Consider the following 450,164-nt stretch of genomic DNA (forward strand, 5'->3'; position numbering starts at 1 on the left):
GAACGGGTGCTCGAGGCTCGACTGGCCAATTTTTTAAGAGATGCTTAAAGTTCGACACACTAGGCCCTTCAACCACATATTGCGGCAATTTATTATAGACAGCAGGGTCCATCACATGTGTTAATTTGTAGGATTTCGCCAATTTACGGTCGATACGGTTGTACTTGGAACACATGTTGTTAGTTTTGTGTGCTGCCAAGTTCTCTCTTACATAAATGGTTACCTGCATGATAACTACTGCATGCAGTGTCAGGATTCTTAGTTTTTTAAAGAGTTCTTTGGCCGGGGTGTCTACAGGTACTTGAGCAACGATCCTGACAGCTCGTTTCTGAAAGCGAAAGACCCTCTCCCATTCAGCACAACGTCCTCAGAGCTCCGCACCGTTCTGTATTAATGAATGCACAGTGGCGAAATAGCATGTACAGGCTACTTCTGGAGCCAGAGACTTTGCCAGTCGACCTAAGGCAAAGCACGCCCTGCCCAGACTACCACACAGTTTATCTACTTGCTGGTCCCATTTTAAACTCTGATCAATCTTAAAACCTAGGAAAGTAGTCGTGGATTATTGTTTCAGTATTTTCCCATTAATATGAACTATCAACGGCGTGGTCATGAGGCCCGAAAGATTAAAATGCACAAAGTGATTATTTTAAAGGTTTAAAGCTAAGCCATTCCATGCGAACCATTGAGACAGCTGAGTTGTCGTTTCATCCAAGGCTCGCTGAAGACTTTCAGACGTTGGTGCAGTGCAGTAACATCAGCAGATGATGACAGCAACATCATCGGCGTACATTAAAATGTTGGCAGCCTGTATCGTATCCGGTAGGTCGTTGAGGAGACGTGAAAAAAGTATGTTAGATACTGACGATCCTTGCGCTACGCCCATAGTTGCCTCTGAGGGATCTGATCTGATTTTTCCACTTTCCCCTACCACGACTTGTCTTGAAGCACAGTATAATAAAGAGTACTATCGTACTCTCGGTTACCTCACAGTTACCGCCTGTCAAAAACACGAACAGTCGACCTGTCATATTTCACTCATACAAGCATAGTACGCGAGCTAAAACTGTGTGCTAGAAATGCGCCTCTTTCGATATATTTGATCGCCAGTGTCCGAGGTTTGCTAGAAGTTTAGGTACTCTAATGAGCATTATTGTATTTAGCGCCATCTCTCGGCAAAATTTACTAAGTCATTTACGCGACTAGTGACTTTTGCGAACCTTTATTAGGCATGGAAAGTCACATGAAAAGTTGTCGAAACTAATAATAGATGGCGCTGCATTTGAATATCTTGACTGATAACTCTATACCGGAGCAGAGTCTAACAGGGGAAGTACTAGCTTCCGCTTTACAAAAGAACGCAGTCAAATAGTGTTAAACCATACTCATAGTGTTGTGTTCCTGCCGGTGAGTAAGCTGCCAGAGCTTAATGAGGGTGTGGTGTGCTGGAAAAATAATTGATTTGTTTATAATTTGGATGTTTAGATTATTGCAATCCGATAAGAAATCTGAATTCAGAGGTTTATTATTTTTGGCTTTTTACTTTTTCCGTGTTTTGTAACACGCTTATTTTTGAAGGCGGTTTTTTGTGTTATGTGTAAATAATTTCTGTTGTCACTTGTCACTAATAAATGATTTCTATTTCTATTTCAATCAGGATGCAAGAATTTTTGTTGCACAGCCAAAATTAAACTATAAAGCTATAAAAAATATTATACGGCATAAAAAAGCATTTTATTTATGTTTTATACAATTAGTGTTTTGCATTCATTTAATAAATTTGACTCTGATAAATTGTTATCCATACTAATATTATAAATAGGAAAGTGTGTGTCTGTTTGTTTGTCCGTCTTTCACGGCAAAACGGAGCGACGAAGTGACGTCATCTCTTAAGTGGAGATAAGTAGTTGAAGGGATGGAGAGTGACATAGGCTACTTTTTGTCTCTTTCTAACGCGAGTGAAGCCGCGGGCAAAAGCTATAGTACCTAATCAATTTACAATCTGGCATCAACTAAACACACTTCTTAGCATTATCTGTGGTAGACTGATTAAAAAATGAAATTTTGACACTTGATAATCGTTTTTGTCGGACACTAAAATTTATTTTAGACTAGCTTTTGTCCGCCGCTTCGCTCGCGTTAGAAAGAGACAAAAAGTAGTCTATGTCACTCTTCATCCCTTCAACCTCTTCTTCCTCCTACCCTTATACCACGTTATGTGGGGTCGGTATAACATGTCTTCCTCCTCCATTCTCCCCTATCTTTCGTCATCTCAACACTCACATCTTTCTTTCTCATGTCCTCTTTCACACAATCCATCCATCGTTGTTTGGGTTTACCCCTCCCTCTCCATCCATCAACATTCATCTCCAACATTCTTTTGCCTATATGACACTCATCCCTCCTCATTACATGACCGTACCACGCCAACCTGCCACTCCCTTCCCCTAATATACTCATTCCTGATCCGATCCATTCTGGTCACTCCACACATCCATCTCAACATTCTAGGTTCTACTGATTTTCAGGGGTGTCCCTCTACATTCCTAAGAACGTTTGTTCTATTATCACTTGGCCTAACCGTTTTGGCCTAATGGGCATGTAACCTAATAATCAATTAGCATAACATCGTACTTGGCATAGTGTAATGGATGGACTAATCTTTATTTGTCCTATTTGTTGTTATTATATTACTTAAAATGCCTTACTTTATTTGCACTAAAATTTATGATCATAAAAACTTTTGATCTATACTATTATTCCATAACTCTTTTCGCCTCATATGTATTAGCCTAATATATAATGAGCATAATAAATGATTGGCCACATATTAATTATTCTACGTAAAACATGTCATACTTAATAATATTCAGATTCAGATTCAGATTCAGGGGGTAACTCCAGCCAGCAGATCCTGCTGCAAGGACTAGGAAGGGGAGATTACAGGGGGAGGAGATTTTGTTACGAAATAGCACTGTAGGCTCACGTGACTCTGATGATTGAGCCTAAGAGGCAGCGAGTCGTTGGATATGTCTGCGTCACATCTCACCGACTAAGACTCGAACGCAGAATCAGACAGAGTACGTTTTCATACCGACTCATTGCGCAACAACCCCTGCTGCCCCGCCGTAGGCCCCCGCAGCCTGTCCAAGACACCGGAGCACCCAGTAGATAGGGTGGGGAGTGTAGGGTTTGCAGTCAGGATAGTAGGAGAGACGGGAGTTTGGAGCCGACCCGAATACAAGGCATCGTAAAGTCAGCGTGGGGTGAATAGATACTATACTTGGTGTGTAATAAATAGTAGGTATGTGAGGATAGGTGACTGCTTTAATTGTTATAACAAGAATTATTTCTTCCCCTTCGTTGTGTGTCGGGGTAGCAATATATCGTTTTTATTAGGTGGTATCTAATTCAAACTCCGGCGTATTAGGTCACCTGGGGAGTGTTAGTGGTGCTGGTGCTGCAGCCGGTTTCTGTTTCTTCTGGCTCTGACTCCGTGTCCGTTTCCGGTTGCCTGTAAATTCTCTCAGCTTCTTTCTTTAGTCTACTTCTATTTTCTGAAATCTGTTCCCAATAGCATCTGGGTCTGTTAGTGTAGTGACGAATGTCGTGGTTTAGGGAGTCTTCCCAAGTGTATATTGGGCGTCCCTCCTTCCTCGTATTTTCTTTATATTTTAACGCTGCGTGTAGAAGGTGGGGGCTTTCTCGTCTAAGGACATGCCCGTAGAATGAGAGTCGGCGGACTTTAATGATTTTGGTAATCGTTTTACCTTCTAGGATGTCGTGTATCTTTTGTTTCGGGCTATCCCTGGCTACAAGCAGCATTTCCTTGAGTATGTGCCTTTCGTACCGTCTTAGGCGGGCTCTATTGGCTTTTGTCAGGGCGGTTACGTTTAACCCGTACGTCATGGCGGGGGAGATGACCATTTTATACATAAGTCGCGCTATTTTCCACTCAACTTTCTTTTCCTTGATGAATTTTGTCAAGATTTTTGAATTTCTTACGGCCTGATCGCATCTAGTCTTAATTGTGGCTCTCCTGTTATGACCTGAGGTGATGTATGTGCCAAGATATTTCATTTCCTTTAATGGCTGTATAGGTACCTCGCCAAGGTATCTTATCTGTTGATCGATTGTCGAACCTGCTGTTGGGTCTCTTATTATTAATTTGGTTTTACCTGCGTTTATTTTGAGTCCTACGGAGTCCAATAGGGTTGTTAGCTTACCAAGTAAACGGTCGATGACGTTTATACACTGGCCTAGTATAATTAGATCATCTGCATAAGACAGAATGATTGGCAGTCGGATTTCTTTGTCTTGGTCTAGTCTGACGTCTTCGTCTTCTTCTTCGAGCGTACGAAGTACGTCGTCCATTAGAATGGTGAACAAACGGGGAGACAATGGGCAGCCCTGTTTTACCCCTTTACCTTTCTGAACCGTGTCCGAGCATTGTCCGCACCAGGAAACAAATGTTTTTTCGTTCATGCATGCTTCTACAATCCTATTGGTGAGAGGGGCGTTCGTGCGAGAGTATATAATGTCCCTAAGTGCATTTAGATCAACGGTGTCAAATGCTTTCTCGATATCTAATGCCGTTATAAACAGTTTCGTTCCTTCCCTCCAGTTTATATCTAAGACCCGGCGAAGGGTAAAGATGTGATCCTCGGTGGATCTATTAGCCAGGAAAGCGGCTTGGTAACTTCCAAGTGGTTTTATTGTAGCATCCAGTTTTTCTAATAAGAAACTAGCATAGATTCTGTAGCCTACATTGCAAATTGATATTTTTCGAAAATCGCCTATAGCTTTGGGATGGCTTTTTTTTTGGTATAGGAACTTGTTTGGTGAGTGCCCATTCTGCTGGAACCTTGTTGTTAATCCAGGCATCTTTCATGATGTTTGTGACATGTGAGATAAAGTCTGGGGGGGCCGCTTTGTACAGTTCTGGGACAATTTGGTCTGTGCCAGGGACTGTTCCGTTTCTCATGCGCCTGATTATACGACTTATTGTCTCACTGTCGGGGCTGTCCGAGTCCGGCAATGTACTATTGTGGCAATCGATGGGCGTCACAATCGGGCCTTCACATTTTTAAAGATCCGAAATCCACTGGGCCATCGGGATAAAGTATTTCTGCTGCGATCGCGACAGTTTTGTGAGGTGTTTTTGCAAGTATTTGTACGTTATTTTCATTCGTACTGCCCTATGTTGGTCGCTGAGGTTTCGGAAGAAGTAGGCGCATTCTTCTTCGTCGTCCTGTTCTATTACCTTGCGAAACCGTTTTCTTGCTAGGCTGAGGTTTTTTGTATACAAATGTACATTCGGAAATTTGTTTTTTAGAAAAAGGGCCTTTTGTAGAGTTTAGATTCCCGATCGTTCCCCAAATAAGTTTGTGGTCTGTTTTGATCTTGTTGGACCACTTACCTTGGATGGATGTAAACATGGTTGCGCTAGCTCGACTGCATATTATGTGATCTATTTGGGAGACTTTAGTTCCCATTCTCCACGTTACTTTACTCGATGGTCGGCCCCATAAGCTTTTAACCACTAAATTGTGTTGCTCGACAAAATTCGTTAGAAGGGTGCCGTTAAAGTTAGATATCTCATGAATTAAGTTTTTCTTGCATATATATGGCGACTGGTGCGTGACATCATTCTTGCCAATGCGGGCATTGAAATCTCCTAATAGAATGGGCGTTACTTTTTTTTGGGCAGCGTCTTAGTATCGTCCCTATTGTACTTAAACATGTCGTAGAGTCGGATGGTACGTGTGTGTTAATAAACAGTATGTCTTGATCTTTTTGATTTCCGAGTTGTAGTCTAATATGTATAGCTAGTATGTTCTCATGTCTATTGTATGTGTTTATAATTTCGTACCTAGCTGCTTTGCTAATAAGTATTGCTATGCCTCGTCTTTCACGTGCGCGTTTCCCCCCGCTCAGAATCCAGTCATAATTATTCGAGGAGAAAGTTCCCCGGGCAAGGTGTGTTTCCTGGAGACCAGCAATGGTAATTTGGTGCCCGGCTAATTCTTGATCTATATTCAGTCTGTCATTTTGCGAGGCACATCCTCTTACATTCCACGTTGCAACAGATAAGTTACTATATGTGTTAACTCGTGGCTCTGCTTTGGTTACTGGCGGTTGGCATCGAACTGTTTGCGATTGCGCTGTTGTTACTAAAAATTACGCTATCGTAGTGATGGTTTTGAAAGTATAAGTGAATAGGCTTGGCCGGGGCTGTAAGACATGGCGGTGCCTTGTAGACTAGTGGTTGGTTTGGATAAATACCGTGGATGTACACATCTAAGACGAAAAACTCTGATGCGGCAATAATAATATCTTCCCCACCCCAAAAACCATCGTGGAACTGCTTGCGAATGTATGTGTCAATCTCATCCTTACTCGCTTGTAATGAATAGGCATTATTGCTATGTGCTTCGGTGACGCTATATAATAGGGCCTGTTTAATTCTGGGATCCTCTCTAAGAAACTTAGCTAGCCAATTCGCTCCGAATTATTTGATGGTCGTATTGGTCGGGTGATGAGGCTAGTACCCTGTTAAGTTGGTCTGCTATGGATCTATATAGACAATTACTATCTCTTTCCATGGGTATTACTTGTATGGTGGTCATGATAAATCGTAATTAGAAAAAGAAAAGATATTTTGATGAGCCTAAAGCCTAATTAGACAAATGAACAATTATCTAAAGAAAAATACGAGGGTCTCTGCCCTTTGGGGCAACAACAAAATTAGCAAAGCTTGTTGTCTTTGTCGTGGTGATATTGCCCAATTGCGGAGCGTGTCCGTTGTTTAGCAGCTGAAGGTATGTGCCATAAAACAACAGCTTTTCTTTTATACTTCCGGGGTATTCCGTTTCGCTTTTTTTTTGTCCGGGTATCTGACAATGGTTCGGGGTTTTTAATGTGCAGCCCTATGGTTGTGCAAAGCTGATCTCTCTACGTTGTTTACACCGAACACATGTTTTATGATGCGTTTTTTGTTTTAAACTAGCCGATATTTACGACTATTGATAATGGTACCGGCAAGTAGAAAGCGCCCTTACATTAAAAAAAGAGCTTTAATGGCAGTGCCTAATTCCTTTACTAGTATTGCATTGTAAGTACACACCAAATGTGTATTTTTTTCGGTTGTGTATAATAGGGTAGAATACGTTTGAATTAAAAACAGTTTTATGCTATTCTTTTTGTTTTTACTTGCCGGGCGGCACTATCTTATTTCCCAAACAAAAACGTAGAATGTAAGAAAAAAAAAAGAGAGACGCGTAGGTATGTGTTCTAGAGGGTTTGACTTTGCTTAAGTTGAAAGGGTGAGAGAGCCCTAATTCCAGAACTCACTTAGCAATTGCACCGCGATTTGATGAAGAGAGAAAAAGACAGTCTTATGTACTAAGCACCGTAATCTACTTATTGGTTGATGTTGCAAGTTAAGGCTACCAAAACGGACACTAAGTAGTTAGCGCGCAGGATACGTTTCAGTATATGTGTATAAAATTTCAATATGTGATAATCTAGTAAACTTACTATAGTATAGAGTGTCTTACGATTATGGAAATGGCAGCAATAACCTACTGGTTTAATGAGGAATGGATATAGCAAAAGATAAAGAAAATACTGTGCTCTGTAGCTAAGGTGATTTTGACCCCAGGCTGAATAATTACCGCGGAATTGATTGTTAGATAGGGCTTGTCTAGGTTCGCGTAAGTTTAGGGCTAACCTACGAGTATAATATTATGGGAGTATTCCTTTTGATGTAAGTAAATAAATATTAATATGAATGGTGTTGATATGAGTGGTGAGTGTATTTGGGCGGGGTTTGTGGTTAGGAATTTGTATAATAGCGTTCGGTCGTATGTGTATTAGCTGTGTGTGGCGTATGAGTGTGTTTGTAAATACGATGTGTTTTGTGTATCTATACGAGTATGTAACTTGTGCCCTGTTGGTTTTCCTTACGTGGTGTTGCCTGGAACGTTAGGGGGTACGTGGCCTGTGGGTCTATTTCTATCATGTGTGTGGTTGCTGATAGCGTGCAGTGCCCCTTACTAAAGTCTTGAGATATAGGATCAGAGCGGGACTGTTACTAATCTACTTCTAAAATCTAGTAACCCTTTTTTTTTCCTGCAAATAAGTGAGATTAAATGTAAGTCCGTACTGCCGTCCTGTGCTGTCCCTAGTAGGTACTTAGGTCCTGAGTCTCTTTGCACTTGGAATAGGCCTAGTTCTTTGGCATAGCAGAGTTGGAACGGGCTCACCAAGTTTGCTGCGGTGTTGATGGTAAGGGCCGTCGCTGCCACAGCTCCGTGCCAGGCCGCTAGTGCCGTCGCAGGGGTACGGTCCTCACGTCGCGGGTCGTGCACCAACACACATCGAACGTATAGGTACACGTAAAAAGATATTATAACTATTCACTGTCAGACTTCACTATAAACACTTTCAAACACAGGATTTCGGAAATAGATAGATAGGCAGCGTCGCGGGTGTTACGGTTCGACGCGGGATAGCTCTTGGGTGTAGGCGCGGCGGCGAGAGCATTACCATCTGTCGATGGGTCTATCTATTGTTTTCGCTGGACTTTTTAGTTGTTTATGAGGCTTATTTGTTCGCTCCGGGCACGACCGCTCGGGACGGCGTCCAAAATGATTCTCCCCATGTCATACTTAATAATATGTGGCAAAACAACTCAGTTATCTAAATTTGTTTGCTGAATTTGATTTGTTGCCTGCCCGAAAATAACCAGTATACTACTTGTTTTTGTTGTGTGTTTGTTGCTACAAAAGTGGGTTAGGTTAGGTTAGAACTGTGACCATTAAAGAAACGACTTGTTGCAAGAAAAGTGGGTTAGGTTAGGTTAGAACTGTGACAACCGCAAAATCAACTTGTTGGCACAAAATTGGGTTAGGTTAGGTTAGAACTGTGACCATTAAAGAAACGACTTGTTGCAAGAAAAGTGGGTTAGGTTAGGTTAGAACTGCGACAACCACAAAATCGACTTGTTGGCACAAAATTAGGTTAGGTTAGATCTTGAGGCGAGAATCCTGGCTTCCATCTTCGCGTGGCGCAAGGAGGCCATTGCTCGCGACTTCTGGCCAGCGCCCCAGGAGATCAGAGCGCAGCGCGAGGAAGTACGTCAGGAAGCAGTGGAGTGGTGGTCGACCAGGCTTGAACACCCTAGCGCAGGAGTCCGCACCATTGAGGCAATACGGCCAGTGCTACAACAATGGTTGGACCGTGAGCATGGCGTGCTCACTTTCCGGCTTGTGCAAATACTCTCGGGCCATGGCTGTTTCGGCTCGTACCTGTACAAAATCGCTCGGAGAGAGCCGACGCCGGTATGCCATGCTTGCGGTGCTGGCGAAGACACGGCCCAGCACACGTTGGCCGAGTGTCCGACATGGGAGGCGGAGCGACAGGAGGTGATAGCCCAGGTGGGGCCGGACCTGTCGCTGCCGGTGGTGGTGCGGGCCATGGTAGCCAGCAAGGAAGGGTGGGAGGCTCTGCTCTCTTTTAGCGAGCACGTCCTCAACGAGAAAGAGGCGGCGGAGCGCGAACGGGAAGCCCAGGCCGAGGCACCCCCGATGCGCCGCCGCCGCACAGGTCGCAGACGTGCCGCTCACGAGCGGAACCTGCCACCCTAAAGACAGCCAGCGGGCGAGGGATGCATGAGAGCGCCCCCGCCCAATACGCTGGCTCTCGAGTTGGAGAGTGCGACCCTTGTGTCCGGGAAGCGCTCCCACAGTGAGGACCGGTCGGCTCATGGCCCGACCAGCGAGGGATTCTGATCCAGGATGGCCGCTGCGGGGCCGCGGATGCACTTTACAGCTTCCCGGGACCCCGCACACAAAGCGGTGAGAGGACACCGTGGGGTTTAGTGGGTAGGGGGACTCTTTACAGCCTCGAGCCCCACATAACCGACCGGGTCGCCCACCACCTCAGACCCGGCGGTATGCGTAAACGCATTCCCCACGTAAAAAAAAAAAAAAGGTTAGAACTGTGACCATTAAAGAAACGACTTGCTGCAAGAAAAGTGGGTTAGGTTAGGTTAGAACTGCGACAACCACAAAATCGACTTGTTGTCACAAAATTGGGTTAGGTTAAGTTAGAACTGTGACCATTAAAGAAACGACTTATTGCAAGAAAAGTGGGTTAGGTTAGGTTAGAACTGTGACTCCTCAAGCAATGGCTTGACCGGACACATGGTGTGCTGACTTTCCGGCTCACACAGATCCTCACGGGACATGGATGTTTCGGGAAGTATCTCAAGGACAGAGCCGGAAGGGAAGTAACTGCAGTGTGCCATCACTGCGACTGCCCGGAGGACACTGCACAGCACACTTTGGCAGTGTGCCCAGCATGGGAGGAAGAACGCAGCACTTTAAGCGCTGTGGTTGGTCATGACCTGTCTCTACCCTTCGTCATCCGAAATATGGTGGACAGCGATAGGTCATGGAAAGCTGTGCTGGACTTCTGCGAAGGAGTCATGGCCCAGAAGGAGATGGCAGAGCGTGGCAGGGAAGATGATTCAGCTTCCCAACCAATACGCCGAAAGCGTGTGGGGCGGCGGCGACTGGCGTATGACCGCCGACTACCCCCTTAAAGGGTCCTGTGGGCTAGTGTTGAGTTCCTCACTCGTGAGGCACCTCATTTGTACCACTCATATTGTTAATTTGTCGCAGTACTTCACACGGCAAAAATGTATTGCATCACACTTCAACTCACCGCACCTCATTTTACTCGCTTGTGACAGTCGCAACACAAACACCTCGCGCCTCATAAAGCATTCACGTACTTCAAATGTCACAAAAACGTCAAAACTCATCATCCACACGCGCGCCTCGCGGCCCTCAAATACTCGCTCGCAACAGTAGCAACACAAACACCTCATTCCTCACAGATCATGCACATTCTTCAAATGTCACAAAACGTCAAAAACTCATCATCCATGCGCGCGCCTCGCGGCAGACGCGGCCCTCAAACTCCGTCGCGAGAGTCGACACCTCAATGAAGTGATCAACCACACGTTCAGTTACCGAACTACAGACCTTATGGCCGGGACAAAAGGTCCACCGATAAAATAAAATGTATCGTTTGACTCGTTTGTACCGGAAATCGCTTTGTACCGGAAAGACAGAAGAGGCACTGCGACAACAATACTTCAAAAATCCTTTCAAAGTGAAACAGATAGCTACGTTTACCATAAGAGGGAGTAAGACAGACACACGCGGGCTTCAAATTGGCCTCACCAAAAATACGTTACACATGACTCGAAAGAAAACAATCTTATGCGCCGCAAGTTTTCATACATTTTACGCCTTTTTGATCCCAGCATAGTTAACTTGCTCGCAAAAACCGCGAGAAAAATCAGACGATTTCGCGTGAACCACATCTTTTGTCTCTGTCGCATTTGTGAAGTCATGAATAAATGCTGCTGAGATGCAAAATGTTGTTTTTCGCGGCAGGTCTTCATTTTTGAATTTTTTGATAGCTATTATTGTGCTAACACATTGACCAGTATAACGTGATCTACCGCAGCAATAGAGTTTGTATGGCTGTTGTTATGTGTAATCAGGGAGCTCTCGTAGACTGGACAGTGAAATGATAACTTTGAAGCGTTTTGAATATTCGGAATACCAAACACAGAGGGCCAACCACTGAGAAGATGCGTTTACGAAGCTTGCTTAAAAACAATTACAAGATTACTGACCGAAATATAATATAAATTATGTGAAGCATGGTAGTTTAATTAAGTATTTAATCAGTAATAGAAAGAATAATTCATTTCTTAATTCAATAGAATGATAAATAAATCCGAAACGAAACGTAATTCACAGGCGGTTGACGTTGACAGTAATGACAGTTTACAGAAGAAAAGTTAGTTTGTACGTAGTTGCATTAGCAATATTTGCATAAAGTTTAGTTTTGTCCTACAGTGATAATACTAATAAATGAGCCAAAATGTAATAATGGTGACAACTTTAACACAATCAAAAATATACCTGTGATTCTGCCTTAGTGTCATTTGTGTGCAGAAAAATAGTGAAAAGACTTACCGACGTCGCGAATGTTGATGGTGCTTTTAATTACTATCATATTGCTTTTAAAACACATGGAGTGGTAAGCTTGTTATTTTTATGTAAAAGTGGTACTAAGTATAAAACAATACGAACTTTAGTTTGTTTTAAAACATGCAGTTTTATGGTAACTATGCTAATCAAAGTATGTTGTTATTAAACTGTTAATAATATGAAACCACTGTAATTTGTAGCAGTAATTTAAATGGAACAAACTGTAAATAATATTATTCAATGGCAAAATTAGACCCAGTTCCATAAAAACATCAAATTAAGTTGATATGCAGGTCTCTATGACAGTCCTTGAAATATTTTTTAATTTTATCTATTTTCTCTTGTTAAATGTTCAAGTACTCATTATGACTAATGAAATTTAGTATGTATAAAGGATATTTACCTAGTACACAACTACACATACTAGTTTTTGTTGCCGATGGATTTTGTCAAACAGCCGATGCTAGAAATTATATATATACAGATCAGTACCTCACCTCATTTGAAGTAAGACATTGTAACACCTCATTTTTGGAAATGAGGTACTCATACAAACTCATTTGAAATTGATGTCCTACCCATCACTACTGTGGGCGACAGACTCGGGGACGTCTGCCGCCTACATAAAGGTCCCTGGGGCGGCAAGCACGCTGCATCTGAGGCGCGCGATATGGTGATTGGGAGGGCAAAACACCCTCCACAGATGTTGTTAGTGGCTGACGAGGTTGCGGAGGAGTGCCGAAACGTGCCTGCGACCTCGTCCTGTAAGCCCTGAGGCGGCAATCGAAGGGTTTTAGTGGGTACACCATGGGTCTCATTAGCCTATATGGGAGTCCCACATAACCATCCCAGGCCGGTCCCTGCGCCTTCGGCCTTCGCTGGTTTTCGAAGCTCAGCGTTGGGCCTCCGGCCCGCCGCTTCGCTTTTTAGACACTTTTATTATTGCTCTATGTGGGAGCACTATCTGTCCGCAGCTCGGCCTGCGGCCTCGCGTACTTGGGAGCGCCACAGGGACGCTCCGGGCCTTCGGCCCTACGCGGAGCTCGGCCTTCGGCCTTCGCTGGGTTTCGAAGCTCAGCGTTGGGCCTCCGGCCCGCCGCTTCGCTTTTTAGACACTTTTATTATTGCTCTGTGTGGGAGCACTATCTGTCCGCAGCTCGGCCTGCGGCCTCGCGTACTTGTGAGCGCCACGGGGACGCTCCGGGCCTTCGGCCCTACGCGGAGCTCGGCTTTCGGCCTTCGCTGTGTTTCGAAGCTCAGCGTTGGGCCTCCGGCCCGCCGCTTCGCTTTTTAGACACTTTTATTATTGCTCTGTGTGGGAGCACTATCTGTCCGCAGCTCGGCCTGCGGCCTCGCGTACTTGTGAGCGCCACGGGGACGCTCCGGGCCTTCGGCCCTACGCGGAGCTCGGCCTTCGGCCTTCGCTGTGTTTCGAAGCTCAGCGTTGGGCCTCCGGCCCGCCGCTTCGCTTTTTAGACACTTTTATTATTGCTCTGTGTGGGAGCACTATCTGTCCGCAGCTCGGCCTGCGGCCTCGCGTACTTGTGAGCGCCACGGGGACGCTCCGGGCCTTCGGCCCTACGCGGAGCTCGGCCTTCGGCCTTCGCTGGGTTTCGAAGCTCAGCGTTGGGCCTCCGGCCCGCCGCTTCGCTTTTTAGACACTTATTATTGTTATACCTGGGAGCACTGTCTGTCCGCAGCTCGGCCTGCGGCCTTCGCTAGTTAGTTACGTCGTCCCCTCCTCAGTAGCGGTGGTCCACACAACGTTTCACGTTATCCATCGCGGCTGTGTCCCTGACGCAGCCTACCTTAATTTTTTTTTATCTTTTTACATATTTTTATATTGCAAGTGTGATGAAAAACATTGTGTGTAACTCGGGGAGTATGAATATTACAAACTCGAGTCTTTAAATCGCTCTGGCATGCCGTCGCGATTTAACTTACTCTCGTTAGTAATATTCAAGTTCCTTCCCTTGATGCACAATGTACTATTAAATGCTAAATAAAAAAATACTACCCACTATTTATCCATTACAGCCTTTGTTAAAATACGTCAAATTGGCATTGTTAATACCAAGTTATTTTTTTTACAAGGGCGTTTTAAAATCGTTATTTAATCGCAAGTAGGCTTAGTTCTGTTCACCACTTATAATTCTTCACAACTATATCATTTTTATTTAATACTTTCGAATGATATTAGTAACACCATACGAATCATTACCAAAACTGTATTTCGAAGTTAAAATCAAAAACAGTACAATTATCATAAGCCAAAAACGTACTTATATATTGATATTGTTTACACTCGACTTATTTCCAATAAAGCCTAAAAAAGGTTGGCAACTCCTTGTTTATCGTATGCCGGTCTTGCCTTTCTCTTTTATGCCGGACTTTCTGAGTAGGCACAATTTCTAAGTTACATATTTCAGAACATAAAACAAGAAATTGAACGCGTTTTGAGTAGATTAATAGTACTAGTCAGAAAGAACGGTTATTAAATGACTACGTTACATATATGATATACAAATATTCCGACTGCTTCTATTTTATTTTAATTTTTTGCGGAACCATGTTGAACTCGATGCTCGAGTTCGAAACACGAATCAAGTTTATTGTTAACTAGTGTTCGTCCTAGGGATATGTATTGAAGACTATATACTATATACTATATATATATATATATACTATATACTATATACTATATACTATATGGCTTAAGGATGAAAAACTGATATACCTTCGGAGGTGTGAGAGGCGTAGATATATAAACACAAAAGTTATAGTCAATAGACGGTCTTTCCGGGTAGACGGTCTTCACCACACTGACCTTAAATAACATTTTATGGCTGACATTTCTTAGGACATTTTTATCTTATCTTAACATATAGTTTAGATTTAATTCAGTACCTAACTTTAATGTTCAGTTTTAGATTTCATAGGGCATTTTTATCTTACCTTATAGATTACTAGCGACCCGCCCCGGCTTTGCACGGGTACTATACCTACATGTAAACCTTCCTCTAGAATCACTCTATCTATTGTATTAAAATAAACCGCATCAAAATCCGTTGCGTAGTTTTAAAGATTTAAGCATACATAGGGACATAGGGACAGAGAAAGCGACTTTGTTTTATACTATGTAGTGAAGCTTTAATTATTAAGTAACTTAAATTCTCAGTCTTACATTGATTAGGACTTTTGTCTTACATTAAAATTTAGTTTTTAGTACATGTGTTTTTCAGTATCAGTGACTAGTGAAGGTAATTATTTTGTATCTTAATTTTATTAACAATACAAAATAATAAGACTCACAAAATTGACTGTTGTTTGGTATGGAAATCAGTATACATAACAGTTTCTCTGAATAGTTAGACACGGATACCCAAAGAAGTAGTACCAAATGCTCTAGCTATATAATCTAGAGCATGTGGTTCGACTCTTCTTCCAGTTTGAAGGCATCCATGTTTGCAGTTTTCAGTCACCATAGGCATATGCCGAGCCATTTTTCTGATGAAGTCTAAATGAAGAAGATGCATGTGCTATCTCAATCTTCGTCTCTTTATCTCTTGGAGCCAGTTCAGCCTCAGAAACATCTTCTTCATCACAGCTGACGGTGTTTAGCTCTAATACAATCTTATTCTATCTGATAACTTCTGATATATATCTTCTTTCTTCTATTCCACAGTATTTTAAGCCTGAAAATCGGAATTATAATGTAATCAACTTTTATGTGAAATAAAAAATCTTGCATTATTGAGACCGGTTGTACTCGTCCGAGAACATAAATTACTTGTTTAAATCCGCTAGTGCTCACACGAGTACATAAACTTCAGAGCTATATAAAACCAAAGTTTTTTAACTACATATATGGATGAAATCTACTTACTGACATATGAAATACATTATATATTTATTAATTAAAACCAAACAAAAATATATAATTAGACTTTCAGTGAGATAAATTCGGATTTACTTACCGCGGGGCACCGTGTAGCCGGTAGTGACAGATGTCAAAGCCGCACTGATCGCTGATTGGCCATCTGAGGCTAGGTGTCTGTTGACGTGAAACGTTAGGTGAACGTCTTTAAAAACCCGTAGTAGAGTGACCGGACTGAAAACCAGGTGTAACGAAAAGTGTTATGGCGCGGCGGCTTATATCTCTGTAACTATAATACCCATATAAATAATTTTAATATGAGTGTGTAGAGGAAAGTAGCCATTACTCGGACATACACAATTTGCTGATACAGATGGCGCCACTTTTGCGGTATAAGCGTTCCATTCGGGCCAAAAATGACGTTTTTTGTATTGTTTGTTTAGCAAGTACTCACAAAAATTGTATTGTGCTGTATCATAAAATGGTATTGTTAGATAGATCACGTGCTAAATTATCTAAATATTATAAAAGACGAACATATTTATTTATGACCAGCTGGAAAAATTCAATAATGTGGCATTTTTTACAAAAATTTGGTGCTTGTTCATATTTGAGGACATCGTATGTAAAAATTAAAGCATAAAACTGTCAAAAATTACTTAAAACACTAAGATTAACTAGTAAGGATTAAAATAAATATACATTATCCATAGTAAAACTTATTGATCTTATCAAATAATGCATTAGAAACTATGGCGGCGGCAACGGCTGGCAATGTACTGAAACTTGTTGGCAATCATGACTATTTCGATTCGTTTGAGGCAATCATATGCTAAAATTAAAGCATAAAACCGTCAAAAATGACTAAAAATACTAAGAATAACTAATAAGGATTACAATAAATATACATTTTCTATAGTAAAACATATTCATCTCCTCAAATATGCATTAGAATGTATGGCGCCGCCGTCGCATAAATAACATACCGAAGCAACCTTGTCTCTTCCGATTCGTTTAAGGCCATCGTATGCAAAAATTTAAGCATATAACCGTAAAAAGGTACTAAAAATACTAAGACTAACTAATAAGGATTAGAATAAATATACATTTTCTATAGTAAAACATATTCATCTCCTCAAATGCATTAGAATGAATGGCGCCGGCGGCTGCATATAACATACGATCAAGCGATAATGATTCATTGTAGTTAAAATTCAGTAAAGTACTATTTATAATAAGTATGTATATCGTCGCCTAGCACTAGTACCCATAGTAAAAGCTTTGCTTAGTTTGGGGCTAGGTTGATCGGTGTAAGGTGTCGTCCAATATTTATTTATTTATTTATATGTACAATACTTTTTTGGTGGTGCGCAGGTCCCGAAGGCCCCACGGTCTTGTCTTTTGTATTTTGTTTACCTTTAGTGTTTTTACGCGAGGCCGCAGGCCGAGCTACAGATAGATAGTGCTCCCACGCAGAATACTTTTTACACACATTTATAATTGTTCTGCGTGGGAGTTGGACCTCCGGCCCGCCGCTTCGCTTTTTAGACACTTTTATTATTGCTCTGTGTGGGAGCACTATCTGTCCGCAGCTCGGCCTGCGGCCTCGTGTACTTGGGAGCACCTCGGGGACGCTCCGGGCCTTCAGCCCTACGCGGAGCTCGGCCTTCGGCCTTCGCTGGGTTTCCAAGCTCAGCGTTGGGCCTCCGGCCCGCCGCTTCGCTTTTTAGACACTTTTATTATTGCTCTGTGTGGGAGCACTATCTGTCCGCAGCTCGGCCTGCGGCCTCGCGTACTTGGAAGCACCTCGGGGACGCTCCGGGCCTTCGGCCCTACCCGGAGCTCGGCCTTCAGCCTTCGCTGGGTTTCCAAGCTCAGCGTTTTAGACACTTTTATTATTGCTCTGTGTGGGAGCACTATCTGTCCGCAGCTCGGCCTGCAGCCTCGCGTACTTGGGAGCACCTCGGGGACGCTCCGGGCCTTCGGCCCTACGCGGAGCTCGGCCTTCGGCCTTCGCTGGGTTTCGAAGCTCAGCGTTGGGCCTCTGGCCCGCCGCTTCGCTTTTTAGACACTTTTATTATTGCTCTGTGTGGGAGCACTATCTGTCCGCAGCTCGGCCTGCGGCCTCGCGTACTTGGGACCGCCACGGGGACGCTCCGGGCCTTCGGCCCTACGCGGAGCTCGGCCTTCGGCCTTCGCTGGGTTTCGAAGCTCAGCGTTGGGCCTCCGGCCCGCCGCTTCGCTTTTTAGACACTTTTATTATTGCTCTGTGTGGGAGCACTATCTGTCCGCAGCTCGGCCTGCGGCCTCGCGTACTTGTGAGCGCCACGGGGATGCTCCGGGCCTTCGGCCCTACGCGGAGCTCGGCCTTCGGCCTTCGCTGGGTTTCCAAGCTCAGCGTTGGGCCTCCGGCCCGCCGCTTCGCTTTTTAGACACTTTTATTATTGCTCTGTGTGGGAGCACTATCTGTCCGCAGCTCGGCCTGCGGCCTCGCGTACTTGTGAGCGCCACGGGGACGCTCCGGGCCTTCGGCCCTACGCGGAGCTCGGCCTTCGGCCTTCGCTGGTTTTCGAAGCTCAGCGTTGGGCCTCCGGCCCGCCGCTTCGCTTTTTAGACACTTTTATTATTGCTCTATGTGGGAGCACTATCTGTCCGCAGCTCGACCTGCGGCCTCGCGTACTTGGGAGCGCCACAGGGACGCTCCGGGCCTTCGGCCCTACGCGGAGCTCGGCCTTCGGCCTTCGCTGGGTTTCGAAGCTCAGCGTTGGGCCTCCGGCCCGCCGCTTCGCTTTTTAGACACTTTTATTATTGCTCTGTGTGGGAGCACTATCTGTCCGCAGCTCGGCCTGCGGCTTCGCGTACTTGTGAGCGCCACGGGGACGCTCCGGGCCTGCGGCCCTACGCGGAGCTCGGCCTTCGGCCTTCGCTGTGTTTCGAAGCTCAGCGTTGGGCCTCCGGCCCGCCGCTTCGCTTTTTAGACACTTTTATTATTGCTCTGTGTGGGAGCACTATCTGTCCGCAGCTCGGCCTGCGGCCTCGCGTACTTGTGAGCGCCACGGGGACGCTCCGGGCCTTCGGCCCTACGCGGAGCTCGGCCTTCGGCCTTCGCTGTGTTTCGAAGCTCAGGTTGGGCCTCCGGCCCGCCGCTTCGCTTTTTAGACACTTTTATTATTGCTCTGTGTGGGAGCACTATCTGTCCGCAGCTCGGCCTGCGGCCTCGCGTACTTGTGAGCGCCACGGGGACGCTCCGGGCCTTCGGCCCTACGCGGAGCTCGGCCTTCGGCCTTCGCTGTGTTTCGAAGCTCAGCGTTGGGCCTCCGGCCCGCCGCTTCGCTTTTTAGACACTTTTATTATTGCTCTGTGTGGGAGCACTATCTGTCCGCAGCTCGGCCTGCGGCCTCGCGTACTTGTGAGCGCCACAGGGACGCTCCGGGCCTTCGGCCCTACGCGGAGCTCGGCCTTCGGCCTTCGCTGTGTTTCGAAGCTCAGCGTTGGGCCTCCGGCCCGCCGCTTCGCTTTTTAGACACTTTTATTATTGCTCTGTGTGGGAGCACTATCTGTCCGCAGCTCGGCCTGCGGCCTCGCGTACTTGTGAGCGCCACGGGGACGCTCCGGGCCTTCGGCCCTACGCGGAGCTCGGCCTTCGGCCTTCGCTGTGTTTCGAAGCTCAGCGTTGGGCCTCCGGCCCGCCGCTTCGCTTTTTAGACACTTTTATTATTGCTCTGTGTGGGAGCACTATCTGTCCGCAGCTCGGCCTGCGGCCTCGCGTACTTGTGAGCGCCACGGGGACGCTCCGGGCCTTCGGCCCTACGCGGAGCTCGGCCTTCGGCCTTCGCTGGGTTTCGAAGCTCAGCGTTGGGCCTCCGGCCCGCCGCTTCGCTTTTTAGACACTTATTATTGTTATACCTGGGAGCACTGTCTGTCCGCAGCTCGGCCTGCGGCCTTCGCTAGTTAGTTACGTCGTCCCCTCCTCAGTACTTAGCGGTGGTCCACACAACGTTTCACGTTATCCATCGCGGCTGTGTCCCTGACGCAGCCTACCTTAATTTTTTTATTTGGTTGACAGTTTCGTTCGGTAACGTTCTATGCCTACAAACTTGTTATGCTGCTTTGACATTTCACAGGAGATTTTTTTTTATCTTATGTCCTCAAGTGAGGACCGGGGGATCCAGGAGGATAAGTCTCTGAGAGAGCTCTGGAGGAAAACTGAGCTGGCTCATTTTACTTATATGAAACATTCCCTTGTTTTTAAAAAGAAGCAAAACAGCATTCAAACATTTTCTAATGCTTGCCTCGGCCGTGACTCGAACTAACTAACATATTAATAACTCAGAATAAAGATTCAGATCAGATCTGTCTGTCTGTCATATTATTAAATATCTCGAAAACTACTTATGCTAACGCTTTGAAATTTGTAATTCTTATGAACATCGTTAATCTCTACAAACTGAAAGTATATTTTTATTTATTTATTAATATTAATTACAGAAAATGACCAAAACGAAAGGGGGCCAAACTGTAAATTTCAAGTAACTAGGTCAAGTGGGGTATCGTTAGAAAGAGCTCAAACTGTACATATCAAAACTATTTTTATAATTTTTTGGTTGTAGAAAAAAAATGTTTTTTTGAAGCAAAATGTAAAAAAAAATACCATCCTCCCCTTCTTATCTCCGAAGTTTACCAACATACATTTGTGAAATTTTCACTAAACATGGCTATTATAGTGAATATTACAGGAAAAATAAAATCGTACACTTATGTTGAAAACTTTCTTTTAATTCATAAAAAACCGTTACACCAAACGTTAAACCAAAGCAGCCGCAGCGCGTCCAGCCGGATAGTGCGCAAAGCGACCGCACGGCGGTCGTGTCGACTCTATCATTTCCAAGAAGGACGTCGAAGAGGCTGTCGGTATTTATAATATTTACGAGCGAAACCGCGTAGTACGAACATTGACCGTCCGGCTACCCGCCTGAGGGGCCGGTTGGATGGCAGCCGAAAACTGCGTTTAGATCATACGGTTACTTACATACAATTTTGGGCTCCCGATTAGCCGTGCGGTCAGCCACAGTGCGGCTAGCCGCTAAGTGCGTTCCTAGCCTAAGATGACTACGTATGCCATGATGCCATCGCTTGTCGCTGCCAAGTGCAAATGAAGTGGCAATATCAGCAGAGTATACTACAAACCTAACAATTTGAGCAGTGACTTGTTTCCTACGCGGGTCTCGCAGCAGTAGTGTTTTCTATCCTTTTTGTTATACTTGTATGCGGAGCAGTGGTCGGATCGGAGATGGGTTGGGCGATGGTTATTGAGCAAGGTTGATTTTAATGCAACAATGTACTGAAACGGGGCCTTCCCACACCCGGCTCGGGAAAACTGGTGGGAAAGCCTCGATCATCAAAATAAATCTAAACATAATTAACCTTGCAGACTCATTCTGCCAAAAAAACTTAATAAAGAAACGAAACAAGGTGCTACTGGTGATTCTCCTCAAGGTTTCAGATTCTAGATGGAAATGGAATAAAACGGTTAGTTGTGACACACAGTTTTATTTCTCTAAATGGACACAATGCAAAGTACCACTTGTAAATCAGCAATAAAAGCTTAAGCTTAGCACCTTAACTAAATGAACATTGCCAGACGATAGAGCTGGGCCGTGCGTGTATGGTTCTGAGTGATTTTCAAGCATTGCCTAAAACTGGTTAGTCCCTAAGTATCAGTGCCAACATACATGATAGAAACTAAAATTTACCTAAACTTAGCATTTGCTTCCAGGTAAGAGAAATGCCACCAACCTTCAAGCCAGAAGTTACCGCTGCACATGCAAGCCATCCTTCAGTGAGCCAAAGCGGTCGCCCCAGGCGCAGTAGTTCAAAAGAGCACCACCGCAACCAAAGCTTCAGCCTACGGCAAGCATCCTCTTCACCGAAACCCCCTTCGGGTGAAACATTCAATTTGAAGAAACTAAATGAAACTCAAATCTTGAGATCTTGAGAACAATTTTGAAGAGCTCGAAATTTAATCACAAATAAATTTAAAACCTAAAATCCCAGTCAGCTGAAATAGAAGAAAAAACTTCATTAGATAATGGCATGTGGCCTAACCTTGTCATGTGTATATTTAATAGTCTGGATTTCTTACCAGCTGGAAATTGAGAAGACTCATCCTTCGCAGCTCTGACAAACCCTTCCCGCCACATAAACCATCAGGAGACTGGAAATAGAGACACATGGTCAAAACTTTACAAAGCCAAGATCACACAAGGAAAATAAATCCATGTTACTTGAACAAGATTCTATTTACAGTCCATGGACAAAATACAATTCTGAGGACCCTTGAGGCCCTGCAGAAAAGGACTCTTGCTGCTCCATAATTTGGATTCCTGCTTCACATCATAGATGATCCGCGATATCATAAAGTAGCCACTGGAGGCCTACGACCTGTACCGGAGCCAGCTAACAAGTCAGGAGGAAATGATCTCAAAATCATAACGACCTTGGGAGGCTTGGGGATACCAAATAGAACGACAACCTCAGCAATCGTTTGCTGTAATAAATTTCTATTGACTGAAATATCTAATGTGTAAAATTCCACCTATTTTTCTAACCATGTTCTAGCAACTTTCTAATTTATAACTCAAATATTTATTGTAAATTCTAAATTAATTAATATCATGAAAATCATACATATTTGTATTCTGGCAACAACCCTAGTTGACAGATGATTCTGATTGGATTACAGAACTGTCATTCATATCGATTCAGTTGCTAGATCAATTAAAGTCCTTGCCATGCGCAAAAACTTATGTTTGAGACAAACCTAAAAACGTCGTTGTACTAAAAATGTGCAATGTCACAGTACCATTTCTAAAATTCAGAAATTTAAAGATTTTCTTGCAAAGTACCAATCACAGTTCCTAATTTAATTTTGCAACAAGTTTAGTAATCAAATTGTGGAATAGGTATTTATTTCATTCGTAGTAAAAGTTTCAATACTTCGATTTCTCTTTAATACAGGCCTTCATATTTTTTATCAAAACAATACATTGGACGTAAAATGCAGTCAGCAGTGTTGTTGGTATGGTTGGTGTGCTTATGTGCGGGACACATGAACCCTCGGCTGCAGAGCTGGCTGGAGGAGACCCGGCGCAGGAGGTTGAGCCGCTGCTGTCGGACGCCCACCGGCCGCTAAGTGCGTTTAGCTAGCCGCTAAGTGTGTACCTAGCCTAAGATGACTATTTAGGGGCAATGCATACTGCCATGATGCCACCGCTTGTCGCTGCCAAGTACAAATGAAGTGGCGATTAAGGCATAGTATAAGACCAGTAGGGTAAACTCGCCTCATCGGTGACACGCCTGATTCCGTGAAACAACCAAAAATCGTCTTTCGGAATAGTGCTTCAAAGCTTGTATCACTGAATTAGGCGTGTCACCGAATGAGACGAGTTTACCCTAGTACTCGTAACTCTTCCACCAAAGGCTACGTTTGCTAGAAGAGTTATCACTGCTCTTATACTGTGATAAAGGTACTATCCTGCTGTTTATTCCGGATATTTATCTGAAGCTGTGATGCCCGACAGATCGCAAAAAAATCGTACAAAGCGGGTATTACAAGTATACGGCGGACGCGACCAATATTAGATTTGATTGGAATACAGTATTGAAGATCGTTATGGAGTGTGAGGCGGGCCTTGTGTTGTGATTGCGAGAGTCCGTCGGCTGGTAAGCGTCTTCCGTCGGCTGGTTGGCGTCTTCCGTCGGCTGGTTGGCGTCTTCCGTCGGCTGGTTGGCGTCTTCCGTCGGCTGGTTGGCGTCTTCCGTCGGCTGGTTGGCGTCTTCCGTCGGCTGGTTGGCGTCTTCCGTCGGCTGGTTGGCGTCTTCCGTCGGCTGGTTGGCGTCTTCCGTCGGCTGGTTGGCGTCTTCCGTCGTCTGGTTGGCGTCTTCCGTCGGCTGGTTGGCGTCTTCCGTCGGCTGGTTGGCGTCTTCCGTCGGCTGGTTGGCGTCTTCCGTCGGCTGCTTGGCGTCTTCCGTCGGCTGGTTGGCGTCTTCCGTCGGCTGGTTAGCGTCTTCCGTCGGCTGGTTTTCTTCCAGTACCTGGTTGGTGCCTTCTGGTGACTGGTTGGCGTCTTGTAGCGACTGGTGGGTGTACGTCGGTAGCTGGTCAGCGTCCGGCAGCGGCTGGTTAGCGTCCGGCAGCGGCTGGTTAGCGTCCGGCAGCGGCTGGTTAGCGTCCGGCAGCGGCTGGTCAGCGTCCGGCAGCGGCTGGTCAGCGTCCGGCAGCGGCTGGTTAGCGTCCGGCAGCGGCTGGTTAGCGTCCGGCAGCAGCTCGGCGCTGTCATCGAAAGTGCCGAGAGTGGCGGGCAGGAACCTCCTCCGCCGCGTCTCCTCCATGCCAGCTCTGCAGCCGAGGGTCCATGTAGCCCGCACAAAAGCACACCAACCATACCAACAATAATGTTGACTACATTTTACGCTCAACGTATTATTCTGGTAAAAAACATGAAGGCCTGTATTGAAGAGAAATCGAAGTGTTGAAATTTTTAATACGAATAAAATAAATATTTTACAATTCGATTACTAAACCTATTGCGAAAGTTAAATTAGGAAACTGATTGTTATTTTGCAACAAAATGTGAATTTTATAAATCGTAAATCGTGGCTATAAAACTAACCTTGCTCAAGAACCATTTCCCATGACTCATCTCACCCCGCGACCACTGTGCTCCGATCAAACAGCATTGAATCACTACGTTTTAAGATTTGGCACTGTCGTGTCGAGCAAGCCTCGAACCGATAGCCTGTAGTAGTAACCGAACCGAAAACGGTGTAACGAAAAGTGTTATGGCGCGGTGGCTTATAGGTATCTCCGTAACTTATAATACATGTATAAGCAAAATCGAGACGCAAATCACCAATCCTTGCGGGGTGAGGCGGGCGCGCACGGTGCTGCCATTGGTCGTTTCAAATAATGGCGCGCCTTTATGATTAGCAGTAGGGATGGGAATGGGACATGTCTATTATAGACAATGGTACCGGTACCAGTACTGTGGTGAATTTGTTTTGCAACAAATTATAATATTATAATTAAATTATAATAAGGCCTAGTTACCCTTCGGGTTGGAAGGTCAGATGGCAGTCGCTTTCATAAAACTAGTGCCTACGCCAAATCTTGGTAGTAGTTTCCAAAGCGGACCCCAGGCTCCCATGAGCCGTGGCGAATGCCGATGCCGGGATAACGCAAGGAGGATGATAATTGTGATAGCATCTCAATAAAAATCATTCTAGTAACTAATAACTAAACTGTGCATTTTTACTTACATTTACTAAGTTAAATAACCAACTAAATATTCTAAACTAATCAATGAACTAAATACCACTACAGACTCTACAGATTCTAGATAATTATTCACTATTACAAATCTGCTTTCTTTTATATTTCATAAAATGGTAGCACATGGTACGAACGGCAGTACGAAGTTCCCGCAACAGACATAAACTAACATGGCCCCATGCCTAGTCGTTTACGTGAAAGGGATAGCATATCACATTGTCAACTCGGTAAAGAGGGATGGACGCGCCTCGGCGCCGCTCAGCACAACCATATTGACCAGTATAAATGAACTCCGCGGACAATAAACAATATTCAACAAAATAATTAATTTGACTTAACTGTGGAATGTTATTCCATCTTTTTTACATGTAGAAGTGTTAGAAGACTTGCTACACCACTTTATGCTGTAAGAGACCATTGTTTGCAACCAAAATTGATTATTTAAGATTTTTCCCGAGCGGACACGGACACTGTTAGCGGGTCGTATACTTGGGCGCTACTGATCGGTGTCGCACGCGTTCAAACTTTTATAAACCTGATTTGTCGTATGCTTGGTGACCGCGAGTCGCCCTGTAAGGGCCATCTTGTTGTATTGATCTGTGGGCCAATGTGTGCAAAAATTAAAGCATTAAACCGACAGAAATATTTAAAAACCCTGAGATAAATTCATGATTAATTTAATGCCACATCTTGTATACTAAAACATAATCATATCTTCAAATAATCAATTACAATCTGCAGCGGCGGCAGCGAGACGCTCAGCGACGTCCATACTCGGCGTACAGAGACGCCGGTTTGTCAGTCTTATCAATTAAATTACCTACCATTGATTTTATACTACGTCGGTGGCAAACAAGCGTACGGCCCGCCTGATGGAAAGCGGTCACAGTAACCTATGGACACCTGCAACTCAAAGAGTGTCACATGCGCGTTGCCACCCCATTAGAAACTTGTACATTCCCTTTTGCTGTGTTAAATACACAGTAAAAAGGAGTGCACAAGTTCCAAGGAGGGTTCGGGTTGCCGACGACTCAAAGGACAATAGAAGGAATAAGTTAGTTCCATAAGTCCTCCCGTCATCAGCACACCGCACCCTCGTTGAGCTCTGGCAGCCTTACTCACCGGCAGGAACACAACACTACCATACCTTCATGCTGGAGTTTCGATTACTATAGTTTGTACTTTTGGCCATACTATGGGCTGGTCCCGCTTATAGAATGGATAGAAAATGAGACATCGATTATAAAATCGACCAATTTAAAAAATTAGTGCAGGCTGCGTCAGAGACACAACCTCAATGGTTGACGTGAAACGTGGTGTGAACTAGGCTATTGAGAAAGCCGTAGGCTGAGATCCACGCAGAACTGAATTCTGTGCTCGAATACAGAATAACAGTAGGTAAGTGTCTAAAGGCATAGGCTTATGCATTATGGCAGGATCAAGTGTACCTACTGGTGAATGAAGATCAGACTTCGCACTGCTGAATGTACAGGTTCTACAGGTGGACAGGATGTGCAGGTTCTACACGGGATCTACAGCTTCAAAGTTTACTGGTAAATGATGGTCAGACTTCACACTACTGAATGAATAAATTAATGTATAAATACTACTACAAATATACCTAACATTCGAGAGTTAAGAATTTGAAACTCATTTTTTTCGTATTCTAAATATGAAACTGTAAAATCTTATAATAAAGGTGAACTTATGTGTAATTCAAAGAGATGATCGTTTCATTTCATATCAATCATAAAATACTTAATATTTATTTGACAAGGTGAATCACGGCTGAAATATATTCGCATAGCCCAGAGCTTTGACACCATTTCGTGCCAATAATGTGGAACCAATACTTCAATATTTATCCAATAAGTTGTTAAACATCGATTTATATATTAATGATTAATTAGTTATTTGTTTTACGTAGCGAGTGGTTCGAAAAGTGGGATCCTCAGGATTGCGTGGGTTTCAAGACACGAAGGTCAAACAATCCTCATATACAGTTCTACACCTCTGTTAAGTCTAACAGCCCATACTCAATAAGGTACAGCGGGGCAACTCTTGACTGTAGGCCAAATGAAACTGGTCCATTTTTTCCATATTTTCCAATGCTTGCATTTGTGAACGACGCAGGAGACGTCATTTAAATAAGTTCAAAATGGAACTCTACGTACGATCTCATTCGTATCTAGGGCCGAACACTCACAGCATTATTAAAAAGAGTTTCCACCGGTTATATGTGTCTTTGGTAGACGTGTTCAGTGGATTCATGTAGAACTTATTTAATATCATAGTGTAATAATGTAAAAAGTGGATTAATTACAATTGCCCCCAGTTGAGATTTGGTTTACATCAAGTTGATATTTGTATGAAATTATTGGGAATACTTGAGTTTATGTGTGCATGAATTGTCTGCTATTGTTATAAATATAATTAGGACATCCTTAGTGCATTTATCCGATACTATACCGGAATAGGAAGGATTTCAAAGGAAAAAATAAATGATAGCGGCTAACACCTATGGGATATCGGTCCGACATCCGATATCGGATCGGATAGTGAGAAAACGTACTTACCACATATTGGACTACGGTAAGCTCAAGAAGGCTCGTGTTGTGGGTACTCAGACAACGATATTATATACTTAATATACCTATTTACATAGAAAACATCTATAACTCGGGAACAAAATACCTGTGCTCTTCACAGATTTTAATGCTCTTACCAGGATTCGAATTTAGGACCGCGACTAGGCCAGACCGGTCGCCATATTGTGCTTTGTTTTAAAACGGTGTAACATAAGTGTACGGCAAGTTACCATCAGTCTCCAAACTTTATATTATTTGCAAAGTATAAAGTTGGAGATTTTGACATATTTAAAGAAAGCATTAATATTGTAAATATTAACCTCCTTATTCATAAAAGTACTCTAAACGCAGCCTGGAAGTGGCAAAATCATATTTTTCCGTGTTTTTATTTTTTATAAAGAACAAAGGACATAGTTAATATTTTCACATCACGTCATTACACATTTTGAAAAAAAGAAAGTAGGCATCATCGGTGTAGTTATGACAGAATTTAATAGGTGGTGCTAAAAAAATGAGGTACGATAGTATGAATGTGATAAAATGATTTTTTAGCTAAGTTTTGAATCAGTATTAATATATTTGTATTACATTACCGCTGTACGCTGAGACAGTAGACAGTGTTCCGCCCGACTCGCACTTGACCGTTTTTCAGCGAGACTTATTTTTATTTAACCTTGCACGTCCTTGTTAGGGACATTTTCTTGAGACGGAACAAAATAGAATTATATATTCTTTGTTTGCCGTCTGCAGAGACATTTTCTTACGGACCTATGATACTGACTCGATAACGGATAGTGAAACAGTAAAAAAATAATATAAATAAACATGAATTAGGTATGAATGGAAATTGTACAAGGCAAATAATTATCCATACTACTATGTAGTGCGAAAAGGTTTTATAAGCACGTGTCGTGAACGTGGAGTAAAGAAGAAGACGCACTGAATACTGACACTGTTGGAACTAGCATGACAAATACGAAAGTTTTCGTAATAACACTAATAACCTATCCACAAAATTTAAATTTTGAAAAAATCCCCGATGTATTATGGATAAGACCACTCCCGACTACTTCAACTTTTAAACAAAAAAACCGGCCAAGTGCGAGTCGGACTCGCCCACCGAGGGTTCCGTATATGGTAACATAACAACATAGAGTATGGCCCCATGTGATTTTTATTTATTCCCAAACATGAAGAATTGGCTCGCTGGGAAATCATACCTGAGACTGAAGCCTATTTTCAGGGTTTTGACAAAAAATATTTTTTTGAGGGCCGTTGGGTTGCAAACGCTAGAACGCCGATGGATGAAATGCATCAAGTTGGAAGGAAATTATGTCGGTAAATAGAATAAAAACCGGCCAAGAGCGTGTCGGGCCACGCTCAGTGTAGGGTTCCGTAGTTTTTCGTATTTTTCTCAAAAACTACTGAACATATCAAGTTCAAAATAATTTTCCTAGAAAGTCTTTGTAAAGTTCTACTTTTGTGATTTTTTTCATATTTGGGTGAATTGCAGAAAATATGTACCTTTTGGATTTAGTAACTAAACTGAGAAAAAACGAAACTGATAATTGCTGTAACGAAACTGATAACATAAGGCGTGGAATACATGGGAATAAAAATGTTCCCGGTTCTATATAAAACAGAATTATCAATGAAACATTATAATTCTAATCAACAATATTTATTATAAATTTTTGACATACATAATCGCAGTGAAAATAGTTTCGTTACGTAACGAAAAATAACGAAACTGAGAAAGATATATGAGAAATCATAAGCTCAAAAAATATTTATCGTCAAACATGTCACATATTGCTTTAAAATCTTGTAAATTTGTAGAAAACATTGTAAAAACAATCATTTATGAATAAAACTGTGTACGATAATCAAACTATTTACCTTGGAAACTCACCGTTAATCACCCTGAGATTTTATAGCAATAAACACCACGCGTCCATCCATGAGCCACTACGTTGAAAAACAAAATGGATGCCGCTGTGTTCAACAATTTGACAGTTGTTCCCTATGTGTAATAATAATAATGAGAAGTAATTCTACTAATATTTTCAAACTAATCTTTGGGATATTCCTCCGTAACTAACCCTGAGTAACGAAAGTTCTATAAGTTGGGACAATATGTAATATTACCAAAATAATATATTATTCCTAATTTAAGTAAATATTTTCGTACTGAACATAAAGAAGAACATGTAAAGACTGAATAATTTACAATTAAACTTTTAAGAAACTAATATGAGTCGTAACAACCTTCCTCGAGAGAAGTACGGTCAACATTGGGACATGATTATACTGCTGTGAAGTTACTGCATGCATCACCGAAAAAATAAAATAAAAAAAAAGAAAAGCTACAATTGTCTTAAGATTAATTTTTAAATGAATCAAAAGATTCGCTTTTATTAAATTAACGTAACTCCGGTGTGCCTTATTTCTCAAAATATATTTTTAAACCCTCCTTGTTTTCACGGGACACTAAATTAGCTAAAAGGTACACATTTTCTGCAATTCACCCATTTTTTAAACATATGGTTCAAAAGTTAGAGGGGGGGGGACGCACTTTTTTTTCCTTTAGGAGCGATTATTTCCGAAAATATTAATATTACCAAAAAACGATCTTAGTAAACCCTTATTCATTTTTAAATACCTATCCAAAAATATATCACACGTTGGGGTTGGAATGAAAAAAAAAATCAGCCCCCACTATACATGTAGGGGGAGTACCCTAATAAAACATTTTTTTTCATTTTTTATTTTTGCACTTTGTTGGCATGATTGATATACATATTGATACCAAATTTCAGCTTTCTAGTGCTAACGGTTACTGAGATTATCCGCGGACGGACGGACGGACGGACAGACAGACATGGCGAAACTATAAGGGTTCCTAGTTGACTACGTCATTTCATTTCATTTCATTACGGAACCCTAAAAAGTGAATAAAGGTTTTTTTACTCAAAGTCACTGACTTATCTATCAAACCTCGTAATTTAATAGATGGCGCTAAAACATCGAGGTACGATTCTTAGTATGAAGATTGTAAATCCTATATAAATAATCCTTGGTATGGTGGCAATGAATGTACTATCAGCTGCAAAAGAACGTAGCGAATTTATCAATTGTGATAGGCAAACCTTAGTATCTACACGTATAGCGATAATAAGATGTTAGATACTAAGATAGCGATACATCACCTCCACCCGTGAAGTAATTCACTCAACCGGCACGTAGATTAATTATATATAATAAGATGTAAACGAGACATGGGGAAGAGTACAAGATTATACGTTATCTGCAAACTACTATCTACTGTGTTCATCAATCTCCTACCCGGAGCTAACCTACTTCATGGCGACCGTGAAATAGGAACGTGGGCGATGGATCCTCGGGAGTGTTAAAAGTCAAGGCAACTGCGGCGAGCTAGGGCAGCGAGGAAGATCGCTAGCACCATATGTCTACTGGGTTTCTGGATTGATTTGGGGTTTTTGGAAATGGGCGGCCAGCAGACGAAGGATAACGTGATTGTGACTGCGCCTAATAATAACACCGCATCGTTGGCCTCAGCGGGTTTACAACTGACGGAGATCTTGTTGGTGGTGATAGTGGCTTTTATGTCATTTTACGTTATGTTCCGGATGTACGAGAGGGTGAAGAAGCAGCTGTACAGCGGCTGGGAGCGTCAAGCGGCACGGCGGGCTATCCGAGGCACGGAAAATGTTTAGGTATATATAAGTTTTTTTGTATTAATTTAGATGTGAAATGACTAATGTTAGTTGGATTGTTTTATGGCTAACCTTATTAGTTTGTTAGAAGAGTTGCGTGTTGTCAAGGATAGTATAGTTAAGTTGAGTAAGGATAAGCGGGTTACAGTGCAAGGTAGCAACAAGTTATTGGTAGCTCAAGAAATTAAGTGTAAATTTGATTTGATAATAGAAGAAATTTGTAAAAAAGACGTTGCAGCTGTGGATTTGGATATAGCGTTAAAAACGGCAGAACAATTTGAGGGGTTATTTGTGGAAATTCAGGGGTTAGTTAGGTCGGAAAAGGTATCAAAGATGGCGGATTTTGATTTGAAAACGGCCCTTTCGCTTTTGCCAGTAGTAGATGTGGAGGAAAATCAAATAAATCAGTTGATTGATGGGTTACAGTTTTATAGTAGTACGCTTAAGGAGAAAGATCATGCAATATTGACAAATTTTGTTATAAAAACTCGGTTGTCAAGTAAAGCCAAATTGAGAGTTAAAAACGAGTATGCATCTGTGGCAGATTTGATCAGTGATATTAAGAAGCATCTGTTACCTAAAAAATCGTATACGGCTATTCTTTCGCAGCTACAGAGATGTAGGCAAGGGAACAGGAGTATACAGGATTTCGGTAATGAGGTAGAGCAGCTATTTGCAAACTTAACTCTGACCCAGGCTGATGGGAGTTCGGCAGCGCATGCCATACTTAGACCCATAAATGAGAGGACGGCGATTAGGCGTTTTGCGGAAGGATTGAATAATGACAGATTAGGGACTATTATTGCGTCGCGGGCTATTGAGTCTATTAGGGAAGCAATAACTGTTGCGGTAGACGAATCAGAACTTTCTCAGAGATCGGAGGAAAATTGTTTTTATTATTCCAAACGGTCATATACTCAAAATAGAGGGTTTTCTAACAGTAATAGCAGACATCATTACGGTCAAAGACCTTTTCAACAAGGCAATAATAATAGTGTTAGGTATGGGTTTTCGCGTTCAGGCTATAATCGCAATGCGACTCAGCAAGGTCGGGGACATTTCTCGAATCAGCAGAAAGCGCGGGCTAATGTCAATGTCATCGAGTCGACGGCTGTAGCGCGTGACTCAGATAACAGTAGCAGTGGGTTAGAATTTTTTCGTGACTAATGAGGAATGTGTAGAGATATTGTCTTATGGCGCTAATAATAACGTGGTTTTAGATTGTTTAGATAGGAAATTGTCGTTATTGGTGGACACAGGGGCCAGTGTGTCCATTATAAAATATAGTTGTATTGAGGGGTTGGAATTACGGGTAGTACCGAATAGGTTGAGAATAAAAGGAGTATGCGGGGATTTGGTTTCGATAGGTTATGTGGAGTTAGAATTGTGTATAGAAGGTTATAAAATCGGCCATAGGTTTCATGTTTTTGTAGAGTTAAAGTGCAGTAGTGATGGTATTTTGGGAGAAGATTTCATGCTTAAGCATAAGTGTAATATAAGTTATGAGATGCGGGTTTTGAGTTGGAAGCATAGGTCGGGGGATACAGTAATGTTAGAATTAGGTTTAGGAGCAGGCCGTTCGATAGTTATTCCTAGTAGGTGTGAGGTAGTTAAATGGGTCACGACGGATTTACAGGGTGAATGCATAGACATAGACATAGACATAGACATAGAATGGCTTTATTTAATATCACAAATTTCACAATGTTACAATGTTATTCTTCCGCAGGAGGTTACCGCAGGGGTGTTTGTAGCGAGTACAGTTGTGTCCCCGAAGGATGGGAGAATACCGGTGCGATTTTTGAATACGCGGGAAGTTGAAGTGGAGTTGAGTAGTTATTGTCCAAGAGTTAGTAGGTTTTCGGATTATTTTGTTTGTTCTTTTGACTCTAAGGAAGCGAAGTCAGTAGATAGGGTGAAGAATCTTTTTGGGTTGTTGAAACTAAGGTCTTATTTGGATGAGGAAGGTAGTAGAACTCTCGAAGGGATTTGTGCAAAATATGCGGATATTTTTCATATGCCGGGTGATAAGTTGTCGGTTTCTAATTTGTTTGATTATGAAATTAAATTGCATAGTGATGCTTCTCCAGTATATGTGAAGCCGTACAGGATTCCATTTTCGCAGAAAAAAGAATTGGGAAGACAAGTTAAGAAATTGTTAGATGAGGACATTATTGAAGAGTGTGCTAGTGAGTGGTCTTCCCCTCTGTTATTATTACCGAAGAAATTGGATAGTAGTGGCGAAAAGAAATGGCGTATTGTTATTGACTACAGACTTTTGAATAAGAAGGTGGTCAATGAGAAATTTCCTCTACCAAACATGCAAGAGATTTTTGATACCTTATCGGGGTGTGTTTATTTTTCACATTTGGATTTAAGTTCTGGATATTACCAGATGAGTCTATCACCAAATTGTAGGAAGTTCACGGCGTTTACAGCAGATAAACAGTACCAGCTTAAAAGGCTACCACAGGGTTTGGTGTCTAGTCCTAGCGCGTTTTCCAGGCTTATGGCTGTTGCATTGTCAGGGTTAACTTATGACGCTTGTTTTCTATATTTGGATGATGTAATTGTTTTTGGGAAAAGTCTGGGTGATCATAACGCTAACTTAATTAAGGTTTTCGAAAGGTTTAGGAAAGTTAATTTAAAGCTAAACCCGTGTAAGTGTGTTTTCCTCAGAAAGGACTTGAATTACTTGGGGCATATAATAACACCTAGGGGGATTTTGCCGGATGATAAGAAGGTAGAAGTTTTAAAAAGTTTCCCGGTGCCTAAAAATGTGGATGAGGTTCGGCGGTTTGTAGCTTTTGCCAATTTTTATAGGAAGTTTATTAAGAGTTTTGCAGAAGTAGTTTACCCCTTAAACCGATTGTGTAAAAAGGGAATTGAATTTGAGTGGACAGGGGAATGCGAGAATGCGTTTAGGAAGCTGAAATCTTTATTGACTTCACCCCCCGTTTTGGACTATCCTGATTTGTCGGAGGATAACGTGTTTCGGTTGCAAACGGATGCATCAGGTGTAGCTATAGGTGCGGTATTGTCAAACTCGAATAATAAGCCAGTAGCTTTTGCAAGTAGACAGTTGAACAAATCGGAACTTAACTATCCGACTATTCATAAAGAATTATTGGCAGTAACTTGGTCGATAAGGCATTTTCGGCCGTATTTGTATGGCAGGAAGTTTAAAATTCTCACGGATCATAAACCTCTAGTGCATTTATTTAGCATGACGGATCCTAGTAGTCGTTTGACAAAATTTAGATTGACCTTGGAGGAGTATAATTACGAGATTGAGTATGTTAAAGGTTCAGAAAATGTTACAGCGGATGCTTTATCAAGGATTGTCGTTACGTCAGATGAGTTGAAATCGTTGAATCCAGCGTTTGTAGGAGTGGTTACTCGTTCGATGGCTCGCTCATCGAACATACAGAACGAGGGACAGGAGTCGAGTCTCACATCATTGGGACCAGGTCAGCCTAGAGTAGTAGATATAGTAAAAGGAGCACAGGGAGATACGGAATTGAAAATATGTTCAAGTATGGAGTTTAGGAAAAAGGCACAGATAGATGGAAATTCAAAGCGGTGCGTTAATGATGTCGTATATGTTAACTATACAATTTATATGAACCAAGATTCTTTATTGACGAAGGCACGCCTAGACGTAGCGTTACGAGACTTGGTTCAACTGTGTAAAGAATTAAATGTAGTAGAGTTGGTACTAATTATAGATGAGTACAATAAACAAAGTGTAATGATGTTAACTAAAGTTTTCCGCGCAAGACATGAGGAGGTGCCTAGGTTATGTATTTTACAGGGAAAAAAAAGAATTATCGATCGGGACATGATTCGAGTTATATTAAATGATTATCATTTGTTACCCACTAGTGGACATGCAGGTAGTACTAGGATGATTAACGGTATCCAGAGGAAGTATTACTGGCAAAACATGCGTAAGGATGTAGAGGGTTTTGTCAGACGATGTAAGGATTGCCAGAAACAAAAATTTAGTAACAAGAACACGCGTGATAATATGGTTATAACGACCACAGCTACAACATCTTTTGAAAAGGTATTTCTAGATGTAGTCGGACCTTTAGATCAGGATAATGTGGGACATAAATATGTGTTGACTTTACAATGTGAATTAACCAAATATGTAGAGGCATATCCGCTGGAAACTAAGGATGCTCAAACTATAGCCAGGGCATTTGTTGAAAATTTTGTGTTGAGGTATGGCATTCCACAAGGAATAGCAACCGATTGTGGTACTGAGTTCATGAATTCCACTTTGAGGGAGGTTTGCAAATTGTTGAAAGTCGAGAAAGTTAATTCAACTCCATATCATCATGAAAGCATAGGTTCATTGGAGAATTGGCATAAGCATCTGGGTAGTTATTTAAGGATACAAACTAGGAATTTTGCCTCAAACTGGAGTTCGTGGGTTCAGTATTGGTGTTTCGCTTACAACACTTCGGTAAATACAAGTACCAAGTATACACCCTATGAACTAGTGTTCGGGAAGACTTGCAATTTACCTTGTATTACATTACCGCTGTACGCTGAGACAGTAAACAGTGTTCCGCCCGACTCGCACTTGACCGTTTTTCAGCGAGACTTATTTTTATTTAACCTTGCACGTCCTTGTTAGGGACATTTTCTTGAGACGGAACAAAATAGAATTATATATTCTTTGTTTGCCGTCTGCAGAGACATTTTCTTACGGACCTATGATACTGACTCGATAACGGATAGTGAAACAGTAAAAAAATAATATAAATAAACATGAATTAGGTATGAATGGAAATTGTACAAGGCAAATAATTATCCATACTACTATGTAGTGCGAAAAGGTTTTATAAGCACGTGTCGTGAACGTGGAGTAAAGAAGAAGACGCACTGAATACTGACACTGTTGGAACTAGCATGACAAATACGAAAGTTTTCGTAATAACACTAATAACCTATCCACAAAATTTAAATTTTGAAAAAATCCCCGATGTATTATGGATAAGACCACTCCCGACTACTTCAACTTTTAAACAAAAAAACCGGCCAAGTGCGAGTCGGACTCGCCCACCGAGGGTTCCGTATATGGTAACATAACAACATAGAGTATGGCCCCATGTGATTTTTATTTATTCCCAAACATGAAGAATTGGCTCGCTGGGAAATCATACCTGAGACTGAAGCCTATTTTCAGGGTTTTGACAAAAAATATTTTTTTGAGGGCCGTTGGGTTGCAAACGCTAGAACGCCGATGGATGAAATGCATCAAGTTGGAAGGAAATTATGTCGGTAAATAGAATAAAAACCGGCCAAGAGCGTGTCGGGCCACGCTCAGTGTAGGGTTCCGTAATTTTTCGTATTTTTCTCAAAAACTACTGAACATATCAAGTTCAAAATAATTTTCCTAGAAAGTCTTTGTAAAGTTCTACTTTTGTGATTTTTTTCATATTTTTTAAACATATGGTTCAAAAGTTAGAGGGGGGACGCACTTTTTTTCCTTTAGGAGCGATTATTTCCGAAAATATTAATATTACCAAAAAACGATCTTAGTAAACCCTTATTCATTTTTAAATACCTATCCAAAAATATATCACACGTTGGGGTTGGAATGAAAAAAAAAATCAGCCCCCACTATACATGTAGGGGGAGTACCCTAATAAAACATTTTTTTTCATTTTTTATTTTTGCACTTTGTTGGCATGATTGATATACATATTGATACCAAATTTCAGCTTTCTAGTGCTAACGGTTACTGAGATTATCCGCGGACGGACGGACGGACGGACAGACAGACATGGCGAAACTATAAGGGTTCCTAGTTGACTACGTCATTTCATTTCATTTCATTACGGAACCCTAAAAAGTGAATAAAGTTTTTTTTACTCAAAGTCACTGACTTATCTATCAAACCTCGTAATTTAATAGATGGCGCTAAAACATCGAGGTACGATTCTTAGTATGAAGATTGTAAATCCTATATAAATAATCCTTGGTATGGTGGCAATGAATGTACTATCAGCTGCAAAAGAACGTAGCGAATTTATCAATTGTGATAGGCAAACCTTAGTATCTACACGTATAGCGATAATAAGATGTTAGATACTAAGATAGCGATACATCACCTCCACCCGTGAAGTAATTCACTCAACCGGCACGTAGATTAATTATATATAATAAGATGTAAACGAGACATGGGGAAGAGTACAAGATTATACGTTATCTGCAAACTACTATCTACTGTGTTCATCAATCTCCTACCCGGAGCTAACCTACTTCACAATGAATTCATTCATAATTTCTCCATGCAATTTTGCAGCTCACTGTATCTTTTTTTTAGGGTTCCGTAGTCAACTAGGAACCCTTATAGTTTCGCTATGTCTGTCTGTCCGTCCGTCCGTCCGTCCGTCCGTCCGCGGATAATCTCAGTAACCGTTAGCAGTAGAAAGCTGAAATTTGGTACCAATATGTATATCAATCACGCCGACAAAGTGCAAAAAAATGTTTTATTATGGTACCCCCCCTACATGTAAAGTGGGGGCTGATATTTTTTTTTCAATCCAACCCCAACGTGTGATATATTGTTGGATAGGTATTTAAAAATGAATAAGGGTTTACTAAAATCGTTTTTGATAATATTAATATTCTCGGAAATAATCGCTCCTAAAGGAAAAAAAAGTGCGTCCCCCCCTCTAACTTTTGAACCAAATGGTTAAAAAATATGAAAAAAATCACAAAAGTAGAACTTTATAAAGACTTTCTAGGAAAATTGTTTTGAACTTGATAGGTTCAGTAGTCTTTGAGAAAAATACGGAAAACTACGGAACCCTACACTGAGCGTGGCATGACACGCTCTTGGCCGGTTTTTTTTTTCAGAAGCTTATTTGACGATCTTCTTATCCACTCCAAGTTAAGCTGGAAGAGATCCCTTATAGGGATAAGCTCGCCTTTGTATCTCTGTACCTACAAATTGTATAAAAACTGTTGTACGCAATAAAGTGATTACTACTGCTACTACTTGACTAAGGTCCACTTGCACCAACCCCTTAACTCAGGGTCAGTGCGCTGTCAACTGTCAAAGTCCATATAAAATGGTGGGTTAACCCTCGGGTTAACTCTCCATGCGCCTTCGGGCCTACACGTGTATTCCGCCCGTCGTCTGCCGCCCTGGCATGTCCAGCTGACCCTCCTGCCCGAGACACCGGTGAGCCAATAATACGGGTGGGGAGTGTGGGGCGTTTGCAGTCAGGATGGGGATCGACGGGAGTAGAAGAACCAGACCGAATACTAGCATCGTGCCCAGTGTAGGGAAGATGGATAGATATGTGACGTTGGTGCAAGTGGCCCTAAAAGAATAGAAGCCAGAAAGGCTCATTAAGTGGTCGTGCGCGTGACCAACTTACGGACAGTTGAAATTACGAGTCTTAATTAGCAGTAAAGTCGCGTGTACATACATATTGGGCTAAACACACCAATTAACATTAGAAAAACAGAAAAACAAAGAAAAATAATAATTGGTAAGCGAACAATTATTTATATTATAAGTTAAGTCTGTTTCCTCGATATCGCTCGTTTATTTCTACCCACAACACTAAAAAAATATCGACAGTATTAACACCGAGTGCGGATACCGGGTCGATTGTTCTTTGTATTACTATCAAATTATAAAGGGAATCTATCTGCGAATTTAATGTTGAGTAGATAGACTATATAATTAAGAATATGTTGTTATAGGGCATTTTCAAAACTTGGGACCCAAAATTAGTGAAAGTTGTTAACAATAACCTAACCACAAAATTAAATTTTGAAATAACCCCCGACCGCGACCTAGTGGACCGATTTTCATGAAACATGGCTAAGAACACTCCCGAGTCCCGACTAACACAGCTTTCAAATAAAAAAAACTAAATCGAAATCGGTTCATCCGTTCGGGAGCTACGATGCCACAGACAGACACACACACAGACAGACAAACAGACAGACAGACAGACAGACAGACAGACACGTCAAACTTATAACACCCCGTCGTTTTTTCGTCGGGGGTTAAAAATTAAGTCGATGTCAGTTTTGTGACGACAATGAAGACTGAAATTTCAATAATTAAATTGCTTTTGTATTAAATACGTAATCTCTTCGCTTTTGTATTACTTACGTAATTCTACATTCACAACATGAAAAAAGTTGGTTTTTAGACAAATTTTATTCTGAATACCCAATAAATAATAATTAGGCAGATATTTAGATAATCACAATTAAACTAGAGTATTTCCGTCCCAACGGATATTCCAACCCGTAAACGCCATAAAATAAAGTAATGCGTCGGATCTGAAAGACCCCATGCCGCACCCAGGGAAAGTCTTACAAATCATTTGCTGTAGTGAAAGTTAAATACCGTAACGTAACTCGCCTGCGAGTTCTCGCGCCGTGTGAATGGGTCCCAAGTCCGTATAAATGGCATTAGTAATATTAGAATACCTACGGCCGACTGAATAGCATAGAGACCCTTCATCCCCGATGATTGATTGCGGGGATCAGCAGGTCTCGTCGCAATGGACCAAATCATTCCTACAGCACACCATTGAGCGCTAATGTTAAAATACATACGCTATACTTATACCTAAATTTATTTACCACGACACGGCGAAAATAGAACTACAATCTCTTTCTTCCAAGCGATGAATCCTACATGGTGCGGTTTAGGTATACAGACGGTGGGGCCCGTATTATTTCAACACTTATTTGTCAAGCTTTACGAATATACGTTTCTCATCGTTATACAAAATCAGTTCCTGAGAAAAATATAATTTACTTAAATCTATTAGAGTGTTGGGCTCGAACTCAATGTCGTCAAAAAATATAGCAGTTACTTAAATACTCGTAATAATATACTGGCGGGTGTTGCCTCTACGTGTAGCCCATGATACGGGCAAGGGCGACACCCGATGCCCCCCCTAAATTTCATTAAAGTCTTACCATTTTCAATTTTTATAAATTCTATTACTTCCAAACTTCTTTCTTCTTATCACCTTTATGCCGAGGACCTTCAAATTTACTCCCAAGGCCTGCCAGACGATTTAACTCATCTTATTCATTCCACTAACGCTGATTTGGAACGTATATCGAAATGGAGCTCTTGCTATAGTTTGAAGGTTAACCCATCTAAAACTCAAGTCATTTTAATTGGCAGCCCAAGAACCATAGCAGGAGTTGATCTGGTGTACTGTTCGATGGAGTATCGATTCCTTTTTCAAATCAGGTTAAAAATGTAGGCGTCATTATTGATCGTATTCTATCCTGGATTCCGCAGATCAGCGAGGAGAGCAGAAGGATTTTTGCTACAGTTGGTTCCTTACGTCGAGTCCGTAACTTTCTGCCTTTGTGATACAGTGATACAGTGATACAGTAATTTATTGGTAAAAGATAAAATATGCATTTACAAGTCATTAATTTCATTTCTTAAATACTATTTACATTCATATTTAATACCTGTAATCATTATATTAATTATATTAATTATAACACATTATACATTGATACAATTAGACATTAGGTACACATTAACATTCAATAGGTAAAAATTTAAGTAATATAATAGTTACGTCGCTGGGTCAATAGCGCAGCGTTCATCTAAAAATGCATTAATATTATAATACGCCTTATCTAACAGGTACAACTTAAGTTTCTTTTTAAATATTGTGTTAGTTTTAGAGTCTTTTATGACATTTGGTACTGCATTGTATAGGTTTGGTCCCATGATACTGAGAGACCGTCTAGATTTTTCAAGTCGGCGTCTAGGAGCGAGTAGCCTAGGTCGCCTACGCGTTGGACACCCATGTGATTGAGAACTGTATTTGTAATTATCAATATTTGATCTCACATACATACATGCAGTGAGTATGTATATGCATGGCAAGGTGAGGATTTTATGTTTTTGAAATAAACTTTGTGCCGGGTAGTCTACAGGTTTTCCATCAATAATACGCAGGGCGCGTTTCTGCATTCTGAACACTCTGTCACGCTCAGCAGCAGTTCCCCACAGATCCACCCCCTGCAATAGAATCGAGTGGAAATACCCGTAGTAAGCTGTTTTTAAATTGTCTTGGGACAGACTGGGCGCTATTCTGGACAACGCGTAACACGCAGAGGATAATTTGTCACATGCTACTTGTATATGTGGGGCCCAAGTCAGTCCTGAGTCAATTTGGAACCCAAGGTACTTCGCAGAATCGACTTGTGGAATTTCAGTGTTACCTAAAACCACATTGAGTTTATGTTTGATTGTTTTTCTCAGTTGGAAGTGTACGATATTGGTTTTTTCTAAATTTAATTGCATGCCATTTGCGGAAAACCATTTTTGCATTTGATGTACGATGTACGATAGTGGAAAGTTTATATTTCAAGCTATCAAAGTCGTTAGCATTGACAATGATGCAGGTATCGTCTGCGAACATTACGTACTCCTGATCCGGACAAGCAGTCGTAATGTCATTAACGAGGACTAAAAAAAGATTATTTCCGGCTACAGATCCCTGCGGTACTACAGCACAGCTTCCGATCGGCTCCATTTCTGATTTAGTGTTAAGGACGTACGTGCATTGCTTCCGATTATTTAAAAAGGATGTTATTGTTTCGAGGAAGTTGCCCGTTACACCGTAAAGGGCAAGCTTTTTAATTAGAAGGGAATGATCGATCATCTCGAACGCGCGCGACAGGTCGCAGAAAATCGCAGCGACCTGTCGCGAGCCCTCAAGATGCCCCAACACTATTTGACTACTAAAATTGCGTTTGCCCAGTCTCTATGTACTTCTGCCCATTGCTATGTAGATATCACCGAAGAGCAGTTGAACAAACTTGAACGACTTCAAAACGTTTGCATTCGATTCATATTTGGGTTGCGCAATTTGACCATATTTCTAGTTTTCGAGCACAGCTCAAGTGGTTAGTGGTTACCTATTCGTCTCCGACGCAATACCCATATTCTTTCTCTCTTGTATGCCACCTTGTTTCACCCTAATACTCCTTGTTATCTCAAATCCCGATTTAAGTTTCTTTCTTCCCTTAGATGTGCTCAAAATCTGCTGCTTGTCCCACCTCCTTCCACTTCGAAATTCTACACCAACTCTTTCAGTTTTCGTGCGGTTCGACTGTGGAATAATCTGCCCATTAATATTAGACTTGCAACTTCATTACCCATTTTTAAAAAGCTTTTAAAGGCTCATTATTTGTCTACTTCATAAACTTTCTTTTTTCCAAGAAATTTCATGTTGAAATGGTCTCCATAGTTATATCTCATATATTGTTGTATTTATTAGTATATATGTAGTATATCATAGTTTTTAGGGTTCCCTAGTCAACTAAGAACCCTTATAGTTTCGCCATGTCTGTCTGTCCGTCCGTCCGCGGATAATCTCAGTAACCGTTAGCACTAGAAAGCTGAAATTTGGTACCAATATGTATAACAATCACGCCAACAAAGTGCAAAAATAAAAAATGGAAAAAAATGTTTTATTAGGGTACCCCCCTTACATGTAAAGTAGGGGCTGATAGTTTTTTTCATTCCAACCCCAGCGTGTGATATATTGTTGGATAGGTATTAAAAATGAATAAGGGTGTATTAAGATCGTTTTTTGATAATACTAATATTTTCGGAAATAATCGCTCCTAAAGGAAAAAAAGTGCGTCCCCCCCCTCTAACTTTTGAACCATAAGTTTAAAAAATATGAAAAAATCACAAAAGTGGAACTTTATAAACACTTTCTAGGAAAATTGTTTTGAACTTGATAGGTTCAGCAGTTTTTGAGAAAAATACGGAAAACTATGGAACCCTACACTGAGCGTGGTCCGACACGCTCTTGGCCGGTTTTATATTTGTAGTTTATGTATTTTATTATATTGTACATTTAGGTACTAGCCTTCTGTTATTATTTTTTGCACCACCCGTAAATTTTATTCCGATCGCCACTCGACTATCTGAAGGTTGCCTGTAAGAGACCGCTGTTCTAGCGATAAGACCGCCTGTTGTTACCCACCACGTTGTATCTGTTCTGAATTATGTTTCTTTCTTCTTCTGTAGTGTGCAATAAAGTATTTTATTATTATTATTATTTGTATGTCTTTCGTTTATCTCGAGACCATGGGGTCCCGGACATTTGGAAGGCGTGCGTGGGGCCAAAGCCAACAGCGCAGAGGCCCTTTAAGACAATTTAATCTAAAAGGTCATGTGACACCAACCAACCGACGCTTATCCCTGTATGCACTATAGAAATGCACCCAAGGAGAAGCCCCGGTTAGTGTAAAACTATTGCAATGAAATGAAACAAAATATACTGGGCTATTGTGTTGAGATGTTAGTGTGCTAGTTATCGGATTATGGAAAGGTCTATGGCATCTGCCTTGATCATATGTTTTAAAAACACAGTTCAAGTTGATAATCAAAACCAAGTGCGAGTTCGAAAAACTCGCGCGGCTGTCAGAAGGTGTTGATGTCATTTGAAGCCACCGAGACCACGGGGACAACGCCGTCTCTGAAACGTTGGAAGTCAGTTTAATACGTACTCATACGCGATTAAGTCCCGATTTTTAAAAATAATTATGTTTAATAATCGTCAAACTTTAAATCAGTGATCAACAGAATCGTTCACAAAACATATCAACAAATTATCAATAAGTAGTCTAAAAAACCGGCCAAGAGCGTGTCGGGCCACGCTCAGTGTAGGGTTCCGTAGTTTTCCGTATTTTTCTCAAAAACTACTGAACCTATCAAGTTCAAAACAATTTTCCTAGAAAGTCTTTATAAAGTTCTACTTTTGTGATTTTTTTCATATTTTTTAAACATATGGTTCAAAAGTTAGAGGGGGGGGGGACGACTTTTTTTTCCTTTAGGAGCGATTATTTCCGAAAATATAAATATTATCAAAAAACGATCTTAGCAAACCCTTATTCATTTTTAAATACCTAACCAACAATATATCACACGTTAGGGTTGGAATGAAAAAAAATTTCAGCCTCCACTTTACATGTAGGGGGGGTACCCTAATAAAACATTTTTTTCCATTTTTTATTTTTGCACTTTGTCGGCGTGATTCATATACATATTGGTACCAAATTTCAGCTTTCTAGTGCTAACGGTTACTGAGATTATCCGCGGACGGACGGACGGACGGACGGACAGACAGACATGGCGAAACTATAAGGGTTCCTAGTTGACTACGGAACCCTAAAAAGTTCAATAACACCTAACGAGTAATGTACAGCATCAAGATGAATGGTCGCCCGTATTCCTAGCGAGGGCCTTTCATCTTTAACACGACAGTTAATTAATTAACAAGAAAAAACCTGTTTGAGACTTGAATAAAATTGAGCTACTACTAGAACTGCAGATTTTAATTGGTCGCTTTTATAATCGATGTATCATTTTCCATCCATTTAGTTAATACTTAGGCCGTTTTCACATTATCCAATCCGATATCGAATGTAGGATATCGGTCCGACATCCGATATCGGATCGGATAATGTGAAAACGGCCTTAAGCGGAGCAGTGGTAGCGGGCGCGGGGTGAGATGAGTCATGGGCAATGAGCAAGGTTAATTTTATAGCCACGATTTACGATTTATAAAATTCACAAGTTTGAAGATTTTGTTTCAATATACCAATACAATCACAGTTTTCTAATTTAATTTTCGCAATAAGTTTAGTACCTAATCGAATTGTGAAATATTTATTTTATTCGTAGTAAAAGTTTCAACACTTCGATTTCTCTTCAAACAGGCATTCATATTCTTTAGCAAATTAACACATTGACCGTAAAATGCAGTCGACATTATTATTGGTTTGGTTGGTCTGCTTCTGTGCGGGCTATATGAACCCTCGGCTGCAGAGGTGGCTGGATGAAACCCGGCGCAGGAGGTTCCTGCCCGCCACTCTCGGCACTTTCGATGACAGCGCCGAGCCGCTGCCGGACGCTAACCAGCCGCCGGAGTACACCTACCAGTCGCTACAGGACGCCAACCAGTCACCAGAAGACACCAACCAGCCGACAGACGCCACCAACCAGCCGCCAGACTCTCCCAATCACGACAACACAAGTAAGGCTCGCCTCTTATTAAAAGCTTTTATTTTCTACTTGTTAGTATGTTAGTGTCCATCAAAACGTAGAAGCTAAATTTGGCCCACTTCCCGATTTCTGATTAAGCTGAAACTTGGCACACATATCAAAACCCGATGACAATGCAATATTATGGTAACTTGAAGCTGATCTGATGATGGAGACTGGAGATGCTTATGAGTACTCTGTGATAAAATAGCGTAAACTTACTATGTTTGGGGTTTTTAGAAAGGTCTTGATGAGTATTAGTTGCTCGTGGAAAAAAAGTACAGTCAGCGATAAAATGAATCAACCACTACCCGATTCCGAAACAAAACTTTAGATCTAAGTTTGACCAACTTCCCGAATTCAAATTGAGCTGAAGCTTTGCATACATAATTATGTATGTTGGATGTCAATGAATTGTTATGATAAGTACAGTCAGCTGTATAAATAACTGACCATTTCTATTTAACCGGTTTCGATAAAATTTGATATGAGTGTAATTACTATGTCATTTGAATAGTCTTGACAAGCACTCTTGTGCTATATGACAGCCAGGGTCTCAAGATGGAGTCGGAAGGTGGCCATAGGAACTACTAAACTAAACAAGATAAAACCGTCGAGTTTGGACTCGTTGGAATAGTCGTGACAAGCACTCTTGTGCTACATGGCAGCCAGGGTCTCAAGATGGAGTCGGAAGGTGGCCATAGGAACTACTAAACTAAACAAGATAAAACCGTCGAGTTTGGACTCGTTGGAATAGTCGTGACAAGCACTCTTGTGCTACATGGCAGCCAGGGTCTCAAGATGGAGTCGGAAGGTGGCTATGAGAACTCCTAAACTAAACAAGATAAAACCGTCGAGTTTGGACTCGTTGGAATAGTCGTGACAAGCACACTTATGCTACATGGCAGCCAGGGTCTCAAGATGGAGTCGGAAGGTGGCTATAAGAACTCCTACACTAAACAAGATAAAACCGTCGAGTTTGGACTCGTTGGAATAGTCGTGACAAGCACTCTTGTGCTACATGGCAGCCAGGGTCTCAAGATGGAGTCGGAAGGTGGCTATAAGAACTTCTAAATTAAACAAGATAAAACCGTCGAGTTTGGACTCGTTGGAGTAGTCGTGACAAGCACTCCTGTGCTACATCGCAGCCAGGGTCTCAAGATGGAGTCGGAAGGTGGCCATAGGAACTACTAAACTAAACAAGATAAAACCGTCGAGTTTGGACTCGTTGGAATAGTCGTGACAAGCACTCTTGTGCTACATGGCAGCCAGGGTCTCAAGATGGAGTCGGAAGGTGGCTATGAGAACTCCTAAACTAAACAAGATAAAACCGTCGAGTTTGGACTCGTTGGAGTAGTTGTGACAAGCACTTTTGTGCTACATGGGAGCCAGGGTCTCAAGATGGACTTGGAAGGTGGCCATAAGAACTCCTAAACAAAACAAGATAAAACCGTCAAGTTTGGACTCGTTGGAATAGTCGTGACAAGCACACTTGTGCTACATGGCAGCCAGGGTCTCAAGATGGAGTCGGAAGGTGGCTATAAGAACTCCTACACTAAACAAGATAAAACCGTCGAGTTTGGACTCGTTGGAATAGTCGTGACAAGCACTCTTGTGCTACATGGCAGCCAGGGTCTCAAGATGGAGTCGGTAGGTGGCTATAAGAACTTCTAAATTAAACAAGATAAAACCGTCGAGTTTGGACTCGTTGGAGTAGTCGTGACAAGCACAGGAGTGCTACATGGCAGCCAGGGTCTCAAGATGGAGTCGGAAGGTGGCCATAAGAACTAAACTAAACAAGATAAAATAATCGAGTTTGGACTCGTTGGAATAGTCTTGACAAGCACTCTTGTGCTTCATGACAGCCAGGGTTTCAAGATGGAGTCGGAGGTGGAAGGGAACTACTGAACTAAACAAGATAAAACTGTTGTTTTGGGATTCGTTTGATAATCTTGTCAAGCACTCTTATGCTACATGTAGCTGTCATGACAGCCAGTGTCTCAAAATAGAGTCTGCCGAAGGTGCCATCATACTTAAAGAGTCGGACGAAGCCCGACGCACGCGGTTCTAAACCGGGCGCCGAAGGCGACCCCATACTTAAAAAGTCGGGCGAAGCCCGACGCAAGCGGTCCTAAACCAGGCGCCGAAGGCGCTCTCATACTTAAAGAGTCGGGCGAAGCCCGACGCACGCGGTCCTAAACCGGACGCCGAAGGCGCCCTCATACTTAAAGAGTTGGGCGAAGCCCGACTCACGCGGTCCTAAACCGGGCGCCGAAGGCGCTCTCATACTTAAAGAGTCGGGCGAAGCCCGACGCACGCGGTCCTAAACCGGGCGCCGAAGGCGGGCCTCATACTTAAAGAGTCGGGCCAAGCCCGATGCACGCGGTCCTAAACCGGGCGACGAAGGCGCCCTCGTAATAGACTTAAGAGTCGAGCGAAGCTCGAGCTTTACTGTCTAGAGCCGGGCTCCGAAAGCGACTTCATGGTTAAAGAGTCAGGCGAAGCCCGACGTACGCAATTACAAGACGGAAGCCGAGCCGAAAGATTTCTCATACTAAAAGAGACAAGCAAAGCCCAACCTCCGGTCAAAAGCTGGGCGCCAAAGGCACTCTCATACATAAAGAGAAAAATCAAGAATTATGAAAAAAAAATTCGCGCTCGCTTCGCTCGCGGTCCTTTTCATTCTAGTGTGCTGTAAATAGCTTCTTATATCAGATCGCTCAAAGAGTGTAAACATTTTCGTAATCGCTTCGGTCTTATCGTTCAGATTACGTGATAATTCTAGAAAAAATTACGCTCTCACTTCGCTTGTGGTCAGTTTCATTCTGGGGTGCTGTAAATCAAACTTCTTATATCAGATCGCTCAAAGAATGGTACATAATGGGCAAAGGGTACACATCACGGCCCAGAGCCATTCTGTGGCATCCCGAAAAGCCTTACGAAACTAACCCTAAAGACCTACTGTCAATACAAAACCATTCAGCTCTGGAGGAACACGCCAGGCATGAACCATTCCAAGGCTCTCATCAGAGCCTACAGCAAAAAGGCGTCCTCAAATGCCTTAGCGCTGTCAAGGAACCAACTACGCAACTTAGTAAGGGTGCTCACAGGGCACTGCCACCTGAACAAACACATGCACACCATCGGAAAACGTGCGAGTGGGCGGTGCAGATTCTGCCTAGAGTCTGAAGAAACGCCCCTGCACATCCTGGCAGAGTGCCCCTCTCTAATGCGTACACGTAACATGATTCTGGGCAGCTATCAAATACACCCAGAGGATGTGAGGTATCTCGATCTCAAAAAGATACTACAAATCTTCGAATTTGTAGGACTTGATCGAGAGTTGTAGTAGGTGGCGATCACAATAGATCAGAAATGGTCGCAGTGATACATAAGGCGCCCTGAAGCCTTACATAGCCCCTAACCAAGAAGAAGAAGAAGAAGAATGGTAATATTTTCGCAATCGCTTCGATCTTAGAGTTCAGATTACGTCATATTTATGGGAAAAAGCTTCCCGTTAGTACTTAATCCAAGACATAGTGTCAAAAAGTGGTGTTTAGAATACGACTCCAGAAGAGTACATTACAAGCAGTCTCCAAACATGGGACTCTAAAATATTAGTAACTTATTAAAATTATTTTCTACTTTTTGGTTCATTTTGGGGACGAAATAAAAGCTTTAACTTAAAAAACTTTTTTTTATTTAAATTATTAACTATTTGTTTTGCAGAAAAACATTGAATTAGTTTCATATTTTAATTTGACATATTTATTTATTGATTGACATCACCATGTCAATCAATATTCTTTCAAAGTTTTAAACTGACTAAAGAGTTAATTGATGTATTTTATTTATTCAAAACACTTAAATAAAAATTCCATACAATAAATATCAACCGATTAAAAATAAAAATTAAACTAAAAATCTAAATCTAAGGAGGGCCCCTGAGGCATAGTGCCCAAGATGCTGGCAGCATTTCCTCGCTGAATTGCAATACTTATTCGTTGAGCGAGGAAGCTGCCAGCTCTTTTGACTCCCGTAGTATGTATTAACCGCTTCGCCAAGTCCTTGAATAAAATCTGGGCGCCCGGGCCCCACGGACCTAGGTCCGAGACCCTAGGGTCTCGACGCCAAAAGCAACAAAGTTGTAATTGGCGTCGAGACCTCCGTATTTGCGTCGCTTATGTGTTTCTGCAGCCTCTGCAGCCGCGCCCGCTTTCTTTGTGGTATCGTGAAGATGAGACGGGGCCAGTGTGTCCACACAGGTTGCATCCCACACCAGCACTCGTCCCATCCTCCACGGTATCAGCGACATTCCGTCGGGTCTTTTACCATCATCCCGCGCTATACCGGCTGGCTCTAATATTGCGGGCACGTTTACAGAGGTAAGAGACCGTCGGATAATGTCATTGACCGCGGCGTGACGGGACAAACGCCCCGCACTTCGCTGGCAAGAAAGGCCGTGGCGCCCCAGCTGGTTCACTTCGCTCCCGCAGTGGCATTTATGCGATGCACAAATTACAGCCCCGACCCGCAGCCCTACCGCCACTCGGAGGGTTAGAGTTAATTATGTATACTTTTAATGTAGGTTTATTAGTTTTAGGCCATATTTTATAATTGGCTAGCGATAATTTTTAAATTTTAAATTTAGTTTCTTAAATTCTCAAACATAGGTATATAAGCGGCCCTCACGTCCTCTTCAAGTCCTCTCCTCTTTCGGCGAGCTGCGGACCGTGTATCTCTGCTTTCCAAGCGGCCTGAACGTGTGACCTCGTGAGCTGGCCTGTCTGCTGGGGGCTCCATACGAACGCTGCTGGTTGTGCCTGGCGCTCGGGCGTGTGGGCTCCCTGCGAACGCTGCTGGTCGCTCGAACACGCAGGCTGCATCACCGCGCTGAGGCGTGGATCTGCGCGCCGCGCACGCTTGCCGCTGCGCGCTGGTGCTCCGTGTCATCCTAACCGCTGCACGCCATTACTCAGAGTCTTCCCACCCGTTGCGTGCCACTACTTCGGAACACTATTTCGGTGTTCGTGCCCGCTGCGAGCCGCTGCTTCGGGACTTCGGAAAATTACCTGACTTATTTTCACATACCTCTTATTATAGTTAAGACGCTACGATACCCCTCATTTCTCCATACAAACGCTCTCGCCTGTTTCCTCTCTGGATTTTTGAAGCTAGATCAATGGATACCCCTCATTTTTCAACACAGACTTTTATTATCAATATCTGTGTCGGACCGTTTTGCTTTTTTTGATATTTTTGTTTTAAAAGGAATTAGAGCCTCTCAAAGTTGGCCAAAACGGCTTAATTGAATTTGCCAGAAAGAAAGGCGTGGTATTCAAAACTGAGATCAATTATCCAAAAAAACGAAACGGTCCGACACAGATAATTTCCTTGTCATTCTGATTTCCAAATTTCGTAACGATTGGTTAAGTTTTGGAGGAGGAAACAGTCGAGAGCGGAACCTCGATTTTTGCAGTTTTTACGCGGGATTTCGCGCCTGAGCTGCAGTTGTCCCTATCGCACCAAATTTAGGGGCGGGGCTAAGTTTTTATATACGTACACTGAAATAAAGTGATGGGAAATACTCGACATCTAATGTCGATAATCTAGTGATGTGAAAAGTTATCGATATACTACGTCGAAATATCGACATACCGTGTTTGACGAACTTTTTAGTTAGAAATACGTACTATTATATGTTCATATTTAAAATTGGTGGTCCAAAAAAGACCAGTCTGCTCCGAGACCACGGGGACAATGCCGTCCTTGAAACGTCGGAGGTTAGTGTTTAAAACATAGTAAATACGCGATTAAGTCCCGTTTGCAATTTTAAATATGTGTAAAAATCGTGAAAGTTTGAATCTGTATTATATATTCTGTGGAAATACTAAGTCCATATTTTTATAAGTAGGTATAGGTACGTAACAATTGCATACAGGTATTAGGTTTATTTTATACATGCATAACTTTTCTCGTCATTGGTTTACTAGTAACAATTATAAAGTTATGCTGTATTTTACGATAGATTCCACGAATATTAGGCAACTATTATGTATTCGGTCTTTTCAGCCATTTTGCCGAAAATTTGGTATTCGGTCATCATTGTTTATTTATTACTATTCTGCCGAACACCAATTAGGTAAGTAGTTATATTAGTCATATTATATGTACTTATTTACACAAAATAAAAACAGACATAATATTAATAATTTAAGTCATGTTTTAAAATATTTAAAAAAACGATGGGCCTTATTTAGTAATACATAGTTTGTTCAGGTTGGTACCAGTACCTGCCCTTAATAAGGCCCAGTGCTTATATTTCTTCTAAGTTTTATCAATCATGCCGTTTTGTATATTTTCTTCGCAGACATAGAATCAAAAAATGCCCTAAATAGTAACTTCTCTAAATAAGGCCCATCGCTCGCTTCTTAAGTTTTATAACTTTGTGTAAACATTGTGTTCATGAATTCAATCATCAATTTTTGTGATAAGTATTTATACTACGGTCTGTCGTCTAAAACACATTTATTCAGGACTATGCATTTAGAATATGGCACTCTAAATTAGAGGGGTTCAAGTCTTAACAAGCAGTGCGTCAAGGTCAATGTGGTCAAGATAGCCAGACTTTATTTCATATTGAGTTTAAAGGGACAAAATTAGGTACTTAATTAAAGTAGTGTGGGGTAGCCTGCTGTCCTACGGGGCAATAAATATTATAATGTATTGTGTTTATGTGTATTGTGTATCATAAGTACTGGGCGTTTGCGGGGTCGCCTTCCACTCTGAGGCCACCACTCAAATACTGGCGCTGTTGATAGCTCATCTTTGAAGATTATATCCGATCCGCAGCGCTACTTCTTGGGTATCGAAGGTTGTGAACATGTGGACACATGGGCGGAATGGACCTTATTTCATACCTGCATCAAATAAGACCCATAGTTTTTCTGTTTAATAATACTTACTTTTTACTTTTTTACTTACTGCACGAAATTTTTGAACCATTTACACTTATCAAGTTATAAAATGTACCTACATAACATTTCGAAACTTAATAGCCGGGCCTTGTTTGCATTGACATTACATATGCCCTTAGTAGGTAGATAAAATGAGTATTACCAACGTTTTAATTCTGCGGTAACAAAAATGCTTTGCCGAAAAGTATAAATAAGATCTAAATAATAAAAGTATATAAAGTATCTATACGTTTAAATAGCCTAGGTTTAAATATAGCTGGAAAATTAGTTAAGCATTTTTATGGTTGGTCTGCATGTTGGTAACCACGAAAAAATGCACATTTTATTACATTATGATTATGGTAAGTAATTAAATAATTATATAAATATTGGGGACACCTTACACAGATCAACTTAGCCCCAAACTAAGCAAATCTTGTACTATGGGTGCTAGGCGACGATATAGCGCAGGACACCATCGCGAGCGCAGACTTCTGGCCGAAAGGTGTGGTTTTTCGGCGATTCCGGGGCAACTTGCCGAAGCCTACACCGGGGCAAACGATGCAACGGAGCCACGCTGTTACGTCATCGCCCAAATAAATTGTTTAGTTTTAAACTTTATTGTTTTTTTTTTTTTCATGTTCTTACTTACTGTTTTTTTTTCTTTTTTGTTATCTAAGTTTCGTGACGCATTGGTTTTACTGTAATGTCATGTAAACATGTTTTTACTAATAAATAAATAAATAATACATACTTAAATAGATAACATACATACATACAATCACGCCTGTATCCCATAAAGGGGTAGGCAGAACACATGAAACTACTAAAGCTTCAGTGCCACTCTTGGCAAATAAGGGGTTGAAAGAAAACGAAACTGTGACATTGCAGTGACAGGTTGCCAGCCTCTCGCCTACGCAACAATTTAACCCATATCCCATAGATAAATACAAAACCATACTTAAATAGATAAATACATACTTATATACTTAGAAAACATCCATGACTCAGGAACAAATATCTGTGCTCATTACACAAATAAATACCCTTACCGGGATTCGACGAACGACGAACGACGACGGGAATCGAAGACAACATTTAAATTAGGTAGTTAATTAAAGTACTTTGAAGTAACCTGCTGTCCTACGGGATAATAGTACATTACGATACAAGTGCGTAAAAAAGGAAGTTCGAAACGAGTGGCGATAAATTAAAACACGACCGAAGGGAGTGTTTTAAATCGACACGAGTTACGAATTTCCTTTTCGCACGTTTATCGTACGACGTTTTTCAGTACAGATGAGCCACCGAAGTTTCGACCTGCCATATAATGAACCACTTCTCGCACTAGTGCGTAAAAAACACCATCTGTACTGAAAATATTATAATATATATATAGGTATCCATATATTTTTAATCTTTTCCTTCTGGCGACCGTCCTTTGTCACCCATGTTTCACAACTAAAGAGTAAGACGAAATTGACGAGTGAAGATGCTCTGACTGAAACAATTACTTTTCATATTATTAATGTTTACCATTACACACAGAGCACAATCTCATCGGTAAATATTGTCAATTTTACTTTATTTCGACGTGCGTTTATCATAGCGCTCTTGAATAATACGATTTTCAATCAATTGTGTCGCTTAGTTTCAAACTTGGGAACTTAAATCCATTCTGCTTTAAGATTGAATATATTAAAAATATATATTAACTTTGTAGCAGAATGGATTCATCCAGGTTTGAAGTTAAGCGACACAATTACGCTTAATTCGGTATGTAAGAAATACCTTATTTTTTGTTAAGTTACTGATGGGCCTTATTTCATACATGCAGCAATTTGGGAAAAGTGCACCTACTTAATGCACAATTGCACATGGACCCAATTTTTTGACCCATTTACACTTATCTAATTATAAAATGTACATAACATTTCGAGACTTTTAACCGGGCCTTATTTGTATGTAGATTACAGATGCCCTTAGTTGGTAGATGAAATGAGTGTTATATTCGTTTTAATTCTATGGTAACAGAAATGCTGATATGTAAGTATAAATAAGTTTTAAATAATAAAAATATCAAAAGTATCTATACGTTTAAGTACCGATACCTAGGTTTAAATTTAGCTGGCAAATTAGTTAAGCATTTTTATGGTTGGTCTTGTTCTGTGCTAAGCCTTGTATTTCTAATGCTAGGTAGGTAATATGTATACAAAACCCTAGAATTAGAAATATAAGATGCATATGTAGCTTTCCATCTGAAAAAGGTCCTTATGCTTCATATGCAATAAGATTTTGTTTGGAAGATTTTTTGTTAGAATTCTGCTAAAAAGTTCTAATTACCTTGGAACATAATCCGTTGTCTGGTAATATAATAGGTACCAAATTGTTACCTAGTTAAATTTTCCTACGCTGTCACTTCTGTCAAACATGTGCAAAAAAAAGAATAAGATTCACATACATTTTTGGTAGGTGGATATTGTCAACCAATTATGTAGAATCCTAGGCCACTCTAGAACCCTGTCGTATTGACACCGTCATTTATTTGCTACAGAAGTCAGTTTTACTTTTACTGTGAAAGGGTCTAGATTGGATTCAGATTAATTGGTTGATTGTACGTACCTACTCCTATAATATGGCTTCTCTTTGAAATCGAAAAGGTTTTAGCTTTTTACATACCGAATAACTTTATTTCGCTAACAATGTGACTCTTAAAAGAAATCATCTTTTATGTATAAGATAAGGAATTGTTTCTACCATTCCTTAAAACATTACAAATTTGCATTTTAGTCAAATCAGTACACTTAATATCTTCACGGAGTCCAAAACATTAAGCATCAGAAGTCCGAAACTAGACAAATATAGAGAGCGCTTGAGCGCGAGTAAGTACTTGTGCCGGCGGTGGACGCGGGTGTGTGCGTGCGCCACGCGCACGCCACGCGTCAGCGCGACATAAAGACCTAAAAATCTCTGTGGGTGCCGTATCGTATCCCCGTCAGCGCGACAGCGATAAAGACCTACAAAATCTCAAATTTTAATTCGTGCTTCGGTATCGTATCCTCTTAAGATAACTCAATTCTTCATGGATCCGATTATAAGAAATCGAAGCTAGACAAAATTTGACTTCAAAACTCAATATTCTTAACAAACAAATAAATGTCACTGTTCTGAACTTAAATGCATGCTATTCTTATAAAAATACCAAAGTCACTATAAGTGTGCCGTTCAGATTTAAGGAGTTCCGTTCTGATCTTCATCAGCAGTTCTACTGCACCAGATGTCACTGTTCTGGACGTAAGTGCATGCTGTTCTTATTAAAATACCAAAGTCACTATAAGTGTGCCGTTCAGATTTGAGGAGTTCGGTTCTGACCATTATCAGCAGTTCCACTGCACCAAATGTCACTGTTACGTACATAAATGCATGCTGTTCCTAACACAAAAAATTTACCATATGTGTGCCTTTCAGATTTGAGGAGTTCCCTCGATTTCTCCAGGATCCCATCATCAGAACTGGGTTCTGAGAAAAATGGGACCAATATGATGGATGGATGGATTCAATCAAAAAAAAATTTCAAAATCGGTCCAGTAACGACGGAGATATCGTGGAACAAACATAAAAAAAAACATACAAACGAATTGAGAACCGCCCTTCCTTGAGAGATTTGAGGCAGCGGTTAAAAAACAAGCGGAACAATACGAACATTTTGTCGCCATTTCATTATTTTTCAGACACAGCCTAATCTGGCAATCAGTCACAATTTAAAATAGTGTAAAACTCCGGTTCATTTTATATTTGACGCAGCAACAAGCCAAGCAAAAGCAATATTTACTTTTTGTCCATTATTATTTATGAGTTTTTGCATGCACAGCCGAACGCGCAAACGCTCACGAAACGAAACGCTCGTAGATATCCTATCTCTATCGCTCTTGCGTATTGGCGGCGTTTCGTTTTCGTTTCGCGTCGTACACTGAGAGAAATTTGCATTGTAAATTTAACAAGTTCGACTTGTTGCGGGTTTATCCGTTTGAAACAAAAGTATTTTAGTAAACGGAATAAATCACAATGTTGATGATACAAGTTGAATTTGTTCGAACAACAAGGTGAAACTTGTTAAAAGATATTTGATTGAATCAGCCAAACATATGTTTAAAACAATATGAGTCATGTTGCTTTTATAAAATCGACTTGTTGATTCAAATAAAATGAAACTTGTAGAATGTACTAGTTACACTTAACAAAATCTAACTTGTTGTTTGAACCAAAGAGCACGTAGGCGCTATTTTAACCAAAAAAACTTGTTGAATGAACATGAAAACTGGTTGTTTTTTCTCTCAGTGCAGAAATGCCATTCGGCTACGCGGCCTGCTAACTGTTTGTCTCTGAGTGTCTAAATGTAAGTAAGTGTCACTGGTTGAGTTGGAAATTAAACGAAGCGGTAGCTTTTGATGAATAATAAGTAAGTTATAACTTGTAGTACTCGTAGGTGTATGTATTTTTTTTATGTCTGTTCGTTTATCTTTAGGTATGAATAATAGTGTTAAAAAAAAGTTTTATCACCAAATAATTAATTGGAAACCGTGTTCCAGACTTCTGCCCGATGCCGGTGATGCAGCAGCAGGGGGCCACGCTGGTGCCGGACGACAACGCCCACCCGTGGGCGGCGAGGGTGGTGCACACGCGTTTTTGGCCCGGTATAGAAGAGCCCTTCCTGTGCACGGCGACCGCGATTCAACGTCGAATATTTATAACTGCCGCTAGATGTCTCGCCACGTAAGCCTGCAGTAATCAATCTACTCGTAAACAACCATGTCATAAATAAATGTATGTAAGAAAGTGCAAAACAATCACATTTATGATGAAGGCTTATTACAGAGTCGAGGCCTATTTGACAGACAAACATGCAAGGCCCAAACCAGGAACGACAAAAAACGAATAGCAATTAAAATCATTGCACTTATAATGTGTAGAGGACATAGTCTTAGTCAAATATTTTATAGTGAAATTAAACGCAACCGTTCTTGTAGACGGATATCAAAGGAATAATATATTTTTCATCACACCCGCACTTTAAAGCCCCATTTAGATGGTACGAGTTTCTCGCCTCAAACGTACGATTATCGAAGTACGAGAAAAAATATCGTATTATGTAACTATGCGTATGATATTGCATGGGAGGAAGCGATAATCGCCTCGCCTTTGACATTTGTCTGTCTCCGTGTAAACAGAACACGTATGCGCGAATTGTATACGAGTTTTTGTGCTACTCAGTCGAAATGAATTATCTTTACCTAGAAAAAGAAATTTATAGCTAACTCTCAGTAACTGCTAAAATCAAAAATAAATTAGGGTTATCATTAATTCAATGTTATAGAGTTACGCCGTGTCTTGCGTGGGCGACAGTCGCGCGACCGAAGCGAAGCCGCGGGCAATAGCTATAGATTATTGAGGTACCTATCTTTTCCCAGATCCAAACCCTATCATACCCATCTACGGATGCGAATGAACCTGACAGTAGCAGTGCAATTTTTTGTGACGCCATCTCCATCCACCAAACAACTGTTCGACGACATTGGGTTTATCGGTGCATGGGATAGCATTGATAGAAAACCAGGACGCGAGTATTCACCTTTGGACGGGTTCCTGTCAATATCGAGGAAGCCGCGCGCCGGCGGGGGCGCCTGGCGCCTGGACTGGGCCGCCGGCGCCGCCTACAAGCTCGTGGGGTTCCTCGCGGAGGTAAGCTTCCCGCCTCAAGGTGCGGTTACACGGCCAACACAGTTGCCAGCAATTCACATACCATTGCCGCGTTTGCTCCATAGTCAGTTGGCGCGTATTGAACAAACGCGGCAATTGTATGTGAATTGCTGGCAATTGTGTTGCCCGAGCAACATCACCGTAATCCTCGTGCGCACAGCTGTAGGCGATCGTCACACTGCTCCGCATTTCGCAGCGACGTCCGTTAATGAGTTATTTGACTTTCTTAGTAGAATCCTGATTTCGTATAGAAGAAACGCATGGTAACGCAATATTTTTGTACCTAGTCGGTACCAGCCCTGTTCCTCGTCTGGCTATATTGCCTGTCTGCCCCACTCAACCATACGCAGGCTGGCCCCGACTCCAAAAATAATTGATATGTTTATAATTTGGATGTTTAGATTATTGCAATCCGATAAGAATTCTGAATTCAAAGGTTTATTATTTTTTGCTTTTTAGTTTCTCCGTGTTTTGTAATGCGCTTATTTTTGAAAGCAGTTTTATTTTTTATTTTTAAAGTTCCTTTATTTATTGAATTTTAGTGGTTCCTATTGATATTATAAGTATCAGTCCGAATATGCGTACAGTAGTGAAAGAATTATCCTTTAACTCCTAACCATTGAGGAGTGGACCTTCCATCATCAGCTCAGCCACGTAAAATTATTACCATCAGACGTAAATACTGGTGTACCTTTGAAAAATATACTAAAAACATTACAAGTGCCTATAACATTTGAAGACTTGGTTATACTCGGGGTTATACCCGTTCATTAAAAAAAAATTTAAAATCGGTTCACGATTCTCGGATATATATCAGATAACATACATACAAAAAAAGAATATTCAGTCGAATTGAGAACCTCCTCCTGTTTTTAAGTCGGTTACAATAAACTTGATTCGTGTTTCGAACTCGACCATCGAGTTCAACATGGTTACGCAAAAAATTAAAATAAAATATAAGCAGTTGGAATATTTGTGCATTATGTATGTAACGTAGTAATTTAATAATCGTTCTTCCTGTTTAGTACACTTAATGCTTTGTAACTGTTTTTACCCGTGTGTGAGTCCACGCAACGAAACGCGTCGGCAGTGTGACAACCACCTTAGGTACAAGTCAAGTTCTTTTAAGAGCCCGCTCCAGACTATGCGCGCGAATCACGGCGCAACGCTCCACGGAAAGTTCCACACTCGCGTTCGCGGCGTCGTGCCGTGATTCGCGCGCATAGTCTGGAGCGGGCTTTAGAGAGCACTGCTGCTGGGGGCCTATACCAAATTTAAACATAAACTGCGTGGCACGACCATTTTCGAGAACTGGCGCAGGTAATAAGTACTTGTAGTGCGGTACTTCGCGGTCCACAAGGCCGTATTAAAGATAAAACTGCTGGTGAATAATCCTGCCTACGAGATTATGTATGTACAAGTCGTTAGCAATATGAGAACAACCGGAGATGATATATTATGCCTGACGACTTGACGAGTCACTCCGGGACGGCGTCATGGCCGACAAATGTCGACCGTACCGTCCTTTAGCATATATATTTCCGGTAGTTGTTCGTCATCATAACTTCGTCCGCAATCGCACAGGCAAACCTCTCGGTTCTCCGAAGAGGTTTCCGAATGATATTTTATTGTTACAGAGAGAGTCACCGTCGAACCAATCCCTGTACGAGTTGGGTGAGATGTACGGGAGCAACTCGGCGTGCAATCGGCTCCTGCCGGCGCAGACGCAGTCGCAGGACTACTGGGCCGCGTGCGTGCACTCCTGCCGGCCGCACGAGCACTCCCGCGAGCACCCGCCCTGCCGCCGGTATCTGCTGGGGCTGGGCCACGCGGTGCTCGACGACAAGAACGAACTGGTCGGCATCGTCACGTGGTCGTGCGGGAACGAGCCCGGCGCGCTGGCTAGGAGAGGCGGCCTGCCGCTGCCGCTGGGCGTCGCCGTGCCCGACGACCGCTTCCAGCGTAATTTAGAATGTGTAGACTATATTATCAGAAGTGGCTTCGATGGTACGAGTAACTTAACCGTGCCCGGATTTTATTCATCACTTTGTAAATGATATATTAGTCCCGCTGGCCGCGTGGACAGAAATTTTATTTTCCCCTCCCTAGCTCGGAAACACGTATTTTGTACTTTAATACCAGCGGGTAAAAACGCATTTTATCCACTAGTGGGTAAAGTAATTTGACCTTGAATAAAGTCAAATGAACTGGTTTAAAATTGATAAAAGTAGATAAGCTGGAAGCAGTGATAAACGCATTTTTTTCGTTGTAGTTTCCTCGCTATAGTGAGGAGAAAAGTTTTGTGTTACACTCGGGTGCAAATGTATTTTACTTCTCGTGTGTTAAAAAACTCGCAAATTCAGGATTCTATTTTCGAACCACTCGCTTCGCTCGTGGTTCAACTATAGAATCCTTTCACTTGCTCGTTTTTCAATTCCACACTCGGCGTTAAAATACAACTTTGCCCCCTTGTATAACAAATAACTATTATTTATTATTAACGATATTGACGTATTTAAAATGCAAATACCCAGGCTATACGGCGTAATTTAACTCTTAAATTCTTTATGTGAGCTTGCCTTTTAATTTTTATTTTTTGTTTTCTTTTCTATTTCGTATGCTTGATGATTTTTCTTCTTTTTAATCTTCTCGGTTTTTTCTTTTGTTTCGCATCTGTATTAACATTAGATTTATGTACTTGTCTAGTCTAAGCATATTTGTATACCTACTTGTAATACCTAATACCTAGTGAAGTTAATTTCTATAAGATTTCTATCGGTGAGAACCTGTAATTGGCCTCTTGTTTCTATTGTTTCTGTTAACATGTTTCATGTGCTGTTGGTTTTCCAATAAATAAATAATAAATAATAAATAAATAATAATAAAAGCTTTTATTCTACTTCACTTGTTAGTATGTTAGTGTCCATCAAAACGTAGAAGCTAAATTTGGCCCACTTCCCGACTTCTGATTAAGCTGAAACTTGGCACACATATCAAAACCCGATGACAATGCAATATTATGGTAACTTGAAGCTGATCTGATGATGGAGACTGGAGATGCTTATGAGTACTCTGTGATAAAATAGCGTAAACTTACTATGTTTGGGGTTTTTAGAAAGGTCTTGATGAGTATTAGTTGCTCGTGGAAAAAAAGTACAGTCAGCGATAAAATGAATCAACCACTACCCGATTCCGAAATAAAACTTTAGATCTAAGTTTGACCAACTTCCCGAATTCAAATTGAGCTGAAGCTTTGCATACATAATTATGTATGTTGGATGTCAATGAATTGTTATGATAAGTACAGTCAGCTGTATAAATAACTGACCATTTCTATTTAACCGGTTTCGATAAAATTTGATATGAGTGTAATTACTATGTCATTTGAATAGTCTTGACAAGCAGTCTTGTGCTACATGACAGCCAGGGTCTCAAGATAGAGTCGGAAGGTGGCCATAGGAACTACTAAACTAAACAAGGTAAAACCGTCGAGTTTGGACTCGTTTGAATAGTCTTGACAAGCACTCTTGTGCTACATGGCAGCCAGGGTCTCAAGATGGAGTCGGAAGGTGGCCATAGGAAGTACTAAACTAAATAAGATAAAAGCGTCGAGTTTGGACTCGTTTGAATAGTCTTGACAAGCACTCTTGTGCTACATGGCAGCCAGGGTCTCAACATGGAGTCGGAAGGTAGCCATAGGAACTACTAAACTAAACAAGATAAAACCGTCGAGTTTGGACTCGTTGGAATAGTCGTGACAAGCACTCTTGTGCTACATGGTAGCCAGGGTCTCAAGATGGAGTCGGAAGGTGGCTATGAGAACTCCTAAACTAAACAAGATAAAACCGTCGAGTTTGGACTCGTTGGAATAGTTGTGACAAGCACTTTTGTGCTACATGGCAGCCAGGGTCTCAAGATGGACTCGGAAGGTAGCCATAAGAACTCCTAAACAAAACAAGATAAAACCGTCAAGTTTGGACTCGTTGGAATAGTCGTGACAAGCACTCTTGTGCTACATGCCAGCCAAGGTCTCAAGATGGAGTCGGAAGGTGGCTATAAGAACTCCTACACTAAACAAGATAAAACCGTCAAGTTTGGACTCGTTGGAATAGTCGTGACAAGCACTCTTGTGCTACATGGCAGCCAGGGTCTCAAGATGGAGTCGGAAGGTGGCTATAAGAACTCCTAAATTAAACAAGATAAAACCGTCGAGTTTGGACTCGTTGGAGTAGTCGTGACAAGCACTCTTGTGCTACATGGCAGCCAGGGTCTCAAGATGGAGTCGGAAGGTGGCCATAAGAACTAAACTAAACAAGATAAAACCATCGAGTTTGGACTCGTTGGAATAGTTTTGACAAGCACTCTTGTGCTTCATGACAGCCAGGGTTTCAAGATGGAGTCGGAGGTGGAAGGGAACTACTGAACTAAACAAGATAAAACCGTTGTTTTGGGATTCGTTTGATAATCTTGTCAAGCACTCTTGTGCTACATGTAGCTGTCATGAGAGCCAGTGTCTCAAAATAGAGTCTGCCGAAGGTGCCATCATACTTAAAGAGTCGGACGAAGACCGACGCACGTGGTCCTAAACCGGGCGCCGAAGGCGCCCTCATACTTAAAGAGTCGGGCGAAGCCCGACGCACGCGGTCCTAAACCGGACGCCGAAGGCGCCCCCATACTTAAAGAGTCGGGCGAAGCCCGACGCACGCGGTCCTAAACCGGGCGCCGAAGGCGCTCTCATACTTAAAGAGTCGGGCGAAGCCCGACGCACGCGGTCCTAAACCGGGCGCCGAAGGCGGGCCTCATACTTAAAGAGTCGGGCGAAGCCCGATGCACGCGGTCCTAAACCGGGCGACGAAGGCGCCCTCGTAAGAGACTTAAGAGTCGAGCGAAGCTCGACCTTTACTGTCTAGAGCCGGGCTCCGAAAGCGACTTCATGGTTAAAGAGTCAGGCGAAGCCCGACGTACCTACGCAATTACAAGACGGAAGCCGAGCCGAAAGATTTCTCATACTAAAAGAGACAAGCAAAGCCCAACCTCCGGTCAAAAGCTGGGCGCCAAAGGCACTCTCATACATAAAGAGAAAAATCAAGAATTATGAAAAAAAAATTAAGGTAGGCTGCGTCAGGGACACAGCCGCGATGGATAACGTGAAACGTTGTGTGGACCACCGCTACTGAGGAGTGGATGTAAGTAACTAGCGAAGGCCGCAGGCCGAGCTGCGGACAGACAGTGCTCCCAGGTATAACAATAATAAGTGTCTAAAAAGCGAAGCGGCGGGCCGGAGGCCCAACGCTGAGCTTCGAAACCCAGCGAAGGCCGAAGGCCGAGCTCCGCGTAGGGCCGAAGGCCCGGAGCGTCCCCGTGGCGCTCACAAGTACGCGAGGCCGCAGGCCGAGCTGCGGACAGATAGTGCTCCCAGACAGAGCAATAATAAAAGTGTCTAAAAAGCGAAGCGGCGGGCCGGAGGCCCAACGCTGAGCTTCGAAACACAGCGAAGGCCGAAGGCCGAGCTCCGCGTAGGGCCGAAGGCCCGAAGCGTCCCCATGGCGCTCACAAGTACGCGAGGCCGCAGGCCGAGCTGCGGACAGATAATGCTCCCACACAGAGCAATAATAAAAGTGTCTAAAAAGCGAAGCGGCGGGCCGGAGGCCCAACGCTGAGCTTTGAAACCCAGCGAAGGCCGAAGGCCGAGCTCCGCGTAGGGCCGAAGGCCCGGAGCGTCCCCGAGGTGCTCCCAAGTACGCGAGGCCGCAGGCCGAGCTGCGGACAGATAGTGCTCCCACACAGAGCAATAACAAAAGTGTCTAAAAAGCGAAGCGGCGGGCTGGAGGCCCAACGCTGAGCTTGGAAACCCAGCGAAGGCCGAAAGCCGAGCTCCGCGTAGAGCCGAAGGCCCGAAGCGTCCCCGTGGCGCTCACAAGTACGCGAGGCCGCAGGCCGAGCTGCGGAAAGATAGTGCTCCCAAACAGAGCAATAATAAAAGTGTCTAAAAAGCGAAGCGGCGGGCCGGAGGCCCAACCCAACTAACAAAAATTAGTCTTATAGTGGCTTATAATGCCAAAAATAGTACTCTTATAATAACCTTGTAAACCCTTTACAAGAGGGCATTTGGGCACACCTTATATGGCCAAAAACCTTATATCCCCCTTGTAGTTGCTATATTATTAGCTTTCTTATCTTGTACGTGCTTTATTATGGCATGCAATAAGAAAGTTAACCTTATAATGGCAAGAAAAGTGCTTTTAAAAGGCTAATGTACTAATAAGAATCATATTTAAAGCTTTAATAAAGGCAATTATACTTGTAAGAATCATATTCAAAGCTTTAATAAGGGCAATAGCTCTTGTACACGTTTTGTGATCATCAGATATAAGGGAGTAAAACTCATAACGGCGAAACAGGATGCTGTTTTAAAAGTTTATTGTGCTTTTCGTAGTGATTTATGTGTACATCATCATCAAGTCATCCATTTTGCAAGTTAGTAAACGGTAAGTTAACTTTTACATATTACAATTATTTGCTTATTTATTATGAAAACTGTGTGGGAATCCAATTTCATGGTGAAATGTGATATAAAATGTGTTGTATTATTAATGCGCCCTTGTATTTCAACGGTTTTGTACTAAAAATGCGGTTAATTAATTTTGACATGTCTTGAGCAAGGCTGTTATAAGAGTAAAAGCAGTAAGCACATCATTTACAAATACTCTATAAGAGTAAAAACTTTATAATAGCCACCGGTGTTACTTAAGATTCGCCATTTTATATATCTTTAGGGTTCCTTCTCACAATTAGTGAAATCCCGAACCTTACCATCTAGTTAAATATTTGTAACGGATACCAGTTAAAAATTCATGTAATAATTATAAAGGCATGATTCAATAATGCCTTTATAATTATTGTATAAGAGAAAATGTATTGCTTTAATTCTTTTAAACACTTTATAAAATGCTATAATTTGTTTGCTGGATAGACGTTTTATAATATGCTCCTATGAGGCATAAAGCATCATAGTTATCTTATGCATTACTTTTATAAGAATAATTGGCCATAACAAAAGCTTTTATAGTGCTTTGAATATTATACAGCGAAAAGGCATTTTAAATGGCTTCTATAAGAATACATATTTTTAAACCCTTATTGCAGTCATATAAATTGGACTTATTAACGTGTACATGGCCAAGTTATAAGAGTAAATGTACTATTGGCCAAATCCTCTTATAATGAGCTACTATAAGAGTAAATATTTTTAAACCCTTATTGCAGTCATATAAATTGGACTTATTAACGTGTACATGGCCAAGTTATAAGAGTAAATGTACTATTGGCCAAATCCTCTTATAATGAGCTACTATAAGAGTAAATATTTTTAAACCCTTAAAGCAGTCATATAAATTTGACTTATTAACGTGTACATGGCCAAATTATAAGAGTAAATGTACTATTAGGCCAAATTCTCTTATAATGAGCCGCTATAAGGAACTCTGGCATAATGAATGCTATTTTAAAACTACTATGAGTGTTAAGCCCTTATAGATTGATTTTATAAGGATATTTTGTTTGTTGGGAACGCTGAGCTTCGACACAAAGCGAAGGCCGAAGGCCAAGCTCCGCGTAGGGCCAAAGGCCCGGAGCGTCCCCGAGGTGCTCCCAAGTACGCGAGGCCGCAGGCCGAGCTGCGGACAGATAGTGCTCCCACACAGAGCAATAATAAAAGTGTCTAAAAAGCGAAGCGGCGGGCCGGTGTTTTATTTGTTATCAGAGTAGAAGGACAAACGCAGTTGGGAAGAGAGTGAAATATTTAATAAATAATATTATAAAATAATGTATGACATGTTTACAAATACAGATTTTGTTGTCGAGTGACAGGCAAAGAGAACACTAGCTACGACATCTAAAATTCAAATTAAAAACTATAGATGGCCAGCGTTACACTCCAACACCCGCCCATAACGTGGGCATCATCATGGCTTCAAGCCACACCAAGCTGACGAGTGAACATCTCGTGCTTGACACAGCCCAAGGGCTTCGTGAACACATCTGCTAACATTTCATCCGTAGGGATGTATACAATTTCTACGTTAAACCTATCTATCATATCTCTAACGTAAAGAAACCTTATTTCTATGTGCTTGCTCCTTCTGTGATGAGTGTGATTGGTAGCAAGCTGTATAGCAGATTGATTGTCACAATACATTACCATTTTACAACTAGTCGCTATTAACAATTCCCTAATTAAAGCTTGTAGGAATACCGCTTCTCTACTCGCTTCGCTCAAGCTGCAAATCTCCGCCTCGGTAGACGAAAGCGATATGCACGATTGTTTATAGCTACCCCAAGATATCGAATTACCGCCGTATTTAAACACATACGCCGTGTACGACTTTCGATCAGGATCTGCCGCCCAATCTGCATCAGAAAAACCCTCAAGAACAGGATCTACATTCGACTTCTTAAATACCAAAGCCTTTTGCTTAGTACCTTTAAGATATCGCAATATGCGCTTAGCTTGATTCCAGTGGAATTCAGTATAACAACTGTTAAATTTACTTAAGAGGGGGTAGAGCAGGGAGAATTTTCAGAATCTGTCAAATTACCCCATTACACACACAAACACCCTTCACTCACACTACCTCAATTTACTGTGAAAGGTCAGTGACCCTTAATTTTTTTCAAGAGTGTTATTTTGAGTTTGTAGTCAACTACTGACCTCCTTTGAGAAATTAAAACTGTAAAAAAGGTAGCATACAAGAAGACAGAGAAAAAATACGCATCATCTAGCTTTCCTTCTCTGTTCATGTCTCATGTGACTTAAATTTACCTAAATATGTAGATAACGTTCCTTATTCAATTGATTGTTTATCTAGGTATATTTCAAATTACTTTGCACTTCATTTTGCGTTACTTTTTTATACTTAGATTAAAAATCGTCAGCCTGCCTATCCCCGCAAACATTATTCAAAGACGTGTGTGAAGGGCTAAAGGCCGATACCTCCAGGCAGACAATTATGGTCGCGTGATAAATGATAAACCATCAGCCCTATCACACTATTTGTAAGTGCGATAGGGACGGCCCGATGTTATACCATTTATCGCGCGACCATGATTGCCCTGCCGGTCTTCGGAGGCCTGTGCTGTGCATTACGTATATGCGGGGTGTATTAAAGACTAACAGATAGGTACTTTATTCTTTTTGGTCGTTAGGTTTTTTATCAATTTATCATTTATTTTGATACAAAAATAAAGTATGTGTATAAAATAAAAACCTAATGAATAGAGTACAGCTAGCAGCAGTCATGTCAGAGACACAAAGAAAGACAGGGAATATCGACGCATATCTTATCTTATCCAATACTGCCATCGGCATCTGCATCAGACTCTTGATCTTACCCAATTTCCGAGTCCCTTCTCTTAATTTCAGTTCCTTGAGTTGAAAATGTTGAAACTCATACTTAGTATTAAATAAACCACAAATACATATAAAAATCACAATATAATTTTAAATTATGGCTTAGGCCCTGTACCAGTTGCAGTCGCCACGTCTGTAAAGCCCCTTGTAGTTTCTTTTAAATGGAAAAATACCTAGATGTCATGTCATACACATCTGTGATGTAACTGAAAATTAAAAAACATCGCTTAGAGATAAGGTTCAAATTAGCATGGCAAAAAATACAGTGCAGTCAAAATACCATCAAAATACGAAAAAGCATATGTCAATGTCAATATCACTGCCGTATGCCGTATTTCAGGCCATAAGGGCTGTTTTCTCAAATATGAAAAAATCTCAAAAGCAGAACTTTAAATAGTACTTTATGCAACAGGCGTTTAAAGGAGATCAAAGAAGACGAGTGGCGTGGGTAACAATTTGAGGCGAAGCCGAAAATTGTTATTAAGACGCCACGAGTATTTTTTGACTCAGTTAAACACCGTTGCATACAATACTTTTTCTACGACCATGCACTTAGTTGTTAATAGGTTTCTCGAATAACTTTCGTGAAATTCACACTGTTTCCTGTATTTTGACGCAAAGGTTTGCACTGTCAGCTCAGCTGCCCAAAGCCTTCCCGCGCACGCGCGCCGTATCGTTATAAGGCGTTGCCATGGTTACCGAGCCAAACAATGCGTTTTCAGTTTTTTCGATACTGCGCGCATGCGCGGAAAGCCGGCGGACACTGGCTTTGGGGAATAGACTTTTATGTAGGGTTTTAAAGATCTATGCACGACCCTGTAAATGACGAATAATAGTTCGGGAGTAGAAAAAAGACTTTCTAGGAAAATTATTTTGAACTTGATAGGTAGAACAATTTTTAAAAGTTGTACAAAAAAAATCTGAACTAAGTTTGTAACTATAATTATGAAAAGCATTTTTTATCTTAGATTGCATATTTTATATACATATTATCGTAACGAATTTTCTTTCAAATAAAAAGAGAATTATTAGAATAGGTTGACGGTGTCTACCGTAAACTGGGGTTACATTGACCAATTTGGGAATTTAAACGTAACGTAACTAAGGAAGAAAAAAATGGGACCATCAACTTTTTCAGTCTTTTCCTGCTAAAAAGCTAACAAGGTAACAAAATAAGTGATAATATTGTCTTCGGTAAGGAGAAGCGATATATACCCAGAATGTTGCGAGAGGCCATTGAGATCAAGAAATATCCAAACTTTAATAGAGAGGATGGCTTTACTTTACCACCGGCTTGGGATCCAGTAGTACATCTGATAATGGAACAAGCACGACGAAGGCTGTGAGGCATTTGTGTTGTATGGTGTTGGACATTTGCAGTTTGTTTCTTTGTCAATTTTGTGTAGATTAATTGGTTAATTATTTTTTAACAGAGTAATGGTAAAAATTTTTTGAATATTGTATAACTGGCTTTATTAATAGTGTGTGAACCTGCCTTAGAAATCTAGATTATTTGTGGTCATGGTTCGTTAATATTTCTTGTAAGTGGGTAGCTTTTGCACATTTTAATTTTTCCTCAGTCACCCGTTGACCACGAACGCTGTAAAGAGTTCGAAACGTCGGGATGTATTTTAAATGCTGGGATGTATATAATGATATACGCGATTTAATCCGTTTCCATAGTTTTATTTCAAAAATAAGTGATATCAGGATTATTGTTTTCTGTCACAATGCCTGCACGTATGAAATGTTTCTTTTTAACCCAGTGGTTGACTGGTAGAGAATGCCTTAAGGCATTATGTCCACCATTTGTACTTATTTTTTTATGTGCGATAAGGAATAAATAAATAAATAAATAAATAAAATAATGTACGCAGAAAAAAAACGATGTGATCAAACATAAACTGACATTGGGGTTACTTTGATACACTATATATTTTTTTTAATGATAATCGAATGTAATCCCTTACAAAAGTATTTTATGTCAAGAAAAGATAAAAAAAAATGGTTCGCAGTCAAATATTACAACTCTTTAACGCTATTTTGGGGTTACTTTGATCAAGAATAAAAATTAACATCTTCGAAAAACCAACTTTTTTTGCAATTATTTCAATATTTATCACAAGAAGCGATCAAATTATCAGCCTCAACAAGTACCGTGACAAAATCAGACAATAATTAACTATGTGTCATTATGGTCAATGTTACCCCATGCAAGTGATCAAAAACACCCCACAGAGTAAATCATTACTTAGTAGTAAATACCTAGTTTGACTTTATGATACAAAATTCAATACAATGGTATAGCTAAACACATTTCTGGCAACCTAATATTCACTGTGAACCTTTTACTTTAATACCCACTACGTTAGTTTATAAGTTTATTTAAACATGAAAAATAGCATTAACTATGCTTATATTTTGACACGTTATCCGCACTGCCCACGACCATACTTACTTATTCACCGCGTCAGAGCACCATCTAACTATAAAGGTTGGTTAAGGGTTATCATAATATGTGTAGATTTCATTACCGACCACTCATAACATATTTAATCCTTATTTTTTGGTAAAATAAATATAATACGCTCGTGACAGGTCATATTTTGTTCGCAATCCGAAAGAGTCAACCCTTTTCCCTATTCACCCCCTTCTCGACCCTATTCACTCCAACGTTAGGGTGAGCGAAAATTACTAAATAAAACGACATATTTTCAAAGACAAACCGAAGTTCACACTGCCGGAAGATTTTTTTGTGTAAAAAATTAGCATGGCACATATAAAAAAACGGCTATCGACGTTCAAAAGTCGGTTTTGGCCCAATTCACCATAAATTACGTTAGTTATACCCGTTCCGACCCCATGAACCCAAAATCTTCAGAAAACGATGTACTATGTAGCCCAATTTTATTTGGTATTTTGGAGGTAACTAGTAAAAATAATTTAGTTTTACAATTGTGCGAAAATAAATTCTCATCTGGCCGGTTTTTTTAACCTGGCCTGGTGGCCTAGTGGTAATAACGTTAGCTGCGTAAGCTGAAGACCCGGATTCGATTCCCGGCTCAGCCACCGTGGGCCTTGTCGTTTTTTCTTTCGTGTATGATATCTATTTCAATATATGTACCTATGTATGTATGTGAACACTTTATTGTACATAAGACAAGTTAGGACATAAAAATACAGTATAGTTATGATGTACAAAGGCGAACTTATCCCTATAAGGGATCTCTTCCAACCTTTGAGCGAATTGAAAATGTATTATTTATATAAACTTGAAAAAGAACAAATCAAAAATGATTCAATAAAATAATTTTATTTCTTCCCTAGTTGTATAGTTTCATACTTATGATTTTTATTTTAAAGTAATCCGTCTATATTATAGCAACCATGGGTGATTTTTGCGGACTTAAGTAGAAACGTGGAGGTAGACAGAAGTGTGATTAACATTTGTGTTAATAATTAATAACAGTGTTAATTTCTTGTATCTAGTCTAACTACGAAGCAATACATTGACGTATAAATTGCGTCCATATACAGAGAGGTCAAGTTATTGTATACAATGTGACAAGCATTGACCACACATCCCAATTCACCCCTCTTCCGACCCTAATCAGCCCCTTCGTAAACCTATTCACCCCCTTTGCGACCCGATTCCCCCCATTCCTGATCCCATTCACCCCTCAGGCCGCGGATATTTATTCATCCCGTAAAAATTCCCCAACACAGTTGCATCGCTTTCTTCATGAAAACCATTATAAAAATGAAAATATGTCTTATGATTTTCTGTTATACATAAACTTTAGAAGTGTATACACATTCAAAAGGATAATGAATGATTAAAATGAGTAAAAATCCAATAAATTTGAACGTCAACTTTGACAGACATGAAACTGTAAATAAAAATGTGTGGCTTGCACATTTTCACTGTAATTTTAAATATGTAACACATTTTTTTAGTAACATATTGTGTATAATACTTTTCATTCAACAGATAACTGTTATTGGCCTAAGACTATGTAAAAATACCTATGTAAGTTGAATATTTACGGCTGTTGTCCTAAATACCAATAATAATAATAAAAAAAAAACATAATATATTATTTTCCTACTTTGATTGCGGAAAATAGAAGGAATATGTCAAGAAATATAATAATATTATATACCCCCGGAACCCTTTTCACCCCAAATTACGGTATTTATTAAATTGTCAAGAGTGAACAGGCATCTTCTGGGCGAGCTCACTCCATCGTAGGCCACGTCTTTGCCTTTGGCTAGTCTGTGGTCAAGAGTAAGCCCATTTATAATTTAAAAAAAAAACCGGCCAAGAGCGTGTCGGGCCACGCTCAGTGTAGGGTTCCGTAGTTTTCCGTATTTTTCTCAAAAACTACTGAACCTATCAAGTTCAAAACAATTTTCCTAGAAAGTTTTTATAAAGTTCTACTATTGTGATTTTTTTCATATTTTGTGAACGTAGGGTTCAAAAGTTAGAGGGGGGGGACGCACTTTTTTTCCTTTACAAGCGATTATTTCCGAAACTATTAATATTATCAAAAAACGATCTTAGTAAACCCTTTTTCATTTTTAAATACCTATCCAACAATATATCACACGTTGGGGTTGGAATTTAAAAAAATCTCAGCCCCCACTCTAATAAAACATTTTTTTTTTCATTTTTTATTTTTGCACTTTGTTGGCGTGATTGATATACATATTGGTACCAAATTTCAGCTTTCTAGTGCTTACGGTTACTGAGATTATCCGCGGACGGACGGACGGACGGACGGACGGACGGACGGACGGACGGACGGACGGACGGACGGACGGACGGACGGACGGACGGACGGACGGACGGACGGACGGACGGACGGACAGACAGACATGGCGAAACTATAAGGGTTCCTAGTTGACTACGGAACCCTAAAAATTGTCATTATGTAAAATGTCGGAAACTACGAAACCCTACATTGACGCGCTCTTGGTCGATTTTTCGTCTTAATGCTATGTAAGAGATAATAAAAAATTACACCTCCCAATTTATAATAAGTTTTTTTTTGCAAAAAAAAATATTTATTGCTCTCCGAGACATTTTTAAAAACCCCTGACTCAATGGGTATACGACGTTTCATAACAGAGTTCCTATGATCACCTTTCTGCTCCATCATCAGATTAGCTCCATGATACCATAATATTGCATTGTCACTTGATTTACATAGGTGTGCAAAATTTCAGCTCAATTGGAAACCGGAAAGTGGGTCAAATTTAGCTTCTACGTTTTGACTCAAACTAACATACCTACTAACAAGGCAAGTTGAATAAAAGCTTGTATAAAGGCTCGTTTTCGTGAACTGTCAAATCACCTCATACAATTTACGGCTGTAAGGCAACCAGGTAGGGTTTATTATTGCACTTTAATTACATATTAATGATTTCTAGCCCGTAAGATATATATTTGCTTTAACAATGGATAGATATTTATGCGGGTGAAAGTGTAATTTAGGTTTTTATAAAGAATCAAATATTTTTAAGCGACCCGATCAGATATGTATGCGGATAAGGACCCTCCCACATCTACCGTCTTGCGATCGTAGCGTCGGGCCAACTGTATGGCTAAGCCGCGCTGACGCGGCGTCTTTTTCCATACAGTTAGCCCGACGCTATACGCTCGCGAGACGCTAGAAAGAGAGACGATGTTTTTGCCGGTCACGGAGCATCACAAATTTTTGCCGGGAACATGTCGTCATATACTTATGTTATGGCCCACTATAGAAAATCAGATATTTTTGCACGGCTGTTCATAGTCATTTATGCTGGTCACCAGCTGGTGTTCCATGAATATTTGGTTTAGTTGAGTGGAGAAGTGCCATTCAAAACAAGCGCTTTGTAAACAACGATGTATTTAGGTGATTTATAATTATTATTGTTTTCAACTTACGGTTACGTGTTCGCGGTATGCACAGAGTAAATCTTTAATGAAATTGAGTCATTTTTTTATATACACAATTAAATTTGAACCAGAAGCACTATACCTATACCCGCTCGCATTCCCCTTTTTTCTATTCTAAGTAAGAATCGATTAATACGTATCTGAATATGTATGAATAAATTAAATTGTAATTGTTTACATACAACCTGTGAAGTTTGGTTGACAAAATTTGACGTAGGTACTGTCATATATATTTTTAAAATGACGTACTGTTAATACCAGCGTAATGAAAATGTATTCCAATGAGTAAAACAAAACATTAAACTTTTTTCAATTTAACCGAACTAGAATGAAATCATTTATACTCATTCGGTTGTGTTCGTTATTTTCTTTGATAATGTGATATATTTTTATTTATTTTTTATGCACAAGCCATGCACCTTTAAATTTTAAATGAGATTGGATCTCCACCTGACATATTTGATTTACCCTATTTATTTTGAGCACAGTTTTACACTGGTATGGTTTTTCGTGTACGTACACTATTTTCTGTCAAAATATTTGTCAAATTTAATTGTCAACGCGGAGCGACCGGCGACACGTCTGCCTCCGACGAGCCGCTCACGGCATCTAATCGAAAGGAGAATTCTGACAGCAATGGCGAATGTATGGAAATTTTACGATAGTTTAAATTTAAGGTAAAATTTCTTTGTTGCCTTTGAGAGGAAAAATATAAAAAACCTCAAAACTTCTAGTCCATTTATCTGGCTTTTAGAATCACTTAATGTTATAACTAAAGTATTGAATTTTTTTAACAAAGTTTACTAAACGGCGACATACGTTTTTCTCATTTTAGGTCAACTTTGCGTGGGTTTATTTATTATACCTTTAATAATTAGAGATTCTGAATAGTCAAAAGTTGTAGACACACTCTTTAAGATAATAACTCCATTTATTTTATTTCATTTAATTTAGAAATGTGAGCAGCATTTGTTAAACGCCGAATGCACTTTTCGAGGATTTCGTACGACCCCCTCTTCGCGTAGTTACACATAAATACATAAGACTACCAATCAACTCTTGATAAGGAAGCTTCGTTACAATGTTATTCGTAGCATTAACAGAACTCTCAACGACAGAACTAATATTAGTTATCATGGGAGACTTTACAGGCTTACAGTCTGACATGCCAAAACGATCTAACATATTGTCAATCCGCTTTTCCTGACTCAGTTTAATGGAAGTTGCATCACGTTCTACTTTTATACCTAACATGTTTCGTACCGGCCCCAAGTCTTTGAGTTTAAAAACTTTTAACAAAGAACTTTTCAACGTCTCAGCCAGACGTTTGTCGTTATAAAACACGAAAAAATCGTCAACATACAGAGCGATAAAAACAATTGACTCACCTGATCTTTTAGTAAAGATGCAGTCCTCTTGTTTACACTGTCTGTATCCCAAAGAAAGTAAGACATCTTTTACCTTTTGGTACCAGGATCTCGATGCTTGCTTCAACCCATAAACAGCCTTTCGTAATCTATAGACTTTGTTCTCACTCCCAGGGCATATAAAACCTTCAGGTTGTTGCATAAAAATCTCCTCCTGCAAATCTCCATTCAGGAATGCTGTCTGCACATCTAAATGATCGATTTTAAGGTTCATTTCCACAGCCAGAGATAACAACAATCTTATAGAACAATGACGAACGACCGGCGAAAAAGTTTCATGAAAATCTTCACCATATCTTTGGCTACCAACCTTGCCTTGTAACGCGTAATGTTCCCATCTGAGTCTCGTTTAAGGGTAAAAATCCACTTATTTTTAACGACGTTTTTGTCAACCGGTTTATCCGTAAGCTCCCAAGCTCCATGTAAGATAAAAGAATCAATTTCTTCTTTCATGGCTTTCTGCCATAACTCCTTATCTTCACAACTCAAAGCTTCTTTGACAGTACGTGGCTCTATCGTCTCCGTCACATTACACACGTTAGTTATGTTGCAGGTTGTTTTAGGCATACGTGGACGTAGGTTATATCGTTGACCAGAAGACTCTGGTGCCAATTCAGGCAATGTTACCGAATCTTCACAAGCCTCGCGTTCACATTCCAACTCAACAGGATGATCAGGTGATTCAGCTGGAACTTGATCGAGCTCCGCCTCAAGTGGATGATCTGACGACTCTGCCGACATGTAATCCGGCTCCGCCTCAAGTGACGTAGTCTGCAGCATCTCCCTCTCATTGTCACCTCCTGTAAGATAAATAGGTTCAAACACACGTTTTGACTCTATTTTAGAACGTCGCCCTGGAAACACAGATTCGTTAAACACCACGTCACGTGATATAACGATCTTTTTGTCATCAGGGTTGAACAAACGATATCCTTTAACGTTGTCACAGTATCCTAAAAATATTAGCCTCCTACTTTTGGGGTCTAATTTTTTTACGTTTACAGTCATCTACATGAGCAAATGCCTCGCAACCAAAGACACGTAGATTTTTAAGGCTCACTTTCTTGCCACTCCACGCCTCTTCTGGTAACCTACCAGAAAGTCTCGAGCTTGGCGATCTATTGATCAGAAATGCCGCTGTGTTTACAGCCTCTGCCCACATCTTGTCATCGAGATTTGCGTTATACAGTAGACATCTGACCTTGTCAAGTAAAGAACGATTCAGGCGCTCCGCGGCTCCATTCTGCTGACTAGAATATGGTACCGTCAACTGATGTACGATGCCTTTCTTTTTAAGAAAGTCCGTCAGCTCAGCATTGACGTACTCAGACCCATTATCAGTTCTCAGTACCTTGACTTTAGCATTACACTGATTTTCTACCAGTCTAATAAAATCTTTAGTGTACTTACACACTTCACTCTTCTTCGCAATGGGATAGACGAACACTTTCCTGGAGTAGTCGTCTAAGAACGTGAGGACATAGCGCTTGCCCCCGAGAGAAGTAGTCGGCATCGGCCCCATGACGTCACTGTGAATGAGCGCCAGCCGCGCCTCGGCCACCTGTTTGTTATGATTGATCACAAAGGGAGCGCGGGAGTGCTTACCCTTAAGACACACATCACAAACTTTCTTCTGAGCAGTAACCTGAAAGTCAATATCATTAGCAACCTTCCTAAGTGATGCCAAGCTATCAAAATTAAGATGACCTAACCTTTGATGCCATAACATCATATCCTTGGAATTTGATGACGTTGTCAGATTGACTTTGCCGACAGAATGCAGCCTGTAAATTCTCCCAACTTTCTTAGCATGTAAAACAACTTTACCAGACTTAAGTATATCACATCCATTATTATCAAAAATAAATTTAAATCCCTTTTCAGCGAGAGTAGACACAGATATTAAATTTACAGTAAGGTCAGGTACAAGCATAACATTTTTCAAAGTTGTATCAATAGTTTGTCCACAAGAATTAACCGAAAAATGTACGTCACCTTTCCCGTTCACCAGTAACTTCTTGCCGTTAGCAACACACACCTCCTTAGTCGGCGGCTCATCAAGAGCCTTGAACCACTCTTGGCGTCCTGACATGTTATCCGTCGCTCCAGAGTCAATAATCCACGAACTGTCAGTGTTAAGTGCAGACAACACCATAGAAGTTGACGTCGCTCCGTTACGGTCCGATGAGGACAGTCCTTCTTGACGTGACCTTTCGAACGACACTTCCAACACCATGACTTGTTCGTACTTGACGAGGCATTAACGTGTTTTGATGTACTTGAGGCATTCTTCTTTTCGCCTCGGGAACTGGCCTTATCATTACCACGGTAACGTGTGAATAAGCAGCCATCGCTACCATTAGCATTCCCTTTCCATCGCTTATCTTGTAGAAGCTTGGTTTTTACCATATCTGTTGTTATGTCCGTGCTTGAGTGCTCCAGAGCCATTATCATCGGCTCATACTCTCCAGGCAACCCTTGAAGTATAATAGCAGCCAGGAATTCATCGTCAAGAGGTTTCTTCATACTACTCAATTGTTCCGAAAGTGACAAGATCTCGTTGACATAAATCTCCATGCTATCGAACTGTTCCAGCTTAATCGAGCATAAAGTTCGCAGACACGACAGTCTTCTATGCAACCCGGTGTCATCGTACGCCTTCCGCAAGGCATCCCACACATCCTTCGCAGTTTTCGCCTGCACAATGTGGGGATAGCACGACCTATTGTTGGGGACATTACCGGGTTGATGATGAAAACTATTACTTGTACCATCACTTTACTTTATTCGCTTATAACAAACATATTAACAACCAATTTACAATAAATAATTCAAGACTTCTTCACTACAACTCGTCTGTACTCGAACTGGCCCCCGTCACTGTATGTCCATTTTTATAACAATCCAAGATGGCGGAAACCAGTGACTAGTATGAGTCAATTGATATTCTTTAATACTTTCATCATTAATAACAGTAAGATAAATCAAAATATAAGGCATTAATAAATAATTACTCTTACAGCTCGGCCATCCTGTTCGAGGCGAGACCCTTCGCCAAAGCTTAATGTGAAATAATTCAAAAGAAAGACAATACCAGTTTATACAACCACAAAAAGTGTAGTATAATATGCATTTGAAATAATTCTTAAACAATAGAAATACAAAACCTTTACCACATAATTACGATATGCTGTAAGACTAATATTAGCAAAATATTATTTATTTATGGAAGAGTAATTCTCAATTATAATAAAACTATAACTTACGTATATTAAAAATGGATTTTTAAATATTTCTATAAACCTTATCAATTGTAAAGAAAGAGCATTAATCAGACATAGGCCTGTGAAAAATAAATATATGAATAAGATTTACTTCGATACAATTAAATTATTGAGATCCAATTAAAATCATTACATTTAATTAAATTCATTACATCCAATTGAATTCATTAAATCCAATTAAATTATGATGATTAAATTAATTAGAAGGCATTCACAAGTTATAAACATATTTCAGTAAACAATGCAACACTTCACTTCACACTTCACTCGCGAAACATAAGCAAAAAGAACATATTTACACGATTTTATGATATCACCACCTCATCACATGATTGAACGGAATTCCCGTGCCGCTACGGGGCAATAGCATCATGGGCCACCCAAGCTCTGTCAGCCTGCTGCCGCAGCTGCTCATCACGGACGCCGGACATTGCGCCGCCAGACGCAAGCTCGCATACCATGCCAGCATTTAAGGACTCAGTCGACGATCGAAACAGAGGTATCTTTACCCTGACCCTCTCTCCTGGGCACTCCTGGGTCGGAAGTGAATCTACACCCCGACCCTCTCACCTGGGCACTCCTGGGTGGTAAATGAATACCAGACCCTGGCCCTTTCACCTGGACGCTCCTGGGTCCTTGATCTGAAACTTGCAATACTTTCTTTAGAAACATAAAATTTCGACTGTCTTCGAAATTATGGTAAAATTATTATGGTTCGGTAATCAATTTAATAAGTCACAATGTATTGATAGTCGTTATGATTAAATAAATTATTGTCGTCACTTATTAATATATCGCTATACTGAGTAATTATATTTAAGATTTTTCAGATTTATGCAGTATACACATCTGCAGAATCTTTAATGAAATATCGTGCCTAATTATTTATTTACCATTTGTAACGTATTATACATATTATATTAAACAACTATTTAAGCACCATCGCAAATACGACTATGGTGCACGGTGTACGTCTTTATTTTTTTTTATTTTATTCTGTTATCATTATTACTTTTTTTAGGTTCTAGTTAAGATTGATGCAATAGTATGTCGAAATAGAAAACTTCTTTATATATTGGGGATATAATTAATGTAAGTTAATTCCAAGTTATTTTATTTAGGTTATAGGCCCATATAAGTGGAATTAAATTGATCTGTATTTCTGATTATACACGGTGTTTCCGGTATCACTCAAAACCTCAGACACCCCAACTGATTTTTATTTTTTTAAACTCGTCTAGAGTATTCATCTTTTAATCTGATCGTTACTTTTTTTTAATTGAATTTTTAATTTTCTGTACAGCTCTACTTGACTTTTAGCTCTACACTCAATAAAATAATTGCTAACTACCATCATAAACCATAAGACTATTTATTTGTGTACGTTACTGCAACGACATAAGGTTTACCAATAGACAGCTAAGATGTCACTGTAAAACACTTTAAAGCTTTGTCACAGTAAACTTCAAATTGGACAGGTAATCGCAGTAAGCAAATAAACTCAATATTCAAAATGACAAGGTTGTAATTAGGTAAGAGTTGAATTTGTTATGACTTATGATAAACATTAAGATTGAACTGACAAACAACGTCAAACTAGTAGCGGAAAAAATAATCGTCCATGTAACCAGCCAGTATTAATACCCCTAAATACTGAAAAAGAGTAAACAACCTCTAGCAATGCGATATACACAATGTTGTATTACGAGTACAATAGAATGGGCACGTAAAAAATAACTAATAATACTAATTTAAATAAAAATATTACCTCCATCAAGATATAGCTCAATCGATTCTACTCTCGATTCTGAACAAACTGTTTTCAGGTTTTTAGTGTTAAGTGAAACACGGTGTAGTAAAAATAAGGTTTTGTCAAAGAACTTTTGAGATTCATTTTTGTCAACAAGTTAATATGATTGTCACATGTTTCTATTGCTATTCGAATCGCTATTTATTATAGCGACAGCCGTTAGATATTATATACATAAGCAATGTGGCTGCAATGACATAGATAAGGTATCATTATTCGTACTGCTTACAAGCTGTGGGGTTTTCATATAATTATCAAGAGGTCTATCCACATGTACATCAAGTATAACTTTATTTTACATGAAAGGCTATTGCGAATTTAGACAATGAATATTATGTTGGGTTTCTACATTTTAGTTTTATTCCTGATATCTATGAAATGGGTTTATACATTGAACCTTTTATATTATTCTTAACGAATGTAAGTATATCGCAGAATATTTGTCTTACAAAGAGTCATAACAGATACTTGGATAGGTCTCTTCATAACCGATACGAGGTATATGTACTTGACTTTTAGTATGTACCAAATATATCACCAACAAAATATGCTAAGTAATAAGTATAAGTTGCGTATGTTATTCAAATTTATTGTTACTTCTTATTCAAGCATAATAATTTAAAACATAATGTTCTTTGTTACTTTTTTTTGAGAATGAGCACCCAAGGTTATATTACACATAAAGAACTAGATACGGGTAGCCAAAAGAGAAAAATGTAATTACTGTACTACTTAACCAATCAAAAAGTCGCCATAATTGTAATGTTTGACATTGTCGATCATAATATAAATTATTAAAGATTGAAGTGTACTTTTATATTAATGAAATAAATAAATCAAAACTTATCTAATGCAGCGATATTCGCGGTATAATGTGAATAAAACTAATTAATAACCGCTTTATGAAACATCATCGCAATGTAGTTTGAGCGATTTAAGCTTTCTGAAGAAAAACCAAGAACTGCATATATATTATAAGCCATGAGACCAGAATTTATGCATGCATTATAGCGATGTACTTGTGTTCAATTAATATTATATATAGTTACCCTTTATTTTTTAATTAAATAACACATTATATCGCCTTGAATAATATCGAACTTACGAAGATCTTTTTTTTCATTGGAAGTCGACAAAATGATCTATCATATCATTAAGGTAATAATTTTTATATAATACGGGCAAGCGAGATTACGTGTCCGTCTAATAATAGGTTGGTTTTCCGTGTTACTAAAATCACATAACGCATATACTCTCATAATGTCATTGATAAAACAAATTTTTTTTTTTAGATGCTTTTGTAGGTATTTATGAACATAGTAAAATTTTTAACTCAAATAATAAAAGCACTCATGAACATGGCATTGCGCCTCAAATTATCTGTAATTGACTAACATTTTATTTAAGTTTTCCCAACTACATATCCCGATTGTTAACGTAAGGCGTGTAATGAAATATTAGAATATTATTTTTGGTTGATTATTTTGAATCGATTGCTTATATCAGTAAGAATTCTACTACTTATATTATTGTTTAATGTATTATTTATTAAGATTAAAATTAAACGTTAGCACGTTCATCAACGTGTATTAAAATTAAAAGCTTCGCACGTACATCTACGCGCTTCAAAAGTCGCACGTTCATCCACGCGCTTAAAATACTCGCACGTTCATCCACGCGCTTAAAAGACTCGCACGTTCATCTTCATCCACGTGCTTTACACTAACACGTCCGTCCACGTGCATCAAACATTGATTCCATAAGATACATGTTACATTGTGCCATAGGTATCCTCCTTGTTGATATCTACCAATAAGTACCATAATAGCGTTAATTGTATACCTTGTACTATGATCAAAATATTTTATTATTCACGCGTTATTACTTATTACATGATTATGAGTTATGACCAAATCTACATATTATACCTTGTACTGTGATCAAAATAGTCAAACGTACAAAAAGTGTACTGTAACTACGGACGAATTTTATTATTCACGCGTTATTACTTATTACATGATCAATTGATCGTGACCAACTCTATTAACCGTTCTTTTACATGATTATGACCAACTTACATATTGACCGTTCTTTTACATGATTATGACCAACTCGACATATTGACCGTTCTGTTACATGAGTATCACCAACTCTACATATTGACCGTTCTTTTACATGATTTTGACCAACTCTACATATTGACCGACCTATTAATATAACTCTTGATAATGACTGACTCTACATATGACTCTACATATGACTCTACATATGACTCTACATATGACTCTACATATGACTCTACATATGACTCTACATATGACTCTACATATGACTCTACATATGACTCTACATGACTACATATGAAGACATGACTCCAATTGTGAAGTGATGTCATCTCATTTGCCTGAATTATCACCATTGCAATATATAAATCATCATTGCAATTAATATTGAATTAGTGTTATTTCAGAAACAAACAATGATATCATTGATTAAATTCACAGCATTATACATTAGTTGTCGATTTCCCATCGAATACATACCCATGATCATCATGGTAATATACGAAGAATGATTTGATATACATTGATCAGATACTTGCGCCATCACTGGCCATTGTAGAATAGTAATAATAAATGTAACCTTTTGCCTGCCGTCAACAAGCAAGAGGAGACCAAGCACTTCAATTTTCATGGAATTAAACTTTGTAAAATCTATAACACAGTTAAAATATTTGAGATTTATACTAATGATGATTGATCATATAAGGAAAAACATTTTTGTTTTATAACGAGTTACTACTCGTATATCCGAAAATGATTTCACGAACAACCAGAGGTGACCAAACTTTTTTAAAAGAAATGATAACGATCATATCATTAGATTGTTGTTATAGATTGACAACTGCTGTAATGATACCACTGCTATAACGATAAACATGTTTTTTTAAAACGACTTGACGTACAACATATGCTTCACAGATGAATATTTAGAACTTAGTTTGATTGGAAATAAACGTTATATGGTAACATTCAATCATGTTGTTGCCAATCAGATTAAACATAGCAAAACTTTAATTTTCTAGTTACGGTTAAGCTTAAGACTTCCTTTTTACAATAAGAAGTCACATTATTAAAACAGATGGATATACAATCCGGCATTTTAATACAATAAAGTTAATTTCATTAAATTTTAAATTCAGTGACAGAATTGAATGACAGTGACACAACTTCGATTTAACGATTAATGTAATGGATTCGATTCACACAAAGTATTTAAAAACTTAGTCCAGGATTTGGGCACGGTCCGGCATTATGCCACGTGTCAGATGGAAATGACTTTTGTATACATTAAAAATACTATGATCAATATCGTACTTAACGCATCAAATATCAAGTAACCCTGTATTATAATTTTCAATTTGAACTAAAATCAACATGTCATAATATGTATACCTACATATTTTTTTTACCAATATTGTGTCCCTTGACTCAAGAAATTGCAATATTAGAATATTTTATGATTACATATTTTTACACAGCTTATATAATTAAATATTTATTTTAAATTGTATTCCAGATCTGTATAATCTGATAAGTTCGAATATGTATCATAATTAAGTAACAAGTATTTGACCCATGATTATTTTCTTACTGGTATAATAAATGTCACCACTTTTCAAAAACCGAGATGTGAATTTGAAGCAAAATTTTGTTAGCCGTTTTTAACAACTCGAGGCATTGCTAATACAAAGGAAAAATCGTTTAATCAAGAGTTTATTCCTATTGACAAAGTGCCAGTTTACTCATAACTCCACGATTTCTTAAAGACATACTGGCACAAATTGACCGCTGCAGCATATCGTAGCGCTTATGCATAGCGGTTATGCAATTTTCTGAACAAGTTGTGTTCCATTTTGGATTCATAAAAATAAGAAATCGTTATAACTTTTAATAATACACAGTACTGAGGGTAAGTAAATGTAATGACGACATCTTTTTTTTTTAACAATAATGTTAAATAATGAGAAGTGATTGACTACTGCACGTTTTATCAATAATTATACTTTTGTTTTATGCGTATTATTGATCTATTGATATAATTTACCACAATTATTTTATTCCATCAGATTTTGCAATATAGTCATGACGGTAGATTATCAAACCAGTTCTACAACGCCAAAGAAAGAAAAATAAATGTCTCACTTACCATAACAATTTCAGTGCACATTTCGTAAAGTAAGATAATGGTACTTCCACAAAAAAAAACCAAAGGAAAGAAAACCTTACGTTCGTGTGGCGTGGCAAAAATCTTTACCGATTCTTGTTTCGTCCCATTTCTGACCTGTTGGGGACATTACCGGGTTGATGATGAAAACTATTACTTGTACCATCACTTTACTTTATTCGCTTATAACAAACATATTAACAACCAATTTACAATAAATAATTCAAGACTTCTTCACTACAACTCGTCTGTACTCGAACTGGCCCCCGTCACTGTATGTCCGCCATTTTTATAACAATCCAAGATGGCGGAAACCAGTGACTAGTATGAGTCAATTGATATTCTTTAATACTTTCATCATTAATAACAGTAAGATAAATCAAAATATAAGGCATTAATAAATAATTACTCTTACACTATCGACGCTCAAACATAGCCTCGCTCGAGCCTTCTCCTCACGACGAGCTAATTTGTCAGCGTCCTCACCTGAAGTTTTGGGTTTTCCATCAGTAACACAATGCCATAAATCCTCGAACATAAGTATATTTTGCATTTGAAATGCCCAATCACCATAGTTAACGGTACCTTTCAGCTTTTCCATCGAAACTTTCGTATTAGTATACTCTTCCATATTTCGAGTAAAATAATAATATTTTCACTAAATATTTTCACTTCACTGGCCTGGTTACCATAACCTTTTATTTGTTATCAGAGTAGAAGGACAAACGCAGTTGGGAAGAGAGTGAAATATTTAATAAATAATATTATAAAATAATGTATGACATGTTTACAATACAGATTTTGTTGTCGAGTGACAGGCAAAGAGAACACTAGCTACGACATCTAAAATTCAAATTAAAAACTATAGATGGCCAGCGTTACACTCCAACAAGGAGGCCCAACGCTGAGCTTTGAAACAAAGCGAAGGCCATAGGCCGAGCTCCGCGTAGGGCCAAAGGCCCGGAGCGTCCCCATGGCGCTCACAAGTACGCGAGGCCGCAGGCCGAGCTGCGGACAGATAGTGCTTCCACACAGAGCAATAATAAAAGTGTCTAAAAAGCGAAGCGGCGGGCCGGAGGCCCAACGCTGAGCTTCGAAACACAGCGAAGGCCGAAGGCCGAGCTCCGCGTAGGGCCGAAGGCCCGGAGCGTCTCCGTGGCGCTCACAAGTACGCGAGGCCGCATGCCGAGCTGCGGACAGATAGTGCTCCCACACAGAGCAATAATAAAAGTGTCTAAAAAGCGAAGCGGCGGGCCGGAGGTCCAACTCCCACGCAGAACAATTATAAAAGTGTGTAAAAAGTATTCTGCGTGGGAGCACTATCTATCTGTAGCTCGGCCTGCGGCCTCGCGTAAAAACACTAGAGGTAAACGAAATACAAAAGACAAGACCGTGGGGCCTTCGGGGCCTGCGCACCACCAAAAAAGTACTGTACATATAAATAAATAAATAAATTTTGGACGACACCTTACACAGATCAACCTAGCCCCAAACTAAGCAAAGCTTATACTATGGGTACTAGTGCTAAGCGACGATATACATACTTATTATACATAGTACTTTACTGAATTTTAACTACAATGAATCATTATCGCTTGATCGTATGTTATATGCAGCCGCCTGCGCCATTCATTCTAATGCATTTGAGGAGATGAATATGTTTTACTATAGAAAATGTATATTTATTGTAATCCTTAGTAGTTAGTCTTAGTATTTTAAGTACTTTTTTACGGTTATATGCTAAAATTTTTTGCATACGATGGCCTTAAACGAATCGGAAGAGACAAGATTGCTTCGGTATGTTATATGCGACGGCGGCGCCATACATTCTAATGCATATTTGAGGAGATGAATATGTTTTACTATAGAAAATGTATATTAATTGTAATCCTTATTAGTTAGTCTTAGTATTTTTAGTCATTTTTGACGGTTTTATGCTTTCATTTTAGCATACGATTGCCTCAAACGAATCGAAAGAGTCACGATTGCCAACAAGTTTCAGTACATTGCCAGCCGATGCCGCCGCCATAGTTTGTAATGCATTATTTGATAAGATGAATAAGTTTTACTATGGATAATGTATATTGATTTTAATCCTTATTAGTTAATATTAGTGTTTTAAGTTATTTTTGACAGTTTTATGCTTTAATTTTTACATACGATGTCCTCAAATATGAACAAGCACCAAATTTTTGTAAAAAATGCCACATTATTGAATTTTCCCAGCTGGTCATAAATAAATATGTTCGTCTTTTATAATATTTCGATAATTTTGCACGAGATCTATCTAACAATACCATTTTATGCTACAGCACAATACAATTTTTGTGAGTACTTGCTAAACAAACAATACAAAAAACGTCATTTTTGGCCCGAATGGAACGCTTATACCGCAAAAGTGGCGCCATCTGTATCAGCAAATTATATATTTCCGAGTAATGGCTACTTTCCTCTACACATTCATATTAAAATTATTTATATTGGTATTATAGTTACAGAGATATAAGCCGCCGCGCCATAACACTTTTCGTTACACCTGGTTTTCGGTCCGGTCACTCTACTACGGGTTTTTAAAGACGTTCACCTAACGTTTCACGTCAAAAAAATTCGCGCTCGCTTCGCTCGCGGTCCTTTTCATTCTAGTGTGCTGTAAATAGCTTCTTATATCAGATCGCTCAAAGAGTGTAAACATTTTCGTAATCGCTTCGGTCTTATCGTTCAGATTACGTGATAGTTCTAGAAAAAATTACGCTCTCACTTCGCTTGTGGTCAGTTTCATTCTGGGGTGCTGTAAATCAAACTTCTTATATCAGATCGCTCAAAGAATGGTAATATTTTCGCAATCGCTTCGATCTTAGAGTTCAGATTAAGTCATATTTATGGAAAAAAAATTCGCAAAACACGCTTTTATAAATGCACGTAAAAGCCAAAAATAAATTATGGATCTTTCAAGTTGTCTCTATTTCTGGGATGAAGAGTAGGTAACTATGTGCTTTTAATTATAATATTTGATTGTAAAAGCGTGGGGCGCTGCAGTCGTGCTGCAAGTCCAGTTAGCGCGCCAATCTGTGTAAACTGCTTCTCGTAACATTTCTCAGCAAGTTATACAAAAAAAAATCCTGTTACAGCGCCCCACGCTTTTACAATCAAATATTATAATTAAAAGCACATAGTTTACTCTTCATCCCAGAAATAAAGACAACTTGAAAGATCCATAATTTATTTTTGACTTTTACGTGCATTTATAAAAGCGTGTTTTACTAGTGTTTTTTAAACTATAAATTTATTTTATACTTTTTAGTCGTAAATAATGAAATATCATTAAAATGTAAACATAAATTTATTTCAAGTAGGCGAATTTCGCAAGCCATTTGTGGCTCAACACGTATTGCTACTTGATAATAATGAATACCACCTGATGTATAGGTACCAATTTTATCGCAATAAAGTCATTCGTTGATTCATTGAATTTTTATTTTTATTTCAATTTATATTTTATTGAGCCCACATTCTCTCCATCTTCGCCAGTGTGTCTGTATTGCATGGTGTTTTACCTGTCAGCTTAGAACAATCTAGCTCTTCTATCTGGAGAGCACTAAGTGATTTTACTCTACTCAGGGCCACATGCGCTTGTCCAACCGCAAAAGTACGGGACCCTAAGTACACCACTGTGTAGTGCCTTGCATCTTGTGCACGGTAGATGCCCAACTTGAAATCACTAGGAGCCAATACCGGCCTGTGCAATCGATTAGGATCGTGTGGGTTAGTTGAGAGAATTTGAGTTTCGGCAGGTTTGGGAAGAAATTTTAGCATGCAGGGAAAAAATGGCGAGCTTAGCGAGCGCGAACTTTTTTTTATAGTGGTGCGCTAATTTGAAGATTAATGCAATACAGAAATTAAAGATTTCATCTTACAGATTAGGAAAGAGACAAAGGGTTGTATTTCCTCAGTCACACTCTAGTATATTTACGTGGGGTTAAACCTGGATATGGAACGTGGACGCGACATTTTGCTAAACAACTAAAAGTCTGACAGTGGCTCTGGGATATGTAGACCTTCGCGACATGCTTAGCAGTGGCGTGGAGTGAAAATTTTTGTTGATAAAGCCAACCCCCCCACCCCCACCTTATTTTCGCTCTTAATATTACGTTGATCTTTCTTTTATGCGGGGGGCTTCGCCCCCCGAGCCCCCTTTATTTATTCTTAAGGGTCTCAAGAAAACCCTATCCCAACTTATTTTAAATATTACGTTGATCTTTTTTTATGCGGGGGGCTTCGCCCCCCGATCCCCCCTTTATTTGCTCTAAAGACTCGCAAGAAGTCCCTAAGCCAACTTATTTTAAATACTACGTTGATCCTTCTTTTTTGCGGGGGGCTTCCCCCCGAGCCCCCCTTTATTTGCTCTTAAGGGTCTCAAGAAAACCCTATCCCAACTTATTTTAAATACTGAAGTCGCACGCAATCACTCGGTAACCGTAGCCAGTATTCGTAATCTCCAGTGGCTCTCAAAGTTTTCAACATGCGGTGCGCTATTTGTCAGGATAGTGTTACTGATTCTATTCGCTGTGGATCTTGTGGGGGTGACATTGGTTACTGCTGTGCGAACTGAACAGAAATAGAATACAGAAAACTCTCTACTAGTCGAAAGGCGGCATGGAAATGCGTAAGCTGTAAAGAGGGAGGCTCGAGCCGATCGGCATCGCCGGCAGTCACAAAACCGACCGACCTGGACACGATTATGAATGAGCTGCGCGAAATGAAGAAATCCCTGCAGAGCCTTCCTTATCTGGTGAAGGACGTAAAGACCATCAAAACCGAACTTGCAGAAATGAAGGAATCTTGCGATTTTAGTAACGCCAAAGTCGAAGAGTTTACTTCTCGTTTGGTAGAAACGAGCTGAACAGCCGATATCAGTGGCTGCGTCTTAACAACATCGAAATTAAGGGTGTTCCGGTCAAGAACAATGAAAATCTTTTCACAATATTGGAGAAAATTAGTTGCGTGGTGGGACACACGGTACCGAAGACGAGCGTAAATTACTTAACAGGTATTCCCATTCACAATTCGAAGGAAAAAGCAATTATCGTTAGCTTCACCATCGCTATATTAAGGAGGATTTTATTGCTTCCGCGCGGCAGAAAAAGACCATATTAGCCGATGACATTGGGTATACTAATAACCAACAAAGGATTTTTGTTAATGACCACTTAACGGCGGAAAGCAAAATGTTACTAACTAAAGCAAAATCAATTTTAAAATCTAAGAACTTTAAGTATGTGTGGGTAAAGTTTGCAAAAATCCATGCACGGAAAGACGATAATTCGAAAGTCTATATTATAAACAGTGAAAATTATTTAAACAAATTAACTTAGCATGTGTTATATTTATTTCATTGTGTTTGCTTTCATTGCTTAATATGAAATTGTATCTACAGAAAAGTTTGGGAATCGTTTGCCGGTCGACCGGTCCTGTTGCTACTGTAGGCGCTGGGCGCCTTGTCTTATCGCTACTTGCATTTTTTCGCACCGCTTAGGTCAAGCTCACATAATTATATTTGTCTCTGTCTACCGCACATACCTACTACAGTTAATTACTCGCTCTCTCGCACTTATGCAAAATAACTTGTCTCGTAACAACCGCATATTTTTATACTCATCCACATCGTTTACATTTAATAATTGCTTTGCCTGTTTACTTAATTATCAAATGTTACCTATATTTCATATTCTTAATTACTCTATATTTATTCCAAGATTATTTTATTTATTACACGCGTTAATGTCTTTAAGCGGTAAGGAATCCGGGTACACTTACCCCACTATTTACTATCAGAATGTGAGGGGTCTTCGTTCTAAAACATCTACATTTTATCGCAATTTAATCTCTTCAAATTATGATATAATGTTCTTAACAGAAACTTGGCTTCTGGATGGAGTGTTGGATTCGGAATTGTTCGATGACGGCGGTGGCGGTGTTATCATTGCGACTCGTAGGGAATTGGCGGTCGTTCCGCAGCCTACCTTCCACTCATCAGCCGAGGACCTCTGGGTTACGTTATCCATTAAAGGGTGTCGTAATATATTAATTAAACTTCATTTATGTGTCCTATACCTATGTAAACAAAATAATGGATATACGTTTTCTTAACAGTTGTCAAATTATTTAACTAAACTTAGTGATGCAATTTTATGTAACTGCAATGATAAATTTCTAATAATAGGTGATTTTAACCTCAGCAATATCACATGGACTGCGCAGGATTCGTCAATGTCCCCGTCAAATTATAAAACTAATGATGAGTGCACTTTAATAGACGAGTTAAATACATGCAATTTAAGTCAGTATAACGGTGTACTCAACCACCACGGTAGATTGCTGGACCTTGTTCTGTCGAATGATATTGTTTGCGTAACAGAATGTTTTGACCCCCTGGTACCTATTGATCCCTACCATAAAGCACTTTTAATATCGATTAAATACGCTGTAATTAGCTGTCTTAAGCCAGCTCCTCTAACAAAGTATTTTTATAATAAAGGTGACTACGATTCAATTAATATGGAATTAACTATTATCAATTGGGAAGAAGAATTACGGCGCTCGCTAAATGATTCAGTTGAGTATTTCTATTTTATAATTAAACAACTCAGAAATAAATACATATCTAGTAAGAAAATACATAATGACTCATTTCCAAAGTGGTATTCGCCGGCGCTTAAAAAAGCTATTAAAGAAAAGACTAAATACTTAAAAAAATATAAGATATATGGTAACAAATCTAATTTCATTTCATTTCATTTCCAGAGGGACAGAGTTAAAAAGCTTGAGACTGACTGTTTTTCTAATTACATTCAACGCGTTGAAGAAAATATTTCCAAGGACCATAAACAATTTTGGACATATATGAAGTCACGCTCTACTTCCCACGGTGTACCTAGTTGTTTAAAATATGGTAACCGTTCGGTCAATTCAGGTTCAGATATAAATGTGAAGCGTTCTCCGAGTATTTCCATACTACTTTTTCAGCACCAAGTACCAACCCAATATCACCTGTCGAGTCTGCGTTTAACTCCGCCTCTCACATATCTCGAATTGTTGTCAATCGTGATGAACTCACCCGGCTGTTACAGTCACTTGATCCATCAAAATCGGCGGGTCCAGATGATTTGCCAAGTCAAATTCTGATCAATTGTGCAAAAACTATCGTTGAACAGATATACTTGTTGTTTAAGCGCTCTTTTGCTGAGTGCTCTGTGCCGTCACTGTGGAAATCAGCCTTTATTACACCGGTCCACAAAAAAGGCTCAAAAACCGATATATGCAACTACCGGCCAATTTCTAAGTTGTGTATTATCTCTAAGGTTTTGGAGAAAATAGTTTACCGTCAGGTCTATGGAGCTGTTAAGAACTATTTTAGTCCTACTCAACATGGCTTTCTCCAACGAAGATCTACTGTCTCAAATCTGATACTGCTAAATAACTTTGTTACTGAGGCGATGACTAAAGGTAGTCAAGTTGACGTAATCTACACGGATTATAGCAAGGCGTTCGATAGGATTGACCATGGACTGTTAATTCTCAAGCTTTATAACATGGGAATACATGGAGACTTGTTGCGGTGGTTTATTTCATATATTGACAAAAGATTACAGGCTGTTCTTATTAATAATTATGTATCTAGTTGGATTACTGTTCCAAGTGGCGTCCCGCAAGGTTCGTTGTTAGGGCCCCTTTTATTCAACATTTTTGTCAATGACATTAGTGACTGCTTTGTTTCTTCTAAATTACTTAGTTTTGCAGACGACATGAAAATATTTGCTAAAGTAAACTCTATTCACGATTCTGCTTTAATCCAAGATGACCTTATACGCCTTGAATCATACTGCCAATCCAATAAATTAGAACTCAACCCATCCAAGTGCTTTACTTTAACCTTCTCTCGACAACGCAACGTAATTCATACCTCATACTTAATAAAAAATCAACCACTCAACAGGGTCCAATCTATGAGAGATCTGGGGGTGACGCATGATTCAAAACTTTTATTTGACTCACATATTGAAAATATTATATCTAACGCGTCAAAAACATTAGGATTCATTATACGGAGTTCTACACACTTCACCCAAGCTAAAACTATTAAAATTCTCTACTGCGCATATGTAAGAAGCAAGCTTGAATATGCATCACAAATTTGGAACCCTCGTTATCATACGTATATCGACCGAATAGAACGCATTCAAAGAAAATTTATTAAGTTCCTTTGTTTTAAATTGAATACTCCATATAGTTCCTCCAACTATATTAACATATGTAAAAAACACCATCTCATTCCTCTAAATAGACGTCGTGACATTGCGGACATAATTTATATTTTAAACATAACCAATGGGAACGTGGGCTGCCCCGATTTGCTAGCTGAACTTTCTTTCAATACTCCATCTAGATCCAAGAGACACTTTCCTCCCCTTTCTATTCCCATCTGTACGCGCAACTACCGGCAAAACAGTTTTTTAATACGTGCGAGTAAAAGTTTAAATAAGTTAACGAAAAACTTAGACATAGACATTTTTAACAGTAATATCCAATCTGTGCGGCGTACTATATATATCTATATACTACGTATATCTGTGTGCGTGAACAATAGCTTTGAGTGAGCTTGCCCTACTCGATGACTGTAGTTTTTTAAAGCGAGTGTGTCATTTAAGCATGATATTTTTTGTTTTGTCTTGTTTAAAATCTAGTTAGATTAAGTAGGTTGCTTAGTATTGCAATGTGATAGTGTAATCCACCTAATAACTCCCAGTACCTATGTTACTATTGGTGGGAACCTGTAATAAAGTTTTAATGGAAATAAAATAATTACAATTAAGACTTATACTATATATACAAATACTAAATAAATTAATAATTACAAATAAAATTAGAAATAAACTACTCACTAAATCCACTCCGAGTCCCTCCAGCTGTAAAGGAGCCCATCACGCTCGCCGCGTTGCCACGTTGAACCGCGATGGACAACCTTTGCAACAGGAACGACCCGGAGCGGGGTCGTGACCACGCTCGCTCAGCCTCCCGCCCAATTCTCTAATAAAGGTTTTGGCCTCTGCGCACCAACAGCCAGTGGTTTCTACGGCAAGAGGGACAAAAATATAATTGGACAGGACCGCGTATTTTTCCCGCTTTCGAGCCGCCGCCGCTTCAGCCGCCGCCCCCGCCGAACGCACGGTGCGGCTAAGGTGGGAAGCAGCAAAAGTGTTGACGCACGTGGCATCCCACAACAGGCATCTGCCCCTCTCCCAAGGGACCAAGGTTAACCCGTCGGACCTCTTCCCGTCCGATCGGCTGAGACCTGGTGGCTCCAGCACGCACGGTGTATTCACCGAGACCAACGCCCTCCGCACGATATCGTTTAGGGCGTGATGACGAGGGTGCCTCCCTGCACACCGACAGCAACTCAATGCGTGATGACCGTCTCTCTCCACCATGGAACCGCAGATGCATACATGGGGTTCACATACACTGCAGCCCAGGCGGAGAGCCACAGCCACCCGCATCGAGTCATTGTCAAGGAGGGTACCCACATAGGGAGAAGGAAGAGCCTGAAGCCACGAGGGAGAAGGAAGAGCCTGAAGCCACGAGGGAGAAGGAAGAGCCTGAAGCCACGAGGGAGAAGGAAGAGCCTGAAGCCACGGAAGCCAAACCTGTAATTGGCTTTTTGTAACCTATTTAAGTAAACCTTTCTGTATTAATAGCTGTTGGTTCTCCGAACAATAATAAATAAATAAATAAATAAATGAATGAATGAATGAATGAATGAATGAATGAATGAATAAATGAATGAATGAATGAATGAATGAATGAATGAATGAATGAATGAATGATGAATGAATGAATGAATGAATGAATGAATGAATGAATGAATGAATGAATGAATGAATGAATGAATGAATGAATGAATGAATGAATGAATGAATGAATGAATGAATGAATGAATGAATGAATGAATGAATGAATGAATGAATGAATGAATGAATGAATGAATGAATGAATGAATGAATGAATGAATGAATGAATGAATGAATGAATGAATGAATGAATGAATGAATGAATGAATGAATGAATGAATGAATGAATGAATGAATGAATAAATAAATACTACTTTGATCCTTCTTTTTTGCGGGGGGCTTCGCCCCCGAGCCTCCCTTTATTTGCTCTGAAGGGTCTCAAGAAAACCCTATCCCAACTTATTTTAAATATTACATTGATCTTTCTTTTATGCGGGGTCTTCGTCCCCCGAACCCCCCTTTATTTGCTCTTAAGGGTCACAAGAAAACCCTATCCCAACTTATTTTAAATACTACGTTGATCCTTCTTTTTTTGCGGGGGGCTTCGCCCCCCCCCCCCCCCCCGAGCCCCCTTTATCTGCTCTAAAGAGTCGCAAGAAGTCCCTAACCCAACTTTTTTTAAATACTACGTTGATCCTTCTTTTTTGCGGGTGGCTTCCCCCCCGAGCCCCCTTTATTTGCTCTTAAGGGTCGCAAGAAATCCTTATCCCAACTTATTTTAATCACTACGTTGATCCTTTTTTTTGCGGGGGGCTTCACCCCCCGAGCCCCCTTTGTTTGGTCTGAAGGGTCTCAAGAAAACACTTTTTTTTTTCGTGGGGAATGCGTTTCCGCATACCGTCGGGTCTAAGGTGGTAGGCGACCCGGTCGGTTATGTGGGGCTCGAGGCTGTAAAGAGGCCCCCTACCCACTAAACCCCACGGTGTCCTCTCACCGCTTTGTTTGCGGGGTCTCGGGAAGATGTAAAGTGCATCCGCGGCCCCGCATCGGCCATCCTGGATCAGGATCCGTCGCTGGTCGGGCTATGAGCCGACCGTTCCTCGCTGTGAGAGCCCTTCCCGGACACAGGGTCGCGCTCTCCAACTCGAGAGCCAGCGTATTGGGCGAGGGCGCTCTCATGCATTCCTCACCCGCAGGCGTCTCAAGAAAACCCTATCCCAACTTATTTAAAATACTACGTTGACCTTTTATGCTAGGGAGCTTCGCCCCCCGAGCCCCCCTTATTCTTACCCTTCAGGGTCACAAGAAAACCCTAACCCTACTACGTTGATCCTTCGTTTTTGCGGGGGCTTCACCCCTCGAGCCCTTTTTATTTGCTCTTAAGGGTCACAAGAAAACCCTATCCCAACTTATTTTAAATACTACGTTGATCCTTTTTTTGCGGTGGCTTCGCCCCCGAGCCCCCTTTATTTGCTCTGAAGGGTCACAATAAAATCCTAACCCAACTTATTTTACATACTACGTTGATCTTTATAGTAGTTCCAGTTCATATCTTCCGGCTCCATCATCAGGCGGAAGTGAAATACCTTCTCCCCTGTTGTGGTGCAATGGGGTTTAAATATCAAAAAAATATATAAATTAAATAAAAAAAAAGTTTTTTAAGTTAAAGCTTTTATTTCGTCTCCAAAATGAACCAAAAAGTAGAAAATAATTTTAATAAGTTACTAATATTTTAGAGTCCCATGTTTGAAGACTGCTTGTAATGTACTCTTCTGGAGTCGTATTCTAAACACCACTTTTTGACACTATGTCAGTGGATTAAGTACTAACGGGAAGCTTATCGCAGACTAAAATAAAAGCGTGGGGCGCGGCATAAACAATTATATATATAATCGTAATGTAATGTAATATAATCGTTGAAAATTATAAAGTTATAGGTAACTTTTTATCCTCTATGCCTTGGAAAACTTCACATTGCAACATAATTATTATATGTTGAATTTTTCGCAATATTTTGGAATACTAACGCCCCACGCTTTTATTTTAGTCCGCGATAAGCTTCCCATTAGTACTTAATCCACTGACATAGTGTCAAAAAGTGGTGTTTAGAATACGACTCCAGAACAGTACATTACAAGCAGTCTTCAAACATGGGACTCTAAAATATTAGTAACTTATTAAAATTATTTTCTACTTTTTGGTTCATTTTGGGGACGAAATAAAAGCTTTAACTTAAAAAACTTTTATTTATTTAATTTATTTTCTAGTTTTTAGTTGTCTAACGTAGAAATGAAAACGGAGCGTGCGTAAATTTTATTCGATTGTATTAATTACGTAACGTGCTTTAAGAAATGGAAAGCATTTGGAAAACAGAATTATCTAAATACTTATAACGAGCGAGCTAGCCCGAGTTTTTTAAATAGTTATTAGGATTATTTATAGATCTTATATAGGATACTTTTGTGGGCGGCCCACAACGAAAATGATCGCGAGCGAAGCGAGCGCGAAATTTTTTCCATAAATATGACGTAATCTGAACTCTAAGATCGAAGCGATTGCGAAAATATTACCATTCTTTGAGCGATCTGATATAAGAAAGTTTGATTTACAGCACTCCAGAATGAAACTGATCACAAGCGAAGTGAGAGCGTAATTTTTTCTAGAATTATAAGTAAGTAAGTAAAGTAAATATTCTTTATTGCACCACAAGGATAACAGATTACAAATAGCAGACATTAAACATAGGTAGCAACAGGCGGTCTTATCGCTGTAAGCGATCTCTACCAGACAACCTTAGGGTAGCAGGAAATAAAGAATAGACAATTATCACGTAATCTGAACGATAAGACCGAAGCGATTACGAAAATGTTTACACTCTTTGAGCGATCTGATATAAGAAGCTATTTACAGCACACTAGAATGAAAAGGACCGCGAGCGAAGCGAGCGCGAATTTTTTTTTCATAATTCTTGATTTTTCTCTTTAGGTATGTATGAGAGTGCCTTTGGCGCCCAGCTTTTGACCGGAGGTTGGGCTTTGATTGTCTCTTTTAGTATGAGAAATCTTTCGGCTCGGCTTCCGTCTTGTAATTGCGTACGTCGGGCTTCGCCTGACTCTTTAACCATGAAGTCGCTTTCGGAGCCCGGCTCTAGACAGTAAAGGTCGAGCTTCGCTCGACTCTTAAGTCTATTACGAGGGCGCCTTATTTAGCATTTTGGTTATATAATGAAACGTTTTTATTTTATGCTTGTATGAGAGATCATATCAATTCAATTATGCGACCGAGTATGTTAAAGGGGTATAATATGCAGCCTTTTGTCTAAAATAATAATCAACGTTTTTACTTCAAGAAAGGTAACTAGCTTCCAAGGAACAAATTAGCTTTACTCAAATGTCATATGACCTGTAGTGACTACTAATATGATGAAATAACTAACTTCCAAAGAACAAATTAGCTTTACCCAAATGTCATATGACCTGAAGTGACTAATATTATGGTAAAATAATTGTAAACATTTATTTGTATTCTCCATTTAAGCGATCCTAATTAAATTTGTTTTTGGGATAAATTTAAATATGTAATTCAATTGGCAAATATGGGACATAATAAAACTGCGTTGGTTATAAATGAATGACACCAATTATATATTTACTCGTTAGAAACACATCAAATATTCAACAAGGGAGTAAAATCATAAACATGGTTACTATTAAGTTACGTATAATGAAATAGTAAAATAATGCTTATTTTTAATTACAATTTCATTAGTCAGTTTCATCAATTTATTCAGGTAGTTTTCATTAATTAATTTTCATAGTTAAATACGGGTAATTATTATTAAATAATCAGACATAAACAGGGTTGTAGAGTTGTTTATAACGAAACACTAAAACATTAACTTTTTAATTACATTTTCATTAATCCATTTCATAAATTAATTCAGACAATTTTCATTGAATAAATTTATAAATTAATTCAGGTATTTATTAAATAATCAGATTAAGGTACTTCAAATAATTTCATAAACTAATTCAGACAATTATTATTATTATATAATCAGATTAAGGTACTTATCTCTGTTCGTGGCGCTGGTAGAACTAAAAGTGACTGCTCGCCGACGAGCAGTCCCTTTTATAACCAGTCCAGGTAAACTTGCCAGACCGACCCGGTTTCTTTGTCTACCGACATTATTGCCATAAATTGAAATGTTTGAGAGAAACGTACCTTAAAATGTTACAATTATTAAACATTATAATGGCAAATCCAACACGGCCATACTGACAAGTACTTCGATCTCGAAGTACAAAAGTATTTACATAGTTATACATCTTAATCTTACTCTTATATTAAGTAGCCACAACCCTTGTCATGTAAGCCCCATCACCTGCTGCCCGTGAAGCCAGGCAAACATCAGACTTGTGACCGACCAGCATTTTTTTGTAGCTGTGGGCCCTGGCATGAAAGCTCCGTCACCTGTTGCGACATGACGTCGAGCAATCATCAGACACACAACCGACCAACAGTATTTTTGTAGCTATGGGCCCTGGCATGAAAGCTCCGTCACCTGTTGCGACATGACGTCGAGCAATCATCAGACACACAACCGACCAACAGTATTTTTGTAGCTGTGGGCCTTGGCATGAAAGCTCCGTCACCTGTTGCGACATGACGTCGAGCAATCATCAGACACACAACCGACCAACAGTATTTTTGTAGCTGTGGGCCCTGGCATGAAAGCTCCGTCACCTGTTGCGACATGACGTCGAGCAATCATCAGACACACAACCGACCAACAGTATTTTTGTAGCTGTGGGCCCTGGCATGAAAGCTCCGTCACCTGTTGCGACATGACTTCGAGCAATCATCAGACACACAACCGACCAACAGTATTTTTGTAGCTGTGGGCCCTGGCATGAAAGCTCCGTCACCTGTTGCGACATGACGTCGAGCAATCATCAGACACACAACCGACCAACAGTATTTTTGTAGCTGTGGGCCCTGGCATGAAAGCTCCGTCACCTGTTGCGACATGACTTCGAGCAATCATCAGACACACAACCGACCAACAGTATTTTTGTAGCTGTGGGCCCTGGCATGAAAGCTCCGTCACCTGTTGCGACATGACTTCGAGCAATCATCAGACACACAACCGACCAACAGTATTTTTGTAGCTGTGGGCCCTGGCATGAAAGCTCCGTCACCTGTTGCGACATGACGTCGAGCAATCATCAGACACACAACCGACCAACAGTATTTTTGTAGCTATGTGCCCTGGCATGAAAGCTCCGTTACCTGCTGCACCATGACGTCAAGCAATCATCAGACACATAACCGACCAGCAGTATATATACAATTGACAACATTTCATATTTTTGAGTACTACTTTTTATTGTTTGGTTTGAAAGAACTCAATACTAAAAGATACACGTATTTTTTTTATTTTTCCAAAAACTGCTATTTTAATGAGAAAGTCCCTTATTACTACTTCGAGTAGAAAGAGCTTAAGAAGACACAGCTTTATGACTTCACATGTGTTGATTCATACACTTAAGAAAACGACAAAATAATTTCAAAAAAAAAAAGTTTTAACATTCAGCTTAAACAGTCCGGTATGTCTGACTGTCAAGTGTCACTGTCAAACTCAAGTGACTTCCTAACTGGAAGTTTCTTTTGTTATAGTGACAGCTCTAAATCAGCTATTGAGGTCACTTCCCCATTAAACTATTTTTTAAGATTTTTTTGTTATCATAAAAATACGGGAAAAAACAAATTATATTAATATTATATCTCGAAATGGTTTTCGACTTAGGGACACTGAAAATTTTGAAACGTTGTCAATTATACATAGTATATAATATATATTACACATTTTATTACATATGTATATATCCAACACGGCTAATCCGGACTTAAAGCAATCGGCAAAAAGCTACCTTTTTTTTCAGTTATTTATTGTAACCTTAAATTAATGTAACAGTATAGCAAGTACACAATAAATATAGCCAGTTTTTTTTTTGCGGAATGCTTTAAGATAATCAGCACTTAATATGGCCATTTACCATTTTGTATACTATTTTACATTTTCTTTACAGATATTATAGCATCATCGATAGGTATATCTTTCATCAAGTTTTATCACAAAATGTACAAATCTTTGTACTGTACTGTAAAAAGATACAATATCCTAGGACTTCAATTAATCGAGCTATATATTTATTTCTGATTACTTCACGATCAATCAACAAGTGTGAATATTATTATATCTTCCAAACAGCTCGGCCAGTCTGACCTAACGACATAATATTTTATGAAGGGCATGTCATGTAAGATGCAAATGCCGTACAAACTGAAAACTCATCTTCCCTTATTCGTAGCTTATTACATGGTAAATATCGCTTTATCAGTAACAGTTTTCAGTAAATAGTATACCTAATATATTTATTAAACATTACAGTATCACATATTAACTATGTAATGAGCTATCTTGAGAAGTAAAGCATAAACGTGACGAATAATCAGGAAAAGAAGCATATAGAATCGCCCACTTATTTATACAGTTATATTTTGAAAATGGTCCCTTTTCCCAAAGAATCTTATTTATTTGAATCTATTCACACTATTTTCCGTAGGTACTCTACTCAGCATGAAAGATGAATAAGTACCTACCTAGTGACCCTTTTTTTTTTGCAGAATCTTGTTCTGTGAGATTTGTATTATTGTTCATAATTTAATTTATTAATCTTATTTTTTTTTGCTTTCCTTTTTTTAATAATGACTTTCTTGTTGGGAGACCAAATTAATTTTATTACATAAGTAATAAAATTAATTTGGTTCGTATAAACGAACCCGCTGATATGAAAACACTTTTTTTTTTGTTAAATTTGACAGTCGCCAGGATCCCTATCAGGAACCACCCGGCAAATCACTTATTAAATTAGAAAAAAGGTTTTTTTTTTAACCGTTTTCATACATTATAAATTTGTCAATCATGTGAGAGACCCGTAGAAACAATAAAGTCAGTCTCAAGTAAATGACGACACATGTAACAATAAATAATGATAAGGAATTACAAAGGCAGCCTTTATTACTACGCTTACTGAGCCACTAAATTCATTCCCTGAATAACTCGATAACAGTAAGAGAAAAGACAATATTTTCTTACAGAAATTAATTGTAATTTACCTAAAGAACCGTCCCCTAATATTAACGGAAATCAATAAAAATTCTTTGTAGATAATAATCTACCCAAACTCGAAAACCAGGCAAGCACAGAGTGAACTCTCTTTATAAAGCAAGTTGCGTAAGCCTTTATTTGCACTAGGTCCATTTATTTATCTACGTATATATTAATATGTATGTAAGTTCATTTATTGTATCTATATATGTTTATTTTATAATAGAATCAACTTGTATTTAATCATTAAAATCTCATACTGGCTTTATAATGGCGTCCACCAGACTATCTCTGTTTTGCCCAACGGTTGACTGATAGAAAATGACTTAAGGCGTTAAGTTCGCCATTTGTACTTGTTATTGTTAATTTGTGCAATAAAGTTCAAATAAATAAATAAAACTTTATTCGTTTTTGAGCCTAAGATATGCGATAACAGACACACAAACGTAAAAGTAGAATTAAAATCTCAGACACTTTCTTAATCGTTACTTCTCAACAAAAAGAGAAGACAAAATTGTAAACATACTCGCAATGATGATAAATAGATTTATCATTTATCAGATCAGTAATTTGTCCGAAGTAACAGCAACTTGGAAAAAGTTTCAATGTTAATTGAATTCAAACCAATAGGGATGTGTGTGTAACATTACTGTTGGGTACTAAAAGTAAATTTTATTGGTCCGCAATTGGTGAAATAATTTTGAAATACGTTAGTGCGGGATACAAACGTTTAAGCGTTTCTTAGAATAAGCACAGCATTTATAGTAGCAAGTTTTGAATCTATTTTTTTTTATTAATTAGGTAGGTAAGGAAAGTCCACCATATTTATTAAATAATTTGGTTTAAATTTCAATACCTCAAACTGTACCTACATGGTGGGCAGGAACAGGTTAAAATAAGCACAGCATTTTTAGCAGCAAGTTTTGTGTCTATTTTTTTTTATGATGTAGGTAAGTATGTAACTAAACTACTGTATTTAAATAAACCAATAACTTTCACTTTGAAGCCATGCCACTATCTGAAGAAAACACTAATATACTACTTTTAAATTTGACATTTTTGTAGGTAGGCAGGTTTAATTACTTACTAATTGGTTTGTTTTTGGTATAGTATAGTTAAATAAAGTAAAATAGGGGAGTAAGGGGAGAACGGAACATAACATCTTTTCCGACCCAATTGTCAACCCCATCTGCACGCGCCGGACGGCGACGGCACGGCATACACCGTGCCGTGGTGCTCCCTGCTAGACAACGGACGGGGCTCTGGCGACCGAGTCAATGGCGGTATATCCATTCCCCCATGCTGGGCAACTGGCTGGAAGAGGCAGCATCGGCCTTGGGGTTTAAATAACCTCAGAAAAGAAGAATGTAGAAGGACTTAGGGGCCCCACTACATATTGTTTGCCCTTAGTAAAACCATATGTCATGTCCAAAATAAAAAATAGTAAGCCATGTGAACCGACTAGCGCTCGGCGTCGAAGAGTTGCCAGGCTCGACGATGTTAAATTAGCGACTGGTGAAGATCTCTATGCAAATAAAATGAAAATGAAGATTAACAAGAAGAAACCAGAAGAAAGCATTAACTTGAGTACTTGGAACGTCAGGGGACTAAACAAAAAGGGTAAATTAGAAAACGTTGTGGCAGAAATGGTAAGATTAAATATAGACATAATGGGAATTAGCGAAACGAAACTAGCTGATAGCGGAAGAATTGACAAAGATGACGCCACGCTATTTTATACGGGTAACCCAGCCAATCAAAAGTCTAACCACCACGGAGTTGGTATCATGGTGAGCAAGGAACTTCGAAAATATGTCTTGAAAGTTACTCATTTGTCTAATAGATGCATGATGTTAAATATCAGTGCTCATCCTTTCAACCTAAACATAATTCAAGTCTATGCTCCAACATGTGATGGCAATGACCAGGAAGTGGAAGAATTTTACGAGGAAATAGAACAGTTATTAAAATCAGTTAAATCACAAGATATTAATATAATAATGGGGGACTTAAATGCAAAGGTGGGTCAGGGAGAAGAAGGAAAAATAGTGGGGAAATTTGGTTTAGGGAAAAGGAATGGTAGAGGAGACGGGCTTGTGGAATTTTGTTCAGAAAACAACTTAATCATTACAAATACTTGGTTCCAACATCCTGCAAGAAGACTATACACATGGCGATCACCAGCTGACAAACCATCACATGTTGTAAGAAATCAGATTGATTACATCATGATAAAAGATAGATTTAGAAACTCCATCGTCCAAGTCAAAACATATCCCGGGGCCGATATAAAGTCTGACCACAACCCTGTTTATGCCAAGATGTTTTTAAAATTAAAGAAAATTAAGCAGCCTACCAACATAATGCAAATTGATCTAAACCGCCTTAAAGATGAAACTGTTAAAACCTCAGTGAGTGTCAAACTTAACAATTGTATAAAACCTATATGCGAGAACGGGGACAATCCTTTAATAACATATAAAGCTCTGGTGACAGAAATAAGAAAAATAACATCGGAGGAACTATTTAGTAAAAAGGCGGGCAAGCAACAGGAATGGATGACTGATGATATATTACTACTAATGGATGAAAGGCGAAAATATAAAAATACAAATGATCAAAAATATAAAGAAACAGATAAGAAAATAAACAAGGAAATCATTGCCGCAAGGGAACAGTGGTTAACAAATAAATGTAAAGAAATAGAAAAATTGCAGCAATTACACGATAGCTTTAATCTACATAAAAAGGTGAAAGAGTTCACAAACACAGACAAAAAACGAATTCAAAGTACACTCATAAATCAAAATGGGAAAATAGTTGTTGATAAAGAAGAGGCCTGCGACGTCTGGCAAGAGTATGTTCAACAGCTCTTTAAAGATAACAGGGCACCGACAGAGCCTCTAAATGATTGCAACTTAGAAAGTCCAGCAATACTGAAGTCAGAATTTATATCAGCCTTAAAACAAATGAAGGGTAGAAAGGCATTGGGTCCCGATGAAATTGCGGTCGAAGTATTAAAACTGATACATGACTACAATATAGATAGTTTAGTCACATTATTAAACAAGTTTTATCAATCAGACAATATGCTCCCTGAAGACTGGCTTTTATCAATATTCACACCTTTACCAAAAAAGGCCAATGCCAAACACTGCAGTGATCATCGAATGATCAGTGTTATGAGTCACTTCTTGAAGGTATTTCTAAAAATCATACAAACAAGAATATATAAGAAAGTAGAAGAAAACATAAGCGACACACAATTTGGGTTTAGAGCCGGATTAGGTACTAGAGACGCTTTAGTAGCCGTTCAAGTTTTGGTAGAAAGATGTTTAGATGTTAATGTAGATGTCCATATGTGCTTTATCGACTTCGAAAAAGCATTCGACAACGTTAACCATGCTAAATTAATTAATATATTACAGTCCATAGGAATAGATGGCAACGACATTAAATTTATAGAAAACTTATATTGGAAACAGAAAGCTAAAATAAAAATTAATAATGTTGTAACGGAAGAAGTTCAAATAGAGAAAGGCGTAAGACAGGGTTGTATCTTATCACCCTGTTTATTCAATTTGTACTCAGAGATGATTTTTAGAACTGCTTTTGAAGAACTTGATCTTGGAATCCGTGTGAATGGCAAACTGATACAGAACATTCGCTACGCTGATGACACCGTCCTTCTGGCTACTAACCCTGAAGACCTTACGAGAAAACTAAATAACACACTTTTGGAATATGGACTTAAAATAAATACGAGCAAAACTAAACACATGATTGTTAAGAAGAAAAAACCAACTACAGAAACAATAAAGTCATTATCCTTAGATAATAAAATAATAGACAGAGTAAATAGTTATAAGTACCTGGGTTGTTGGTTAAATGAAGAATGGGACTCGGAGAAAGAAATTCGGACAAGAATCGAAATTGCCAGAAAAACCTTCCAGAAAATGAAGAAACTTCTGACTAACAGGAGAATAAAATTGGGACTGAGATGGCGGTTGGTCAAATGTTACATCATCCCTATTCTTATGTATGGTTCCGAAAGCTGGACCCTAAAAAAGAAAGTGGTCAAAAAACTAAGAGCTTTTGAAATGTGGATTTATCGAAGGATGCTCAAGATAAAATGGACTGACAGAGTAACAAATTTAAGAGTTCTGGAAATAATGGAAAAAGACCTAGAAATCGTATCAACAATAAAGAAAAGAAAGGCAGCATATTTCGGACATATATATAGAAACAATAAGTATAACCTACTGAAATTGATAATTGAAGGAAAAATTGAAGGGAAGCGTGGCCGTGGTAGAAGGCGCATATCATGGAGTGGGAATATAAAAGACTGGTTAAAAGTGAAGAGCATAGACAAACTAATTCGCATGACTGAAAATAGAGAGACATATGGACATATGGTCGCCGACCTCCTGGACGGAGATGGTACATGAAGAAGAAGAAGAAGTTAAATAAACAACGAAACCACCTAAAGTAAATCACATATCGATTGCCAATTTTTTTGTATCTCATTATAATGGCAATCCACTTAGGTCTCATTCTGGTCAAAGTGGAGAAAAATCAGTATAAAATGTACCTAAGCGAAAACAAATATTGGACAATTGAAAAGCGAGTAAAAAAAGAATAAAAACGATTTTTGAAACGTACATATTTGCTTGAAAACATCGATCTTGAGTCACGTATTAGTATCAAATTTTTATTTATTAAGTGAAAACTGCCACTTTGCTAAATACATAAACAAAAAAAATATATTAGTGATTTTCAAATTAGTGTTTCTCAAGAGAAATAGCTAAAAATATTTTTTTGGAAAATAAAATAAACGTTGGTCAATACAGAGATTTAGTTTAGACCCTATATCAATACGAAAATCGAAATATTGTTTTGCAGTTATAAGATCACTCCGGATCAGTAGTTTCATTTCATTTCATTTATTTATTAATACAATGTCACTTACAGTATACACCAATCATGACACATAGGAACATACGAATAAAAATAGTTAATTAACAAAACAGTCATAATTTAAATAAAACATTAATAATTCAATTTAAATAATATTCGCTATTAAGCAGTACTAATCGTGCTCGGGGCGACTATGGCCTCGAGGTAACGCCCGGCTGTGGCTAAAAATCTCGGTTCAGGAGTTGAAAATATGTCTAATGAGTCGTCCTGGTCCAATATACTATTAATGAGCATTAGAGCTCGGTAGAGAGGCGAGAGGGAATTGGACTTAGTACAGGTGTTCGGAATGTTGAGTAAGGGGAGTTTACGAGGACGGAGATTGTGTCTTGAAACAGGTGGAACATTTAAGGATACTTGCGCTAAGAGGAAACTGCTATTCGTCTGGCCTCGTATTAAACCAACAAAGAAACGAACCAAGGTGATACTCCTACGAGCTTCGAGCGTCTGGTATCCCACCATACCCAACACGTACGGAGTTGGATACAAATACGGATAGTAAAAATACATTTTCTGAAATAAGTATCTTGCGAAAGATTTTTGTATTTTTTCGACATTTAAAATATGTTTATCCTCATACGGATTCCATACAATGGCATTACAGTCAACTTTACTTCTGATATATGAAATATAAAGCAGGTCAAGAGCTCGTCTATTTGTAAAGTGCTTGCTCTGACGCTTAACAAATCCCATCCGTTTATGAGCTTCTTTGCAAGTTTCAAGGACCTGGTGATGAAACGACATCTGGGAATCAAACCAAGTGCCCAAGTCTTTCACTAAGGTAGCTCGCCTTATTTTCTCACCCGCTATAACATAATCATTATGACATGGATGTTTTGAGCGTGTATAGGATACAATTGAACACTTAGAAATGTTTAGTGCGAGACTATTCTTTAGACCCCATTGATGTACTTGATTTATATCAGCTTGGAGCCTGGTTGTGTCACGGTAATCATTAACAGGGTAAGCTAGTTTTACGTCATCTGCAAAAACTAAACAAAAGGAATGCGATATCTGTGCTGGGAGGTCATTTATTAATATTAAGAATAACAAAGGACCAAGATTACTTCCTTGACCTATGCCCGATGTTACCTGATAATAATTAGACTTGCACCCTTGATATTGCACGAACTGTACCCTTTTTGACAAATAGTCAGCCATGAATGAAAGAAGATTCAATGTCAGACCACATTGAGCTAGCTTTTGCAATAATATCTGATTATCCACCCGGTCAAACGCCTTTTGAAAATCAAAGTATGCTACGTCGACCTGTTTATGCGATTCCAGACTATTTGAAATAAACGTAGTGATATTCATCAGGTTGGTCGTGGTTGACTTTTGCGGTAAAAAACCGTGTTGTTCATCACAGAAATCTCCTTTCAGCTGATTGAATAGCCTTGCATATATTACGGCTTCAAATACCTTACCAAATACACACAAGACTGCCACTGGCCTATAGTTATGTATTTCGGATTTAGACCCAGTCTTATGTATTGGTATTACTTTTGAGGATTTCCAATGTGAAGGGTATTTACCTTGTTTAATTGAAAGATTAAAAATGTAATGCAAGGGTGCTGTAAAGATCTCGTGGCAGTCCTTGACAATAACCTGCGGGACACCGTCTGGTCCCTGTGTGAATTTAGGCGCGAGTTTCTTCAGAACGGTGCGAATTTCGCTTTTATGAATATGCTCAATGTGCACATGGGTTGAGCCCACTGTAGATTTATTGGACGATCTAATCGCATCATTGGGATCCAAAACAGGTGTTTTGTCAAGAAAGACGCTCTGAAAAAACTGAGCGAATGAATCCGCTATTTGACGCGGTGACAAGTCACCGAAGACCGCCGGTTCCTGACCTTCGCGCTTCGACTTTACATACGACCAGAAGGACTTTGGGTCGCGTGTGATGTTTGATTGTATGGTGTTCATACAATCAAACATCACACGCGAGTAGTGTCGTAATACAATCTTTACAACAAGAACTTGTTTACCGAATTACGTCATTAACAAAATATAATTTTTTCCCAAAGGAAGAAACTAAACCAGTATTGTTCTAAACCTGTATTGTTCAGTTCTGACTTTTATACCCTTTCTTCAGGATTTAACTGTTTTTCTTTTAAACAACATGATCTAATAAGAGGTAATTTATTTATTCAAGATGTCATAATCATAACAGTAACTAGCTCGATTAACTGCAGTTCCGTAATAAGTAAACAAAATCAGCTTAAAACACAGTGGGTACAACAATATTTCTTCAAAGCAAGATTTTTTACATGATAATGCAGAGCCCTCACCGACCTTAATTCGGGCCTTACCGACTTTAATGATCATAACAACGCCAGTCCATTCAGGTTTTCAGAAGGTCCCGAAATCGGTGCACCATGCGTCGGCCGTGCAGCCCCATCATCGCTGTTAGTAGAACCAAATGTAGGAAGCACAATGTTGTGGTATCGGCAGCCCGAAGAAACTTCACTCCGAATGGTGGTATGAAAGTTGGTCAGCAGATTTCAATCCGTTATCTCTGAAATAATTCACAGTGTTAAAAGATGGCTAGGTAAAACGTATCCCACTTCTGAATTTAGGATTTTGGTTATATAATGAAACGTTTTTATTTTATGCTTGTATGAGAGATCATATCAATTCAATTATGCGACCGAGTATGTTAAAGGGGTATAATATGCAGCCTTTTGTCTAAAATAATAATCAACGTTTTTACTTCAAGAAACGTAACTAGCTTCCAAGGAACAAAAGCTTTACTCAAATGTCATATGACCTGTAGTGACTACTAATATGATGAAATAACTAACTTCCAAAGAACAAATTAGCTTTACCCAAATGTCATATGACCTGAAGTGACTAATATTATGGTAAAATAATTGTAAACATTTATTTGTATTCTCCATTTAAGCGATCCTAATTAAATTTGTTTTTGGGATAAATTTAAATATGTAATTCAATTGGCAAATATGGGACATAATAAAACTGCGTTGGTTATAAATGAATGACACCAATTATATATTTACTCGTTAGAAACACATCAAATATTCAACAAGGGAGTAAAATCATAAACATGGTTACTATTAAGTTACGTATAATGAAATAGTAAAATATGCTTATTTTTAATTACAATTTCATTAGTCAGTTTCATCAATTTATTCAGGTAGTTTTCATTAATTAATTTTCATAGTTAAATACGGGTAATTATTATTAAATAATCAGACATAAACAGGGTTGTAGAGTTGTTTATAACGAAACACTAAAACATTAACTTTTTAATTACATTTTCATTAATCCATTTCATAAATTAATTCAGACAATTTTCATTGAATAAATTTATAAATTAATTCAGGTATTTATTAAATAATTAGATTAAGGTACTTCAAATAATTTCATAAACTAATTCAGACAATTATTATTATTATATAATCAGATTAAGGTACTTATCTCTGTTCGTGGCGCTGGTAGAACTAAAAGTGACTGCTCGCCGACGAGCAGTCCCTTTTATAACCAGTCCAGGTAAACTTGCCAGACCGACCCGGTTTCTTTGTCTACCGACATTATTGCCATAAATTGAAATGTTTGAGAGAAACGTACCTTAAAATGTTACAATTATTAAACATTATAATGGCAAATCCAACACCTTCGTCGCCCGGTTTAGGACCGCGTGCATCGGGCTTCACCCGACTCTTTAAGTATGAGGCCCGCCTTCGGCGCCCGGTTTAGGACCGCGTGCGTCGGGCTTCGCCCAACTCTTTAAGTATGAGAGCGCCTTCGGCGCCCGGTTTAGGACCGCGTGCGTCGGGCTTCGCCCGACTCTTTAAGTATGGGGGCGCCTTCGGCGCCCGGTTTAGGACCGCGTGCGTCGGGCTTCGCCCGACTCTTTAAGTATGAGGGCGCCTTCGGCAGCCGGTTTAGGACCGCGTGCGTCGGGCTTCGCCCAACTCTTTAAGTATGATGGCACCTTCGGCAAACTCTATTTTGAGACACTGGCTGTCATGACAGCTACATGTAGCACTAGAATGCTGGACAAGATTATCAAACGAATCCCAAAACAACGGTTTTATCTTGTTTAGTTCAGTAGTTCCCTTCCACCTCCGACTCCATCTTGAAACCCTGGCTGTCATGAAGCACAAGAGTGCTTGTCAAGACTATTCCAACGAGTCCAAACTCGATGGTTTTATCTGGTTTAGTTTAGTTCTTATGGCCACCTTCCGACTCCATCTTGAGACCCTGGCTGCCATGTAGCACAAGAGTGCTTGTCACGACTACTCCAACGAGTCCAAACTCGACGGTTTTATCTTGTTTAATTTAGGAGTTCTTATAGCCACCTTCCGACTCCATCTTGAGACCCTGGCTGCTATGTAGCACAAGAGTGCTTGTCACGACTATTCCAACGAGTCCAAACTCGACGGTTTTATCTTGTTTAGTGTAGGAGTTCTTATAGCCACCTTCCGACTCCATCTTGAGACCCTGGCTGCCATGTAGCACAAGAGTGCTTGTCACGACTATTCCAACGAGTCCAAACTTGACGGTTTTATCTTGTTTTGTTTAGGAGTTCTTATGGCCACCTTCCGAGTCCATCTTGAGACCCTGGCTGCCATGTAGCACAAAAGTGCTTGTCACAACTACTCCAACGGGTCCAAACTCGACGGTTTTATCTTGTTTAGTTTAGGAGTTCTCATAGCCACCTTCCGACTCCATCTTGAGACCCTGGCTACCATGTAGCACAAGAGTGCTTGTGACGACTATTCCAACGAATCCAAACTCGACGGTTTTATCTTGTTTCGTTTAGTAGTTCCTATGGCCACCTTCCGACTCCATCTTGAGACCCTGGCTGCCATGTAGCACAAGAGTGCTTGTCAAGACTATTCAAACGAGTCCAAACTCGACGGTTTTATCTTGTTTTGTTAAGTAGTTCCTATGGCCACCTTCCGACTCTATCTTGAGACCTTGGCTGTCATGTAGCACAGAAGTGCTTGTCAAGACTATTCAAATGACATAGTAATTACACTCATATCAAATTTTATCGAAACCGGTTAAATAGAAATGTTCAGTTATTTATATAGCTGACTGTACGTATCAAAACAATTCATTGACATCCAACATACATAATTATGTCTGCAAAGCTTCAGCTCAATTTGAATTCGGGAAGTTGGTCAAACTTAGATCTAAAGTTTTGTTTCGGAATCGGGTAGTGGTTGATTCATTTTATCGCTGACTGTACTTTTTTCCACGAGCAACTAATATTCATCAAGACCTTTCTAAAAACCCCAAACATAGTAAGTTTACGCTATTTTGTCACAGAGTACTCATAAGCATCTCCAGTCTCCATCATCAGATCAGCTTCAAGTTACCATAATATTGCATTGTCATCGGGTTTTGATATGTATTGTGTGCCAAGTTTCAGCTTAATCAGAAATCGGGAAGTGGGCCAAATTTAGCTTCTACGTTTTGATGGACACTAACATACTAACAAGTGAAGTAGAATAAAAGCTTTTAAAAACACAGTTCAAGTTGATAATCAAAACCAAGTGCGAGTTCGAAAAACTCGCGCGGCTGTCAGATGGTGTTGATGTCATTTCAAGCCAGTCTTCTCCGAGACCACAGGGACAACGCCGTTCCTGAAACGTTGGAAGTCAGTTTAATATGTAGTCATACGCGATTAAGTCCCGATTTTTAAAAATAATTATGTTTAATAATCGTGAAATTTTAAATCAGTGATCAACAGAATCGTTCAAAAAACATATCAACAAATTATCAATAAGTAGTCTAAAAAAGTTCAATAACACCTAACGAGTAATGTACAGCATCAAGATGAATGGTCGCCCGTATTCCTAGCGAGGGCCTTTCATCTTTAACACGACAGTTAATTAATTAACAAGAAAAAACCTGTTTGAGACTTGAATAAAATTGAGCTACTACTAGAACTGCAGATTTTAATTGGTCGCTTTTATAATCGATGTATCATTTTCCATCCATTTAGTTAATACTTAGGCCGTTTTCACATTATCCGATCCGATATCGGATGTAGGATATCGGTCCGACATCCGATATCGGATCGGATAATGTGAAAACGGCCTTAAGCGGAGCAGTGGTAGCGGGCGCGGGGTGAGATGAGTCATGGGCAATGAGCAAGGTTAATTTTATAGCCACGATTTACGATTTATAAAATTCACAAGTTTGAAGATTTTGTTTCAATATACCAATACAAACACAGTTTTCTAATTTAATTTTCGCAATAAGTTTAGTACCTAATCGAATTGTGTAATATTTATTTTATTCGTAGTAAAAGTTTCAACACTTCGATTTCTCTTCAAACAGGCATTCATATTCTTTAGCAAAACAACACATTGACAGTAAAATGCAGTCGACATTATTATTGGTTTGGTTAGTGTGCTTTTGTGCGGGCTATATGAACCCTCGGCTGCAGAGGTGGCTGGATGAAACCCGGCGCAGGAGGTTCCTGCCCGCCACTCTCGGCACTTTCGATGACAGCGCCGAGCCGCTGCCGGACGCTAACCAGCCGCCGGAGTACACCTACCAGTCGCTACAGGACGCCAACCAGTCACCAGAAGACACCAACCAGCCGACAGACGCCACCAACCAGCCGCCAGACTCTCCCAATCACAACAACACAAGTAAGGCTCGCCTCTTATTCCTACACACTTCAGAACGATCTCCGATACCGCGCCGAACAAATCTAATGTCGGTCTATTTATTGTATATGCAGAATAAACAGTATATAATTATAAGAGCAGTGTTAACTCTTCTCGCAAACGGACGCGTACCGTAACGTTTGTTGGAAGAGTTACTACTGGTCTTATACTATGCCGATATCGCCGCTTAATTTGCACTTGGCAGCGACAAGCGGCATCATGGCAGTATGCATTGCCTCTAAATGTGTCGCTTAACTTCAAACTTTTTTGATTATCTTTCAGATCAATATTATATCTTTTATTCAATTCAAATACCACCGTGCCAGACAATCCAAAAGTGCTACGGGCGTGGGATGATGTGGGCTGCAGCAGGGTTAGCACATGATTGCCGCGAGAATATGTCGCCGCGAGATAGACTACCCGTCCTTATGTCATTAACACTTTCGCTACCAAGAACCCGACTGTCGGGCACACCGCTCGTAGAAGCGTAGCCGATTACATGGGTTTCCCCGTATGTAGCGAAAATGTCGTAGCGCCGCGTAGAGCCCGGTTTCGAAAGTGTTAATACAGAAGAAGACGTGTGATCTATCTCGCGCTGACATAATCCCGCGGCAATCATGTGCGAGGCCTGCAGAGCTGTGCTTGGTGGTCTTGTCAATCGTTCTGTGGCTGTTGACCGGGCTAGGCTTTTGGCTGTATCAGAGCCAGAGTCCGGAGCATGGTTACACGCGCTACCTTCGCCTCAATTATGTACTTTGCTCGACAGTGACTCTTTGCGGGTGTCCGTTGCTCTCCGCTTGGGCTGCGATGTATGTCAACCACATTTATGCATTTGCGGTTCCATGGTGGAGGCTAACGGACATCATGCTTTCAGTTGCCGTCGTTGTACGGGCAGGCATCCGCGTCACCATGGCATCAACGACATCGTCCAGAGGGCACTAAAGTCGGCTGGTGTGCCGTCCGTTCTTGAGTCTTAGCCGCACGGATGGAAAGCGCCCCGATTAGTGATGTGCCGTTCCCGGGCATATTCCCCAAGCGGGAATATGCCCGGAAACGTGCCCGGGAATATGCCCCCTCAACGGAAATATAGGGGAATATTGACATATAGTATTTATACATATTTTATTTTTTAGGATTACGTCAAAAATAGCTTTTTACACCGTTTAACAAGATATTAGATCATGTAACTTATACTGAAAAGTAAATTCCTATACTCTTGGGCATATTCCCATTCTTCCCGGGAATATTTCCAAAGATGCTGGAAATATTCCCCTGATCAAAATAAAACAAATGATACAAATGTACCTGTACATACTCAATAAACAAAACTGCTAAAAATCTTCATAGTTGTTAATATTATATATATTATAATAATTTAGGTATATAAAAATCGATACTTATGCAAGTGTCTTTAACTGACCGATTTAGTAACTCATCAACGCAGATACAAAAGTACAATAGCTAGAAATGTAATTTTTTATAACAATAAATTGCATTTATAAAGTGAGGAAAAGATTTTGAAAATTTCACCCCTAAGGGGTTAAAAGGGGATGAAAGTTTGTATGGGTCAGAAATTATTTTTTGGGTTAAGAAATTGAAACTTCGTGGACAACATTATAGATACATATTTTAAATTTTAAAATATATTAAAATTAGTGGAAAAATCGTTTTCGGATTGCAGTCCCATAAGAGGATTAAGAAAAGGATGAAAATTTGTATGAAGGATCTAGTTTGATTTTAAGCTAACAACTTGAAACTTCTTTAAATGGTCGTTTAGTATGAAACTAGAAAAGTTATTTATATCGCATATTTAGTGTTATTCAACCCCTAAAGGCCTTAAACAGGGGGTGAAAGTTTATAGAGGGACAAATTTTGTCTCAATATAGGAAAATATTAGAAAACTTTAAAGGGTTTTTGAAAAGGTAATACCTAACGGAATACCACCTAACTCCTTTAAGATTTTAAAATGAATACAAATTCATATGGGGTAAAACATGCAGGGTTAAGGATTGTAAATAATTTAGGATTTTACTCGTAAAACTTCGCTAAAAGGTAGGTTGTACATTTAATATAAAAAATATAAAAATCCATGCGTACGTATACAACCAACAGCTCGTATATAAATAATCACATCATCATCCTCCTTGCGTTATCCCGGCATTCACCACAGCTCACTAGCCTGGGGTCAGCTTTGGCAACTAATCCCAAGATTTGGCGTAGGCACAAAAATCACATATGAAGTATTAAAAAAATTGAATTTAGTTTAAATAATACAGGGTGATCAAACCAAAACCGCCAGTAAGGATAAGTCAAGAAACTATGAGAGACATCTGTTTTAGATGCCATGTGACATCGATTTTAAATTTAATAATAATGACATTATTTTTTTTTCTCTCATACATAACCGGAAATCGAACCTGTTCGAAGTCATGTACACAATGTTAGGTATAATTTTAGAAGATCTTGTTAAAATCATAATTTTCTTGAATGCCTGATGAAGAGCCTCCATATGACTCTTTAATTTAAACTTGAAAACGAAATTATACATTGCGGATTTATTTTTCAATATTCCCTTCTCAGGGGAATATTTCCGGGAAGGAGGGAATATGCCCGGGAATATTTCCAGTGGGAATATTCCCATTCCCGGGAATATTCCCACGGCACATCACTAGCCCCGATGGCCTGACTTTGATCCCGTGGGAGAGTGGGCGGTGTTTGGTGTGGGACGCTACGTGTGTCAACACTTTCGCCGCTTCTCACATTGGGCGCACAACCCGCAGCGCTGGGGCTGCGGCGGAATTCCAGGCAGCGTCAAAGCGGCAGAAGTATGCGCCCTTGGGCCCGGGGTACTTTTTTGTTCCTTTTGCGATGGAGACGGCGGGCTGCTGGGGCGCGGACGCGAAACATTTTGGGCATGACGTGGGCCGTCGACTTAGGTTAAAGGGAGAAGACCCGCGCTCCGAATCGTTTCTGGTGCAAAGGCTGGCCATAGCGATCCAACGGGGTAATGCCGCAAGTGTTATGGGCACTTTTGCACCGGAGGCGGTGCGGAGCGGTGTTGACTAATTCCTGTTTGTAATTATTTTTAGTTCAGGTTTTTTTTTGACATGAATAAATAGTTTTCCTAAATAATTTAATTTAATTTTAATTTCAATTTATTTATTCAATTCAGACATCAAATGGTCCAAGAAATGTGTTAGTTAAGTCGCTTATTATCTATGTTTGTAACAAAATTAAACAAGTAATATTTAATAATTAATAATTAAAAGTGACTTCGTCCTCTGACTCATTGCCCATAACAGCGGACAATCTAGCTTATTTGCTATCATGTTTAGAATGCTGTTGCTACTGCCGCGCACTCTGTCAAGCATTGAGGTAGTTTTCTTGCGCCACACAGCATCGAAGCCATCTGTGCGCGCCTCTGCAAACATGGTCGACGCGCTGCAGAAACGCGGCAGTCTCAACCAGGGACCGGTCCGCTATCCCTTATACTGGGTTTTGTATGGGTATTTCGTTAGGCTTAACTTACCCTAGCCTTTTGACGCGATACCCTTTCATTTTGCTTTTAAAGCCCTAACGAAAGCGCTTACCTAAAATAGCCGAATACCCTTTCAAAACCCTTATCATCGGCTTAGCCTAACGCCATAAGGGTAAGCCTTATATTGGGTTTTATTTGCTTTCCCTTATAGAGCATATCGTGCGAGTTTAAATCCTGTACCTCGCTCATAAAGCACACATTACTCCGAACGAAATAATAACATACGATCGTTACCTACGGCGGCACTGTGTGTTATATTTGAGCGTTTCTGTTTGATGGAAACGGCTGTAGATAAAATAAGGTACAATTTTCAATACCAAATACTTATAGTTATGATAGGCTGCTTTTTAGGGTTCCGTAGTCAACTAGGAACCCTTATAGTTTCGCCATCTCTGTCTGTCCGTCCGTCCGTCCGTCCGTCCGTCCGTCCGTCCGTCCGTCCGTCCGTCCGTCCGTCCGTCCGTCCGTCCGTCCGTCCGTCCGTCCGTCTGTCCATCCGTCCGTCCGTCCGCGGATAATCTCAGTAACCGTTAGCACTAGAAAGCTGAAATTTGGTCCCAATATGTATATCAATCACGCCAACAAAGTGCAAAAATAAAAAATGGAAAAAAATGTTTTATTAGGGTACCCCCCCTACATGTAAAGTGGGGGCTGATAATTTTTTTTCATTCCAACCCCAACGTGTGATATATTGTTGGATAGGTATTTAAAAATGAATAAGGGTTTATTAAGATTGTTTTTAGGGTTTCGTAGTCAACTAGGAACCCTTATAGTTTCGCCATGTCTGTCTGTCCGTCCGTCCGTCCGTCCGTCCGTCCGTCCGTCCGTCCGCGGATAATCTCAGTAACCGTTAGCACTAGAAAGCTGAAATTTGGTACCAATATGTATATTAATCACGCCAACAAAGTGCAAAAATAAAAAATGGATAAAAATGTTTCATTAGGGTACCCCCCGTACATGTAAAGTGGGGGCTGATTTTTTTTTTTCATTCTAACCCCAACGTGTGATATATTGTTGGATAGGTATTAAAAAATGAATAAGGGTTTGCTAAGATCGTTTTTTGATAATATTAATATTTTCGGAAATAATCGCTCCTAAAGGAAAAAAAAGTGCGTCCCCCCCCTCTAACTTTTGAACCATATGTTTAAAAAATATGAAAAAAATCACAAAAGTAGAACTTTATAAATACTTTCTAGGAAAATTGTTTTGAACTCGATAGGTTCAGTGGTTTTTGAGAAAAATGCGGAAAACTACGGAACCCTACACTGAGCTTTGCCCGACACGCTCTTGGCCGGTTTTTTGATAATATTTTCGGAAATAATCGCTCCTAAAGGAAAAAAAAGTGCGTCCCCCCCCCCCCTCTAACTTTTGAACCATAAGTTTAAAAAATATGAAAAAAATCACAAAAGTAGAACTTTGTAAAGACTTTCTAGGAAAATTGTTTTGAACTTGATAGGTTCAGTAGTTTTTGAGAAAAATATGGAAAACTTCGGAACCCTACACTGAGCATGGCCCGACACGCTCTTGCCCGGTTTTTTTTATCGGACTTGTCTTGATGAGTACCCGAAGTCTAGCTGATGCTGCTGACCCTGGCTGCACCTAGGGGAACTCGGGTTTAGTGTAATACAGGCAAACGCTGTTTTCGTCATCGGACTTGTCTTGATCAGTACTCGAGTGAGCAGTACCCGAAGTCCAGCTGATGCTGAACCCTAGCTGCACCTAGGGGAACTCGGGTTTAGTGTAACACAGGCAAACGCTGTTTTCGTCATCGGACTTGTCTTGATGAGTACTCGAGTGAGCAGTACCCGAAATCCAGCTGATGCTGAACCCTGGCTGCACCTAGGGGAACTCGGGTTTAGTGTAACCCAGGCAAACGCTGTTTTCGTCATCGGACTTGTCTTGATGAGTACTCGAGTGAGCAGTACCCGAAGTGTAGCTGATGCTGAACTCTGTTTGCACCTAGGGGGACCCGGGTTTAGTGTAACACAGGCAAACGCTGTTTTCGTCATTGGACTTGTCTTAATGAGTATTTGGGTGTGCTGTAGCCTGTACCCAAGATAGAGCTGATGCTGAAACCTGGCTGTACCTAGGGGAACTCGGGTTTGGTGTAACATAGGCAAACGCTGTTTGCGTCATCGGACTTATCTTGACGAGGACTTGGGTGCGCAATAGCCAAGACAGCGCTGTAGCTGAGCCCTGGCGGCAACTCTGGTTTCGGTGCATTATAATATAGAAATATTTCATGCAATGTCAAGTTAGGCATAAAACATAATATTAACTGAACAAAAATCCTACCAGAAGTGAATATTAACATCAAGTGAGTGCAGAGCTAGTCTCCACCGAGATAAGACGTGTCCACGCAGTGCGCAGCGCAAATCCAGTATACTAAGACCCCTTCCTTACGGCGTTTACCCAGACCTCTGGCGTCTAGTTACGCTGGACGCTTCGGAACGCCGTCCTACAGCAAGACCCCTCGCTTACGGCGAAGACACGGGCGACCAGCGTCTCGCACAACGGGTTCTTGGATCTACGCGTAATTATACCCATATTTTTTACTTTTCTCTAACTTGCTTTGACAAATAAACATTAAAATGGCAATTCATTGTGCCGGCTGTCCTAAAGCTATAACATCCTCACAAAAGTTGACTTGCTCTGTATGCAAGGACAACTACCATCCAGAATGTGTATGTAAAGACTACCGCAGTTTATCTAAGAGTGCGATTAGCAGCTGGATATGCCCAAGTTGCCAAAGCAAAGTACCTAAAACCGACAACTCCAACACACCGGTTCGATTTAATATCGTCGCCATAGACACGTCGAAAGTGAGCCTGCGTCCGCAGAATCGCGAGTCGGAAAAGCGATCACAGGATCTGGCGCCCTCCCGCGACAATGACGCGCTAGCGGGACTCACCAGAGAGATCAAGTTGTTACGCGACGACATAGCAGAGGTAAAGAAATCACTTAGTAGCTTATCAAACTCTGTGGAAACCTGTGTAGCCCGCTTAGATGAATACGACGCCAGGCTCGCCAGCTCAAATGTTCGAATTCAGGCTCTGGAAGATAAGGAGCTAGAGAACTCTCTACTTCGTCAGAAGGTCACCCTACTAGAGGAGCGAATTAACACTCAGGCGCAATACATGGTGCAGAATGAAATTGAAATCCAAGGTATTAATGAGCATGCGCATGAAAATCTATTTCATATAGTAAGTGTGGCAACCTCTAAAATCGGAATCGAGCTGACAGAATTGGACGTGGATGACATAGCGCGCGTCGGACCCCGCCGAGGCGCTGCCACCCAGAACTTGGAGTCTTCTCTGCCACGGCCGGTCGTCCTCCGCTTTGTACGACACATGAAACGCCAAGATTTTCTTAAAGCGGCTAAGTCCAGGCGAAATATTACTTCTGCGGACTTAGAAGTAGAGGGCCGTAGTAATAAATTATACTTCAATGAGAGGCTTACGAAAGAAAACAGGCACTTATTTCGTCAGGCTAGACAGCAAAAGACAGCACAGGGCTACAAATACTGCTGGACCTCAAAAGGACGCATCTTTATGCGCAAGAGAGAAGGCGGTCCTGCCATCGAGATACGAGGTTCGTGTCAATATTAGCTGATAGTCTTTGTTACCGTTTGGTGTTGTTTTTAGAATAATTTAGCTTTAACCTAGTAAGATATTACTTATTAATTTGTATAAATTTTAACGCATCAACCATTTACACACACTATCCACGCACCTTTTCGTACTCGCACACTCCCTCACATACCCATGCAACAAATAAAAGTTTATATGGAGAAAGTATACCGACTCCAAAGGTGAACCACACTACAGAATCACTATCGTTATGGCCTGGTCTTGAAGTTTTATATTTTCTTATATATTTAAACAGCTATAGCAACACATGAAATAAGCGCTGATATAGATCTAGCTGTTGCCATAAACTGTCAAAGACTTGGATCTTTGGAAGATATTGAGTCATATTTTGCAAATGACGGCTCTCTTAAATGTATGACCGTCAACATTAGAAGTCTTCAACGAAACTTTGACGCATTCGAAGTAGCACTAAAACGAACAAACACAGTTTTTGAGGTTATCATACTCACGGAATGTTGGCTAAAGAGCACTCAGTGATCAATCGCCTTCCAGGTTATAATTCCTATCACACGACCAAGTATATCAATAAAAGCGGAGGTGTAGTAATATATGTAAGGGAACATCTTAATGCCGTGGTTTCGGAACCATGTGTTGATGACGCCAATTGCCTCTCGGTCTCTATTTCTGATCAATTCAGATTTTTTGCAATTTACCGTTCCCCGTCCTTCCACAACATACAACCATTCCTTTACTCTCTTGATGTGGTGATAGGTGATGCCAAAGGGTTTAAAAACGTGTTGGTGGTCGGCGACATAAATATCGACATTACCGATTCTTTAAATAATCTATCCACTGACTATCTGCACTTAATGGCTATGCATGAGTTTCTTCCTGCTATTACTATTCCAACAAGAGATAACTCGTGTTTAGACCATATCTTTGTAAAATCTAAATCGCGTACACTTGGTGCGGTTTGTCAGTGTTCTATCACAGATCATGATATCGGCATGGCTTCAGTTTCGTATCCTGATAAAATAACCACCCAACGGTCACGTTGGCGAACAAAGACTGATTTTGCAGCGGCAGCATCGGAGTTGCGTTCGGCGGATTGGTCCAAGGTAATGAAATCTGTAAATGTGAACGAGGCGCTTTCACACTTCGACCAAGTCATTGCTGTAACTCTAAATAATAATACCAGTCGGGTGAAATTGAGCCGCTCTCAATTCAATCTAAAGCCTTGGATCACTCCTGGTTTAATCAGGTGTATGAGGCACAGGGATAAGCTGCACAGTAAAGCTCGAGCTGCTCCAAACGATATAAGCCTTCAGGTTGCATATAAGCGTTATAGGAATTTCTTTGACAGTCTCCTGTATAAACTTAAAAACGATTATCAGAGGAAACTATTAATGGAGGCCAGGGACAATCCAAAAAAATTATGGAAGTCCATTAAAAATCTCTGCCATTTTCGTAATCCTAATGACTTCGCTGATAAACTCACTAAATACATTATTTATCTTCCACTCCGAAAGAGTCTCTTAATATTTGTAACCAACATTTCGTGACGGTGGGTCAAAAGCTGGCTGTTGAAATTCTCAATAAGCTATCAGAAACCGAATCTTCTTTAGCCTCCAAAATAAAATTGAGTCATTCACCAGCCCACTCCCTGTTCCTCAGCCCAACTTATGTCAATGAAGTTTGTAAAATTATATCTGATCTTAAATCGGATAGTGCTCCAGGCTCAGATTCTGTCAAACCACTTTTCGTCAAAGAAATTAGGGATATTATCATTGAACCGATAACGTACATTTGCAATCTGAGTTTGATCTCTGGGTTTTCCCAGATAGCTTGTAGTTGGCCCAGGTATCTCCCATTTACAAAAACGGCTCTGAAACAAATCCCAAATAATTACCGTCCTATATCCTTACTCAGTGTTTTTTCAAAAATTTTGGAAAAAATTGTTAACACTCGCCTTACAAGCTTTCTCGATAAAAATAATATTCTCTCTCTCTCATTTTTAACTATTTGTTTGCAGAAAAACATTGAATTAGTTTCATATTTTAATTTGACATATTTATTTATTGATTGACATCACCATGTCAATCAATATTCTTTCAAAGTTTTAAACTGACTAAAGAGTTAATTATGTATACTTTTAATGTAGGTTTATTAGTTTTAGACCATATTTTATAATTGGCTAGCGACAATTTTTAAATTTTAAATTTAGTTTCTTAAATTCTCAAACATAGGTATATAAGCGGCCCTCACGTCCTCTTCACGTCCTCTCCTCTTTCGGCGAGCTGCGGACCGTGTATCTCTGCTTTTCAAGCGGCCTGAACGTGTGACCTCGTGAGCTGGCCTGTCTGCTGGGGGCTCCATACGACCAGTAGCGTTCGTATGGAGCCCCCAGCAGACAGGCCAGCTGTGCCTGGCGCTCGGGCGTGTGGGCTCCCTGCGAACGCTGCTGGTCGCTCGAACACGCAGGCTGCATCACCGCGCTGAGGCGTGGATCTGCGCGCCGCGCACGCTTGCCGCTGCGCGCTGGTGCTCCGTGTCATCCTAACCGCTGCACGCCATTACTCAGAGTCTTCCCACCCGTTGCGTGCCACTGCTTCGGAACACTATTTCGGTGTTCGTGCCCGCTGCGAGCCGCTGCTTCGGGACTTCGGAAAATTACCTGACTTTCACATACCTCATGTCATATCACCAATTGAAGAGCCGTATAATAAACTTACCTACCCCTCATTTTAGTATTTTATACAATCGTGATACAATACAAAGCTTTTCAGTCGAGTACCATGTTTAGGCCACGAAGCTCGCTGCACTGGCCTAATAGTACGGTACGAGAGTGAAAAGCTTAATTATATCACTATTGTATACAATACTTTTTCTACGAGTCATCATCTTCATCATCAATGGACGGAAATATCATCATTCATGGAAGTTAAAATTAATGTTAATAGAGTCGTTCACCGTTGTATCAACATTGAATTACCTAGCAACCAATTGTTTGTAATAACCGTCTCTGATTAGCCGATAACGCGACAGATAAAAAAAATGTGTTTTAGATGCAGGAAAATTTGCCAGGTATCGCAAATTAGTATAGAAATTGTATGAAGTTCTATTTTTGAAATTATTACAGTTAACTAAAGTCAACTATAATGAGCTTATTATAATTGAGTCGGAACTGCCATAGAGTATCCAACACTGAAAAGTTAGCACTTATAGTTTAGTCTGTGGTGTCCTAATTGACAGATTACAGTCGACAAGTAGAAAAACTTATTTTCATTTCATTTCACTTTTCAAATTCTCTTCACCCCTAGGACAGCGGTTACGCACTCTTGCAAAAGACTATTGTAAGAGTACGTAACGCTACAAACGCAAGGAGGACGATGATGATAAGATAGCAACACAAATGAATTATCGTATACCGTTAAGGTTTGAGGAGTTTCCTCAATTCTTCATGGATCCGATTATAAGAAATCGAAGCTAGACAAAATTTGACTTCAAAACTCAATATTCTTAACAAACAAATAAATGTCACTGTTCTGAACTTAAATGCATGCTATTCTTATAAATATACCAAAGTCACTATAAGTGTGCCGTTCAGATTTAAGGAGTTCCGTTCTGATCTTCATCAGCAGTTCTACTGCACCAGATGTCACTGTTCTGGACGTAAGTGCATGCTGTTCTTATTAAAATACCAAAGTCACTATAAGTGTGCCGTTCAGATTTGAGGAGTTCGGTTCTGACCATCATCATCAGCAGTTCCACTGCACCAAATGTCACTGTTCCGTACATAAATGCATGCTGTTCCTAACACAAAAAAATTACCATATGTGTGCCTTTCAGATTTGAGGAGTTCCCTCGATTTCTCCAGGATCCCATCATCAGAACTGGGTTCTGAGAAAAATGGGACCAATATCTGTATGCATAATATATACATTCAATCAAAAAAAAATTTCAAAATCGGTCCAGTAACGACGGAGATATCGTGGAACAAACATAAAAAAAACATACAAACGAATTGAGAACCGCCCTTCCTTGAGAGATTTGAGGCGGCGGTTAAAAAACAAGCGGAACAATACGAACATTTTGTCGCCATTTCATTATTTTTCAGACACAGCCTAATCTGGCAATCAGTCACAATTTAAAATAGTGTAAAACTCCGGTTCATTTTATATTTGACGCAGCAACAAGCCAAGCAAAAGCAATATTTGCTTTTTGTCCATTATTATTTACTAGACGTGCCCGCGCGGCTTCGCTCGCGCAAGTGATCGATATCCTATGGTTATGGTTATGGTTATGGTTATGGGCTCCGGTTTCCGCACTTAGCCTCAAAGATAGAGGCCATTGTGCGTGCTGTATTTGCCAGCTAGGGGTCTAGCCAGCCTAACTCCGCCCAGAAGCGCAGGATCCTCCTGGTGTCTCCACAGGCTTCTCGGAGTGACCTCGTCGTTTTGAGGATTTGAGCCCGTTGTGTGTTCACTCCCTCGCATTCCAGGATGACGTGGGCGACCGTTTCTTCGGCCGACAGGCATCCTCGACATAGAGGGCTGTCGGTCTTACCTATAACATGTAAATGTTTGTTAAGTGGGCAGTGTCCAGTAATGTTGCCTACGATTATTCGTAGCGATGCTCTATTCAGAGTTAGTAGGCGCTTTGTTAAGCGCGTATCCGGGTGTGGCACTACTTCCCGGGAATGTCTACAGGTACTGGTGTTTGCCCATTGTTCAGCGTGTTGTGTTCTGGTTTTTTGACGCATCCATGACCTGAGTTGACCAAACGGTAAGGGAAGCATCGGGATTGGCCCAGTCGCTTTCCGGTCCGAACCTTTTCTGGCCAGCTCGTCTGCTGCGTCGTTCCCTAGAGAGCCGCTGTGCCCCTTTATCCATTGTAGCGTGACTAGGTTGTTTGACCCTATCACCTCCAATGCTCGGTGGCACTCTAGTATGAGCCCGGACTGAATGGTCTTACTATCTAGGGCTCGCAGTACTGCAGCGCTGTCAGACACGATGCGTATCTCTTGGTTTGTGATACGTCGCTTAGCCACTGCGTTGGCAGCCTGTATAATGGCGAAGCATTCACATTGGTAGATGGAGCTATATTCGCCTAAGGCTGTTGAGATATGCGTGTTTATTTCGGGAGAATACACGCCCGCACCCGACCCTGTCTTGGTTTTAGAACCGTCGGTGTATATGCGTAGTTCGTGTATTCTCGACCAATCGTTTTCCTCCTCAACAAGTTGTATGTTGTATTTTCTGTTGAAGACGTATACTTTGGGTACCCTGTCATTAGGAGCCATCATTAGTGGTTGGTAGTCAATGGCGTTCCTAAGGATCATGGTGTGAGCCCCGTTCGATGCACCCCAGAGGTTGAGTGATTTAAGCCTCACCGCCGCGGAGGCCGCCTCTTGCTGTATGAATAGGTCCAGGGGCGGTAGTCCTAAAAGGACCTCCAGGGCCTCTGAGGGTGTAGTTCGCATGCAGCCCGTGGTAGCAATGCTTGCTAGCCTTTGGAAACGCTGCAGTTTATTCCTCGCTGTGGTGAGTTTGGTTCTAGGCCACCAAACCACAGCGCCGTATGCAAGAATAGGCCGTATCACTGCAGTATATAACCACATGGTGATTCTTGGGTGAAGGCCCCAGGTCTTACCCAGAAGTCTCTTGCACTGCCAGAATGTGATGCGGGCTTTATCTAGTTTATTTTCAAGATGTTTATTCCATAGCAGTTTGTCATCCAGTGTGACACCTAAATACTTTACCTCTCTGGTAAGTGCTAGTGTCACTCCCTGGAGCTTAGGTAACTGAAGGTTCCTTATACTACGCTTTTTCGTGAACAGTACTAATTCAGTTTTGGATGGATTTACGGATAGTCCCTGCTCCGAGCACCATTGTTCGACGATTTTGAGCGCGCCCTGCATTAGGTCGCATAGGACTGGCTCGAACTTCCCTCTAATGAGGATAGCTACATCGTCTGCATAGCCCACGGTATAATAGCCGGCCTCGTTGAGCGCTCTAATGAGGCTGTCAACCACGAGGTTCCACAAGAGTGGCGAGATTACCCCTCCCTGCGGGCAGCCTCTGGATACAATGGCCCTTGTGTTGCTATTCACGTTTACCTGCACTGCTCTGTTCCTTAGCATGCTGTCAATCCATGAGGATATGGTCTTGTCAGCGCCATGGTTTAGCAGTGCTTGGCTTATGCTGTTGAATTGCGTCTTGTCGAAAGCCCCTTCTACGTCGATGAAGGCTACAAGTGCTGATGATTTAGTTGATAGAGCATCTTCTATTGGTGATATCACACTATGTAGTGCAGATTCCGTTGATTTGCCTGAGGAATAGGCGTGTTGTTGGTGGTGAAGAGGATTACGCAGCAGTGCCCCGTCTCTGAGATCGCGATCGCAGAGCCTTTCCATTGTTTTTAGTAGGAAGGATGTCAGGCTTATTGGCCTATATGCCTTTGGTTGCGTATAATCGTTCTTACCTGGTTTGGGTATGAATACCACTTTTACTTCTCTCCATTTCACAGGGATGTAACCGTGAATTAGGCAGGCTCTGTAGATTACTATTAGGTGCGGCGCGATGATGTCCTTACCCCACTGGAGGAGTCCCGGGAAGATGCCGTCTAGCCCAGCCGCCTTGTATGGAGAGAAACTGTTTATTGCCCATAGTACCTTTTCCAGTGTTACGGCTCTAGTGGCAGTGTCCATGGCGGCTGCAGTTGGTTGTACTAACCTTTGCCTGTCCGCCCCTTCCCATGAAGTCTCCTCCGTGACGGAGCAGTCGGGGAAGTGTGTGTCGAGTAACAGCTTGCAAGTCTCACTTTTTATCCTAATAAGGCCCTGGTTTCTCTGGCCCGTCACACGCGACCGGCGGTACGTAAGTACCTATTGATATTATCCAAAAAAATAGACAATCAAACGATATTTGTATAAAACCGGCAAAAAGAAAGTGCAATTTTTTAACTTGGTGCTTAAAAACTTGCAGTGCAGTACTGTAAAAAAAAATTACATCGTATATAAAATACTTCACAAAAGTTCATTATACATTATTTCAATTATGTTCAAAATTCTACCTATAATTCTACCTACCTAACCATATATATTTAAAAGATAGGTTTCCCCTCCCCTCGCGCCTCGCTCCGCCCGCGCGGCCCTCTAATTAGTTGTTGACACCTATGACTGACTGTTATAAGACATGTGCGAAAACGGTTGTGCTTCCTTGGTGAATTGTGGACCCCAGCCAGTCCTACCTGCAGTTCCTGTCTCCCGGAGAGAAGGTTAGTGCATGTCTTTGACCACCTGACAGATTTTGGTATTTCCATTTTGCCCCCTTTTGTCCGTTCATAAACATTTTTGGTAGCAGAGCGTGGTTAGATCCCCTCTTTATATTAATTTCATACCCCGTGTGGTGAAACATTGCAAAATCCTCCCTTTCTTAACCTTTTGGCGCGTTTAGTACCTATTTGTGTTACCTAAAGTTATTAAATACGTAAAATTGCATTCTGGAATTTGTGCTACTGTAACTTCATAACTGTATTCTGCCATCGATTATCCTTAGTTCAACCCGATTGCCAAATTGTAATTTGTACCTTAACTCCAGGGCCGACTGCTCAATTTGATTTTGTTTCTAAGTTTAAAAACACGTGGAATTTAAAGTTACTTTGAATTAAGCCAGTGCTAAATTATAGTCCCCGGTAAAAGTGATAAGCTAAACTACTGTTTATAAACCTACTTGAAGTATTTTTAACAAAAAAATTAGGTACTGTGAAATTTAATTATTATAATTTCAATCTTGTTGCTGGGCAGACCGCCGCGCTCCCTAATTAGGACCTTATCTGCAAGCGAATACGTTCGAATTTAAAGCGTCTTGGGAATTATAGTTATTTTATTTTCCTGCTGCTAAACTGTTTATCGCTTGAGTTAAAATGGCTGATGAAGGGAATAATGATACGATTAGATCGACATTGTTTACGGAAACTAGTGATTATAGAAAATCAATTGGAACTTTAAGATTTACAAGTGAGTGGATTGCGAATGCACACTCACAGTTGAATATAGTGGACCGTGCCCGACTTATGGTTTATGTAACTGACCTTGAGGAACAATATGAAGAGTTCCGAGGTGCCAGCGCCCAGCTCCTTGGCGGCTTGGATCAGGCAATAGACGTTGAGGAATACACCTATGTTCAAAACCTTGTTAGGACCGTGCGCGACCAAGTCGTAGATATTAAGGTTAAACATAACGAGATAGTCGTACCTATCTCCGCAAGTATTCCAATGCGTTCAGCGCCTGAACTATTCTCGCCGCTGACCTCGATCTCCCGCGACCCCAAAAATTGCCTGATCTTCCAATTCCACGATTTAATGGGCGATCGGACGCCTGGATTAGTTTTATCGATCAATTTGATAGTGTCGTTGATACTCGTAGTGATTTATTACCCACACATAAGATGCATTATTTAATGAGTGCATTGTCGGAGGAGCCTAAACGACTAGTCCAACATTTGAAGGTTGAAGCCGGCAATTACTGTGTAGCCCGTGACCTTCTTAAAAGAAGGTACCATAACACACGCATCCTTGCGGTAACCTACATCGACCAAATAATATCCCTGCCCGATATTAGTCCTCGGTTGACTGGTCTACGCTCCAGTTTCCTCAACCCTTTGTTTACTGCTTATCGCTGTTTAGAGCGACTCGAGTTACCAGTGAAACATTGGTCATATCATATATTCTTGTCCACATATGTTTTGGTAAACTTCCTGCGGATTTAAAATCGCGTTTCGAGCGCCGCCACGGAGACGGTCAAAAGGACCTACCTACCTTCGATAAACTTATCGATTTCCTAGAAGAAGAATGCCGGCACCACGATAACGTGGGCAATACCTCTCTGGTGGACGCCGCGTCTAATTCCTATTCCAAAACCGGTGCGGTACCGAAAGCTCCGCGTCACGCGTTGGTAGTCGAACCTAGTGCGCGCTCATCGAAGTGCCCTATGTGTTTGAGTCAAGGTCATTACTTGCGTGAGTGCCGAGATTTTTTAGATATGAGCCCCCGCGACCGCTCGAATTTTGTAAAATCAAATGGGCTATGTTATAGATGTTTAGATAAACACACAATTGTTTCGTGTACGCGCGACTATCGTTGTAACACTTGCCGTCGTCCTACCCATCACACACTTCTGTGTTTTAATGATCAAAAAAATCCGGTATATCCCCGCGGAAACCCGCAAAATCGATCAGTGGTATTTCGTCACTCTCCTGAGCCAAATAGGCCCAGCTCCCCCCACCCTCGCACGGGCGGGGGTGCTCGCTGTTATGTAATGGACCGTACCTCCCTGCGTCCTACCTCACCAGCTTCTCCCCCTCCATCTCCTTCTAGAACATGGCGTCGCTCTCCGAACCACTCCCCTACACGCTACTCTTCCCCACCCTTTCGTCGTGAAGTGCGTTCCCCTACCCCTACCACTAGTAGAGATAGGCGTGTAGCGTCTCCACGCCCTTCTCGGCGCGAAGTGTATAAAGGCTCACAGCGTGAGAGTCCACAATAACTAGACGGCCCCTCTTCTTCACTTCCTACTCGTGCTTCAATAATTATTAACCCAGATCTAGTTGTCCTCGCAACTGCTGTTATCCACCTGAAAACGTCTAACGGATATTATGTAGAAGCACGAGCCTTGATTGATAATGGTGCTCAAGGTTGTATGGTAACTTGTAACTTAGCGGCAACCCGACTTAATGTGCAATTGACCCCTTCACCCTCATCTCCAATGGTACTTTATGGTATTGGAAACCTTCCTGCCCTGTCAGTTCGCGGTTGCATCCCGGTCACGTTCAAGTCTGTCCACTCTTCCTCGCCTGTTATTACAGTCACCTCTACTATGGTCGTATTATATCAATCCGTCCCGGGAAAGATGGCGTTGTGCGCGTGGTACAGGTCCGGACGGCTACCGGTGTCCTGACCAGACCCACCAATAGAATTATTCGTTTACCGGTTGACAGACAAGTCAATTAACCCGACCATTCCAGAATGCAAGAAGTATACATAATATGTTTTTTTTTTGTCTCGTAAACATGGTGATGTTTAGGGCGGGGGTATGTTCAAAATTCTACCTATAATTCTACCTACCTAACCATATATATTTAAAAGATAGGTTTCCCCTCCCCTCGCGCCTCGCTCCGCCCGCGCGGCCCTCTAATTAGTTGTTGACACCTATGACAGACTGTTATAAGACATGTGCGAAAACGGTTGTGCTTCCTTGGTGAATTGTGGACCCCAGCCAATCCTGCCTGCAGTTCCTGACTCCCGGAGAGAAGGTTAGTGCATGTCTTTGACCACCTGACAGATTTTGGTATTTCTATTTTGCCCCCTTTTGTCCGTTCATAAACAATTATCTTTAGTGAAATCATTTCATTTTCCATATCAAGACGCCACCCGCCGTCCGTTGCTATTTATTTATTACGTTTCAGAGAAACCACCCTTAAACATTTCCGAAGAATACATTCGAAAATAAAATACAAAATAAAATACAGACATGTCAAAGAGCCATGGAACGAAGTATACTAAAAATAAGCAGAAGAGACAGACATCGTAATACAGACATAAGAAGGAAAACAAACGTAATAGACGCTCTACAACACTGTAAAAAGCTAAAATGGAAGTGGGCAGGCCATGTGGCACGAATGAACCAGGACAAATGGGCGTATAAAGTAACTACGTGGCCAGGACCACTCGGTACACGATCTCAAGGAAAACCGAAAGGACGATGGGCTGACGAGATAGTTAGAGCAGCTGGAAATAACTGGATTCTAAGGGCAATGGATAGAGACAATTGGAACGATATGGAGGAGGCCTTCACTCGTAGAGAGGTCCTTAAATAAATATTTTACAAAATAATAATACAGATATAAATTAATAATTATGTATAAATTAAATTAAATTAAATTAAATATTATTCTCAATTAAATTAATTATTATTAATGAAATAATATCTAAATTTTAATTGTAATGTTATATTTAAAAGCATGACAAGGAATGTTAGTTTAAAAATTTATATTTAATTATTTAATTATGGAATGATTATTTAAACTATGCTAGTTTTTTAAGGAATAAAGAGGCTTTATTATTATTATTTCCTTTATTTATTTTGCTTCTTAGGTTAAGCTTTTTATAATATGAATATAAAAGTAAAATACAAAAACACATACAAAACAATATAAAAAACATATAAACACATTATAAAAAACCTAACCTAGGGTGCCGCCAGCAGCGGGGCAGGGCCCAAGCTGCCGGTGGTTAGGGCTGCAGAGAGAGGAACCGTCGGACTATCCGCGCCGTTTCCAAGATCACCGCCTTCTGCATCTGGCCCTTGATCCAGCCACCTAGCGAGAGTCTCTTAAGATGTTGGTCGAGACTCTTCGCTATGAGACCGTTCGCTGAAACGACTATCGGAACAATGATCGTTGAATCAACATCCCACATGGCGGTTATCTCGTGAGCCAAGTCTAGGTACTTACTGGACTTGTCCTTCTCGGCTTTCACGAGATTTATTATTCCTCTTTATTCATTTTAATTCTTAGGCTAGGTTTTATAATATGATTATAAAAGTAAAATACAAAACCACATACAAAACAATACAAAATATATAAACACATTATAAAAAACCTAACCTAGGGTGCCGCCAGCAGCGGGGCAGGGCCCAAGCTGCCGGTGGTTAGGGCTGCAGAGAGAGGAACCGTCGGACTATCCGCGCTGTGTCCAAGATCACCGCCTTCTGCATCTGGCCCTTGATCCAGCCACCTAGCGAGAGTCTCTTAAGATGTTGGTCGAGACTCTTCGCTATGAGACCGTTCGCTGAAACGACTATCGGAACAATGATCGTTGATTCAACATCCCACATGGCGGTTATCTCGTGAGCCAAGTCTAGGTACTTACTGGACTTGTCCTTCTCGGCTTTCACGAGATTCTCATCATGGGGGATGGTGATGTCAACGAGCACTGCCCGGCGTTGCAGTCGATCTATTATCACAATGTCAGGCTTATTGGCTACAATAGTCCTGTCAGTGATAATAGATCGATCCCAATAGAGCGTGGCACGACCATTTTCGAGAACCGGCGCAGGTAAGTACTTGTAGTACGGTACTTCGCGGTCCACAAGGCCGTATTGAAGAGCAAGTTGCTGGTGAATAATCCTGGCTACGAGATTATGTCTGTGCAAGTACTCGCCGTTAGCAAGATGAGAACAACCGGAAATGATATGCCTGAGTGACTCTCCGGGACGGCGGCATGCCCGACAAATGTCGACCGTACCGTCCTTCAGGATATATTTCCGGTAGTTGTTCGTCATCATAACTTCGTCCGCAATTGCACAGGCAAAACCCTCGGTTTCTCCGAAGAGGTCCCCGAATCGTAACCAGTTCACCGATGCGAGCAGATCTACATCGGGTCCCGTGAGGGCCTTGTAGAACCGCCCGTGTAGCTGCTTGCTCTCCCATACCGCCTTGCGGTCCGCAGTACTTAGTACCACAGGTTTGCGCCAGTTCTGTTTCGCCAAGGAGAGCGGCGTGAGGTTTCCGTCCACTGCCACCACATCACGATGCATCCCGCACTCGTTGTTAAGGAAGTAATTCCTGAGATTGTACACCTCACGGTTGTGGAGATCTTTGGCGTTTAGGAAGCCTCGACCTCCGCACTTCCGTGGGATGTACAATCTCATAACAGACGAGCACGGGTGTAACATACGGTGTGTGGTAAGCAGTGAGCGGACCCTCCGATCCAGGGCGTCCAGCTCAGTCTGGGTCCACCGTAGTATGCCAAAGGAGTATGTGAGTAGAGGCATTACCCAGGCGTTAAAGGCGCGCACTTTGTTGCCTCCTGACAAAATACTGTTAAGGACTTTTGTGAGCCGACTGAAAAAGCGCTCCTTCACCGACCGTCTAATGCCAACATCCTCAATACCCAACGACTGTGACATACCAAGGTACTTATAGGTTTCTGATTCAGAGATAGATCTGAACGACATCGTCTCAGAAAGTTGTAAATTTTCTGAATTTACAACCTCCCCCCGCTGTACATGCATGACCGCACACTTATCGACACCAAACTCCATTCTGATGGCGGTACTGAAAACTTCTGTGGTTTTCAATAGCACCATCAGGTCTTGGGTGTTCGGTGCAAATAGTTTGAGATCGTCCATGTACAGAAGGTGAGAGATGACTTCACCCTCTCTCCGAAGCCGGCAACCTAGCCCAGAATCCTTCAGCAGCGTGCTGAGGGGATTCAGAGCTAGGCAGAACCATAATGGACTCAAACTGTCACCCTGGAATATTCCTCGCTCAATCCTTATGAAGTCCTGCGGGCCAGGGGGGTCATCCCTGCCTCCTGGTTGACGAAGGACTGTGGTCCACTGCCTCACACATGCTGCCAGGAAGGATATTAAAGCTGCATCAAGTTTATACAGCTCCAATACCCTTCCCAGCCATGAATGAGGCACCGAATCATAGGCCTTCTTATAGTCAATCCAAGCGGCTGAGATGGCCCCCTTGTTCCGCCGAACTTGTTGGCAGATGGTCATGTCTATGAGGAGGAGCTCTTTAGTACCACGGGACCCAACCCTACATCCATTTTGAGCTGGAGCCAGAATGTTGTTAGCGACAATATGCGCGTTAATTTTTGCTCTCAAAATGGATGTAAGGAGCTTGTAAAGTGTAGGCAAGCACGTAATGGGTCTGTAGTTTTTGGCTTCCGTGGTACTACCGGACTTATAGAGCAGGAAAGTAACACCAGTTGTTAGGGAAGGTGGGAGAGAACCAAGATCGAGGGCTTGTTGAAATTGCGTTGCCAAACGCGAGTGCGAGCATCGAAACCATTTTAGCCAGAAGTTGTGCAATCCGTCCGGCCCAGGACTTTTCCAGTTCTGGGCCGTACGGGCAGCACAACTTACGTCGTCGGGGCTGATGGTGATAGCCCCCATAGGTTCGATGTTCTCGCACTCGCGTTCGACAACGGTCATCCACTCACCCTCCGTGTGTTCGACGGGCACCGACCAGATGCTACGCCAGAAATCAGACATGGCAGTAGCATCCGGCAGCCGCACGTCAGACACACGAGGGTCGGTTTCCTCCCACCTTCGGTATACTTTCCTTTGGTCGCTTTGAAAAAGACGATTCTGCTGGAATCGGTCCACACGCTTTCTGTAGCGGCGAATACGGCTTGCCCATGCATAGACTTTCTGCTTCAGGAAGTCGATGCGCTCTGTGACATTGGCCAAATAGTCGCAGGGCCTGATGCCCGTCCCCGCGAACGCCTGGTTCACAAAGCGCATTACTCGGGGGCGATTATTACCCCTCTGAAGCAGATCAGCTTTGCAATGAGAGTCCTAAACGAGTTGATACGACGCTCGATCCGTACTTGCCATGCAGGGACACCTCCGACGGTCCTAGTTGCACGGTCAGCGTCCGGAAACTTGACTCGAGCAACACGGCACGCCGCGATGGCTCCGCAGTACATGATCGAGTGTGTATCATCTAGATCTTTACTAGTCCGTATAAATGGCTCTAGTAAAGCGTTTAAGGCTCCCATTAACGCTAGATTGCGTCTATTCATAGGCAGACGTGGTAATCGTGGCCTAGGATTGTTTGTGGAGCGATACTGCGTAATCGCCTCTTCCAAAGACCTCCTCAGTTGCTCATTAGCAGGCTCACTCACGCTCTGACTCGCGAAGTCCCCGCCGTCGTTACCGGAATCAACCCGCGGCGCCTCCGGTGCCAGGTCGGGTTCGGGCACCGGGTCCGGCGACATGGCGGGCAAATCCCGCCCCGAGGCGGGGTCCGCGCGAGCAGCGAGTGCCTCCTGGCGAAGCCGATCAAGTGTGGCGTCATCCAACCGCTTTGACCTCTGAATGACGCGCACCTGATCCGATAGACGCTGCTCCGATACGGTGATGGACGGCTCGAGTGCCTGAAACAGAAGCAGCATTCTCGGACGATACGCTGACAGCCTAGTTCCCCCCTCTGTAGCCCCATAGTACGCTCGCATGACGTTCTCGTTCATCAACTGAGACCATCTCATGCGGCGCACTACACCACCGGCAGCGGGAGCCGTGGGCGGGGCAGGATGTCCCGCAGGCCCCAAGCGTGCCGGCAGCGGTGGCCGCCCTCGTCGCGCAGGTGGTCGTGGCGGCGGTGGCGGCGGCCCGCTCTCGTCGCTCGACTCGCTGGTGTCGGCCGCGGTGGCGAACTCGTCACTCGACGGCGGTTGCGAGGAGACGGACGAGGCGGGCGAGGGTGGTGGGCGTGCGCTACGTTCTGCTGCTCTGGTTCGCGATCTTGTGATCATCTCATATCCTTATTTCATCATGTTTATAATATCGCCGTTGGACTTGACGTTTCGTGTCATGTGTATTTTGCAGTCGTATCTAGATGTTTCCGTATACATATATAGGTATCTTCCTTGATATAGATGGTTTAAAAACCTTAAAAATCACACAATAACTGCTTTTAAAAAACTGGAACCTTAGGCTAGGCTGTTTATAATATGAATATAAAAGTAAAATACAAAAACACATACAAAACAATATAAAACACATATAAACACATTATAAAAAATTATTATTACATTATTATTAACACATTATTATTATTATTACATTCGAACGTCGTCGCCCACTCGCGTCGGTTGCCGGCCGCCGGCGGCGGGTGGTCAGAGAAAACCAGGGCCTAACACTTTCACTGTCCTTGCACCCAATGTGGAATCATGATTATCCTCAATTTCAATTAGGGAATGCAATCGGTAAATAGTTTGTATGAAAATAACTTGTTATTTACCGGTGTCTCGGTAATTCCCATACAATTATTTACCTGTTTACATGCTCTAATTTCAATGTCTATTTTACCCTATTTAACCCACGGTTCTTAACTGAAGAGTGTACCCTAATATACTTGTATTAGGGTACACTTTTCAGTTAAGAACCGTAAACGTGATTTATCTACTTACAATTCTAGGCATCGCCAAACCAAAATTCGTCACATAAATTTTCGGCTTTAGGCATGTTTATTCCACAGTTGACACTTGACTTGACAGTAACGACACGACAGAACAAAATGGGCCTTTTATTTCCTGTCACTTCGAACAAAATAAACAGCTATACTACTGCAGGTGTACCGACATAACAAACTCACAAAACATAATAAACTTTCATCTACTTGAACTTTAATACTCGCGAAACGAAAGACCGGGTAAGTGCCGATTGGATCCCGAAGATAGCCGAAGTCTTGAAATGGTGAAGTTTATGAAATTTTCGTTAGCTAATTGTAAAATAAATACGCAGCGTAAGCGGCAGTTTTCATATACATTTTCTATTCCTATATTTAGACAATAGATTTAATAGTTTTCTATTACGATACTTGCGTTAGTTGCGTTGTATCCGAGAAACGTGGTCCAAAAGTTCTTAAAATTTGTAAGGCGCCATCTCGTTTCTTCTCTCGTTTTTTATCCCTTTCTGGTTTTTCGTTTTTATATAAGTAGATGAGTTTTTGCATGCACAGCCGAACGCACAAACGCTCACGAAACGAAACGCTCGTAGATATCCTATCTCTATCGCTCTTGCGTATTGGCGGCGTTTCGTTTTCGTTTCGCGTCGTATACTGAGAGAAATTTGCATTGTAAATTTAACAAGTTCGACTTGTTGCGGGTTTATCCGTTTGAAACAAAAGTATTTTAGTAAACGGAATAAATCACAATGTTGATGATACAAGTTGAATTTGTTCGAACAACAAGGTGAAACTTGTTAAAAGATATTTGATTGAATCAGCCAAACATATGTTTAAAACAATATGAGTCATGTTGCTTTTATAAAATCGACTTGTTGATTCAAAATATTGGTTCAAATAAAATGAAACTTGTAGAATGTACTAGTTACACTTAACAAAATCTAACTTGTTGTTTGAACCAAAGAGCACGTAGGCGCTATTTTAACCAAAAAACTTGTTGAATGAACATGAAAACTGGTTGTTTTTTCTCTCAGTGTAGAAATGCCATTCGGCTACGCGGCCAGCTAACTGTTTGTCTGGGTGCCCTCTATTTCGCCTATCATTAATTCGCATAATTAGAATTCGCATAACAGATTTGGCAAAACATAACATTGAATAAGCATAATATTAAAAATGCATAATTCTTATTTCGCATAACAATGAATCTGCATAATTGAAATTTGCATACTATTATTTCGTATAACTTTAATTATTCTAAAATGAATTACCATACTTACTAACTGTATGGAGCAAGCGATTGGATCAATCAGGGGCTGATTTTTAAATTTCGAGCGCTCGATTTTGAGTGTTTAATTTTATACTGTCTCACTTATTAAGCATGAAAAAAATAGGGGTAAGTAAGGTACAGCGGGGCAAATCTCGAGTGGGGGGCGAATGTAACTGGTCAATTTCTTCCATGTTTTACAATGTTTGCATTATTAAAAAAAACTGTTTATTTTTAAGAAACATACATGCATTTATGAACTTATGTGCTAATCTTAAATTAAAAAGATTATTTGAGTTAAGGAGTTTTTATTTTATTTATACATTACTAAGTGTTTTTCAGAAAATAGAGTGTCTACCAGTTATGTAGTATGCGTGTTCAGTGGGTACATGGAATAATGGAAATAGTGTAATAATTTAAAAAATGGATTAGTTACAATTGCCTTTTAGTCTAGATTTGCCCCACTGTACCTTACTAAAGAAATTGAAAATGGATAGTATTTAAATAGGTAATATTATTTCATCGTTCAGATTTTCGCAGATCGCACGTGCCAATACTGATACGAGCAAGCGGAAGATTCCAATATTGAACCGCGAGCGTAGCGAGTGGTTCAAAAAGTGGAATCTTGAGCGTTGCGAGGGTTTCAAGGCACATTAACCTTCGTACGACACGTTAAACATTGCCACCGAGTTTGAAAACCAAAATTTTCACCACCCCAACATGAACAAAATACTGGCTATAAAACATCAAACTAAATCAAATCCATCGATTACTTCAATATTTATGATTCAAAATCATCATTTATAGGTAAAATTCTATCAGCTAGCTAAGACATCAAGTTAAAATTTGTATGAAATTATTTTGCACTCTTGTGGATAAAATGCAATTTTCCTATCTGTTTTCGAACAGAAAAGTAAGCCGTTACCCGTTAGTGTGGTGAAAATATAATTTTCTTGTATGCCATTTAAACATTCTACAAACCAAAATTTTATCCTCATACAAACTGATTTCCCCTTTTTAACCCTCTCATCATCCTGACCTTCCAACCCGAAGGGTAACTAGGCCTTATTGGAATTAGTCCGGTTTCCTCACGATGTTTTCCTTCACCGGAAAGCGACTGGCAAATATCAAATGATATTTCGCACATAAGTTCCGAAAAACTCATTGATGTGAGCCGGGGTTCGAACCCGCGACCTCCGGAACGAAAGTCGCACGCACTTACCACTTACCCTTTTTAACCCTCTAAGGAGACGAAAATCAAAAAAACGCTGAAATTACTTTTCTTCAATTTATATTTATTATCTTCTTACCAAGTTTCAAGTTCCTAACTCAAAATGAAATTCGGTCCCCATACAAACTGCCATCCCTTTTCTAACCCACTAAAAGGATGAAAATCGAAAAAAGCTGAAATTACTTTTCTTCTATCAATCAATCAATCAATCAATTATTTATTCGTGATAACTACAAAATACACAAGTAAGAAAACAGAAACAGCAAATAAAATAAATTAAACATATAAATTTACTACCTTTTTACCAAGTTTTAAGTCCCTAAATAAAAATAAAATTGGATCCCCATACAAACCGAAATCTGCTTTTTAACCCCCTAAAGGGTAAAACTTTTCAGAATCGCTTTTAACGTCTAATATACATTATAAACGAAAAACGGCTGTGCAAAATTCAACTTCTTAGCTTTTGTAGTTTCGGCAAACTATCTATTTTTTTTTTTTTATATATATATATTTGGGGCATCAACAGCGATACAAACAAACAAATGCTTAACATATTAGAATACAATACAGTAAGCCAATGAAAGATGTCCACAAGAATATAGTGAATACTTAATACTAGGTGGAAGGAAAAGTAAATATAACAATATATAATCACAATTTCACTAATGTTCATAGTGAAACTTTAAGTCGGTTTGGCGGATGGTTGGGTCCATCCGATTGGTCTGGCTGCTTACAAACGGTCTAGTTATAGTTCCCTATGTATCATTTATATCAAAATCAGGCTTGAGAAAATGAGGAAAGTTAGAGTCGTTTTTTGTCAACTTTGTCGCGTCTGGTAAAAGTCGGGTAAACGGCCGGCGGAAACGGTCTGGCATTGATGATAACTAACTTCTAACAACATGCTCTAACACATACATAAATATCAGCCTTGAGAATTTAAGGAAAGTTAGCACTTTTTTTTCACTTTCAGCACTTGATAGCAAAAAAATGGCCGATGGGCCGACCTAGAAAATATGCAGACGTTAAACGTCGATACGAACTCTACATTATCCCAAAGTTTCATCCTTGAGAATTTGAGGAAGATCTGGCGGCCCTGGGCCTTGATCTATTATCTTTAGGTAAGCCCCATTTAGATGGTACGAGTTTCTCGCCTCGGACGTACGATTATCGAAGTACGAGAAAAAATATCGTATCATGTAAACTATGCGTACGATATCGCACGGGAGGAGGCGATAATCGCCTCGCCTTTGATGTTTGTATGTCTCCGTGTAAACAAAACACGTATGCGAGAATCGTATACGAGTTTATGCGCTACTCAGTCGAAATGAATTCTTTTACCTACTCGTAGAAACAGAAATCATGTAAATCATGGTATTTTTATATTTATAGCTAACTCTCAGTAACTGCTAAAACCAAAAATAAATTAGGGTTATCATTATCAATATTATAGAGTTAATGTTTACTGGCATTGGGGTATAGTTATCATTTAAAATAAATCTTATCTATATTTTATGTTCAATTATATCCTAAACCTAATCGCAAGTATCGCAACCAAGATTTTATTAGCTAGGTAACGCTACGGTCGAATTCATTATTTTCCCTATTATATTATTATTATTTACACTCTCATAAATAATTTATAGTGTTTTAATATTATTGGGTACTATTCAACTTAAATTCAAATAAATCCAAAGTAAATTATATCCTATATTATAAAAAAGCATATAATATATGTGTTTATAATTAATTAATGAGCAACTAAGCACGCAAATTGACAGGCAAAACTCGCATGAAAATCGGTTCGCTCCGATTCGTGCGATAATCGCACGTTCGAGAAGAAAATGTCATACGAGAACCGGTTTAGACGAGTCGAGAAATGTTATGGAAATATCGCCCGAAAATTCAACTCTCCGTCTAAACTATTTCGCCTGGCGATAATCGTCTGGCGAGTATAGCATACGATACTCGTATGCGAGTTTTTATTTCTCGCACGAATGTAAACGTTTTCGTACGATAATCGCCAGGCGATTATCGCATACGATAATGTCATACGAGTTTCTCGACCAAAACGGGCGAGAAACTCGTACCATCTAAATGGGGCTGTATGAATAATAGTGTTAAAAAAAAGTTTTATCACCAAATAATTCGTTGGAAACCGTGTTCCAGACTTCTGCCCGATGCCGGTGATGCAGCAGCAGGGGGCCACGCTGGTGCCGGACGACAACGCCCACCCGTGGGCGGCGAGGGTGGTGCACACGAAATGGTGGGACAATACAGAAGAGCCCTTCCTGTGCACGGCGACCGCGATTAAACATCTAATATTTATAACTGCCGCTAGATGTCTCGCCACGTAAGCCTGCATTAATCAATCTACTCGTAAACAAACATGTCATAAATAAATGTATGTAAGAAAGTGCAAAACAATCACATTTATGATGAAGGCTTATTACAGAGTCGAGGCCTATTTGACAGACAAACATGCAAGGCCCAAACCAGGAACGACAAAAGACGAATAGCAATTAAAATCATTGCACTTATAATGTGTAGAGGACATAGTCATAGTCAAATATTTTTTAGTGAAATTAAACGCAAACATTCTTGTAGACGGATATCAAAGGAATAATAGTTATTTGTTATACAAGGGGGCAAAGTTATATTTTAACGCCGAGTGTGGAATTGAAAAACGAGCAAGTGAAAGGATTCTATAGTTGAACCACGAGCGAAGCGAGTGGTTCGAGAATAGAATCCTGTACTTGCGAGTTTTTTAACACACGAGAAGTAAAATACATTTGCACCCGAGTGTAACACAAAACTTTTCCCCTCACTATAGCGAGGAAACTACAACGCAAAAAATGCGTTTATCATGCTTTCAGTAGTTCCACAGGTGGTAAATCATCTTTATTACTAGATTCACCTACTTTTATCAATTTTAAAGCAGTTAATTTGACTTTATAATAATAATAATAATAATAATAATTCATTTATTTCAGATTAATAATCCATAATACACTTAAACAACAAAGAACAAAATAATTGAGACATGACACACAAAAACGAATAATACACTAAAATTAAACACTAATTACATCGATAAATAAATAAGTAATCTAACAAACAAAATAAAATATCACAAACCGTCAGTTAGACGTCCTATGCAGCCTATCCCAGTGAAGCTGGAAAGGACCGTCCAGGCGCTCTGCCACCGTCTGAAGGAGGCTGTTCGGGCTGCCGCGCAGGCGCCTCACCAAGGACGCAACGCGCTTGCGCATTATGGCATGAAAGCCGTCCGTACGTCTCTCGCAAAACATCCCTGATGCACTGCAATGACGCGGCAGCCCCAACAGCATCCTAAAACTATTATTATATTGGACGCGTAGGGCGCTAAGAGCTCTCTGTGCATAGTTAATCCATAGGCTGCAAGTGTAAAATGATTGACAGAACGCCTTAAAAAGGGTAACCTTAGCTTCTTTAGTACACCTTGCAAACCTACGAATCAACATATTACTCCTTACTGCAAGCGCCCTACGCTCCCTTTCCACATCTTTATCGTCGCTCAGACTCTCCGTGACCCAGTGTCCCAGGTATTTAAATTCCTTAACAATACTAAGAGGTGTGTTGTACAGCTTTACCGGCGGCACGCGTGGATAATATTTTGTACCTGCCTTAAAAATCAACATAACACTCTTAGATGTATTGTACTTAAGCCCGTGTGATTTCGCATACTGTTCACAGACACTGAGCATCTTGTTGAGAGCGCTGATCGAAGGGGCCAGTAGCACCATGTCGTCTGCATAACTAATGTTATTCACAAAAGTGCCATCCACAGAGCATCCTACCATGGTACCACTAAGCTCCCTAATCAACCCATCAACGTACAGGCTAAAGAGCCTGGGCGACGACAAGCGTCCCTGTCTGACACCGCATTCCAGCCTGTATGAGACTGACAGCGAATTAGCCCACCTGACAACATTTCTCTGATAGCTGTACCAATATTTAAATAATTCAATCAACTCACCGGGTAAGCGCGTATCATTATATAGTTTCTGCCAAAGTTTGTCGTAGCATACCAAATCGAAGGCTTTGGACAGATCAAGGAAACATGCATATACAGGTGTTTCCCTGTCTGTGTAGTACCGCACAGTGTGTTTCAGACAGAGAACTGCTGTCTCTGTAGATAGACCGGCTCTAAATCCAAATTGTGCATCATGCAGCATCAAATGCCTTTCCAGTTCCCTGTCTAAAACACCGTCCAGCACTTTCGACACAATGGTAGCCAAAGAAATGGGTCTATAATTGTTTATGCTAGCGACATCTCCCGTTCGATTCTTGACTATTGGCACCACCACGGTTTTCATCATGTCGTCAGGTAGGTATGCATGGCTCAAGCAGACGGTGAAAAGCATGGCTAGCACTCTGGACATATGCGCTCCGGCATTCTGCAAGTGCTCAATACTAAGAGAATCATGTCCCGGAGACTTACCGCGCCGCATGCCTTTCACAATTGCTGCTACATCGTCCGCTGTGACTCTCACACGAAGGCCTTCCGTTGCCCGCGTCACGTGAGGCTCCTCAACGCCAGTACCTGTTTCTGACCGAACCTGAAAGCGGTTTCTAAAAAGCTCGGCAACCTGAAAGGGGTCACTAACACCCTCGACACTCACCGGGAGAGCAGCCCTGGGATTCAGCTTACTAGTCTGTTTCCAGAAACTAGGAAAGTCCTTGTTAAAGTGATGGGTTGCTATAATATCCATTTTTATTTGTTCAGCATTACTTTGGCACCACTTGAGCTTCCGCTTAAAGACTTTCCTAGCTTCAACCATTGCGTTATACATGGCACCAGCCCTAGGTCTACCACAGGCAACCCAATTTTGGAATGCCAGTCTCGCCTCTCCATGAGACTGTCGAACGTGTCTATTCCATCCTACGACTGGCTTTTTCCGCCTAGAAACCGCTTTATGGGAACTGAAAATTGCTGCGTCTCTCAAAGTATTTACTATATTGTAATACAACCTGTCAATTATTAGTCTATGGTTTAAAGTAGTGCAAATTACATCTGTACAATTTATAAGATCATTCGGAAAATCAATTAACTTGAGCCTATCATTACAATAATTATTAAATAATGTCACCTGATCAGGTGTTCTAGTCCCCCACAAAACATTATTATTATTCATATTACAGTCTATATCATTTTTGGTAATAATTAGTTCTAAATTACATGTTATTTCTAATGGATGATGGTCGGACCAATAAACATTATAAAGAATCTTAACATCTGACACTGTTTTCCATGCCGCTTCAGTCACTACGCAGTGATCTAACCAGCTTTTAGCACCATTAACGTCACTAAGATACGTATATGAGTCCGAATCGTAACCCAGTGTCTCTATATCTGCACATTTCCAACTTTGATCGACACAAAAATAATCGAGTTCATTGCCAAATCGTCTTCCAGGATGCGCATTAAAGTCTCCAAGTATGAACACGGAGTCTATTTGACACTCTTCTATTACCGCGGCTATCTCACCTAAACACTCGGTAAACTCATTTAATGTTTCCGCCGAGTCGGTAGGCATGTACACTGAAAACACTAAAAGAGCTCGCTCCGGCAGTACTATTTTAATAGCCGATATCCTCACACTTTTACACGGCACTACCACAACAGATGTAAACAAGCTCTTACGCCACAGCAGCGCGACGCCCCCGTACGGTCTTCCTCACAAAAGGCCGGCTCCCGTGTCTACCGCCGACTTCCCGAAATAGGCAAAGTTCATATCAATATCACCTAAAAATGATATAGTTTCAGGTGTCAGCCAAGTCTCCTGTAGTGCTATAATGTCCGCCTGTCCACACAACGACCTAACACAGTCAACAGAACGTGGTCTTTATTCAAGGTCAAATTACTTTACCCACATGTGGATAAAATGCGTGTTTACCCGCTGGTATTAAAGGACAAAACACGTGTTTCCGAGCTAGTGAGGGGAAAAAACTATTTCATCACACGGGTCTATATTAATTCGCATAACTGAATACTCCTAATATGAATTGGCATACCGTTTATTACGCATAACGTTTAATACGCATATCGTTATTTCGCATAATAGATTTCGTATAATGCTAATGCGCATAATGTAAATTGTTATAACGATGAATTGGTATAAGTATAATAAGCATAACTTTGTTTCGTAGAATGTTTAAATGGCATACAAGAAAATTATATTTTCACCACACTAACGGGTAACGGCTTACTTTTCTGTTCGAAAACAGATAGGAAAATTGCATTTTATCCACAAGAGTGCAAAGTAATTTCATACAAATTTTAACTTGATGTCTTAGCTAGCTGATAGAATTTTACCTATAAATGATGATTTTGAATCATAAATATTGAAGTAATCGATGGATTTGATTAAGTTTGATGTTTTATAGCCAGTATTTTGTTCATGTTGGGGTGGTGAAAATTTTGGTTTTCAAACTCGGTGGCAATGTTTAACGTGGTTAATAACGTGGTTAGTAACGAAGGTTAATGTGCCTTGAAACCCTCGCAACGCTCAAGATTCCACTTTTTGAACCACTCGCTACGCTCGCGGTTCAATATTGGAATCTTCCGCTTGCTCGTGTATCAGTATTGGCACGTGCGATCTGCGAAAATCTGAACGATGAAATGATATTACCTATTTAAATACTATCCATTTTCAATTTCTTTAGTAAGGTACAGTGGGGCAAATCTAGACTAAAAGGCAATTGTAACTAATCCATTTTTTAAATTATTACACTATTTCCATTATTCCATGTACCCACTGAACACGCATACTACATAACTGGTAGACACTCTATTTTCTGAAAAACACTTAGTAATGTATAAATAAAATAAACACTCCTTAACTCAAATAATCTTTTTAATTTAAGATTAGCACATAAGTTCATAAATGCATGTATGTTTCTTAAAAATAAACAGTTTTTTTTTTAATAATGCAAACATTGTAAAACATGGAAGAAATTGACCAGTTACATTTGCCCCCCACTGGAGATTTTCCCCGCTGTACCTTACTTACCCCTATTTTTTTCATGCTTAATAAGTGAGACAGTATAAAATTAAACACTCAAAATCGAGCGCTCGAAATTTAGAAATCAGCCCCTGATTGATCCAATCGCTTGCTCCATACAGTTAGTAAGTACGGCAATTCATTTTAGGGCCGGTTTTTCAGTCGCCAGATAAATATATCTACCAGATAAAGTTATCACTATCCTTTTCTACACACGTATAAATGACAATGACAGCTAACATTTATCTGACAGATATTATTTATCTGGCGATTGAAAAACCAGCCCTTAGAATAATTAAAGTTATACGAAATAATAGTATGCAAATTTCAATTATGCAGATTCATTGTTATGCGAAATAAGAATTATGCATTTTTAATATTAGGCTTATTCAATGTTATGTTATGCCAAATCTGTTATGCGAATTCTAATTATGCGAATTAATGATAGGCGAAATAGAGGGCACCCCATCACACCCGCACTTTAAAGCCCCATTTAGATGGTACGAGTTTCTCGCCTCAAACGTACGATTATCGAAGTACGAGAAAAAATATCGTATTATGTAAACTATGCGTATGATATTGCATGGGAGGAGGCGATAATCGCCTCGCATTTGTCTGTCTCCGTGTAAACAGAACACGTATGCGCGAATTGTATACGAGTTTATGCGCTACTCAGTCGAAATGAATTATCTTTACCTAGAAAAAGAAATTTATAGCTAACTCTCAGTAACTGCTAAAATCAAAAATAAATTAGGGTTATCATTATCAATGTTATAGAGTTACGCCGTGTCTTGCGTGGGCGACGGTCGCGCGACCGTCGCCGTCTCGCGTCTCATCCCATCGTCTACTTCAATATCGATAAGGTTTGATTTAGTATGCTTCGCATCGCCGTCGCGCGACCATCGCGCGACCGTCGCCCACGCAAGCCACGGCGTTAATGTTTACTGGCATTTTACCCCATATTGGGTAAAATAATGTTACCATTTAAAATAAATCTTACCTATATTCAATTATATCCTAAACCTAATCGCAAGTATCGCAACCAACGCTACGCTACGGTCGAATTCATTATTTTCCCTTATTTATCTTTTCTCTTAAGCTAGGTTTTTTACAATATGAGTATAAAAGTAAAATAAAAAAAACACTTACAAAACAATATAAAAACATATAAACATATTATAAAAAACCTAACCTAGGGTGCCGCCAGCAGCGGGGCAGGGCCCAAGCTGCCGGTGGTTAGGGCTGCAGAGAGAGGAACCGTCGAACTATCCGCGCTGTGTCCAAGATCACCGCCTTCTGCATCTGGCCCTTGATCCAGCCACCTAGCGAGAGTCTCTTAAGATGTTGGTCGAGACTCTTCGCTATGAGACCGTTCGCTGAAACGACTACGAGTATCGGAACAATGATCGTTGATTCAACATCCCACATGGCGGTTATCTCGTGAGCCAAGTCTAGGTACTTACTGGACTTGTCCTTCTCGGCTTTCACGAGATTCTCATCATGGGGGATGGTGATGTCAACGAGCACTGCCCGGCGTTGCAGTCGATCTATTATCACAATGTCAGGCTTATTGGCTACAATAGTCCTGTCAGTGATAATAGATCGATCCCAATAGAGCGTGGCACGACCATTTTCGAGAACTGGCGCAGGCAAGTACTTGTAGTATGGTACTTCGCGGTCCACAAGGCCGTATTGAAGAGCAAGTTGCTGGTGAATAATCCTGGCTACGAGATTATGTCTGTGCAAGTACTCGCCGTTAGCAAGATGAGAACAACCGGAAATGATATGCCTAAGTGACTCTCCGGGACGGCGGCATGCCCGACAAATGTCGACCGTACCGTCCTTCAGGATATATTTCCAGTAGTTGTTCGTCATCATAACTTCGTCCGCAATTCACAGGCAAAACCCTCGGTTTCTCCGAAGAGGTCCCCGAATCGTAACCAGTTCACCGATGCGAGCAGATCTACATCGCGTCCCGTGAGGGCCTTGTAGAACCGCCCGTGTAGCTGCTTGCTCTCCCATACCGCCTTACGGTCCACAGTATTTAGTACCACAGGTTTGCGCCAGTTCTGTTTCGCCAAGGAGAGCGGCGTGAAGTTTCCGTCCACTGCCACCACATCACGATGCATCCCGCACTCGTTGTTAAGGAAGTAATTCCTGAGATTGTACACCTCACGGTTGTGGAGATTTTTGGCGTTTAGGAAGCCTCGACCTCCGCACTTCTGTGGGATGTACAATCTCATAATAGACGAGCGCGGGTGTAACATACGGTGTGTGGTAAGCAGTGAGCGGACCCTCCGATCCAGGGCGTCCAGCTCAGTCTGGGTCCACCTTAGTATGCCAAAGGAGTATGTGAGTAGAGGCATTACCCAGGCGTTAAAGGCGCGCACTTTGTTGCCTCCTGACAAAAGACTGGTAAGGACTTTTGTGAGCCGACTGAAAAAGCGCTTCTTCACCGACCGTCTAATGCCAACATCCTCAATACCCAACGACTGTGACATACCAAGGTACTTATAGGTTTCTGATTCAGAGATAGATCTGAACGACATCGTCTCAGAAAGTTGTAAATTTTCTGAATTTACAACCTCCCCCCGCTGTACATGCATGACCGCACACTTATCGACACCAAACTCCATTCTGATGGCGGTACTGAAAACTTCTGTGGTTTTCAATAGCACCATCAGGTCTTGGGTGTTCGGTGCAAATAGTTTGAGATCGTCCATGTACAGAAGGTGAGAGATGACTTCACTCTCTCTCCGAAGCCGGCAACCTAGCCCAGAATCCTTCAGCAGCGTGCTGAGGGGATTCAGAGCTAGGCAGAACCATAATGGACTCAAACTGTCACCCTGGAATATTCCTCGCTCAATCCTTATGAAGTCCTGCGGGCCAGGGGGGTCATCCCTGCCTCCTGGTTGACGAAGGACTGTGGTCCACTGCCCCATACATGCAGCCAGGAAGGATACTAAAGCTGCATCGAGTTTATACAGCTCCAATACCCTTCCCAGCCATGAATGAGGCACCGAATCATAGGCCTTCTTATAGTCAATCCAAGCGGCCGAGATGGCCCCCTTGTTCCGCCGAACTTGTTGGCAGATGGTCATGTCTACGAGGAGGAGCTCTTTAGTACCACGGGACCCAACCCTACATCCATTTTGAGCGGGAGCCAGAATGTTGTTAGCGACAATATGCGCGTTAATTTTTGCTCTCAAAATGGATGTAAGGAGCTTGTAGAGTGTAGGCAAGCACGTAATGGGTCTGTAGTTTTTTGCTTCCGTGGTACTACCGGACTTATAGAGCAGGAAAGTAACACCAGTTGTTAGGGAAGGTAGGAGAGAACCAAGATCGAGGGCTTGTTGAAATTGCGTTGCCAAACGCGAGTGCGAGCATCGAAACCATTTTAGCCAGAAGTTGTGCAATCCATCCGGTCCAGGACTTTTCCAGTTCTGGGCCGTACGGGTAGCACAACTTACGTCGTCGGGGCTGATGGTGATAGCCCCCATAGGTTCGATGTTCTCGCACTCGCGTTCGACAACGGTCATCCACTCACCCTCCGTGTGTTCGACGGGCACCGACCAGATGCTACGCCAGAACTCAGACATGGCAGTAGCATCCGGCAGCCGCACGTCAGACACACGAGGGTCGGTTTCCTCCCACCTTCGGTATACTTTCCTTTGGTCGCTTTGAAAAAGACGATTCTGCTGGAATCGGTCCACACGCTTTCTGTAGCGGCGAATACGGCTTGCCCATGCATAGACTTTCTGCTTCAGGAAGTCGATGCGCTCTGTGATATTGGCTAAATAGTCGCGGGGCCTCATGTCCGTCCCCGCGAACGCCTGGTTCACAAAGCGCATTACTCGGGGGCGATTATTACCCCCTCTGAAGCAGATCAGCTTTGCAATGAGAGTCCTAAATGAGTTGATACGACGCTCGATCCGTACTTGCCACGCAGGGACACCTCCGACGGTCCTAGTTGCACGGTCAGCGTCCGGAAACTTGACTCGAGCAACACGGAACGCCGCGATGGCTCCGCAGTACATGATCGAGTGTGTATCATCTAGATCTTTACTAGTCCGTATAAATGGCTCTAGTAAAGCGTTTAAGGCTCCCATTAACGCTAGATTGCGTCTATTCATAGGCAGACGTGGTAATCGTGGCCTAGGATTGTTTGTGGAGCGATACTGCGTAATCGCCTCTTCCAAAGACCTCCTCAGTTGCTCATTAGCAGGCTCACTCACGCTCTGACTCGCGAAGTCCCCGCCGTCGTTACCGGAATCAACCCGCGGCGCCTCCGGTGCCAGGTCGGGTTCGGGCACCGGGTCCGGCGACATGGCGGGCAAGTCCCGCCCCGAGGCGGGGTCCGCGCGAGCAGCGAGAGTAGGGTTTGAGATCCGGATATCCGGATATCCGAATTATCCGGATATCCGTTGAATTTGAGATCCGGATCCGAGGGCTCATAGGATCCGGATAAAACGGATAATACGGATCCGTTCAAAATGGGTATCTATCCACGCCAGAAAGAATTTTCGAATGAAATTTATGAATTATTTCCTGTATTTTGTCGCCTAAAATGTTTATTCACATTTTTTAATTCAAATACTCCAGAAAATCAAGCTAGGTTAGGTTTGGTACATTACGCCATGCGATGAATCCATAAAACTATATGTTAACAAACTAAATAAAATGAACAGTAAACCATTGTTTTTAAAACTGCTTTCGTTTCTAACTGGATGCATCCCGCAGGAATAACGATAAATTATTAATTTTCTATAAAGCAGAAACGATTGCCATGGATGTTTTTTGGCTTAATGATGAATTAGAGATCATGGAAGTAATTAATATAATTATATACGTAATTATTTTATAAGCTATATAAGATGGGAGGCAAACAAGCAGACAGGTCGCCTGATGGTAAGCGATCACTCCCGCCTATGGACACCCAAAACAACAGAAGGATTGGAGGTGCGCTGCCACTGCTGCCAGCCTTAGAGCTTCACTGAAAAGCGACTGGCAAATATCAAATGACATTTTGCACATAAGTTCAGAAAAACAATTGAAAATGGTACATGATAACTAAATATGTGTAACATATTTTACACGTCTAATACGTGTAACGCAATAAAATTATATTATTTTATCTTTTTTTCCTACATCTATAATTTCACATGGATGTATTTATTGGCTGTGGTTACGGATAGACGCCCCAGTAAAACGGAGGTATTAGTGAACAACACTAAATTACCCTGCATTGCTAATGTATGTTAAACAAAAATATTGGCCCACTGTTTAATGTTATCCCTCTATACTGTACGGCCTGTACAATGGGAGTGACATTAATTGTGTCGCTTAACTTCAAACTCTGGTAAATCCATTCTGCTTTTTCTTTATAATCATCCTTAAAACCGAATCGATTTACGCGACTTTGAAGTAAAACGACACAATTGTATGTTAAAAGTTCGTCTAAGAAGTTAATGAAGCAATAATAGACTATATTTATTTATGTCGTATTGTGAGTTTAAATTATTTTATTTCGGTAACAGCAGCTTTGATTTGACGAAACCCCTATAAAAAGTGACCTTTTCAACATGGATCCGTTTTATCTGAAATATCCGGATATCCGGATCCGGCAAATCCTAAGATCCGAAATATCCGGATCCGAAAAATCGGCGGATCTTGCAAACCCTAAGCGAGAGCCTCCTGGCGAAGCCGATCAAGTGTGGCGTCATCCAACCGCTTTGACCGCTGAATGACGCGCACCTGATCCGATAGACGCAGCTCCGATACGGTGGTGGATGGCTCGAGTGCCTGAAACAGAGGCAGCATTCTAGAACGGTACGCGGATAGCCGAGTTCCCCCCTCTGTGGCCCCGTAATAGGCGCGCATGACATTTTCGTTTATTTGTCGAGTCCATGTCATGCGACGCACTACACCACCGGCAGCGGGAGCCGTGGGCGGGGCAGGATGTCCCGCAGGCCCCGCACGTGCCGGCAGCGGTGGCCGCCCTCGTCGCGCAGGTGGTGGCGGCGGCGGCGGCGGCCCGCTCTCGTCGCTGGACCCGTCGGTGTCGGGCGCCGTGGCGAACTCGTCGCCCGACGACGATGCGGACGGGGAGCTGGACGAGGCGGGCGGGGATGGTGGGCGTGCGTTTCTTTGTGCCGCTCTGGTGCGTGACCTTGTTAACATTTTCACAATGCACTTATCGCCGTTTGACAGTTCATGCTGATATCCGTGTATTTAGGTAATTGTATCGTTGCATGTTTGTTATTGTACATGATTTAATATAGCGTAAGAAAATACACAAAAACTGAACCACAAAAACCAAGAACGGCTATAAAAATACTATAAAAATAAATAAAATTGTGAAAATTTATCCAAAGACACGTCCGTCAGTGTCAGCGGTTTTTTTTTTATATAATTATTATTACACCGTCATAAATAATACATGTTTTTTTTTAAATATTATTGGGTACTATTCAACTTAAATTCAAATATATCCAAAGTTAATTATATCCAATATTATAAAAAAGCATATAATATACAACGTGTTTCCGGTATCACTCAAAACCTCAGACACCCCAACTGATTTTTATTTTTTTAAACTCATATAGAGTATTCATCTTTTAATCTGATGGTTACTTTTTTTTAAATTGAATTTTTAATTTACTGTACAGCTCTACTTGACTTTTAGCTCTACACTCAATAAAATAATTGCTAACTACTATCATAAACCATAAAACTATTTATTTGTGTACGTTACTGCAACGACATAAGGTTTACCAATAGACAGCTAAGATGTCACTGTAAAACATTTTAAAGCTTTGTCATAGTAAACTTCAAATTGGACAAGTAATTGCAGTAAGCAAATTTAAACCCAATATTCAAAATGACAAGGTTGTAATTAGGTACGAGTTCAATTTGTTATGACTTATGATATACATTAAGATTAAACTGACAAACAACGTCAAACTCGTAGCGGAAAAAATAATCGTTCAAGTAACCAGCCAGTATCATAACCCCTAAATACTGAAAAAGGTAAACAACCTCTAGCAATGCGATATACACAATGTTGTATTACGAAAACAATAGAATAGGCACATAAAAAATAACTAATAATACTCGTACTAATTTAAATAAAAATATTACCCCCATCAAGATATAGCTCAATCGATTCTACTCTCGATTCTGAACAAACGGTTTTCAGGTTTTTAGTGTTAAGTGAAACATGGTGTATATGTTTTTATAATGTATTAAAATTGTACCACAATATATATGTTTATCATTAATTAATTAGCAACTAAGTTGACAGGCAAACCTCGTATGAAAATCGGTTCGCTCCGATTCGTGCGATAATCGCACGTTCGAGAAGAAATGTCATACGAGAACCGGTTTAGACGAGTCGAGAAATGTTATGGAAATATATCCCGAAAATTAAACTCTCCGTCTAAACTACTCGTATTTCGCCTGGCGAGTATCGCATACGATACTCGTATGCGAGTTTTTATTTCTCGCACGAATGTAAACGTTTTTGTGCAATACTCGCCACTCGCCAGGCAATTATCGCATACGATAATGTCATACGAGTTTCTCGACCAAAACTCTCCATCTAAACTATTTCGCCTGGCGATAATCGCCTGGCGAGTATCGCATACGATACTCGTATGCGAGTTTTTATTTCTCGCACGAATGTAAACGTTTTCGTACGATAATCGCCAGGCGATTATCGCATACGATAATTTCATACGAGTTTCTCGACCAAAACGGGCGAGAAACTCGTACCATCTAAATGGGGCTTAATGATAAAAAGATAAAGATAAAAGATAAAAGATATTTTATTGAGTCAATAGAGGTGCTTAATTCTACTTACAATTTTAAACTTCAAACTTTCAAACTTCAAACTTCAAAATTTTTTATTGCCACAATGACTTACTAAACTAATACATATAAGTACTTAACTAAAACTTATGAACTAACTAATAATAAGCTTATAATATTGTGAAGCAATAAGGTCTCAGTCTCAGCATGTGCTGGGCAGAGAGCTCAGCGCTGGTTTTCAGACAGAGCCTTTAAATGTGTGTCGGTCCCAAACAAACAAGTTTACTACATTTTTGATGGTGCTTATCTATACATATAGGTGCTATATACATATGCTAGGTGTCACAAATATAACGATAGGTAGTAAAGATAAGGTAAAGTAAAAAACAAAAATAAACTAACAATAAGTGCCAGTAACCTAACTTAAGACGGAAGATGAATAAAGAAAGCAAAGTGCCGGGTATATATGCGTGAGTGTGACTATGTGTGTGTGTGAGTGAGTGGTTGAGTGAGTGAGTGAGTGGTTGAGTGAGTGAGTGAGTGAGTGTGTGTGTGTGTGTGTGTGTGTGTGTGTGTGTGTGTGTGTGTGTGTGTGTGTGTGTGTGTGTGTGTGTGTGTGTGTGTGTGTGTGTGTGTGTGTGTGTGTGTGTGTGTTTGCATGTAGGTATATGTGTGTTAGAAAAACTGATAGTGCTGTTCGGGTAGCTTAAAATTTGCTCTGTATGTCTAAAAGGTGTTTTTGGACTAACCGCTTATTGTATTGTATTGTATTCGTTTATTTCAGACATAACAGTCCATATTGTTACATTACGTTACACTTATATTTAAAATTAAAGCTATAGAATTCAATTATTAATTTAAAATGAAAACCACAATTAAAACAAAATAAATACGAATTAAATTAAATTAAATCAAACTAAATTAAATTATATCAAATTAAATTAAATTCAAAATTTCAAATTTCAAATTAAATTAAATTAAAATTAATATAGTATAAAATAATTTGTGAATATTAATATTATATAATAAATTAAATATTAAATTAAATTCATTCAATAAAATAAAGTAAATAAAAAGAAATGTCCGACGTGTGCCTGAAATTTGAAATTTTAAACATCAACACAAATGTTGGCACTTAACTAACATGAACTATTAATTAAAAAGTTATTTAATTTATACAGTCCGCAAGCTCTGTGGTCTAACATGTAGGTCGAGAAGCGCTTTAGTGAGTGGGCAGTCTAAACGATTTGCTAATGCGTTGAGGATACTATTGGAGCTGGTCCGCGACCTGTGCGCCAACGAGGCCACCCGTTTGCGCAGAATGGCTTGAAAGCCGTCCGTGCGCGCCTCCGCAAACATGCCTGATGCGCTACAGTAACGCGACAGCCCCAACAGCATCCTGAACGCATTGTTGTATTGGACTCGTAGGGCATTGATGGTACGTTGCGCATAATTGACCCATAGGCTACAGGTGTAGAATGATTGGCAGTAAGCACGAAATAACGTTATCTTTACTTCTTTCGTACACCTCGCAAACCTACGTGCCAACATATTGCTCCGGACCGCCAATGCCCTACGTTCTCTCTCCACGTCAGCGTTGTCCGACATGTCATCGGTCACCCAGTGACCCAGGTACTTGAACTTTGTCACCCGCGTTAGTTGCATTCCGTTCAGTCTAACAGGCGGTACTGTGTTGAGTTTACTGCCGCGCGGATTGAACACTAACAGTTCGCTCTTTTTTGAATTATACCTGAGTCCATGGGCCCCCGCATAGTCCTCGCACACACTGACCAGTCTCCTAAGCGCACCAATCGATGGGGTCAGCAGCACCATATCGTCCGCGTAGCTGATATTGTTTACACAGCTTCCATCGATGGAACATCCGATTTCGGTACTGCTGAGCTCAACGATTAGGCTATTTATATATAAATTAAACAATTTTGGTGATGTCAGCCCCCCCTGCCTCACCCCACATTCCAACCGGAACAAGTCCGAGCGCGAGTCCGCCCACCTGACGAAGTTCATTTGATTGTTATACCAGTACTTAAACATATCAATCACATCGCCAGGCAAGTCAGTTTCGCCTCCAACTTGCTCCACAGGACGTCGTATGCAACCAAATCGAAAGCTTTCGATAAGTCTAGAAAGCACGCATACACTGGGGTCTTTCTATCAGTGTAGTACTGCACAGTTTGCTTGAGACACAACACCGCGGATTCTGTAGACAAACCAGCTTTGAAACCAAACTGTGCGTCTTGCAACTTGAGGTGCTTCGTAAGTATCTTATCAAACAAACTGTCCAGTACCTTAGCTACAATGGTTGCCAACGAGATAGGCCTATAGTTGGAACTATCGGCTACGTCACCAGTTTTGTTCTTCACGAGGGGAACAACGATTGTTTTGGTCAGGTCGTCAGGCAAGTAAGAGTGCCTCATACACAACGTGAAAAACATAGCCAGTATTCTGGGCAGGTGAGGCCCCGCGTGTTGCAGGTGCTCGATACTCAAACCGTCGTGACCTGGTGACTTCCCTCTAACCATGTTTTTTAACACTTCTTGTACTTCTCTGGCTGTAAAGCTGGTTATTGGTTGTCGATCACGACTGCTTGCATCAAACACCCGCCCCTTCGCGTGCCTCTGTGGGGGTTCGACTCTGAAAATATTTTTAAAATGGTTTGCAATCGCACTCGGTTCGTTTAGACCATCAACATTCACTGACCGACCCGGCTCAGGCGAAAGTTTCTTTGTACATTTCCAGAACTTACTAAAATTTTTATTGAGGTGGTGAGTTGATAGCATGTCCATCTTGATTTGCTCCTGGTGATTTTGGCACCACTTTAACTTAAGTTTGAAGTCCCTTCTGGATTCCACCATCTTAGTATAAAGAGGACCTTGAGATGGCTTACCATCTAAAGACCACTCTTGGAAACTGAGACGAGCCCGTTCATGCACTTCCTTTACGTACCTATTCCAACCTACAACACGTTTAAATTTCTTTTTATTATGTTTGTCAGGTAAATTACAACTCAACTCCGCAGACTCACACAGTTTACTAATAATATCCTTATACATACAATCTAATATTAATTTATGTCCAGAGTCATTACACAACTTATCGCAACAGGCTGTCAGCTCAGTCGGAAAATCAATATTTTTTAACTTCATGTTACATAATAAAGTATATTTTTCTATTTGCGACGGCTGCCTGTCGCCCCAGATTATTTTGTTTGTACATTTATTTGTCGCAACGGCCCGCGGCCTGAGTACACTAATGTTACAAGTTATTTCTACTGGGAAGTGATCTGACCAGTAAATATCGTACAGTATTTTTATATCTGAGATTGTGTACCACGAGGACTCCGTCACCAGAACATGGTCAAGCCAACGACGGCTCCCATGCGCCTCACTAACAAAGGTGTAGGTATCTGAGTCCGCATTCAGTATATCCACATCTGCACATCTCCATTGCTGTTCGCTACAAAAGTCAAATAATTCCCGATAAAATAGCTCACCCGGATGAGCATTATAGTCACCTAACATAAAAACGCTATCAATACCACAGTTGTCTATTATCGCACTAATTTCACCCAAGCACTGCGTAAACTCCACGAGGTTATCTACAGAGTCAGTTGGCATATAAGTAGAAAAAACTATGAATGAACGCTCACCCGTAGTAATCCTTATCGCGGCAAGGCGCACACTATCACAACTGATAACAGATACAGACTGAAATGCGCCCTTACGCCAGAGCAGCGCAACGCCTCCATGCGGCCTTCCACGCATAGGTCCCGTCGAGGTGTCCACGGCAGATGTCCCAATGTAGGCGAAATCCGGGTGTATGGTACCCAAGAAATGTAGGTCACAAGGATATAGCCACGTCTCCTGAAGGGCAATTATGTCAGCCTTAGTACACAAATTCCTTATGCAGTCAACTGAGCGCTTCACAGACTTACAGTTATAACTTATGAAACGGGCGACTTTACTAGAATTATTATTATTATTATAAGTACTTCTCATTTTCGATTGTTTACTATTTTTACATTTGTTTATTTACACTTTTGAACTCGATGTAACGTCGAAAAGATATTCCCTCGGGCCACATATTATCATCCAAAAATTGCTCTAATTTGTGGTTAGGAACAAAGATTTTATAAGCGTTATACATCTTCTCAGCTTTTACATAAACCTGTTCTGCTGTGACTTTTATTCGTGTTTTCTTATGCACATAATCTTCGAGTGGAGTCTCGTTTGGGACGCCGTGGTGAACGGACGCATCCCTGCGAGCGCAATTGTCCCTCAAGGGTTGTAAAACCCCGGTCAAAACAAAAGAGCCCGCGACGACTCTACGGGTGGTAACCGACGGACCGCGGCCTACGATCCGTTCCTATTCCTAGTGTGTTTAGGTAGTTTTCGCGTCACGAGTGTGCCGTGTGTTTTAATATTTATCCAACTTCTAGAGACAGTGAGAGACCAAAAACACCCAGCAGCAACCACAAAGACAATCCGCAGTATGAGTTTACGAGTGTGAAGTGTGTTTACATACTTACAGTGACAGTTGCAAAAATTTTTAGAGACAGTGTTAGATCAAATATTGTTTAGGTGTACTAAATAGCGACTCAAGCCAAGCGGGTGCCAGTGCCGGTGGCTCTCGCCCTCGCCTAACCCGGGCCCGGTGTCTACGACCCAACGTCGAGGAGCAGCAGCAGCTCAGCTCAGCTGTCACCCACACCTTCACCGCGACCAAATTGGTGAGCTCGTTCCATCTCTGTAAAGCCTTAGTGCTAATACTGGTGCTCCAAAGTATATCGTTTGGACTATGTTTGGTTTTGGGAACCAAACTTAAGAGTTGGTTAAGCCTCCAACGCACCTAGGTACTCATATCCCCCATGAGTCAGCACGGCGACTCAAAGCTGCGGTCACGTTAATACTCTTTTATCATCAGGGGATTGCAATTATATATGCCTATTTTAATCTTATACTACTCACTGTGCCTAAATTATATACCATGACCATATTTTACTATTTAATAAGCACACCACAAAGCATACATGTCACATCAATCTAATCACACGCCCGTTAGTTTAACTTAGATTTCAAATGTATCACTAGAGCCCCGCATCGGCTCAAGACGCGGTTATACATATGTGACATTTACTTGAAAGAGCCGGTCACGCGGCCCATTTCAGTTATATTTAAATTAATCTTATAGTCCTAATTAATCTAATCTTAAGTTATATTAAATAACGCCTCATTTGATCAATTTGAATTAAGGGGTTGACTCGCAGAGCCATTGAGTGATAGCCACGACGTTTCTATAACATTCTTTATAGGTAGGGAAGACAGGTCACATACGAGGTACCTAGCCTCAACTCAACTGTATTAGCTGTAATCTCCATAACGCAATCTCGATAGCCTGGGTATCAAAAGCAAGCTACGTAGTAGTTTATATTAGTTAATTGTGTCCCTAGAATGAAAGTTACGGTACACACTAGACAGGAACGTAGACTTAAGAAGGCACGTTGATCTCAATTCCGATAGAGATGTTTAGTTGGCCAGTTGCAAAACATTTAGTTTACTATTTCTTTGCGCTAAATAATATATATTATCATATTATTGGTACCGTTATAACGAAGGACTGCAACGAAATATCATAGTTCGAAAAACATATATTTAAGAATGTACATACTAAGTTCACATTATAAAGTCATATGTACATAACACCCCTTTAGGTACTTACTCAACCCATTAATTCCCCGAAGATACATTGCTAGCCGGAAATATAAGACAAAATTATTTGAGACCCAAAAAAGAGGATTTTTCTCTGGAATTATCAGGGTAACTTTGACAACATAACATATTGCAATCCCAACTCATAAAAAGCCAATAACTACCCAGTAAAGAAAAGGATAAATTACTTTCAAAAAAAAAAAACAAGACAGTTTCCTCGTAAAGGCGTGCACACTGCACACATCTGGCCTCCAGTCACCGCTATTCGGCCAAACACGGTCAAGTGTCATAAAAAAAAGATAAACGCAATACTCTATTAAGAATAGGGTCATCCAAATGTCTCTTCAAATCTCTGCGGACGCAAATTTATGACTAAGACAAAAGGCCCATCGGACCATATGGCAGTCGAACCCACGCTACCTACTAGAAAAATAACATAGCTTTATTGTATAAATAGCTTTTTTTTTTTTTTTTTTTTTTTTTGCCAGAGCAGGCTAAACCAGCCCCAAAAATGTATTTATATTTACTCTCTAAGTTCTAGGTACCTAAAACGACACATGGCCGAGATCGAGTGTCTTGGGGTGTGGTACATGTGAATGTGACGAAACAGTAGCTGTAAGGTGATTATTAAGTTATTTTGAGTGACTAATACCACGTAATCTATCGTTGTTTTATTATTGTGCTTTCTTTAAGCGAACTTGTGCACGAGTGTCTAATGTGGTGAATGAATCATGAAAGTAAGGACTTAAAACTTGGTTGTCGTCCACGAACTAGAAGAAACTGTTTTTTCAAGAGGAACTGCGCTTCAAAACGTCATTCATCTATCACATCAGCGGACGTGTCATCACCGTTCATGGCAAATTTTCGAACTGTTAGCGGTCTACAACTACAACCACCAACATTACGCTGCACTTAGCCAACAGTAGATACAAGTTACTGGAACTCTTATGTCGCCAAGTCTACTCATAGATGAAGGACACTCAAATTGTTCTTTCTGCTACCTCCCGTGTTCGTCGTCTGCCAAGAACAAGAAGAAATACACCGGGTCCTGAAAGAATGACATGAAACGAAACTATCAACAGAAAAATAACCCAGTATCCCAAGAATGCTCAGCAGAGCAGCGGAACCCTCTTCGCAGATATTATATACCCTGTCTCTTCATATCACCAAGAATGACGTGAGGCTGCATAGCCGGTCGAAGAAAGTACTTAGTACTGTTAATAAAAATAAAAATAAATACTAGACTAAAATCGTGTTATATTGCCTCAGTTTTATCTTACAGCGAAAGCAGTTATTAGAGTGAAAATATTTACTGACCATTTTTCAGTGTAATTTATTTAGTTACCATATAGTTAAGTGTTGTGGCAATCGACAAGTATTTACTACACTCAGGGAGACTCCTTGGAAGAATTACGAGAAAGAGCGATAATATGGGTTCGTCGGAGTTACAGAAAACTCAACTACAATGGCTTTGGATACAAACAATCAATCTCAACATTTAAAAAAAAACGGAAAACAGTTTAACCGCAGTCGCCATCCCTTCGTATATATTTACACACATATCTATCCATCTTCCCTACACTGGGCACGATGCTAGTATTCGGTCTGGTTCTTCTACTCCCGTCGATCCCCATCCTGTCTGCAAACGCCCCACACTCCCCACCCGTATTATTGGCTCACCGGTGTCTCGGGCAGGAGGGTCAGCCGGACATGCCAGGGCGGCAGACGACGGGCGGAATACACGAGTAGGCCCGAAGGCGCGTCCTGAATCGGTACAGGTTCACCAGGACGGAGGTTGTTAGCACACCCAGCATACGCCTGTGACCGGCGGCCTGTATCGTGCCGGTACGTGCATTTGAGCAAGCTCGAGGAGCCTCCCGTCCCTCCCTCTCTGTTAGGACCAGCGCCTCTGCGTCCTTGCAGCAGTAACTGCTGGCTGGTGTAGTCACAGTACAGTACAGTACAGTACAGTTTTCTTATGCACATAATCTTCGATGTCGCGCGATGACACACTCTTGTCAACATTATAAACAAACACCGGCACCCGAATATCGGCCGCTCTGAACTTACAGTTAGGGTCTGGTTTCGCTGTACCCTGTTTACCTATGATTCTATTTCTTAGTCTATATTCCTGTCTCTGTATCCATGCTTTGTCCGTAATAGAAGTACTAGAAAATTTTTTCCCTTCATTTTTATGACGTAAAACGGTCGAGTAAGTCTCCTTGACCCCTGATCCAGCGCAGGTGTCTATCGCACATTCCTTCACATTAGTCGGGCCGTGCGCCAGAACAGAAGTACTCGCGTTATCATCTTGTTGTTTCGGCGCGAGCGCGGCCGCACGGTTAATAAGCGCGGTGCATCCCTGCCGATTCATTCTGGGCATCTCGGCATGAGCAAGTGAGAGCGAGGTAGTGATTTCTTGCGCGGCGGAGAGTGACGACCGCGTCGTGGCATTGTGATTTTCTCGTTTTTGCATGCTATGCGTGACAGAGAAGACTGGACATGTGTATCGGTCGAGTTAGAAAGGGACGGCTGCGGGCCAGACACACAGTGACTTGCATTCACGTTATCAGCTGATTCTGGGGTCGGCGGTCTCGACGGTATATGCAACATTCCAAAAGGCCCGCTATCACAGTTAAAGCTTTGATTATTCACAAAACCACCTCGACGGTTTTTGTTGACATACGTGTCACTCTGATTTACATTATTTTGACATTCAGATACACTAGGATTGCTTTCAGATGAACAACTTTCGGCCGGTAGCCCCAGACACGACTCGTTTGGTTTTGTTTGTGCCCATTGCTCTTTTGTGACATAAGTATCTTTGATTGTGTCAATCTCAGACTTTAGCAATAGTAAATCTCGTAATAGTCGTGACACATCTACATGATCGAAAGTGATCGGTGGAAGTTTATTCAAATCATGAGCAACAAACAATGGTATTTTCTCAGGGTCGGTTCGTTTGAATACGTTTAAAATATCTTCTAGGTCGCGCTGCATTTTCCCACTCATTTTCCTTGCTATGTTACGGAGATCTGTTGGGACTGCTTGGAACAAGAGAGACTTAGCACGATCCACGTCTTCTTTTGAAAAGCTAGTTCCACATATTCGAATTAAACTGTCATTATCCATAATGTCGTGCTTGTTTTGTACAAAAGATAGCAACTCATTGATCACAATATTACACTGGTTACACTTAACAACTTGCGACGTTGACGCCGCTAACGATTTACGACTTCGTTTTGTCATTTTGCAATTGCTACTTATGAGCGCCGTTAATTACCGGTAAACACGCACGTCATCGAGCGATGCGCGAGCGCGACTGATTATACTTGGCAAAGGCCATGGGTTCCCGCAAGGGTGGCGGAAGATCGTTCCATACCTTTGCTGCAGCAAATTTGAAGCTCCCTCTAAAGAAAGCCGTTTTGTGTTTGGGTGTCACTAACTTGGTGCATCGCCTTAGCGACCTGGCCCGTGTGTCGTTAACCCATTTTAGCTTCTCAAATAGATAACGGGGCTTCTCATACTCTAATATTTTTCGAACTGCACAAGCCAGGTGCATTGATCTCCTATTTGTCATATTTAATTTGGATTTTTCGTTTAGGTAGGGTGTAATATGAGCTCGCCTGGGAATGTCGTAGCAGAAGCGAGTACACGCATTTTGAACGCGTTGTATATATTTTTTTGTCTCTGCTAGTAGCCTGGGTCCATACACGGTGTCTGCGTAGTTAAAATGTGACAGTATTAATGACTCTACGAGGATCTCCCTAACTTTTTCTGAGAGGTATTTCCGAATTCTGTAGAGTATTTTTAATCTGTAGAAGGCATTTCTCACTTTGATATTAGTATGTTCAATATATCTCAATTGTCCATCCATGACTATCCCTAGGTTTTTAGCTTTGTCTACCTGCGTGACCGGCTCCTTCTCTATCAATATTCTGGGATTATTTTCCTTTATTTTGGAACACTGCCATTTGCTTCCTAGTATCATGTATTGTGACTTAGCTGGGTTTAGGATAAGATTATTTTTATTTGACCATTTCGCTACTGCTTCTAAGTCTGCGTTGATTCTCTTAACAGCAGTTTCAAGCTCGTTCGGCGCAAAGGAGTAGTACAGTTGAGTATCATCGGCGTATAAGTGCGCATCGCAATGTTCAATGTTCTTTACTAAATCAGCTGTGTAAAGAATGAAAAGCAGCGGACTCAAGATAGAGCCCTGTGGCGTACCTCGAGTTATTTCTAGGGTCTGTGACTTCTGTATTTCGCCCTGGTCTGTCTCCATTTCAACATACTGCTTTCGGTGTGTAAGAAAAGAAAGTATGGGGGCGCCTTCGGCGTCCGGTTTAGAACCGCGTGCGTCGGGCTTCGCCCAACTCTTTAAGTATGAGAGCGCCTTCGGCGCCCGGTTTAGGACCACGTGCGTCGGGCTTCGTCCGACTCTTTAAGTATGATGGCACCTTCGGCAGACTCTATTTTGAGACACTGGCTGTCATGACAGCTACATGTATCACAGGAGTGCTTGACAAGATTATCAAACGAATCCCAAAACAACGGTTTTATCTTGTTTAGTTCAGTAGTTCCCTTCCACCTCCGACTCCATCTTGAAACCCTTGCTGTCATGAAGCACAAGAGTGCTTGTCAAGACTATTCCAACGAGTCCAAGTGTTTAGTTTAGTTCTTATGGCCACCTTACGACTCCATCTTGAGACCCTGGCTGCCATGTAGCACAAGAGTGCTTGCACGACTACTCCAACGAGTCCAAACTCGACGGTTTAACTTGTTTAATTTAGGAGTTCTTATAGCCACCTTCCGACTCCATCTTGAGACCCTGGCTGCCATGTAGCACAAGAGTGCTTGTCACGACTATTCCAACGAGTCCAAACTTGACGGTTTTATCTTGTTTAGTGTAGGAGTTCTTATAGCCTCCTTCCGACTCCATCTTGAGACCCTGGCTGCCATGTAGCACAAGAGTGCTTGTCACGACTATTCCAACGAGTCCAAACTCGACGGTTTTATCTTGTTTAGTTTAGTAGTTCCTATGGCCACCTTCCGACTCCATCTTGAGACCCTGGCTGCCATGTAGCACAAGAGTGCTTGCCAAGACTATTCAAACGAGTCCAAACTCGACGGTTTTATCTTGTTTAGTTTAGGAGTTCTCATAGCCACCTTCCGACTCCATCTTGAGACCCTGGCTACCATGTAGCACAAGAGTGCTTGTCACGACTATTCCAACGAGTCCAAACTCGACGGTTTTATCTTGTTTAGTTTAGTAGTTCCTATGGCCACCTTCCGACTCATGCAAGCGTGGGGCGCTGTAACAGGATTTTTTTTTGTAGGTATAACTTGGTGAGAAATGTTACGAGAAGCAGTTTACAACTTTACACAGATTGGCGCGCTAACTGGACTTTCATCACGACTGCAGCGCCCCACGCTTTTACAATCAATTATTACAATTAAAAGCACATAGTTTACTCTTCATCCCAGAAATAGAGACAACTTGAACGATCCATAATTTATATTTGGCTTTTACGTGCATTTATAAAAGCGTGTTTTACTAGTGTTTTTTAAACTATCATTTTTTTTAAATACTACGTTGATCCTTCTTTTTTTGTGAGGGGCTACGCCCCCCGAGCCCCCTTTATTTGCTCTTAAGGGTCACAACTAAACCCTATCCCAACTTATTTTAAATACTACGTTGATCCTTCTTTTTTGCGGGGGGCTTCGGGCTTCGCCCCCCAAGCCCCCCTTATTCTTACTTTTCAGGGTCACAAGAAAACCCAAACCCAACTTATTTTACATACTACGTAGATCCTTCTTTTTTGCGGGGGGCTTCGCTCCCCGAGCTCCCTTTATTTGCCCTTAAGGGTCTCAAGAAAACCCTATCCCAACTTATTTTACATTCTACATTGATATTTTATGCGGGGGGCTTTGCCCCCCTCCACCCCTTTATTCTTACTCTTCAGGGTCACAAGAAAACCCTTACCGAACTTATTTTACATACTACGTTGATCCATCGTTTTTGCGGGGGCTTCGCCCCCCGAGCCCTCTTTATTTGCTCTTAAGGGTCACAAGAAAACCCTGTCCCAACTTATTTTAAATATTACGTTGATCTTTCTTTTATGCGGGGGGCTTCGCCCACCGAGCCCTCCTTTATTTGCTCTGAAGGGTCTCAATATAACCCTGTCCCAACTTATTTTAAATATTACGTTGATCTTTCTTTTATTTGCTCTTAAGGGTCACAAGAAAACCCTATCCCAACTTATTTTAATCACTACGTTGATCCTTCTTTTTTGCGGGGGGCTTCGCCCCCCGAGCTCCCTTTATTTGCTGTGAAGGGTCTCAAGAAAAACTTAGTTTAAATACTATGTTGATCCTTCTTTTTTGCGGGGGGCTTGGCCCCCCGAGCCCCCCTATATTTCCTCTTAAGGGTCTCAAGAAAACCCTATCCCTACTTATTTTAAATACTACGTTAATCTTTTTAGTAGTTCCAGTTCATATCTTCCGGCTCCATCATCGGACCTTGAAACCTAATCGTAACTAGTCAAAGTTAATTACAAGACTTTTCTAAGAAACCCAAAAACAGCTTTGATACGATGTTCCATCATGTAGTTCAAGTTCATATCTTCCGGCTCCATCATCAGACCTTGAAACCTAATCGTAGTCAAAGTTCATTACAAGACTTTTGTAAGAAACCCAAAAACAGCTACGATATGATGTTCCATCATGTAGTTCCAGTTCATATCTTCCGGCTTCATCATCAGACCTTGAAACCTGTAGTCAAAGTTCATTACAAGACTTTTCTAAGAAGCCCAAAAACTGCTATGATACGATGTTCCATCATGTAGTTCCAGTTCATATCTTCCGGCTCCATCATCAGACCTTGAAACCTAATCATAGTCAAAGTTCATTACAAGACTTTTCTAAGAAACCCAAAAACAGCTATGATACGATGTTCCATCATGTAGTTCTAGTTCATATCTTCCGGCTCCATCATCAGATCAGTTCAACAGTACCATATTATTGTATTGTCATCAGAACTACATACAGCTGCCAATTTTCATTACGCTACGATCCTTGGAAGATGGTTAAATTAGCCTCCTTAGATTCCATTACATAGTTGGTTACATACACGACGACCTAATAAACGCGTGTTAATAAAAATATTGCAAGTCTTTAATAAAATCCATACTAATATTATAAATTTGACAGTGTATGTCTGTTTGTCTGTCTGTCTTTCACGGCAAAACGGAGCGACGAATTGACGTAATATTTTTAACACGCTTTTATTAGGTCGTCGTGTACGTAACTAACTATGTAATGGAATCTAAGGAAGCTAATTTAACCATCTTCCAAGGATCGTAGCGTAATGAAAATTGGCAGCTGTATGTAGTTCTGATGACAATACAATAATATGGTACTGTTGAACTGATCTGATGATGGAGCCGGAAGATATGAACTGGAACTACATTATGGAACATCGTATCATAGCAGTTTTTGGGTGTCTTAGAAAAGTTTTGTAATGACCTTTGACTACGACCTCATAAACCTCAGCGAAACGGCAATTGAGTATCTGAAGAGCACATTCATCAATCTCTAGTTTAAGATTTAATACTTAAAGAAATCATTATGTAATTGCAATCCAGTAAGATAAATGCCATACGATAAATAAATAAATAAATAACTACGATTAGGTTTCAAGGTCTGATGATGGAGCCGGAAAATATGAACTGGAACTACATGATGGAACATCGTATCATAGCAGTTTTTGGGTTTCTTAGAAAAGTCTTGTTATGAACTTTGACCATGATTAGGTTTCAAGATCAGACAATGAAACCCGAAGATAGGCACTGGTATTCCATGATGGCATATCGTATCATAGTTGTGTTTGCGCTTGTGAGGAAGGCCACGTAATGAACTTTGAAAGTTACGTATTCAACGTTATAACAAACCTATTATTGACCGAAGCGATGCGAGGCCTAAGTTAGGTTAGGGTTTTCTTGCGACCCTTATGAGCGGAAAAAGGATAGACCGATTAAGTATCTAAACTCAAGTCAGGTAAGGGTCTTTTTTGTGACCCTATATGCAGCCCAGGTCGCGGGCTGTCGTCCACACGCTTACAAAAGAAAAATTGATAACAAAAGCAAAATTGGGGGTGAAGGCGAAGCCCTCCGCAAAAAAGAAAGATCAACGTAGTATATAAAATAAGTTGGGTAAGGGTTTTCTTGTGACCCTTAAGAGCATAACTAAGGGGGACCTGGGGGGCAAAGCCCCCCGCATAAAAGAAAGATCAACGTGGTTTTTAAAATAAAATGGGTAAGGGTTTTCTTGTAACCCTTAAGAGCAATTAAAGGGGGGCTCGGGGGGCCAAGCCCCCCGCATAAAAGAAGGACTGACGTAGTATTTAAAATAAGTTGGGTTAGGGTTTTCTTGTGACCCTCCAGGGCAAAGAAAGGGGGCTCGGGGGACGAAGCCCCCCCGCAAAAAAAAGTATCAACGTAGTATTTAAAATAAGTTGGGTTAGGGTTTTCATGTGACCATTAAGAGCAAAACTAAGGGGGGTTCGGGGGGCGAAGACCCCCCCATAAAATAAAGATCAACGTAGTATTGAAAATAAGTTGAGTTGGGGTTTTCTTGTGACCCTTAAGAGTAAAACTAAGGGGAGTTCGGGGGGCCAAGCCCGCCGCAAAAAAGAAAGATCAACGTAGTATTTAAATTTAGTTGGTTTAGGGTTTTGCTTGTGACCCTCAAGAGTAAATAAATAAAAGGGGGCTCGGGGGCCCAAGCCCCTCGCATAAAAGAAAGATCAACGTAGTATTTAAAATAAGTTGGGTTACGGTTTTCTTGTGACCCTTCAGAGCACAGTCATAAAGGGGGGCTCAGGAGGCGAAGCACCCGCAAAAAAGAAAGGTCAACCTAGTATATTAGAATAGAATAGAATAGAATAGAATCGTTTATTGCAAAATCGTTTATTGTTAAAAAGGTGGGTGTGGGTTTTCTTGCCACCCTTAAGAGCGAAAATAAGGTGGGGGTGGGGGTTGGCTTTATCAACGAAAATTTTCACGCCACGCCACTGCTAAGCATGTCGCGAAGGTTTACAGGTCCCAGAGCCACTATCAGTCTTTTAGTTGCTTAGCAAAATGTCGCGTCCACGTTCCATATCCAGGTTCAACCCCACGTAATTGTACTAGAGTGCGACTGAGAAAATTCAACCCTTTGTCTCTTTCCTACTCTGTAAGATGAAATCCTTAAGTTCTGTATTGCATTAATCTTCAAATTAGTTAGCGCACCACTATGTCATTATGTCAAGTTACAGCAAAAAATTATTATGGTCAAAGAACTATGGAATATGTAACACCTAAAATTTGTAACAAATACCCTCTTTTACTGGAGAAAAATAAATTAAAAATAGGCAGTCTCAAGACAAAACTTAAAGAAATAATGTTAAATAATCACCATAGCAGTCTTCGTTAGCCTCAGTAATTCTAATTAACAAGTTATACAACCTGTTTTTATTGATATCCGTTAACCTATTGTATTGTGTTTACTCTTACTTATACTATAGCATAATACTTATAGTGAAATATAATAGATACATATACAAGAGCGCACCGCCAACAAACTGTTATACAGTTTGGCGATAATTTGTAACTTTAGACTTTAAGGTTTTTCTTTTTTCAATAAACTAAAAAAAAAAAAAAAAAAAAACTATAAAAAAAATCCCCTACATGCTAAAATTTCTTCCCAAACCTGCCGAAACTCAAATTCGCTCAACCAGCCCACACAACCCTAATCGATTGCACAGGCCGGCACTGGCTCCTAGTGATTTCAAGTTGGGCATCTACCGTGCACAAGATACAAGGTACTACGCAGTGGTGTACTTAGAGTCCCGTACTTTTGCGGTTGGACAGGTGCATGTGGTCCTGAGTAGAGTAAAATCACATAGTGCTCTCCAGATAGAAGAGCTAGATTGTTCTAAGCTGACAGGTAAAACACCATGCAATACAAACAGTCATAACACACTGGCGGAGATGGAGAGAATGTGGGCTCAATATAATATGATGATGATATCCTGTTATCCCTCATCAGGGACATAGGGCTCTCAGAAGGGATTTCCATTGTTCGCGGTTCAGCGCGGCCTCCTCCAGCTCCGCCCAGCCGAGGCCAACTGATGCCGCCTCTTTTTCCACTGTGCTTCTCCAGGTGGTACGTGGGCGACCTTGCCCTCTTTTTCCGGGAATTTTCCAGGTCAACCCTTGCTTGGATAGGTGGTTGTTTGGCCTTCGTAAAACATGACCTATCCAGTGCCATTTCCGCAGCAGAATTTCTTTGTCTAAAGGGTTTTGACCAGTCAGTTCCCATAGTCTGATATTGGAGATGGTCCGTGGCCAGTAGACTCCTACGATTCGCCGCAAACACTTGTTTACAAACACCTGGAGTCCACTGGTTATCTCTTGCTTGACGGGCCATGTCTCGCATCCATACAGGAGGACCGACTTTACGTTAGAGTTGAAAACCCTTAGCTTAGTGCGGCGAGTGATGACTGTGGAAGTCCAGACTGGTTTCAACTGCGCATATGCGGCGCGGGCTTTGTTGATGCGAGCTTCAACATCCGCTTCTGCACCTCCCAGGGGGTTCATGACACTTCCCAAATATGTAAATTTTTGTACTTCTTCCACTGGCTCCCCGTTTAATTCCTCAATAAAATATAAATTGAAATAAAAATTCAATAAATCAATTAATGACTTTATTGCGATAAACTTGGTATTGGTACCTATACATCAGGTGGTATTAATTATTATTAAGTAGCAATTTGTGTTAAGCCACAAATGGCTTGCGAAATTCGCCTACTTGAAATAAATTTATGTTTAAATTTTAAAGATATTTCATTATTACCGACTAAAAAGTAGAAAATAAATTTATCGTTTAAAAAACACTAGAAAAACACGCTTTTATAAATGCACGTAAGAGCCAAAATTAAATAATGGATCGTTCAAGTTGTCTCTATTTCTGGGATGAAGAGTAAACTATGTGCTTTTAATTATAATATTTGATTGTAAAAGCGTGCGGCGCTGTAACAGGAAAAACTTTTTGTATAACTTGCTGAGAAATCAAGTTAAGCTATGTTACGAGAAGCAGTGTACAGTGATTGGCGCGCTAACTGGACTTGCAGCGCCCCACGCTTTCACAATCAAATATTATAATTAAAAGCACATAGTTTACTCTTCATCCCAGAAATAGAGACAACTTGAACGATCCATAATTTATTTTTGGCTTTTACGTGCATTTATAAAAGCGTGTTTTTCTAGTGTTTTTTAAACTACAAATTTATATGTGGAGATAGTTGAAGGGACGGAGAGTGACATAGGCTACTTTTTGTCTCGTCCTAACGCGAGCGAAGCCGCGGGCAAAAGCTAGTAATATTATAAATGGGAAAGTGTGTGGGTCTGTTTATTTGTCCGTCTTTCACGGCAAAACGGAACGACGAATTGACGTGATTCTTTAAGTAGAGATAGATGTAGGGATGGAGAGTGACATAGGCTACTGTTTGTCTCTTTCTAATGCAAGCGAAGCCGCGGGCAATAGCTATAGATTATTGAGGTACCTATCTTTTCCCAGATCCAAACCCTATTATACCCATCTACGGATGCGAATGAACCTGACAGTATCAGTGCAATTTTTTGTGACGCCATCTCCATCCACCAAACAACTGTTCGACGACATTGGGTTTATCGGTGCATGGGGTCGCATTCATAGAAAACCAGGATACGAGTATTCACCTACGGACGGGTTCCTGTCAATATCGAGGAAGCCGCGCGCCGGCGGGGGCGCCTGGCGCCTGGACTGGGCCGCCGGCGCCGCCTACAAGCTCGTGGGGTTCCTCGCGGAGGTAAGCTTCCCGCCTCAAGGTGCGGTTACACGGCCAACACAGTTGCCAGCAATTCACATACCATTGCCGCGTTTGCTCCATAGTCAGTTGGCGCGTATTGAACAAACGCGGCAATTGTATGTGAATTGCTGGCAATTGTGTTGCCCGAGCAACATCACCGTAATGCTCGTGCGCACAGCTGTAGGCGATCGTCACACTGCTCCGCATTTCGCAGCGACGTCCGTTAATGAGTTATTTGACTTTCTTAGTAGAATCTTGATTTCGTATAGAAGAAACGCATGGTAACGCAATATTTTTGTACCTAGTCGGTACCAGCCCTGTTCCTCGTCTGGCTATATTGCCTGTTTGCCCCACCCAACCATACGCAGGCTGGCCCCGACTCCAAAAATAATTGATATGTTTATAATTTGGATGTTTAGATTATTGCAATCCGATAAGAATTCTGAATTCAAAGGTTTATTATTTTTTGCTTTTTAGTTTCTCCGTGTTTTGTAATGCGCTTATTTTTGAAAGCGGTTAAATTTTTTATTTTTAAAGTTCATTTATTTGTTGAATTTTAGTGGTTCCTATTGATATTATAAGTATCAGTCCGAATATGCGTACAGTAGTGAAAGAATTATCCTTTAACTCCTAACCATTGAGGAGTTGACCTTCCATCATCAGCTCAGCCACGTAAAATTATTTCCATCAGACGTAAATACTGGTGTACCTTTGAAAAATATACTAAAAACATTACAAGTGCCTATAACATTTGAAGACTTGGTTATAATCGAGGTTATACCCGTTCATTAAAAAAAAATTAAAATCGGTTCACGATTCTCGAATATATCAGATAACATACATACAAAAAAAGAATATTCAGTCGAATTGAGAACCTCCTCCTGTTTTTGAAGTCGGTTACAATAAACTTGATTCGTGTTTCGAACTCGACCATCGAGTTCAACATGGTTACGCAAAAAATTAAAATAATGAAAATGAAAATGAAATGAAATGAAAATGAAATGAAAAATGAAAATGAAATATTTATTTTTCAAGTAGGCATATTACAATGCGCATATGAACGTCAAATAAAGCTACGCCGGCTCTAACCCTACGCCTCAGCCTCGAGAAGATTTCAGTCCCCCCTCAGTTGGGAGGGGGGTATCCACTATGGGACCGGCAAGAAACTCGGCGGGCAACTTCTTTTCAAAACATTACATCTTATAATTAACATGCATTAAATAACAACATACAATTTAACATGCAAAAGTATTCATCAAAGAATATGAACAGACTAGGTACTCTATGGAAATCAATTTCAATAAATTATATTATTGCTTAATAATACGTCGTTCTTCTTCAGAGAAAACATATCAAATTGTCATAGAAGAAAAAGATAATATGAATCTCAATATCATTAAATATGTAATTTACCTACACAACATAAAATATAAAATATTTGATGTGCTTTCTTATCTGAACTGTGTCCTCCATACATAATACAATTATTTTAATTGCTATTCGTTTTTTGTAGTTTCTGGTTCGGGCCATGCATGTTTGTCTGTCAAATAGTCCTCGACTCTGTAATAAGCCTTTAACATCAATGATTTTTTTAAGTAGTTCTTAAGAGCTGGGAGGGGTAATCTCAAAGCAGTGTCAGGTAACTTATTATAAAAATGAATGCATTGCCCAACAAATGACTTCTGTACTTTACGGACACGAAACTTCTTTATGGCAAGCTTATTTTTGTTTCTAGTGTTATAATTATGGATATCAGAATTCTTAGTGAAACAGTCTAAATTCTTAACAACATAAATTATACTATCATAAATGTATTGGGAAGCTACAGTTAAGATATTAATTTCTTTGAAGAGTTCTCTTACTGATTCACGTGTTCCTAAGTTGTAAATAGAACGAATGGCTCTCTTTTGTAATACAAAGATAGTCTGTATGTCAGCTGCTTTGCCCCAAACCAGAATACCGTATGACATTACACTGTGAAAATAACTATGATACACTAGGCGAGCTGTCTCAACATTAGTCAGTTGCCTGATTCTCCTAACGGCGTATGCGGCTGAACTTAATTTGCTTGCTAGTTTCTTTATATGAGGACTCCATTGTAGATTTTTGTCCAATGTTAAACCAAGAAACAGTGTTGTATCTACCATCTCTAAGCATTCATCATTCAAAAGTATTTTTGTATCGATTGGTTTAACATTCGGCAGAGAAAATCGAATACATTTGGTTTTCTTAGAATTAAGAAGTAAATTGTTGACAGTAAACCACTGCAGTACATCAGCTAACGTGCTATTAATTACATTGTAATCCGTAGATTTTCGGTCAACATTAAAAAGCAGCAACATTAAAATATAAGCAGTTGGAATATTTGTACATTATGTATGTAACGTAGTAATTAAATTACTACTACTTAATAATTGTTCTTCCTGTTTAGTACACTTAATGCTTTGTAACTGTTTTTACCCGTGTGTGAGTTCACGCAACGAAACGCGTCGGCAGTGTGACAACCACCTTAGGTACAAGTCAAGTTCTTTTAAGAGCCCGATCCAGACTATGCGCGCGAATCACGGCGCAACGCCGCAAACCGGAGTGTGGATTCGATACGCAGAAAGTTCCACACTCGCGTTCGCGGCGTCGTGCCGTGATTCGCGCGCATAGTCTGGAGCTTTAGAGAGCACTGCTGCTGGGGGCCTATCCCAAATTTAAACATAAACTGCGTGGCACGACTATTTTCGAGAACTGGCGCAGGTAATAAGTACTTGTGTCGCGGTCCACAAGGCCGTATTAAAAATAAAACTGCTGGTGAATAATCCTGCCTACGAGATTATGTATGTACAAGTCGTTAGCAATATGGGAACAACCGGAGATGATATGCCTGACGAGTCACTCCGGGACGGCGTCATGGCCGACAAATGTCGACTGTACCGTCCTTTAGAATATATATTTCCGGTAGTTGTTCGTCATCGTCCGCAATCGCACAGGCAAACCCCTCGGTTCTCCGAAGAGGTTTCCGAATGATATTTTATTGTTACAGAGAGAGTCACCGTCGAACCAATCCCTGTACGAGTTGGGTGAGATGTACGGGAGCAACTCGGCGTGCAATCGGCTCCTGCCGGCGCAGACGCAGTCGCAGGACTACTGGGCCGCGTGCGTGCACTCCTGCCGGCCGCACGAGCACTCCCGCGAGCACCCGCCCTGCCGCCGGTATCTGCTGGGGCTGGGCCACGCGATGCTCGACGACAAGAACGAACTGGTCGGCATCGTCACGTGGTCGTGCGGGAACGAGCCCGCCGCGCTGGCTAGGAGAGGCGGCCTGCCGCTGCCGCTGGGCGTCGCCGTGCCCGACGACCGCTTCCAGCGTAATTTAGAATGTGTAGAATATATTATCAAAAATAACTTCGACGTAAATATAACCGTGCCCGGATTTTATCCATCACTTTGTAAATGATATATTAGTCCCGCTGGCCGCGTGGACACCAATTTTCGTAAGATATGTCGAACAATCAGATAATTTCTGTTTCGCCCCATAGTTAACAGGTTGCTTAAAGTCCTTAACACGCGTTATACTTTTGAAATGTGCAATAATTTTTAAAAACAATATAAATAAATAATAAATCTTAATTCGTCGTTGTCGAAGTTGATACTACATACATACTTGCTGCTGTTTGAGGAAAAAAACGATGTCAATAATAAGTTGGTAATACCAAAAATGAATTTAGCAATCTTTATTTATACGTAAATGACAAGGTGGATGTACTAAGAAATGAAATTGAAAATTTTTTTTTTCAAATACCTAGGCATATTACAACGCGCATATGAATCTACGCCGGTTCTAATCCTACGCAGCCTCGAGATTTCAGTCCCCCCTCAGTTGGAGGGGGGTATCCGCTATGGGACCGGCAAGAAACTCGGCGTGCCACTTCTATTCAAAACATTACATCTAATAATTAACCATGCATTAAATAACAAGATACAATTCAACATACAATATTTATCAAAAAATATTAACGGACTAGGTACCTTTTTACTCTATGGAAATTAATTTCAAAAAATTATATATCTAGTAGCTTAATAATAAGTCGTTCGTCTTCAGAGAAAACATAAGACATGGTCACGACTCGATGAACATGCTAGTGTCCTAAATTAATTTATTGTTTATTATAATGTCTAAGCAATATAGGTAATTATAATAAACAGAAATACGCAGTTAGGTGTATTGCTGGTGTAAAATTAATTTGCTTATTTACCCATTTAAATTAATTTGGCTTTCCTTCAAACCCAAAACGGCCAGGACTCAAAAATGGTGTTGAACCTTTTTTAGTAAGATAGAAAGCAAACGAATAGACAATTCGTCTAGTAGTAAATCTTTTGGACAAATCCTAGACATCCGAAACACAAAAAGGGTTTGAGGAGCGAAGCCGCTCTTTAACATGGGAGGTCGTTTCTTTTCTCTAAGGTAAGTATCTGGAGTACATATGTAAATGTGCACAAAGGAGAACTTATCCATTTAAAGGATCTCTTCCAGCAAACCTTTAAGCAACTGAGAGAGAAATTATAGTTTAAAAAACACTAGTAAAACACGCTTTTATAAATGCACGTAAAAGTCAAAAATAAACTATGGATCTTTCAAGTTGTCTTTATTTCTGGGATGAAGAGTAGGTAAACTATGTGCTTTTAATTATAATATTTGATTGTAAAAGCGTGGGGCGCTGCAGTCGTGCTGCAAGTCCAGTTAGCGCGCCAATCTGTGTAAACTGCTTCTCGTAACATTTCTCAGCAAGTTATACAAAAAAAATCCTGTTACAGCGCCCCACGCTTTTACAATCAAATATTATAATTAAAAGCACATAGTTTACTCTTCATCCCAGAAATAAAGACAACTTGAAAGATCCATAATTTATTTTTGGCTTTTACGTGCATTTATAAAAGCGTGTTTTACTAGTGTTTTTTAAACTTTAAATTTATTTTATACTTTTTAGTCGTTAATAATGAAATATCATTAAAATTTAAACATAAATTTATTTCAAGTAGGCGAATTTCGCAAGCCATTTGAGGCTTAACACGTATTGCTACTTAATAATAATGAATACCACCTGATGTATAGGTACCAATTTTATCGCAATAAAGTCATTCATTGATTCATTGAATTTTTATTTTTATTTCAATTTATATTTTATTGAGCCCACATTCTCTCCATCTCCGCCAGTGTGTTATGACTGTTTGTATTGCATGGTGTTTTACCTGTCAGCTTATAACAATCTAGCTCTTCTATCTGGAGAGCACTAAGTGATTTTACTCTACTCAGGGCCACATGCGCTTGTCCAACCGCAAAAGTACGGGACCCTAAGTACACCACTGCGTAGTGCCTTGCATCTTGTGCACGGTAGATGCCCAACTTGAAATCACTAGTAGCCAATGCCGGCCTGTGCAATCGATTAGGGTCGTGGGAGTTGGTTGAGAGAATTTGAGTTTCGGCAGGTTTGGGAAGAAATTTTAGCATGTAGGGAAAAAATGGCGAGCTTAGCGAGCGCGAAATTTTTTATACAGTGGTGCGCTAATTTGAAGATTAATGCAATACAGAAATTAAAGATTTCATCTTACAGATTAGGAAAGAGACAAAGGGTTGTATTTTCTCAGTCGCACTCTAGTATATTTACGTTAAATACGTTACGTTACGTTGATAAAGCCAACCCCCCCCCCCCCCCACCTTATTTTCGCTCCCTGGTCGGTTATGTGGGGCTCGAGGCTGTAAAGAGGCCCCCCTACCCACTAAACCCCACGGTGTCCTCTCACCGCTTTGTTTGCGGGGTCTCGGGAAGCTGTAAAGTGCATCCGCGGCCATCCTGGATCAGGATCCGTCGTTGGTCGGGCTATGAGCCGACCGTTCCTCGCTGTGGGAGCGCTTCCCGGACACAGGGTCGCGCTCTCCAACTCGAGAGCCAGCGTATTGGGCGAGGGCGCTCTCATGCATCCCTCGCCCGCTGGCGTCTCAAGAAAACCCTATCCTAACTTATTTTAAATACTACGTTGATCCTTTTTTTTTGCGGTGGCTTCGCCCCCGAGCCCGCCTTTATTTGCTCTGAAGGGTCACAATAAAACCCTAACCCAATTTATTTTACATACTACGTTGATCTTTACAGTAGTTCCAGTTCATATCTTCCATCTCCATCATCAGACCTTGAAACCTAATCGTAGTCAAAGTTCATTACAAGACTTTTCTAAGAAACCCAAAAACAGCTATGATACGATGTTCCATCATGTAGTTCCAGTTCATATCTTCCGGCTTCATCATCAGACCTTAAAACCTTATCGTAGTCAAAGTTCATTATAAAACTTTTCTATGAAACCCAAAAACAGCTATGATACGATGTTCCATCATGTAGTTCTAGTTCATATCTTCCGGCTTCATCATCAGACCTTGAAACCTAATCGTAGTCAAAGTTCATTACAAGACTTTTCTAAGAAACCCAAAAACAGCTATGATACGATGTTCCATCATGTAGTTCCAGTTCATATCTTCCGGCTCCATCATCAGATCAGTTTAACAGTATCATATTATTGTATTGTCATCAGAACTACATACAGCTGCCAATTTTCATTACGCTACGATCCTTGGAAGATGGTTAAATTAGCCTCCTTAGATTCCATTACATAGTTAGTTACATATTTACATGACGACGACCTAATAAAAGCGTGTTAATGTTAAAATAGGAGAGAGACAAACACTGTTCTTTATTTTGTACCCATAATACAACGGCTCAAGTAAAGCACCACAAGCTCGGTAACTAATTAAAACTTTCGAAACAAACATAAAATGTAATATGTACCTATATGTGGCAATCTTAGTTGAGCAACATTCACTTTATTTGTAAGAGTTTAAATTCACAAATCAAGTTTTGTTGCAAAATACCAATCACAATTCCTAATTGAAGTTTCGCAATATTCCGTCGCAGTAATCCAATTGTGAAATATTTATTTTATTGGTAGTAAAACTTTTAAAATTTGAATTTGTTTTCAAAACCGGCAATAATATTAGTGTATCGTGATCGCACAGTATTTATTAAGTTTACAAGAGATAGAAGGTAAAATGCAGTCGGCGGTGTTGGCTGTGGGTGTGGTGTGGTGGAGCAGCCTGATGGCGGGCTGCGCACAGGCGCGGGCGCCGGCGCCCCGGCGCTTCAGGGCCCTGCGCGCCCCCGCGGACCCGATCGAGCCGCCGGAACATCCCGATCACAACAACACCAGTAACTTTAAAAACATGTGCCTAGCCTCCCATTCACAGTACGATTCATCTCTACGATCGATTGGACGACTATCGTGGCGATCGGTCGCATCGAAAGTGCCAGCCATACACGTAGCGACCCCCCCCTCCCCCTCCGTTATTCGCACCAAACGGAATAGTTAAGTCGGTAAGTATAAGGTAAAATAGAATCGTTGGTCGTAAGCGGTACTTTCCATCTATCGTCGGGATTTTGTTGTTGGTTTGCGGTTGGCGACATCGCGAACGCGTTCGAGTACATTGTCAACGATATTGAAATACCTACGCTGTACTCCGACCGTATGTTTCTAATGCCTTAATGATTATTGTAAGTCTGTTACTTTTAAATCTGTTATCTTTTAAATATATTAATAATAATTCACAAATCTTCCTCTATATGTCCTTGCCTCTTAGTTACACACATTCTTTTTAGGATTCCGTACCAGAAAGGTACAACAGGAATCCTTATGGTGCGACTCTATCCGTCTGTCTGTCCGTCTGTCACATTCCTAAATATCTCGAGAACTACTAACGCTATCAACTTGAAATTTGGAATAGTTATGAACATTGTAAACCTCTACAAATAGAACGTAGATTTTTTTTTAATATATTAATTTTAATTGTAGAAAATGGCCAAAATGAAAGGGGGGCAAACTGTAAATTTCAAGTTACTAGCTTACAATTGAACGTAAATAAACTATTTTTTACAATTTTTTTGTTGTAGAAAAAAAAAGAATTTTGAAGGAAAATGTAAAACTTTTTTTTTTAATTCACAAAATACTTTTCATATTTTTACTTTCAATTTACCCAACCTTGCATTTTTTAAAATTTAATTTGAAGTACTACAAGATGTTAACGTGAACTATCTTCTTTCCAATAAAGTAAAAAGTATTTAAATCGGTTAACATTATAAAGAAATATCCCTGAAAAACTCAACATACTATACAGGTCGCACAAATTAGTTAGTGAATTCACCGAGAGATGGCGCTTTACTTTACACAATAATGCTCATTATTAGTACCTATACTTTTGTCTTCTAGTCAAGTCATTAAAGTTATATGAAAAGATGAGATTATTTTAACTAGATAGAGAAAGTTTGTACGGAATCCTCGGTGGGCGAGTCCGACTCGCACTTAGCCGGTTTTTTTTTTCATCACATTTGAGAACAAAACACATAGGAAAACCTCAAACCGACCAGTCTTGTAATCTTCACCAATATTATACCGGATACTTCCATATAAATCCATTGTGTTTTACTATAAGTACAAACAGAACACAAGACTAAAATACTTCATTATTCTTTCATTATATTAATCTAAAATCGACCGGTCTGGCCTAGCGCGTAGTGACCCTGCCTGCTAAGCCGCGGTCCCGGGTTCGAATCCCGGTGAGGGCATTCATTTGTGTGATGAACACAGATATTCCTGAGTCCTGGATGTTTTCTATGTATCAAAGAGGATCGAGTATTATAGAGAGTTACTGTCAAAGTAAAATGTGTAATCACAGTGCACAGCCATCTCTCGACACAAGCTTAAAACTTTTGAACCTCAGTTTTGACAATAGGAAGGGGTGGACTGATATGCACTGCATAGTCTCATTCAGTTTGGCATCTACCTTGCCCACGTGAGCGCTTTCTGACCACACAGGGGCGCAGTATTCCGCTGCTGAGTATACCAGTTCGATACCAATATTACCAATGGTATGAATAATAGTGTTAAAAAACTTTTTAACAAAAAATAAAACCGCCTTCAAAAATAAGCACGACACTTACAAAACACGGAGAAACTAAAAAGCAAAAAATAATAAACTTTTGAATTCAGATTTTTTATCGGATTGCAATAATCTAAACATCAAAATTATAAAGAAATCAATTATTTTTGTAGTCGGTACCAGACCTGTTCGTCGCCTTGCTATTTCCTGTTTGTCCCACCCAACCATACGCAGGCTAGCCACGAGTTCAAAAATAATTGATTTCTTTATAATTTGGATGTTTAGATTATTGCAATCCGATAAGAAATCTGAATTCAAAGGTTTATTATTTTTTGCTTTTTAGTTTCTCCGTGTTTTAAACGCGCCTATTTTTGAAGGTGGTTTTATTTTTTGTTAAAAAGTTCATTTATTTGTTGATTTTTAGTGGTTTCTATTGATATTATATGTATCAGTCCGAATATATGTACACTAGTGAAAGAATTATCCTTTAACTCCTAACCATTGAGGAGTCATCAGCTCAGCCACATAAAATTATTACCATCAGGCGTAAATACTGGTGAACCTTTAAAAAATACACTAAAAACATTACATGTGCCTATAACATTTGAAGAGTTCCCTCGATTTCTCCAGGATCCCATCATCAGACCCCGACTTGGTGCCAATGGGACCATTTCGGGGTTATACCTGATCGATTAAAAAAAAATTGAAAATCGGTCCATGATTCTCGGAGATATCGAGTAACATACATTACAAAAAAAACATTCAGTCGAATTGAGTCGGTTAAAAAAAGTTTTATCACCAAATAATTCGTCGGAAACCGTGTTCCAGATTTCTGCCCGATGCCAGCGATGCAGCAGCAGGGGGCCACGCTGGTGGAGGACGCCAACGCCCACCCGTGGGCGGCGAAGGTGGTGCACACGCACTGGAAGCACCATACAGAAGAGCCCTTCCTGTGCACGGCGGCCGCGATTAAACATCGAATATTTATAACTGCTGCTAGATGTCTCGCCACGTGAGCCAATAATCAACCTACTAACATACATGTCATAAATATAATATGTATGTAATGTAAGAAAGTGCAAAACAATAACATTTATGACGAAGACTTGCAGAGTCGAGGACTATTTGACAGAGAATAATCATGTCCCAAACCGGGGATTTGCTTGTCTCTCTTAGTATGAGAAAGCTATCGGCTCGGCTCCAGGCTTGTAATTGCGTACGTCGGGCTTCGCCCGACTCTTTAACTATGAGGTTGTCTTCGGCGCTGGGCTCTAGACAGTATAGGTCGGGATTCGCCCAACTCTTTAAGTATGAGGGCGCCTTCGGTGCCCGGTTAAGGACCGCGTGCGTCGGGCTTCGCCCGACTCTTTAAGTACGAGGGCGCCTTCGGCGCCCGGCTTACGACTAAGTGCGTCGGGCTTCTCCCGACTCTTTAAGTTTGAGGGCGCCTTCGGCCGACTCCATCTTGAGACCCTGGCTGTCATGTAGCACAAGAGTGCTTGGCATGACTATTCAAAGAAGTCTAAATTTGAAGGTTTTTATCTTGTTTAGTTCATGAGTTCCTATGGCCACCTTCTGACTCCATCTTGAGACCCTGGCTGTCATGTAGCACAAGAGTGCTTTTCAAGACGTCAAGACTATTCAAATAAGTCTAAATTTGAAGATTTTATCTTGTTTAGTTCATGAGTTCCTACACTGAGAGAAATTTGCATTGTGAATTTAACAAGTTCGACTTGTTGCGGTTTATCCGTTTGAATCAGCCAAACGTATGTTTAAAACAATATGTGTCAGGTAGTTTTTATAAAATCAATTTGTTGATTCAAATATATTGCCGATTCAAATGACAAGTAGCTTGTTGTTTGAACCAAAGAGCACGTAGGCGCTATTTTAACCAAAAAACTTGTTGAACGAACATGAAAACTGGTTGTATTTTCTCTCAGTGTACTCGTATTGCTGAGACCTTGGTTGTAATTACAATTTTTTCTTGTTCTTTTGTATGTTGCCTTCCGTGATTTTTCCCACTTAATGGTCTCACCGGACGACCAGCGCTGGAAGTCGCCAGCGATATGCTGAGGTGAGGCCATTTCGTGGCACTTTATTATTATATTTACGTCAGTGTAAAATTGTTTATTATCTGTGTGCTTTCGAATAACAAATATTCTATTCTATTCTTTCATTATAATACAAATACTTTTTTTTTATAAGCTTATATGGTGCAGTCCCACAGCTGAGCAAAGGCCTCCCTACCTTTCTCCAGTCCTCACGGTTTGATGCCTCTTGCCAGTCTCTGCAAAATACGTGGAGGTCGTCCCGCCATTTCTCTTCTTTGGTCATCCTCTGCCCTGGCTAATTTGTTATAGTAACCACTCAGTTGTCACTTTGGCCCACCGTTCCGGCCGTCGGGACTTTTCTGCTTTCGTTAACGATCAAGTTTGGGCGCCGTAGGTTAGGATAGGCACTTAGGCATCAGGACACATGTCGACGAATACAAATACTATCAAGGTTATATCCGTCGGCCCCATTCGGCACAGCCTGTATTTCGGGAACCAAAAAAATAGATATAGATTACAGTTTTAACAGAAAATGTTCGAAATGCTGGGGTGGTCCGATTTCTTTGCACCCGAGTATAGATACTACTTATAGATGTCTGCGAATCGATAATCCATCAATAATCTGCAAAAAAAATCTCGGACCATCCTAAGATTCATAAGCCATAAGTAATCCATATTTTATCAATTTTACTTTTATTATTTTTTATTATTTTTTCCTTTATTTATTCTGCTTCTTAGGCTAAGCTTTTTATAGTATGAATATAAAAGTAAAATACAAAAACACATACAAAACAATATAAAAAACATATAAACACATTATAAAAAACCCTAACCTAGGGTGCCGCCAGCAGCGGGGCAGGGCCCAAGCTGCCGGTGGTTAGGGCTGCAGAGAGAGGAACCGTCGGACTATCCGCGCCGTGTCCAAGATCACCGCCTTCTGCATCTGGCCCTTGATCCAGCCACCTAGCGAGAGTCTCTTAAGATGTTGGTCGAGACTCTTCGCTATGAGACCGTTCGCTGAAACGACTATCGGAACAATGATCGTTGAATCAACATCCCACATGGCGGTTATCTCGTGAGCCAAGTCTAGGTACTTACTGGACTTGTCCTTCTCGGCTTTCACGAGATTCTCATCATGGGGGATGGTGATGTCAACGAGCACTGCCCGGCGTTGCAGTCGATCTATTATTACAATGTCAGGCTTATTGGCTACAATAGTCCTGTCAGTGATAATAGATCGATCCCAATAGAGCGTGGCACGACCATTTTCAAGAACTGGCGCAGGTAAGTACTTGTAGTACGGTACTTCGCGGTCCACAAGGCCGTATTGAAGAGCAAGTTGCTGGTGAATAATCCTGGCTACGAGATTATGTCTGTGCAAGTACTCGCCGTTAGCAAGATGAGAACAACCGGAAATGATATGCCTGAGTGACTCTCCGGGACGGCGGCATGCCCGACAAATGTCGACCGTACCGTCCTTCAGGATATATTTCCGGTAGTTGTTCGTCATCATAACTTCGTCCGCAATTGCACAGGCAAAACCCTCGGTTTCTCCGAAGAGGTCCCCGAATCGTAACCAGTTCACCGATGCGAGCAGGTCTACATCGGGTCCCGTGAGGGCCTTGTAGAACCGCCCGTGTAGCTGCTTGCTCTCCCATACCGCCTTGCGGTCCGCAGTACTTAGTACCACAGGTTTGCGCCAGTTCTCTTTCGCCAAGGAGAGCGGCGTGAGGTTTCCGTCAACTGCCACCACATCACGATGCACCCCACACTCGTTGTTAAGGAAGTAATTCCTGAGATTGTACACCTCACGGTTGTGGAGATCTTTGGCGTTTAGGAAGCCTCGACCTCCGCACTTCCGTGGGATGTACAATCTCATAACAGACGAGCGCGGGTGTAACATACGATGTGTGGTAAGCAGTGAACGGACCCTCCGATCCAGGGCGTCCAGCTCAGTCTGGGTCCACCGTAGTATGCCAAAGGAGTATGTGAGTAGAGGCATTACCCAGGCGTTAAAGGCGCGCACTTTGTTGCCTCCTGACAAAAGACTGTTAAGGACTTTTGTGAGCCGACTGAAAAAGCGCTCCTTCACCGACCGTCTAATGCCAACATCCTCAATACCCAACGACTGTGACATACCAAGGTACTTATAGGTTTCTGATTCAGAGATAGATCTGAACGACATCGTCTCAGAAAGTTGTAAATTTTCTGAATTTACAACCTCCCCCGCTGTACATGCATAACCGCACACTTATCGACACCAAACTCCATTCTGATGGCGGTACTGAAAACTTCTGTGGTTTTCAATAGCACCATCAGGTCTTGGGTGTTCGGTGCAAATAGTTTGAGATCGTCCATGTACAGAAGGTGAGAGATGACTTCACCCTCTCTCCGAAGCCGGCAACCTAGCCCAGAATCCTTCAGCAGCGTGCTGAGGGGATTCAGAGCTAGGCAGAACCATAATGGACTCAAACTGTCACCCTGGAATATTCCTCGCTCAATCCTTATGAAGTCCTGCGGGCCAGGGGGGTCATCCCTGCCTCCTGGTTGACGAAGGACTGTGGTCCACTGCCTCATACATGCAGCCAGGAAGGATATTAAAGCTGCATCAAGTTTATACAGCTCCAATACCCTTCTCAGCCATGAATGAGGCACCGAATCATAGGCCTTCTTATAGTCAATCCAAGCGGCCGAGATGGCTCCCCTGTTCCGCCGAACTTGTTGGCAGATGGTCATGTCTATGAGGAGGAGCTCTTTAGTACCACGGGACCCAACCCTACATCCATTTTGAGCGGGAGCCAGAATGTTGTTAGCGACAATATGCGCGTTAATTTTTGCTCTCAAAATGGATGTAAGGAGCTTGTAAAGTGTAGGCAAGCACGTAATGGGTCTGTAGTTTTTTGCTTCCGTGGTACTACCGGACTTATAGAGCAGGAAAGTAACACCAGTTGTTAGGGAAGGTGGGAGAGAACCAAGATCGAGGGCTTGTTGAAATTGCGTTGCCAAACGCGAGTGCGAGCATCGAAACCATTTTAGCCAGAAGTTGTGCAATCCGTCCGGTCCAGGACTTTTCCAGTTCTGGGCCGTACGGGTAGCACAACTTACGTCGTCGGGGCTGATGGTGATAGCCCCCATAGGCTCGATGTTCTCACACCCGCGTTCGACAACGGTCATCCACTCGCCCTCCGTGTGCTCAACGGGCACCGACCAGATGCTACGCCAGAAATCAGACATGGCAGTAGCATCCGGTAGCCGCACGTCGGACACACGAGGGTCGGTTTCCTCCCACCTTCGGTATACTTTCCTTTGGTCGCTTTGAAAAAGACGATTCTGCTGGAATCGGTCCACACGCTTTCTGTAGCGGCGAATACGGCTTGCCCATGCATAGACTTTATTTTATTATTATAAATGGGAATGTGTGTGGGTATGTTTGTTTGTCCGTCTTTCACGGCAAAACGGAGCGACGAATTGACGTGATTTTTTAAGTAGAGATAGTTGTAAGGACGGAGAGGCAATAGGTATAGATTATTGAGGTACCTATTTTTTCCCAGATCCAAACCCTATTATACTCATCTACGGATGCGAATGAACCTGAGAGTAGCAGTGCAATTTTTTGTGACGCCATCTCCATCCACCAAACAACTGTTCGACGACATTGGGTTTATCGTTGCATGGACCCGCCTCTTTGATAAAAAAACAGGATACGAGTATTCACCTACGGACGGGTTCCTGTCAATATCGAGGAAGCCGCGCGCCGGCGGGGGCGCCTGGCGCCTGGACTGGGCCGCCGGCGCCGCCTACAAGCTCGTGGGGTTCCTCGCGGAGGTAAGCTTCCCGCCTCAAGGTGCGGTTACACGGCCAACACAGTTGCCAGCAAGTCACATACCGTTTACCGCGTTCGCTCCATAGTTCTAAACGCGGCAATTGTATGTGAATTGCTGGTAATTGTGTTGCCCGTGTAACATCACCATTATGCTCGTGCGCACACCTGTAGGCGATCGTCACACTCACACTGCTCCGCATTTCGCAGCGACGTCCGTTAATGATTTATTTGACTTTCTAAGTAGAATCTTGATTTTGTATTGGCTACGTGCACGACAATTACCTACGCCAACTATCATGTGAACTTGAAGTGGAAAATGTCAAAAAATGACATGTAAACAAACATATTATTTTATATTTTAACGTTTTAAATAAATCGAATAACAAGAGCTACTATTTCAAATGTAATTTAGGTAGATAGATTATAAAGATATGGATATAATAATTAAAATCAGTTTCCAAAGCATTACTCACGGTATAAACTGCCAACCCTAGACCACAGAAAGAGGCAATAAATTGGTGCTGGCAGGGCATATGAGGAATCTTGAGGAACATAGGAGGAATGGTAAAAGTTCTACGAGCGAGTGATATGGTATTCGCTAAACCTCCGTCCCGTTAATGCCATATAAAACAAATCTAAACCTACCTACCTACCTAGTCATGTCTGCGGCCGCAGAAATATCCGACACGGGCCTATGCCCAGGCTAGGCCTGAATCTTTAAGCATAATTTTTTATGGTAGGAAAAAATACTAACAGCGTATTGAACAATATTAGGTAAAAAAAGCTTAAATATAATTTATTATAATGTTTTGTTTTGACATGTCACTTACGTTTTCTTTTCACGGTAGCTATCCATTTAGTTCTTTGATCCAATTTCCAGTGTGCTCTAAGAAACACATAGAACGTGCAACGACTATTTATGCCATTATTTTTACAATTAACTACGAAACAACAATTGGTGCCCCATATAAAGGTTTAAGAACTTTATTCTCAATAAGAATTTACATAAATTGAATGAATGAATGAATGAATGCTTTATTCATAAATGATACATTTACAAGTCAGGTTGTGGTTATATACATACATTTGTCTATTGTTTAGTTTACCTATTATTATTAATATCACATAAATAATTTAATTGTACATATTTATTTACCTATGTTTTATTCGCTTACTTGAGAATACAATTATGTTTCAGTATATCTATCTTACGACTAACATGCAGACAGTGTTATATGTAAATATTAATAAATGATTATAACAAAATATTCGACTGTTTACAAAGTGGGTAGAAATATGTTACTAACCGGCTTGATGAACTAAACTCATGCAAGTAACTATGGTGCATTCCCAACGCTTACCAAACACATACTATAATAATTTACGCTACCAAGTATCAAATATTACACATTGTATTATATTTTATGAGTTTTGATAGATTACAAACCACAATCAGTGTCGATTTTAACCACGGCAAGCACTGCGATCGCTTTGCTTACCCCCTCCATGCAGTTCGCACGAAGCCAATTGGTACGGCACACTGGCGCCTCGCCGCTTTGATGCGTCTGCACGGAGGATCGAGGCGCTCGACGACTCGCGCGCTCGCAAGCATGGTGCGCCACGCCGCGCCCCACAGTCCCGGACCCGGACGGGACTTGAGTGTGAGAAGGACGTAGGCACAATGGACATCGACGTCGATAACTTTATTTTTCGGAATTTGTGTCCGCGCCAGTTGCTGGTTAAGCCCCAGTTGAGACACAGCGGAAACCGCGCGGATGGAAACCGCGCAGAACGTTCACACTACACCCGCGCGGTGAAGTATGAACGTTCGAGTGCTGTTATTAAAATGAGATCCGTGCGGTTGGTCCACGCGGTTCCCGCTGTGTCTCAACTAGCTAATTAGTATCTATGCACCTTCTTAACTTCTCATCCATCTTTCTTAACTTTGTATGTTACTTATGTTGTTGTTGATTTGTATGAATGAATGAATGAATGAATGAGACTTTATTCGAAACACATTTACAACAACATCAAAGTAGGCTTAAATCTAGGAAAATGAATGAAGTTACAGTGCTGAGGGTGGTTTCGGAAAAGGATAACACTCAGCATTTGTCGCGGCACATTGATAGTGTTACGACGCTGATTTTCAGTGTACCCAGTGACACTTAGAACAAACACATAACAACACAAAACGTAAAAAAGCAGAGCAAAACAGAAACAGTATACATTATAATGAACAGCTGATAGTTGTATGAAAACTGATATATATACATATTTATATATATTATTACTAATAAATACATATATAATTAAATAATATAATATATACATACACTCTAAAACTAAGGAGTTACAAAAACTGGTGGCGAAGATATAATATATGTAGATACAGGTCGGTCGGCTAGGCCGAGTCAGCTTGTTCCTTGAGTAAGTGCAGTTTTAGCTTACATTTGAAAACGTATAAGGAACTGGCATTTCTGATTGGTGGAGGGAGATTGTTCCAGCAGCGCGTGGCTGCGTAACGGAAGCTGCCACTGTAGACTGCAATTTATAAAATAAGAAAACACCAGCTTTTAATTTTAATAGAAAAGTGTATATACAATATTTGTGAATGACTGGTATAGTTTCTAGAATAAATAAATAAATAATCACTCTAATTTTGCTTACCCACGGGTGCAATTAAAAAAAATCATCCTATAGCCTTAAATTTAGGGAATCTCTAGCAAAATACACATTTATAGGTCTGGTTTGTAAATACGGATCTAAAGTCAGTGTCGGGAAGACCGTCTACCCAGAAAGTTACTGACACCTCCGAAGGTATACCAGTTTTTCAATCCTTAATCCATTGGTTTTCAATAGATATCCCTAGGACAAACACTAGTTAACAAAAAACTTGATTCGTGTTTCGAACTCGACCATCGAGTTCAACATGGTTACCCAAAAAATTAAAATAAATTATAAGTAGTTGGAATATTCGTAGATTATGTATTACTTTAGTAACTTATTATTAATCTGTGGTTAACGTAGTAATTTCATAATCATTCTTCATGTCTAGTACAATGAATGCTCTGTAACTGTAGAAGAGCGGGTTTCGCGTTGGTTGATGAAAAGTCCGGAGAAGAGTAGAGATTATTCTGTTTATTTAAAATATTAAAATGTTATATGAATGTTATGTTATGTTATGTTATCGAATGCACCCGGCCACGACGGTTCTCAAAAGTGCACTAATTTTAGGTAAATGAAAATTGGCTAACATAGAGTAAATTGCTGACTGGGCACACGTGCCGCACGAGGCCCGGAACGTGTTGAAGGTGCATTGCACCGAACATCTTGCGGGGGGCAAACGATGAGATGAGATGAGTAAGAGAATGATACAAGGTGATTAAACAATCAGCTTAATACTATTCACTAAACGATGTTTTTCTTAAAATTGGGGAGCTTCCCCGGTCTATGTGTGTTGATTCACTCATCTCGTGTTTAGGACTTGTAATCACTTTCACTCGCGCACTGTTTATTTCTCCTTCACTCACACTTTTTGCTCGATATTGCGCACTAACACTACACTTGTTATCGTTACGGATGTCACCGGTGCTGGTGTGACGTGTGTTGTACGGCGTGGAGGCTGCGCTCGCGCTCGCTCGGGGCGGCGGCGGCGGCGGCGGCAGGTTCACCCGGCGTCTCACGGAGATGTTGCTAGCTGCTGTTGGTTCCTCTGAGTCAGTTGTGAATTCTGGAGTTCTTTGAGGTCTCCATTGGCAACGTTTTTTCCGGCAAACTAACGCAATTGCCATAATTGTTATTATGATCCAAAGGCAATAAATGGCAGTGTAGTGGTGTATATTATGCATGGAATAGTCGTTCTCGTCTGGGAGTTTACTTTCCTTTAGCGCTTTTATTTTTTCTTCTATATTTTTATCTTCTTTTCTTTCCTTGAAGTTTAAGCTGCTGTTTTCGAATTTTTCGATAGTGATGTTTATTATATGGTTTATTGGGTCGATTTCTGGTGTAGGTATACTATACTTTAAATTTGCGTTGCTTTGCATGTTCATGTGCGTATGAATTGCAAAGTTATCTGTTTTTACAATGCAATTCTCCTCGATGTAAATAATGTTAGAGCGTGTCAATGTTTGTGCTGTAACTCGATCCGTACATATTGTTCGAAACTGACACCGGTCGCAACAAAAATATAAATAATGATTTGCTTTTGATAGACTAGTCCACTTGTTCTGGCACGCGGCTATGCTTGTTTTGCATTGTAAATTCTTATTTTCGTCCTTTATGCATAAATCTTGATCCATGTTCATTTTATATATAGGTACCTTAAGGGGGCACATGTACGCAAACGGATCTCGTATGATACAAAGTTCGAGATCTTTTTCTTGTAGTGGAATGTATGCATCTTTCTGAAGGTTCATCGCTACGTATTTTTCTATGGGGACAACAGATATCATATTTCCGTCTGAACTATGCGGGACCGGAATAATGTTGTAAATATCATAACGGTCACGTGTTGTTAATGGGATGCGAATCTCAAATATCATGTATTGGTCAGTCATTCTTGCTTTCACTTTTAATACTTTGTAAATGTTTTGGAGGTTTGTTTGTGTGTTGTCAGTTGGTAGGGTAAGGTCGCTCGTAAGTTGACCAGATATAATGTTTAATTCTTTTTGTAGTTGTTCGGGGCTGATAATATGTATATTCATTTTATCGCTATAAATGTTAGTTAACGTGTCTAATAACATATCTTGGATTGTCCTAAGGTGGTTTAACAAGTTATTTGCTGCCATGGCGATCAATGTAAATTGAGATATGCTTTCTGCATCTGTAATTTCTTTCTCCATTGCAGTGTTGCTCTTTTCTAAAGCGATTAGATGCTGGTGTATTAATTTGTGTTGCTTTTGTATGGTATCTCTTGTCCTCTGGAGCATGTTATATTCGGCTTCAATGATTGATGTTTGATTTTTCCACATTGTGACGATGTGTTTTTCGTTCGCCTTAATACTATTTATGTCATTTTGATATTGTTGAGCAAATTTATCATCTAAGACTCCGAATAAAGTATTTGCTAGATTTCCGACACCGTTGAAAAATCCGCGTTTCTTTCTTGTTTGCTGTTTTAGTTGATGTCTTGATAATACTTTATTGTAATGTTGCAGTTCGTCGTGTGAATGACGTAATTGTAGAAGGATGACGTCACAGTGTGAAAGGCTTTTTACTTGTTTACAAATAGTTTCTAATTGTTCGTTGTATTTTCTGTATGCTGATACCCCTTCCCAGAAAGGGCTCATGTCGTAGTACGCGACTAATTTCCATTCGTCCCTAACTAGCTGCATTGTTCCTAGCCTATCGAAGTATAGGCCTTGCCCTTCGTTGACAGGTGTCATTTTGACGCAATTTCCAGTTGTCAAAAATGTTATGAAATAAAATAGCATCATCAATATTGTCGTCATGCAACCCCGTTTAGCTGGTTTTTTAGTTTTGTTTTGTGTCAGTTGTTTGGAGGGTTCATTTTCTGATTTTGTATTTTCCAAAGGCAAGAGAGAAAGTTTAACTACGGGTCTTTTCAGTATTCCTTTTTCTGTCTTAAGTGTTACTACTCGTACATAACCATCTTGACCTGCGTGTACGTCTATTACTCTTCCGAGCGCCCATTTTCCTGCTGGTAAATTATCTTCGTGTATGACCACTATGTCTCCTATTTCTATGTTTTTCTGAGGATTGCACCATTTCTGTCTTGCTGTAAGTAGGCTTAAGTACTCAGATTTCCACCTTTTCCAAATGTCATTGAATATTTTTTGTGTCAAACTCCATTTTGTGCGTGCGTCCTCATATGTTTCCATTATTGTTACACTTGCTCTTCCTTGTAAGAAGTGGGCTGGGGTTAGTGTGTTTAAATCATCAATGTTTTCGGTGAGGGGACACAGTGGGCGGGAATTCAGGCAAGCTTCTAATTGGGCTAAAACTGTTGAGTACTGTTCGAAGGTAAGCTTTTGCTCACCCACTACACGTTTTAAATGGTGTTTCAAACTCCTCACTGCTCGTTCCCAGAGGCCACCAGCACTTGGCCAGGATGGGGCATTGAAATGCCACTCAATTTCCATCTCGGCAATGTCTGTTAAGAAGTTATCGTCGAACGTGTTTTGTATTTCCTTCCACTGTTGCTTTAATATGTTATTCGCGCCTATAAAATTGGTTCCTTGGTCTGAGTATAGGTGCTTTGGGGCTCCTTTCCTGGCGGCCATCCTTCTTAGAGCTGCCAGGAATGCTGAGCTTGTTAGTTCTGTTACGAGCTCTAAATGTACTGCTTTTGTGACCATGCAGATAAAAACTGCAATGTAACCTTTCAGTGTTCGACTTCCTCGCGTGTTACTAGCTTTTATGTCAACAAACCCTGTGTAATCCACTCCAGTGTGAAAAAATGGTTTTGCTTCGTTGACACGGGCGGCGGGTAGATCACCCATGAGTTGATACTGTTTTTGCCCATCGATCTTTTGGCATTTGACGCATTTTCTAACCTCCTGTTTTACTCTATTGTTTCCGCCCATCACCCAGTACTCTTCTCTCAACTTGCTTGATGTAATCTTGGCGCCTCCGTGAAGTGTTATGATATGGGCATGTTCTATTAGTAATGTAGCAAGACGTGATTCCTTTGGAATGATTTTTGGGTGTCTCATTTCGTAAGGTAAATGCGCTTCTTCGAGGCGTCCTCCTACTCTAAGTATATGTTCGCTGTCCAGGAATGGATATAATGAGAAAAGTTTACTCCTTGTTTCTACTTTGTTATTCCTGCGTAAATGTTCAATATCTTCTTCTAATTCTTTGTTTTGCACGCTTTTAATTATAGCTCGTTTAGCTTTTCGCAACTCCTGTAATGTTAGATAGCTGGGTAAGCGTTTTCGCTTCAAAGTGAATGCTCTCAATATGTAGGCTACGATTCTTGTTACTTTTGTAATTGAACTATATTTGTTTAATAAATCATGAATAATATCTTGCTTGTTATTGTTTTGGCCCACATTTGATACATAGGATTTTTTCTCCTCTTCTGTTGTATGATATGTTGGTTTTTGACAACTTTCGTGTTCTGGCTGGAAATCAGCTAACCATGTTGGTCTTGACCACCATAAAGAGTTGTCTTTTAACTGAGATGCTGTTTGTCCTCTGCTGGCAGCATCCGCGGGGTTTTCTGACGATTTCACATGACGCCATTGTTCTTCTGTCATCACCTGTTTTATTTGTTCTACGCGATTGGCGACGAATGGTTTCCAGCGGCTTGGCTGTCCTTGTAACCATCCAAGGACGATCTTTGAATCGCACCAACCAAACGTTTCCACAGTATGCTGTTGTAGAGATATTTTTATTTTTGCCATTAGTTTTGATAGAAGATGCGCTCCACATAATTCAAGTTTCGGCAGTGTTAATTGTTTCTTCTGTGGGACGACCTTTGTTTTTGCTGCGACCAGAATTGGTTTTGTTTGATGTTCAGTTCGTGCATATACTACACACCCATATGCTTCTAGCGATGCGTCACAGTACCCATGTAGTTGGATTACGTCATTCTGTTTACATAGCAACCATCTGGGTATTTTGCAATCGTTAATTAAGTGAATTTCTTCCTGTATTTTGGACCATTCTAAGTGTATGTCATCTGGGATGGGCTGATCCCATTGAACTGTTTGTTTCCATACTTTTTGGAATAAAATTTTGAGTTTTATGCTGAGCGGGGCAAGCCAGCCAAGTGGATCAAAGAGTTTGGAGATGTCCGATAGAAGGGTTCTTTTTGTTGGTTTGTTTTTCTGCTTTTCAATTTTACATTGAAAAGTAAATACGTCTTCTGTTGGATTCCAACTTAAACCTAGTGTTTTGGATATGTCATCTTGTTTTAAGTTAATTGTTAGGTTTTGATTGTCTTGCTTGTTCTGTATATGTTCTAACACTTCTTCTCTGTTTGAGGACCATTTTCGTAAGTTAAATCCCGCTGTTCTTAACAAGTCGATAATGTCGTTTATCAGTTTTATTGCTTGCTCTATGGAATGTGAACCGTGTATAAGATCATCCATGTAGAACGATTCTTCTAAAACTTTGGACGCTTCTGGGTAGTTTTCCTGTTCGTCACGTGCTAGCCTTTTTAGTGTCATCATGGCTAAAAAGCTTGCACTTTTTGTTCCGTATGTAACTGTTGTAAGCTGAAATGATTGTAGTATCCCGTGCTCGTCTCTCCAGATGATTTTCTGAAGGTGTTGGTCATCTTCATGCACTAAGATTTGACGGAACATTTTTTCTAGGTCAGCGCAGAACACAAACTCGTACTGTCTCCATTTTAATAGCAATGTTTGTATGTCTTTTTGTAAATTTGGGCCCCTGTACATTAATTCGTTCAATGAGTATCCTGTTGATGTTTTGCTAGACCCATTGTACACCACTCTATACTTTGAAGTTAAGGATTCTGCGCGTTCCACAATGTGATGAGGCAAATAGCATTCCACTTTGTTGTTGTTTAAGGAAGGTTTCATATGTCCTAAGTCACTATACTCTTTCATGAAAGCTTTGTATGCTTCAGCTAATTTGTTCTGTTTTTGGAGCTTGTTTTCCATGTGTTTAAATTGGGCTATTGCTTTTGCCTTGGACTCTCCTAATTTTTCTTGAAAGTTAGGTTTCATAGGAATGCGTACTTCGTATCTTCCGTCTACTGTTCTCTTCGTGTGTTCTTCAAAGTGCTTTACGCATTCCAAGTCTTCCTGTGATAAGTTTTCCTCTTCTGTTATGTCTTCCACTTCCCAAAACTGTTGTATCTCTTCTAAGTTGTTTATAATTATATTACAACGGTAGGTTTCCAGTTCTTCTTCGTCATTTCCGCTTAAGAGCCACCCAAGTTGACTCTCCTGCGCCAGAGGTTGGTACTCATCCTCACCCTTTATTTTACCATCTAGAATAATCTGCGCATTAATCACTGATCCTAGAAGCAGATCTACTGGGCGACTAACGTTGAAGTCTGGATCGGCCAAGTTAAGATTCTGTATCATGGACCATGAAGGTCTCGAAAATGTTTCGCTTGGCAGACATTTCACAACTTTGTTCATGATAAAAACTTTTGCGTTAAATGTAAAGTTATTGTAAATCGACATACATTGTATTTTAAGTTTGCCCTTACAGTCGTTCTCTTTCTCTCCCAATCCATATATAACTCCAGAACACTTATCTCGTTTTAAATTAAGTATCTGAGCGGCCCGTTCTGTTATAAGTGAAATTTGGCTTCCGGGGTCTACCAGGGCCCGAAATGTGTGATAGGTGCCATCTGCCGCTTGCACTTTCAATATGGCGGTAGCTAATAAAGTTTCACAGAATGTAGTCTGTGAAATGTTTGTTGAATAACCCATCTGCTTATTAGAAGTAATTGCATTTGTTGCATAAGTTGAGGTCGATGGCTGAACTGCTGATGTTGTATTTCTAGCACATGCCTCGTGCAATAATGTGTTATGTTGACCTGAACATTTCTGACATGTTTTATTTGAGTTGCAAGCATTTCCATTATGACTAAATAAGCAATTTATGCATAATGCCAGTTTATTGACCGTTTGGAATCTTTTTTCCATTGGCATCTGCAAAAAATGTCGACAGCTGTAGATTCCATGTTGTAGTTTGCATAATGGACATTTGATACCTGAAACGTGCATAGCTTTCGCAATAGTTACATTTCCACTGTTATTTTTGTTAACTCCACTGTTACTGTTGTAATAAGGTCGATTATTGTATGATTGAATAGGTTTCTTAATGTTGTTAAATGTCGACTGTTGAGTGTTTCCTTTGTTGTTTAGAGACTCCTGTTTTCGGCGAGATGCTTCTAGACTCGTGAATCTTCCTTCTAAGAAATCAAAGAACTCCTGCAGTACTGGTAACTCCCTCGAGTTTTTTAATGATTCTATGTAGTCTTTGTGTGTCTCAGCGTCTAGCTTTTGAGTTAAAATGTAAACTACTAATGGGTCCCACGTAGCAATATCTACTCCTAGATTTTTAACGGCATGCAAGCATTCCATTGCTGTGTCATGCAGTTTCTTTATTTGGGCTAAAGACGGTTGTTGCATGTTGGGTAGCCCAAATAATATGTTCATGTGGGAATTGAATATCAATTTAGTATTATTGTATCGATTATTGAGAATCTCCCAACAAACTACGTAATTTTCCGAACTTATCTGAAGATGCTGAATTAGACGCTCTGCTTCTCCCTTAACTTTTGACTTCAAAAATTGCATTTTTTGAGCGTTTGATAAGGCCGAATTGTTATGAATTGCTTCACTGAATAAATCTTTGAAAGAGACCCAAGAATTGTAATTCCCGTAGAAGGTAGGGATGTCCAAAACTGGTGTTGATTTTACCTTATGTTTTACAGACCACACCTTTTTGTTAATATTTTTCTTCATCATGTTATAAGTATTTTCATGCATGTTAAACACACTTTCATACGCCGAATCACCTAGGGAACCCTCGCTTTCCATTTCCCAGTGTAAATTGTCGATAGCCGACCAACGAGCCTCCAATGTTTTGAGAGTATCCTCTAGCTCCCATTTCTCTGTTAATAGGTCAATCTGAATGTTATTCACGGTCCGCGCGAAGGCTTTTATGTTAGCCTGTTGTTTACGCATCATCTCGTCCATCTTACTTTCGGTTCCCCTCTGCTGTTTCCCAAATATGTTTCCTCCTACCTCGGCGACGGATCCTGGCGCATCGCCTTTAGCAGCCGTCTCTGCTTGTTCTCTGTTAACGGTTGTTAATGTGCTTGTACTTGAAGCGTTCAGGTCGGTCTTAGATTCAATGTTTTTCTCGGATAATTCTTGATACCCTGCTGTTAGCTTGGCGTGGAAAGTGGTATATGATTCCTTAGTACTCTCATAAATCCTGTTAGTAAAATACGAACTAGATTGACTCTCCACCATACCCAACTGTTCATGGTTAAACTGGAACTCACTCCATAATAAGTTTAAGGTGTCTAAACGTGTTTTAAAATATTCAAGCTTCGTTTTCCTGTCCGAACTGTCTTTCCTAAAGTTAGCGTAAGATGCCTCAATTAGACGTTGAATCTCCGCTTGACGCTGAACGTAGGCCATGTTGATTGATGAATATAAGTAAAATAAGGAAAGATCTTACTTGAATATCTCCTAGCGCTGCTCTGTTACTGCCAATACCACTACTGTTGCTGTTGAAACTCTGCTACTCCACTCCTTCAAACGCTGCAACCCTCACTCGTTGATTTTAAGTTCGTTCACCTCACACGATTATCAACCAAAGTATTAAACGCGCGAGATCCGGCTCGAAGGACCATGTAGAAGAGCGGGTTTCGCGTTGGTTGATGAAAAGTCCGGAGAAGAGTAGAGATTATTCTGTTTATTTAAAATATTAAAATGTTATATGAATGTTATGTTATGTTATCGAATGCACCCGGCCACGACGGTTCTCAAAAGTGCACTAATTTTAGGTAAATGAAAATTGGCTAACATAGAGTAAATTGCTGACTGGGCACACGTGCCGCACGAGGCCCGGAACGTGTTGAAGGTGCATTGCACCGAACAGTAACTGTATTCACCATAATGTCCGAAAAAACCCGGACGTTGTTGGTGCGTTTTACCCGCGTGTGAGTCCACGCAACGAAACGCGTCTGCAGTGTGACAACCACCTTAGGTACAAGTCAAGTTCTTTTAAGAGCTCGCTCCAGACTATGTGCGCGAATCACGGCGCAACGCCGCGAACCGGAGTGTGGATTCGATACGCAGAAAGTTCCAGACTCGCGTTCGCGGCGTCGTGCCGTGATTCGCGCGCATAGTCTGGAGCGGGCTTTTTTAGAGAGCACTGCTGCTGGGGGCCTATCCCAAATTTAAACATATAAACTGGGTTTATATGAGGGTGCCGCCAGCTGCGGGGCAGGGCCCAAGCTGCCGGTGGTTAAGGCTGCAAAGAGAGGAACCATCGGACTATCCGCGCCGTGTCCAAGATCACCGCCATCTGCATCTGGCCCTTGACCCAGCCACCTAGCGAGAGTCTCTTAAGATGGTTGGGACTCTTCGCTATGAGACCGTTCGCTGAGACGACTATCGGAACAATGATCGTCGAATCACCCTCCCAGTCCCACATGGCGGTTATCTCGTGTCGTGAGCCAAGTGTAGGTACTTACTCGCTATCACGAGATTCTCATTATGGGGGGTGGTGATGTCGACGAGCATGGCCCGGCGTTGCGCTCGATCCATTATAACAATGTCGGGCTTATTGGCTACAATAGTCCTGTAAGTGATAATCGATCGATCCCAATATTCCCAATAGAGCGTGCTGGCACGACCATTTTCGAGAACTGGCGCAGGTAATAAGTACTTGTAGTGCGGTACTTCGCGGTCCACAAGGCCGTATTAAAGATAAAACTGCTGGTGAATAATCCTGCCTACGAGATTATGTATGTACAAGTCGTTAGCAATATGAGAACAACCGGAGATGATATGCCTGACGACTTGACGAGTCACTCCGGGACGGCGTCATTGCCGACAAATGTCGACCGTACCGTCCTTTCGGATATATATTTCCGGTAGTTGTTCGTCATCATAACTTCGTCCGCAATCGCACAAGCACACCCCTCGGTTCTCCGAATGATATTTTATTGTTACAGAGAGAGTCACCGTCGAACCAATCCCTGTACGAGTTGGGTGAGATGTACGGAAGCAACTCGGCGTGCAATCGGCTCCTGCCGGCGCAGACGCAGTCGCAGGACTACTGGGCCGCGTGCGTGCACTCCTGCCGGCCGCTCGAGCACTCCCGCGAGCACCCGCCCTGCCGCCGGTATCTGCTGGGGCTGGGCCACGCGGTGCTCGACGACAAGAACGAACTGGTCGGCATCGTCACGTGGTCGTGCGGGAACGAGCCCGCCGCGCTGGCTAGGAGAGGCGGCCTGCCGCTGCCGCTGGGCGTCGCCGTGCCCGACGACCGCTTCCAGCGTAATTTAGAATGTGTAGACTATATTATCAAAAATGCTGACTTCGTAAAAAACTTAACCGTGCCCGGATTTTATCCATCACTTTGTAAATGATATATTAGTCCCGCTGGCCGCGTGGACACCAATTTTCGTAAGATATGTCGAACAATCAGATAATTTCTGTTTCGCCCCATAGTTAACAGGTTGCTTAAAGGCCTTAACACGCGTTATACTTTTTAAATATGCTATAATTATTAGAACCAATATAAATTATATAAATAAATAATAAATGTCAATTCGTCCACGACCAAGTGAAAGATTTGGTAAGTCTGCCAAACGTTTAGATGGATTATAACAATCTGCTTTACAATAATTCTGCCAAATGAAAAGTTGCCATACAAAAAGTTGCTAAACGTTAGTTGTCAAAATGAAACTTCGGCGAAATGTTGGTTGGCAAATGAAATTCGGCAAAAAATAGTTCGGCGAAAAGGCAGAACACCGTCCGAAGCATTATATCTCTCCTTTCTTTTGGCCTGATTTAGCAAGTGCACACTATGATGGTCAGACAGTTGAGCTACTAAAGTCAAAAAACACAGAATTTGTTCAAAAAGAAGCCTATTACTCAATTGTCCAGAGCTCCGACTTATCGAGCGGTACTAGACCACTGCAAGAGATACATACGAAAGAATGGCCGAGAAGATAATATATATTACTTGATGAATTCAAACGATTGTGGTCTGCAACTTGCCGAAAAGTGACAAGAAGTGATGTGAAGTCTGAGAAAAAACTAGTAAAATTTCCCCTACATTTAAAGGAAAGGGAAAAAGAGAAGATATGTATTGATGAATACAGACCTGACTCTATAATTCGTGTTTGAAAATGAACTCAGCTCGCGAGATTTCCTAACCGCTACCGAAGTTCTGTCTGTATGGCAATATGCTTACCGCGCGGGCCACTCGACTTGCGCCATGACACGTGATCTGGCCCCGCAGCCGAATGGCATTTCTGCAACGCGAAACGGAATCGAAACGCCTCAGAAAGGTAGTCTGGCTCGTTGCGCCAATGCGCAAGAGCGATAGAGATAGATATCTACGAGCGGTTCGTTTCGTGGTTGCTGTATTGTGGTTGCCCGCGAGCAGTGCCGGAAGGTTGCGGTGTTGTGCTGCGACCTGTCGAAGGCGTTCGATGTTGCCGACCACAACGTACTCGCTATCAAACTGCACCACTATGGAATAAGAGGTAAAGCACATGCACTCTTCACAGATATGCTTCATGATAGATGCCAGGCGGTGGTCGCTGACGGAGGCAGAGTAGATCAGAGGTGAAATCGACTGTAATGGGCGTTGCACAAGGGTCATCGGTGTCTAATATCTTATTTTCGCTGCTTTTAAACGACTTACCGAAAGCAATAACAGCGGGAGAAGCTTATAATATATATATGCCGATGACGTCGCTGTCGTCGTGTCCGCTCCTGACTTAAATGAACTCGAGCAGCGCCTAAACGAAGTTACTAGTCAGCTATGGAGGTAGGAGGTACTTAATTATAAATGGCTTAGTACTCAACCTTCAAAAAACAAATTTCCTGCATTTCCACCTTGGAAGCAAAGAACACCATAGTTCTGGGTCTTGAACTATACAGGAGCCTGCGATGGGATGCACATATCAGTAAAGTGTGTAAACAACTTGCGGGTGCCTGCTTCGCACTGCGACGCCTGGCGAGGGTTGTGCCCAGGCATATGGTAAGGTCTGCTACTGTAGATGCGGTAGGGTAAATAATATGCACTGAATAACTTGAATGTAGCGCGATTTATTATTTACTACACATCAACGAAATATTGAATACAGAAGGAGAATTGAGATTTACAGAACATCGAGACGAAAATTAAATGTATATAAGTATTTTGACATGGAAACAAGTCAACAACGGTATCCTATTAGATACCATAAGAACCGACTGCGCCTGCGGGCGGCTATCTATATAATAAAAAAGTCGGTTTGTCCGCGAGTAATTTAAAATTGTACACTTGCAAGTTGCAACCTGTGGGTCAATTACACGCAGAGAGCCTTCAACGCCCTCCGAGTACAGTATATAATGCCTTTAGGATGTTGTTGGTTCTCCCGCGTTATTGCAGTGCCTCGGCCATGTTTGCGCACGCGCAGACGGAGGGGTTCGGCGAGGCATCACTCCAGCGCAGAGTACGCGGGAGCCGCAACATCATCCTGAGGGTCATCAGTGACAGGGGGACTGCCCCTTTCAGGGACACTGGATACGAACGCACACGCACGTACCGGGTGTCCCTGAGGGCGGCAGATATTTTAATTAAAAATTTAAATAAATATGTTATGTTAATTTTAGGTCACTAATATAGCTTAAGTGTTATGTATATAAGTATATGTCTGTATAAGTAAAACGGGGCATTATATGGGCCCTGCCTGAAGTAATAGTACATTACATCAGAGGCCGGGAAAATGAGGATTTCCGGCCAAGTGGGTATATACGGATAGGGATACGAGGCCGGGAATCCGTTTTCACGCCGAGGCATGTATAGTGCTTTTCTCAAACATACAATGAAATAAAAAAAATGCTTTAAAGGACAATATTTTATAAAAAAAAGTTACTTTGCAGGCCTAGGCCTAAAAAATAATATGAAATCCCTTTACAGTCCTCTCGAGTTGTTGCGCCCAAAAAGCGATACTTCCCAGCCCATTTTAAGGAACGCAAAGACAATATTTCATTGCATGTTTGAGAAAACATATTTTTTATTGTTTATAGTCTATATCGCTCAATACTCCATTTTATTTTCAGTAATTATTTGCAGTAAAGAGATTTATAAAAATTAAATACTATCTTGTAATGTTCCGTTTTTTTTTACACAAAGTAGTTTTCTTACTTGCCTGATCTATGGTAGAACAAAGATTTATCTTGAAATGAAAACTTGGTGTCCTATTTAAGTTGAAGCGGTATTTCACGCCGAATCAGCTTATCTCTCTGTACCAAGCACAGGTCCGATCGTGCATGGAATATTGCTGTCACCTTTAGGACGGTTCCGCCAAGTATCAGCTGGCGGCCCTGGATGCGATAGAGCGTCGGGCACATAGACTCTTCGGCGATGACCCTATTATTAAGGCTAAATTGCAGACCCTAGAACATCGCCGTCGAGTCGCTTGTCTGTCGATATTCTACCGGATACATGCATGGGGAGTGCGCTCAAGAACTGCACGACCTCATCCCTCCTTCTCCTTTCCATCTTCGGACGTCCAGGCGGAGGAACGAATGCACCCGTATGCTGTTAGTGTTCCATTTATCCGCACAAAACGATTTGCCTCATCTTCCGTAATGCGGACTGCAAAGGAATGGAATGCGCTCCCACCATCGGTGTTCCCAGAAAAATACGACCTCGGTCGGTGTAAAAATATGGGTGCGTACAACTTATCAAAAATATGTCCCATAGCACTTTATGTCGGCGGAATAAGGTCTCGGTACATATTTTTGAGCGGATAAAATCGATACGTATTTTTGCACTTGGCGTACGATGACATGATGACATACGGGCAAAATTTTCGTTGGTGGAAGTGGCACTAAGTGAACGCCCTGTTTTTGTCATTTTTTTTGTAATGTAATGTCTTCAATTTGACCCATCACTAAGTAGGCAAGCAAGGCAAGATTTCGTTGTAGTATAATACCTATGAAAAGTCACAAACGAGATTTTTGACAAATTACTTGGTTTCTATAGTTTGCCGATTTCAATATGACGGTATTGAAATAGCCAATACCGGAATGAATACCGGTATTGTATAAGGCCCGGTATTTGGAAGTCCTAGTACTGTACCATACCATAAAATGGTACTGGTTAGAGAGATCTTGTGCTGTTTTATCGAAGTATTATAAAGAACTAACTTATTAATTTATTACCAGCAATGGCAGCAATATAATGTGATCTCATGTAGAGCCAAACATGGAACTACAAAACCTAACAATTTGAGCAGTGACTTGCGGCCTAAGTCCGTTTTCACATTATCCGATCCGATATCGGATGCCGGAAGGATTTCAATGGATAAAATCCAAGATGGCGCCTGTAATGTGGGATGTGGAATGGGATATCGGTCCGACACCCGATATCGGATCGGATAATGTGAAAATGAAAACGCACTAACGCGGGTCTCAGGATGTGGCCTGGTCAGCAGCGGTGGTAGACAGGACGTTTCACCTCAACCACTGCGCTGTGTCGCTGATGCTGCCTGCCCTTTTTCACCGCCGCCTCAAATCTCTCAAGAAAGATGGTTTTCAAGTCGTCTGTATGTTTTTTTTTTTGAATGTTTGTTCCACGATATCTCCGTCGTTACTGGACCGATTTTGAATTTTGACGTGAAACGTTAGGTGAACGTCTTTAAAAACCCGTAGTAGAGTGACCGGACCGAAAACCAGGTGTAACGAAAAGTGTTATGGCGCGGCGGCTTATATCTCTGTAACTATAATACCCATATAAATAATTTTAATATGAGTGTGTAGAGGAAAGTAGCCATTACTCGGACATATATAATTTGCTGATACAGATGGCGCCACTTTTGCGGTATAAGCGTTCCATTCGGGCCAAAAATGACGTTTTTTGTATTGTTTGTTTAGCAAGTACTCACAAAAATTGTATTGTGCTGTATCATAAAATGGTATTGTTAGATAAATCTCATGCTAAATTATCTAAATATTATAAAAGACGAACATATTTATTTATGACCAGCTGGAAAAATTCAATAATGTGGCATTTTTTACAAAAATTTGGTGCTTGTTCATATTTGAGGACATCGTATGTAAAAATTAAAGCATAAAACTGTCAAAAATTACTTAAAACACTAAGATTAACTAGTAAGAATTAAAATAAATATACATTATCCATAGTAAAACTTATTGATCTTATCAAATAATGCATTAGAAACTATGGCGGCGGCAACGGCTGGCAATGTACTGAAACTTGTTGGCAATCGTGACTCTTTCGATTCGTTTGAGGCAATCATATGCTAAAATTAAAGCATAAAACCGTCAAAAATGACTAAAAATACTAAGAATAACTAATAAGGATTACAATAAATATACATTTTCTATAGTAAAACATATTCATCTCCTCAAATATGCATTAGAATGTATGGCGCCGCCGTCGCATAAATAACATACCGAAGCAACCTTGTCTCTTCCGATTCGTTTAAGGCCATCGTATGCAAAAATTTAAGCATATAACCGTAAAAAGGTACTAAAAATACTAAGACTAACTAATAAGGATTAGAATAAATATACATTTTCTATAGTAAAACATATTCATCTCCTCAAATGCATTAGAATGAATGGCGCCGGCGGCTGCATATAACATACGATCAAGCGATAATGATTAATTGTAGTTAAAATTCAGTAAAGTACTATTTATAATAAGTATGTATATCGTCGCCTAGCACTAGTACCCATAGTAAAAGCTTTGCTTAGTTTGGGGCTAGGTTGATCTGTGTAAGGTGTCGTCCAATATTTATTTATTTATTTATATGTTTATTTATTTACAGTACTTTTTTGGTGGTGCGCAGGTCCCGAAGGCCCCACGGTCTTGTCTTTTGTATTTTGTTTACCTTTAGTGTTTTTACGCGAGGCCGCAGGCCGAGCTACAGATAGATAGTGCTCCCACACAGAATACTTTTTACACACTTTTATAATTGTTCTGCGTGGGAGTTGGACCTCCGGCCCGCCGCTTCGCTTTTTAGACACTTTTATTATTGCTCTGTGTGGGAGCACTATCTGTCCGCAGCTCGGCCTGCGGCCTCGCGTACTTGGGAGCACCTCGGGGACGCTCCGGACCTTCAGCCCTACGCGGAGCTCGGCCTTCGGCCTTCGCTGGGTTTCCAAGCTCAGCGTTGGGCCTCCGGCCCGCCGCTTCGCTTTTTAGACACTTTTATTATTGCTCTGTGTGGGAGCACTATCTGTCCGCAGCTCGGCCTGCGGCCTCGCGTACTTGGAAGCACCTCGGGGACGCTCCGGGCCTTCGGCCCTACCCGGAGCTCGGCCTTCGGCCTTCGCTGGGTTTCCAAGCTCAGCGTTTTAGACACTTTTATTATTGCTCTGTGTGGGAGCACTATCTGTCCGCAGCTCGGCCTGCGGCCTCGCGTACTTGGGAGCACCTCGGGGACGCTCCGGGCCTTCGGCCCTACGCGGAGCTCGGCCTTCGGCCTTCGCTGGGTTTCGAAGCTCAGCGTTGGGCCTCTGGCCCGCCGCTTCGCTTTTTAGACACTTTTATTATTGCTCTGTGTGGGAGCACTATCTGTCCGCAGCTCGGCCTGCGGCCTCGCGTACTTGGGACCGCCACGGGGACGCTCCGGCCCTTCGGCCCTACGCGGAGCTCGGCCTTCGGCCTTCGCTGGGTTTCGAAGCTCAGCGTTGGGCCTCCGGCCCGCCGCTTCGCTTTTTAGACACTTTTATTATTGCTCTGTGTGGGAGCACTATCTGTCCGCAGCTCGGCCTGCGGCCTCGCGTACTTGTGAGCGCCACGGGAATGCTCCGGGCCTTTGGCCCTACGCGGAGCTCGGCCTTCGGCCTTCGCTGGGTTTCCAAGCTCATCGTTGGGCCTCCGGCCCGCCGCTTCGCATTTTAGACACTTTTATTATTGCTCTGTGTGGGAGCACTATTTGTCCGCAGCTCGGCCTGCGGCCTCGCGTACTTGTGAGCGCCACGGGGACGCTCCGGGCCTTCGGCCCTACGCGGAGCTCGGCCTTCGGCCTTCGCTGGGTTTCGAAGCTCAGCGTTGGGCCTCCGGCCCGCCGCTTCGCTTTTTAGACACTTTTATTTCAATTTCAAAAATTTCAAAAAAAATTTCAAAATTATTTATTTTTCAGCAAAGTACACATGCGTAGGGGCCGAATCCTCCTTTTAAGTTTAAAACTTGTATTAGGAGGTATTCGCTCTTTCATACAGGGTTATCTTCAGCGCTTAAAATAATATTAAAGTACAATTGTGATCTTATATAAAATAGGTAGGTACATGCTATTCTCAACTATGTTACATTACAATTTTCAAAGTAGATTTTTAGGTAGTTAGGTAATAATGTTTTTTTGTATCTGAAAGTAAATTTAAAACTAAATTTGAATGTACATTTGAAAGTAAATTTAGGTTAAGGTAAATTCAATATTAAACAGGGTGAACCAGGAACATAAAACATATTATTATAATAAAGATAAAGACAGAGGATTGTCCATGCAAATACTCGCACATGCGAGTCGCACGACAAAGTAAATATATTTATCACGTTTTAATTATTAGATTAACTAATATAAAATAAAATATTTTATACCATGCACGAAATCAAGCATCATATTAGTAATTATAAAGAAAAAAACATGGACAATAGTCATTTTTAAAACCCACATTCTAATTAATAGGTCGGATGGAAAGATATTAAGTAAACGAAGTTGACTGTGACATCTCTAAACACGATTTCGTATATATCTATATTACATATTATAAATTCGTTCTAATTCGTATTGACAGTTCTAAAAAAGAAGAATAAAGAAGCTGATTTGACTACAATATTTTTTTTTTTTCCTTTTTTTTTTTTTTTTTAGTAACAGGACTATTCTATGAGTGACTCAGTTTCATCGTAAGTTTTGCTTTTTAGCCAGCTTAACAAAAGTGTCTTGCATTCGCCGTAGCTCTTTGTGTAAATGTTTATTAGTCTATTTACTTTGTTGTATAGAATTATTGATAGTACATAGAATTGTCTTCGTGCAAAGGAAGTCTTAGCATAAGGTTGTATAATTACGGTATATGGATTACGTTTTCTTAGTATATTTTCGTCAATTTTCAAAGTTTTGTGGACTTTAAGAATACTATTAAATATATAAAGTTGTCTCACTGTAAGCACATCAGCATCGCGGTAGACATCAACAGTACTATATCTTATGTTTTTACCTAGAAGTACCTTCAGAACAGATCGTTGCGCCCGCTCAAGTCCTATGAGTTTAGTTTTATGGGTGCCTCCCCAAATTGGCAAACAATAGAGAACTATGGATTGTACTAGCGTCTTGTAAATGTATATCAAAAGTTCTTTATCTGATACATGTCTAAGATATCTGAATAACCAATTTAGTTTTCTTATTCGATTTGCAGTTACTTCATTTTGCTCATTCCAAGAAAGTAATTGATCTATATGGACGCCAAGGTATTTTGTACAGGTGACATGATTGATGCTTGAGCAAGAACAATTATTGTGTGATTGATAAACGCAATTGTGAGCAATTAAGTTATATTTTTGCCTATCTGGTTGTGAGTTTTGTAGGATAGAAAAAGTTATATAATTAGTTTTTTTAATATTTAATGTAAGTAGGTTGGTTTGTAACCACATCATAACCCTTGAAAGACCAGCCTCAGCATGGGCATAGACTTCATCCCAGTTTTCCCCATGAAATAGTAAAGCTGTATCGTCAGCATACGAAATCACTAGTCCGTTCGTAAGTTGAATATTGGTTAGATCGTTAATGTATGTCAGGAAAAGAGTAGGGCCCAGCACACTGCCCTGAGGCACGCCGTACTGGGTTAGTTGCTCATCCGAGCGAAATGATTTATTATTGCTCTGTGTGGGAGCACTATCTGTCCGCAGCTCGGCCTGCGGCCTCGCGTACTTGTGAGCGCCACGGGGACGCTCCGGGCCTTCAGCCCTACGCGGAGCTCGGCCTTCGGCCTTCGCTGTGTTTCGAAGCTCAGCGTTGGGCCTCCGGCCCGCCGCTTCGCTTTTTAGACACTTTTATTATTGCTCTGTGTGGGAGCACTATCTGTCCGCAGCTCGGCCTGCGGCCTCGCGTACTTGTGAGCGCCACGGGGACGCTCCGGGCCTTCGGCCCTACGCGGAGCTCGGCCTTCGGCCTTCGCTGTGTTTCAAAGCTCAGCGTTGGGCCTCCGACCCGCCGCTTCGCTTTTTAGACACTTTTATTATTGCTCTGTGTGGGAGCACTATCTGTCCGCAGCTCGGCCTGCGGCCTCGCGTACTTGTGAGCGCCACGGGGACGCTCCGGGCCTTCGGCCCTACGCGGAGCTCGGCCTTCGGCCTTCGCTGGGTTTCGAAGCTCAGCGTTGGGCCTCCGGCCCGCCGCTTCGCCTTTTAGACACTTATTATTGTTATACCTGGGAGCACTGTCTGTCCGCAGCTCGGCCTGCGGCCTTCGCTAGTTAGTTACGTCCCCTCCTCAGTAGCGGTGGTCCACACAACGTTTCACGTTATCCATCGCGGCTGTGTCCCTGACGCAGCCTACCTTAATTTTTTTTTTTGATTTAATGTATATGCATACAGATTGGTCACATTTTTCTCAGAACCCAGTTCTGATGATGTGATCCTGGAGAAATCGAGGGAACTCCTCAAATCTGAAAGGCACACATATAGTGATTTTTATGTTTTTTAAGGAACAGCATGCATTCACCTACGGAACAGTGACATTTGGTGCAGTGGAACTGCTGATGATGGTCAGAACAGAACTCCTCAAATCTGAACGGCACGTTTATAATGACTTTGGTATTTTTATAAGAACAGCATGCACTTAAGTCCAGAACAGTGACATTTGGTGCAGTGGAACTGCTGATGAAGATCAGAACGGAACTCCTTAAATCTAAACGGCATACTTATAGTAACTTTGGTATTTTTATAAGAAAAGCATGCATTTAAGTTCAGAACAGTGACATTTCATTTCTGTTTCTTAAGAATATTAAATTTTGTCAAACTTCGATTTCTTATAATCGGATTCATGAGTAATTGTTGAGGAAACTCCTCAAACCTTAACGGTATACGTATATTCACTTGTGTTGCCATCAAATAATTAAAGTATTAAAAGCAGTTTTACAAAATACCTACACATTTCTACATAATCCAACATTCACAGTAGCTTTCATTATTATTTAATTAAATAAATTATTTTATTATGTACTATCTTTTTGAGACTTTAATTGAGTTACTACTAGAATTACAGTTTATAATTGGTCGATTTTATAATCGATGTCTCATTTTCTATCTATTTACCTAGTTCAGCAATTCCCGTCAACTTTGTACAAAAATAAAGGGAAAAGTTAAATTTGTTTTTATTAATTCCTATTTTGTTACCAAGATTTTGTTGATGAATTGAGATTTTATTAAGTTTTATTTCGTCATTAAGGTTCTCTAGTATCTATATTTTCTTAATTATAACAATTATCCTGTATATATCTTACGAAAGTCGAATTATATTACTAAATGTTGGTAACAAAATAGGGTCAATTAAAATTTGCTGACGTGGCATTGTACAAAGTTGACGGGAATTGCTGAGTTATAAGTTGAGCAGTGGTCGCGGGGTGAGATGAGTCATGGGCAATGGTTCTTGAGCAAGGTTCATTTTATAGCCACGATTTACGATTTATAAAATTCACCAGTTTGAATATTTTGTTGCAAAAGACCAATCACAGTTTCCTAATTTAATTTTCGCAATAAATTTAGTACCTAATCGAATTGTGAAATATTTATTTTATTCGTAGTAAACGTTTCAACCAGTTTCAACACTTCGATTTCTCTTCTAACAGGCATTCATATTCTTTAGCAAAACAACACATTGACCGTAACATGCAGTCGACATTATTATTGGTTTGGTTGGTCTGCTTCTGTGCGGCGGACTCTCCCAATTACGACAACACACGTAAGGCCCGCCTCTCACTCCTACACACTTCAGCCGGCGTATCATGCTGCCAATTTTATCACTTATCCACGTGGATAAAGCATCCGTCACGCTTTAGCAAGTATATCAGTGTGAGAGTGACAGATGTCTTATCCACGTGGATAAGTGATAAAATTGGCAGCATGATACGCCGGCAGAACGATCTCCGATACTGCGATCCGAAACCTTCTAGTGTCGGTCTCGCTTTGTACGGATTTTAATGCGATCGGTCGGTTAGGCATCGCAAATCGGATGAATATGCGGAATAAACAGTATAAATCAATCAATTTATTTATTCAAAAATATGTATTTTAATACATCTGGTTTATTCCCTTACTTTTTAAAGATGTTTACTCATATTTCGTGGCAAATTTATTCAACTAAAATAGTATGAAATTCAATCGAACACATGAAAATTTGAAAAAAACATATAAATATTTTTTTCCATCTTTTGACGTGAAACGTTAGGTGAACGTCTTTAAAAACCCGTAGTAGAGTGACCGGACCGAAAACCAGGTGTAACGAAAAGTGTTATGGCGCGGCGGCTTATATCTCTGTAACTATAATACCCATATAAATAATTTTAATATGAGTGTGTAGAGGAAAGTAGCCATTACTCGGACATACATAATTTGCTGATACAATGGCGCCACTTTTGCGGTATAAGCGTTCCATTCGGGCCAAAAATGACGTTTTTTGTATTGTTTGTTTAGCAAGTACTCACAAAAATTGTATTGTGCTGTATCATAAAATGGTATTGTTAGATAAATCTCGTGCTAAATTATCTAAATATTATAAAAGACGAACATATTTATTTATGACCAGCTGGAAAAATTCAATAATGTGGCATTTTTTACAAAAATTTGGTGCTTGTTCATATTTGAGGACATCGTATGTAAAAATTAAAGCATAAAACTGTCAAAAATTACTTAAAACACTAAGATTAACTAGTAAGAATTAAAATAAATATACATTATCCATAGTAAAACTTATTGATCTTATCAAATAATGCATTAGAAACTATGGCGGCGGCAACGGCTGGCAATGTACTGAAACTTGTTGGCAATCGTGACTCTTTCGATTCGTTTGAGGCAATCATATGCTAAAATTAAAGCATAAAACCGTCAAAAATGACTAAAAATACTAAGAATAACTAATAAGGATTACAATAAATATACATTTTCTATAGTAAAACATATTCATCTCCTCAAATATGCATTAGAATGTATATGGCGCCGCCGTCGCATAAATAACATACCGAAGCAACCTTGTCTCTTCCGATTCGTTTAAGGCCATCGTATGCAAAAATTTAAGCATATAACCGTAAAAAGGTACTAAAAATACTAAGACTAACTAATAAGGATTAGAATAAATATACATTTTCTATAGTAAAACATATTCATCTCCTCAAATGCATTAGAATGAATGGCGCCGGCGGCTGCATATAACATACGATCAAGCGATAATGATTCATTGTAGTTAAAATTCAGTAAAGTACTATTTATAATAAGTATGTATATCGTCGCCTAGCACTAGTACCCATAGTAAAAGCTTTGCTTAGTTTGGGGCTAGGTTGATCTGTGTAAGGTGTCGTCCAATATTTATTTATTTATTTATATGTTTATTTATTTACAGTACTTTTTTGGTGGTGCGCAGGTCCCGAAGGCCCCACGGTCTTGTCTTTTGTATTTTGTTTACCTTTAGTGTTTTTACGCGAGGCCGCAGGCCGAGCTACAGATAGATAGTGCTCCCACGCAGAATACTTTTTACACACTTTTATAATTGTTCTGCGTGGGAGTTGGACCTCCGGCCCGCCGCTTCGCTTTTTAGACACTTTTATTATTGCTCTGTGTGGGAGCACTATCTGTCCGCAGCTCGGCCTGCGGCCTCGCGTACTTGGGAGCACCTCGGGGACGCTCCGGGCCTTCAGCCCTACGCGGAGCTCGGCCTTCGGCCTTCGCTGGGTTTCCAAGCTCAGCGTTGGGCCTCCGGCCCGCCGCTTCGCTTTTTAGACACTTTTATTATTGCTCTGTGTGGGAGCACTATCTGTCCGCAGCTCGGCCTGCGGCCTCGCGTACTTGGAAGCACCTCGGGGACGCTCCGGGCCTTCGGCCCTACCCGGAGCTCGGCCTTCGGCCTTCGCTGGGTTTCCAAGCTCAGCGTTTTAGACACTTTTATTATTGCTCTGTGTGGGAGCACTATCTGTCCGCAGCTCGGCCTGCGGCCTCGCGTACTTGGGAGCACCTCGGGGACGCTCCGGGCCTTCGGCCCTACGCGGAGCTCGGCCTTCGGCCTTCGCTGGGTTTCGAAGCTCAGCGTTGGGCCTCTGGCCCGCCGCTTCGCTTTTTAGACACTTTTATTATTGCTCTGTGTGGGAGCACTATCTGTCCGCAGCTCGGCCTGCGGCCTCGCGTACTTGGGACCGCCACGGGGACGCTCCGGGCCTTCGGCCCTACGCGGAGCTCGGCCTTCGGCCTTCGCTGGGTTTCGAAGCTCAGCGTTGGGCCTCCGGCCCGCCGCTTCGCTTTTTAGACACTTTTATTATTGCTCTGTGTGGGAGCACTATCTGTCCGCAGCTCGGCCTGCGGCCTCGCGTACTTGTGAGCGCCACGGGAATGCTCCGGGCCTTTGGCCCTACGCGGGAGCTCGGCCTTCGGCCTTCGCTGGGTTTCCAAGCTCAGCGTTGGGCCTCCGGCCCGCCGCTTCGCATTTTAGACACTTTTATTATTGCTCTGTGTGGGAGCACTATTTGTCCGCAGCTCGGCCTGCGGCCTCGCGTACTTGTGAGCGCCACGGGGACGCTCCGGGCCTTCGGCCCTACGCGGAGCTCGGCCTTCGGCCTTCGCTGGGTTTCGAAGCTCAGCGTTGGGCCTCCGGCCCGCCGCTTCGCTTTTTAGACACTTTTATTATTGCTCTGTGTGGGAGCACTATCTGTCCGCAGCTCGGCCTGCGGCCTCGCGTACTTGTGAGCGCCACGGGGACGCTCCGGGCCTTCGGCCCTACGCGGAGCTCGGCCTTCGGCCTTCGCTGTGTTTCGAAGCTCAGCGTTGGGCCTCCGGCCCGCCGCTTCGCTTTTTAGACACTTTTATTATTGCTCTGTGTGGGAGCACTATCTGTCCGCAGCTCGGCCTGCGGCCTCGCGTACTTGTGAGCGCCACGGGGACGCTCCGGGCCTTCGGCCCTACGCGGAGCTCGGCCTTCGGCCTTCGCTGTGTTTCAAAGCTCAGCGTTGGGCCTCCGGCCCGCCGCTTCGCTTTTTAGACACTTTTATTTTTGCTCTGTGTGGGAGCACTATCTGTCCGCAGCTCGGCCTGCGGCCTCGCGTACTTGTGAGCGCCACGGGGACGCTCCGGGCCTTCGGCCCTACGCGGAGCTCGGCCTTCGGCCTTCGCTGGGTTTCGAAGCTCAGCGTTGGGCCTCCGGCCCGCCGCTTCGCCTTTTAGACACTTATTATTGTTATACCTGGGAGCACTGTCTGTCCGCAGCTCGGCCTGCGGCCTTCGCTAGTTAGTTACGTCCCCTCCTCAGTAGCGGTGGTCCACACAACGTTTCACGTTATCCATCGCGGCTGTGTCCCTGACGCAGCCTACCTTAATTTTTTTACTCTAGTTTAAAAATACGATTTTAAAATTCAGAAACAAAAATACAACAATCAAAAACATACAATAAGTTATGGCACCCAGGAAGTTAGAACTCAGAATCTCGTGACTGCAAAGCAAAAGATTTACAACTGCGCCACAATGAGTCATACGTAAGCTAGCGAATTTATGAGTGTGTACTAGTGTTCCGAAAGGTCTGATTTTTAAGGTTCCGTAGTCAGTTTTTCCGTGTCTGTCTGTCCGTCCGTCCGTCCGTTTGCGGATAATCTCACTAGAAAGCTGAAATTTGGTACCAATATGTATATCAGTCATGCATACTAAAAGGTGGAAAAAAATATTTTATTAGGGTACCCTCGGGCCCCCTGCATAATTTTGTCATTTTGATCAATTTCCAAAATGTGGCACGACAATTTTTTTTTATTGAGTCATAGAATCTGGTCACAAAATTTCACGCGAAAATCAGTTGGAAATTGCGACCTGTAGAGCGAGACATCCGGACATACGAAAGTAAATTTCCTTGTATTGTATAGGTTACATATAACTTTAAGATATATCATAAGGTACAGATTCTAACGACCATGTTGTGACAATAAATCGTTTATGTATCCATCTATCTATCTTATCTATCAAATTGCTCGTGTTAAAACGTAAACCTTGCTATCACTGCGGTCAAAAATCTGTCCATTTAGGCAGGCTTAGGTCCTGGATGCATAAGTAACGGTAGCGGTAAAGGTAACGTCGGTAACTTTGAAAATGCCAATTATTATACCAAAGTGTAGCACTCCTTAAGACAGGTTTTAGGAACATCAATACACTACATCGATTACTCATATGAGAGATAATTTCGGCCTAAGCAACTGTGACCTGGGTGGCCGAGCGGAAAACAGGCATCTGCCGCGATTGCAGAGCACTATGTTGTATTGTTATTTATTTCGGATTTAATTTAAAGTAGAACATTATAAAGACTTTCTAAAAAAATATTTTGAACTTAATATACTCGTAGGTTGAACAGTTTTTGAAAAAATACGGGAAACTAATGAATGATCCACTCTGAAAGGTTAATCTCATACTATTGGGTCTAAAGAGAGAATTTCAGTATCATACTTATTGTAGCAAATTTAGTCAACTTAAAAAACGCCCTAAGGAAGCTGTTTCAAAAACTAGTCCTTTAGGGTTATAATTATAATCGCTAACAGTCGATAAACGAAACGATTTATTTGCTGTTTTTTCGATCTTTGACAAAGTTGCGTTCGGCGCTCGAGGTCACAAACTTGGATTATTCATTAGGCCAACATATTAATAAGTCGTTGATTGAGTGAGCACCTTCCGAAAATAAAAAAAATTAAGGTAGGCTGCGTCAGGGACACAGCCGCGATGGATAACGTGAAACGTTGTGTGGACCACCGCTACTGAGGAGGGGACGTAACTAACTAGCGAAGGCCGCAGGCCGAGCTGCGGACAGACAGTGCTCCCAGGTATAACAATAATAAGTGTCTAAAAGGCGAAGCGGCGGGCCGGAGGCCCAACGCTGAGCTTCGAAACCCAGCGAAGGCCGAAGGCCGAGCTCCGCGTAGGGCCGAAGGTCCGGAGCGTCCCCGTGGCGCTCACAAGTACGCGAGGCCGCAGGCCGAGCTGCGGACAGATAGTGCTCCCACACAGAGCAATAATAAAAGTGTCTAAAAAGCGAAGCGGCGGGCCGGAGGCCCAACGCTGAGCTTCGAAACCCAGCGAAGGCCGAAGGCCGAGCTCCGCGTAGGGCCGAAGGCCCGGAGCGTCCCTGTGGCGCTCCCAAGTACGCGAGGCCGCAGGCCGAGCTGCGGACAGATAGTGCTCCCACATAGAGCAATAATAAAAGTGTCTAAAAAGCGAAGCGGCGGGCCGGAGGCCCAACGCTGAGCTTCGAAACCCAGCGAAGGCCGAAGGCCGAGCTCCGCGTAGGGCCGAAGGCCCGGAGCGTCCCCGTGGCGCTCACAAGTACGCGAGGCCGCAGGCCGAGCTGCGGACAAATAGTGCTCCCACACAGAGCAATAATAAAAGTGTCTAAAATGCGAAGCGGCGGGCCGGAGGCCCAACGCTGAGCTTGGAAACCCAGCGAAGGCCGAAGGCCGAGCTCCGCGTAGGGCCAAAGGCCCGGAGCATTCCCGTGGCGCTCACAAGTACGCGAGGCCGCAGGCCGAGCTGCGGACAGATAGTGCTCCCACACAGAGCAATAATAAAAGTGTCTAAAACGCTGAGCTTGGAAACCCAGCGAAGGCCGAAGGCCGAGCTCCGGGTAGGGCCGAAGGCCCGGAGCGTCCCCGAGGTGCTTCCAAGTACGCGAGGCCGCAGGCCGAGCTGCGGACAGATAGTGCTCCCACACAGCACACAGAGCAATAATAAAAGTGTCTAAAAAGCGAAGCGGCGGGCCGGAGGCCCAACGCTGAGCTTGGAAACCCAGCGAAGGCCGAAGGCCGAGCTCCGCGTAAGGCTGAAGGCCCGGAGCGTCCCCGAGGTGCTCCCAAGTACGCGAGGCCGCAGGCCGAGCTGCGGACAGATAGTGCTCCCACACAGAGCAATAATAAAAGTGTCTAAAAAGCGAAGCGGCGGGCCGGAGGTCCAACTCCCACGCAGAACAATTATAAAAGTGTGTAAAAAGTATTCTGCGTGGGAGCACTATCTATCTGTAGCTCGGCCTGCGGCCTCGCGTAAAAACACTAAAGGTAAACAAAATACAAAAGACAAGACCGTGGGGCCTTCGGGACCTGCGCACCACCAAAAAAGTACTGTAAATAAATAAACATATAAATAAATAAATAAATATTGGACGACACCTTACACAGATCAACCTAGCCCCAAACTAAGCAAAGCTTTTACTATGGGTACTAGTGCTAGGCGACGATATACATACTTATTATAAATAGTACTTTACTGAATTTTAACTACAATGAATCATTATCGCTTGATCGTATGTTATATGCAGCCGCCGGCGCCATTCATTCTAATGCATTTGAGGAGATGAATATGTTTTACTATAGAAAATGTATATTTATTCTAATCCTTATTAGTTAGTCTTAGTATTTTTAGTACCTTTTTACGGTTATATGCTTAAATTTTTGCATACGATGGCCTTAAACGAATCGGAAGAGACAAGGTTGCTTCGGTATGTTATTTATGCGACGGCGGCGCCATATACATTCTAATGCATATTTGAGGAGATGAATATGTTTTACTATAGAAAATGTATATTTATTGTAATCCTTATTAGTTATTCTTAGTATTTTTAGTCATTTTTGACGGTTTTATGCTTTAATTTTAGCATATGATTGCCTCAAACGAATCGAAAGAGTCACGATTGCCAACAAGTTTCAGTACATTGCCAGCCGTTGCCGCCGCCATAGTTTCTAATGCATTATTTGATAAGATCAATAAGTTTTACTATGGATAATGTATATTTATTTTAATTCTTACTAGTTAATCTTAGTGTTTTAAGTAATTTTTGACAGTTTTATGCTTTAATTTTTACATACGATGTCCTCAAATATGAACAAGCACCAAATTTTTGTAAAAAATGCCACATTATTGAATTTTTCCAGCTGGTCATAAATAAATATGTTCGTTTTTTATAATATTTAGATAATTTAGCACGAGATTTATCTAACAATACCATTTTATGATACAGCACAATACAATTTTTGTGAGTACTTGCTAAACAAACAATACAAAAAACGTCATTTTTGGCCCGAATGGAACGCTTATACCGCAAAAGTGGCGCCATCTGTATCAGCAAATTATGTATGTCCGAGTAATGGCTACTTTCCTCTACACACTCATATTAAAATTATTTATATGGGTATTATAGTTACAGAGATATAAGCCGCCGCGCCATAACACTTTTCGTTACACCTGGTTTTCGGTCCGGTCACTCTACTACGGGTTTTTAAAGACGTTCACCTAACGTTTCACGTCAAAAAAATATGCTGATCATTTAGTAAAAGTTCTAAAACAATTGTAAAACGAATCTCTGAATTTGTAAAAAGATAAATCAAAAGATACAGTCATTAACATGTGCTCACTCAGTTCTCACAAACTACCAACGAAAACAGTGAATGTATTCATTTAACATATAATATTTATATACTAACATTTAGTAAAAAATATGCCAACCTACCTCTATAAATTTTAGATCACCTAGTTACGTATTTAATTTTTTACAAATAGTTTCTTATGCTCACTCAATCCTCACACTTTTGAAAAGTCGAATATTGATGAAAAACATAAGATTTAGACCGCTGTCATATGTGTATAGTTTAGTAAAAGTGAAATGGGAATTTGTAAAATACAAAACTAACCACTAACGTGTCAGGTTTTTTTTATAATACATTTTTGTAAGTGCTCACTCAGTCCACACGTTTTGAGAAAGTTAAAAATGTAAATATCTTAAGATTTGTAGCACCACAGACACTTGAAAGTACTTCAACATTTAGTAAAAAATTTTACTAAATATCCACCATCTAATATTTTATATTCATTGTGTGATTTTAAAGATATTCAGACATAACTTTTCTCATACAAATGTATCATGTAGGGTGACCACACTATGTCTAAAGTGAAATGGGAATTTGTAAAATACAAAACTAACCACTAACGTGTCAGGTTTTTTTTATAATAAATTTTTGTAAGTGCTCACTCAGTCCACACGTTTTGAGAAAGTTAAAAATGTAAATATCTTAAGATTTGTAGCACCACAGACACTTGAAAGTACTTCAACATTTAGTAAAAAAATTTACTAAATATCCACCATCTAATATTTTATATTCATTGTGTGATTTTAAAGATATTCAGACATAACTTTTCTCATACAAATGTATCATGTAGGGTGACCACACTATGTCGGCTCCTGATTTTCCCCGCCTTCTCATTGTCATATTGAGATTGGGGAGTTTCGTTCAATTTTGATAATAGTTTGTATTAAACTAATACCATATTAATTCTCCATCTGCAAACAAAATACAAAATACAAAAATACAAAATCATTTATTCAGCAAATAGGCCACGGGGGCACTTTTACATGTCAACATTACAGAGTATTCATTAAAGTTAAACAAATGAAATTAATAGAAATATTAACTAAAAATATTAATCATAAGCAAAGTAGCTGTACACTGATATAGAATTAGAGATGTATAAAGTCTCTAAATGTCATATTATTACTAACTATAATCAATACATAAAGAAAGTGCAAACAGATACAAAGATAAAAGAAATCTATAATACTTCAATAGTTGTAAAAGACTGAATATTACAAGTAAAAATATTATACTTAATCAAATAATCCATGGAGATGTATAGCGTCTCCAAGAGTCAAATTTTATAAAATTAAAATATTTAAAAGTAAAAACCTTTGTCAAATAATACAAAAAAAAAATACAGAAAATGAACAGCTAAATTACACATTTCAAGAGATGTACAAGTCTCTAGTTGTCAATCATTAAAGAACAAATCAAGTTTACAAATAAGGGCCAATCAAGGTTACAAATTAAGTTTAAAAATATAATCAAAATCTCAGAGATGTATAAGGTCTCTAAGTGTCCAAAAAACTAACATTAACTTAATCAAACGACAACAAGGTCATTAAAGTAAGGAATCTATTTTAAAATAAAATATAATCAAAATCTCAGAGATGTATAAAGTCTCTAAGTGTCCAAAAGCTAAAATTAACTAAATTAAACGACAACGTGATGGTCTCTAGTGTCATCCTTAAGACATTACTTACTTAAGTTTAATTCTTACAAGAACCGAATGTAGTGTCTCGCAATCCGCTCAAAAGTAAAGTTAAATAATCTAACAAAACATGTGGCCCAGGTAAGCTTGAACAGACCAGTCTCCACAAACAGCACCCGTTCACGAGTATGACGCGTATCTCAGCCATCGCCTCCCTCAACCTCCATTCGGGAAGGTGGCGACCCGATCAACACGCCACCGTAAGCAAAGACTTTTAAGCGAGCATGACATGTTCAAGCTAACAGCAAATTGACAAAAGAAAAATCGACACAGTGAAACACGACATTAAGCTTGTAGGTGACATTAAAGAGGGCAACAATGCCTAGTATAGCTATACATAACTAATTACATGCTCAACGTGACTTAGAGATGTAAAGGTCTCTAAGGGTCAGTGTACTATCATACTTTAAATAAATTTTATATTACTACGCTATATAATGAAAACAAAAATCTTAGAGGTGTATAAGGTCTCTAAGCGTCCTACTAACATAACTAATGATACAATACAATCACATGAGAAAAATTACGCTGTGTCATTTTTACTGGATACTAGTACGGTTGTATTACAAACTTCTGCTACCATAATCAAGCTACTGGCTTAAAGGCATTTTTATCATCTATAAAATCATTTACCGTATAGTAAGCTTTACCTAGCAAACAGCGCTTAACATGTGACTTAAATTTGCCGAGTGGCAAGTTCACTACATCAATGGGGATTTTGTTATAAAAACGTGTACAGTTCCCAACGAAAGACGTACTAACCTTACGGAGACGGTGGAAGGGCACGGCAAGTTTATGTTTGTTTCTAGTGTTATAGTTATGGATATCACTGTTAAGCTTGTATTCATGGATGTTTTTCCTAGCATACATAATATTCTCAAGTATGTACTGAGAGGCAACGGTAAGAATGTTCACCTCTTTGAATTTCTCTCTTAGGGAAGCTCGAGCGCCCAGTCCATATATGGAACGTACAGCTCGCTTTTGCAGCACAAATATCGTCTGAATACGAATACAACGTTCCCATCACTAAAGTACACTCGTGACGTCATAGGCTCGACACAAAACGTTACACGCTCGGTTTCGCTGTTAATCGCCGAGCATTTTCCTTCTATCTTGATTTAGTTCTGTGACTAATATTATAAATGGGAAAGTGTGTGTGTCTGTTTGTTTGTCCGTCTTTCATGGCAAAACGGAACGTCAATTCGTGACGTGATTTTTTAAGTGGAGATAGTTGAAGGGATGTAGAGTGACATAGGCTACTTTTTGTCTCTTTCGCGTGAGCGAAGCCGCGGGCAAAAGCTAGTAGTACATACGATACAAGTGCGAAAAATAGGAAGTTCGAAACGAGTGGCGATAAATTAAAACACGACCGAAGGGAGTGTTTTAAATCGACACGAGTATTGAAAAACGTCGTTCGATACGATTGCAACAGCGAAAATAAAATTCGTAACTCGTGTCGATTTTTTTTTATACCACGTCGGTGGCAAACAGGTATACGGCCTACCTAATGGAAAGCGGTCACCGTAACCTATCCCTGCGACTCAAGGGGTGTCAAATGCGCGTTGCCGAACCATTAACTTGTACACTCCTTTTTTGAAAAACCCCATACTGTAGTTCATCGGAAATCGGAAATACCTCGGCAGGGAGCTCATTCCACAGCCGGAGCGTCCGCGGGAGGATATTCCTTTGACGGCCCGGCCACGACATTGGTCTAAGCGCGTCAGCGGTGAGCGGCAGCCATACGTGCGAATGAAAAGTCCCATCGCTGTGTCTCGCTCCAATGTATGGCCGCCGCTCACCGCTGTCGCGCTTAGACCAATGTGGTGGCTCGTGGCTGAAGCCGCACGGTGCGCAACCATTTAGGCTGCAAGGTTTGTTGATGAGCGCCCTGTCGATGGCGAGCGGTGGTCGATATAAAACTGGTGATTCGGTCGTGCTTCAAACTGTTTTTAGGTTATGTTCTTGGCCTAGTGATGTAGTCTATTGTGTAATTTTTATCGACGTCAGGATAATAACCATATCGGCATTCATGCATTAAAAAGGACATGAATGATAATTGGTAAGAAACAAAACTTCACTAGTAAGAAACCAGAAATCAGGAGCCGACATAGTTTGGTCACCCTACATGATACATCTGTATGAGAAAAGTTATGTCTGAATATCTTTAAAACCAAACAACGAATATAAAATATTAGATGGTGGATATTTAGTAAAAAAATGTACTAAATGTTGAAGTACTTTTGAGTGTCTGTGGTGCTACAAATCTTTAGATATTTACATTTTTAACTATCTCAAAACGTGTGAACTGAGTGAGCACTTACAAAAAATTATTATAAAAAAACCTGACACGTTAGTGGTTTGTTTTGTATTTTACGAATTCCCATTTCACTTTTACTAAACTACACACATATAATAGCGGTCTAAATCTTATGTTTTTCATCAAAATTCGGCTTTTCAAAAGTGTGTGGATTGAGTGAGCATAAGAAACTATTTGTAAAAAATTAAATACGTAACTAGGTGATCTAAAATTTATAGAGGTAGGTTGGCATATTTTTTACTAAATGTTAGTAGATATGTTCAATGAATACATTCACTGTTTTCGTTGGTAGTTTGTGAGAACTATGTGAGCACATGTTAATGACTGTATCTTTTGATTTATCTTTTTACAAATTCAGAGATTCGTTTTACAATTGTTTTAGAACTTTTACTAAATGATCAGCATATTTTTTTTATTTTCGCAAGGTGCTTACTCAATCCACACGCACACAAACAAGTCTGCAAAAAAATCAGAACTACCGGATCTGACGCATACTGCCCCATACTTTCAAAGTTACCGTGTTTGTTCCTGATATCTCCGTCGTTACTGGACCGATTTTGATTTTTTGTTGAATGTATATGCATACAGATTTGTCCCATTTTTCTCAGAACCCAGTTCTGGTGATGGGATCCTGGAGAAATCGAGGGAACTCCTGAAACCTGAAAGGCACACATATAGTGATTTTTGTGTTTTTTAAGGAACAGCATGCATTTACGTACGGAACAGTGACATTTGGTGCAGTGGAACTGCTGATGAACATCAGAACGGAACTCTTTAAATCTAAATGGCACACTATATAGTAGCTTTGGTATTTTTATAAGAAAAGCATGCATTTAAGTTCAGAACAGTGACATTTAATTTATGTTTCTTAAGAATATTGAGTTTTCAAGTCAAATTTTGTCAAGCTTCGATTTCTTATAATCGGATTCATGAGTAATTGAGGAAACTCCTCAAACCTTAACGGTATACGTACCTATAATCATTTGTGTTGCCATCAAATTATTAAAGTATAAAAAGCCGGTTTTAAAAATACCTACACATTTCTATATAATCCAACATTCGCAAGTAGCTTTCTCCAGAACCCCAAAGGCGGTGGCTTTTTTTCTTAAAAATTATCTAATAATAAAACTAGGTCCCGTGAGACACTGACATATTAAACATGTAAAATCGGGTAACTCACTCAATTCTTGTTCCAGCGAAAAGTAGGTACGGGAGGCCATTAAGATTAATCGTCATTCCAATTTTAATCGTGATTGTGGTTGGTCAGCGCCCCCTAGCTGGAAGACGGTATTAAGTACTACGCCGGTAGTCCGTGTGGATGAGCCCTTAGCGAATGACGTAGTGAGTAGTGTGCAACCCAACAAATGACAATTGTGCCGAAAGTGAGGGTAGTTTCCCACCGCCCCTGCCACCGCCGACCCCCGCCACCGCCGACCCCCGCCACCGCCGACCCCCGCGCCGAGCCAACGGTCACAGCGAGCTGCGGCCCGCAGTCTGCCATATATACCATCGGCATCGCGCGTGGTCAGTGAAAATGCTCCTCGTTACGGAGCAAAACATGTCGAGCGACCTTCGACAATTTTACATGAGCTACCCGATTTTACATGTTTAGGTTTAGGTTTCAGAGGTGAAGAGTTGGTGTTATTTGTGGTTGCAGATTTTTGCCCGATACCAGAGATGGCGCAGCAGGGGGCCACGGAGGAGCCGGAGAGCCAGCACCCGTGGCTGGTGCGCGTGGTGCACGCCCCTTCCAACGCCACAGACATGGCCCCTCTCATCTGCACCGGGGCTGTTCTCGCTGATAGGGTATACATTACTGCTGCAAGATGTATCTTTAGGTAAGTCAAAGACACATATAACTCCGTATAAACAAATAAAGTCTAAGAAAAAAACGTACCTCAGTACCAGACAGAAAAAGGTTCGGTGGCCACAATATCTATATGAGAAATTAACTTTTTCACAGAGACATATTAGGGGAGCTACTCGTTTGCTTTGTCCACGGTACAGCACCGCCGCATTTCGTGGCAGCTTTAAATACTCTGCCACGAAGTGCTGGAACAATATACCACCTTCTATAAGGAACTCATTGTCAGTGTATTCGTTCAAGGTTAATTTCAGAAAATATATTTTGAATTTACAGAAAAACTGTAATCAAAAGTCTGTGGTAAGGATAGGGTAACAAAAATTATTAATTTTATTGTATATTTTATGTCCAGGTTACGCCAATCATAAGGATCTAATCATATCATTTTTGTGCGATTATTTTGTAAAAAATTTGAGTGTGACTATTAGGGAACGTACCCAAACTACGTGACACGTTTAGGGGGGAAGGGGGTCGTCAAAATACTACGCTTGCTCACAGAGGGGGAGGGGGGTCTAACTTCTTGTCACGTAACCTGTGGAATATTGGCCCAGCTGTGGTCAGCAGAGGAACGTTTATATAGGCTGGTGATGATGATGAAGGTGATGGGATGAAAATCATTGTTTAAAGGCCGGAAAAAAAGATGATAAACACGCGTCATTAAACAAATACACCCAGCGTCAAAAAAATCGCACCTCGCCCAAAATTCGTTTCAAGAAAATACAATCTTATTGACTGTAACCTATCAATATTGGTATCATTTTAAAGTACAGTCAGCAGCAGAAGTTCCGTAGCGGGCAAGGTGTTCACAATGATCCTAACACGCTCTTATTGTCTTAAAAATAAGATCGTGTCAAGTTCATTTTGAACACCTTGCCCGCTACGCAACTTCTGCTGCTGACTGTACAATGAAAGCCCTTTAAGAAAAAAGGTGTACAACTTTCTTAAAAACAATAATCGCCAATCTACGGTGGTTTTAAAAAAAAGGGTAATGGGGTGAATTTCTCAGCGTGATTTTTTTGTGGCGGAGCTGATAATCATTGTGTGGGCTAATTGTTTCCGGGTTTTTATTTTTTTTATGAAAACCAATCCTAAAATACTACCTTCGGCAACATTGCAAATTGTTACAAGTGTTATGTATATTTATTTAAAAATAATTTTCCATCGAAATTCTAATTTTGGTGTAGCGTCCAGAGTAGGGTTGCCAACCGTACTATATAATATAGTATTGTACTATATTTTGGCCCAGCGTACTATATTCTATATGAAAAATATATAGTACGCAAAAGTACTATATTTTTTGGGCAAACCGCCAGGGGCGGCGTTTTTATAATGAAAAAAAATTCGCGCTCGCTCTGCTCGCGCTTTCATTTCTATTTAACCTCCATTGTATTTTTCATAACTTCGTTCTGACAAAAAATTATTAGTTACAAATATAGTATAAAACCACCGTTGTTTGCAAACATTTGTATTTTTTTCCACGATATATTAAGTAACGACGTTTCTCTACTGCTATGAGCTTCGATTTGAATCCATTGGTATTGTGAATATTATGATAGTTTCTAAAGCCTATCATATTAACAGCATCGTCTTTAAGCAAACTAGTATCCCAAAATTACTTCACAGCTCATTGATTCTGTGATATTTAGCATCAAAGTTGAACTATTCTAGGACCAAAACTGGTTCTTTGCTCAAAACTTTTGCCTCAATTACTTTAAAATTAAAATCGCTCTTGCATTTTCAGAAAAGTCTAGATTTCAGGTATGTGAGACCCAGACCAAAACGAAATTTCCAAAAATGTTATAAAGACGATGTCAAAGTTCATAAAAAAATAAGTACATATACATTTTTTTTTTCCCCTCACTAGCTCGGAAACACGTGTTTTGTCCTTTAATACCAGCGGGTAAAAACGCATTTTATCCACTAGTGGGTACCTAAAGTAATTTGACCTTGAATAAAGTCAAATTAACTGCTTCAAAATTGATAAAAGGAGGTGAATCTAGTAATAAAAATGATTTACCACCTGTGGAGCTAGTGGAAGCAGTGATAAACGCATTTTTAGCGTTGTAGTTTCCTCGCTATAGTGAGGGGAAAAGTTTTGTGTTACACTCGGGTGCAATAGTTATTTGTTATACAAGGGGGCAAAGTTGTATTTTAACGCCGAGTGTGGAATTGAAAAACGAGCAAGTGAAAGGATTCTATAGTTGAACCACGAGCGAAGCGAGTGGTTCGAGAATAGAATCCTGAACTTGCGAGTTTTTTAACACACGAGAAGTAAAATACATTTGCACCCGAGTGTAACACAAAACTTTTCCCCTCACTATAGCGAGGAAACTACAACGCAAAAAATGCGTTTATCACTGATTCCAGTAGTTCCACAGGTGGTAAATCATCTTTATTACTAGATTTACCTACTTTTATCAATTTTAAAACAGTTAATTTGACTATATTCAAGGTCAATTACTTTACCCAGTAGTGGATAAAATGCGTTTTTACCCGCTGCTATTAAAGGACAAAACACGTGTTTCCGAGCTAGGGAGGGGAAAATGTATTTTACTTCTCGTGTGTTAAAAAACTCGCAAGTTCAGGATTATATTCTCGAACCACTCGCTTCGCTCGTGGTTCAACTATAGAATCCTTTCACTTGCTCGTTTTTTAATTCCACACTCGGCGTTAAAATACAACTTTGCCCCCTTGTATAACAAATAACTATTAATATGGGTCTTACAAATAGGGTGTTCTGCCTTTTCGCAGTTTCATTTGCAAGCAACATTTCGCCGAAGTTTCATTTTAACAACTAACGTTTAGCAACTTTTTGTATGGCAACTTTTCAATTGGTAGAATTATTGTAAAGCAGATTATTAAAACCCATCTAAACTTTTGGCAGACTTATCATATGTCAAATGTTTCACTTGCTCAAATAACTCTTGGACAAATAAGAACGCAACGAAACACTAGGCAATTTACAATAAATTTCTAACATCATCCACAACTCGTTGTATATTCCGCCAAGTAAAACAATCGACAAAATGAAAGTTTGCTTTTTTAAAAAAGGCCAAATGTTAAGTTGGTAAACGTGAGATTGGCAAATAAAACAATATGATAAGCCTAACTATGAAAATAAATACTGAGAATATAATAGTTATTTGTTATACAAGGGGGCAAAGTTGTATTTTAACGCCGAGTGTGGAATTAAAAAACGAGCAAGTGAAAGGATTCTATAGTTGAACCACGAGCGAAGCGAGTGGTTCGAGAATAGAATCTTGAACTTGCGAGTTTTTTAACACACGAGAAGTAAAATACATTTGCACCCGAGTGTAACACAAAACTTTTCCCCTCACTACAGCGAGGAAACTACAACGCAAAAAATGCGTTTATCACTGCTTCCAGTAGTTCCACAGGTGGTAAATCATCTTTATTACTAGATTCACCTCCTTTTATCAATTTTAAAGCAGTTAATTTGACTTTATTCAAGGTTAAATTACTTTACCCACTAGTGGATAAAATGCGTTTTTACTCGCTGGTATTAAAGGACAAAACACGTGTTTCCGAGCTAGTGAGGGGAAAACCATATTATATTTTTAATGTAAACCATAGCGTACGTGCGTAAGGTAAACAATGGCTGATTTTGTGTTTTTATTATGCCGCACCCTAGAACACTACACACTGGCATATTCCCAACGTAAATTATTCACATTTGACTTCAATTATATTCAGTCAAAAGCAAAATATTAAAAGATAATTAATTATTTCGATTTTTATCACGACTTTTTGACAGAACATATACCGTCTGGTCTGAACTCACTGACAATGACATTTGGACCGCTAAACATGGCGGATTTTCGGCCGCATTAGGTATTTACGCATGTTCATATTACACTTTTTGTACGTACAGGGTGGCTAGCCGAATGGCACAATCGCTCACGAAACGCTCACGAAACGAAGCGCTAGTAGATATCTATCTCTATCGCGCTTGCGTATTGGCGCGACAGAGCCAGCGGCGTATCGCTTTCGTTTGGCGTCGGAGAAATGCCATTCGGCTACGGGGCCTGAAATACTGTATGCTACTCTGCGGTGGCGCCACCATAATGAAATTCAACTACCTAATTATATGGTAAAATGATGCGAAATAGTCATATTATTTTGTCATGGGTTATAGTGCTGAGTTAAAACGAGAAAGCGATATGTTTATTCGTTTGTCATCAAAATGGGTGCTATTTTTAAAAGCAATTGATGAATTGATGAAGAAGAGGATAAATAATGTGTAATTTGTCCCCTAAATATTTAAATAATTAAGTAGATAAATGATAATAATAAGTAGATAAACTATTGATGTTACTTTCACTAAAATAATATCTTCGAACAATTTGTAAAATTTATCGTTATTTCTAGTAATGTAAGATGTTTGTAAACAATGTTTTGCTACACCCTTTCCAGGGTCTATTATGTATACTTATTAATGCAAATAAAGATCTATCTATATATCAATTGTATGTATAGAACACTTTGATTAAAGTATTTACTTTAATCAAAGATAGAACAACATGTCTTGTCCCTATATATAGGTATATATGGAAACCCATTCATTGATATCATTCTGAGCATTTTCCTATTTCACCAAGTATCTACGTTACCTACTAAAAGAACCTATTGTTTGTTTCAGTGCTAAAGCAGACTACACAACTGTAATATACTCAGGACATCAACTGTCAGTGAAGGCGTTTGTATTTCCGGCTCAACCGACTAACCAGATGTTCGATGACGTCGGGTTCATCGTGAGCTGGTGGAAAAGGGAGATTAAATCTTTTCACACTATTACGCTCGCTCTGGAGAGACGACTTGATGACAATTCGTTTGACTTTTTCGATGACTTGGCTGTAAATGACTCGACTCTCCTAGGATTTATTGCCTCGGTAAGAGCATGGTCTGTTGGCTCGGAACTGAGTTAGTCCAATAAAGCAATATTATAGCGATTCATTTAAATGTCGGCATCGGCACGACTGGAAACTGGCGTAAGAACAAAACTGTACTACCCACACATCTTACTTAACTTTATTGTCATTTGACTGAGTCAGACGACCGGTCTGGCTCAGTTGGCAGTGACCATGCATGCTAAGCCGCGGTCCTGGGTTCTAATCTCGGTAAGGGCATTTATTTGTGTAATGAGCACAGATATTTGTCCCTGAGTCATGTTTTCTATGTATACGTATGTATTTATCTATTTCAGTATATCGTCCCTTAGCACCCATAGTAACACAAGCTTTGCTTAGTTTGGGGCTAAGTTGATCTGTGTAAGGTGTCCGCAACACTTATTTATTTTTGTTTATTTATTTTGTTAAACAATAGTGAATAAATGACTGTTGGTTTAGAATAAGTTGTCTTTAGGGCCAACATTAGCATTTTCAATGTAGGTACTATTAGGTCTTCCGGTTAGTTTGGATGGAATGTTTTAAGCAACTGCCTTGACATGTTTACGAATGTTATTTGGATATTGGATGCGATGTCTTGTAGTTTGTTGTGTAAACAGTTGAAGTAACAAAGTCACGCACGCACATTTTTTATACAATTAAAATATTCTTCTTCTTCCTCGGTTCCTCATGGCTGAGGGTCGCGACCACATGAGGTAGTTATTCTACGCACCAAAGCTCTCCATTCCGCACGGTCTTCTGCAGTCCTTATAATAGGCGCCTGTGTCAATCCTTCAGGCCTTCTTAACGCTGTCCACCCAGCGGGTCGGTGGATGGCCACTTCCCCGTCCTCCATCCACCATGCCAACCATAATGCGTTTCTCTAGGTTTTCCGGCTCCCGTCTGGTCACGTGTCCAAAGTAGTACAAGATTCATTGGAGGCATATGACAGACAAGCGGCAGTGAATTTTAAGTTCCGCCATGATCGACATATTGGTGTGGCACGCCGTCCATGGGATAGCCAACATCTTACGCCAACACCACGTCTCAAATGCATCGATTCTGCTCCGAGTACTCGCCTTCAGAGTCCAGGTTTCGGAACCATACAGGAATATAGAGAAGACCAGGGTGCGCATCAGCTTGGTTTTCGTTGCTTTGCTGATTCCTCTGTTCCTCCAGTTCTTCTCTAACCGCTTAGCCGCAAATTTTGCGATCTGTGCTCTTCCTATCACCTCACGTTCACAATCGTCATCCGCAGTTACTATTAGTGAACCGAGGTAGATGAACTCCTGTACGGTATCTATATCCGACAGTTCTCCAGTTCGGACTACAGAGCCTTTCCTTTGCACAAACATTAATTTGGTCTTGGATCTATTAATATGGAGACCGTATTCCGCGCTCACTACTTGTGCCCTTTGCCATACCTCGGACACTGGCGATCAAATATATGAAAGAGGCGCATTCCTAGCACACAGTCTAAGCTCGTGTAGGCGAACGCGTACCATGCATGTATGAGTGGATATGACAGGTCGACTGTTCGCGTTTTTGACAGGCGGTAACTGTGAGGTAATCGAGAGGGGGTGGGCGGCACTTTAAGCGGGGAGCGGGAGTGGCCATACTGTACGATAGTACTCTTTATTATACTATGCCTTTGCAGAAGCTCGGCAAGTTCAGATTCGTTTGTGCCTATAATGATAATGTCATCTATAAAGCGTAGATTGTTGATGAGCAGCCCGCCTAAACGTATGCCTCCATTCCAGACCATCGGGCGATGGAGAGTAATATAGGCTACTATTTGTCTCTTTCTAACGAGAGCAAAGCCGAGGACAAAAGCTAGAATAGAATATATTATTCATGGAAAAGTTTAATATGATTTCTTATTATTCCCTTAAACTAACCGGAAGACCTAATAGATCAATAATGAATAAAGTTGTCACTCAAAGGTTGTCCATAATGATCGGGTTGATATATAGGCACATATGTTTCTGCAGAAGGATTCACCGAGCACTCACACCCTATACCGACTGGACAACATGCACGCCAGCAACGAGGTCTGCCACGAGCTGTACCCGAGCGGTGGGGGTGGGGGGGGCGCGTACCGCGTGCCGTGCGCGCACTCGTGCCGCGCCGCGGAGCAGCGCGCCGGCAGCGCCCCCTGCGGCCGCCTGCTGCTGGGCCTGGGCCACGTGCTGGTGGACCGCTCGGCGCGCTTGCTCGGGCTCGTCACCTGGTCGTGCGCCAACGCCCCGACAGCCAGGCGCCGCAGCCACGACATGCCGCTACCTCTCGGCTTAGCACTTCCCAACACCAAAGCTTCACAACTCAACTATGACTGTGCAATAGCAATAAGAAACTTGAAAGTGGATTACGACAAACTGACACGTGGGACGCATAAAAGTGCCTGTGATAACATTTATAATGCAGCTATAAGTGGATAGTTGGGAAACTTGGGACCCAATAAATTGACCTCTATTAGTGAGACAAAACATCTGTATAACTGGGATAAGTTTTCGATTTTATAGTTACATCACAGAATATTATATAATGTTACATTTAACTCTATTATTAAGAAATTACTGAGACAGTGTTTGAAAGATTGTAATTATTCACTTAATTCTTTGTTCACAATATTTCAGGAATTTATACTTATCTGTAATTAGGTATCTGTAACTTGGATTTTATTAAAAATCAATATTTATTCATATTTTTAAATAACAAGGAAAGGTACCCAACTATCCCTCCGATTTAATTGATTTTCATACATGTTATAGAGTAGTTTAAAATAAAGAGAAATGGGAGTTGGGAGAAATTGTCCTACAGAGTCCTGAAAAGTGACTAAGCCCATATTTGGTAATTAATCAAGTACCGATTTCGGTATTATGTTACAGACACGTTACAGAACATGAACGAATAGTGGATACGTGTTCTGTTTTTTCACCACTCATATTATCCATAATTACTAATATTTTAAATGGGAAAATGTGTGTGTCTGTTTGTTTGTCCGTCTTTTACGGCAAAATGGTGCAACGAATTGACGTGATTTTTTAAGTGGAGATAGTTGAAGGGATGAAGAGTGGCATCGGCTACTTTTTGTCTCTTTCTAACGCGGGCGAAGCCGTGGGAAAAAGGTAGTTTTATATAAATAACCGGCCGGGTGCGTTCCGTGTATAGCTAGAGCAATTATTTTTATTTTTGTGTATTTACTAGCGGTGACATGGTATCGTACGGAATCCAAAGTCACATCAAAAAAATTTATAGTTTAAAAAACACTAGTAAAACACGCTTTTATATATGCACTTAAAAGCCAAAAATAAATTATGGATCGTTCAAGTTGTCTTTATTTTTGGGATGAAGAGTAAACTATGTGCTTTTAATTATAATATTTGATTGTAAAAGCGTGGGGCGCTGCAGTCGTGCTGCAAGTCCAGTTAGCGCGCCAATTTGTGTAAACTGCTTCTCGTAACATTTCTCAGCAAGTTATACAAACAAATTTTCCTGTTACAGCGCCCCACGCTTTTACAATCAAGCCCGAGCCCCTTTATTTGCTCTGAAGGGTCTCGAGAAAAGATTATCCCAACTTATTTCAAATATTACGTTGATCTTTCTTTCATGCGGGGGCTTCGCCCCCCGAGCCCCCCTTTATTTGCTCTTAAGGGTCACAAAAAAACCCTATCTCAAATTATTTTAAAAACTACGTTGATCCTTTTTTTTTGCGGGGGGCTTCGCCCCCCGTACCCCCCTTTATTTGCTCTGAAGGGTCACAAGAAAACCCTTTACCAACTTATTTTAAATATTACGTTGATCCTTCTTTTTTGCGGGGGGCTTCGCCCCCCGAGCCCCCATTATTTGCTCTGAAGGGTCTTAAGAAAACCCTATCCCAACTTATTTTAAATATTACGTTGATCCTTCTTTTATGCGAAGGACTTCGCCCCCGAGCCCCCCTTTATTTGTTCTGAAGGGTCACAAGAAAACCCTATACCAACTTATTTTAAATATTACGTTGATCCTTCTTTTTTGCAAGGGGACTTCGCTCCCCCCAACCCCCTTTATTTGCTCTTAAGGGTCACAAGAAAATCCTATCTCATTTTATTTTAAATACTACGTTGATCCTTCTTTTATGCGGGGGCTTTGCCCTAACGTTACGGGGACGTTGAAACCTAATTGTAGTCAAAGTTCATTACAAGACTTTTCTAACAAACCCAAAAACAGCTATGATACGATGTTCCATCATGTAGTTCCAGTTCATATCTTCCGGCTCCATCATCAGACCTTGAATCCTAATCGTAGTCAAAGTTCATTACAAGACTTTTCTAAGAAACCCAAAAACAGCTATGATACGATGTTCCATCATGTAGTTCCAGTTCATATCTTCCGGCTCCATCATCAGATCAGTTCAACAGTACCATATTATTGTATTGTCATCAGAACTGCCAAATTTCATTACGCACGCACGCACGCACGCACGCACGCACGCACGCACGCACGCACGCACGCACGCACGCACACACACACGTAGGTTACGGTGACCGCTTTCCATCAGGTGGACCGTATGCTTGTTTGCCACCGACGTAGTATAAAATAAAATCTAGTGGATCTTGTTCAGCATCATAGACTCTATCGGCCTACCAATTTTTATCAAAATCGGAGACGTGATCCAAATGCACAAACTTTTCGGGAATTGCACACCTACAAATCCTACAATATTGCCACTTTTAGATTCTTGTTGGATAATAATTTTTATTACCGTTTATTTTAATTTTTTTCTCGTTTGGCGATTGCAAAATAAGACAGTAATCTTGCATGGACCCAGGGCGAATAAAAAAAAATACTATGTAAAAATAATGAAACTTTATTCAATATTTTTCACTGCATAATCGTCACAGAGATTATTCTCAATCAAAAACTTAACATTACAATTACAATCCAACTTATTTCAGTTGTCCAATACAAAAGAATGACACACCTCGGACACTGGCGATCAAATACATATATAAAAGCGGCGCGTTCCTACTCGTACCTACCTAGGTACTAAGCTCGTGTAGGTGAACGCTATGCTTGTCCGAGTTCGCGTTGTCAGGTGGTAACCGTGAGGTAACCGAGAGCGGGTGGGCGGCACTCAGCGGGGAGCGGGAGTGGCCATATTGTACGATAGTACTCTTTAGGCACACTGACAAACTGATATTTTAATTTTTTTGGCGCAAGTGTCTAGGCATATCACTGTCATTCATATGTGTGCGAGAGAAAAAAATATCTCGCTCTCACGTATGAAATTCTTTATCTGTGCAATCGACTAACCACAAGAGCTCGTGCGAATGAAAGGCATGATCGAATGAAAATGTTTGTTTTAATCGATTTAATGGCAGCTCTTGACAGCTACGACTTTTATGGGTGAATCAACTTTTCCTTGCCTGTTATTGCCATGGTTACGGTCCCCTGAATCCTGGTTTTATGCGAAGTTATGCTTCTTTAAATATACAAACATGCATTCTTCTGGTGTAACAAGCCCTTTCCTTAATTTGGCACCTACAAACATGGACTACATGCGTGCTTGCATAGTTTAAGTAGCATAATTTTGCACAAAACCAGCGTGACTCATAGGGCCGTAACCATGGCAATAACAGGCAAGAAAAAGTTGATTCACCCAGATACACCGTGTTTTTTTTTTGTTTTCCGTTAAATTCAACACGCAGGTAGGCAACACGTAGGTTCATCATCAGGGCCAGTAACCGAATGACATTTCTGCGACGCGAAACGAAAACGAAACGCCGCGAAAAGTAATCTGGCTCTGTCGCAATAAGCAAGAGCGATAAAGATAGATATCTACGAGCGTTTCGTTTGCCTCGTTACGTGATATTTAATTGAAACAACACAAACATTATGAACACTCAAGGGAAGGAGACATATTTAAAATCACAGGCAAGTAACAACTTCAGTACAAAATCTGACACGCTCGGCCGCCATACAAATAGATGAACTTGATTCTTCTATCAGAATCTAATTCTGTCGTTGTTTCATTGGCTGATGCCACAGACCAACCCCTATAGACATCCATTACAAGACGACTCGCGGTCGCCAGCCTTCCTAGTATTTGCACTGATATAACGCCGTGTGCCTGCTATACGGCCACAATTCAAAAAACCATTTTTTCGAGAAATCGCGTCTCAAAGTTTTGAGAGTATAGTTGAGGCTGTTAAATAGTATCTTACTTCTTGAGTTTTAGGTCTATGAATTTGAAATTTAGCTATTTTTACTCGGAATGATATAACCCTCCATAAGATCACGACACTTTTTGCAAAAAAAATCTTTTTTTTAAGATACAATGCCTGAAAGACAGGTATTTAGAGTTATGGCTGTATTGCAGAAACATTTTTTTATGATTTTGAGATGCGTCCAAAATTAAACGATATTATTTGATAAAGGTATCATGCAAATATATATGAAAAAACATCAAATAGTTAAAACAATTTTATTTACGAACTTTGACAGTAACGATAACAATAATTATGTGTAGCTTATAATCATCAACATTATATTACGTCATTACCAAATAATATTAATTATTTAAAATTGAAACAAATAAAACTTTGTAGCTTACGTATCTTGGTGTCACCCTGGATAGAAGCCTGAATTTCTCTCTCTCTGCGAAGCTCAAGACCCGGAACAGCATCATTCACAAGCTTACTGGAACTTCCTGGAGTGCCAGCGCAGCAACAGTTCGGACAACCGTACTATCCCTAGTCTACTCCTCTGCCGAGTACTGCTCAGCGGTGTGGCTAAACAGCACCCATACTACCGCGGTAACGCCCAGCTGAACCACACTATGCGACTCATCAGAGGCTGCCTAAAACCAACTCCCACACACTGGTTGCCGGTGCTGACTCATATTTTACCTCTAAACTTCCGCCGAGAAAAGTGCCTATTTCGTGAAATCGCCAAGATTCGAGCAGACACAAGTTTACCCATCCACCGAGACCTCGACGCGCTAAAGGCTCTCAGACTGAGGTCTCGACTACCCCCCAAATTGAATTCCACTAAAGTGGGTTACAAGTAAGCCCCTTAGAGGCATGGATAATGGACTGGATAGCCAGAGCTCTTCCTACAGAGCTGTACGAGTTCGATACTGGGGCCCGACCGGTGTGATTTAAGGAGCCTCGACAGGTTTGGTGTCGGCTGAACCGTATCAGGACAGGCATCGGAAACTGCTCATCTTTGTGGTGCAGATGGAGATGGTGCGAGTCTGTGGAGTGACAGTGTGGCCACCCAGATCCGACGGTGCACCATATAGCCTTCGAGTGCCCCATAACCAAGTTTAGCGGAAAAAGGGCAGATTTTAAGACACTTTCGACAAATCATCATCCTCCTTGCGCTATCCCGGCATTTTCCATGGCTTATGGGAGCCTGGGGTCCGCTGTGACAGCTAAGACACTTTCGACAAATGCCGTTGAATATCTTAAGTCTAGTTTTTTAATAATTTAAGTAGAGAACAACGTGTACTGACTGGTAAAAATAATTATGACTTTAGTAATGAGACATATTGAACTGCACTTGTAAGAAAACAAAGTTGAGATTTGTTTAATCATTTTGTGTAGTAGATTCGGCGTCGGGCTGGTAATTTTGTAATAATATGTTTGATACTGACTGTTTGACACAATATTTAAAGGGATTTATTGCAATTATCACTCAAGTTTTTAGGACGCAACTCAAAACTTACATTTAAAATGTGTGCTATACAGCCACAACTCAAAACGGCCGTCGGTTTACATGCGAACAAACTGGCAAGTGGCCGTATTGCAGGGAATCTTCTGACAATTTATGGTCAATTCCATACAGCCACTTGTGAGAAAAAGGCTCTTAAGGACCTATTTTGCTATGGCTCTCGAAGTAAGGTCGTAAATTGAACGATTTTGAATACGAATCTGCAATAATCCAGAAAATTTAAAATTTTGAGTTGTGGCCGTATAGCAGGCACACGGCGATAAGCGCGGGCGCTCGCCGTGCCCGATCAGTAACGACCAAGTAACAGACCCGAAAGCAGCGCGTGTTTTTCGCACTAAAAAATTGGAAAAGGGTATTTTGATGCCTTAAAGATGTCCACCTGTAGTGTGAAATGGTGTGGAAAGGTAACAAGAAGCTCAAATTTAAAAACAGACGGCATTACATTCCACAAATAAGTCATATTTATAATTTATTCAGAGCCGGCATAGGTCAACTTACATTGGCCACTTACGCGTCAGTAGAGGGACAGTCATACTTCTGTCCCTTTTCATCTGGCGCGACTGCCCGCCGTCCTTGAAACGGCCAATCACAGCGCGCTTAGAGTCTGGCTAGCCAAATATTGTTGACAGATATTTCCTTGTGGTATCACCAATTGTCTATGGTTTAAAAAAAAAAGGCTAAAAGTCTGCTGTCAATTTATGTCACTTATTCAAATTGTTCGCGGGTTATTAAGGGTAAATCTTAAATATTATAACAATGACGATACCAAGCGAGGTCCGCAATTTGCTGTTTAAGCTAATAAATAATTACAACCAAGAGTGAAGTCGACGTGAAGCAGCATATAATGAAAAACTGCAATGTTTACAAATCGTAAACAATATAGTAGGTTGGTGCTCTATTAATATTTTGATACTTTAAGTACTAGTTCTAACATTTGCCTATAACTTTGATTAAGTATGTGAACGAATATAATAAAACTTAAATCTCATAAACAGGAAAAGAGTGTAAAGACAAGGAGAAACTCGAAGCTCTGGAAAGCATTAATAAAATAAAAATATTGGAACGTAACGACTTACTTACAAAAAACCAATATTTAGAAGAAATCAGTGAAGTGACTGGTCAGTAGTAATTTGATATAAAAATATAAAAAATAAAATAAATAATATAATTTAGCCTATATACGTTCCACTGCTGGGCACAGGCCTCCTCTCATGTCTGAGAGGGCTCGGGCTATATAGTCTCCACGCTAGCCCAATGCGGGTTGGAGACTTCACATAAATCTTTGAATTTCTTCGCTGATGCATGCAGGTTTCCTCACGATGTTTTCCTTTACCGTAAAGCTAGTGGTACATATTAAATGATATTTCGTACGTAAGTTCCGAAAAACTCATTGGTACGAGCCAGGATTTGAACAGGCACTTTTAATTTTTTCATCCATTCCCCATTACTACTTGTAATACACGTTAATTATTAATATTTAAATGCTAATAACCATCGTAAACTTTTAGGTTAATACGTCAAATGCTAACAGATTTTGTCAAATTTCTGTACATATATTAGCAATTTCTATTGATTTTCAATATAAGTGTGCACAGAAAACAAAAATATTTTCTAGTATCAAAACTATATCTCCTACTATACCAAGTGTGACCAGCCCTAGATTTTTTGAATTTCCCGCCAAAAGTTGGGGCAATATTTCATTAGCCACACTCTAACACATTCCCCGCCCGCTCCTCGCACCCCAAACACTGGTGACTCGTATCGCGAACAAAATATACAAGACTGCTACTCTATAGGAGGTTCTCTGTGGCTGATGCTGACTGTACCAAGATCGGAAAAGGGTTAAGATTGCCTTCAAAAAGTTAAAGAATAAATAATGTACGCAGTAAGAATGTTTAATCTTAACCAAAAAGTTCTAAAGTTCAAGTCCTTAAATATACAACAAATCAGTAACGCTTACATTAGTAAAGCCTGAACACAAATATATAACTATAGGCGAGACGACTAAAGCAAACGAATCAGTCCGTCAGTTAGATTATCAAAGAATTTTAGACACGTATTTTCTTTCTCTTATACGAACAATGACGACGGCACAGTGCGCTGAAGTTTCGCGTGACGTCACGCCAAGTACAATTTTTACTTAGAAGTGACGTCACAAGCCCCCACTCCGGAACTTTGATGCTCGATACCTTTGTATTTTTTCATAAAATAGAAATAGCGAAAAATATGTGTTCAGTATTTTTGGACGATCTAACTGACGGACTAAACAGAATGCCATTTTTTTATGTAGTCGTCATCCCTATTGTCAAGAGGGCGCTGTTATTCTGACGTATACGGTGACAGTTTAGTATAAAGAAAAATAGTTCTAATAAAATTCTGCGCCTATTAATATAAACATGGCGCCTAGTCATATATTTCTTCAGGCTTTACTTTATTTCATTTCATTAACATTATATGTACTATCAGCTGCAAAAGTGCATGGACAAATTATGAATGAATTCATTGCAGCTCACAGTACTACTAAACGAGTTTACATTGAAAAGGGCGTATGCTTTGGTTCGAATGTCAAGCTAGTACCAGTAATAGTAGTATGTAATATAGTTACGTAAGCAAAAATACATCAACGCGACTCTAAGGGCCGGTTGCATCAAACTGTCTGTCACCGTTAAAGCGTTCGTTAAATTTTATTGTACGGGAAGTTCTATAGTCGTCTGCTGCGTGACGATGATGTGTCTGGCAAATGTGGTTGATGCAACTGACCCTAAGGCCGATAGTCCACTATCATATGTTTATCATAGACATATGATCATAGGCAACATGCCGTCCTTTTTCTGCACGTTGGAGACAAAGGGAGGCATCCAGACCTAAAAGCATAAAAGCATGTTCAAATATTTTTGCTTGTGTGGATGGAACCGAACGCGACTTGTCATGTGAAGGATTTGCACGTCATTATAAATGACGCCCAGTATATATTCCGAGACCGGCAAACGTGTAATTTTTATAACTATAAAATACTTAGGTTATTTACATTATAGATACAAGCAAATCTCATTGAAAGCTTATAGAAAAGGAGTGCAGATGTAACGCGAAAAGGGTTTTCTTCGTATTTTTCCGGAGACATTCGTATTTGTCATGCTAGTTCAGTCAATGTCAGTACATCTTGTACTGAGACTGACTGAAATAGCATGACACGTTCGTACGTTTCCGAAACAATACGAAGGCAAATCTTTGCGCACTACATCTGTATGTGGTGTTCTCAAACAAAAAGTGCCACATTGTCGATTATGCAAAATCAGGACGCTCGCACTACTTCTAAAATTACGTACAAAATTACGAGCAAATTTCGTCCTTATGGTAAGTACTGTGTCACCGTTTACTTGAGAATGACAAAAGTATAAAAAACAATGTAAATGATTGATAATGAGTAATGACATTTTTAAAGTTCATAGTACTGAGTTAGAGATGGGCCGAATATGGACTTTGCCGAATACGAATATTCGGCCGAACATTCGGTTCAGCTCTTACCGAATCGAACATTCGGCCGAATATTCGGTTACACCATATTTTTAAAGCGAATGTTAAGATTAAAACTATGAAATGATTGATAATTGTTATACATAATACAACTATGTTCTTATGATTTAGTGGGTAACTAAAACTTAGTTAAAACAACTCTGAACTCTTCTCAACTCTTAAACTACGGTTTTTTAAACTTTTTTACAAAACAATTAATTGTGTTTATAATTTGACGCATTTTTAGTAGTTCCTTTGAAAGCTACTAAAATAGGAGCTTATTATCCAAAGGAATACGTAAGATCTTCATTATTTTTTTACTTTGTTTATTCGGTAAATATTCGGCAAAGCAACCGAATTATTCGGCCGAATACGAACATTGAAAAACTTGCCGAATATGCCGAATACCGAATATTTACCGAATATTCGGCCCATCTCTATACTGAGTAAAGTAAGTTAAAAGTATTTCTTAAAACTGAAAGTTACAAGGTGAAGTCTCTTTCCAACTTGTCATATTAGACATTTACTACCACTTGTAAATTGTAATATGCCTGTACTATGCCTGTGTGATGACGGGTTAAGAATTTCACCACCCCTTTTCTTCCCGTGGGTGTCGTAGAAGGCGACTATGGGATATGGGTTAAATTGTGGCGTAGGCGAGAGGCTGGCAACCTGTCACTGCAATGTCACAGTTTCGTTTCCTTTCGACCCCTTTTTTGCCAAGAGTGGCACTGAAGCTTTAGTAGTTTCATGTGCTCTGCCTACCCCTTTATGGGATACAGGCGTGATTGTATGTATGTATGTATGTATGTAAATTGTAACTTGTAGCTTCGAGAAATGGGCCCCTGGCAACAGGGCATTTTTGTGGCACCATCTATTTTTTGCGCGTTCTTAGGCGGTCGCATTTTAAGGCTGCTTTCAAAAAAAACGTCAAAAGAATGTAAAATTGATAGTTTTAGTCGGTGAAATACTACACTTTCCGTTATCCAATAGATTTATTTAATTCAAGTTCCAGTTAGAGCATCTTATTATCTTGATTTTTATAAGACTGGATTTTTGAAAACTAACTCATTAAATTAATTCTGAGTTTTTCTCTAATAGTACGTTGCTTCTGGAAAGTTATGTATGAAAATTTTGGCATAATTAATGGAAGATTTTTTTTGATTGGGATATGTACATTATAGGCCGAAGTTATTTTTCATCAACCCTCCCCATCCCTCCCCCCTCTGCGTCACCCCTCTTCCCTGCCTTAAATAGCCGAAAATGCGGTTTTTCGCGATTTCTGACAAAACCGTTGTAGATACAGAAAAAGCGTGTATGAATAAAGTAATCCTTAATAAATTTACTACAAATCATTCATTGACACTTTGGTTCTAGCACTTACAGTTTTCGCGTGATCCATCACGAAAGTTGGTCCTTTGCTGCAATTTTCTTTAGTGAATGTCAAGTTTTCTCCCAAATTGCTTACGAAATCTGTTTGATATTACTAAAATATTATAAACTGAAAATGAATTTCAGAGGGAAAAATCACTACCATGGGTGGAACTTGAACTCACAGCTTCTGGATTGATACTCCAGGGCTCTACCAACAGCTACCAAAAGCTCATCACCAGTCATCGATATACTATATGGATCAATGGTACTCCTAGCGACTACTACCGTGAAAATATTACGTCTTAAATAGTTACTGGAATTCCAAGACATATTGGAAATTCCACACATGGTAGTGATTTTTCCCCCTTAATTTTATTTTAGTCATGAGTTACAATATTTTAGTCATATCAAAAAAATTTCGACGATTTCGTAAGCATTTTGGGCGAAAACTTAACATTCATTAAAGAAAATTGCAGCAAAGGACCAACTTTCGTGACGGATCGCGCGAAAACTATAAGTGCTAGAACCAAAGTGTTAATGAATGATTTGTAGTAAATTTATTAAGGATTACTTTGTTCCTACGCGCTTTTTCTGTATCTTCAACGTTTTTGTCAGAAATCGAGAAAAACCGCATTTTCGGCACTTTAAGGGAGGGTAGAGGGGTGACGCAGAGGGGGGAGGAGTGGGGAGGGTTGATGAAAAATAACTTCGGTCTATAAGGTACATATTTCAATTAAAAAAAAACCTTCCATTAATTATGCCGTAATTTTAGCTAATTTCCCCTACTATAATGCACGTTTAGAAAAACGCACGTATAGAGCTGAATCAGTCGATCTTATTTGTAAAATTTGGACAATTTTGAATATTAAAACGGGTAAATTTATAATTCGTATATCCTGTACCACAATCATTTCAGACTAGATTTTTATTTTAAGTTTTTGAGAAAGAGTAAACTAGCCTAAGGCGAATTAATTTTTTTTCAGAAATTAAGTGACAATTTCTTTGAAAATCTACATCACATCGAAGTAAGTTTTGTATTAAATTAATCTGCAACATTTACTTAAATTGCTGTTATGCCTTAGTGATTATAAATTGCTATTATTGATTTTTGGCAATTTTTTGAAAACGAGCCTTCACCGGTACAATTATTACCACTTTTGGACATTTTCTCATATTTTGTTAGACCAAGTAGAAAAAGTCCTATAATGTGATATATATTTATAAACTACTCGCAAAGCCCTTTAATTTGATACCACACACGGTATTATCGAGCGCTCGGTTGCGATTTCACTATTTTTAACACGAAAGCCCTCTTAATGCATGGGATGGTATAATTTGCTTATATTTAATCTATGGTTTAACCATAGAGGTATAAGTAAGGGAAGAGTTGTAACTCCCTACATCAGTAAATTCGAGTTATTTGTAGTGACATCTAGCGTCAAACACGTGTCAAATAGCGTAATCAATATCAGTACTGCTACTTGTCAATAGATGGCGCGACGAACGTAAAACCTAATTCTCAACAATCAGCTAATATTACAAAGGTATTAATCAGTATTCTATTTTCAATTCATTCTGCTTGTAATATAGGTTGTAAACTGTTTTAATATAACATTTTTTGGCAGACGCGACACTCTTGACACCTAGTGTCGAGTAGTGGTACTGATAATTCCGCTTCTTGATGCCAGATGTGACTACGATCTAACTCGTTTCATCATCACCATTATCATCCTCCTTGCGTTATCCCGGCATTTGCCACGGCTCATTGGAGCCTGGGGTACGCTTTGACAACTAATCCCAAGATTTGGCGTAGGCACTACTTTTACGAAAGCTACTGCCATCTTACTTTCCAACCCGAAGGCTTGTTGGAATTAATCCGGTTTCCTCACGATGTTTTCCTTCACCGAAAAGCGACTGGCAAATATCAAATGACATTTCGCAAATATGTTCCGAAAAATTCATTGGCACGAGCCGGGGTTCGAACCCGCGACCTCCGGATCGATAGTCGCACGTTCTTACCACTAGGGTACCAGCGCTTCTCACTCGTTTATCTTTAAGAAAACTGATGTATGGAGTTACCACTCTCCTTATTTATATTTCTCTATGGTATTGGGTACAGTCAAGTGCAAAAACAAGTATCGAAAAAATCGACTCAAAAATATGGTATTACGCTCTTATTACACCGGACTAAGGTGCTATGGGACATATTTTTGAGTAAGATGTGTACACTGTACTCGTACACCCATATTTTTACACTTGACTGTACAAAATTCCGACATTGGAGCGAGGCCTAACCTCGTGTCGGGGTCACGGGCCCGCTAGAACTGCATCATAGTCTTGATGTCCTTCACGATCACGTCCAGGAAGAACCGCTGCGTCGACTGCGTCTGAAATCAAATGCACAACATTTATATAAACTAACAAGGTTCTTTGAAAATAGACAAATAATATATTTTCAGTACAGATGTTTTTTTACGCACTAGTGCGAGAAGTGGTTCATTATATGCCAGGTCGAAACTTCGGAGGGTCATCTGTACTGAAAAACGTCGTACGATACACGTGCGAAAAGGAAATTCGTAACTCGTGTCGATTTAAAACACTCCCTTCGGTCGTGTTTTAATTTATCGCCACTCGTTTCGAACTTCCTTTTTTACGCACTTGTATCGTAATGTACTATTTCAGTACAGATGTTTATTTACGCACTAGTGCGAGAAGTGGTTCATTATATGCCAGGTCGAAACTTCGGAGGCTCATCTGTACTGAAAAACGTCGTACGATACACGTGCGAAAAGGAAATTCGTAACTCGTGTCGATTTAAAACACTCCCTTCGGTCGTGTTTTAATTTATCGCCACTCGTTTCGAACTTCCTCTTTTACGCACTTGTATCGTAATGTACTATTTCAGTACAGATGTTTTTTTTACGCACTAGTGCGAGAAGTGGTTCATTATACATCAGGTCGAAACTTCGGCGGGCCATCTGTACTGAAAATCGTCGTACGATACACGTGCGAAAAGGAAATTCATAACTCGTGTTTTAATTTATCACCACTCGTTTCGAACTTCGTTTTTTACGCACTTGTATCGTAATGTACTATTTCTGATAGAATACTTTATAACGATCACGGAAAGGTTGTTCTTTTATTTTTATTTCGTATTACGTGACCGAAATGACGCTTGTGAAATATAACAGCGGATGTGGTGACAATGCCTTTGCGCGTGCTGAATGTATGAAATTAGAAAAAAAAGCGATATCAGTTGATAATATTTGACATAAGAAACCTGTCAATATAACCAAAGACATATTATGTAACTCCGTATAGACGGATGAAGTCTAAGAAAAAAACGTACCTCAAAGCTCTAGAAAAAACGGTACGGTGCACGGTGGCCTAGATGGCATTACAACTTTAGGGAGCGCTCGGCTAGATGGCACTAATATTAATATTTGACATTTTAACACATATCAAGCTCTAATTAACACAAGTCAAATTATATTCTATTGAAAATATTTCAACCTGAGTTTGGTTCACATGGGGGGCAAGAACCATACCGTTCTACCCTAGGGATGGTCAGAGGGCGCTACGAGTCCTTGTATAGATTATATGAGAGATAATTTCGACCTGGGTGGCCGAGCGGAAATAGGTATCTGCCGCGATTGCAGGGTACGCTGGTTCGATTCCAGCTTCAGGCACTGGAGGTCTTGGTCACTTTTTCTTTCATATGTGTAATAAAATTTCGGTTTTAACATATCAAGGTAACACAAAAGTTTTAAGCTTGTGTCGAGAGATGGCAGTCTACGTACTGTGATTACAGATTTTACTTTGACAGTAAGGGCCCATTTAGACGGTACGAGAATTCGCATACGAGTTTTATTACATTGCGGTATTTGATGGCTGGGCTGCCTTGTATGTAACCTCAACAGCCCGCAATGTAACTAAAATCGCATGCGAGTTCGCACGCCGTCTAAATCAGGTCTAATTCTCTATAATAGTCGATCCTCTTTGTCTACGAGGAGCAAGGGAAGATACATAACTCACCCCAGCGCAGTCGAGCAGGCTCTGAGTGAACCTCTCGCTGAAGGTGGCGGCCAGCTCCTTGCGTAGTTCAGCCGGGACGAGGGCGGGGGCGGTCTGCCAGGTACCGTTTAGCGCGGGAGCTGAAACAAACAAAATATTATATTAATCTATCTTTATATAAATTTATATAAGTATTAGTATTCAACCTGAATTTAGTAAATTTATGTTTGATGTCACGATTATATTTGTCTCTGTTAGCTATTATTTCTCCTGCGCTAACATATATGTCTCTGTTTAACCCAATGGTTGACTGGTAGAGAATGCCTTTTGGCATTAAGTCCGCTATTTGTACACGTTTCTTTAGTTGTGCAATAAAGTTTAAATAAATAAATAAATAAATAAAATGCTTGTCTGTAAAGACGGTTTACGTACGGTAGTTTGACGTGACAACGTCAAACATTACAGTACAGATGAATGAGATTTTTAAATGTAAGAATTACTTATATATAATACTTTTAGAAAAGTAGCCTATGTCACTCTCCATCCCTTCAACTATCTCCACTTAAAAAATCACGATAATTCGTCGCTCCGTTTTGCCGTGAAAGAGACAAACAAGCAGACACACACACTTTCCCATTTATAATATTAGTATGGATTACCTAAGATATTGCCGCAGTTGTTGTATTTAACACACATGAAAACATTTCACTTCACTTTATAAACATTTGGAGAAAACAGTTCGTGTATCTTTTGTGCTAGGCTAATGGGAATATAGCCCAAACTGTCAAAACTGGGGTTCAAAAGTTTTAAGCCTGTGTCAAGAGACGGCAGCCTATACACTGTGATTACACAGTTTACTTCGACAGTGACTCTATAATACTCGATCCTCTTTGGCAACAGTGACAGTTTTTATTTTTATTTTATTTTATTTATTTGGAAAGCAAACAGAAATAAACGAGCAGGAGACAATGTTTCAAACACACAGTAAAACGTTCGCTTATTTCCTAAACAGCTCTCACTAAAAACATTTACGTATAATGGAACTATTACTACACTTACTAAACTTAGGGTAACTAATTACTAACATTAAATTTACAAGAAGAAACAAAGAACTAACTACAACTATGCAAAATACATATAATAAAGTGTTAAATGCAATAAAGTATGTCTATCTTTTATTAAAGAGAGTAGAGTCGATAATGTAAATTAAGGTCAGTGCGGGCAAGACGCCGGTTTTTTTTTTTATTTGAAATAAAGTTTGAGTGGATAAAACTCTATAATTAATGTAGTCCGGCGTAATGCGCGTAGTACTATGGGATAGAAAATATTATATTTAGGTGTCCGTGCCTTCGCTTGAACCACTAATGAGATTAACACCTTCATAACTCGGCCCTAATCGAGTGAATTCCTCGACTAGTAGCGCCATCTGGCGCGCCAGTCAAGTACTAGTGTCGCCCGGTTACCAGCGCTCGGCTGCTTTTTCCTCAGTACGCTTTTGTAACTCGGCCGAGCAACACGTTTACAAAAGTAAGTCTTAAAAAGTTCGAAAAATTTAAAACATCGAAAAAATTATGATTACTTCTAACTTCGTGATATTCCGCTCGGTGCCTTTGGCCCAGCGACGAGACGCAGTGACCTCCTGTAGGCACCGTCATAAATACGCGGATACATATGCCTCACTCACGTGAGACTGACATGGCGTCGTCCCGTGAGACGACAGACGTCGTCCTGTGAGACGACAGACGTCGTCCCATGAGACGACAGACGTCGTCCTGTGAGACGACAGACGTCGTCCCGTGAGACGAAAGATGTCGTCCCGTAAGACGATAGACGTTGTCCTGTGAGACGACAGACGTCGTCCTGTGAGACGACAGATGTCGTCTCGTGAGACAACAAACGTCGTCCCGTGAGACGAAAGACGTCGTCCCGTGAGACGACAGGCGTCGTCCCGTGAGACGACATGACGTCGTCCAGTGAGATGACATGGCGTAGTCCCGTGAGACAACAAGCGTCGTCCCGTGAGACGACAGGTGTCGTCCCGTTAGACGACATGGCGTCGTGCCGTGACACGACAGGCGTCGTCCAATGAGACGACATTGCATTGTCCCGCGAGACGACAGGGTTGTTCCTGTGTGGTGGCATGGAGACGATGAAGAAAATTGACAGCGATGGGACGCAGTGTAATCCTATGCACCGTCATAAAGAATATAAGGGACAAATGCCACACTCACGTAAGACGAGACAGAGCGACGTCCCGTGAGACGACATAGGTTCGTCCCTTGAAAAGTCATAGCTTCGCCTCGTGAGGTGACAGGACACAAGAGATGTCTTGAAACGACAGATGAGGTCCCTTTAGATAACCTGGCCTATGAAAAGATAGGGCCCACAATCCGATAGGGCATCGCCTCGTGATATGACAAAGGAGATCATTCATTGTGCAGACATGATTCGTCATTAGAGACAACATGAGTAAAGTTGTGCTGTGCGAAAAAGTACACTGTCATATAAATTGACAAGCGTCGCCCCGTGAAAGATTAAACTTTGCAGCGACTTGGAATTTGGATTTCGTTGCCCTATGCGATGATTTACGACATCCTGTGAGAACCCATTGGGTTATTACATGCTATGCACTAATTCACCTTTCGTGTCATGAGACGAGCGTTATGATCACGAGGCAAAATGTTGTATTTGTACTCGAATCTCAATGAGATTATGTCGCTTTAACATCTACCTTGCGGTAATTAGCACAACTCTTAACTAAACATACTTTGTATAAGGTATTTCTAAACATATGTACTTCGTAGAAGGTCTTTCGAATCAGAACCACAGCGTACGTGTTAACCTGAGACATACACAATTACACTTCATTGTCTTATTAGACAAAAATCATCACGTGATGGGTTCCCATAAGTGGGGTCGTTTTAGACAGGTAAAGTGAACGACATCGGCGTCGTCTCAATTGCCTAATTAGCTAATACATAATCAGCGTGGTCACCTGACCAACAGATGAATGATTGTGAGGAATGTCCAAATTTCTCTCACTTGTGAATATCTGAACGGCTATAATGATGACGAATGTGTGATCCAATTACTGTAAAGCAACGCCGTTATTGCCAACCTAATTTGTCATGTCACCTTTTAGAATACTCGTCATGATAGAGGTTGATTAGGTTTGACGTTGTGAAAATCCACTCCCACATCTAAAAACGTGTGGGTGGAGCTTCGGTAGCAATTAACTAGCACTTTGTTGCCAGATACTAAGCGAATTAAGAAATATACATAATAGTGATGCTAAACAGAATGAAAAACCACTTTATATTACAAAGCCCTTCTTGTCCAATCAGAAAGAGAGAGGGGGAGGCGAAGATACCAATGGGAAAAAGAAAATCCATTAATTTATGCCACTGTTTTACGCTATTCCTAGAGTGCAGATTCTTTTAAATGAATGATTAGAGCTCTAGTCTCATCAACTCACGGGCGTCAATAATTGACGCATGGTCTTGGGTCTTGATACGGACTTTAGAAATGCAGAAGAACCACTCAGGTACTTAGCAAATGTTGACTATTAGCTACAAAATAACTTACCGCAAAGGAAAATTCTTGTACTAGGCTCATTACTCTGTGAAACCTGGATATTCGTCTGTATTTCAGCAAACTTATAGCTGTCCGGCTGAAACATCCAGTCGGACTAATGGCGGATAATGTTCCAGTATATGTTGTTCAGTATACCGAACTGACAAAAGTATTACTTCTGTAACAATCGACCCAGTAGAGACTTCTGAACCAATTTATTTAGAAATAAAAAGCTACAGCTCGGAAAGTTTTCTAGGTACGATATAAACATATATGTACTACAAATTGACCTCAAATTGCCGTTAATCGACCAACGGTTAGAATACTCTATCATGCATTATTACTAACGTTAGCTAGACCAAGGTTACAGACAATCCTTGAAGAGGTTAATTACAAAGACAACAAACTCGTACCGGACTTTTGACTCCCAAATATATACGATATTTTGTGGATAGTTTGGCAAGATGACTTAAAGGATATGTTATTTAGTACAATAGCATTTTAGTATGCCTTGTTGCATTGTTACTCAGGACGGACTCTCGTCGTAAAAGGATTTGTCGGTTGCCCAGTTCGATGGCGTAATGTTACGAATCCTATGTTTCTATAAATAACTAACGAATTAGATTAAAGAGACGACCGAACAATATTCTCAAACTATTTACAGCGAAGAACTATGGCTTACATCTCTTGACCGAAGTAAATGAAGTTGGTCCTAAACTTAAACAACTACACAAAACAAAGCAAGAAACCGGGTAGGTAAATTGTATTCAAAGTGCTTATTTGTTGTATGATATATCGAAAACACTTTAAGCTCATTAAAACCAATAAGGCAATACATTTTCCGAGAGAAGCCGATTTTCACAATTTGCTAAGGCACTCTTATGGATAAAATGTTGAAAGGTAGTCACTGAATGTGGAGGCCTGTTTCTGAAATAATAAATTAAACGGAAATTGAAGGATGAATCTCTTTCGATTTTAGACCACAGTTTCCTGTTACAAATAAAGAGGCGCTTGCATCCTAAAATTATCGCCCGCTACTGCGGTATTACTAACAGAAAGTTCCCGTTTATTTCATTTGACAAATGTTTTCTGAATAGGTTTCTGGAGCCTAGAGAGATTAACAGAAGTTGTATATTTACAATTAACTTTTGGGAACTCCATTAGCGCGTTGTAGGATCGATACACATTTCCGCAGTTGCTTACTAAGCACCATTTATTAGAATTTTGCGGCGGGACTATTTGTCAGTAACAGAGGAGACGCCACAACTTATTCAAAAACGGTTCGTAAGGTCAGAGGACGAGTCCCAGTCCCAATTGAATTTAGTGTAAGGAACTAGAAATATGATGTTTATAACATTACTGTGCTTATGACTTAATTTAGAAGACTTCGGACTCCTAATATACCTGACATACAAGAATTTGTTAGGACACTCATAAAAGGGAGCGCAGATTCTAGGCAAAATGGGTTTCTAGTGGTAACAGAAAACTTAAAATTATTGCCGTTTAAATAGATATTGATGAACTATATTTATCAGAAGTAAGGTCTTGAAACCTAAATGAAAAATAAAAGCTCAGCGCTTAAGGTACGCAGTACTTATAGCTACGATATTTTGACCTATTGGTCTCGGATGACAGGCAAGTGTAAATACCATTGTCATCGTCCATGGCGCTACATGCTACAGCCGTGACGCACGTACGACTTTTAAGAAAATTCTAATTATATGCCATACGGTAAATAAATGATTGTCATCTCGATATAATTGTAGAATCAGGTATTACCCTACATAACAGTTGCATCTTGTTTGTGGGAAGTCCCGCTGCATATGGATTTTGGGAAATAAGCAAGAATACAGTAAATATTAACCCGTATGTTTATGTGTATACATCAGTTTATAAAGAACGTGAGACATATATATTCGCACAAAAGAGCAATATAAATTATATTGCTTTGCAATGTGATAAATTACGAAAGTTCTGAAAAGAAAACTATTTACTATCTTAAGCTGATGACTGAATTTTAATTATAAATGGGTAATCGTACATAATGATGTTTGAAGCCCTTATTTGAAGAGTTATCTGTCGTCTTACATTCTTATTAGAATATCGAAATGGACTAAAGAGCCATAAGTCGTAATGTTTTAGAATTACTAGCTCACGAATCGTACAATTTTGCCTTTATAAATTCGGCTAGCCAGCACATAAGTCATAAAAATGATAAGCCTAAAAATATATGCATCACATATTCATAATTATTCAAACACAAATTAAATATTTCAAATATCGAAAAAAGCATACTAGCTAGACATAGTAAAAGACTAAATAAAGTTGACATTTCATGTATATTCATGGAAGTATCAAAGTCAATTTAATTAGAAATAATTGCCTTCATTTGATCTTCGCCTAAGTATGTGTGACTCATTAGATCATTGATTCGTTTCAATCGCTTGTATCCCAAAGCTTTTTGCTCAGTTGACCCATTTTAATTTAATAGGAAAAATTTGCATAGTTTCCGTTCTCGTAAAGACTTTGAGTAGGAGCTTACCTTTTATTATATGGATCCTTAGCTAATCATGGCCATGGTATTGTTAATTCAGTCAGAAGCCGAAAATGTATTATCATCTTATTTGCAGTTTTGCTACCAGTCCAGCAGTAACGCATACATTATCGTGATGTGGGTATACATTACAAATTAACATATGATAGCGTGCAATTTCTTCCAACTCAAGCGTCCATTTCAATTGTTTTGGCAAATGTATATTTCATATACAGAATTCATAACACATTATGCTATGAGAAATATTGACATTTGGCAGTGGGCTGTGTAAGACAATGTTTAAGCTATGTCAATATTGCTTATTACTCAGTATACTAACAATAATATATGCATATTCGGAGATACATATAGGCGCATTACTTATGGTACAGTAATCAATTTACATGAAAAATAAAAATTTCAACATAATGTCATAATGCTCATGGCAGTGCTATGATATAATTGTGTATTATAGTTACATGATATAATTATAGTTATCTTAAGCAGAAGAAGACTAGTATCTTGGTGAATTTATAAAAAAAAAAAAAAAAAACATGTATATGATCTTGTTCTGACTAGGGACTGTTATAAGGGAAACGTGAGACAAATTTAGCCGACGTTGATGTAACACCCATTGATGAAGGGGAAGCTCTTCAGAGTTTGGGTTGCTACAGATATTTTCTCACAAAAATGTTATTGAAATAACAGGTTTTATTTCCGTAAATATTGTAATACCGATCTATTAACTACTGGCTTCCTGTCGGTTTTATGTTATACATAAATTAAGTGATTCACCACCATCATAGAGTCATAATGGATAACTGTGCTGTGCTGTGTGGAGTCAGTTTCAACTCATGAAACCTTAGTGGCTAAATTTTGAAACATCCCGTTGTATACCTTCCTATTTCTTATTATGACATTTCTGTATAAATAAAGTATATCAGTCACAGTACGCCCTAACCAGCGCCGGCAGAGGTTTAAACACGTCTCATTAGTGGTTCAAGCGAAGGCACGGACACCTAAATAGAACCGTTTTTCCCCCGAAGGGTAAAAACGGATATTTAGGTTCCTGCCGAAGCTTGAACCACCCTTAAGGGCCTTGCCGGCTAAAGGTACTGAGGAAAAAGCAGCCGAGCGCTGGTAACCGGGCGACACTAGTACTTGACTGGCGCGCCAGATGGCGCTACTAGTCGAGGAATTCACTCGATTAGGGCCGAGTTATGAAGGTGTTAATCTCATTAGTGGTTCAAGCTTCGGCAGGAACCTAAATATCCGTTTTTTACCCTTCGGGGGAAAAACGGTTCTATTTTACAAAGCTTTTATAATATTTTGGTGAAATAAGGTAAGTTGTCGCCCGTCAGTGACACCGTTCATTGCCTGTTCGACAAGGGAATATTGACGCTGACTCACCGTCGGCTCTGTGCTTGGTGCACTGCGCCATCCGCCACAGCAGGTGCAGCGCCAGGCAGGCGGCGTGCGAGCACTGCTGCAGCTGTCTGCGCAGCGAGCGCGCGCGCGACGCCGGCGCGTCGCTCGTGTCGCTTGACGGCAGTAACGCTCGCATGTCTGGAACATACTCATGATTAGAATTAGAGATGGGCCCAATATTCGGTATTCGGCAAGTTTTTCAATGTTCGTATTCGGCCGAATAGTTCGGTTACATTGCCAAATATTTACCGAATAAACAAAGTAAATAAATAGCACAAGTTGTTTCGTAATTCATGGGATAATAACATCCTATTTCAGGATTCTAAGGACCGGGGGTTAAAAATGCATTAAATATAAGTACCTACAATAATTATGTAAAAAAGTAAAAATAACGTAGCTTAAGAAATAAAAATCAAAATGCACTAAATTATAGGAACATTAAGAGCCTTAGTTAGTACCCATTACCAACCGTAGAAAAGTGTTAACCAGTTATCAAACTTGGTTATCTACGAGGAACAAGGGGATAATCTACGAGGAACGAGGGCTATATTATCACTTTCCATCCCTTCAACTATCTCCACCTAAAAAATCGCGTCAATTCGTCGCTCCGTTTTGCCGTGAAAGACGGACAAACAAACAGACACACTTTCCCATTTTGGATTCAACTGAATATATACCCAGTCTGTGTAGAGTGGTGGAGAGCGCCTTGTGGTGATGATGCGCGTGGGCCACAGAGTCCTGCAGTAGAGTCAGGACCGCGGTGTAGGGCGGCAGAGGGCCGGGCGCTTCGCCGCTCAGGAACCACGCCTCCACGGTGTTGCGGGTGAACGTCAGGATGTTGCACACGATCTAGAACACATTACAATAGTTATTTGCTTTACTAGTTGTTGTTTAACCGCACGTGCCAATATTGATACCCGGCCATTTTTTTTTTCAAAGATGTCCACCCCACTTTTTTTTTGATTTGGAAAATTTTATGTGGTTTCAACTCAGAATCGCGAGCTCTTCCAATTCTAATAGGAGAAAAAAATGTCCCAAGATTTTTTTCCGATCCCGTTACAATTTTTTCATACATTTTGTATGTCGGTAACGGAATGTAAGGTACGAAAAAATGTTCCATCATGGTACGCGTTCGCCTACACGAGTTTAGACCGTGTGCGTAGGAACGCGCCACTTGCATATATTTGATCGCCATTGTCAGAGGTGTTACTCGCGTTGCAGCCAAGAGCTGTCTACTAAGCTAAAATCGCCGTCAATAGAATTTGTGAACAATGTAAACAAACCTTGTAGTCAAAATGTCTTTAATTTTCATTCTAACTCGTCATATACTGGCAAAATCCATGTGTTATTTAATCAATTCATAACACGTTACATATACATAACTCACCTTTAAATAATAAAATTTTCTTAGAATATTGATATTTTACAGAATGTCATTTGATATTTGCCATTATCAAAACATCGTGAGGAAACCGGATTAATTCCAATAAGGCTTAGTTAACCGGGCCGGGTCGGGTTGGAAGGTCAGATGGCAGTCGGTTTCGTAAAACTAGTGCCTACGCCAAATCTTGAGATTAATTGTCAAAGTGGATCCCAGGTTCCCATGAGCCGTGGCGGGATATAATGGCTCGTTTACATTGTTGACAATTTGTATCGGTTCGAAGGCTAGCTATTCATATTTATTTATTCATACAACATACAAGCTTACAGTATTATAACCAAGACGCTTACATGCTACATAATTTACAATTTACACAAAAACAAATACATATTTAAACATTACACACTTAAATTTAAAAACATATATAACCCAGACAAAAATGACCCTGGGGAGTCAAAAAATACGTCAACCTGAGGCTGTTCGACTGAAAGTTGATTTAGAAGTGAGAGTGCCCGATTGGTGGGAGCATTACCAGCTTGCCGCGTGCGCACCCCACCTGTGGCAAACAGTCTTCTTCTGCGTCGTGGCGGCAGAGCGCCACCCTCACTGGCACCAGGTACCAGGTATCTATCTAGTTGTATCAGTGAGAGGTGGAGGTCAGAGTACCCGGTAGTAGGTAGTGAGGTCCCGGTCGGGCTCGGCGGGCGCGCGCTGGAAGCGCGGCAGCAGCGCGGCCAGCAGCAGGCGCGTGCGGCCGACGCGCTCGGCGGCCAGCTCGCCGGCGCCGAACGCCGCGCACGCGGAGCACCGCGCCAGCACCGACGTCAGGCACTCCACTTCGGTTAGGAGGCCGGGGGCGGACGTAGGGTGCGCGGCGCTGGAATACATTACATCTTTATATGTGCTGTATTTTATTATTGGCTTAGTGAGTACTGCTTATACGATACGGATGACGACTACATAAAAAAAACGGCATTCTGTTTAGTCCGTCAGTTAGATCGTCCATAAAATACCGAACACATATTTCGCTTTTTCTAATCAATAGAACCGTTTTTCCCCCGAAGGGTAAAAAACGGATATTTAGGTTCCTGCCGAAGCTTGAACCACTAATGAGATTAACACCTTCATAACTCGGCCCTAATCGAGTGAATTCCTCGACTAGTAGCGCCATCTGGCGCGCCAGTCAAGTACTAGTGTCGCCCGGTTACCAGCGCTCGGCTGCTTTTTCCTCAGTACCTTTAGCCGGCAAGGCCCTTAAGGGTGGTTCAAGCTTCGGCAGGAACCTAAATATCCGTTTTTTACCCTTCGGGGGAAAAACGGTTCTATTTAGGTGTCCGTGCCTTCGCTTGAACCACTAATGAGACGTGTTTAAACCTCTGCCGGCGCTGGTTAGGGCGTACTGTGACTGATATACTTTATTTATACAGAAATGTCATAATAAGAAATAAGAAGGTATACAAAGGGATGTTTCAAAATTTAGCTACTAAGGTTTTATGAGTTGAAACTGACAGCACAGCACAGTTATCCATTATGACTCTATGATGGTGGTGAATCACTTAATTTATATATAACATAAAACCGACAGGAAGCCAGTAGTTAATAGATCGGTATTACAATATTTAGGAAATAAAACCTGTTATTTCATTAACATTTTTGTGAGAAAATATCTGTAGCAACCCAAACTCTGAAGAGCTTCCCTTCATCAATGGGTGTTACATCAACGTCGGCAAAATTTGTCTCACGTTTCCCTTACAACAGTCCTTAGTCAGAACAAGATCATATACATGTTTTTTGTCTTATAAATTCACCAAGATACTAGTCTTCTTCTGCTTAAGATAACTATAATTATATCATGTAACTATAATACACAATTATATCATAGCACTGCCGTGAGCATTATGACATTATGTTGAAATTTTTATTTTTCATGTAAATTGATTACTGTACCATAAGTAATGCGGCTATATGTATCTCTCAATATGCACATATTATTGTTAGTATACTGAGTAATAAGCAATATTGACATAGCTTAAACATTGTCTTACATAGCCCACTGCCAAATGTCAACATTTCCCAATGCATAATGTGTTATGAATTCTGTATATGAAATATACATTTGCCCAAAACAATTGAAATGGACGCTTGAGTTGGGAGAAATTGCACGCTATCATATGTTAATTTGTAATGTATACCCACATTACGATAATGTATGCGTTACTGCTGGACTGGTAGCAAAACTGCAAATAAGATGATAATACATTTTCGGCTTCTGACTGAATTGATAATACCATGGCCATGATTAGCTAAGGATCCATATAATAAAAGGTAAGCTCCTACTCAAAGTCTTTACGAGAACGGAAACTATGTAAATTTTTCCTATTAAATTAAAATGGGTCAACTGAGCAAAAATCTTTGGGATACAAGCGATTGAAACGAATCAATGATCTAATGAGTCACACATACTTAGGCGAAGATCAAATGAAGGCAATTATTTCTAATTTAATTGACTTTGATACTTCCATGAATATACATGAATGTTAATGCGGGAATCCTCTCTACACTGTACTCGTCAACTTTATTTAGTCTTTTACTATGTCTAGCTAGTATGCTTTTTTCGATATTTGAAATATTTAATTTGTGTTTGAATAATTATGAATATGTGATGCATATATTTTTAGGCTTATCATTTTTATGACTTATGTGCTGACTAGCCGAATTTATAAAGGGAAAATTGTACGATTCGTGAGCTAGTAATTCTAAAACATTACGACTTATGGCTCTTTAGTCCATTTCGATATTCTAATAAGAATGTAAGACGACAGATAACTATTCAAATAAGGGTTAATGATGTACGATTACCCATTTATAATTAAAATTCAGTCATCAGCTTAAGATAGTAAATAGTTTTCTTTTCAGCACTTTCGTAATTTATCACCAAATTGCAAAGCAATATATTCTATATTGCTCTTTTGTGCGAATAATATAAATGTCTCACGTTCTTTATAAACTGATGTATACACATAAACATACGGGTTAATATTTACTGTATTCTTGTTTATTTCCCAAAATCCATATGCAGCGGGACTTCACATAAACAAGATGCAACTGTTATGTAAGGTAATACCTGATTCTACAATTATATCGAGATGACAATTATTTATTTATCGTATGGCATATAATTAGGATTTTCTTAAAAGTCGTACGTACGCACGGCTGTAGCATGTAGCGCCACGGACGATGACAATGGTATTTACACTTGCCTGTCATTCGAGACCAATAGGTCAAAATATCGTAGCTATAAGTACCTACTGCGTACCTTAAGCGCTGAGCTTTTATTTTTTATTTAGGTCTCAAGACCTTACTTCTGATAAATATAGTTCATCAATATCTATTTAAACGGCAATATTTTTAAGTTTTCTGTTACCACTAGAAACCCATTTTGCCTAGAATCTGCGCTCCCTTTTATGAGTGTCCTAACAAATTCTTGTATGTCAGGTATATTAGGAGTCCGAAGTCTTCTAAATTAAGTCTTATGCACAGTAATGTTATAAACATCATATTTCTAGTTCCTTACACTAAATTCAATTGGGACTGGGACTCGTCCTCTGGCCTTACGGACCGTTTTTTGAATAAGTTGTGGCGTCTCCTCTGTTACTGACAAATAGTCGCGCCGCAAAATTCTAATAAATGGCGCTTAGTAAGCAACTGCGGAAATGTGTACCGATCCTACAACGCGCTAATGGAGTTCCAAAAGTTAATTGTAAATATGCAACTTCTGTTAATCTCTCTAGGCCCCAGAAACCTATTCAGAAAACATTTGTCAAATGAAATAAACGGGAACTTTCTGTTAGTAATACCGCAGTAGCGGGCGATAATTTTAGGATGCGAGCGCCTCTTTATTTGTAAGAGGAAAATGTGGTCTAAAATCGAAAGAGATTCATCCTTCAATTTCCGTTTAATTTATCATTTCAGAAACAGGCCTCCTTCACTTCCTTCACATTCAGTGACTACCTTTCAACATTTTATCCATAAGAGTGCCTTAGCAAATTGTGAAAATCGGCTTCTCTCGGAAAATGTATTGCCCTATTGGTTTTAATGAGATTAAAGTGTTTTCGATATATCATACTCATACAACAAATAAGCACTTTGAATACAATTTACCTACACGGTTTCTTGCTTTGTTTTGTGTAGTTGTTTAAGTTTAGGACCAACTTCATTTACTTCGGTCAAGAGATGTAAGCCATAGTTCTTCGCTGTAAATAGTTTGAGAATATTGTTCGGTCGTCTCTTTAATCTAATTCGTTAGTTATTTATAGAAACATAGGATTCGTAACATTACGCCATCGAACTGGACAACCGACAAATCCTTTTACGACGAGAGTCCGTCCTGAGTAACAATGCAACAAGGCATACTAAAATTCTATTGTGCTAAATAACATATCCTTTAAGTTATTCTGCCAAACTATCCACAAAATATCGTATATATTTGGGAGTCAGATTTCCGGTACGAGTTTGTTGTCTTTGTAATTAACCTCTTCAAGGATTGTCTGTAACCTTGGTCTAGCTAACGTTAGTAATAATGCATGATTGAGTATTCTAACCGTTGGTCGATTAACGGCAGTTTGAGGTCAATTTGTAGTACATATATGTATATATCGTACTTAGAAAACTTTCCGAGCTGTAGCTTTTTATTTCTAAATGAATTGGTTCAGAAGTCTCTACTGGGTCGATTGCTACAGAAGTGATACTTTTGTCAGTTCGGTATACTGAACAACATATACTGGAACATTATCCGCCATTAGTCCGACTAGACGTTTCAGCCGGACAGCTATAAGTTTGCTGAAATACAGACTAATATCCAGGTTTCACAGAGTAATGAGCCTAGTACAAGAATTTTCCTTTGCGGTAAGTTATTTTGTAGCTAATAGTCAACATTTGCTAAGTACCTGAGTGGTTCTTCTGCATTTCTAAAGTCCGTATCAAGACCCAAGACCATGCGTCAATTATTGACGCCCGTGAGTTGATGAGACTAGAGCTCTAATCATTCATTTAGAAGAATCTGCACTCTAGGAATAGCGTAAAACAGTAGCATAAATTAATGGATATTCTTTTTCCCATTGGTATTTTCACCGCCCCCTCTCCCTTTCTGATTGGGCAAGAAGGGCTTTGTAATATAAAGTGGTTTTTCATTCTGTTTAGCATCACTATTATGTATATTTCTTAATTCGCTTAGTATCTGGCAACAAAGTGCTAGTTAATTGCTACCGAAGCTCCACCCACACGTTTTTAGATGTGGAAGTGGATTTTCACAACGTCAAACCTGCTATATTGTAATAAACCTCTATCATGACGAGCATTCTAAAAGTTGACATGACAAATTAGGTTGGCAATAACGGCGTTGCTTTACAGTAATTGGATCACACATTCGTCATCATTATGGCCGTTCAGATATTCACGAGTGAGAGAAATTTGGACATTCCTCACAATCATTCATCTGTTGGTCAGGTGACCACGCTGATTATGTATTAGCTAATTAGGCAATTGAGACGACGCCGATGTCGTTCACTTTACCTGTCTAAAACGACCCCACTTATGGGAACCCATCACGTGATGATTTTTGTCTAATAAGACAATGACTAAACTGTGTAATTGTGTATGTCTCAGGTTAACACGTACGCTGTGGTTCTGATTCGAAAGACCTTCTACGAAGTATATATGTTTAGAAATACCTTATACAAAAGAGTTGTGCTAATTCTTATAGTTGTCATAATATTTTTATGCAATAAAGTTTTTATCTATCTATCTATCTAATTACCGCAAAGTAGATCTTAAAGCGACATAATCTCATTGAGATTCGAGTACAAATACAACATTTTGCCTCGTGATCATAACGCTCGTCTCATGACACGAAAGGTGAATTAGTGCATAGCATGTAATAACCCAATGGGTTCTCACAGGATGTCGTAAATCATCGCATAGGGCAACGAAATCCAAATTCCAAGTCGCTGCAAAGTTCAATCTTTTACGGGGCGACGCTTGTCAATTTATATGACAGTGTACTTTTTCGCACAGCACAACTTTACTCATGTTGTCTCTAATGACGAATCATGTCTGCACAATGAATGATTTCCTTCGTCATATCACGAGGCGATGCCCTATTGGATCGTGGGCCCTATCTTTTCATAGGCCAGGTTATCTAAAGGGACCTCATCTGTCGTTTCAAGACATCTCTTGTGTCCTGTCACCTCACGAGACGAAGCTATGACTTTTCAAGGGACGAACCTATGTCGTCTCACGGGACGTCGCTCTGTCTCGTCTTACGTGAGCGTAGCATTTGTCCTTTATATTCTTTATGACGGTGCATAGGATTACACTGCGTCCCATCGCTGTCAATTTTCTTCATCATCTCCATGCCACCACACAGGAACAACCCTGTCGTCTCGCGGGACAATGCAATGTCGTCTCATTGGACGACGCCTGTCGTGTCACGGCACGACGCCATGTCGTCTAACGGGACGACGCTTGTCGTCTCACGGGACTACGCCATGTCATCTCACTGGACGACGTCATGTCGTCTCACGGGACGACGCCTGTCGTCTCACGGGACGACGCCTGTCGTCTCACGGGACGACGTCTTTCGTCTCACGGGACGACGTCTGTTGTCTCACGGGACGACATCTGTCGTTTCACAGGACGACGTCTGTCGTCTCACAGGACAACCTCTATCGTCTAACGGGACGACGGGACGACTTCTCAAAAAGGGGTACTACAAAATTGATGATTACCTGGGAGATACTACACCATGGCCGACTATCCAGGCTCAAAATCTGTCATAGTTTTGCTAGCAGTGTCCCGGGGAGACATTGTGTCATGCTTAAGGCGCTGTTGCTACTGGCTGTTTAAATTATTGATCCTTATTATTGTATAATTATAATAATTTGGTATATATATATATTGACTTGATGAGTACATACTAGTTATGTATTCTGTAGAATTAGTTGGAGATTGCTAGCTTAACAGTCTCTTGACGTGAAATTTGTATTTCATACGCATTTTTTTTTTTCTATTTCTAGTTCTTTTGACACTTGGAGAACCTTTACACCTCCAAATTTTCATTTTTTATTATATCCCATTAATTATAATTGACTGTGGGGACCTTTTACATCTCCCAAGATCTTGTTTTCAATTAAGTCAATTTAAACTATGTAACATACAAGCACGGAATGTTGTGTCTTACATCTAGGTATACCGTATTCACTTATTATTGGAATATTTAATACAGCCCGGACAGCTTGAACATGTCATGCTCGCTAAAAAGTCTTTGCTTACGGTGACGTCGTTGATCGGGTCGCCACCTTCCCGAATGAAGGTTGAGGGAGGCGATGGCTGAGATGCGCGCCATATTCGTGAACGGGTGCTGTTTGTGAAGACCGGTCTGTTTCAGCTAATAGGGGCTATGCTATTCTATGTAACATTAATTTTGAATGAGATTACGTTGAGGCACTCTGTTCGGTCCTTGTTTGTTTATTTTTCTTTCTGACTCTTGGAGACCATATACATCTCCAAGGAAAAAAGTAGATTAAGTATATATATTTTTTTTTTTCTTTGCTTAAGACAACAAGAGTCTTTTACAACTCTAAAGTTATTTTAGTTATTCGTTTTTTTTCTTCATGTATAATTTTTTTAGATGTACTTTGACACTTAGAGACTCTATACATCTCTAACATCTCTTATTAATAATCATAATAGCTTTGTACTTTGTATAATTTCTTGTGTTAATATTTTTTTTTTTTTTTATGAATACTTTTGCTTATTAAATTGTATCTTGTTTTTTTTTTTTTTTTTTTAATGCATGTTAATTATAAGATGTAATGTTTTGAAAAGAAGTGGCCCGCCGAGTTTCTTGCCGGTCCCATAGTGGATACCCTCCTCAAACTGAGGGGGGACTGAAATCTTCTCGAGGCTGAGGCGTAGGATTAGAGCCGGCGTAGTTTTATTTGACGTTCATAAGCGCATTGTAATATGCCTACTTGGAAAATAAATATTTCATTTCATTTCATTTCATTTCATTTCATTTCATTTCATTTCATTCATTTCATTTCATTTCATTTCGATATCTTTCGTCTCACGGGACGACGTCTGTCGTCTCACAGGACGACGTCTGTCGTCTCACAGGACGACGTCTGTCGTCTCACGGGACGATGTCTGTCGTCTCACGGGACGACGCCATGTCAGTCTCACGTGAATGAGGCATATCTATCCGCGTACTTATGACGGTGCCTACAGGAGGTCACTGCGTCTCGTCGCTGGGCCAAAGGCACCGAGCGGAATATCACGAAGTTAGAAGTAATCATAATCTTCTCGATGTTTTAAATTTCTCGAACTTTTTAAGACTTGCTTTTGTAAACGTGTTGCTCGGCCGAGTTACAAAAGCGTACTGAGGAAAAAGCAGCCGAGCGCTGGTAACCGGGCGACACTAGTACTTGACTGGCGCGCCAGATGGCGCTACTAGTCGAGGAATTCACTCGATTAGGGCCGAGTTATGAAGGTGTTAATCTCATTAGTGGTTCAAGCGAAGGCACGGACACCTAAATAAATAAATAAATAATAAATATTATAAGACATTCTTACACAGATTGACTGAGGCCCACGGTAAGCTCAAGAAGGCTTGTGTTGTGGGTACTCAGACAACGATATAAATACTTAAAAAACATCCATGACTCAGGAACAAATATCTGTGCTCATCACACAAATAAATGCCCTTACCGGGATTCGAACCCGGGACCGCGGCGTAGCAGGCAGGGTCACTACCGACTGCGCCAGACCGGTCGTCAAATCACTGAAAAAATACAAAGATATAGAGCATCAAAGTTCCGGAGTGGGGACTTGTGACGTCACATTTAGGTAAGAAATGCACCTAGGCGTGACTTCACGCGAAACTTCAAGGCACTGTACCGTCGTAATTTTTCGTTTCGAGACAAAAAAAAAAGTGTTCAAAATATTTTGATGATCTAACTGACGGACTAAATCGTTTTTTTTAGCCGTCATCCAAATTACTGTACATCCATACATTTACTATGGAGAAATATGAAATGTATCGCATACCGTAGCACCATGTCCATACATTCCACGTTAGTGTAAAGGAGATGCATGATCAGCTGCACGCAGCTCTCGTTCTCGCTGCCGAGCGTCGTCAGCAGCGCGTCGCAGAACGCCAGCGCCGGGATCAGGATTTGACGATATCTACAAATACAATTAAATTAAATAATTAATTAATATCGGGGACACCTTACACAGATCAACTTAGCCTCAAACTAAGCATAACTTAGTGAAAAATCAATCAAAATCAAAATATTTATTCAGCAAATAGGCACCAGGGGCAATTTTACACGTCACATATACATTTTAACATAATTTTTATATTTGAATTTAAATTACACAATTGATACAATACTAATTTTACCTAATGTATAACGCTACTACAATTTATTAGAGATGTATAAGGTCTCTTAAAGTCGAATTACAACTAAAACTACACATAATATAAAAAAAGTACAAACAGACATAATTATAAAGACATACTATGGGTGCTAAGCGACAATATACATACTTAAATAGATAAATACATACTTATATAAATAGAAAACATCCATGACTCAGGAACAAATAGCTGTGCTCATCACACAAATAAATGCCCTTATCGGGATTCGAACCCAGGACCGCGGCTTAGCAGGCAGGGTCACTACCGACTGAGCCAGACCGGTCGGTTGTGTTAAAATTGTCTTGGAATAGTGAATAGTGATGTGCAAGTTGCGGAAACTTTCCAGAAAAATCTTCAATTTCATGAAAAATTCACGAAACTTTCACGAAACATAAAGGGAATTTAAATTCGTGAAATGGAAAGTTTCCATCCATACAATTGTCCATACAAAGTATGGAAAGTTTCCGAAGTTTCCCTATGTGAAATATTTCAGAATTTTGGAAACTTTCCGTCGGCACATCAGTAATCATGAAATAAAACTATGGCAACGGATTATGTCGCGTATAATGAAACTGACTGACTGACTGTATAATGAAGACTGTGAGGCATTTGTGTTTTATGGTGTTGGACATTTGCAGTTTGTTTTTTGTGAATTTTGTGTAGATTGATTAATTAATTGTTTTTATCAGAGTAATTGTATTTTTTTTTAATATTATATCCGGGTGGTTCCGCAACACAGTGAGCTCGGCCGCTAGTGCTTGAGCCACTGTTGCCCACTGAGCCAGTGTTACCTGTCAGCCTGGTCGGACACGAACTGCTGTTCACTAGGAGCGTGTATATCTGGATGGTTCCTCAGCACAGTGAGCTCGGCCACTAGTGCCTGAGCCACTGTTGCCCACTGAGCCAGTGTTACCTGTCAGCCTGGTCGGACACGAACTGCTGTTCACTAGGAGCGTGTATATCCGGGTGGTTCCTCAGCACAGTGAGCTCGGCTAGTGCTTGAGCCACTGTTGCCCACTGAGCCAGTGTTACCTGTAAGCCTGGTCGGGCACGAACTGCTGTTCACTAGGAGCGTGTATATCCGGGTGGTTCCTCAGCACAGTGAGCTCGGCCGCTAGTGCTTGAGCCACTGTTACCCACTGAGCCAGTGTTACCTGTCAGCCTGGTCGGGCACGAACTGCTGTTCGCTAGGAGCGTGTATATCCGGGTGGTTCCTCAGCACAGTGAGCTCAGCCGCTAGTGCTTGAGCCACTGTTACCCACTGAGCCAGTGTTACCTGTCAGCCTGGTCGGGCACGAACTGCTGTTCGCTAGGAGCGTGTATATCCGGGTGGTTCCTCAGCACAGTGAGCTCGGCCGCTAGTGCTTGAGCCACTGTTACCCACTGAGCCAGTGTTACCTGTCAGCCTGGTCGGGCACGAACTGCTGTTCGCTAGGAGCGTGTATATCCGGGTGGTTCCTCAGCACAGTGAGCTCGGCCGCTAGTGCTTGAGCCACTGTTACCCACTGAGCCAGTGTTACCTGTCAGCCCGGTCGGGCACGAACTGCTGTTCGCTAGGAGCGTGTATATCCGGGTGGTTCCTCAGCACAGTGAGCTCGGCCGCTAGTGCTTGAGCCACTGTTACCCACTGAGCCAGTGTTACCTGTCAGCCTGGTCGGGCACGAACTGCTGTTCGCTAGGAGCGTGTATATCCGGGTGGTTCCTCAGCACAGTGAGCTCGGCCGCTAGTGCTTGAGCCACTGTTACCCACTGAGCCAGTGTTACCTGTCAGCCTGGTCGGGCACGAACTGCTGTTCGCTAGGAGCGTGTATATCCGGGTGGTTCCTCAGCACAGTGAGCTCGGCCGCTAGTGCTTGAGCCACTGTTACCCACTGAGCCAGTGTTACCTGTCAGCCTGGTCGGGCACGAACTGCTGTTCGCTAGGAGCGTGTATATCCGGGTGGTTCCTCAGCACAGTGAGCTCGGCCGCTAGTGCTTGAGCCACTGTTACCCACTGAGCCAGTGTTACCTGTCAGCCTGGTCGGGCACGAACTGCTGTTCGCTAGGAGCGTGTATATCCGGGTGGTTCCTCAGCACAGTGAGCTCGGCCGCTAGTGCTTGAGCCACTGTTACCCACTGAGCCAGTGTTACCTGTCAGCCTGGTCGGGCACGAACTGCTGTTCGCTAGGAGCGTGTATATCCGGGTGGTTCCTCAGCACAGTGAGCTCGGCCGCTAGTGCTTGAGCCACTGTTACCCACTGAGCCAGTGTTACCTGTCAGCCTGGTCGGGCACGAACTGCTGTTCGCTAGGAGCGTGTATATCCGGGTGGTTCCTCAGCACAGTGAGCTCGGCCGCTAGTGCTTGAGCCACTGTTACCCACTGAGCCAGTGTTACCTGTCAGCCTGGTCGGGCACGAACTGCTGTTCGCTAGGAGCGTGTATATCCGGGTGGTTCCTCAGCACAGTGAGCTCGGCCGCTAGTGCTTGAGCCACTGTTACCCACTGAGCCAGTGTTACCTGTCAGCCTGGTCGGGCACGAACTGCTGTTCGCTAGGAGCGTGTATATCCGGGTGGTTCCTCAGCACAGTGAGCTCGGCCGCTAGTGCTTGAGCCACTGTTACCCACTGAGCCAGTGTTACCTGTCAGCCTGGTCGGGCACGAACTGCTGTTCGCTAGGAGCGTGTATATCCGGGTGGTTCCTCAGCACAGTGAGCTCGGCCGCTAGTGCTTGAGCCACTGTTACCCACTGAGCCAGTGTTACCTGTCAGCCTGGTCGGGCACGAACTGCTGTTCGCTAGGAGCGTGTTACCTAGGAGCGTGTATATGTTCCTCAGCACAGTGAGCTCGGCCGCTAGTGCTTGAGCCACTGTTACCCACAGCCTGTCAGCCTGGTCGGGCACGAACTGCCTGTTCGCTGGTCGGGCACGAACTGCTGTTCGGAGCGTGTATATCCGGGTGGTTCCTCAGCACAGTGAGCTCGGCCGCTAGTGCTTGAGCCACTGTTACCCACTGAGCCAGTGTTACCTGTCAGCCTGGTCGGGCACGAACTGCTGTTCGCTAGGAGCGTGTATATCCGGGTGGTTCCTCAGCACAGTGAGCTCGGCCGCTAGTGCTTGAGCCACTGTTACCCACTGAGCCAGTGTTACCTGTCAGCCTGGTCGGGCACGAACTGCCGTTCGAACTGCTGTTTCAGCACTGAGCTCGGCCGCTAGTGCTTGAGCCACTGTTACCCACTGAGCCAGTGTTACCTGTCAGCCTGGTCGGGCACGGTGGTTCCTCAGCACAGTGAGCTCGGCCGCTAGTGCTTGAGCCACTGTTACCCACTGAGCCAGTGTTACCTGTCAGCCTGGTCGGGCACGAACTGCTGTTCGCTAGGAGCGTGTATATCCGGGTGGTTCCTCAGCACAGTGAGCTCGGCCGCTAGTGCTTGAGCCACTGTTACCCACTGAGCCAGTGTTACCTGTCAGCCTGGTCGGGCACGAACTGCTGTTCGCTAGGAGCGTGTATATCCGGGTGGTTCCTCAGCACAGTGAGCTCGGCCGCTAGTGCTTGAGCCACTGTTACCCACTGAGCCAGTGTTACCTGTCAGCCTGGTCGGGCACGAACTGCTGTTCGCTAGGAGCGTGTATATCCGGGTGGTTCCTCAGCACAGTGAGCTCGGCCGCTAGTGCTTGAGCCACTGTTACCCACTGAGCCAGTGTTACCGTCAGCCTGGTCGGGCACGAACTGCTGTTCGCTAGGAGCGTGTATATCCGGGTGGTTCCTCAGCACAGTGAGCTCGGCCGCTAGTGCTTGAGCCACTGTTACCCACTGAGCCAGTGTTACCTGTCAGCCTGGTCGGGCACGAACTGCTGTTCGCTAGGAGCGTGTATATCCGGGTGGTTCCTCAGCACAGTGAGCTCGGCCGCTAGTGCTTGAGCCACTGTTACCCACTGAGCCAGTGTTACCTGTCAGCCTGGTCGGGCACGAACTGCTGTTCGCTAGGAGCGTGTATATCCGGGTGGTTCCTCAGCACAGTGAGCTCGGCCGCTAGTGCTTGAGCCACTGTTACCCACTGAGCCAGTGTTACCTGTCAGCCTGGTCGGGCACGAACTGCTGTTCGCTAGGAGCGTGTATATCCGGGTGGTTCCTCAGCACAGTGAGCTCGGCCGCTAGTGCTTGAGCCACTGTTACCCACTGAGCCAGTGTTACCTGTCAGCCTGGTCGGGCACGAACTGCTGTTCGCTAGGAGCGTGTATATCCGGGTGGTTCCTCAGCACAGTGAGCTCGGCCGCTAGTGCTTGAGCCACTGTTACCCACTGAGCCAGTGTTACCTGTCAGCCTGGTCGGGCACGAACTGCTGTTCGCTAGGAGCGTGTATATCCGGGTGGTTCCTCAGCACAGTGAGCTCGGCGAGGGCCTGGAGCGCGCCGTGCGCGAGCAGCGCCTCGGCGCCGGCCGCGGAGCCCGCCACGCGGGTCAGCAGCGCCATCTTGGATTCGTACAGGTAGATCACGCGGAGGGACTTCGGGTTCGGCTCCACCGCCTGCGAGTAAAGGATCTCTAGTTAGTTTGGCCAAAGACATATGTAACTCCGTATAGACAAATAAAGTCTAACCCTCTTTATTCATAAACGTACACTAAAGTTATCAAGCCGATAAAGTTTGTTTGCCACTTTATATCACACTAATACGTCGGAAAAGGACAAACGAACTTTATCGGCTTGATAACTTTAGTGTACGTTTATGAATAAATAAGGGGGTAAGAAAAAAACGTACCTCAGAACCATCAAAGAGGATCGAGCATTATAGAGAGTTACTGTCGAAGTAAAATGTGTAATCACAGTGCATAGACTGCCATCTCTCGACACAGGCTTAACACTTTTGAACCTCAGCTTTGACAATTTGGGCCCGATTCTTAGCTTGATATGTGTTAAAATGTCAAATATGAATATTCTCTATAATACTCGATCCTCTTTGCCGCTAGGACACCAGCGCTTTTAGTTCTTTCCACTCTGTATACGTATGTTCTGTGGCGGTGCTGACCTCTCTGAGCCCCTCGTCCATGGCCAGCAAGCTGTCGGTGAGCGCGCGCAGTAGGCCCTGGTTGCTGAGCGCGGCGATCCAGTCCGTGCGCGGGTCGATGTCGATCAGCGACGCGATGCACGACAGCGCCACCATGCGGCACGCGTCGTGACCCGCCCGCACGCAGTCCGCACCTGACCACACAGTACTCAATTACATTCTCTGCTTGGGCATAGAGGATTAAGTAACTTTCGTAACTTTTACTGGGTACTAGGGGAATGCTATGCTATTTATCGGCCATGGTCTGGTGGGTACTATTGTAAATTCTTGACGTAAGTTTTGTCGGTGTCTGACTTATTAGTAGTTATGGGTATTAATACTAGTATTCTAATGAATTAAGTAGGTGGATAGCTATTCAAGCCTTAAGTTACGTAATTATAAGAATACTTAATCAACAACCTGTATGTACTTTAGCCGTTGGAGCATTTGTGTTTATTGCACATTTTGATTGTTTATATAACATTTAGTTAATTTAATTCTTACAAAATGTAATTTAATGGATGACTGTTATTGGCCTTCTTATACGTAAGCAGTAGTATGTCTTAGTTATATTTACGGCTGTTGTTATCCTGAATACTAACAAAATAAAAAGTAAGGGATAAGTTGTAACTCCAAACATCAGTAAAAGCAGGTTATTTGTTTAGTTATCATCTAACGACAATCACGCGTCAACTAGCGTAAATTATCAGTACTGCTACTTGTCAATAGATGTCGCGACGAACGAAGAGTCTCTGCTCACCAATTTTTAGCAAATATTACAATAATATTAATCAGTATTCTGTTTTCAATTCATTCTGCTTGTAATATAAGTTGTAAACTGTTGTAATATTGCATTTTTGGCCAACTGACACAGTTGTCAGTTGGCACTAGTATCGAGTAGTGGTCTAGCGACAATCACGCGTCAAATAGCGTGAATTATGAACTAAAAACCTTGAGACACTTTTTTTCTCCTGTTAGGATAGAAAAAGTTCGCGATTCTGAGCTTTTAAATTTAAAAAAATCGAGTTAGATTTCCAAATTAAAAAAAGAGAGGTGGACTACTTTGAAAAAATAATGGCCCGCTTACGCTAACAGATAATGCGAGTTTTTATCTGCAGAATCGTAAATTTTGAATACTGTTTAATGTATAATAAGTTTTTTTTTCCAGTGTGTAAAAACCATACTATAAATAAATTATGTGCTTGATAAGCATACTGCAAAATACCAAAGGCTTTAACGACAAATAAGTGCCATTAAACTATAAGTAGACAAACAGTTCGTTTTTTATTTTTTATTTTATTGCTTTATTATGACATATTATTGGTTTACTTTTTAATTTGATGATTATTATTGTTTGTATCAATTATTTTCTTATTATTATGTTGTGACGATCTTTTTGTGAATTGGTGCTATTTTTAAGTTAAAATAAGATGTAATTTTCATCAAGAAATAAATATAATCTAATCTAAATCTAATCTAACAAAAAAAAAATACTCACCAATAATACTGTACAGATTAACCCCATAATATTTGATATCATCAATGACCATGCTCTTCAAGGACGACTCCTCCCGACTACTTCGCACCCGCGACGCGTCCAACCGACTAACATAGGTCGTATCCTGACTCTCCTCATTATCCTGATGCTTCATGTTTACTATATTCAAAAAGTTCAGTAACGCCCCGTACAAGTTCACTCGGAGTTTCTGAGATTGGTCGCCAGATACAAAGATCCAGGATAGGATTTTGTGTAATATAAACTTGAGGGGTAGAGATTTGGTTTGCATTTGCGTTGAGCTGAAGAATGTGGTGTCGAAATCTGAGGATTTCATATTGGATTCTTTTCTCTGTAGGATGTAGCAGTGTCTTAAGTTGACTAGTAGTAGTAGGACAGTTCCGGAGGCAAGGACGCCCAGTTGTGGGATGACTGGAGGGTCTGAGTCGGGGATCTTGTTAAGGAGGTCCTGTAGGATGCTGATGAGGAGGTTTTTCTTGGTGTCGAGGGGCAGCAGGTCCTGTGGGACGACGCAGAAGATGATCTCGGTGAGCTGGCGCCATGAGTCGTAGTAGTGCGTTAGCGTGGCCGCTAGGTTGCGCTGCTTGTTCACATCCGTCACGTAGTCCAGGACCTGGGATTGGTGATATGAGGTATAATAATAGGGAACTTGTACAAATCAATAAGTTATACTTAAAAAAAATTACATCATGCACGAAATAAGGCATCAGTTAATTATAAGAAAAACATGGACAGAAGTAATCTTTAAATCCAATTTATATTTAATAAGTGAGGTAGAAATATATAGAATTGACCGCGCGTCACTCAACTCGATTTCATATGAATTACACATTAGCAAGTCGTCGAAGACTAGAAGAGGAAAGTAGCGTATTTATTTGCAATAATATAAGCTATGTCCTTTGAAATAGGCTGATTTACTTTATATCTTTCTCTCAGACTTATAATTGTACATTACGATACAAGTGGGGAAAAAAGGAAGTTAGAAACGAGTGGCAATAAATTAAAACACGATCGAAGGGAGTGCTTTAAAGCGACACGAGTTACGAATTTCCTTGTCGCACGTACATCGCACGACATTTTTAAGTGCAGGCAGACAAGCATGGTCGCTCGATAAATGATAAAACATCAGGCCGTCCCTATCGCGTAAGTTCTATAGGGACGGCCTGATGTTTTATCATTTATCGCGAGACCATACATGCCTGCCAGAAGGCTCTCTGAAGTTTCGATTTGACAAGAAATGAATCACCATTCGCACCAGTGCATAAAAAAACACCATTTGTACTGAAATTAGTGTTATTTTACGTGATTAACAAATCGTCACTACTTTGAAAAAATCTAGTCTCACGCTGCTCCTCAAAGTTACAACGCAGTAATTCTTAGTATTCCATACATACTTACTACAATTTTCTTTTCATTGACAGACGAAGATACAAGTTTTTTTAAAAGTAGTGACGAAATGTGTACCTTTTGTATCTCGGCAGACACGAGCGCGCGTTGCGGCTGCGACACAGGCAGCGCGGCGAGGTCGCGCGCCAGCAGCGCGTGCACGCGCGACACCGAGATGCGCTTCGACGACGGACCTGCGGCAGTTCATTCAACTTACGGCTCAGCTTCGACTAGAGATGAGCCGAATATGGACTTTGCCGAATACGAATATTCGGCCGAACATTCGGTTCAGCTCTTACCGAACCGAACATTCGGCCGAATATTCGGTTACGCCATATTTTTAAAGCGAATGTTAAGATTAAAACTATGAAATGATTGATAATGTTTATACATACTACAACTATGTTCTTATGATTTAGTGGATAACTAAAACTTAGTTAAAACAACTCTGAACTCTTCTCAACTCTTAAACTACGGTTTTTTTTACTTTTTTACAAAACAATTGTGTTTATATTTTGACGCATTTCTAGTAGTTCCTTAGAAAGCGACTTAAATAGGAGCTTATTATCCAATGGAATACGTAAGATCTTCATTAGTTATTTACTTTGTTTATTCGGCAAATATTCGGCAATGCAACCGAACTATTCGGCCGAATACGAACATTGAAAAACTTGCCGAATATGCCGAATACCGAATATTTACCGAATATTCGACCCATCTCTAGCTTCGACATTGGGCTAAGCGCGACAGCGGTCAGCGGCGGCCATACATTGGAGCGAGACACAGCGATGGGACTTGTCATTCGCACGTATGGCTGCCGCTCGCCGCTGTCGCGCTTAGACCAATGTCGTGCCGGGCCGTTAAGTTTGAGAAACGTGTAGAAAATAGGCTACTAGACTCATATGATTTTGAAAATTTGTATCACCTTCTTTAATCGTAAACTAGAACTTTCCTTTGCTAATCCGCGAATAGATAACGTGCAAGTCAATCAGTGCTAACCTGTTATAATTACTTGCGTATTTTTTTTTGCGTTATAACAGGTTAGCACTGATTGACTTGCACGTTATCTATTCGCGGATTAGCAAAGGAAAGTTCTAGTTTACGATTAACATGGATTTCCGCAAAGTAACGCCTGATTCCATCGATTATTACCTTCTTTTAAAAAATGTAACTAAGTAATTCGCTTTTAAGTTTCTATTTTAAGATGCATGCCCTTTATCTTTTGTTCTATCTACCATGTATGTTGTGGGAACGAATAAAGTTCTTATCTATCTATCTATATCGAATTTGGTACAATAAATGATTGTCTTATTATTATTTATTTTAAACTTTATTGCACAATAAAAAAAAAGAAGTACAAATGGCGGACTTAATGCCTTAAGGCATTCTCTACCAGTCAACCATAGGGCAAAACGGAAATGTTTCCGCATGAGTAGAATCCAGGTCTCTTTAAAGCAAGAGTAAGTAGGTATCTCATAGGTAAGCGTGCTCCACCGTAGACCGCATCATCACTTTCCATCAGGTGTGATCGTGGTCAAACGTCTAGGTATCCTTACTAAAAAAAAAATATGCGAATGTGGGTGCAGTAAGAAAAATAATTTAGAGAATTTCTGTACTATTTGACATAAGAAACCAATGTTTATAGATTTTGGGTAATAAAAGTGTATGATGAGTTGATGACTAAGCATTTTCGATTTAAAATGTGTGAAATTTTATAACACCCCGTCGTTTGCGTCGGGGGTTAAAAATGCCTTTCGGAAATGTATTATTTTGCATTTTAAAAATTTTAACTATAAAACTCCATTAAAAATATTTTAAGCCGGTTACTCACGTATTAAGTCGATATTATATAGCGTTCGACATGTTTCGATCCAATTTATTGCTATATATTGCAAGCTATATATTGTGTATAAATATAAAAATATAAATATTGGGGACACCTTACACAGATCAACTTAGCCCCAAACTAAGCAAAGCTTGTACTATGGGTGCTAAGCGACGATATACATACTTAAATAGATAAATACATACTTACATACATAGAAAACATCCATGACTCAGGAACAAATATCTGTGCTCATCACACAAATAAATGCCCTTACCGGGATTCGAACCCAGGACCGCGGCTTAGCAGACAGGGTCACTACCAACTGAGCCAGACCGGTCGTCCGGTCGGTATACCTGTGTGGTGACGGGTTAAGAATTTCACCACCCCCTTTCTTCCCGTGGGTGTCGTAGAAGGCGACTATGGGATATGGGTTAAATTGTGGCGTAGGCGAGAGGCTGGCAACCTGTCACTGCAAAGTTTCGTTTTCTTTCAACCCCTTATTTGCCAAGAGTGGCACTGAAGCTTTAGTAGTTTCATGTGCTCTGCCTACCCCTTTATGGGATACAGGCGTGATTGTATGTATGTAGTATAAAAGCTATATATTGTGATACCTGCGGGTATATCGCAGCTGGCAATGGCCTGCGCCAGCAGCGAGGGGTTGAACAGCTCCCACTGCGGCTGCGGCGGCGGCGGCGCGGACACCGGCAGCGCGCTGAGGCACCTCCGCAGCAGGCAGCCTTCCCACTCCTGTTCACATTTTAATATTGTCTTCGGTTACCGCGATAGTTACTCATGAAATAAAACTATGGAAACGGATCGCGTATAATGAATTTACAATTCATAACGACGTTTCGAACACTTTACAGCATTCGTGGTCAACGTGTGACTGAGGAAAAATTACAATACATGTGCAAAAGCTACCCACATACAAGAAATATTAACGCACCATGACCACAAATAATATAGATTTTTAAGGCACTATTCATAAAGCTAGTTATACAATATTCAAAAAAATTACCATGACTATGTAAAAAACAATTAATCAATTAATCTACACAAAATTGACATAAACATACTGCAATGTCCAACAACATACAACACAAATGCCTCACTTGTTCCATTATCAGATGTACTACTGGATCCCGAGCCGGTGGTAAAGTAAAGCCATCTTCTCTATTAAAGTTTGGATATTTCTTGATCTCAATGGCCTCGCGCAACATTCTGGGTATATACTGCTTCTCCTTAGCAAGAACCAAAGGCTTGTCAAACTTTATAGCATGATTGACTTTATCCATGACATGTTCAAAGACTGCAGACCTTTGCCGACGATACATACGCATCATTATACGGGATTTAATCCGTTTCCATAGTTTTATTTTATGTTTACATTTTATTTATGACTTTAAGGGCCAGTTGCATCAACCACTTTTGACAGACACATCGTCACACAGCAGACGTCTATGGAACTTCCCATACAATGCAATTTAACGAACGCTTTCGGTGACAAGATGCAACCGGCCCTAAGTGTGGAAGTAGACCAAAAATAGCAATAATCCCTAATCACAGTGTTGTGTTCCTGCCGGTAAGGTTGCCAGAGCTCAACGACGGTGCGGTGTGCCGGCCTTGAGTGTGCGATCCTCTTCGCTTGGAGTCAGCTTGTGCAAGCACTGACAGGCGGTGGAAAGTTGTTCCTACACATAGTGTGCCGTGATGTATTTGACTCGAATACCTACCTGTAGTCGATTAGTAGCGGCTAGTTGTTATGGCGCAATTTCATTAGTCGATGAGGTCCGCATGCGGGGTGCGAGAGATTTCTGGAACGCGTGCCACTGGGCCCGCTTTCGGGGAAATTAAATAGTAATAGTAACTTTCATTGGTTTTTATTGTCATATATATACTTTCATATATGTGGGTAAGAGAATAAAGTTCAGTCTTAGAACTAGCTTACGTGTGTTATTTACTCCTCCGTCTCAACACATATTTTACATGGCGCAGTTGAATAAATCTACGTGAAATTGGAATTAAATTGTACTAAATTACGGTCCGTGTCCGGTTTTATAAAAACAGTTAGTGTGAAGTTCATGCAAGAAGTGTATTATTGATGTGAAATTTAACTAACCTGTGAACAATGGAAGCAGTGTTACAACCACCCGCGCCATTTCAATTTGAGAACAATATTTCAAGTGTTACTTCGGGAAATTTGAGTAAGGCGTGGCAAAATTGGAAAAGTTCATTTAATATATATTGTGAGGCATGCGAAATTAATAAAAAAGACGAGAAGGTCAAAACTAATATTTTATTGCACGTCATCGGACCTAAGTGCAGAGAGGTATATCAGCAGTTTTCGGTGAAACCTACGACCTTGGAGGCACTTTTAAAAGCATTTGATGATTTCTTTTTGCCTAAAACTAATACGACAGTAGAAAGGCATAGGTTTTTCACGCGAGAACAAAAACCACAAGAATCGGCGGAGCAATATGTTTTTGAACTCAATAAATTGGCTGCTAAGTGTGGTTTCAAGGATTTATGTGATGACCTTGTAAAAGATCGCTTCATTTGTGGTATACGAGATACAACTCTGCGTGAGCGTTTATTACGAGAACCAGATCTAAAACTTAGTTCTGCGTTGGATATTTGCCGGCTAGTGGAGATGTCGCAAGTACAAGCCAGTACAATAAAACCAGAATCGGAGACCCATCGTGTACATGAATTAAGCCCTAATTGTGGTACCAAAACAAAAAATGAAGACGTAGAGGAGACTGTAAACTGGGTAAATAGTTCGCATTGTCGTTGTGGAGCTCGTGCGGTAAGAGGCGCGCCCCCCGCAGCCGCAGCCGCCGCCCCCGGCTCGTGGGAGCCGCGCGGGCGCCGCCGGCGCGCTCGCGGACGAGGTCGTCGCGCTCCTGCAGTCCCCGTGCAGGCGGACAGGGCTCCTAGGCCTGGGCCTAGTAACGACTCGGCTCATCATTCGCGATCGTATCAAGTGTGTTCGAAATGTGGCGGTAATCACGCATATAATAAGTGTCCCGCGTATGGTGTGCGTTGTGATAGTTGTAATGGTTACAATCATTATGCGAAGATGTGCAGGAGGTTTGTGTATGCTGTGGAGGGAGCCTCCAGTGATCAGGTAAACATACATAATAAATTTAAGTCGGATACTGATTGGTCTGTGGAACTAGGTATTAATAATAATACAATTACATTTAATATTGATACCGGTGCCGGTGTAAATGTTTTACCTTTAAACAAATTGAAAAATATCAATATGTCACTGCAGCAATTAACGAAAACTTCTATGAGATTAAATAGTTATTCGAATGACGGTATCAAAGTAGTTGGAAAGTATATATATGACCTGCGGGGTCCCCGTATGCTGCATAACGATCAATCAAATTGCACCACTTTCATTGGTTGTTATCTCGCCTGCGGGGAGTCGTATGATGCATACAGAACGAGTTATCGACTAATGAAACTGCGCCATTATAGCGGCGTGCTGACGCGCGCAACACGCACATCCTACTTCACTCATGATACAATGTGTTGCACAGTACAATCTGCAGTAGAGCAGTAAACATCTGCAGTAACTTATGTATGCAGTATGCGTAGACAGGCGGTGGGAAGTTGTTCTGCATGATGTTACTGTGATGTTTCACCTGTGATCGATTAGTAGCGGCCAGGGCTCGCAGCAACGCGCTTATGGCGGCGTGCTGGCGCGCGCAACACGCGCATCCTACTTCACTCGCGCAAGCTCGGAGTACCCAGGATCGGGAGGACAAGGTGGCTACGCAGGCAGTCTGAAACAAAACACAATTTTTAAACAAAATTTTGAATAAAACCTCGACATAGTGGACCGATTTTCATGAAACATCAAAATCAAAATCAAAAATCAAAATACATAATTTATTCAGCAAATAGGCCACAGGGGCACTTTTACACGTCACATGTACATATTTAGAAAATATTTAAAATTGAATTGAAATTACAATTACAATTGGCAACATTTTTTTTTTTTATACTACGTCGGTGGCAAACAAGTATACGGTCCGCCTGATGTAAAGCGGTCACCGTAACCTATGGACGCCTGCAACTCAAACAGTGTCACATGCGCGTTGCCACCCCATTAGAAACTTGTACACTCCCTTTTGCTGTGTTAAGTACACAGCAAAAAGGAGTGTACAAGTTCCAAGGAGGGTTCGGGTTGCCGACGACTCAAAGGACAATAGACGGAACAAGTTAGTTCCGTAAGTCCGCCCATCATCAGCACACCGCACCCTCGTTGAGCTCTGGCAGCCTTACTCACCGGCAGGAACACAACACTATGAGTAGGGTCTAGTGCTATTTGGCTGCGGTCTTCTGTAAGGCGGAGGTACTTCCCCAGTTGGGCTCTGCTCTAGATTCGAGCGAGACGATATCTGCTGTGCTGTGCCCTACCACACAAAGCGGAATATCATTCGCTATGCCCTACCTCCTACAGTATGCCCTACCTCCTACAATTATTTATTTTATTTTATTTTTTATTCATAATAATTAACACAGCATTACAGATAAACCAAAGCACTGTGAAAATACATATATGATCCCTATATATACATAACGGGAAAAAGTTTACATACAATAAACACTAATAAGGCACAGAAGAAGGACGAACATCCATCATCTCGCTGAACCTCAGACATTCATCACGTACGGTTGTACCCATCCATCTACTAGCAAACACATCACATTCAGGCGCTGATGCGAGGAGTAAATTCAAGCTGTGTAATGCTCGAACAAAAGGAGAGTTCCTTCTCGACACTGTTCGGGAACTTGGCACTGACAGAAGACAGCGGTTTCGAGGCCGAAACTCAAATTTAGACGGTATCGGGAAATGGCTTAAGAACACTGCCGACTAAATCTAACTCAGCTTTTAAACAAAATAAAAACTAAATATAAATCGGTTCATCCGTTCAGGAGCTACGATGCCGCAGACAGAGAGACACGTCAAACTTATAACACCCCGTCGTTTTTGCGTCGCAGGTTAAAAATGGCGGTAATAGTACATTGTGTATTAAGAGCAGCAGTACTGCATGAGCAGTTTGGCGAGGAACTTTAAAAATGTAAAATGTATGTTACCTGTAAATAAATAAATTTAAAAAAAAGAGCGGAAAGAACTCGAGTTATTAAAGACCTCCGGCTTCGGCGTTGGGCTTCCAACAGCCTCTCGTTCGTAATCCTTCAGCCCCCCGCAATATACACAATGTTTGTCATCACACTCGCGAAGTAATAACTAAATTTTAAACTAAACGTACTGAAATAATCGAACATTCGTCCGCCATCTTGTTATTTTTGACAGGTCTTGGAAGACCCCACCCAGGTATTCACTTTACCGCCTTAGGGCGGTAAAACAGATCATTATGTATCAGTATTCAGGCATGTAATAACACCGTTTACGAGCGAGAACGATGAAAAATAATAATAACTGCCTCAAATGTCTCGGAAGAAGGTCGTTGGGGGTGACATTTGGGTAAGTACACCAGTCGGTAGCAGCACTCAATCAGGCCCCTTAGCCAAATGGTATTTCTGCGACGCGAAACTCCACCGAAACGCCGCAGAAATGTAGTCTGGCTCTGTCGCAATAAGCAAGAGCGATAGAGATAGATAGCTACGAAAGAGATATAATCGTGAGCGTTTCGTGAGCGTTCGTGCATTCGACTACGCACACTGGTCAGCTGGTGTGTCACAGTATAAATAAATAAATAAATATTATAGGACATTCTTACACAGATTGACTGAGGCCCACGGTAAGCTCAAGAAGGCTTGTGTTGTGGGTACTCAGACAACGATATATATAATATATAAATACTTATATAATATACATAGAAAACATCCATGACAGGAACAAATATCTGTGCTCATCACACAAATAAATGCCCTTACCGGGATTCGAACCCGGAACCGCGGCGTAGCAGGCAGGGTCACTACCGACTGCGCCAGACCGGTCGTCAAACCGGTCGTATAGTACAGTACCTGCAGGTTGGTGGTGGCTCGCACGTGGCGCGACAGGAAGTGGTCCCGCGCACGCAACAGTCGGAGCGCAGGGCCGGAAGTGTTGGCTCGCGCGCACAGCCAGTACACCAGTCGGTAGCAACTCTCTATCAGGTCGTCAGCTTGTCTGCAATGTGAAAATCACAGATATCATACATACTATACTATGTGTTATAAATTGACGTATAAATATTTTACTTTTATGAATAAATGATCTGAATCTGAATACCATAGATAAGTAATAGTACATTGTGCAACAAGGGGAGGAAGTCGAATATTACTAACGAGAGTAAGTTAAATCGCGACGGCTTGCCGGAGCGATTTAAAGACTCGAGTTAGTAATATTCATACTCCCCGAGTTACACACATTGTTGTTAAATACCTCTTAATTTTACCAGATATGAGTGGAGTTTTTCAAGTTGGCAACCCGTAAGGCGGGCTGTCAGTGGTGTTTTCGCGGACAAAAAACACGAACTTGCCGCGTGGCCGTTTTCTGTTATTGCCGTTGGATTATCCGTAAATGGTTGTAAATGCTTCGGATTTCATTTAATTTTAAAAATTCAGAAGTGGATAAGTGCTCAAACCCACAGAATTGTGTCGTAAGTAAAGGATCAAGGACAACTTGGTGAGTAAGAATTGTTTTTTCTTTTCAATCTGAGCCGGCTTGCTACGCATACGATTTCGTACTTAATTATCGATCGTAGTTATCCGGGGTTACTGATATACTGAACAATTAACATAAATAACATGTTTTGTGCCCGGAAAGCAAACAAAAAATGTCGTAATATTTGAGGTTATTTGCAGGAAAATAGTATGTTCTACTACTAGCTCGGACGAACTCGAGCCTCGATTTAACATAAGGTGGATCAAGTAACTTGTGTTATTGTTTACGGGTTAAGATATTCTCGTAGCATAGTAACTAAATTACGTAGAAAAGTCAGTACGAATATCGATAATATGCGTAACAAACTGAGCATGTTCTACCTATTCTATATGTTGAGAAACATGGTGAATACAACAATAATCATGTCACTATTAGTAATGATTTATATTTAACTTTATTTTCATTAGCACACTTGGTAATAACAGGCTTTGTCAAAGAGTTCTTTCCTTTCATATTGTTGTTCGGTAGTAGCCTGCACAATGTGCCAAGCGTACATTATCTACTTAACTGTCATTACAAAAACTTTAGAGCTGCATATAGAGCTCATATGTATAGGGTTTTAGCATATATTTCGGTTAAATTGTTATGATTTCATAATAAAAATACAATAATGATAAATAAGTTCTTATGAAACCCGGTTATTCAACGGGCCAATTTGGGCTAATGAAATTTTGCTTGGAATTGCTACCTCAAGATGCTAGTGTACAATTTTTCGAATCCTAAATAGTATTCGAGATGAAGAAATATAATTTAATCATCAACGCAAGACAATCCGTTATAAACAGGAAAAGTGGTCTTACTCGTTGGTTATTGACTTGGTTTTGTTAATGGTGGCTTCACACAGTTTCAATTAAGTGATTCTGCCAAAAGCTTATGACATTGTCATGTAATATTTATGGATCAGTTTGACAGTCCAGCGAGGTAATGTAGCCAGCGCCTGCGACATCTTACCGCAGGGACTTTTAGTTTAGTTTTTTTTAAATTATTTATTTAGGAATTTTTACATTTAACATAAATATAGAACTAAAATAAAAGTGACTAGTTATACTTACTAATTATTCATCAGAATATTTTTGCGGATTAAACTGATTAAGTACTTATCATACTAACTACATTCAATAACTGGTGCTTATTGGGTTCTATCATCCTCGTTAACTCAAAACAATAACAAAAATAATATATTTTACATTCTGACATTAAGATTCTAATAAAACAAAACAAATTTCACTTATACATAATGTTTTCGTCCATCCTTATTAAATTGGATGTCCTCATTCCTACGGGCCACGGGTCAACCCATATTGTTGGAATTACACGTTATTAAATTCTTAAAAATGCATTAACAAAAAATATATATATAAAAATGTACAATGATAAACGAACTATTGCATGCGTACCTAAGGGTTAAATTGATTTAACATCAAGTAATTTAAAATAAATCTATATCCGTCAACTAACATTTTAGTACAAGTTGTAGACAACAAAACAATTTGATACATCCCTTTAACACACACATATACAGGGTGGGCCATAATGCGCTTATACATGGTGGCCTACATAGTGCCAATGATTATATTGGATTATAAAATGTTCTATTTTTGCATATTATTATTGATTGAAATCAAATCAAAGGCTAATTGTAACTAAGAATTTCATTGAGTAATTTGCTTGTTACTTTTATATATACAAAATATATGATTTATTCGTACTACCTAAAAGTGGTTACGTGATGATGAATACTTATTATATATATGGATTGTTACAGCTATCAGTTCGTTTCCTTAATTTTTCCTTTAATGTGGTATCCTACCTATCCCTGACATGGAATGTGAGGATATAGTCATGACGCCGCCATTGACGGACAATAGACGAAGTCTAATGGATAGAAGTAGATCGTGTACTCCACCTCTAGCTTGTAGCACAAAAATACGTTCCTCGCGTCGTAATCGTTCGCCGACTCCCCGTCGATATAAACACGGTTACCGTAGTAGCAGACAATCGAGGAAAAGGTCGCGTAGTCGTAGTAGTCGGTATAGCAAACGGCACCGAGGGTCGAGGTACATAGATACAAGTAGAGATCGCTCAAGTTCATCTGGGCGCAATAGTCGAAGGAGAAGTAGATCTCGAAAAACGTATTTGTCTAGTAGTAGTGAGAGTGGTAGTGACTTTCATGATAGACATCGGAAATATAGACATCGTCATACGTCTTCGCGTAAGAGATCTCGTCGTTTCAATTCAAACGAAGATAGGTACGACTATCACGCGGAGCATGAACGCAGCGATACTTATAAAGAAAATAGGCAAACGCGAGATAACGAACTGCTGGACAAACAAACCTCATTCCGTGAAACTGTCAATTCAGAAAATACACTACTAGAGAAATTAGTAACGGTTTTAAGCGAACGAAATAGCGCCGGGGTTTCTGGAACTGGACTGCACGCAGCTCAAAACGTTATACCAGATTTCGACCCTCAAGCAAAAACTCAAACTATGAAAAACTGGATATCGAAAATTAATGAATCTGCTCATGTTTACGGCTGGTCAGAGAGACAAACAATCTTTTACGCATTACCCAAGTTAAAAGGTCTCGCCAAGCGATGGTTCGATGGATTGACTTCTGTGAAATTCACGTGGAAAGAGTGGCAAGAAAAACTGCTGCTAGCTTTTCCATGCGAACAAAACTATGGCGATTTATTAACTGAAATGCTATTCAGAAAGACGCGTCGTACTGAAACCCTTGAAGAATACTATTACGACAAGGTAATGCTGATCAATCGTTGTGACCTTAAGGGCAAACAGGCAGTAGATTGTCTTACACACGGTATATTTGATCCAAATATAAAAATGAACGTTCAAGGTGCTCACCTTGAAACACCGGAATGTGTCCTTAAATATTTTCGCAACATTTCTAGCAAAACACAGGACAATACATTCAAAAAATATTCTGCTGAAAGTCGCAGTTATTCCAATACAAATTCACTACGAAAACAAAACGATACCTCAAACAAAAAGCAATTTGGCAGCATCACTTGCTATAACTGTGGTCAGATGGGCCATGCAGTACCAAAATGTACTAAGGAAATAATACGATGCAAGAAATGTCGGCATTTCGGTCATCTAGACAAAGATTGCTCGAAAGTTCCTAATACAGACAAAGGTAACAACCCAAATCCTTCTAAAACAAATACAACTAAGAATATCTTAAGTATCACTACGACGGGTACACGTAACGCTAAATATTTTAAACCAATATTAGTTAACGGACAATTGATGAAGTGCTTCGTTGACATGGGAAGTGAGAGCACAATGATACGGGCAAACTGCAATCTCCCTGGACTAAACCTAGACACCGAAAACCTTCCGGACTTTACAGGGTTCGGTCATGCTAAAGTTGGACCCACGGCCCGAGTTACAATCGAACTTACACTAGATGGCGTAACCGAAAAAGTTCAAGCTTTCCTTGTAGACCCCAGCTTTCTCCCTGCCGATATTCTAGTGGGGCAGACATTCACCGAAATACCTAATGTTAGAGCTTATAAGACCGACAACGAACTGATCTTCTATAAAGTACTCACGACAGTGCCTCAAAAATTTGAAGTTCGCTTATTAGAACCGGAGTTAATAGATAAAAATAAACTAGTCTCAATTAGAACAAGCACTAATATTACCGGATCTATTTACATTAATACCGAAGCTTGTCTCAATAAAGGAAGAGAATACATGGTCTTGCCAGGGGTTTATTCGGTTAAGGACGGACTTGGGTCAGTCATGATTTTGAGTTTAAATGTTAAACCGTTTACTTTACCACAGGATACTCTACTCGCCAGAGTATCCTTATTGTCGACGGAGGTTTTACCAATTCCAAACATTGAAAAAGCATCCGAAAATTGTACAGTTTTGACAATTACCGAAGGTGCGGGAATGGACGACATTAGCATTGATCAACTTAACGTAGACAATGATCTGGAGTCTACTACCATCGAGCGTTTACGTCAACTATTAATATCTAATCGAAGTTGTTTTGCCCTAACCTTAGAGGAATTAGGAAGCACGTCTTGTGCTGAAATGCACATCCAGTTAAAAGACGATACACCTGTTAGCTATAGACCTTACAGACTTTCAATACCGGAACGGGAACGGGTGAATTCCATTGTCAGTAATATGCTAGCCAATGGGATAATTCGTGAATCGACGTCTGAATACGCAAGTCCAATAATCTTAGTCGCAAAGAAAAATGGCGAACCCCGACTTTGCGTCGACTATCGGGCACTTAATCGAAAAACCCTAAAAGAAAAGTATCCGATGCCGATGATCGATGATCAAATTGATAGACTATCCGAGCAGGTTTACTTTACCACTCTTGACCTCACTTCCGGCTACCACCAGGTCCCTATAGCGGAGGATTCAAAACACGTTACAGCGTTCGTAACGCCTGACGGGCATTACGAATACAATCGCATGCCTTTCGGACTTACTAACGCACCGGCAGTGTTTCAACGTTTAATAATTACGTTACTAAAACGACGACCTATCCCGGGTGTATCCGCCTACATGGACGACATAATTATTGCAACCAAGACCAAGGAGGAGGGATTAGAGAAACTAAGTTTAGTCTTGGAGTTACTAAAAGATGCTAACTTAACTCTAAATTTAGAGAAATGCAATTTCTTAAGAAAAAAAATTGAATACCTCGGATTCGAGATATCAAGTAGCGGTGTACGTCCTGGACAAAAGAAAATCGAGGCGGTAGCCTCTTTTAAAGTTCCCCAGAACGTACATGAGGTACGGCAGTTTATTGGCTTAACCAGTTTTTTTAGACGTTTTGTCCAGGGGTATGCTACAATCGCTAAACCATTGACATCCCTAACAAAGAATAACACACCATGGGTATGGGGCAAAGATCAGGACGACGCATTTTTAAGACTTAAAGAAGTACTAACTACTCGTCCCGTACTAGCCATCTATAACCCAGCGTACGAGACCGAATTGCACACGGATGCAAGCTCGCTTGGTCTCGGAGGAATTCTCTTACAAAGACCAAGCAAAGAAAAACCATTTCAAGCTATTGCGTACTTCAGCAGGCAGACAACGGCCGAAGAACAACATTACCACTCATATGAGTTGGAAACGCTGGCCGTAGTATCCTCTCTAAAACGATTTCGCATATATCTATTGGGGCTACAATTCAAGGTCGTTACAGATTGTAACGCCTTGCGCACCACACTAACTAAAAGAGACTTAATCCCCAGAATAGCCCGCTGGTGGCTCCTTGTACAGGAGTTTTCTTTTACCATTGAATATAGACCCGGCTCACAGCTAGCACATGCAGACGCGCTTAGTCGCAATCCGGTCCCGATTCAGTTTAAGGACAAAGAGTACCAAACGGTAATGCAAGTTAGCGAAGTACATTGGATTCAATCTGTACAAATGAGTGACCCAAAACTGTGTTACGTTAAAGCAGTACTTGACACCAAAAGCCCGGAAGCAAAAGATATTCGGGACAACTATGAATTAAAAGACGGGAAAATATATCGAAGAGTAGGGAGTGAACTAAGGTGGGCTGTACCTAGAGATGCAAGATGGAGAATAGCGCAGCAATGTCATGACCAGGCGGGCCATTTTTCGTATGAAAAGACTTTACAGAAAGCTAAAAGAGAATATTGGTTCCCTAAAATGGCTCAATTTATTAGAAAATATGTTCGTGCTTGCATACCTTGCGCTCATGCTAAGGTGCCGAGCGGAAAAAAACAGGGAATGCTACACCCAATTCCGAAAGGCAACGCTCCGTTTCAATGTTTCCACATCGATCATTTGGGACCGTTTATAAAAAGTAAACGTGGAAATACGTATATCCTTGGTATCATAGATGGGTTTACAAAGTTTATAATTTTGCGCGCAGTAAGAAATACAAAAAGTAAAACATCAATTAATGTTCTGAAAGATGTGTTCTCCCTATTTGGGACGCCCAGGACTCTAATATCAGACCGCGGGACTAGTTTTACGTCAAACGAATTTAAAGAATACATTCAATCCACAGGGGTTAAACATGTATTAAATGCCGTGGCCACGCCTAGGGCCAATGGCCAAATCGAACGGTACAATCGAACGGTTCTTACGTCATTAACGGCTGCATGCCACGGAGAGAATGATCGCGACTGGGATTGCAAGTTGGCAGAGGTTCAGTGGAGCCTGAACAATACGGTTAATCATGCTACAGGCAAGAGTCCATCTGAAATTATTTTTGGAAAAGCAACAGTAAGCGTATCCGAAGGATACTTGCATGAAATAAACGTAAAAGAACAGGCCACCCCAGAAGACATCGATAAGATAAGAACAGAAGTCGTAAACGAAATAAAAACCCAGCAGGAGAGAATGAAAAATAATTACGATAGTAAGAGATGTAAGGCCAAAGTATACAAAGAGGGAGATTTGGTTATGGTGCAAAAACAGTCCAAAACCCCCGGTGAAAGTCAAAAACTTGTTTCTCCTTTCAGCGGCCCTTATCGCATATCAGCTGTATTTGACCACGATCGTTATGAGGTCCGTAGTGTCGATGGTTACTCCAAAAAGAAATATAAAAACGTCTTTCCAGTTGATAAACTTAAGCCATGGGTTCGTTATGTCGAGTCCGAGTCGGATGATAATTTCGACAGCGAATAATATTATATAAGTATAAACCGCATCATTACGTTTTCTTTTGTTTACAACTCATCAATAGTTGATTCGAAGCATTAGTTTTATAATCCGAATGACAAATTGTTTAGTTTTTGTTTTTTTTTTGTTTGTTTTCTCCATTTTATTCTTTTATTTTGCTACTCAGTCGGATGGCAAGGAGCGGATATAATTTTAGTTCCTGGTTCCTTTTTTTCCCCCCTTACGAAATCCTTATGGTAATTCCCTTCCTTGGTTAAACCACTGCTATACGAACTGCACCGAAACACAACTGGATGAGGCCGAAACACGTGATTTGTGTAAGCGGCAACCAGCAGATCGGCATTGGAGGCAGAGGCGATCAACGAAGTCGGTGCGTGATGATATTATACTTTCTCCTTTACCATTCTGGACGAGGCCGAAGCACCTGGTGTGTGCAAGCGGTAGCCAGATCATTTAGCTTATACTGGACGAGGCCGAAGCACCTGGTGTGTGCAAGCGGTAGTCAGATCATTTAACTCATACTGGACGAGGCCGAAGCACCTGGTGTGTGCAAGCGGTAGTCAGATCATTTAACTTATACTGGACGAGGCCGAAGCACCTGGTGTGTGCAAGCGGTAGCCAGATCATTTAGCTTATACTGGACGAGGCCGAAGCACCTGGTGTGTGCAAGCGGTAGCCAGACCATTTAACATACACTGGACGAGGCCGAAGCACCTGGGGTGTGCAAGCGGTAGCCAGATCATTTAGCTTATACCTACTCAGTATCCCCCTTGCAAGTGACATCCAGTTAATACAATACAATTACAAATAGTTATCAATCACACTGGACGAGACCGAAGCATGAGCAAGCGGTAGCCAGATTACTCAGTTTATATATACAGGCACAGGTTGAACGCCCTAATGCAAGGACCGGGATTGAACAGTACCTAAATATGAATAATGGGCGACGTCATAATAACAGTGATGTACATAGCAAAATATACTAGTTTGGTGGATAATTAACGTGTTTTCTTGTCTCGTATACGCAGGTCAGGAAATAGGAGATCTATATCAACACCAAGGAGCCGCACGAAGTCGTCACTACCGGCTCGCCGTCCTTAAACAAGACCAGAAGAAACAGTACCCAATTGTAGTAGTTCCTGGCGGCATTGGTCCCGAAGATAGTGAAGGCACTTACTAATGCATCACCTACCAATATCGAAGGAATGGGGACATTCTGGAGAGCGGGATGGCCGAAGAAGAAGAAGAAACTACAGCTAAGCAATAGAGAAATTACTCGTTTTTTTTTTTATGAGCGTGTCACCACTCTACAGTTGGAGGTTGGCCTCTTGTGATTTTTTTTGTTATATAATTACCAATTGACAAGGGGCGTGTGAACAAGTGTCAAAGGACTGAGTGAAGAAAATTCATGAGCGCTGTTAAATTATAATTGTTCAATTGATCTCAATAATACTTCTATTTCATGGAATGTTGTATTATTGTCCAACTGGTGTTCTGTGCCTGGGACAGGCACTGGCTCAGGATGGTCGACTGTTAAATACCTCTTAATTTTACCAGATATGAGTGGAGTTTTTCAAGTTGGCAACCCGTAAGGCGGGCTGTCAGTGGTGTTTTCGCGGACAAAAAACACGAACTTGCCGCGTGGCCGTTTTCTGTTATTGCCGTTGGATTATCCGTAAATGGTTGTAAATGCTTCGGATTTCATTTAATTTTAAAACATGTGTATTTTCTTTCTTTGTAAATGACGATCCTTATTGGGAGTTGTAATTATTTTTATTTGGAATCTATTATGTAATTTTTGACGATCATGATGAGAAGATAAACATAATTTTGACATGTAGCAAATTTATAGTGTAATTTTTATCATGAAATAAAGAAATCTAATCTAATCTAATATGCTATAGTAATTCAGTCGACATCAAATATATCGGAGTAGCCACAGTATAATAAAGAATACTATCGAGCAGTATGGCCACTCCCGCTCCCCGCTGAAAGTGCCGCCCACCCGCTCTCGTCTCCTGCCTCTCCGCCTGTCAACAACGCGACTAGTCGAGCTATCAATATCATATCTCACTCACACAAGCGTGGTACACAAGCTTAGATTGTGTGAGTAGGAACGCGCCTCTTTCATATATTTGATCGCCATTGTCCGAGGTGTGATTTGAGCGTATTACCTCTCGTGGCTGTTTTGCCCGGCGATGTGGGCGTCCAGTATATCTAACACGGAGTGTAGACAGGTCCGAGGGCTACCTCCCACGCCCGGCTCGTGTAAGGCACTGCGCGAGATCTGAAAGTATTTAAGAATATGATTAAAATTCTGTAAAAATGTTTAAGTTCAAAATTGAAGAACTAAACTATAGTTTCAAGTACCTAAAAGGATATATGTATAATGAGGAGCCAAATAGGCTAGTTTACTATACTTAAAATATTTTATGCAGTGCACGAAATAAAGCACCACATAATTAAAAGAAAAACATGGACAGTAGTTATGTTTAAACACAGTTTCTATTTAATAAGTTAACGAGAAAGATCCATACTAATATTATCAATGGGAAAGTGTGTGTGTCTGTTTGTTTGTCCGTCACGGCAAAACGGAGCTATGAATTGACGTAATTTTTTAAGTGGAGATAGTTGAAGGGATGGAGAGTGACATAGGCTACTTTTTGTCTCTTTCTAACGCGAGCGAAGCCGCGGGCAAAAGCTAGTAATAATATAAAGTAAATGAATTGACCGTGACGTATCTCAACATTTCATAGTAATACCATAAAAGGAAATCGTTTTGACAGTTCATAAAAAGAAGCTGATTTGACTAGTAGGAAACTAGCCTATTATGGGCTTGTGAGTATAAAAATACGTACGTCTTCATGGTTCTGGTAGCCTAGTAGCAGATGGGACAGGTTGGGCGCGGCGCTGGGCAGCGTGTGCTGCAGTATGCCCACGACCAGCTCCTTGGCGCGGCGGACGCTGGCTCCGGACGCTTCGGGCCACTCGTCGGCGTCCAGGCACTCCACGAACCAGTGTCTATAACAGAATAATACAGTCACCGGCATAGGGTTGCAAATAGAAAAAAAAAACTTTTTTTTTTTCAGAATTGTGAAAAAAAAACCGAGCACCATAGCTTTTTTCTAAATACGGTTTTTTTTTTGAGATGAACAAATAATTCCACAATAACGGTTTTTCGTGAATTGTAACGTGTTTCAATAACAATAACGTACATTTTAAGTCGATTAACATTCAGTATACAAACGTTTATTGGGGAATCCCCGATGCGGCGTGCAGCGTGGAGAGGTGGTGGTGTTGCCAACAGTAAATAGTGATAACTACCAACCACTGATTTCGTAAATGTTACTTTTATAAGACCAGAAATAAAAGTTATTTGATTAAATTCGTTTAATAGTTCATTAAGTCTAAAAAACCGTATAAAAGTATCGACTGCTTTGCAAATTTTGAGATTTCGGACATTAGAAAAAAAACATACTCCAGAAAAAAAACTGTTTTTTTTTCACGGTTTATTTTCATGTTTTTTTTTTCAAGGCAGAAAAAAACCGTTTTTTTGCAACCCTACACCGTCATAAATAAGTGATGATTTCTGTACCTTGTCATATTAACGTCTTGTTTGAAATGTCATGCCTCCCGGACCACCAGGTTGAATTCCTAAAATGTTGAAATCCCGAAACGTTGACTTTCCCAGAATGTTGATTTTTTTCAGTTTCGCAAAATGTTGAATTCTCATAACGTTGAAATATCAAAAAGTTGAATTCTCAAAATGTATACTTTCAACATTTTGGGATTTCTACATTTTAGGAACTCAAGTTTATATTCCTGGAATCTTTTTTTAACATGGGTATTTTTTAATATGATTTCTACTCAGAATCGCGAGCTTTTTGGTCCTAATAGGAGAAAAAATGTACCTTTGATGGTCATGAATTTCAGTCTTCAGACTGTATTTAACCCATTGCTGTAACGGGGAACAAAATTTTAAGGCATTATGCTTCGAAAAGGCTCATCAGTGGAGTCTTGGGACTTAAATATGCCCTGAAACTATATAGCATGTAACAAAAGTCAATAGGGTGCTTTGAGATAATTTCGACATACAGAAATGCTCGGGTAATTTCGAAAGGGGAATCTTGATATGATGGAAATAATGGTGATTTTTATGTGACTTTCAAAATTAGACGACGTTCGAAATTACCCCAATGCACCTTACTTCAACAGCCGACAAGACCAATACCCTGATTGCTATTTAAGCGGAAAAAATCGAAACTCATTTTTTTCGAACTACGAAATTTTTTCACTTGTATCACACTTAGGGTCATTAGTAACCCTATCAGCTGTTAAAGTATCACTCGCGACCTTTGCTACACCCTGTAGGTACCTACTGCAAATATAATCTTATGGAAATTCAACATTTTAGGGTTCACCATACCGCAAAGTCAACTTTCTGCAAATTCAACATTTTAGGATTCAACAAGCTGCAAATTCAACTTTATGCAATTTGGACATAAAAAGAACTCAACATAATGCAAATTCAACATTTTAACATTCAACATCCTGCAAATTCAACTTTTTGCAAATCCAACATTTTAGGAATTCAACTTGGTGGTCCTGGAGGAACGGGAACTTTGGCGCTCTATATCTTTGTATTATTTCATTAATTAGAAAAAGCGAAAAATATGTGCTCAGTATTTTTGGACGATCTAACTGACGGACTAAACAGAATGTAATTTTTTTTTTATGTAGTCGTCATCCCTATTTTGCTGTTTACGCATTGAAGAAGTAAGCCTTTACTACTTGGTGTGTGTTTAAGTAATAGGGTATAGTCAAAGAGGATCGAGTATTAACACTTTCGAAACCGGGCTCTACGCGGCGCTACGACATTTTCGCTACATACGGGTTTCCCCATGTAATCGGCTACGCTTCTACGAGCGGTGTGCCCGACAGTCGGGTTCTTGGTAGCGAAAGTGTTAAAGAGAGTTACTGTCAAAGTAAAATGTGTGATCGCAGTGCATAGACTGCCATCTCTCACAGGCTTAAAACTTTTGAACCTCAGTTTTGACAATTTGGCCCATATTCTTAGCTTGATATGTCTCAAAATGACAAATATTAATATTAGCGCCATCTAGCCGAGCGTACCCCAAAGGTGTATCGCCATCTAGCTCACTTAGCTCAGCTTTTTCTGTATGGTTTTGGGTTACGTTTTTTTCTTATACTTTATCGGTCTACACGAAGTGACAGTATGAATTTTCTGAGATGAACTTTTCGGTTTTGCCCTAATTTGTTAAACAAAGGCCTTGTTTCTATTATTCGCGGCGGTTAGCTCCCGTTTCCACAGCACGTGTTAAAGTCTCAGTGTAGTTAAAAAGCAACTATCATGATAGCAATAAGGTTCAAATTTATTAAAAAGTAACGTTTTGTCATCTTCAAAACTTTTTTTGAAGATGACAAAACGTGTTATCTCCGAAAGGGCTTTTTATGGATTTGAACCTTATTGCTATCATGATAGTTGCTTTTTAACTACACTGAGACTATGGCACGTGCCGTTTAAACGGGAGATAACCGCCGCGAATAATAGGAACAAAGGCCTTTGTTTAACAGATTAGGGCAAAAGCGAAAAGTTGATCTTAGAAAATTCTTCGTATATATAGGTGTTAGGTATCGTGTAAGTAAGCTACCGTATCTCCCGGGCCCTGTAGCCGGCGTGCTCCTGCAGATGGCGCGCGGCGGCCGGCTCGAGCAGCGCGCGGGCGAGCAGCGCGGCGGCGCGCGCGGCGCACAGCGGCAGCGCGGAGCTGTGCGCGAGCACAAGGCAGCACTGCGTCAGGGGGTCGCTGCCGTTCCCACCGGGCTCTGGACATAATAATACAGAACATGTATGATTTTCTTATATGATTCTACCATAGAGGAATAAGTAAAGGAAGAGTTGTAACTCCACACATTAGTAAACGCGAGTTATTTGTATAGGCATACTTATAGTGACGTCGAGTGTGTGGAGTGACCAGAATGTATCGGATCAGCACGGGAAGCATGGTCGCGCGATAGACGATAAAATATCAGGCCGTCCCTATCGCACTTACAAATAGTGCGATAGGGACGGCCTGCTATTTTATCGTCTATCTCGCGACCATGCTTCCCGTGCAGGAATGAGTATATTAAGGTTTGGCCAAACACACAACACGACGCAGCATGGCGGCCGCGCCGCGTGATGCCTGTTCAAACAGGGAGCGCGGATCACGCCGGCCTCGCGCTCTCAACACGCCCTCATCGCGCGCGCGAACTCAGCGCAATGCGGGCGCGTCTACACCATGCGCCCGCGGAGGGTCGCTCATTCCTTGACTGTGTGAGTGAGCGCGGTGCAGCGTGCCGTGGCGTCCGCGCCGCGTGGATGCGCGGGGCCGCGGGGCGCGATGCCGGCGGGACGCAGTCTGTTTGACGTCGCTAACCTGTTAGCACGTGCTACGGTCGCCGGCGCTGCGTCGCGCCGTATGTTTGGCCAAGCCTTTAGGGGAAGTTTGAAAGTTGCGCCTATAACTGAAAAGATGAGGAGTGGCAAGTTGGCGTGTGGTCATGTAATGAGGAGGGATGAATGTCATATAGGCAAAAGAATGTTGGAGATGAAGGTTGATGGATGGAGAGGGAGGGGTAAACCCAAACAACGATGGATGGATTGTGTAAAAGAGGATATGAGGAAGAAAGATGACTGTTGAGATGACGAAAGATAGAGGAGAATGGAAGAGGAAGACGTGTTGTACCGACCCCACATAACGCGGGATAAGGGTAAGAGGAAGAAAAAGACTTATAGTGACATCGAGAGACATTTATAATATCCATACTAATATTATAAATGGGAAAGTGTGTGTGTCTGTTTGTTTGTCCGTCCTTCACGGCGAAACGGAGCAACGAATTGTCATGATTTTTTTAACTGGAGATAGTTGAAGGGATGGAGAGTGACATAGGCTACTTTTTGTCTCTTTCTAACGCGTGCGAAGCCGCGGGCAAAAGCTAGTCGTGAATAAATGGAACATGCCATAAAATCGTGATTCATGTTACTCTTGCCGCGGATTGACTCTACGGGCAATTCAAACGCGGCCATTTTCGCGTGTTCGAACTAATATAATCTGACGTCACACGTACGCCCGTACCGTACACACGAGTGGGAGCGAGAAAATAGAACCGTTTTTCCCCCGAAGGGTAAAAAACGGATATTTAGGTTCCTGCCGAAGCTTGAACCACTAATGAGATTAACACCTTCATAACTCGGCCCTAATCGAGTGAATTCCTCGACTAGTAGCGCCATCTGGCGCGCCAGTCAAGTACTAGTGTCGCCCGGTTACCAGCGCTCGGTTGCTTTTTCCTTAGTACCTTTAGCCGGCAAGGCCCTTAAGGGTGGTTCAAGCTTCGGCAGGAACCTAAATATCCGTTTTTTACCCTTCGGGGGAAAAACGGTTCTATTTAGGTGTCCGTGCCTTCGCTTGAACCACTAATGAGACGTGTTTAAACCTCTGCCGGCGCTGGTTAGGGCGTACTGTGACTGATATACTTTATTTATACAGAAATGTCATAATAAGAAATAGGAAGGTATACTAAGGGATGTTTCAAAATTTAGCCACTAAGGTTTCATGAGTTGAAACTGACTCCACACAGCGCAGTACAGTTATCCATTATGACTCCATGATGGTGGTGAATCACTTAATTTATGTATAACATAAAACCGACAGGAAGCCAGTAGTTAGTAGATCGGTATTACAATATTTACGGAAATAAAACCTGTTATTTCAATAACATTTTTGTGAGAAAATATGTGTAGCAACCCAAACTTTGAAGAGCTTCCCCTTCATCAATGGTGTTACATCAACGTCGGCAAAATTTGTCTCACGTTTCCCTTACAACAGTCCCTAGTCAGAACAAGATCATATACATGTTTTTTGTCTTGTAAATTCACCAAGATACTAGTCTTCTTCTGCTTAAGATAACTATAATTATATCATGTAACTATAATACACAATTATATCATAGCACTGCCATGAGCATTATGACATTCTGTTGAAATTTTTATTTTTCATGTAAATTGATTACTGTACCATAAGTAATGCGCCTATATTTATCTCCGAATATGCACATATTATTGTTAGTATACTGAGTAATAAGCAATATTGACATAGCTTAAACATTGTCTTACATAGCCCACTGCCAAATGTCAACATTTCCCATTGCATAATGTGTTATGAATTCTGTATATGAAATATACATTTGCCAAAACAATTGAAATGGACGCTTGAGTTGGAAGAAATTGCACGCTATCATATGTTAATTTGTATTGTATACCCACATCACGATAATGTATGCGTTACTGCTGGACTGGTAGCAAAACTGCAAATAAGATGATAATACATTTTCGGCTTCTGACTGAATTGACAATACCATGGCCATGATTAGCTAAGGATCCATATAATAAAATAAGCGCGTTACAAAACACGGAGAAACTAAAAAGCCAAAAATAATAAACCTTTCAATTCAGATTTCTTATCGTATTGCAATAAGCTAAACATCCAAATTATAAACAAATCAATTATTTTTGTAGTCGGTACCAGACCTGTTCGTCGCCTTGCTATTGCCTGTTTGCCCCACCCAACCATACACAGGCTGGTACCGACTCCAAAAATAATTGATTTGTTTATAATTTGGATGTTTAGCTTATTGCAATACGATAAGAAATCTGAATTGAAAGGTTTATTATTTTTGGCTTTTTAGTTTCTCCGTGTTTTGTAACGCGCTTATTTTTGAAGGCGGTTTTATTTTTTGTTAAAAAGTTTATTTATTTGTTGATTTTTAGTGGTTCCTAGTGATATTATATGTATCCGTCCGAATACATGTACAGTAGTTGTACAATCGCCCTCGAGTAGGGAAATTGTAGTTGAGAAAATCTAACGATCTATGCCAGTGAAAGCGAATCAAATCGAAAGGCCAACTCACCCTGTCTCCGCTCGGCGAACAGCTGGTCGGTACCGACTCTCCTCGATGGCGGGCTGGTGCTGGAGACGTCGCGGTGAGGGCCTTGATCACCTCAATCGACAATTTTAGCGAGTTTTTGATTTTCGCGACGACCGAGCTTGCGCACAGGGCAATGAGCAGCCATCAAAATCGATCTACCTTCAACTGGCTTTTATAAATGTCAAATTAATTCGAAGAAACTACCCTACGTACTGTCGCTAATAGATTTGCGTTCCATTTTACGATATAAGAGAAAGGACATGAATTCAAAAATACCTAAATATATACCTAAACTAAAGTGAGTATGGTGTCCGGATCGATCATTCCGCCCACCAAATACGAAGTATTTTAAGAATAAGCTAGTCTATGGGTAAAGGGCACACCTTTACCAGAGGTCGTTGTATTAGACCTGACTGTGACCGAAGTGTGGCTACGCGGGAGGTTCCGTCCTTGCCCGGATGCAACGATACTATACGACCAAGTGACCAATGAAGCGGTTTCAGTTGTTCATCTTTAATTAATACTAATGCACCGAGCTTGGGCTCATCAATATCTGAATGCCATTTCGCGCGTTGATTCAACGTATGCAAGTACTCTAAATGCCATCGCTTCCAAAAATCGCGGTGAAGTTTCTGTACTAGCTCCCAGCGATTTGAGATGGACATATTCGTTTCGATGGTTGAAGTGTCTACGAGCGAAGCCAAGGGCTCTAAGGTGAGAAAATGTCCCGGCGTTAGCACGGACATGTCATTAGGATCAGAGCTCATCTCACAGAGTGGCCGTGAGTTGAGCGTTGACTCGATTTGAGCTGCCACCGTCAGAAATTCTTCGTAAGTTAAGATTTGGTTTCCTACAACGCGAGCGAGATGTGTTTTAAATGATTTAATATTAGATTCCCACAGGCCGCCGAAATGGGATGCGGCTGGTGGATTGAAAGAGAATTCGATATTCTCACGAGAAACCGCCTCTTGCATGAGTGGCAGCAATGCGTTATAAGCTCCTACGAAATTCGTACCCCGGTCACAATGTATGCGCTGGCAACGGCCACGACGAGCGATAAATCGACGCAAGGCAGCGAGAAAGGCTTCTGTGGTTAGTCCTATAACAAGTTCGATATGAGAGGCCTTAGTCGCGAAACATATGAATAAACATACGTGTGTTTTAAAGGGCCTGGCTCCACGATAACGTTTAATGTACGTGGGAAAGGGACCCGCGAAGTCGACACCTATACACGAGAAAGGCTTTACTTGCGAAATTCGAGTCTTAGGGAGATCTGCCATGCGAGGCACCAAAGGTTTTGGATTAGCGCGAAAGCATTTTATACATTTCGATAGGCGAGAACTAATTACACGTTTAGATGCGAGGATCCAAAAATTTTGTGCGATCAGGAAATGGAGTGTGCGTAACCCCGGATGTTGATTATCATTGTGTACTTGGTCGACAACGAGGTGCGTCATACGGTCCTGGCTGGGGAGAAGTAAGGGGTGCTTGCAATCATAATCAAGTTCGGAGTGAACCAGTCTACCGCCCACCCTCAACAAGCCTGACCTATCGATAAAGACGCTTAGTTTTTTGAATTGCTTGGGCAATTTTTTACCTGTTTTTAAGGCATTAAACTCGTCAGAAAATGACTTTTCTTGAGTTAGTTTTACTAGATGTGTAAGAGCACCGTCGAGTTCCGATTGAACAAGCGGGCCGAAACGTCTACTGTTAGGGGAGCGACAGTTATTAACGAAACGAAGAATGTAAGCGACGACGCGCTTAGTTTTATTCAGACTTGAATGTCTGGATAAGAAATCGTCAAGCTGATTGACAGCAATGAACAGTGTGGTCTGCTTGAGAACACTTCGTTCTTCCGATAGATCCGATTGCGATTCGATGGTTGATGGTGGCTTTGGCCAACAGCTACTGTCAAGTGCTAACCAAGCGGGGCCTGTCCACCATAAAGGGTGGTTTACAAGTTCTCGGACGGTTACTCCGCGAGAGGCACAATCGGCAGGATTGGTTTCTGACGTGACATGGCGCCAATGACCAGCCGGTATTTTGTCCTGTATGTGGCTTACGCGATTACTGACGTAAGTCTTCCAACGATGCGATGGCGAGCGTAACCAAGAGAGTGTTACGGTAGAATCTGACCAACAGAATACGTCTTCAAATTTGATGTCTCTGTCGTAGATCTCCTTTACGTGTACAACGAGGTCTGTCAGCAAAACTGCAGCGCAAAGTTCCAGTCGAGGAATAGAGGTGCGTTTCAAAGGCGAGACTTTGCAGCGTGACATTATCAAATGGGTGGTGATGCTACCATCACCGTGCTCGATGCGAAAGTAAATGACCGCTGAATATCCTGCTTCAGAAGCGTCACAGAAGCCATGCAGTTGAACACTGCAGGACTTCGTCGATAGGATGAATCGAGGTATCTCGAGAGACGACAATAACTCGAGATCTGTACGATAACGAAGCCAGCTTTGGTTGATGTTGGGTTGATGTGGTGCTACCACGTCCCAATCCAGACCAAGAGTCCAAAGATCTTGTATTATGCGTTTAAACGAGAGTGTCAAGGGTGTAAGAAACCCAAGAGGGTCAAATATGCGCGCCAATTCTGAAAGAATGTTTCTTTTGGTGCACTTTTCATGAAGCGGATTGACAGTGAAGGTGAACGCGTCTGTGGACGGGTTCCACTCCATACCGAGCACCTTAACAGGAGATGTCGGTTCCGAATCGAAAGAGAGCGTCTTATTATGACAATGGGCTGGGTCGAGACTCTCGAGCAGGCGGGGACAGTTACTCGACCACTTACGGAGTTCAAAACATCCCTTCTCTAGGATCTTTATGACCTGAGACTGAAGGTCGAGCGCTGATTCGACAGATTCAGCGCCTGTCACTACGTCGTCGACGTAAATGTCCCGTTTAAGGACTTCAGCTGCACGAGGGTATTCTGTGCCTTCGTCGATGGCTAATTGGATCAATGCACGAATTGCGAGAAAGCTAGATGAAGACATACCGTATGTCACGGTATTTAAGCGAAATTCTTGTATAGGTTCGTCGAGTGAGAACCTGAACAAAATGCGTTGAAAGTCTCGATCACTAAGAGAGACTAAGATTTGTCGATACATTTGACGTATGTCGGCTGTGAAGACAACCGCATGCAAACGAAAACGAAGTAATATCGAAACGAGATCAGATTGCAGTTTCGATCCAACCAGCAACTGATCATTCAACGAGGGACCTCCAGCAGGCTGAGCAGTAGCGTCGAAAGATACCCGCAATTTGGTAGTGGAGCTGCTGGGCTTAAGCACGCAGAAATGTGCCAAGTGGTAAGCTCGGCCATCCGATCGAGGTGCGACCGGGTCCATATGTCCAGCATCGAGATAATCACGCATAAAGTTATTGTATTCTGTCCGAAGTTCCGGTTCACGAGAGAGTCTCTTTTCGAGAGAGTTTAGGCGGCGCTCGGCAAGAGCGCGCGAGTCACCAAAATGCGGATCGACGTTTCGGAACGGTAAGTTCACGATATATCGTCCGTTCGGGTCACGTGTATGAGTCGAGGCGAATATTTTCTCGCACATGACTTCATCGTCAGTTAAAGGCGAAGCCTTCGGAAGACTTTCTATCTCCCAAAATTTTCGAATTTGGGAATCGAGCGATTCGATTGAGCAAAACAACGAAGTTTGCGAATGGGGAGTGGCGGAAGGAGCGCTTCCCATGACTACCCAACCAAGTTTGGTCTCAAATATTGTCGGTCCGTTATCACATTCGTGGCGGTTACCCATGAAGATTTTACAAAAAACATCTACTCCCACTAAGACGTCGATAACCCCAGGTTTGTCAAAGTTAGAGTCGGCGAGATCGAATGCGTTGACGCATGGCAAACGGTCGATGTCAATTTTTACTGCAGGCTGATCGCTGCAGATTTTGGGTGCGACAATGGCTTCGATGCACATTTCGAAGTCAGACTTCATGCTGCGAATATTAAGAGTGGTATAGGAGGTCGACAATGTTGACACCTCACATACACCCTCGATCGAGGAATATTTATGTCGAATCGGAAGTCCAAGTCGCTGGGCGCAACGTCGCGTGATGAGATTGGGCTGACTGCAATTGTCTATGACAAGACGAATTTTTTGATAACTACCGAAATTATCGAGTACCTCCACGTATGCTGTGGCAAAAAGCGAAATTTGACCCACAGGTGCTGAACCAGACGCAATCATGGTCACCTGTTTATCAGGCACCTGCGTCGGGGTATCGAGAAGCGAAGACGACGAGCAAGTCGCGGCGCCAGGGCTAGTGGCGGCCGAGGAGCCGACACTGACCTTGGGATTACCACCATCGACATCGAAATGAATAGTAGTGTGGTGGGCGACGTTACATTTCAAACAACGAGATTTCGATGGGCAAGTTTTGACTACGTGTCCCGAGCGTAAGCAGTTGACGCAGAGCCGATTGTCCTTGACAACAGAAAAACGCTCGTGAGGAGTCTTGTTCCGATATTCAATGCATTTAGCAAGATCATGATTCGACTTGCACAACGCACAACACGGTTCAATCGGAGCGGCGCTAGTGGCCACTAACGTTTTATAGACGGCGGCCGCAGGAGTACGTTCCTGTGGCGCGCGCCAGGCGGCGGAGCGCGGCGCGGCGGGCGCGCGCGCGGGGCGCCCGGGCGCGGCGGCGGGCGCGCGCGGCGGCCAAGCGGCGACACTCTCTGTGAGCGAGGCGAGTTCCAAAGCTTGACCGGCCTTATTCACATATTCCAACAACGACTCGAAAGAAGGTACATCCTTGCTGTCGTTCTGCAACTCAAAACGACGGCGGGTGTCCTGGTCCAATTTATTGATCAACAAATAGAACAATGGGAAGTCCCAATCGTTGACGGGAAATCTTAAGTTTTTCAAAACCGCGATGTTTTCTTTGAAGGTGTCTACCAGTCGACGTAATTCACTGGGAGAATTAGATTTCAACGAAGCGTTCTGAATTTCCTCCCAATGACGAAAAGCTAATTTTCGTTTGTTGTTGTATCGATCGATCAAGGCCGCGTAGGCATCTAAATAATTGCTATCCGATAAAGGAAAACCTTTTAACAATTGCAATGGTTCACCCGAAAGAAGTGTCATCAAAATTGAGAACCGCTCAATATTTGACAGTCGTTTGTTTTGATGTACCATTGTGTTAAACATATCGTAAAATGTTCCCCATGATTTAATATTGCCATCGAAGTGGACGAGATTCAAACGAGGCAACTTGACGGACAAATCGGTTCTATTTGTCTCGCCCTCGGTAGTGGTCGCGGAGGACAACGAAGTGTGAATTTCAATTATTTGAAAATATTTGTCGTCAAATTCTTGACGCACGACATCCTCCTGTTCTAACTCGTTCGCATCTGTTATTTCCGAAATGAGTTTCATGTGGTGGGTTTCAAAACTAGAACAATAGCCGTCTATTTTGCTAAATCTAGACATAAACAACGGTAATCGCGAGGAATCCACCTTAGCCTGTAATCCGGCCGCTAAACATTCATCGATCCGTTTGATCGATATTTCACGTTTTAATTGCAAATTACGACGTGCGAGTGCCTTAGACATTGTCACTTCAAATATGTAATAACCACGTTAATCTAATGTAAATGTAACCTATTCGACATATAAAACAACTTGTAGTACAAACAATTTTCAACCTTATTTACTATGGTGTAAGGTCCACCAACCACGACACTATTACAGAAAAATATTTCTTTCAATTGATAAGTGAGAGTAATTATTTATAACGATGAGTGCCTAAACTAACGTATTATTTTTAAATGAGTTTAATAAAGGGAAGACAAAAACACTAGTTAGGTAAATTATTTCAATTAGAAAAACAAGCAGTTCGGTTCGCAGTGATATGTGCTGCCGTTGGAAAATAGACCCTAATGGATAGGAGTTAAGTCCGCGAATACTTTGTGGGCTTGTGCCGATTATGAGTACGTAACGTAATTAATTATTTAGCAGAAAGTAGTTAATTGATTAGGATTAAAAACTATGTGATTTGCCTATGTGAATAATAATGGACATCTATCTGTGGTCATTATTCAATGCACGATATATGTATAGACTAAATACGTGGTAAACAATATTACTAATTTATCTTATGTTTTCGTACTATTATGTAAATTATATTTGTCTAACTATTATGTATTATCCACTTTACAAAATAACAATAACTAAATGTAATTATCGCTATTCTTAAAGTCCCAATTCAATACTATGTAGGTTGGTTATTATTACGTAATCACAAAAATAGCACGCGGTGCAGTGTTATCCGACCAAATTACGAAGTATCCTATTTTAACGGGTTATGACAACAAATTTAACACCTACTTTATTTGGTCGTATAATATGATTGCATCATCAATTTTGATCGTTCGAAAATCGAAATTTGAAATAACTTAGTATCCAGAAAGTTCCTGTTTTGAGGTAATTATGTCTAAAGCAGTTGAAATGAATGATTACTTATTGTCGGACTTTGGAAGCTAGGTAGGTACGAAAGCGAAGTGATCGATTGCAAAGATTATGTAGTTTTGCGATGTATCTATGTACGAATATGAGCGAAACGAAACTAGCGATATTTTGGTAACGAAACGAAATTAGCGACAGTTTTAACGAAACGAAAGTGGTTCTACGTCACTCCTGGCCCCGAGACAGGTTAGCTGTTCTCAGTTTTAGGAGGATCCACGGTCGAAGGAACAAATGTACAATCGCCCTCGAGTAGGGAAATTGTAGTTGAGAAAATCTAACGATCTATGCCAGTGAAAGCGAATCAAATCGAAAGGCCAACTCACCCTGTCTCCGCTCGGCGAACAGCTGGTCGGTACCGACTCTCCTCGATGGCGGGCTGGTGCTGGAGACGTCGCGGTGAGGGCCTTGATCACCTCAATCGACAATTTTAGCGAGTTTTTGATTTTCGCGACGACCGAGCTTGCGCACAGGGCAATGAGCAGCCATCAAAATCGATCTACCTTCAACTGGCTTTTATAAATGTCAAATTAATTCGAAGAAACTACCCTACGTACTGTCGCTAATAGATTTGCGTTCCATTTTACGATATAAGAGAAAGGACATGAATTCAAAAATACCTAAATATATACCTAAACTAAAGTGAGTATGGTGTCCGGATCGATCAGTAGTGAAAGAATTATCCTTTAACTCCTAACCATTGAGGAGTTGACCTTCCATCATCAGCTCAGCCACATAAAATTATTACCATTAGACGTAAATACTGGTGTACCTTTGAAAAATAGACTAAAAACATTACATGTGCCTATAACATTTGAAGAGTTCCCTCGATTTCTCCAGGATCCCATCATCAGACCCTGACTTGGTGCCAATGGGACCATCTCGGGGTTATACCGGTTCGATCAAAAAAAAAATTTTGAAAATCGGTCCACGATTCTCGGAGATATCGAGTAACATACATACAAAAAAAAAATAAAAAAATAAAAAAAAAAAAACATTCAGTCGAATTGAGAACCTCCTCCTTTTTTGAAGTCGGTTAAAAAGGTAAGCTCCTACTCAAAGTCTTTACGAGAACGGAAACTATGCAAATTTTTCCTATTAAATTAAAATGGGTCAACTGAGCAAAAAGCTTTGGGATACAAGTGATTGAAACGAATCAATGATCTAATGAGTCACACATACTTAGGCGAAGATCAAATGAAGGCAATCATTTCTAATTAAATTGACTTTGATACTTCCATGAATATACATGAATGTTAATGCGGGAATCCTCTCTACACTGTACGCGTCAACTTTATTTAGTCTTTTACTATGTCTAGCTAGTATGTTTTTTTTTTTCGATATTTGAAATATTTAATTTGTGTTTGAATAATTATGAATATGTGATGCATATATTTTTAGGCTTATCATTTTTATGACTTATGTGCTGATTAGCCGAATTTATAAAGGCAAAATCGTACGATTCATGAGCTAGTAATTCTAAAACATTACGACTTATGGCTCTTTAGTCCATTTCGATATTCTAATAAGAATGTAAGACGACAGATAACTATTCAAATAAGGGTTAATGATGTACGATTACCCATTTATAATTAAAATTCAGTCATCAGCTTAAGATAGTAAATAGTTTTCTTTTCAGAACTTTCGTAATTTATCACCAAATTGCAAAGCAATATACTCTATATTGCTCTTTTGTGCGAATAATATAAATGTCTCACGTTCTTTATAAACTGATGTATACACATAAACATACGGGTTAATATTTACTGTATTCTTGCTTATTTCCCAAAATCCATATGCAGCGGGACTTCCTACCTGATTCTACAATTATACCGAGATGACAATTATTTATTTATCGTATGGCATATAATTAGAATTTTCTTAAAAGTCGTACGTGCGCACGGCTGTAGCATGTAGCGCCACGGACGATGATAATGGTATTTACACTTGCCTGTCATTCAAGACCAATAGGTCAAAATATCGTAGCTATAAGTACTGCGTACCTTAAGCGCTGAGCTTTTATTTTTCATTTAGGTTTAAAGACCTTACTTCCGATAAATATAGTTCATCAATATCTATTTAAACGGCAATAATTTTAAGTTTTCTGTTACCACTAGAAACCCATTTTGTCTAGAATCTGCGCTCCCCTTTATGTGTCCTAACAAATTCTTGTATGTCAGGTATATTAGGAGTCCGAAGTCTTCTAAATTAAGTCATAAGCACAGTAATGTTATAAACATCATATTTCTAGTTCCTTATACTAAATTCAATTGGGACTGGGACTCGTCCTCTGACCTTACGAACCGTTTTTGAATAAGTTGTGGCGTCTCCTCTGTTACTGACAAATAGTCGCGCCGCAAAATTCTAATAAATGGCGCTTAGTAAGCAACTGCGGAAATGTGTATCGATCCTACAACGCGCTAATGGAGTTCCAAAAGTTAATTGTAAATACACAACTTCTGTTAATCTCTCTAGGCCCCAGAAATCTATTCAGAAAACATTTGTCAAATGAAATAAACGGGAACTTTCTGTTAGTAATACCGCAGTAGCGGGTGATAATTTTAGGATGCGAGCGCCTCTTTATTTGTAAGAGGAAACTGTGGTCTAAAATAGAAAGAGATTCATCCTTCAATTTCCGTTTAATTTATTATTTCAGAAACAGGCCTCCACATTCAGTGACTACTTTTCAACATTTTATCCATAAGAGTGCCTTAGCAAATTGTTAAAATCGGCTTCTCTCGGAAAATGTATTGCCCTATTGGTTTTAATGAGCTTAAAGTGTTTTCGATATATCATACTCATACAACAAATAAGCACTTTGAATACAATTTACCTACACGGTTTCTTGCTTTGTTTTGTGTAGTTGTTTAAGTTTAGGACCAATTTCATTTACTTCGATCAAGAGATGTAAGCCATAGTTCTTCGCTGTAAATAGTTTGAGAATATTGTTCGGTCGTATCTTAAATCTAATTCGTTAGTTATTTATAGAAACATAGGATTCGTAACATTACGCCATCGAACTGGCCAACCGACAAATCCTTTTACGACGAGTCCGTCCTGAGTAACAATGCAACAAGGCATACTAAAATGCTACTGTACTAAATAACATATACTTTAAGTCATTTTGCCAAACTATCTACAAAATATCGTATATATTTGGGAGTCAGATTTCCGGTACGAGTTTGTTGTCTTTGTAATTAACCTCTTCAAGGATTGTCTGTAACCTTGGTCTAGTTAACGTTAGTAATAATGCATGATTGAGTATTCTAACCGTTGGTCGATTAACGGCAGTTTGAGGTCAATTTGTAGTACATATATGTATATATCGTACTTAGAAAACTTTCCGAGCTGTAGCTTTTTATTTCTAAATGAATTGGTTCAGAAGTCTCTACTGGGTCGATTGTTACAGAAGTAATACTTTTGTCAATTCGGTATACTGAACAACATATACTGGAACATTATCCGCCATTAGTCCGACTGGATGTTTCAGCCGGACAGCTATAAGTTTGCTGAAATACAGACGAATATCCAGGTTTCACAGAGTAATGAGCCTAGTACAAGAATTTTCCTTTGCGGTAAGTTATTTTGTAGCTAATAGTCAACATTTGCTAAGTACCTGAGTGGTTCTTCTGCATTTCTAAAGTCCGTATCAAGACCCAAGACCATGCGTCAATTATTGACGCCCGTGAGTTGATGAGACTAGAGCTCTAATCATTCATTTAAAAGAATCTGCACTCTAGGAATAGCGTAAAACAGTGGCATAAATCAATGGATTTTCTTTCTCCCATTGGTATCCTCGCCGCCCCCTCTCCCTTTCTGATTGGGCAAGAAGGGCTTTGTAATATAAAGTGGTTTTTCATTCTGTTTAGCATCACTATTATGTATATTTCTTAATTCGCTTAGTATCTGGCAACAAAGTGCTAGTTAATTGCTACCGAAGCTCCACCCACACGTTTTTAGATGTGGAAGTGAATTTTCACAACGTCAAACCTGCTAATAAACCTCTATCATGACGAGCATTCTAAAAGTTGGCATGACAAATTAGGTTGGCAATAACGGCGTTGCTTTACAGTAATTGGATCACACATTCGTCATCATTATGGCCGTTCAGATATTCACGAGTGAGAGAAATTTGGACATTCCTCACAATCATTCATCTTTTGGTCAGGTGACCACGCTGATTATGTATTAGCTAATTAGGCAACTGAGACGACGCCGATGTCGTTCACTTTACCTGTCTAAAACGACCCCACTTATGGGAACCCATCACGTGATGATTTTTGTATAATAAGACAATGACTAAACTGTGTAATTGTGTATGTCTCAGGTTAACACGTACGCTGTGGTTCTGATTCGAAAGACCTTCTACGAAGTAGCGTTGTGCTAATTACCGCAAAGTAGATGTTAAAGCGACATAATCTCATTGAGATTCGAGTACAAATACAACATTTTGCCTCGTGATCATAACGCTCGTCTCATGACACGAAAGGTGAATTAGTGCATAGCAATGGGTTCTCACAGGATGTCGTAAATCATCGCATAGGGCAACGAAATCCAAATTCCAAGTCGCTGCAAAGTTTAATCTTTTACGGGGCGACGCTTGTCAATTTATATGACAGTGTACTTTTTTGCACAGCACAACTTTACTCATGTTGTCTCTAATGACGAATCATGTCTGCACAATGAATGATCTCCTTTATCATATCACGAGGCGATGCCCTATCGGATCGTGGGCCCTATCTTTTCATAGGCCAGGTTATCTATGGGACCTCATCTGTCGTTTCAAGACATCTCTTGTGTCCTGTCACCTCACGAGGCGAAGCTATGACTTTTCAAGGGACGAATCTATGTCGTCTCACGGGACGTCGCTCTGTCTCGTCTTACGTGAGCGTGGCATTTGTCCCTTATATTCTTTATGACGGTGCATAGGATTACACTGCGTCCCATCGCTGACAATTTTCTTCATCGTCTCCATGCCACCACACAGGAACAACCCTGTCGTCTCGCGGGACAATGCAATGTCGTCTCATTGGTTGACGCCTGTCGTGTCACGGCACGACGCCATGTCGTTTAACGGGACGACGCCTGTCGTGTCACGGCACGACGCCATGTCGTTTAACGGGACGACACCTGTCGTCTCACGGGACGACGCTTGTCGTCTCACGGGACTACGCCATGTCATCTCACTGGACGACGTCATGTCGTCTCACGGGACGACGCCTGTCGTCTCACGGGACGACGTCTTTCGTCTCGGGACGATGTCTGTTGTCTCACGGGACGACATCTGTCGTCTCACAGGACAACGTCTATCGTCTTACGGGACGACATCTTTCGTCTCACGGGACGACCTCCGTCGTCTCACGGGACGACGTCTGTCGTCTCACGGGACGACGTCTGTCGTCTCACAGGACGACGTCTGTCGTCTCACGGAACGACGTCTGTCGTCTCACGGGACGACGCCATGTCAGTCTCACGTGAGTGAGGCATATGTATCCGCGTACTTATGACGGTGCCTATAGGAGGTCACTGCGTCTCGTCGCTGGGCCAAAGGCACCGAGCGGAATATCACGAAGTTAGAAGTAATCATAATCTTTTCGATGTTTTAAATTTCTCGAACTTTTTAAGACTTGCTTTTGTAAACGTGTTGCTCGGCCGAGTTACAAAAGCGTACTGAGGAAAAAGCAGCCGAGCGCTGGTAACCGGGCGACACTAGTACTTGACTGGCGCGCCAGATGGCGCTACAAGTCGAGGAATTCACTCGATTAGGGCCGAGTTATGAAGGTGTTAATCTCATTAGTGGTTCAAGCGAAGGCACGGACACCTAAATAATAACTATAAGTGTAACATGACGGCACGTTGAGTTTTGAGAATTTGTGCGGGAATTTATAAAGCCACTTTTTGAAAATTTAATTTCACTGCGTATGCGATTTTTGATTGCCAGGGTGCGGGAAAGGGGACCACAAAACTGGTTGGCAACATGTGTTTATATGGTGTCCGGGATCTATAAAATATATATCTGAAGTCAGAATGAGGTGCGCTATTTTTGCAAACGAACATCCCCTTGGAGCCTGCTCTATATGGGGGACGAGGCATACGAACTATTGGTGAATTTGGCTAGTCCGAAGGAGCCATCGACGTTAACGTTCGACGAGGCGGTGAAGTGCACGAGACAGCACTCGCAACCGGCGCCATCGGCGTTAGCGGAGCGGTTCCGGTGCAGACAGAGGAGGCGGGGTGCGGATGAGAATATAGCCGGTTATGCGGCAGAGTTGAAAAGGTTGTCGAGATATTGCAAGTTTGGAGAAAAACTGGATGACAACATGCGCGATCGGTTCGTGTGTGGGATCAGGCAGGAGTGACATTATTGGCCAGAGGCTCTTCCCCGAGAGCGACGACGTGACCTATGCGCGAGCGCGCTCGAGGCGGCGGAGCGGGACGCGGCCGCGGTGGAGGCGCAGATGTCACGGGAGTCGGGCGCGGGTGGCGGGCGGCCTTCGGCAGGGCCAACCGGTACAGTGGGGGCTTCAGAGTTGGGCCGCAACAGCGCTATTCGACTTGCGGGGCCCGTGGTGCACAGAACCATACCTACGGGAGCTGCCGTTATAAGAGCTTCGTATGCAGCGAGTGCCAGCGCACGGGCCGTTTACGCCGGGTTTGCCCGGAGTGGGGTAGGGCGGAGAGAAATGGCCTACATTTCGGAGATGCGCAGCAAAGATAAGACGAGAGTATCGATGGGAATGACTTCGAGCAAGAATTAAACCATCTGTGCTTGAACGACTATAAACCAGTAAGTGTTTCTGTGTATATAGACAATATACTTGTTACTATGGAGATAGACACGGGCACGGCTATGGCCTGTATTAGTAAAGATATGCATGAAAAGCTATTTAGTCATTGTGAGTTAGAATCCGGTAAAACTGTTCTTAGTTGACTACGGAACCCTAAAAACAGAGAACATTTTTGCTGTCTACATAACAGCAGCGGCCGGTCCATACAAACCGATTCCCACCGGCTTTCCTAAAATTGATTACTAGTAAAGTGCCTAATGTTAAAGTAGGTTTCTTTTTGCTCAGTGTTGCCTAGCAGAAATTTTCACCAGCCGCCACTGCTATATAACTTACCTAGGATGAGTTTGGACAGGCCCAGCACTAGTACGGAGCGCCCGGCTTCGCTCGCGCTGCGAACTAACGCTCTCTCAAGTGCCAACGCGCGCTCCAGTATCGTCAGCACGTGAGTGATGCATTCTTCTAGATATTGCTGAAATATACAAAAATAATGATAATATTTGCGTTTTTGGGTAATTGAATTTTCAGATGTAAAAATCTGTCAGATGTCAAATGCACAAGTGGATCCTCTGATGTTGCGTATGTCCATGAACGGTGGACTGCTTCCCAACAGGCGGCTCGTCTGCTCGTTTGCTACCTATTACATATAAAAATGAGGACACTACGTTATGAGGAGATTACAAAGAGCGCGGAGTCACCAGACACAAATGGGCATTTTCAGAAATTGGGCTCCAAAATTAGTGACAGTTGTTAAAAAAAAACAACTCTACTTATTATATATCAGTTTTGTGACGATAATTAAGAATAAAATGTGTCTAAAAACCAACTTTTTTCATGTTCGAAATGTAGATTATTGCTTATAGTTTATGTAATTATTGTAATTAAGACAAAAGCAATATTTTTATTGAAATTTCACGTTTAATGTCGTCACAAAACTGACATCGAGTTAATTTTTTTACAACTCTCACTAGGTACCCAATTTTTGAAAATACGCATATGACAAATGTTACTGGTAAAATAACACGATTTGAGCAGCGCCACACCATGGCATAGTATAACAGCCCAGTTTCAGCAAGGAAGTGGCAGGGTCAGAGCCCTGGATGCTAGTCTCACCTCCTGCTGCTCCACCATGACCGGCACCTCGTCAAGCGAGGCGAGCGTGAGCCGCAGCAGGTCCGTCTGCGAGTGCAGCTGGGCCAGCACTCTGAAGCCCGGCGGGGCGCGCTGGCCGGCTCAGCAAGGAAGTGGCAGGGTCAGAGCCCTGGATGCTAGTCTCACCTCCTGCTGCTCCACCATGACCGGCACCTCGTCAAGCGAGGCGAGCGTGAGCCGCAGCAGGTCCGTCTGCGAGTGCAGCTGGGCCAGCACTCTGAAGCCCGGCGGGGGCGCGCTGGCCGGCTCAGCAAGGAAGTGGCAGGGTCAGAGCCCTGGATGCTAGTCTCACCTCCTGCTGCTCCACCATGACCGGCACCTCGTCAAGCGAGGCGAGCGTGAGCCGCAGCAGGTCCGTCTGCGAGTGCAGCTGGGCCAGCACTCTGAAGCCCGGCGGGGGCGCGCTGGCCGGCTCAGCAAGGAAGTGGCAGGGTCAGAGCCCTGGATGCTAGTCTCACCTCCTGCTGCTCCACCATGACCGGCACCTCGTCAAGCGAGGCGAGCGTGAGCCGCAGCAGGTCCGTCTGCGAGTGCAGCTGGGCCAGCACTCTGAAGCCCGGCGGGGCGCGCTGGCCGGCTCAGCAAGGAAGTGGCAGGGTCAGAGCCCTGGATGCTAGTCTCACCTCCTGCTGCTCCACCATGACCGGCACCTCGTCAAGCGAGGCGAGCGTGAGCCGCAGCAGGTCCGTCTGCGAGTGCAGCTGGGCCAGCACTCTGAAGCCCGGCGGGGGCGCGCTGGCCGGCTCAGCAAGGAAGTGGCAGGGTCAGAGCCCTGGATGCTAGTCTCACCTCCTGCTGCTCCACCATGACCGGCACCTCGTCAAGCGAGGCGAGCGTGAGCCGCAGCAGGTCCGTCTGCGAGTGCAGCTGGGCCAGCACTCTGAAGCCCGGCGGGGCGCGCTGGCCGGCTCAGCAAGGAAGTGGCAGGGTCAGAGCCCTGGATGCTAGTCTCACCTCCTGCTGCTCCACCATGACCGGCACCTCGTCAAGCGAGGCGAGCGTGAGCCGCAGCAGGTCCGTCTGCGAGTGCAGCTGGGCCAGCACTCTGAAGCCCGGCGGGGGCGCGCTGGCCGGCTCAGCAAGGAAGTGGCAGGGTCAGAGCCCTGGATGCTAGTCTCACCTCCTGCTGCTCCACCATGACCGGCACCTCGTCAAGCGAGGCGAGCGTGAGCCGCAGCAGGTCCGTCTGCGAGTGCAGCTGGGCCAGCACTCTGAAGCCCGGCGGGGGCGCGCTGGCCGGCTCAGCAAGGAAGTGGCAGGGTCAGAGCCCTGGATGCTAGTCTCACCTCCTGCTGCTCCACCATGACCGGCACCTCGTCAAGCGAGGCGAGCGTGAGCCGCAGCAGGTCCGTCTGCGAGTGCAGCTGGGCCAGCACTCTGAAGCCCGGCGGGGCGCGCTGGCCGGCTCAGCAAGGAAGTGGCAGGGTCAGAGCCCTGGATGCTAGTCTCACCTCCTGCTGCTCCACCATGACCGGCACCTCGTCAAGCGAGGCGAGCGTGAGCCGCAGCAGGTCCGTCTGCGAGTGCAGCTGGGCCAGCACTCTGAAGCCCGGCGGGGGCGCGCTGGCCGGCTCGCGCTCCGGAGGGGGGAAGTCCGAGGGTGACGGCTCGTACTGCTCCAGCCAGATCGTCAGCAGGTTGTAGCAGAGGGACAGGATCTGGAAGACATGGTTACATTTCATGACTAGTTAGATGCGATAATCATAAATTAAATATAACAAGATCACACCATCCCATACATTAAAATGCGACCGCCGACGAACGCGCTTACACTCCACCACACATAGATGGCGCCACAAAAAAAATGCCTTGTTGCCACCGATTATTTGTAGATTAGCATTAAGTGTCAATTCCGAGCCGTAAATCTATGTCAAAAGTGACACTTAACGCCATCTACAAGTATAATCGAAAGCTACAAGACATTTTTTTTGTGGCGTCAATCTATGTGTGGTGTAGTGTAAAAGAAAGAAATTTATGTTAAAAAAAACTTATACATCTTAGTCTAATAACATTTTATACATCAAAATGGTGCCACTCACACATACCGATGACTAAGTTAGCCATTGCGCTGGTTTTCAGGGCACAAGTACTATATTGATTTAAAATTAGACTTTCAATCTAAAGCTAAATTATTTTCGACGGCCACAGCTGGAGAAAATAAGGTAAGTTAGAGAGATTTTCCAGCGTCTGACAATGCTGAGCAATTATAACTCTATATCATCTCAAAGTTTCATCATTGACAGGGGCGGCTCACTCCGCGTACAATATGTAACAATATACAAGTACATGCTGGCGGGGCCTAATCAAGGGTTGCGCGCGTTCTCACGGAACGCACGTTCGCACTTTCTATTGTTACTTTACGTGGAATTACTGTGGAATGTCTAATAATGATTAGTTAAATGGACATCATTAATAAAATAAATACCATAGGACATTCTTACACAGATCTACTATTAAAAGTTCAATAAGGCTTGTTATGTTGGAACTAAATATAAGTATATAGATTCTGTATAATTATATACCTAGAAAGTACCCAAGACTTAAATGTAATAGTACAACATTTTATCTGAGTATTAATTCATTTTAATTCATAGGCAACCCTAGCGTCGGACGTTGCGCACGGCTCGTTTGTTTGTAAGAATTTTGTAGGCATTTAAAAAGGCGGCATTTCGTTAACATCAAAGCAGTGTGCCTTCTGTACTTGTACTATTATATATTGTGTTATTAAGAAAATTAGGAAGATCTGGCGGCACTGGACTTACTAGGATATGAGGAGCAGGGGTACAGTACTGACCTGGTGCCGCTGAGAGGGTTTCTTGTAAGGTCTGTGCGGCGCTGACAGCGCTACGCGGGTCACGTACTCCACGTAGGGGTCTAGTCCCGGGACGCGGGTCCCCGCGCCGAGCGAGCGTGGGAGGGGCGCGGCGGTACAGAGAGATATAAGCAGCTTGAGGAACGCGATGGTTAGAGGGTACTCCTCCATTCGGGTCTCGATCTGTAGGGAAAGGAAGTATTTTATTATTATACGGGGCAAAAATATTTTTTTTTCTAAATCAGCGCAAAACTTTTTTAAATCTGTCTTTTTAAACGGTGACATTCAGGTGTATTAGTTCTAATATTTATTTTTTCTGTTTACGAAATGTGAAGGCGTTGTGTCAGAATTTGACATTTAGAAACAAATGAAGGGTTCCTTACTGTTGACAGTGTAGGTTGACAGTGAGTAAACCAGAAAACTCTTAAAAGTGTAAAAAATAAATGAAACATAAGTGACATTATTCTGCGCATCAACATTATGCCAATGTATTATTCTGCCTAAGAGAATTGTGCGAAATGACAGTATGCCAAGTCAATAGAATGCGACACAATTTTCGACAAAACAATTAATCGATTAGACGACTATTATAGAATTTATCATTATGCCATTGTATTACTCTGCCTTAAATAATTCTGCAAAATGACAGTATGCCAAGAAAAGAGGATTCTGCCAAGCGTTGTTATGCGAAGGTAAAATATGACAAAAAAAAATATGCAAGATAATGGTAATCCGCGACGGCATAGATATAGGGCCGGCTGCATCCACAGAGAACCTCCAATAGAGTGCCAATATTGTGAATTTTATTCGCGGTGCGAATCACCAATGCTTGCGGAGCGGGAGGGGAATGTGTTAAGCGCGCTGCGATTGGTCGTTTTAAGGACGGCGGGCAGTCGCGCCAGATGAAAAGGGACAGAAGTATGACTAGTATTGTATCAATTGTAATTTAAATTCAGATATAAAATAGGCTACTAGACTCTTATCGAATTTGGCACAAGAAATGATTGTTTCCTGTAGTATTTGACATAAGAAACCAATGTCTATAGATTTTGGGTATTAAAAGTGTATGGTGTGGTGGCTACGTATTTCCGATTAAAAATGTGAGTAATATTTTTTTTAATTTTGGCCACCGAAAACGCTGTCAGACGTGTAGTGACGTCATAGAACCTAACTTAACTTCAAGACGAGTCAATCACTGACATGATGAACTTTATGCCTCATACTTAAATGTCAGAAAATGTTCTGTTCAATTCGATTTAAGTCATGCACTGACAACCTATAGATTAACATGGCTAATGTTTTCGCTTGATTAAGTGAAAGTGTACTTTATAAATGTTTATTTGCGGTTTTCAAGTCGTCGTAAAATATGGTACTATTTTTTTCAGTTAATTGGATAGTAATTAATAATATAAGATAGACTTTTAAAAAGGGTCAAGTAGCCTATTTGAGCATTTCTTTTTTTTTTGCCAATAATTTCGCTTTTATTTTTTTTAGGAAATTTTAGGTCAATTGTACTCAGAATCACGAGTACTTTCAATTTCACTGGGAGACAAAAAGTGTTCCAGAATGTTCATACATTTTTGTTACATTCCTCTTTTGTTACTCCATACAACATGTACGGAAAATGGTAACAAAATAAGAAAAAATCGTATGGGACAATTTTTTAACTACTAGGATTGAAAAGGCTAGTAATTCTGACTAGAAATAGCATGTTTTTTTGAAAAATATCACACTTCATAAAAGTGGCAAAAAAAAAAAGAAATGCTCATTCATGTTAAAATGTATGTGACGTGTAAACGTGCCCCTGTGGGGTATTTGCTGAATATTTTTTTTTAATAGTGTGGGAAGTTCCATGGACATCTGGTGATGTGTCTGTGAAATGTGGTTGATGGCAGTGGGCCACAGTGTCGGTGTCACCTCGTTCAGGTCGGCCTGCAGGCCGCGGCCGCCGGCGAGCAGCTGCGCGGCCTCCAGCGCCGCCCACACGCGCGCCGCCGCCGCGCCGCCCAGCGCGCCCAGCGCGTCGCACAGGGACGCCTTCAGCCGGATAGGGATCTGGCAGCACGTCAGACCTGACAATACAATAATAACCATTACATTTTGAAAAAATCCCCGACATATACAGCGCGTAAACGTAATAAGCGCGATAAATGAAACCAGGCATATAATTCAATATTGTTATCATTAATTAAGAGGTGTTTTTGAGTTACCCTTAATTTTCACCCCATAATGAATTTTTGAATTTTTTTCCAGCAGCAATGTACTGTAAAGGTGGTTGCGTTGATAATCAATGACAACTGTCAACGAGCGTTTAAATTTTAATTAAAAGTTATGTAATTACATTTTTTATGTCCTATACTCACCACCGTTAAAGAGGTTCGCCCGTATTAGGTTTACACCCTGTATTCCCATTACGAATTGAACGGAATAAACGTCGACAAACTGCTGTCACTGTCAAGGTAACACGTGCAGCTCGAGTCAGGGGTTCTCAAAATGAGGGCCGACAGGAAAATAAATAATTTTTAACCAGTTATTACACACTTAAAATCGTGAACCGATCGAACACGATGACTGTTATATTATGTTATGATCCCGTGACATGCGAGTCAAAATAAAAATCAGTCCAAAATTGTCGAACTTCTGTCATATCGTCTGATATAAACAATTATTAAATTTATAATCACCTTATTTAGGTGTCCGTGCCTTCGCTTGAACCACTAATGAGATTAACACCTTCATAACTCGGCCCTAATCGAGTGAATTCCTCGACTAGTAGCGCCATCTGGCGCGCCAGTCAAGTACTAGTGTCGCCCGGTTACCAGCGCTCGGCTGCTTTTTCCTCAGTACGCTTTTGTAACTCGGCCGAGCAACACGTTTACAAAAGCAAGTCTTAAAAAGTTCGAGAAATTTAAAACATCGAGAAGATTATGATTACTTCTAACTTCGTGATATTCCGCTCGGTGCCTTTGGCCCAGCGACGAGACGCAGTGACCTCCTGTAGGCACCGTCATAAGTACGCGGATAGATATGCCTCACTCACATGCATGGCGTCGTCCCGTGAGACGACAGACATCGTCCCGTGAGACGACAGACGTCGTCCTGTGAGACGACAGACGTCGTCCTGTGAGACGACAGACGTCGTCCCGTGAGACGAAAGATATCGTCCCGTTAGACGATAGAGGTTGTCCTGTGAGACGACAGACGTCGTCCTGTGAAACGACAGATGTCGTCCCGTGAGACAACAGACGTCGTCCCGTGAGACGAAAGACGTCGTCCCGTGAGACGACAGGCGTCGTCCCGTGAGACGACAGGCGTCGTCCCGTGAGACGACATGACGTCGTCCAGTGAGATGACATGGCGTAGTCCCGTGAGACGACAAGCGTCGTCCCGTTAGACGACATGGCGTCGTGCCGTGACACGACAGGCGTCGTCCAATGAGACGACATTGCATTGTCCCGCGAGACGACAGGGTTGTTCCTGTGTGGTGGCATGGAGATGATGAAGAAAATTGACAGCGATGGGACGCAGTGTAATCCTATGCACCGTCATAAAGAATATAAAGGACAAATGCTACGCTCACGTAAGACGAGACAGAGCGACGTCCCGTGAGACGACATAGGTTCGTCCCTTGAAAAGTCATAGCTTCGCCTCGTGAGGTGACAGGACACAAGAGATGTCTTGAAACGACAGATGAGGTCCCTTTAGATAACCTGGCCTATGAAAAGATAGGGCCCACGATCCAATAGGGCATCGCCTCGTGATATGACGAAGGAAATCATTCATTGTGCAGACATGATTCGTCATTAGAGACAACATGAGTAAAGTTGTGCTGTGCGATAAAGTACACTGTCATATAAATTGACAAGCGTCGCCCCGTAAAAGATTGAACTTTGCAGCGACTTGGAATTTGGATTTCGTTGCCCTATGCGATGATTTACGACATCCTGTGAGAACCCATTGGGTTATTACATGCTATGCACTAATTCACCTTTCGTGTCATGAGACGAGCGTTATGATCACGAGGCAAAATGTTGTATTTGTACTCGAATCTCAATGAGATTATGTCGCTTTAAGATCTACTTTGCGGTAATTAGATAGATAGATAGATAAAAACTTTATTGCATAAATATATCATGACAAAAAAAAAAAAAAAAAAAAAATTAAGAACTATAAGAATTAGCACAACTCTTAACTAAACATACTTTGTATAAGGTATTTCTAAACATATATACTTCGTAGAAGGTCTTTCGAATCAGAACCACAGCGTACGTGTTAACCTGAGACATACACAATTACACAGTTTAGTCATTGTCTTATTAGACAAAAATCATCACGTGATGGGTTCCCATAAGTGGGGTCGTTTTAGACAGGTAAAGTGAACGACATCGGCGTCGTCTCAATTGCCTAATTAGCTAATACATAATCAGCGTGGTCACCATAATGATGACGAATGTGTGATCCAATTACTGTAAAGCAACGCCGTTATTGCCAACCTAATTTGTCATGTCAACTTTTAGAATGCTCGTCATGATAGAGGTTTATTACAATATAGCAGGTTTGACGTTGTGAAAATCCACTTCCACATCTAAAAACGTGTGGGTGGAGCTTCGGTAGCAATTAACTAGCACTTTGTTGCCAGATACTAAGCGAATTAAGAAATATACATAATAGTGATGCTAAACAGAATGAAAAACCACTTAATATTACAAAGCCCTTCTTGCCCAATCAGAAAGGGAGAGGGGGCGGTGAAAATACCAATGGGAAAAAGAATATCCATTAATTTATGCTACTGTTTTACGCTATTCCTAGAGTGCAGATTCTTCTAAATGAATGATTAGAGCTCTAGTCTCATCAACTCACGGGCGTCAATAATTGACGCATGGTCTTGGGTCTTGATACGGACTTTAGAAATGCAGAAGAACCACTCAGGTACTTAGCAAATGTTGACTATTAGCTACAAAATAACTTACCGCAAAGGAAAATTCTTGTACTAGGCTCATTACTCTGTGAAACCTGGATATTAGTCTGTATTTCAGCAAACTTATAGCTGTCCGGCTGAAACGTCTAGTCGGACTAATGGCGGATAATGTTCCAGTATATGTTGTTCAGTATACCGAACTGACAAAAGTATCACTTCTGTAGCAATCGACCCAGTAGAGACTTCTGAACCAATTCATTTAGAAATAAAAAGCTACAGCTCGGAAAGTTTTCTAAGTACGATATATACATATATGTACTACAAATTGACCTCAAACTGCCGTTAATCGACCAAGGGTTAGAATACTCAATCATGCATTATTACTAACGTTAGCTAGACCAAGGTTACAGACAATCCTTGAAGAGGTTAATTACAAAGACAACAAACTCGTACCGGAAATCTGACTCCCAAATATATACGATATTTTGTGGATAGTTTGGCAGAATAACTTAAAGGATATGTTATTTAGCACAATAGAATTTTAGTATGCCTTGTTGCATTGTTACTCAGGACGGACTCTCGTCGTAAAAGGATTTGTCGGTTGTCCAGTTCGATGGCGTAATGTTACGAATCCTATGTTTCTATAAATAACTAACGAATTAGATTAAAGAGACGACCGAACAATATTCTCAAACTATTTACAGCGAAGAACTATGGCTTACATCTCTTGACCGAAGTAAATGAAGTTGGTCCTAAACTTAAACAACTACACAAAACAAAGCAAGAAACCGTGTAGGTAAATTGTATTCAAAGTGCTTATTTGTTGTATGAGTATGATATATCGAAAACACTTTAATCTCATTAAAACCAATAGGGCAATACATTTTCCGAGAGAAGCCGATTTTCACAATTTGCTAAGGCACTCTTATGGATAAAATGTTGAAAGGTAGTCACTGAATGTGGAGGCCTGTTTCTGAAATGATAAATTAAACGGAAATTGAAGGATGAATCTCTTTCGATTTTAGACCACATTTTCCTCTTACAAATAAAGAGGCGCTCGCATCCTAAAATTATCGCCCGCTACTGCGGTATTACTAACAGAAAGTTCCCGTTTATTTCATTTGACAAATGTTTTCTGAATAGGTTTCTGGGGCCTAGAGAGATTAACAGAAGTTGCATATTTACAATTAACTTTTGGAACTCCATTAGCGCGTTGTAGGATCGGTACACATTTCCGCAGTTGCTTACTAAGCGCCATTTATTAGAATTTTGCGGCGCGACTATTTGTCAGTAACAGAGGAGACGCCACAACTTATTCAAAAAACGGTCCGTAAGGCCAGAGGACGAGTCCCAGTCCCAATTGAATTTAGTGTAAGGAACTAGAAATATGATGTTTATAACATTACTGTGCATAAGACTTAATTTAGAAGACTTCGGACTCCTAATATACCTGACATACAAGAATTTGTTAGGACACTCATAAAAGGGAGCGCAGATTCTAGGCAAAATGGGTTTCTAGTGGTAACAGAAAACTTAAAAATATTGCCGTTTAAATAGATATTGATGAACTATATTTATCAGAAGTAAGGTCTTGAGACCTAAATAAAAAATAAAAGCTCAGCGCTTAAGGTACGCAGTAGGTACTTATAGCTACGATATTTTGACCTATTGGTCTCGAATGACAGGCAAGTGTAAATACCATTGTCATCGTCCGTGGCGCTACATGCTACAGCCGTGCGTACGTACGACTTTTAAGAAAATCCTAATTATATGCCATACGATAAATAAATAATTGTCATCTCGATATAATTGTAGAATCAGGTATTACCTTACATAACAGTTGCATCTTGTTTATGGGAAGTCCCGCTGCATATGGATTTTGGGAAATAAGCAAGAATACAGTTAATATTAACCCGTATGTTTATGTGTATACATCAGTTTATAAAGAACGTGAGACATTTATATTATTCGCACAAAAGAGCAATATAGAATATATTGCTTTGCAATTTGGTGATAAATTACGAAAGTGCTGAAAAGAAAACTATTTACTATCTTAAGCTGATGACTGAATTTTAATTATAAATGGGTAATCGTACATCATTAACCCTTATTTGAATAGTTATCTGTCGTCTTACATTCTTATTAGAATATCGAAATGGACTAAAGAGCCATAAGTCGTAATGTTTTAGAATTACTAGCTCACGAATCGTACAATTTTCCCTTTATAAATTCGGCTAGTCAGCACATAAGTCATAAAAATGATAAGCCTAAAAATATATGCATCACATATTCATAATTATTCAAACACAAATTAAATATCGAAAAAAGCATACTAGCTAGACATAGTAAAAGACTAAATAAAGTTGACGAGTACAGTGTAGAGAGGATTCCCGCATTAACATTCATGTATATTCATGGAAGTATCAAAGTCAATTAAATTAGAAATAATTGCCTTCATTTGATCTTCGCCTAAGTATGTGTGACTCATTAGATCATTGATTCGTTTCAATCGCTTGTATCCCAAAGATTTTTGCTCAGTTGACCCATTTTAATTTAATAGGAAAAATTTACATAGTTTCCGTTCTCGTAAAGACTTTGAGTAGGAGCTTACCTTTTATTATATGGATCCTTAGCTAATCATGGCCATGGTATTATCAATTCAGTCAGAAGCCGAAAATGTATTATCATCTTATTTGCAGTTTTGCTACCAGTCCAGCAGTAACGCATACATTATCGTAATGTGGGTATACATTACAAATTAACATATGATAGCGTGCAATTTCTCCCAACTCAAGCGTCCATTTCAATTGTTTTGGGCAAATGTATATTTCATATACAGAATTCATAACACATTATGCATTGGGAAATGTTGACATTTGGCAGTGGGCTATGTAAGACAATGTTTAAGCTATGTCAATATTGCTTATTACTCAGTATACTAACAATAATATGTGCATATTGAGAGATACATATAGGCGCATTACTTATGGTACAGTAATCAATTTACATGAAAAATAAAAATTTCAACATAATGTCATAATGCTCACGGCAGTGCTATGATATAATTGTGTATTATAGTTACATGATATAATTAAAGTTATCTTAAGCAGAAGAAGACTAGTATCTTGGTGAATTTATAAGACAAAAAACATGTATATGATCTTGTTCTGACTAAGGACTGTTGTAAGGGAAACGTGAGACAAATTTTGCCGACGTTGATGTAACACCCATTGATGAAGGGAAGCTCGTCAGAGTTTGGGTTGCTACAGATATTTTCTCACAAAAATGTTAATGAAATAACAGGTTTTATTTCCGTAAATATTGTAATACCGATCTATTAACTACTGGCTTCCTGTCGGTTTTATGTTATATATAAATTAAGTGATTCACCACCATCATAGAGTCATAATGGATAACTGTGCTGTGCTGTCAGTTTCAACTCATAAAACCTTAGTAGCTAAATTTTGAAACATCCCTTTGTATACCTTCTTATTTCTTATTATGACATTTCTGTATAAATAAAGTATATCAGTCACAGTACGCCCTAACCAGCGCCGGCAGAGGTTTAAACACGTCTCATTAGTGGTTCAAGCGAAGGCACGGACACCAAAATAGAACCGTTTTTCCCCCGAAGGGTAAAAAACGGATATTTAGGTTCCTGCCGAAGCTTGAACCACCCTTAAGGGCCTTGCCGGCTAAAGGTACTGAGGAAAAAGCAGCCGAGCGCTGGTAACCGGGCGACACTAGTACTTGACTGGCGCGCCAGATGGCGCTACTAGTCGAGGAATTCACTCGATTAGGGCCGAGTTATGAAGGTGTTAATCTCATTAGTGGTTCAAGCTTCGGCAGGAACCTAAATATCCGTTTTTTACCCTTCGGGGGAAAAACGGTTCTATTATGCACAGGCTAATTAAAACCGTCTACAAATACGATGTTGAAGACCATTTTAATTAGCCATTAAAATTCACTACCACCTAGTCTCGAAAGTTGCTGAGAAATAATGTTTAGCGACCTGCTATTTGGTCGCCAAGGTACATTTCCACAGTGATACCAGTGCAATAAATAAATTACCCCACAAATACTTTTTAATCTCAATAAATATACCAAAACCACAGATGTCATATATACCATAGATCAAGCAAACGTATCTACTTAGCGTGTCAAATGAACTCAGTGAAATCCACTGAGTTGTCCGTCTTTACTCGCAGCTTGCAGCTTTCGGGCGTCAATTTTTGTAAGTTGAAGTCAACCAAAACATAAAAAATGCCTCGTTACGTGATATTCAATTGCAACAACACAAAAATTATGAACAATCAAGAGCCTGAGACATATTTAAAATTACAGGCAAGAATCAACTTCAGTACAAAATTTGACACGCTCGGCCCCTATACAAATATATGAATTTGTTTCTTCTATCTAAATTAAGTTCTGTGACCAAAACGTTTTGTGTTGAAATTTATTTTCGTTTAAACAGAGTCATTATTTGTGTAATGGAATATGTAAAGATATTTAAAAAAAACTTGTAAAATATCGGCAATTTTAATACCTGGAATGGTGCAATTTTATTATAGCACCGGCCACACCTTTGTTTACAATAATTCCGGCTAATTCAAAATAGGAATATAGTCCATAGCCTATGGATCAGCTTTACTCAAAAAGCTTACAACTCCCAATACAACAACGCTTTTAGGATGTTGTTGGGGCTGCCGCGCTATTGCAGTGCTAGCGGTATGTTCGCGGAAGCGCGCACCGCCGGCTTCCACGCCATCATGCGCAAGCGTGCGGCGTCGCTGGCGCGGCGCGTGCGCGGCAGCGCCAACAGTCTCCTAGCCACGGTGGCTGACAGGGTAGATGGAGATGGGGCTTTCTGACAGTACTGGAGTAGCCCACATGCTCACATTAATGTGTCAAGTTAGTTAATAGCTATAAAATATAGAATATAAAATTGTCACTAACATAAGTTAAGAATAGCAGTAAGTTATAAATACAACATGGAAATGTATTTCTGAAAGAAATGATATTTAATTAATTAATTTATAGAGGACCAATTTTGATAAAACATGATTAACACTCCCGGCTAACACAGCTTTCAAACAAAAAAAAACTATATCTAAATCAGTTCATCCGTTCGGGAGCTACAATGCCACAGACAGACACACAGACACGTCAAACTTATAACACCCCATCATTTTTGCATAGGGGGTTAATAAACTAACCACAAAATTAAAATTTTGAAAAAACTACTTGACAAAATGTTTTTGAAATTTTACGAATTTTTTTAGTATAAAATCGCCAAAACGACCGTTATAATACAGTTAGTTTACTCACCGAACATAGTATTCGTAGCGTCCCACTGTAGCGTCTCACAGATGGCAGCACCCGCGGCGGCGTCCTCTCGAGCCACGGCTGCTATTAGCTTCAAAGCTGCTATCATTGCTTCAACCTGGCAAATTTATAAAATGGACTAAAATAAAAACAAAAAAAACATTCTGTATCTTACAATAAGCAATTTTAAATCGCCAACAATGTACAATAGGCTAGTATTATTTATTAGTATTTAAAATAAAATATTTTATGCACTGCACGAAATAAAGCATCACATAATTAAACGAAAAATATGGACAGTAGTTATGTTTAAACATAATTTTTATTTAATAAGTCAAAGATAAATATACAAAGTAAATGAATTGACCGTGACGTCACTCCTCAGTAGGTATTTCATAGTATTGTCCCAGATTTGTAAGAACTTTTTGACACATGACAGCGACCACAAAACGTAAACTGGAGCAACCTAAAGCCGCGTATCGACTGCGCGCGGCAAATCATCGAACATTGGCTCGCGCGGCGGCCGCGCAATATGGGGACGGGTCTGCCTCGCGCGGCAGCTTGAACATTGGCGCGCTCGAACGTGCCGCGCGGCGAACCAGTTCGTGTCGGTTTTTGGTGGCGCGGCAAAGGAGCGTCAGTGTGTTGTGCGTGCGCAATTGGGACGGACCTAAATGAATGTTTGGTCACGGATCGCCTGCCGCGCGCCGCTGCCGCGCTATATGAAAATGTTGAGCTTTAAATTGGCTCGCGCACCAAAACGCAGGTTTGGCGCGGTCGAACATGGCTCGCGCGGCAGCCGCCCGCAGTCGATACGCGGCTTAATGAAACTTTAAATAAAATCCTGTAATAATTTAAAAAAAATCAAGTACTTAAAAACAATATTTCGCTTACTTTAAACATAATATAACACATGTTACATTTTTGCGGATCTTCGTCAGTGAGTATTTTACGATATTAATTTATCACACAGGATTTACTTATTATGTCATTTATCATTCATTTTTATTTTTAAACTAGTGCTGTGGCAGAGTCTGTCATTTCGATTCAAATGACATTTCACTAAGTTGATAGAAATCGTATATTTGTTTAAGCACCTCCTTGTACATAGGGCCTAATCGATTCAAACAATTCGAAATTAATCGTTAGATTTGGCAAACGATACGTCTTAGCCACATCGCAACATACTTCAAAACAAATGTGTCAAAAATGTGAACTTACAAATGTGTCGCTTAACTTCAAACTTGGGTAAATCCATTCTGCTTTAAGGTAGAATATTTAAAAAAATGTAATATGATCTGAAAAATAATCAACCTTAAAGAAGAATGGGTTTACTCAAGTTTGAAGTTAAGCGACACAAATCTGGTACAATATTTAATTCCATATTAGCAAATCGTTTTCATAGTTCTTAAAAAGAAGCCTGTGTGGTGACGGGTTAAGAATTTCACCACCCCCTTTCTTCCCGTGGGTGTCGTAGAAGGCGACTATGGGATATGGGTTAAATTGTGGCGTAGGCGAGAGGCTGGCAACCTGTCACTGCAATGTCACAGTTTCGTTTTCTTTCAACCCCCTTATTTGCCAAGAGGGGCACTGAAGCTGTAGTAGTTTCATGTGTTCTGCCTACCCCTTTATGGGATACAGGCGTGATTGTATGTATGTATGTTAAAAAGAAGCTGATTTGACTAGTAGGAAACTAGCCTATTGTACCTGTAGATGCCACTTTCAATCTTGTAATTGTCAATAGCCGGGTCCACACAGAGCGAGGCTTGCCACGAGGCAATGTGCTCTCGCGGCAAATAGCACGTTTGCCTCGCGACGTCCGTCTGAGCCCTCGTAGCTCTGTGTGGACCCGGCTTTTGACTCCACAGAATTACATTTAAATAGAAGAAACAAGTTCATCTATTTGTATGGCGGCTGAGCGTGTCAGATTTTGTACTGAAGTTGTTACTTTTAAATATGTCTCGGGCCCTTGAGCGTTCATAATTTTTGAGTTGTTGGAATTTAATATCACGTAAGGCCTTTTTAATGTTTTTGTTGACATCAACTTACAAAAATTGACGCCCGAAAGCAGCAAGCTGCGATTAAATACGGACAACTCAGTGGATTTTACTGAGTTCATTTAACACGCTAAGTAGATACGGTTGCTTGATATATAATTGACTCTTTATTGTATTTCAGTGAAGATTTCACGATCGGTCTGGCGCAGTCGGTAGTGACCCTGCCTGCTACGCCGCGGTCCCGGGTTCGAATCCCGGTAAGGGCATTTATTTGTGTGATGACTGATGAGCACAGATATTTGTTCCTGAGTCATGGATGTTTTCTACGTATATAAGTATTTATATATTATATATATTGTTGTCTGAGTACCCACAACACAAGCCTTCTTGAGCTTACCGTGGGCCTCAGTCAATCTGTGTAAGAATGTCCTATAATATTTATTAATTAATTTATTTATTATTTCGAGATAAAGAAGAGAAGATTTCGTTTTCTTTCAACCCCTTATTTGCCAAGAGTGGCACTGAAACTCGAGTAGCTTCATGTGCTCTGCCTACCCTTTCATGGGATACAGGCGTGACTGTATGTATGTATGTCAAGATAAAAGGACTACAAAACCCCCACTTACTTCCTCCTGCCGGACGAGCATTTTCCCCGGGCGCGCGGCCGGCGTCACCACGGCCGAGCCGCCGAGCGACGCCGCGTGCATGGTCTCGGAGAACGGCGCCAGGTCCGTGCGGAGGTGGCTGCAACACACACCACGATAAGGGTACATGTGTCGCTTAACTGCAAACCTGCAGGGTTAGCACATGATTGCCGCGGCGACATACCCGCGAGATAGACTACCGGTCCTTATACAGTTACAATACAGTTAGAAGAAGACGTGTCATCTATCTCGCGGCCATCATGTGCTAGGCCTACTGAGTAAATCCATTCTGCTTTAAGGTTGAATATATAGAAAAATATAATATGATCTGAATGAATGAAAATATAAATAATCAAACCTTATAGCAGAATGGATTTACCCACTTTTGAAGTTAAGCGACACACATATTAGGCCGTTTTCACATTATCCGATCCGATATCGGATGTCGGAAGGATTCCAATGGAAAAAATCCAAGATGGCGCCTGTAATGTATGGGATATCGGTCCGACATCCGATATCGGATTGGATAATGTGAAAACGCACTTACGTCACAGATTTTTTTTTTAAACATTCAACGGTCAATTTCATGTTTTCCCTACTCAGAATCACGAGCCCTTTTGATCTAGGACAAAAATCCTCCTCCTTGCGTTATCCCGGCATTTGCCACGGCTCATGGGAGCCTGGGGTCCGCTTTGACAACTAATCCCGACATTTGGCGAAGGCACAAGTTTTCACAAAAGCGACTGCCATCTGACCTTTCAACCCGAAGGGTAAACTAGACCTTATTGAAATTAGTCCGATTTCCTCACGATGTTTTCCTTCACCGAAAAGCGACTGGCAAATATCAAATGACATTTCGCACATAAATTCCGAAAAATTGGTGCCAGCCGGGATTCGAACCGGCGACCTCCAGAACGAAAGTCGCACATACTTACCGCTAGGCACCAGGCAAAAATATAAGAGACCAAAAAATTTACCCAAAATGTTCTATTATTTTGCGTAATTGTTCGACTAATTAATCGATTAAAAAAAATATCGTCAAAATTAGTCGACGATTAAATTAATCGACCTAACATACGATTGAAATTGATTTAATTTGTTGACTGCAACACACACGACAATAAGGGCCAGTTGCATCGGGGCATTTTTTTGACGTGAAACGTTAGGTGAACGTCTTTAAAAACCCGTAGTAGAGTGACCGGACCGAAAACCAGGTGTAACGAAAAGTGTTATGGCGCGGCGGCTTATATCTCTGTAACTATAATACCCATATAAATAATTTTAATATGAGTGTGTAGAGGAAAGTAGCCATTACTCGGACATACATAATTTGCTGATACAGATGGCGCCACTTTTGCGGTATAAGCGTTCCATTCGGGCCAAAAATGACGTTTTTTGTATTGTTTGTTTAGCAAGTACTCACAAAAATTGTATTGTGCTGTATCATAAAATGGTATTGTTAGATAGATCTCGTGCTAAATTATCTAAATATTATAAAAGACGAACATATTTATTTATGACCAGCTGGAAGAATTCAATTATGTGGCATTTTTTACAAAAATTTGGTGCTTGTTCATATTTGAGGACATCGTATGTAAAAATTAAAGCATAAAACTGTCAAAAATTACTTAAAACACTAAGATTAACTAGTAAGGATTAAAATAAATATACATTATCCATAGTAAAACTTATTGATCTTATCAAATAATGCATTAGAAACTATGGCGGCGGCAACGGCTGGCAATGTACTGAAACTTGTTGGCAATCGTGACTCTTTCGATTCGTTTGAGGCAATCATATGCTAAAATTAAAGCATAAAACCGTCAAAAATGACTAAAAATACTAAGAATAACTAATAAGGATTACAATAAATATACATTTTCTATAGTAAAACATATTCATCTCCTCAAATATGCATTAGAATGTATGGCGCCGCCGTCGCATAAATAACATACCGAAGCAACCTTGTCTCTTCCGATTCGTTTAAGGCCATCGTATGCAAAAATTTAAGCATATAACCGTAAAAAGGTACTAAAAATACTAAGACTAACTAATAAGGATTAGAATAAATATACATTTTCTATAGTAAAACATATTCATCTCCTCAAATGCATTAGAATGAATGGCGCCGGCGGCTGCATATAACATACGATCAAGCGATAATGATTCATTGTAGTTAAAATTCAGTAAAGTACTATTTATAATAAGTATGTATATCGTCGCCTAGCACTAGTACCCATAGTAAAAGCTTTGCTTAGTTTGGGGCTAGGTTGATCTGTGTAAGGTGTCGTCCAATATTTATTTATATGTACAGTACTTTTTTGGTGGTGCGCAGGTCCCGAAGGCCCCACGGTCTTGTCTTTTGTATTTTGTTTACCTTTAGTGTTTTTACGCGAGGCCGCAGGCCGAGCTACAGATAGATAGTGCTCCCACGCAGAATACTTCTTACACACTTTTATAATTGTTCTGCGTGGGAGTTGGACCTCCGGCCCGCCGCTTCGCTTTTTAGACACTTTTATTATTGCTCTGTGTGGGAGCACTATCTGTCCGCAGCTCGGCCTGCGGCCTCGCGTACTTGGGAGCACCTCGGGGACGCTCCGGGCCTTCAGCCCTACGCGGAGCTCGGCCTTCGGCCGTCGCTGGGTTTCCAAGCTCAGCGTTGGGCCTCCGGCCCGCCGCTTCGCTTTTTAGACACTTTTATTATTGCTCTGTGTGGGAGCACTATCTGTCCGCAGCTCGGCCTGCGGCCTCGCGTACTTGGAAGCACCTCGGGGACGCTCGGGCCTTCGGCCCTACCCGGAGCTCGGCCTTCGGCCTTCGCTGGGTTTCCAAGCTCAGCGTTTTAGACACTTTTATTATTGCTCTGTGTGGGAGCACTATCTGTCCGCAGCTCGGCCTGCGGCCTCGCGTACTTGGGAGCACCTCGGGGACGCTCCGGGCCTTCGGCCCTACGCGGAGCTCGGCCTTCGGCCTTCACTGGGTTTCGAAGCTCAGCGTTGGGCCTCTGGCCCGCCGCTTCGCTTTTTAGACACTTTTATTATTGCTCTGTGTGGGAGCACTATCTGTCCGCAGCTCTGCCTGCGGCCTCGCGTACTTGGGACCGCCACGGGGACGCTCCGGGCCTTCGGCCCTACGCGGAGCTCGGCCTTCGGCCTTCGCTGGGTTTCGAAGCTCAGCGTTGGGCCTCCGGCCCGCCGCTTCGCTTTTTAGACACTTTTATTATTGCTCTGTGTGGGAGCACTATCTGTCCGCAGCTCGGCCTGCGGCCTCGCGTACTTGTGAGCGCCACGGGGATGCTCCGGGCCTTCGGCCCTACGCGGAGCTCGGCCTTCGGCCTTCGCTGGGTTTCCAAGCTCAGCGTTGGGCCTCCAGCCCGCCGCTTCGCTTTTTAGACACTTTTATTATTGCTCTGACACTTTTATTTAGACACTTTTATTTAGACACTTATTATTGTTATACCTGGGAGCACTGTCTGTCCGCAGCTCGGCCTGCGGCCTTCGCTAGTTAGTTACGTCCCCTCCTCAGTAGCGGTGGTCCACACAACGTTTCACGTTATCCATCGCGGCTGTGTCCCTGACGCAGCCTACCTTAATTTTTTTTCTATAAATGGGCTTAGTCTTGGCCACAGACTAGCCAAAGGTAGAGACATGGCCTACGGTGGAGTGAGCTCGCCCAGAAGATGCCTGTCCACCCTGGATTTGAAAGGAAGATTTCCGCGAGAAGAGTCACCAAAAATATTTTTCTAAGTAGGAAAAAAAATAACTTTACCTATTTTAGAAAAAACATCCCCTCGCAACGCTTGTAGTTTAATGTTGGAATCTTTCGCTGCTAGGGTATCAATGTTGGCACGTGCGGTTAAACAACAACTTTGCCCCCTTGTAAAACAAATAACTATAGGCGAAGACGACTAAAAAAAACTAATTAGTCCGTCAGTTAGATTATCAAAGAATTTTAGACACGTATTTTTTCTTTTTTCTCGTAAAGGAAATTGACGACGATACAGTGCGCTGAAGTTTCGCGTGACGTCACGCCTCGGTACATTTTTTACTTAGAAGTGACGTCACAAGCCCCCACTCCGGAACTTTGATGCTCTATATCTTTGTATTTTTTCCATAATCAGAAAAATGTGTTTAATATTTTTGGACGATCTATCTGACGGACTAAACAGAATGCCATTTTTTAACCGAACTTCAAAAAAGGAGTAAGTACTGCGTATGGCCAGCCTTGGGTGGGGCAAACAGGCAATAGCAAGGCGAGGAACAGGGCTGGTACCGACTACAAAAATAAGAGATTTGTTTATAATTTGAATGTTTAGATTATTGCAATCCAATAAGAAATCTGAATCCAAAGGTTTATTATTTTTTGCGTTTTAGTTTCTCCGCTGTTTTGTAACGCGCTTATTTTTGAAGGCGGTTATATTTTTTTTTATTTTTTCTACTCCCGTGTTGTTATTTGTCATTTACCGTGTCGTGCATAGATTGTTAAAACCCTAGATAAAAGATGCCCGCCCCCGGCCGGCGCCCCGCGTACCTACGCATACGATATAAGCTCTTACAGCATTGTTAGGTAGCCGTTAAGGGATATAGCGGGCCGCGGGGCGCCGGCCGGGGGCGGGCGGCGGCGCGGGGGAGTGCGAGCGACAGGGTGAGTGCAGAAACATTGCAGAGGACAAGTCAAAATACTTGTAGGAAACAGTGCGAATTTCACGAAAGTTATTCTAGAAAACTATTCAAAAGTATGTGCATGGTCGTAGAAAAAGTATTGTATGCAACGGTGTTTAACTGAGTCAAAAAATACTCGTGGCGTCTTAATAACAATTTTCGGCTTCGCCTCAAATTGTTACCCACGCCACTCGTCTTTTTTGACCTCCTTTAAACGCCTGTTGCATAAAATACTATTATGTAGTCGTCATCCCTATCACTTCAAGGACAGGCAAGTTAGGGAACTTGCGCCTAAACTCACCAGTGGTATCTCCTGAGGGCTGAGAGGAGATGGTGTGCGGACAGCGCGTCGCGGCGGGACAGCAGCGCCCACGTGTGCCGGGGCACGGCCAGCGACGCCAGCGCGCGCAGGTAGCCGGGGAGCAGCGCCGGGCACACCAGCTCCCCGGAGAGCCGGACGAACTTGTACAGGGTGGTGGCGCGCCCGCCCAAGGCAGACCTGTACAATAGTGTTGAGTTCCTCACTCGTGAGGCACCTCATTTGTACCACTCGTATTGTTAATTTGTAGCAGTACTTCACACAGCAAAAATGTATTGCATCACACTTCAACTCACCGCACCTCATTTTACACCTCACAGTCGCAACACAAACACCTCACGCCTCACAAAGCATTCACGTACTTCAAATGTCACAAAAACGTCAAAACTCACCATCCACACGCGCGCCTCGCGGCCCTCAAATACTCGCTCGCAACAGTAGCAACACAAACACCTCATTCCTCACAGATCATGCACATACTTCAAATGTCACAAAACGTCAAAAACTCATCATCCACTCGCGCGCCTCGCGGCAGACGCGGCCCTCAAACTCCGTCGCGAGAGTCGACACCTCAAACGAAGTGATCAACCACACGTTCAGTTACCGAACTACAGACCTTATGGCCGGGACAAAAGGTCCACCGATAAAATAAAATGTATCGTTTGACTCGTTTGTACCGGAAATCGCTTTGTACCGGAAAGACAGAAGAGGCACTGTGACAACAACACTTCAAAAATCCTTTCAAAGTGAAACAGATAGTTACGTTTACCATAAGAGGGAGTGAGACAGACACACGCGGGCTTCAAATTTGCCTCACCAAAAATACGTTACACATGACTCGAAAGAAAACAATCTTATGCGCCGCAAATTTTCATACATTTTACGCCTTTTTGATCCCAGGATAGTTAACTTGCTCGCAAAAATCGCGCGAAAAATCAGACGATTTCGCGTGAACCACATCTTTTGTCTCTGTCGCATTTGTGAAGTCATGAATAAATGCAGCTGAGATGCAAAATGTTGTTTTTCGCGGCAGGTCTTCATTTTTGAATTTTTTGATAGCTATTATTGTGCTAACACATTGACCAGTATAACGTGATCTACCGCAGCAATAGAGTTTGTATGGCTATTGTTATGTGTAATCAGTTGGCTATTGTTATGGGAGCTCTCTTAGACTGGACGTTGAAATGGTAACTCAAGTGTTTTGAATATTCGGAATACCAAGCATACCAACACAGAGAGCCAACCACTGAGAAGATGCGTTTACGAAGCTTGCTTAAAAACAATTACAAGATTACTGACCGAAATATAATATAAATTATGTGAAGCATGGTAGTTTAATTAAGTATTTAATCAGTAATAGAAAGAATAATTCATTTCTTAATTCAATAGAATGATAAATAAATCCGACACGAAACGTAATTCACAGGCGGTTGACGTTGACAGTAATGACAGTTTACAGAAGAAAAGTTAGTTTGTGTGTATTTGTATAAAGTTTAGTTTTGTCCTACAGTGATAATACTAATAAATGAGCCAAAATGTAATAATGGTGACAACTTTTACACAATCAAATATACCTGTGATTCTGCCTTAGTGTCATTTGTGTGCAAAAAAATAGTGAAACTGAACTGAAAAGACTTACCGGCGTCGCGAATGTTGATGGTATTTTTAATTACTATCATATTGCTTTTAAAACACATGGAGTGGTAAGTTTGTTATTTTTATGTAAAAGTGGTACTAATTATAAAACAATACGAACTTTAGTTTGTTTTAAAACATGCAGTTTTATGGTAACTATGCTAATCAAAGTATGTTATTATTAAGCTGTTAATAATATCACAGTATAAAACCAGTAATAACTCTTCTTACAAACTTCACGCCGCGCGGTGTGTCCCCCTCCCTCCCCTCGCATGCGGCGAAAACATGCGAAACTGGTGATTATTGGGCTGGACAGTCGGGGCCGCGTTTGCGCGCTGTGTTGACGTGTTGAGTTCGGGAGAAAATGACGTCAGCACCGAAGACATATTTTCGTTACTGTAGTGTTTATGGGTGTATGGAAAGTTCTCAAAATGCGGAAATGTCATTCTTTAGAATTCCTAGACACCCAGAAAAGTAAGTGGTTGTTATATATTTGCAGTGTTAGGTACATTATTGCTTACGTAAATGGCGTAAAAGTGAGATTTAAAGCTAGAATGACACATTAAAATCAATAAGGATTTATCTGTAACGACATTTAGGTAGATGCTGCGATCTATCTAGCTCGAAAGTTTGGTACCTACTTAAATATTGTGCAAACATCTATTCAAACATTTTATGTAAATATGATTTCGTCAGTATTTAAGAAACAAATACGTACTTGAATCTTTATTAGATAAAAAGGTAGAAAGAGCGTTGGTACTAGCATAGCGCCATACACAGTTACTAATACGAGTAGGACAGTAGGTACCTACGTTTCTAGTTCAAACGAATCTTTTTTTTATTGTGATGGATTGGGTGTATTCTAGAGAAAACATATAAAATGAACACTTAAATTAACGCTTTTGCAATTATTGTTACACAATCTACTATTGCGCGTATGAGAGTAATATATTTATAATGATTTTTTGTATCTTCAATACTGACTAATGTGGTGTCATGACGTGGTATTGTTATACTAAAACCTACTTACAGTTAATAGTACCTATTAGATTTACAACAACTTACATTGTACGAAGTCGATTATAGTAACGTTGTACAACCCTGCGTGACCTTGCGCAGTAGTAACGACCGCGCCGCCGCTGCCGGAGATTAACTACTGATATATCCTTATACTGTGATAATATGAAACCACTGTAATTTGTAGCAGTAATTTAAATGGAACAAACTGTAAATAATATTATTCAATGGCAAAATTAGACCCAGTTCCATAAAAACATCAAATTAAGTTGTTATGCAGGCCTCTATGACAGTCCTTGAAATATTTTTTAATTTTATCTATTTTCTCTTGTTAAATGTTCAAGTACTCATTATGACTAATGAAATTTAGTATGTATAAAGGATATTTACCTAGTACACAACTACACATACTAGTTTTTGTTGCCGATGGATTTTGTCAAACAGCCGATGCTAGAAATTATATATATATATACAGATCAGTACCTCACCTCATTTGAAGTAAGACATTGTAACACCTCATTTTTGGAAATGAGGTACTCATACAAACTCATTTGAAATTGATGTCCTACCCATCACTACTGTACAAGCAACATAAATAGGCCATTTTTTTCAAAGTTGTCCACCCCACTTTTTTTTGTAACATGGGTATTTTTTACGCGATTAATACTCGGAATCGCGAGCTTTTTCGATCCTGATAGGAGAAAAAAAAATCCCAAGATTTCCAAAAATTTTTTCAAACCTTCTATTCCGTTACCGCCATACAAAATGTATGAAAAAGTGGTAACGGAAGGAGAAAAAACCTTGGGACACTTTTTTTCTCCTGTAGAAATGACAGAGCTCGCGATTCTGAGTGGAAACCACATAAAAATCCCAAATTATCATAAAAAAGTGGGGTAGACAATTTTGAAAAAAAATGGCCCCCATACACCTTTAATACCCAAAATCTATAAAAATTGGTTTCTTATTGTAATATTCTGACCCTATAAATACCTAACTAACATCAATTACCTATTTAGTTATCCTACATAACCATACAAAAATTGAAACTCTAAAATTTATTAAATAAAATTAATTACCATGAAACGAAATCAATCAATTAAGTTAACATCTTATATTGGATCAGTATTTTGACCTAGTGATCGTTTAGGGTTTATGTAGAACCCAATGTTGTAGCCGCAAATAGTAACCAGTCCTTTTCGCATATTATGAAACAGTAATGCCCTATTACGCCTAATAAAATAACCCTAAAATGTCAATAACCAAAATACATGAAATAAGTCCACGACAAAATCAGAATGAATAATAAATTGTAATAAAAGATGGGGTTTAATCAAATATAATCAGATTGTTTTAGTTAAATAAAACACAAATAAACAAATGAGCATAATTATGTCAAAATTAAAATAACTAATGTTTGTCAGTAAATAATCTAAAATATCACCATATTATAATATAAAATAAAAAGTAAATATAATATATTTTAAAATATTTTATTTTTGGGGTTATAGATGTCGCTCCGCCTCCGCGACAGTCCATGGCCATCATCCAGTTACGGGTCAGACCCCTGCCCCAGTTCTGAAGGAACTATTTTGTGGTCCTGAAGGGACATCTTTTCATAATGACAGGACTACTTTCATTTGTCCGAGCCATTATGTTGTGACACTTTCATCACCACAGAGAGGATTTTCAAAGGGACAATTTAAAATATCAAATACTGGTAGTAGAGCAGTGTATCTGACCACTCCAATTCTCCAGAATTCTGTAATTTTGTACATCATTGTTTTATTAGGTATTTATCAAAATAATATTATCCAAACTGTTAATGTAGTCATTTTGTATCACCTTTCGGACCAAAATAAACCACGATCTTGCAACTTTCTGCCTCGATCCAGTCTAGAAAAATCATTTATGATAAGTATTTGGAATAATATGACTTTATATTTGAAAGCCATTAGGTATGTAAAAATTACAAACTCATAGATAAAAGAATAGACAGGCAAACTGCTGAGGGACAAGCTAATTAAAAATAAACATTTTTATTTTAAAAACAAAATGAATTTACAATTTTACATTATATTGTGAGCTGTTTAATTTTAATTTTCTCACAATATATTTATTTACTACCAGTAGGTATACAAGGGACCAAAAATATATATAAAGTCATAAATGTATAAGTATGTCGAGTTTGTCATTTTGTCATAAATAAACATAGTTAATATAAATTCCTATAAGCCCTACTAATCCCAAATCAATAGTTGCACATTATTAACTGTAAGCCTTCCTGAGCCTACCGCAGGACTCATACAATCCGTGTAAGAATGTCCTACAACATTTATTTATTTATTTATTTTTAATTTATAAAATCACACACAGTTAAAGTCTAACATAATAAGTAGCCAAAACCCGTGTTAAAAATATATAGTTTAACCTTTTAGAAAATGAATTAAGACTTGAAAAGGAGAAAACAATTTTAATACTAATATTTCCTATACCAAACAAAATCCTGGCCCTAACAGCTAAACTAACCATCTACTCTACCGACATATTAGCAAACTAGCGATCCGGATCGCACATTTAATTTACTCGCGTGATTTTCCGAAAGTGCAATGGAAAATCTCTAGCTAAAGCTAACTAAGACGGGTGAAGAATAACCCTTAGACCTGACACCCTATTTCTTCACGTGGGCTGGTTCTCACACTAGGGATTGGGACAGCAAGAAGTCAGCCAGACGGGTAAAGTAAAATAGGAAAGTTGGACAAGAACCTGGCAAATTTAAGAAGTTTAGATAACAACTCAAATCGTCCAGATTCCAGGAGCAAAATCCTGTCTTAATAAATGCAGGAAACTGCCAAGAGCTCACTTGGACTCTACTAAAATAACCCAAGAAATGTCCCTTGGTTGACTAGGGCTGTAGTTGAACACCGTTAGGTTACCCGCCCTATCCCTCCAAAGAACTGCAAAATATCAGACCAGTTCATCCTACTAAAATAATCTACCCCAATAATTATTTACAAAAGTTATTAATTAACTAACAAAACTAAGTAATATATGAAATCCTTCAACAAAATTATTCTAGCGTAAAATAACACTAAAACAATCCAAGCTAAAACATTTCACACATTAAAACACAATTAACTCTTTAACTAATAAGAAACACTCACAAATCTAACAAAACTTTAAAACTTTAGCAATACTATTGTTCTACAACTCTAAACTCTACTAGTACACTTTATAATACTAGCAGTGATCGAGCTCCAAAACAATAACAATTAAGACACTTAAATTTACACCAATTAAACACTGAAATATACGCTTTTAACACAAAACTCTATATTATCCTCCAACCCAAACTATACCAGCATCATGAAATACTAGCAAAATCTAGGCTAGGGCATAATATAGGTAATCTAGATTTACCCAAATAAACCTAAATAGAACCAGTCTGACGGTCGAGCGGAAGGCTCTCTAATTCCCGAATGCTAATGAATGAATAATCAATGAATGCCCATGCAATCCCTTGCATCCCATTTCAAACATCCCTTCCAAGATTCTGAAATCTCCCACTAGCACCCACTTCCTCACTCCTGATTGGTATTTCTTAACCAACGCTGAAATTCATAATTTCATACAATATTTAAATAAAATATGTTTTATTTCCTGATCAGAATAAGGTCCAATTTGATCTACTCATAGGGTGTGGCCGAACTAGTTTTTTCCACATGTTAAGGATTGGCTCACTAGACTTTTTTCTATTTGCATATGTTTTACAAACTATCTCAATTAACGCTCTTTGTAATACGGTTCAATATGATTTAAATTTGTTTTTATTGGCTAGTAACATTTATTTGTAACAGTTTGAAATTTGACACAACTTTTTGTAGATTTGAATTTGACCAGGCAACATTTCTTAAAACCCCTACTGCAAAAACCTTTATGACTTTGAAACAAGGTTCAAATTGAGTTATAAATAATTATCTTAATATTTTGGTCCACTATAAATCTCTAAGCTCTCCATCTAGTATTTTTAAAATATGATCTACTTGAGATAAACAAAAATTTAAGTATCGTGAGACTGAAACAGGAATTTAATCAACTAAACAAAAAATATAATTATTATGCTTGCATATGATGAAACATGGAAGCAAGTTTCTGACATGTTACATTATGTCAAATAGTACAAGCAGGCAATTATGGTCGCGCGATAAATGATAAAACATCGGGCCATCCCTATCGCACTTACAAATAGTGAAATAAATAATTTTTAAGAAAAAAAAACCGCCTTCCTTTGGGGTTCTGGTGATAAATACTTTCAAATGTTGGATTATGTTATCAATTCGTCTGTATATTTTTTAATGTTTGTTATTCGATATCTCCGTCATTTCTGAACCAATTTTGAAATCTGGATGATTCTGAAGTACTTACAGATGAGAATGATTATCAGAACGGAACTCTAACCAGGGGCGGCTCACTCTTCATCAGCAGTTCCACTGCACCAAATGTCACTGTTCTGGACGTAAGTGCATGCTGTTCTTATAAAAATACCAAAGTCACTATAAGTGTGCCGTTCAGATTTGAGGAGTTCCATGCTGACCATCATCAGGAGTTCCACTGCACCAAATGTCACTGTTTCGTACGTAAATGCATGCTGTTCCTTTAAAAACACAAAAATCACCATATGTATGCCTTTCAGATTTGAGGAGTTCCCTCGATTTCTCCAGGATCCCATCATCAGAACTGGGTTCTGAGAAAAATGGGACCAATCTGTATGCATATACATTCAATCAAAAAAAAATTTTTCAAAATCGGTCCAGTAACGACGGAGATATCGAGGAACAAACATTAATAAAAAAAAAAAAAAAAAAAAATATACAGACGACTTGATAACCCCTTCCTTTGAGATTTGGAAGGCGGTTAAAAATATAGAAGATTTTTAAAACTTTTGACAAAACAGTTAAAGCATATTTTTTGAGCCGTCCTTTTTATTCCATCAACGAATACTATGATAAGTTTTTTGACCAATGTACCTGACATCTCTCTTTTGATTTTAGAATAGAATAGAATTATAATACAATTACCTATTTTCCTTCCTTTTTTTATATATTTTACTGGACTCTTATTATGACTTTATTATTGATTTTTATATTTATTAATTATTATTGTCTTATTTTAAATTATTTGTTTACTGGTTAAAATTGTATTTCACTAATGTACCTGATATTCAACTAAGATTTTTTATTTTATTTTATGTATTTCATTCTGATTTTATATCTTGTAAAATTTGTTTTGTCATATTTTTAGCTGTAGTGTAAATATATCATAGTTTATTGCAATACATAAAACATAAAGTCAACATTTACACATGAACACACAAGAAGTTACTTAATAATAAATCTTATTCTAAAGACGGACACACGAAATCTTAAAATTAACTAACTTACTAAGATTTACAACTAAACATAAAACCACACAAAACAAACTAAACTAAAAACTATATATAAAAAACTTCTCCCAATTCATCTCCCATCATTCATATTATTTTTTATTCATTCTTCATTTGTGTAAATATTGTATTTGCATGCATGTCGATGTGTTTTTATGCAAATAAATGAATGAATATGAATATGAATTGCCCTGCAGGAAACAATAATTTGTTGTGCCAAATTCGATAAGAGTCTAGTACTCGCCTGGTCGGGTTCTGCTCGGCCTGCCAGTAGTCGTGGCGCAAGCCGAGCGGGTCTTGCGCGTACAGCCGCTCCACGCAGCGCAGGAGCGCGTCCAGCCGCGCGCGGCTCTGGCCGGCGCCAGGCGGGGGCGTCAGCCCTTCCGCCACGTACACTTGGATGGCGCGGGCGGCTTCGTCGGCCCTACAATTACACGGGAGTTGTTAGTCCGTTGCTTCTGGAAACTTATATATGAAAATGTTGGCATAATTAATGGAAGATTTTTTTGATTGGGATATGTACATTACAGGCAGAAGTTATTTTTCATCAACCCTCCCCATCCCTGCATTTTGGGCGAAAACTTAACATTCACTAAAGAAGATTGCAGCAAAGGACCAACTTTCGTGACGGATCACGCGTAAACTATAAGTGCTAGAACCAAAGTGTTAATGAATGATTTGTAGTAAATTTATTAAGGATTACTTCGTTCCTACGCGCTTTTTCTGTATCTTCAACAGTTTTGTCAGAAATCGAGAAAAACCGCATTTTCGGCACTTTAAGGGAGGGTAGAGGGGTGACGCAGAGGAGGGAGGAGTGGGGAGGGTTGATGAAAAATAACTTCGGTCTATAACGTACATATTTCAATTTAAAAAAACCTTCCATTAATTATGCCGTAATTTTAGCTAATTTCCCCCTGCTATGTACAGTGTGGAGAAAATTTAACTTGCGCCCAGAGGCCCGTTCCTCGAAAGGTACAAGCCTTGTATTACAAGTGCGCCAACTGTCAAATCGTATGGGTTGTCATGGAAACACACTTGTAATACAAGGCTTGTACCTTTCGAGAAACGGGCCACTGGACCTTAAAACTTTAACCCTCGACGCAAAAACGACGGGTGTTATAAGTTTGACGTGTCTGTCTGTTTGTCTGTATGTCTGTTTGTCTGTCTGTGTGTGTGTCTGTCTGTGGCATCGTAGCTCCCGCGCGGATGAACCGATTTAAATTTAGTTTTTTTGTCTGAAAGCCGAGTTCGTCGGGAGTGTTATTAGCCATGTTTCATGAAAATCGGTCCACTATGTCGCGGTCGGGGGTTTTTTCAACATTTTAATTTTGTGGTTAGATTATTACAGAAAACCAATGACGGTATTCGGGCATTTTCGCGAAAAAAGATTCAAAATATTTTTTTTGTAAAATGGGTAAATTTAATGTTTTTGCTACTCAGAACAACGAGCCCTTTTCATCCTACTAGGCGGAAAAAAACGTCCCATTTTTTTCCCCACTTTTATACCATTTTTCAAACACTTTGTACAGCGATTACAAAGTGGAAGGTATGCAAAATAATATAACATTTTGGGACCGAATTTTTTGTCTCTTGTTTTTTGTCTTAGATCGAAAGGGTTGATTCTGAGTAGGAAAAACATACAATAAATAATAAATAAATGTTAGGGACACCTTACACAGATCAACCTAACCCCAAACTAAACAAAGCTTGTACTATGGGTGCTAGGCGACGATATACATACTTATATAGATAAATATATACTTATATTCATAGAAAACATCCATGACTCAGGAACAAATATCTGTGCTCATCACACAAATAAATACCCTTACCGGGATTCGAACCCAGGACCGCGGCTTAGCAGGCAGGGTCACTACCGACTGAGCCAGACCGGTCGTCATTTACCTACTTTAAAAAAATTATTTTGGTGATTGTTCTCGCGAAATGTATGTATACCGATACCACTCAAACACCAGTAAACAATATATTGAATGTTATAACACTTTTAACTGATAATGTTTAGGTTAAGATAGTTTAAATTAAGGAAACTGTAAGTCTACAATATTAGTAATTTACACTGTAACAATTGTCATAATATGAGACTGTTTGTTTCTTAAGAAATAAAATAAAAAAAAATGGCCATTCGGTTTTTCAAGTAAAACTATAAAATACTCACTTGACTCTCATCTCCACCAGTTTGGAATGCATCAGTACTATGAAGTCCGTGAGCAGCACGTGTATCCGGCGCTGGTAGTACTCCTCTTTCATCACGAGATCTGTGGAGAGGATGGCCTCGTCCAAATACTCGAACACCTGGTGGATAAATGAAAACAGATTTTAAAGTTTTTTCGCAATGTTTCATTTTTTTGGCACAAGCATTTACCGCAGACTGTACTTTTCATTCAACAGTCATCTACTGCTCTCCGAGACGTCTCTAAACCCCCTTACTCGATGGGGATACGACGTTTCGTTTCAGAATTCCTATGGCCCCTTTTTGCTCCATCATCAGATCAGCTCCATGATACCATAATTTACATACATATAACAGGCCTTTGCATCTATAACAGATGATTCAAGCAGCATCCTTGTGACACTTACGTTCGTGGCTGTATAGCCCAATTCGAGAGGATCCCTCGTCCGCACACACGGCAGGTGTATGCTCCCCCAGATGGGCGGGGGTTAGATACATACATATAATCACGCCTGTATCCCATAAAGGGGTAGGCAGAGCATGAACTACTAAGTTTCAGTGCCACTCTTGGCAAAAAGGGGTTGAAAGAAATCCAAATTGTGACATTGCAGTGTCAGGTTGCCAGCCTTTCGCCTACGCCACAATTTAACCCATATCCCACAGACTTCTACGACACCCACGGGAAAAAAGGGGGTGGTGAAATTGTTAACCCGTCACCACACGGGGGACCATAATTAAAAAGAAATTGACCTTGTTTTCGGTCGCGGCGTCGACTAATTCTTCGTCGCGGTGCGATTGATCGCGCGACAGGGCGAGGGACTGAGGCGCGCGACGTAGCGCCGCCAGTGCCAGCCCTAGCGACAACTGGCACAGCGCTCGGGCGCCTTGACCTGAAACAAATGTCTCATTAAACATACATACATACCAAAGAGGATCGAGTATTATAGAGAGTTACTGTCGAAGTAAAATGTGTAAGCACAGTGCATGGACTGCCGTCTCTTGACACAGGCTTAACACTTTTGAACCTCAGTTTTTTTTTTTTTTTTTTCAATTTATTTGGGACAACAAACAGTAACACACAAGGCTCTAATAGAGAATTACAGTGTTAACAATAGTAAGGTGTGAGACCAACAACATTGTCCACCGATTACTAGATTTAACTTAAATCTACAGTATACAGCGCAAGGTAACAATGATATTGAATTGAATTAAAGGTACTTAACAATGGAAATAGTACAAAGGTTTGTGAATACAGTAACGCACTAACACAATTTTATTAACAAATATAGGTACGTAACACGTAAAAGGTAGATAACAAATTACAAAACAAACGACTGCATTATCGACAATTTTGAGGACAAGTAAGAATGCGAGTAAGTACATAATAGTATGGTCTACTGGAGTGACTTTCAATTTTTTTTATTATTGAGTAATTTAATTAAGTTGTTTTTATATACATTGTCTGACATCATGAAAATGTCAATTTCATTGAAATGTAAGTTATATGATTTGACCATCCTGTAAAGGGGATCACGCTCCCCGGCGCGGGTTCGACAGTGCGAATCTAAAGTTTTGACAATTTGGCCCATATTCTTAGCTTGGTATGTGTTAAAATGTCAAATATGAATATTAGCGCCATCTAGCTGAGCGTACCCCAAAGGTGTAACGCCATCTAGGCCACCGTACCTTTTTCTGTATGGTACTGTACTGAGGTACGTTTTTTTCTTAGACTATATCTGACTATACGGAATTACATATGTCTTTGATACACATACAATCACGCCAATGAAAGTTACTATTACTATTTAATTTCCCCGAATGCGGGCCCTGTGGCACGCGTTCCAGAAATCTCTCGCACCCCGAATGCGGACCTTATCGACTAATGAAATTGCGCCATGATGTTCGAAACGTCGGGCCAAATATAAACAGGTTGGGTGTTTTAGACTCAAAACAATGTAGTTTCCTAAATGGTTATGTTAGTCGCCCCAAAGCGATGGTAGGAGCTATGCCATGATCTTTTTTTGTATATTTTAATTTTTCTTGATTTTTTTTTGTGTTATTGCGATTTTATGTTAATGATTGTGAATTATTTTATTTTGATTATTATTTTTTCATTGTTTAATTGTAATTGTCTCTTTGTATTTTGACTTTTGTTCCATGTTTTGGCGTTTGGTCCGCTGTAAGCCAAACATGAATGTCTAGATATAAATCACTACATAGTATAAAACAAAGTCGCTTTCTCTGTCCCTATGTCCCTATGTATGCTTAAATCTTTAAAACTACGCAACGGATTTTGATGCGGTTTTTTTAAATAGATAGAGTGATTATAGAGGAAGGTTTACATGTAGGTATAGTACCCGTGTGAAGCCGGGGCGGGTCGCTAGTATAAATATAAAATGAAAAAAAATAGTCTGAAAACTACCAACCTGCTTTGGACTTGGGTTCCTTGCTGGAAGGCGGGCTGGGCAGCAACTCGTCTATAAGTATACCGATCAGCTCCGGATCCTGGATGAGGGGCAGCTTCTTTGCCAGCTCTTCGCCATCTTCACGTCTGCAAATAAATAAATAAAATCCATACTAATATTATAAATGGGTGAATCAACTTTTTCTTGCCTGTTATTGCCATGGTTACGGTCCCCTGAGTCACGCTGGTTTTATGCAAAATTATGCTATCGAAATTATGCAAGTATGCATGTAGACCATGTTTGTAGATGGCAAATTAAGGAAAGGGCTTGTTAACACCAGAAAAATGCATGTTGCATAGCTTAAGTAGCATAATTTTGCATAAAACCAGCGTGACTCAGGGGACCGTAACCATGGCAATAACGTACAAGAAAAAGTTGATTCACCCAAATGTGAAAGTGTGTGTGTCTGTTTGTTTGTCCGTCTTTCACGGCAAAACGGAGAGACGAATTGACGTTATTTTTTAGGTGGAGACAGTTGAAGGGATGGAGAGTGACATAGGCTACTTTTTGTCTCTCTCTAATGCGAGCGAAGCCGCGGGCTTAAGCTAGTAAAAAATAAAAGAAATCAATATTATAGGACATTCTTACGGGTCAATCCGCGGCAAGAGTAACGTGAGTCACGATTTATGGCATGTTCCATTTATTCACGACGCAAGTTCAAGTGATAATATATCTCTAAATAAGGGTTACTTCCCCGATACATGCATGGATTCTTTAATTTGCAGCTGTAGTTCAAATAAACACGCAATGAAGTCGTGACTCACGTTACTTTTACACGAAAAAAAAAACACCATCTGTACTGAAAACAATATTAGCGTGAGGCCGTCCTTTCCGCACTATTAGTAAGTGAGATAGGGACACACAGATGCGATACATTTATAAAAGTACTGTCCAAGTTGATCACTTACCTGTGCAAGACTGACAAGTCTAAAGCGTAGAGCAGAGCCATCTGTAGCGCGAGAGAGACTTCGTCGAGCGCGCCCGTCGGCCCCTGGGAAGGCGATGTCGTTTGCTGAAACACGATACTATATTAAACTACAGCCAAAGTATAATCATAGAGGAATAAGGGTAGAACTGTAACTCCATACTTCAGTAAATACAAGTATAAGTGACATCTAGCGTCATTCACGCGTCAACTAGCGTAAATTATCAGTACTGCTACTTGTCAATATATGACGCGTCGATCAAAAAGTCTAATGTTCAACCATTTTTAGCGAATATAACAATAGTATTAATCAATAGGGAACTTGACTGTAGTTAAAATAAAATATTTTATACCATGCACGAAATAAAGCATCAGATAATTATAAGAAAAACACGGACAGAAGTTACTTTTAAATCCAATTTCTATTTAATAAGTCAGGTAGAAATATATAAAGTAACTGAGTTGACCGTGACGTCACTCAATTCGATTTCATATAAAGTCCATATTAGCAAGTCACTCAAATTCGTTTTGACAGTTCTTAAAAAGAAGCTGATTTGACTAGGAGGCAAGTAGCCTATACTCTGTTTTCAATTCCTTCTGCTTGTAATATAAGTTGTAAACTGTTTTAATATTGCATTTTTGGCAGACGAGACAGTTGACACCTAGTGTCTAGTGGTACTGATAATTTACGCTAGTTGACGCGTGAATGACGCTAGATGTCACTACAAATAACTTGCATTTGATGTATGTGGTTACAACTCTTCCCATACTTATTCCTCTTTGGTATAATAAAGAGTACTATCGTGCAGTATGGCCACTCCCGCTCCCCGCTGAAAGTGCCGCCCACCCCCTCTCGTCTCACAGTCACCGCCTGTCAACGTGACCAGTCGACCTGTCATATCTCACTCACACAAGCATGGCACGCGTTCACCTACACGAGCTTAGACTGTGTGAGTAGGAACGCGCCTCTTTCATATATTTGATCGCCATTGTCCGAGGACTTTAGTATGTACGGGATAGTTACCTCGTTGATCAGCCGTAGTAGCGTTTCTCGTTCGAGTCCCCTCTGTGCCGACGCCGCAAATACTACTCCAGCAAGCAGCTTTCTGCACAGTAAAACAATGTAGGTATTAATATTATCAAAATTTAAAGTTAAAAAATATTCACAGAGTAAGCAGTGGCTCTAAGTGCTTTGGGTCAACATTGCCCTCTAATAATAACCACAAAATTAAAATAAAAAAAAAAACCCCGACTGCGACATAGTGGGCAGATTTTCATGAAACATGGCTAAGAACACTCCCGACTAACTCAGCTTTCAAACAAAAAAAAAATCTAAATCGGTTTATTCGGGAGCTACGATGCCACAGACAGACACGTCACACGCATAACACCCCGTCGTTTTTGCGTCAGGGGTTAAAAACAAGACGGGTCCTTGTGAAAAAGTTATCAGCCGGGGTCGCCAGACGCCGACAGAAATACTGTCTAGCTCTGTCGCGCCAATACGCAAGAGCGATAGAGATAGATAGCTACGAAACAGATTTATCGTGAGCGGATCTCATGCCCCAGGGTTCGGATACCGGTTTAATTTTCAAACCGTTATCATGTACTTGCGGACAAACCTTTAAAGGGCCTGGCCGGACTGCCATGGTAAAATCGCCCCTGGCTAAATATGAAATATTGATATGCAGGATTATTCGTATTGTTACTACATGTACTACTACTGGATATTATGCCTCAAACTGTTTCCGTTTACGAAAAAAATTAAAAAAAAGAAATTTTGTTTTTTATTTTTTTCTTTAAAACCGCGTATCCGATTGAGTTGTTCTTTGGATATTTTATAGATATATTAAGGATACATCAATAAAAAAAAATTAACTTCCTGACTTTTTGTTAAGTACATTTTTTTTTTAATTTATGTTTTAAATTTTTTTTTTTTACCACATACGAGTTAGCGACACCTACTATATTTTTATATAATAATCGCCATTTTATACTCTATTACATATATTTTTATCAAAAATATTAGTTTGGATCAACAATGTCAAAATAAGTTATTTATATATTACTAGTAGGTTACGTTGCTCCTGGAAAGTGATGTATGAAAATTTTGGCATAATTAATGGAAGATTTTTTTTTAATTGGGATATGTAGATTATAGGCCGAAGTTATTTTTCATCAACCCTCCCCACCCCTCCCCCCTCTGCGTCACCCCTCTACCCCCCCTTAAAGAGCCGAAAATGCGATTTTTCTCAATTTCTGACAAAACCGATGAAGATACAGAAAAAGCGTGTAGGAACGAAGTAATCCTTAATGAATTTACTACAAATCTCTGATAAACATTTTAGTGCTAGCACTTATAGTTTTCGCGCAATCCGTCACGAAAGTTGCTCCTTTCTGCAATTTTCTTTAAAGAATATTAAAGTGTTGTCCCAAAATGCTTACGAAATTTGTTTGATACGATTAAAATATTGTAAACTCATGACTATAATAAAATTAAGGGGATAAATCCTTACCATGGTTGGGACTTGAACTCACGGCTTCCGGATAGAAACTCGAGGGCTCTACCAACTGAGCCACCAAAAGCTCATCCCTAGTTTCTAGCGAATCTTTCAGCTTTCTACTATATTTATTATTATTTATTATTATTATTCAAATAAGTTACACAGCATAACAGTAAAACCAAAGCACTGTGAAACTACAAAATAAAAACAATAGGTATAAATATAGCACATAAAACAGTAAAAATCAGACAAAAAAAAAAACAATATTCTATTTAGGCGACGACGTAACAGCGTGGCTCCGTTGCGTCGTCTGACACGGCGTAGGGTTCGGCAGGTTGCCCCGGAACCGCCGAAACACCACGCCCTTCGGCCAGAAGTCTGCACTCGCGATGGTGTCCTGCAGCGGCCGCGGCACTCGCAACACAAACGAACTGAAGTGCACGTAGTGGCGCGACTGTAGCTGGAACACTCTCAGCGTGTAGCCAGTCTTCTGGCGAACGTACTCCACCACCTCATCAGCCCCGGCGGAGTAGTGCAAGCGCGACACGTAGAGCGCCCTACTCGGCGTAGCAATCCGCAGACCTGAATTCACTGGTTCCGCATTGCCACACATAGTCTTACGAGGCGCCCTGCGCGCCTTGCTCTTCTTTTGCACCAATGTGAATCCCTCCTCATCCACATTCGTGCGGGCAGACTTTTCCACAATAGGAGCCCGTGATACCTTTACAGGTGCATTTACCCGGTTCGTTGCGACGGACTCACCGACAACGTCAGCATATGCACGCTGACGCGAGTTCGTTGGGACATGTGGCGGCCGGACGCGCGGGGGGCGCGCGGGCGGCGGATCGGCGCGTGCGACACATTTTACTGCGCCGGCAACAGGCAAACAAACCGACTTGTCAGCAGGTCGATTATCAGACTTGAAATTTGAAGCCGCTGTCTGAGTTGGGGCAATTCGCAAACATTTTATTTCTTCACGTAACTCAGAAATAGTAATTAGGCTAGCTTCAAACTTCGTATTCATTTCGGCTAAACTTGTTCTTAGGGCCACGATTTCCTTAAACAAGCATCTGACGTCGACGTTGTCCGGATTGTACGACGAAATGTTGGAGATATCCGTCGCCACAAACTCCGGAATCCGGTCGTTGAAGTCTTTGAGGATCTTCATTATGTCCTCCAGGCTGTTCTTCCCAGTTTCGTCTCCTCTTCGGTGAGGTACATAGGTGCCGGCTATTCCAAGGAACTCACACAACACTTTCTTCGCTACACAGATGTCTTCCACGGTGAACTTCGACGCGCGCGAAGACATCTGAACAGCAGTCGCCGCATCCATCGCTCCTTCCCGCAGCAGTTTATTTTTCTCTTGCAGAAAAGCGAGGAACTCGTTTACGATGGGTTGACCCTGTTTAGAATCTGCCATCGTGTCAATTTGCCGGCAGCGGCAGGGCCGCGCGATTTCGCAATTTATAATTAAATTAAATCATCAATGCGTCTACGTCGCTGCGCGCATTGGACACGACTTGTGATATTACTATATGAATCAATGGTACCCCTAGCGTCATTTATCTATCATATCTATCAATCTAGAGGCCGTGAGTTCAAGTCCCGCCCATGGTAGTGATTTTTTTCCCCCGAAATTCATTCTAAGTTTATAATATTTTAGTACTATCAAACCGACGATTTCTTAAGCATTTAAGGAGAAAACTTATCATTCATTAAAGAAAATTGCAGAAAGGAGCAACTTTCGTGACGGATTGCGCGAAAACTATAAGTGCTAGCACTAAAATGTTTATGAGAGATTTGTAGTAAATTCATTAAGGATTACTTCGTTCCTACACGCTTTTTCTGTATCTTCATCGGTTTTGTCAGAAATCGAGAAAAATCGCATTTTCGGCTCTTTAAGGGGGGTAGAGGGGTGACGCAGAGGGGGAGGGGTGGGGAGGGTTGATGAAAAATAACTTCGGCCTATAATCTACATATCCCAATTAAAAAAAAATCTTCCATTAATTATGCCAAAATTTTCATACATCACTTTCCAGGAGCAACGTACTAAAGGGTAATACTAGTAATATATAAATAACTTATTTTGACATTGTTGATCCAAACTAATATTTTTGAAAAAATATATGTAATAGAGTATAAAATGGCGATTATTATATAAAAATATAGTAGGTGTCGCTAACTCGTATGTGGTAAAAAAAAAAATTTTAAAACATAAATTAAAAAAAAAAATGTACTTAACAAAAAGTCAGGAAGTTAATTTTTTTTTATTGATGTATCCCTAATATATCTATAAAATATCCAAAGAACAACTCAATCGGATACGCGGTTTTAAAGAAAAAAATAAAAAACAAAATTTCTTTTTTTTTATTTTTTTCGTAAACGGAAACAGTTTGAGGCATAATATCCAGTGGTAGTACATGTAGTAACAATACGAATAATCCTGCATATCAATATTTCATATTTAGCCAGGGGCGATTTTACCATGGCAGTCCGGCCAGGCCCTTTCGTTTTCGCTCGAAGAACCGCTATTTTTAAACCGGTTTTTAGGAGAACTCTTTCATAAAAATGCTTAGGCTTAATAGTATGCACGTTATCTTGCAGGATAATACCTAATTTAACAGATCGACCGTTGCGTATGTATCTACCGGCATAATTACTCGTGTGGCGTCGAAATAGGGTTCATTATTGGAAACAGATGTTCTGTCTGTAGGTAGTGTATCTAATAGGTAGATTGTTATTTTTAGATAAGATGGAGCGCATCGCCAACAAACTGTTTTACAGTTTGGCGAAACTTTAATGATATGCTTGTGTACATTGTCTATTTTGTTAAATAAATAAATAAATAAAAAAAAATACACATACATAGTTTAGAACAAAATAAACCGGTTTATTCCGCAGCATGATAGGTAATACTGTTCGAACCAAACAAAAAACTCGCTGCGTGAACGTAGGTATTTACGCGACGCCGGTGCGTCTCGCCGCTCGTCGAATAAACCGGTTTATTTCGATTAAAATAAAGTTCTCATAACGTTCGCGTTCTTTAAAAAGTTCGGAGTAAAATCGAAATATACCGGCTTTAACCGGTAAAAAATAAACCGGTTCCAAGCCTTGTTATGGTCGTAGGAGTAGGATGAGGCTAGCTTTGGTGCCTGTATGTGTAATTGTGTACATACCTGGTGCCCTCTATAGATCTGACGAGCTTGGCGTGATGCTCACGCGGCGGTAGTGCTCTGTAATTAAGAATAAATTAATGAATAATATTTCAAATAATGTTTATTTGTTAATGTTTTATCTTTCTTTATTGTTTTATATGTGTTGTATGTTGTTTATCACGAATAAATGATTGATTGATTGATTGATTCATTATTTTTGTTGCGACTTCTTTCAAAAACACAGCAAAAAGGAGTGTAGTAGAAGTTTTTCTAATGGGTCGGCAACGCGCATTTGACACCCCTTGAGTTGCAGGCAACCATAGGTTACGGTGACCGCTTTCCATCAGGCGGACCGTACGCTTGTTTGACACCGACGTGGTATAAAAAATAACTAAGTACACATATTATTCATGGGGCGCAAATATTGGTACCGTGGGTGGCTGAGTGGTACAGGCATCTGCCGCGAATGCATATTTTTTTCCTTAGTAAGTATATGGAATTTGTTTAAGTTCGGTTCTGAGAGTGCCTGTGTTGCTGCAAAAGCTCTAGCTGGCCGCCGAGCATGAACCCGCGTAGCGAGTCCAGCCTAGCAGGCCATCGCGGATGAGCTAGTCCACGCGTCACATGTTACCTGTGTTGCTGCAAGAGCTCTAGCTGCCCGCCGAGCGTGAACCCGCGTAGCGAGTCGAGCACGCCGCCTAGCAGGCCATCGCGAATCAGTTGGTCCACGTAGCGGGTTACATATTTCACTATATCCTCGCGCGCGTTTATAGACCTGTAGAGGAAGATATCGTTATTAACTGTTTTAAATTTATTTCAATACTAGCTTCGATTGCGTTAGAAAGAGACAAAAAGTAGCCTATGTCACTCTCCATCCTCCATCCTTCAACTATCTCCACTTAAAAAATCCGGCCGTGCCCGGGGTGTCTCTGTAGACATTAGTACATATGTCTACAGAGACACCCTGGGCACGGCCGGATTCAAAAGAGTTCGTCTAGTAATATATTGTTTATTCTAATAACGTTTACACATGTAGGTATATCAAATCACAGTAATGAGAATTGTAAAAGTACTATAATATAGTTTAATTTGATTGTATAATAAAATTGCATGTGACTGATATAGAAAAAAAAAATACTTTAAAAAAAATGTTGTCTTAATCACGTTCTCCTCTCCTATAGCAGTTCTGCAAGCATAGGCTTGAAGATTTGTTTTTAGTTTATTAGCAGAACTTAGTTACTTCCTTTGGGCCCCCTTACATCTAGATGGCAACCCCGGCTGTCAAACGATAAGCAGCTGATTTTGCTAGGTCCCTTTAAAATAATTATTTTTTAAGGATATTTTGTGTAATAATTACTATTTTAAGTGTAAACTAAGTAGATTTAACATTAAGTTTTGTATAAATATAATAAGTGAAGTGTTTTAGTGACGTTTACCAGTGTCTTTGATGTATCAGGTTTGTAGCCGTTATAGGTTAATAATTTGAAATATCTGTTCGCCTTTGTACACTTTCTAGGTCGTATTGTCACTAGTTATTGTTAATTGTGTTTTTCAATTCAGTGTTAACGTGTGTACAAGGCTAGAACAAGTGTAGACATAGTTAAGCGTCATTATTTCATGTAAGTACCTACCTGCAACCGCTGAGCTTGAGTAAGCAATTTCTTGCTTTGTTTTAGTGTTTAGTACATTAAAAACCCATCTACAATGCAAACACGCAGAGCAGCTGCAGCAGCCGCAGCAGCGGCTCTCCAGCAGGAGCCTGAAAAGTGTGATAAGCTCCAACTTACCTTGCTGGAATTAAAACAATCCAAGGAATTTAGTGCTCAATTGCTCAGTGAAAGAGAAGACAGTGAGAAAGAGCTATTATTAGTAATTGATAGGAACGATAAGTTGAAAAAGGAACTGTGTACATTAGAGAGTGATTACAATAATGTAAATTCAGAGCGGGCCCGGCTTCAGGAGACGGTTGACAGGTTTATGGAGTGCAATGCTGCATATGAACAGGCCCTGAAAGACATCGACTCATTGGAGAGAGCACTGCACGACGCCCACGAACAAATCTACGAGCTACGGGAGGCCCAAAACCAAGCAGCTGCGGCACACACTCAGACCTTGTTCGAGGAACTGGTCCGGCCTGACTCCCAGTTGGTTACCGCAGCAATTGAAATCCCTTTGGTCACTACAGATTTAGCCAATGATACCACCACACCAAGGTTAGTAAATTGCAGCGGAAACAAACTAAAGAAATATATTAAATTGAATAAAGTCATTAGAAAAAAAGAAAAACTGTCAAAAATAAATAAATTGTTTTTTAAAAAATTAAAATATTGTAAAGTTAATATAGGCTTAGTGGATAAGTTGGATTTGTATTCTGCTCAGTTAGAAAATAGTAAATTACAGTATGAAACTGACACACAGGCGTTAAAATCAAAAATTCAGACTTTGGAGGATTCAATAAAATCTTTGGAAGGCATAAATGAAAGTTCAAAAAAAGTTATTAATGAATATTCTTTGGCTATGGATGACTTAATATCCCAGATAAAGCATAATTCAGACCGCTTTGAGTCGTTGACCAATGCCCAGTCATGTGCATGTAAGCAGGTGACCGGGGATTTGTCAACCAGCACACTCTACCCAAGCCTGTATGACAGTTTACAACAACAGCATATAAGTGGTAGTAGCTCTTTCGACACTTCTCTAAAATGTATACCTAAGCCTAATGTTATTATGTACTGTGATGAAATTGGAAGCGATATGAGCTCATTTCTAAACTTTTACTTAAAGGGACTTAGTACAATCAACCATTGTTTGCCTCATAGTAGTTTTGAAAATATTTTAAAACAAATTTTAAATGACAGTGATATTCATTCTCAGACGACACTGCTTATCTTTATGGGAAATAGGGGCAATGTGAACAAAAATAATTTGGTCAAATACTTTGAACAGTTAAACTCAATGGCAGTGCATAAAATTATTTTTTTCACATTCCCCTACTGTTCCCAAATGTCAGAGGCAGAAAATAACACTAGACATAAGTTAAATATAGCTTTATATAATCTTTGTACATATAGTAGTAAGGTTAGCATAATTGACACTAACAAATTTGTTAGTAAATACCATATGCCTATGGTATTTTTGACTAAAGGTAATTGTTACCTTTCAAATTATTACAAAAGACAAATAGCATTATCGCTATCCTATTTACTTGACATTTCTGCCAAAAATTTGGCAGACAATTCTGCTCCTATTGAGCAGCAAAGTATGAACTTGGAATTGGTTCCAGTCATAACCAATGATTTAAACTAGCTTTTAAGACAAAAGATTCTGTCTCTGGCAATCTAGACTTAAGTAAATATAAGGAAAAAAACTGTAAGCAAGGGAAGTATATCCACCTGGTGCATCAAAACATTCAATGTATTAGAGGTAAAGATTTACAAATTGAACTTTTTATGAAGGATTTTTATATAGATATTTTATGTATTACTGAACACTGGTTAAAAAATAATGAATTAATGCCTCAATTTATTAATCACCAGGTAGGAAGTTCGTTCACCAGGCATAGTTCCATACATGGTGGGTCGTTAATTATAATAAATAATCAGTTAAAATTTAAGGAACGCAAGGATATTGTGTCCATGTCTGTTGAACGGACTATAGAACTAAGTGCAGTAGAATTGGAGCAATTTATTGTTGTGTGCGTGTATAGGCCGCCATTAAGTAATTTTGAATTATTTGAAAGCATAATGGAATCTGTGCTACTGAAAATATCGCCTTCCAGCAAGAAATTACTTATTTGCGGCGACTTTAATGTAAATATTTTAGAAAATTCGACATTAAGTTGTAGGCTGTTGAATTTTTTCAAATCATGTAATCTGAACCACATTTTTATGGAGCCTACTAGAGTGACTGCTACTAGTGCAACCTGTATAGATAATATTTTCACAGATATTTTTCCTATTACAAAAAATGTAATCAGCAATTTAGAGTCCGACCATTTAGGTCAATTAATGGTATTTGAAGCTGCTAGGAAAAATACCTTGAAAAAACAGATAACTTTTGTACCAGTAACCTCGGACCGCGTGGAAAGAATGAAACAGAGTTTAGTTCAGGCGCTACCCGTTCTGTCTCCAAACATGAGTCCTAATGATATGTATAATTCATTCTTTCACACATATATGGAAAATTATAATACGATATTTACAACAAAAACGGTCACGGTTAGTGATGCATCAGTTTTTAGTGAGTGGGCAACTGCAGAGTTACATCAACGAAGACGTGCATTGTATGCCTTGTATGAGGAACGGCGGTTTAATACGAGTGATGAATTTAAAGAACATGTCAAACAATTTTCGAAACAGTTTAAATTAGATTGTCATACCGCTAAACGTAATTATTTAAGCAAGAAAATTAAAAGTAGTTCCGATATAATTAAAGCAACGTGGAAAGTAATTAACGTGGAGACTGGTCGATCAAAGCAAAGAACAAATGAACTGAAATTAAAAATTGATGGCAAAATTGTAGATTCCAATTTAGAAGTAGCAACAGAATTTGAAAAGTTCTTCACTGATATACCAGTTTCCACAACTAGGCACTTAAATTCATCACCTGCATCTGCCGTTACATTGTTAGAAGATAATGTCACAGAATGTAGTAGAGACCTTGTATTTGAACATGTTAGTACCTCAGATATAATTAAGGCATTTCAATCAATTAATGTTAAAAAAACTTGTGACCTCTGGGGAGTCTCTGTCCATGGTGTTAAATCTTTAATAGAAATTGTAGCGCCTGACTTGGTAATTATCTTTAATAACAGTGTTGATTGTGGTGAGTTTCCTGATCTTATGAAACACAGTAAAGTCATTCCATTATTTAAATCTGGTAGCACATCCGACCCCACTAATTTTAGACCGATATCAGTGTTACCGACATTCAGCAAAATTTTTGAAAAGTTAGTGTTATTTCAGCTATTGCAACATTTTAACATCAATAATCTAATGCACAATAAACAATTTGGTTTTACACGGGGTCGCTCAACAACCGACGCTGGTGTTGAGCTAATCAAACAGATTTTCGATGCCTGGGAGGAGTCACAGGATGCCTTGGGTATCTTCTGTGATTTATCTAAGGCTTTCGATTGCGTCTGTCATGAAACACTGATCAGGAAATTGCACTACTATGGAGTGAGAGGATCGGCACTGAATTTAGTCAAATCTTACTTACACGATAGAATACAAAGGGTCGACGTGAATGGACAGCGCTCACCGGGGTCACTAGTCTCTATGGGTGTACCGCAGGGATCAATATTGGGGCCTTTCCTGTTCCTTATCTACATTAATGACCTGCCATATCTTGTAAAGACCCACCATGATATAGTATTGTTTGCAGATGATACTTCCCTTATTTTCAAAGTCAAACGTCAGCAACAAACTTGTGAAAATGTAAACAATGCTATTTCCGAAGTAGTTAATTGGTTTAGTGTTAATAACTTATTGTTAAATGAGAAAAAGACTAAATGTATTAAGTTTGTAACGAGTAATGCTAAAAATGAACAAGCAAGTGTCGTTGTGAAGGATGAGGAATTGGAACTGGTAGATAGTACAGTTTTTCTTGGCATAACTTTAGATTCTAAACTTCAGTGGGGTCCCCATATTGCTACCCTCTCGAATAGACTGAGCTCTGCAGCATTTGCAGTGAGCAAGATCCGTCAGTTAACAGACGTGGAAACAGCTCGATTAGTTTATTTTAGTTACTTTCACAGCATTATGTCATATGGTATTTTACTATGGGGCAGTGCTTCAGAGATAAATACCATATTTGTTCTGCAGAAGAGGGCTATTCGAGCAATATACAAAATGAACCATAGAGACTCACTTAGAGATAAGTTTAAGGACATTAATATAATGACAGTGCATTGTCAATATATTTATGAGAATATTATGTATGTACATAAAAACATTTGTAAATTTAAGAAAAACTGTGATGTACATAATATAAACACTAGAAATAAGCATAAGCTTGCAGTGCCCTTCACTCGGCTCCATAAAATTAAAAAATCATTCATGGGTAATTGTGTAAGATTTTATAACAAACTTCCTAATGCCATCACTGAACTGTCTTTTAATCGATTTAAACATTATGTAAAGCGTATACTGATCTCTAAAGCCTACTATAGCACACAAGACTACATGAATGATGAAACACTGTGGGATACAAGTATTGCTGAAAACCATTAATTATATAGCTTATTAATGATGATATTGATAATTCAATGTATTTTTACACAATTTTTTTGACATTTAGAATTTATTCTAGAAGTTTTTATACTAGTATTTTTTTATACAATTTAGATTGATATCATTTTATTAAATCAATGTAGTTTTAAAACAATATTGTTTATTGCACCAATAAATTGCTCTGATATTTAGAATAAGATGAATATTGTACACTGTTGACAATTTAAAAGTGCTTATTGTAAGTTTATTTGAATAAAGAATATTTTTGATTGATTGACATGTATTGTAATACCCACCCATAAAAGATAAAATAAAAGTCATCATTTTTTTTTTCCTTTCAGCATCAATGATATTTCTTGTATTTAGATTTAATTATTGTACAATACTACCATAAACTAACCTAACCCCAAAATTAAAATTTTGAAAAAACCCCCGACCGCGACTTAGTAGACCGATTTTCATGAAACATGGCTAAGAACACTCCCGACTTACTAAGCTTTCAGACAAAAAATCTGACTAGACGAAAACATATGCAGTAGAGGGTAAAATGAAAATGAAATATTTATTTTTCAAGTAGGCATATTACAATGCGCATATGAACGTCAAATAAAGCTACGCAGGCTCTAACCCTACGCCTCAGCCTCGAGAAGATTTCAGACCCCTTCAGTTGGAGGGGGGTATCCACTATGGGACCGGCAAGAAACTCGGCGGGCCACTTCTTTTCAAAACATTACATCTTATAATTAACATGCATTAAATAACAAGATACAATTTAACATGCAAAAGTATTCATCAAAAAAATGTTAACAGACTAGGTAGGTACTCTATGAAAATTAATTTCAATAAATTATATTGGGGTGGAAAGGGGGCCCAAACAACATCTTTCGGGACCCAAGTCAACCTCACCTGCTCGTGGTACACCCTGCCGAACAACGAACGAGGCTCTGGCGACCCACCAACCCGCACTGGACCAGCGTGGTGGGCTTACGGTCCAAACCCCCCCTATGAAATGTCGAATTCCCCGTCATGGCCCCGAAGGCCCGGTGGAACCCAGAGACTTGGTGACGACGGTAACCAAGCAACTCTGGGGGCCAGGGGTGCTAAGAATCCCCGGGCGTTACGATCTCCTCACCGTCAAACTAACATGGCACGAAATATGGACTTTGATAACTTCAATATACTTACATATAATGTACGCACATTATTAAAGGATGAACGTCTTTTGGAACTGGAAAACGCTCTAAAATATATTAAATGGGACATAATAGGGCTTTCAGAAGTGAGAAGACCCGGTGAGGAAACCACAGATAGAGACGATTGCATCTTTTATCATTATGGAACTAATAGCGGTAGAAACGGGGTAGGATTTTTAGTTGCAAAAAAATGGAAAACCAACATAATAGAGTTTAAGGGGTACTCCGACAGGGTAGCTGCATTAAAGTTTAGACTAACAAAAACTTATACGCTTACTGTAGTTCAGGCCTACGCTCCTACATCTTCATATGCAAACGAAGAAGCGGAAGAGTTTTATGACTCATTAAACAAAGCCTGTGAGGAGCTGCGAGGTACCTGGAATATAGTGATCGGCGATTTTAACGCAAAGCTGGGCAATCGAATTGAAGCGGGTGATGAACAAGTTATAGGGCCACACGGACTCGGTGATCGAAACGAACGTGGGACACGACTTCTTAATTTCGCTTTTGGACAAGGGTTAAAGGTCTGCAATAGCTATTTTAGAAAAAGAGAACAGAGACGTTGGACCTGGGCGACACCAAATGGCATCCACAAAAATGAAATAGATTTTGTATTGGCTCCCAAGTTAGACATTATTAATGACATAAGTACAATAAACCAAATTAGATTCAGTTCAGATCATAGACCGGTACGTGCAAAACTAGCTTTCAAATTCAAAATTTTGCGTCAAAAGACTTTCCTAACCCGAATTAAGAACCTCGACAGATTCAACATAACAAACAACTATGAGGTATTCAATTTAGAATTGCAGAATCAATTTAAAACACTTACCATTGACGCCGATGACACAGAAGATCAGTACCAGAAAATCCTACATTGCGTAAGATCTGCTAGCAACAAAATTAAAACCAATAACCATAGACATAAAAAACTTTCGCACAATACACTAGAATTAATTGAACAAAGGAAGCATTTATCTATAGCCTCCCAAGACTTCAATAGCCTGGACAGAATGGTAAAACGTAGCATCAGACGTGACATTCGAACATTTAATACCACCGCAGTTAAAACAGCACTAAACAAAAATACATCACTAAAAACAGCCCGTCAGGGAATCCATCAAGGAACAAAGTCATGGATAAACAGTTTGACGGATGAAAATAACATCAAGCAACATAGCAGAGATAAAATTTTAGAAATATGCACCGATTACTATAAAAAGCTTTACTCTAACTCAAACAAATTTGCCACCGTTTCCAATCCATACATCTGTACAGAAAACATCCACCCAATTACAGACTACGAAGTAAATCAGGCCCTTCGAACTATGAAATTTGGGAAAAGCCCAGGAGAAGATGGTCTCAGTACTGAATGCTTAATTCTAGGTAAAACTACACTGCTTCCACATATAACAAAGTTATTTAACAGCATACTAAAATCCGGATAAATCCCCAAACAGATGACCCACGCCAACATAATATTGCTCCATAAAAAGGGCGACAAGAGCAATATTAACAACTATCGCCCTATAAGTCTGGTATCCCATATGTACAAAGCATTCATCAAAGTAATAGAACGTCGTATTGCTGGACAACTAGACAAGCACCAACCCCTGAACAGGCCGGGTTCCGTCCCGGTTTCTCCACTACTGATCACCTACATTCACTAAACCAGTTATTAGAAAAGTGCCACGAATATAAGATACCCTTATACTTAGCCTTTGTGGATTATACAAAGGCTTTTGACAGTATTACCCACGAGTCCATATTTACATCACTTCATCATCAGGAAATAGAACCCACATACATAAATTTACTCACGTCCATTTACAATAGCAGTACCGCCAATATAAAATTACAATCTTCCGGTCAGGCGTTCAAAATCGAAAGAGGCGTAAAACAGGGAGACCCGTTATCCCCAAAACTTTTCACAAGTACCCTCGAACAGGTATTTAGAAGCTTGGCGGCATTATGGGAAAACAAAGGCATTGTCATTGAAAACCGAAGATTAACAAATCTTCGCTTCGCCGATGACATTGTCCTGTTTGCCTCATCAGCCCGAGAACTCCAAATAATGCTCCAAGACCTAAGCTCAGCAAGCCTTCAAGTTGGTCTTACAATGAATAGGACCAAAACGCAGATAATGACCAACAGCACAAAACGTAGGGTCGAGGTAGACGGGCAGGCAATAAACTATGTCGACGAGTATCTGTACCTAGGCCAATTAGTTTCCTTCAGCCATAGACAAGAAAAAGAAGTCGAAAGACGGATTCAAAACGCGTGGAGGAGCTATTGGTCTATGAAGGAACTGATGAAGGGTGACCTTCCTTTGACCTTGAAACGGAAACTCGTCGACATGTGCATCCTGCCTGTCCTAACCTACGGTGCTCAAACGTGGTCACTCACCGAGGCGCAAAAGACCAAATTGAAGGTTTGTCAAAGAGCTATGGAGCGTAGCATTTTAGGAGTAAAACGGATTGACCGAATCCGAAACTCTACGCTGCGCTCAAAAACACGCATTATTGATGTTGGAGTCAAGACCGCCAAGCTGAAATGGGACTGGGCAGGCCATGTTTGCCGTATGCATCCACAGAGGTGGGCTAAAGTAGCCACAGTATGGATGCCGCAAAACGGACGAGGATCTGGCAGGCCCAGGCGGAGATGGCGGGATGACCTGGACGTGTATCTCAACAACTGGCCGGAGATCGCCCAGAACCGGGACGAGTGGAAATCTAAGGGGGAGGCCTTTGCCCAGCAGTGGGACACAATATAGGCTTGTAATAAATAAGTAATAATAATAAATATATTATGGCTTAATAATACGTCGTTCTTCTTAAGAGAAAACATATCAAATTGTCACAGAAGAAAAAGATAATAATTATAAATCTCAATGTTATTAAATATGTACTTTACACAACATAAAATATTTGATGTTATATAAATAGTTACCAGCACACTCCGTCCCGGGCTGTGAGGGTGTCCTTCAAGGCCTGCAGCAGCGCCCGCCGGCCGTCGTAGTACAGGAGCACCGCGAGCAGCCCCCTGGCGAGCCCGGGGTGCCGAGGGCCTTGTCTCTGCGCCGTGTGGAGAAGCTCGAGCGCTAGGTACTCGTTCACGTTGAACATGTCTGGCAAAAAATGGAGATTAATTTCACCACTAGCAAAAACATTGTGTAATATTAGTACAGTGGGCCAAGAAAGTGGTCTGCCAGTTTTGACAAAAGTTTCTGTGAGCACTTAACGATTGCTAAGGTTGACTTACTGACACATGGCATGACGTAAGTATCACATATAGACAGAGCAATTGTCACTGACATAATATAATTGCAATGGGAAATCGACCCTCAAGCCTCATGACGTTCAAACGAACCTCAACCGTAGGGTGGTAAACCACATTTTTGGTTGTACACACTGTACCTATGGATGGCAAAAAACTGTACAATGTGATTCAGGAACTGACCTGATATGATGATGGCCTCATCCACCAGCTCCTTGGAGAGCATGGTCTTGCCCAGGCTGGGCAGCGTCACGCCCTCTGTCACGCCGCGTTTGATCTCCTCGCGGCTCGCCGGGTTCTTTGGCTGATAAACATTAATAAACTTTAATACGTCCACAACATCGATAAGGTGGGTCCACACAGAGTGAGGCAATTTTCCCACTTGACAAATAACCAACCTCTTAGATGAGTTTGTACACCTATAATCATACCATAAATTATATTTTATTTTGCCAACAGAATCGCGCCGTGCTCGCTATGTGTGGACCATATTATTTCATATTATACCTCTATTATATCTATTATATATTTCCAATTGAAATATATGGATGACTGTGGCAAGAGACAGGAACCAGTGGAGGACTTTGGAGGAGGCCTTCGTCAAAGGACGAGTTGGAGTTGCCGATGTAAATGAGTAAAAAAATGTAGTTAAATGAAACTTCAATAATAAAGGCTATTTTTATTTTATTTTATTTATATATTTCCAATGTCCGCGTTTAGGATCTTATGATCAACGCTAACATTATTTTCATACAGTTACAATTCAAAATCTGCACTAAAGGTTATTAGTGCAAACAAGTTAACATTTCAGTTGTGTCAGGGAGGTAATGCCTGACATCCCAGCACCATCTCGAAAGTGCGTTGCATCACTGCTGGAATAACTTTCCACCACGGCTCCTTGTAGTCCTTGTACACTCAATTATACACTTGCGCTTTAATTGTTGAGCCATCTAGAGTCCACAATAATTTTATTTTTCAAAGTTAAGCTATGATGTGTCCGATATAAAATGAACTAGATACGGATCAACAATTAAAGTCCGTGACCATGTATAACTCACCGGGTTGTGTGGCAGCGCGCGGAAGGCCTGAGCCTGCCGCCGCAGCACCGCCTCGAAGGTGTGCACAGCGTAGGGTGCACTGCCACCATCGCTGCTCAAGTAACTGTCCACGACTGCAGCTAGCTCCTTGTACGGGGTCCATAGGTCTTCTGTGGTGCTTACTATAATACACAAAGCATGACATATATTTCATAGTCAGTAGTGACCCTGCCTGCGAAGCCATCTTCCGAGTGACAGGACCACAGATATTTGTTCCTGAGTCATGGATGTTTTCTAGGTATATAAGTAAAATATGCCAGGAGCGAACCCTTAGATTTTTCGGTCACATCATGAGATCACCAATGCATAATATGGAGAAGTGTTACGTATCATCTTAAACGCGCTTGGGGTTTTAAAAAATTATTCATTTAGCTAAATAATGATTTCACCACATTGAGAAACAAGTACAAAATGCAAATTGTGCAGGTCACAACCAGTTTTAGTCTTTTTCCCTTTACAATATTGTAAAACATTCTTAGATAGTCAAAAAGAAAACTGTTGCTTTGTTTCACAGGGTATAATCTTATGTGTGACCCTGGCGCTAGGCCGGGAAAATGCTAGGTTGAAGAAGAAGTGTATAATAAATATTATGCATTGGGCCAACAACAATAGCACACGAACAAATTGCTATAAACCATAAATGTAGCATTTTCTAATGAACCTATCTAAGAAGCCTACCTATCTGTATGTAATACAAAAAGACAAAATATGTATTTTTCACTTTTAACACAACCTTCACATTGTCTTAGTGACCTGAAGGCAGTGAGCCCAACTATCTAAAGAAAGCCTCCCTAATTAGAGATCCCAAAAATAGCATAATTAAAAGAGCAAGCTGAACTAGAAAGAAAATAAACAACATTGATTTCGCCATATTAACCCACGCTTCATTGATACTCCATAAAAATAAAAGAACTACGAGACTAATTAGTCCGTATAAAGATCAAATATAATGGGAAAATACAGACGAACGGGCCAATAAGCCAAGAATAAACGCAAATATAATCAAATGCCGTAAAACAACGTGAAAATTTGTGCCAAAAATATAACCTCCACACGTTCATGTTTAACTAATTTAACACAAAATTAAATACTTATATGCAAAGCAGTAATGCAGTTTGTATATAGTAGGCTATAAATATACAGAATAATGATGAAATTCGCAAAGAAATCAAGTATTATCTCGCATGAATGAAATACCGCCAAACATCTACAGGTTATGTTCAACACTACACTTACCTTCGTTGATGTCCATTTTAATGAATATGTACTCAATATTATGATATCCTGAATTAAGGCCACTCTTTCATTACACAATTTTTAATAGAATACTTATAAAATATCATCTGAGAACAGGCTTGGTTTAACAACTTTTGTTTGAATCTTGTCTTTGACAGGCTCAGTGGCACACACATCACAGATGTCACAGATAACATAAAGCACTTTTTTTTTATATGTGGTATACACTATTGCCATATGTATTATCGATTTTTTAAACGCTTTGCAAAATCGACATTTTTTTCCTCCAAAGAAATGGATAGGTATCAAAGAGTAGTAATAGCACACCTCGGACTATAATAAAGAGACGAGAAATATATGAAAGAGACGCGGTAGTATCTTCTTAGTAGTTTGTGGAGACGCGTTCCTGGCACACAGTCTAAGCTCGTGTAGGTGAACGCGTACTATGCTTGTATGAGTGAAATATGAACGGTCGACTGTTCGCGTTTTTGACAGGCGGTACCGTAACTGTGAGGTAACCGAGAAGGGATGGGCTGCACTTTCAGCTAAGATAGGAGCGGGAGTGGCCATCATGCGCGGATCCAGGGGGGGGTCATGGGGGTCATGACCCCCCCTGGAGCCTAGGTTGGCCATACAAATAGACCATGTGACCCCCCCCTGAGGCCCGGGCCTTTACCACGTGACCCCCCCCCCTGAGCACGAAGCTGGATCCGCGCTTGGTGGCCATTCTGTACTCTTTATTATACTGTGGTAATAGGCTATTATTAAACTCATATCGAATTAGGAATACATGACTGTCTTTTGGAGTATTTGACATAAAAGGTGCAAAAACAGTTCATTCGGTTCCTCTACAAAAAGGTTCACGGATAGTACGGATACTACTCATTCCTCTACCTGACCCTCTTTGTACTTGGAATGGTGGATTACACAACTACGCAGAAATATCCAATTGGTCAAATACATACTATACATAGAGGTATATGCAGAAGATACGGTATATGGTACCTAATCCGTCACTACTGGCGCTTATTTCCATGCGAGTTCCGCTTGCCTCTACCAACCTCTACTAAGGCCGGCAACAGACAGTCTTAATTTTCATAATCTTAAAAAAACATAATCTTATAAAATAAGATTGACTGCCTTGCCACACACATTCTTAAAATTCAAATTATTCAAACTTCAAAACTTCAAACATTTTATTTTGCAAGAATACACGTAAATACATAATAGGTCTTAAAACTAGGGAAGCGTCAGTGTATGGCTCCCCACAGACAGTCTTAAAAATTCATAATCTTAAAAAAAACTTGTATGCAATCTGATAGTTCAAACTGACACTGACAAGACACTGACAGATCTGAACTGTCAGATTGCATACAAGTTTTTTTTAAGATTATGAATTTTTAAGACTGTCTGTGGGGAGCCTATTATTCGCAATCTGTCAGATCAATCTGAAAAAAATCATAATCTTAAAAAATAATACTGTGTGTGGACAGTTGCGAAATTGTATGGGTATACGTGCACTTGATCTGATTTCATAAGATTATGATTTTGTAAGATTATGAAATTTAAGGCCGGCAACAGACAGTCTTAAAAATTCATAATCTTAGAAATGATTTGTATGCAAACTGACACTGACAGATCTGTCAGTGTCAGTTTGCATACAAATCTTTTTTAAGATTATGATTTTTTAAGACTGTCTGTTGCCGGCCGTATACTAGTTCGTTCTTTTAGGACATTTAGTACAGTTGTACACCGAGAGACAAATTGTGCATATAGCGTACAGTAACGCTCGCTCGCACTAGCCGAGAGCTGATCGGCCGTTTCCGCGCGCTCTCGGTCCGAGTCAGTCGGTTCTAGTTCGGTTGCTGTCGGATCACACGGATCGCTTTGCTGTCATTGTTACTTCTCGGCTCTTCGTTCCTTTCGCTCCCATTCTGTTGCGCGTGTGTGAGTGTACTAAATGTACTAGAGAGCAGAATCATTTGGGAGTAGTTCGGTCTAGTACAGTGCAGGGAATCGTGTCTTTTGTACTATTAGTACATGTCCTTCCTACACAAGCCTAAAGCTAGGAACACACTACGCGGACGTCCGTCGTGAATCGACCGCGGACGGGAATCTGGACAATGGAAATACACATAACCGTGCAAACTATCGGTCGACGGACGTGAAAATGGCCTTGAGCGCATGGACGTCCGATCGAAATCTGGCTCGCTGGATGTTTTGTGACCGTGCACACTGATCGGTCGCGGTCGATTTACGACGGACGTCCGCGTAGTATGTTCCTAGCTTAATTCAAAGGATGTTCGCTATTGTCCGCGTGACCAGGACACGTCCACACTTGCATTTTTGATACGTGTCGAAGTACGCCAGATGACACAGATACAGACATGGGACATACACGGGATAGAAGTGGATCACGTCAAGACGTGTCCTGGCGGTGCGTCCACTACGTCCCTCGCAATTATTGGAAGGAAGAATAACAATCTCGCGTGCTACGCCACGCACCAGTCTAGTTCGCCACCACGCGTCTACACTTGGAACATTTCGTCGTGCCCATGGATTGTGACCGTGTCAGCACAACTTAGATCGTCCACATAGGGTAACACAAAGAGTATTGAATCACTACGTTTTAAGAGTCGGCACTCTCGAACAAGCCTCGAACAGACTCATGCAAGCGTTTTTTGACGGTCGTGACGTCATGTCACTGCTACCAACACCAAAAAAAATCGCTAGGGCTACACCAACCTAGCCCCTAATATTTATCGATATCGATATATATGCGATATTTTGCAGTAACAATAACATGTCCTGTACAAAGATATTAAGTCCTGTCCGTCGCCATGTCACAAGTGTGGACCCAGCTTTAGGACCGAGTCGATAGTGAGCAAGCCGCCGAAAAACTTCGATATCAGGGACTCATTGACTCATTCTGATCATAAATAGGTCATAAAAAAAAAACAATTCTCTTGATACTGAAACTTTATTAAATCTTTTTTTAAGTATTTCTCTAAATAGTCACCATTAGGAAAACAATTTGGATGTTTACTCAGTAAAATATTTATTATTAAAAAATACTTGGAGTACATAATTGGAGCATCCTGTATTTGGCTGAGCGCAAACCGGTCCGGCCAAAGCGGGCGGCTGCCAACAACAAGGAAAATAAGTAACAATAATTATGTGCTATTACTTAAATGCTATTTGCGCTCAGTGCAATGCTGGCGGTTTCTTGTTTTGGTTATAATACGAGTATGTATAATGAATAGAATACCTACATAATTATATGATTGTTGCATTGTATAACATCTACCGCGGAATGGAATAGGTATCGAGACAAACCTTATTGGTTTAACGATACTATGTAAATTAATTAGAGATTTATGTTTGTAATTACCTAAAATAAATAATAATAATACAGAAATAATATAATATTTTAAGATTGCCACAACTTCTTGAAAAATTAATGTTAGATGAATTTCACTTTTAAACCAGGCACTGCTCCCACCGCGAGCTAGTAAGCTATGAGCTATCGGCTATAAAAATGAACAAAAGATAATTACACCCGTGTAAATAAAAGAGACACGGCGGATGTTTATAGTTACTCGCCCAGCGGTGAGCTATCAATATCGCCGTGTCACTTTTATTTGCACGGGAGTGCCTATCTTTTGTCCGTTTTAATAGTCGATAGCTCATAGCTTACTAGCTCGCGGTGGGACCAGTGCCATAGAGGAAATATGATCAACACATTCACACATACCTTAAAATCTATAATCTTAAATACCGTTACATATAACCTAACCTAAATATATCTTGTCCTCGCGTGTGTGTACTCAAAGCAGATCAAAATCGTCCCTCTGTAACAAAAAAGTTTAATAAGTCCATGAAATTAATATTCTCAGGTTTGAGCAAAATCAGCTGCGTCTACAAATGGAGAGGCAAATCGCGAGCCAATGTGATCGCGCGGCAAATGTCCAATGTAGACGCCTCGGACGAGGCAGGTTGCGCGGCCGATATGAAATGTGCGCTGCCAGCCTAGCAAAATGTATACTATATCGTCACTACTTTAAAAAAAAAACTTGTATCTTCGTCTGTCAATGAAAATAAAACTGTAGTAAGTATGTATGGAAGGCATATAGACTTACTGCGTTTTAACTTTGAGGAACAGCGTGAAATACGAGATTTTTTAAAAGTAGTGACGATATAGACTTTGAAATAGACTTTGTAACCTTGTTTCTCACTTTTTGATCATTATTAAGGGCAATATTCACCATTATAGCCTGTACTGGCTAAAAAGAGTAGAATTATTTTCCTTTTCAAATCAATTCAAGTTTTTATTTGACCCTGAAACAGTGTCGCTACAAACCGCTTTCATATGGCAATAATGTGCCGACGTCATATGTAATGGGGACAGCGTTTACTGGACCCGTTAATATTTATAGAAAATTAAAACATGGTTTTAGAGAATCAAAATTTAATAAGCAAGGTTTTAAGACTCGCTACATCTTTTCGCACAGCCTAAAATCCATGAATCTTGTGCCTTAATCGAAGTTGTCGAGGTTTATTTTCTTTTTGCGTGGGGCCTTGTTTTGTAGGTACTGGTGGCAATTGTGGAACGGCCTCTTTAATTCTACAAATATTTTCCACGGCAGAGCTACAGACACCATCAATAAGAAAAAAATATATCTAAGCTAAATCGAAACCAACTAATCAATACAGGAGAACCGCACTATAAACCGTCAGTACCGGACATGTCAACAACCGATCTCGGAACATTGTTATCGAAATGCTGTGAAATCCTTCATCCTTTTTTGTTGTACGTAATTTATCACGTTCAGTACAATTATTTTCACTTTTTAAAATATTATTTTCTAACGGTTTCATCGCAAATATGCCCAAATATTTGCGATGAAACCGTTAGAAATTTTAAAATATTTACTCCCAGTTTACATCACTGACATTCGATGACTTTCGATGACGGGTGTCAAAAAAATCCTTGCCAGTAAAAGAAATTAGTTCAGCTGAAAATTCGCAACGCGGTGAGGGTCAAATAAAAACTTGTCAGGCTATAAGCAAAGAAAGCAGGATGTCAGCATAATAGGGTAGTCTCCTATACTTTAAATTAATTGACCGTGACATCATTCCGCAGTATTTCATAGTAATTCCATATTAGCAAATTGTATTGACAGTTCTTAAAAAGAAGCTGATTTGACTAGTAGGAAACTAGCCTATATTCCCACTTTTTCTTTTTTCCAGGCTATAAACTTATAAAGATATCCAAAACTCTAGTCACCATTTCATTATACTCCATGACATGCCGTTTGATGGCCGAGCCGTCGACCCAAGTGACGAAGTCCTCCAGTGACCGGCTGACCAGGAACGCAGGGTCCTTCACCACCTCCGGGCCCACACGGACATGGCCCTGCTCAATCAGCTTTGTCGCTTCTTTCAGGTTCTCTGACATTTTATCTATGCAACAAAATTAACACTTAAACAAAAGAATAAACATTATCGGACTTCCTACACATATATATATAGGCTTGTGTCGTGGGCACTCAGAGATATACATAATATGTAAATACTAATAGAAAACTATAATATACAAATAGAAAACATACACGGCTCAGGAATTAATATCTGTGCTCAACTGCAACTATACACAACTCATAGATCCATAGTGTACAGGGAGTCACTTCACATAAAATAACTGTTTTAAGAATAAATATGAGAGGTCATCAGTTTAAGCTAAAAGTCACAGATCTCACAGTAATTCTTATAAACAGTTTTTGAGCAACCAAGTAGTGAGATCTTGGAACAAACTCCCAGAATACGTGGTCTCAGCCCAAAATGTGAATCAGTTTAAAAATAGACTAAACAAGGACATCACATCTACAACTTGGCTAGGCAGAGCACATGAATACTTTTTTTTTTTTTTTTTTATATACAACGTCGGTGGCAAACAAGTATACGGTCCGCCTGATGTAAAGCGGTCACCGTAACCTATGGACGCCTGCAACTCAAACAGTGTCACATGCGCGTTGCCACCCCATTAGAAACTTGTACACTCCCTTTTGCTGTGTTAAGTACAATGTGTGTTGTGTTAAGTACACAGCAAAAAGGAGTGTACAAGTTCCAAGGAGGGTTCGGGTTGCCGACGACTCAAAGGACAATAGACGGAACAAGTTAGTTCCGTAAGTCCTCCCGTCATCAGCACACCGCACCCTCGTTGAGCTCTGGCAGCCTTACTCACCGGCAGGAACACAACACTATGTGCCTCCGCCTTACGTCTTCTGTAAGGCGGAGGTACTTCCCCAGCTGGGCTCTGCTCTAGATTCGAGCGAGACGATATCCGCTGTGCTGTGCCCTACCACACAAAGCGGAATATCATTCGCTATGCCCTACCTCCTACTAATAATACTAAGTTTCAGTGCCACTCCTGGCAAAAAGGGGTTGAAAAAAATCCAAAATTTAACCCATATCCCACTGTCGACTTCTATGACATCCACGGGAAGACAGGGGGTGGTAAAATTATTAACCCTTCACCACACGGTAATAATAGTACATTGTGCAACAAGGGGGGGTAGTTGAATATCACTAACAAGAGTAAGTCAAATCGCACGCGCCTATAACTCACGTTCCGCCTGCGTGCAATGGCACATTTAAAGTGCGGGTGTGATGAAAAATATGATTCATACTTCTACACATGACGACGGGCAGCCGCCGGCGGCAGAAGGAGCTCGCGGACACGTTGATGGCGAGCGCCAGGTCCCACCGTGTCGGGATCAGCCCCATCTGGTACAACTTCTCCAGCAGCAGCGCGCTCGACTCCGTGCGGAACTCCGACGCCGGGTCCAAGTCTTTGATCTTGTTCGCTACCTCACGGATTTCACGGGATAGCTTATTGTACCTGAATAATCAAATATACAATCAAAACCTTACTTGTGCTACTATAAGAAAATCTGCGTCACGCCACTCGAGTTTTGATTAGCGTAAATTATCTTTTTATCGAAGGAAGGGGTCAAAATTAATGTAAACTTACTCGAAACTCAACAAGCAGTTTGTAAGTTTATCTACCCACTATTTTTTATCTACCTACATTCATGACATAGATAGGTAATACCTTCCGATTTTCGATGGGGCATTATTAGCTGCGTTTACAATATATCAAATAAGCTAGAAATCCACACTTACTTCGTGTAATCTTCTCGTTTCTGAATATAGTACTTCCTCATCACTTTCACCTCGTTCAAGTTATTGTCCACCTTCCATGATATAAAATCTACTTTCTTGAGCAATTTCTGCTCGTGAAATTTTAGTTTTCGCACCATTTTAAAGATGAAATATGAGATAAAAGATCATAAAAACAAACGCACGTTTCCGTCCGGCTACAGCAGCATGTAATTGTAAAATCATAAAATGTTAATGTCATTGTCAAAGGGTCATAGACAAATTCAATACTCTAGGAGTGTTTGAATGTAAGAATTTTAGCCATTATTAAAAAAACAAAAACCTCTATCTCTTTTACTCATGGGATTTTCTACTTGTACAAAGTTGAAACAGAAATCGATGAAGAAGCATGGCGGCATCTTTGACATGTAAAAATGTCAATATCAATAATTGGTGTTGTATTGACCTAACCACTTTTATATTTTTTATAATTTTATCGTACCAGCAGGCCCTCTACAAATGCCTAAAAATGCATAAGAACGATTATTGCTTCTTACAATCGCGTCATAAACATCACAAGCGGCATCAGAACGAGGAATTCGACGACGAACTGAATACATTGTTCAACAAAAAGTTTCATTTTCGTTTCGACTCTGATTGGAAGTTACCGCCTGCTGACGCGTGGTTCTCGGCGCCGCCGTGGACGGTGAAGGAGTTGGAGACGCTGAAGAGCCGTCTGAACTTCCACAAGAGCCAGTTGAACGACTTTGACATCGAGGAGTGGAGCGGGCACACTCGGCGGCGAAACCCCTCCGGTGAGGTGTGTTGGAAGATCAGGTAACTCACAGTGCACTCTAAGACACTCCACTATAGTAGTAGGGTCCACAAATAATATTGGGCCATTTCAAGTAAAAATAAATAAATAAATATTACCATGTGGGTAATCACTGATTACTAATCAGACAACGATATATATAATATGCAAGTACTTGTATACATAGAAAACATCCATGACTCAGGAACAAATATCTGTGCTCATCACACAAATAAATGCCCTTGCCGGGACCGCGGCTTAGCAGGCAGGGTCACTACCTGCTAGGCCAGACCGGTCGTTAATATTATATTCTCTCTATTTATCTTTTTTCTTGTTTATAAGATGATTATTAAAAGTAAAATACAAAACCACATACAAAACAATAAACACATTATAAAAGACCTAACATTATAGGGTGCCGTCAGCAGCAGGACAGAGATATTGGACTATTTCTTATTACTTGGATCCCATAAAGTTTGTCTATGTAGTGTTTAATAAGGCTTTGTAGAAGACTTTGTGATGTGTGTGCCAGCCTATTGTCTCTGTGTACTCTTTCATATGTAGGTATTGTTGGACCAAGCTGGGTGTTCATGCAATAACAGTGCAGTAGCTGAGCCCACACAGAGCGAGACATGCCGCGAGGCAAAGTGCTCACGCAGCAAATATCCAATGTAGTGCCTGGCCGAGGCAGGTTGCTCGACCGAGCAAAACGCGCGCACTGCGTCGACTGAGGCACGTCTACATTGGACATTTTCGGCATGAGTACATTGCCTTGCAGTGTGCCTCGCTCTGTTTGGACCTAGCTAATGTCAATTGCAATTAATACTCTGTGTGTGTGTTAAAGTATCAGCCATAGTTGTGTGTGTGTGGATTGAGTGAGCACCTTCCGAAAATAAAAAAATATGCTGATCATTTAGTAAAAGTTCTAAAACAATTGTAAAACGAATCTCTGAATTTGTAAAAAGATAAATCAAAAGATACAGCCATTAACATGTGCTCACTCAGTTCTCACAAACTACCAACGAAAACAGTGAATATATTCATTTAACATATAATATTTATATACTAACATTTAGTAAAAAATAGGCCAACCTACCTCTATAAATATTAGATCACCTAGTGACGTATTTAATTTTTTACAAATAGTTTCTTATGCTCACTCAATCCTCACACTTTTGAAAAGCCGAATTTTGATGAAAAACATAAGATTTAGACCGCTATTATATGTGTATAGTTTAGTAAAAGTGAAATGGGAATTTGTAAAATACAAAACGAACCACTAACGTGTCAGGTTTTTTTATAATAAATTTTTGTAAGTGCTCACTCAGTCCACACGTTTTGAGAAAGTTAAAAATGTAAATATCTTTACGATTGGTAGCACCTAAGACACTCGAAAGTACTTCAACATTTAGTAAAAAATTTTACTAAATATCCACCATCTAATATTTTATATTCGTTGTCTGGTTTTAAAGATATTTGGACATAACTTTTCTCATACAAATGTATCAAGTAGGGTGACCACACTATGTCGGCTCCTGATTTTCCCCACCTTTCCATTGTCATATTGAGATTGGGTAGTTTCGTTCAATTTTGATAATAGTTTATGTTAAACTAATACCATATTAATTCTCCATCTGCAAACTGTTTTTAGGTTATGTTCTTGGCCTAGTGATGATGTGTATTGTGTAATTTTTATCGACGTCAGGATAATAACCATATCGACATCTATATCGCTCGTGCGTGCTGGCGCGACAGAGCCAGACTAACTGGCACGGCGTTTCGTTTTCGTTTGGCATCGGAGTAATGCCATTCGGCTACGCACGCTGTAAAGCTGCTAACACATGACCGTACGAGCACCGTACCGCACCAAGGTCATCCATATGGATGCTTGCTAGCTTGTAAATTGGAGCGAGAAAATAATAACTATTTCTCGCTCCCACTTACAAATCCGGTACGCTCATCTGTTAGCACGATTAGATTACCAGGTTCTGGTTTCTTACTAGTGAAGTATTATATTCTTTGTTTCTTACCAATTATCATTCATGTCCTTTTTGATGCATGAATGTCGATATGGTTATTATCCTGACTTCGATAAAAATTACACAATACACATCATCACTAGGCCAAGAACATAACCTAAAAACAGTTTGCAGATGGAGAATTAATATGGCATTAGTTTAAAATAAACTATTATCAAAATTGAACGAAACTCCCCAATCTCAATATGACAATGGGAAGGTGGGGAAAATCAGGAGCCGACATAGTGTGGTCACCCTACTTGATAAATTTGTATGAGAAAAGTTATGTCTGAATATCTTTAAAACCAGATAACGAATATAAAATATTAGATGGTGGATATTTAGTAAAAATTTTTACTAAATGTTGAAGTACTTTCGAGTGTCTTAGGTGCTACAAATCGTAAGATATTTACATTTTTAACTTTCTCAAAACGTGTGGACTGAGTGAGCACTTACAAAAATTTATTATAAAAAAACCTGACACGTTAGTGGTTCGTTTTGTATTTTACATATTCCCATTTCACTTTTACTAAACTATACACATATAATAGCGGTCTAAATCTTATGTTTTTCATCAAAATTCGGCTTTTCAAAAGTGTGAGGATTGAGTGAGCATAAGAAACTATTTGTAAAAAACCGGCCAAGTGCGAGTCGGACTCGCCCACCGAGGGTTCCGTACCTACAAAACTATTAGGTACTTTTACATTACTCACATAAGTCTAAAGACTGGGCTAGGCTAGAAGTATAGGTTCTCTAATGAGCATAATTGTGTTTAGCGCCACCTCTCGACGAATTCGCGAACTAATTAGCACAGCTTGCGTGAGGTCTTTTATAATGTTAACCAAATTCAACATTTTTTTATTTTATTTTAAAGTAGATGTTTTATGTAAAATTTCGTAGCTATAAATTTTAACACCTTTATTCATAAACGTACACTAAAGTTATCCAGCCGATAAAGTTCGTTTGTCCCTTTCTATCACACCAATACGTCGGAAAGGGACAACCGAACTTTATCGGCTTGATAACTTAGTGTACGTTTATGAATAACGGGGTGAGTATTACCGTACTGTAAAAATATAATGTATACGGATTAATGAATTTAATATAGATAGGTAATTATTGATATGTGGCAAAACGAAGGAAATTGTTTACACCTTCGCAATAAGTATGTAATGATATTTTTTTAATTTACCATGTTACTTTACGTACCTACTTAGGTACTTATTTTAAAAACTCTAAAAATGTCTATTGAGTTTTTGTCGCAGACCACCATGTGGCTTCTGCATATTCTGCGCTGTGATAGAGTTGCCATAGTAGGTATGTATATATTGTATATAGGCAATAAGAGGCAAAAAACATATTGTGCTAAAATATTTAAAATACCTACAGTCATTTCCGAAACGTGTGAATTCATGTCAATACTTTCTTTTATCAGTATTACACGGAGTAGGTAAACGTTTCGTGGTAGCGGCAGCGCACACTGCAGAGAGCGCACGCGGACACCGGCGCGGCGCCACAGAATATATAATAGCACAAGTAAAGAAGGCCCACTGCTTTGATGTTTCCGAAATGCCGCCTTTTTAAATACCTACAACATTCTTACAAAGAAACGAGCCGCACGTGCGCGGCGTCCGGTGATAGGGTTACCAATGGATCCAAACGAATTGATACTCACATTAAATGTTATATTATTATATTCAAGTCTTGAGTACTTTCTAGGTATATACGCTGTATTTATATATTTTTGTTCAAGGTTCCAACATCACAAGCCTTATTGTACTTTTCCGTGGGACTTAATCAGTAGTAGATCTGTATAAGAATATCTTTTGGTATTTATTTTATTCAATATGTCTATTTAATTAAGTATTATTAGCCATTCCACCCGCGGACATCGCTTAAAAAAAAAAACTCGCGACGTAAAGTAACAATAGAAAGTGCGAACGTGCATTCCGTGAGAATGTGCGCCACCCCTGAGTAGGCCGCGAACTCGCGGCCACAGCTCGCGGCCGCCAGGATATACTTGTAGCGCGGCGATAGGATAGCGGAGTGAGCCGCCCCTGGCGGCGCCAGCGGACGCGTCTGTGTGCGTGAGCTAGGTATGCATACAACTACAACTGCTGTAGCACCGCCCCCCCCTCAGCGCGTCCTCTGCGGCGCGGCGATAATCACCTAGCCCTAAGGCCCTGGTTTCTCTGGCCCGTCACACGCGCCCGGCGGCGTTTGGATGTGAGCCGCATGTGCCGCTGTGCCACATGCTGTCGGTCGCGGGTGCGTGGGTTTTCTGACCCTTGGTCACCCGTCGTCGGCGACGGAACTCAGAAGCTCTGGTAGACTGATTTTTGAACTGTTGTGTTGTGCTCTGATCAAAATGAATGCAAAAATACTTACATTGTAATTCTTAGAGGAAGAAGATTATACGCGACTTAATCCGTTTCCATATAAATATTGATATTACCCAAAAAAGAGACAGTCAAACGATATTTTTGTATGAAACCGGCAAAAAGAAAGTGAAATTTTTAACTTGGTACTCAAACACTTGCATTGTAGTAAAGTAAAATTTACATCATATATTCGATTAAGTATATCGAAAACAGTTCACAGAAGTACAATTCATCCATTGAATTACTATGTACTAACATACTAGAAATTACACCCCAAACAAAGTCTGTGCTCCGGCCGGCAGCGCGCGGCGCATGCGTGGGGAGGTACCGTGTCATAGAGTAAGACTTGACCAATGACCACCTAGACGCGACACTCTTAGTGTAGACCTTTTTTATACTTTTTGTAAAATATTCATTATTCATAAACGCACACTAAAGTTATCAAGCCGATAAAGTTCGTTTGTCCCTTTTCGGCGTATTGGTGTGATAGAAAGGGACAAACGAACTTTATCGGCTTGATAACTTTAGTGAACGTCTATGAATAAGGGGGTAAGTAGTTTAATTTTAGCACTATCATACATTGTGCTATGTTTAAGTTCTACTAAGTGAAACAAAAATACATTATTGATTTTTTTCATATACCTACTTTAATTGCCCTTGAAGAAAATCATAGGTTATTATTGTATGAAAATATCGATTACGACTCGTGTTAGAACTGTGTAGTATTCATAAGTATAACGTGAAATAAATTTAACATTTCTCTTTTATATATTTCAAACAGAATATAATCACAATTACTATACTTCATTACCTACATGTCAAGTCTGTGCGATTATGATGCGATTAATCTATGATTTCGTTCAACAAAATGGCAGCGATAGCTTCGCGTTTGAGGAGCGCGTCCCTTCATTGAAATAATTACTTAAATAAAGATCGATTAACATAGCGTGTATACTAACCGATGAAATGTGACACGTCAGTTTTATTCGATTTTCTCGTATGGCTTAAACAGCATCTTGTTGCGCAGGAAGGCATTTTTACATTTTATTTGTGTGCAGGCAGAAACATAAGTCCAATGGACTTATGTTTGTAGCGCAAACGTTTTGCTCGCAGTGTCCTCTCTAGTATTACCTCAATGAGTTCATCATTATCTTTCATCATGTCAGTCATTTTCCATATCAAGACGCCACCCGCCGTCCGTTGCTATTGTACAAAACGAATACAGACCGTCGCGTGCGGCGTGTGAACTTCGCCCGTCGAACCACTCGCCGCCGGCGACGTTTCAAAGAAACCACCCTCAAACATTTCCGAACAAAACATTCGAACGTCGTCAGTCGCGGACCCGCGTAAAAAACCACAACACGTTCTATGAACATTGGTCAAGTGCGAGTCGGTTTTCGACTTTTCCATACAAAGAACTCATGAGCGCCTGAACGACTGTGATGGCAAAGTTAACTTTTCGCACTTTCAAGACTTTACGTATATATCTCGGAAACGATAAGAGATAGAGCAAAATGGACTTCAGATTTGGGCTGTCGTTGGCACAAATTCTATGTTTTCGTCAACAGAGACCTTTTTTGGACCGATTTGAACAAAATTTTGCTCAGTCCACTTACAAACGGTCTTAAGCGCCTCCTTTTTAGTAGGAACTTAAGTCATTTTGGCAAATGAAAAAAAAATTGAACAATTTCTAAAAAGAAAAAGACAGAAATGAATTTCTTTCTACCTTTCCATCACGCTTACAAAATTTTAAGACGTTTAGTAACTGCTTGCAGCGTCAGTGAGTGAAAATCTTAATTTGAGTTTTTTTCTCGTAAGTCCGACTTACGCTTGACTGTAGATTTCTAATAGGTTTTCCTGTAATCTACAGGTAGAGGGCTATCTCGTGTATTTTTTTGAAAATTTTACGCTAAGTAGTTTCGGAGATAAGGGGGGGGAATGGTCATTTTTTGTCTATTTTCTTAAATTACTTCTAAAGTACCAAAATTAAAAATTAAAAAAAAATATATTTCAAATGCTCATAAAATGCTCTTTTATTTGATATATAACACAATATAGTTTTAATAACTTTGATTTTTAATTTTCAAGGTTACCCCCCAAAAGTGACCCCTATGATTAAATTTCATTTAATTAAATTACATGTCCGTCTTTGGGCCACAGGTTTACATATGTGTACCAAATTTCAAGTAAATCGGTCCAGTAGTTTCGGAGAAATCGGCTGTAACAGAGGGACAGACAGACACACGAGTGATCCTATAAGGGTTCCGTTTTTCCTCTTTGAGGTACGGAACCCTAAAAATTAAATACGTCACTAGGTGATCTAATATTTATAGAGGTAGGTTGGCCTATTTTTTACTAAATGTTAGTATATAAATATTATATGTTAAATGGATATATTCACTGTTTTCGTTGGTAGTTTGTGAGAACTGAGTGAGCACATGTTAATGGCTGTATCTTTTGATTTATCTTTTTACAAATTCAGATATTCGTTTTACAATTGTTTTAGAACTTTTACTAAATGATCAGCATATTTTTTTTTATTTTCGGAAGGTGCTCACTCAATCCACACACACACCCATAGTTTATGTAATGTTCTTAACTCCTACTTTTTCAAGATTGTGGTAATAGTATTATATTTGATATTTTCTGGAGTCTTCTGTTTTTTAACTGCATATAATATATGTCAATATAGTATAATAGTGTCTACTTGTCTAGTGTAATGCCTCCTGCCACCCAATGTACAGCGAACAAATATGTGGTTTACCACCCTACGGTTGAGGTTTCGTTTGAACGTCATGAGACAACAAGGTTGATTTCCGCTTGCAACAATATTATGTCAGTGACAATTGCTCTGTCTATATATGATATTTACGTCATGCGATGTGTCAAGTCAGCCTTAGCGATCGTTAGAGCTCACAGAAACTTTTGTCAAAACTGGTAGACCACTTTCTTGGCCCACTACATTCAGATGGTACATTCGGTTACAGTGGAATTTAAACTGTCACGTAAACAAATATGCTTTTCCCCTCACTATACGTGTTTTGTCCTTTAATACCAGCGGGTAAAAACGCATTTTATCCACTAGTGGGTAAAGAAATTTGACCTTGAATAAAGTCAAATTAACTGCTTTAAAATTGACAAAAGTAGGTGAATCTAGTAATAAAGATGATTTACCACCTGTGGAACTACTGGAAGCAGTGATAAACGCATTTTTTGGGCTGTAGTTTCCTCGCTATAGTAAGGGGAAAAGTTTTGTGTTACACTCGGGTGCAAATGTATTTTACTTCTCGTGTGTTAAAAAACTCGCAAGTTCAGGATTCTATTCTCGAACCACTTGCTTCGCTCGTGGTTCAACTATAGAATCCTTTCACTTGCTCGTTTTTCAATTCCACACTCGACGTTAAAATACAACTTTGCCCCCTTGTATAACAAATAACTATTATTTTTGTTTCTAAAATTTTTCGAACAAATGAAACTCAACTCAATTTCAAGACAACTACAATCAAAATTCCCTAGCAAAATTTTTGTATGGTGGCCGTTAGCGCGTTTTCACACTATCCAATCCGATATCGGATGTCGGACCAATATCCTACATATTTACGCCGCCATCTTTGATTTTTCCTTTAAATTCTTTCCTACATGGATCGGATAATGTGAGAACGCAAAATTACGAGGTTAAGTATTTATGACTAAGCCAAAGAAATCCATAATTATTTATTTTGTTTTCAGGTGCTTGGTGAACCCAGAGTTCCTGACGCAAGCATGGACGAAGTTCTACGAGTGCGCTTGCTCGTACCGAATCATTCCATCGGAGGCTGTGATAACCCGCGAGATGGTGTCTCTGCATCTCTGCGAGGCTCCGGGGGCGTTCATTACGTCACTCAATCATTATTTGAAACAGAACTATGAGGAGATTGAGGTGAACATTGTATTTTTTTTTACTTGTAATGGAGGATTAGCTAATGGAGCAGGCTCCAAGTGGGTATTCGTATGCAAAAATAGCACACCTCATTCTGGCTTCTGATATATATTGTATAGATCCCAGACATCCTATAAACAGATGTTGCGTCCTTCCTATACAAAGTGTATTGAGGAGGCGTTTTTTAGTGTGTGTGTGGATTGAGTGAGCACCTTCCGAAAATAAAAAAAAATATGCTGATCATTTAGTAAGAGTTCTAAAACAATTGTAAAACGAATCTCTGAATTTGTAAAAAGATAAATCAAAAGATACAGCCATTAACATGTGCTCACTCAGTTCTCACAAACTACCTACGAAAACAGTGAATATGTTCATTTAACATATAATATTTACATACTAACATTTAGTAAAAAATAGGCCAACCTACCTCTATAAATATTAGATCACCTAGTGACGTATTTAATTTTTTACAAATAGTTTCTTATGCTCACTCAATCCTCACACTTTTGAAAAGCCGAATTTTGATGAAAAACATAAGATTTAGACCGCTATTATATATGTATAGTTTAGTAAAAGTGAAATGGGAATTTGTAAAATACAAAACGAACCACTAACGTGTCAGGTTTTTTTATAATAAATTTTTGTAAGTGCTCACTCAGTCCACACGTTTTGAGAAAGTTAAAAATGTAAATATCTTACGATTTGTAGCACCTAAGACACTCGAAAGTACTTCAACATTTAGTAAAAATTTTTACTAAATATCCACCATCTAATATTTTATATTCGTTGTCTGGTTTTAAAGATATTCAGACATAACTTTTCTCATGCAAATGTATCAAGTAGGGTGACCACACTATGTCGGCTCCTGATTTTCCCCACCTTCCCATTGTCATATTGAGATTGGGGAGTTTCGTTCAATTTTGATAATAGTTTATATTAAACTAATACCATATTAATTCTCCATCTGCAAACTGTTTTTAGGTTATGTTCTTGGCCTAGTGATGATGTGTATTGTGTAATTTTTATCGACGTCAGGATAATAACCATATCTACATTCATGCATTAAAAAGGACATGAATGATAATTGGTAGAACCTGGTAATCTAATCGTGCTAACAGATGAGCGTACCGGATTTGTAAGTGGGAGCGAAAAAATAATAACTATTTCTCGCTCCCGTTTCCAAGCTAGCAAGCATCCATATGGATGACCTTGGTGCGGTACGGTGCTCGTACGGTCATGTGTTAGCAGCTTTACAGCGTGCGTAGCCGAATGGCATTACTCCGACGCCAAACGAAAACGAAACGCCGTGCCAGTTAGTCTGGCTCTGTCGCGCCAATACGCACGAGCGATATAGATGTCGATATGGTTATTATCCTGACGTCGATAAAAATGACACAATACACATCATCACTAGGCCAAGAACATAACCTAAAAACAGTTTGCAGATGGAGAATTAATATGGTATTAGTTTAATATAAACTATTATCAAAATTGAACGAAACTCCCCAATCTCAATATGACAATGGGAAGGTGGGGAAAATCAGGAGCCGACATAGTGTGGTCACCCTACTTGATACATTTGTATGAGAAAAGTTATGTCTGAATATCTTTAAAACCAGACAACGAATATAAAATATTAGATGGTGGATATTTAGTAAAAATTTTTACTAAATGTTGAAGTACTTTCGAGTGTCTTAGGTGCTACAAATCGTAAGATATTTACATTTTTAACTTTCTCAAAACGTGTGGACTGAGTGAGCACTTACAAAAATTTATTATAAAAAAACCTGACACGTTAGTGGTTCGTTTTGTATTTTACATATTCCCATTTCACTTTTACTAAACTATACACATATAATAGCGGTCTAAATCTTATGTTTTTCATCAAAATTCGGCTTTTCAAAAGTGTGAGGATTGAGTGAGCATAAGAAACTATTTGTAAAAAATTAAATACGTCACTAGGTGATCTAATATTTATAGAGGTAGGTTGGCCTATTTTTTACTAAATGTTAGTATGTAAATATTATATGTTAAATGAATATATTCACTGTTTTCGTTGGTAGTTTGTGAGAACTGAGTGAGCACATGTTAATGGCTGTATCTTTTGATTTATCTTTTTACAAATTCAGAGATTCGTTTTACAATTGTTTTAGAACTTTTACTAAATGATCAGCATATTTTTTTTTATTTTCGGAAGGTGCTCACTCAATCCACACACACACGTTTTTTAAATTACATTCGGGTGGCGTGGCGCTGACGTCCGTTCCGCGTCTCAGGACATGCGTCGCCTGAGTGGGGATGGTCCCTTATTTTCCATAATTGGCACAGAAACTTGAATAGTACCCCTTTATGGGAATGCAGCCGTGATTATATGTATGTCATGCATACCCCGGCCGGCGAGAGCAAAAATGCGTTGACAGCTTAATAGTGCGAGGACACACACTTTGGTCGATGTCGATAAAAACAACACGATGTACTGAACCACCGTTATGATATGCAGAAGTATTAATTATTGTTGTAAACAAAATAAAAAACAAGTGTTTGTATTTATTCAGTATTTTATGTAATTTTCGTAATATACAATTAGCATTTTTTCTAAATTTTCTGATTTTAAACTCCTTCGCCTTGCCGATAAAATCCATTTCATAATAATAATAATTGTGCTTAATTAAAAGTCGACTATTCTATCGACATCCATATGTCGATAGAATAGTCGATATTTAATTAAGCACTAGGAGCTGACGCACTTTTGCTCTCGCCGGCCGGGGTATGTCACTCATGTATGTGTGTAGCTGTAGAGAACTACTTATGCTCGCACCAATGAGTTTTTCGGAACTTATATGCGAAATGTCATTTGATATTTGCCAGTCGCTTTTCGGTGAAGGAAAAAGTGAGGAAACCAGACTAATTTCTATAAGGTCTAGTTACCCTTCGGGTTGGAAGGTCAGATGGCAGTCGCTTTCGTAAAACTAGTGCCTGCGCCAAATCTTGGGATTAGTTGTCAAAGCGGACCTCAGGCTCCCATGAGCCGTGGCAAAGGCCGCAAGGAGGATGATAATGAATAGATATTCCTTTCAAAATTTCCAGTGGAAATGGCTAGCCAACACATTGAACCCGTACTACGAAGGGAATTCTCTGGGGAACATGATCAGCGATGACCGGTTCATGCTTCACACGCTGGACCACTGGCACTTTGGCAAGGACAACACGGGGAACCTGATGGACTGGACCAACAGCCGGGCCATCGTTGAAGACGCCAACAAGCTGGGCAAGGTATGTATAGAATATACCCAGTGGAAATGGCTAGCCAACACATTGAACCCGTACTACGAAGGGAACTCTCCGGGGAACATGATCAGCGATGACCGGTTCATGCTTCACACGCTGGACCACTGGCACTTTGGCAAGGACAACACGGGGAACCTGATGGACTGGACCAACAGCCGGGCCATCGTTGAAGACGCCAACAAGCTGGGCAAGGTATGTATACATCCTGTTTTTATTGTAACTTAAGGGAAGGTTCTTTAGATCAGATACAATTAATTTCAGACCATAGAGTATAAAGTAGGAAAGAGTTGTAACGGCCCTGCTACGACATTGGTCTAAGCGCGACAGCGGCGAGCGGCAGCCATACGTGCGAATGAAAACTCCCATCGCTGTGTCTCGCTCCAATGTATGGCTGCCGTTGACCGCTGAGACCAATGTCGTGGCTGAGCCCTAATTCCGTACTTACGCTAATTTTGGGTCCCAAATTCTTCAAATGCCCCTACACGAGCTTAAGTAGACTGTGTGCGTAGGAACGCGCCTCTTTCGCATCCCGGTAAGGGCATTTATTTGTGTGATGAGCACAGATATTTGTTCCTGAGTCATGGATGTTTTCTATGTATATAAGTATTTATATATTATATTTATATAAGGTGCTAACAAATTAGTCACGGATATTTTAAGGGATGTTAATTAACATCAAAACAATGAACTTTCACTAGAAATTACTGAAAAAAATCATGTTTTTTTTTGTTTTCATACCCTTAACAAAAAAAAATATTTTAATTTATTTTCTAAATAACCATCCTCTGTAATGTAATTGCCTGTCAGGATGTTTAACAGTGTCTTTCATGTCACGTTAACAGTGTCTAGAGAGGTCTCATTTAATAATTTTATTAACAGGGTGTTTTAACATAGCATATTTTCTCTAAAAAAACATAACAAAACCTATGATGTTTCATACATAAATATACTCCAGGAGCGGAGTACTATCAGCCGTAAAAATATCCGTGACTAATTTGTTAGCACCTTATATATATCGTTGTCTGAGTACCCACAACACAAGCCTTCTTGAGCTTACCGTGGGCCTCAGTCAATCTGTGTAAGAATGTCCTATAATATTTATTATTTATTTATTTATTTATATTTGAAGAGTTTCACGTTTGCAGGTTCTACTGGCGACGGCCGATGGCTCCATCGACTGTGTGCAGAAGCCAGACGCGCAGGAAGAGGTGACATCTCCCCTGCACTACTGCGAGACTGTCACCGCCCTGCAGGCGCTCAGTCCGGGTAATCTACGCGCTTGGCCGTTTCCACATTATCCGACCCGATGTCGGAAGGATTTCAATGGAAAAAAAATCTAAGATGGCGGCTGTAATATAGGATATCGGTCCTACATCCGATATCGGACCGGATAATGTGAAAACCCACTAAGAGTCTGATGCCATCGGGTTTTGATGTTTTAAAATAGCCATAATCTCAACTTATGTGAAATTATGTCATTTGATATTTGCCAGTCGCGTTTCGGTGAAGGAAAACATCGTGAGGAAACCGGACTAATTCCAATAAGGCCTAGTTACCCTTCGGGTTGGAAGGTCAGGTGGCAGTCGCTTTTGTAAAACTAGTGCCTGCACTAGAGATGGGCCGAATATGGACTTTGCCGAATACGAATATTCGGCCGAACATTCGGTTCAGCTCTTACCGAACCGAACATTCGGCCGAATATTCGGTTACGCCATATTTTTAAAGCGGATGTTAAGATTAAAACTCTTAAGTGATTGATAATGGTTACATACGTTACTACAACTATGTTCTTATGAATTATGATTTAGTGGATAACTAAAACTTAGTTAAAACAACTCTGAACCCTTCTCAACTCTTAAACTACGGTTTTTTAACTTGTATACAAAACAATTGTATTTACATTTTGACGCATATTTTAGTAGTTTCTTATAAAGCTACTAAAATAGGAGCTTATTATCCAACGGAATACGTAAGATCTTCATTAGTTATTTACTTTGTTTATTCGGTAAATATTCGGCAATGCAACCGAATTATTCGGCCGAATACGAACATTGAAAAACTTGCCGAATATGCCGAATACCGAATATTTACCGAATATTCGGCCCATCTCTAGCCTGCACCAAATGTTGAGATTAGTTGTCTAAGGGGCCGTGGCAGATGCCGGGACAACGCAAGGAGGATGGAGATTTAGAGAACGTTCTGACGGCTCAGCCACGACATTGGTCTAAGCGCGACAGCGGTGAGCGGCGGCCATACACTGGAGCGAGACACAGCGATGGGACTTTTCATTCGCACGCATGGCTGCCGCTCACCGCTGTCGCGCTTAGACCATTGTCGTGGCTAGGCCGTGACGGCAGCTGGCATGCACATAGGACTTATTGTTTTATACAATACTAGCTTCACTCGAAGAGAGGTCCTTAAGTAATAAGAAAAAATGATAAAATAAATTAATTATAAATACCTTAATTCGCATGAAATTATTGAGAAAAATTAATAAATTCTTAATAGTTACGGTGGTAAAAAAAAAAAAAATTATAAACGAGTAAATTTAAATTAGTTAATTTTAAAAAAATTAATATGAAATAGCTATGAAAAAAAAAATGCATGTGAAAATAATTAATTATGATCTGTACATTATTTGAATGTGAATGTATTACCTAAGGAATAAATGAGGCTATATAAAAAAAAAACAATACTAGCTTTTGCCCGCGGCTTTGCTTACGTTAAATTCAAAAATTTCGGAATGCTCCATACAAACGTCCACCCCCCATTTTAGGGATGTGGGGGGGTTAGAAAGAGACAAAAAGTAGCCTACGTCACTCTCCATCCCATCAACTATTTCCACCTAAAAAATCACGTCAACTCGTCACTCCGTTTTGCCGTGAAAGACGGACAAACAAACAGACACACAGACTTTCCCATTTATAATATTAGTATGGGTAATATGGATTAATTGCCATTTGATATTTGCCAGACGCTTTTCGGTGAAGGAAAACATCGTGAGGAAACCGGACTAATTCCAATAAGGTCTAGTTTACCCTTCGGGTTGGAAGGTCAGATGGCAGTCGCTTTCGTAAAAACTAGTGCCTACGCCAAATCTTGGGATTTGTTGTCAAAGCGGACCCCAGGCTCCCATGAGCTGTGGCAAAATGCCGGGATAATGCAAGGAGGATGATGGATAGTATGGATTAAACAAAAATATACTTCAATGAATAATCGTTCTTAATGTCATTCCAGGAGGTACGTTCGTGTTCAAGCTCTTCACTACCTTCGAGCACTCGACCGTAGGGCTCCTCTACCTGCTGAACCACCTCTTCGCAGAAGTCAACATCTACAAGCCGGTCACCTCTCGCCAAGGCAACTCCGAAGTCTACGCCATCTGTCTCCAGTACAAGGGCACTGATCAACTCAAGGAGTACTTACCCAAACTCAAGTCCGCCTATGGAACTAACATCTACAGTGAAAAATCACTATTCAGTCTAGAACACATTCCGGAGAGTTTTATAAAACAGGTTGAAGAGTGCGCTTACTATTTCACGACCCTCCAATGTCAAGTAATCAACAATAATCTACAAGCTTACCTTATGCAAAACAGCATACCCTTCTCTATAGACGTGAAGAAGCTAAGATCAGTCGTGGCCGCTGAGTTCATCAGACAATATGACTTGAAACCGCTCGACTACGAACAAGAAGTCCTCAAAGGCACCCTACATGAAGAAAATAAGGTTAATACTAACCCTAGATACCATAGAGGATCTTATACAGAAAGGCAGTTGTACGCTAAAATGAGTTTAAAAGAAAAGTGTAAAAGTTTAAGCGGCTTCCTTCGAACGGATATATTAAATTTACTCATATTTATCAAAGAAACTATTCTATGGAAGAGCTTCTATGATAAAGATTTGGAATTGGATACAGTGTTCACATACGGGTTGCCGCTGCAGAAAGTCAACAGCTCCAAATTCATATTCGTACCGATATTCAAGTTGTACCAGCAGATTTTGGCCGAAGAAGAATTTGTGAACACGATCCAAAGCAAACCGAAAGAACCAAAACCAGTTGATATACCGGGTGAAAAATTATTACTGCCCGATTTAGAGACCGGAGAGAATTACAACAACTATGAGAAACGATGTTTGATTACGCTACTAGTCGCTTTAAGAAATTTATCACTCGGAGACACATTAATACTAACTAACTTTTCAACATTAACTCATTTCAACATAAGTGTCTTATACACGTTAAGCAAAAAATGCTTCGAAAAGACCGGCTTTTCCTCAGATTCTATAATACTTCACAACATGATGAGTAAAGAAGGTATTTTGATACTTGAAGACGTTGAGAACGAGTGTGTGAGTGGTAAGTGTCAAGATGTGTGGAACTTCCTGCCAGTGCAGCTGACTAATGTCGGCGAATTCTTTGCGAGCATCGTGCTGTATAACAACACGTTTTACAGAAACAGGTGCGTGGAGTACCTGGACTTAATAGAACAAACTTTGACCGAACAAGTGTAAATATAACGGTTTTGAACAGTTGCTTGTTTTATTTATGGATAACGTAACTACAAAATTAAAATTTTGAAAAAATCCCGACTTAGTGGACCGATTTTCATGAGACATGGCTAAGAACACTCCCGATTAACTCAGCTTTCAAACAAAAAAAAACTAAATCTAAATCGGTTCATACGTTCGGGAGCTACAATGCCACAGACAGACAGACACGTCAAAACTAGCTTTTGCTAGCGGCTTCGCTCGCGTAGAATGCTCTATACAAACTTCCACCCCCATTTAAGGGAAGTGGGGGGGGGGGGGGGGGGGTGGTTAAGAGACAAAAAAAGCCTACGTCACGTAAATTCGCCGCTCTGTTGTGAGTTTGAGACTGTGCTAAATAACCTAACCACAAAATTTAAATTTTCAAAAAAATTCCAAAAAGAACGAAATCTAAATCAGTTCATTCGTTCGGGAGCTTCGTTCGCAAAAACGAAGGGGTCTTATACGCTTGACGTATCTATTTGTTTGTGTGTATGTGTCTGTCTGTGGCATCGTAGCTTCCGAACGGATGAATCGATTTAGATTTAGTTTTTTTTTTGTTTGAAAGCTGAATTAGTCGGGAGTGTTCTTAGCCATGTTTCATGAAAATCGGTCCACTATAGGTTTTATCAAAAATTTTAATTAACCCCCGACGCTAAAACGACGGGGTGTTATAAGTTTGACGTGTTTGTCTGTCTGTCTGTTTGTCTGTCTGTCTGTGTGTGTGTCTACCTGTGGCATCATAGCTCCCGAACGGATGAACCGATTTAGATTTAGTTTTTTTTTGTCTGAAAGCTGAGTTAGTCGGGAGTGTTCTTAGCCATGTTTCATGAAAATCGGTCCACTATGTCGCGGTCGGAGGTTTTTCCAAAATTTTAATTTTATGGTTAGGTTATTTTTACCTCATTTTTTAACATGCATTAAATAACAAGATACAATTTAACATGCAAAAGTATTCATCAAAGAATATGAACAGACTAGGTACTCTATGGAAATTAATTTCAATAAATTATATTATTGCTTAATAATACGTCGTTCTTCTTCAGAGAAAACATATCAAATTGTCACAGAAGAAAAAGATAATATGAATCTCAATATCATTAAATATGTAATTTACCTACACAACATAAAATATAAAATATTTGATGTGCTTTCTTATCTGAACTGTGTCCTCTATACATAATACAATTATTTTAATTGCTATTCGTTTTTTGTAGTTTCTGGTTCGGGCCATGCATGTTTGTCTGTCAAATAGTCCTCGACTCTGTAATAAGCCTTTAACATCAATGTTTTTTTTAAGTAGTTCTTAAGAGCTGGGAGGGGTAATCTCAAAGCAGTGTCAGGTAACTTATTATAAAAATGAATGCATTGCCCAACAAATGACTTCTGTACTTTACGGACACGAAACTTCTTTATGGCAAGCTTATTTTTGTTTGGCATATAATTAACCGGGCAACTAAAATATTAAACGGGAAGTTAAGTCGGGCATACAATAATATAATTTGGCTGTGTTTTAATATTGTGGCGACAAAAAAAATATATGAGCCTCAAATATTAAGCATCATTATTATTGAAAAAACGGCAGCAAATTTCAAGGGACAAAAATATTGCCGAGGAACATTAAACAATACTTTGGCGATTAAAATAATAATTGGCACCTAGTATTGTAAAGCGTAAGATTTTTAATATTTGTAGTCATATAGATGTTAGCACCTAAATAATTATACTTAGCTCATCGTTTAAAGTAGTATTTAAATTGCGGAGGCAACAAAAAAAATTACTGGGAAGTAGGTTTTTTTAAAAAAAACATAAAATGGTATCTTTATGGAAACGATGGTCCCATCGGAAAATCAGCGCTGGAAGTCACCAGCAACACGCTGAGATGAGGTCATTTCGTGGCACTTCATTCCTTTCCGTCTTGTTGTTATTATGTGTATTTTGTCTTGCCTGTGTTCACGAATAAATGTTTATTCTATTCTATTCAAACATCGTATTTGCGACCCGTAAACCACGAGTAGTATTTAAATATCTCTATAAGGGAACGCGTACCAAATCATTTTATAATAAATACACAGCAAAAAGGAGTGTATAAGCTAATGGGTCGGTAACGCGCATATGATACGCCTTGAGAGTTGAGAGTAGCAGGCGTCCATAGGTTACGGTGACCACTTTCCATCAGGCCGATCGTATGCTTGTTTACCACCGACATGGCATTTAAAAAAAATTACCGTGATAATCGTATAGTATAATATTAGAGGTATAGGAGCAGAATTATTTTCTGCTAGCAGAAAAGTGGGTTAGTGTTAGGTTATTTTTTTAGTAGAATATAAGTCCTACCAAATTTGCTATGGCATAATTCTTAGGTACTTTGTATGAACAAAACAACGATAGCAAAAAGGAAATGAAATACAGTCCCAGAGGCACCGTTAGGTACGACGACGAGCGAAGCGAGGAGGAGTGTTAGGTATCTTGCATCCCCAACACACAAGACTCGCTATCAAAACAGAAATAGGAAGAAGATGGACAACTTTTTACTGCCTAAATATTATGCAAACAAAAATCTACGGAAGTACTCTTAATTTAGAAGATTATTTTGCTCATTAACATTATGCCAGCATAAGATTGGATATTATAAAATCTGCGGAACGATTTATGCCAAGGCATATTCTGAGTAAGGTTTTCCTGCCAAAAAAATGAATCTTTCAGAGTGACGTTAAGACTGCGTAAGACCGGCCTTAGATTCGATAGAGTAAACGTCATGAAAAGTTAAATTCATTGTATACAGACGAAGTTGCCAGCACCCCCAAACACCTAATTTCTTACCCATAAGTACAATATTTTGTCGACCGTTATATTTTATAAGAATCCTTTTTTTTTATTAAAATGACAGCTCACGTGATGAGTGCCGATGTATAAATTTTAAATGTACTTTTTATGTTAATTTGCTATATAAATATTTTAAAAGAACTGTATATTTTATATTAATAGATAGCCGTTTTCCTATTAAACTGTCTCTCTTAAATTGTTTCCAATATAATAATTCAGTTGCCAAATAAATAGTTGGTACTCGCGTCTGAATAAACCGTAGCCGTAATGACATTAAAATGCTACCTCATATTGAAATAATTTGAGGCCCCATTTTAGTCGCCAAACTATTATATTTGATACCCATTTCTATGGTTATTTAGTCGCCCGGTTAAATACGTGCCTTTTTGTTTCTAGTGTTATAATTATGGATATCAGAATTCTTAGTGAAACAGTCTAAATTCTTAACAACATAAATTATACTATCATAAATGTATTGGGAAGCTACAGTTAAGATATTAATTTCCTTGAAGAGTTCTCTTACTGATTCACGTGTTCCTAAGTTGTAAATAGAACGAATGGCTCTCTTTTGTAATACAAAGATAGTCTGTATGTCAGCTGCTTTGCCCCAAACCAGAATACCGTATGACATTACACTGTGAAAATTGCCGAACCTTGTTCTTGAAACTGGACAAATTATGAGTGTACAAGTAAATTGCACATGCGTCATCGAGTAAAGAATCATGTGATTATTGTTTTTACCAGTCATGTGATTGATTGCACCATCAGCATTTAATTTGTATATAAACACTACAATTAGGTAAATGCCTACTCTTTTATTGCACTCTATTCATTCGATTCTATTCTGTCTAGACAGTACAATCATTACAATAAAGCAAGTATTTCTCGAGAACGTCTTTGAGTTAACTCTTACATCAACCTATCAAGTAAATGTTAGAGTAAGCAAGTACTTTAACATTAATGGTCCTTCGAGCCGAGCAAGGCATCAAGAAATCAAGGAATTATCAGGACAACAAGGTCTAAACAAGACAACAAGGTCAGTGAATCAAACAAGTGAACAAGTGATCATCAAAACATCCAGTGAGACAACAAGGTCAAACAATCAAAATCAAGTGAGACGACAAATAGGATCCACTAATCAAGCAACAAGGCAACAAAAAAAAAATCAAGAAAAGTGTACACAACTACTCATATCAAGAAAGGTGATTAAGCAAGAATATCATCGTCAATTATCAAGTTGTTTTATGACAAGTCATCTTCATAATAATCTAGGTACCTAGTTATCAAGACACAAAAATATGGAGGATCTGTATCAAGACCAGATTCGACTACAAACAGCCATCAAGCAAGCAAGAATCAATTTCAAGAAAGATAGTCAAGACCGTAAGACGGAAACCAACCTGCAGAGGAAATTATCTTCTCTGGACTTACTCTGGGAGGAATTCAACAAAAATGATGGAAAGTTACGTGAGTACGACAATCCTAATCATACCTACTTCTGCAAAAATCTTTATGAAGAAACGTACGATACCTATCAACAAACAAGAGAATTAATCCAGTCAGCTTTCCCTTCCATTTCCTCGCCATCAGAAATCACTGAACCTCAAGGTGGTTCCCACAACATACAACCGATACCAAGACAACAAACAGGAGTAGCCAAGACGTCATTGCCAGCATCCGTAAGCGATAAAAACCAGCATGAACCTTCATTTACCTCGCAAGGAAATAATAGCAAGTTAGACGAAATGTTACGCAAGCAAAGTAGCAATTTCAAGGCGTTAGCCCGAACACTGGCTAATATCAAGCTAGACAGTGTTAGCGAAAAATGGGAGTTTGAAGATATCATAAAGTCTCTGGATGCTCGCTGGGATGCCATCGATTCGCTGCACTGGGAGATAGATAGTGAACTCGGGGGAACGGACGAGGACTACGAAGCCATCTTTACGAAATATGAAAACGAACATGCCACCATGAAGAGGCAGATTAACAGCAAATTGTGGTCAACGTCGCACATAGAAAAGTCTACCCCACGTCTAGACATCCCCATATTTCATGGTCACTATCAACAATGGGTCTCGTTCAAAGATTTATTTACCGAAGCTATCCACAATAATACATGTTTGTCTAACGCACAAAAGATGCAATTCCTGAAAAGCAAGATCAAGGGTGAACCGGAAAGACTTATACAACACCTACCCATTAGTTCAGATAATTATACTACGTGCTGGGAAATATTAAACCATCGGTATAACAACAAAAAATTGATATTTACGACTATTTAGCTATCAGTATTAATTTCTAGGAATGTCATTTGAACATTTTATTGGATTTCCTGGTTTTGGCCATTTTATACAACATAAATTAACTAAAGCAATATGTATTCTAGCACATAGCAGATGCTGTGAAAACCTTCTATTCAGACACAGAGATTAATACGGAAACAAACTAAAATTCCAAATCGGGAATTAATTTCGTAATCTCTGTAAACGTAGGTATGAAAGGTTTGTTTATTAACGCGCGCGGTCTTGTAAGCGGGGAGATCACCAAACCTTCAGTTTTGTATTGTTTGAAATTTCTCATAATAATCGAGACACATACAATCGGCAACTTGACTGTACTTAAAATTAAATATTTTATACCATGCACGAAATAAAGCATAAGATAATTATAAGAAAAACAGGGACAGAAGTTACTTTTAACTCCAATTTATATTTTATGAATCAGATAGAAATATATAAAGTAGGTAACTCAGTTGACCGTGACGTCACTCAATTCGACGTCATATTAGCAAGTCGTTCAAAATCGTTTTGACAGTTCTTAAAAAGAAGCTGCTTTGACTAGGAGGCAAGTAGCTTATTTAAAAAATGTAACCCAAGATTTGATGTTGTAGTTTCAGTGTACAAATACACTTTATAAAGACTTTCTAGGAAAATTGTTTTGATCTTGATAGGTTCAGTAGTTTTTGAGTAAATTACGGAAAACTACGGAACCCTACACTGAGCGTGGCCCGACACGTTCTTGGCCGGTTTTTTAGTAGCTAACAGACGACCGCACCGTACGGCGACCTTGGAGAGTTTCCAAGTAAAAGCGAGAAAAGTATAACTCTTTCTCGCTCCCACTTGCAGGATAGTATGTGGATAAACCTTGATATTTTAATAATAAAACTACCGTGAGACACTGACATGTTAAACATGTAAAATCGGGTAACTCACGTAAAATTGTCGAAGGTCGCTAGACATGTTTCGCTCCGTAACAACTGAAATGACAATTATGCCGAAAGTGAGGGTAGTTTCGCACCGCCCCTGCCGCCGTCGACCTCCGCGCCGAGGCAATGGTCGCAGCGAGCTGCGGCCGCAGTCTGCGTCGGGATACCATCGGTATCGCGCGTGCTCAATGCTCAAATTATTTTTTGATACCCATAATCATTATCATACCATCAACAAGAAGTGACGTGTTTAATGTGATTTGGCGATTATATATTTGCCATATTTAAAATGCCGGCTCCATATAGTGAAAGATGGGAGAGAACAAAGCGGTACTTACTACGGAACTTCCTGGTAAACCCCGGTAAGTGAGTTATATTCATTATTTGACGACAGGTCTGGCCTAGTACATCTTAATAACGATTAGTATCGGACCTAAGGAGCCTAACACATGGTTTTTTTTAAATAGATGATTTTTTTTTCATAATCAGCAAGCAATGTATTTCGTCCACTTTATAGCCTACCTACCGTCATTAATTAGGACATGATGTTTATGTCATATCAAGTTGAGTTGGACGGCGTACTATCAGCCGAAAAAGTGCATGGAAAGCCTAAGGGTCAATTTTGCATATCAACGTCTGTAGCAAGAATGGAGTAGTGTATAGATAGAAAACTAGATGGCGTTGAAAGCAAGAATGGAGTAGTGTATAGATAGAAAATTAGATGGCGTTGTTGACCAAAAAAGGTTAATGTAGGTGAATTTGCTAATAAATAAAGAAATTCATTAAATTATTACGAGTTTTTATGTTCATTGTCGTTTAAAATACATTTTTTTATATTTTAATTTCAAACGAATGTCACTTAGTCACCGTGGGTAAAACCACATTAGGGAGAGGTAGAAATCGTTTATAAATTTTTGTTATGAGTTTTTCTAAATATGCCTTTGTCTTTAAATACTACTAAGTTAATCGTCCAGTGGCGGTGGCACCCTCATTAGTGCGTTTTCACATTGTCCAATCCGATATCGGATGTAGGACCGATATTCCATACCTTCCGACGTCCGATATCGGATCGGATAATGTAAACTGCAGAGAAATTAAACCCTAAAGACCATCGGTCAACGGCGAGCGCGTCACGTGATGTGTGCTGCCCGAGCCGGTTCTCCCTCACCGTGCCTCCCCCCCACCGCCCGCACCAACCAATTACTTTTCTAGCAACCGTCGTTTCTGGATACATATTTGCTCGTTTTTAATTTTATAATATTTTGTCGGCTTCCAGCCAAACATCATACAAAAAGACATCACACTTAGCGCCACTGCCAGGATTTGAACTCGGAACACCAAGCGCCCGACCCTTCGTATAACCAGTGCTCTGTTCCCCTAGGCTACCAGTTGAGTTGACAACCTTGTCGAAAATTTGCCTTGCATTACTTCAATGCAATCCGTAATCTATGTCGTCTCAGTGGTCTGTTCTCAAACTCTTCTAATGACTACAGGATAAGGTTGAAATTGGCATAATAATAATGTTAATGTTATTCTTCCGAAATTTTTTATACTACCGCGATTTTACTTCAGAAAAGTATCTCTTGATTTTTCGTGTTTTTATTACTTGCTGGTTAAGGTTGAGATTAAAATAATTTACTTATTTATTGTCTTATTTACTACACTCTAGTTGAGGGTAATATTATTATTACTTTTCAAGTCATTACATTACTAACTATTGGAAGTATGGAACGGACATTAAAAAAAAAATCAAGTTTCCTTTATTAACGAGTATCCCTGTCTTAATGCTCCACCTGCCCCTCTAGCACAACTTGCCTTGTCGCGCGCGAGTCCATACTTGAAGTCGCGCTTTATGTATGGACTCGCGCGCGACAAGGCAAGTTGTGCTAAAGGGTCTGATCTCACATAGGTATTAATTCTAATGTGTGTAAACAAAGTTATCAGACATTGTGATACCTATCAGGGAAAGATTTCTATATTTTTTTTGTAGAATAGTTATAGTATATGTTGGTTCTTTCTCAGTGAGTTACTGAGACATCCCAGTTTAAATAGCTGTAAAATAATAATGTTTTAAAAAGTATATAATAATGTTTATATTATACGTTTATATAAACAAGGTTTTCTATTTTAGTTTGTTAGTAAATTAACTATAGTTCGTTTCAAACCTCGGGTAGTTCCATGTAACGGGAAAATTTAAGTTACCAATTATTGAATGATACTTCAGGTATTTTTTATTATTTTTTATGTCTATGATTAAAGTTATTAACTTATATAGGTAATATGAGCATTATACAATACTAGCTTTTGCCCGCGGCTTCGCGCTCGAGTTAAATTTGAAAATTGCGGAATGCTCCATACTCAATCCATTTTAGGGAAGAGACCGGGGTTGGAAATACACGAAAAGTAGCCTGTGTCACTCTGCAACCCTTCAACTATCCGTTCCATTTTACCGTGAAAGGCGGAGAAACAAACAGAGACAAACACACTTTCCCATTTATAATATTAGGTAGTATGGATGGTATATCGTTAATACGATCATTTAATTTACTTCATAAAAATCATAAAATTTTTCACCACACCAACACGAACAAAATACTGACTATAAAACATCAATTTAAATCAAATCCAGCAATCTATTCAATATTTATGATTTAAAAATCATTATTTGTAGGTAAATTCTACCAGCCAGCTCAAGGCATCAAGTTAAAATTTGTATGAAATTACTTTGCACTCTTGTGGATAAAATGAAATTTGCTATCCGTTATCCAAGAGTGCAAAGTAATTTCATACAAATTTTAACTTGATGTCTTGCCTTAGAATTTACCTAAAAATGATGATTTTGAATCCTAAATATTGAATAAATTGATGGATTTGATTTAGTTTGATGTTTTATAGTCAGTATTTTGTTCGTGGTGGTGTGGTGAAAAATTTTGTGTTTCACTCGGTGGCAAAGTTTGTTTAACCTTCGTGCCTTGAAACCCTCGCAACGCTCAAGATTCCACTTTTTGAACCTCTCGCTACGCTCGCGGTTCAATATTGGAATCTTTCGCTTGCTCGGGTATCAATATTGGCACGTGCGGTTAAACAACAACAGAACTTTGCCCCCTTGGCAAAGTTGGATTCCAATATTAAAACAAAAAACAAATAACTATTACACATATATATATAAACAACCAGAAATAACTAAACGCTGTTGTTTTCATTATTGTATTTATTTTCATTTATTTTTTACTAATACCTGGAGGTCGATTTTTGAATCTCGCATACGGGATTTTGTCACTAAAATACCGGTTGAAAACGGTGACTTGTTTATTATTTTCAGTGACAATTTTCTGAATTCGAACGCGTGAGACTCAAAAATCGGCCTGCTGGTCACGATAATGTTCACTTTTATAATTGCCTAAAACCTTATACAAAGTATTAAAAAAGACGACAACGGCAAAATAAGGTATACAGCATTATCTTCAGAGAATAACTGCAATTACACATTTTATTTTACCCTAAAGGTTCTTATCTTAAAAACAAGATATATATATTAAGTTATTTATTTACTTCTAAATAACAGCCTAGATTAATAATCTAATACCTCGGGTGTTGACATGTGTAAATAAATTACAAATATCTTTCTAATATGTATAAAATTTTCACCATTTAACCTTACTGTTTGAGCAGTGGTTTAAAACTTTATTTTGGGTGTTAACTATATTATTAACCGCTATTTTTATAACATATTAAATGGTCTAATTTACAGCCGGATGGCAAATTACCCAACATTTTATTAAGGTTTAGGCTTAAGTTGCATTTCCGATCGGAAAAGGATTGAAGCCTCACCCCAATTAAAAATGTAGGTATTGTAGGTAATATGTGAAATAAAGGAGAACTAAGATTGTTAATTTTTCATTATTTCCAGCATAAATAAATTTTAGTGAATGAATCACATTAAACATAAATTTAAAAAAGCACCTTTATAAATCCTTTCACCTGTACGGTAAAACGAGAGTGGATTACAGGACTGGTAGGCAATTACCTACTTAATTACCACTAATTAATAAATTGTGTCAAGTTTGAAATTATTATCACTAATTCCAATATATAGTCTTGTTATCAAATAATCAAAGGTAATATTTTTTACTTACGTGTTCAATAGAAAAATAATGTAATTTTAACATATTAAGTATAGGCATATAAAGTGAGGGCTTATATTATAATGTTATTTATACACTTATTTGACACACGCTGTTGCATCGATTAACAGTCTTTGTTATACCTACAGGCTTGACCTGGCCAAATGATTATGTCACTAATATTTGGTATAACCCCTTCCTTGTCAATTACATCTTGCAAACGGGAACGCATAGATGCGACAAGATTTTGACAAAAATCTGACCCGCGAATGTTTTCCCATATTTGCAAACAATGAGCTTTCTAATGCTTTGGGGTTCGCTCATTGACGTTATCCCAGCGCTGGACCATAACACCCCAGACATTCTCAATTGGATTTAAATCGGGCGACCTAGCAGGCCACGGAATAACTTTTACTTCATTTTTATTTTGCTCCAACCACCTCTTCACAGTATGCGAATTATGAATAGGGCAATTGTCCTGCACTAACGTTATCTGTGTCATTTCGTCTTCAGGATATACGTTTCGAACAGTAGGTAATAACGTTTCCTCTAGCACTTCCACATATGTTTCGCTATTCGCTCGATTGGGAATCCTGACGAGCTCCCCGGCCCTGCTGCACTCATCCAGCCCCACATGTTCACCGAAATACGGCCCGACTCCATGTTAGGCACGACATTGTTGGTATCGTACCGAGTATTATTTCTGCGCCATAAATGAAGACGGCCATGTTGACTTGATCTGAAAGACTTTTCGTCAGTGAAGATAACATTACTCCAGTCGTAGTCTAAGTGATCCTTCGCAAATTGTAATCTTGCCGTTTTGTGTCTGTCTGTGAGAAGAGGCTTAACAGCAGGCCTGCGATTGTGCAAGCCTTCACTGTGAAGAACTCGACGAACCGTGTCCGCACAAGTGCCAAATAAACGGGCATAGTGGCTTGTCGGTTTGAAACCATTTTCCTCATATTCCCTCACCATAAGCTGACGTTGTGAGGGGTCTATAAGGCTCGGTCTGCCAGACCTCTGGCGGTGTGACAGCGACCCTTCCATTTGGAAACGTTGTATCCACAAACTAGCAGTTTTCCACTGTAACAATTTATAAACACGTAATTAAACATAAATTATAACCATATTTTGTATAGCATTCCAACTTATTTATTGTCTAAAACCAATTGGTAAGGAAATAATAATAGTTATTTGTTATACAAGGGGGCAAAGTTGTATTTTAACGCCGAGTGTGGAATTGAAAAACGAGCAAGTGAAAGGATTCTATAGTTGAACCGCGAGCGAAGCGAGTGGTTCGAGAGTAGAATCCTGAACTTGCGAGTTTTTTAACACACGAGAAGTAAAATACATTTGCACCCGAGTGTAACACAAAACTTTTCCCCTCACTATAGCGAGGAAACTACAACGCAAAAAATGCGTTTATCACTGTTTCCAGTAGTTCCACAGGTGGTAAATCATATTTATTACTAGATTCACCTACTTTTATCAATTTTAAAGCAGTCAATTTAACTTTATTCAAGGTCAAATTACTTTACCCACTAGTGGATAAAATGCGTTTTTACCAGCTGGTATTAAAGGACAAAACACGTGTTTCCGAGCTAGTGAGGGGAAAAATACATTTGCACCCGAGTGCAACACAAAACTTTTCCCCTCACTATAGCGAGGAAACTACAACGGAAAAAAAATGCGTTTACCCCACTGCTTCCAGTAGTTCCACAGGTGGTAAATTATCTTAATTACTAGATTCACCTACTTTTATCAATTTTAAAGCAGTTAATTTTACTTTATTCAAGGTCAAATTACTTTACCCACTAGTGGATAAAATGCGTTTTTACCCGCTGGTATTAAAGGACAAAACACGTGTTTCCGAGCTAGTGAGGGGAAAAACTACTTACATTCACACCGGTTTCTCTAGCTATCTCTGAAATGTTTCTCCCTTCTTCGTGCAACGCAATTATTTGCGATCTTTTTTTTGACTACGTCAATATTATTATGCGAACTCATACTCATAGTTAAATTAAAAAAACCGGCCAAGAGCGTGTCGGGCCACGCTCAGTGTAGGGTTCCGTAGTTTTCCGTATTTTTCTCAAAAACTACTGAACCTATCAAGTTCAAAACAATTTTCCTAGAAAGTATTCATAAAGTTCTACTTTTGTGATTTTTTTCATATTTTTTAAACATATGGTTCAAAAGTTAAAGGGGGGGGGACGCACTTTTTTTTCCTTTAGGAGCGATTATTTCCGAAACTATTAATGTTATCAAAAAACGATATTAGTAAACCCTTATTCATTTTTAATACCTATCCAACGATATATCACACGTTGGGGTTGGAATGAAAAAAATATCAGCCCCCACTTTACATGTAGGGGGTGCCCTAACGAAACATTTTTTTCCACTTTTTATTTTTGCACTTTGTTGGCGTGATTGATATACATATTGGTACCAAATTTCAGCTTTCTAGTGCTAACGGTTACTGAGATTATCCGCGGACGGACGGACGGACGGACGGACAGACAGATATGGCGAAACTATAAGGGTTCCTAGTTGACTACGGAACCCTAAAAAGGCACAAAGAAAGCAAAGAACAGGATACCCAGACACAGAAATGAACTGAATGAGTTATACGTGAATTGTAAGGTAGGTAATTAGTAAAGACTCGAATAAGACGGAAATGTCTATCTACCCTCAGTACCCTTACAAGTTTTTTTTCTTAATACAAAAAGTAATGAAATGTATCGAAAAACTTATAGTTATAAAAAATATTATTTGAATTAATTTGAATTATAATAAAATTAAATTATCATCATGCTGTAACTTAAGTTTTACTTCATTGCATAGAATTGTTCTTATTTGCCCTCTCTCTTCCACTCATAGCAAGTCGAGCATCGTGCTGTTGCGGACAAAGTTCGTATTTGTTGATGTTGACACAACCAGGGACTAATTTCGTAGGCTTTTTCAATTGGTCATTTGGTGTGGAGGTTCGATGCATGGATAGCTATGCAGGAGGTTCCCAGTTCGAATCCTAGCCGGCGACTATGGAAATTTGTGTTTTGGAATTATTTTAAATTCTGAATGGTTGGTGATGTAAAATGATGGCAGATGTTAAGAATAATTAGTAATTAGGTAATTACTTTCCAACGAAAAAATACCAAAAACTACAAAAAGTAAAAATAAATATAAAATTGAACGAACAGTTCGAATGGGGTAGGTAGGTAGTAGGTAGTGGGCTCTAAAATTAAGATAAATTACTTTTTGCGTCAATTTCGCTTTCAACGCCATCTAGTGAGCTGGAAAAAAACCAACAAGGTTTCTTGGAAGCTACGTTGCGTTCGTTTAACGTGCACGCCAATTTTGTTTAGAGTTTGCCATCCACTTTTGCGGCTGATAGTACCTTTGAAAAATACACTAAAAATATTACATGTGCCTATAACATTTGAGGAGTTCCCTCGATTTCCCCAAGATCCCATCATCAGACCCCGACTTGGTGCCAATGGGACCATCTGGGGGTTATACCTGATCGAATGAAAAAAAAATTTTGAAAATCGGTCCATGATTCTCGGAGATATCGAATAACATACATACAAAAAAAAAAAACATTCAGTCGAATTGAGAACTTCCTTCCTTTTTTGAAGTCGGTTAAAAAAAATACTCTTTTTTAAATAATAACACATCTTAGCGAAATGATTATATACGAATCGTATGATCAGTAGGCCTAGCACATGATGGCCGCGAGAGTATGTCGCCGCGAAATAAATGACACGTCTTCTTCTAACTGTACTAATGACATATTACGGGTAGTCTATCTCGCGGCGACATACTCTCGCGTCAATCAAAGCTAACCCTGCAGATACTATAACTGATGGATGCATTATTGACATTATTCGCCCGTACCTCAGACGAAGGATACTATAGATATCCTTTGTTTAAGGCCCGTACCAAATCCACATCCTGTATAGGTCTTTGATACATCGAGTTTCCTCCAGGTTTCCAACTATCCCCCATCCCGGAAGAGGACCGTTCGTCGCCGGACGGCGAAAGCTTGCCGGACCTGATCGTGGAGCCGGAGCCGAACCGCCACGACCACGCGCCGGACTTTTACGACGCTCTCGAGCGAAGGATGCGGCGGTACTACCGGCAGCTCTTTCTAGGTAAGCGCGGTATACTCTAAGAATTTAATTATTATTATTAGAGGGCGCCACGAGCCTTTACAAATGTCATATATTAAAAATCGAAATATATTACAGAAAAAATGGCGAGCACCACCAGTGGTGAAGGCCGGATTCGAACCGGCGTTTTTAGCAATCCGGGCTAACGCCATGAATCCCTAGGCCACCTCGCCACAGCGGAAGCCGTCGAAATTTCTCTTCTATATGTCATCTTTGTAAGGCGTCTTTAATATGTGACATCTTATTCCGATTTTTAATTTATATATAGTAGTGTGACTACTTAAAAAACACAAATCAAAATATTTGTTTAAAATAAATTGATTTGTTCCCATAGTTGTGTATAAATGTCATATACTTGGAATTTTCGACCCTTGCTTTCGTGATCCGATGGCCGAGTGGTCTAGGCATCCGTCCGGTAAACGTAAGAAGCTGGTTCGATTCCAGCTCGGGACAGGAGGCCTTTCTTCTTTTTTTGTATATGACCTTTATTTTATGTTTAACTGTGGTATAGTTTATAAGTAGGTAGCCATAGCCAAGTGCCAGGTCCACATAGAGAGTACGTTGCGACGTAATTTTCTCGCGCGGCAAACGCGCTATGTAGACGTCCCTTGACCAAGACAGGGCGTGTTGCTCTGCCGGCCAACTTGCCTCGGCCAAGGCATCCATATTGGACGTTTGCGGCGCGAACACATTGCCTCGTGACGTGCCTCGCTCTGTGTGGACCAGTAGGCCTAGCGCATGATGGCCCAGAGAGTATGTCGCCGCGAAATAGATGACACGTCTGTTTCTAACTGTAATAATGACAAAAGGAGATATATGATCTTGGGATTAGTTGTCAAAGCGGACCCCAGGCTCCCGTGAGCCGTGGCAAATGCCGGGATAACGCAAGGAGGATGATGATGACTAATGACGCAAGCACGGGTAGTCTATCTCGCGGCGACATACTCTCGCGGCAATCATGTGCTAACTCTGCTGGCTATTTGGCTAATAAATCAAAATCATTGTGAAGCTGTTTTGTAATTTAGAAAAATAACACTGACTAATATAATTGAACATGAAAACATTCTTCATGTTTCAGGAGAAGATGAGAGCGAAGACAGCAGCTCCGACTTTGAAGTAAATCGAAGTATGTCCAGCACTTTCATCAACACCAGGAAAGATGTAACAAGAAATGATATAAACATAGATTCTGATCAAGATGTTTCAATAACTAATGAAAATCAACCAATAATTGAGAATGAAGACGATTTACAAGAAAAAGATACCAGTGAACTAATAACCTGCGCGTCTAGTCATACATCTATTGATGATTTAAATAAGTCTTCAACTGTAGAAGACAGTCAAACTATCGAATCTTCAACTGAATCTGATCCAAATGAAAACACAGAAGTAATTATATACGAGTCTTCTGATGATATTACTAAAATCAGACGTGAAGAATCTGAAACTATTGAAAATAAATCAGTTGAAGATGACTCAACGGAACAATGTCATAGAATATCGACAACAGTAGCACAGATACACGGATCGCCTGCAAGAGCTTCTGTTCAGTTTGACAGCGGGAGCCCAGTGCTGATCCCTCGGGTGCTACAATTCAGGAGAACAGTATTTGGATCTGGATTTGCTTCAAGGTTATCTGGGCAGAGCGTGAATGTTTTGAACACTTCTGGTAAGTGGGTAGAACAGAATTCATTATTATTGTGACTTTAGCCTGTTTCCAATCATTGTTTAACGTACGCGAGCGTTTTCACATTATCCGATCCGATATCTGATGTAGGAAGGATGTCAAAGGCTATGTATCATAAATGGTACCTTGGAAAGAAAGAAGAAAGAAAGAAAGAAATTTATTTGGTATTGGTATTATTTGGCATTTTAATATACATATAGGCTGTATAGGATATCGGTCCTACATCCGGTATCGGATCGAATGTGAAAACGCAAACATGTAGTTCGAATTCGAAATTATCGACAGAAAATTCAATATTTGGGAAAGTAATTTTGTAATGTTTTACTTTCTAGGTCAAAATATTGACCGCGTTCCAACAAAAACAGCTGAAGAATCAAATATACAAGATATAACAATCGTAGAACCAGATACAGAAGTGCAAAAACTACTAACAGACAGTGAACTTACAAGAATTAGTATAGATAAAACATTTATCACTGCAGTAAACACAGGAACGGATCATAATCAAGAAGATGTCCTTGAGAAGAGAGAGAATATAAATACTGAAGATGATTTTCAAGAAAATGAACGTGATGAAGATAACGAATCAAACCAAGATGAAGCTGAAATAACAGATATAGGTAATGAATCTATTGAGTGGAATAAAGATGGAGTAGACGATGACGAAGATGGGTTCGACTTCGCTATTAGAAAAGGAGAGTTTGCTCGCAAAGCACGTCATCTAGTTTTCCGTACTTCAGATTCTTTTGAGAATTTAGAGCCTATCGCTCATACTACAGACACAGGAACGGATCATAATCAAGAAGATGTCCTTGAGAAGAGAGAGAATATAAATACTGAAGATGATTTTCAAGAAAATGAACGTGATGAAGATAACGAATCAAACCAAGATGAAGCTGAAATAACAGATATAGGTAATGAATCTATTGAGTGGAATAAAGATGGAGTAGACGATGACGAAGATGGGTTCGACTTCGCTATTAGAAAAGGAGAGTTTGCTCGCAAAGCACGTGATCTAGTTTTCCGTACTTCAGATTCTTTTGAGAATTTAGAGCCTATCGCTCATACTACAGAGAATTTTGATAATGAAGAATTTGAGCCAGTTGAGGAGATGAGAGAAGCTCAAGGGTCTGGAGCTAATGAGTCCTGGCACGGAGGGGCAGATCAGACAAGTCCTGCGTTGGCATTTGAAACCAAGACAAGTAAGTTTTATTGCTAAGCCGCGCTCCCGGGTTCGAATCCCGGTGAGGGCATACATTTGGGTGATGAGCGTAGGTACACAGTCTTAAAATTCATAATCTTAACAAAGATTTGTATGCAACCTGTCAGTTCAAACTGACAGAATTTTCAGATTGAATTGACAGATTGCATACAAATCTTCTTTTTCAGATTAATTCAATTCAATTCAAAATATCTTTATTCATGTAGGCCTAGTTACAAGCTCTTATGAATAGTTCATTACATATATATTATGATCTTAATCTAACCTAATTATCAGAGCAATTTATTGTTGTAAATTATTGTTCATAATAATATTGAGTCTATAATATACAATTTCATATAAAAATAATCGTTAAATCGTTAAATTATGAATTTTAAGACTGTCTGTTGCCGACCTTAGGAAGGCACGCGTTTTATGAAGGCGGCCGGCGAGTTGAAATTTGACGCCTATTTAAGTGCCAAGGTTTTTTTAACCATCTATATGTATATTTTTAGGTGCAGAAAGACTTGAAGAATGCTCCGACACTGAAATAAGCGCATCTACAGAAGATGAAACCGTAGAAGACAACATTCAAAATCTCAACTACGCTCGTGTAGATGATTTCTGGTCAGTATCGTCCGTAGAAGTAGATCTCGATAATTCAAATGATAATAGTTCAAAAAAAAGAAGATCCGATTCGAGTGACGATTTACCGTTGAGAAAAAGGAAAAAAGATATGACGACGCAAACTGGTTTAGAAGAGAAATTGCAATGGGAGAGTGTAAGGAAAGATCTTTTTGTAGGTTTACCGCTTGTGTTGAGGCTGTGTAGGTGCCAAGATCATGTTTGTTCTTGATTTTCTGTTGATTGTGTTTGCCCCACGGCGATTGGCGTGTACGCTATTATTAATAACGATTCGTAATATCAATCAATCAATCAAAATATTCTTTATTCAAATAGGCTTACAATAAGCACTTTTAAATTGTCAACAGTGTACAATATTCATCTTATTCTAAATATCAGAGCAATTTATTGGTGCAATAAACAATATTGTTTTAAAACTACATTGATTTAATAAAATGATATCAATCTAAATTGTATAAAAAAATACTAGTATAAAAACTTCTAGAATAAATTCTAAATGTCAAAAAAATTGTGTAAAAATACATTGAATTATCAATATCATCATTAATAAGCTATATAATTAATGGTTTTCAGCAATACTTGTATCCCACAGTGTTTCATCATTCATGTAGTCTTGTGTGCTATAGTAATAGTGCGGTGTAGCGTTGTGACGTTGTGTCGTGGCTCGAGACGATGTCGTGTAACGTTGTGACGTCGTCTCGTGCACGAGACGATGTAGTGTAACGTTGTGACGTCGTGTCGTGGCGATGCGATGTAGTGTAACGTTGTGACGTCGTGTCGTGGCGATGCGATGTAGTGTAACGTTGTGACGTCGTGTCGTGGCACGACGCGATGTAGTGTGTAACGTTGTGACGTTGTGTCGTGACACGAGACGATGTCGTGTAAAGTGTTGAGGAATGATTACGTAATTAAGTATCTAAAAGGTATCTGTCAAATCAAGATAATGATTATGTAGGACAAAGTTTTGGTATATGTGTATGATTATATTTTGTATTATATGTTTAGTTTATGTACACTTTCACATTTATGAAACTTTTTTTTTCTTAATACAAATATATTGAGTACAATTACAATGTGTTTTCATCACCCCAACTGGTAAAGGCACTTCTTGATACTTCAAATACGAATCACAAAATTGCATTTTATTTTTATCCACAAGTGCGCAAACTACTTTAACAAAAATTTTAACTTGATGCCCAAAGCAGGATGATCTGCCGGCCTATTTAATTTTTTCACGCAAGTGAGAACGAGAAACAAATAAGTCTCTCGCTTTCTCTTACAGGATATAATAGTATATGGATCACCTTGGTACGGTGCGGTAGTGTGTCGTGTCGTCGTTAGCGGTCGTTAGGTCGTGTGTTAGGTCTATTACATAGGTATATATGTGTAAACGGTCTTAGAAGACATTCACTCGATATTAAATTCTGTTAGAATATTAGAAAACCCAACACGTATTCTAGTGATTCAATTATGTTATGATTCAATGCTCGTTGCGAAAAAATGTTCTCGGATAGCTACCTTTATAAACAAAATCGCTGTCACAGGGAACTGTCAATGTCATTCAGATTTCACTTCAGCACAGTATAAACAGTAATAACTCTTCTAACAAATTTCACTCCGCGCGGTGTGTCGAAAACTACTCTCCATATGCACCAAATAGTATATGCGAAACTGGTAAGTATTGGGCTGGACAGTCGGGGCCGCGTTCGCGCGCTGTGTTGACGTGTTGAGTTCGGGAGAAAATGACGTCAGCACCGAAGACATAATTATTTTCGTTACTGTAGTGTTTATGGGTGTATGGAGAACAGTTCTCAAAATGCGGAAATGTCAGAATGTTCTTTAGAATTCCTAGACACCCAGAAAAGTAAGTGGTTGTTATATTTTTGCAGTGTTAGGTACAATTATTGCTTACGTAAATGGCGTAAAAGTGAGATTTAAAGCTAGAATGACACATTAAAATCAATAAAGATTTATCTGTAACGACATTTAGGTAGATGCTGCGATCTATCTAGCTCGAAAGTTTGGTACCTACCTACTTAAATATTGTGCAAACATCTATTCAAACATTTTATGTAAATACGATTTTGTCAGTATTTAAGAAACAAACACGTACTTGAATCTTTATTAGATAAAAAGGTAGAAAGAGCGTTGGTACTAGCATAGCGCCATACACAGTTACTACGAGTAGGACAGTAGCACCGGTACAACCCTGCGTGACCTTGCGCAGTAGTAACGACCGCGTCGCCGCTGCCGGAGATTAGGTTTAGGTTTAAAGACATTTATTCTCATAAAGATAATACATCACTGACATGAGAACATATTTAAAATATATACTTACAACTAATTTCATCGTCGCAACAACATGACAACATAACAAGATATTAGGTAAGTAGTTATTAAGCTTCCTACCGTTATTTGAAGCCTATTTTATTATATTTGAGAGAGCAATCCTGTTAACAGATGACGTAGCGGTTCACATATTAGCTGACAGTAGTCGCCATTATCCCCACCACCAGTTTTATCCCCTCACCACCGGGCGGTGGCGCCTACGGGCGCCGTTTGCCTCATTGGCGTTCTGTTCTTCGGAGCGTACGGTTCACTACAAAAATTCTTAGAATTTCTGAGATTCTTAGAATTTTTTGTAAGTAAAAAATATGAAATATTTTACAAAATATTTCATATTTTAACGGTTTTACCGTTCGATTATAAATAATAAAACGTGACGGACATTCCTTGTCCGTCGCAATATTTCTAGATAAGCTGACATTTCGAGCGCAGCGAAGGCGTCGCGGTAAGTAAGCGACGAGCATTTGTTTTACTTTATTTACAGTGAATCGGTTCGCCATAAGCACGGATCAGGTCATTGAGAATTGAGACAGTTTAAATTAGACCAGGATTTCATAAATTGTTCGTTAGTTATAAAAAGAAAGGCGCATCTTTGTCGTCATAATTTGTAAGTTGTTAAATGGTCGCGGTCTCATTCCTGAATGAGCATATTTTGCAGAAACGTCTGTTTGATGCAAAGTTTACGTTCTTAACGGTTGCTAAGTAATTAAACTTTTTGCACAAGCCTGCGCAAGGATAAAGTGCATCCTATTAGGATACTTGATTACTATTTTGTGAGGGACGCTTAAATTTTTATGACCTGATATTTTCCGTGCATATCCCCAGTATTATTACTATGCAGGCTATGGCGTGTAACAGTGATTGCTTTCAAAATTTTGATAGTCTCGCAAGAAGCTAAGATGCAATTCATTAACGATTAAGTAGATAAAACCTAGGACACGTTTAAAACCTTGTTGTATCAACTTGTAAAGGTTCTAGTGTCATATTGGATTCCCTATTGGGGTCCGGTCTATTATGTTATTTTCTTCATTCTTAATTAAAGAGTGCCTACTATTGATGCATCGTTCTAAGTGTAAGCGTTGAATAAAATTCCGGTACTAATAATAATAATAGACTTGCTGGAAGTTTGCTACTCTAGCTAAAGTAAAAGATTTTGAGTGAAACCCCCGTATGTGATATAAAATTGTAATGTGATATACATGCTTTTCTATGTCTAAAAAATGGCTATTTCACCCGATGTCTATAGTGTGAGGTCTGAGATTTACCAGAATAACCATTATTATTTAAAGTAGGTACCTACTCTGTTGTAAATTACCACATACAGGAGAGTCACTATTGATCTTTTGCTTCTATCCAAATAGGATTTATAAATAAATAGTAAGTAGCTGTCTGCTGATTTAAGTACACAAGTTGTTGTGCAATAAATTTATTATTATTCTGCTGCGCAAGCAGATGTGTTGACTATGCAGTATTCGTATCGGCTCATATCCTAGATTTGGCGTTACAAAGAAAAGACCCGAAATTTGTTTTTTATTTGAATACCTACTCTAATAATTTCCGCTTGCGCAAGGCGTAAAGAGACATCATTATAATAACATTGTTGCTTGGGATATCCATTGAGACGATTTGCGAGGCTGGGCAAATGTTAGCGGGAAATCCGTGTAAATAGGAAAGTTTCCGCCAAGCCTATGTATCTAATCTTAATTACTCGTACTTCCGTCTGCGCAAGACGTGTAAGTATTTCTACTTACCCAACAAATAATAAGCCTGCGCAAGGCCTTTGTTTGTTATTTTTTGTTATTTGACTGCTACACTAGCAGACGAAATAAAAGAAAGGAGCCTATGAGACTATCTATCTAGTGTAATGAATTACCAATAATATAGCAAGCCCGTCCTGGCCTGCGCAATGTAGCGTGATCATAGAACTTGCCTTTTTATAAAATTTTATCTGCCATTCCATAATATTCATAATTTGCCTGCGTAAGGCGTGTGAATATTATGAATATATTGTGAATATTCAGCCAACGAAACATAATCTCTGAAGAGATTTTGGCCGTCACGGCTATAGCCTCCGCAGGGCGTGTTAAACTTACAACTCAGCTCTCTGCTAGAACTATCAGGAACCGGATATTCTTAAATTAATGTAAACAGCATTCTTAAACTGTTTTTGCAGGGTTTAAGTAGGTAAGCAAGATATGATAAAACATATGTATTAGCCTGTTACATATCGCTAAACAAGCGCTTTGATAATGCAAGTAGTATTTGCTTCGGCAGTACATATACTTAAATTGGAATGACAGAATATTAGCATAGCCCCTGCGTATAGGGAAGACCTGCAAAGTGGTTAATTAAGCGTCTGGCCATATTACAATAACATAAATATATGCTTCCGCAAAGCAACCACAAGTCATATACTGTGTATTATTGCGTATCGGGCTACTACCACGAAAACGCATGCTATTAAGTAAATATACATTTCAAATACAAATCATCATATTCATGAAATATCTAACCTAACCTAACCTATTCAGCCGCCAGCGACTAGCTAAGCGAACTTACCGGTCAATGGCTCCTTTCAACCACATATGTATTGCCGGCTCCGCTAGCAGCGTGAAGCTCGCACTAGCGCTGAAACCAGCACCAGGGGCGGCTCACTCCGCATTTCTTCCATACATTCCGGTGGCCGCGAGTTCGCGGCTCATAAAGTTTGACGACCTTGTCGCTGCGCAATAGAACTCAATGTCGTATGCAGTCCATTGACAGGTTGTTGACAGTGAGCCTTCTGTACTTGTACTTTTATATATTCTGTGCCAGCACCAAATCAATGACTTTGAATACAAGTCACGTGGAACGGGATGAGCCTAGTTCCTTATTAAATAAAGGTTGGATTAGTGGGTGTAATCTTCGTAATCCAGCTTGCCTGGTAAAAGTGGTAAATAACCAAATTGTTCCTATATCTAAGATTGTGGTAATCTATACTGGAACTGAGTAATTGGCTTGCAAAAACCTGACAATTTGTGTTGACTATCAAATTCACGTCATCAAAGACTCGGATCTTTAACCCTTTATTAATTTCCTATGAGTTAGACACTTCACTTCCTTCTGTGGACATAATAATATATAAGGTTGTACCCCGCTGTATGTGAATATAACGTTGGAATTCTTTAACCTTCCACGTATAATATATATAAGAACAATTTGGATGTTTACCGTATGTAAATACCTATGACCCACATAGGGTATGATATGATCAGAGATGAATAAAATTTATCTGTACGGTACCTGTCCGAACGACAATAAGCCATGCTATACAAGGCTTTTAAATCAAATTATTGATATCGATTCCAAATCAAGAACCTTCTAGATTTCCTAGACAACTTGTCTAACATCCCACAGAAACCCGCTCTCTGGGTAAGAAGGAGGCCAAAGTTCTTTTCGAGAAAAGGGATGCACCGTAATCCTAAATGTGACGTTAGAAGAATGTACATACAACATGTACCTCTTCATTAGCTTGAATCTGCTCCTAACGCTAAAAGACGGCTCTTTAAGATTTTTAGTATCAAACACTAATTATTCTGGGAGCTTCATTCAGGCAAATAACCGCGAAGGTTATTGCTGCAAGAATATTACCAATGTTCAACAAGAACTGATCGCCGAGTCTGCCTACATTCTTCCCTTGTTTTTGACAAAAATAAGTTATGAATTATTTAGTGTCTTGCTTGGCTACTCGTCTAAAATACATAAAATGTACTAATATTAGAGCTATGCGCCTGTGACATAACTAATTTATGGGGCCAAATCAATGCTAAAATCTATTTTGGAACTATTTTTAGTCTTGTTTCAAATATAACTAAAAGTTCAGTTAGGCCTACAGTCCAAATTATTTATTTATCTTACCATAATAGCACATATAGTTGGTACTTATATATTACAATGATAAGTGAAAACCAGTGTTTTTCTAGCTATACTACAACTTATTAGCAAAGGTAGTGCTGCTTACCATATCAACCCAACTAATTGCAAATACGTATATATGTACAACAAAATGAAACCACTTATAGGGTGGTACATATTAAAAATGGACTGAAACGAAAATCTTATAAATTAAAAGATAATTTATTGCCTAAATAGCTGCGCTCTGTATACTACTATTATTCACCTTTAGGTGGGCACATGAAATTCGTCTTTTGTTCGTATATGCCAACTTAAATCGGCCTGGAAATACAATGCATGTACATACTGTGACATCACGCAATGATCACCTTTGTTCAAATTTGTACGTACACACTTGACATTGTTTAGCCATTATATGCTAACAACAAAGTAAGGAAATATTGTAGTCGATTTTATATATCTTCAAGGGAGATCCCGTTGTTTTTGTAAAATGTTGTATAAGTGCACTTGATTCCTCATAAAGACTATAAGAACTTTCAAATAAATATTAATACAAAGGAATAAGCCATGAAGATAATTTTGTGTCTGTAACGTAACCTAAACAGTATTATGCCTTAGTTATACTGAGATCTATAGATCTAACATATATGCTTTGCTGTGATAAAGACAAATAGCATTGTGGCTTGTAATGCCTCAACAAGATTTCACTTTCTTTTTGCGAAGTAGATCGATGCATAATGATAAAGGATCCTGAAATTAATAGAAACAGACAATACCGAAAATTATGATTTGATGGGTGAAATGAAATAAAAATATGAACTCGCTTTTAGAAATAAGATTTAATCTTATAACTTGATTCACATTGATTTATTAAAAATCAGTATTCACAAAAATAGTAACATGTATCACTGCAGATTCCACTTAGTTGGTTGAATTGAAATGATTCACCCACACACGCAGATTATTAAGTGCACTAGTTGTTTCCACCAGTTTCACTAATGATGAGGAATTAATCACATTGGCGTTATGCGGGCCACCAGGCGGTCACAGACAGGTCTCAAATATAATAAAATAGGCTTCAAATAACGATAGGAAGCTTAATAGCAGCGTTTTACCTTACAATAAAACGCATATTAAGCGAAGTACCTTATTTGAAGCCTATAGTTTTTAGGCCGCCAGTGGCTAAAGTACTCCGTTGCAATACACCACTTTACTTTTATTACACCCATGGAGGGTAGGTTTAACTCACTAATGTATTTTATCACTTTCACCATTCAGGTTGCAAAATCCAACACCTATACACTCCAATGTATACTGATATGTCCCTGTTTTTATTTAAAATGTACATAATTAAAATAATTATTGCAACCTTTTTAGTAAATTGTACACTTATTGCAACTTTGTTTTGGTTATAATTTGAGAACCAATGAGGCAAACGGCGCCCGTAGGCGCCACCGCCCGGTGGTGAGGGGATAAAACTGGTGGTGGGGATAATGGCGACTACTGTCAGCTAATATGTGAACCGCTACGTCATCTGTTAACAGGATTGCTCTCTCAAATATAATAAAAAAAAAAACATTCAGTCGAATTGAGAACCTCCTCCTTTTTTGAAGTCGGTTAAAAATAGGCTTCAAATAAGGTACTTCGCTTAATATGCGTTTTATTGTAAGGTAAAACGCTGCTATTAATTTAATTTAATTTAATCATCTCGACTAAACGTTTGACTAGTTTTGCATTTTTATAATATAGGTATGTCTTCAATTACATGTTTGTGAAGATGCTTTTTAAACGAGTTAAACGAGTCGAGATGCTTAATATTTGAGGGTAGATTGTTATACATGCGCGCACCTTCAAAAGTAATCATTGATTTGCCGTAGTTGGTACGAATCTTCGGCAAGATAAGAAAACTGGCGCGGCGGCTATGTCGAGTACAGGGGTTTGGAACATTTTTCCTATTTTTAAATGACAAGTTTGTGTGTATTTTTTTATTTAAAGTTTTGCGTATAACAATGCAACTATTGTAGATATATAATTGTTTGATACTCATTAATTTTGTTTCAGCGAAAACTTTTGTTGTGGATGTTAGGTAGTGAAAATTAAATAGCATTTTAATTATTTTGTTCTGTAAAATTTGTAGTTCAGATAATCTTGTTTTTGCAGCACTGCCCCAAATTTCAATAAGGTATAGCAGGTGTGGTTTAACTAAAGCATTGTAGATTGCCACTTTTTGTTTTTTGGGTATACATTTAACGGTATTACGAAGAGAACCTCGCAGTGTTACTAATTTCTTTTTTATATTATCTATATGTATATTCCAGGTTAGGTGAGTGTCCATGTAAAGACCTAGATATTTTTCGTGAGTTTTTTGTATTAACTACTGATTTATCCTTATACTGTGACTTCAGGGATCGGATACCGGTATTTTTTTCGGAACGGTTCCGTACGTCGACCCGAGAACTTTATTTTAGCGTTTCTGGTTCCATTAACCGGTATTCTTTTTCGTTCAGTGAACGAACGTTTATGAGCGAGAACTGTTCCGAAGAACAGAATTAAATGATACGTTCTTTAAAGAACAGTTCGCGGGAACGGAATTAAATGATACGTTCTTTAAAGAACAGTTCGCAGGAACGAAATTATTTCGGTTTTTCTATTTCCAAGAATTTGAACGAACAGTGCAAGCGGTGTCGGCCACGGCCATCACTTTAGTAACTTTAGTTTGATTTGAGACTAGCGGTGAGTAAACGTGGCGTCGAACGAAACAAATACGTCGAAAACATTCTGCACCACAACCACAATGAAGTAAGTTTTTTTTTTTTAATTTAGTGCTTTCAATTTTACCGATTTTAAAATTTAAGTTATGTCACGACGCTTAAGTATTTATTTACAGGCTATCGTACAGTCCAAGGTCAAATAAGGACGCGACGCCGCTATTAGCAAGAGCGAGAGAGCTGAATAACTTTCTCATTCTAACAAACATCAGCGTCCTTATTTGACCTTGGTTCGGTACGGTCATCCCATCTGTAAGCACTTTTGTGAGATGGACTTCCGAGCAAAGCGGTTCTGTTGCAATGGCCGTACCTTTCAAGGTCAAATAAGGACGCGACGCCGCTATTAGCAAGAGCGTGAGAGTTAAATAACTTTCTCATTCTAACATTTCTAACAAATAGCAGCGTCCTTATTTGACCTTGGTACGGTCATCTCATCTGTGTGCGTAGTTGAATACACAAACGCTCACAGCCAGACTACATTTCTACAGCATATATATATATATACAGTGTGTTTGGTTAGCGGTGTTGGAGCTTTTAAGGACGTAAACTACAATCAATTTTATCGATAAATTACCATGCGATATTTTTTTTGTGTCAACGGTAATTAAATGGCGGCAATCATAAAATTTCAAAGAGCTGAAACCGGGTTCACATGGTATTTCTCAAATTATCAGTCTGTTATCGGTCCTATCTTCACAACAAAAATCTCGTTAGAGAGCTCATTGAATAAACAAACTAATTAAGCTAATTGTTTGACTCAAGTATTTAAAAAACAAGGTCAAAAAAAATATGAAAAATAAATAACAGTAATAAATTTACCTAAATTTTCCAATTAATTTCATTTTGCATGAAAACTAGGTCGTTAAGATAGGTTTTTAGGGTTCCGTAGTCAACTAGGAACCCTTATAGTTTCGCCATGTCTGTCTGTCCGTCCGTCCGTCCGTCCGTCCGTCCGTCCGTCCGCGGATAATCTCAGTAACCGTAAGCACTAGAAAGCTGAAATTTGGTACCAATATGTATATCAATCACGCCAACAAAGTGCAAAAATAAAAAATGGAAAAAAATGTTTTATTAGGGTACCCCCCCTACATGTAAAGTGGGGGCTGATATATTTTTTCATTCCAACCCCAACGTGTGATATATTGTTGGATAGGTATTTAAAAATGAGTAAGGGTTTACTAAGATCGTTTTTTGATAATATTAATATTTTCGGAAATAATCGCTCTTAAAGGAAAAAAAAGTGCGTCCCCCCCCTCTAACTTTTGAACCATATGATTAAAAAATATGAAAAAAATCACAAAAGTAGAACTTTATAAAGACTTTCTAGGAAAATTGTTTTGAACTAGATAGGTTCAGTAGTTTTTGAGAAAAATACGGAAAACTACGGAACCCAACACTGAGCGTGGTCCGACACGCTCTTGGCCGGTTTTATTTTTGTTGTTATTTGTTAGAACAGGATGTAAGCTAAAAAACAACACCATAAAACAGTAATACCTTAAGTACTTTAGGAATTACAGGAGGTCAAACATGCACCATAAAATTCGGATTTTTTGTAGGAAGGGAAAAAAATAAACAAAGCGTTGCTAATACTAAAAATGTAATAACGTAATGATTCGAATAAGTTAACTTAACAAAAAAATAAAACAAATTAAAGTAACTGTTCAAAGTGCCCCCCTCGATTTTGAAGACAAGCAGTTGCTCTTATCGCAACTTGCTGCGTAGACCGTCGAATCATTTCCTTGTCTTCTCTTAACACGTTGCTTTCTTCGACAATTCTCGTTATCAATTCTTCTTTAGTCGCTGGTATATCGACGTATACTCTTTGCTTCAGAGTGCCCCATAAAAAAAAATCGAGTGGTGTTAAGTCCGGTGAACGAGGTGGCCAGGCGATATGCCCATCTCGTCCAACCCACGGGGCATGGTGCTCATTTAAGTAATTCCGCACATCTCTTGCAAAGTGTGGGGAGATCCGTCCAGTTGCAAGATCATCCTCAATCTGTAAGCAATGGGTAGTTCCATTAATGCATCCTGGAACTGCGTTTGCAGGAATTCTAAAAATCTCGGACCGTTCATTGTTCCTGGTAAAACAATTGGCCCAATTAAAATATCATTGACGGAAAACATTCCTGCCCAAACATTGACGGAAAATTGATGCTGGAACGAACTTTCTCTCACTGCATGAGGATTTTCCATTTGCCACAGGTGCTGATTGCGATGATTAGTAAAGCCCGATCGGGTAAAAGTGGCTTCGTCTGTCCACATGATGCGTTTCAAAAACGTTTCATCCCCGCGTGTTCTTCTGACAATCCAGGCACAAAAAACTGATCTTGCAGCGTAATCAGGTTCAATGATGTCCTGCACTCTTTGAAAATGGTAGGGATGTAATCCTTCTCTTTTTAATATTCTCCATATTGTCCACAAATTTAAATTTATATGGTTGGCTATCCTTCTGATACTTAGTCGAGGGTCTCTGGTTATCAGCCTTAAAATTTCTTCTTCCTCCCGAGGTGCCACGAGTCGAACACGTTCATTGGCAGGTTGACTTATGCCGTTTTCTGCGAGCCGCATATGAATTCTTACGAATGTACGAGCATTCGGTAAGGGTCTGTTAGGAAATCTTCTCGCGTACTCTCTAACAGCTTCATTAGCGTTCCCGTTGCAAAATCCATAAACAAAATGAATATCAGCAGTGTGCTGACACTGCTGACTAGTGAAGTGGCCGCCTTCCATTCTTCCAACAGATGATTATGCAAGTTTCAGTATGTAGAAGATAGCAGGAAGATTGTTATCACAACGCAGAGCGAGGGATGACTGTCCGACCTGGATGCACTCCTCGACTTTTAATATGCACCGGTCTACTTGATAGTAGCAAAAATTGGAAGTGGGGGTAAAAATTCTTATGATTATCTCAAATTATCGGTAACCCTAATTAGGGGTCACGTTTGCATGGTGTTTAAATACTGTAATCTGATGTTGATTTTTAGCTAACATCCTGTGTACCTAACCTACTAACAACAACTTATTAACAACTTAGGTTTTATGTAAAATAATGAAACTGAAAATGTAATGGAGTATCCTAAAGTAGAAAATACCATCGATAATTATGGAACACTGCAAGCCGCAACGTCTTAAGTAAGACAAGAATAAGAAATGATTCGGTGCGGCGGTCTACCCGTTGCGATAACAGCAACTGCCTGTCTTCAAAATCGGGGGGGTTCACTTTGAACAGTTACTTTTATTTCTTTTCTTAGTTAAATTAACTTATTAGGTAAGTTACGTTATTTTTTATTATTATTAGCAACACCTTGTTTAATTTTTTCCCTTCCTGCGACAAATCTACATTTTTTGGTTCATGTTTGAGGACCTCTAATTCCTAAAGTACTTAAGGTATAACTATAGTTATGGTGTTATTTTTTAGCTTACATCCTGTACTAACAAATGACAATAACAAAAACCTATCTTAATGACCTAGTTTTCATGAAAATTTTAATCAATTGAAAAATTTAGGTGAATTTCTTACTATTATTTATGTTTAATAATTTTTTTGGCCTTGTTATTGAAATAATTGAGTCAAACAATTAGCTTAATTAGTTTATTTATTTAATGAGCTCTCTAATGGATTTTTTTGCAACAATAGGACCGATAACAGACAGATAATTCCAGAAATACCACGTGCACCCGTATTCAGCTCTTTGTAATTTTGAAATTGCCGCCATTTAATTACCGTTGACACAAAAAAAATTTCGCATGGTAATTTATCGATAAAATTGATTGTAGTTTACGTCCTTAAAAGCTCCGACACCGCTAACCACACACGCTGTATATATATGTGTGTGTGTGTGTGTGTGTGTGTGTGTGTGTGTGTGTGTGTGTGTGTGTGTGTATGTGTGTGTGTGTGTGCGTGCGTGCGTGCGTTCGTGCGTGCGTTCGTGCGTGCGTTCGTGCGTGCGTTCGTGCATGTGTACGTGCGTGCGTGCGTGTGTGTGTGTGTGTGTGTAATATATACTACTTTCCCATTAATTGTGACGTTTTAAATTAAAAGGGCTCTCATCGTTGGTACTGTAGATAGTCAATTACCATAGAAATTACATCAGCTACTATCAACAATGGACCTTTAGTCTAAAAACGTCACAATTAAAGATAAGACAATGTGCAATTAGTCACAAAAATAAATTGTTTTTAGTATTCAACACTCCCGTGTCCCAGAACTCGAAGAATCCCAATTCATCCCATGTTCTTATACTGCTGCGAGTGAAAGGGGCACTAATGATGATATTTATGACTTGATCGATGCACAGAATGAGCCACTGACGTAAGTACTTACCTATACTAAACCTTCATAAACCTAAATACTGAAACTCTGCCCGGTGGTTCGGTGTTAGGGCTTGCAATTATCCGTCCAATTCCAAATCCGGATGATTCGACTCGATATTTGAAAATCCGGATATTCGGATAAAACGGATATTTCGAATATTTTTTTATTTTATTTAATAAATCTCATAATTAGTAACATAATTATGTACTACGATACGAAAAAAACGCCGTAGGAAATTGTTATTTTATAATCAGGCTTCAGCTGTTGTTCGTAACCTTAATATTAGGTTAGGTTACTTAGTTATTTCATTCTTGCCTTTTTTATGAAATGACTTCAGTTGCCCATAAGATATATGATTTTATTTTTATGTAATTTTGACTAATATTTGATATTAATGAATTTTAATGCTAGATACATAATCTGATTGCCATATGAGGCAAAACGTCATGTTGTAATCGTTTAGATCGAATATTACCTTTGTTAGACCTACTCCTTGTTTAAATATCAGATTGCATTTACGAGGTTTTCATTGCCGATTTATTCAAATGCAAAAAGAACTATGACATATTACAAACACCATTTAGCTTTGTTAAATAACAAGGCTGAATGATCTTTCTCTCTAATAATTTTCACCTCTTATCTTTGATGACTTCGTGACTCCATTCCAGTTACACTTGGGACTCTCGTTACGTTCGACTACGTTACGTATACAGCGAAAAAGTTTTGGTGTTGCAACACTTGTAACCTATTTTGAAAGGATAAAATGTAAAAGCGTATCTGCTTAACTACTTCATCTTGTTCTGCAGTTCAGTACTAAACAGGTCTTCCGCCGCGGGATACATAGAAGACTTCTTTTTGGCAGAAAATTTGAACAGTTTTAGTTCTGTTAGCAATTTATTTATTTATTTATAATCTATTCGGATGCTAACAATAATGAAAGTGCAGCGTTTGATACGGTACTCAGTGTCACTTGATTGATTGAGTTAAATTGATATACATTTACATGAGATTATCCACAAATATTCATGAAAAAAACCCTGCCTGCTAAGCTGCGGTCCCGGCGGATTCGAATCCCGGTAAGGGCATTTATTTGTGTGATGAGCATAGATATTTGTTCCTGAGTCATGGATGCTTTCTGTGTATATAAGTATGTATTTATCTATATAAGTATGTATTTTTATCGTCGCCTAGCACCCATAGTACAAGCTTTGCTTAGTTTGGGGCTAGGTTGATCTATGTAAGATGTCCCCCAATATTTTTGTTTATTATTTATTTACTTATTAAATAAGGTAGTAGTGCCACTCAAGGAGTAATTTTTAATATAAATCGCTTTAATATCGTAAATGTGTTAATTTTACTTTAAAATTTGTTTTCCAAATGAGTTTCTTAAAAATTGCAATGGTATTTCTGTCATTCACAATATTCGAATTATTCGTTTTATCCGGATTTTAACGTGCAAATTATCCGAATTTCAAAATCAGCGGATATCCGGATTACAAGCCCTATTCGGTGTCACTCCTAAAGTAGGTACTTACAGGTGACCGTACCGACATAGGTCAATTAGGGACGCTGTTATTTGTAAAAAAATGAGAAAGCCTTATACGGTCAACCGGGGTGGCTTTAAAACGCAGGGGTGACTTTGAAAATTTAGTTTTAAAGTCATACTGTAAATAAATTCGCGATTTTCTATGGTAGATTTACAAGAATATTTATTGATCTATTATCTATCTACTAGTTACATGAACAGTTTCAGTAAATAATGAATGATGTTAATTTTAAAGCCGTTCAAATACCATCAAAGTAACCCCAAATTTTCCTAAAGCCACCCCGGTTGACGTAGCTCTCCCCTCTTACAATCCCGTACTTGTTGGACCTTGGTCGGTTTGGTCGTCTGTAGACAGTGTAGACACTAATACACTCGGCAACTACAGTTGTGTATTCCATTTCCATGTAGATACACCAAGGGCCCAATTTTCAAAAGCTTGTAACTTATTGTAATAATTTTCTAGAAATGTAAGTATGCAAAATAAATAAAATATTTTTATTGCAGATAAAAGCTTTGACATAGATGATGAAGATCTAGTCTTCAAAAAACAGGGTGTCCACTACTAAACCCAAAAAAAAATCCCTGACTTTTCCCTGACTTTCCATGACCATTTAAGAAAATTTCCCTGACCAAAGGGCCTGGCCGGACTGCCATGGTAAAATCGCCCCTGGCTAAATATGAAATATTGATATGCAGGATTATTCGTATTGTTACTATATGTACTACTACTGAATATTATGCCTCAAACTAGTTCCGTTTATGAAAAAAAAAAAAAAAAAAATTGTTTTTTATTTTTTTCTTTAAAACCGCGTATCCGGTTAACTTGTTCTTTGGATATTTTATAGATATATTAGGGATACATCAATTAAAAAAAAATTAACTTCCTGACTTTTTGTTAAGTACATTTTTTTTAAATTTATGTTTAAAATTTTTTTTTTTACCACATACGAGTTAGCGACACCTACTATATTTTCATATAATAATCGCGATTTTATACTCTATTACATATATTTTTATCAAAAATATTAGTTTGGACCAACAATGTCAAAATAAGTTATTTATATATTATTACCCTTTAGTACTTAGTACGTTGCTCCTGGAAAGAGATGTATGAAAATTTTGGCATAATTAATGGAAGATTTTTTTTAATTGGGATATGTACATTATAGGCCGAAGTTATTTTTCATCAACCCTCCCCTCCCCTCCCCACTCTGCGTCACCCATCTACCCCCCCTTAAAGAGCTGAAAATGCGATTTTTCTCGATTTCTGACAAAACCGATTAAGATACAGAAAAAGCGTGTAGGAACGAAGTAATCCTTAATAAATTTACTACAAATCTCTGATAAACACTTTAGTGCTAGCACTTATAGTTTTCGCGCAATCTGTCACGAAAGTTGCTCCTTTCTTCAATTTTCTTTAATGAATGAAAAGTTTTCTCCTTAAATGCTTACGAAATCAGCGGTTTGATAGTACTAAAATATTATAAACTCAAGAATTAATTTCAGGGGAAAAAATCACTACCATGGGCGGGACTTGAACTCACGGCCTCTAGATTGATAGATATGATAGATAAATAACGCTAGGGGTACCATTGATTCATATAGTAGAAAGCTGAAAGATTCGCTAACTAGAGATGAGCTTTTGGTGGCTCAGTTGGTAGCCCTTGAGTTTCTATCCAGAAGCCGTGAGTTCAAGTCCCATCCATGGTAGTAATTTATCCCCTTAATTTAATTATAGTCATGAGTTTACAATATTTTAGTCGTATCAAACAAATTTCGACGATTTCGTAAGCATTTTGGGAGAACACTTTAATATTCTTTAAAGAAAATTGCAGCAAGGACCAACTTTCGTGACGGATCACTCGAAAACTATAAGAGCTAGCACTAAAGTGTTAATGAGAGATTTGTAGTAAATTTATTAAGGATTATTTCGTTGCTACACGTTTTTCCTGTATCTTCAACGGTTTTGTCAATAATTTAGAAAAACCGCATTTTGGGCTCTTTAAGGGAGGGTAAAGGGGTGACGCAGAGGGGGGAGGGGTAGGGAGGGTTGATGACAAATAACTTCGGCCTATAATGTACATGTCCCAATTAAAAAAAAATCTTCCATTAATTATGCCAAAATTTTCATACATCACTTTCCAGGACTTCCAGGTACTAAGTACTAAAGGGTAATAAATAAATAACTTATTTTGACATTGTTGATCCAAACTAATATTTTTGATAAAAATATATGTAATAGAATATAAAATCGCGATTATTATATGAAAATATAGTAGGTATCGCTAACTCGTATGTGGTAAAAAAAAATTATTTAAAACATAAATTTAAAAAAAGATGTGCTTTACAAAAAGTCAGGAAGTTCATTTTTTTTTAATTGATGTATCCTTAATATATCTATAAAATATCCAAATAACAAGTCAATCGGATACGCGGTTTTAAAGAAAAAAATAAAAAACAAAATTTCTTTTTTTTAATTTTTTTCATAAACGGAAATGGTTTGAGGCATAATATTCAGTAGTAGTACATGTAGTAATAATACAAATAATCCTGCATATCAATATTTCATATTTAGCCAGGGGCGATTTTACCATGGCAGTCCGGCCAGGCCCTTTCATTCAACTATTACCACTTTTGCTTAGAGTTGCAAAAAACGGTTTTTTTTTCTGTCTTGAAAAAAAAACCTGAAAAATATAAGTTTTTACCGTACCGTAAAAGGGAAAAACGGAATCCTTATAGGATCACTCGAGCGTCTGTCTGTCCGTCTGTCACAGAATTTTTTTCTGGAATATGTTTGTTTTCTAAAGTACGAAATATTAAAATTTGCAAGGCAGTTCATACTTTTATACCTACGGTTTTTTTATCTTTATGTTAACTATCAAACTTTAATTTCTGGTTATATAAAACTAACATTAACGAAATCTGTAGTTGGTAGTAAAGTTATCGCCATTTACTTTTGGCTATACCAGTGCCGGCCCGTACACTCTAACAGGGTAGAGCGAGTTAGAGTTTCGGCGCCCTAATGGGTAGTTCAGGCTAGAAAAAAACATCGCGAGCGCAACGAGCGCGAAAATTTTTCCACTTTTATACGTCCCTGGGGCTGATAATAGTTATTAAGTACATAACATAGGAAACAAAATGGAGTACCTAGTCTATCAGAGCAGAGTAGTTATGAGCAAGTTGCGGAAACTTTCCAAAAACTCTTAAATTTCATGAAACTTTCACGAAAAATAAAGGGAATTAAAATTGATGAAATGGAAAATACTAAACGCGAGCGAAGTGAGCGCGAAATTTTTCTTTGTTGTCAGCGTCGGGATGCCCATTTAGGTGTTTTGCCACTACATGCCTTTAGGTTTCCAAGTGTTTTGAAGTTCTTTCATCGTCACGCTTATTATCCTCCTATGCTCCTTTGACTCATGCCAAATTGCGCCTCTATGTGACGTTATGCGCCATTGGCTTTATGAGGAACTCCGCTTTGGATTGTCGGATAGATACTTAAATTTGGACAGCGACGTAACTTTGTCTTTGTCGTTTTCACATCGCCCTAGCAAAAGCAAATTATGAATTATTGTATATGGTGACATTGTGGTGCAACTTTCCAGTTAATCTGAATCACAAAAATTGAATTTATTCCCGACCCCCTTCGCCATTTTGGAATATGTGGGTAGGGCACGCAATGTAAAAGAAATCTGATTTTTCCACATTTACGATTTTGGGCCAGATAAGGTCAGCTAGAGCATGAAGATATCTCTGAGTCTCTGACATCTCTCATTAGCAATCACTGGGATGGAGGCCAGGTACTATACATGTAATGAAAAGTCTAAAGTGACAATTTTAAGATGCCTTAAAATCACTACCGGGAATCGATCTTTGCTGTCATGGATGTGGTCAACCCATCAAGAAATCATATTATTTTTTAATACTTTTTGATTTTTTTCTTTGTGCCAAGTTTTTCCCTGACCTCCAAATCATTTCCCTGACTTTCCCTGACTTTCCATGACCACTGTGAGCTTCCCTGACTTTTCCCTGACTTTCCAGAAAGTGGACAGCCTGAAAAAATATATATAGAGAAAAAACTACCCCATATCCAAGCGATTCTGATGACCTTGAGGTGTATGTAAGTGCTTATAGTGTGAGAAATCTGTATAAAATATAATCTGCACTAATTTGTATAAATATGTGTGTTACTTAATCTGTGTGAATTTGTAATAGTGATATGTTTTTAAATGTTTTTAAGGACCAAGATGCAGTCCTTGAGAGAGCACAACCCATGCAATCCATTTATAGTGAACCGGAACCGGACGCGATGTGCCCTTGTTCATGCAAGCGTAATATAGTTGCAGTCGTTATAAGAAAAAAGTTAGAACAAGTTCCCGAAGAGAATTTACGGGCTTGTTTAGAAGATCTCGAAAATACAATAGAAAAATATGATTAAATGTGTATCAAGATTATGTATACTCTATCATAATTATAGCTTCAGTGTAAAAGTCAATCATATTTTGGTACATTCGTTAGTGAAATATCGTTATTCCACTAGTTAGAGTTACCACTAAGTTGTTACCAGTGGTAACTAAGTACAATGTTATTTTCCCATAGGCAATTACTGGAAAAACTATATCATAAGATTCATAAGTTTTGTTTTATTTTATACACATGTAAAGCATGACCAGAAATAATTATATGACTACGCGCCATGTAGCGGAATTTCATTAAAACTATTTTCTTCATAGTCATCATACTATACTGAACTGTCACTCCATACATCAGAATAACAGCGCACTCCTGACAATAGTTATATATTTCTGGTCAGGCTTTAGTTTCTTAACCATACTTACCATATCCAACGCGATCAATGTTATTTTCACCAAATCTAATGGCAACAGCTGAGACTGTTTCCTCACCTTTAATTGATTGGCCTCAATGGCCACTGCGTAAGAGTCGTTAGAGGTGCACATTGAATTAGAGCACACAAATATTATTTCAGTAGTTGCCTAATATCAAGGACGATATATACCGGGACTGACAAAGCCCATACAAAAAAGTTTACCCCTGAAATGTCCCATACATTTCCGAGCGATTATTTCCGAAAAAATTAACAATATCAAAAAATGTTAGTAGTAAACCCCTATTCATTTTTTAATACCTATCCAACAATAGGTATATCACACGTCAGGGTTGAAATGAAAAAAAAATCTCTCCCCACTTTACGTGTAGGGGGGGGCGGGCACCCTAATAATGTTCTCATGCAATGATTAGTTGGTTTCGATTTAGCTTAATATATTTTTTGTTCTTATTTATGGTGTCTGTATTTAGCTCTGCCGTGAAAAATATTTAAAGAAATAAGGAGGCCGTTTCATCATCGCCACCAGTACAAAACAAGGTCCCACGTAAGAAGAAAATAAACATCGACGACTTCGATACAGGCACAAGCTTCATGAATTTTAGACTGTGTGGAAGTAGCAAGTCTTCAAACCTAGCTTATTCAATTGTCATTCTCTAAAACCATGCTTTAATTTTCTACAAATATTAACGCGAAACCCAGTACTCGCTGTCCCGATTATACATGACGTCGGCACATTATTGCCATATGAAAACGATTTGTAGCGACACTCTTCCAGGGTCAAATAAAAACTTGTCAGGCTTTAGTTACTAAAAAAATCCGGATTTAATCCGGAGTTCGGATTTTGCCCTAAAAATAATCCGGATATCCGGATTTTATATTATTGCAATCCCTAGGTATAACCCAATCCTTTTAGAAAATATTTACTTTATCACAAAATTATTAAACTTTCTTTTTGAAATCGAAAAGGCTTTAGTTTTTTACATACCGAATAACTTTATTTCGGTATCATTATTCCTTTTAAGATAATTACATTATTTATAAGGTAAGGAATAATATTTAGAATACCTAAAATATGACAAATTTGCATTCTATTCAAATCAGTACGAGTATACTTCACGGAGTCCAAAACTATACGCAAATCAGAAGTCCAAAACACGAAAAATATAGATAGAGAGCGATTGCGGGCGCCGGTCGGTCGGCTCGAGCGCGAGTACTTGCGCCGCCGGCGTACGCGTCTGTGTGCGTGCGCCACGCGCACACACAACTATACAGGGCCTCTCTGTGGGTTCCGCCCCCGTCAGCGCGACGGCGATAAAGACCTAACCACAGATCAAATAATACTAGTACAGATACCTAACCCCATACTAAAAATGGGCGCCGTCCTAAGTATTCTAGACCTGTGTACTAAATTTAATCCACACTCAAAGAGCTAGATGGCGCCAGTAGCCACGCGTGGCCAACAAAACTCTTATCAGTATCCTACGTCGAAATAGTCATCAAACTGCAACATCTTGTGACATCTGTTTTAGCTTTCACGCACTAAACATACAACGTCATGTGCACGTTTAAAGTCAGACATTACTAGATGGCGTTGTAGACATAGCCTACCAGTGGATGGTATGCCGCGCGGTTTGTATGTGTGCGTGCAGGTGGTGCGCAATGTACGGACGCGCTGGGTCCGCTCATCAGTGTGCGTAGTCGAATGCACACGTGCTCACGATAATATTTGTTTCGTTGTATCTATCTACCTCTAATTATAGCTCTTGCGTACTTGCGCGACAGAGCTAGACTACATTTCTGTCGGCATATGGTGTCGACAATTGCCATTCGGCTACGCCGGCTGCTGAGTAAAATATAGCACGCACCTATTATTATTGGTATTATTTTTAACCGTCGCCTCATCTCTCAAGAAGGACGGTTATCAAGTCATCCGTATGTTTTTTATTTTTATTTTTTTTAATGTTTGTTCCTCGATATCTCCGTCGCTTCTGGACCGATTTTGAAAATTTTTTTTTGATTGAATGTATATGCATACAGATTGGTCCCATTTTTCTCAGGAACCAGTTCTGAAGATGGGATCCTGGAGAAATTGAGGGAACTCCTCGAATCTGAAAGGCATACATATGCTGATTGTTGTGTTTTTAAAGGAACAGCATGCATTTAGGTACGGAAAAGTGACATTTGGTGCAGTGAAACTGCTGATGATGGCCAGAACGGAACTCTTCAAATCTGAACGGCACGCTTATAGTGACTTTGGTATTTTTATAAGAATAGCATGCACTTTCGTCCAGAACAGTGACATTTGGTACAGTGGAATTGCTGATGATGGTCAGAACAGAACTCCTCAAATCTGAACGGCACGCTTATAGTGACTTTGGTATTTTAATAAGAACAGCATGCACTTTCGTCCAGAACAGTGACATTTGGTGCAGTGGAACTGCTGATGATGGCCAGAACCTAAACTCCTCAAATCTGAACGGCACGCTTATAGTGACTTTGCTATTTTTAGGGTTCCGTAGTCAACTAGGAACCCTTATAGTTTCGCCATGTCTGTCTGTCCGTCTGTCCGTCTGTCCGTCCGTCCGTCCGTCCGTCCGTCCGCGGATAATCTCAGTAACCGTTAGCACTAGAAAGCTGAAATTTGGTACCAATATGTATATCAATCACGCCAACAAAGTGCAAAAATGAAAAATGGAAAAAAATGTTTTATTAGGGTACCCCCCCTACATGTAAAGTGGGGGCTGATATTTTTTTTATTCCAACCCCAACGTGTGATATATTGTTGGATAGGTATTTAAAAATGAATAAGGGTTCACTAAGATCGTTTTTGATAATATTAATATTTTCGGAAATAATCGCTCCTAAAGGAAAAACAAGTGCGTCCCCCCCCTCTAACTTTTGAACCATATGTTTAAAAAATATGAAAAAAATCACAAAAGTAGAACTTTATAAAGACTTTCTAGGAAAATTATTTTGATTTTGATAGGTTCAGTAGTTTTTGAGAAAAATACGGAAAACTACGGAACCCTACACTGAGCGTGGCCCGACACGCTCTTGGCCGGTTTTTTTATAAGAACAGCATGCGCTTACGTCTAGAACAGTAAACCGACACCAATCGGTTGGCCGGCAAGCGCAAGCGCCAACTGCCAACTTACGGCCAAGTAGCCCTCTACACGCTTGGCCAAGGGGGTTGGTGGAACCGTTGGCCATATGTGTACAGCGGCCATTAGAAAAGTTACTTCGTTGGGTTAGTATCGACACAGATCGACTAGAGAGGTAGTTTATCGATACAATAAGTTCGAGAACAGCATATTAATGCAAGTTAAAATAAATCATGTAAATAAAATTGTTATTTGTTATACACACTGTTTTTATTGAATTCCGTTAACTTTAAGGGAAGATCAAATGAATTTAATGTCTCTAAGAAACTTAACTCTTACGGTTATCGAGTTATTAAAAAAATAAAGATAATTACTGAACATGATTGTGTGTGACTGCCTTTACCAAAGATAATTACTGAACACGTGTGTGACCAATTCCTAATGTTTTTTGTTTTGACATGTGCAGTCAATCACTTGACACTAACTTGAATGTTATTCGTAAGGGTCTCTCACACTAATAAATTCATTTAGGTACATAGAGGTATACATCAGGGTGGCAAACGGCCTCCGCGCGGTTAGTATGTGTGCTCGCCGCTTACGTACTCGCTCTATCCGCGTCCGTGAGTTCCGTGACACATGCAAGCGGATGTGAATTTGAACAAGATTTAGTCGCGGCCCCGCGCCCCGCGCCCCTACCTACCTATATTCTACGCATCACATTTGCACTGACCTTGAGAGGCCCGAGCCCCCAATCAAAGAATGCGTTGGTTTATTAAAATTTAAAGCACTCGAAAGCAGGCGCGTAGTTAATTAGAAATGTGGGAAAAAAACCGTCGTCGGTGTCGTTTTTCCTTTCGTGTATGATATCTATTTCAATTTATAAATATGGAAATGTATATTATTAAGTAAACAAATGGTATTATTAAGTAAACAAAGTATGGAAATGTATATTATTAAGTACTTAATATAAAAAATAAAAGGTAATGTAGCTAGGTATTACAAAACATTTTCTAGAGTAATATTGTCTTCGGTTACCGCGATAGTTACTCATGAAATAAAATTATGGAAACGGATTAATTAACGTTTCCATAGTTTTATTTCATTGTCTAGAGTAATTTTTAATCATGAAATTGAGAAAAACACCGAAATTTGTTATTTACTGAAACTTGACGTTCACATGTTCATTGTAATATGCCTACTTGAAAAATAAATATTTCATTTTCATTTCATTTCAACACATAATTACAATAGTAATCTGTTATGGCCTTATGGCTGCCGGCCAGATGAGCCATTTTTTTAAGGTTCCGTAGTCAACTAGGAACCCTTATAGTTTCGCCATGTCTGTCTGTCCGTCCGTCCGTCCGTCCGTCCGCGGATAATCTCAGTAACCGTTAGCACTAGAAAGCTGAAATTTGGTACCAATATGTATATTAATCACGCCAACGAAGTGCAAAAATAAAAAATGGAAAAAATATTTTATTAGGGTACCCCCCCTACATGTAAAGTGGGGGCTGATTTTTTTTTAAATTTCAACCCCAACGTGTGATATATTGTTGGATAGGTATTTAAAAATGAATAAGGGTTTACTAAAATCGTTTTTTGATAATATTAATATTTTCGGAAATAATCGCTTCTAAAGGAAAAAAAAGTGCGTCCCCCCCCCCTCTAACTTTCGAACCATATGTTTAAAAAATATGAAAAAAATCACAAAAGTAGAACTTTATAAAGACTTTCTAGGAAAATTATTTTGAACTTGATAGGTTCAGTAGTTTTTGAGAAAAATACGGAAAACTACGGAACCCTACACTGAGCGTGGCCCGACACGCTCTTGGCCGGTTTTTTAAAGTTGTTCACACCTGTTTTTTTGTAACATGGGTGTTTTTTACGCGATTCATACTCAGAATCTCAAGGTCTTTCGATCCTGCCTGATAGGAAGTAAAAAAAATGTCTTAAGATATCCATACATTTTTCAAACCTTCCATTCCGTTACTGCCATACAAAATGTAAAAAATGGTAACGGAATGGGAAAAAACTTGGGAGACTTTTTTTTCCTATTAGGAGTGAAAGAGCTCACGATTCTGAGTGGAAACCACATAAAAATTTCCAAATTTAAAAAAAGTCGGGTGGACGTACAACTTTGACAAAAATAAAAATGTCCCAGATAACAGTTCTAATCAACATTCAACAATTAAAATGATTTATTAATAATGAAGAACTAACACGATAAGGTATTAGGCAAGCACGAATTCAAATTTGTGATTTTTGTGTTTATCGCCATCGCGCAGTCGGGGGCGGTGCCGCTCGGCTGCCCGCAGAAAGCCACTGCATCAGAAGTCCGAAACTAGAGAAATAGGGCCTCTCTGTGGGTTCCACCCCCGTCAGCGCGACGGCGATAAAGACCTAAAAATCTCAAATTTGAATTCGTGCTTCGGTATCGTATCCTCTTAAGGGTTAATTCGCCTTCTGAATTTGTTATGAAAGTGCGTGCATTAGTGACGAATCGCTTAGTGGACGCCAGGCTTCACATATTGCTTTTCGTTTTACCAACAACGCCATTCATTCATAAGTTTCATTAACGATACCATGTGGTTACGGAGTGCACACGAGTTGAATACGGCTACGTAACCAGTCTAAAATGTGCCGTCCAGACGCGTAAGAAGATCATGGTTCCGGAGAGCGCCCTTACACTGGTTTTTTGAGCGTATGACTAGCCCGCACTCAAGTGGCTATTCTAATTACATATATCACGTACGTTATGCACAGTCACTCCATCTAGTGACGAGAGGTAATAATACTTAGACGACTCAATAACGTTCAATTCAATGCGAGTTTGCTGATGTTGTATTCAGTCGTGTAATAAATTTTAGATTCGAATTTTGAAAAATATTGCATTGAATTCGTGTTTTTGTGGATTTGTGTATTAAATTAATGATATTCTTAATGCATGAGACTAAAATAATACCTTTGAGACCTTTAAATTTATTAAATAAATAGATCATAATGGCTAATCGTGGCACGTAGCGCCATCTATGATTTTCGTTTGACATTAATTATACGATGTTCCGGATGAGACCCCATGACCTAACAATCTGAATTCGTGCTTGCCTCTTGTATCGTCTTAATCCTTTAATGATTCCGTTAACGTGAAACTTTAAGTAGACAGGCTTTATGAAGACAATTGGCCGGTGAGCCCTACAATTTTATAATTTGCCGCCCTTTATACATGGTGTATATTCTATGCTGTTTCTTCCTTCCCACCTTAATGTTATTATGTTCACGTTATCACTTTCAATAGTTGCAATATCCAGCATACAATATCACTGCACGTTCACTGTTTATACGCCGAAAGTTGCAACTCAAGTAAATGAAGTAAACAAAACAAACAACCTACCTTTACCTTCATTGCCGGCCGCGGCCGGCCGGCTAACCGAAACAGAAATATAAATGAACTTCGTGTAAAAAGAGACAGCGAAAGGCGTTTACATTCGTTAAATACAATATAACGCTTTTATACGCAAAACGCTTACAATTTTGCTAAATATTATTACGTAAAAATATATTGTAAAAAGTTCAAATTGCTTGATGCAAAATATTTACTAAAATTTCTAAAAATCGTTTTTTAAATAATGTTAAGAGCAAAGTTAAAAGTTTTGGTTGTATATAAAAATCTGGTTACATTAAAGGTAAAGAAAGTAAGAATTGGATCGATATATTAGTTCGTTTATTTTCCTCATCACTACTAAATCATCGACATTTTTACCTGTGCCCGTTCTGGCTGTGCGGCACAAGTCAATTTTGACCTGTTAATTAATTCGTCTATAAAATCTAAACGAACAGTCATCAACTTCGGCGAAGACAGTATTGTGTAGATTAGTTATTAGACTAAATATTGTTTCAATAAAATTTAATAAATGTGTATCTGGTAAAGGTATTTTAGGTAAAATATGAAACCCTCCTTACAAGCTGTAATTGACTTGTACCGCACAGAGAGAAAGCTCAACACAGGACTCTCATGGGTTGTAACGCACTGAGAGCGAGTTCACAAAATCCGGCTCCGCAGTGAACGTGTTAAATAACGACATTTTTATTCAAATGACACTCTTAGTGACATCTAGCGACATAGATTGACGGCTGCCAGCTGGGGTACGGTATTTAGTATGGACTCTGCTGGTCCTGTATTAAATGGTTCTTGGTATAATGTAAAATACCCCATAATGGACGGTGATACCATTATGGACAAATCCTTAAAAATAAGAATTTGAAATTAGTTCCTAAAAATTGACGGCATTGTACCATAAACAAGAGTAATAGAGCTGCTTAATTTTGACGTTTCATTTAATTCGGTTATTTCTGAAGGATTTGGCGGCTAGATAAAAGTCATCAGTTTACTGAAAAAAATATTAGTAAAAATTCTCATTAAATAAGGTTGCTAAGAGAGTAGAGTTCATGTATAAATTAATAAAAAAAATAATACTCGGTGTAAACTTGAATGAGTTTTACTTACTGTATTAACCATGAGATAAGGTATAAAACATACTAGTTTGTTACTCCAAAGATATAAAGAAATTGTGTTGTCCATAACTGGACCCGGAAAACTGCGTACCTCCGTTCCGTGGACAAGGAACAATTTACAAAAACCAAAATTTACAAGAAACAATCCTATGTTAAAATAACCCAAACTAATTTTATTTGGGGTATATAAAATTGTCTCATTGAGTATTAGTTTGCTTTAAATGTAAATTTTTAAACTTATTTCACCGTTCATAATGGGGGATCCATTACTGGAGAACTGCCGTCCATGATTGGAGAAAAAGCACCTTGCTTTAATTTGTTAATTATGAAGAAACCAATAGGAGTATCTATTCTGCAATGCGCTGGAAATGTAAAAGAAAGATAAGACATTCAAGTTTTAACACGTTTAGCGGTAGAATTTTTACATGTTTCAGTGAAATATCGAAAATAGGCAAAATTTCATCTTAAACTGTCCATGATTGGGCCCGTTACCTTATAGTCGTTGGATAAGTTCGGTTCGGTACAAAACTTTTTCTCTACACTTAAATAGGTTTGTAAAAAAGTTTTCGAATAAAAGTGACGTTATTCTAAAACAAATTTAAAAAAACCGGTCAAGTGCGAGTCGGAATCGCCCACCGAGGGTTCCTTACAAACTTTCAAACTCCCCAGTTAAAATAATCTCACGTTTTCACATACCTCTAACGACTTGACTAGAAGACAAAAGTATAGGTACTAATGAGCATTATTGTGTATAGCGCCATCTCTCGGTGAATTCGCTAACTAATTTGCGCGACCATATTAGTATGTTGGTTTTTCAGGGATTATTCTTTATAATGTTAACCGATTTAAACAATTTTTACTTTATTGGAAAGAATTTGATTTACGTAACATCTCGTATTAATTTGAAGTACTATCTATATCTCTAGTACTAAGTGGGTGAATTTCAACATACTCGAAATTTGCCTAATTTTGGTGGATTTTTTTAGTTTTGTAATTTTTGCTGAAATTATGTACTGATGTTACATAACTAATTATTAGCAATGTTATGTATCAATGACCTTTCATTATAATAAGTAGTTTTAGAGAAATTACGATTTCAATGACATGGTCGCCACCAAAATTGGTCTACCCACAAAAATAAAAAATAAAAACAAAAATAAAGCCTTTTATTCATTGTTCTATTATTTTCTACTTAAAATAATAAACTTTTAACATGTAATAAATACTTTTCAAATAGAAACAAAAACGTTATTGCCCTCAATTTGTTCACCACCAAAATTTATGCAATTTTGGTGGAAAAAGTATTACGACCCACCAAAATTAGATATTTTTGTGTGGGGCGGACCAATCCAGCAAAGTATGACACTTGTGTCATGTCTAAATGCAGGAACGAACCTGAATGGACATGTTACGACACGTTTGTTCGTCTTGCTGCGTCTCGTTTAACCATAAAAATGATTTCAATACTTACCACCAAAATTGGTTCTTTCCCCCGGACAACTTTTGGTGCTCAGTTATAAGTGTCAAATTGTATAATAATATTGACTTATATCATCTTAAAATATACTTAATGTAATAAAGAATGAAGTTATGGCAAGTTATCTTTATAGCTGCGGATTTACTGGATTTACCATAGCAATAATCCGCTAAAAACAGGCTCTGGACGCTACACCAAAATTAGAATTTCGATGGAAAATTATTTTTAAATAAATATACATAACACTTGTAACAATTTGCAATGTTGCCGAAGGTAGTATTTTAGGATTGGTTTTCATAAAAAAAATAAAAACCCGGAAACAATTAGCCCACACAATGAATTTCAGCTCCGCCACAAAAAAATCACGCTGAGAAATTCACCCAAGTACTATCTATACTATCTATACATCCGCAAAGGTGGGTAAATTAAAAGTAAAAATCTGAAAAGTTTTTTGTGAATTAAAAAAAAGGTTTTCAAGATAAAACAAATGTTTCCTAAAATTTTCATAATTTTTCGTTGGTAAACTTCGGAGATAAGGGGGGGGGGGGGGAACGGTATTTTTTTTTACATTTTCCTTCAAAATTCTTTTTTTTTCCACAACAAAAATTTTTAAAAAAATAGTTTATTTACGTTCAATTTGAGCTCTTTCTAACGATACCCCACTTGACCTAGTAACTTGAAATTTACAGTTTGCCCCCCTTTCATTTTGGCCATGTTCTACAATTAAAATTAATAAATTAAAAAAAAAATATATGTTCTATTTGTAGAGGTTCACAATGTTCACAACTATTCCAAATTTCAAGTTGATAGCATTAGTAGTTCTCGAGATATTTAGGAATGTGACAGACGGACAGACAGACGGACAGAGTCGCACCATAAGGGTTCCTGTTGTACCTTTTTGGTACGGAACCCTAAAAATGATATTGCGCTACCTCTTTCTTAGTTTGCCCCTTCTATTCGGGCCCCGTAACGCCTAGGGTTCTGTTGCCTACGTATTGACTTATTGAGGTGGCGTTCTTTTGTGACATGTCGAAACCTGCGCTTAATGATGTGCCTACGGAAACTTTCCTATGTTGCGAAATGTTCTCAAGTGAAATTTTCGTGAAATTTTCCGAAACATTCTCCAGATCTTGAAACAATGGAAATTTATGAGAATGAAATCCTATCTACGCACAGAAATATTAGAGTATGTAGCGAGGACAGACATACTATACCACACCGGTTTTGATAACAACCGGTTTTTATAGGTTTGGCCGAGGCTTGATAAAATTCTTAAATTTCAATAAATTCTGCGGAAATTATTCCGAAATATTTCGCGAAATATTTCATTTCGAAAATCTTGCATTATTTTGTAGTAATAATAGATCAAAAAACTGCAAAATAGTCCTACTATATTCAATTATACTACGAATAAAGTTGTTTTCATTAGGGCAAACTATATACATAATTGTTAACAATAGTTATTTGTTTTACAAGGGGGCAAAGTACTTGTTTAACCGCACGTGCCAATATTGCTACTCGAGAAAGCGAAAGATTCCAATGAACCGCGAGCGTAGCGAGTGGTTCAAAAAGTGGAATCTTGAGCGCTGCAAGGGTTTCAAGGCACGAAGGTTAAACAAACTTTGGCACCGAGTGAAACAAAATTTTTCACCACACCAACACGACCAAAATACTGACTTTAAACATCAAACTAAATCACGTCCATCAATCTATTCAATATGTATGATTCAAAATCATCATTTATTGGTAAATTCTACCATCAGTCAGCTTACGACATCAAGTTAAAATTTGTATGAAATTACTTTGCACATGTGGATAAAAAGCAATTTTGCTTTCTGTTTTCCAATAGCAAAGTAAGCTACACCAGTTACACCTAAACCAGTTGGTGTGGTGAAAAGATAATTAACTTGTCATATATTTGATAATGTATATAATGTGTTAAAGAGATCAACTAAAGCCATACAGAAGATTTCATTGGTAATATATTGGATCAGTTGTCTGTTGAAGCTCTTAAGAAAAAGATTTACTCAAGACAGAAAACTGTTCTAAAACCTGTTCATTTTGCTGCATGCATTCTGAACCCAAATGACAAAGGTCGAATCTTGACCGAAGAAGAATATATAAACGGCTGTCCTGTAACCATCGGAAGTTACAAATCCAGAAGCGTCTCCTCTCCAGTGAGATCTCAATGAACGAATTTGAAATGCGATTTCTCTAGCTTACTAGCTCGCCAGAGTCTTAAACCCAAATCCTTAACATACTTTTTTTTTCGTTTGTTTATTTTAAGAAGTAAAGAAGTGCCGTGCACAATGCTTTTGTTGATGTTTAAGTCTGTCGGTTTTTATTTTTGGTTTTATAACATACTTTCTACGATTACTCCATGAAGTTATTTTAATTAAAGTTCTCGCAATACTCCTGCAATAACTGGACATATAAATTTCCCTAGAAATTATCTATGAAAATTTCGGAAATTTAAGAAATTTATTGAATATGTTCTCAAACGAAGGACATAAATCTTTAGATTGTACATTATAGCATGTATTTGCTAGTTGAAAATATAAATTTCCATGAAGCGTGTCTTTGTTATTCTCTGTTTTAAAATACTTTTTAAATTTCCGGGTTTTGAAATGTTCTCGAAAGTTTCGATGGAAATTTTCCTACACTTTTGAAAGTTTCCGCAATTTGCACATCATTACCTGCGCTGTTCTGATGTTGGAATCCATGAAGAGTTGAGGGATTTTTTAGCAACTCAAGCATTTTCTCTTGTAAATTAACACTAATTAACTTGTAAATTTATTTTTTATGTTACAGTGATTCTTCATCGGACCAAGGCCGATTTGTCCAGGACCAATTTTCGGATCTCCTGGGCTTCCTGGAACAAGGACTAGTGATTGTTTCGAGGAGCTGTCATGGTGTTGGCTCTTGATATTTTATCGTGAAACGCAGGTATCCTTTCAATTGCTAGTTTTTCAATTCCACATTCGACGTTCAAATACAACTTTGCCCCCTTGTATAACAAATAACTATTACTGCCAAGTGCCAAGCCCTTTGCACACGCCAATGGTTGGAAACTTCTGATTTATTCGTGATCATTATTATTGCAGATTTAATGATGAAGGCGCGTAGGAACCCAAACGTCAAGAATCGCCGACGTTCACGGAAGCAGCTACAATGAGCGGAGAATCTGAGAGCCAGGTAATAAGTTTAACAAAATTGAAAATATCTGTGTATCTACAATGCCAACAATAGAGGAAAAACGACTTAACCCTTTAATGCACAGCGATGTATATATGCATCATCTATTTTTGACTGTAATGACAGCATGTCAAAATACAAATTTGAATTAATCTTTGTCAAGGTCATGCATTTAAGGGTTAAATTTATAAAAATAATAGCTTGAATTCATAAAAAAATACTGAACTGATTAGTTGAAAAGAGTTATGTCCCTTTTTTAACAGACTTTTTTTATCGAAAATAAAGGAGGTTATATAATTATTAGGGTTCATGTTATTCTTTAACTTTACCGCCGCTCCAAATCTCAAGGAAGGGGGTTCTCAATTCGTCTGTATTTTTTTTGGTTTTAGGGTTCCGTACCAAAAAGGTACAAAAGGAACCTTTATGGTCCCACTCTGTCCGTATGTCTGTCTGTCTGTCATATTTCTAAATATCTCGAGAACTAGGTAATTTTGCTATCGATTTGAAATTTGGAACAGGTATGAACATTTTTAACTTCTAATGGCAAACTGTAAATCATGTCAAGCTACTACGTCAAGTGGGGTATCGTATGAAAAAGCTCAAATTGTACATATCAAAACTATTTTTAACCGCCGCCTCAAATCTGTCAAGGAAGGAAGGTTCTAGGGATGGTCAGAGGGCGCTGCGAGTCCTTGTATAGATTACTCATATGAGAGATAATTTCGACCTCAGCATCTGTGACCTGGGTGGCCGAGCGGAAATAGGCATCTGCCGCGATTGCAGGGTACGTTGGTTCGATTCCAGCCTCAGGCACTGGAGGCCTTGGTCACTTTTCTTTCATATGTGTAATTTATTTCGGTTTTAAAAACTAATCAGATTTAAAATTCAATTTAACCACCCTTGCGGATTTTATCGAACAGATCGAACTACAAATGAATACGAGATTATACGTAAAAAAAATCTTCTAAATAAAGATTAAACTATGCAAATGAGTTAACATTAAGAAATAATTATCCCTGAAAAACTAACATACTAAACGATTTGTAATAAGTTTACTGCATGGGGTGCATGGAAGGAGCCTCCCCGCAAGACGCAATCCGAGCAATTGATGTGTTTTACGAGACACCCAAGCGTCTGGCACACCCTGGGCAACGGTCACCACCTGTGATGACCGGCTAATCCTTCCTCCACGATGGTTTCTACAAATTCTAATGCGAAATATACATGCGATCAAAAAAGGCACTTTTCAGCGCCAGCCCTGACTGTCGTTTCTATAAATATAGAGGGCTTCTCGGATGACAAAGCACAACTTCTGTCTGAAATGTGCCGCGAGACACAGTGCAACATCTTATGCATTCAAGAAACCCACCGTGACATAGGCCATCAACGGCCGCAAATACCCGGAATGACATTAACAGCTGAAATTCCGCATGCAAAACATGGCAGTGCGATTTTTACAAGACCGGACACCCAGATTACTTCTTCTTCTTGTGTTGTTAGGGAAACTATGGAGCTAATTACTCTGGACATCGGTCAATGTACGATTACTTCAGTCTATAAGCCGCCTCCGCAAACTTTCCTACCATGGGACGTATCCCCACAAGGCGACCAACGGCCTGCTATCATCATAGGGGATTTCAACAGCCACAGCACTACATGGGGATACCGAGATACCAACGCAGATGGTGAAAAAGTGGAGGCATGGGCTGAAGCGAACGGACTGATTCTCCTGCATAACCCCAAACTACCGTCCTCTTTCAACAGCGGTCGCTGGAAGCGCGGCTACAACCCGGACCTAATTTTCACAAACGAAAGGATAAGCTCTCAGTGCATTAAAACTGTCTGTAAACCGATCCCGCGAACACAACATAGACCCCTAATGTGTAGAGTCCAGGCAGTTGTGCAACCTGCTAAAGTCCCGTTCCGACGCCGCTTTAATTTCCTAAAGGCCGACTGGAACGCTTTCTCTAGCGGCTTGGACAGGAACATATATGGTCTGCCACCGATGGCGTCGGAATACGACAATTTCATTAAAATCATCAGAAGCGTTTCATGCCAGACCATACCAAGAGGGTGCCGCACCCATCATATCCCGGGACTTGATCCAACCTCCGCTGAACTCCTCAAAACTTACGAAACCTTGTACTGCGACGACCCTTTCTCGGAGGATACCGTGTTGGCGGGAGAGCACTTGATGCGGGAAATAGCAAATAGCCGAAGGGATAGATGGTGTGAAACAGTGATCAACACAGATATGACCCATAACAGCAAGAAAGCCTGGTCAAACCTACGAAAGCTCACTGGTGAACCACCGCCACCAACAAACCCAGGCCATGTCACGGCTAACAAAGTAGCAACCCAGCTCTTGCTCAATGGCAAATCTACTAATCGGACGCCAAAACTGACCCCATTAGCTACAGAACAGCACAATCACACCGATTTAAGTAGACCGTTTAACCATCACGAACTTGGTACTGCAATTAAGTCCATGAAAAACGGGAAAGCTGCAGGCATCGACGATCTGACTGTAGAGCAAATAAAACACCTAGGACCAAAAGCCATGAATTGGCTCCTCAAGCTCTATAACAACTGTCTGGCGACGCTCAAGATACCTAAGGCATGGCGCAAGTCTAAGATCATCGCTCTTCTCAAACCTGGAAAAGATCCATCAGATGCAAAAAGCTACCGGCCGATTTCCCTGCTGTGCCACACCTATAAGTTGTTCGAACGATTGCTCCTAAATCGCCTTGCTCCAGTCATTGATCCACTTCTAATCCCAGAACAAGCTGGCTTTCGGCCGGGGAAGTCCTGTACCAGTCAAACGCTGAAACTCACGCAGCACATAGAGGATGGCTACGAGATGGGTTTGGTAACTGGCGTAGTCTTTGTTGATCTAACGGCTGCCTATGATACAGTGAACATACAACGATTGCTTTCTAAGGTTGGCAGTATGACTAAGGACGTGGGCTTCATTAATATTCTCCGTGAATTGCTCCATAATCGTCGATTCCAGGTTCACCTCCAACTGGAAAAAGTCGCTGGCGTATCCAAAAAAACGGCCTCCCTCAGGGAAGCGTTCTGGCTCCGATCCTGTTCAATATATACACTAACGATCAGCCAGTAACGCCCGGAACACGGCGGTTTGCGTACGCGGATGACCTGGCAATAGCAATACAGAGCGACAACTTCGAAGATATTGAGAGAGGACTATCAACAGCCTTGGAGGGCCAATCCAGATACTACAATGCCAACTTCCTTAAACAGAACCCTACAAAGACACAGTCGTGCGCATTCCACCTGCGAAATAGGGACGCAAATAGACCGCTCAACATAATCTGGGACGGAACTGACATTGAATATTGCCAGAACCCGAGGTACCTGGGAATTACACTGGATAGAACTCTTTCTTTCAAAAGCCACTGTATAAATACACGCCAAAAGGTCACAACCAGAAACAACCTCCTGAGGAAACTCACTACAACGCACTGGGGCGCCTCTGCTCACACACTCCGCACCACCGGTCTGGCACTCTGCTATTCGGCGGGTGAATATGCAAGCCCGGTGTGGCACCGCTCCCCCCATGCAGGACAAGTTTCTTCAGCTCTCAATGACACCTGCCGCATAATAACCGGTTGTCTGAAACCCACCCCTCTCAACAAGCTCTACCCTCTGGCGGGTATAGCGCCCCCGGAGACACGCAGGGAGGTGGCCTGCGCTGTGGAAAAACTCAAACAAGAGCAAGACCCAAGACACCCTCTCCACGGACACGAACTACCGCCGCCGCGTCTAAAGAGCCGAAGAAGCTTTATGAGGTTCACCACTGCTATCAGTGCCCCACCACCCGAAAATCGGCTAGCACACTGGCAAAGTACTCGCGCTCCTCCTGAAGACTACGTTCGTCCCGCCGAAATGCTCCCAGCCGGGCATAAACAACCATGGCCGACCTGGAAAGCCTTAAACAGACTGCGTTCCCAAGTTGGCCGGAGCAAGGAGAACTTGGTAAAGTGGGGCAGCCTAAGCTGCTCAGACATCTTATGCACATGTGGGACGGCTCCCCAAACCATGACACACATGCTGTGCTGCCCAGCAAACCCACACACATGCTCAGTGGAAGATCTACGGGACGCGACAGACAGGGCAATAAGCGTCGCGACCTTCTGGTCCCGCTTAATATAAAAAGAAAAGAAACCATCGACACGAGAAGAAGAAGAATAAGTTTACTTGTCATAGTTTATCAACAGATGAGACAGACATATGCACTGACAATACTTCACGTGTTTCGTGAGATGTCAAATCACCTCATACAATTTACCGCTCTAAGGCAACTAAGGTAGGGTTTGTTATTGCACTTTAATTACATATTAATGATTTCTAGCCCGTAAGATATATATTTGCTTTAACAATGGATAGATATTTATGCGAGTGAGAGTGTAATTTAGATTTTTATTTATAAGGAATCAAATATTTTTAAGCTACCCGATCATACAGATATTTCTGCGGATAAGGACACTCCCCACATCTGCCGTCTAGCAATCGTAGCGTCGGGCCAACTGTATGGCTAAGCCGCGCCGACGCGGCGTCTTTTTCCATACAGTTGGCCCGACGCTACGCTCGCGAGACGCTAGAAAGAGAGACGATGTTTTTGCCGGTCACGGAGCATCACAAATTTTTGCCGGGAATATGTCGTCATATACTTATGGTCCCTTATAGAAAATTAGATATTTTTGCACGGCCGTTCATAGTCATATAATTATGCTGGTGACTGTTTCATGAATATTTGGTCTAGTCTAGTTGAGTGGAGAAGTACCATTCAAAACGAGCGTTAACTTTCTAAATAACAATATATTTAGGTACTTTATAATTATTATTGTTTTCAACTTACGGTTACGTGTTCGTGGTATGCACAGAGTAAATCTTTAATGAAACTGAGACATTTTTTTATATATACAATTAAATTTGAACTAGAACCACTAAACCTATTATACCCGCTCGCATTCCCCTTTTTTCTATTCTAAGTAAGAATCAGTTAATAAGTATCTGAATATATGTATGAATAAATTAAATTATAATTGTTTACATACAACCTGTGAAGTTTGGTTGACAAAATTTGACGTAGGTGCTGTCATATATATTTTTAAAATGACGTACTGTTAATACCAGCGTAATGAAAATGTATTCCGATGAGTAAAAGAAAACATGAAACTTTTTTCAATTTAACCGAACTAGAATGAAATCATTTATACTCATTCGGTTGTGTTCGTTATTTTCTTTAATAATGTGATATATTTTTATTTATTTTTTATGCACAAGCCATGCACCTTTAAACTTTAAATGAGATTGGATCTCCACCTGACATTATTGATTTACCCTATTTATTTTGAGCACAGTTTTACACTGGTATGGTTTTTCGTGTACGTACACTATTTTCTGTCAAAATATTTGTCAAATTTAAACGTCAACGCGGAGCGACCGGCGACACGTCTGCCTCCGATGAGCCGCTCAGGCCCCGTAGCCGAATGCCATTTCTTCGACGCCAAACGAAAGCGATACGCCGCTGGCTCTGTCGCGCCAATACGCAAGCGCGATAGAGATAGATATCTACTAGCGCTTCGTTTCGTGAGCGTTTCGTGAGCGATTGTGCCATTCGGCTAGCCACCCAGGGCGTCTAATCGAAAGGAGAATTCTGACAGCAATGGCGAATGTATGGAAATTTTACGATAGTTTAAATTTAAGGTAAAATTTCTTTGTTGCCTTTGAGAGGAAAAATATAAAAAACCTCAAAACTTCTAGTCCATTTATCTGGCTTTTAGAATCACTTAATGTTATAACTAAAGTATTGAATTTTTTTAACAAAGTTTACTAAACGGTGACATACGTTTTTCTCATTTTAGGTCAACTTTGTGTGGGTTTAGTTATTACACTGTTAATAATTGGAGATTGTGAATAGTCAAAAGTTGTAGACACACTCTTTAAGATAATAACTATATTTATTTTATATCATTTAATTTAGAAATGTGAGCAGCATTTGTTAAACGCCGAATGCACTTTTCGAGGATTTCGTACGACCCCCTCTTAAGGCCACCGTACCTTTTTCTGAATGGTTTTGAAGTACGATTTTTTTTTTAGACTATCTGTCTATAAGGAGTTACATAATGTCTTTGGCACATAGGTACTTACATATCTATATGCGTGGTTTAAATCCTATTAGTACTTTTTAATCAGAATTTAAAAAATACCTCGAAGACTAGTCCAGGCTTAGGTACATACATACATACAATCACGACTGTATCCCATAAAGGGGTAGGCAGAGCACATGACACTACTAAAGTGTCAGTGCCACTCTTGGCAATTAAGGGGTTGAAAGTAAACGAAAATTGTGACATTGCAGTGACTGGCTGCCAGCCTCTCGCCTACGCCACAATTTCACCCAAATCAAACAGTCGACTTCTACGACACCCACGGGAAGACAGGGGGTGGTGAAATTCTTAACCCGTCAGCACACGGGCAGGCTTAGGTAGTACTCTAAAATGCCTAAATTCAGAGCTTCTTTCAGGTCGAGTCACCCTTGAATGATTTGTCGCTATTTCACTCCCCTTGTAAAGCTAAGGCTGCGGTCAAGCCATAAGCGACGCGTTAACCTCCTGAGTCCCCGCGTACTTGTACAAGTACAAATTAAATTCGAGTTTTGAACTCTTAAACAAATAAAAGAAAGTTCCAAATTCAAAATCGGAAAAATTGGCCCGGGACTCAGGAGGAGTTAGTTTTCATCACACTCGCTCAGTAAGTGTGCAATGGCACACAGGCGTTGCGGGAGTTATAGAAAAATCTTTCTCCCGAGGGAGATGAAACTTCAAGTATAATTTGTTATGATATTTGAAAGTGTGATAAAAAATATCGTGTGTAACTCTGGACGTAAGAATATTGCAAACACGAGTCTTTCGCTCGCTCTAGAAACCGTCACGATTGACGACCGGTTTGGCTCAGTCGGTAGTGACCCTGCCTGCTGAGCCGCGGTCCCGGGTTTGAATCCGGGTAAGGGCATTTTATTTGTGTGATGAGCACTCATATTTGTTCCTGAGTCATGGACGTTTTCTATGTATAAGTATTTGTATATTACGTATATCGTTGTCTAAATACTCACAACACAAGCCTTGTTGAGCTTACCGTGGGATTCCGTCAATCTGTGTAAGAATGTTCTATAATATTTATTTATTTACTAGTTTTTGACCGTGGCTTCGCTCGCGTTAGAAATAGACAAAAAGTAGCCTATGTCACTCTGCATCCCTTCAACTCCACTTAAAAAGTCACGTCAATTCGTCGCTCCGTTTTGCCGTGAAAGACGGACAAACAAACAGACACACACTTTCCCATTTATAATATTAGTATGGATTTTATTTATTTATTTAACTCACTCGTTTGCAATAATTGCAATATTTAACTTCCGCGCCACGTTGCACAATGTACCTATTACTAGGGTGCCTTTCCACCAGAGCTATGCTAAGCTACATGGCTTTGGATGCGTCTTATCCACCAATCAGCTTAGTTGAACCCACGTTGAACCCGTTCCCACTAGCGCTATGCTTTGTGAAACAATGAACATGATTGGTGGATATCAGACGCATTCATAGCGATAGCGGTTCACTATTATCTCGCAAAAAAAAATTCTCATGTATTTGATTTGCATAATAGTTCTTTGCAGAAGTCACGTTTGGCAGAAACACCTTACGCAGAATATGCTTTGGCATGAGTAAATCATTTCGGAGATTTTTAATTATAATAACGAATCTTACGGTGGTATAATGTTGATGAGCATATAATATTTAGGCGGCATAGCAAGTTGCAATTTGCTTTTCGGTAGCGAGTCATATGTGTTGGGGTCAGTTTCGCTCGTCGTCGTACCTAACGGGGGCCCTGGGACAGTATTTCCTTTCTGATAGCGTGTCATAGGTAATTCTGCTCTTGTAATAGCATTCACATTTTGTTGAAACATACTTGAGTGACGAGTTATAGCTAATACAAAACAGAGTATTGTATGCAACGGTGTTTAACTGAGTCAAAAAATACTCGTGGCGTTTTAATAACAATTTTCGGCTTCGCCTCAAATTGTTACCCACGCCACTCGTCTTTTTTGACCTCCTTTAAACGCCTATTGCATAAAATACTATTAATAATCCTTTTCCCCTCACTAGCTCGGAAACACGTGTTTTGTCCTTTAATACCAGCGGGTAAAAACACATTTTATCCACTAGTGGGTAAAGTAATTTGACCTTGAATAAAGTCAAATTAACTGCTTTAAAATTGATAAAAGTAGGTGAATCTAGTAATAAAGATGATTTACCACCTGTGGAACTACTGGAAGCAGTGATAAACACATTTTGTGCGTTGTAGTTTCCTCGCTACAGTGAGGGGAAAAGTTTTGTGTTACACTCGGGTGCAAATGTATTTTACTTCTCGTGTGTTAAAAAACTCGCAAGTTCAGGATTCTATTCTCGAACCACTCGCTTCGCTCGTGGTTCAACTGTAGAATCCTTTCACTTGCTCGTTTTTCAATTCCACACTCGGCGTTAAAATACAACTTTGCCCCCTTGTATAACAAATAACTATTACCCATTCTCGAATCTTCGCATCACCATTTGATTATAGTTTTGTTATGTACTTAGTAAATACTTACGCCATTTTCAAGCTCCGCCCGTTACTTCTCCGCTGCAGTCGTGACTCCATCCTTAATGTGACAAATATTTATAAACCATCATAACCACGATAAACTGAATAAAGGGCACTTTGCGAGTCCATGGCGAGTGCTGGCTCAGTGAAGGTCAGAATATACTGTAGACCTACTTAACATCTAGGTCTTTGGTGGGCGGAGTACGGAATTCGAAATTATCATGATAGTTAGGTAAGCTGCTTGATAATTATCGCAAGTGAAAGAAGTGTAATTTTGAGATTGTTTCAAACAAATTGTCTAACAAATAATAAAAAGAAAGGACATACATGTTATAGTTTTAACATGTAGTATCCGACTAATCAACATTTAAAATCCAACTTAAGATTTTCTATTTTTAGGGTTCCGTAGTCAGCTAGCTAGTCTGTCTGTCTGTCCGTCCGTCCGTGGATAATCTCAGTAACCGTTAGCACTAGAAAGCTGAAATTTGGTGCCAATATGTATATCAATCACGCCGACAAAGTGCAGAAATAAAAGTGGAAAAAATGTTTTATTAGGGTACCCCCCCCCCCTACACGTAAATGTGCTCAATTAAGATCGTCTTCATAATTATTATAATTATCCGATCCGATATCGGATGTAGCAAGGATGTTAGGGTAGATGTGAAATCTGATGATATCCGATCGGATAATGTGAGAACGCTGTAAGGATAAATGATTAGAATACCATTGGATTTAAGTCTGTTTAATATATATTTTATCTGTATTTAAGTATGCGACATTGGAAAAGACTCCTTCCGATCTAAACGAAAGTACAGTGCCGGAGAAAAATAAACAAAAAAGTATAATTATTACATCCTGTTATATTATAATTAGGTACTTATTTAATTGTCATTAAATTATTTAAAATTGGCAGTGCTAATAACATCTCCCGAAGCTATCTAGGGTCGAAAAATCGTCGCGCTCTTGTGGTATAAATAGTAATATCTGGGCAACCGAGCTTCGCTCGGTTCTGTCGTATCCTTGACATGTGTCGCCATCTAGTTCAAAAATGAATAGTACCTACATCGAGCGAAAGAATTCTCAGCCTTAACAACACAACTACTCCACACGAGATGGCGCGCATTTCGCCACAAAAACTCAAATAGTGTATTTTCTATTCGTTTTAGCCTTGACCTGTGTCGCCATCTAGTGTTTGCAATAAATAGTACTTACATCGACCGAAAGAATTCTGTCTTAACAGTACAACTACTGCACACGAGATGGCGCGCGAAGAAAAACGCATGAAAACTCGAAAATTCGCGTTTTCTGGGACCTAAGGATAAGTTAGGCCGATTTTTCACCCCCAAAAACCCCCACATAACAAATTTCTGCGAAATCGTTAGAGCGGTTTCCGAGATCGTCAGTGTAAATAAATATATATATAAATAAATAAATAAATAAATAAATAAATAAATATACAAGAATTGCTCGTTTAAAAGTATAAGATTTTACGATACAAGTGAAAACACACTAAGGGAATCCCCTCATTCAATTTTATACATTTAGTCGGCTTTAATATAGATCTGACAATCATAAAAGGGGATTTTAAAGTATGATACCGATGTTTAATAATCAACATTCTGTAGTAACAATACCATAAAAATATAAATAAAATCTTGAAATAGTATCCAGTCCTTCCTCCATTTCCTGTTTTCCGTCAATACGAACACACATCGATCACATTTCGATCAGGTCTTTCACATATTTTTTTACATTTATTTTATTAATTTCCCATAATATTTGAAAAGTCAAAACAAGATACTTATTCTTCTCATTTCTATTAATAAGCTGATTGCTTCTTTAAATGATTACGGTTCGTTACAACCAAATTTCATAATACCATGTTCTTAAAATGTCGCAATATTAAAACGGATAAGTATACGGAGTAGTAAAATGTCTAAAATTACAAAAATAGTTACCAATTTTTAGTAATTCAAAGTGCCAAAATGACATTGTCCTATTACAACCAATATCCGTTTCATAATAACCAAAATTCAAAATGACACTTTCTCAGAATACCTAAAATTTAATTTACAGTGTGCATTATGTATTCCGTGCACTGTGTTTGATTATTAACTTAGCATTAATTTAGTAAGGTACATTAGGGTAATTCCGAAAGTCGTCTAAGTACGAAAGTCGCATAAAAATCACCATTATTTCCATCATATCAAGATCCCCCTTTCGGAATTATACGAGCATTTGTCATTCGGAATTACCTTAATGCACCTTATAGCTAACTATTTATAAATAACTGTAAAAATACAATTTTCACGGATACTGCATTTTAATAGGCATTTTAAGAAAGTGAAGTTTTGGTTTTAAGTTAATCTGACTTTTAGACATTTTGTCAATACGGTAATTTGAGAAAGTAGGTTTAAGTCATTTCAAGTTTTAGACATTATCAGTATACCTAGATATTTTTCTGACACGAACGAAGTGACACTAGTGACTAATTCCTTCCGATATTTAGCTCATCGCTAACTTACATTATATGTCATTAATTATTATGATTATGTCATTATTATTGCCGTGGCACTGAATTTTGAGTAGTTTGATGTGCGCTGCCTACCCAGTTTAGGGAATATCGGGTTAAATGTATGTGTATATAACATTAATGTTCTATACAAATGTCAGATAAAAAATAATATAACAAACCATATTTTAATAGTTTACATAATTTCCTACATTATTATTCAAGATTTTAGACATGATTATTAGGGGTAATTTAATAACCTTTAAGCAAGCCTATTTATCGATAAAAGGATAGTCGATGTTTTTATTTTCTCAAGCACTTAAAACTTGACGTTTGTGCCAGACAATTATCTAAGGTATAATAATTATGAGATTAATCTGTTTTGGCATTGCGACGTTTTATGAATATGGTTGCAACGAATCGCAATCCTTTAAATTCACATTTCATGATTTTATTGCAACCACAAGAGCCGACAAAGCTTCGATAATTCGATTCAAGTCTAATCTATGGCTATTCATGTTTACAAGCTTTTTTATATTTAAATCTAATAAAGTCAAACGCTGTAAAAACAGGTCTTGTAAAACCACTCTATTATGGTCCAATACTTACTCAGTAGTAGCGTAATACTTTAGTTAGAACTTAGAATTAGTATTATCAATTGTAATTTCAGTTCAACTTGTATATTGACGTGTAAGTTGACCTGTGGCCTATTTGCTGAATAAATGATTTGTAATTTGTAAAATAAATATTTAATGGTCTAAAAATTCAATAAGCAATTATAAGTATTAATACCAAGCTTGGCTACCTCGAAAGGGTAATCGGTCAGACAAAATGGACGTAAGTTTTTTTTTTTTATGAGGAACAGGACAGCCGGTAAACCATTTGACCACAATCTCACCTGATGGAAAGTGCCGATGCAGTCTAGGATGAAGCATGTTTACCCAAAAAATGTCTATTCACTCTTGATTTAAAAAGATCAAAATTATAGTGTGTTGGAAATAGACATGCAGGAAGTGAGTTCCACTCCTTAGCCGTTCACATGATAAAGCTAGATGCAAATCGTTTAGTGCGAATCATTGGCAAAGAAACGACGTAAGGGTGAAACGCAAGTCCGCGCCTAGTCCCTCGTTGACAGAAAGGAGACGGGGGGATTAGATTATGTAAGTCCATCGCACACTCCCCAAAATGTATCCTGAAGAAAACCGATAAGCATGCCACCTTCCTACGATGTTCAAGGCTCTGCAGTCTAGAATCAGTTAGTCTCGTATCACCAATAAGCTTCCTAGCGCGTTTTTCAATAGAATCTAAAGCGGCTAGCTGATATTTGGTGGACCCATCCCAAAGGTGACTGCAGTACTCCATACAAGATCGGACTTGAGCTATGTAAAGCTGGAGAAGCTGTCCCGGTGAGAAGAACCGCTTGACCCTGGAAAGGATGCCCAATCGACTGGCTGCAGATTTAGCAAGAGATTCTATATACGCCCCAAAGCCCAGGTTAGACGAGATACTCATGCCAAGTAGCTGAAGGTGGTTAGCTATCGGCACAGACACATCCCGGAAAGTCGGAGTCAGGTCAAAAGGACTCCGTTTTGCAGAAAACAGACACGCCTGCGTTTTGGTAGCGTTGAATTTGACCAGGTTAGCATCACCCCAATCAGACACCGCGCTGAGTGATGAATTCATACGATCTACCAAAGCTCGTCGAAAATTAAATATTGAGAGTAAGTCAAATCGTGACGGTTTTCCCAGTTTGTAATATGCTTACGCCCCGAGCTACACACATTATTTCCATCATAAACTGAACCTTGTGTTGGAGCGCCAACCAAGTAAATACCTACCTACCCCCTTATTCATAAACGTTCACTAAAGTTATCAAGCCGAATAGGGGGGTTAGTAAGTACCTACGTACATATGTTCTTTGTCGACTCTGCCTGAGTTTTCCCTTAAATTCAAAATACTGTTTCTTATTAGAATTGCATCTTTATAATTATATAAATTGGGTGAATCAACTTTTTCTTGCCTGTTATTGCCATGGTTACGGTCCCCTGAGTCACGCGGGTTTTACGCAAAATTATGCTACTTAAACTATGCAAACATGCATTTTTCTGGTGTTAACAAGCCCTTTCCTTAATTTGCCACCTACAAACATGGACTACATGCATGCTTGCATAGTTTAAGTAGTATAATTTTGCGTAAAACCAGCGTGACGCAGGGGACCGTAACCATGGCAATAAGAGGCAAAAAAAAGTTGATTCACCTATTTACAACCAAACGAAAATGTTTTAGTCAGTTTTGGACCATACTCGAGAGGATTTACAATATTTTAGGCAAGAATTACCCTGTTTTTATCGCTTTCAAA

General features: G+C 40.1%; 10 protein-coding genes across 13 annotated transcripts; 7 read left to right on the plus strand and 3 right to left on the minus strand.

The window, feature by feature from the left end:
• The first annotated feature begins 8,286 nt into the window (after positions 1–8,286).
• LOC125241390 lies at positions 8,287–9,650 on the plus strand. The gene is made up of 2 exons (XM_048149854.1): positions 8,287–8,343; positions 9,024–9,650. Exons 1-2 carry the CDS (start codon positions 8,287–8,289, stop codon positions 9,648–9,650), a joined length of 684 nt encoding a protein of 227 aa, XP_048005811.1.
• Positions 9,651–23,562: 13,912 nt separating this feature from the next.
• On the minus strand, positions 23,563–24,345 carry LOC125241394 (chitin biosynthesis protein CHS5-like). Its single transcript, XM_048149858.1, has one exon. It carries the CDS (start codon positions 24,343–24,345, stop codon positions 23,563–23,565), a length of 783 nt encoding a protein of 260 aa, XP_048005815.1.
• A 20,896-nt stretch (positions 24,346–45,241) lies between these two features.
• LOC125241768 lies at positions 45,242–60,611 on the plus strand. Its single transcript, XM_048150384.1, has 4 exons — positions 45,242–45,697; positions 57,251–57,434; positions 58,130–58,400; positions 60,056–60,611. Exons 1-4 carry the CDS (start codon positions 45,421–45,423, stop codon positions 60,473–60,475), a joined length of 1,152 nt encoding a protein of 383 aa, XP_048006341.1. The 5' UTR covers positions 45,242–45,420; the 3' UTR covers positions 60,476–60,611.
• A 52,204-nt stretch (positions 60,612–112,815) lies between these two features.
• Positions 112,816–175,826, plus strand: LOC125240888. The gene is made up of 4 exons (XM_048149037.1): positions 112,816–113,090; positions 140,884–141,067; positions 170,912–171,182; positions 174,214–175,826. The coding sequence occupies exons 1-4, from the start codon at positions 112,865–112,867 to the stop codon at positions 174,625–174,627; spliced, it is 1,095 nt and encodes a 364-aa protein (XP_048004994.1). The 5' UTR covers positions 112,816–112,864; the 3' UTR covers positions 174,628–175,826.
• Positions 175,827–178,266: 2,440 nt separating this feature from the next.
• On the plus strand, positions 178,267–201,524 carry LOC125241408. Its single transcript, XM_048149881.1, has 4 exons — positions 178,267–178,423; positions 180,976–181,159; positions 185,750–186,023; positions 198,665–201,524. Exons 1-4 carry the CDS (start codon positions 178,267–178,269, stop codon positions 199,079–199,081), a joined length of 1,032 nt encoding a protein of 343 aa, XP_048005838.1. The 3' UTR covers positions 199,082–201,524.
• A 7,980-nt stretch (positions 201,525–209,504) lies between these two features.
• Positions 209,505–231,433, plus strand: LOC125241522. The gene is made up of 4 exons (XM_048150047.1): positions 209,505–209,644; positions 222,996–223,176; positions 227,863–228,112; positions 230,098–231,433. Exons 1-4 carry the CDS (start codon positions 209,572–209,574, stop codon positions 230,542–230,544), a joined length of 951 nt encoding a protein of 316 aa, XP_048006004.1. The 5' UTR covers positions 209,505–209,571; the 3' UTR covers positions 230,545–231,433.
• Positions 231,434–238,583: 7,150 nt separating this feature from the next.
• On the minus strand, positions 238,584–362,818 carry LOC125241705 (nuclear pore complex protein Nup205). The gene is made up of 36 exons (XM_048150302.1): positions 362,669–362,818; positions 361,394–361,554; positions 360,519–360,639; positions 360,009–360,186; positions 350,265–350,408; positions 349,655–349,711; positions 345,002–345,083; positions 343,961–344,064; positions 343,014–343,138; positions 341,338–341,477; positions 340,573–340,709; positions 338,641–338,820; positions 330,287–330,484; positions 325,307–325,424; positions 322,687–322,801; positions 314,358–314,512; positions 312,423–312,623; positions 311,080–311,286; positions 308,813–308,948; positions 291,885–292,059; positions 289,071–289,233; positions 288,387–288,499; positions 278,877–279,021; positions 276,524–276,664; positions 273,482–273,617; positions 271,121–271,236; positions 269,639–270,269; positions 268,123–268,295; positions 267,412–267,623; positions 262,744–262,881; positions 254,305–254,515; positions 252,935–253,106; positions 252,240–252,395; positions 244,745–244,863; positions 243,005–243,096; positions 238,584–238,686 (listed from the first exon to the last, which is right to left on the minus strand). Exons 1-35 carry the CDS (start codon positions 362,682–362,684, stop codon positions 243,028–243,030), a joined length of 5,445 nt encoding a protein of 1,814 aa, XP_048006259.1. The 5' UTR covers positions 362,685–362,818; the 3' UTR covers positions 238,584–238,686; positions 243,005–243,027.
• A 2,794-nt stretch (positions 362,819–365,612) lies between these two features.
• Positions 365,613–370,065, minus strand: LOC125241147 (U3 small nucleolar ribonucleoprotein protein IMP3). Of its 2 annotated transcripts, XM_048149483.1 has the most exons (5): positions 369,854–370,065; positions 369,358–369,569; positions 367,956–368,131; positions 366,465–366,519; positions 365,614–365,809 (listed from the first exon to the last, which is right to left on the minus strand). In XM_048149483.1, the coding sequence occupies exons 1-4, from the start codon at positions 369,988–369,990 to the stop codon at positions 366,496–366,498; spliced, it is 549 nt and encodes a 182-aa protein (XP_048005440.1). In that variant the 5' UTR covers positions 369,991–370,065; the 3' UTR covers positions 365,614–365,809; positions 366,465–366,495. The 2 variants fall into 2 exon arrangements, with proteins under 2 accessions (XP_048005439.1, XP_048005440.1); XM_048149482.1 differs by having other exon boundaries at positions 365,613–366,519.
• A 200-nt stretch (positions 370,066–370,265) lies between these two features.
• LOC125240994 (cap-specific mRNA (nucleoside-2'-O-)-methyltransferase 2) lies at positions 370,266–386,778 on the plus strand. Of its 2 annotated transcripts, none has more exons than XM_048149244.1 (5): positions 370,266–370,666; positions 378,772–378,961; positions 382,049–382,234; positions 383,395–383,515; positions 385,487–386,778. In XM_048149244.1, exons 1-5 carry the CDS (start codon positions 370,359–370,361, stop codon positions 386,758–386,760), a joined length of 2,079 nt encoding a protein of 692 aa, XP_048005201.1. In that variant the 5' UTR covers positions 370,266–370,358; the 3' UTR covers positions 386,761–386,778. The 2 variants fall into 2 exon arrangements, with proteins under 2 accessions (XP_048005201.1, XP_048005202.1); XM_048149245.1 differs by lacking the exon at positions 382,049–382,234 and adding an exon at positions 382,256–382,441 and having other exon boundaries at positions 370,267–370,666.
• A 6,316-nt stretch (positions 386,779–393,094) lies between these two features.
• On the plus strand, positions 393,095–404,893 carry LOC125241793 (protein PFC0760c-like). Of its 2 annotated transcripts, XM_048150426.1 has the most exons (6): positions 393,095–393,168; positions 400,917–401,081; positions 402,178–402,768; positions 403,119–403,298; positions 403,593–403,988; positions 404,503–404,893. In XM_048150426.1, the coding sequence occupies exons 1-6, from the start codon at positions 393,096–393,098 to the stop codon at positions 404,841–404,843; spliced, it is 1,746 nt and encodes a 581-aa protein (XP_048006383.1). In that variant the 5' UTR covers position 393,095; the 3' UTR covers positions 404,844–404,893. The 2 variants fall into 2 exon arrangements, with proteins under 2 accessions (XP_048006383.1, XP_048006382.1); XM_048150425.1 differs by having other exon boundaries at positions 403,119–403,988.
• The last annotated feature ends 45,271 nt before the right edge of the window (positions 404,894–450,164 follow it).

The sequence above is a fragment of the Leguminivora glycinivorella genome, chromosome Z (genome assembly GCF_023078275.1).
Source record: "Leguminivora glycinivorella isolate SPB_JAAS2020 chromosome Z, LegGlyc_1.1, whole genome shotgun sequence".
Classification (NCBI taxonomy): domain Eukaryota; kingdom Metazoa; phylum Arthropoda; class Insecta; order Lepidoptera; family Tortricidae; genus Leguminivora; species Leguminivora glycinivorella.

Excerpts from the sequence above, each read along its gene's own strand:
- LOC125241390 (XM_048149854.1), top strand. The coding sequence starts at position 8,287 with ATGGTAAGGGCCGTCGCTGCCACAGCTCCGTGCCAGGCCGCTAGTGCC. Across the intron at positions 8,344-9,023 it reads CCGCTAGTGCCGTCGCAGGG|GTTAGGTTAGATCTTGAGGC; the intron begins GTACGGTCCTCA and ends GCACAAAATTAG.
- LOC125241394 (XM_048149858.1), bottom strand. The coding sequence starts at position 24,345 with ATGGAGGAGACGCGGCGGAGGAGGTTCCTGCCCGCCACTCTCGGCACT.
- LOC125241768 (XM_048150384.1), top strand. The coding sequence starts at position 45,421 with ATGCAGTCGACATTATTATTGGTTTGGTTGGTCTGCTTCTGTGCGGGC. Across the intron at positions 45,698-57,250 it reads TCCCAATCACGACAACACAA|ACTTCTGCCCGATGCCGGTG; the intron begins GTAAGGCTCGCC and ends ACCGTGTTCCAG. Across the intron at positions 57,435-58,129 it reads GCCGCTAGATGTCTCGCCAC|ATCCAAACCCTATCATACCC; the intron begins GTAAGCCTGCAG and ends ATCTTTTCCCAG.
- LOC125240888 (XM_048149037.1), top strand. The coding sequence starts at position 112,865 with ATGAACCCTCGGCTGCAGAGGTGGCTGGATGAAACCCGGCGCAGGAGG. Across the intron at positions 113,091-140,883 it reads TCCCAATCACAACAACACAA|ACTTCTGCCCGATGCCGGTG; the intron begins GTAAGGCTCGCC and ends ACCGTGTTCCAG. Across the intron at positions 171,183-174,213 it reads TCGTGGGGTTCCTCGCGGAG|AGAGAGTCACCGTCGAACCA; the intron begins GTAAGCTTCCCG and ends TTATTGTTACAG.
- LOC125241408 (XM_048149881.1), top strand. The coding sequence starts at position 178,267 with ATGCAGTCGGCGGTGTTGGCTGTGGGTGTGGTGTGGTGGAGCAGCCTG. Across the intron at positions 178,424-180,975 it reads TCCCGATCACAACAACACCA|ATTTCTGCCCGATGCCAGCG; the intron begins GTAACTTTAAAA and ends ACCGTGTTCCAG. Across the intron at positions 186,024-198,664 it reads TCGTGGGGTTCCTCGCGGAG|AGAGAGTCACCGTCGAACCA; the intron begins GTAAGCTTCCCG and ends TTATTGTTACAG.
- LOC125241522 (XM_048150047.1), top strand. The coding sequence starts at position 209,572 with ATGCAGTCGACATTATTATTGGTTTGGTTGGTCTGCTTCTGTGCGGCG. Across the intron at positions 209,645-222,995 it reads TCCCAATTACGACAACACAC|ATTTTTGCCCGATACCAGAG; the intron begins GTAAGGCCCGCC and ends TTGTGGTTGCAG. Across the intron at positions 223,177-227,862 it reads GCTGCAAGATGTATCTTTAG|TGCTAAAGCAGACTACACAA; the intron begins GTAAGTCAAAGA and ends TGTTTGTTTCAG.
- LOC125241705 (XM_048150302.1), bottom strand. Across the intron at positions 360,187-360,518 it reads TGAGGCCATCATCATATCAG|ACATGTTCAACGTGAACGAG; the intron begins GTCAGTTCCTGA and ends ATTTTTTGCCAG. Across the intron at positions 312,624-314,357 it reads TGCAGGCCGACCTGAACGAG|ATCGAGACCCGAATGGAGGA; the intron begins GTGACACCGACA and ends CTTTCCCTACAG.
- LOC125241147 (XM_048149482.1), bottom strand. The coding sequence starts at position 369,990 with ATGGTGCGAAAACTAAAATTTCACGAGCAGAAATTGCTCAAGAAAGTA. Across the intron at positions 369,570-369,853 it reads AAACGAGAAGATTACACGAA|GTACAATAAGCTATCCCGTG; the intron begins GTAAGTGTGGAT and ends TTGATTATTCAG. Across the intron at positions 368,132-369,357 it reads GCCCGTCGTCATGTGTAGAA|ATAAAATGTCAGAGAACCTG; the intron begins GTATGAATCATA and ends TTTGTTGCATAG.
- LOC125240994 (XM_048149244.1), top strand. The coding sequence starts at position 370,359 with ATGCATAAGAACGATTATTGCTTCTTACAATCGCGTCATAAACATCAC. Across the intron at positions 382,235-383,394 it reads ACGCCAACAAGCTGGGCAAG|GTTCTACTGGCGACGGCCGA; the intron begins GTATGTATAGAA and ends TCACGTTTGCAG. Across the intron at positions 383,516-385,486 it reads CCTGCAGGCGCTCAGTCCGG|GAGGTACGTTCGTGTTCAAG; the intron begins GTAATCTACGCG and ends ATGTCATTCCAG.
- LOC125241793 (XM_048150425.1), top strand. The coding sequence starts at position 393,096 with ATGCCGGCTCCATATAGTGAAAGATGGGAGAGAACAAAGCGGTACTTA. Across the intron at positions 402,769-403,118 it reads GAATGTTTTGAACACTTCTG|GTCAAAATATTGACCGCGTT; the intron begins GTAAGTGGGTAG and ends TTTACTTTCTAG. Across the intron at positions 403,989-404,502 it reads GGCATTTGAAACCAAGACAA|GTGCAGAAAGACTTGAAGAA; the intron begins GTAAGTTTTATT and ends GTATATTTTTAG.